This window comes from Macaca thibetana, chromosome 12, assembly GCF_024542745.1.
Source record: "Macaca thibetana thibetana isolate TM-01 chromosome 12, ASM2454274v1, whole genome shotgun sequence".
Classification (NCBI taxonomy): Eukaryota; Metazoa; Chordata; class Mammalia; order Primates; family Cercopithecidae; genus Macaca; species Macaca thibetana.
The window spans coordinates 74,144,069-74,649,025 of record NC_065589.1 but is presented as its reverse complement, the minus strand read 5'-3'; the positions used below and the strand labels follow the sequence as shown (position 1 = coordinate 74,649,025).

The 504,957-nt window shown below is 39.5% G+C and overlaps 1 protein-coding gene, 1 long non-coding RNA gene and 1 other non-coding gene across 5 annotated transcripts; 1 reads left to right on the top strand and 2 right to left on the bottom strand.

Moving 5' to 3' along the window:
• Positions 1 to 61,709: 61,709 nt before the first annotated feature.
• On the bottom strand, positions 61,710 to 82,048 carry LOC126932045 (uncharacterized). Of its 2 annotated transcripts, XR_007718094.1 has the most exons (5): positions 81,953 to 82,048; positions 75,072 to 75,158; positions 68,961 to 69,121; positions 62,646 to 62,739; positions 61,710 to 61,973 (listed from the first exon to the last, which is right to left on the bottom strand). It is a non-coding gene; the product is annotated as an uncharacterized LOC126932045 (long non-coding RNA). The 2 variants fall into 2 exon arrangements; XR_007718095.1 differs by lacking the exon at positions 68,961 to 69,121 and having other exon boundaries at positions 61,712 to 61,973.
• A 106,370-nt stretch (positions 82,049 to 188,418) lies between these two features.
• On the top strand, positions 188,419 to 500,104 carry CERS6 (ceramide synthase 6). 2 transcript variants are annotated; one of them, XM_050750461.1, is made up of 11 exons: positions 188,421 to 188,782; positions 278,332 to 278,437; positions 291,385 to 291,515; positions 360,763 to 360,820; positions 420,826 to 420,876; positions 424,726 to 424,818; positions 441,237 to 441,365; positions 444,124 to 444,230; positions 490,662 to 490,818; positions 491,411 to 491,434; positions 494,492 to 500,104. In XM_050750461.1, the coding sequence occupies exons 1-11, from the start codon at positions 188,613 to 188,615 to the stop codon at positions 494,642 to 494,644; spliced, it is 1,179 nt and encodes a 392-aa protein (XP_050606418.1). In that variant the 5' UTR covers positions 188,421 to 188,612; the 3' UTR covers positions 494,645 to 500,104. The 2 variants fall into 2 exon arrangements, with proteins under 2 accessions (XP_050606419.1, XP_050606418.1); XM_050750462.1 differs by lacking the exon at positions 491,411 to 491,434 and having other exon boundaries at positions 188,419 to 188,782.
• Positions 335,956 to 336,061, bottom strand: LOC126933234 (U6 spliceosomal RNA). Its single transcript, XR_007718478.1, has one exon. It is a non-coding gene; the product is annotated as a U6 spliceosomal RNA (small nuclear RNA).
• Positions 500,105 to 504,957: the final 4,853 nt, after the last annotated feature.

Here is a 504,957-nt window from a genome sequence, read left to right as displayed (position 1 = left end):
TTCACAGAGTATTCTGGGCACATCCCAATCTACCTCCCTGCAAGAAATGAGCTACTGAACTGAAAGGGGAGTGCTTCATTCCTTGCAGGTGGGTAGACTGTTATGTGCATTTCCCCCACCTGTGTAGAAGATCTATTTTCCCAGCTACTACCTCCAAGTCAAAAGTGTTCTGGTATCCACAGCTACATTCCAGTTAGCTTTAGCTTTGCAGACAATTAGCTTGGTAGTTCTACTTTGGTCTTCCAGATAATCCCAGCCACAGTAAGTAACTTTTACGTGTCCTTCATAGACTTATGTTTAAAAGGCAATACTACATGTTTACCAAACTTAAGCTGTAAATGAACTCCCTAAATTTGTGTTAATTAATTTACCGTTCTATCTGCTATGTATTTCTTATTAAGCATGGAACATTTTGATTCACTCATATATATTTACCAAACTGATATGAGCTCTATAAATAATTCATATCACTCAAGTGTTGGAACCAATTCTCCCTTGCCTCTCTACATGGATTTCTGTTGCAAAGTCTTAGATCTAGAACAAGTAATGTTACAGTCATTGTGTTTTTCACGTGGCTTAGAGGTCCAAATTCTCTGGAAATATAGTGATACAGAGGGAGCTATGGCAGGATATTTGTATACTATGTCCCTGTAGCAGCATGAAGGTAGCTGGGCCATTATCCCATTTCTTTGCCTCACACAGTTGCCCTCATTAGCAGTAAGCCATAGTGGGGTCCCTACTCTTTTCCTGACACTGCTGTCCTTACCATGTATAAACCTAAATGCAAGCCAGATTGGGGGATGAACCAACTGGGCAGGTGTTTGAGCTACCAATATACAAGGAGGTTATATTAGTTACCCACCACTGCATAACAGATCACCCCAAAACTTAGTGGCTAAAAATCATAGTTATTTACGATTATTTATGTGCCTTCTGGGTAGTGGGGATGGCATCTACGCTGGGTTAGATGGCTGGCTCTGTTCATCTTGGCTGGGTTTGCCTTAAGTCTGTGGATCAGCTGACGGGGCAACTCTGCTCCACTTGTTTCTTATTCTCTTTGGCCCAGTGGGCTAGCAGGGTGAATGCAGAAATGCAAAAGGAAATGCAGAAAGATTCATGGTCTCCTACGGCCTAAGCTCAGAACAGGCACACTGCACTCTGCCCAAGTATCACTGGCCACGAGTCCTATAATTAGTTCAAAATCAAGGGAAGGGAAGACAGTCCACTAACATCGAGGGCTTGAAAAGAATGTAGTTGCAGGAAGTGGTAAGGAATTCGGATCAATAATACAACCTAATCCAGGAAATGTATTACCAAGACCTCCTTTAAAAGGAGTACTGTATGTGTTTGGAAGGAATTCTTTGTTAAGAAACTTAAAGTTTGAGATAAAACCCCCAAAGGATTTGTATGCTTAAAACCAGTTGATCACGGGCAGAACGCGGTGGCTCATGCCTGTAATCCAGCACTTTGGGAGGCTGAGGCAGATGGATTACGAGGTCAGGAGTTCAAGACCAGCCTGGCCAAGATGGTGAAACCCCATCTCTACTGAAAATACAAAAAAAAAAAAAAAAAAAAAATTAGCCGGGCGTGGTGGCAGGTGCCTGTAATCCCAGCTACCTGGGAGGTTGAGGCAGGAGAATCCCTTGAACCTGGGCAGCAGAGGTTGCAGTGAGCTGAGATCTCGCCACTGCACTCCAGCCTGGGTGACAGAGTGAGACTCTGTCTCAAACAACAACAACAAAAACTAATTGATCACCAAACTACTGTTCAAGAAATAATGTTAGGTTAACCAAGGCACTTTGTTTTAGAGCAGGATATGTGAGTTTGAACCAGAGCCAAATGCTTGGAAGGAGAGAAAAGACTGTGCTGCTACCATTCTGTCTTTTATTCATGGGGTGTTTACTCTCTTCTATAAATAGATGCTTAATAGAAATTCAGTTTAATGGGGCAGAATATTTCCGCACAGCGAAGGGCACCTGCATATTCTGTTCCAGCCCTAGCTAGAGGAAGCCTCCCTGTAGAAAGTGCTGGACTCATCTGGGCCCATATAGACTTCCTGGAACCCATCTTGCCTCCAGCCCTTCCTGCGTGAAGTGGAGAATGTCAGTGTTGTTCTTGAAGGGTACGCTCTTATTTACTTTCAAGTTAAACTTGTTTTTCACATGTGGTGTGCGTTAAGTTGGGACAGCCCTCCCCACGATTGTGTGGCACCTGAAGTCTATTTTGTGGCAATTTCTCAAAGTCTGTACAGCAGATAGGTTTTTTTGTTTTGCTGTGTAATCCACATGGTAACCGATGTTTCAGCCAAAGTTTACCCTAGAAAGAGAAACCTCCTGAATATGTAGACTAGGGCATCTTTAATCCAGAGAATTGGCTACCCACAGAAATAAAAAAGCTAAGACATCAAAATGTGGCCATTAAAGCAACCTAAATATTAGCAACATCAGGAAGCCTCTACTATGCTCAAGCTGTAGGGACCGAAGGAGGAGAGGGTAGCATAAGGGCACAAGGTCACCAGAGGGTGCCTGCTGTCACGCTGTGCCTGATTACCTGGATCCCTCCTTCCCCTCCCGCTGCAGCTGCTGGAAGAACACTTCCCAAGCAGAGGGAGCCTGGCTTCTTTAGCGCCCCCGACTGGCTGAACCCAGCTGTCAACAGCAGCCATGGAGCCTGGGAAACTAGATTTGTAGCCAGCCCCAGTCAGTACCCAAAAAGAGTAGGAAGAGGTTAAAGGAAGGACTGGCAGGCAAACAGGCCCACAGCTGGCAAGCTCCTTCTCCCCATCTGAAGCACTTTTAAAAGCCTAGTGCTCTCCCCAAGATTTATATGAATGAGGAGACTGGTTTGGCTCCAAACTCCCTTCCACTGAATATGTCAGGTTTAAGGATCATCTCAGCATCATAAAGGTGCTATTCTTATTAACCCAGATAAAAACTTTTCTTAATTTTCACTAAACAAAACAAAAAAGAAAAGTTACAAGACATTCATGAACATATCTGACTCTATGAAGGTATACAGGAACAGAGAGATTTGCATTAAGAGTAATACAAAAACTTTTCAAATGCTATCAGACAATCTTGTGCTTAAAAAAAAAAAAAAAAAAAAAAAAAAAAGTCCCACTGTCATTTCTGCAGATTGGGCTCCTATTTTCTTCCATCTCATTCAACCTTCATCTCTATTCTCTTTCTCTCTCTCTCTTTTTCTTCATCTTCACTTTGCTGCATTCCTCACAAGGTCAAAAAATTAAAAAACAAAACAACAGCCATACTTACTGCCTCCCCTGACCCCTTGTCTTTGTGTGTTTGTATGTGTGTTTTAGATCTCTTAAATCTCTCCTCCCAACTGAGTCCCCAGACTTACCTTTGCACATCCAAGGCCTTGGGCTGAAGTTTTGAAAATGATATTGTAAGGTTCTCATAAGGGCAGAATGGTTAGGGGGTTCCTCTGTCCCCACTCGCCCTGGAGAGCTGTATCCTGCCTGGTTTAACATTTATCTCTGATTTTTCATTTTCAACGAAGCATTTTTACTAAAGTTGCATGATAATAAGCCAGGACAGGGTTGGTAGATGCTTATCATGCACATCCAACTTCTACATGAGAGTTACATGTACAGTGAGCAGAGTTCTCACTTCACTGTGTGGTTAAATCTGAAAGATGACTAGTAATAATCTTCCAGACCCTTCCTGCAGGCAGTATAACAACCACCTCTTTAAACAACAACATGCTGGCTGCTTGCTGATACAATGAAGCTTATCCTGATATAAGTGGCTAGTACAAGAAGCTAATTGCTCCTTTCCTCTAGTGGACATGAGAGAACTATCCAAAACTGCAGTCAGTTACCTGGTGTTACAGCTGGTTGCACTGTCTGCTGCTTGCCAGATGCATAGAGCTACGAGGAGATTAGCTGGTGGGACTGGTCGGAAATAGAGGAAATTATGATTTAGGTGTACATGAAATATCTGTGGGAAATTGAAGCTGAGCATTCTTACTGTAGAATGTCGTAGGTAATCTGAACACTCTTTCTCTAGTATAACCCTTTGTTTTATTGTTTCATAACCCTTTTTATATTTTGCAATAAAAGCTTTCAGGCTGGGGGTGGTGGCTCACGCCTATAATCCCAGCACTTTGGAAGGCCGAGGTGGGTGTATCACCTGAGGTCAGGAGTTCAAGACCAGCCTGGCCAACATGGTGAAACCATGTCTCTATTAAAAATACAAAAATTAGCCAGGTGTGGTGGTGCACGCTTGTAATCCCAGCTACTCAGGAGGCTGAGGCAGGAGAATCGTTGAACCCTGGAGGGGGAGGTTGCAGTGAGCCGAGATCGCACCATTGCTCTCCAGCCTGGGCGACAAGAGCAAAACTCTGTCTCAAAAAAAAAAAAAAAAAAAAAAAAAAAGCTTTCAATAGCAATGACATTTTAAAAATGAATATGTATGTTTTGGATAATTTTACTTAACATTTCTCCTCTCTTTCTTTTTTTTTTTCTTTGAGACAGAGTCTCACTCTGTCACCCAGGCTGGAGCGCAATGGAGCAATCTCTGCTTACTGCAACCTCTGCCTCCCGGATTCAAGTGATTCTCCTGCCTCAGCATCCTGAGTAGCTGGGACTACAGGTGCCCATCACCACGCCTGGCTAAGTTTTATATTTTTGGTAGAGAAGAGGTTTCACCATATTGGCTGGTCTCGAATTCCTGACTTTGTGATCTGCCTGCCTTGGCCTCCCAAATTCCTGGGATTACAGACGTGAGCCACTGCGCCTGGCCTCCTCCCTTTCTTTACATTGTCCCTTTCTTCGCAAATTATCTCCAAAAATAATTGCTTTTTTTTTTTTTTTTTAAAGTCTATCTACTTGTGTTTTGGCTTTATTTAGCTACAGGCAGTGAGGAGTGTTAATTAATCAAAAGAGCCTCCTCCCTTGAGTTTGCTCAGCAAATCTAGAGCCATACAGTGTTAAGCAACTACAACTATGTGACGCCGGCGAATTTCTGCCAGACATTTTTGCAAGTCATTATAGATTTGTAAAGGCCTGTATTATTTGCTTTTCTATTCTAAGGCTAGAAAACCAAGTTCGTGAATCTCTCCAATGCACTACCTATAGTTTGGGTGAATTCCTCTTTGCTCAAGAAACCCCAAATTTGACAGCTCCTGGCCTGCTAAGGAGTAAGCTTGCTTACTACCTGAGGCTGGGATTTTGAAAGCCATAGAATAAGACCAAGCCAGTTTTCCTGTAAGGGCTTTTTCAGCATTGATTCTACATGAAAGTACAACTCTGGTTCCTTAATAGTGAACTTGTTATGCTTGAATGCAGAGAATTAGTCACGAGTATGGTACATCAGGTTTAGCCTTAGTTGCACAAATAATGTTCCAATTTTTCTCTAGTAAAGGCAAGAGATATTCTCGCTGAACATATGCAAATAATCATATTGCCATGAAAAATAAGAATGCTCAGTGAAAGTATTTTTCTCTTTTGAATATGCTTTCTTATTTAGCCAAGCAGAAAGTTACAGATAAAATAAAAAGAAAGAAAAGGGGCTTCCGTGTATACATATGAGCAGAATATAGAACATACATATAATGCCAATAATATTTCCAATAAACCCAGTACAAGTAAACATCTCTTATCAGTTCGTGTTATTCTAGGTAATTAGTTCTTAGACCCCTGGATTTTGAATCATTAGTCTGTCACCTGTTTCTGGGCTAAAAAGAGTCCTGGAAATCTCCGTTCAGTCCTAGGGTATAGTCTGAAAGTTGTCTGTGTTGTCAGCTCAAAAGCCAGCAGCCACAGGCTCATCGTTGAAGGGTGTGGCCCTTCACATGAGGTTCGACACTGCTTTATGGAAGACGCAATTTTCATCTCATAGCTTATAACAGAACCTTCAGGAAAGCATTAGAGGACAAGAGAACTACTTGTAATGACACAACTAATTGGCTGTTGTTAATTTATTACAATAACCAATACAATTAGAATGAAGGAGAATTATGTCCTTTATTGTGGTTACTGTTACTATTTCATAAGGAAGTGATCGTTATGTCTCCTGAAGATAAAAATATATCATGGACAGTGAAGGTATTGATAATTTTCCAGGGCTTTCTTTTCCATTCTGGAAAGTGCACAATCTCTGAAACATTGATATTAAATACATTTTACCAATATTAAGTATCCTCTGATTTGACAACTCTTTTCATGAAATTCTTAGGGCAATTTTGAGCTAATTAAGAAACACGGCCAGGCATGGTGGTGCACACCTGTAGTCTCAGCTACTTAGGAGGCTGGAAGGATCACTTGAACCTAGGAATCTGAATCCAGCTTTGGCAACATAGCGAGACCCCATCTCTTGCAGGGTGGGGAGAGAAATAAAAGCAACAGAAGAGAAATATGGAGTATAAAATGAGCCTAAATATTGACAATATTCTTCTTTTCATAAGATGAAAACACAAATCTTTGTGATTTTCCACAGTCCCTTCTTTGGGAGATCTCAAAGATAGTTTTATATGAAAAAAAATCCTAAAAAAATGTGCAGTTTCTTGATTTGACGACTCTTTTTTGACAACTTGATTTGACAACAAAAACCATGTTTTTGTTTTCCGAGTTTTTTTTATTTTATTTTTCAATTTTCTTTGAGACAGAGTCTCTCTGTTGCCCAGGCTGGAGAGCAGTGGCACAATCTCAGCTCACTGCAACCTCTGCTTCCTGGGTTCAAGTGATTCCTATGCCTCAGCCTCCCAAGTGGCTGGGACTAGAGGTGTGTGCTACCATGCCCAGCTAAATTTTTTGTACTTCTGGTAGAAATGGGGTTTCACCATGTTGGCCAGGCTGGTCTTGAACTCCTGGCCTCAAGCGATCTGCCAGCCTCAGCCTCCCAAAGTGCTGAGATTATAGGCGTGAGCCATTACACCCAGCCTGTTTTCTGAGTTTAGAGTCTGATCTTGGGAAGACAAAAATCAAAAGAGTTATAAACTTGGTCACTTGACTTACCTACGATTATGGGAGCCTGAGAACAATAGCTTTAAACTGCAGCCCACCCCAGGAGTCCCGCTCTGTCGCCCAGGCTGGAGTGCAGTGGTGGGATCTTGGCTCACTGCAACCTCTACCTCCCGGGTTCAAGTGATTTTTCTGCCTCAGCCTCCCGAGTAGCTGTAATTACAGTCACCCACCACCACGCCTGGCTCAGTTTTTTTGTACTTTTCGTAGAGACGGGGTTTCACCATGTTGGCCAGGCTGGTCTCAAACTCCTGATCTCAGGTAATTCACCTGCCTTGGCCTCCCAAACTGCTAGGATTACAGGAGTGAGCCACCACACCTGGCTAAAAGCACAGTTTTTAACTACTAAAGTACAAAATAGAGCTTTTAAAAAATTCATCAGCACACTTCACATGAACATGCGTATAAGGATCTTGAAAGAAAATTGACAAGAATTGAGGAAAAGTGGATGGATAGTGGAAGGCAATGAAGAGGAATGTCCCTGGGATTGAGTGAGTGTGACGAGTATCTGTTACATTTATGTAGCACTCCCCCCAATCCCCTAAACAATTGCAAGTCTCCAGTCATGTGAGTTTTCTAATTTTTCTACATTTAATCATTTCTTTTTTTTTTATTATTATACTTTAAGTTCCAGGGTACATGTGCATAGCGTGCAGGTTTGTTACATATGTATACTTGTGCCATGTTGGTGTGCTGCACCCATCAACTCGTCAGCGCCCATCAATTCGTCATTCATTTAATCATTTCTAAAACAAGGTGCTGTTCTTATACGATGCTACCTTCCTGGTCAAGTTTGGTCTGGAGTAGGCACCTGGTCAAAGCTGCCTCAATTATAATATCCTGTCCATTTGGGCACAGGTAACTGGACCAGGTCCCAAAATCCTCAAGAATTTCCAGTTAAAACTCAGAGAGCTTTAAGATTGTATTTCCATGGTGGAAGACACAAGATATAATATTAGGGAAACTGCGAGGCACTTTTCCTGTAATGGAGAGAAAGTCAGTGCTTACATCAGAGAATAAAACCAACACTCAGAGAAGCAGAAATGGATGACAAAGTGTCTTGGTGGAGGGACTTCCTTGTACATTTGTTCCTGAGGCCCAGCTACATCAGTGAATATCATGTGTTTGTGCTGGTTTAAACCTCCTTTAGGTTTCATGAACCAATAATTTCCCCTTTGAGCTTAAACTAGGTTTTTGTCACTTGCAAAGAACTACAAAAGGCACACTCTCTATTTGACAGATTACGTAGGATCACCTTGTTTAAAAATTTGAGTTTCAGGCCACACACAGTGGCTCACGTCTATAATCCCAGCACTTTGGGAGGCCGAGGTGTGTGGGTCGATCACCTGAGGTCAGGAGTTTGAGGCCAGCCTGGCCAACATAATGAAACCTCGTCTCTACTAAAAATACAAAAATTAGCCAGGTGTGGTGGCCCGTGCCTGTAGTCCCAGCTACTCGGGAGGCTGAGGCAGGAGAATCGCTTGAACCTGGGAGGCAGGGGTTGCAGTGAGCCAAGATCACGCCACTGCATTCCAGCCCGGGTGATAGAGCAAGACTCCATCTCAAAAGAAAAAAAAAAAATTGAGTTTCAATTATTGTTACACAATTTAGGCATCTCAGCTCCTCTTTATGACCTGCATGTTTCTAAAAGTCATACCTTTTAATTAGAACGCTATTTCTGTTAAATGGCTATCATGTTTGTGAAAAAGCTTATTTAAAAATTCATTGGAAATTTAAAAATCAAATAATGAAGTGGCTTATGGCATTCTTGTTCCTTCACATGAAAGATTCAGAGAATGAATGTCATCACACAACTACCATAAAAATGGGCTATGCTGGGTTATAAAACAATGTTGTCAACACTTTAAGCGAGGTTTTCATGTCAGAGTGTCTGTCAGTGGAAAATCCTATAACTATTTTTCATAGGTAATTAGTTCTAAGGACATCTCTGTTAAAATATTTTTCTTCTTGTTTATTCACTTGATTTGCTTTATCATCACAATTCCTTATTTAAGGATAGGTGACAGGACTTCATGAAGACTTGTTAATAGAATATTATTTCGGTAGGTGGGGAAGAATATATGATATTTGGAATAGAGGGTGTCTGTGAAGGGCAACGTTAGAATTTGGCTTAAAGAGTTTAAGGAGATGCACCCTTTTGAATTTCTAAATTCGAATTCCTCAGTCTCTTGGGTACTCTGTGAAGCTAATTTATTATGAATGATGGACAGAGCTCCCATTTCCAGTTGCTCTCTTCACGGCAGTGACCAGGGAAGAACATAAATGGTCAGACAGTGCTGCTAAGATGAGGTTGCAGCACAAAAAGGCCCATTCCTCAGGCTGGCTCTGAGTCAACTCCAGCAACAGAGATGAGTTCTAAGGGTTCCTGCATGGTCCCCAGCCAGTAAGCTTTTACCAGGACTTTCCTAAAGATGCTGTGAGTTTTTTGGACACTGAGTAAGTAATAAAGAGTAAAGAAGTAACTTATTAAATAAGGATGATTGCATTCCTATTTCAGGCCTAATGTTAAATCGGAATTGGAGAAAACCCTGTTGGCAGATAGAAAAGTTTAAAATCTATTTCATTCCTGTTTTCCCTTTTTCTTTTTCTTTCTTTTTTTTTCTTTTTTTCTGCTCACTGCAAACTCCGCCTCCTGGGTTCATGCCATTCTCCTGCCAGCCTCCCAAGTAGCTGGGACTACAGGCTTCTGCCACCACGCTGGCTAATTTTTTGTATTTTTAGTAGAGACGGGGTTTCACCATGTCAGCCAGGATGGTCTCCATCTCCTGACCTCGTGATCCGCCTACCTCAGCCTCCCAAAGTGCTGGGATTACAGGTGTCAGCCACCACACCCGGCCCCCTTTTTCTTTGTTCTAACTAAAGATTTGCAGAATCCCTGACAGACTGTAACTACCTATGGCTCTTCTCCCCCTATTAATATTTTTTTAATCTAAAACCAGGGAACTATGGGATATTTGAAGTGGTTGGAGTGACCTCATTGACAGAAGTGTGCATCCCTGAGTTCCATAAAAATGCTTAGGGTCCCCAGAAAATCAGTCATCACCAGCCTTCCCCTCCCTCTATTATTTATGATGAGATTTAGGGTGATAAGCTGACTGGTTTCGGAAGGAGCCTGAAGAAAATATGGTGCTATTTGGTAGGCACTCATCTATAACATTGTTATAGAAGCATTCACTTTTGAGTCAGGCTTGGTATGCTCTTTGGGTCAGTAACATTTCAACAACCTCGTATGAGTGCGAGAAATGCCCAACATCTCTCTCTTCGGTTTCCAGGGTCTCTGAAAGATCATGACCTCAGGGCAAGGGACCATGATGTTGGTAATATCTTTAGTGCCTAAACCGAAACTTGTATATTTAATCTTTAATAGTTGGGACCCTATGTGTTCTTACACATTCGATGAAATGTCTTATTATTAAGAAATACCTGTCATATTCATTCCAAATAGAAGCAATCTAAATGTAAAATGTGATAAATATTAGCTTTCATAACTAAACTTCCATAAGTAAAACTTACTGTTGTTTTGGAGGTGAGAATTACCGTATTGGCATATTGGTAGCTTTTAAATCAGGATTTTAGTGTTTGTCACTGTTTATTATTATTATTATTATTATTATTATTATTATACTTTCAGTTCTGGGATACATGTGTAGAACATGCAGGTTTGTTACATAGGGATACATGTGCCATGGTGGTTTGCTGCACCCATCAACCCGTCATCTACATTAGGTATTTCTCCTAATGCTACCCCTCCACTAGTCCTCCATCCCCCTACAGGCCCTGGTGTGTGATGTTCCCCTCCCTGTGTCCACATGTTCTCATTGTTCAACTGCCACTTATTAGTGAGAACACGTGGTGTTTGGTTTTCTGTTCCTGTTTTAGTTTGCTGAGAATGATGGTTTCCAGCTTCATCCATGTCCCTGCAAAAGACATGATCTCATTCTTTTTTATGGCTGCATAGTATTTCATGGTATATATGTGCCACATTTTCTTTATCCAGTCTATCACTGATGTTATTTGGGTTGGTTTAAAGTCTTTGCTATTGTGAATCGTGCTGAAATAAACATACGTGTGCATGTGTCTTTATAGCAGAATGACTTTAATCCTTTGGGTATATACCCAGTAATGGGATTGCTGGGTCAAATGGTATTTCTGGTTCTAGATCCTTGAGGAATCACCACACTGTCTTCCACAATAGTTGAACAAATTTACACTCCCACCAACATGTCACTGTTATTTTTAATCAACCCAGTGCTACAATTATGCATCATATCCCTTCTACATTTAAGGCAGTTTGTTTCATGGTGAGATTGTTGTTTTGATCCTTGGTATCATCCTTAACCCAAACAGAAGTGACTTCTGAGTGTTCTGTTGTTTTCAATTTTCTGATTAACAGAAAAATACCATACAAGTATTATCTTTTGGCTTTTACTTCTATGCATTCATGTGTTTAGTTGACTTGTTGTGCTTTAATGGCAGGACATCAGAGGGTTTCACATGTGCGTTGATATAAGGATTGCATTTCACATTAAGAAGCCAAGTTCAATAAATACAAATTAAGTTTCAGTGGATTCAACGTCATTTTCAGATTGAAAAATAAACAAATGAATAGTCTGTGAGAGAAGAGGTAACTACAGTTCAAAAGATTAGAAAAAATATGTTCTATGTTAAAACATTTCTGGAGATGATTTTAATTATCTCTATGGGTTCCTTTTGACCCCCAGAATCTTGTCTTCAGGGACATAAACATTTCCTGCCAATGTGCAGTACTATGGATGTGGAAGGTATAGCTGGCTTTTTAGGTCTTTGTTGTTTCTCAGTTAATTAGAAATAATTTTCTTGTATCTTTCACCTAAAATGAAGGTTCTAAAAAGCTGTCACAGTGAAAAGGCCTGAGATGTCCTGATTTTTTTCAATAAAATGATATCAGCTTGTTTATTTGTTGTTTCTTTTTCATAAAATTAGAAGAAATAAGATATAGACAACTTACAATCTGCTATTTAGCCTTTTAGATGTTAGAATTTTGGGTGTATAGATGTTTCATTTAATTGTGTGTTATATTAAGACATTTTACTAAATTTTCTCTTTTCCTTTTCAATTCACTCTGCTTATAAATCCAAGGTATTTATTATATAAGGCCTCAAATATCCCGAAAGCAAATAAAAATATAAGAAAACATGTGGTATCACTTTATTATCATTTCTTATAGGATTATTTGCCTGTAATCATTATTAAGAAATATGAGTTATTTCTTTAAGTAATTACATCATTCATTCTAAAATGGCATCCCCTTTGTTTGCATAATAAACTATCTCAAAATTTTATGGCTTAAAACAAAAACTTTCATTATATCTTATGAGTTTTGGGGGTCACAAACTTCAGCAGTTTGGCTGGGTGATTCTTCTGTTCCACATGGCGTCAAGGAAGGTCACTCAGTGGTGTTGAGTTGATGGTCTGAGGGTCCTTGACTGCTTCACTTATATAACTGGTGTCTTGGCTCACCTGGAACTGTTGACCAGAGTACCTATGTGTGGCCTTGCCAACGCGGTGGCCTCAGCATAGTTGGTCTTTACTCATGGCTGCTCTGAGAGCAAGTGTTCCATTGATCAAGACAGAAACTCTGAGATTTCATGACTTGGCATTGGAAGTCACACAGCCTCACATCTGACTTGTATTGGTTGAAGTAGTTACAAGCTCATTCAGATTCAAGTGGAGGGGACACAGATGCCATTACTCCATGGAAGGGGCATCCAATAATTTGCAGTCATGTTTTGAAATGGCCAAACCCTTCCCTCTAATGTCTAAAATATTTTTTCTCTTTCCATGTAGACTCCTAGAAATGGTGCAGTTCTATGAAATCATTTGGCTTTAAATTCACTAATGGTGGAGTTTATAATTTCATGACATATATATTTTCCCCTAGTATTTCTTGCCGGAAATAAGAGTGCCAGTATCTGTGTTTATAATATATAAAGCTGGAAATAATAAGAACTGTCTTCAGAGGAAAAAAACTCATCCAATAATGGACTTTATGTTCTATTTCCATGATAAGATGCAGATTTCCTTTAAAAGCCAAAACATATAAAAATATAATTCCAGCTTATTAAATGTAATAGCCTAAGAAAAACATAGAAGTAGAATATCCTCACAGTCCTGGTTTTTAATTTTATTGCAAATATAAATATTTTCTACTCGAAAACATTTCCTCTCAGCATCTCTCTACAAATAACCAAGCAAGCATTGATTGACAGATTAGGCTTCTAATATTGCCTTCCCTTTTCCTAAGTGAGCTGTTCTACTTGCGTTTTTGACAGTTGAAAATGACTGCTTGCCAACATTGTCAATGATATGTTGAGTAAGAAATTGTGTTCTTCTCTATCATTTTCTAACCTCCCATTTTTCTTCTTTTCTTTTTCTCTTCACATCCATCATTCTTATTGAGATGAAATGATCAAAAATGATTAGAAATTGTTTTCCCTCGATCAGGTCCATTTATCCTGCGCTTAGTTTTTCTCAATTTATTTTTTTAAGAATATAAAAGATGGTATGACTCTGCTTGCCAATTCCCACAATGACACCGTACTTTCCTATCTAATCAACTCTGCCAGTGACAATCCCACCCATTCCACAGGGCCTGCGTCCCATTCACCCTTACTCTATTTGGAAGAAGAGCCATAGAACATCATCACGACATTCTGGCAACAGAGAACTAGGTGGCCCTCTGGGACATGACACAGGATTCCAAATGCTGAATTATAGCAGAGTACTGTAGTAGAGTGAACCCTGGACTGGAATCCAAGATGCTTGGCTTATCATCCTGAGAAAATACCTGAAGATAACATTACTCCTATGTCTCAATCCCTGTGGTTCAGGGGGGGACTGCAGTCATTCATCTCTTAGATCCAGAGCTAGGCACTTGGCCCTGGCTTGGCTAAGCAGCATATCTCATGCCCCTGGCACAGTTCAAGGGTGAGCATATTCCAAGTAAATATAATAAAAATTAGACTTTGGACTTTCGCTACAGCTACATAAAAAGAAGTAATTTCTCTCTACTGAGATTGTTAAACAAAACATAAATCTTGAGCTTCTGGTGGCCATATTTGCCATCACTAAAGAAAACCTGCTGTGAATTAAGTCAATTAGAAGAAGGCAGAGGTAACAAAAAGATATATTCTTCATTCAATTGAGCACTGCCTGAATTCAGAACTACTCCCCTGACTTTTCAGCTGTAATCTATACTTGTACCCTTTGATTCTATTTGTAAGTAATTCTTAAACAGGCAAAACTCACTCATAGTGATAGGAATTAGATCAGTGTTTGCCAGAAGTAGTGAGAGGTTATTGACAGAAAAGATGTACAGCACGATTTTATTAAAAAAACCAGTTGACTGCACACATGTAGGTCTGATTCTGGACTCTCTATTCCATCCAAAGGATCTATATATCTATCCTTACCTCACTACTATACTACCTTGATTATTGTAGCTCTAAAATGTCTTGAAATTATTTTGGCAATTCTAGGTGCTTTGGATTTCTGTAAAAATTTTAGAATTAGCTTGTCAATTTGGACAGAATTGACTTCTTTTTTTTTTTTTTTTTTTTTTTTTTCAGATGGAGTCTTGCTCTGTTACCCAGGCCAGGCTGGAGTGCAGTGGCATGATCTCGGCTCACTGTAACCTCTGCCTCCCAGATTCAAGCAATTCTTGTGCCTCTGCTTCCCTAGTAGCTGGGATTACAGGCATGTGCCACCACACCTGGCTAATTTTTGTGATTTTAATAGAGACAGGGTTTCCCCATGTTGGCCAGGCTGGTCTTGAACTCCTGGCCTCAAGTGATCCGCCTGCCTTGGCTTCCCAAAGTGCTGGGATTATAGACTTGAGCCACCATGCTTTAGCCTGAAGAGAATTGACATCCTAGCAATATTGAGTCTTCCAATCCATAACCCATAGTATTACCTCTCCATTTATTTAGTCTTTAATTTCTTTTGGCAATATTTTGTACTTTTCAGTACACTGATCTTGAACATATTTTTAGTAAATGCACCCCAAGTATTTTAGGGTTTTGATGCTACTGTAAATGATACCTTGTAAAATTTCAAATTTCAGGTGTTGCTAGTATATAGAAATGCAGTTGATTTTCTTATATTCATATTGTCCTACAACAATGCTGATTTCATTTATTAATGCTGTCTGTGATAAAGATACTCTTCTTTCTTTTAATATGTATGTTTTTAAATTTGTCTTGGCTTCAGTACAACATTGAATAGAAATAGTGAGGACAGACAGATTTGCCTTGTTGTTGATCCTAGAAGGAAAGCGTTCAGTGTTTCACCATTAATTATGTCGTTAGCTGTAGAGTTTTCAGATACCTTTTATTAAATTGAGGAAAATTCCTCTTATTCCCGGTTTGCAAAGAATTTGTGGGTTTTGTTGTTGTTGTTTTATCATGTTTTGTTTTATTTTATCATAAGTGGGTATTGAATTTTATCAAGTACCTTTCCTGGATATGTTGAGATAAACATATGGTTTTTCTCCTTTATGTGTCAATATGGTGGCTTACATTGGTTTTTTAAAATGTCTAAATACTAAATTATACATTTTATTACATATTTAATAATTCTACATTATATATTTTCTTAAAACAAGGACATTATATCTATAGTACAGTTACCAAAATTAGGAAACTAATATCGATAATACATCTAATTTACATGCCTTTTTGTATTTAAATTTTTGTGTTGTCCTTTTCTGTGTCTGGGATTCAATCCAAGATTACATTTTTGTGTTGACCATTATATCTCTTTAGTCTCCTTTAACCTCTAATAGTTCTATAGTCTTTGTTTTTTTGTCTTTGATACTTTCAGAGAGTATTGAGCATTATTAGTCAGTTATTTTTAAAAATGTCCCTCAATTTGGATTTGTCTGATGTTTTCTCTTGATTTGCTCATTAAGCATTTTTGGCAGAATGTCAAAGAAGGAATGTTATGTCCGTCTCAGTCATTGTTTCAGGAGGTACATGTCAATTTGTCCTATTAATGGCGATACCCCTGATCACTGCGAGGTTTCTCCACTCTAAAGTTATGGCTTCCCCTATGTGATTAATTTGTGTCTTACAGGGAAGGTAGTCTGAGACTCTGTAAATATCCTGTTTCTCACCATGCTTTTGCCCACAAATTTTATCATCCATTGATAATTTTTGCCTGAAAAAATTATTACTGTGATGGCTGCCAATTGATTATTTTCTAATTTACATGATTCCTTCTACATTTATTGCAGTGTTTGGTATTCTACCATAAGAGAGAGCTTTCCCTTCTCTCCTGTTTTTATTTTTTAATTCATACATACATATATCAAATATAATATCTTATTTGGATAGTTTCCATTGCCCTGTCTTCAAGTATACTTATTCTTTTCTTTTTCTGCAGCATCCAATATATAATAGTAAATCCATCTGGTGAGTTTTTCATTTTGGATATTTTAACATTCAACTTTAGAAATTTGACCAGGCTAATTTTTATAGTGTCCATGTCTTTCCTCATCCTATACATGCACTTCTTAAATTTTGAATTATGATAATTAGAGCTGATTTGAAGTCACTTTCTATTCATTTCATTGTCTCTGTTATATCTGGGTCTGATTCTATTAACTGATTATCTCCTGGTTATGGGTCACATTTTCCTGCTTCCTCACAGTTCCTAGTAAATTTTTATCTTATACCTTCTACTATGAATGTCATCTTATTGAGTGTAAGAATTTTCTCTTTGTTTGAGGAAGGTTAGGTTTTCATCCTTATGAATAGTTAATTTATTGCAGAGTCTCTTGATCTTTTATTTTATTTTATTTTTTAAGAGACAGAGTCTCACTCTGTTGCCCACACTGGACTTGAACTCCTGAGCTCAAGTGGTCATCCTACCACAGCCTCCTGACCCCTTGATCTTTTTTTGTGTGTTTCTGCTTTTGTTTTTGTTTTAAGACGGAGTCTCACTCTGTAGCCCAGGCTGGAGCGCAGTGGCGTGATCTCGGCTCACTGCAACCTCCACCTCCCGGGTTAAAGCAGTTCTCCCTGCCTCAGCCTCCCGAATAGCTGTGATTACAGGCACCTGCCAACACACCCGGCTAATTTTTTTGTATAATTTAGTAGAGACAGGGTTTTACCATGTTGGCCAAGACCACCATGTTGGTCTTGAACTCCTGACCTCAGGTGATCCGCCCGCCTTGGCCTCCCAAAGTACTGGAATTATAGGCATCAGCCACTGTGCCCTGCCTCTCTTGATCCTTTTGAGGTCTGTTTTAAAGCTTTGGTAGGGCAAGTGTACAGTAACCTACACTGTAGTGGTTATTTCCCCCGGTCTTAAAGCAAGGCCTTTCTGGAGTCTCTACTAAATGCCCAGTTTTTCAAGGAAGTTCAGTCTGGCTTAAGCACAGATCTGGAATGTCTTTCAGTTCTGTGGAAAGTTTAGTGGTTTTTCAGTTTAAAGTTCCCTAGTAGTTCTCTTTGCCTGGCCTCAGTGAGTCTCATTGTATGCATGGACACATTAATATTCAACCAAGATTCAAAGGGACTGCTCTGAAGCTGGAGTTTTTATTCAGTGTAGTTGCATGCCACAAATTCCAGCCACTTCAGCCTCCCTAAAATCTGTCCTTTTAGCTCAGTGAGACGCTGTGCTTTGCTTGGGTTTGCACTCTCTGTAAGAGGGCCTAGAGGGTGCCTCTATGTGACAAATCTAGGTAATGTAGGGTTTACCTTGCTTATTTACCTTCTTTCAGGGATACTGGTCCTGTACTGCCTGTAGTCCAGTATCTGAAGACAGTTGTTTCAGATCCTTCTCCCAGTTTTCTAGTGTTTTACCACAGGAGAACTAGTCCAGTACCAATACTCCATCATGGCAAAAGCATAAATTCTAAGGTTTTTAATTTTTAAAACAGGAATAATTTTTCCAAGAGATATCTTCTAACTTAAAAGAGTATTTTAAAATGATTTTTAGATTACCAAAGGGATATTGAGGTAAACAAAAAATATATGTGAGAAATCTCCAAGGTATTTAAATGCGGCTACCTTCATGCAGGTCAATGAAAAACAAAACTTTAAGACCCGAGTAGTAATTACGAGCTCATATCAACATTTTTCATTGTATGTCTCTTCATTTTTTTTTTTTTTTTTAAGATGGAGTCTTGCCCTGTCACCCATGCAATCTCAGTTCACAGCCACCTTCGCCTCCCGGGTTCAAGCAATTCTCCTGCCTCAGCCTCCTGAGTAGCTGAGATTATAGGCACCCACCACCATCCCCAGCTAATTTTTTTTGTATTTTTAGTGGAGAGGGGGTTTCGCCATGTTGGCCAGGCTGGTCTCGAAGTCCTGACCTCAGGTGATCCACCCACCTTGGCCTCCCAAAGCGCTGGGATTACAGGCGTGGGCCACCGCGCCCAGCCTGTCTCTCCCATTTTTAGGTCTACCTTCATCCTCCAAAGATAAGACATTCATCTGCAAAATATTCTTCTTCTAAAAATAGATTATTCCTTGAAGGGTTTATATTTGATTAGTTATTTGGAAAATGTTTAAATATACAAAATATGTCTTTCAAAATTCCTTAAGTGGAAATTGTATTAGCTAGATTATCACGTGAGTTCAAATAAATGTAAAATCTTTTCAGCTTCACTCTATGAATCTAATAATACTAGCAATAGTAATCATAATAATACCTAATACTTATATAGACTCTACCTGTGCCAGGGAGCCAAAATGCCTTACAAATGTTAACTTGTTTAGTAAATGATATCATTTGGCTCTGTGTCCCCACCCAAATCTCATCTCGAATCGTAATTCCCACTTGTCGAGGGAGGCACCTGGTGGGAAGTGATTGTACCATGGGGGCAATTTCTCCCATGCTGTTCTGATAGTAAGGGAGATCTGATGGTTTAAAAGTGGCAGATTCCCCTGTGTACTTCCGCTCTCCTGCCACTATGTAAGACTTGCCTTGCTTCCCCTTTGCTTTGCACCATGATTGTAAGTTTCCTGAGGCCTTCCCAGACACACTCCCCAGTGGAACTGTGAGTCAATTAAACCTTCCTTTCTTTGTAAATTACCTAGTCTCAGGTGGTATCTTGATTGCAGTGTGAGAACAGACTAACACAATACACCCATGAGGTAGATACTTTAATTTATTCACTCTACAGATAAAGAAACAGAGCTGCAGAAAGATTAAGTAATTTTCCCAAGGTCACACAGCTAGAATGACTCTAATGTATTCGGAATAAATTTTGAAGAAGGTGCCTCTGTCCTAGCCAAAAATAAGACTTTATTAGATGATGTAATCATTTAAATTTACAATCCCTTTTGATTGCTGGCTCAAGTCCCAAACTCATAATCATATGTAAGGAAAATCTTGCCAGATAAAGTCAACTGAATCATTGCCTGCATTCATTGTATAAGACTCATATCATAAATATCTTGTAACTGAGACCAGAATTTAGGAGGAAAGTGGCCATTCATATCCCTGCTGTTACTTGGATTGAAAAACTCTTTGTCTCTCTTGCCAGCATCACAATAGTTTCATTTAAGACATTGTTCTTGTCTATTTAAATAAAACCAACATTCTGGGTTGTTTTGCTAAAAAAGATTTTATGTATTTTTTATAGGGTTGAAGGTTGAGAGACTTGGAAAGTGACTATGTTTTGAACTCTTGGTAGAAGACAGAACTAACTTTCAGCACATAAAATCAATCATAGAATTTGATGTATGTGGCCAGGCGTGGTGGCTCACGCCTGTAATCCCAGCACTTTGGGAAGCCGAGGCAGGTGGATCACGAGATCAGGAGTTCGACATCAGCCTGGCCAATATGGTCAAACCCCCTCTCTACTAAAAATACAAAAATCAGCCAGGCGTGGCGGTGCACGCCTGTAGTCGCAGCTACTCAGGAGACTGAGGCAGAAGAATTGCTTGAACCTGGGAGGCAGAGGTTGCAGTGAGCCAAGATCATGCCACTGCACTCCAGCCTGGGTGACAGAGCAAGACTCTGTCTCAAAAAAAGAAAAAAAAGGCCGGGCGCGGTGGCTTAAGCCTGTAATCCCAGCACTTTGGGAGGCCGAGATGGGTGGATCACGAGGTCAGGAGATCGAGACCATCCTGGCTAACACCGTGAAACCCCGTCTCTACTAAAAATACAAAAAAACTAGCCGGGCGAGGTGGCGGGCGCCTGTAGTCCCAGCTACTCCGGAGGCTGAGGCAGGAGAATGGCATAAACCCGGGAGGCGGAGCTTGCAGTGAGCTGAGATCCGGCCACTGTACTCCAGCCCGGGCTACAGAGCAAGACTCCGTCTCAAAAAAAAAAAAAAAAAAAAAAAAAAAGAATTTGATGTGTGTTAAAAGTCCACAGAGGACAATTGCTCATTTTATTTGGTTGAGAATCTACTGATGAAGATAGAAAGTAGCAACTAACAGAGGAGAAGAAAGTGTCCATTGAAACACAGGCATGCTAGTTGGAAAAAAGGGTGACCCAGTGTACTCACACCTTCCTCAGTTGGTGCAGCCTGAGTGGGTGAAATCCCTTAGGAGCCGAGCTATGGTAGGGGAACATCACACACTGGGGCCTATCATGGGGAGGGGGGAGGGGGGAGGGATTGCATTGGGAGTTATACCTGATGTAAATGACGAGTTGATGGGTGCTGACGAGTTGATGGGTGCAGCACACCAACATGGCACAAGTATACATATGTAACAAACCTGCACGTTATGCACATGTACCCTAGAACTTAAAGTATAATAATAATAATAATAATAATAATAATAATAATAAAAGAAAGATCTATGAATTCTTCCAGCAACAGCAGAGACACTACAGACCTGATTTGTTAGGAATACCTAAGGGCATCTCTATAAGTGGCCTGAAACCCAGGGGTATGTATGGGGTAGTCAGCACTGCTTCCTCAGGAATTCTCTTTCCTCTGAGTCCCTGGCTGGCATGGCTCAGAACATACATTGATTACATCAGAACTGAAATGCACTATTGCCTGAGCAACATGGCCTAAAATGATGGCACAATTATATCTCCTCTGGGTGGGATGATCTCCACTAAGCTCGTCTCTTTTAGAGCCTCTAAGCATTGAAAACAAATTGGTACCCTTTTTCCAACACATATGTCTAAAAATAAAAACGATATTAAGCCAGAACATACAAATGTTACATTTAGGGGAAAATAAATGATTTCTTTCTGGATTTTAAGATGGCAATGTTCTGATAAATTCATTGAAGTGGAACCTAGCTTCTCTCTCTCTCTCTCTCTCTCTCTCTCTCTCTGACGCCCCATGCATGCATTTAGTCTGCCCATTCAGTGATCCAGCAAACTCAACAGCCAGTTCAAGTATGCAAAGTTTCTTCATATCTCATCTTTATTTTAGTTTTGAATTTGCTTACCAGATATTCTCAACAGTACACAAAATTGAATTGTTGTATGAATATGTAGATATAGCTGAGATAATAACGTTTACTTTTGTAAATTCTAGGGGAAAAACTTAAGATTTAAAAGAATTTCTGTAGTTATTTTAGCTTTTATCTTCATCAATGTCCTGTGACCGAAACCAGGATTTAGATGTCAGAGCAATAACAGGGTGGGGTTGAGTGAGGCTTAGCACACCTGACCTGAAAACATATTTTGATAAGCATTTCTTCTGGGAAACCAGAGAATTGAACAGTTCAAATTTTTGATATGGCAATGGGGAGGAAAATATCTAGTAGTGACTCATAATAGGTAGGTTACAGAGAACTGGAAAACATTACAGTAGAAGAGTGAGGAAGCAGTAAAACATTATTCATCTTATATAAATCTGATGCATTTGTAAATTGTGACATGATTTATCTCTATGCAGAAATGAACATAATTTTATAATTATAAAATAAAGGAGTTACATTTCTAAGAAGAGCAAGCAAACTGAAATAAGTCAAATATTTCAGAACACTATCATTTAAGAAGTCATTTTGTGATAATAATGGAAATATTTTAAATTAACTACTATTTTCAAAAATCTAAGTCAAGAAAAAAAATTCTCATTGCAATTTTGAAGGTGGGTTAACTCATTTGGAAGTGGAACTATTTTTTGCCATGAATGTTAACACATATACCAAGTCTATTACGCATAGAACCATGTAGAGAAATCAGTTATTTGCAATGCAAATCAAACCTACCTAAATGAACTGAAAAACCTCATTTAGAATTTGGTAAACAAAAAAGTCAATATTTACAAATGTGCTGTTTATGTTAAGATCTTACAGGTGTGAAAATTGCTAATAAAAAGTATGACTTACTGGAATTTAAATATATCTTTAAAATTGTACTGCTTACTCAAAGTGTTTTAAAGTTACCTGTACTCTTTTAATCCCTGAATAAAATTTTCTTTCCTGGGCGCTGTGGCTCATGCCTGTAATACCAGCACTTTGGGAGGCCGAGGCATGTGGATCACTTGAGGTCAGGAGTTTGAGACCAGCCTGGCCGACACAGTGAAACCCCACCTCTACTAAAAATACAAAAATTACTGGGCAACGGAGCAAGACTCCATCTCAAAAAAAAAAAATTATCTGGGTATGGTGGTGGGCACCTGTAATCCCAGCTACTTGGGAGGCTGAAGTAGGAGAATCACTTGAACCTGGGAGGCAGAGGTTGCAGTGAGCCGAGATTGTGCCACTGCACTCCAGCCTGGGTGACAGAGCAAGACTCTGTCTCAAAAAAAAAAAAAAAAATTTCTTGGCAGGTGGACAGGTCCCATCTGCTAATTTACCAGTTAATTGGGTGTCTTGCCAATTGGAGTACTTTTTTTTAAAATTTTTAATTTTAGTGGGTACATAGTAGATGCATATATTTATGGGGTACATAAAATATTTTGATATGGGCATTCAGTGTGTAATAATCACACCATGAAAAATGGTTAACCCATCCCCTCAAGCATTTATCCTTTGTGTTACAAACAATCCAATTATACCCTTTTAGTTATTTTTAAATTTACACTTAAATCATTTTGACTACTCACCCCACTGTGCTATTGAATACTAGGTCTTACTCATTCTTTCCAATTATTATATATATATTTTACTCATTAGCCATCCCTGTCTCCTCCTCACTTCTCCACTTCCCTCCCCAGCCTCTGGTAACCATCCTTCTACTCTCTAGCTCCATGAGTTCAACTGTTTTGATTTTTAGCTTCCCCGAATAAATGAGAACATGTGATATTTATCTTTCTGTGTTTGGCTCATTTCACTTAACATAACGACCTTGAGTTCAACCCATGTTGTTGCAAATGACAGGATCTCATTCTTTTTATGTCTGACTATTACTCCATTGTGTATATTACCACACTTTAAAAATCCTCTCATCTGTTGATGAACACTTAGGTTGCTTCCAAATGTTGTCTGTTGTGAACAGTGCTGCAGCAAACATGGGAGTGCAGACATCTCTTCGATATGCTCATTTTCCTCATTTGGGTGTATACCCAGCAGCAGGATTGCTAGATCATATGATAGCTCTATTTTTAGTTTCTGGAGGAACCTCCAAACTCTTCTCCATAGTGGTTGTGCTAATTTATGTCACCACAGTGTATGAAGGTTCCCTTTTCTCCACATCCTCGCCAGCCTTTGTTATTGTCTGTCTTTTGGATACAAGCTATTTTATTTGGGGTGAGATGATATCTCACTGTAGTTTTGATTTGCATTTCTCTGATGATGTTGAGCACCTTTTCATATGTCTGTCATTTGTATGTCTTCTTTTGAGAGATGTCTATTCAAATCTTTGGCCCATTTTAAAAATCAGATTATTATACTTTTTCCTATAGAGTTGTTTTAGCTCCTTATATATTCTGGTTGTTAATCCCTTGTGAAATGGGTGGTTTGCAAATATTTTCTCCCATTCTGTGGGTTGTTTCTTTACTTTGTTGATTGTTTCCTTCGCTGTGCAGAAGTTTTTTAACTTGATGTGATCCCATTTGTCCATTTTGCTTTGGTTGCCTGTGCATGTTGGGAATTACTTCAGCATTTTTTTCCCAGTCCAATGTCCTGGAGAGTTTCTGAAATGTTTTCTTGTAGTAGTTTCATAGTTTGAGGTATTAGAGTTAAGTCTTTGTGATGGTTAATATTGAGTGTCAACTTGATTGGATTGAAAGATGCAAAGTATTATTCCTGGGTGTGTCTGTCAGGGTGTTGCCACAGGAAATTAACATTTTGAGTTAGTGGACTGGGAGAGGCAGACTCACCCTCAGTATGGGTGGACACCATCTAATCAGCTGCCAGAGCAGCTAGAATAAAGCAGGCAGGAGAAGATGGAAGAGCAGGCTTGCTGAGTTTTCTGGCCTCCACATTTCTCTCATGCTGGATGCTTCCTGCCCTCAAACATCAGACTCCAAGTTCTTCAGCTTTTGGACTCTTAGACTTACATCAATGATTTGTTAGTGGCTTTCGGGCCTTTGGCCACCGTCTGAAGGCTGGACTGTCAGCTTTCCTACTTGTGAGGTTTTGGGACTCAGACTGATCCACCACTGGCTTCCTTGCTCCTCAACTAACAGACAGCCTGTTGTGAGACTTTACCTTGTGATCGTGTGAGTCAATTCTCCTTAATAAACTCCCTTTCATATATGCATGTATCCTATTCTGTCTCTCTAGAGAACCCTAATACAGTTATTAATCCACTTTGATTTGATTTTTGTATATTTTGAGAGATAGGGGCCTAGTGTTTTCATACTTTTTCATATGGATGTCCAGTTTTCCCAGCACCATTTATTGAAGAGATTGTCCTTTTCCCAGTGTATGTTCTTGGCACCTTTATTGAAAATGAGTTCACCGTAGGGGTGTGGATTTTTTTTCCAGATTCTGTATTCTGTTCCATTGGTCCATGTGTCTGTTTTATGCTAATACCATGCCGTTTTGTTTACAATATAGCTCTGTAGTATAATCTGAAGTCAGGTAATGTGATTCCCCCCGTTTGTTCTTTGTGCTTAGGGTAACTTTGGCTATCCTGGGTCTTTTGTGGTTCCACATAAATTTTAGGATTTTTTTTTTTCTATTTCTTTGAAGAATGTCATTGGTATTTTGCTAGGGATTGCATTGAATCTGTAGATTGCTTTGGGTAGTATGAACATTTTAACAATATTCATACTTCTAATCCATCGACATGGAATATCTTTTCAAGGTCCTCTTCAATTTCTTTCATCAGAGTTTTATAGGTTTCATTGTAGAGAATTTTCACTTCTTTGGTTAATTCCTAGGTACTGTGTTTTATTTGTAGCTATTATAAATGGTATTACTATCTTGATTTCTTTTTCAGATTGTTCACTATTGGCATATAGAAATGCTATGGATTTTTGTATGTTGATTTTGTGTTCTTCAACTTTATTGAATTTGATGATCAGTTCTAAGAGATTTTTGGCAGTCTTCAGGTTTTTCCAAATATGAGATTATATCATCTGCAAACGAGGATAATTTGACTTCTTCCTTTCCAATTTGAATGCTTGCTTTTTTTTTTTTTTTTTTTTTTTTCGCTCTGTCACCCAGGTTATCTCTATTCACTGCAACCTCTGCCTCCTGGGTTCAAGTGATTCTCCTGCCTCAGCCTTCTGAATAGCTGGGATTACAGGCGTGTGCCACCACACCTGGCTAATTTTTGTGCTTGGATGCTCTTTATTTCTTTTTCTTGTCTAATTTCTCTAGCTAGGACTTCCAGTACTATGTTGAATAACAGTGGTAAAAGTGGGCAACCTTGCTGTATTCCTGATTTTAGAAGAGAAGCTTTCAGTTTTTCCTCATTCAATGTGATACTAGCTGTGGGTCTGTTGTATATGGTTTCTATTATGTTGAGGTATGTTCCATCTATACTCAGATTTTTGAGGGATTTTATCATGAAGTGGTGTTGAATTTTATCAAATGCTTTTTCAGCATGAATTGAGATGATTATATTGATTTGTCCTTCATTCTGTTGATATGATGTATCACACTGATTGATTTGCATATGTTGAACCCATTTTATCTCTGGGATAAATCCCACTTGGTCATGATGAATGATGTTTTCAATGTATTGTTGAATTTGGTTGTGGTATTTTGTTGAAGATTTCTGCATCAATATTCATTGAATGTATTGGTCTGTAGTTTTCTTTTCTTGATATGGTATCAGGGTAATACTGCCTTCATAGAATGAGTTTGGAATTATTCTCTTCTCTATTTTTCAGAAAAGTTTGAGTAGGATTGATATTAGTTCTTCATTAAATGTTTGGTAGAATTCAGTAGTGAAGCCATTGGGTCTTGGGGCTTTTCTTTACTGGAACACTTTTAATTATGGCTTTGATCTTGTTACTTGTTATTGGTCTGTTTGGGTTTTGGATTTCTTCATGGTTCAATCTCAGTAGGTTGTATGCATCTAGGAATTTATCCATTTCCTCTAGATTTTCCAATTTATTGGCATATAGTTCCTCATAGTAGCCACTAATGATACTTTAAATTTCTACAGTATCAGTTGTAATGTCTCCCTTTTCATCTTTGATTTTATTTATTTGAGACTTCTCTGTTGTTGTTTTTTTTTTCTTTGTTAGTCTGGCTAAAGATTTGTCAATTTTATCTTTTCAAAAAAATTGCTTTTTGTTTCATTGATCTTTTATATTGTTTCTTCATTTCAAATTCATTTATTTCTACTCTGATCTTTATTATTTTTTACATAATTTTTGGTTTTGTTTGCTCTTGCTTTTCTAGTTCTTTAATATGCACCATTAGGTTGTTTATTTAAATTTCTTCTTCTTTTTTGATGTAGGTGCTTAGAGCTATAAATGTTTCTCTTAGCACTGCTTTTGCTGTATCCCATAGGTTTTAGTATGTTGTGTTTCCATTATTATTTGTTTCAAGAAATTTTTCCACTTCCTTCTTAATTTCTTCATTGACCCACTGGTTATTCAGGAGCATATTGTTTAATTTCCATGTGTTTACATAGTTTCAAAAATTCGTCTTGTTATTGATTTCCAGTTTCATTCCATTGTGGCCAGCAAAGAGGCTTGACATTATTTCAATTTTTTGAATGTTTTAAGACTTGTTTCGTGACCTAATATTTGGTCTATTCTTGAGACTAATCCATGTGCTGAGGAGAAGAATGTGTATTCTGCAACTGTTGGCTGAAATATTCTGTAAATATCTATTAGGTCTATTTGTTCTATAGTGCATATTAAGTCTGATGTTTCTTTGTTGATTTTTCTGTCTGAAAGAGCTGTCTAATGCTGAAAGTGGGGTGTTAAAGTCTCCAGCTATTATTGTATTGAGGTCTATTTCTTTAGCTGTAATAATATTTGCTTTATATATCTGGGAACTCCAGTGCTGAGTGCATGCATATTATCTCCTCTTGCTGGATAGACCCCTTTATCATTATATAATGATGTTCTTTGTCTCTTCTTACTGTTTTGGTTTTGAAATCTATTTTATCTGATATAAATATAGCTACTCCTGCCTCTTTTTTTGGTTTCTATTGACATGGAATTTTTTTTCATCCCTTTATTTTCAGTCTATGTGTATCTTTATAGGTGAAGTGTGTTTCTTGTAGGCAACAGATCATAGGGTCTTTTTCTCATTCATTCAGCCACTCTATGTCTTTCAGTTGGAGAGTTTAGTCCATTTACATTCAATGTTATTATTGATAAGTAGGGACCTACTTCTGTCATTTTGTTATTTGTTTTCTGATTGTTTTGTGGTCTTTTCTTTCTTCTTCCCTTCCTTCTTGTCTTCCTTTTAGTGAAGGTGATATTCTCTGGTGACAGGAGTTAACTTCTTGCTTTTTGTGTGTGTGTATCCATTGTACAGTTTTCAGCCTTAGGTTGCCATGAGACTTGCAAATACTATCTTATAACCCATTATTTTAAACCGATGGCAACTTAACATTTGTTGTATAAACAAATAAGAAAAAACCAAAACCAAACAAAACAGAAACTCTGTACTTTAACTTCATCCTCTCACCTTTTAGTTCTTTCCTGTTTCTCTTTAGGTCTTCTTATATCTTGAAAACTTGTCATAGTTATTATTTTTTATTGGTTCATCATTTAGTCTTTCTACTTAGGAGTAGTTTATACAAAATTACAGTGTTATAATATTCTGTATTTTTCTTTTTCGTTTTTGTTTCTCTTTTTTTTTTTTTTTGAGACAGAGACTTGCTCTGTCACAGAGGCTGGAGTACAGTGGTATGATCTCAGCTAACTGCAACCTCCGCCTCCTGGGTTCAAGCAATTCTCCTGTTTCAGCCTCTTGAGTAGCTGGGACTACAGGCGCATGCCACCATGCCCAGCTAATTTTTTGTTTTTTTAGTAGACACGGGGTTTCACTGTTTTAGCCAGGGTAGTCTCGATCTCCTGACCTTGTGATCTGCCCGCCTTGGCCTGCCAAAGTGCTGGGATTACAGGCGTGAGCCACCACACTTGGTCTGGGTTTTTCTTTAAGCTTAATATTACCAGTACGTTTTGTACCTTCAGATTGTGTTTGTTTGTTTGCTTGTTTTGAGACAGGGTCTCACTCTGTTACCCAGGCTTGAGTGCGGTGGTGTGATTACAGTTCACTGCAGCCTTGCCCTGCTGGGCTTGAGTGATCTTCCCACCTCAGCCTCTTGAGTTTCTGGGACCACAGGCACACACCACCACACCCAGCTAATTTTTGTATTTCTTGAAGAGATCGGGTTTTGTCATATTGCCCAGGCTGGTCTCAAACTCCTGTTCTCAAGCAATCCACCCACCTTGGCCTCCCAAAGTGTTGGGACCATAGGTATGAGCCACTGTGCCTTGCCCAGATGATTTCTTATTGCTCATTGACATTTTTTTTTTTTTTTTTTTTTTTTCACATTGAAGACCTCCCTTTACAATTTCTTATAAGATAGTTCTGGTGTTGATGAAATCCTTCAGGTTTTGTTTGTCTGGTAACGTCTTTATTTCTCCTTCGTGTTTGAAGGATATTTCCCCCAAATATACTATTCTAAGGTAAAAGGTTTTTTTCTTTAATGCTTTAAGTATGTTATTCCACTCTTTCCTGGCCTATAAACTTTTCACTGGAAAGTCTGATGCCAGATGTATTGGAGCTCCATTGTATACTGATTCTTTTCTCTTGCTGCTTTTAGGATCCTTTCTTTATCCTTGACTTTGGGCGTTTGATTATTAAATGCCTCAAGGTAGTCTTCTTTGGGTCAGATCTACTTGGTGTTTTATAACCTTCTTATATTTGAATGTTGGTATCTTTCTCTAGGTTTAGGAAGTTCTTATTCCTTTGAATAAACTTTCTATCCCTTCCTCTTTCTCTACCTCCTCTTTAAGCCCAATAACTCTTAGATTTGTCCTTTTGAGGCTATTTTCTAGATCTTGTAGGCATGCTTCATTCTTTTTTATTCTTTTTTTCTTTTGTCTCCTCTGACTATGTATTTTCAAGTGGTCTGCCTTCAAGTTCACTAATTCTTTCTTCTTCTTGATCAATTCTGCTATTAAAAGACCTGATGCATCCTTCAGTATGTCAATTGCATTTTTCAGCTCCAGAATTTCTGCTTGATTCTTTTTAATCTCTTTGTTAAATTTATCTGATAGAATTCTGAATTCCTTCTCTGTTATCTTGAATTTCATTGCATTTCTCCAAAATAGAAATTTTGAACTATCTGAAAGGCCACATATCTTTGATTCTCCAGAATTGGTTCCTGGTGCCTTATTTAGTTTGTTTGGTGAGGTCCTATTTTCCTGGACGGTCTTGATGCTTGTGGATGTTTGTAAGTGTCAGTTAGGTATTTACTGTAGTCTTCACAGTCTGGGCTTGTTTGTGTCTGTCTTCTTGGCAAGGCTTTCCAGGTACTCCAAGCAAGTTGGGCCCCAACCCCAATAACACTATGGTTCCTGCAGACTCACAGAGGTACCACCTTGGTGACCTTGGATAAAATTCAGAAGAATAATCTGGATTACCATGCAGAGACTTTTGTTTTCTTCCCTGACTCTTTCCCAAACAAATGGAGTCTCTCTCTCTCTCTCTCTCTCTCTCTCTCTCTCTCTGCTGAGCCACTTGAAACTGCAGGTGTGGTGATATAAGCACCCCTGTTGCTACCACTGCTGGGACTATACTTCATCAGACCTGAAGCCAGCACAGCACTGAGTCTTCCCCAAGGCCCACTGTAACCACTGCCTGGCTACCACCTATGTTCACTCAAGGCCCCAGGGCTCTGTAATCAGCAGGTGGTAAAGCCAGGCAGGTTTGTGCCCTTCCCTTGAAGGCAACAAGTTCCCCAAGGCCTTGAGCAGGTCCAGAGATGCTGTCTGAGAGCTAGAGATTGGAGTCAAGAACCTTAGGATTTTGCCTGATGTTCTTTTGTACTGCAGCTAAGCACTCAAACCAGAGTTTTGAGTGCCATTTTTTCTGGCACTCAAACCAGAAAAAATCCTTCTTGCTCTTCCTTCCCGTTTCCACAGGCAGAGGAGCATCTCCCTGTGGCCACTGCCACCATGGGTCCACAGGTGGGGGGTGTATTCTGCCACACCACTGCACATGTTCACTTAAAGCCCAAGGGCTCTTCAGTCAGTTTGTAGCGAATGCTACAAGGGCCAGGACTCACCCTTCAGAGTAATAGGCTACCCTCATGCCCTGGGCAGGCCCTGAAATGCTGTCCAAGAGCCTAAACCTGGACTCAAGGACTGCAAGAGCCTGCTTATTTCTCTACACTGCTCTGGCTGTGCTGGTACCCAAGGTACAAGACAAAGTTCCCTTTACTTTCCCTCTGCTTTTCTCAAATGGAAGGAGTCTAAAGGAGTTTTTCACTGTAGCTACCACACCTGGAAATGTGCCAGGCCACACCTGAACTCTGCACATTTTCAAAGCCCAAGGCCCATAGCGTGCTACTCCAGTGTTGTTGCTGGTTATTCAGGACCCAAGGGCTCTTTAGTCAGCAGGTGATGAATCCTTCCAGGACTGAGTCCTTCCCTTCAAGGCAATGGGTTCCCATTTTTCCAGTGGGTTCCCAGAGTGTGTCTATAAATGTCCACAATTTAGGGTCTGGAATGGGGGAGTGCCTCACAACTCTGCCCAGTGCTCTATCCTACTGTGGCTGAGCTGGTATCCAAGATACAAGATGAAGTCCTGTTTACTCTTTTATTTCCTCCCCTTAAGCAAAAGGAAGGAGTCACTTTCATTGCTGTGAGCTGCACTGCTTAGGGTTGAAGAAAGAGTGGCACAAGCACTCTTTTAGCTGTTCCAGCTGGCGATGTGCCAGGTCACCCTAGTCCTCTGCTCTGAGCCCAGCTCAACAGTAGGAGTTGCTTAGGAATTGCAGGCCTCGTGTCCTAGACTGTCTTTCAAGTTTACCTAAGACCCAAGAGCACTTTGGCCTATGGTGGCAAGGCTTGTCAAGAAACTCAAGTTCTGACCACCATGATGGGCAGTTCCCCTCTGGCTAGGTCTGGTCCAAATGTCCCATCCTTGAACAGGTGCTGGCTGAACCCAGCATGGCCTTTTTTTCTTCTATGACAGGGCAGCAGTGAGTTCAATGTAAAGTCCTCCAGTTGCTGCGCTCTCCCTCTTCCAAGTGCACAGACTGTGCCCCCTGCACAGCTGCTGCCCGGGGATGGGGGAGGGGTGGTGTTGGTGATTCAAGGCTGTCTCTCCAACTCTCTTTAATGCCTCTTTTAGTGATATGAGATTAAAACCAGGTACTATGATTCCTCACCTTATTTTTGGCTCTTGTGATGGTGCTTTTCTGTGTGCAGATAGTTGTTAAAATTTGGTGTTCCTGCAGAGGAGGCAAAGGGCTTAGGCTTCTATTCTGCCAGCTTGTTCTGCCTCCTGGAGTATTTCTAAATGTGAGCTATTTATACAAAAGCTCAGGGATGAGCTATTAGACTGTAGCTGCCTATGTTCTTTATCTGTGCTGTTTAATATGGTAGCCACTAGCCACATGTGTTGAACACTTGAAATGTGGCACATGCAACTGAGAAACTGAAAATTTAATTTTACTTAATTTTAAGTAATTTTAATTCTAGTTAATTTTAAATAATTTAAATTTAAATAGCACATGTGACTAGTAGCTACTGTATTGGGCAGATACAGTATTGGTCTTAATTATTCCTTATGAAATAAATTAACCAAACTTCATTTCTAGAGTGAATATTTTTTCCTGAACTCTGAGTTTAAATGTCAATTTAATAGACTCCTCTTTAAAAAAAACAAAACAAAGCAAAACACTCCATCTGGCATTTTTTTAAAAAAAACTAAAAAGATGTGTTTTTGTTCTTTTATCAAAACAAAAGCTTGCTATAAACTTGAGAACCAGATATTTTTGCTGGATGAGCCTAACCCTTCAGCCATTCCCTCTCCCACAGTGTGGCTTTTATAAGTTAAACATTTGCAGTGGTAACATAAATAATTTCTCTCCAAAATTAACACACACTGAATTTTGAATGCAGAGAGACAGTCTCCGCACTCCACCCCTCCTCAACCCATCTTTCTGTCAACATGACCTGTCTCACCGAGCTGTTCTATGAATTGATTCATTTATGAAATGTGCTTTTCTGCTCGTAAAAAGAAGACCTTACTGTGTAGAGAAATGGAAAATTAAAAATAAATGTGAACTCATATGATTTCTTTAGACTATCTCTTTGATAACTTGCCTTCAACTAAAACAGGACTGAGTTTGGTTAATAGTCTTATCCAACAGACTCCAGTTTTTGTCTCATCCCAACAGCTAAATATATATATAAAGCTCAATCATCTTTATAGGAGATATTTTAATTGACCGCAGGGCCGCAGTTTTACCCACAGTTATTTTTAGCAGCACGTTCATATTGGGCAATTGTATTCTCTGCCACAAGAACTAAAGTTAGGTGCCAAAGATTCATTTCTCTTCTCTGACACTCACTGGGCACCCATTCTCTAAAATTGGTTTTTGAATGTCTGACCACTCAGAAATAAATCCAATGGCCAAATATAATTTTGAGGTAATTGAAGTGAATCTGCAAAGAAAAATGATTCATTTTTGATTCTGTGATAAAAAGGCTAAGATATTTCATTTGGAAAATACTATATTTAGAAAGTCTAATTTGTACAACTTGTGATCAAAAGGTCTTTTAATAAACTATTGACATACCTGGGTTTTAGTAAACATACTTTAAAAACTGAGTCTGGAAGAACGTGTTTGAGAAGAATTACAATTCAAATTTAGTTAGTGGTTTGTACAATGAAGTATTTTCCACTCCGACGAAAACTTGGCTGCTAGCTTTAAAAAGAATATGATATTTTCCCCCAAACTTGCTAATACAGTGGTTTGAGAGATGTGCCATGACTATAATAATAATTTATTCAAGAATACAAAGCTATGCAAGTCTATATACAGTCTAGAAAAGTATCATGCAAAATCATGTTTAATTTAAAATGCCTGCTACTGAAGAAGGAAAGTCATATATCAGAAATGTACCAAGGGGATATGTAAGTAAACAAACGCTATGAAATTCAGGCTGATGCCTTAGGAGTTTTCTCCAGTGGGTTTGAATATTAAAAAGAATTATGCACTGAAGGAAGTATATTTGTTCCAAAAGTTAATAACGGTGCATCACTGGCTTGGTTTCTAAGTCCAAAATGAGATTGATTAAATCTTTCATCCATACAATATGGTAAGGACAAGTGCATGAGAAACACATAGATATACATTATTTATTTCTATTGTACTTAGCACAGTGGGATCTGTGCCCTTTAAAAATTAACTACTTAGACACTGAGATGGGTAATTTGAAGTCAGTGATGGATTTCTTATACAGTATGTTTCCTGTCTTCACCAAAGAAGTGATAGGAATAAAGGGACTCAAATAATAGCAAGAATTTTGCCTAAGGGGTAAAATAAGCTTCCTAAATGAAGGAATGAGGTATGAAAACAATTCCCTGATAATTAGTACAATCTCTGTTCCTAAAATATTTTAAAAATAGGGTATTCCTCATTTATCTGGTAGTGGTGCCTTAAATGTAGCTTCTTTGGAAATAGGGTCCCTACCTCAACTAAGGTTGTGAGTTGCGTGCATGTGCCCGTAAGTCTGGGATGCAGCTGTTTCTTTCTATCCATGCATATTAGTACTGTGTACCTTGCTTTGCAACTGAGCCAAAAGAGCTCCATATTCATTCGTTGGATCAAATGAATGAATGCAGAAACAAAGAAGTTAGTTTTTATTGCTACATAACAAAAATACCCCATATTTAGCAGCTTAAAACACAGACATTTACTATCTCATAGTTTGTGCAGGTCAGGAATTCAGGAGTGGCTAGCTGGGTGGTTCTAGCTGAAGGTACATCATGACATTGTAGTCAAGGTGTTGGGCTGTGGTCATCTGAAGGCTTGACTGGGGCTCTAGGATCAGCTTCAAGATGGCACACTCATGTGGCTCTAGGCAGGAGGCCTCAGTCTCTTCTGGTAATTGGCAGGAAACTTCATTCACGAGCATCCTCACCACATGTATCAAGCTGCCTCTAGAGCAAGTGATCCACAAAAGCAACTTAGAAGACATAATGTGTTTTATGACCTAGTCTTGGAAGTCATGCTCTGTCATTATGCAACATTCTTTTGGTTATGCAAGTAAGCCCTGTTCAGTGTGGGAGTGGACTGACTACACAACGGGCATGAATACCAGGAGGTGGGGATCTTTAGTTTTCTTGGAGTCTGGCTGCCATAGAAGGGTTATTGGAACAGCCAATAAAGTTATATGTTATAGGTCTATAGTGAATCTCAGCTTGAAAGTGAGTTATAAGTTGTGTGCTTATCTGTTAGATGAATCCTTTCCCACCCACTATCCTGGCTGCCCTTCCTTTTCCATTCTGGATGTGCCTCTAGGCAAATTTGTGAGGTTGCTACTCAGTATCTTCCTTTACATACTTTAATTTGGCATACACATCCCTTTCTCCCCCATCACTGAAGGCATTCCATGGCAACGCTCCTCTTATAGATTATTTCTACCAAAATGTACTTGTTCTTTCATTTTTCAAGGCAGCTAATCAAATCTCAATTTCTGATTAATAGGTACCAATAAGCTAATGTGCTACACCATTCAGTAACAGAAGAGCCATTTTAAGAAATGTCATGAGGATGGACTGTGAAATTAGGCTATCTGAGTTCAAATGACCTCTCTAGCTGTATAGTTGCTATGTCCTTCATGCAAGTTTCTTAAATTATTTTTGCCTTGTCCGTAAAATAGAGGTGATCATAGAAGCTATATGGTAGGCTCTGACCAAGCCTATTGCATTGAAACCTCAAGTAAGCCCAATGATATAGTAAGAAACAGAACACAGGAGTGTGTAAATGTGGCCCAATAAGAATTTTCTCCAATAGTGATGAAGTGGGCCCTGGAGAGCTGATAGGGCCCCTCCCACAGCTGAAATGGTATGAAGGTAGTGAGCCTGTAATTCTGGGTCTCTCTGACCTTGTGGAGTTTTTACATTGTTCAAACTGAATGTAATTCTTTATTCTAGAAACAAACAAACAAAAAAAAATGTACCCCCCAAGTCCACTTATGTCCTCTGCATGCCTTTTTGGTGGTTTGATTCCTATTTTATCTTTGTGGATAGAGCCTTGCTTCTAGTCCTTGATAATTCCATGGGCTGAGCAATGCTCATAAATGTCATAACACACATGGAGTGATGAAGGTCATAGTTGTAGAGGGGGTGGAGCAATGCCCAGAGATTTATCTTGGGAGCATGCAAATCTCTAAAGAATCTCAGTGGAGCAAGACCCACTGTGCATGACTGGCTATAACAAGGGCCTCAAGAGGTATTGAGGTAGTTGGAAGCATAGACTAAGGCCTTTCAACTGTAGGAGTATGGGAATCACAGGGACACTTATTAAGGAGCAGGAGGTAAACACAATGAAGAAAGAGGTGGAGATCTCAAAATGAGATGTACGTGGAATTAAGCCAGAGGAAGTGGAACTGTGTGAGGAAAAATGAGAAGGAGTCAGAATGCCAGAGTAGAGGAGTAAAGGGTGAGCCCAGAAGCAAATGGATCATGCTTAGAACACGAACTTGTCCTTAGAACAAGGAAGGCAGGAGGGCAGATCACGGGGTGAGGAAAGAAACCATGTTGCCAAGTGCCAGCCAGAGTAGCCAAATGTGGACCTTCTGCTGCTCAAAGTGACTGTCCTTGCTCAAGCCAGGTAATAAGGAGGGTGTAACAGATGGGACAGGTGGAGGAGTTGTAGGAGGAAGTTTAGAAGAGGAGGAACTTTTTTACCCTGAAGGCAGCCCTCTGTAGATAGTTGACTACTCATCCTGGTATAGTTTAGGCCCTGTTTCTCCCTTGCATTTCCATTAAACATTACTTCAGTCCAGCTACTGCCCTTGCCAGAGTCTCAGATATGACATCATGTTACTGCTTCTGTCACCATGGGATTCTGAAAATATTTATTTGCAGCCCTCAGAGATGGAACATAAAATCAATAAACATTAGGCTCCATTACAGTCTCTGAAATATGTCACCATAAGAAATATGTGAAGAATTTGCTTTTTATTAAAGACAATGGAGAAAGTTAGACTACAGACTGGGTGTTCGATAATATTAAGTAATAATTATTCATCTTTTTAGGTATGACAATGATATTGTGGTTACCTTGGAAAATATTATTTGTGTCTAAAGTTCTAGAGGCCTAGTCTAGTGTCTGGATGCAATTTCACTAGAAGATCCCCATTTTGTAATTGTATTAGTCTGAAAACAGTCTGCTACTATAATTGAATAGCACAGACTGGGTAATTTATAAAGAAAAGAAGCTTATTAGACTCCCAGTTCTGGAGGATAGGAAGTCCAAGATGAAGGGTCTCCATCCAGTGAGGGCTTTCTTGCTGCCTCGTAACATGGTAGAAGGGCAAGCAAGCACATCGAAGACAGGGAGTGTGAGCGGGGGCTGCACTGATCCTTTCATCACGAGCCCATTTATATGATATGTAACCCACTCCTGCAGTAATAGCATTAACCCTTTCACGCGGGCAGAATCCTCCTGACCTAATCACCTCTCAAAGGCCTCACCTCTCACTACTGTTACAATGCCAATCACATTTCAACTGGAGTTTTGGTGGGGACAAGAAAACCATAGCATAATGATCTTTGTCTGCAAATTCTTTCCCATGGAGGTGACACCGTATGTTTGACACCCTCATACCAGCGTAGCCCTCATCCGTATCCACTTATCTTGTCCTGCCTCACCCTCTAACTATCAAGATCTTGCCAATCTTCTAACTTCTGATGCTATTATCTGATGATGGCCTTGTTTCACTCCTTAGACCTGAAATTGGGCACTATATTTCTGGCTTCAACAATTTTCTTCCTTCCTCAACAATAATATAAACTCCCCTTCTGCCTAAATGACATGTTTTACTAACACATTATCTTTGGATCTCATATCTTGGTTGTGTGTGTGTGATGTCCTTGATGGATCTGTCACTAACATGAGATTAGATCTTCATATTGATTACCATATTGCCTTCCCTGAAATCTGTCTGAAACTTGTTAGCTTCTTTTTTCTTATTTCAAAATCCATGTCTCTCTTTGGACCACTCACTATGTTTGTTTTCTGTCCGAAGGATGCTTTCTATACTTATTGGTTGAGTAGAAATGACTGACGTGCACTGAATCCAATGAATGACCAAACTTATGCTGGCTTAGAAGGTCAGCCCCATTCATATCTCTTTAACAACTTGTCAGTCACATTCCTCAGATTCCCACTTGTGTATTCTGGCTTTGTATATTATCAAATTATGCCATAACTCCTGCCAAATGTTTGTTATAGTTTACTGTCTAATAGAGTGTACTTCATGGAGTACCTGGTTTGGTAAACTTTTGATCCTTATAAATCCATGACTTAAACTTCCAAATTCCAACATAAAATTCAAGGAGTTATCTAAATCAATCACTTACATCAAATGTACCAAATCCTTCATCTTGTTATTAAACAGCGTCAGGGCTCAAGCATGATACCCCCAAAGTGTGGCACCTTGGAATGCTGAGTACTTTGAACTGAAGGATACTGGAAGGACCTCAGAAACAAGGTCTGTTTGACCTTCTGCCATCCTCCTGTTTTCCACCCTTCTTTCTCCCTGGAAGTGAGACATAGAAACCAGATTCCTCTTCCCCAGTGTAGGTCATGGAAACTAGAATTCTCCTTCCCCAAAGCAAGCCATAAAGCTTAGAAAGGTCACTCTCTCCCTTCTCCTTTCTCTTTCTCTCTCTCTCTCTCTCTTTTTTTTTTTTTTTTTTTTTTTTTTTTGAGACAGAGTCTTGCTCTATCACTCAGGCTGGAGTGCAGTGGCACTATCTCCGCTCACTGCAACCTCCGCCTTCTGGTCTCAAGCAATTCTCCTGCCTCGGCATCCTGAGTAGCTGGAATTACAGGCACACGCCACCATGTCTGGCTAGTTTTTATATTTTTAGTAGAGACAGGGTTTCACTATGTTTTCCTGGCTGGTCTTGAACTCCTGACCTCAAGTGATCTGCTCGTCTGGGCCTCCCAAAGTGCTGGGATTACATGCATGAGCTACAGCACCCAGCCCCTTCTTTCTCTCTTGAAGACCCTCATTCCAGAGGGCTTCTGCCCCATTCCCAGGAGGAAGGAATGCTACACAGAGAGGCCAAGATGAATCTGGACAGGCCTTGCTGGGTTTACCCTCTCAGTCTGTTACCATTAGATCACATCCTTCTCTCCAACCACATTTCTACAAGGCTGTCCATCCTTCATCAAACCTATGCATAAAAACAGACAGTTTTTCCTGGGTCTTTGGGTCTTCATTTTGGAAGTTTCCCATGTCATATAAAACATTAATTAAATAAGTTTGTTATGCTTTTCTCTTGTTAACCTGTGTTTTCTTATAGGAGTGTCAGCCTTGACCCTTATGATGGGTGAGGAAGGTATCACACCTTTCTACCTCTACAGTAGAAAACTCAGAAAACACAACAGCATTTTGGAGTAAGTAGTGACATTTCTAGGAGTCGATATAATTTATATTGACAACTTGCATTTGTTCTTCATTTGGCCAGATCTCAAGCAGTACCTGTGGTTTCATTCAATTCCAGGCTCACCCTTATGTTGTATCCTGGGTCTTCTTGGTTCAGTGAATAGTGATCTTTGGAGTAACACAAATAGAGGCCCAGGGAAAAAGAAAACTCATACTCATTTTTAGGAACCCAGGAAATGGCTTATATTTGACCCTAACTGAATTCAATTACAAATATTTACCAAGTTTATTTGGTCTGTAACTCACTTTACTAGATGCTGGAATACTGGAAGATATTTTTTTAAATATGAGAAACCGTCTTTATCCTCAGAGAGCTTTCACTTAATAAAAACTTACACAATAATTATAGCACAACAGAGAAAGGTAAGAGGTCTAAAAGAACCCAAAAAGGCCCCAAGGGGTTTGAAGACAGGAGACATTTAGGCAGCTGAGTAGGAGAAGGATGGTGTGAAGCTGTGTTTAGCATAGGCCTACAATAGTAAATGCAATTTTAATGGCAGCACCAGGAGAGGGAAGGGTGTTTTCTAGGCCAGGTATTGGCAAACTTTTTCTGTAAAGAGCCAGATAATAAATATTTTAAGGTCTATGGCTCACATTCAGTCTCTGTTGCATATTCTTATTTTGCTGCTCTTCTACCTCTTCCACTTTTTCATCTTTTAAACAGGTAAAAACTATTCATAGCCTATGGGTTGTACAAGAACAGTCTGCAGATCAAATCCACTGGACATAGTTTGCTAACCCCTGTTTTAGGCAGTATGAGCAAAAATGAGGATGTGGAAAGCTCTAGTGTGTTTCCTTTGGCTGAAGGTAGTGAAAGTTTTGGGGGAGTGTGCTGGGGATAAGACTGGAAAAAATGGTTAAAGCTCAATTACGCAGATACCAGTGTAAGTATATCAGGCAAGAGAAAGTAGTTTAAGGTTTCTAAGCAAGAAAATATGACAGCTTCAATTTAGGAAGATTAATTTGATGAGCATATGTAAGATGGAATATATGGGACATGCTGGTGGAGGCAGTACACAGGGAAAAACAAAAATGGTCTGAAGGCTAGGCGCAGTGGCTTATGCTTATAATCCCAGCACTTTGTGAGACCAAGGTGGGTGGATCACCTGAGGTCAGGAGTTCAATACCAGACTGGCCAACATCGTGAAGCCCTGTCTCTACTAAAACTACAATTATTAGCTGGGTGTGGTGGCGTGCGCCTGTATTCCCAGCTACTCGGGAGGCAGAGGCAGGAGAATCGCTTGAACCCGGGAGATGGAAGTTGCCATGAATGGAGACCGTGCCACTGTACTCCAGCCTGGGCAACAGAGCAAGACTCCATCTCAAAAAAAAAAAAATGTGGTCTAAGTTAGAATGATTGTTATGGTAATTGAAAGGTAAAGACAGGGAAAGGGACCAGATGCCTTCTTATTAATATTAAAGAAAGAAGTAAGCATATTGTTATGAAAAGTACATTTGAATTTGCAAAGCAGGGCACATGAATGCAAGGAACCAAATGAATCACTGATACAGTCATTAGTAAAACAAGATTTCACAATGTCACTGTCAAGTTTTAACTTCACAAACTGGAATTACGATTCTCAGGCTACTGAATGCAGCAAGTTGACACCTGGCCCAATAAGAGTCTCTCTGAATCTTCCTATTTGATGATCAACCCAGGATTTATTACAGGGCTATTTGTCATCAGAGATGGCCGTCTCGAGGGAAAAACAGATAAGAATGATGTATGAAAAAAGATTTGGAGGGAGAAAGAAATTCAAATTATTTCTTAAATAGGAAAAAGAAAACAACTCAAGTTAACATTATTGGAATTAATTCACAAAGTTAACAAACTTATGTTCTCTTTTACAAAACTGCATAGAAAGAATACAAATTGAGACCTTGTAAGAAGGTCTGATATCTTCAAAGGACAATCTAGCAATCCCAGTGTTCTTGGAGTCATCCGTTTTTCCCTTCTAAAAGGAAAAGAAACCAGTGCCAATGCTGTTCTGTTATCACCTGTGTTGGGGTAGAGAGAGCATACCTCAAAGTTTGAAGCTTTGGCATGCTGACTAATTTGAATGAAAAGGAATTGGAAGGCCTTAGAAGCTGCCTTAGAACCAAAAAACTTTTTAATCTTCTCGTTTCCTCCCCTACCCCAAGCACAGGGAGAGGCTCTCTCTGGAATTTTTTTTAATCTAAGGAAATTTCTTTCCAAAAGAAATGCAATTGTCTTAAGACCCTCTCCCTAGTAACCTTGTCAAATAACCAGGAAAAATTCGCCACCAGAGGAGAGAAGAAACTATTAATAACAGTTGTTTGCACACCCTGGCAGACTTTTCATTAATTTTTCTGAGAGAAGGTTTGAAAGATTACCTGGGAGACTTTATCTATATAATAAGACACCCTTTTTCACAGTGCAGTTCTGCCCCCCACCTTCCCATAACTTGCTAGTCTCATTTAGTTTATTAGGAGAATCATTTACAAGATAACATCTGCCTCTTGAGTCCATTCATTCTTTCTAAAAGTTATTTATTACCTTTTAAAATTGCCACATTTCCCCCTTTTCTCTGTCTTCTATTGTGATTACCCAATGGGTACTTTTTGCCTGCTGCACAGAGAGATAGAGTCAAATTACTGAAGAAGCAATATTGCTTCAGAGAAAGAGTTTAATGCAGGCTCAGCCATTTGGAAGACGGAAGTTTGTTATACAATTCGGCTTCCCTGAAAATTCACAGGCTAGGGTTTTTTAAGGATAGTTGGGTGGGTAGGGGTCTAGGGGGTAGGAAATGATGATTGGTTGCGTTGGGGATGGAATTATAGGAGGCTGAAGCTCTCTTCTTGCACTGAGTCAGTCCCTGGGTGGGATCAGAAGACCAAATAAGCCAGTTTCTTGGTATGGGTTAGCAGTATGGGTAGCGAAAGCTGGTCCATCAGAATGCAGTGTCTGAAAAATACCTCAAACACCAATTTTAGGTTTTACAATAGTGATGCTATCTACAGGAACAGTTGGGGAGCTGGCAACAATGGCTGGTTATCCTTTAACTACAACCGCATTTTAGCAGAGTTAAGGCCATTCCCATAATCCTAGTCTTGTAGCCTTTCATCGGTTTTATAAAGTTGGTTTTGGTCCTCAAACAAGGAGGGAGCAGTTTTGGGAAGGGCTATTATCATCCTTGCTTTAAGGTTAAACTAAAGACAAAATCCCTCCCCAAGTTAGCTTGATCTACGCCCCGGAATGAATAAGAACAGCTTGGAGGTTAGAAGCAAGATGGAGTTGGCTATGTCAGATTTCTCTGTCACAATATTGCGAAGGCGGTGACAATATGAGGAGGGTATTTAAGCCTCAATAATCTGGCCCTTCTCTGAGTCTCATATTTGCAAGGCTTCTGTGTCCATGTACATCCACAAATTCATATTTAAAATTATGCTACACTTTTTTTTCTTTGATACATGACAGGAAGCTGTTTTCACTAAATGAAACTCCAAACTACTCAGTCCAGGGTTTTTTTCCTGTTAATCTGCCTGTTTTGAGTTCATTTTCAGCAAACCTTCAGAAGGCAGAGGAGACGCTTTCCCTTGACCCCTACATCTGCAATAAACACCCATGGACCCTCCTTTGTACAACTGCAAACTTGGCTTTGAATCAGACAGCTCCCCAGGCAGAATACTCTCCATCAATAGCAGAAAGAACTTCAAGAGAATATTGGGGTGGGTGGGGAGGGTGAAAGAAGAGCCTTAAAGTGATATAATTATGAAAATAGTTATATTAAAAAGATCAACAGAAACTAGTAAGTGGTCTGAATATTCTAGTGTACACTTGACACCTTTTTCTAGAAGCTAGAAATTAGTTTTCAGGGACATAAACCAAAGTAGTTTTCAGGGACATAAACCAAAGTAGTTTCCTAGAAAGTTCCACATGATTATTGGTGGTTGTGATCACAGTCTGAAAACACTGGGAGATTATCCTCCTCAAGAGAGTCTTGGCCAGAAGATTTGAAACATTTTCTTAGACTAAAAAGTTCCCTGCCCCCCACCCCCTGCACTTAGTTGTGAATTTCATTTAGTGAACAGCTTCCTTTCATACATCAAAGAAAAACATTGTAGCATAATTTTAAATATGATTGCCTTTTCATTTAGCATACATAGCTAAAAATAGCCAACTTTAAAAAACAAACATGCTTTTCCTATCACTGTTTGCAGCCTTCAAATTTGCAGCAACACTATAAACTCATCCCAAATGCAGAGATCTCAAAGAATTATGCCTTTTTAAAGGAATAATAATACTCACTTTCAATACTGAACATATTGGAAATTATATATAATGATTGATGGAGGAAAATTTGTGCTTGTAGCCCAAAGGGTAAAATTTTCCAGAGTCTTCCCAATTCTACTGTTTCCATTTCAAAGAAACTCACTGCAAACGTATATTCATTATTCTCTATTGAGTACACTTAGCCACCAATTACATGAAAATGTATTATAAAAAATAATTGCTTTTCATCCTCATTAACCAACTATTAGGAAAAAAAAGGATGGAAAATCATTCAACATTTCATTAATTCTAAACAGTATTTCTAATGAATCATCTTACTGGGTTATGTGTAGAAAAGCATTTCCCTCCCTGTTTGCCAGTGAATTAGGCAGCATTTGAACATAAAGATAGATATTCCCATTACGAACACATTACAGCATTCCCTATGGGATACGGAGACTCTTCAGCATCTGGGGGAAAAATGAAATCTCACTTTCCCACTGTTTCTTCTCACAGGCTTTGCAGCAAGTCTAACTGAACCTAGCCGATCCTCCTACACGAAATCTACTACTTACTCCTTTTTGAGTCATCGCAAGGAAGCTGCCCCATCGTTTTAGATTATGTGTCATAAAGCTTGAAAGGAAAGGGAGGTGCTCCCAGACATCTCCATAAACCCACAGGGAATGCGCCAAAGAACAAAAGGCTCGCACCTGTGTTTTTGTTCTCTCCCTTTCCCTCTGGTGGATGCAGGCACCATCCTACTCCTCATCTGTTGCTACAGCTGAGCCTCACTCATTTCCTGAAATGAACATTCATCTGGGTGCTACCTAATTGACTTTCACACCATTTCACACTATCCACCTTTGGTTCAGGGCTGGTAAATCACGGTTGCATTTCTGTCGGAAGTGTCTTGTTATCCTTATCGATAACTTGGGAGTATATTAAAAATATGGAGCTTCAGCAAGTCTGAAGGGACCAGGGCTATAGTTTGAGTTCCTCAGCTGCCTTTTAAATCCAGTAGAGGTAAATCAAATCTACTTAGATCAATAAAGTTTAGTCGTTACCAGTTATGTGCAAGACAGAGGAGTTAGTGCAGGATAAATGGCCAAATGGCTCATAGAAAAGGAACCATCCGGCTGGGCGCAGTAGCTCATGTCTGTAATGCCAGCACTTTGGGAGGCTAAGGTGGGAGAATTGCTTGAACTCAGGAGTTTGAGACTAACATAGTATCAGCCTGTCTCTACAAAAATTAAAAAAAAAAATAGATGGGTGTGGTGGTACATGCCTGTACTCCCAGCTAGTTGGGAGGCTGAGGTTAGAGGATTGCTAAAGCCCAGGAAGCTGAGGCTACAGTGAGTGTGTCACTGCACCCCAGCCTGGCTGATAGAGTGAGACCTTGTCTCAAAAAAAACGGTAGGGGGACGCATCTGTGTCCAAAGCTGGGAAAAGGATTTCTAACAGGAAATTGTGCAGTGGCTGTATGAGTAAGGTAGCAAATGACTTGGGGCTTGCAGGCCACACAGGATCTGAATGGGCAGAAAGGGAGAGCAATCCCGGGCAGGTGGAGATAATATGAGAATAAATTCAGCTGGCAGTAGAAGTGTTTGGGGATGACTATAACAAGTAGTTTGGCTACCAGAATCACCTGAAGTCTGAAGTCTTATTACAAACAACCGGCTGCTCCCTCGCTGCCCCACCCTCAAGGTTTCTAATTAAATAGGTCTGCTTTTTTTTTTTTTTTTTTTTTTTTTTTTTTTTTTGAGACAGAGCCTGGCTCTGTGGCCCAGGCTGGAGTGCAATGGTGTGATCTTGGCTCACTGCAACCTCTGCCTCCCAGGTTCAAGTGATTCTCCTGCCTCAGCCTCCTGAGTAGCTGGGATTACAGGCGCCCACCACCATGCCCAGCTAATTTTTCGTATTTTTAGTAGGACAGGGTTTCGCCATGTTGGCTGGGCTGGTCTCAAACTCCTGACCTCGTGGTCTTCCTGCCTCAACCTCCCAAAGTGCTGGGATTAGAGGCATGAGTCACTGTGCCTGGCTGGGTCTGCATTTCTAACAGACCATACTTTGAGAACCCTAGGCAAGAATGTAGCATTTCTAGGAAGATGAGACTGAGAAGATGAATGGAGCCTCATGGTGAATAGCTCTGAAAGCATGCTAAAGAGTTTTGGTTTTATTGTTTAGGCTGTGAAAACTGCCGAATGGATTTTAAAGAAGGTGGAGTAGATTTGAAAAATGAGAGAGGTGTTTTAGGGAGGGTACTCTTTATCAAAGGAGATTTTGTAGTGGGCAAAACCCAAGATTTTAGATCCTTAACATGGATGTGGAAAAAGGACTAGCCAAAAAAAAAAAAAAGGTACGAAACCCTACTCATTTTATTCTAAAATAAATTTAAACATCTATCTACATATGATTTGATAAAACAATTAACTAGCAAAGCCTCTAAACTAGTGGCTATCAGTATTTAGGGCAAGAAGCTTACTAGAGAAGCTTGTTAAAAATGTGCAATGCCTTCTAGGTTTATACCCAAAATAAATGAAAAGGATGCTAACAGATATTTGTACACCCATGTTCGCAGCAGCATTATTCACAATAGCCAACATGTGGAGATAACCTGAATGTCCACTGATGGATGAACGGATAAACACAACGTGGTATATGCATATAATGGAATATTATTCAGCCTTGCAAAGGAAGAAAAATTTGACACATGCTACAATTTGGATGAGCCTTAAAAACATTATGTTAAGTGAAATAAACTAGACATAAAAGAACAAATAGTGTATGAGTGGCATGGTGGCTCACGTCTGCAATCCCAGAACTTTGGGAGGCTGAGGTGGGAGGATCACTTGAGCTTAGGACTTTGAGACCAGCCTGGGCAATATAGTGAGACCTCATCTCTACAAAAAAAATTAAAAATTAGCTGAGGGTGGTGGTGCGCACCTGTAGTCCAGTGACAGGTGACAACATGCTAGCAGCCCTCGCTCTTGGTGCTTCCTTGGCCTCAGCGTCCACTCTGGCGGTGCTTGAGGAGCCCTTCAGCCCACCACAGCACTGTGGGAGCCCCTCTCTGGGCTGGCCTAGGCAGGAGCCAGCTCCCTCTGCTTGCTGGAGGGAGAGGCGCGGGCAGGAATCGGGACTGCGTCCTGCGCTCACGGGCCAGAGCCAGTTCCGGGTTGGCGCAGGCTTGACAGATGGTTCACTTGAAGCGGGCAGCCTGTGCTGCCAGCCTCAGGCAGTGAGGGGCTTAGCACCAGGGCCAGCAGCTGCGGGGAGGGTGCACCAGGTCCTCCAGCACTGCCGGCCCACCCAGGCCTTGCTCGAATTCTCATGGGGCCACCTCCCCTCAGGGCAGGGCTTGGGACCTGCAGCCTGCCATGCCCGAGCCCCCCCACCCCTGCCACTACCCCCTAGTGGCTATCAGTATTTAGGGCCCCCGCCCCCCCACTCCGTGGGCTCCAGTGCAGCCCGGGCCTCCCAGATGGGCACCACCCCCTGCTCCATGGCACAGGGTGCCATCAACTGCCCAAGGACTGAGAAGGGCCTGTGCACGGCATGAGACTGATGGGGTGCAGTCCCGGGCAGCTCCCCCTGCGCGGGGTGCGGCATCCACTAGGGAAGCCAGCTGGTCTCCTGAGTTGGGTGGGGACTAGGAGAACTTTTATGTCTAGCTGGAGGATTGTAAATGCACCAATCAGCACTTTGTGTCTAGCTCAAGGATTGTAAATGCACCAATCACCACCCTGTGTCTAGCTCAAGGTTTGTAAAGGCACCAAGCAGGGTTCTGTGTCTAGCTAATCTAGTGGGGACTTGGAGAACTTTTGTGTCTAGCTAAACGATTGTAAATGCACCAATCAGCACTCTGTGTCTAGCTCAGGGATTGTAAACTCACCTATCAGCACTCTGTCAAAACGGACCAATCAGCAGGGTGTGGGTAGAAAAGCAGGCTGCTGGAGCCAGCAGTGGCAACCCACTGGGGTTCCCCTCCACGCTGTGGAAGCTTTGTTCGTTTGCTCTTTACAATAAATCTTGCTGCTGCTCACTGTTTGGGTCCATGCTGCCTTTATGAGCTGTAACACTCACCGCAAAGGTCTGCAGCTTCACTCCTGAAGCCAGCAAGACCACAAACCTACCAGGAAGAATGAACAGCTCCAGACACACCACCTTTAAGAGCTGTAACACTCACCGGGAAGGTCTGCAGCTTCAGTCCTGAAGTCAGCGAGACCACGAACCCACCAGAAGGAAGAAACTGCGGACACATCTGAACTTCTGAAGGAACAAACTCCGGACACACCATCTTTAAGAACTGTAACACTCACCGCGAGGGTCTGCGGCTTCATTCTTGAAGTCAGAGACACCAAGAACCCACCAATTCTGGAAACACCAGCTACAAGGGAGGCTGAGGTGGGAGGATCCCTTGAGCCTAGTGGATGGAGATAGCAGTGAGATGAGATCACGCCACTGCCACTCTAGCCTGGGTGACAGAGTGAGACTCCATCTCAAGAAAAAAAAAATGGTAAATTTTATGTTATGTATACTTTACCACAATAAAAAGAAAAGCAAATTCTTGAAGCAGCCCTCCAGCTAGAGAATGCAATTCAGTTGGTCTAGGTGGGGACCAAGGATCTGCACTTTAATATCTAGCCCAGGGCATTCCAAAGATGTTAGAGGACAAACAACTCTATCTCAGCTCTAGGGAAAAATAGCCCTCTGAAGTAGAGTCTTTTGTGAGAGAGGAAATAAGATTTTGCTTAATAGGAGAGTTTTCCAGGTACCACTTAGATCAGTACCTACCTAAGACCATATGTTCATGACATTGCTGTAACTGCAAGAAGGCCTAACAGAAGCCTTCATCTAGGGCTCTGTATACCATTTAAAGAAACCTACATGAGAGAGTCTACTCTCCTGCAATTCTTGCATTGGATGTTTTCTGTAATAATTACTAGAAGCAGAAGAAGAAAGAGCAACTTAAACACAGAAAATGAACTTTGCGTTCTTGAAGCAGAATGCCTGAATTTTATGGCTTGAACTTTGTGCAGTTATTGACTAACTAAGAGCTCTCTACAGTAAGTATTAATTAATGTGAAGCAGGAAATAGTCCTGCAGAAAACAAAAGGGAATGGAGATGAGGATAATGGGGGTCGAAGAGGTGGAAACAGGATAACAAATGTGAACAAGGGTCTGCATTAGGACCCTAACTGGAGATATCATGTCAACTGCTCTCTGATGGTTTAACCTTGGAGACCACAGAGGTTATTCCTCCAGAGCCTAAACTTGTGTATTACATAATTCTAGTATATTTATTTCTGTGAACTCTTTTGGAACTGAGAATTATAGGATCAAGTATATGTGACTCTCTAGTCCCTCCAAGTAGGAATTTAGGGAGAATGCTGCAACCTCTGATGAAACCAGAAAGGTAGGAATAAAAACAAAAAGGCACTTAGTATGCAAATTATTAATACATGGCAATAAAATAAAATGAGTTTTAAGGTATTTTTAAAACTAGGAATGTGATATAGAGGTAGTGGGATAGTAAATTTTACGTGTCAACAGGGCTGGACCATGGGGAACCCAGATATTTGGTCAAACATTCTTCTGAGTATTTCTGTGAGGGTTTTTGGATGAAATTAACATTTAAATTGGTGGACTTTGATTATAATAGGTTGTGGGTGGACTTTATCCAGTAAGTTGAAGTCCTGAGTGGAACCAAAAAATGGCCTTCCTGAGCAGGACGTTTTCCTTTGGACTTCATCTACTTCCTGGTTCTACAGGAAGTAGATTGGACTTCATCTACATCAGCTCTTTCTTGGTTCTACAGCAGCTTACTGTCCTTTGCATTTGAACTGAATACAGGTTCTCCTGGATCTCCAACCTGCCAACCACTTTGCAGATATTGAACTTGCCAGTCTCCATAACCACATGACCCAATTCCTTATAATAAATCCCTTTCTCTCTCTCTCTCTCTATATATATATATACACATATATATAGACACATGCTATTGGATTTGTTTTTCTTGAGCATCCTGACTAATATAGGTGGTAGATGAGATCTTTAAATGTTTAAGTAGGGGGAGGAAAAACATATGATCATAGTGATTTTCAAACAGGTTACAGATTTGTTGACATTCTTCTTATCAAAAGGTGACAAGTATGTCACTACCTATTGAATCTTGGTGGGCTTGTGACTGCTTGGATCAAAAAGTATGACAGAAGTGGGACTATGAAACTTCTGAGGCTATATCATAAAAGTCATATAGCTTTCACCTTGTTCAATGAACACAGGTTCAATGAACAGGGCTCTTGGAGCCCTGAGGGGCCATGTATAAATTCTGAATACAGTGCTGTTTCTGGAGGGGCCATGTATAAATTCTGAATACAGTGCTCTTTCTGGAGGGGCTCAAAGATGGCTGACTAGAGACATTTTATACTAACCTCTTCTAAGAAGAACCAAAATTGTGAGATAATTACACTTGGAATAGATCATCCAAGAGAGAATACTAGAATTCAATGGAAAAGTGACAGGAACTACTTAAAGCAATAAAGGAGATGAACGTGAAGCAATCTGCTGGACTGGAATTGGCTAGAAGCTGAGAGAGACTCCTCAATGTGGGGAAAGGTTAAGTGAAAGATTCTCAGTGGTCTACATTTCTGCTGTGGACTTTTGCAATCCTAGCCATGGGAAATCCCCTAGACTCTTGTGATTCCTGAAAATAACATAGGGAGCTGCCAGGAGATTGTATGATGGCATTCCTCCTGGCTCCTGAATCAGGGTGGGGTGCTTGCATTGGGTCCCACACACTCTCTGAGACATAAGCAGCTCCAGCAAGGTGTCATTTTAGAGCCTAACCTCCAGTGGGCTGTGTACTATCCTGGGGCCCAACAGCGCTAGTCTGAGGAACAAGTGAAGCATGGGCTGCTGCCCTCAAGGCCTAGGCATAAGCAACTGCAAGCTACAACACCCACAACTGAGGTGTGAGTGAGGCGCTGGCTTCTGCAGCAAGTGTCGAGATGCAGGCACTCCTGGCATGAATTGTGTGTGCATTCTCCACCTGCTGGCCTACGCTACTTGCTACTGAAGGTAGCACCACCCTCCCCAGTGGCAGGGCAGCAGTGCAGTCACTTGTGGTCCATACCAGAGCATTCCGCCAGTGGCCTGGACATTGCCCTGCCCCAGCCTACCATGGCTGGTGCCTGCACACACCATCAGAGAGCCTGAGGAAAAGCCCATCTGGCTCAGCTTAAACCCCCCAACCCATTGTGCCAGACCACATAGTCCAGGGGCCAGGGTATTGTCCATGCCAGTCCACACCACTGGAACAAGAACACTCCTCACCAAACCCTGAGTTTGGACCTACTCACTGAGCCACTAACACCATAGCTGGCACCTACCTACATGTGCTACCCGTGGGCCCCAAGACTGGTCTGCCTAGCCCATCTCAGCCACTGACAACACTATCACACACAGCTTGGGACCCAGTGGTCATCATACCACTGCCACTGCCCTTGTCACACCATGCTGGCTGCCAAAGGGCTGAAGAACCACCCCCACCTGCCGGGTCCACTACTACCACTACCAGCATCAAAATAAGCCACTGGAGGCCAAAAATTGGGCTGCCTTGGTCCACTAATATCAGTGCTGGTATATGCAGCCCTGGGATCCAGGAACAGGTGAACTCAGCCCACCACTGCCACCCCTGGGGCTCAAAGACTGGCCTACCTGTTGTCCCAGGCCCCAGCAAAACTTTACCACAGCCTCCAGTAATAACTGCACCTGAAGCCATGGAGGAAATTACAGATACTACTAACATTGTTTACAGCTGAAGAAATCATACAGTGACTAAACTACTGCACACACCAAGAATCAAAGACAGTGTCTTACCCAACCAACATCATGGATACATCTTCAGGAAAAAGTCCTCCCCCATGAAAGCAAATTCAAAAAAATTGGAAGAAGCAATTGTTACACCAAATGTGCAGATATCAATATAAGGACACAGGAACCAAAAAGCGAGAAAATATGACACTTCCAAAGGAACACAATAATTCTTCAGCAACAGATCCCAATCAAAAAGAAATTAATGAATCCCAGAAAAAGAATTTAAATTATTGATTCTAAAGAAGGTCAGTGAGATACAAGAGAATGCTGAAAAACAATACAAAGAAATCAGAAAAAGAATTCAGGATATAAATGAGAAATTAACCAAAGAGATCATTAAAAAAGAACCAAATAGAAATTCTGGGCCACTCATCGTGGCTCACGCCTATAATCCCAGTACTTTTGGAGGCTGAGGTAGGTAGATCTGTTGAGCCCAAGAGTTTGAGACCAGTCTGGGCAACATAGTGAAACCACATCTCTACAAAAAATACAAAAATTAGCTGGGCATGGTGGCGCACACCTGTGGTCCCAGGTGTGCTACTTGGGAGACTGAGGTGGGTGGATCACTGGAGCCTGGGATGTTGAAGCTGTAGTGAGCTGTGAACATGCCACTGCACTCCAGCTAGGGCAACAGAGCAAGACCTTGTTTCGAAAAATGAAAATAAAAAATAAAAAACCTAATTTCGTAACTGCGAAATTCATTGAATAAAATACAAAATATGTTTGAAAGTTTTGACAGTAGACCAGATCAAGCAGAAGAAAGAATCTCAGAACTTAAAGACAAGTCTTTTGAAATGACCCAGTCATACACACACACACACACACACACACACACACAAATAAAAAAATAAGCAAAACCTCATGACATATCGGACACAATAAAGCAACCAAATATTCTAATCATCAGGGTTCCAGAATTTGAAGAGAGAATGAAAGAGTAGAAAACCTACTTAATTAAGTGAAAAGTTCCTAAGCCTAGTAAAAGATTTAGATATCCAGATACAGAAGGCTCTGAGATCCCTAAACAGATGCAATGCAAAAAGTAATCTCCACAGCACATTATAGTCAAACTGTTTAAAGTCAATGACAAAGAGAACATTTTAAAAAATGGCAGGAGAAAAAAGCATCTGGTCACCCATAAAGGAACCCCCATCAGACTAACAGTGGATTTCTCGGCAGAAACTATACAGGCCAGGAGAGAATAGGATAATATATTCAAAGTACTGAAAGAAAAAAACTGCCAGCCAAAGATACTATATCCAGCAAATTTATCCTTCATAAATGAATGAAAAATACAGTCTTTCTCAGACAAGCAAAAGCTAAGGGAATTCGTTGCCACCAGACTGGCCCTAAAAGAAATGTTCAAAGACAGTGCTAAACCTGTGAGTGAAAGACTGATATTTACCATCATGAAAAAACATGAAAGTATAAAACTCACTGGTAAAGCAAACACACATATGAGGAAGATAACGGACTCAAATGGTGTACCACTACAGAAAACCACTAAATCACAATGGCAATAAGGGAAAAAGAAAGTAACACAGAATATATAAAGCAACCAGAAAATAATTAACAATATGATAGGAACAAAACCTTGTATCTCAATAATAACCATAAATATAAATGGATTAAATTCCTCACTTAAAAGATATAGACAGCTGAGTGGATTTTTTTTTAAAGATGTGACTACATGCTGCCTACAAGAAACACACTTTACTTGTAAAGAGACATACAGACTGAAAGTAAAGGGATGGAAAAAGAGATTCTGTGCAAATGGAAACCAAAAGCGAGCAGGAGTAGCTATACTTATACCAAAGAAAACAGACTTTAAGTCAAGAAGGTTTAAAAAAACAGACAAGGAAGCTTATTGTATAATGATCAAGGGATCAATCCGGAGGATATAACAATTCTAAAGAAATACATACCCAACACTGGAGTACCCAGATTCATACCCTACTCTCAGCAATAAACGGATCATCTAGACAGAAAACAAAGAAATACTGAATTTAAAATAGACTTGAGGCAAAATGGACCTAACAGACATTTACAGAACATCCTATTTAGCAACCACAGAATATATATTCTTTTCATCAGCACATTAAATATTCATCAGGATAGACTATATGTTAGGCCCAAAAATACATCTCCACAAATTTTTAAAAATTGAAATCATATCAAGTGTCTTTTCAGACCACAACAGAATAAAAGCAAAACTTAGCTGGCTGCAGTGGCTCACGCCTGTAATCCCAGCACTTTGGGAGGCCGAGGCAGGCGGATCACGAAGTCAGGAGATCAAGACCATCCTGGCTAACACGGTGAAACCCCGTCTCTACTAAAAAAAATACAAAAAGCCAGGTTTGGTGGCGGGCACCTGTAGTCCCAGGTACTTGGAAGACTGAGGCAGGAGAATGGCGTGAACCCAGGAGGCGGAGCTTGCAGTGAGCCGAGATTGTGGAGACATAGCCAGACTCTGTCTCAAAAACAAAACAAAACAAAAACTATAATACCACGAGGAACTCTAGAAATTATACAAACACATGGAAATTAAATAACATGTTACTGAATGACCATTGGGTTGATGAAGATACTAAGATGGAAATTAAAAAATTTATTGAAACAAATGCAAATGTTTGGTATGAAACACTACGTACCCAAATCTATGGGATGCAGTAAAAGCAGTACTTAGAAGGAAGTTTAGGCCAGGCACGGTGGCTCACACCTGTAATCCCAGCACTTTGGGAGGCCAAGGCAGGCAGATCACGAGGTCAGGCACTCAAGACCAGCCTGGCCAATATGGTGAAGCCCCGACTCTACTAAAAATACAAAAATTAGCTGGGTATGGTGGCGCATGCCTGTAGTCCCAGCTACTCGGGAGGCTGAGGCAGGAGAATCACTTGAACCCAGGAGGCAGAGGTTGCAGTGAGCCGAGATTGCACCGTTGCACTCCAGCCTGTGCCATAGAGCCAGACTCTGTCTCAAAAAAAAAAAAAAAAAAAAGTTATAGCATAAACACCTACATCAAAAAAGTAGAAAGATCACAAGTTAATAACCTGATAATACAGCTTAAGGAACTAGAAAAGAAAGAACAAACCAAACTCTAAATTAGCAGAAGAAAGGAAATAATAAAGATAATAAAGATCACAGCAAAACCAAATAAAATAGGGACTGAAAAAAAAAAAATCAAATGATCAATGAAATGAAAAGGTGGTCCTTCGAAAAGATAAAATTGATAAACCAGTAGCTTAACCAAGAAAAGAAGAAAGAAGATCCAAATAAACAAAATCAGTAATGAAACAGGAGACATTACGACAGATATCACAAGGATACAAAGGATCATCAGAGACAATTATGAACATCTATATGCTAACAAACGGGAAAACCTAGAGGAAATTGATAAATTCCTGGAAACATGCAAGTTACTAAGACTGAATCATGAAGAAATAGAAAACCGGAACATACCAATAATGAGTAGTGAGCTTGAATCAGTAATAAAAAGTCTCCCAACAAAGAAAAGCCCAGAACCAAATGGATTCATAGTTGAATTCTATCAAACATATAAATAACTAATACTACTAATCGTGATACTATTCCAAAAAATTAAAGCAGAGGGGATTCTCCCTAACTTATTCTATGAGGTCAGTATCACTGTGATGCCAAAATGAGACAAGGACACAACAAAAAAAGAAAACTACAAACCAATATCCCTGATGAACATAGATTCAAAAATCTTCAAAAAAATACTAGCAAACAAAATCTTAAAATAGACCAGGTGTTGTAGCTCACACCATAATTCCAACCCTTTGGGAGGGTTGGCTTGCGATCAGGAGTTCATCCTGGCTGAGATGCCATATGTGAGAGTGAACAGGCTTGTGGATGATTCCAGCTCCCCGTTATAAGAGTCTTTTTAGCCGAGGCAACAGACATTGCAAAGAGGGAAAAGTTATCCTTGCTGAATGCTTTTTGAATTTCTGATCTGCAGAATTCCTGAACTTCACAAAATCGCTTAAAACTTTAAAATCAAATTCTTTCTTATTTGCAGTGACTTTTCTACCTTAGGAATATAAGGATATAATCATTGCAGAGGAGGAGAGAAACTTAATCTCTAATATATATTTGTTAGTTTTTAGTAAACTCTATATAGTTAATTTCAAAGAATGCGTTTTTGTTTTTCCTCAACTTTTGCTTTTGTTGTATTTATAAAACACAGAATTTTAAGAATTCATGCAATTACTACCAAGGAGAACTAGCTGACCTATTGTGGACCTTAACTGTATTTGAAAGTATGATCAAATACTATTGCTTATTTATCTGACTGGGTGGAAGAAGTGAGCATATATTTTTAGTGGGGTTTTATAAACCCCAATGATCGAAGTACTACTCTCAGCTAACAAGAAAAATCATTAATATTGTTCAGTGCAAGAATTATTAAATCACATTTTATGCAGTTATGTGGCTCAAAATAAGAGAAAAAAATACTCTTTAAAAGCATATTTTAGAGGCTGGGTGCGGTGGCTCACGCCTGTATTCTAGCACTTTGGGAGGCCAAGGTGGACAGATTGCCTGAGCTCAGGAATTCAGGACCAGCCTGGGCAACACTGCAAAACCTCGTCTCTACTAAAACACAAAAAATTAGCCAGAGGTGGCAGCGTGCGCCTGTGGTCCCAGCTACTTGGGAGGCTGAGGCAGGAGAATTGCTTGAACCCGGCATGCAGAGGTTGCAGTGAGCTAAGATCACACCACTGCACTCCAGCCTGGGTGACAAGCGAGACTCTGTCTCAAAATAAATAAAAATAAATAAGTTTTTAAAAATCATATTTTAGCTACTGTAATATAGTTACATCACAATCAGTGATTTATAAAGGATTTCCTTGAAATTTAGTCAATTCAACTGTATTAATGAAGTTTTCATAGTGTCTTTTACTCTACTAGGTCATGTAATGAACATCTAAAAAGTTAATGTATATACAGCCTGACTTTGTGAATCGTCTAGTCTCATAAACATAGTAATATTTGCTCACTTGAAATAACTAGGTAGTAGTGCTTGGTGGGAAAGGTACATTCACATGAGAATCCAGGAGAATTACCCCTAAGTCTCCAGAGTCTTTATGCTGGAAATAAATAATTCCCTAAGTGTGAGATATGCATGATTTCATTTCTTTTTCTAAGGAGTTCTAATGCTTTAAATTTGTCAAGCTCTTTGCTCTATTTTCAACTTGGTTTGTAACAAAACAAAGCGAAACAAAACAAAACCAGACTCTTCACAGAACTGGCATGTATTGGATCTGGAATCTTGGACTGGCTAATTTTGTATTACTTTTAAATATTATTAAACTTGTGTCTTGCTATAATTAAACATTTTATGAAAATGACTATAGCAGATTAGTAAACAAAATAATCTAGGCTGGCTGCACAAAAACTTTTATTTTTTCTTAGTTCCCTTTAATACTGTGAACTAAACTAGTCTTTCTCCCTTCCCGCTCTTCGTATAAATAACTTGATCCCTTGAGATCTCAGTGGCCTGCAGTTCTCTGTTTCATGTCTCATACACTGCTGAGACTTGCATAAGCAAGGGGATGCTCAGAGAGGACAAAAGAAATTTGGGTTTTGGTAACAAAACCACATTAAACTTTGTAACATATGAATTCTACCTTGTGAAGGATATAAAAAGACTAAGTATAATTGTTGCCTTCAATACACTAGTAATTTAAAAGAATTAGTAGTAATATATAAATATTCCAAGTCTAATAAAAATGATTTATTTATTTATTTATTTATTTATTTATTTATTTAGAGACAGAGTCTCGCTCTGTCCCCCAAGCTGGAGTGCAATGGCACGATCTTGGCTCACTGCAACCTCCACCTCCTGGGTTCAAGCGATTCTCCTGCCTCAGCCTACTGAGTAGCTGGGATTACAGGTGCCCCCCACCCCACTACTCCTGGCTAATTTATTTTAATATGCTTATTGGAACCCACAACTCTTAACATTGTTCCCTTAATCTTTATACAATGCCCCATGCCTGTACGCTCTCGCGCTCGCTGGTGGTCTCTCTCTGCCTCCCTCCTCCTACCCACACCATGCTGGCATCCTGATTGGTTCTACCTTGAGCAGAGCTCAGTCTCTAACAGTTCCTCACCTGCACAGCCAGGAAGTGCAGCAACTGGCTTAGGCCTACCTTCTGGCGGGCTTGTGTTAACTGCATATCCAGAGTCTGGGGAAATACCAGTGCCAAGTAACCCTGAGTCATCTTTTTAGCTTTTTCCTCCTTAGTGGTCAGCCTGATAATTTACCTAAAAGACCAGTCTCCATTTAGGTCTATAGCACTTCCTGAACCTCACCAGCCTTATCAAAGCAGGATTGGGCTTGGATTCCTCTCTCTTGCCAGTTAATTACTGTTTTAATTATCTATTGCTGTATAACCTATTACCCCCAAATGCAGTGGCTTCATATAACTATGGTTTCTTCACTTGCATATATATCCATTACCTTGGTGTCCCTTGGCTCCTCTCCTTCTTACTCTCTCAACCTAGGTTCATCCTTCAGGGCCTAGTCACAGCATTGTGGCTTGGTCTCATGCATGAAGGTCTCAGAGTAGGTGGATTTCTTACATGGCCCCTGGCTTCTTCAGGGAATGTTCTAAGAGACAGAATTTGGAAGTTGTGAGTCTTGTAAGGCCTGGGCTCAGAAACTGACAGCGACACTCCTGAAAAATTCTATTGGTCACAGAGTCTGCCACAGTTTCAAGGGGAGGGGACAAAGACACCATCTCTTCATGGGAGGATTGTCAGAGTTTGAGGCCATCTCTAATGTGCAGTTACTCCTTTTCCTAAAGTCCCTGTGAGTTCAACCACTGGTGAGACTTCAACCACAGATCTTGCTGTGGTTGACTGAAACACTAGGAGCAACTTGATGTAACTGAACCTGATCCATTTGTGTTCATGCTGCAGCATCTACCAGATCATACGCCAGTGCCGATGACTGCTGAAACCTTTCTCATGAGCTTCTGCTTTTGGGCACTGAGCTTGACCTTCACAAATGCTGGGAGTAGCACCTGTAACCAGCTGTAGTAGTCAGGGTTCTCCAGAGAAAAAGAACCAATTGTGTGTGTGTGTGTGTGTGTATTTGTATGTATATTATGATAATTTATAAAGATTTGGCTCATGTGATTATGGTGGCAGTCAAGTCTCAAGATCTGCATGGCGGGTCAGCTAGAAGTCCAGGAGAGCTGGTGGTCTAGTTCCAGTCCACATCTGAAGGCCTGAGAATCAGGACAGCACGTAGTGGACTTTCTGTCAAAGGCCAGCAGGCTTGAGAGTCAAGAGGAGCCAATGTTTCTGTTCAAGTCCAAAGGCAGGAAAAAAGCTGACGTCCTGGTTGAAAGGGACTCAGGCAGAAGGATTTCTCTCTTACTCAGGGCAGGGTCAGTCTTCTGTTCTATTCAAGCCATCACCTGATTGTAAGAAGCCATCTTAGGGAAGGCAACCTGCTTTATTCTCTCTACTGATTTAATCTCATCTCAAAACACCCTCACAGAAATGCTTAGAATTGTATTTGACAAAATATCTGGGCACACTGTGGCCCAGTCACATTGACACATAAAATTAACCATCTCCAGTTCAGTTTCCCCAGCCCTGCATCCTTTCAAGAATTTCAAGAATTCTTTGCTTGCCTCACTCTCTCGTGACAAAGCCTACTCCGTAACAAGAGCTGCAGTGTCTGAGTTCTAAGAGAGCCATTTCCTTAAAATGTGTCACTTCCTTCTTCAAACAGTGGTGTTATTGCTGTATGGCTTGTAATTTGTTTATGAGGACAATTAATAGGTAAACCAGGCACATAACAGGTGACAGAAGCACGGGTGTCTCCAAGTGTAGACATGCGTTAGATGGCTGTGCAGGGAACCACTGTGGTGTTTGCAGGAAAAAGAACTATGAGATTTCAATGACCACAAAATGCTAACATGTGTCTAGTGTTTTATAATTTACAAACAACTTTCGTATACTTTACCCCTGTAGTCCTTGTGATCCTTATAGTTGGTATTATTATTATAAATGCTGCTTTGGAAAAGATAATATTAATAATACAATGTGGCCTGCACAGTCTCCTTTATTTGTGCAACTATTATTCATTTATTTATGTTCATTTATTCCACAAATATCTATTGAGTGCTGTGTGCTGAATATAAACTGGTGAGAGAAAACAGATGTGTCTGCTCTCATGGAACACATGGTCTATTATAGAAGAATGCTGTTAATTAATTAATCTCACAAATCAATATAAATTTAGAACTGTGATCAGTGCCCTGAAAGTGAAGTACATAGTGGCATGAAAGGGACATTTGGCCTCATCACTGAGGAAGTGTCAACTTAATTGATCAAGGGCATTCACCAGAGTAGAGGACGGAGGAAGGGCCCCATGTTCCATGGGGAGGAAACATCTCTTTTGCAAGAGCCCTGTGGTAGGAGAGGATGCTTCTAAGAACTGAAAGAAGGCCAGTGTGCCTGCAGCACAAGCCCAATGGGGTAGGCTCTGTTATTTGCACAAATCCAATTTTGCAGATGAAGAAAATGAAGAGTAGGTTTCTGGTCTTTGCTTGTCTGGTAATACAGCCAGGCAGCAGCTAACCAGACCTTGAACAGATTCCTCCTCATTCCTCAGCTCCTGTTCCTCCCTAGATGGTTTGCTGTTGGAGACGGATCATTTTTAGCATTGTTTTCAAGGAGGATAAAAATGGAACATGACCAGGAGAGGAAAAATATATCTAGGCAAAGGGTATCACTGTTGCAGTAGTCATAAAAAGACATGAGCTGGGAATGTTAAGTAAGGGAGCTGAACTCCTGTGGAGAGTTTGAAGAAGGGGTGGCTAAGATCAAAGCAGCCAAAAATAAGGGAGGTGGTTGTATTCTGTGATTAGGATTCCAGGTTTGAAACAATTGTGGGTCAATCAGTTAATTAATACAACCACAGCAAAAGATGATGCTAGTGTTTGAGCAGTCTCATTGTCACCCTTTTCTTTTTTTTTTTTTTTTTTTTTTTGAGACGGAGTCTCGCTCTGTCGCCCAGGCTGGAGTGCAGTGGCGCGATCTCGGCTCACTGCAAGCTCCGCCTCCTGGGTTTACGCCATTCTCCTGCCTCAGCCTCCTGAGTAGCTGGGACTACAGGCGCCCGCCACCGCGCCCCGCTAATTTTTTTTTTTTTTTTGTATTTTTAGTAGAGACGGGGTTTCACCGTGGTCTCGATCTCCTGACCTTGTGATCCGCCCGCCTCGGCCTCCCAAAGTGCTGGGATTACAGGCGTGAGCCACCGCGCCCGGCCTGTCACCCTTTTCTTCCCTAGTGGTCTTTAGAAAGAAGATCAGTGTTCACCTGAATAAAGCAGTTTCACTTTTATCCTCTCTGGAGGGTAGGGTTGAATGGACTCAGTGACTTCTCAAATTCCTAGTGATTCATAAAGGAGTAGGTCTCCTAAGTGTGTGGTGAAATACAGTGCTGGGCAGAGTGAGACTAAACTCGAAGATTCTTTGCCTCTCAGATGGAAGAGAATGTTTTGCACTGAACACTTTCCAGAAATCCCTACAGGCTAAGGAAAGGCTTTGGTCAAGGGGAAGTACTAGTGTGTGCATGAAGGATGTGAAATGAAGAATGCTGATATTTTAAGGCGAAAGACAAATCTCAGGAAATGAATATATTTGGAAGCTTTATATTAGGATTTTATTATATAAATGTGCCCAGTAGATACAAAACCCAGGTCACGCTTATACTCAGGTAAAACTAGGGAGACACGTTGTGCCCCTAGCAGAAAATCTGAAATGTCAAAGCAGATGCTCTGGACACTTTCGTAAAAAGAATGTGGAATGAATGACTGAGAGAAATCTTATCGCTGCTACTCTTTGAAGACCTAGCTCAGAGCATCAGAACAATGGTGTGTGCCCAGTATAGAAGAGAAACAGGCACTTCAAGGAGCAGAATCTAGAAAGTGTCATCTTTAAAAGGAAACGGGTGGTTTCCTGGGGAGTCATTCTGACTTGAGCTGAGTTTTAGACCTATTAAGTCTACAAAGAGACTGACTTTCATTCTCTAGGTTCTTAGGGATTTAGGAAATGGGAAGAACTAACAAGAGGAATAAAGCTCCTAAAAGTGCTGCTTAAGCTGCATATCTCCAGACTCTATTCCAATCCCACTGGATGGAGTCCCTGGAAACAGAGACAGCCTGAAAATATGAATTCTTTTTTTTTTTTTTTTTTTTTTTTTTTTTTGAGATGGAGTCTCGCTCTGTCACCCAGGCTGGAGTGCAGTGGCCGGATCTCAGCTCACTACAAGCTCCGCCTCCCGGGTTCATGCCATTCTCCTGCCTCAGTCTCCCGAGTTTCTGGGACTACAGGCGCCCGCCACCACGCTCCGCTAATTTTTTGTATTTTTAGTAGAGACGGGATTTCACCATGTTAGCCAGGATGGTCTCGATCTCCTGATCTCGTGATCCACCCACTTCGGCCTCCCAAAGTGCTGGGATTACAGGCGTGAGCCACTGCGCCCGGCCGAAAATATGAATTTTTAATAATGTATTTCCCAGGGGCCAGTAAAGGATCTAGGCACTGAATAAAAATTAAAAGAAAAATGCCCACATCTGACTGCAATCATATGAGTCACCCCAAGTGAGATCCACCCTGCTAAACCCAGTCAATTCACAGAATTTATAGGGATTATAATAAATTATTGTTTTAATCCACTAAATTTGGAGTTGTTTGTTATGCAGGAATATGAGAATTAAAACACATCCTCAAAGTTCAAAAAGGGTGTTCCTGATTGGCAGGCAGCTCTTTTAAAACTGGATCCAGGTGCCTTCCATCTGTGGCTTCACCATCTTCAATACACGGTTTCCAAGATCACTGTGGAAAAGAAAAGAACATAAAGGATAATGCATGGGAGGTCTGTGTGTATCAGGTCAGGAAATGGGATCTACCACTTCTACTCACATTTTATTGGTCAGAATCCATTCACATGGTTACACCTAACTGCAAGGAAGGCTGGAAAATGTAGTCCAGCTGTGAGTTTAATGAACAGCCAGTTAGTCTCATGAACTAATGTTCCTCTTAGGACTCTTTCTTACTGGGTGTCGGGTAGAAACAATGAAACTGGACAAATATCAATATGTCAGTCTCTTCTGATTCAAACAGTCCTTTCACATTCTACTCCCTTTCCTTTCTCCTGTTCCTCACCAAAATGGTATCTGGGTGTTTGGAGCAAGGGAATAGATAACACTGTGGCTTGAGAATAACGGTGTCTTGGATAAGCACATGTGGGTTCTAGGGAGACTTCCTGTTTTACACCTGATTTTCTGATCCTTATTCCCTGCAATGTCCTGTTTGGCATTTAGGGATGCCATGTCTCAGCCTCAGCTGAAGTGGATGAATTGGCCCGTCTCTGCCTTTGGCAGCCTCATGGTACCTGGTATCTCTTGGTACCTGGCAGTTCAGTGACCCTTTTGGGACTTTTGTGTCCCCTCAGTGGGGACACAATGGAACTTCTTCCTCCCCACACCACACCAGCATTCTGCTTACAGGCTTTGGAGAATATGGAGTCCTTTGGCTTGGATCCATTAGCTTGAACCTGATATATGAAGAACAGTGCAGACCAGTATGGCTTAGGAGGCAACTGAAAAGAAATAAAAGCATAAGCCATTAGATCTCAGTCCTTCTCCTTCAAGCAGCCAGCATGGTTAAGTCACAGAGGAGAGTGTCTCCTTTCCTATGGATCCTATCACACTACTTGGAACTATAGTATGTAATATTTACATAATCAGAATACATTTTTTGAGATTGGGTTTTACATTTTTTGAAAATTTAAATTTTTTGATAAGACATTTTGTCAAAAATTTAAATTTTTTCAAAAATTTAAATTTTTTGACAAATCACACAAGACATAGCTAAAGAAAAGTACAAATTTACACTGAATAACTTAAAAATTATAAATATGACTAACATTTAAAAGAAAGAGGTAGAGATAGCATAAGTATGATAAACTTGGCCAGGCGTGGTGGCTCACGCCTGTAATCCCAGCAATTTGGTAGGCTGAGGCGGGTGGATCACCTGAGGTCAGGAGTTTGAGATCAGCCTGGCCAACATGGTGAAACGCTGTCTCTACTAAAAATACAAAAACTAGCTGGACATGGGGGTGGGCGCCTATAATATCAGCTACTTGGGAGGCTGAGGCAGGAGAATCGCTTGAACCTGGGAGGCGGAGGGTGCAGTGAGCTGAGATCGTGGCACTGCACTCCAGCCTGGGTAACAGAGAGAGACTCCCTCTCAAAAAAAAAAAAGTATAGTAAACTCAGTTGTCATTGAGGCAAGACAACAGATACTTTCTAAAACAGATAAATCAAGAACTATAGTATTTAAAGTTAAAATGTTAACTACTAGAAGAAAAACACAAAACAACAGCAACAGCACAACTCTGGGGAATGGAGGTTGGAATGGAGGGTGAGAGAAAAGGATACTTAAACTTCCATTTCAGAATTCCTGTGCTTTGCATTTGAGTAAATTTTAAAACTCAGATACAGATAATACTTTAGTATTAAATACTGCACTAATATTAAACCTTAAAACAAAACAGAGACATCCTCATCAATAAGAAAATACTTACATAATATATATTTATTAAATTTCATATAGATCTTAGAAAAATGAAGTAAATGTAAAGATGTGGGCATTATGGAAGAATATCCATGATGTAGCATTAGGTGACAGAAGTGATTTATAGAGCAATATGGTTAGAATGCCCTTTTATGTCAAAATGTTCATGTTCACATATACAGTTATATGTCACATATGTAGGTACACATTTGTGTATGCAAGGGAAAACTGCATAGGGATGTGCCCCCAAACACTTTGGAATGTAGAGAAGGAAAGACTTTTGTTTCACACTTATGTACTTTTTTTTTTAACTTTCAAAAACAGCATGCATGTTCATTATTAATGATATAATTTAGAATATGAGTTTGCATTATGGCACTTTGTCTTATCAGCTGTGTAATAAGGGGAGAGTCGTGCTACCTACCCTTTTGTACCTCAGTTTCCCCATCGTTACACAAAAGAACTCCCACCCATTGCACAGTGGTATGTGTAGATGAAACGTTCCAATCGAAATGTACGAATGTATCCTAGCAGCTGGTAGGGATTTGATACAAATTATATCCTTTCCTCTTTCTCCTTTCAGGGTGAGAAATGGCAGTCAGGGTGACTCAGGAAGAGGGTTGGGTGGAGGGTGGAAAGTGAAGGGTGGAGGGCGGAGGAATGATTCAGACAGACACTATTTAAAAACAGCCCTCAGATGCACAAGGATGAAGCCATCTCTAGCTCCAAGATAACAACCCTCCCCTTTCCTACAATTTTCTTCCAGCTCCCACCCCCATCCTTTCTCTCCTAGACACCTCTTAATGTTTGTTTTAACCCAGCTTTATCCGTATAAAATGTTTGGAGGTTATTAAAATGTTCCAAGATAGAAATAGCCTCCTTTTTTCCTGCCCCTAAGTCATCACACTTAGTTGTGATGCACTTAATGTTGAGTACCCGATGCACTAAGTTCCTGAAGAGTAGAGTTCTGGCCAGGTGTGGTGGCTCACACCTGTATTCCCAGCAGTTTGGGAGGCCAAGGCGGGCGGATTACCTGAGGTCAGGAGTTCGAGACCACGCTGACCAAAATGGCAAAACCCTGTCTTTACTAAAAATACAGAAACACCTGTAGTCCCAGCTACTTGGAAGGCTGGGGCAGGAGAATCGCTTGAATCCAGTAGGCAGAGGTTGTGGTGAGCTGGGATGGCACTACTGCACTCCAGCCTGGGCAACAGGGCGAGACTGCGTCCAAAAAATAAAAAATAAAAAAAAAAAGTAGAGGTCTGTTTTGTGATTTTTTTCCTCCAGGGCCTAACACAATGACTGACACATGGTACTTACTCAATGTTTACTGAATAACTCCAGAAAAACCTTTCTTGGTTCTTTCCGTGACATTCCCATTGCTCTTATGCCAGGATCATAGCTAATTAATTAATTAGATTAATTTATCCCCACACCAAAAAAAAAACACACACACACACATTTTCAGGGAAGTAATACATGTAAAATAGCTGATATTTATTTGCTTACTAACACAAATGCACCCCTGATTGGTGAAAGTTCAGACTGAGGTACTGGTTTAGTGGAAGGAGGAAAACAAAATACTTCCAGTCACTGAATTTTTGTTTCTCTAAGTATGGGCTACTTTAGGTCAAACTACTCAGATGTCTAGGATCTGGCTTTTGTTGACTGTTCTGAGGGGTCTTTGTTAGCTGTACATCAGTGGAAAAGAGACTGAGATGATGGTATTTAGTTGGGATGCAGCAGTCTCAACAACCCAATCCAGTGCTACCTCAACCACATGTCACACTCCCAGCCGCAGCTGCCCATGGAACAGAGAGCAAAGCCACGCCATTGCATGCATTTTATTGCCGTGAGGATTTCATCGCCATCCTCAACACAGATCCCGGCTGAGCTATTCTGGACCATGTTGATGACGCTTTGTGTCAAGGGTAGACATAGACTGAAGGAGGCGTGCACCATGGAAAGTAAGCTGGCAACTTCTTCCTAAAACAGTTTCCAATTCTCTGTGCTCCAGATTTCACCAATCCAGTGTTGAGGAACAGACAGCCTTTCAAGCAAACGCAGCCCTTCCCCCACAACCCACCATCCTCAGGACTCCTCTTTGGAGAAGCATCGAGGGAAGAGGCAGGGCAAGGAGAGTGGTCAGGAGTAGCTAGAGGCTCACAGCTTCTTAGCTGGGACCTCCGGAGTCCTCCCGGACCATGGTTGCTAGAGAAGTGAGCGGCAAGGGGAGGACTTAGTCTCCTGGTTTTTAAATCCCAGGTCCTTCCGAGGAACCCCAGAACAACTTCCTGCTGTCTCTAATTCCTCCTGCCTACAGCTGACTTTGGAATTGCTTGGCTTGGCTTTGTTGACATCATAATAATTATAGTCATTTTCATTAATTGCTCCCTATTTGAGCCTAATTGCCATGGATTACAATAAAATTATGCACATCATTCAATGTGCCATATTAACTTCAGATTTTATACCATTGTAACAGTAGCTTTGATTCACTTTTAGATATTATTGCTCACACGACTTAGTTATATACACTTTTTTTTTTTTTTTTGATAGACAAAAACGAACCTATTTCAGGTAGCCAAATCAGCGTAACCAGCAGGGGAGCCTCAGGAGGGACTGGGACTAAGAAAAGGGAAGTTGTCTTTTTTGCTTTTTCCTATGCTTCCCCTTTGTTCTTTTCTCTTTCTCCTGGTTATCTTTTTTGCTTCTCCATGGCAGCAGATGCTCTTCCACAGTAGGCTCCTGATGTTCGATGACCTCCATTCAAGTGACCAGCCTAGACTGATGGCTATTTTCATTCTGCTTCCAAATTCCCAGGAGAAAGTATCCAAGTAACTCAGCTTGGTCGATTATTTCTGATTCAGTCAAGTGTGGTCAATAGATGGCATGACAGTTCAAGAATTTCCGGGGCTCCCAACCTATGGGTGGTTGGGTGTGTGAGGGTGGTGGTAGAGAAGCTCTCCAGTTTGCAGGGGTCCCCGTGGCCGCGGACCTGTACCAGTCGGTGGCCTGTTAGGAACGGGATCATACAGCAATAGGTGAGTGGCTGGTAGGTGAGCATTACTGCCTGAGCTCCGCCTCCTGTCGGATCAGCAAGTGACATTAGGTTCTCATAGGAGCGTGAACCCTATTGTGAACTGTGCATGCAAGGGATCTAGGTTGCACACTCCTTATGAGAATCTAATGCCTAATGATCTGAGATGGAACAGTTTCATCCTGAAACCACCCCCGCCCAATCCCCCACCTGGTCCGTGGAAAAATTGTCTTCCACAAAGATAGTCCTTGGTGCCAAAAAAAGTTGGGGACTGCTGCTTCAAGGCTTTCTGTAAGGTGGGGGTAATAATGCAGAGAACCTGTCTCTTGGGGTGGTGGTGAGTGCTGCAATTGGCATTGTTCACAGGGTACTTTGCACAGTCCTGGCACATAGAAATCACTGAATATAATGTTTACCATTATTGCTGTTATTATTATCTCTTTGGGTCCTTAAAACATTTTTTCAGGATTTTTAGGTGGGTATGATTTCAAAATCCATAAAATCCACCTAAAGATTTATATGAGAATAATCCAAAAATCTCAGGGGAATCATATGAAAAAGATTATTTATTTATTTTCCTCAAATCTCTGAACAACAGTTGAAACGTTTTCACACACTAGATCTCATTTTGGAGAGCTTGGAGACGTGGCCTGTAAGGTTTCACTAATCCAGGAGGGGGCAGGCTTCCCAAACACAAATGCCCTCAGCTGCAGACCCGCGGCTCCAGGAGAAACAAAGGCGCGTCAGTGAGAGCCGTTTCAGAAATCTAGTATTACCTTCAAAAAAATGTAAGAAATCAAAAGCAACTGAATATTTGCATGGCCTAGAAGAATCCCTGGCTGTGTCATCCGTAGGCACCTTGTCACTTGCCAGACCGGGTCGGCTGTAAGCTTGTGAAGTAAGCAGAAGAAATTTCCCGTGTCCCCACCCACTCCTATCTTTGCCTTTGTTTCTGGTCCTCTGCCCCCTTCCTTCCTGTACCTTCCTCCTTCGTCTTTGTTCCCCTCTTCCATGGCAATCTATCTTTGGGAAAAATAACTGTGATTTAAATGTTTAAAGAAATAAGGATTCTAGGGATATTAGGTCGCTTCAAACACTTTCAAGAACGTGATAGTCACTAACAAGGGAACTTGCGTGTGGATGCTCTACCAGGTAAGAGAGGTGGAGGATTCGTGACTTAAAGCAAGGGCATTGAAGGTAGATAGGGCTGGTTTAAATCCTGGCTTTGGTGATAACACATTGCCACTCTGTGACCACTTCCCAGCTCCATTACCCCGGGTAAATTACTAAGCCTCTTTGTCCTCATCTGTAGAAGGAGGGTAGTGTTAGAACCCATCCCAGGGTATCCTGAAGATTAAAAAGGACAGTGCATGTCTAGTACCTAGTATTTGGCACATAAGACATACTCAACTGTAGCTGTTATTATAATAAAAGTTTTATTATAGTGATATGACGTTAATACATTACAGTAATATAATTTTTTATTACTTTGTTTTTTTTTTTTTTATCATGGTCCTATTTTATACCACACATTAGACAATTTCTGGTGTGTTACCTATAGGTCTGAACTGGAGGAAAAGGATACCTTTTAAATGAAACATGACATATTAGAGACAACACAGAAAAAAATGAGCAGGATGAAGTTTCTGGAAACTCCTATAAAAATCTGTTGAAAGAGTTGTGGTCATTGGAACTGAAAAGTATGAGAATAAGAGCTTAAGAGCAATGCATCTTCAAATGCAGGAACGGCTGGAGGGAATCCCAAGGGGCCTGGACAACCCTACTCCTCTATTTCAGGAAGGTTTTGCCCTTGTTTCTGTTAGCTGCCCAAGGGGAATTACTGCCTCCATCTCAGTTTATGTTAATTTCTCAGTTTGGAGGTTCTCAGAACCAATGGAATGACAGACCCATGGTTACAAACTCTCAAGGGAAACTTTTCCCCTAGAGCCCAGACTACTGAGATAGAATATCACCTTTATTGTCTCCTTGAGCCTACGGGTGCATTTCCTGATTCATTCCCTCACTCTGAGTATAGCCCTTCTAAGGACCAGGATTTCTACAGGGGTTGCAGTTCCAACACCCAGCATTCTGCATCTCCAGGCCTCACATTCTGCCCTGGCCTGAGCATACTAATCCAAGCCTCTAGGTGCCTGAGCCCGGCAACTCCCACCCTGAGTGGCTCTAGCATACATGCACGTACTCACTGCTCTCATTTTTCCTTCTCACTTCATTTTTGACTCCAGGAACTTTTTGAACTTTCTTCCAGCATTCAGCCGTGTCTTAAAGGAGACTTGTTTTACTGGATCCAGAATTTCTGATTATTGTGGAGCTACATGGTTTTTGGATTGTTTAGTTTACCATACACCTAGAGGCAGAAATTAGTTTAAAAAATAATTAAATACTTAAATACAAAATTTAATCACATTTAGAGGGAAGTTGGGAGTTCCCAAGGGGCAGATTTAAGCTCTCTATTAAAGGAAGCTGCTAAAGAGAGTTGTGGAATGGTGAGATCCAGGCAGTGTGGGCATTGGTTGACTCTACGATGCCATCATGACGATTGTCACATTAAATAATTCTGAAGCTGAAAGAATTTAAGGGAATGTTTGACCTGCCCCACAGTACCTGTATTTAAGACTTAATAGGCCATGGGGAAAGTCAGTAAATGTTCAGGAGAGTCTTTTTCTGAAAAAATGTTCCCACCTAAGGGATTAAGGACCTCCTGTAAGGAAGGCTGGGCTCAGTGAACTACTCCACAGCCTTCAATCTGTTTCTTTGCGCTTGTGGGGCAAGAATAAGCTAAGAGCACCAGGGTTGTCAATATACTTATTGTAGGAAATAAAGAGGTTTGTTAAAACAACAACAACAACAACTACTACTCATGACTTTGGAAGCAGTCATGTGATAAAGACGTGAATTCCAAGATCTCAGTCATTTCCTCTCAGTGAAACATTATCAGAGACCAACAGAAAATCAATAAAAGATTTCAGTCTCATAGAGTTTGTGTAAATATTGCAGAAATGACTTTCACAAGGGTGATAAGCACAGCCTTATCACATTTAATTCAGCTGAGAAGTCCAACTAAAACATAAAACTCTACCCCCTCTGATGGCAAGACGTTTTATAACAATGAAAGTAGCTGGATTTATACTGTATAAACCAGCACTTGAGCACTCATCCATGCAGCCTCGCCACCTCAACAGGTTGCCAGCGCCTGCCTTCCCACTCCTCTGATGCCAAGTAAAATTGTAAAGTTTGCCTGTGATGCTCCCAGATTCCTGAATTCATCCCTATTCTCAAAGAAAACTTTTCCATTCCCATTCAGACACTTCTCAGCTCTCAAAAAAGACAAGGAAACTAATTTCTACTGAAGTATGAAACTAGTGATAGTTTAACATGCACCTCTTTATTTCACATGCACCTCTTTATTTTTCCTAGAAGAGTTGCAATTTAACAGGAATCAAGATTCTAACCTACAAGCGGAGCAGAACTGTGTTTATTGTGTGCTATCTTTTGGTTAAGGAACTATATAATTGTATTTGCTTATATTTTCAAAAATAAACCATGAACGGATGAGACCAAATCTGATGAAAACAATTACCTCTCATATAGGAGGAAATGGGATAGAAAGCACATGAAAGCAATCCTTTTCTGAATTTACTTTGTTTTGTGGTTTTTACTTTGAAACAGAGGTGTGCGCTAAAGCCAGTTTATACCAGCTGGCAAGAGCCAGTTAAATTTTCAGGAATTTTGTGAGCCAGCTATGAAACAGCTATTATCAAAGATTAAATTATGTAACTTAATATGAAATAAATTATATTTAAAAAGACAATAAATACTTAAAACTCATGTTTTAATTATTTTTATACATTTTACAATTATCTGTGCTACTGAGCTTTATATGTGTCATATATGCATGGTAGAACTCCTATATAATGGTGTACTACCAAATTCTTCCAAATTCTGCATTAACTGTTATAACATTGATAACTCAAAATCAGTCATGGTGGTAATATGTATACCATAAAAATTGACAAAATCCAGTCTTTTATTTATAAACATTTACCAGCATAATGCTACTTTGGAACTGTGTTAATATTTCACATCATTTAAAAGTTAATATTTTACACAATTTAAAATTCTTAAAGAGTAAATCACTAAAAATAAAAAAAAACTGAAATAAACAAACATCAAATGTGTATCACTTAGTACTCATAACAATATGAAGACAAATTATTTCAAGTGACTTTAAAGCATAGTATTTTGACTGTAACTTTCTACTACCATATATTCTAGAAGGGGGAAAAAGGAAAGAATTCTTAATCTGCATTAAGTAGTATTATTGCTAGTAGTAATAATTATATTGTTACTTTAGAACTATTAATACATACACATATGTGTGTATGCAAATAATTTACTATTAGGAGCCAAGATTTTTTTCAGTATAAAAAAATACATAAAATATAAACCCCAAAATGTTAAGTAAAACTTAATAATCTGAAATTCAAATTATATTGGTATGAATACATGATTTATTTTAGGCATGTGATATACTAAGGAATAAAGATAACAGTAATTTTCTCATTGGGCATAGAACAAACAGAAAGACCATGGAGTAATGTCTTTAAAGTATTGAAAGAAAAAAAGTCAACCTAGAATTCTATACCTGGCTAAAATATTTTTTTAAAATGAAGATAAAAACTGAAGACTTTTTTTTTTTTTTTTTTTTTTTTTTTTGAGACGGGGTCTCGCTCTGTCACCCAGGCTGGAGTGCAGTGGCCGGATCTCAGCTCACTGCAAGCTCCGCCTCCCGGGTTCACGCCATTCTCCTGCCTCAGCCTCCCGAGTAGCTGGGACTACAGGCACCCGCCACCTCGCCCGGCTAGTTTTTTGTATTTTTTAGTAGAGACGGGGTTTCACCGGGTTAGCCAGGATGGTCTCGATCTCCTGACCTTGTGATCCACCCGTCTCGGCCTCCCAAAGTGCTGGGATTACAGGCTTGAGCCACCGCGCCCGGCCAAAACTGAAGACTTCGTAGACAAAAAAACTAAAAACAATTCATTACCAGCAGGCCCACACTGTAAGAAATGTTAAACTCCTTTAGGCAGAAGGAGTAATTCCAGATAAAAATGTGGATCTTCAAAATGGAATGAAAAGCACCGTCAATGGTAACTACATGAATTTCTTTTATCACATTATTCAAATGTATTTATAAAATAATTGACTGGTTAAACAAAACTTATAGCAATATAAGGTAGAGTTTACAATATGTAAAAGTAAATTATATAAAAACAAAGGCTTGGCCAGGCGCAGTGGCTCACGCCTATAATCCCAGCACTTTGGGAGGCTGAGGCAGTTCACCTGAGGTTGGGATCACCTGAGGTCGGGAGTTCAAGATGAGCCTGATGAATCCGGAGAAACCCCATCTCTACTAAAAATACAAAATTAGCAGGGCGTGGTGGCGCATGGCTGTAATCCCAGTTACTCGGGAGGCTGGAGCAGGAGAATAGCTTGAACCTGGGAGGTAGAGGTTGCAGTAAGTTGAGATCACGCCACTGCACTCCAGCCTGGGCAACAAGAGTGAAACTCCGTCTCAAAAAAAAAAAAAAAATAGCTCAAAAGCTAGGAGAAGACAAGTGGAAGTATACTACTGTAAGGTTCTTATGCTATACATGAGGTAGTATAATATCAGTGGAAGGTAGACTATGTAATTTAAAGATGTGTACAATGAATCTTAAAGCAACCACTAAAATAATGAAACATAGAGTTACAGCTAGTAAGCCAACACAAGAGATAAAATGGAATAATATCACCAGGCATAAGAAAGGTAATTTCCTAATAAGAAATTAGACAATTTATCAGGAGACCTAACAATCTTAAATATTCATACCCCTAACAACAGAGTTCCAAATTATATGAAGCAAAAACTGAGAGAAGTGCAAACAGAAGTATATGTATCCACAATATAGCCAGAAATTTTGATACTGTTCTCCTGATAATTGATAGAGCAAGTAGAGAGAAAATCAGTAAGAATATAGAAGAGCAACAGTCAACCAACTTGACCTAATTGACACGTATAGAAAACTCCACTTAATGAGAGCAAAAGATACCTTCTTTTCAATTGCCCAAAGAATATTTGCAGAGACAGATCATATTCTGGGCCATAAAACCAGTCTCAATACATTTAAAAGGTTCAAGTCATACAAAATGTATTAACTGATGTTAATGGAATTAAATGAGAAACAAAAAACAGAAAGACCTCTGGAAAACACCCAAATATATGGAAACTAAATAACATACTTTTAAGTTACCCATGGGTCAAAGAAGAAATCAAAAAGGAAATTAGAAAGCATTTTGATCCCAGCACTTTGGGAGGCTGAGGTGGGCAGATCACAAGGTCAGGAGATCAAGACCATCCTAGCTAGCACCATGAAACCTCGTCTCTACTAAACAAAATTAGCTGGTGTGGTGGTGGGCTCCTGTAGTCCCAGCTACTCGGGAGGCTGAGGCAAGAGAATGGTGTGAACCTGGGAGGCAGAGGTTGCAGTGAGCCGAGACTGTGCCACTGCACTCCAGCCTGGGCGACAGAGCGAGACTCTGTCTCAAAAAAAAAAAAAAAAAAAAAAAAAAGACATTTTGAATGAATAAAAATAAAAATAAAAATATTTCAAACTTTGTGAGATACCACAAAAGCAAAAAGCCCATATTATCAAAGAAGAGAGGTCTAGAATCATTGACTTCAGCTTCTAACTTCAAAAACTAGAAAAGATAAAATCCAAAGTGGACAGAAGAAAAGAAATAATAAAATCTTAGATGAAGTCAATGAAATAGAAAATAGAAAAAAAATCAAAGAAAACAGAAGCTAATTCTTTAAGAAGATCAATAAAATTGCCAAACCTTCAGCAGATTGATAAGAAACAAAAAAGAAAGAAGAAATCAAGTCAGGAGTTAGAGAGGTGACATAACTGCAGATCCTACAGATACTAAAAGGACAATATGGGAGTATTATTAACAACTTTACGCTAATATCTTCACCAACTTGAATGAAATGGAAAAACTGCCTAGAATTACAAACTACCAAAACTCTCTCAGCATGGATCTGATAATCTGAATAGCCCTAAATCTATGAAAGAAATTGAAGTTTTAGTTTAAAATTTTCCCACGAAGAAAATTCCAGGCCCATGTGGCTTCAGTGGTGTATTCTATTAAATATTTAAGGACGTAAAAACTACCCATTCTACACAAACATTCTGAGAAAATGGAAGAGGAGGAAATTCATTCTATAAGGTATGATGATTCTAGAACCTAGGATATTACAAGACAAAAAAATTACAGACTCATAACCCTCATGAACATAGATGCAAAAATCCTAAATAAAACTTCGGGAATCATATGTAATAATTTAGAAAAAGGAGACCACAACATGACCACATGCTATTTATCTGAGGAATCCAAGAATTTAACATTTGAAAATCAACTTAATGTAATTCACTATGTAAACAGACCGAATAGGCACAGAAAAACATTTGACAAAACATGACATCTGTTTCTCATTAAAAATCTCTCAGCAAATTTGGATAAGAAGGGAATGTCTTTAACTTGATAAAGGGAATCTATGAAATAAACTATAGCATACATCATACTTAATGATGAAATATTGAATATTCTCCCACTAAGGTCAGGACCAACACAAGAATGTCTGCTCTCACCACTTCTATTTAACAGTGTGCTTGAGATTCTAGCTTGGGCAATAATGAAAAAATAAATAAATAAAAGAATAAAAGATGTTCAGATTGGAAAGGAAGAAGTAAAACTCCCTTTATTCCCAGATAATGTGATAGCTTACATAGGAAATCTGAGCAAATCTTGAAAAGCTCCTAAAACTAATAAATGAGCAATGTTGCTGGATACAGGATCAGCAAGCAAGAATCAGTTGTGTTTCTATGTACTTGCAACCAACTATCAGAAATTTAAATAAAACAGTGCTGCTTACAGTAGCATAAAAATATGATACATAGATGTAAATTTGACAAGATATGTGCAAGACCTATATGCTGAAAGCTACAAAACATTGCCAAAATAAATTAAAGCAGATCTAAATAAATAAAGATATCATGGTATTGAAGACTTGATATTGCTAAGTTAAAGTTCTCCCCAAATTGATCTGTAGATTAAACACAATCTCAATCAAAATCTTCACACACTTTTTTGGTACAAATTTACAAGCTGATTCTGACATTTATATGGCTATGCCAAGGACCTAGACTAGTTAAAACAATTTTGAAAAGAAGGAAAAAGTTGAGAACACTAAACATTACCTGATTTCAAAGTGTATAAAGCTGCAGCAAGACACTGTGGTACTGGAGTCAAGTTAGACAAGTAGACCAAGGGAACAGAACAGAGTCCTGAAACAGACCCAAACATAAATGAAAACTTGGTTGTTGACAAAGTTTAAAGCCCAGTTCTTGGACAAAAATGTAGCCTTTCAACAAATGGTTCTGGAAAAAAGGGAATATCCATGTGCAAAATAAATGAACTTTGATCCACATGTTGTACCACATACAAAAATTAACTCAAAGTGAACAGTAGACCTAAGTGTAAAATCCCAAAACTATAATACTTCTAGAAGAAAACATAGGATAAAATTTTTGCAGCCTTGGGTTAAGCAAAGATTTCTTGCACAAAATACCAAAAGCACATACTGGGTGAAAATATTTGCAAATCATGTATCTGATAAATAACTCATATCAAAAATATCTAAAAACTCTCAAAATTCGACAATAAGAGAAAAAACAACCAAATAAAAAAAGGAAAAAAAAATTAAATAGACACTTCACCAAAGAAAATATATTGGTAGCAGATAAGCACAGGAAAACATGCTCAACATCTGTAGTTATTATGGAAATGCAAATTCAAACTGTCATGGATATCACCACATATCTATTAAATTGACAAAATTAGAAAGACCACACCAAATATGAGGAGGATGTGGAGAAACCCAAACTCTCATATACTGCAAGTACTTAAAATGTAAAATTTGAAAAATTTTGACTTATGCATACACTCACAAAATTGTCACAACAATCAAGATGGTGAACACATCTGTCATTCCCAAAAGTTTACTCATAACCCCATTTGTAATTCTCCCCTCCCACCATTTCCTGTTGCCCCCTTTCCCTTAGTCCCCAGGCAACCATAGAAGCCACAGATCCTTTCTCTGTTACTATAGTTTAGTTTTTTATACCTTTACAGAAATAAAATGGTATAGTATATATGCTTTTTGTCTTGCCTATTTCACTGGTGATAAATTTTTGAGATTCATCCAAGTTGTTGTGTGTATGAATAGTTCAGTTCTTTTCATTGCTGAGTAATATTCCATTGTATGGATATACCACAATTTGTTTATTCATTCCATGTTGATGAACATTTGAGTAATTTCTACCTTTGGCTATTATAAATAAAGCTACCATGAACATTCTTATATGACTTATGCCTTTCTTTCTTTGAATAAATACCTGGGAGTAGAAAGTCTTCATCATTATGGTAGGGATATATTTAATGTTTTGTGGAAATCCTAAGCTACTTGAAAACCTTCTCAAAGACCTATTGAGGTAAGGATCATTTATCTTAGAGATGAGGAAATTTGAGTCTCAGAAAAGTCATATTGATTTACCCAGTGTGTCTCTGCTAGTAAGTAGTACAACCAAGTGCAACTAAGTTTGGAACAAACTTAATTCTTCTGATTCTACACCCAGGAGATGCTTCCATCAGCCCATAGACATTCCTAAAAACCTAGTCTCACCACTAATATTGCTCAGCATTTATACACTGTTACTACAGAAATAGGAACTTGGAGACCTCCTGTTAAAAGAGTGCTTCAAAAACATTCTATGAAACATTAATCTTACAAGATGATGTGTGACACAAGCGTTTGATGGTTAAGGAAACCTGGGAGGGCTACACCCATTAGCCCCCTTGTATAAGTACATCATGTTAAAATATGACAGATATGAGAAATTCCATAGCAACAAATTCATTTATATTTGTCTAATCATGTACATCCTAACCATATTTGAACTTAGAACTTGTTTTTTCACCTACAACTTTTTACTAGATATTATAAACTTTATAATAAAAATGTGTTAAGTGTGTAGTAAACTTTAACGAAATTTGAATTAAGACTTGTCAGGTCAGGATAACAGCACAGCCTCCTTTTACTTTGCTCTCTCAGCATCATGAAAGATACAAATAGAATGACAACTATTTAAAAAGTAAAACTTTGCACCAGGCATCAAATTGTGACTCTTTATAGATTGCCTATATATCAGAATAAAATCATTTAATTCTTATATTGAAGCAAAACCTACTGGGGCTTATTCATTTCAAGCTGAGTTATTCTTTGACATATTGAAATTCACTACAAGAAAAAACAATCTTTATTCTAAGCCTTTTCAAAGTTGATGAACAAAGAAAGCCACATCCAAGTTGTAAGTACATCTCTTCAGCTGTGTAGATAATGCAGCCTCATGCAATTAAGTTAAGTGGAAGTAGTTAAGAACAATTTGTTGATCTTCATGGCCTTTTGTCTGTAGGAAACCGATTCTATTCAAAACCATATGTCTAGACCACATTTATGCTTTAGAAACAAGGCACCAAATTTTGATCCAGACTGCCTAGGTTACCTCTTGAACCTACTGACATCTTTATTTTGAGTGTAAATTTTTCCGCTTTAGTAGAGCAGTGTGCCCCAAATCAAAATGGTGAGTGTTGCAAATTCTGGAAATCATAGGTTGCCAATTCTTCCTTTCCACTCACACTGTCAATGACTGTTCAGCATGATGAAGAGGCAGGAATAAGAATGGGAGAAGGCAATGCAGAAACTCCCTAAGCAGGTTATTCTCCATCTTCAAATACATTCTCTGTATTTGAATGGCCCTCCATCTCTTCAGGGCCTACGGAGGCTCCATCACTCTGGTTCTCTTTCCCTCTGGCTTCTGATTGGGATTAGCCAGTGGTGAGCACCATGAGGTCCTGAATCTTGCCCCTCTTCCACTACCCCTTGCACCCTCTTTGCCTGTCTGTTCTTGGCTAGGGCTGCCTTCCTCTGCTCTCAGCTGTGGCTCCAGTCAGGCACCCCCTCCCTCCCACAGCTCTGCAGCTGTGCTCAAGATCTGCTCAATTCTCCTCCCCTGCTCCCTTGAGGTCTCATGATGGTGAAGGCTGCCCAGTGCTGCCAATCCAGGGTGCTTCACTCCCCTTGTTTTCCTCTTGACTCTGCTCCCACCTCTGTGAATAGTCCCTTTGTTAAACGTCTACTCATTACCCCTTTGAGTGTGCCAGCTGTTCCCTGCCAATATCGTCACATGTACCCATGTTCTAATGTTAAAATTCCTACCATATCACTTAATTTATATTACAGTTAAAAGTTGTGATATGAGTTTTTCAAATTAGATGTCTTGCTTTGAAAGGGGAAATTTTTAGAAAATGTATTTTTAAATGAGTGAGGGTATTTTATACTAAAATGGTGAATCCTAACTTTTTTCTCAGTAGGTTGAGGAAAGCATTTTAGCTACTTAAGACTGGCTGACAAAAGTGTGTCTTCTCTCCTTTTTCCTTTTCACACTCACAAGAAGTTCTAGGACATGCTGGCCCCAACTGAGGCCATCTCCTCACCCCACACCCAGACTTGTGACTCTTCTGGATAAAGGACAAAGTTGATTTGCTTTCCTTGTTTTTAAACCATAGCTGCTAAATTGAGGGAAGTCAAATGATCTGGTATTCTAACATTCCACATCTCCTTCCAAATTCTTTTTCTTTTTTACCCCCTATTTTCTTCCCCACCTTGTTCTATTTCCTACAAAATGGCTTTTGTTTCTTTCCCCCTTCTTTCCTGTTGTTATGTGATGGCCCATGTCCCAAGACTGACCCTCAGCCACTTGTGAGGTGTGTCACAGTGACGTATAACTGATAGGAGCCAGAGTTCTTAAGCTTGCAAATATTTTACTTAAAAAAATAGATGCAAATGGATTCAAGGTTACTCTGCAGAATAACATAACTCTCAATAATCTAAAATCCATAGTGCTTGGCCAGGTGTGGTGGTTCACTCTTGTAATCCCAGCACTTTGGGAAGCTGGGGTGGGAAGATTGCTTGAGCCCAGGAGTTTGAGACCAGCCTGGGCAACATGGGGAGGCCCTGTCTCTACAAAAAAATTTAAAAAAGAAAAATAGCTGGATATGGTGGCATGTGCCTGTAGTCCCAGCTGCTTGTGGGATCGAGGTGGGAGGATCGCATGAGTTGGGGAGGTCAAGACTGCAGTGAACTGTGATCCCACCACTGCACCCCAGCCTAGGCAACAGACTGACCCTGTGTCAAATAATAATAACAATAATAATAATAATAAAACCCATAACACTTTCTTGAGTGGGAGAAAAAAATGTGGAATGATCGCGAATGTATCAGAAATTACACATAGCTGATAGTCTTGCCTTTCTATTACTGATCTACATTTAATAGCTCCGGCCATTAAAAATCATTGTAGCACTTTATTTCTGCACACACAAATTGTTTTTGACTCATTAAAATCTGGACATGCCTGTGGGAGTGTTGCAGATTTAAATATCATTCATCAAGTAAGCTGTCGTACAAAAAAAGTCTAGCACAGCTGCTTCAGGGAAAAACTAAAAGAAACCGCATTACTGTGGGGAAATCCCCAATGGAAGTCCTATATGGCTTGAGAAAGAAACCCTCAATTGTAATAATTACATCATTATATTTGTGGATCTTGAATGAGTCTTATCTGTTAAAGATTGCTTCCCCCTTCAGCATCATTTTTTATTAAAAATTTTTCCCAGCATCTTCTTCTTCTTTTTTTTTTTTTTTTTTTTTTTTTTTTTTGAGACAGGGTCTTGCTTTGTTGCCCAGGCTGGAGTGCCATAGTGCAATCATGGCTTACTGCAGCCTTGAACTTCTGGGATCAAGAGGTCTTCCCGCCTCAGCCTCCTGAATATTTGGGATTACAGGCATGAGCCACCACGCCCAGCCCAACTTGTCTTTTAACAACAAATTTAGAGAGTATTAAAAATGTCTTTTTCACAGGCAGAACTATTCTCAATGTGTTCAAGCAGAACTCTAAGTCCTAAGTTAAAGACAGTCACATAACTGGGTTCCAAACTGCAGCATATGATTCTGTTTTGAGCACAAGATGACACCAGGTGTTACAGTTTTGAAAAGAGATTTGTCAGGGCCTGGCTTGACCAGCTGCAGCAGGGGCCTGGGAGGAGTTGGCTCTGCAAGGAAGGGCCTTACTGGGGAGAGTCAGCAGGGTCGGCTCCATTGAGCAGCAGACTCTGGGAAGGGGTCTCCTGTGGCAGGCAGAATCCCGTGTCCAGTGGGCCACATTACAGATTGGAGGGCATTGTTGAGAACAGCAATTTACATCAGAGAGGACCAGCAGAGTTCATCCCCACAGGAGCACTGCTATGGGAAATTGGAAACAGGCTGCTGGGAAGCTAATGGCAGCTGGCAGTACAGGGCATACTGTCTTCCAGCAGCTGAGCCTCAGGTACAAATGCCACATCTGGGAGCATCTGGTAAGGAAAAGGCAGGGCCGGTCCTAAAGGTACTGACACCAGGCAAGTCAATCAGGTGCAAGAACGGGAAGATACTCATTTGCAGAACTGGGTGAAAAATGAGAATCAAGGCTCAGAAAATGACCCTTTATTGAGGCATTAACCAAAAAAAATTAAAAAAAAAATTTTTAGTAGAAATGAAGTCTCATTATGTTGCCTAGGCCAGTCTCAAACTCCTGAGCTCAAGAGATCCTTCTGCCTTGGCCTCACACAGTGCTGGGATTACAGGCATGGGCCACCACACCTAGCTTGAACCCTTTTGTGAAAGTGAAACATGAGTGCAGAGTCAGAGAAGCAGTAGAGCTGGCAATGCAAAATCCAGAGTTTTAGAATAGAGTTTGTTAATCCCTTATACTTAAAGACTTATCTGACTTTTTAAAAATGTGGGCTGGATCTTCAGCTTACAGGAACCTCTCTCTCAGCACTCAAAAGAGAGAGAGAGAGAAAGTAAAATATATATATATACATATATATATATATAGGTTCCCTGAACTTGTCTATGACACATAGTGTTAGTCAAGATTCTTGGGGGCAAATGGCAGAAATCCAATTAAAATTAGTTTTAAGAAACTACAATGAAAGGAATTTACTTGCTCATGTAACTGGAAAGTACAAGGGTGGAGCTGCCAATTACAAAAAGGGCTCAAATGCTGTTCCCTGGGCTCTTTACTCATCTTTCTCTTTACTGTTTTCTGCTTTTGTTGGGTTGGTAAGTGTTTAACAACTAAGTCTCTGGGGAAAAAATGTATGTACGTACATACATACACAAAGTTATTATAAATTTTACTAATATAAGGAATGTATAGCACAATTTACAAAGAATAATATCTAATATTCTTTTTTTTTTTTTTTTTTTTTTTTGAGACGGAGTCTCGCTCTGTCACCCAGGCTGGAGTGCAGTGGCTGAATCTCAGCTCACTGCAAGCTCCGCCTCCCAGGTTTATGCCATTCTCCTGCCTCAGCCTCCCAAGTAGCTGGGACTACAGGCGCCCACCATCTCTCCCGGCTAGTTTTTTGTATTTTTAGTAGAGACGGGGTTTCACCGTGTTAGCCAGGATGGTCTCAATCTCCTGACCTCGTGATCCGCCCGTCTCGGCCTCCCAAAGTGCTGGGATTACAGGCTTGAGCCACCGCGCCCGGCCTAATATTCTTTATGTAAATTTGATACAGCTAATTTATTCTCATAGGATACTTTTGTTTATTTTTGTTAAACTCTTGTATCTGTAAACAAATATGGTTGTTTTTGAAGAACCAGTATAATTCTGACTTGAATGTTAGTGGATATTTTCATTTACAAGAAAGACAATGCTATGTACTAAACTGTGTCCTCCTCGAATTTATTTGTTGAAGCCCTAACCCCTAAGGAGACTGTATTTGTAGATAGGGCCTATAAGGAGGTAATTAAGTTAAAGGAAGTCATGAAAGTGGGGCCCTAATCTGATAGAACTGGTGGCCTTAAAAGAAGAGGAAGAGGGAGGGAGAATTCTCAGACTCGAAGAAGTCATCTAAGCACACAGTGAGATGGAGACCACCTACAACCCAAGAGAGAAGACCTTAGAATGAAACCTACCTTTCTGCACCGTGATCTTGGACTTCTAGGCTCCAGAACAATGAGAAATAAATTTCTGTGGTTTAGGCCATCTGGTCTATGGTATTTTGTCATGGCCCACAGAGACTCACACAGATAAAAAAGAAAGTGAAACAATAAAGACATATATGGGAACTTTACGTTTTTTGCAAAGACTAACAACTTTGCTCAACCAGATAATAGTTTTTGGATAATAGAATATTTTATTTCTTTTTTGTTCTGTTTATGTAGCATCTTTAGAGATGACACATTTTAAAGTTTAATCTGCATTACTAACAATTTTTCCATCACTGTTAACTTTAGATAGGGGATTGGCAAAATGCCCTGTGGTCCTAATCTGGCCTGCTGTCTGTTTGTTGTAAATGAAGTTTTTTGGAACACAGCCACACTGACTTTGTTTACGTATTGTCTATAGCTGCCTTTGCACTGCAATGGCACAGTTGAGGAGTTCTGACAGAGACTATATGACCTGCAAACCCTGAAATGTTTATTGTCTGGTCTTTTACAAAAAAAATTTGTGAACTTTGGTTTAGAAAACCAACAAAATAATAAATTAAGCCTTGTAGTGTTTGAAAATTTTCATTGTATAAATATTCCCACTATGGGTAATTTCAAGCTGCCAATGTAAATGTCACTGAACACAGAATTGAGAAAAAATGTGCAGTAAAACACCATTATGTAGCATTTCCACCAAAATACTATATAAGTTCCAAAAAAACTTTTTTTTTTGTTTTATAACAAAAGGTATAACTAACCCCAGGAACATAGATAATAATAAAATGCAGTCAAATAGTTAGGAAATGAGTTTTGAATATGTACTATCTTTGCTTTTACTATAATTTATTTAATTGTAAGTTTATATAATTTGCTTTTTAATCATGGCTGTCTTTAATGACCGGCTCACAAAATCTCCTAAAAATTTAACAGTTGATGCTTATGAGCCAATATGAGCTGACTCCAGCACACCACCATCTCGGTTTCTCCAGGCATGTTGACCTAACTCTCCTCTGCTGGCAACAGGCTCCTTATGGCCAGAAAGTTTGTGGCTGGCTGCTCCAAGCCTATATCTTATAGCCTCTGATAACAATGATGAAAAACTCTGGAGCCTTTAATATCCATAAGTCACATTCAGTGCCTGGAGCAATCATTCTGGAGAATAGGCTAGAGTGAGTACAATGACAGATAATCTCACCAGGACTACATTGAATGGGACAGGGGCTGTTCCTTTCTTATAGAGTGACTGTGGGTATATAAAAATTGCCTAAATTAGTTCCTAGCAATCCTACTTGCCCAACTCTAAATGCTTGTCAATGTTGAAATGAGGTATAAAGAATTCAATACAACACCCCAGTGAGTTGTGATCATGGTAAAGCACAGTTGAGACAAGTACTTCCCTGGATGTGGATATCAGGTATGCCATTAATGTACCTTTCAAGTACATTGATCCCCTCTCACTGCAAATAAAATGTATTGATCTTTTTAATCTCATCCATGTTGACATTCTAGCCAATGTAAACACCTAGCATTTTTTCATGAGATCTGCTCTTAAGACATTTTTACATGATCTAGATTTGAAAAAAATGTATTTTTTCTAGCCTCAATGTGAGAATTTGTTTTTTTCTCAGTTGTTTTTTTATTTCAGCCCACTTTACCAATCAGTTGAGACATTTTAATATTTTGATTCTACTGTCTGCAATATTGTCTATTCCCACCAGCTTTATTTTGCTTGTATATTACAGTTATTTATGATTTCCATGTTTTTATCCCAGTCATTGTTAAACTTAAAAAAAAAAGAATAAATTCCTTTGAGATACCACTAGAAGCTTCTTTTCACATTGGCATCCAACCATTAAGTGGCATCCAACCATTAAGTGATTGCACAGTGAAACTGGTGCAAATCCAGCCCATGTGTAATTATTGCACATGAGCTCTGTTTTCTGTGTGAAGGAAGGATCAATGTCTTCCGCCAATTATACTTCATTCTTTGAACAATACTCTAGAGAAACTATTATGCAATTAATATGATTAGGGTTTTATTTTTTGGGAAAAGCAAATAACATCAATTTATGATGTTAACTATTGTTCTAAAGTAGGTCATAGTAAGATCTGTAAACCCCTTTTCCAGAAGATAAACATCCATCTCTTGCAAAAATAGAAGAGACTGTATAATGATTGCCACATTTCTGTGAGACATTCCTTTGTCTAGAATTTATGCTGATTTGTGGTTTAATAAAGCACAGTGAGGGACCTTCCCATTGAAACTATCTAAAATGAGTTGTGATAGGTGGTGATGTCTCTATAGCCCATCATTTCTGCCCTCTGCCTCTTAATAGAAGAGTTCAAACACCTTGATTTCTTGCACAGTCACTTCACCATGGCCATGGAGTTCTTGTGTGTTTGTGTGTGGTGGGGGAGGAGTTGGGAGTGGAGATGCAATCTGGAAGACCATGCCCTACCCATTTCCAACTCTCCCCCTCACCACACACAGGAATTTCTCATAGAAATATGGCAATCAGTATATAGGGTCTGAGGGTATCTCTCATCTTGACCAAGCTCTAAAACAATGTAGGCCCCAGGATAGGACTAATTTTTCTCCTGGTTGTATGCTGTGTTCAATGTTGAGATGGCAGGTGCCTTGTGTCTAGCTTGCTGTTAAGGGAGGAGTACAAGACAACAATTATGGGGATTGAGGGGTTGAGGTGGGGAGACACCAGAGTTAAAGTATTGAATTGGTATCTTGCCCCATCAGATCGTAGGCTGATTCTTGCTTCCCTATCAAGATTGTGTCACTTTTTGGTGTCCTTCGTTTTGTGTCCCTCCTTGCATTTTTTTTCAGATAGCTTGTCAAAAACAGAACTCCTCAGAGTACCTATGTACCTGCATTGGTCTCTATTTTGGCTTTCCATTTTATTTCTACTTGAGATCATTTATGATGATCTTGTCAACATTTTGCTTTGTAGAACCTCCAATTTTTCTTTAGCCATATTCCTTCTTAGTCTCAGACAATGGATCGTGTCTCCACTTCTTTTAAACATCCTTTGAGCTACTTCCTCAGGGAAGTCCAGGGAAATATCTACCCACTCAAAATTCCTCCCCCTTCCTCAACACTATGTGACAGGGTCATTTTTTCTCATGACTGCTGTCTCTTCCATACCCTCAGCCAGTCTTTTATGTTGATCAGAACCATGTTTGGCATAGCTGTTTTTCTCATTGTTTTCCTTACTTTAATGGAGGATGAATTGTCAATAAACTAAGCCAAGGATTTACTAGATACTCCCCTGTGGGAAGAATGGCACTTCTAGCAGAAGTATGAATTGCCAACCCTCCATTACTAAATATAACCTTGCCACAATGTCCTTCTGAATTTCACACAGGGTTTTATACCTTCTTGACATAATTCTTCCATTAGATTGATTTTCTGACCTAGATTACCCTTCTAATGGCCCATTCCACTTGACAGTTCTATCCTTTTGGGACTCCGTAACACCAATAGTATCATACATACTTTTCTCCATGGAAAGGTCAAGCTCATTTTCTTTGTTTATCCAGGTGGATTCTACGAAGCTTATTTATTTCTACATGTCCAGCATCAACAAAGTACCTAGCACATGATAAGTAGTCAATAAATGCAGGTTGAATAAAAATAAGCTGGTATAGATGCATATGAAAACCTAAATATTTTTGAAAACTCTTCCCCTAGCTGCATTTTCTTGAGAATAATTGGGCTCCTTTTTTGCTATTGTTCTTTTCTCTGTATGTCACAGACTTATGTTTAATGGGTTTTAGATCCTAGAACTTGAGTTTACAGGCTGAATATGTGCTATGGGCTTACTAGGGTAAGCCCTTCTTGCTCTCTCTCAAAGAGCAATATGAATCATCTTCTTGCTCTCTCTCAAAGAGCAATATAGCATTGAGACTTGGTAAACCATAAATAGAAAGCAAAGGGTGAAATTTCATTGTAAAACAGCAAAAAGAATCAGAATTCCCTTTATTCTTTTAGGGCAAAAGATCACTTCTTGCATTATTTGAAGGTGTCACATGAGAGACTTGCCTGCTTTTCAGAGGGCAGTACTGCATATTTGGGGCTGAAAGAAACAGGAGAGCAGAGGAGAAAGATAAGTTTTGAAAGCTCAGAGGTTTTATTCTAAGGTATAAGCAAGCCACTGTGGACAGTGTTCCTAAGAGAAACTCTCAAATAGCTTTTATAGGCAAACCAAGAAAAACTTAATTGAACATCCTAGAGAGCTGATTTTCCCTACCTACAGAGATTAAAATGATATTGCAATGCAGAGGGTAGGGCAACTCTTGGTATAGGTTACAAAGGAGTAGTTAAGTCCTAAGAGAAAGGTCATATTTTAAAATAGGTTGAAGAATAAAAGAAAGACTGAAAAAAATAATGGAAATATGGCAAGCACTTGGGCAGATGAACATGTTAAGAATACAGTCTGTGGAGGGGGCACACTACTTCTTTCTTGCTCCTCATTAGCAAATGGTGGGATCAAGTGTCCTGGAGAGTGACATAGTTTTACAGACCAATTTTCCAGGAAAGCATTTGGTTTCAGTGCAAATAAATTAGCGAATAAACTACCGGAAATACTGAAAAGGAAATCTCATGTGATTCAGAGTAAACTTAGGGATTCCTAAATGAAGAAACATCACCATTGTGCCCATGCCAAAAGGGTGATAAGGATTATTCCTCTTTCTTCAACAATTTCTCTTTCACTTCCTGATTTCAGTGGGCATTGGCAGGGCGCAGTCTTTGCTTGTTGCTCTTCTCTCTTAACACACTTTATTTATTTATTTGATTTTTGATTTTTTTTTGTAAAGACAGGATCTCACTATGTTCCCAGTGATGGTCTCAAACTCTTGGCCTCAAGTGATCCTCCCACTTTGGCCTCCCAAAGCACTGGGATTAGAGGCATGAGTCACCATGCCCAGATGACACTTAATTTTAGAAGGCTCATTGTTGCCCATAAACTTCAGCACCCCCCTCTCTCTGTATAGATGACACCCAAGTCATTAACTGTAGTCAAGACTCACTCTCATCACTTCCATCCCCATCACTGGATAATTCCACTTCAACATTGTGCCATGATCTCAGACTCCTCCACCAAAGTCATCATGTGCTCAGAGCACATCCTGCCATATGAGCTTGCTCTCTGGCAGGTAGGGGAGACATCTAGAAGTAAATTGGCACATGAGAGACAGAGAGAAGACTTTGCCAGTTGCAGGCAGGGATGTGTGTGACACATGCAAAATCTTCCTTTCTGCCTGGGAACAACTGCCTGTTCTGCCCTCTAATCCTGAGCCTTGGTGCAATTTCACCTTCCTGACTCTGACCTACTGGTTTCCCTCCTTACTTTGAGGACTGAATTCTGGCCTGTGTCCCTAGAATTAGTCCATTAGTCTGGCTCCTAATCCACATTTTGCTCATAAATCAGTAAGCTACCATTTGTATGAAAAAAAGAGTATACATGACTATAATTATAGGACACTTGTAGAAGGAGACACAAGACATTAGTAAAAGTTGTTGCTTCTGAAGAAATAAATTAGGTAGCTGGGGGCAAGGGGAGAGAGACTTACCTGTCAAGCAAATCTTGCTACATATATGTGTATATATAGATATATATATACACACACACACATATATACACACACATATATAAATTTTAAATTTTCATTTAAAAATTAAATTAAAAAGTATATGCCCTATGGTCAGCTGATCATCCTATGTTCTGTCAAAAAATATTTATTGATTGTCTACATGCCAAACACTGTTGAATAAATAATGCTCTGCTAGTTTTTATTCTAGTAAATAGAAATAGTTGATAAACAAGTAGATGAGAAGCTAATTTCACCACCTCACACTCATCAGGATGGCTATTAATTAAAAAAAAATACAGAACAAAATAAATGTTGGGAAAGATGTGGAGAAATCAAAACCATAATGCACTGATGGGAATGTAAAATGTTGCAGTAGTGTGAAGTTTCCTCAAAACATTAAAAATAGAATTACCATATGATCCAACAATTCAACAGCTGAGTATTACTCAAAAGAATTGAAAGTAGAGACTCAAAGGGATATTTGTACACCCATGTTTATGGCAGCATTATTCACAATAGCCAAAGGTGAAAGCAGCCCAAATGTTTATTGGCGGGTGAATGGACAAACAAAATGTGGTTCATACATACAACGGAACACAATCCAGTCTTGAAGGGAATTCTGACACATGCTGCAACATGGTGCACCTCAAGGACATCATGCTAAGTGAAGTAAGCCAGTCACAAAAAGAAAAATATCACATGATTCCACATATATAAGGTACCTAGAGCAGCCAAATCCATAAAAACAAAAAGCATAGGAGTGGTTGCTAGGGGCTAGAAGGATTGGGAAATGGGGAGTTTTGGTTTAATGGGCATACAATTTTGCAAGATGGAGTTCTAGAGAGGGATGGTGGTGATGGTTGCATAACAATGTGAATGTACTTATTACCACTGAACTGTACACTCATTTTTTCTTTCAGAGACAGGGTCTCGCTCTGTTGCTCAGACTGGGATGCAGAGGCACAATCATGGCTGACTGCAGCCTCGACCTCCTAGGCGCAAGCCATCCTCCTGCCTCAGCTACCTCAGCCTCCTGAACAGCTAGGCTCACAGGTGCATGCCACTGTGCTTGGCTAATATAAAAAACAAGGTTTTTTTTGTATAGATGGCCTCTTGCCGTGTTACTCAGGCTGGTCTTGAACTCCTGGGCTCAAGCAGTCCACCTGCTTCGACCTCCCAAAGTGCTGGGATTACAGGTGTGAGCTACCGCTGGCTTGAACTGTACTCTTAAAAATGGTTAAGATGGTATATTCTAAACAAAGTAATGAGCTAATTTTAAAGACAGTAAGTAGTTTGAGGAGAACAGATGAAGGTGACAGGACAGAGTATAATGGGCTGGGCTCTACAGAGTGGGCAGAAGAGGCATCCTGAGGACCTGGCATTTGAATGGGACCAGGAATAATGGGAACGAGCTGGCAAGGAGAAGGTTCCAGGATCCAGAGGGCACGGCCATGTGAAGACCCCCTAGGTGGGAGAGAGCTTTCGTGTGCTGCAGGGACAAAAGAAGATCCGTGCAGCTGACACATGCTGCAGGAGGCAGGGGAGGCAGAGCGTGTCCTTGCATGGGGGCAGAAAGCAGCGGTGCCACTCTACAGTTCAAGTCAGCTAGCCATTGGTGTGAGCAGACCACTCTGTCTTTACTCTTTCCTATGATGGAATTCTAATTACTCTTCTAATTATTCTTATTACCCTACCCTCTCTTTTAAGAGCCAAGATTGAAGTTTCTTTCAGATGAGATTTCTCAAGAGTGTCAAAGTAGGAAAAATGGATGCCTGAGGCCTGGGATGATCCCAAATGTCCAGAAATGCAGGCATGGGCACCAATCCAACTCGATTCTGATATCAGAAAACCAGCTTTGGAGTTTAGGTCCAGTCAGATCTGACTTTGAAGATCCTTCACATCTTTGAAGCTCAGTTTCTCCATCTGTCAGATGGGAATCATGAGAATATCTTCCTCACCACATCACTGTGAAAATCAAGTTAGTCGTGGATAACTAACTGTAAACTAGTGTTATTTACACATCAGTTGTTACTGTGACACTGATTTTCTGGCTCTGTGGTGCTGCACTTTCCCGTGGTTCTAGCTATCTCGGGGATTACCAAAATAAAATTCAGGGCCTGGCATGGGTCTCACACCTGTAATCTCAGGACTTTGGGAAGCCAACGCAGGCAGATTGCTTGAGCCCAGGAATGCAAGACCAGTCTGGGCAACATGGTAAAAGCCTGTTTCTACACAGAACACAAAAATTAGCCACGGATGGTGGCACATACTTGTAGTTCCAACTACTCAGGAGGCTGAGTTAGGAGGATCACCTAAGCCTGGGAAGTCAAGGCTGGAGTGAGCCATGATTGCACTACCACACTCCAGCCTGGGTGGCAGAGTGAGGCCTTGTCTCAAAAAAGAAAAGAAAAATTAAGGAACATTTTTGAAATAAAAGATGCAATGTGTGGGTTTGGAGAGTCCATGGAGAGGAGGAATGGCATAACGTAAAATACTGAAAACTCTAGAAAGATGCAGTGCTTGGACCTTCCTAGAGCAGGAGAGTCTCCCTGGAGCAGACCCTGGGAGCACACACAGCAGCTATGATGAAAGCCAGTGTGCCTGCCTGGTACAGCATCCTGAGATCATAGTGTACGGAAATCTGGGTCTCCACTTTTCTATTATTGTTGGTGACAGAGAAGACAAAGGCTTAAAAGAAAACAGCTGTTGAGGTGGCTTGAGTTCATTCAAAGAATAAATTTTAAATGTCCCAAAGAACCTCACAGATGAACTGAACTGAGAAATATTAAGTAGGATGAATAGAAAACTCCCTTTACTTATGAACATTTTGACCATAGAATCATAATGTCCTTTGAGATTGGGCCATGCTTTGGCAATCTTTCAAATGATGTTCTCGAATGCTGTCTTTTCCCCTACTTAGGTAATTGTTTGAACTTTGTACAGCATGAGCAAGTTATCATAAGACACATCTAAAATATTATCTGTGGAAAAATTTGCTTTGAGTAAAGTGTGGTTGGATACAGGGAGAACTTGTGCAAAGGATCCCTTCAAACAATGTGTGTGGCTGCACATAGCTGATTCCTAATTAGAATGTAAATTCCACGAGGCAGGGACCATGTCTAGTTGGTCACGTTGTATCTCTAGGGCTTGTCAAGTGTCTGGCGTATAGCAAGTTATCAATATTTTTGAAATAATACATGAGTGAATAAATTAATGTTGTGGGTCTATCAGCAATTTCTCATCTTTGCCAACTTTAACAAAGAGTGATTTTTCTTTCCAAAATGGTAGTTCCAATCATGAATCTATTGAATACACTGAATCATTTCAAAGGATGTTTGTTACTTTAATAGCCCTTCATCAGGAAGCCACCTCAGGGATTGTTGGGATGCAAGGGAGAGGCCAAGTGCTGTGGGGAGGAGTAATAATCTGATATTCCAACCCTCTTCTATCGGAAGAGCTGTTTTCAACTGCTTTGCACACTGGGAATCTCTTCAACTTTTAACTTAAAAGATTTTGACCACTAAAATAAAAATGTGAAAAACTGCTTTAGGTCACTGACACCAAATGATTTAATAGGACCATAAGCCTATAAATACTTAATAAGAGCCCTTGTAAGATGACGCATACATATATTTATATGGGAAACTGTGCAGCATTTTCTGAAACTTTCCAGCATCCCCCTTTTCTAAAAGGAACTTCGAACCACCAAATACCTGATTGCACTCTGCTGACCCCTGGGAATTTTCTGGACTTTCCTCTATCACTTCCCCCAATAGGTCCTTTCCATCAAAAAATAACCTGTCATGAGTTCTCATTCCCTTACGAGCTACTCTTTATCTGGTAACCATGAATAGTAATAGGCTTAACTAGTCCCACTAAATGTGCTAGTGGTCCAAAAACAACATCTTTACCAGAAAGCCTGTAAGAAGCAGTTCTTTTAAACCTGAGTCAGAGAAATATTTGGGGCCAGTAGCTTTTCAGAGCTCTGAAATCATTCCAGTTGGTCAGTTGCTCAGAGTACACAGGGATAGCCTAAACTATGAACCAATAATCTTCAAGGAATTACACTTCTATACATACCTGACCCCTCTAACTACTCTACCATTAGAAGGAAAATGTTCTAATTGGAAATCTTTTGTACAAGTACATTCTTTCCTGTGGATTAAACCATTCCCTACATTTCTTTCTAAGATAAGCAGACCCACCTGCTAACATTATGATTATTTCTGCCAAGATTATATAGTTCAGAAAAGGGTCTTCATAAAGTTTCCCAGGAAACTAGAATGTTGGCGAGATATCATTGGGAACAACGTGAAAATGGTAGGCGGTGGGAGGAGGTGGAGAGAGAATTTTTAACAGGTTTTCAATGTACTCAAAATAATACCCACTATGCAGCTAAGGTTTTGTGAAGGCTGAAAAATAATCCACACCAGAGAAATGGTTACAAACACACAAGGTGAAGGCAAATGCAAAATACTGCCAAGCAAAGGAGGCTGGCTGAGCCCAGAAAACAGTAACACACAGACTCTAAGATATGAACCAGTGGAGCTAAATAGTAATTAGTGACTGGATATTGTGCAAAGACTTAATTAATATTCCCATATTACAAAAGAGCACCTGCAAAGCATTGCACACTCAACCCACTAATGAGCATGAATTCATGTTGGCCTAGTAAAGGAGTAAGAGAAATTGCTCCTGTCATTTGCTTTTAAGGTGGGTTGACAAATGAATGCTATGTTGTCTTTTTTTTTTTTCTAGCTGGGTGATTTCCCAGGCCTGTTAATCACAGTTAGCCTTGTAGGTAGCATCTCTGACTCTAGAGGTTATCATCAGTATTTTTCTGTGAAGTATTTTACAAATCAGGGCAAGTAGATTTAATATTATTTCATACAACAAAAAAAAACTGAGGATCCTTTTACAGTGCAGGAAAAATTTCCTGACAATTAACATTTATAGGTAGTTGAACAAAAATGCACCGATCATGAATTTCTGTTTTCAAATAAAAGACACACTTGAACTAGAAATCATCCTTTTATTTATCATTGGTGTCGAGGTTTAAAGGCATCAAAAGCCATGTATATTTAATGCAAACATTACTTTTTTTTTTAATTAGACTACAGAGTTGATTCAGATTTTACTACTTTTTCCATCTATGTCTGTTCCAGGATCCCATTCAGGTTACCACATTGCATTTAGTCATCATGTCTCCTTTGAATCCTCCAATCTGCTATAGTTTCTCAGCTTTTTCTTATTTTTATTTAATGCACATACTAAAATTTTTTGGTAAATTATCATTAAAAAGTTATCACCTTTGTTATTTATTTTTAATGGGCTTTGTTGGCATATGTTTAGCTACACTTAGCATAGTGTCTATTTTTAACAAGTGAGAGAATGGGTTAAATGTCAACCATAACTGTATCAAACAACATTTTGTCAAATAAAAAAAAAAGTAACTATTGTAGAAAAAGGCCATGGTGGTGAAAAGAAAGGAGATACAGAGGACTACAAATTCCCTTATTCTAAAAATTAGCTTGGATTTTAAATAAACATTGTTTTTGTTAAAAAAAAAAAAAAGGCAACAAAAAGTAATCATCTAATCTACTTGGCTTAAACATTGCTCTCTGAACCTTTGTGGGAATTATTTTTGCCTATAAATAAGCTTTTAAACTATTAAGAACAAGGACTTCAGCCGGGCATGGTGGCTCATGCCTGTAATCCCAGTGTTTTGAGAGGTTGAGGTGGGCAGATCATGAGGTCAGGAGTTTGAGACCAGCCTGGTCAACATGGTGAAACCCCATCTCTACTAAAAATACAAAAAATTAACCAGGTGTGGTGGCAGGCGCCTGTAGTCCCAACTACTCAGGAGACTGAGGCAGGAGAGTCGCTTGAATCTGGGAGGCAGAGGTTGTAGTGAGCCAAGACCATACCACTGCACTCCAGGCTGGGCAACAGAGCTAGACTCCATCTCAAAAATTAAAAAAAAAAAAAGAACAAGGAGTTCTAGTAGAAAAACTATATTCTTAATAACGTTGTTTTTCAGATAGTGTGGCAGACAGAACAATGGCCTTCCAAACATGGCTATGTGCTAATCTCTAGAATCTGTGAGTATGTTACCTTTCATGGAAAAAGAGACTTTGTAGATATTATTTAATTAAGAATCATGAGATGGGGAGGTTATCCTCCATCATCCAGGTGAGCCCAGTGCAATCTCAAGGGTTACTGAAATAGAGAGGCAAGAAAATCCCAGTCAGAAAAAGGGAGGTGATGACAGAAGCAGAGGTTAGAGTCACACATTCTGAAGAGGGAGTAAGGGGTCATCATTCTAGGATTGCAGGTGGCCTCTAGAGGCTGGACAAGGCAACGAAGCAGAGTTTCCCCTGCAGCTTCTAGGAGAAACACAACCCTGACCTTGATTTTAACCCAGTAAGACTCGTTTTGGACTTCTGAACTCCAGAATCATAAGAGAATATGTTTGTATTGTTTTAAGCCACTAAATTTGTGGCGAATTTTACAGCAGCATTAGGAAACACACAGCTTACGAAAAACAAAAATTATCTCCTGAGACAGGGGTAGAGCAAGATGGCAGAATAGAAGGCTTCACCGATCATGCCCAAGCTGCAAGGACACCAACTTAACAATGATCTACACAAAAAACTACCTTCATAAGAACCAAAAATCAGGTACCAGGTGAGTCACAGTGGGACAGAGCACCAAACAGTTCATTGGGGTTCCCCAGTTCCAGGCCTTGGCTCTTGGACAGCATTTCTGGATCTGCTCTGGTACAGAGGGGAGCCCACTGCCCTGAAGGGTGAGTCCCAGGCAGCATTCAACATAAATTGACTGAAGAGCCCTTGGGCCTTAAAGGACCATCTGCAGTAGCCTGGCAGTACTCTCGTGGGCCTGTGGTGGTGATGGCCATGGGGTGAGGCACCTCTGCCTGTGAAAAGCAGAAGGAAGAACAAAAAGGACTGCATCTCATGGTTTGAGTGCCAGCTTAGCCATAGTACAATAGAACACCAGGTAGACTTCTAAGTCTTTTGACTCCAGTCCCTGGCTCTCTGACAGCACCTCTGGACCTAACTGGGGCCTAAGGGAATTCGCCACTCTGAAGAGAGAGAGAAACATGCCTGGCTGGCTTGTTACTTGCTAATTGTAGAGCCCTAGGGCCTTGAGAGAAAATGGGCAGTAGCCAGGTAGTGGTTACAGTGCACCTTGGGTAAGACCTAGTACTGTGCTGGCTTCGGGTCTAACCCAGCACAGTCCCAGTGGTAGTGACCACAGGTGTGCTTGTGTCACCCCACCCCAGCTCCAGAACAGAGAAAGAGAGACTGTTTGTTTGGGAGAAAGTAAGGGAAGAGAACAAAAGTCTCTGCCTGGTAATTCAGAGCATTTTTCTGTTTTTTGTTCAAGATGATCAAGGTAGTACCTTAATGAGTCTGCAAGAACCACAGCATTTTTGAGCTTGGGGTGCCCTCAAGTGCAGATATGGCTTAGATCACAACACCTTTTGAGCTGTGGAAAGCCTTCTCAGGAAAGACAGGCACAAACAAGCCCAGACTGTGAAGACTATAATAAATATCCAACTCTTCAATGCCCAGGCACAGACAAACATCTATAAGGATCAAGACAATCCAGGAAATCATGACCTTACCAAATGAACTAAATAAGACACCAGGGACTAATCCTGGAGAAACATAGATATGTGACCTTTCAGAGAGAATTCAAAATAATTGTTTTGAGGAAACTCAAATTCAAGGTAACACAGACAAGGAAATTCAGAATTCTATGAGATAAACTTAACAAAGAGCTTGACATAATTTAAAAGAATTATGCAGAAATTAAGGAGTTGAAGAATGCAATTGACATACTGAAGAATGCATAGAGTCTTTTAATAGCAGAATTGATCAAGCAGAAGAAAGAATTAGTGAACTTGAAGACAGGCTATTTGAAAATACACAACCAGAGGAGACAAAAGAAAAAAGAGTGAAAAACAATAAAGCATGCCTACAAGATCTAGAAAACAGCTTCAAAAGGGCAAATCTAAGAGTTATTGACTTTAAAGAGGAGATAGAGAGATGGGGTAGAAAGTTTATTCAAAGAGATAATATCAGAGAACATCCCAAATCTAGAGGAAAATATCAATATCATAGTACAAATAGGTTATAGAATACCAAGCAGATTTAACCCAGAAAAGATTACCTTAAGGTATTTAATAATCAAACTCCCAAAGGTAAAAGATAAATAAAGGATGCTAAAAGCAGCAAAAGAAAAGACATACATACAATGGAGCTCTAACACATCTGGCCCCAGACTTTTCAGTGGAAACTTTACAGGACAGGAGAGAGTGGCATAACATATTTAAAGTGCTGAAGGAAAAAAAACTTTTACCCTGTAATAGTATATTTGGTGAAAATATCCTTCAAACATGAAGGAGAGATAAAGACCTTACCACACAAACAAAAGCTGAGGGATTTTATCAACATCAGAGCTATCATACAGGAAATGCTAAAAGGAGTACTTGAATCAGAAAGAAAAGGACATTAATGAGCAATAAGAAATCATCTGAAGGTGCAAAACTCACTGGTAATAGTAAGCACACAGAACATCACAGAATATTATAACACTGTAACTGTGGTATGTGAGCTTATCTTAAGTAGAAAGACTAAATGATGATATAATCAAAAATAGTAACTACAACTACTTATCAACACATGGATAGTACAATAAGATATCAATAGAAATAACAAAAAGTTTAATAAAAGTGGGAGGACAAAGTTAAGGTGTAGAGTTTTTATTAGATTTCTTTTTACTTGTTTGTTTATGCACAGTGTTAAGTTGTTGTATCAGCTTATAATGGGTTATAAGAGTATCTGCAAGCCTTGTGGTAACCTCAAATCAAAAAACATAAAATGGGTACAAAAAAATAAAAAGCAACATATTAAATCACACCAAGAGAGAAAATCATTTTCACTGAAAAGAAGACAGGAAGAAAGGAAAGAAGGAAGAGAAGACCACAAAACAACAAGAAAACTAATAAAAAATGGCAGGAACAAGTTCTTACCTATCAATGATAACACTGAATGTAAATGGACTAATTTCTCCAATCAAAAGACACAGAAGGATTGAATGGATTAAAAAACAAGACCCAGTGATCTGTTCCCTACAAGAAACACACTTCACCTATAAAGACACATATAGACTGAAAATAAAAGCATATAAAAAAATATATTCCATGCCAATGGAAACAAAAAAAGATAGAGGAAGCTATAATTAGACAAAATAGCTGTCAAGACAAAAACTATAGGAGACAAAGAAGGTCATTATATAATGATAAAGGGGTCAATTTAACAAGAGGATATAGCAGTTGTAAACATATATGCACTAAATACAGAAGCACACAGTTATATAAAGCAAATATTGTTAGAGCTAAAGAGAGACCTTAAGACAATAATAGCTGGAGAAATCAACACCCCACTTTCAGTGTTGGACAGATCTGCTAGACAGAATAACAACAAAGAAACATCTGATTTAATGTGTGCTAGGGACTAAATGGACCTAGTACATATTTACAGACATTTCACCCAACAGCTGCAGAATACACCTCCTCCTCAGCAAATGGATTATTCTCAAGGATAGATGATATGTTAGGTCACAAAACAAGTCTTAAAACATTTAAAAAATTAAATTAGTTCAACCATTGTGGAAGACAGTTGTGGTGATTACTCAATGATCTAGAACTAGAAATAGCATTTGACCCAGCGATCCCATTACTGGATATATACCCAAAGGATTATAAATCATGCTACTATAAAGACACAAGCACATGTATGTTTATTGTGGCACTGTTCACAATAGCGAAGACTTGGAACCAACCCAAATGTCCATCAATGATAGAGTGGATTAAGAAAATGTGGCACACATACACCATGGAATACTATGCAGCCATAAAAAAGGATGAGTTCATGTCCTTTGCAGGGACATGGATGAAGGTGGGAAACATCATTCTCAGTAAACTATCACAAGGGCAGAAAACCAAACACCGCATGTTTTCATTAATAGGTGGGAGTTGAACAATGAGAACACGTGGAGACAGGGCGGGGAACATCACACACTGGGGCCTGTCAGGGGGTGATGGGTTGGGGGAGGGATAGCATTAGGAGAAATACCTAATGTAAATGACGAGTTGAGGGGTGCAGCAAACCAACATAGCACACGTATACCTATGTAACAAACCTGCACGTTGTGCACGTGTACCCTAGAACTTAAATTATTAAAAAATGTTTTAATTGAAATAATATCAATTATCTTCTCTGGCCACAATGGAATGAAACTAGAAATCAAGAGAAATTTGGAAACTGTACAAACACACGGAAATTAAACAATATACTCCTGAATGACCAGTGGGATGATAAAGAAATTAAGAAGGAAATTGAAAAATTTCTTGGAAAAAAAAATGATAATGGAAACACAACATATTAAAAGATAAATTTATAACTATAGGCACCTAAATAAAAAAAGAAGAACTTCAAATAAACAACCTAACAATGCATATTAAAGAACTAGAAAAGCAAGAGCAAACAAAACCAAGAATTAGTAGAAGAAAAGAAATAATAAAGATCAAAGTAGAAATAAATGAATTTGAAATGAAGAAACAATACAAAAGGTCAGTGAAAAAAAAAAATGGGTTTTTGAAAAGATAAACAAAATCAACAAACATTTAGCCAGAACAACAAAGAAAAGAGAAGACTCAAATAAACAAAATCAGAGATGAAAAAGGAGACATTACAACTGATACTGCAGAAATTCAAAGGACCATTAGAGGCTACTACTATGAGCAACTATATGCCAATAAATTGGAAAATCTAGATGAAATGGTTAAGTTCCTAGACACATACAACCTACCAAGATTGAACCATGAAGATATCCAAAACCTGAACAGACCAATAACAAGTAATAAGATTGAAGCCATGATAAAAAGTCTCCCAGTAAAGAAAATCCCAAGATCCAGTGACTTCACTATTGAATTCTACCAAACATTTAAAGAACTAATACCAATCCTACTCACACTATTTGAAAAGTAGAAGAGGAGAGAATACTTTCAAACTCATTTATGATGACAGTATTAGCCTGATACCAAAACCAGACAGAGACACATCAAAAAAGAAATCAATAAGCCAATATCACTGATTAATACTGACACAAAAATCCTCACTAAAATGCTATCAAATTGAATTCAACAACACGTTAAAAAGATCATTCACCATAACCAAGTGTGATTTATCCCTGGGATGCAAGGATTGTTTAACACATGCAAATCAGTCAATGTGATACACCATAGCAAGAGAATGAAGGAAAAAAAGCCATTTGATTATTTTAATTTATGCTGAAAAAGCATTTGATAAAATTCAACATTCCTTCGTGATAAAAACCCTCAAAAAACTGGTTATAGATGGAACATGTCTCAACATAATAAAAGCCATATACAACACACCCATAGCTAGTAGCATACTGAAGTGGGGAAGAGGGACTGAAAGTCTTTCCTCTAAGATTGAAAACATGACAAGAATCCCCACTTTCACCACTGTGACTCAACATAGTACTGGAAATCTTAGCTAGAACAGGCAAGAGAAAAAAATAAAGAGCATTGAAACTGGAAAAGAAGAAGTCAAATTATCCTTGTTTTCAGATAATATGACATATTTGGAAAAACCTAAAAGCTCCACCACAAAATTCTTAGAACTGATAAACAAATACAAAATCAACATACAAAAATCTATAGCATTTCTATATACTAACAGTGAACAACCTGCAAAAGAAATCAAAAAAGCAATCCCATTTAAAATAGCTGCAAATAAAATACAATACCTAGAGATTAACCAAAGAAATAAAAGATATCTACAATGAAAACTATAAAATGCTGATGCAAGAAATTGAAGAACACACACACAAAATGGAAAGATACTTCATATTCATGGATTAGAAGAATCAATATTGATAAAATGTCCATACTACCCAAAGCAATCTGCAGATTCAATGCAATCCCTATCAAAATACTAATGACACTCTTCACAGAAGTAGAAAAAGGAATCCTAAAATTTATATGGAACCAGAAAAGACCCAGAATAGGCAAAGCTATCCTAAGTAAAAAGAATAAAACTGGAAGAATCACATTACCTCACTTCAAATTATACTACAGAGCGACAGCAGCCAAAACAGCATGGCACTGGCATAAAAACAAACACATGGACCAGTAGAACAGAACAAAGGACCCAATAAATTCATTCATCTACAGTTAACTCATTTTTTACAAAGTTGCTAAGAACATACATTAGGGAAAGGACAGTTTCTTCAACAAATGGTGCTGGTGCTGGGAAAACAGGATATCCATATATAAAAGAATGAAATGAGGCTCCTGTCTCTCACCGTATACAAAAAATCAAATCAAAATCGGTTAAAGGTTTAACTCTAATACCTGAAATTATGAAACTACTATAAGAAAACAATGAAGAAACTCTCCAGGACATTGAACTGGGCAAAGATTTCTTGAGTAATACCCCATAAGCACAGGCAACCAAAGCAAAAATGGACAAATGAGATTACATCAAATTAAAGCTTCTGCACAGCAAAGGAAATGATCAACAAAAGGAAGAGAGAAAATATTTGCAAACTACCTATCTGACAAGGGCTAAGTAACCAGGCTATACAAGGAGCTCAAATAACTCTACAAGAGAAAATCTAATAATCCATTTGCAAAAGATCTGAATAGATATTTCTCAAAAGAAGACATACAAATGCCAATAGGTATATGCAAAGGTGCTCAACATTTTTGATCATCAGAGAAATACAAATCAAAACTACAATGAGATATTATCTCATCCCAGTTAAAATGACTTTTACCTAAAAGTCAGGCAATAACGAAAGCTAGCGAGAATGTGGAGAAAAGGGAACATTTGTACACTGCTGGTACGAATGTAAATTGGTACAATCACCATGGAGAACAGGTTGGAGGTTCCTCAAGAAACTAAAAATAGAGCTACCATAGGATCCAGCAATCCTACTCCTAGGTATATACCCCAAAAAAGAGAAATCAATGTATCAAAGAGATATCTGCACTCCCGTATTTGTTGCAGCACTATTCACAAGAGTTAAGTTTTTGAAGCAACTTAACTGTCTACCAGCAGATAAACGGATAAAGAATGTGTGGTGCATATACACAATGGAGTAGTATTCAGCTATTAAAAAATGAGATCCTGTCATTTGCAAAAACATGGATGGAACTGGAGGTCACTATGTTAAGTGAAATAAGCCAGGCATAGAAAGACAAACATTGCATGTTCTTACTTTTTTGTGGGAGCTAAAAATTAAAGTAATTGAACTCCTGGAGAGAGAGACTAGAAGGATGGTTACCAGAGGCTGGGAAAGGTAGTGGAGTTTTGTTGGGAAAGACCAGAGGGGGTGATTGATGGATACGAAAAACAAAGAATGAATAAGATGTAATATTTGCTAGAACAATAGGGTTACTATAGTCAACAATAATCTAATTGTACATTTCAAATAACTAAAAGATTATAATTGGATTGTTTGTAACACAAGGAAAAAATATTTGATGTGATGGATACCTATTTACCCTGGTGTAATTATTATACATTGCATGCCCATATCAAAATAGCTCATGTATAAATATATTGTATTTATCATTCTATAAATATATATACCTACTAAGTAACCACAAAAATTAAAAATTGAAAAACAAAACCAAACAAATTATCTCCTTATTCTCACCACCCCCCTACCACTGAGAGTCAACGGCAAATTCTGCTGTGTTCTTATTTATATACATATTCGCAAAAACACAACTTGCAGCAATGGGGCTACCTTTTGGACTACTGTTCTCTCTAACTTGATTTTTTTTTTTACTTAACATTGTGTCATTGACAATTTTCTAAAGACTGAATATCAATTTTCACCTTTAACTTTTGTGGCGATGAGGACAGGTATTGTTGCATAGTTTGTTTTAATGTAGTCAATCCAACTGGTGATATTTAAGGTGACCTTTTCCCCATTTTTTAAACTACTGTAGTCAATATTTGATGAACATCCTTACACATCAACAATGCCATGAACCAAAAAGTTCAAGTGAAATGTAGTGGAGAAACCTTATGGCCTCATTAAAAATGTTCTGTGACTATTCAGACTGCTACTGTGATGTGTTTGTACTGACTTTTTGTTGGTGACCTTTGAGTAATTTTTGGCCTTCTCTTTATTTCTTCTTTAATATGTTTTAGGGTGTCTTTGAGATGATGCCTTAAAATTTTGCATAAACTCCCAAGTGTATCAGTCAGGATTCTTGATAGAAAAAACATAAACTTACTGGTTATATGGAAAATAATTTAGTCACAGGATATTGGATAGCTTAAAGAATGGCCAGAAGAGCTGAAAAGTCTACTGGGAAACCACTCAGCTAGCACCCAGCCATAATCAAAACTGGTCCCTCATTGACTTCATTGCTGAGCACTCATCACTAGTCTATACACTGACATCGAACTCACGCCATTGCCACTTTCTGCCCCCAAGTCTTCCTCTCTGCTCTCTCCAGTCCCACCTCCAAGAAATGGGCAAAGTTGCCAGAGCCACTGCCTCCACAGCAAGCCTTCTCTGTTTCCACTTTTTTGGGTCACCCACTCCCCTTTTAAAATCTAGGGGAGGGTTGGGGGAAGTGGCCCATGCCCATTGCATTAGTCCATTCTCACACTTCTATACAGATACTACCTGAGACTGGGTAATTTATGAAGAAAGGAAGTTTAATTGGCTCACAGTTCCACATGGCTGGGAAGGCCTCAGAAAACTTACAATCATGGCAGAAGGTAAAGGGGAAGCAAAGCAAGTTTTACATGGCAGGAAGTGAGAGAGAGAGTGTGAAGGGGAAATGTCACACACTTATCAAACAATCAGATCTTGTGAAAATCCTTTTTCTTTTTTCAGATGGGGTTTCACTCTTTTGCCCAGGCTGGAATGAAGTGGCACAATCTCAGCCCACTGCAACCTCTGCCTACCAGGTTTAAGCAATTCTCCTGCCTCAGCCTCCCAAGTAGCTGGGATTATAGGAGCCTGACACCACTCCTGGCTAATTTTTTTTTTTTTTTGGTAGTTTTAGTAGAGATGGGGTTTTGCCATGTTGACCAGGCTGGTCTGGAGCTCCTGGCCTCAGGTGATCCACCTGCCTCAGCCTCCCAAAGTTGTGGGATTACAGACGTGAGCAACCACACCTGGCTGAGATCTCATGAAAGTTTTATCACAAGAACAGCAAGGGGGAAGTCTACCCCATTATTCAAACATGTCCCACCAGGCCAGTCCCCCAACATGTGGGGATTACAATTCAAGATGAGATTTGGGTGGGGACTCAGAGCCCCACCGTATCACCTGTTAATCTCAGCACTTTGTGGGAGGCTGAGCTGCGAGGATTGCTTGAGCCTAGGAGTTTGAGACCAGGCTGTGCAACGTTGTGAGATCCCATCTGTAAAAAAGATTAAAAAAAAAAAAAATTAGCCGGGCATGGTGGTGGATGCCTGTAGTCCCAGCTACACATGAGGCTGAAATGGGATGATCACTCGAGTTTAGGAGATCCAGGCTGCAGTGAGCCATGATCACACCACTGCACTCCAACCTGGGTGGCAGAGTGAGACTCTTTCTCAAAAAATAAAATAAATATAAAAATAAAATCTGGAGCAGGTGTGTCTCAGTGGCTAACCCTCAATTATGGCCATGGCCCTTCATACAAGGGAGCTGGGAACAAGAGTCTTCTGCATTTTCAGCTCCTACAGTAGGAAATAGACTCTGTCTTCCATGGACCCTCAAAAGGAAGAAGTCTCCAATGACAGAAATGGGTATTCATATGACAGGCAAAAATAATTATATATGTCCACTACATCGGACAGTGAATCTTTAGTTATTTAACCTTTTCTCCAATAAACTAATGGGTAGGCTTGGTTGAAACTGCCCTTATCTTTCTTGGACTAACATTAGAAGCTATAGTGAGTCAAGGGAACCAGGAAACACATTTAAATACAAAAGAGACCACCAGTACTTTTAAAAATGTTAATTTATGCATGTTTCAGATGACAACTCTAAATTTAAGAAAAAATTGTGTACTCACGGATGAGATGAAATGCTGTCTTAAGTTGGATTCACAATTATATGGAAGGGTATTAAGAAGGTGAGGTATAAATAAAACAAGATTGGCCATGCACTGATAGTGGTTGAAGCTGGACAATGAGTTCTGAGGGTTAAAGTACTCTCTCTAATTTTGAATTTATTTGAAAATTTCCATAAGAGAATGAAGAAAAAATTGTATAAAGTCATATCTATTCAGGAATATCTCTCAATAATTTCATACCTTTAGGAAAGCAAAGAAATTTCAAATGGTTTCCAATGAAGAGTTCAGCCAGATCATCTCCATAGGCATCTTGCCTGTCATGACTAAGGAACTGCTTTGCTTTCACTTAGCAAATGATTCAATGAGCTTGGTTACTCCCTGTGCCTGGTTTTTCTATATAATTTAAAAAGAAAATGTACCTTTAGCTTCTGAAGGAAACAAACACCACAGATAGACTTTCTGTCATTTATATCATCAATCTCAAAAATTTGGTCAACATAGTTAAGTCTTTTCATTTTTTTTTTAAAGTAAAATTTCCTTCAAAAATTGTACTCACAATACAGCAAAGACCTTAAAAGGGAAGTCTGTAGCAACAAATGCTTACATCATAGCAGAAGGAAGACCTCAAATAAAAAAAAATCTAACATTGCACCTCAAGGAACTAGAAAAACAAATAAAAAATAAACTCAAAATGAATAGAAGGAAGGAAATAATGAAGATAAGTGTGGAAATAAATGAAATAGAGATTAAAAAATACAAAAGAGCAATGAAATGAAGAATTTTTTTAATATAAAATCTACAGATATTTAGCTAGATTTGTAGGGGAAAAGTGAGAAGACTCAAACCAATAAATCAGAGATGAAAAAGGAGACATTAAAACTGATGCCACAGAAACACAAAGGATCATAAGGGAGTAAAATGAACAATTACATGCCAACAAATAGGATAACCTACAAGAAATGGGTAAGTTTCCGAACACATACAACCTATAAAGATTAAACCATGAAGAAATAAAAAATCTGAACAGGCCAATAACAAGTAATAATATTGAATCAGTAATAGTCTCTCATCAAAGAAAAGCCCAGGAGCTGATGGCTTCACTGCTGAATTTTACCAAACATTTAAAGATCTAATACCAATTCTACTCAAACTATTCCAAAAAATTAAAGCAGAAGAAATACTTCCAAACTCATTCTGTGGGCCAGCATTACCCTGATAACAAAACCAGATAAGGATACAACAAGAAAGTAAAACTATAGGTTAATATTCCCGATGAATATAGATGTGAAAATCCTTAACAAAATACTAGCAAACCAAATTCAATAGCATGTTTAAAAGATCATTCACCATGATCAAGTGGGATTCATCCCAGGGATGCAATGATAGTTCAACATGTGAAAATCAATAAATATGACACATCACATTAACAGAATGAAAGACAAAAACCAAAAAATAAAATATAAAATAAAAACCATATAAAATAAAAACCATATGATCATTTCAATAGATGCAGAAAAAGCATCTAACAAAATTCGACATCACTCCATGACGAAAATGCTCAACAAATTATGTATGGGAGGAATGTATCTCAACACAATAAAACTCATATATGACAAACACACAACTAATATCATACTGAATGGAGGAAAGTTGAAAGGTTTTCCTCAAAGATTTGTAGCAAGACAAGGATGTCCACTTTTACCACTTCTATTCAACGTAGTCCTGGACATCCTGGTCAGAGCAATCAGGCAAGAGAAAGAAATATAAGGCATCCAAATTGAAAAGGAAGAAGCTAAATTGTCCCTGTTTGCAGACAACATGATATTATACACTGAAAACCCTAAAGCCCCATTAAAATCTATTAGAAATAATCAATTTAGTAGAGTTGTTGGATACAAAATCAATATAAAAAATCAGTACCATTTTTATACTCTAATAGTGAACTCTCTGAAAAAGAAATCAAGAAAGCAATCCCACTTACAATAGCCAAAAAAGTAAAATACTTAGGAATAAATTTACCCAAGGAGGTAAAATATCTACACACTGAAAACTGTAAACTATTGAAATAAATTGAAAAAGACACAAGTAAATGGAAAAGTATTTTATCTTCATAGAAGAATTACTATCATTAAAATGTTCACACTACTCAAAGCAATCTACAGTTTCAAGGCAATCCCTATCAAAATAGCAATAATATTCTTCACAGAAATAGAATGAACAATCCTAAAATTCCTACAGAACCACAAAAATCCTGTAATAAGCAAGGCAATCTTAAGCAAAAAGAATAAACCTGGATGCCTTACACTACCTGACTTCAAGATATACTACAAAGCTATCATAACCAAAAGTAGCATGGTACTGGTAAACAAAAAAAAGACACGTAGACCAATGGAACGAATAGAGTGCCCAGAAATAAATCTGTGCATCTACATCCAACTCATCTTTGACAAATGTGCCAAGAACACACAATGGAGAAAAGGACACTCTCTTCAATAGGGTTGGGAAAACTGGATATTTACATGCAGAAGAATGTTATTTCTCACCATATGCAAAAATCAACTCAAAATGAATTAGACTTAAATTTAAGACACAAACCTATGAAACTTCTAGAAGAAAATATAGGGGAGAATCTCCATGACATAGGTCTGGGCAAAGACTTTTTGGTTAAGACCTCAAAAGTACAAGCAAGGTGTGCAGCTCTGACTCGGCTGGACAGAGTAGCGTGTGGAGGCTCGCATCATGGTTTTTCTCTCAAACGACTGCAGGAATAAATCAGGAAATGTGACAGGACCCACAGACCCTCTGAAAGAACTGGATTGCACTTGAAGGATCCAGGAGACACCCCAAACATTGTACTGGTATCCATGGCTGAAAGACCTACAGACGGTTCACATCACAGGATTCTGCAGACAATCCCCAGTACCAGCCCAGAGCCTGGTAGATTTGCTGGGTGGCTAGATCCAGAAGAGAGATAACAATCACTATAGCTCAGCTCTCAAGAAGCCACATCCACAGTAAAAGGGGGAGAGTACTACACCAAGGGAACACCCCATGGGACAAAATAATCTGAACAACAGACTTCAACCTTAGACCTTCCCTCTGACAGAGCCTACCCAAATGAGAAGGAACCCGAAAACCAACTCTGGCAATATGACAAAACAAGGTTCTTAAACAGCCCCCCAAAATCACACTAGCTCACCAGCAGTGGACCCAAACCAAGAAGTCCCTGACTGACCTGAAAAGAATTCAGAGGGTTAGTTATTAAACTAATCATGGAAGCTCCAGAGAAAAGTGAAGCCCAATGTAAGGAAATTTTAAAAAGATACAAGATATGAAGGAATAAATATTCAAGGAAATAGACAGCATAAATAAGAAACAATCAAAACTTCAGGGAACAATGGACACACTTATAGAAATGCAAAATGCTTTGGAAAGTCTCAGCAATAAAATCGAACAATTAGAAGAAAGAACAAAAGAGCTTGAAGACAAGGTCCTTGAATTATCCCAGTCCAACAAAGACAAAGAAAAAAGAATAAGAAAGTATGAACAAAGCCTCCGAGAATTCTGGGGTTATGTTAAACAACCAAACCTAAGAATAATCAGCGTTCTAAGGAAGAAGAGAAATCTAAAAGTTTGGAAAACATATTTAGGGGAATAATTGAAGAAAACTTCCCCAGCCTTGCTAGAGACCTAGCCATCCAAATACAAAAAGCACAAAGAACACCTGGGAAATGCATAGCAAAAAGATCATCACCTAGGCACACTGTCATCAGGTTATTCAAAGTTAAGACAAAGGAAAGAATCTTAAGAGCTCTAAGACACAAGCACCAGGTAACCTATAAAGGAAAACCTAACAGATTAACAGCAGATTTCTCAGCAGAAACCCTAAAAGCTAGAAGGAATTTGGGCCCTATCCTCAGTGTCCTCAAACAAAACAATTATCAGCGAAGAATTTTGTATCCAGCGAAACTAAACTTCATATATGAAGGAAAGATACAATCTTCTTCAGACAAACAATGATGAGAAAATTCTCCACTACTAAGCTACCACTACAAGAACTGCTAAAATGAGCTCTAAATCTTGAAACAAATCCTAGAAACACATCAAAACAGAAGCTCTTTAAAGCATAAATCTCACAGGAGTTATAAAATGAAAATACAATTACAAAACAGAAAAAGAAAAACCAAGGTATACAGGCAACAAATAGCACGATGAATGGAATGGTACCTCACATCTCAGTACTACCATTGAATGTAAATGGCCTTATGCTCCACTTAAAAGATACAGAATTGCAGAATGGATAAGAATTCACCAACCAACTAAATGCTGCATTCAACAGACTCATGTAATACAAAAGGACTCACATAAACTTAAGGTAAAGGAGTGGAAAAAGACATTTCATACAAAGGGACACCAAAAGTGGGTCAGGAGTAGCAATTCTTATATCAGACAAAACAAACTTTAAAGCAACAGCAGTTAAAAAAGACAAAGAGGGGCATTATATAATGATAAAAGGCCTTGTCCAACAGGAAAATATCACAATCCCAAACACATATGCATCTTACACTGGAGCTCCCAAATTTATAAAACAATTACTAACAGAACTAAGAAATGAGACAGACAGCAACACAATAATAGTGGGAGACTTCAGTACTCCACTGATAGCACTAGACAGATCATCAAGACAGAAAGTCAATAAAGAAACAATGGATTTAAAATATATCCAGGAACAAATGGATTTAACAGATACATATGGAACATTCCATCAAAGAACCACAGAGTATACATTCTATTCAACAGCACATGGAATTTTATCCAAGATAGACCATATGATAGGCCACACAACAAGCCTCAATAAGTTTAAGAAAATTGAAATTATATCAAGTATTCTCTCAGACCACAGTGGAATAAAACTGGAAATCAACTCCAAAGGGAACCTTCAAAACCATACAAATACATGGAAATTAAATAACCTGCTCCTGAATGATCATTGGGTCAAAAATGAAATCAAGATGGGAATTTAAAAATTATTCAAACTGAATGACAATGGTGACTCAACCTATCAAAACCTCTGGGATACAGCAAAGGCCATAGTAAGAGGAAAGTTCATAGCCCTAAATGTCTACATCAAAAAGTCTGAAAGAGCACAAACAGATAATCTAAGGTCACACCCCAAGGAACTGAAGAAATAAGAATGAACAAAACTCAAATCCAGCAGAAGAAAAGAAATAACCAAGACTGGAACATAAATACATGAAATTGAAACAAAAAAAAAGAAAAATGAAATAAAAAGCTGGTTGTTTGAAAAGATTAATAAAATTGATAGACCATTAGCAAGATTAACCAAGAAAAGAAGAGAGAAAATCCAAATAAGCTCAATTAGAACCAAAACGGGAGATTACAACTGACACCACAGAAAAACAAAAGATCATTCAAGGCTACTACGAACACCTTTATGTACATAAACTAGAAAATCTAGAAGAGATGGATAAATTCCTGGAAAGATACAACCCTTCTAGCTTAAATCAGGAAGAATTAAATACCCTGAACAGACCAATAACAGCAGTGAGATTGAAATGGTAATTTTAAAATTACCAACAAAAAAAGTCCAGGACCAGGTGGATTCACAGTGGAATTCTACCACACATTAAAAGAAGAATTGGTACCAATCCTATTGACACTATTCCACAAGATAAAGAAGAGGGAACCCTCCTGAAATTATTGTGTGAAGCCAGTATTACCCTCCTAATACCTAAACCAGGAAAGAGCATAACCAAAAAAGAAAACTACAAAGCAATATCCCTGATGAACACAGACGCTAAAATCCTTAACAAAATACGAGTTAACTGAATCCAACAACATATTAAAAAGATAATCCACCATGATCAAGTGGGTTTCATACCAGGGATGCAGGGATGGTTTAACATATGCAAGTCTATAAAAGTGATACACCACATAAACAGAATTAAAAACAAAAGTTACATGATCATATCAATAGATGCAGAAAAAGCATTCAATAAAATCCAGCATCCCTTTGTGATTAAAACTGTCAGCAAAATCGGCCATACAAGGGACATAACCTCAATGCAATAAAAGCCATCTATGACAAATCCAAAGCCAACATAATACTGAATGGGGAAAAGTTGAAAGCATTCCCTCTGAGAATTGGAACAAGACAAGGATGTCCACTCTCATGACTCCTCTTCAACACAGTTCTGGAAGTCCTAGACAGAGCAATCAGACAAGAGAAAGAAATAAAGGGCATCCAAATCAGTAAAGAGGAAGTCAGACTGTTGCTGTTTGCTGATAATGTGATTGTTTGCCTAGAAAACCCTAAAGATTCCTCCAGAAAGATCATAGATCTGATACAAGAATTCAGCAAAGTTTCTGGATACAAAATTAATGCATACAAATCTGTAGCTCTTCTATACACCAATAGCAACCAAGCTGAGAATCAAATCAAGAACTCCACCCCTTTTACAATAGCTGCAAAATAATAATAATAATAATAATAATAATCAATACTTAGGAGTATACCTAACCAAGTAGGGAAAGGAAAACTACAAAACACTGCTGAAAGAAATCATAGATGATGCAAACAAATGGAAACACATCCTATGCTCACGGATGGGTAGAATCAGTATTGTGAAAATGACCATACTGCCAAAAGCAATCTACATATTCAACGCAATCCCCATCAAAATACCACCATCATTATTCACAGAGTTAGAAAAAACAATCCTAAAATTCATAGGGAACCAAAAAAGGGCCTGCATAGCCAAGTAAGACTAAGCAAAAAGAACAAATCTGGAGGCATCACATTACCTGATTTCATACTATACTATAAGGCCATAGTCACCAAAACAGCATCATAGTGGTACAAAAATAGGCACATAAACCAATGGAACAGAATAGAGAACCCAGAAATAAACCCAAATACTTACAGCCAACTGATCTTCGACAAAGCAAACAAAAACATGAAGTGGGGAAAGGACACCCTTTTCAACAAATGGTGCTGGGATAATTGGCTAGTCACATGTAGGGGAATGAAAGTGGATCCTCCTCCCTCACCTTATAAAAAAAATCAACTCAAGATGGATTAAAGACTTAAATCTAAGACCTGAAACTATAAAAATTGTAGAAGATAACATTGGAAAAACCCTTTTAGACATTGGCTTAGGCAAGGATTTCATGACCAAGAACCCAAAAGTAAATGCAATAAAAACAAAGATAAATAGTTGGAGCTTAATTCAACTAAAAAGCTTTCATCTGGCAAAAGGAACAGTCAACAAAGTAAACAGACGACCCGCAGAGCACGAGAAAATCTTCACAATCTATACATCTGACAAAGGACTAATATCCAGAATCTACGATGAACTCAAATGAATCAGCAAGAAAAAAGCAAACAATTCCATCAAAACGTGAGCCAAGGACATGAACAGACAATTCTTAAAAGAAGATATCTAAATGGCCAACAAACATATGAAAAACACTAATAATCAGGGAAATCCAAATCAAAACCAAAAAACTGTAGAGATTCCTTAAAGAACTAAAAGTAGAACTACCATTTGATCCAGCAATCCCACTACTGGGTATCTACCCAGAGGAAAAGAAGTCATTATATGAAAAAGATACTTGCACACACATGTTTATAGCAGCACAATTTGCAATTGCAAAAACATAGAACCAACCCAAATTCCCATCAATCAATAAGTGGATAAAGAAACCATGGGGTGTGTGTGTGTGTGTGTGTATATATATATACACACATTATGTGTGTGTGTATATATATATACTGAGTAGTATTCCATTTTATATATATATATAATATGTGTATATATATATAAAATGTGTATATATATACACATTATATATATATATATAATGGAATACTACTCAGCCATAAAAGGAATGAATGGCATTACAGAGACATGGATGAGATTGGAGACCATTAATCTAAGTGAAGTAACTCAGGAATGGAAAACAAAACATCATATGTTCTCACTCACAAGTGGGAGCTAAGCCATGAGGATGCAAAGGCATAAGAATGACACAATGGACTCTGGGGACTCAGGGGGAAAGGGTGAGAAGGGTGTGAGGGATAAAAGATTACAAATGGGGTTCAGTGTGTACTGCTCGGGTGATAGGTACACCAAAATCTCACAAATCACCACTAAAGAACTTACTCATGTAACCAAACAATACCTGTTCTCCAATAACCTATGGAAATATATTTTTTTAAGTAGGGGTAATAAAAGCAAAAATAGACAAATGGGATTACATTGGACTACAAAGCTCCTGCATGGCAAAGGAATGATCAATAGAGTGAAGAGACAACCCATGATTGGGAGAATATATTTGCAAATCCTACATCTAATAAGAGGCTCATATCCAAAATATATAAGGAACTCAAGTTACTCAACAAGAAGAAGACCAATAATCCTATTAAAAAAATAGGCAAAGAACTTGAAGAGATGTCTTTCAAAATAAGACGCACAAATGGCCAATAGACAAATAAAAAATGCTCAACATCCCTAATTATGAGAGAAGTGAAAATTGGGACTACAATGAGCTAATACCACACACCTGTTAGACTGGCTATCATCAAAAAGATGAAAGATAGCACGTGTTGCCAAGAATATGGAGAAATGGGAACCTTTGTACACTGTTGGTCAGAATTAAATTAGTATATCCATTTTGGAAAACAGTAGGAAAGCTCCTTAAAGAACTAAAAATAAAATTACCATATGATCCAGCAACTCCACCACTGAGTATACATTCAAAAGAATTGAAATTAGTATGCCATAGTGATGTCTGCACTCCCATGTTTATTGTAGCATTATTCACAATAGCCAAGATATGGAAACAACCTAAGTGTACATCAATGGATGAATGAATTTTAGAAATGTGGCATATATACAAAATAGAAATTATTCATCCATAAAATAACCAGGAAATTCTATCATTTGTAGACAACATAGATGAAACTAGAGGCCATTAAGTGAAATAAGCTAGGCACCGAAAGACAAATACCACGTTATCTCTTATGGTATGAATTCACACTCGTATCATGTGAACTCTAACAAAAGCTAAACTCATGGAAGTCGAGATTAGAACAGTGGTTACCAGAGGCTAGGAGGGAGGGTTAAAAAAATGAAAGAGGAGATGTTGGTCAAGGGGTACAAAGTTTCTACTACACAGGAGGAATAAGATATGGTGTTCTATTGCACAGTATAGTGACTATAGGTAATAACAATGTATTATGTATTTCAAAATAGCTAGAAGATAGGATTTTGAATATTTTCACTAGAAAGAAGTGATAAATCTTAGGCTGGGTGTAGTGGCTCATGCCTTTAATCCCACACTTTGGGAGACCAAGGTGGGCAGATCACCTGAAGTCAGGAGTTGGAGACCACCTGACCAACTTGGAGAAGTCTCTACTAAAAATACAAAATTGACCAGGCGTGGTGGTGCACACCTGTAATCCCAGCTACTCGGGAGGCTGAAGCAGGAGAATCACTTGAACCTGGGGGGCAGAGGTTGTGGTGAGCCGAGATCAACCATTACACTCCAGCCTGGGCAACAAGAGTGAATCTCCGTCTCAAAAAAAAAAAAAAAGGTAAATCTTTGGGGTGATAAATATACTAATTACCTAGTTTGATCATTACAAAATGTATATATGCATCAAAACATCACATGGTAGCCCATAAATATGTGCAATTATTATTTATCAATTAAAAATAAAATTAAACTTAAACAGTATTCCTGAAACACAGTTTTCTCTACTCTTATCTATTTCAATGCCCATTCCAACAATACCTGTACCTGGATAACTACTAATTTTAAGTATTCTTTATGGGGAAAATATCCCAGTTTTCTACTCTTTTCTCTGTTTCAGTTCAGATAAGATTGCAAAAGAATTAATTTATTTCTTGTAATGATTCTTATCTTTCTAGTTCAGAGATTCTATAACCTGCTAGAGAAATGAACATTCTGTCTTTCTGGTTTTGGTTTGAAATTTGACATACACTTTTGCCAGAAGAAAATCTTTTATACATGTCAAAGGAGGAAAAGAAGTAGATCAATCCTCTTGTGTTTTCTTTGAAGAGAGAAGGAAATGGTTTAATTTGGACAGGTATGATGCTCATAGAAATTCTGATAAAAGAATTCCTCAGTGGACAGAAGGTGAACACACTTTTAAAATTTCAGTACTGTTTCTTGGCTTCATTATTAATAGACTTTGCATTTGATTAAGAAGAGGATACACAGAGTTAAGAATGTAAAATTTTTGATGTAACACTGTGAAAGGGTGAAGTGAATCCTCAAAACTGCATTTTTTTAAAGCAGGAAGGAAAAGGAATATACCAAAATAACTTACAAAAATGATGTCTCCATGTATGGTTGTCCAAAAATGTCCTATATTATAAATATTTCAAAAGGCTCCAGCTTACATCAGTTGTTCTGGAGGAAGAAGGCTAGAAATGTGGTTGTTCTCTGGTATGTAGATTTTCCCTTGAGTACAAAGATTGATTTGTACTCAAAGGCAGAGCTGGTAAAATAATGGAAAATTAAAAAGGGAAAGAAGAGGAGAGAATCCAGAAATGTTGCAAGGTGGTAAAGCGGACATGGAAAACCCCTGCCAATATTTTAAGCTCCGAATTTAGTTTAAAATGAATCTAAAGGTATTTTTAAAATTAAAAGAAGTCACAACAAAAAAATAAGCAGTTTGGACAGATGGGAAACAGAATTGAGCTAATCCCATTTTGACCTCCACGACAGCAAAGATATGGTGACAAAGAGATAAGCCCTAGAATCAGACATATCTGACTCCAACAGTTGCTGGCTGTGTAATCTTGTGTAAATTATTCAACCATTTAAAATTTTTGATTTACTTACCTATAAAATGGAGAGAATAACTTTGCCTATGTTATGTGACTTTTTTGAAGATTATATGTAATAATGCTTAGGTTTGTTAAAGTGCTTAGAAGAATGCTCAGAGTAAAGGCTCAAGAGAGATTAGCTACTTCATTTATATATAATTATTCTTTCTAGCCTGTGCACTGATTTCTTATTGTTCCTTGCACAAGCCAGATATACTTCTGCCTCGGTATTTGTACAGTATGTTCCCTCTGTAATTTTTTCCCCCCAAGATGTTCCTGTGGTTCACTCTCTCAGAACGCTCACATCCTTATTCAAATGTCACCTGACTATCCTATTTAAAAATGCAAACATACTATTCTCTTTTCTCACTCTACCTTCTCCTCACTAGAAGTATGTCCACCAGGGCAAGGATTTTTATCTGATTAAATTTGTTGATGTATGCCTAGCATCTGAAACAAAGCCTAGCACATAGAAGGTGTTTGATAAATTATTATTAATAGAGTGGTCAACTTTGTCAAATAATGCTATCATCAAAATGAAATACTGCTTCACTGGCTTTTCCCATTCCATTGGCTTTTGGAGACTTAATATTCCTTCAAGTTTGCTTTTTTTTTTTTTTTCTGAGATGGAGTCTCGCTCTGTCACCAGGCTGGAGTGCAGTGGTGCCATCTTGAGAGATGAAGCCAGCTGGGCTTCTGGGTCGGGTGGGGACTTGGAGAATTTTTCTGTCTAGCTAAAGGATTGTAAATGCACCAATCAGCACTCTGTGTCTAGTTAAAGGTTTACCTAGTTAAAGGTCTACCTAGTTAAAGGTAGACACTCTGTGTCTAGATTGTAAACGCACCAATCAGTATTCTGTCAAAATGGACCAATCAGCACTCTGCAAAATGGACCAATAATCTCTCTGTAAAATGGACCAATCAGCAAGATGTGGGTGGGACCAAATAAGGGAATAAAAGCAGGCCACCCCCAGCCAGCAGTGGCAATCCCTTCGAGTCCCCTTCCACACTGTGGAAGGTTTGTTCTTTTGCTCTTCGCAATAAATCCTGCTGCTACTCACTCTTTGGGTCCACACCACCTTTATGAGCTGTAACACTCACTGCAAACATCTGCAGCTTCACTCTTGAAGTCAGTGAGACCACAAACCCACCAGAAGGAAGAAACTCCAGACACATCCGAACATCAGAAGGAACAAATTCTGGACACACCATCTTTAAGAACTGTAACACTCACCACGAAGGTCCGTGGCTTCATTCTTGAAGTCAGTGAGACCAAGAGCCCACCAATTCTGGACACATTTTGGCGACCATGAAGGGACTATTGCCATGGTACTCACAAGCAGTGAGTACCATCAGACCCCTTTTGCTTGCTATTCTGTCCTATTTTTCCTTAGAATTCGGGGGTTAAATACCAGGCACCTGCTGGTGACTAGTGTGACCGCTGGACTAAAGACATGGGTGTCAGGCTTTCTGGGAAAGAGCTCTCTAACAACCCCCGACTCTTCGGAGTTGGGAGCGTTGGTTTGCCTGGAACCAGCTTCCGCTTTTCCTGTATTTTTGGGCTGAGCCAAGGGTCGACAGAGAGGAAAGCCATTCAGCTCCAGGGTCCCGATAACAAGATGGTTGACCCTGTGGCCATGATTGGAACTCTCAAAGTCATGTTGCCCAAGTGAGACTCACCCATCTATTCTATCTACCCTGACCCTTGCCTCCTGGGTCCTAATGCCTGTCAGACAAACTTCCTTTTGCCTCTCTTCTCCAAGGCTAGTCCCGCTTCTAAAAACCACTCCCTGTCTCTGGTGCTTTTCTAGTTTCTCCTATAAAAATGATTTCTAGTATAAACTTCAGGACTCTGTTACCTTCTTTAGGCACCTGGGCTCACCAATCAGAAAGACATAATTTTTGCCCAAAACCCTGTCGCAGGGGAGACTATCTGGAATTTTAGGATCCCTCCTCAAACCAGCAGGCCTAACAAAAGCTACTCCTGAAGCTAGGATATGGGGAGCCTCAGAAATTGTATCTTTCCTGTTCATATAAATGAGGACAAAAGATGTCACTCTTCCAACCCTGAAGAACCCTTCCCTCCCTCAGGGTAAGGCCCTCCACTTCATTTTTGGGGCATAACGTCTTTATAGGACATGGGTTAAGTCCCAATACTAACAGGAGAACGCTTAGGACTCTAACAGGTTTTTGAGAATGCGTCGGTAAGGGCCACTAACTCTGATTTTTCTCAGTCCTCTTTGTGGTCTAGGAGGACAGGCAAGGATGCAGGTTTTTGAGAATGTGTCGGTAAGGGCCACTAAATCTGACCTTCCTCGGTCCTCCTTGCGGTCTGGGAGGAAGACTATTGTTTCTGCTGCTGCGTTGGTGAGTGCAACTATTCCGATCAGCAGGGCCCAGGGACCATTGTGGGTTCTTGGGCAGGGGTTGTTTCTGCTGCTGCATTGGTGAGTGCAACTATTCTGATCAGCAGGGTCCAGGGACCATTGTGAGTTCTTGGGCAGGGGGAGAAACAAAACAAACCAAAACCATGGGTGGTTTTGTTTTTCAGATGGGAAACATTCAGGCATCAACAGGCTCACCCTTGAAATACATCCTAAGTCATTGGGGCCAATTTGACCCGCAAACCCTGAAAAAGAGGCAGCTCATTTTTTTCTGCACTATAGCCTGGCCCCAATACTCTCTCTCTGGTGGGGAGAAATGGCCACATGAGGGAAGTACAAATTACAATACTATCCTGCAGCTTGACCTTTTCTGTAAGAGGGAAAGCAAATGGAGTGAAATACCTTATGTCCAAGTTTTCTTTTCTTTGAAGGAAAATACACAACCATGCAAAGCTTGCAATTTACATCCCACAGGAGGATCTCTCAGTTTACTCCCATATTCTAGCCTCCCTATAGCTCCCCTTCCTATTAATGATAAGCCTCCTCTAATCTCCCCTGCCCAGAAGGAAATAAGCAAAGAAATCTCCAAAGGACCACAAAACCCCCTGGGCTATTGGTTATGTTCCCTTCAAGCTGTAGGGGGAGGAGAATTTGGCCCAACCCTAGTACATGTCCCCTTCCCCCTCTCTGATTTAAAGCAGATCAAGGCAGACCTGGGGAAGTTTTCAGATGATCCTGATAGGTACACAGATGTCCTACAGGGTCTAGGGCAAACCTTCGGTCTCACTTGGAGAGATGTCATGCTATTGTTAGATCAAACCCTGGCCTTTAATGAAAAGAATGCAACTTTAGCTGCAGCCTGAGAGTTTGGAGATGCCTGGTATCTTAGTCAAGTACATGATAGAATGAGAGCTGAAGAAAGTGATAAATTCCCTACCAGTCAGTAAGCTGTCCCCAGTATGGATCCGCACTGGGACCTTGACTCAGATCATGAGGACTGGCGTTGTAAACATCTGTTGACCTGTGTTCTAGAAGGACTAAGGAGAATTGGGAAAAAGCGCATGAATTATTCAATGATGTCTACCATAACTCGGGGAAAGGAAGAAAATCCTTCTGCCTTCCTCAGCGGCCAGGGGAGGCCTTAAGAAAATACACTCTCCCGTCACCTGACTCACTTGAGGGTCAATTGATACTAAAAGATAAGCTGCAGATATCAGGAGAAAGCTCTAAAAGCGTTCAGGAGCTTTGGGTCCTGAACAAAATCTGGAGGCATTATTAAACCTGTCAACTTCGGTGTTCTATAATAGGAACCAAAAGGAACAGGCCCAAAAGGAAAAGTGAAATCAGAGAAAGGCCGCAGCCTTAGTCACAGCTCTCAGACAAACAAACCTTGGTGGTTCAGAGAGGACAGAAAATGGAGCAGGACAATCGCCTGGTAGGGCTTGTTACCAGTGCAGTTTGCAAGGACACTTTAAAAAAGATTGTCCAGTGAGAAACAAGCCACCCCCTCGTCCATGCCCGCTATGCCAAGGCAATCACTGGAAGGTGCACTGCCCCAGATGACAAAGGTTCTCTGGGTCAGAAGCCCCTAACCAGATGATTCAACAACAGGACTGAGGGTGCCCAGGGCAAGTGCCAGCTCACGTCATCACCCTCAATGAGCCCCGGGTACCTTTACCTGTTGAGGGCCAGGAAATTGACTTCCTCCTGGACACTGCTGCAGCTTTCTCAGTATTAATCTCCAGTCCTAGATGACTGTCCTCAAGGTCCGTTACCATCCAGGGAATCCTGGGACAGCCTGTAACCAGGTATTTCTCCTACCTCCTCAGTTGTAATCTGAGAGACTTTGCTCTTTTCACACGCCTTTCTTGTTATGCCTGAAAGTCCCACACCCTTATTAGGTAGGGATATATTAGCCAAAGCTGGAGCTATTATCTACATGAATATGGGGAACAAGTTACCCATTTGTTGTCCCCTGCTTGAGGAGGGAATCAACCCTGAAGTCTGGGCATTAGAAGGACAATTTGGAAAGGCAAAAAATGCCCGCCAAGTTCAAATCAGGGTAAAAGATCCCACCACTTTTCCTTATCAAAGGCAATTTCCCTTAAGACCTGAAGCTCATAAAAGATTACAGGATATTGTTAAACATTTAAAAGCTCAAGGCTTAGTAAGGAAATGCAGCAGTCCCTGCAACACCCCAATTCTAGGAGTATGAAAACCAGATTGTCAGTGGAAACTAGTGCAAGATCTTAGACTCATCAATGAGGCAGTAATTCCTCTATATCCAGTTGTACCCAACCCCTATACCCTGATCTCTCAAATAACAGAGGAAGCAGAATGATTCACTGTTCTGGACCTCAAGGATGCCTTCTTCTGTATTCCCCTGCACTCTGACTCCCAGTTTCTCTTTGTCTTTGAGAATCCCACAGACCACACGTCCCAAATTATATGGATGGTCTTGCCACAAGGGTTTAGGGATAGCCCTCACCTGTTTGGTCAGGCACTGGCCCAAGATCTAGGCCACTTCTCAAGTCTAGGCACTCTGGTCCTTCAGTATGTGGATAATTTATTTTTGGCTACCAGTTTGGAAGCCTCGTGCCAGCAGGCTACTCTAGATCTCTTGAACTTTCTAGCTAATCAAGGGTACAAGGCATCTATGTTGAAGGCCCAGCTTTGCCTACAGCAGTTCGAATATCTAGGCCTAATCTTAGAGGGACCAGGGCCCTCAGCAAGGAATGAATACAGCCTATACTGGCTTATCCTCACCCTCAGACATTAAAACAGTTGCAGGGGTTCCTTGGAATCACTGGCTTTTGCCAACTATGGATCCCCGGATATAGTAAGATAGTCAGGCCCCTCTATATTCTAATCAAGGAGACCCAGAGGGCAAATACTCATCTAGTAGAATGGGAACCAGGGGCAGAAACAGCCTCCAAAACCTTATAGCAGGCCCTAGTACAAGCTCCAGCTTTAAGCCTTCCCACAGGACAAAACTTCTCTTTATACATCACAGAGAGAGCAGGGATAGCCCTTGGAGTCCTTGCTCAGACTTGTGGGACAACCCCACAACCAGTGGCATACCTAAGTAAGGAAATTGATGTAGTAGCAGAAGCCTGGCCTCACTGGCCTCACAAGGGTAGTTGTGGCGGTGGCCGTCTTAGTGTCAGAGGCTATCAAACTAATGCAAGGAAAGGATCTCACTGTCTGGACTACTCATGATATAAATGGCCTACTAGGTGCCAAAGGAAGTTTATGGCTATCAGACAACTGTCTGCTTAGATACCAGGCACTACTCCTTGAGGGACTGGTGCTTCAAGTGTGTACGTGTGCAGCCCTCAGCCCTGCCACTTTTCTCCCAGAGGATGGGGAGCCGGTTGAGCATGGCTGCCAACAGGTTGTAGTCCAGACTTATGCCGCCCGAGATGATCTCTTAGAAGTCCCCTTAGCTAATCCTGACCTTAACCTATATACCAATGGAAGTTCATTTGTGGAAAATGGGATACGAAGGGCAGGTTATGCCATAGTTAGTGATGTAACCGTACTTGAAAGTACGCCTCTTTCCCCAGGGGCCAGCACCCAGTTAGCAGAACTAGTGGCATTTACCCGAGCCTTAGAACTGGGAAAGGGAAGAAGAATAAATGTGTATACAGATAGTAAATATGCTTATCTAATCCTACATGCCCATGCTGTAATATGGAAAGAAAGAGAGTTCATAACCTCTGGGGGAACCCCCATTAAATAGCACAAGGAAATCAAGGAGTTATTGCATGCAGTGCAAAAACCCAAGGAGGTGGCAGTCTTACACTGCCCAAGCCATCAAAAAGCGGGAGGAAAGGGGAGAACAGCAGGACAAATGGCTGGCAGAGGCAGGGAAAGATCAGCAGAAAGGAAAGAGAGAAAAAGAAAGTCAGAGAGAGAGAAAGGAAGAGACAGACAGACAAAGAGAGAAAGAAACAAAGAGAAAGACAGGAAGTCAGAGAAAAGGAGACAGAGACAGAGACAAAGAGGGAGTCAGAAAGAGAGAAAGAGAGGAAGAGACAAAGGAGTCAAAGAGAAAAAAAGAGAGATGGAAGTAGTAAAGAAAAAACAGTGTACCCTATTCCTTTAAAAGCCAGGGTAAATTTAAAACCTATAATTGATCATTGAAGGTCTTTCTGTAACCCTATAACACTCCAATACCACCTTATCGTCCAAGTAGACAAGGGCATAGCCCGAAAGCACTGAGGCCACTGACAACCCATAGCCTTCCTATCAAAAATCCTTAACTCAGCAGGTTTTCTAACAGGGAATCTATATCTTAATTGATTAGCATACAAAGGTCCCACCAGATCAGGGAGGAACTCTCTTCAGGACAGGATGATACATGTTTCCTCCTGGGCAATTAAGGGAAAAGACACAATGTGTATTCACTAAGTGATAAGGAAATTCTTGTAGAAGCAGAGTTAGGAAAATTGCCCAATAATTGGTCTACTCAAACATGCAAGCTGTTTGCACTCAGCCAAACCTTAAAATACTTACAGAATCAGGAAGGAGCCATCTATATCAATTTTAGGTTAATATGGACTGAACGAGGTCTTATTAATAGCGAAGAATACTTGAAATCCCAAACTTACAAGGTTTTCAACAAAAGTAAAGTTTGCTAAAAATTAACAGTGTAAACATATATTATCCTAACTTCTAATGTTATGGAAATCTGACCCTATCAGTACCCCTCAAAACTTAAGTCCATCAGTGCAGAGCCATACAACTAATACCCCTACTTCTAGGGTTAGGAATGGCTACTGCTACAGGAACTGGAACAGCCAGTTTATCTACTTCATTATCCTACTACCACAAACACTCAAAGGATTTCTCAGACAGTTTGCAAGAAATAACAAAATCTGTCCTTACTCTACAATCCCAAATAGACTCTTTAGCAGCAGTGACTCTTCAAAACCGCCGAGGCCTAGACCTCCTCACTGCTGAGAAAGGAGGACTCTGTGCCTTCTTAGGGGAAGAGTGTTGTTTTTACACTAACCAGTCAGGGGTAGTATGAGATGCCGCCCGGCATTTACAAGAAAAGGCTTCTAAACTCAGACAATGCCTTTCAAAACTCTTATACTAACCTCTAGAGTTGGGCAACATGGCTTCTCCCCTTTCTAGGTCCCATGGCAGCTATCTTGCTGTTACTTGCCTTTGGGCCCTATATTTTTAACCTTCTTATCAAATTTGTTTCCTCTAGAATTGAGGATATTAAGCTACAGATGGTCTTACAAATGGAACCCCAAAGGAGTTAAACTGACAACTTCTACCAAAGTTGTTAGTTGACATTGATCGACCCACTGGCCCTTCCAGTGGCCTAAAGAGTTCCCCTCTGGAGGACACTACAACTGCGGGGCCCCTTCTTCGCCCCGTCCAGCAGGAAGTAGCTAGAGTGGTCATTGGCCAAATTCCCAACAGCAGTTGGGGTGTCCTGTTTAGAGGGGAGATTGAGAGGTGAAGCCAGCTGGGCTTCTGGGTCAGGTGGGGACATGGAGAACTTTTCTGTCTAGCTAAAGGATTGTAAATGCACCAATCAGTACTCTGTGTCTAGCTAAAGCTTTGTAAATGCACCAATCAGCATTCTGTCAAAACGGACCAATCAGCACTCTGTAAAACCGACCAGTCAGCTCTCTGTAAAATGGACCAATCAGCAGGATGTGGGTGGGGCCAAATAAGGGAATAAAAGCAGGCCCACCCAAGCCAGCAGTGGAAACCCGATCGGGTCCCCTTCTACACTGTGGAAGATTTGTTCTTTTGCTCTTCGCAATAAATCTTGCTGCTGCTCACTCTTTGAGTCCACGCTACCTTTATGAGCTGTAACACTCACCATGAATGTCTGCAGCTTCACTCCTGAAGTCAGTGAGATCACGAACCCACTGGGAGGAACGAACAACTCCAGATGTGCCGCCTTTATGAGCTGTGACACTGACTGTGTAGGTCTGCAGCTTCACTCCTGAAGTCAGCAAGACCACGAACCCACCAGAAGGAAGAAACTCTGGACACGTCTGAACATCAGAAGGAACAAACTCCAGACACACCATCTTTAAGAACTGTAACACTCACCACGAGGGTCCGTGGTTTCATTCTTGAAGTCAGTGAGACCAAGAACCCACCAATTTCGGACACAATTGGGCTCACTGCCACTTCCACCTCCAGTGTTCAAGCAATTCCCCTGCCTCAGCCTCCCAAGTAGCTGGGACTACAGGCACGTGCCACCATGCCCAGCTAATTCTTTTTTTTTTTTTTTTTGTATTTTAGTAGAGACAGGGTTTCACCATGTTGGTCAGGATGGTCTCGATCTCCTGACCTCGTGATCCGCCCACCTCGGCCTCCCAAAGTGCTGGGATTACAGGCATAAGCCATCATGCCCGGCCTCAAGTTTGCTTTTAATGTTTATTTTAGCTTTGTTGTATTGGTATTTTCTCATAAATTAGTGCAAAATATGCTATTCATCTTCTTAAGTCATCATACCTCATTCATCCCCTAGTAGGCTGCCATTTTTCAATAACCATTCATTAACTTTGTTGAGCTTCTGAATTGATTACTAAGCAAAAACAGTTGTTGCTTTTCTATGGCAAGAGAATTAAGATAAGCCAAATCAGGCCAGGCATGGTGGTTTATACCTGTAATCTCAGCTCTTTGGGAGGCTGAGACAGGAGGATTACTTGAAGCTAGGAGTTCAAGACCAGCCTGGGCAACATAGTGAGTCCCCACCTCTACAAAAACGTCAAAAAATTAGCCAGGTATGCTTGTATGCATGTGTAGTTCTAGCTACCTGGGTGGTTGAAGTGAAAGGATAGCTTAAGCCCAGGAGTTCGGGACTGCATGAGCTATGATTATGTCACTGCTCTCCAGCCTAAACAACACAGTAAGACCCTGTCAATTAAAAAAAAAAAGAAAAAAAAAGATAAGCAAGTCAACGGGAATCTTTCTGTCCATTGCCATGCTCTCTTTGCTGCCAAGAGAACCCCGACTTTCTAACTGTACAATTCAAGAAACAGGCACTATACAGAAAACACATCCATTAAAAAAACTGGATTAGGGAAAAGGGCGAAAAGGATGGGGGAAGGGGACAAGGTGTAATTATAATAGGACAATCACAATTGTCAACCATATTCTGATTATTTATGTCCCAGAAATCATACCTAACACTTAAAATACATTACATTATTTTATTTAAAAATCTTCACAACAGTACATTTTAAAATAAAGACTGTAATTGTATTGTTTGTAACTCAAAGCATAAATGCTTGAAGGAATGGATACCCCATTCTCCATGATGTGTTTATTTTACATTGCATGCCTTTATCAAAATATCTCATGTACCCCAAAATATATACACCTACTGTGTATCCACAAAATTTTAAAATAAGAAAGTAAAAAAAAAAAAAAAATCACAACACTATGATAGGGTACTATTATTACCATTTGATGGATAAAGTGGTGAAGCCTGGAAAATTTGAGGAACTTGTTTAAGGTCATATGGCTGGCAAGATGGAGAATCAGGATGCAAACCCTAAGCTCTCTAACCCCTGAACCCATGGCCAATCACCACGCTATCCTAATGCCTTGCAAGACTGAAAAGGTGAGAATGAGCTATCCTGAAGGGGAGAGCTAGGAGAAAGTATTACTCCACCTCAGACAATTTTATTTCAGCAATAGTAGTTTTACAATCCGTCCATCATTAAGTGTTTATGGAGATTCTACAAAGTATAAGGCAGTGAGAAGGGCTCTGAATAGGCACAAAAGCATATCAGACATGGTTCTTGTCCTCAAATTGGAGAAATAAAACACAGACAATAAACGATGATGATTGAAAAGAAATATTAACAGTTTAATTCATTAGAGCAAGAGTTGGGGAACTTTTTCTATAAGCAGCCAGATAGTAAATATTTTTGGCTTTGTGGTCATATAGTCTGTGTCACAATGACTCACCTCTGCCATTGAAGCACAAATGCAGCTATAGACAAAACATAAAGAATGTGGCTGTGTTCCAATAAAACTTTATTTATAAAAACAGTTAATAGGCTGCATGCCATGGTTTGCCAACCCTTTTTTTAAGTAAAAACTCTGAGACAATATATGGTGTATTTCTGAATTAGATTTTGGGATATTAGGTGCACTGGGAAGTTAAGAGATAGGAGAAGAAAGTGGAGTCAGGGAAGAAGTAAAGAGGAGGGGACAAGGAAGGAGAAGGAGAAGCAGAAGAGAGTAGCGTCATGGAAACCTAAGAAAAGGGATGGTGTGATTATGAAGGTTCCAAGGATGGTGAAGACTTCAGGTGGGCCTCAAAGGACAAGTAGGATTTTTGGAAAATGGGAAAATTATAAGAAAGACACCACTTAGGTTTAGGACCCATTGAGGATCAAGGTTTTTTGGATGAATCTGGAAAATAAAGATTTATGGAGAGGAGGATGGTTTTGTGTGGAAGCAAAGCTGGCACTAGAAATTCTGCATTTGAAAGCGATTAGGGCAAATGCTTGCAGCTACAATGCCTCTTCCTCCAAGATGGCACAAGGTCTTTCCTATTGCTCCAACTCAGGCATGCCTGACTCTTTTCTCCACCCCATCTAACCTTGTGTGGAGCTTTCTTCGCCCTGCTTCCTTAGATTAAGTGACAAACATTTCTCTCTCTTCATTTTCCATATCTTAGAGCAGTCAACTTTACATAGGCTATATTTTAGACAAATTCATGTTTCTTACTAGCCAGTGGATTTTTTTGCCCCCAGTTTTTTTATTCCTTTGATTTTTCAATTTCTCTGAAGGAAAACAGAGCCAAAATAAATTATACTCTTCGGTTTCTGCTTTTTGTGGTTATTTCATTCACAAGCAGTAATTTGATACACTCACAGAATGTTAGCCCCGGAAGGTTTCTAAGATCATTTAGTTTAACTCATTCATCTTACAGTAAAAATTAAAAATGAGGCCCAGAGCAGAAGAAGGGACTTTCCAAAGCCTCATAATTCTTACCATTTACAACAGTCTTTTAAGAAACTTTTTAATTAACTTTTTTTATTGGAAAATGTAACACAATTACGTGTTCTAATAAAACAAAGGTAAGCATAATAATTACTGACCAGACTGAACATCACTAGAGCAAAAATAGAGTAAAGCTAGGCCCTTTCCAAATTACTCCCAACTTCCTGAAGCAAACATGGGCTTGACTTTTTTAAACTGTGGTAAAATATATATAACATCAACTTTACCATTTTAACCATTTTTAAGTGTACAATTCAGTAGCATTAAGTGTATTCACGTGGTTGTGCAGGCATCACTACCATTCACCTCCAGAGCTTTTTCATCATCCCAAACTGAAGCTTTGCACCCATTAAACTCTAACTCTTCAGATATTCTTGATTAAGAATTTCCCAGATGTTTTAGAGTTCTGGTTTTTCCAAAGATTAAAAAAAATGTTTAAAGCAAGGTAGTGATTTGTGCATGTATTAGTTGAAGGGAAAAGGGTGAGAATAGAAAGAAGCTACTTGATAATGCTTTATAATCGCAAAAACCGCAATTACTTTTGCACCAACCTAATAATATTTAGAGGCTTTTGAACATCTATGGCAGCCTTACAAGAGAATTAGGGCTGAAACTGATAACCGTTTTCATGTTAAAAGACAAAGAAAATAACCTAAATGCCTAGCATTTGGAAGTGCCAATAAAGTCCCTTGTCAGGAACTCTCTAGAATCAGAGCATGTGCTACAGAACACATCCTACCAGACCCTAAGGCTTCCTCTCTGGGACCCAAAGTCAAGAGCCATAATCCCTCAGTAACTGATTCCAAACAAACTACAGAATAATATGTTTTACAATTTAAAAACATGACTTGTAGCCCTAGCCTTTCAATATTTTATTACTCTTAGTAATGGAATGTTCACAGCTCCCTCATCTGAGTAGTTTCTCATCACAGATAATAATTGCTATTTTTCTCTTGCCAACTACATAAATAATGGAATTTTTTTTCCTACTTACAGAGTTCCGGAGCAGAGAAGGGCCCAGATATGTTAGGGAGAATTTCAGGAGGTGCAAGGTGGGAGAGGAAGTAGGTAGAGGCTGGCAGCAAATACCATCCTTTTCTCACCCCGTTCCTCCTCCAGAACATGTGCCTTCAGGGGAAACCAAATTACAAAGGAATACTCTGAGCAGAGAGAATACCCAAGTGCATGATCATATTCGTATACTACTATTTGTCTTAGACATAATTGCATGTGTGCTCAAATGAATATGAAGATTCAAAGTACCAGTGATGCTATTATCAAGACAACTCCATTCTGAGTTGCATTAATTAAACCAGGGCCACAAGCATAACAAAAAAATGAAAAGTCAAAGCCAATTAAAAGCCACTCCTATCCTGCCTTAAGGGACTATGTCCCTGTGTTTCCTCTATTCTGAAATATACAGCCTTCTCCTTCTCAGGTATCTGAGGTTTCAGTAATTCTCCAGGCTGCAGTTTGACTGCATCTGAATGCCTAAAAAAATAGAAATTAGCTATATTTTTAAAGGAGTCTCCATTCTTTCGTTGACCTCCAGAAAACACTTGGAGTTAGCACCTTCTTTATTCGTAACATTACATTTGAAATTGTTTTGAAATAAAAAACATCTCTTCCATTCTCCTCAGTTTCACCCTTATCATCATCCCTGAGACATATTCCTCCTATACTGCTCATGTTCTGTCAGACTCCAAGTCATATTGCCTTCACTTCTTTTTTTTTTTTCTCTCAACTTTGATTTTAGGTTTAGGGATTACATGTGCAGGTTTGTTACATGCAGATTGCGTGTCAATGAGATTTGGTGTATGAATAATCCTGTCCCCTGAGTAGTGAGCATAGCAGTCAAGAGGTAGTTTTTCAACCCATGCCCTTCTCCTATTCTTCCACCTCAAGTATTCCCCAGTGTCCCTATTGTTGTCATCTTTGTGTCCATGTGTATTCATTGTGTACCTTCTGTTTATAAGTGAGAACATGTAGTATTTGGTTTTCTCTTCCTGCATTACTTAGGATAATGGCCTCCAGCTGCATCCATGTTGCTGCAGGGACATGATTTCGTTTTTATAATTGCATAGGATTCCATTGTACATATGTATCACATATGCTTTATCCAGTCCACTGTTGATGGGCATCTAGGTTGATTCCATGTCTTTGCTATTGTGAATAGTGCTGCAATGAATATATGGGTGCATGTGTCTTTTTAGTAGAACAACTTATATTCCTTTGGGTATATCCCCAGTAGTGGGATTGCTGGGTCAAATGGTAGTTCTAAGTTCTTTGAGGAATCTCAATACTGCTTTCCACAGTACCTGAACAAATTGACTTTCCCACCAACAATGGGTAAGTGTTCCTTTTCTCCACAAGCTTGCCAACATCTGTTGTTTTCTGACTTTTTAATCATAGCCATTCTGACTCATCTGAGATGGTATCTCATTATGGTTTTGATTTGCATTTTTCTAATGATTAGTGGTAATGAGTATTTTTTCATATGTATTTAGTTCCATGTATATCTTTTGAGAAGTGACTGTTCATGTCCTTTGCCCATTTTAAAATTGGATTATTTGCTTTTTGTTTGTTGAATTGAGTCCCTTCTAGATTTTGGATATTAGACCTTTGTCAGATGTATTGTTTGTGGCTATTTTCTCCCATTCTGTACGTTGTCTGTTTACTCTGTTGATAGTTTCTTTTGCTGTGCCAAAGTTCTTTGGTTTAATTAGGGCCTCCTTGTCGATTTCTGTTTTTGTTACAATTGCTTTTGGCATCTTCATCATGAAACCTTTGCCAGGACCTATGTCCAGATGGTATTTCCTAGGTTTTCTTTTAGGGGTTTTATAGTTGAAAAGGTCTTACATTTGAATCTTTAATCTATCTTAATTTTTATATGTGATAAAAAGAACGGGTCCAGTTTCAGTCTTCTGTATATGGCTAACCAGTTATCCCAGCAGCATTTATTGAATAGGGAATCATTTCCCCAGTGCTTGTTATTGTCAACTTTGTCGAAGATCAGGTGGTTATAGGTGTGTGTTTCCAGGTTCTCTATTCTGTTCCATTGGTCTATGTGTCTGTTTTTGTGCCAGTATACTGCTGTTTTGATTAATGTATAGTTCTAAGTCAGGTAGTATGATGCCTCTTAGCCTTTTTTTTTTTTTTTTGCTTAGGATTGCTTTGGTGATTCAGGCTCTTTTTTGGTTTACATGAATTTTAGAATAGTTTTTTCTAAATCTATGAAAAATGACATTAGTAGCTTGCTAGGAATAGCATTAAATCTGTAAATTTCCTTGAGCAGTATGTCCATTTCAACAATATTGATTTTTCCTATCCATGAGCATGGAATGATTCTCTATTTTGTGTTATCACTGATTTCTTTTGTATGTTATTTCAGTCATTTCAGCCCTGATTTTGGACATTTATTTTCTTCTGCTAGCTTTGGGGTTTGTTTTCTCTTGTTTTTGTAGTTCCTCTAGGTGTAATGTTAGGTTGTTAATTTTAGATCTTTCTAAATTCTTGATGTGGGTGCTTAGTGCTATAAATTTTCCAATTAACATTGTTTTAGCCATGTCCCAAAAATTCCAGCATGTTTTATCTCCGTTTTCATTAGTTTTAAAGAATTTTTTGATTTCTGCCTTAATTTTGTTCCTTACCCAAAAGTCATTGAGAAGCAGGTTGTTTAACTTCCATGTGATCATGTGGTTTTGAGAGATCTTCTTGGTATTGATTTCTATTTTTATTCACCTATGTTTCCAGAAAGTGGTTGGCATGATTTCAATTTTTTTTAATTTATTAAGATGTACTTTATGGCTGAGCATGTGGTCAACCTTAGAATATGTGCCATGTGCAAATAAGAAAAATCTTTATTCTGTTGTTGGATGGAGTGTTCTGTAGATGTTTATTATGTTCAATTGGTCAAGTGTCAAGTTTAAGTCCAGAGTATCTTTGTTAGATTTTTACCTCAATGATCTAACACTATCAGTGGGGTATTGAAGTATCCCACTATTCTTGTGCAGTTATCTAAATCTCTTAGTAGATATCTATGACCTTGTTTTATGAATCTGGGTGTTCCAGTGTTGGATGCATATATATTTAGGTTACTTAAGTGTTCTTGTTGAAGATTTTATAATTATGTAATGCCTTTTTTGGGGTCCTTTTTTGACCACTGTTGGTTTAAAGTCTGTTTTATCTGATATAAGAATGGCAACTCCTGCTCCTTTTGGTTATCTATTTGCCAGATCTTTCTTCATTGCTTTGCTTTGAGTCTCTGGATGTTGTTACTTGTGAGATGGGTCTCTTGGAGACAGCAGATGGTTAGGTCTTGCTTCCTTCTCCATTTTGCCACTCTATGCTTTTTAAGTAGGGCATGTGGCCCATTTACATTCAAGGTCAATATTTATATGTGAGGATTTGATCCTGTCATTGTGTTGTTAACTGGTTGTTATGTAGACTTGATTGTATAATTGTTTTACAGTAACAATGGGCTATGTATTTAGTTGTGTTTTCACAGTAGCAGGTATCATTCTTTCATTTCCATGTTTAACATTCCCTTTAGGACCTCTTCTAAGGCAGGTCTAGTGATCGTGAATTCCCATAGCATTTGCTTGTCTGAAAAGGATTTTACTTCTTCTCTTATAAAGGTTAGTTTGGTGGGATATGCAATTCTTTATTGGGATTTCTTTTCTTTAAAAATGCTGAAAATAGGCCCCCAATCTCTTCTGGATTGTAAGGTTTCTGCTGAAAACTTCATTGTTAGCCTGATAGAGTTCCCTTAAGTGACCTGCCTCTTCTCTCTAACTGCCTTTAGGATTTTTTTTTTCTTTCATGTTAACCTTGGAGAATCTGATGACTATGTGTCTTGGGGATGGTCATCCTGTATAGTATCTCACAGGGGTTCTCTGAATTTCTTGAATTTGCATGTTGACTTGTCTAGCAAGATTGGGGAAAATTTTGTGGATTATATCCTCAAATATGTTTACCAAGTGGCTTGGTCTTCTTTTTCAGGAATGCCAATGAGTCATAGATTTGGTCTCTACATAATCCCATATTTCTTGGATGTTTTGTTCATTTTTAAAAATTATTTTTCTTTGTTTTTGTCTGCCTGAGTTGCTTCAAAGGAGCAGTTTTTAAGCTCTGAGATTCCTTCCTCTGCTTGGTATATTCTATTGTTAATGCTTCCAGTTGTATTATAAAATTTCTATAGTGAAGTTTTCATGTCCAGAAGCTCAGTTTGGTTCTTTATTAAAATGGCTATGTTGTCTTTCAATTCTTGAATCATTTACTGTTTTCCTTGGATTGGCTTTCAACTTTCTCTTCTATTTCATTAGGCTTCCTTGCCATCCATATTCTGAATTCTATGTCTGACATTTTAATCTGCTTAAGAACCACTGCTGGGGAGCTAGTGTGATCATTTGGAGGTAAGAAGAAACTCTGGCTTTCAGAGTTTCTGGAGTTCTCACACTAGTTCTTTCTCCTCTGTGAGGGCTGATGTTCCTTTATCCTTTGAAGTTGTTATCCTTTGGATGGTGCCTTCTATTTTTGTGATCTTTATTATCCTTGAGGGTTTGAAAATGGTGCAAGTCAGGTATAGTGAAAAGTCTTCATTTCTGGATGCCTTTAGAGACCCAAAGCTCAGCTTTGCATTCCTGGTCTGTGTACTTTAACACAATGGGGCTGGAACTGAGCCTATGGCTTTGTCTTTTGGCTCCTTGAGGTCAAGCACTAGCTGTGCTGGAGTGGGCTAAGGTACTCCCAGACTGCTGGCAACAGTGCTCTGTTGGGGACTGCAGTCAAATGCACTCCAGTGGGGCAGCGTGGGGGTTATGAGTGAACATGCTCTGGCAGGGGGTTGTCAGCAAAAGTGCTGTGGTAGGGCAACAGGGGCTGCTGGCAACAGTGCTCAGCACAATGACTGAATCTATGCTGTGAGCTAGCACAGCGTGGCAGGCACTCTAGGAGGGACCAGCAGACAGGGGGGCATGCAAATCAGACTCAGCCCATTCCCACAGGAAAGACAACCCTGCTCTCTTCAGGTCTAGCACATAATAAAGGCCAAGGCCACTCAGAGGAGTTTGGAGAACGGTGGGGGATTGGCATCTATGGCCATGTTCTACTGCAGCTGTCCCTGCACCAAACCACCTGGGCTTCATGTAGATTCAAGCTCAGTCTCTGCTTACTCTCCAGGCAGTGCCCCCTGCCAACTCAAATGTCCACTGGGGTCATGGGATTTCCTGTAGCTAGGATCCCAGAGGTCTGTGGTGTCAGGAGGATGCCCCACATTTATTTCACTTGCCCCTTCTTTGGGAGTTGCTCAGGGTCAGGAACAAGTCCTGGTGCTCAGCAACCCCATGCAGAATTCCCAGCTTCCTCCGGCTTCAACCCAGCTTCCTCCGTCTGTGTCATTTCTCTCTCCACTCTTAGTATGTTGTTTCTGAAGATCTATTTGGAGTATGTCAGTCGGCTTGATATTCTGATCTCTCTCAATGGGACAAGTTCTTCCTGGCTGCATCTAGATGGCCACCTTGTCCCAAGTGTCACCTTTACTTCTTAAAAGACGCTTGCATTTTCTCTCCTTTTTGTTCCCAGTGCCACAGCTCTTTTACTCATTTGTCCCACTGTAATAACCTCCTGCTTCTTATCTCTTTATTTTTCCGTCCTTATCAGACTTTATTATCAGTTTTCTTCCCTTGGGAAAACCAAACAATCTAAACTCATAATTGTGTTTCCTTTAAGCCTTTCCACTTGTGAAACTTGTTCTTAAGCCAGTCTTTTCTTACCAATTCCAGATTCTATCATTATCATCATCATCATCATCATCATCATCACCACCCTTGTTAATTTTTCTTTGTGTGACTCAGTTTTTGGCCACTTAAACTAGCAAAGAATCAATTTGTAATATAGTTTTCAAACTTGATACTGATAAATTATGGCCCCAAACCCCCTTTCTGAGAAGGAAAAAACATAAGAAAAATCTCAAGTGCAATAGAGGTTATGAAAAGCATCTACATTGTGAGAATGAGATTTATTTTTTTTGCAGGCACAATAATCAGCATGTGGCTAACTCAAGATCTGATGGAAAAAGACAGATCCAGTGATACTTGAAAAGAGGTCTGTTAGAATGAGATTCCCATTTTTTTTTTTTTTTTTTGACATGGGTTCAGATAACCTTCTCCTTTTAATTCATTGTTGTAGTTAGAATCTTGAAATTGTAGTTTGCCTTCCTTGTTTCAAAATCTCAGACTTTGCCAGAAGAGTGAAGGTGAAAGGCATCTATGATATGACAATATGATTTATCAAGAATCACAACTAAGCCACCATCCTTCACACATTTGGTGATCAGACTTGGAGTATTCTGGGGCTGGGTCTTTATTTTCCTGCATATTGTGAACTTTTGACATGTATGTAATTTTTATTTCAAGAGGCAGAGAAATGCTGAATTTTACAGAAAATTCATTAATTCTCAATGAATTTTCTTTTTCACTATAGAAAATGCTTAATTCTCAATGGTCTTAAATTTCAAATATATGTGATTATTTTCTCTATACAGCAGGCAGAGTAATCTTTTAAAAACAGAAACCTGTTCCTGTCAAATCCTATCAAATCCCCTTTGATTGAAGCCTCAAGACCTAGAACTACAGGAACCCAGTGGCCTGGGCCTTCTTTAATACATGCTGCCTTCTTCTTACCCCAGCTACTGTGATACTCTTTTACTTCCCCCAAAGGGGCAGCCCCAGAGCTCTTGCACACACTATTCCTCTTGTATAACTCATGACTTAGCTAATGTCTACTTAAACTCAGCTAAAATATTACTCCTTCAAAGTGTCTACCCTGACACATTCTTTCCAAATCTAAATTAAAGCACTATAGCCATATTGTCTCATTTTAGCTTATACTCTTTCTTCAAATCCCTTAACAAAATTGGTAACTGTATAGTACACTGTATGATTCTTCAATCAAGTCTATCTCCTTGTATCAGATTTGATCAGAGAGGTAGAACCACCCTACTCTCTTGATATATATCTAGAGATTATAGGGATTAAACCTTATGCCACTGTGCGTGCTGGTGAAGAAATCTATGGAAGGCTGTTGCCTTGCCTCTGGTGGTAAGCCTGAGGTCTCCATGGGTCAGCAGAACTGGCAGTCAGGAGGAAATTTAGGCATGAAGTTGGGGAAACCAAGGGCAAGCAGGAACCCAGGAGGAGACTGAAACCCACACCTACCTCTCACTACCCGCAACCTTGATGGGAAAAATCTGCAGAAGAATCAGGTAGCCTTCACTATGGAAATGCAGATATGTCTACCCTGGGACTAAGAGAAGCTGAAGGAGGAAATCAGGCAGAAACTGACGGGGATGCTGGCCAGCTTCCCCACTACCGAGGTGAGCCAGCAGCTCAGTGACAACGTGTATGAGCTGCAGCAGCCCCTGGTACCCATGACTGACTTTCAGAGCTGTTGCTTCCCTTCCCTTTACCTTCCAAATCTCAAACTGATGTACCTTGTGAACAACACAAAACCAAAATTATACGTGAAAGTTCTGAGAAACATGGTTTCATCTTAGCTAAGATAACACAGTACAAAACTGTCCCTTTCCTTCTTAGTTTCTCAATTCCATGATGGCAGGGAATATATTGTCTTTATGTTTTTATATGCCCAGCACCTAGAATAGTTTTCAACACATTGTAAGTCCTCTATAAGTTGTAACTCAAAGGACGAATTTTTTAATAAACAAAATCTCTTTTATTAAGAGACAGTCTCACTCTGTTCCCCAGGCTGGAGTGCAGTGTTGTGATAATAGCTTACTACAGCCTCAAACTCATGGGTTCAAGGGATCCTCCTGTCTCAGACTCCTGAATAGCTGCGTTTAAAGGCATGAGCCACTGTGCCCAGTTAAAATTCTATTTTTGCCTGTGAACAAAGTTAATTTATTCATTAAAAATTACCCTTTGAATGGAAACTTACTGAACACTTGATTATAAATTCTAAATTGTAAAATTGACAAACTTTGAATATGATACTATATTATCAGTGCATTTTATAGATTTAACCACTGTTGGTAGCCTAATAATTGGTGCAAACAATTTTGCAAGTACCTTATTTTTGAATATAAATACAGTAAAGTAAAATTAATTAATTTTAAAATGTCACCATAGGCAAAATGTAATTGTTCCTTTTCTTGATTATGAGATATATATTTTTAAGAAATCAGAAAAATATGTCTTGAAAATTCCTTGGAAACTTTTTTAAAAGATGTAATTGATGGCAAATAATGAGATTACCTTTAGTCACCTGTTAAACACTGGAATTTGTCTAAGCTTCAGCAACTGTGTTGAAAGTTAGGAACCTTTGGTGGGAAAGGAGAATCAGAAAAACAGGAATTGTTCACTCCTGTTCATAGAGTTTCTTGGCCCTTCCAAAGAGCTGGGATGTGAAAAGTCAACTGCCTTCCTATAATTGATTATGGAAATCCCCAGGGAACTGGAGTTCCCCACCCAGAACTGACCTTTAGCATGTCTTATCTTTGGTTTTGAAAAGTTGGCATTCGGCAGCTCTCGGGTGAGAAACTGTTGCCTCACAGGGCAAATAAATCAGCAGATTACAAATGAATCAAAAGATTAGAAATGAATACTTTTAAGAAGTGATAAGATGATGTTGAAGATAAAGTGCACGATGGCAGACTATCCACATCAATCTACAAAGAAAAGATCTTGTCCATGACCTAGGTGAAGAGAGCCAACAATTATTAGAAACAATAGCCAACATTATAGGCATCTCAATTTGTTCAGCTTACACAATTCTGACTGAAAAATTAGAGTTGAGCCAACTTTCCACTTGATGAGTGCCAAAATCATTGCATCCAGATTAGCTGCAGACAAGAGTAGAACTTTCAAAGGAAATTTTAGACAAGTGGGATCAATATCTTGAAGCATTTATTTGAAGAATTGTAATGGGATGGAACATGGCTTTCCCAGTATAATCCTGAAGAAAAAGCACAATCAGAGCAATGGCTACTAAGCGGTAGAAGTGGTTCAGTCAAAGCAAAAGTGGACCAGTTAAGATTAAAGGTCATGGCAAAAGTTTTTTTAATGTTCAAGGCATTTTGCTTGTTGACTTTCTAAAGTGCTAATGAACAACAGCATCTGCTAATTATGAGAGTGTTTTGAGAAAGTTAGCCATACTTTAGCAGAAAAATGCCTGGAAAGTTTCACTGTAGAGTCCTTGCCCACTACAATAATGCTCCTACTTACTCCTCTCATTAAACATACACAATTTTAACATAGCTTCAATGGGAAATCATTAGGCATCCACCTTACAGTCCTGATTTGGCTCCTTCAAACTTCATTTTATTATCAAGTCTTTAAAAGGCACCCATTTTTCTTCAGTTAATAATGTATTAAACTTGACGAAACTTATGTTGACAAATGAAGTTTATATTTTTAATTTAATTTAATTAATTTATTTAATTTAATTTTGAGATAAGATCTCACTCTGTCACCCAGGCTGGAGTGCAGTGATGCAAACATGGCCCACTGTAATCTCAATCACTTGAATTTAAGTGATCCTCCTACCTTAGCCTCCTAAATAGCTGGGACCACCAGCATGCACCATCACATTTGGCTAATTTTTTTTAAAAATTATACTTTAAGTTCTGGGATACATGTGCAGAACATGCAGATTTGTTACATAGGTATACAAGTGCCATGGTGGTTTGCTGCACCCATCAACCTATCATCTACATTAGGTGTTTCTCCTAATGCTATCCTTCCTCTACCTCCCACCTCCTGACAGACCCCAGTGTGTGATGTTCCCCTCCCTGTATCCATGTGTTTTCATTGTTCAACTCCCACTTATGAGTGAGAACATGTGGTGTTTGGTTTTCTGTTCCTGTGTTAGTTTGCTGAGAATGATGGTTTCCAGCTTTATCCATGTCCCTGCAAAGGATATGAAGTCATCCTTTTTTATGGCTGCATGGTATTCTACAGTGTATATGTGCCAGATTTTCTTTATACAGTTTGTCACTGATGGGCATTTGGGTTGTTCCAACTCTTTTCTATTGTAAATAGTGCTGCAATAAACATACGTGTGCATGTGTCTTTATAGTAGAATGATTTATAATCCTTTGGGTATATATCCAGAAATGAGATTGCTGGGTCAAATGGTATTTCTAGTTCTAGATCCTTGAGGAATCACCACACTGTCTTCTACAATGGTTGAACTAATTTACATTCCCACCAACAGTGTAAAAGCATTCCTATTTCTTCATATCCTCTCCAGCATGTGTTGTTTCCTGACTTTTTTTCTTTTTTGGAGACGGAGTTTTGCTCTGTTGCCCAGGCTGGAGTGCAGTGGCACGATCTTGGCTCATTGCAACTTCTGCCTCCCAGGTTCAAGTGATTCTCCTGCCTCAGCCTCCTGAGTAGCTAGGACTACAAATGCATGCTGCCATGCCCAGGTAATTTTTTGTAATTTAGTAGAGACGAGGTTTCACCATGTTGCCCAGGCTGGTCTCAAGCTCATGAGCTCAGGCAATCCACCTGTCTCGGTCTCCTAACATCCTAGGTTTACAGGCGTGAGCCACCATGCCTGGCCTGTTTCCTGACATTTTATTGATGGCCATTCTAAGTGGTGTGAGATGGTATCTCATTGTGGTTTTGATTTGCATTTCTCTAATGACCAGTGATGATGAGCTTTTTTTCATATGTTTGTTGACCTCATAAATATCTTCTTTTGAAAAGTGTCTGTTCATATACTTTGCCCACTTTTTGATGGGGTTATTTCTTGTAAATTTAAGTTTCTTGTAGATTCTGGATATTAGCCCTTTGTCAGATGGATAGATTGTAAAAATTTTCTCCCATTCTGTAGGCTGCCTGTTCACTATGATGATAGTGTCTTTTGTTGTGCAGAAGCTCTTTAGTTTAATTAGATCCCATTTGTCACTTTTAGCTTTTGTTGCCATTGCTTTTGGTGTTTTAGTCATGAAGTCTTTGGACATGCCTGTGTACTGAAGGTATTGCCTAGGTTTTCTTCTAGGGTGTTTATGGTTTTAGGTTTTATGTCTAAGTCTTTAAACCACCTTCAGTTCATTTTTGTATAAGGTATAAGGAAGGGGTCCAGTTTTAGTGTTATGCCTATGGCTAGCCAGTTTTCCCCACACCATTTATTAAATAGAGAATCATTTCCCCATTGCTTGTTTTTGTCAGGTTTGTCAAAGATCAGACGGTTGTATATGTGTGGTGTTATTTCTGAGGCCTCTGTTCTGTTCCATTGGTCTGTATATCTGTTTTGGTATCAATACCATGCTGTTTTGGTTACTGTAGCCTTGTAGTATAGTTTGAAGTCAGGTAGCATGATGTCTCCAGCATTGTACTTTTTGCTTAGGACTGTCTTGGCTATATGGGATCTTTTTTGGTTCCATATGAACTTTAATGTAGTTTTTCTAATTCTGTGAAGAAAGTAAATGGGAGCTTGATGAGGATAGCATTGAATCTGTAAATTACTTTGGGCAGTGTCCATTTTCACAATATTGATCCTTCCTAACCATGAGTATAGAATGTTTTTCCATTTGCTTGTGTCCTCTCTTATTTCCTTGAGCAGTGGTTTGTAGTTCTCCTCGAAGAGGTCCTTCCACATCCCTTTTAAGTTGGATTCCTAGGTATTTTATTCTCTTTGTAGCATTTGTGAATGGGAGTTCACTCATGATTTGGCTTTCTGTCTATTATTGGTGTATAGGAATGCTTGTGATTTATGCACATTGATTTTGTATCCTGAGACTTTGCTGAAAGTGCTTATCAGCTTAAAGATTTTGGGCTGAGACGATGGTGTTTTCTAAATATACAATCATGTCTCCTGCAAACAGACAATTTGACTTCCTCTGTTCCTATTTGAATACTCTTTATTTCTTTCTCTTGCCTGATTGCCCTGGCCAGAACTTCCAATACTATGTTGAATAGGAGTGGTGAGAGAGGGCATCCTTGTCTTGTGCCAGTTTTCAAAGAGAATGCTTCCAGCTTTTGCACATTCTGTATGATATTGGCTGTGGGTTTGTTATAAATAGCTCTGAATATTTTGAGATACGTTCCATCCATACCTAGTTTATTGAGAGTTCTTATCATGAAGGGGTGTTGAATTTCATTGAAGGCCTTTTCTGCATCTAGTAAGACAATCTTGTGGTTTTTGTCATTGGTTCTGTTTATGTGATGGATTACATTTATTGATTTGCATATGTTAAACCAGCCTTGCACCCCAAAGATGAAGCTGACTTGATCGTGGTGGATAAGCTTTTTGATGTGCTGCTGGATTTGGTTTGCCAGTATTTTATTGAGGATTTTCACATCGATGTTCATCAGGGATATTGGCCTGAAATTTTCTTTTGTTGTGTCCCTGCCAGGTATTGGTATCAAGATGATGCTGGCCTCATAAAATGAGTTAGGAAGGAGTCCCTCTTTTTCTATTGTTTGGAATAGTTTCAGAAGGAATGGTACCAGCTCCTTTTTGTACCTCTGCTGGAATTTGGCTGTGAATCTGTCTGGTCCTGGGCCTTTTTTGGTTGGTAGGCTATTAATTACTGTCTCAATTTCAGAACTTGTTATTGATCTATTCAGGGATTTGACTTCTTCCTGGTTTAGTCTTGGAGGGTCTATGTGTCTGAGAATTTATCAATTTCTTCTAGATTTTCTAGTTTTATTTTGCATAGAGGTATTCATAGTATTCTCTGTAGTATTCTTTGTAGTTTGTATTACTGTGGGATCAGTGGTGATATCCCCTTTATCAGTTTTTATTGTGCCTATTTGATTCTTCTCTCTTTTCTTCTTTATTAGTCTGGCTAGCAGTCTATCCATTTTGTTATTCTTTTCAAAAAACCAGCTCCTGGATTCATTGATTTTTTGAAGGGTTTTTCGTGTCTCTATCTCCTTCAGTTCTGCTCTGATCTTAGTTATTTCTTGTCTTCTGCTAGCTTTTTAATTTGTTTGCTCTTGCTTCTCTAGTTCTTTTAAATTATTTTTTAATAATTTTAAAATTATATTTTAAAAATATTTTAAATTACTTCCAATTATGTGGTCAATTTTAGAATAAGTGTGATGTGGTGTTAAGAAGAATGTATATTCTGTTGATTTGGGGTGGAGAGTTCTGTAGATGTCCATTAAGTCCACTTGATCCAGAGCTGAGTTCATGTCCTAAATACCCTTGTTAATTTTCTCTCTTTGATGTGTCTAATATTGACAGTGGGGTGTTAAAGTTGCCCACTATTATCGTGTGAGAGTCTAAGTCTCTTTGTAGGTCTCTAAGAACTTGCTTTAATAATTTGGGTGCTCCTGTATTAGGTGCATATATTTAGGATAGTTAGCTCTTCTTGTTGAATTGATCCCTTTGCCATTATGTAACGCCCTTTTTTGTCTTTTTTGATCTTTGTTGGTTTAAAATCTGTTTTATCAGAGACTACGATTGCAACCCCTGCTTTTTTTTTTTTCTTTTCATTTTCTTGGTAAATATTCCTTCATCCCTTTATTCTGATCCTATGTATGTCTTTGCACATGAGATGGGTTTTCTGAAAACAGCACACCGATGGGTCTTGGCTCTTTATCCAAGTTGACAATCTCTCTTTTAATTGGGGCATTTAGCCCATTTACATTTAAGGTTAATTTTATTATGTGTTAATTTGATCCTGTCATTATGATGCTAGCTGATTATTTTGCCCATTAGTTGATGTAGTTTCTTCATAGTGTCGATGGTCTTTACAATTTGGTACGTTTTTGCAGTGGCTGGTACCAGTTTTCACTTTCCATGTTTAGTGCTTCCTTCAGGAGCTCTTGTAAGGCAGGCTTGGTAGTGACAAAAATCTCTCCGCATTTGCTTGTCTATAAAGGATTTTATTTCTCCTTCACTTGTGAAGCTTAGTTTGGCTGGATATGAAATTCTGGGTTGAAAATTCTTTTAAGAATGTTGAATATTAGCCCCCACTCTCTTCTCGCTTGTAGGGTTTCTGTAGATAGACCCACTGTTAGTCTGATGGGCTTCCCTTTGTGAGTAACCTGACCTTTCTCTCTGGCTGCCCTTAACATTTTTTTCCTTTATTTCAATCCTGGTGAATCTGATGATTATGTGTCTTGGAGTTGCTCTTCTTGAGAAGTATCTTTGGTGTTCTCTGTATTTCCTGAATTTGAATGTTAGCCTGTCTTGCTAGGTTGGGGATGTTCTCCTGGATAATATCCTGAAGAGTGTTTTCCAACTTGGTTCCATTTGCCCCATCACTTTCTGGTACACTAATCAAATGTAGGTTTGGTCTTTTCACATACTACTATATTTCTTGGAGGCTTTGTTTGTTCCTTTTCATTCGTTTTTCTCTAATCTTGTCTTCATGCTTTATTTCATTAATTTGATCTTCAAACTCTGATATCCTTTCTTCCACTTGATCGATTTGGCTATTAATACTTGTGTATGCTTCACGAAGTTCTCGTGCTTTTTCTTTTCCAGCTCCATCAGGTCATTTATGTTATTCTCTAAACTGGTTATTCTAGTTAGCAATTCCTCTAACCTTTTTTCAATGTTCTTAGCTTGCTTGCATTGTATTAGAACATGCTCCTTTTGCTTGGAGTTTGTTATTACACACCTTCTGAAGTCTACTTCTGTCAATTTGTCAAACTCATTCTCAGTCCAGTTTTGTTCCCTTGCTGGTAAGGAGTTGTGATTCTTTGGAGGAGAAGAGGCATTTTGGTTTTTGGAATTTTCTGCCTTTTTGCACTGGTTTTTCCCCATGTTTGTGGATTTACCTACCTTTGGTCTTTGATATTAGTGATGTGCAGATGGGGTTTTTGTGTGGATGTCCTTTTTGTTGATGTTGATGCTATTCTTTTCTGTTTGTTAGTTTTCCTTCTAACTGTCAGGCCCCTCTGCTGCAGGTCGGCTGGAGTTTGCTGGAGGTCCACTCCAGACCATGTTTGCCTGGGTATCACCAGTGGAGGTTGCAGAACAGCAAAGATTGCTGCCTGTTCCTTCCTCTGGAAGCTTTGTCCCAGAGGGGCACCCACCAGATGCCAGCCAGAGTGCTCCTGAATGAGCTTTCTGTCGACCCCTGCTGGGAGGTGTCTCTCAGTCAGGATGCACGGGGGTCAGGGACCCACTTGAGGAGGCAGTCTGTCCCTTAGCAGAGCTTGAGCACTTTGCTGGGAGATTTGTTGCTCTCTTCAGAGCCAGCAGGCAGGAACGTTTAAGTCTGCTGAAGCTGTGCCCACAGCTGCCCCTTCCCCCTAGGTGCTCTGTCCCAGGGAGATAGGAGTTTTATTTATTAGCCCCTGACCAGGGCTTCTGCCTTTCTTTCAGAGATGCCCTGCCCAGAGAGGAGGAATCTAGAGAGGCAGTCTGGCTACAGTGGCTTTGCTGAGCTGTGGTGGGCTGTGCCCAGTTCAAATTTCCCAGTGACTTTGTTTACACTGTAGGGGGGAAACCACCTTCTCAAGCCTCAGTAATGGCAGGCGCCCTTCCCCCCACCAAGCTCAAGTATATCAGGTTGACTTCAGATTGCTGTGCTGGCAGTGAGAATTTCAACCCCGTGGATCTTAGTTGCTGGGCTTTGTTGGGGTGGGATCTGCAAAACTAGAACACTTGGCTCCCTGGCTTCAGCCCCCTTTCCAGTGGAGTGAACGGTTCTGTCTCACTGGCACTCCAGGTGCCACTGGGTTATGAAAAAAAACTCCTGCAGCTAGCTCAGTGTCTGCCTAAATGGCCACCCAGTTTTGTGATTGAAACCCAGGACCCTGGTGGTGTAGGCACCTGAGGGAATCTCCTGGTCTACAGGCTGTGAAAACTGTGGGAAAAGCATAGTATCTGGGCTAGAATGCACTGTTCTTCACAGCACAGTCCCTCACGGCTTCCCTTGGCTAGAGGAGGGAGTTCCCCGACTCCTTGCACTTCCTGTGTAAGGCAATGCCCCACCCTGCTTCTGCTCACCCTCCATGGGCTACAACCACTGTCTAATCAGTCCCAGTGAGATGAGCTGGATACCTCAGTTGAAAATGGTGAAATCACCTGCCTTCTGTGTTGATCTTGCTGGGAGCTGCAGACTGGAGCTGTTCCTATTTGGCCATTTTGCCCGGATCTACTTTTAATTCAATTTTTCTAGAAATTTCAACTTGAAATTTCCTCATACTGTTCACAGGTTAGGCACTAAGATTATAGCAGTGAATTAAACAGATGGAACCCCCTACTGTTATGAAACTTAAAGCTTAGTTGATAACTCAGCCAATAAACAACTTTCCAGATAACTGTATAATTACAATACAGGGTGCTATGACAGGGCTAAAAAGGGATCTAATTTAGGCTGGAGTTTGGAGAAGTTCTCCTTGAAGAAATGATATTTTATTTGTTTTCTTAGATCCTTAATAAGTCAAAGTAGCAAAATTAAAGGCAAATATTTAAATGGAACACAGACAAGCACTGCTTTTAATTCTGTAATAAACAAATAAGACCAATGCAAACTTTCTAAATAAATCATAAGCAAATTGAATCTAATATGTGCTAATGATAAAGTAGTATATATTCCAGAAATAAAATGATCAGTAGCAGAAATCTATGTCCTATCAATATTGTTCAGGAAATTAGTCAATTTTTCAAATGACATTTCAATAGCTACAGAAAAAACATTTTATGAAGCACACTATATTAGTCTGTTCTGATGCTGCTAATAAAGACATATCAGAGACTGGGTAATTTATAAAGCAAAAGAGGTTTAATGTACTCACAGTTCCACATGGCTAGGGAGGCCTCATGATCATGGCAGAAGGCAAAGTAGGAGCAAAGGCACATCTTACATGGTGGCAGGCAAGAGAGCATGTGCAGGGGAACTGCCCTTTTTAAAACCATCAGATCTCATGAGACTCATTTACTATCATGAGAACAGCTCAGGAAAAACCTGTCCCCATGATTAAATTACCTCTTGCTGGGTCCCTGCCACAGCACATGGGGATTATGGGAGCTATTTTTAAAGATGAGATTTGGGTGGGGATACAGCCAAACCATATCATTTTGACCCTGATCCCTCCCACATCTCATATGCTTACATTTCAAAACCAATCATGCCTTCACGACAGTACCCCAAAGTCTTAACTCATTTCAGATTAACTCATAAGTCCAAGTCCAAAGTCTCATCTAAGACAAGGCAAGTCCTTTTTACCTATGAGCCTGTAAAATCAAAAGCAAGTTAATTACTTCCTAGATACAATGGGGGTTTAAGCACTGGGCAAATACACCTGCTCCAAATGGCATAAACTGGCCAAAACAAAGGGGCCACAGGCCCCATGCAAGTCCAAAACCCAATAGGGAAGTCATTAAACCTTAAAGTTCCAAAATGATCTAATGTCCTTTGACTCCATGTCTCACATCCAGGTCACACTGATGCAAGAGGTGGGCTCCAATGGCCTTGGGCATATCTGCCCTTGTGGCTTTGCCACAGACCCCCCTCCCAGCTGCTTTCAGGGACTGGTGTTGAGTGTCTGTAGCTTTTCCAGGCATACAGTGCAAGCTGTTGGTGGATCTACCATTTTGGGGTCTGGAGGATGGTGGCCCTCTTCTCACAGGTCCACTAGGTAGTGCTCCAGTAGGGACTCTGTGTGGAGGCTCTGATGCCACATTTTCCTTCCACACTGCCCTAGCAGAGGTTCTCCATGAGGGCTCCACTCCTGCAGCACACCTCTGCCTGGACATCCAGGCATTTCCATACACTTTCTGAAATCAAGGCAGAGATTCCCAAACCTCAATTCTTGGATTCTTTATACTTGCAGGCTCAACACCATGTGGAAGCTACCAAGACCTGGGGCTTACATCCTCAGAACCCATGGCCTGAGCTGTACCTTGGCCCCTTTTAGCCAGAGTTTGAGTGGCTGGGATTCAGGGCATCAAGTCCCAAGGCTGCACATAGCAAGGGGGCCCTGGACTTGGCCCAAGTAACCATTTTTTCCTCCTAAACCTCCGGGCCTGTGATGAGAGGGGTTGCCGCAAAGTTCTTTGACATGTGCTGGAACTTTATTCCACTTCCCAACAAGTTCCTCATCTCTGTCTGAGACCACCTTAGCCTGGACTTTATTGTTTGTATCCCTATCAGTACTTTGGTCAAAGCCGTTCAACAAGCCTCTAGGAAGTTCCAAACTTTTTCACATTTTCCTGTCTTCTGAGCCCTCCAAGTATCTAAGAAGTTATAAACTTTCCCACATTCTCCTATCTCTCTTCTGAGCCCTCCAAATTGTTCCAACCTCTGCCTGTAACCCAGTTCCAAAGTCACTTCCACATTTTCAGGTATCTTTACAGCAGCACCCCACTCTACTGGTACCAATTTACTGTATTAGTCTGTTCTCACACTGCTAATAAATACATAGCAGAGTCTAGGTAATTTATAAAGGGAACAGGTTTAATGGACTCACCATTTCACATGGCTGGGGAGGCCTCATAATTGTGACAGAAGGTAAAAGTGGAGCAAAGGCATGTCTTACATGGCTGCAGGCAAAAGAGCATGTCCCCTTTATAAAACCATCAGATCTTGTGAGACTTATTCACTATCATGAGAACTGCTGGGGAAAAACCTGTCCCCATGAATTAAGTACTTCCCACCTGGTCCCTCCCAGGACATGTGGGGATTATGGGAGCTAAAATTTAAGATAAGATTTGGGTGGACATAGCCAAACCATATCACACATTTACTCATGAAAAGATTTTTTTTTTTTTTTAGTAGATTAGGAAAATAAGAAAATCCCTTAACCTAATAAGAAAAGAATACTTTTTAAAAATCCTTCAGCAAATAGATTTAATTATAAAACTTTTAAAATATTTCCATTAGAGTCAGGAGACCATAACTTTTCAATACTGTCCTAGGAGTCCTAGTCAATACAGAAAATAAGCAGTAAAAAAGATTAGAGAATGTATCAATTAGACTAAGCATTATTCAATTTATTGTGGTTTGGAAATTTAAAAGTTAACCACATTGTTCATTTCTGAAAGAGACAAAGTTGTCATTATGTGCAAATGATATAATCTTATCAAGATTCAGGACAAGAAGTGGAAAAACTATTTTAATGAATAAGATAATTCAGCAAAATTTTCTCAGTGAGGCCAGATGTGGTGACTCATGCCTGTAATCTCAGCACTTTGGAAGGCCAAAGTGGGAGGATCATTTGAGCTCAGAACTTCAAGACCAACCTGGGCAACATAGTAAGATCCCATCTCTAAAAAAAAAAAAAAAAAAGAAAGAAATTTTAATTAGCCAGGCACGTTGGTAAGCACCAGAGGTCCCAGCTACTTGGAAGGCTGAAGTGGGAGGATCCTTTAAGCCCAGAAGGTTGAGGCTGCTGTGAGCCATAATTTTGCCACTGTACTCCAGCCTGGGTGAGAGAGTGAGACCCTGACTCAAAACTTAAAACATAAAAAATAAATTAAAAAAAAATCAATAGTATTTTTATACCAATTTCTTTATACCAAATCATTCTCAAGAAGGGTACAAAGTATAAAATGCCAAGAAATTCATTTTTCAAAAGTTGGATTTTTATAGGAAAATTATAAACTTTTTAAAGGACATATTAAGACAATTTGAATAAATAAAAATGCAAGGACATATTATTATTAAAAATATCTTCTCAATTTAATCAATATATTCAATAAGCTCCAATAAAAATTACAAAATAATTTTTCAGAAATTTTGATAAGCTAATTCCAGAATTCATAAAGAAGAGTCAAAGTACATGAATAGTGAAGGCAATTTTTGAAAAAGAAATATAACAGTTACATATTTCTTAAATAAAACAAAAACCATCAATCAAAAGGAAAAATATATGATAAATTGGACTATGTTAAAATGAAAACATCCACATAGTTAGACACTATGAAAAAAGTTGAAAGAAAAGCAAATGACTGGAAAAGTCTTTTTAGCACAATAATTAGCAAAGGATTAATATTCACGTCATGTATATAGAAATCTGACAGATTAATTTTAAAAGGACAACTCAATAGAAACTGGAGCAGAAACTGGTATGACACTCTGAAAAATGACATGGTAGCATCTAGTAAATGCTTTGGAAAATGACATGGTAGCATCTAGTAAACTTGAAAATATACATATCCTGTAATCCATTAATTCTATGTCTCAGTACACTCTCTAGAAAAACACAGATATTACAAAAAGGAGAAACATCAAGGATATTCATGGAAGTACTGCTAACAGTAAATAAGTGGAAAACCTTAACGCCCATCAACAAGGGAATGAAGGGATGAAATGTATGGTATCCATGCAATTTAATACTCAGTGGTAGTTTAAAAGATCTTTAACTTTATAAACATTAATATGAATAGACACCAAAAGCCATGCTGAAAAAGAAAGGCAAGATAGAGACTGATACATAGAAGATGATGCTGCTTATGTATATTAACCATATATAAAAGAAAATAAGACCGGGCATGGTGGCTCACGCCTGTAATCCAAGCACTTTGAGGCCGAGGCAGTTGGATCACTTGAGGTCAGGAGTTAGAGACCAGCCTGGCTAACATGGCAAAACCCTGTCTCTACTAAAAATACAAAAATTAGTCAGGCATGGTGGCAGGCCCCTGTAATCCCAGCTACCTGGGGGGCTGAGGCAGGAGAATTGTTTGAATCTGGGGGCTGGATGTTGCAGTGAGCCAAGACTACATCACTGCACTCCAGCCTGGCTACAGAGCAAGACTCCATCTCAAAAAAAGAAAAAAAAGAAAATATTACATGTATTTTTATCTTTTACATATGCATAGCATTAAAATGCAGACATAGTATATATGTGTACATAAGTATAGGTACACACATCTATATTTAGATATATGTAAAACTACATGCAGATTAATGTAATTCTCTTCCAGAATAGACTGGAAGAAAACAGAAAACACTTCAAACACACCAGAAGAGGAGGGTGTGGCAAGTGGGGAGGGAGTAATCCTGGGGATAGGGTTTAAAGAACACTAATCTATATCTGTAGTATGTTATTTCTTAAATAAATAAAAGATTAAGAGCCAATGAGACAACATATTGATTGATTGGTTTATAGAGACAGGGTCTTGCTTCATTACCCAGGCTGGAGTACAGTGGTGCAATCATAGCTCACTGCAGTCTTATACTCCTGTATTCAAGTAATCCTCCAACTTCAGCCTCCCAAAGTGCTGGGATTATAGGCATGAGGTACCACGCCAGGTCCCAAGACAAAATATTTAAAATGTGTAATTCAAAATAGCCAAATAAGACATCTGCTGTATTGCTCTTTGTAACTTTTTCCCTTTGAATCTCTCACAGTTAAGCACTTTTAAAAAGGGACTTATAAATTGCTTTCATACAATGTAAATATGCAGATCAAATGCCCAAAGTGTCTTTAGAATTTTCTTTTCAAAAATGTCTCTGATTAGAATAATCAGATCATTTTTCTGAACAGGACTGGTTAGGTATGGAAAGAAAAACAGAAGAGAGGGTCCGAAAGCCAAGTTCATTGTGGGGAATTCTTTGAGTTCTTTTAGAAAGACTTGATTCTGGTTGTGGTGGGGGTGCAAGGGTGGGTAGGAGAGAGGATAGAGAAAATTTACCCCGAGACTCCTTCCTGCAACTCCTCACACTCTTCCAGCTAACAGAACATGGGCATGATACATTAATGAGCCGAGAGTAAATAACAAGCAGAGGTGCCAGTTCCCTTGAGGCTTAGGTAAGATGTCAGTGGTAAGAAAATACTACATTCTTTTTGTGTAAGAGGCCGAAAAGGTGAAAATCTCTGGTAAGGCATAATAACAGTAGAAGAGGGAAAGACTAAAGTTCACCCCTCCTGAAATTTATCTTATGCCAGTCCATGCTAACTTCAAATTCTGAGTAGCAATAGAACCCATCATATACTGTCATATTATTATAGAGCCTCTCAGAAGACAAGAGAAATTTGGGCCGCTTCTTCTTCTTCTTTTTTTTTTTTCTGAGGCTCTAGCATATTAAAAATGACGAAATACCAAAAGAGACCTACAATGATTATATATTGTTTACAATTAACAATAGGCCTTTGATACAAATTATAATAAAAGTAAGTATGCTAGTCATCACAGCTACAAATCATGAAAGATATGAAATCAGAGTATACATATGAAAGACAAAAATGTAAATTCCTATGATGAATATGTTTGTCTTTTAATCCTGTCATTATCTTTGTGGTTGTATGTAATGCCGCAATAAAAGATCAGGCTAAAAATCTATAATGAGTCCCTTTGTGAATAAGAAGTCAGGGTGAAACAGTCTTCGTTTGCCATCTCCCCTGCCCTCCTTGTTTTAAGTTCTGCTCATGGGGGTTTCCAAGCAGACTGTAGCCCAGTTTAAAGGAATGACTGTGTCTTATGAGTTGTGGGGCAAGAGGTTGAGGGGAACAAGAGTGGGACTTTGACTGGATCTGTAGTGGAATGGCACATACTACAAGTCAACAGGATGGAGGAGGCAAGTTCAGAGAGGATGATATAAAGCAGGGAAGGGTAGAAAGATGCCATAAGTTTGGGCAGATGCTCAGAGCAGACCCTTGTACCTGGTCTATCCACCCTGGCGTGAGCCTGGCAGCCCACAGAACTGAGATAGGAATTGGCAGTCATAGTCTCCAAGACAACAGGCCACATGACCCCACCGATAACACAGGAGACAGTAAACAACAGGTCACAAGATCCTGCTGCTAAGAGGATAACAATAAAGAAACCAGGCTGGGGGCAGTGGCTCATGCCTGTAATCCTAGCACTTTGGGAGGCTGAGGCAGGCAGATCATGAGGTCAGGAGTTCAAGACCAGCCTGACCAACACGGTGAAACCTCATCTCTATTAAAAATACAGAAATTAGCCGGGCGTGGTGGTACACACCTGCAGTCCCAGCTATTCGGGAGGTTGAGGCAGGAGAATCGCTTGAACCTGGGAGGCGGAGGTTGCAGTGAGTCAAGATCTCACCACTCCACTCCAGCCTGGGCGACAGAGCAAGACTCTGTCTCAAAGTAAATAAATAAATAAATAAACCATCTAGAACCAAGGTGGAATGAAAGTGACCTTCACTATTCATTATCCACAAATTATAATTCACTAGCATGCTAAAAAACATGTCAGGGCCATGACAGTGTACAATTGCCATGGCCACTCTCAGAAGTTACCCTGAATGGTCTAAACCGGGGAGAAAACCCCAGTTCTGGGAGTTCTCTGCCCCTTTTTACAAAAAACTTATGCATAATCCATCCCTTATTCAGCATATAATCAAGAAATAACCACAAATATAACCAGTGAGCAGCCCACAGTGCTATTCTGCCTATGGGGTAGCCCTACATTGCTTATGGAGCAGTCTTCCCTTTGTTCCTTTATTTCATTCATCTTCCTCTTACTTTTTTCTGTCAGATCGCTTTTGACTTCTTTCTTGTGTGAAGCCAAGCACACAAGGTTCCTCAGACTGAACCCCACTTTTGGATGTGCAGAAGGGATGGGTTGGCTGAACTTTTCTACTCCCTTCTCTATGCAATTCATGATCTCATCGCCAAGTTTCATTCTCGTATTTCACTTTTTTAAGGGCTTTTCTACTAAGTCTTAACAATCATTATGTTTTTGAATTTTTTTTTAAATTATTGTACTTTCAGTTCTAGGGTACATGTGCACAACATGCAGGTTTGTTACATATGTATACATGTGCCATGTTGGTGTGCTGCACCCATTAACTCGTCATTTACATTAGGTATATCTCCTAATGCTATCCCTCCCCCCTCCCCCCTCCCCACAATAGGCCCTGGTGTGTGATGTTCCCCTTCCTGTGTCCAAGTGATCTCATTGTTCAATTCCCACCTATGAGTGAGAACATGTGGTGTTTGGTTTTCTGTTCTTGCGATAGTTTGCTAAGAATGATGGTTTCCAGCTGCATCCATGTCCCTACAAAGGACACGAACTCATCCTTTTTTATGGCTGCATATATTCCATGGTGTATATGTGCCACATTTTCTTAATCCAGTCTGTCACTGATGGACATTTGGGTTGATTCCAAGTCTTTGCTATTGTGAATAGTTCTGCAATAAACATACGTGTGTATGTGTCTTTATAGCAGCATGACTTATAATCCTTTGGCTATATCCCCAGTAATGGGATGGCTGGATCAAATGGTATTTCTAGTTCTAGATCCTTGATTAATTTAAAATGGATTAGAGACTTAAATGTTAGACCTAAAACCATAAAAACCCTAGAAGAAAACCTAGGTAATACCATTCAGGACATAGGCATGGGCAAGGACTTCATGTCTAAAACACCAAAAGCAATGGCAACAAAAGCCAAAATTGACAAATGGGATCTAATTAAACTAAAGAGCTTCTGCAAAGCAAAAGAAACTACCATCAGAGTGAACAGGCAACCTACAGAATGGGAGAAAATTTTTGCAATCTACTCATCTGACAAAGGGCTAATATCCAGAATCTATAAAGAACTCAAACAAATTTACAAGAAAAAAAAAAACCCATCAAAAAGTGGACAAAGGATATGAATAGACACTTCTCAAAAGAAGACATTTACACAGCCAACAGACACATGAAAAAATGCCCATCATCACTCGCCATCAGAGAAATGCAAATTAAAACCACAATGAGATACCATCTCATACCAGTTAGAATGGCAATCATTAAAAAGTCAGGAAACAACAGGTGCTGGAGAGGATGTGGAGAAATAGGAACACTTTTACACTGTTGGTGGGACTATAAACAAGTCCAACTGTTGTGGAAAACAATCATTATGTTAACATATACTTTGAGAAACTGTTGGAGTAAGTGCCATTTGGGGGGAATATGTTCAGAGAGAGTGGTGGCTTCCCCCATGACCCTTCTACCCCTGGAAACACACACCCTGCCATCAAACTGAGCTTCTGACTTAAAGTCTGGGGAAGGCAGCTGACAGGGATCTGGTACTTAAATTGATAGAGGAGGACCTAGAATGTGGGAAGAGTGAAGGAATTTGGAGTTCTGGACAAGTAGAGACAAAATCCCAAGCCATAGAATTCTGTGAACAACGGAATGAGGGTCTAGGCATGGGCACCAGCAGGGGAGGGTGCAGCTTGACACTTAGCAGGGTTTCCCTGCATCCCTACAGCTCAGTCCAGAGGTGATCTGGATGTGATGCAGGTGGAACAATCATATAATTCCCATAATATATACATGTCTTATGAACTCATCCAAATCAGAAAATACTCCACCTGCCTGATTGTAGGTGCTCTATAAAGGAAAAAAAGTGTCATTAAAAGTATTACAAAACTCTAAAAGGTCAGAGCCTACAGTCTCTGTGCATAAGTAAAACCATTAGATAATCTGAATGAGAGATCTTTATGGCCATTTGTCATTTGATGATATTTTCTTCACCTGTAAACCCAGAACGATACACTGTTACTAAGAGAGGATGAAACAGAAAGGCCTGGAACATTCCATTCCCAAGAGATAATGTATCTAAGTTATAACAAAGAGAAAGAAAATCAAAGCTTAAAATGTTCTCCAGTTTTGGTCTTTTGCACAGTCAACAGAAGCGTTACATACTCACTACTTTGTTATTAAAAATAGAGGCTACTCTCCTTCCAGTGTCCCAAGTGAGAAGAGGAAAGTTGTAACTGGATGTCATCAACAGGTTGAGAGACCAGTCACATCAAGGAAGAGAAGAGGGACCAATTTATGTTGACAACATTTAACTTTGATGAACCTCTTTTTATCAGCCTCTTCTAACTTGGGGAGGTGGGAGAGGGGAAGACAGAAAGAAATGAAGTGGGGGAAGGTCGTCTAGAAATCTAGAAGAGAAAAAGTTTACCTGTAAAAAGAAAGCCAATGTGGATTATAATTTAACATAATCTTAAAAAGAAAATAAAGAGACTTCGACGAAAGTCAAAGCAAACCATTTTAATCACTTTGAACTCCAGTAGGAAGAGGGTAGTTTCCCTTGACCTTTGGCTAAAAAGTCCACTTAAAAAGCTGGTAGTCCACGGGTGCCTGTAATCCCAGCTACTCAGGAGGCTGAGGCAGGAGAATCATTTGAGCCTGGGAGGCAGAGGTTGCAGTGAGCTGAGATCACGCTATTGCACTCCAGCCTGGGCAAAAGGCGAGACTCTGTCTCAAAAAAAAAAAAAAAAAAAAAAGCTGGTAGTCCAAAAGGAAGGCTATGTTAGCAGGGAACATTGCTGCACAATCAGAGGAGTTAGTTTTTAGTCAGAGTTTACCAGAAAATCCCCAGGAAGTTTGAAGTTTCTTCCTCTGTGTCATTTTGAGTTGCTGTTTTCTGTCCCTAACCTCATTCAGATTAGTCAGTGTGAAAGTATTTGAAGGTATTTCTGCCATTAATTTTAATTCATTTCTAATTTTTTTAAAAAATTAATAAACTAAAAATAATAGCAAGTCCAATGATATTAAAAGCTTAAATTTTTTTTTCTCATATGATGATTCCTTATAATAGGAAAAATTCCTTAAAGAGCTGTGTTTAAGAATTCATGAGATCTGCTGATCTTTTATCAAGTCACACATTTGTTTCTATCAAGCCATTAAGACCATGTGTAATATCAAAATCATTGAATTATTGTGGAAACTCTTCTCCACATTATTTTATTATTTATTATTATTTCTACAAATTATTGTGTAAACTGTCCATCCAAAGTGACTATGGACAGAAAGGAAGTGGATGTGATAAAATATCAATGTATTGATACATTGAATTTAAAGTCAGAGAGGGTTCTAGATGGAAAGGACTGCATAAATCAATGAGACCTGTGGCTCTCAACTCTGGTTGCATAATAGAATCACCTCTATAAAGGTATTCCAGTCTTATGTTTCAACTCAGTGTTTTAAGGATATATTCTTGATTATTTATTCTATTTCAAATATTCTCATCTACACCTCCCACTTTACCACAATTGCCAAATTTAGCCATGGGACACCTATACTTCTTATGAGTGATTTTTATTCTCCCTCTTGTTTGAGATCAATTTTTCTCCAATCTCTTTATCTTTCCATTTGAACACCTACAGAATTTTTCAAGACTCTTCTCGACTTCATGAATTTGAATGCTATAATATTCATGGTTTCTAATGCAGAATGTAATTAAAAACAGTCTACATTTGTCTTCTTTTTAAAGGTTAATATGTTTGTTATGAAATAATTTAAAATATTAAAACATGATAAATATAAAAACCATAATAATACACAGAATAGGAAATATATTTATCACACATATAAGAAAATGTTGAAGAAAGTGCAAAATTATTTGAATATATTCTTGTATATCAAGGTTTAAGGACTTTTAAATGTATCATACCTAATGAAATGAAATAAACATTTTCAAGACTTTTGGGAAGGACTGTAGATTATTATCACACTTTGAAATACAATTTGATAATGTATATCAAAGCCTTAAATATTTTCATTTCTAAAACCTGGCATTAAGAAAAAAGTCAGCCATCTCTATGTGTCTCTGTCTTTCCTTTATGAATTTCTGCTCCTTTGTCCTAATATCAATGACTTTGGGTATCTGTATTAGTCTGTTCTCATGCTGCTAGTAAAGACATACCCAAGACTGGGTAATTTACAAAGGAAAGAGATTTAATTGACTTGCAGTTCAGCATGGCTGAGGAGGCCTCAGGAAACTGACAGTCACCGAGGAAGGGGAAGAAAACACATCCTTCTTCATACGGCAGCAGCAAGGAGAAGTGCTGAGCAAAAGGGAGAAAGTCCCTTATAAAACCATCAGATCTCATGAGAACTCACTATCATGAGAATAGTATGGGGAAAACCACCCCTATAATTCAGTTATCTCCACCTGGTCCTGCCCTTGACACGCGGGGATTATTACAATTCAAGGTGAGACTTTTGTGGGGACACAGAGCCAAACCTTAGCAGAATCCTATTTAGGATTCCATTACATGTTTTATAATTTTTTTCTAGTTTCCATATTAAATCACTTTTGAAAGTACATATATCTTCCGACTCTTCATCAAAGACAAATCCCTACTTCCATAGGCTTCAAAGTGAGGATCATAACAATAACTTCTTCACAGTATTATGTAAATTAAATACATTTTCATGTGAAGGCTGGGATTGACTAAGTGTTGGAAGATTTCTGGAGTTCTTTCTGTAATTGAAGCCAAGCTCTTGATTGCCTGTGAGGCTAGTAGGATGTGGGTGATCACATTACATTTCTGGTCTGTTTCTCAAATTTCATCACATTGCTGTGAAAAGTTATCATGGATATGTCAGGTTTTGAGCATGCTGTGATGCTGGGAGCTTGGTGGAGACCTTCTGGAGAAGAGAAAATGGAGGAAGGTCAAAGTGAAAAGCTAATTTCCCCATTTCCGGCCATTTTTGCTAGGAATGGATGCCAGCCTCACAAGGTAGCCAACTGAACTGGAGCAGTTAGTTACTCTTCCATTTGGGGGCTGGTGTTGTGAAGATCATCCTAGGCAAGAAGGAACTGCTGAACTGTGAACTTCACTATCTTCTACAAATCATCAAAACGTTTAGGTCTTATTTGCCTTACCCCATGCCTTGCTAGTGTTCTAGGTCAAGACAGATTTGTTTCATCACAAAGAACCTATAGAGACATAATGTTTCTTTTCATCTATGCGAGGTTAGCATGTTTTAACTTACTTCAGTTGACATAGAGTTATTTTTAAGAGTAAACTTCAATTGGCAACTAGGAGGGAAAAAAATAAAAACAGAACAGACTGGTTTACAGTTTCTTTTAAGATACGTTCCCTCCCTTCCTAACTTTCTTCCTTCCACTTTTTCTTCCTTTAATTTTTTTTTTTTCTGATTCTTTCTTTATTTAATAAATTTCTTGAGCACTGTGCTGGTCAGTGGGGAGCCAAGGATAAATAAAAGGCATGATTTTCTTCCTCTAATTTAGCTATAATTGAGCCATAGAACACCAAATCCTAGATGCATTTTCCACCTTCAATACTAGGTATGCCAATTCCCATTTGAGCTCATTTTAGTCTAAGCCTCTGTTTGAGGTTCTCAGAATCTGACATTCTATGTACCTTACTTTTCTGTGGCACTTGTGTTGTTGCAAGGCAATGGACTTGCATTATTCTTAACTGCCATCAGGTGGTGTCTAATGCTGGTGCCCATAATTTACAAATATTATTTATTTTAAATAAATTTCTGATGAAGTTAATTTTGCTTTCACTATAAAAACATATCCCTAAAATATAGTCATGCACCGCATATTTCAGTCAACGATGGATCACATATATGACAGTGGTCCCATAAGATTGTAATACTATATCTTTACCTTTTCTATATTCAGATACATTGAGATGCACAAACACTTACGATTGTATTCTAATTGCCTACAGTATTCAGTAAAGTAACATGCTATACAAGTTTTTTTGTTTTGTTTTGTTTTTTTTGAGACAAAGTCTTGCTCTGTCGCCCAGACTGGAGTGCAGTGGTGCAATCTCAGCTCACTGCAACCTCCGCCTCCCAGTTCATGCCATTCTCCTGCCTCAGCCTCCTGATTAGCTGGGACTACAGGCCCCTGCCACCACGCCCAGCTAAGTTTTTGTAGTTTTAGTAGAGACGGGGTTTCACCGTGTTAGCCAGGATGGTCTTGATTTCCTGACCTCGTGATCCACCTGCCTCGGCCTCCCAAAGTGCTGGGATTACAGGCGTGAGCCACTGCGCCCGGCCACATGCTATACAAGTTTGTAGCCTAGGAGTAATAGGGTAGACCATATAGCCTCCATTTATACTAGCCTATACCATCTAGCTTTGTGTAGGTATACTCTATGATGTTCATATAATGACAAAAATCACCTAAGGATGCAGTGCAGTTCTTATAATGTATTCCAGTTGTTAAGTAATAAGTGACTGTATAAAGCATTTAACCATTTGCTAATCACTAAATTTTGCATACTCACAACCAATATTTGTATCCTGCTTTATAATTTGCTATTAAATATGTTCACATTATTAAAATATTTCTTTTGAGTTCCCCATAGGTTTTTGAGGTTAGTAGGGCAAGTGTCTTTATTTGTCGCATTTTACAGATGACAGAAAGGTCATCTGTAAAATGATATGGCCAAGGTTACCCAAGTACTAAGCAGTAGCATAGGGATATAAGGCCCAGTCCTCTGATTTTATATCTAAGCAAATTGTTTAATACCATGCCGTAACAACAGAAATAAAGAAGAAATACCAAGTTACAAGTCCAGTAAAAGTTGATCTAAAGACCCCGTGTTATACATCTTTACTTAACTAGTTTTCTCCTTGTTGCTTTCAGAAAACTGTTGAAGTTATGTTCCACATTTGATATCCACATTTTCCAGGTATTGAATGGCTGAGACCCACATAGCACTCACTTGTCTACCATGAAGTGTTAATTGACATCGTAACCTTCACTTTCTCTCTGAGATCAATACTTTTTCTTTTTTGTTTTATATTATACAATGAGAGACGTCCCCTCTTACTTTATATTCCTTGAACAATAAGGACCCCTTAACATTACACATCTAAAATGATATATTAACACAGGATATTTTTTCAGGAAAGAAAAAAAACAATTTCCCTAGTAACTAGGTTGCTATAGTCTCTTAGAAAGTTCAGCTATTATTGCTGAATGCTCAAATCTGTCTTATTCTTCTTAAAGTATCCAAGCCATTTTTTTCAGTATGAGCAATTTAATGATGCTCTAAAAATAATTTTTAGAAACAGCTAACCAGCAGGGCATGGTGGTGTGTGCCTGTAGTCCCAACAACACAGGAGGCTGAGGCGGGAGAATCTGGAGCTCAGGAGCTGGAGGTCAGCCTGAGCAACATAGCAAGCCTCAAACTCCTAGAAGCCTCAAACTCCTGGGCTCAAGCGATCCTCCCACCTCAGCCTCCTGAGTAGCTGGTACTACAGTTGTGTGCCACCACGCCAGGCTAATTTTTAAGTATTTTGTAGAGACAGAATTTCACTGTTTAATGGTTTTTCTTTTTAAAGTCTTGGTGCCACCAGGCCTGGGGCACTCCATGCTCCAGCGATCCTAGGTTGGTAAGGAATTAATTTATTGGTTACACTTGCCTCAGTCTATTGTTCTCTCAAGTCTCCAGCCTGCTCACCGCCACAAGCTATATCAGCAGTTGATTGGGTCTCTGCCTCCTCTTTGGGCATCAGGTTTCAGGGGTATGGCTTGAAATGAGCTTACTTCTTAATAAATCACCCTTCTTCTCATTGACACCTCACCCTAGCTCCAGAACCTGCTCTCCCCTGTGACCTGCCCCACTACTGATAAGCTCTTTGCTGGCACTAACTTTAGGTCATTCTCCAGGCCACATGGACATGGCATTCCAGGAAAAGGGGAGGTGTGAACTGGGGGCACGTGAATGTGGACTAGCACAGTGTGTCTGGGTAATGGCAGTGATTAGCGTGATTGGAGCTAAGGTCTGTGCAGGGGGCATAGGAGGACACTAGGCTAAGAAGGGAAGTTTGGCCTAGATTGAATAGGGCCTTCTCATTACATTAGACTTGATCCAGTACTCAGTGCAGAGCCGCTAACAGTTTTGGGGGAGGAGAGTGAGTTAATCCTATTCCTGTTTTAGGAAGAGGACTTCAGTGTGGGCATGGAGGGAGACTGGAGGATGAGACTGCAGGAGACAGGGAAGCTCTTTACAGGAGGTTTGCCTTAATCCAACGTAAAATAGTAAAGGGTGGACTCTGAGATCTGGCAGTGGAACGAAGAGATAAAGAAGATGGGAGAGACTGTTTCAGAAATAAAACTGATACAACGTTTTGATTAATTGGATGTAAGTTAGAAGGAGCAGGGAAAGTCAAAGGAGTGGTCTTCTTAAACATATATGTAGAAGTTTGTGCCAGTAACTGAGTGAGAAATAGAAAAGGTAAAGCAGGTTGGGGAGAAGAAGACAGGTTCTGTTCTAAATATGCTGTTTGAAGCTAAATGTGTATCAGATAGACAGGGAACACTCTGGGAGTCAGTCATAGAATTTACAAGAAACATCAAGAGTTGTTGCAGATTGGTCCAAGTCAAACCAAAGAGGAAACTGAACTTAGAGACTGAGTGACAGGTAGCAGGACTTAAGGATATGTGATAAATAACTGGCTTTCAACATTCACTGAACATCTAAGGCACTTGGGAGGCTTTAGAGTATTAGTAATTTCATTGAGATACAATTTACATAGCATAGAATTCACCTGTTTAAACTTTAGAATTCACTAGTTTTTAGTATATTCAAAATTGTGCAACCATCACCACCACTTAATTTTAGAACATTTTGTCACCCCAAAAAGAAACTCTATGTCCATTAGCCATCACTCCCTACTCCCTGCAATGAACTTAAAAAAGAAGGTTGCTACTGGAAGGGTATGGTAAAGCTCACAGTCTCACAAAGAGCTGAATTACCAGACCTTAGGAAGAGCAGAAAATACTCCAGCTCTGGGAGTCCCAGCAGAAGAAACTGAGAGGCTTTTTCTTTCCAGGGATGCTGATTGATGACTCAGCATTCACATCTTCTCTCCTATGTGTCTCTGCTCAGTGGTCAAATTCCAGAGAAGGAAATTCAAAATGACCTCTGGTCAGGGAAGCTAGTCAGAGAAATCAAACAACAACAATGCAAAACCAGATGTCTAACCACATCGTTGGTCTGGAGAAAGCTGCATGTATGAAGACTCTATATTGCCTCCAGTTGAGAGTGAATGTGAGGTGAGGAAACAGTACATGAAACCTGACTCTTCAACAAGTCTATACCAAGGGAAAAAGAAATAAAGCGATTGTGCACAGTGACCTCCTGGGCTGAAATATTTCTCCCACCCCAGCCTTCTGAGTAGTTAGAACTACAGGTGCACACCACCACACCTGGCTAGTTTTTAAAAATATATATTTTTTGTAGATATAGGGTCTCCCTGTTTCCCAGGCTGGTCTTGAACACCTGGATTCAAGTGATCCTCCTGCCTTGACCTGTCAAAGTGCTGGGATTAGAGGTGTGAGCCATTGTGCCTGGCCTTTGTTTAAGATATGATGTCCTCGAATATGTTTATAGGCTGGGAGACTTGGGGGAGAGGGGAGGTAATTAATGGAGCAAGTTACAGAAGAAGGCAGGTAGGGCTGATATTAGGGGCACAGGAGGAGGGATTAGCTTTGGAATGTAGGAGGCACACTTTTCCAAATAGATGGAGATTTGCAGGGTAAGGGGAAAGGAGAGATCTGCAAACTGATGGCCTATATTTCTCAGGGAAATAAAAGACAAAGTGACATGTAGATTGAGGGTCCAGGAAGTGAGGACTTGAGGTGAGGGGTGAGTCTGTGACTCCTGCTGCAGGGTCAGGTTCACTAAGGGCAGCAGAGCAGGGGAGAGGTCCAGTCAAGTTTGACACCATGGATTGCTTTTTGTTCCTTTTTCCTTCCAATACTGCTTTTTTTTTTTTTTTTTTTTTTTTTTTTTTTTTTTTTTTTTTTTTTTTTTTTTTTACATTTTAATGTTTATTTACCTCTCTCTCAGAGTGAACTCGAAATGTTAAAGGTTAGACTGAATGGACCACATCATAAAGTGTCTGCTCAAGCTTTGGTGGTGTAAGGATGAAGTGGGCACAAAAGTAGCTTGTTATTATTGGACTTCACTTACCCTTGTAACCATCATAACCCCTAGCCCACGGATGTTGGTTTGTCTTACTATTCTCGAGGACTTGGAGCCCTTGGTTCAGAAGATGAGGCAAGAGTGTGGTGGATCCCCTCAGGTGTAACTTTATTGCACAAGGGTGCACTAAATAGGCAGCACCTGAGTACCAAGTACCACCAAGTTTGTTTAGAGGAAGGTAGTTTATATCACTTCAAGGTAGGGTTGTTGGGACAACCAAGCAAAAGTGGCATAAAGACTATTCCTTCCATAACTGCAAGAGGCATCCGTGGCGAACAAAAAGATCTCTCAATTGAAGACCAGGTGACCCCAGATGAGATGTCAATCAAGATCTGCCCCCTCTGAGTTCTTTAAAAATGGAAGCTCCATTCTTGACTTCATAATGGCTTGATTGCAAACATCACAGGCCTTCCTGTTAGCACAGCCCTAAAAAAGAACATCATTTCAGACTGCACTCTGATTGGGAGAAACAATCAGGAATTAGATTGGCGGACCTGAGTTAGAACCCCTATCCCACCACTTCCTGTGTGCCATTGGGCAAATTACTTACTCTCTCAGATCCTATGTCTTTGTATATAAAAAGATAATTTTAAGACGATACTAAATATCCTGGTGAAAGCATTAAATAAGGAGTCTGGCACATGTTAGGTGGGCAACAAGTACTGGAAATAATGGATCGTGATATTTAATTTAAAGTTGTAGGTTTGGGGGTCTTTGTTAAAATAATGTAAAAGATACTTGTGAAATTTCTCTGTGGATACAATGTAATACAAATTCAAAGTGAAAAGGAGTTAGTCCCATTACCAGAAAGGATACAAAAACAAGCAGCAACAAAAGCAACAAACAAAAAACAAAAAGACTCCTGGTAATCATAAACACAGATGTGTTCTCTTAAAGACTGAGATTCAAATTGCCAAGGACATTATTTTTTGATAAAGCAGTGCAAGTGCAAAGATATATAAGTACCCCCGTCAAGCAGCTCACGGCTACCTCCTAGCACTGTCGTCAAACCCTCAGTAACTCCCCAGTGCTGTTCCTGTCCTTTCCAGTCTTGTCTTTCGCCGACTCCCCTTGACCTTTCAGCGCTGGTGAACTTGGATTCCTAGCCCTGCATTTGTTTTCCCCAGTTCAGCATTCTTACTGTTGTCATTCCATTTGTGTCTCTCGAAATCCTTCTATCCCTACCCACAACCCTACCAATTTTCTCCTCCTTCAAGACTTGATCAAATCTCCCCTCCTCTAAAGCCGCCTCAGAATCATCACTTTCTGCTCCAAAATCCCATGGTGCTTCTCTTCTGTAGAACTAATTTGGCCAGCTAATTAGAGTGGGCATGTGTCATTCTTTTAGGCTACTCTGCATCTGAAGCCCTTTCTTAAGTTTGAGGGAAGCAGAGCCTGCCTATGGAAGTTGAAGATGCTTGAACATTTTCCCAGCCTCCCCTGCAGTTAAGACAAGGGCACGTGACAGAGGCTGAGCCAATCGGATGCATTCACCCCACTTGGCTGTGGAAGTCAGGGATGTGGAAGAGCAGAGACCCTGCAGTTCTGAAGCAGTTGAGGGTGATGCCTGTGGAGACAGCTGCGTTTGGTTTCCTGAGTCAATGATGGCAGAAAGTCTAGCAGTAGCGGCAAATAGGCACACTGATTGGTCTGTGCTCTGTGGTAGGAGTGGCAAAGTCTTCACCAAACTTCATGGCATGATATGGGCATTGCTTTTGGCTACTTATCTCCAAGACTGATTCTCCAGCTTTGCTGAAGGTTTAGGGCCAAAAATAGGAGATTTCAGCATAGTAACTGCTTAAAGTGCAATACAAGGCCACTCTGGGAATTTCTTACTGCTTGTCTTTTTAGAAACTTGCCTCCAGCCGTGGTTAGTGGGCCTTCTTTCTTCCTAGGCCGTGCCCACAGAGGAATTTATAGCAGTATTTTTGGATGTTGCAATGTTTTGGGGTCAATGCTGACATTTGGGAGAGGGAGAGATGCTAGTTTTCCTGCAATGTACAGGAGAGTCACACACAATGAAAAAGTATCTGTCATCTCCTGTCCTTTTCAAATGTCCCCAGGTTAAAAAAAACACTGTTTATAATTATCTGAGTCTAGAATCTGACTCTGTTTTACATACAAAAACAAAATATTTGGGACTTTTTGAGGGAAGACTGTATTTGGTTTGGAACTTCCCCAAGGGTCTTTGCTATTTAGAGACATCACATCTTTAAAGATGGCAATGGTGCGTGTGGTGATGTCAAGGCGACGCCTGAGGTTCAGAGCTTGAGTGTCACCCCCTGCACTTCCTAGATTCTGTGGGTCCCACAAGCATCTTACTCCTTCATTGTGTATTTTGTAGTGTCCTCCTGGCCAAGCACTTGTATATTGTAGACATATTTTTATGTATTCCTTAAATTGCTTCCCTTTATTTCTCCTTTATATTACCATTAGGAAAGTATATTCAATTTTTTAAGTTCATTTAAATTTTATTTGAAGATAGTCATGGTGGCATTCTAAACTACTTGTTATAAAAATGAACAAGTACCATGACCATGACCCTAAAGCCCTCTCTTATTTTCCCACAGTCTTTCAGCCTATCCCCTCCTAAACATGTTTGTTACTAAAGATCCATCAGGGTGGAATTTTCAACGTTATTCAATTTTTTTTAAGATAACATACTTTCCTTCCTGTTAGTTATATACATAAATGCCCTCAGAAAATGACTCTATTCTCACAACCATAACATCTTGGGTTAATATTGATTGAAGATTCAATGGCACATTTCAAATGCTGATGGGAGGGGGCTTTAAAACTATCAACTCTCAGGCTCCTAGGAGCTCAGTTTCTCTCTAAGCTTTATGGGGTGTAAAAAGCATATAGTGACCCAATCCACACTCTGCTCATAATGGCCATGTGAGGGAAGAAAGCTTTGCTTTATCTCTCTGAATGCTTAGAAGGATTTAAATATAAATTAGCACAGGATTTGAAAAACAGAAAAGAAGTACCATCATATTCTATTTTTCAGTTACCAATCATCAAATTACAGTTGGTGAACTTTTGGGCAGACTGAGCTACTTGGCCTCATGGTGAGAACACAAAAAGACTCCCCAGGACAAGGTGTCCTCAGCCAGCTCAAGTGCAGATTGCAGATGGAGCCTCAGTGCTCAGACCACAGTGCCCAAAGGCTTTCTTACCGGTTTCAAGCCTCCTCTTGAATGACAGTCATTCTGAGGATGACATTTTGGGGTTAGAATGCTCCTTGACTTTAAAAAACAAACAAACAAACTGAACCTTATCATATTTTACTAGTGGTCATTGGCTGTTGACAACCTTTGTACTATATGTTTTTGCTGGAAATCAAAGTGTGTTAGTCAAATGCCCTTTCAAAACCCTATTATCTCAGCATGCAAAGCCAGCATCTGAGGATTTTCCACATAGAATCAACCGGTGTGTACTAAAAGACGTATGTATAGAAAAGGGGAGCTATGGTTTTAAAGAAGACTGAGTTTTCATCATTTTGAAACTGTATAAATTAACATGAGTTTCAAATCAACAGTCTGCAATTTTGATTTTATCAACTCAAGAAGCCTTGATCCATGGGAGTGACATAAAATGTTCTGGAGATTTTAATCAAGATGAGATAATGCATATAAAAGTGAACAGTGAAGTCCCACACAAAGTATTTTAGGATATGCTACTAATTTTTGTAGTCTCCAGGGCAATGTTTAATACAAATTTGCAAACAATACAATAAATATACTCTGAAGTTGGATTCTTGTAGTTTAACAGCTACTCATTGCAAAAAAGAAAAAACTGAAAATAATGGGCAACTTCTTAGAACATTCATTAATGACTTTTCTTTTAAAAAATGGATTTTACCTGTTTTATTTTGCGTCAACCAGATATAACCTGAATGACCAAAAAGAATAGTTGACCAAAAAGAATAGTATTTTTTTTTTTTCAAATATGTCACCTTTATATGCTGGAAATATTTGCTCAAGATGTGATTCAACTGTGTCTGCCACACTGGAGAGCTTTAAAGAATCCTTTTACATTGAAGGGTCAATTATTTCTCTATTCTTTTCAGGCAGGTGAGTACCCGCTCATCATTGTCAGTTCATCTCATTTTCATTTTCAAAATGCTAACCTAGAAAGTGGCCGGGTGATTTGTCTCTGTCTCCTTGTTTTCACAGCCCCCAGCGCAGTCTTTCTTTTTTGTCCTTGTCAGTTTCATAACTTTGACCTCAAGGATGTTTTTCAGCCCACAGAGCAACTTGCAGCTTCCCAGGCTCTGCTGTGCAAAGATGCTTTTCATTTTGTGAGAACTACCTGTGCCTTGATGTGGTAGAGATACTTCCCTTCTACAAATTCAGCAAGGCACGATAACTTGTTTTCTTGATTTTCACACTGACTCAAACATTTATTAGGCATAGTACTCTAGCAATGTTGGGAAATACATAGAAGAGTCCCCCCATTTCTTGACCTTAAGAACCATACATAAAATAAGATGGAAATAACATGTGCTGAATGCAATAGAACTGCTCCATCCAATAGAATAATTGCCAGTTAATTGGTTACTGAGGCATTTGAAATGTGGTCTGAATTGAGATGCACCATTAATTGTAAAATACACATTGGATTTCAAAGATTTACTGAAAAAATGCAAAGCATCTCAATTTTTAAATACTGATTACATGTTAATGTGATAATATTTTGGATATGTTGGGTTAAGGAAAACATATATTAAAATTAATTTAACCTGTTTCATTTTACCTTTTTTCATGTGGCTACTAGAAAACTCAAAATTGCATCTTTGGCTCACATTATTTCTATTAGGCAGTGTTGTTATAGAAGTTTACAGAGGAGTAGGGGAGTATGTCCTATATATGTGGTAGGATAGACACAGAGAGCCATGGTGAACAGAAAGCTATCTGAGAGGAGGTGACACTGGAGCTAAGTCTTGAATGGTGGCAGACTCTAGACACACAGAGTGGAGAAGGGATCTCAGCCAGCAGCAGAGAGGCAATGCTGTGTAATGGGCAAGGCAGGCTTTGGATGACATCTCAACTCTCTCTTATGATAAATTAGTACAGTGCCTAGAACAAGAAAAAGCACTTAATAAGCGGTATCTAATTTTACCAGGATGTGAATGTCAGCAAGGTTAAAGGATGATTTAAAGGATGTTAAAATGACTTCTAACCTAAAAGTCATTTCCTTAGCTACCATGCCAGAGACACCACCACTAAAGCCTTGCCTCTCCTTTCACATCGCTGCTTATAAAATAATGGCTTATAATCTGAATGAATCCCAAATTCTACACAGTACATATTCATGAACAGAGGAAAAAAGCGATACTTCCCAATTGACTTTCATTGTCCTTCTTCCATAAGTGACTTTCTAACATTTGATAACCTTTTTTATTTTTTGCATGTGGAAATAAAAGGTTAGAAGTAAAAATGGACAATTATCTTTCCTTTTCTGATTGAAATCCTTAATCATTGTGAACCTCCCCAAAATATTCAATGGTCCACATGTATCCACATCAAAATTATGGATGGCTGTGGAAACTAGACCAAACTCTGAGGATGACAGAGTGGCAATTACCAAGTGACACAAGACAAGCTTGGCATATGGCCAAGTTCCCTGGCATTTGGCCAATTTCCCGTTAACGCCATATGGATTTACAGAAGGGTTTTATGGCATGCTGATATCTTACTGAAATACTCCAAGAAACTAATATTAGATCAGCACCTGATAGGTTACTTGGAGGATAATTGACTGGAGAGATCATTATAATTTCATACAGAAGTGAGCTTCTGTTAAGGACTGGTGCTTGCCACCGGATGGTGGGCTAAGAGTTGTGAGGTCCTCAGATATGACGGTGGCCCCAAACAAATATATTCTGTCTTCTATCCCGAGGTTCTGGCTGCAGCAGCTTTAAGAGGACCTTTTCTAGAGGAATGAAGACAAAGTCTACACATGACTGTTGATTCAAGCACAAACCCCACAGGCAACTATCTTCTAACTTGGTTCCCCTTGCATTTCAACTTCTCTTTCCCCCAGTTATCTGTTAAGAGAGCCTGAAAAGGGTGTATATTGAGAGCCCCCATTCACCTCCAAGTTTTACCTCTAGTAGCTGCCTTTATGATAATAATAATAATAATAATATCTAACATTACTGAGCACTTACTGTAGTATACTATTTGTTCAATCCTCATAATACCACCATGCATTAGATATGGTTTAATTTATTAAGTTATTTACTAAATATAAATTTATTTATTAATTTATTAGCTCTTACGGTTTCTGTGAGTCAGGAATTCAGACGAAACATAGTAAGTATAATTTATCTCTGCCCCATGAGGTCTGGCTCAGCTGGGGGACTTGGAGACTGCAAAGTTCTAAAGGCTCATTCACTCACGTCTGGTGGTTGACGCTGGCTGTCAGCTACGGGTCTAGATGGGGATATCAGTTGGAACACCCACATGTGGCCTCTCCATGTGGCTTGGGCTTCCTCACATCATAGTGACTGCGTTTCAATGGCAAGTGTGTGTGAGTGTGTGTGTAAGTGTGTGTGAGAGAGACAGAAAGAGAAGAGAGAGAGAGAGCGAGAGAGAGAGAGAGAGAGAGAGAGAGAGAAAGAAAGTGCCAGGCAGAAGCCCTGGCTGGAAGTCACATCACTTCTGCCACATTCTTTTATTGAGCCAGTTTCAAAGCTCAGCCCAGATTCAAGGGAAAGGAATACAGATCCCATCTCTTAATGAAGGAATATCAACATCACTTCACGAGACTAGCATGTGGGATGAAATATATATTGGTGCAGCTGTCTTTTGGAAAATATAAACTGCCACACACCTGTGTTTTATAGATGAAACACCAGAGGTTTAAAGAGGATAAATAAATTGCTTGTGATTACACAACTGGTAAAAAGAAAAGCCAAGATAGAAATCTACTGGTTTCCAGAATCCATGCTTAAAAAAAAATCAGTGTTACACTATATCCCACCCCAAATTCTTTCCAGCTTTAAAATTTTAAAGAAAAAATAAATTTAAAATAATGGATTTCAATTTCTATTATAAAAAGTATGCCACAGACTTCATAAACCTGGAGTCGGGGTGGTAATACAAGATCACAATTATTTTAATGTCCAAATTACAAGAGCTGAAGCCTCTAATAATTCAAGTCCTTGATCTTACTGTTTTCCCTAAAATTTCTTTCTCGCTATTTCTATAGCTCCTAAAGAGGTATGTCTTATGTGCCTACAAACCTATCTGTCCTCCGCGAGACAGATACCCTGACTTTGTTTCCTCTGCCAACAGTGGGACTTCTGAGAACATCGGTGACAAGGGAGCTGGGTCTTCTCTCTACAGGAGCAGCTGGGGGAGCCAGAGGAGAACTGGTTTTGCACAAAGATAGGAACAAAGACACACATACTAACTCCGAGCCACATTTTGTCTTGTCACCTAGGCAAAGAAGTAGCATAGCCTTTCCCAGAGACTGACAGGGTCCATGAAAGCTGATCCTTCCATTTCATTTCCATGTCATTCTCATTCCCTTTCACTGATGCTAATCCATCCATCCTTCCTTCCTTCCTTCCTTCCTTCCTTCCTTCCCTCCTTCTTTTTTTTTTAAAAAAAAAAAAAAAAAAAAAAAAAAAAAGCAGCTGCTGGGTGCCTGTAATCCCAGCACTTTGGGAGGCCGAGGCGGGCAGATCACGAGGTCAGAAGATGGAGACCATCCTGGTTAACACAGTGAAACCCTGTCTCTACTAAAAATACAAAAAACTAGCTGGGCATGGTGGCTGGCGCCTGTAGTCAGGCGAATGGCGTGAACCCGGGAGGCGGAGTTTGCAGTGAGCTGAGATCCTGCCACTGCACTCCAGCCTGGGTGACAGAGCGAGACTCTGTTTAAAAAAAAATAAAAGCAAAAGAATCCACCCCATCCTATCCTTATGCTATCTAGGACAGGCCGTAATTCAGCCTGGGTGTCCAAACTTACTTCTGCAAGGGTTAGGAAGACTTATGTTTTTCCTTTCAACCAAAAAACTGCAACAAAGTCTACTGGAAAAGCTCAGCTCATAACAAAAGAACTTATGTACCAAACATAACCTCTGACTTCTGGGGCTAAACATGAATCTTCTGGTTATAGGTGACCTCACGTGGCTGCCAAAACAATGGGTGCACGTTTTCTTTTCATTTGGATGTCTCAAAGAACAGTGAGGTAGTTTTCCCTAAACAAAAGAGGAGTTAACTCAAAAACAAATTCTCTTTTTGTACACTGCTCAAAGCTGTGAAAAAAAGTTTTCCCAGGCTTCTTTCTACTTTAGCGAGATATCAAGGCCACAGCTTCAGAACTCTTTGCAAGAAGAAAAATTCCTGCTAAGATGTAGCTCAAATATGGGAGCCCAGCTGTGGGGCAGGTAGCAGAAGGCTCTATATTCCACAGCGGGCCTTTCCCTCATGGGATTAGGATACTACTAGTAATAGCAGTGGTAGATAATGAGGAGGAGGAGAAGGAGGAGGGGAAAAGGGAGAAGGAGAAGGTGCAGGAGGAGAGAAGTAACATGCATTGAATTCTTTCTAAGTGCTGAACATAGTGCTAAATGCTTTCATTTAGTTGAAACAGCTAGATGAGGTAGACACTGTTAGGTATGTGTATGAAAAGATGCCATTTTTTTTCAGATGAGGAAATTCAGGTTTAAAGATGTTCAGAGTTGAGAGTTGTCCAAGTCCACACAGCTTCTAAGAGGTGAAGCCGGGATTTATTAATAGACCCAAGTATTTTTACTCCTTAACTCGTCCATAGTTTATGTCAACAGCTAACTAGCTGTTAGCTGTTGTTTTCCTAAGAAATCCAGTTAGTCCAAACTTTATTAAACACTCACTGTGTGCACAAATCCATGCTAGGTCCTGGGATGACAGAAATGGAATAAGATCCTGTTCCTGCCTAAGGAAGCCAGGGGTTCAATAGGGAAGACAACATGCATAGTAGGAAAGGCTCTTAGGGTCCTCTGGGATCACCAAGTAGGGAGGGATTTGTTTTAACCCTGATGCAATCTAGAGAAAATTCTAGAATGTGGTTTTTGCAATGGAAATTAGCTTATAAATACAATTTTGATAGGTAGAAAAGAAAGAAAGGGAAAGACATTCTAAATGAGGAAATCATATTAAGAAAAAAGAAGACATGGTCTGTTAAAATGTGTGGTGTGGAGAAAGGAAGGTTGAATTGTCAGGAGATGGATAGAAAGTTAGGTGGTTTGGGTGAGAGCCTCAAAAGATGGATCAGGAAAGAGAGAAGGGAAGTCAGTTGTGGTAGGCCTTGCTTGTCCACAAAGGAGTTTGGAATTGTCCTGTGGACAGGGAGAGCCATTCAGAGGCTTTTGTGCAGAGGAGTGGCGAATTATCTAGGTGTTTTCAATACTACATAGCTCCTGTAACTCCTCTAATGGACAGAATTTTTGGATCCACCTTGCATACTTTCAAGCTGGTTGGGGTACCCCAAAGGGAGAGCCAGACTCATCTTTCATCTCCAGGGCTCTATTTTGTTTCCTTGGGTTGGATTTTTAGTGGCATTGCCTTTCATGTGGCTTTCAAGTTACTTAGATGCATTCCAACAGTGGGGGGAAAGGCTGGGATTTGTGCTTAAATTCTCAACCAGAGGCCAATGACTGGCAGTCATTCCCAGGGAGGGCAAAGGTTTGCAAGAGGGGAGAATGTGTGTGGGAGAAGAGCAAATCCACTACAGTCCTGAAAGTGAACTGGGAGAGGGAAGGGCAGGAGGAAGGGTTACTTCACAGTTACAGCCTTTTCCTGGGCCTCTGCAATTACATGTGTTCATCTTTGTATTTTTAGCCTTGCACAATTAAAATAATTTCTCTTTATGGAAAGCCTAAGACATGAAAATTTTCCAAATGATTTGTTATTCCTTTTTGATACCGTAGAGATCTTCTTCACTGAGATCTATGAGGAGACTCATCCTTGTTAAGTAGCCTTTGTGAGAATGATCTGGAGTCCAGAAAAGTAATTGCTACAATGCCCATATAATCTCTACCTTGACTAACCTTGTAAAGCCTGAGCAGACACCTCTGTCTGTGCTGCTGGCTAGATTAGAGTAGGTGGAATCAGATATTGTGAGAAAATAAAGCAGGCTTTCTGCCTCTGTGAAAATTTCTCTTTTCAAACTGACAACAGCTTATAAACTGTCTAATTCCACGTGGGCTGCCATGCTTACCCTCAGGCGCTGAGTAGCTCTGGTGTGCAGCTTAAAAGTTAGTCCACCGGTCAGAACAGTTATTGGTTGGCCACTGAATTAGGAGGGGTATAGAAGGCATAGAAAACCATATCCTCGTGTTTAAGTAAAGAGATAATACCCACATGCAAACTTATGCAAACTGTTCACCAAGCCTGTAGAAGAAACTCTTTGACATTGTTTGGAAGAATGGAGTAACTGGAGTGCAGCTATCACTTCTGTACATTAGGAGGCAGGTCAACCCAGAGGCCAGGGTAGGGGCCTGCACAGGGCATTTGGCCTAGACTTCCTAAGCTTATCATGTGCCTCAGACGTAGACATTTGACCGTACCAATGTAGGTCAAAATGGGATGAGTCCTAGAACTTGTGAGATTCACTGACAGCTCTAGAGGGAGAGAACATTCCTCATCAGCCTGAAGTGTATGTGCTAGTCTATATTACCCATTGTGCTCTATAATTCAAGTGTTTTAAATAGATTTCATAATTGTCTGATGATGGCACAATTATATTGCATTGTGTTTGTGTGTGTTAATGTTAATTAGGAAGTTTCTAAAATGGCCAGTCTTGTAAGTCTGTAGAGCCATTTTGTTATTATTTATTTTAATATACCAGGAGCCTCAAAGAATTGAAGTATGTTACCAGCAGCGAATCCGTACAGGTCTGCAGCAACCTCTATTCTTGCCTCCTCAGAAGAAAGAATTTAACTGAAGGGCATAAGGCAGAAGGAGTGAACAAGGCAAGTTAGGCCGGGCGCGGTGGCTCACACCTGTAATCCCAGCACTTTGGGAGGCCAAGGCGGGTGGATCACGAGGTCAGGAGATTGAGACCATCCTGGCTAACACGGTGAAACCCCGTCTTCACTAAAAATACAAAAAATTCTCCAGGCGTGGTGGCGGGCGCCTGTAGTCCCAGCTACTCGGGAGGCTGAGGCAGGAGAATGGCGTGAACCCGAGGCGGAGCTTGCAGTGAGCCGAGATCACGCCACTGCACTCCAGCCTAGGTGACACAGCGAGACTCTGTCTCAAAAAAATAAAACCAAAAACAAGGCAAGTTTTAGAGCAGGATTGAAAGTTTATTTTAAAAATTAGAGCAGGAATGAGAGGAAGTAAAGCACATTTGGAAGAGGGCCAAGCCAGTGACTGGAGAGATCAAGTATGTACTTTGACCTTTGACTTGGAGTTTTATATGTTGGCATGCTTCCGGGGTCTTGCATTCCTTTTCCTGTGATTCTTCCCTTGAGGTGGGCTGTCCGCATGTGCAGTGGCCTGCTAGCACTTAGGAGAGGAGCATGTGCAGTGTTGGAGTTGTACACATGCTCACTTGAGATGTTCTTCCCCTGCCAGCCAAATGTCCCTAGGAGGTCAAATGCCAGCTAAACTCTACCATTTTGCCTCTTAATGAGCATGCTTCAGCCCTCTGGCCCAACTCCGGAGATCTTACTGGGAAGCTGCTGATCATCAGTTTCAGGTTTTTTCTACCTATTAGGAGATTGCCTTTCCCTGGTACTGGCTGCAACCAATTATTATTTTAGAGAAACAGTGTAACCACCACTTGACCATAACCTGATGGCTGCCTGACATTCCTGGTGGTGGTAGGGAGCCTTCTCTTGCCCTGCTCATGCCTGACTAGGTACCTACAAATGGAGCCTCACTTGACCTCCCTGCACTCTGAATATGGGGAAGTTATGGAGCTTCGTCACTTGTCTCCTGAGTCCCAGCCATAGAGGAAAACACCTCCAGGTTTGGAAAACTGGTGTGCATTAACATGAATTATATGTGTGTCAGTACTTAAGCTTGCCCATTTTAGGTCCTGCTGACTGAGCTGTCCATCTTCCCTGAAGCAGTCTATAGCATTTTTTCTCTTTTTTTATAATAAAAATTTAAAATATTTTATTAAAGAGACAGGTCTCGCTATGTTGTCCAGGATGTAGTGCAGTAGCTATTCACAGGCACAATCCCATTGCTGATCAGCCCGTGTATTAGTCCATTCCTGCACTGCTATAAAGACATACCTGAGACTGGGTAATTTATAAAGAAAATAGGTTAATTGGCTCATGGTTCTGCAGGCTGTACAGGTTTCTCCCTCTGGGAGGGCCTCAGGAAACTTACAATCATGGTGCAAGGTGAAGGGGAAGCAAGCACATCTTACATGGCAGGAGCAGGAGGAAGATAGACAGTGGGAGGTGCTACATGGTTTTAAACAACCAGATTTTATGATAACTCCATCACAAAACAGTACTAGGGGGATGATGCTAAACCATTTGAAACCGCCCCCATGATTCAATCACCTTCCACCAGGCCCCACCTCCGACACTGGGGATTACAATTTGACATGAGATTTGGGTGGGAATTCAGAGCCAAACCATATCAGCAGAGGAGTTTTGACCTGCTCTATTTCCAGCCTGGGCCAGTTCACCCCTCCTTTGGGTACCTGGTGGTCCCCCAGTCCAGGGAGTTTACCATATTGGAAGCAAGCTTAATGCAGACACCTGATCAGCATAGCACCCTACATCCCAGGACTCCTGGGCTCAACTAATCCTTCTGCCTCGGCCTCCTGGCTACAGTTGCATACCACCAAGCCCAGCTTTGTAGCGTTTTCTTGTTCTCAAAGCATTTAAGGGGTAGTCTATGAGCACTTGTTAAATCTACCAAAAATGAGAACCTGGAGATTCTGTGTGGAGACAGCACACATGAGGGTTGAGCTGAGAAGATTCCAGCCTAGGAAAATGAGTAACACTGCAAGTGCTGTTAGCTAATCCTGCCACGTGCTCGGCTTGGACTACACTTTGACTGATTCTGGCCAAACTCACCTAAGATGGCCAGTTTTAGTGCGAAGGTTTGCCTGTGTGCATGTGACTTTGGGTCCACACACAGTTATTCTGATCAAATACCTGGGGCCCGTGTTGCCTACACAGGATATCCAGCCACTGTCCTAGCTCAGCTTCCAGAATAAATCTTTATTGATTGTTAGAAAAAAGTAAGTTTGACATACAAAAACCCTCAATAACCCTGCAATTCACTCGTTTAACAATGATTTACTGAACAGCCCCAGCTGCCAAGGGCTGCCCAAGGCATGAGGTAGAACAGTGACCAGGACAGGCCCTGCTGTCCCCAAGCCCACATGCTGTGGTGGGAAGACAAGAACAAACAAGTAAATAACTAAACCCACAAGAAGATTTCACATAGCATGTGAAGAAAATAACATGGGGTGATTTGATAGATTAGGTAGCAACTTTAGATTATATGGTCAGAGTTCACTGCCAGAGGAAGTGATGTTTGAGCCCATGACTTGTACCTACATTTAGAGCTGAACATTTAGAGCTTTTTATTGTGTCCCATAACTATATAGAGCTCCCTGATGCAAGAATTCCACAAGAAACAATAGTTACCTGGATAACACTCAAGTCTCTTACTTAAGGTAGTCTCATACACGCTTAATTATCTCTGAGTCCAACCAATATCCTCTGAGAACGTTTGATTTTTACTTTTGTGGACAGGGCAGGCTACTTGCTTGTGGGGAAGTGTCAGAGTTGGTTGGCTGCTCCTGCTGGTTGGAGATTAGTTAGAATTGCCTGGTGTTATTTACAACTTTTTCCTTCCCTTCATTTTTATTGCTATAAAGATTTTTATTTTTTTTCCTGGAAGGTTCTTTTATTTGAGGTATGATGATATCAATGAAACGAATTTTGCAAACCACCAGTGGAGATTTGTCTTACTGTTTTATTGTAACATCTAAAGTCTTTTTCTCTTTTGCCACTGCCCTGTAGTCAATGAGCGGAAGAAATACTTTCAAAGTGGCTGCTGACTCAGTATCAATGTGTGGTCCACTGGTACTTAAAGATGCAGGGCCTTTCCAAGCTTTCCATAAGGGAATAATTAAACCACCGCAGGTAACAAAGAATTAATTTTGAAGGATATTAAGCACCCTTAATTAGCACATTTGAGTTTCGTTTCCCCACAGGGAAAATATTCTCATGGCAACTTGCCATGTCAGAGCTTCTAAAACTTCTCCCTAAACTTATAGCTGATGCCAGTTTTACTATGCAAATGAGGACTGCAAAAGTCTTTTAAGCCAACTCATTCATAAGCATTTAAGAAGCTCCAGGGCCTCTGGATTTTGTTAATAATTCTGTGGCAATCACTGGGGAAGTCTTCTGAATATATAGCTGGTAAATTCAGAGTGCCTAAACCTAATAACCCACATCTGTGCAGATTTTTGAAAGCTTGTTTTTTCCCTAAATCCTGATTATGCTGTAATTTAACTGCATTTTAAAGTTTAAGTGAAATCAGAGATCATAAAAATGCCAGACAAATAGATACATCTCAGCTTAGACACATCCATCACATGGAGTTGATCGTTTACAACATCACATGCAATTAGGGCAGCACAAGGTATCACAGTTTATGGGTCTCAGATTCAATTAAATGAGATCAATTAATTCTCTGGCATATTTACGATATGATTCTCCTATTAAAGTATCTATGCTACATTGAATTTAACAATGAAAGTGGGCTAATCTGTTTGGTTATTATGTAGATTAACATATTTTTTAATTTTAGGGGAAGACTTTAAAAATTATATGTCTTTTCAAATATGACCATGTAGAGATTACTTTCATATATGTTAATGATTGCCAAGTAATGATTATTTTAGACTTAGATATGAACACCTGCCCAAGATGTACTTCTGAAGGCAACATTAATGATGAACAATTACTGCAAGGGAAGGTTACCTTTGAGATTCTACTCTCTTGGATCCACACATGAGAATGACCTTGAACTCTATCAACCATTGAGGGAAAGGAAGAATACAGTCTTTTGATTTAGTATCATTGATTCTCAGATTGTGCAGAGTGATTTCTGATGTTGAACTTCTCACAATTAAAAACAGCGCAGAAATGTTCAAAGTGCAAGGAAGGGAAGTTGGCAAGTAACCGGTACTGCCAATACAACTATATGGCCTGAACCCTTTGCTTTTTTCTTCCCCACTGAGATCCTGTAGGCAGCCAGGAACATATTATGATATGGCCTTTTGGATGCTTTTAGGACTTGATGTAGGATGAAGAAAAAAGTGATTTATTTCTTTGGCTTTTAAAATTTCTCTAACTTTTGAGCATGCTTCTGTCTGACAGTAACTGCCTCCTGCTTTGTCTTTTCTTTCTCCATTTCGTTTCATTCCTTGTTTCATCTGTCCTCTGAGAGAGGAGAAATATAGGACAGAAGATGTCCTAAAGTATTAGCGCATTGCCCAGTTTGTGTTATTGGAGATTTGTGTTATTGGATATTTTTGGATAGCAGCAGAACAGGGTAGAACAGGGCAGGAGGCTAAGACATGTGTGCAAAGCCAAGAAGTGTGATACCATGGGGATCTAGGCTTATAAGCAAACCTCCCACTAGGTAGAGTCAGTAGGCAGTAAAGGCTCTGGAATGCCAGGGTAAGCCTTTGGTATGATTATATAAGCAATCAGAGTGCCAGAGGCAGACATATGTAAGGCAAGATGGTTTAAGCATGAAACAGTAGACAGTGCCCTGATGAAGACACCTTAGAAATGGGGATACTTTTGCCTCAGCTACGTATCTTTCTATAGAATTTTGGTTGGACTATACAATCTAAAACAGCAGGCACCGTGTCTCTTTTGCTCAGTATTTTATGTTTAACTCTTGGCATTGAGCTTCGTAAATATTTGTTGAATGAATGAATGAATTCTGAGACTGAAGTCCATCCTAGTACTGCATCCCAGGATCTGTAGGTGAAACACAACTCCTCCTCCTCTTCCTCTGCATCTTCCTTTTTCCTCCTTCTCATCATCAAAATGACTGAAGCCACTTTTTACTGAACACTGACCACATGCCAGGTGTTACACTGTGTGCTTTACATTCATTATCTTATTTGAAACTTACAACAATTCTATGGGGTAGGTGCTGGTTTCTTTGAACCTCTTTAAAAGGGATTGAGGCATAGAGATTTTTACCTACCAATGGTCACATAACTAGTGACTAGAGGCCCTTACTCCAAGCACAGGCATTTGACTTGAGAACCCATGCTTTCAACTGTTAAATTATACTGTGTTCTCTGTTAGCCACAGCATCAAGTTATGAATCCATTTAAATTGAGGTTTCTCAGTAGCTGTTTTGAACATCCATGTCGCACTTTGAAGTTAGACCTGGCCATGTTAATTGCTTTGGCCAATAAAATGTGAACAGGAGAAGCAACGTCACTTACAGGTAGAAGCTTTAAGCACCAGTACATGATTTATCATGCTTCTTGTTCCTACAATGGTAATCATGAAAGTGCATCTTGAGATGATAGTTTCTGGTACCCCGAATCTCTGATTAAAATGAGACCCCTGATGATCCACATTGGACATGTAGTATGAATGAGAAACAACCTTTTCATGCATCAAGCCAGAGAAAGTTTGTTTTTTTCAATTCTGTGGCACAGCAGTGCTTATTCTGATATAGATGTTCCTCATTTTTGCCCCATTCAAATAATCTAAATTTGTTCCAGAGTTGCCTACTCAAGGATATTAGTCATTCTCTAAGGATATACATGTGTGTTGAAAGAATTTGTTTAAAATTACTCAAAGATCCCATATGAACATACAAATTAAATCACTATATGATGCTATCACATAAAGGTATAAAATAATCTTAAAAATGCAATTTTAATCTCATTAAAATAATCCATTTTGGTTACCTTCAAACGATAGATCAATAATAGTTTAATAGTATTTCTTTGTACTGCTTCCTGTATCTCCCTTTTTATTGTACTTTCTTGCATACTTTTATTTTTTTTTTAGGCTTTTAATCTCCTCCCTTTTGAGATGGTTAATGAAAAGTCTCTGAGGATGAGAAAAATATCCCTAGAATAAAACTGCTGAACAGGATCAACTTCAAAAGCATGCAGATTAAAATTTCCACATCATGGGCACATGAAAAGGGAATTATTAGGGTCCATGTCTTCCTCCCAACAGAAGGACTTCCAGATTCTGTTTTGTATTCCTGCCATCTTTCCATGGTGTTTCTTTTTTTTTGAGATGGAGTCTTGCTCTGTCGCCCAGGCTGGAGTGCAATGGCACAATCTTGGCTCACTGCAAACTCCGCCTCCTGGGTTCACACCATTCTCCTGCCTCAGCCTCCCGAGTAGCTGGGACTACAGGCACGTGCCACCACGCCCGGCTAATTTTTGTATTTTTAGTAGAGATGGGGTTTCACTGTGTTAGCCAGGATGATCTCAATCTCTTGATCTCGTGATTTGCCTGCCTCGGCCTCCCAAAGTGCTGGGATTATAGGCGTGAGCCACCACGTCCGGCCTCCATGGTGTTTTACATTAACTCCAAAATATTAAAGAGCACTCAGATGACTTCTATTTCCAAGTCACATTTACACAGGAATACCTCTTCCCCCACATGTCTGACAGTTAAACCTCTACCTCAACACTTCACATGACAGGACATTTACTGGTTGATGTAGCTGCTGACTAATTTTTGGCCAGCTTTGTGCATTTCTTCTGTGAAGACACAGTTAGCCTCTTAGTTGCATCAGCAAATTGTCCTAAAGTCTGCCCTCTCCACCTATAGAGACTAAGTAAAATCGCACCCCTGACAGCCCTTCCAGTATTGGAACACACATATCAGATCTCCCAACAATCTTTTATTCTCTAGTTTCTTCCATGGTTCCCAGGATAACTGGAACACAGCTGTCCCTGTGGATCCCACCTGTTCCTTACACATGGCTCAAATTCAGTTTCTTGGTCCCCTGAGATTCAAAATCCAACTCTATAATTTTTCTAATTTTCTTCAGGTTACATTCTCTAATTTGCTTGTTTGTATAAACTGCCAATATCAAAACCCAGTCTCTTTACAGGTTTCCACAAAATGACACTGGATCTAAGCAGTTTGTGTTTAAGATGTTTATAATAGCTTTGTGGCAAAAACATCCTGAGGAATCCCACAGTAGATGCATGGGCTTCTGAACCCTCCTTCCCTCCCTTTCTCTCTCCCTTCCTTGCTTCGTTCCTCATTTTCTCTGCCCAGTAAAAGCTAATTCTTCTATTCATCTCAGAAATAGCAGTCACTCATTCCCAGATTTAAAAGGCTCAGCCTACCTTAAAGGTAGATTACTTCAACAAAGTCCGGGTCTTCTTTTCCTAAAACAATGAAATGTTCACCAACTTGTTACAATACACAATAACTTCCTCCTTTTAAATGTTAAACATGTTACATTATCTCATTTAAATCTTACTTTAAGCCCCGGTGGTAGACAATATGATTCCCTTTGTACATGTAAAGAAACAGGTTTCAAGAGCTCGAGTGGTTTTTATAAGGAAAAATACATTATTACTGGCAAAATCCAGCCCTTAAACCCACATTTGCCTTTTAACTCCAAAGTTGGTACTCTTAACATGGTTACTAAACATCTCCTCAGGATTTCCATATCCCTCACTATTGTGATTGTTATTCGTTGGATAAATTCCATTTTAAAAAAGTGCTCCTTTAAAAATATGGCCTCCTAAATGAATACAGTCCTTTAGGCGTGAAGACAAGGAAGTAACTGAAGATTGCAAACACTGGCCAATAGATAAAAAGAAGAAGGAAGAAAGGAGAATTTGAATCCCTGTAAAATCTTCAGTTCACTAATATTTTCTTTTACCTGGCCTGTTTAGTTTATTTTGTGTCCTGTCTGGCTCCTGAAGTCATCTGAGTTTCAAGCCCTACTTTTAAATAACATGGCACATTCTTGGCTTCCAAGGATTTGATAGTTACAGTTGTAATCCTTCCCAAGCAACTCAATAGGTCTATGACTTCTGGTAACTTCTAACCTTGTTGTGGAATGAATATGAATTACCTGTCCTCTAAAACTACTGTTTGGCATGAAGTAATTCGGCAAATGAGTGCACCTAGAAAACTACCCAGCTTCTACATATGACAGGACCTTTCTATTCTCTATTTGTCTTTAAATTTTTTATTCTATACAGAAAACTATATGCTATAAGGTCATTCATGTTCTGTAGAATTCGTGAAGATCTTAGACTTTAAACCTTGGAAGTTTCCATTTTTCTCTGAATCAACACCGCTGATTGATGATTTCTATGATGCCTATCTGTTAAAAAATTTTTCAAGGCCGGGAGCAGTGGCTCACATCGGTAATCCCAGCACTTTGGGAAGCCAAGGCAGGCATATTACCTGAGAGCAGGAGTTTGAGACCAGGCTGGTCAACATGGTAAAACCCCATCTCTACGAAAAATGCAAAAATTAGCTGGGCATGGTGGCAGGCACCTAGGAGGCTGAGGCAGAGGTTACAGTGAGCCGAAATTCCATCACTGCACTCCAGCTTGGGCAACAGAGCAAGACTGTGTCTCCATAAAAAAAAGAAAAAAAAAAATTCAAGTATAACCAACCAAAAATAGCACAAAATTCATCTGAACTCACTAGGCAAATGGTTGATAATCCTGCAGGCAAGTTAGACTTTTGTTGTTGTTGCTGTTGTTCAGAGGCAAGGAATCCCTGGGTGACATGGAGATATTCCTAATGTCTTCATGTAGAAGTGATTAATCAAATACACAGTGCTGTGATTTGTTCAAGGTGATGATACTAGACGTGAATCCTGTCCTTGAATTCTAGATCCATCTATCCAACACAAAAATACGATTCCTATTTTATAAGTGTGAAAACTAAGATGATTTTTCTGGGCTTCACAAGATCATGTCTTTATTAATGGATTTTCTTAGAGTCATAGGTGTGTCAAAATAGAATGGGTCATTCTGTGAGGTAGTGAGCTTCTTGCCATCAGAGATGTTTAGTTATGGCTCAGATGATCACAAAAGATGAATTTTACTCATTGGTATATAAGGTCCCTTCCAGTCCTGAAATTCTGTTTCTATATAAAGTCAATAATTTCAAGCAATATTTCAAGTTATTTACTCCTCCCACAAATTGGCCAGATAATTGCTTGAGTTTCTGTTTCTCGTTGATTGTAAAAACCTTTGCACAATGGAAAGTAGAACTTAGACATTCTGGCTCATAAATCTAAATGTGTCCCCAAAAGTTTGTATGTTGGAAATTTCATTGCCATTGTGACAGTATTAACAGATGGACCTTTAAGAGATGAACAGGCCATAAGGGCTGTGTCCTCAATTGGATTAATGCTGTTATCTTGGGCGTGGATTAGTTATTGCCAAAAGTGGATTCCTGATTTTAAAAAGAGATAAGTTCAGCCCCATTCATCTCTCTCTGTCTTCATGTGTGCTTGTCATGTGATCCCTTCTGCCATGGGATGACCTTCACCAGATGCCAGTGTCATGCTCTTGGATTTCCTAGCTTCCAGAACCATGAGCCAAATAAACTTCTTTTCTTGATAAATTACCCAGTCTTTGGTGTTATGTTACAGCAGCAGAAAACAGAAAAAGACACCTGCTCCCTAAATGCTAATTACCTATATGTATATGCAGAAAATGCCATAATTGCTGATTATGTCTAGCAGGTGGTTGAATGTATGCATAAAGTTACAGATATGTAACTAGGTGAATTCAATCGCTAACTGGACAGCCCACAGACAGATCAACCTAGCTGTTTCTCACTTTTCTTTCGTAGTGTTGCAACACATTTGGCCTGGTTAAAATTTTAATGGGATTCTAACACAACATTAGTAGGCTGAAGAAAGTTGCAAGGGGAACATTAACATTAAAATAGATTTTGATTATTAGAGAGAAGTCAGAAAATCTAGCCAGTGATTTGGTTTAGCTAGGAATACCAGAGTAATTGATGGTTGTCAGTATTAGAAAAGATTTTCCAGAGGTAGAAACCGTCAAGACAAAGGAGGGAGGAGAAAGATCTTCAACATCTGACATGGTTGTATGAAAGAAGGCGAGCATAGGAGGGAGCCAGTCCTGCTGGACAACTTCCAGCAATAACATGTACTCAATTCCCATCTGGGTTACAGACCTTAACTCAGCCTAACTCCAATGCTGTGAGTTAAATACTCATTTCCTTATCTTAAGATGGCAGGAGATGCTGCGTTTTCTGCACTGCTATGGGGGATCTTCACATTGTGAGGCTAAATCCTGCTTATTTCTTGCCCAAACTCATCCTCCCCACCTCCCATTCAATATTGTATAAATGAAAACTCAAGAGATTAGTACATGGACCACAAAAAATGAGTGTAGATTTAAGATAGTTTTGCCAACCACAGCAAGGAGGTTTTACATTTATGAAAAACAACTGTACAAATAAAATTTAGCAGTATTTCCATATTATTCTCAGTGAAAACCAGGTTCCTTTAAAATCAATGAATTGTGTGTTTAAACTGAGCGCCTACCTTTAGTATTCTCCTGTGTTTTAACCAACAAATAACCTTTATTTGTATATATTTTTAAAACCTACAATAGTTGAGTGTGTATCGTGTACCAGGCATCATGGTTACTGCTATGATCTGAGATAAAACACAGTTCTCACTAAATAAACAGAAGTATTCCTTTGCCTCATCCTAAAGGCCATTTGGAATCTGGAGTGCCGGCAATGTTTTGTTTATTGTCCCTCAGCAAATCTTCCTCACTTTCTATCTTTGATCACGCCTTTTCAAATCTTACTCATTCTTTAAAGTCTGATTCCATTTTTGTGTCTTCCTTGAAGTTCCCTTGATCTCTTCAAAACAGAATGTCGTCCTCCTCTGAGCAGGAAGCGCTTGTTGTCTGCAGTACTTGCACACTTGTCACATACTGTTGAGGGCCATCTTCAGTGGTGTTGGCATGTATTGTTATCTAGCTTTTCATGTGAGCACATCCTGCTCCCCAAATAGCTTTCATGTTCTTTTTGTAGAACAAGTACTATATAAATTCGTGTTATGTAACCCATAGTGGAAGTTCATCTAAACTTCTGGCTGTTCTCCTGCATCTAAAAAGTGGAGATTGCGGCTGGGCGCGGTGGCTCACGCCTGGAATCCTACCACTTTGGGAGGCCAAGGTGGGCAGATCACGAGGTCAAGAGTTTGAGACCAGCCTGACCAACATGGTGAAACCCTGTCTCTACTAAATATGCAAAAATTAGCCAGGTGTGGTGGCATGCGCCTGTAATTCCAGCTATTTGGGAGGCTGAGGCAGGAGAAGCACTTGAACCCGGGAGGTGGAGGTTGCAGTGAGCCAAGATCGCACCACTGCACTCCAGCCTGGGCGACAGAGCCAGATTCTGTCTCAAAACAAAACAAAACAAAACAAAACAAAACAAAACAAAACAAAACAAGTGGAAATTGCTTACAATGTGAACTCAAATTAAGACCTGGGTATGGACCTGAGAATGAGAGAGAAAGCTCAGCCTTGTTGATATTTTCCAGTTGCTTGGAAATCCGGGTGTATTCTCAGGTGATGTTTTCTATTCAGAAAACAAAGCATGCTTTCCTAATATGCAGTGTAACTGTGTCACTTCCCCTGAACACATTTTTTTCTCCCCTTTTCTCTTGCCTTGTCCCTTCTATTTACCGACCAGCTACTTACTTTCTCACTGGGCTACATATTAGTCTGATGCATAAATTGTATTTTGGTTTCCTGGGGCAACAATTAGAAGTCTTTCTTGTATATTTACAAAGTAGCTTTCTTGGGAGGTATGCTGTGCTATCCCCCTCCTGTGACTAACTTCCCTAAGGCCTCAGCTGGGCTCAGGATAGTGTTAAAGATGTGTACTCTCGCTGTGCACAGTGGTATGCACCTGTGGTCAAGCTATTCGGGAAGGAGGCTGAGGCAGGAGGACTGCCTGAGTCCAGGAGTTCTGGGCTACAGTGCACTATGCCAAACGGGTGTCTGCACTAAGTTCAGAATCAATATGGTGACCTCCCGGGAGCAGGGGATTACCAGGTTGCCTAAGGAGGGGTGAACTGGCCCAGATTGGAAACTGATCAGGTCAAAACTCCCATGCTGATCAGTAGTGGGACTGCACTCCAGCCTGGGCAACATAGTGAGACCCCATCATTTAAAAAAAAAAAGACATGTGCTCTTAATGTCTTGGATAGTGGGTCTTTTGTGAATTGAAATAGCAGCAACTCAACCCAAAAGTGGAATTATCGAGATATGAGGCTGTTTCACAGAACTTAAGGATGAGAAGACAGTTGGCCCCTAGGTATTAAATGGAACCTGGAGCTCCAATGCCAACAGGACTCCCTGTGTGTCTCTCACCTTTAACTCTACAGGTCTTAACTCTACAGGTCTGCTTTATTTTTTTCTCTTGTTGTAGACTAGCTTCTGCTTTTTCTAGCTGTGTAATGAAGCAAGGGGGCCAAGAGCTTCTGAGTTTGAATCCTTGAATCTAAGCGTCCAGAGAAAGACTGTCTTGACCCGACTCACAACACCTGAAAAAGGACTTTTATTGCCATGTTGGGCCAATTGTCCATCCCTGGACCAATAAAATGTGATCATATTTGGAATGATATTTTACTCTACTATGTTTCTGGGGTAACCATTTAGATGCAAAGTGGTAGGAAGGAGCCATTGGCTGGAGGAGTTCTACTAGACAGATAAGGAGTAGGTGTTTGTTGAACTGTACATGGGTATAGAGAGGAATGGTTTACAAGCCTTTTCTCACATGTTATCTCATATGAGCCTAATGACAGTCAATGACAGAGTCAAGACAGGTACTGTGGATGCACAAATCACACAGGAGGGTATTGACATGTTCTTAGAAACAAAGGAACTTATGGAAGATTCATAGAAAGTACTAAATCCTCCTTTTACTGTCCAACGAAACTCACCCTTCAAAATGTTCCTGAAATCCCACCACCTTCTCAAAGTTGACGAATGGGAGAGCCACATTATCTTTTGCTCTCCTATTAGTTTAGCTTCTAAGTTCCAGGGAAGTGTAGTTTCAGGGAAGCAGGAATGAGAGAAAAGGAGAGTGAGCTGAGAAAGAGGAGATGACATATAAGGGAGTGAATAACCAAGTGGGTCACAACCTTGAAATAAAATGATGAGTTTGTATCAGGGGGTGAGTTACTAAGTGGGTCACAACCTTGAAATAAAATGACGGGGATATTTTCAGAGAGGCTGTTTGAAGCCATTGTGTGTGTCCGAGGGGTGGGGAGGAAAGGAATTAAAATGTACTCACTGTCTTCATTGCCCATGATCAAAGTCAGATCTCAGGGCATTAACTCACCAACACTATTATACATGCTTGGGGACACAGAAGGAGCTGCCAGAGAGCACATAAGCCATGGAGTAGGAGGCAAGGTACTATCAGGTCATATAGACGGGAGTGACATGAGAAACCCAGGGTAGTCACAGAGGAAGTGTGGCTGGCCCACAAGGCTAGGCTCCACCATGACATGACTTTTGGACACAAAGACGGTGAGAGGTCTTAACAAACCTCTGCCTATGGCCTACGAGAATGCAGTTGGTGCCAACGCATATTCCAGTGTTACTAAGAAGCTGGCCGCATGGTCTGGAGTGGTGATGGCAACTTCTACTCCCGAATGAAGACTCACTTCAATGACACCTCACCTCCCTCACCCCTGGATTGACCAATCCCTTCTTTATGCCCACACTATTCTTTACAGGAGTCTAACATGGATATATAAACATTTAACACAATTATTCAGATTTTTTTATTCTCCTTGAGAAGACTTTGTGGGGTTAGAGTAATGTTGATTCATTTATTCAATAGTTTATTGAGTAACTACCATGTGCCAGGCAGTTTTTTTTTAAGTGCTAGGAATAGAACAGTTGATAACATAAATGCAAATCTTTTAACTTTCTGAAGCTTACATTTTAGTGCATGTGTGTGTGGGTGATTGATGAAGATATAGGTACAGTATATCTTGTGTTGATGGTGGTAAGTGCCTTGGAGGAAAACAAAGCAGGATAGGAGGAGTGGTGGTGGGGAGTGAGGGATGTAGATTAATTAGGGTGGCCAGGGAAGGCTTCAGGGAGAAAATGACATCAGGAAAAAACAAACATGCATATTTGTGTGAAAAGAGTTCCAGGGACAGAGAAAAGCAAGCACAAAGGCTCTAAGGCATGGCTGGTGTGTCCCAGGAAGGGCAGGGTGGCCAGAGTGGACTCAGGCAGAGTGAGGGAGAGGGAAGAGTAAATAAGTCAGAGTTAATATGGAGCCAAATATCACAGGCCATTGGAATAATTTGGCTTTCACTTGGGAGGGATGGGGAAGAAGCAGGGTTTTCACCCAGGGGTGATCTGACAAATTTCCATAGGATCACACTGGCTGAGAATAGACTGTAGAGGGGCAAAGGGTGAAACTGGGAGTTGGGAGGTTACTGGGGTAACATGGATTAGAAATATTGGTTGTTTGGACCAAGATGCTAGCAGGGGAGGTGGTGAAAAATGGTGAGATTATGGTTTTAAAATGGTGCTGACAGGATTTGGGATGGACTAGAAAGGAGGTATGAGAGAAAGAGAGAAGGGGAAAAAAATGACTCCACATTTTTGGCTTGAGCCAAGACTACAGGAGGAAGAGATTTTAAGGGGAAGATTAATAGTTTGGCCATGAGATGGCTTTTAGACATCCGAGTGGTGTTGTTAAATTGACAGTGGATTTAAGAGTCAGAAGGTCAGGAAAAAGTTCATGGCTAGACATATAAATACAGGAGCTATTGGCATGACATTGGAGGTCATACAGATGTCATTAAAAGCCACGAGACTGGATAAAATCGCCAAATCAATACATTCAGATAGAAAAGTGAAGAGGACAAAAGACTGACTCCTAGGCCACTCAAACTTCTAGGGGTTAGAAAAGTGAGGAGTAACCAGGACGGAGACTGAGAAGAAATGGCCATGAGGGAGGAAAAAATCCAGAAAAGTGAGGTTTCTGGAAGCCAAATCAAGAATGTTTCAATATACAGGACCTGACATCTGGGCCAAATACTACTGACAGAGGTGTTGTGAACTGCTATGAACTGAATGTCTGTGTCCCCCAAAATTCATATGCTGAAATCCTAGTTCCCAATGTGATAGAATTCAGAGATAGAGCCTTTGGGAGGTAATTAGCTAATGAGGGTAGAACCTTCATGAATGGGATTAGTGCCCTTATAAGAAGATAAGTCACTGATCTGCGCTTTGTCTTTCTGTGCTCTCTGCCATGTGAGGATACACAAGAAAACAGCTGTTTTCAAACTAGGAAGAGGATCCCTGCCAGACACTGGATCTGCCTGCACGTTGATCTTGGACTTCCCTGCCTCTAGAACCGTGAGGAATAAATTCTGCTGTTTAAGCCACCTAGTCTAAGCAGAATGAACTAAGATAAGAACTGACCTTTGTGTTTAGCAGCATAAAGATCACAGGTGACCTTGAGCAGTTTCAATGCAGCAGAGGAGACACATGTCCAAATGGAAGTCCAAAAGAAAATGAGGGCAGAGAAATTGGAAGTACCAGTATAGGCCATTCTTCAGTTTCACTTTCAAGAGATAGAGTGGAAAGAGGAGTAAAACTCTCTCTCTCTCTCTCTCTCTCTCTCTCTGTGTGTGTGTGTGTGTGTGTGTGTGTGCAGTTATATGCCCATTGGAAAGGTTCAGTATAGCTTACTGGCAGCACCAGGCAGAAAATGAATGTGAGAAAAATGAACAAAAATGTCCCAGAACCAGGAATACATGGGCCATGGAACAAATTCACACATGGCTCCTGTACCAATGGGGAAATGCATTGCGGGAGGGAAGGTGCCTGCGTTAGGCCTCACAGGCCTAATGCCTTAAAGGTTTCAGATTCAAAAGGCAGAAATAACGAGCCTGCCCAGTAGCACAGTGGAGGTTCTCATGATCTGTGAGGTCAAAATGTGGTCTAGCAGCCTTTTCAGAGAGGTTAGTTGAGAGGGGTGGTTTTACAGAACGCTGCAGTTGCTATCACCATCATCATCATCATCGTCATCAAGTAGCAATAATCAAATAGCAATTAAGTGCCTAATTTTTTGTAGCACCTCATAAATCAATGTAGGGGGGCTTGTTCCCTGGGGGAGCTACTTTGATGAGAAGCAGCAGTATAAGAGGCCGGAAAGTCAAAGATTGGGGAAAGGCAGGCGTGGGGCTGAGGCAGAAGGCTCTTGCCAAACCATTCTGCCTCAGTTCCTGATTTTTCACCCTGCCTCTCCAAGCGCGGGAGTGGAGGATCCTTTCCCTCCTACTTCCTCCTTTGCTCTTTGCTCCCCCCCGTCCCCCACACCCCTCCCCCCCCCCCCCCCCCCAGTTCTCCTTTTGCTTTCCTCCTGGAGCAGGGCTGATTCTGAAGCTTGGCCGCAGCCCCTACCTGCCGACCCACCGCCTCCCGGTGCACTGGAAGAGGACTGAGAGCCCTGAAACCCCAGCGGGGCAGGAGCCAGCGTTCTGAGCATGTGCGAGCAAGCCAGGGGGCTAGGGCGGATTTGGGGGGCTGACTTCAGGTCGCCCTAAGCACAAAGCGAGAGAGCGGTGAGAACAGGGGCGGGCGACACTGCCCGGAGAGGTGCCCCTGCGCCCAGGGCGCAGCGACTGCGCCCTGCCCTCCGGGCGTGGGCGAGTTGGCCGCGTGTGTGCCTCGCTGTTTGACGCGAAGACTAGCCAATCAGGGCGGGCGGCCCAAGCTGCCATGTGACGGGCGAGGCGGCCCCTTTCCCCAGCGCGGCCAGAGGGAGGAGAGAACCGGGGCTCGCCGCGAGCCTTCGAGAGCAGCGGCCGCGGAGGAGGCGGCGGCGGCGGCGGGCGAGAGCGGCGGCGGCGGCACAGGCTCGGGGCCAGCCGGGCGCGCATCCCCGGGCGCCCTGCGCGGTGGAGAGCTTGGCGGGCTGCGGGTGCCGCAGGACAGGAGTGGACAAAGCAAGATGGCAGGGATCTTAGCCTGGTTCTGGAACGAGAGGTTTTGGCTCCCGCACAATGTCACCTGGGCGGACCTGAAGAACACGGAGGAGGCCACCTTCCCGCAGGCTGAGGACCTCTATCTCGCTTTTCCCCTGGCCTTCTGCATCTTCATGGTGCGGCTCATCTTCGAGAGGTAAGAAGGGCTGAAGCCCCTCCTCCCCTCCCCCTGCACACACACACGCGCGCACACGCACACTCGCGTGCTCTCTGGCGCACGCCCCCGCGCCCCCAACGCTCGCGTTCACGCTTCCCAACCTTTGTGTTCGGGGAGGGGTTGCTGACCCCCCTGCCCGGCTGGCTTTCTGGGAGCCAGAAAGGGTCTGGCTTGCCACGGATTTCCTCCCGGGCGCCGGGGAGGAGCCGCGGATCGTTAGGGTCGCCCCCTGTCCTCCTGGGCCCTGCTGTTTCCTCCTCCCGGCGAGGGCAGACGAACAAAGGTGAGCGGTGGTCTGGCTGGGGACTCGCCGCACTCCGCGGGGCTCGGTCCTCTCCGCCGGCGCGCCACGCAAGGCTGCCAGGCAGGGCTTCCCGCCGGGGCCCCCGCCACCCACCTGACAACCAGGAACGTTCCGGACGCGCGGCCCGGAGGGAGGAGGAACCGCGCACACTTCAATCTTTACGCTCCGGCACATGGATTGTAGGGGTTGTGCTTCAAAAGAACTCGCTAGGGACTTCTTGGCTTCTGGTCGCTGTTTGGTTTTTATCCGTGACACTATCAGGCCCACAGTCCTGGCAAATAGGGGATAATAGCATTTCAGGTCATTAGCGGTTTCTTTAAAATAGGATATGACAGGACGGGTGCACATCCTGCAAATGGTCATATTAAACTGATAACCCTGTCCTATGAATAATTATAAACTTCTTTTTTGCTATTCGAAGGCACTTAAAATTTTGAGGAATTGTCATGCAATTGTATAGTTTCTCGGTTTGGTTGGATATCTCCATTGTGTCAAATACAAACTTGTGTTATTCTTATGGAATCCGTTTTCATCACGAAACTAGATTGTGCCTGCCATGCATTCTCTGGGTGCTGGTACTGAAAGAAAACCGGGACAGCAGCACACTTTTTTTTCCTTCGTAACAGAAAATACTGTCTTCCCCTTTCTTGTACCCTCCCCTTCCTCTGCCCAATTCATCAGTAAAGGCTGAATTCTTAGATCACAAAGTAGAGTTTAGATTGCATTTCTCGCTTCCACTCCGCCTTTCTTCCCCGCCTTCAACTCACCTTGGTTTTGTTCCTTAAGCTTTTGCTGGTACCTCATTTGCTGTTCCTCTTTGCCTGAAAACCGCTATTGAGGATGGCAGAACACGTCTTTTGAGTCATTTGCTGCTGGAAGAGGCAACAAAGCTTCATGAGGACAAAAAGTATCTTTTGTTTCAGAAAGGTATATTTTTCACTGGACAATATTGCTGCTTGAAAACGAACTCAGCTGTTCGCCTGCAGAAATTGACATGCACAAAGCAACAGACTTAAAGACCTATGCTTAAATTGTTGGAATCTAACACAGATGTGTCATTGATCCTATACAAAAAAGAATCAAGAAAGTCACAGCAGTGCTGTGACTTACTGTGAAAAAGTGGGTGTGTTTGCAGGTGTAGAGTTACTTCTAGAGCAAATGTTTGGTTACAGAAAATATGGACTCTATACAGTTCTGCAGTCTCTCCGAAAACAAGCAGACTCAGGGATAGCAGGTTGCTCTATGTTGGCACATAGTAGGGGATCTACACACAATTGCTGAATTCTGATAAATTGTGTCTGATAAATTCTGGCTGGGCTCACTTTTAGATAGCTAATGCATTTGAAAGAGATGTGCAGTCTTATGTGTTGGAGAACAAAAGCATGATCTGTGCACAAAAAGCTGAATTTTCCTGACATCCTCCTTCTCTATGCTGATTCCAGGCTGTTCACTGTGTTTAAAAAAATTAATTTGTTAGAATGGAGATGGCTTGGTACTTAGATTGTCTCTACCTTTAAAAAGATAAACACTAATGTAATAGTTGAAAATCGGAAGTACATTTTTCCTCTTTCTAAACATTTTTTATTTTCTTTCTTTTTATCCATAATCCTATGACTCGACTTACAGTTTACATAGAGGGGTGAGCTGCTTTCAATTGTCAGTCACAGCAAATGTCCTCATATTGATATAAAGTGAGTTGGTCAGTTTCCTTCAGGCCATTGATCTAAGTAGAAGAGATTTAATGGCCTGTATGGAAAGTGAAAGTTTATGGTTAATGTTCAGAATAATAATCAAATATGGCACATATGTCACAGAATGCTACTGACTTTTGGAAGACTGTCTACTTTGTTTCTTCCTATGACAGCTCTGTCTTTAACCCTTCAGACCTTTTCAATTCTCTGAAAATCCACAATTTAGTTGTATCTACAGTTAGAAGTTCTGCATGTTTCTCCTTTTCTCAAACCTAAATGACATATTCTGGGATCCAACCTGTGACCTTCATCCCAGTAGCAACCATCAAGGGCCTGAATCAATAAAACAGAACCATTCAATATTATCACTGCTACAACTCACTTTCAATAGCCTTCTAGCATATTGAATATACATCCTTTTCTTTTGCAGCATTCTATAATGTATATGATAATTTTAAAAGCCTGTTGTGAATCCCTTTGTAGAATGAAATGCTTTTGTAATAGGAATAATTCTCTCAAGATTCTTCTCCTTTTATGCTTTGTCATTTATTTCAAAGCTGAGACCATACCTAAGAAATACCTGTTTATCCAAATTTTTATTTTACATTAAGTGAAGTCAGTAATGTCCTTGTTGAGGCTAAAATCGTGAATTTGAATGCCTTCTTCTCAGTCTTAGGTATTTCTCTCTACGAAGAGAAACATCAAAGAATTGACTGAATAGGACTTTGCCCAGTTAAACAGTCCTGTCTTTTTGTTTTCATCCTGGCTGTTGGGGTGTTGATAGTGGAGGCATTGGTAGCTAGAACATGTCGCTTTATGACAGCATATGGACAGCAATATGGAAGCCCAGCATGGTTGGTAAAAAATGGGGCAGCGTAAGGTCAATGACTTTTGGCTGAGTCTGTGAAGATCTCAAAGCTTGGTGGTTTTTAGCATAGCCTTTACATCATACTTAACTCTGGGTAAGGACCAGAAGGACCACTGTAGCGACCAGTTGATTGACAGAGTAAAGTATGTGTGTGTGTGTGTTTTTTTTTTTCCCAACTGGGCTGTTTCTCTTAGAATAAAAATTGTATACCGTTACATTATGTTGTTAATTTGATCACAAAGAACAAAATGTTATTTATTAATAATATACCATTGTCATCTATTTGATTTATTTTTGATTTAATGCTTGTTTAGATTCAGTAAGCCATCCTCAGGAACTATAATAAATGCTTCTTCCAACTTTACTTTTTCAAAAATGTGTTTTGCTATGGTATTTATAAATGTGGAAATCGTGCTGATTCTCTGTTTAGAAATAAAAATTTTTTGAGTTATTGTTACAAATGTTAACTTTAATGCTGTGGATTTAGGAGAGATGCAGAAAGTGTAGATCAGGAATCAGAACACTCAAATTCTAGTCAAAACTTACACTGGGGCAGCCTCCTAATTTATCTCTGTTTATTTTCTCATTTATGTGTAGAGGCAAATGGCCTTTGTAACTTGTTGTTTTCACCCTTCTGATTCTTTGATTCCTGTGGATCTTCTGTGCTTGAAGATTACTAATTATTATCTGATGAAACTTTGAAGTGGCTGAATGTCTTTTTTTTTTTTTTTTTTTTTTTTTTTTTTTTGAGACGTGTTCTCCCTTCATCAACAAGGCTGGAGTGCAGTGGCATGATCACGGCTCATTGCAACCTCCACCTCCTGGGCTCAAGCAATCCTCTCACCTCAGCCTCTTGAGTAGCTAGGACCACAGGTGCATGCCACCATGCCTAGCTAATTTTTTGTAATTTTTTGTAGAGATGGGGTCTCCCTGTGTTTCCCAGGCTTGTCTCAAACTCCTGGGCTCAAGCAATTTGCCCTCCTCGGCCTCCCAAAGTGCTGGGATTATAGGTGTGAGCCCCTGCACCTGGCTAAGAGATTTTTTTTTTTTCCCACAGAAATATTGTAGTCAATGGTTTTGTTTCTTGTATTTTTCAGTTGTGTTTTGAGTCAAAAGAATAATTTGGGCTGTTATCATTTATGCTCCAAAAAGCTACAGTATTTCAGAATAACCAACAAAGATTCTACAGAGAAAGCAATTGTTGGTTTCCTTAAACCTCTTTTAGGTAGAACCCAGAGTAGGCCTGGCACCTCTTATGGTGACTGGGTAAGAAGGAGAAGCTAATTCCTGCCAGATTGGCTCTCAAAATGCTAGGCTACGTGAGGAGTGTCATCCTTCGCGAGGCTGACAGCAAAGTCTGGCTTCACTCACTCAGCCCAAGAATGATCTGCTGTCCCAAACCTTCAAGAAACGACAGGGTCTCAGTTGTGTCTGAGGGAATGTCTGGCCAGCAGGCTTTTTCTTTTAGATTTATTGTCCACTAGCCTTGGGTGAGGCCTTTGAGGATAGTTGTGAGAGAGAGAAAGAATGAATGAGAATGTGTGTGTGTGTGTCTATGAGAGAGAGAGAGAAAAAATGAATGAGAATGTGTATGTGTGTGTCTATGAGAGAGAGAGAGAGAGAGAGAATGAATGAATGAGAATGTGTGAGAGCATGTTCTTGGTTGCTGATACTTAGGGGGAAACGAGGGGCGTGTGTGAATGACTGCCAGGAAACAGTGGGGTATTAGGTGAGGTTCATTACTGAAAGAATTTGTTCCTCAGTGTTCCTATAGTGTACCTTGTAATGAAGAGACTGATCTGATATATTTTTAAAGAGTGTTTGAGAACAACTTGCATACAACCATGGTTTTCTCATGCAATCAGTGCTGGATATTAAACCCTATGAGTGTTCCTTATTTAGCTTGTTAAGTTATATGGCATGATTCACATTGAAACTATGGATACCTGCTTTGCCAGAGACTAGTGTGTGAGGCAAGAGTGGGCTTCAGGCCGGGTGCGGTGGCCTGAGGCTGCAGTGAGCTGTGATTGCGCTGCTACACACTCCAGCCTGGGCAACAGAGTGAGACCCTGTCTCAAAAAAACAAAACAAAAAAAAGTGGGCTGCAGACATAAATAGCTTCTCATACTTTCTGAGTGGGATAGGAAGGTTGAATGACAGTGGATGTTTTGTTGGAAAACAACCTGAAATCAGAGGGTTGGCATTCTTTGCAGAACTTAGTACAGTTTTCTCATCTAGTAAAATAAAAAGTTTTGAATTTACACAGTGCAGTAGTTTGGCTATTTGTTATAGGTTAATTTGTGGATAAAAGGCATAACATTACTGTCAAGGGGCAGTGCCTTAGAATGGTGGAGGAGGTAGGTGAGATAATTTTAAATTATCGCAATGATCTAATGTCATCTAGGATTATGAAATTAATACCCTGAGTTCACTTATGACTTCTCTGTTGAAAGTATTTGAATTCTCTATGGACAGGGCTAGTTTTCTCTTGGATTCCTAGTTGCAAAGTGTTTCAGAAGTGGTTGCTCTTCTGTGATGGGGAAGGACAGGTGGCAGCAGAGGGAAAATGGGATTTCAGGTGAGTTTCTTCCATCAGCATACCAGTCAGACATTGCTGCACTATCCTCAGGCTGCCCTCTTGTATTTTACTAACCTGATTAAACCTTGGTGCTGAACACCAGAACCGAGGCCCGTGTTGTATATTAAAAGTTTCAAATGTTATTGCATACACTTACATTTCTTCCTCTTATCACCAGGTGAAACCAGATTTTTTATTTATTTCTTACATAGTCGGGACTCTCAAAATTTTAGTTTTTTCCTCGCTCATCTTCTTTTGATTACTTTCTTAAACATCCTTGAGTCAGAATACTGGGGTTCCAGATTGTATGTCTAGTTGTGTCACTTAATTTTTCTTAGAAACCATTTTTCATTTTTTTTTAAAGGTAAACAGGATTGCCTCGTATAGCACAGTGATCCTTTCATATTAGCAATGCCTTGAGAATCTTTATTCTTAAGATTTTATTCTTTGGTTTCTTCCCCCTGGCCACCTTTTAAAAATGATTTCATAAGCTTTTTTTGGTCTCTCTTTCCTGACACCATAATCTTTATTGACACTTTATATACTGTGGCATGATTAAACACAAAAGGGTGATTATTTTATTTATTTACTTGTTTTTGGGGACAGGGCCTCACTCTGTTTTCCAGGCTTGAGCGCAGTGCCATAATCTTAGCTCACTACAGCCTTGAGGCTCAAACAACTCTCCTACCTCATCCTCCCTGTAGCTAGGACTACAGGTGGGTGCCACCATGCCTGACTAATTTTTAATTTGTGTTCAGTAGAGATGGTGTCTTGCTTTGTTGGCCAGCCTAGTCTCCTGGCCTCAAGTGATCCTCCCATTTCGACCTCCCAAAGCACTGGGATTGCTGGTGTGAGTCACTGCAGCCGGTCAGGGGGATTCTTACAATGTCTGTTTGGGGTTTCTTGTTACTAATGCTGTGGATGTTTGGCTGCATGGTCTGAAGCTATGACTTGGTGCTTACTATTTATTTTGTTTGATGTTTGACTATTTTGAATGACTGCCATTTTTAATGAACAACTTTTAAAATTTTGGAAACAATAGTAACAACTAATATTTATTCCTTAATGAGTTTATTACTTTACATGGTTTACTTTATCTAATCCCCTGTCAGGCCCTGTAAGGTGGATACTAATTTTTCCCCATTTTATGGATGAAATTTAGGATTGAGAATTTAGGAAATACACTTAACTTTATATAACTTAAAATAGCAATGTAGGAATTTGGAACTAGGTTTCTCGATCTAACAATTTTGGTGATCTCCTATTTTAAAGTAAATATGAAATCATGATATATATATATGTTTTTATATTTAGCCTTTTGCCATTTAATGATATAATCTGAATACTTTCCATGTAATTGAACTTGCTCAAAAATATTTTTAATGACTATACACCATTCTATACTATAGTTATACCAGAATTTACTTAACCAGTGTTCATATTTTTGTTGGGTATTTAGTCCATTTCTAGTTTATTTATATGTCTTTTAATTCTTGATGATTTCCTAAGGAATGTTTCCTAGAGGTGGCATTTCTGAGCCCAAAAGGATAAATATTTTAGTGTTCTTGATGGATACAAATTGCCAAATTGTTGTCCAGAAAGATTATACCCATTCGTATTTCCTTATCAGAATATAGGTTATTATCATTGGAAAAAATATGGAGGCTGAGCACCGTGTCTCATGCCTGTAATCCTAGCACTTTGGGAGGCTGAGGAGTTTGGATTGCTTGAGCCCAGGAGTTTGAGACCAGCTCGGGCAACATGGCAAAACCCCATCTCTACAAAAATATTACAAAAATTTACTAGATGTGGTGTTGCTCACCTGTAGTCCTAGCTACTTGGGAGGCTGAGGCGGGAGGATCACTTGAGCTTGAGAAGTGGAGGTTGTAGTGAGCCGAGATCACGCCACTGCACTCCAATCTGGGCGCCAGACCATGATCCTGTCTCAAAACAAAAAAATTTTTTTTGCTTTGAATTGAAAAAAATGTTACTGTTATGATGTGTGTTCTTATATTGCTTATGATAAACTTATTTCAAATATTTATTAATAATTGGTATTTCATTTTCTGTGAATTCAGGTATATTTTCTTATGGGGATGAGGAGATGTAGTTTTTATCTTTTTTCTGTAAGAAATTGATGACCTTCAGGTTTTTTCTTTCTTTTTAATGCAGAGTGGTCTTATCTCAGTCTATTTCTCTGATCACATATTTATACTTTTTTTTTTTTTTTGTGACAAGGGTCTCACTCTGTTCCCCAGGCTGGAGTGCAGTGGCGAGATCTCAGCTGCTGCAACCTTTGCCTCCCAGGTTCAAGACATTCTCATGCCTCAGCCCCTCAAGTAGCTGGGATTACATATTTTTAATAGAGATGGGGCTTCACCATGTTGGCCAGGCTAGTTTCGAACTCTTGATCTCAAGTGACCTACTTACCTTGGCCTCCCAAAGTGCTGGGATTACAGACATAAGGCACTGCGCCTGGCCTTATACTCTTTTATTTATTTCTTCCTCCCGACTCTTCCCCACATGCTAAGTCACCATCATCAGGAAGGGAGCTTCTCAGATTTTAGATAGTGGAAGGAATACACTCAAGAGGATGACGAAGTATCTGATAGTAGTACTTCATTATGGAGAGTGAGGCAGAGAAAAAGGGCTGGGAGGAAGACTGAGGCATCAAGAATGAATGGGTCTTTATGAGGGAAAGAGGGATAGAGCCTAAATTAAAAAAAAAAAAAAAAAAAAAAACTCTTGTAATAGATTATCTAAATTCTGGGTGAGTGAGACCCCATGTCAAAAAAACAAACAAACAAAAAAAGACTTACTATTATTAGACTAATCACTAGGGAACTACAAATCAAAACCAGTATGAGATAACGATTAGGATGGCTGCTATCAAAACAAAAAAACAAACAATAACAAGTGTTGGCTAGGGTAAGGACAAATTGGATCTATTGTGCACTGTTGGTGGGAATGTAAAATGGTGCAACTGCTATGGAAGTTCCTCAAAAAATTAAAAATAGAATTGCCATATGATACAGCAATGCTATCTCTAGGGGTATACACCCAAAAGATTTGAAGTCAGGGTCCCAAAGATATATTTGTATACCCGTGTTCATCATTCACAATAACCAAAAGGCAGAAGCAACCCAAGTGTCTATTGATATATGAACAGCGAAACAAAATGTGGCATGTACATATGTCTCAATTTGTTTGGGCTGGTACAACAAAATACTGTAGACTGGATAATTCATAAGCAAGAGAAATTTATTGCTCACAGTTTTGGAGGCTGGGGAGTCTAAGATCAAGGTGTGAGCAGATTTACCATCTGGCTAGGGCCCACTTTCTGGGGTCACAGATGGCACCTTCTCACTGTATTCTCACATCACAGAAGGGGCAAGGTGGCTCTGGGGTCACTTCTCTAAGGTCACCCATCCCATTCATGAGGGTTCAGCCCTTGTGACCTAATCACCTCCTATAGGCCCTACCTCCTAACACCATCACACTTAGTTATTAGGTTTCAACATGAATTTTGGGGGGACACAAACATTCAGACCATAGCAACATACAATAGAATATTATTCATCTTTAAAAATGAAGGAAATTCTGCTACAGCATGAATGAGCTTTGAAGACATTATGCTTAGTGAAATAAAGTAGTCACAAAAAGACAAATACTGTAGGATCCTACTTATCTAAAGTACCAGAGTAGTCAGACTCATAGACACAGGTAGTAGAGTGATGGTTGCCAGGTGCTGGAGGGCAGTGCAGAGTTTCAGTTTTGCAAGATGGAAAGAGTTCTGGATGGTGGTCTTGGTTGCACAACAATGTGAATGTACTTAATGACATAGAACATGCACTTAAAAATGGTTAAGATGGTAAGTGTTAATGCTATGTGTATTTTACCACAATTTTAAAAAAAATCGAAGATTGGCTGACTTTAAAGGTCACTAGAAATTACTGCCTTCATTTTCTTGGCTTGACATTTTTCTAGTTAGGAACAAACATCCCAGTTCTGTTGATCTCAGTTCATCAAGCACTGCTTTTTTTTTTTTTTTTTTTTTTTTTTAAACTGCTTAATTCCCTTCAAATCTAGGAGATCGCCTCTTCTTTTAGAATCGTCTGGCATGGGTGGGTGGGAGGTGAGGGCTGATAGAAGGAAGGTTTTAAACCCAGAGAGCTCTTAAGTATCCTGTTTTTTTTAGAAGGCACTTGAACTGAACATATCATTTCAAGTCCATTTGTTAATATGACAACTTAATAATAGTAAACTGGCTGCATGTATAGAAGAGGAGAGCAAAGTGTCTTTAGAAAAGCACATTGCATAGTTTCAGAGGAGCCTAGGATTAAAGCCAAGTCACCTGGTAAGTACACAATCCCTTTAAAGCAAACCAGGATAATGAGATAAAACTCTCCTTAGCAGCCTAGGCCACAGGTATATCCTATGGAAGCTCTGGGTGAGTGAAGATCAGATTTCATCTTCCTCCCCAGCTTTCAGTTTAATTTTCCATGCATTTTACAAGCAAATGATTCAAACACTTGAATACTTAAATGTGATTTTTCTCAAATGCTGCATATTATAAAAACAATCTGATTGGAAGCAGTCAGGTACATGTTCTTGAACAGTAGTTTTTGAAGTTTATTCTAATGTTTGATCATTGTACAAAATACTGCTTTCCATAATTCATCTGTAAGAATGTTTTGGGCAGTGCTGTTTTTCTTTTTTCTTCTTTTAAAGGAGAACTTCCTTTATCTCTGTACTGGTCTTCAAAGTGGACTTCTCTTGGACCACTCCTGCCTTCTATTCCTACTTTTGCTTTTATTACTATAATTTAGAGTTGGATTGTGGGGCTTGTTTTTGACAAGGCTGAGGTTAGAGATACACAAATGGTTTTTAATTGCAGGAGAGACGCATTCCTTCACTAGGTAACCTTTTTCACACAGTGACCTAAGAATAATATTTGTTTGTGACTTGCCATTGTCTACATAAATGTCACATCTTATCTTTGAGATTTTCAGATTACAAAGCTACTGTTGCTCTCCTGAAGCTGTGATTAAGATTGTATTTTCTTTCTTTCTTTTCCTCGATTCCTCCCCCACCCTCCTTCCCTCTCTTTTTTCTTTGTCACTTCCTCTCTTCTTTCTTGTTATTACTGGTACAGACCCTTTATTAAAGACACAGGGAAGTCTTTGAGAGAAGAGGAGCAGCATAGAGTTAAGAGTGGGGGAGGGTGTTTAGAAAACTATCTAAAATCTTGTCCAGGGACAGTTTGGCAAGTATCAGAGTAAAAGCTGCCAGCTGGTCTAAGTGGCCCTGTAGATCTTGTTTTAATAGCTCACCATTTCAAAGCAGAATAAAGTAACTTGGTGGTTTAAGCAAAGTGGCAGTTTTGGGCACAATAGCTTGAGTGAAGAAAAACTGAGAATGAGGCAATCAGTCATTTGAGCTTTATGGAAAATGGGAGACGAAAAGGGCTTTGTATGTCAGAGGGTGTGTGTACATCTCTGAGTGAATGAATAGACTTGATAATAGTATATTTAAATTATGTTGCTATTTTGTTTATCTATTGCAATTAATAGACATGTATATTTCTAGCTATAATTGAAAGGAAAATGGGTGGGATATCAGAAAGATTACGGAATTCAGGTTTAAATTCAAACCGTGCTGTTTATCACCTGTGCAGTAATAGACAACGTATTCTCTCAAATTTGGTGTCCTCTCTTGTAAAATGGAGAGTATGCCCCTTTGCAGTATTGAGCACTCTCTGCAAAAGTGTACATAAGGGGATTCAATGAAACCTGGTTCTTAAAAATACACATTGTGTAGAAAATAATTGATACCAGAGTACAGTATTTAGTATCTGCTTGAGAAATACTGCCTGGGGGGGTACAGCTTGTGGAAGCAGTAGGGCCTATTTACATATTTGATGCTGGAGGATTTACTTGTGCCTTTGGAGTAAATATTTAGAGAGAGTCCCTGATCTTTTCCCCCATTAAGCCCCAAAGGTGGGGGTCATTTCCCTCTGGGTGGGAGTTTTCTGTGCCTTTGGAAGCTGCCTGTCAGTGATATGCAGATATCTCCACCTACTTACTGCCCCTGGTCTAGCCCCGATGATAGTTGTTTATTGCACACAGTCTCAAGGGAAAATTGATTGGGTCTTTGACCACTAGTAATGGCGCACATCAAGTTTGGCATTTATATTGACTTAAGACCTGGGCTGTGTTTTGGTCCTGCCACTTGCTAGCTGCTGGTCTAGGGACAAATAAATCTCTGCAAGCTCAGTTTTCATCTGAAACTCATAGGGTTGCTGTGAGGATTAAATGAGATAATACATGCATTGTGTTTAGGGCAGTGCCTAGCTCAGTGAAGCAGTGCTTACTTGTTCTTCAGCTTTATTCACACACATACACGATCACTTTCTGAGTGTTTGTTGGAACTCTTATTTCCAGAAATGGGACTTCACTGGCCTTATCTTTACATCATAGACGTTTACCATAGACCTCATTTCTGTATAGATCCCCATTGGGAAAATGGGGAAGTTAGGGCTGTCTGTGTACAGAGTTTTACTTTCCCTATTCTCTTTTCCCTTCTCTCTCTTTTTTTTCCTGAGGAAGATTTTATTTCTTCTTCTTGTAGCTGGCAGAAAACACCCCTGGCAGTTTAGTGAAGAATGGGGCTGTGTCCACTTCACACTCATGTAATGCACTTTGCTGAGGGTGTACATTAATATCTAGACAGCTCAGAAACATTTTTCCTAATAAGAGCCTCCCAGAAATAGGATAACCTCAAGACAGACTTTTATTGATTTATTTCAGAATTTTAAGCCTAGTGGATTATCTTAATTTGGTCCTTAAGAAAAAAAGAAATTTAGTCTACTGACTAAATTGGGATCACATTTATGAAAATGGAAACATTCAAAATTAGCTGAAAATAATATATGTAGGTATTTTTTTTTTTGTTTGTTTAAGAGAAATAAACCCACACCCCCAAATTGGAACTTCCATGGGCGTGAATGTGGCGAACCTAGCCTGACTAAATTAGTTCAGAAGGAATTTGCACCTGCTTTCAACTATAGGCACTTTTCCAGCCCTGCATAGTTTAAATGTAATTTGTAAGTAGTTAGCCATGTAAATAATTTAACAAACCTGCTCATTTCTTAAGGCTTTGTTAGAGACATCTTAGGGTGATGAAAGAGGACATTTGTGGTGGGTTGTCTATTAAATGAGGAAGTAAGGCAAAGATGAAACCACAATGCTGTATAACGACAAATTACTAAAAATTGCCCGTTTTAATTCAGTCATCATTTAGGGTCGTAGACTTTCTACTGAAAATGGAAATTGAAACTTACTCATTCAGAGATCTACAAGTCCATTGTGGGTTAGACAACAGTGGTGTCCTGAAGTGGGGAATGGTGAGTTTGATCTGCTTTGGGTACATGCAGTAAGCGATGTATTAGCTGTAGAGAATTTTTAAAAATTGGTTAAAAGTTAGTCTTTTTATTGGCACCATGTGAAGCCAATTATAAACACAGAATTGATAGAAGTGATAAAATACTCCTCCCCACCAGGCACGCTGTTCCTACCCACCCCTACAATTGCAATACTGCTATCAGACACTGTTTTATGGCACAGGTGACCAGAAGACCACACTGAGAAATACTGGCAGAGATAAAAATACTACTCCACCTCCCACTTTAGATATGAAGATACCCAGCCTGAAGAGATGAATGAAGTGACTTGTGCTCTGCCACTCACTCAGGTCCTGGCAGAGCCTGGCTGACCTGGAACCCTGGCAGTGCCGTTATAGAGTTACCATCTCATTCTGATTTGTTTGAGACTGTCTCAGGAAATGCCAGTCCAGGGAAAATTGAAACAGCTGGCCACTCTACCTGACTGCTCAGCCTATTAAACCCATCCTGAGGTCAGGGCAGTAACTCATGCCTGTAATCCCAGCACTTTGGGAGGATCGCTTGAGCCTGGGAGTTTGAGACCAGCCTGAGCAACCTGGTGAGACCCTGCCAACTCTACCAAAAAAAAAAAAAAAAATTAGCTGGGCATGGTGGTATGCACTTGGAGCCCCAGCTACCCCAGTGGCTGAGATGGGAGGATCGCTTGAGCTCAGGAGGTCCAGGCTGCAGTGAACTATGATTGCACCATAAGAAATGGCTTCTCTGTTTTGCCCTAAGGGTGACTTAGAGTGTTTGTGGGAAGAAGCTTCCTTGGTGACTGAGGGGTGTTGCCTGCCCCCACTGTCCCTGTACCACATTTTGTGGCTTTTTAAAAAGGTGATTAAAAGGCTCCCCATTAAGTATGGGTTGGAGCTCCTGAGGGCAGAACTGTCTACAGATAGCCAGGGTCAGTTCTTGGTGTGCTAATTCCTCCTTTGCATGCCTGTGTTACCGAGACCATAAACTTTTTTGTTTTCCTTCTACTTTCACCCAGTGTGTGTTAAGTCTTGCTTGTTAAGCTCCCACACTTAAATGGCTGCTTGCAGAATTGTAAAGAGACCAGAGAGAGAACAAAAACAGATATGCAGGTGGTGGTTGTTAACCAGACAGGATTTCTAAGGAGGGTTCAGGCAGTCAAGTGGTTTTGTGTATGTGTTTTATGTTCATAGTTTTGAGTTTTACAATGTGTGAAGCTTACTTTTGGCTAGCATTAGGTATAGTTTATTTGAAGGAATGAGGCTCCTGAAATAAACATGCAGTAAACTATAACTTAGAGTTTAATGAGAACAGTGCCAGGAAATCCCAGCTCCTCCCCAGGTTGCCTCCCTCAGAGGCAGGCGTTAGCTATGGGTCTCTAAGCAAGCAAACAGGCTTACCAGTGTCAATACCTGTGGTGTCCCTAGGGGCCCCAGGCTGTCCACACCTGGTGTAGTGTCAAGCCATATAAGATTGGGCAGAGGGCAAGTAGTAACCAATTTAGGACCATGGCTTACCACTTATTTGACTGCTGGATCCTATTTGCCTAGTGCTTTCACATCTTGTTACCTTCCCCTCTTTCCCAGAACCTGCTCTGTCTTAAAAGTGTCCTGGGTAAAAGGAATCTCCTCATTGGGAAGGGGATCCCTTTTACCTTTTGGCCCTGAGCCCAGGTTACCAGATGGTGTGTTGTTCTCACATTTCCCAGGGTAATAATGAGTTTGGGGCAAATCCACTTGGATAGTTAATAAGAGCTTTCACCTCAACTTTTGTGAAACTTTTAATGTTATTTGTGACATACTACTTTTTAGTTTTTTGGCATTTAAAACTGTAATAAATAGCATAAAATAAATGTTCTTTCTGTTCTCAAAGATAACGTCATGGTTTTAGGCTGTTTCTCTGATTTCTAAAAAGGAAATAAATTTGAGTTATTGTGTTCTACAACTTTAAAACAACTGTTTATTTTTTGGTAAGCTGTTTCCCCCCTTTTCAGAGTTAAAGATGAGACAAAAATATTGCATTTAAAGCAGAACCAGACCTGGGTAGCTGCTCTTCCCATCAATCGCCATTCCACTTTCCAGCCAATAACTAATCCTTTATTCAGGGATCAAATATAAGGAATTTCTGTCCTTTCAGATTGTCTAAAGCTTTTCTAAATTGAATGCACTTAGCTGCTAGAAACTTCCTACCGCCTTACTTTAAAAGCCAATCTGAAAGAGTCCGGCTGCTGCTCTGAATGAGAACTGCTAAAGTAAATAGTGTATGATTATATATTTTGGATGTTGAGAACAGGTTATACTTACCTTTGCAGGTAAAGTTGAACACAGTCTTTTTGTTTCTGAGGTCCAGTTCAAATCTGTGGAGAGAGGAAGTGGTGAAAATGAGAGTATGAGTGCAGATCCTGACTGACCCTCTGCCATGTGTGCGCAATGAAAGGGAGCATAGATTCCTGAGTTGGGCTTAAAATTCCATCTTGGAGAAACGCTGATTCAGTCACCGTTACACCCTAGTGGGTGTTAGCTCTAAACCCCGACACTCAAATGTGTAATCACTTGCTTAGCAAATGTTCATACGGCATTGTTAGAAAAATGCTATGTTTTTTTCTAAAGTAGACTTTTTATTCTCCCTGTATAGCATTCATACTGAAACATGAACAAAAGTATACTTTCTTGTACAGCTCATTGAATTATCACAACAAAGTGGATACACCATGTGTTCGTTAATCAGAACCGAGATCAAGGATCAGAACATGACTAGTACCCCAGAAGCTAGTACCCCATTTGCAGTATGAAAATGAAAGGCCTAATTTATGCAGCAAAACTCACTATTCCACTTAAGGAATAGTAGGTTCCTTATGGAGGAAAACATGAGCTCTGGTACTTGCCTTTACCAATAGAACTTTCTTTTATCTCTTTGTGTTAAGTCTGTGCACATGCTTATATGTGTGTGTGTGCGCGCGTGTGTGTGTGTATGTATACAAAATCTGATTAGTATTTAGCCATCAAATTTAATAAATTACGGAAAAAGGAATGGGAAGAGGATGTGAGGATGTGAGAATGTGAGAAAGAGAAAGGCCATAGTCAGAACATCCATTTTCTTTTCCACCTTATTTGATTAATGATACTGTTTTATAAGGATATATGCTAGTAACGAGACAAAAATACAGTATCTTTACATCTTTTTGTAAAAAAACATTAAGGATGTTAAATGGGATAGGTGTATAAGTTTGTTGACAAACGTCTGGATCTTGTTCCTTGAATATAGATGGTCTTACTCATTTGTCAATTGAGACAATGGAATCAAAGCTATCCGATATTTTGGATTTGAAAAAGCCGGATATTTTGAACACAAAGTATTGGTTTGTGATATTGGAATACTTTGTTTTGAAAAGAATGTCTTTAAAGCTTGCAGTGCTTGCATCTGAAAAATTATGCTCACCTTAAAAACGTGTATCTTTTCATCTCGATTTTTCTAATTTAAGCTTTTTATTCTGTCTTTGGATCTATCTTTAGTTCCTTTTATCCTCTTCTCTTCTTCAGGAATATCAGTTATACATATGTTAGATTTCCTTTCTCTGCCTTTAGTGTCTATCATCTTGTCTATAATCATTTTAATATATTAGTTTTTTATGTGATTTTATTAATTTTTTTCACACATGCCTGCCATGTATCTTTTCACTCATGTTTGTTAAGTTTTTTCTTTTGTTCTTAATGTTTCTATAATCTTAAAAAAATTTACCCTTTTATTGTGCTGCCATCTCTGCATTTTTTTCAGTTTCATAATCACTTTACTAAGTCCTAGTATTTGTGCAAAGAGGGCACAACAACGTTCTTCCAAATTATTCATGTTTGAGATGATTGTTTTTTCGGGCTAGTTTTAAATGGAACTTCTGAATTCTTTTCAGTTTTCTTAGAAATGTAATGACACAATATATATAATAAATTTTAGTGCATTATTGTGTCAGCAGTAACCATTTATTAGTTTCTAGGGCATTAATTTTAATTTGTGGATTAAAAATGTTTCAATATCTAACATGATTAATAATCCTACAAAATTGTATTTGAAATATTTAGAATATGATACCTCTTGACTTAACAGTTATTTTAAAAATTACTAATGATGTGTATGTACTCTCATTGGGAAACTCCCAATACAGAAAACAAAAAAAACCACACAGCCAATTCTCCATTTTCACTGTTTCTTCTATCTCACTTTCTTCTCTGATGTGTCCAGTATTAGTAGTTGATATATATGTCCTTTTGTATCTTTTTCAATTATTTACCTACATATATATGTATATGGAAAAGATAAAGTTAGTTTAAAACATGAATGATTCCAGGTGTGGTGGCACACACTTGTAGTCCCAGCTACTCTGGAGGCTGAGGTGCGAGGACTGTTTGAGGCCAGGAGTTGAAAGCTGCAGTAAGCTATGATTGCATCTGTGAATCTGTACTCCAGCTTAATCAACATAGCGAGATCTTGTCTTTCAAAAAGGAAAATAAAAGTAACTTTTTTAAAAGCAATTTTATATCATGGGATTTTTTTTTCTCTTAAAAATGTATAGCTTCAAAGTGGTAGAGAACTTACTGTGTATGGATTTGGTAAAATGACAAGGTAGAGGAAGACCATAAATGTAGAATCAATGATTAAATTTAATGGATGTATAAACAGTAAGGCTAGCAGCAATATTTTAGTGAAAAATGAGTGATTATATATAATATTTTGATGAGTATTTTATGGAAGTTGTATCCAAGGGTTTGAATTGGGAAACCAAAAGTTTACTAGAAGTAGCTAACTAGTTTCTTAATGATTTTTTTGGTTTTAGAAAATTGATATAAAGCACATTGGCTCATAGATCAGGCTGTTAGACTTAGTTACAGCAGGCAAACTTTCTCAAGATTATTGGTTCCTGCCCCAATGTGGTAGTGTTTGTGCTTCTGTGGGTCGTGTTTGGTCTTGCAACATGGTGGTTTCGAGGCTTAGAATCAGACATTTGTTAATGTTGAATACAACTACCCTCTGACATGCAAGTCTGGACTCACTATTTTGGTTAGCTAGGTAAGCCTAAGGCACTAAGTTGGAAAAGGTTCAAATATATGACACATGTTTATGAAATAAATGATCACAATTGATGTAGGGTTCAAAATTATAAACTAAAATAAACTTGTGTGTTATTACTATTGTTTCTATTTCTGAGGTACAGAGAAAGAGTTGCAAAAGAGGTTAGCCTATCTCCTCAAACCAATTTTTGGACAGAACAAGGAATGGCAGCATCCAGCCAGTGCATTAATTATGCTCCTCTCTGGCATCTTCTGGTTTGTTTTTTTTTTTAAATCATCATTGTATCACCTTGCTCTTTGTAATTCTCAGAGAAGAAAGCTAATAAAGAAAAAATCAATGCATGCATATTGCAAAAAAGTGTTAAACAATAAAATAGGGTATACCATGAAAAATAAAACTCTCTCCTCAGAGACAACCATTTGTAACTGCCTTCTGGAATGTTTTCTATGCATGTTCAAGTATATATGTCTTAGGGCTGTGTCTCCAGAGAAACCGATAGGATGGATGGATGGATAGATAGATGATAGACAGATAAATATGTTACTTAGATAGATTAGATAGGAGATTTATTGGGGGAATTGGCTCACATGACCTTAGTGGCTGAGATGTCCCACAATAGGCTATCTGTAAGCTGGAGTCCCTGCAGCATCAGTATCTTGGCTCAGTCCAAGTGAAAAGGCCTGAGAACTTAGCGGGGACTGCTGATGTAAGTCCTAGAGCCCCAAGGCTGGAGAACGTGGGGTCCTGATGTCCAGAGGCGGGAGGAAAAGAGTGTGTCCTGGCTCCGGGAGAGACAGGAAATCCTTTTTCTCTGTTTTTTTTTTTTTTTTTTTTTCCTATCCAAGTCCCCAGGCAACTGGATAGTGTCTGCCCACATTGAGGGCAGATCTTCCCCATTTAATTTACTCAGAGTCACGTGCTAATCTATGGAAACACACTCGTATACATACCCCAAAATAATGCTTTACCAATTCTCTAGGTATACCTTAATCCAGTGAAGTTGACACCCAAAATTAACCATCGCAGGTTGCTATGACAAAATACCATAGACTGGTGACTTAAACAACAGAAATTTATTTTTCATGGTTCTGGAGACAAGCCTAAGATCAAGGCACCAGCAGATGCAGTGTCTGGTGAGGCACCTTTTCCTGGTTTGCAGAGGCTCTTTGTCTTTTTTCTGTATACTCATATGGTAGAGCGACGGAGGAAAGGAATGAGAGAGAGAGAGTCTCAAAGGGCACTAATTCCATTCATGGTGGTTCCACCTTCGTAATTGCTTCTCAAGGCCCCACACCCTAGTTCCATCACATTGGGGTTGTAGGCCTCAACATACAAATTTTGGGGGATATAAACATTCAGTCCATAGTAATGTATCTCTCTACATTTTAACGCAACTATATATGCTCATTTGCACTTTGTTTTTCACTTACTATATCTTGAACATCTTTTTATGGAAATATTGAAAAGTCAACTTTTTTCTAGTAAATGTTTGTGTAGAATTTTTTTTTTTTTTTTTTTTTTTTAAGATGGAGTCTTGCTCTGTGGCCCAGGCTGGAGTGCCTGGGCCACAGAGGCACCTGGGCCACAGTGGAACAATCTCGGCTCACTGCAAGCTCTGCTTCCCGGGTTCACACCATTCTCCTGCCTCAGCCTCCCAAGTAGCTGGGACTACAGGTGCCCACCACCAAGCCTGGCTAATTTTTTTGTGTATCTTTAGTAGAGACGGGGTTTCACCATGTTAGCCAGGATGATCCTGATCTCCTGACCTTGTGATACACCTGCCTCGGCCTCCCAAAGTGCTGGGATTACAGGCGTGAGCCACTGCGCCCGGCTATGGTTGTATAGAATTTTTAACATTTTATATAGCATACATAATGCATATATTTATCATAATTTAACCACTCCCGTATCAGTGCTTCTTGAGATCATTTCCAATCATACACTATTAAAAGCAATGTCACAGTGGCAACTTTTGTACATCTATCTTTCTTTCCATGTGAATTACCTTAAATTTCTATTAGTGTGAAGTGGCTGGGTCTGTTTGAATTTTGATAGATATTGGAGAATTGTCCCCTTAGGGGATGGCACTTGTTTATATATTTCTGCTAACTGAAGGAAAGTTTCTAACAGTATGATTGAACTTGCAAATGCTTGCCAATGGACTGTGTGAAAAATGGTATTATTTTAACTTGCCCTTTTAAAAGTGAAGTTAAGCACATTTTTATGTGCTTTAAAGCCACTTGTATTTAGTTTTCCATGAATTACTTAATGTTTTTGTCTTTTTTAGGAGTGTTTATTGTTTTATAAAGGCTTTCTATACAAACCGAAAGAAATTTGCTCTTTTTCATGTGTACTGAGAATATTTGCTTATGTGCTTTATTTGTCTTTTGACTTTATGATATTTTTCCTTGGCTGAAGATTTCAAGTTTTATGTAATCTGATCATTCAAGGTTTTGTTTGCTTGTTTTGTTTTTTCCTTAGAGTACTTTCTTTTGAACTAGTCAGTTTCCCCAGAGAACAGCTTTTCTCTAGCCTGCTTGATGGTTATAAGCCTGCCGCCACTGTTCTGAGAGCTGAGCAGTGAGATTAAGATTTATCTTAGTCCTGTTTTGGTCACTGTACTCAGTGTCCCAAAAGCCAGGTCCTTTGTGATTCAACCTCCCCAGGAGTAAACCACCCCTCTCTGCTGGGCCTGGGGGAGAGCAGTCACCTGGTTTTGGGGACCCGATCTGGAGGTGTTCATGTTCCTTATGCAGACTTTGGACCAGTACCCTTTTCCAGCTGAACTTTGCACCTTGACCTCCAGAGGTATCTGGTGCCTACAGTTGTCAAACATTTCTGGCATTCTCTAGTCTAAAGCCTCTCTACTCAAAGTGTGAACCCTAGACCATCAGCCTCTGCCCCATCACCAGGGAGCTTGTTAGAAATGCAGCACTTGAGGTTCCACCCTAGATCTGTTGATTTGGAATCTGGGCATCACCAGGTGATTCTTGTGCATATGAAAGTGTAAGACGTCTTTCTTTGATTTCCATCCCTGGAGACTTTTATCACTGGAGCTGGTTAGGCTTCAGCTGTCTCCACTTGGCTTAATCAGCTACCCTGGCCCTTCTGCCTTGGGTGACATCTCTTATTTGTTATCATCATCATTAGTCCTTTTAGAATTTTACCCTGTTTAATTTAATCTTTAGTGATTTTATTGGGTCTCAAGAGGTCTTGGAGATAAAAACATTTACTTTATTTGTTATGTTTAACAAAAATTCTCTCTTTGAATATTTCATTGTGTTTTTTGTTTAAATTTTTGAGCCATCTTGAATTAATTTTGGTGTGAGAGACAAGAATTTCATTAATTTTGGTGTCAGAAATGGGAACTCTAGATTTAGTTTTCTTCCCCCAGTTGGCCGGCAAATAGTCCTAACATGATTTATTAAATAATCCGTATTTTTTTCTCTGATTTGCAGTACTACCTCGATCATATTCTAAATTTCTACCATATGATGACAATTTTAATTATTGTAACTTTAGAATTTATCTTACTAGTTAGTACTAATTTCTGTTCATTTTTAGAGACAGTTTAAAACTCTGAGTTAAAATAAATGACTTCTGTATTTCCCATTTATTTTCATCTGTATTTTTATTTATTCCATTTTGTGTTTACTTATTCAAAATGATAGTCATTAACATATCTTCATTTCTAACTCTATTTTTAAATATAGCAAGTAGATATGCATGTGTGTGTGTATATATAATGTTTAAATTATAGACTTTATTTTCTTTTTTCACATATGACAAATTTGAAGCCATTCCTGGGAGAATCTGTTTCTATCTTTTGGGAAGGGCACAATGTAAGTACTGTTAAATGCAATAGAAAGTTTAATGCATGCTTATGGTATGGCAGGCAGGTTGAGTGTTGCGATCACTTGTGCCCAAGCCTGAGATGTTAAATACCCTTTCTTTTTTGTTTTGTTTTGTTTTTTGACACAGAGTTTCGCTCTTGTTGCCCAGGCTGGAGTGCAATGGCGCAACCTCAGCTCACTGCAACTTCCTCCTCCTGTGTTTAAGCGATTCTCTTGCCTCAGCCTCCCGAGTAGCTGGGATTACAGCATGCGCCACCATGCCCAGCTAATTTTGTATTTTTAGTAGAGACAGGGTCTCTCCATGTTGGTCAGGCTGGTCTTGAACTTCCGACCTAAGGTGATCCGCTTGCCTCGGCCTCCCAAAGTTCTGATATTACAGGCATGAACCACCAATCCTGGCCTTAATATCTTTTCTGATCTTTTACTAGTGTGCCTGTCCTAAGCAGAGGTCTTACATTTGAATTCTCCCACCACCATTTATTAGAGCTGTGATGCTGAGTAAGCTAAAGAACCACTCTGATCCTGTGAAATGGTGATCATTTTTTCCTTTCAAATAGTGAAGATTGGAATTGATGCAGTAAAGTGCTTAACTGGATGCCTGGCCCATATTAGATAACAGTCAATGGGTTTTGCTTCTTTAAACTTGTGAGAGAAAAGGATATGGATGAGTCTTCGAGTCTTTTAATGAGCAGGGCACTAAGTTGTTCATCCAGATATGCCAGTGGAGTAAAAGTATAGGGGATCTTCTCCAGTGTCTTTGCCTTAGCATACGTAATTGACTTTCAATTGTCCACACTATGGAGAGGAATAATGACAGAGTAAATAACAATAGATAATGTGTTAAACCTTTAAATATATGTCTAGGAATTAATCTGACAATTACTTTTGCAGAATATAATAATAAAATTTCATAGCTGGAAGAGAACTTTGAAATGATAAAACCTTTTAATGTTAGAGATGAAAAAAACAGACTCATCCAAGATAATACAGTGGTGTGATCTTAATGACAGAGCTAGCAGCAGAAACACATATGCTAATTCCAAGTTCCGGGTTCTTTATTTACCCTTTAAGGTTATATTTGCTTTAAGTGCATATCTAGGGCCACTAATGTGTCTGAGAACTGACATCTGGGACCTCAGCCTAGTGTAGGATAAAGGACATATGAGCTTGGAGGAATAGAAATGCTTTTGAACTTCTGCTGAAGTTTTTTGAAGCCAGATATTAGAGTTTGAGCCATTAAATTTAGGGTGAAAAGCTAGAACTGGGGAAAGTTATGTGTAATAGAGTAGACATGTATCTAAGTCAGAATAAAAGGGAAATGTTGGAACCCTCAGACAAGCCAGAGTCTGTTGAGGACATAAATTGTGGATAGAAGTCCTGAGTAGGGTGTGGAGTTCATGTTAGAAAGATAGCTGAGAATTAGGGGCATGCTTCTATCATGGGCAAGAGCAAGTGGCTAGAAGTCTAGGCTTACTGGTGCTATGTAGAAAAAGCATGCAGGAAATGAAACGTTACTCTGCAAGTTGCGCTTGACTCACAGAGAGGCACCTGCACTGAGGATCCTTGAGGAGCTTGTGGTTTGCAAGAGGGATAGTTGGCTGGGTGCAGTGGCTCACGCCTGTAATTCCCACACTTTGGGAGGCCGAGGTGGGTAGATCACAAGGTCAGGAGATGGAGACCATCCTGCTAACACAGTGAAACCCCGTCTCTACTAAAAATACAAAAAATTAGCCAGGCGTGGTAGCGGGCGCCTGTAGTCCCAGCTACTCGGGAGGCTGAGGCAGGAGAATGGCGTGAACCTGGGAGGTGGAGCTTGCAGTGAGCCAAGATTGTGTCACTGCACTCCAGCCTGGGCGACAGAGGAAGACTCTGTCTCAAAAAAAAAAAAAAAAAAAAAAAAAAAAAAAGGACAGTTACAAGTCATCAGAAGCAAGCTGACTTTGCAGCTGAGCAACCTTTTTTACCTGTGCTCAGAAAGTTTTTGATTTCATGGTCAAGTCGGATCAATTGCAGCTGATTGAGCCTTCTAGGTGTAAACACTGAATAGAGTGAATAAAGTAATTCCTGGATAATTCCTGACCCATCTTCGTTAGCTCCAGATCTGAAGCTGGCCTTTAGACTATCATAAAGCTCTTCAATGCCCCATGTTTCTTTTGACTTTCATATTGAGAAATAAATGCTTAATCTGTTATGTAAGTAGGAATAACCTGAAATCATGGCTTAGCTGAAAGACCAGTTGTTTCTCCCAAATGTGGGTTTACTTATTGAGCTAAGAAATCATTCCTATGTAAATACGAACATCTATTATCCTCTTGTGTCTTTATTAACTTGAAATAGTACCAGCATGAATACATTTAATTTAGGAATAGTTTTGGTTTAGAAGTTATTTCCCTTTAGAAAACAGCACTTTAAGCTTAGGTTGAGTTTTTGAATAACTTCAGAGGAAATCTTTAAAAACATTTTTCAAAGACTTTCAGAAATTCTGTTATGGAAGCCTTAGAAATCCAGTCAATATGAACAATTTTGATTTGTAGAATTTGTAGTGAGAGCACAAGTGCTGAAATAATAAAGTATGGCATTTAAACTTGAATCATAGTCTTTTAGGGAAAAAATTAAATGAAGTTTTAAATTTGAACTTGGACAAATCTTGAATGATGATGGTTAGTGGACCTTAGAAACTAAAATAGCTTTTCTAGAGTTTATCTTGATTTAATTGAAATGAATTTAAATGCATGCTAATTTCCCATTTACTAACTGGATTAAAATCAGTTATGGTGGACTAGATCAATGGACTTGGACCTTAGTGGAACAAAGCCACTGAAAGACAAGTGAGTGAGTCTGCGCAGTTGTTGAAGCCATTAGCTCTTGTGGGTTTTGTAGCCACAGAAGCTAAAGTAACCTCTCACCATGTGCCTCTCACCTAGTTCAGGAATGTTGGCTTCCCAGAAAATGCACAGTACAAGTTGTGCCTTCAGCTTTCTCACACAATGAGTCATATTATGATTGGTCTTGCTTCTGTTCTGCTGTAGTGCATAATTCATGCAAAAAATTTGATTTCAACTGCGTCAACTTCAAAAAGGCTGCAATCAGGCATCTATCTGGAAGGATTTGCTAAGAGAAAAGTTTCTGTTTTTTGTTTATACAACTGGGGACTCACACTACTTTTGATCAATGCAGTGGCACAGAGCTGAAGGCAGTTTTTCAGTTTGCAGGCTTATTTTTAAGCCTTTTGTTTTCCTTGCATTTCTAGAAGCTCTTCAGGATGAAGGCTGTGTACATTTGACAGAATTATTGGGTTTATCTTTGCAAGAGCTCATCTCTAAATCGAAATAAAAAGTAAGTGTCTAAGGATTGAAATAGCTGCTAATAAAATAGCCATCTCTTAAGTATTGGTGGTTTAATCTCTTGTAAATTCCAGCATAGCCCAAAAGATGATGAGTTCATGTCTCTTGCATGTGATAGTCTGGACAGTATAAAAAGTCTAAAGGCAGGAGTGAAGAGAAACAGTAATAGGTTTAAAAATGCCCAGTTCATAATTGCAGTAGTGTTTTAATAGCTGTAGTGGTGGTGGTGTCAGTATCAAAGATTATGGTTAACATTTATTGTAGCTGTGCTACTATCACTCACTATTCTTAGAGCCTTACATAGATTATCTCATTTAATCCTCACATAAAGTCTGTGAAGTAGGTACTATGTTTACTTCTTTTTTTATAGATGTGGAGATTAGGCTCTTGGGGGCATAATAACTCGTCCAAGATTACATAGCTAATTTTTTTTTTCTGAAGACGCTTACACCACTTTGCTTGGAGTGTAGAGTGGAAGCTCTCTGTGCTTATTGGTTGACTCATCTTGGACTGGATACTGTTTACTGATTACTCAAATTTCCCTGTGTTTCAGCTGTCTTCTGTGCAAAATGGGAGGTTGAGGGAGGGCCAATCTCTTTGTAGAGGGAGTCTTTAATTTTTTTTTTTTTTTTTTTTTTTTTTTTTTTACTGAGAAAGCAGAGTTGGTTCCGAGTCGGCATCAAATATGTGTCTTTCTCCTGACTTAAAGGAACACTTGAATGTCCTACCCTTGCATGGTAGGGAAGCAGGGATTAAGAGATGAGATACTTAACCAGCCATTCTAGTATCATGAGCATGAGGAACTCCCTGGCGCCAGACTTTCACCAAAAATTGAGTCTAGTCAACTTTGAATCCCTGGGGATTGAAGTAACGCTTCATATTCTCTCACAGTGGAATAGAATGCACCTTCTTTGTGAAAATAAATGAATAATTAGGCATATTGGAAGTTAATGAGAAAATATGAACATCTAGAACAGTGGCTGTTAAATTTCACTGGGCGTCAGAGTCACCTGGAGAGCTCACGCGAACAGAAGGCTGGGTCCCGCCTCCAGAATTTCTGAATCAGTCGATCTGGATTTGAATTGCATTTTTAACAAGTTCCCTGTTTATGCTGATGTTGCTAGTCCAGGGACCACACTTTGAGAACTACTGGTATAGAATATCTCTATATATTCAAAATATTGTACCAGTATGTTCAAAGCTAAAAGGCAGTCTGTGCTTATTTTATAAAAGCACAATCAGGAGAAAGTTCTGCATGTCACTGAGTACAACAAAAATGCTGTTTTTAGTACCTATTTCTTTTTCTTTTTTTTAAGATGGAGCTTCACTCTTATTGCCTAGGCTGGAGTGCAGTGGCGTGATTTCAGCTTAGCATAGCCTCTGCCTCCTGGGTTCAAGTAATTCTCCTGCCCCAGCCTCCCAAGTAGCTGGGATTACAGGCATGTGCCACCACGCCCGGCTAATTTTGTATTTTTAGTAGAGATGGGGTTTCTCCATGTTGGTCAGGCTGGTCTTGAACCCCCGACCTCAGGTGATCCACTTGCTTTGGCCTCCCAAAGTGCTGGGATTACAGGCGTTGAGCCACTGCACCTGGCCTTTTTTTTTTTTTTTTTTTTTTTTTTTCTTTTTTTCTTCCAGATCTTGAGGAGGGAAGAAAGTAACTGTCCACTGTAACCACACTGGTAAGGTGACATGTGCCTTCATAGACACATAATCATTTAGTGTCCTGAACTGAGTGCTCTTCCTCTTTAATAGCTGGAAATGCTGAACTACTTGTTGATGGTGTTTTGTGGGGAGAATTTATGCTCACTTGTGTTTTAATATAAGTATGCGTGGTTTTTTTTCCCTTCAGATTAGAACAGGGGCTTTAGTGTCTTTTCATTCCAAATTTTTCTCATTAGAGGCATTTAGCATTTAAGTCCTGATCCTGATATGTTGGTATTTTCAGCCTTGTGAATACCCATTGGAAACTGCCCTAGGTCCAGCTTTAAGGGGATGTGAAGCGGGCTGTTTCCACAGATAAATCCCTGGGGACTGAAATAACGCTTCATATTCTCTCATAGTAGAATAGAATGTACCTTCTTTATGAAAATAAACAAATGACTAACTGGGCATATTGGAAGTTAATGAGAAAAGAAGGCATAGAAAATGTAGGCAGGCTCTCATTAGGTGGTTTTCTATTTCAGCTGTTTGCCTCATAATACAGTTCAGGCTTATGAAATTGGAGAAAATGAAAATGTCATTTGGTGCCATTTAAAAATCTTGACTCTTAAGTAAAACACGAAAACACAAAAGATGACACACTGCCTTGCTTTTTTTTTTTTTTTAAAGAATTAATAGACTATTGTTTTAATCAGTTGTAGGTTTATAGGAATATGAATGGCAAGTACAGAGTTTCCACATTATTCCCCTACGCTCACATTTTCTGTATTATTAACGTCTTTTATTAGTGTGGTACTTTTGTTGCAGTTGATGAGCCAAGTGGATACATTATTATTAACTAAAATTCATAGTTTACGTTAGTATTCACTCTTTGTGTTGTACATTCTATGAGTTTTGCAAATGTATAGTGAGGTATATCCATCATTACACTATGAGAATAGTTCTACTGCCCTAAAACCCTTCCGTTCTCCATCTGTTTATCCCTTTCTGACTCCCTCTGCATTGAACTTTTGGAACTACTGATCTTTTTACCATGTCTATGATTTTGTCTTTTCCAGAATTTCATTTACTTGGAATCATACAGTGTGTAACCTTTTCAGATTTGCTTCTTTCACTTAGCAATATACATTTAAGGTTCTCCCATGTTTTTTCATCCATTGATAATTCATTTTCTATGGCTGAGTAATATTCCACCTTATGGATAAACAAATCACAGTTTATTCACCTGTTGAAGGACATCTTGGTTGTGTCCAAGTTTTGGCAGTTATGAATGAAGCTGCTATAAATATTTGTGTGTAGGTTTTTGTGCACGTAAGTTTTCAACCCATTTGGGTTAATATCTAGCATGATTTGGCAATCATGCAACTTGATTGCCAGATCATATGATAAGAGTGTGTTTAGTCTCATAAGAAATTGCAAAACTGTTTTCCAAACTGGTTGTACCAATTTGTATTTCCACCAACAATGCGTGAGTTTCCATTGCTCGTCATTGTCACCAGCTTTTTTTGTTTTAGATCTTAGCTTATTAGGTGTGCAGTGGTGTCTCATCAATTTAATTTGCATTTTCTTAATGACATATGATATTGAACATCTTTTCATATGCTTACCATTTGTATGTCCTTTTTGGTAAGGTGTCTGTTTAGAGTTTTTGCCCATTCCTTCTTTAATTAGGTTGTTTTCTTATTGTTAAGAGTTCTTTGAATATTTTGGATACCAGGTAGTCTTTTATCAGGTACATGTTTTGCAAAGATTTTCTCTCTTGTCCTTTTATTCTCTTTTGCATAACAAAGGTTTTAAATTTTAATGAAGATCAACTTACTGATTTTTTTTCTTTCTTGGATTATGCTTTTGGTCTTGTATATTTTAAATAGTCAAAGCCAAACTCTGGGTCATGTAGATTTTCTATGTTATTTTCCAGGAGTTTTATAGTTTTTGCATTCTATGTTTGCATCTGTGATCCATTTTGAGCTAATTTTTGTTAAAGGTGTCTAGATTCTTTTTTTTTTTTTTCTTTTTTATATGGCTGTTTAATTGTTGCAGAACCATTTGTTGAGAAGACAGTCGTTTTTCCACTGAATTGCCTTTGCTCTTTGGTCAAAGATCAGTTGACTGTATTTGTGTGAGTCTGTTTCTAGACTCTCTACTGCCTTACTTTTTAACTGCAAATTTGTAGCACTTGCTTTGGGTTCCTCCTGTGTTGATCCCGCTTATCTTAATAATATAGGTCAGTGCTTATACCCATGATTACAGAAGGTCTCTGCTTGTTTGTGTAGTCATTTCACTCCTCCAAACATTCCTTGTGACACAGTGAAAGGAAGGACCAGCATTTCACATGTCCTTCCAGCATTTCACATCTTCTTGTCCTCATCCACTTATTCATTGCTAGCTTTCACTGCTAATGTCAAACCTATTTTAGTAAATGAATTTAATGAATTCCATATAGTCCACTTAAAGATTTTTTTTTCCAGTGTGATTTCCAAGAATGAACTGCATCATAAAAGTGAGGGGTGCTATATTGATAAAGCACTTTTTGTTTGTCTGTTGCCTCATTTGTAAAATAGAAATAATATTCCTCTTACCTACAGCAGAGTGATACTGTTTTTGTTTTTAAATCACAACACAACATGTATGTTAAAACACAGAAGATGAGAAAGGGTATTGATTATTCACTTGTACTACAGGGTTCAGTTCTTTTCTTTGTCTTCATTTTATTCTTCTTATTTATCTATTCCTCTAGGTTTTAACTATAACTGCGATTTTCATTGAAGACTCTGATCCATGGGTCTTAGGCAACTGATGAATTTCCGTTGTAGAATTTTCCTTCCATTGCCTAATCTCCTTCGGTCTCTCTCCTCTACTATTTTAAAGAAATAACTGGCAGAGAGGTGGAGTGCCTCCAAGGCTGCAATTTCATAGAGAGAATATTTGGGTCAAAATATTAATTGGAAGGACATCTGTCAGGTATAACCCCCAAAACATTATTTTCATCAAGGTGTAAGATGCAGTGATTCATTTAATGCTATTGCTAATCTTTATAAGTCTCATACAATTTTAAGAGGCTTATCTGTATACTATATAACCTTATGCTTACTTTAGGCATGCTTACTCAAAATCTACATTTAATTGCTTCTGAAAATATATTTTTTCTTAAGCTACTTTTATGTGTTTTCCTTAGTATTCTCTAAACCACATAAGCTATAACTTTTACTTTTTTAATTTTAATTTTTATTAAGGGTCAGGGTCTCCTTCTGTCACCCAGGCTGGAGCACAATCATAGCTCAGCCAATCCTCCTACCTCAAACTCCTGGGTTAAACCAATCCTCCTGCCTCAGCCTCCAGGTAGCTGGGACGACATGTGTGTGCCATGACATCCAGTTAATTTTTAAATTTTTTTTTTTTTGTAAAGACAGGGTCTTGCCGTGTTGCCCAGGCTGGTCTTGAACTCCTGGCCTCAAATGATCTTCCCACCTTGGCCTCCCAAAGTGCTGGGATTACAGGCATTAACCACCGCCCTGGCCTAGTTGGAACTGTTAGAGAGGATGTCATGCCATTCCTAGAGCTTATACAATCCTGTGTGTATAAGAACTCAGCACCTCTGTCAGACATGCAGTCTTTTAGATCTATTTGCTGTATTTTGCTTTCGTTTTTAAAATAACTGTTGCATTAATATTGTCTTAGATGGTAAGTTCATAAAGTGAAGGGATATGTTGATATATTTTATAAATTGTTGATGAACACAGCTTAATACTCTGGTAATGCTTTTCTGAGTAAAGAGGGAATACTCACTATGTATGAATTTGTTAGCATAGAGGACTTAAAAATTGGGAAAAACAAGAATAGGATTTTGGGTGAAATTAATATAGCCAATCTATATGTTAATATATTAATAGATTTTGATTATTATATGACAATTTACTTCATCCTTTACTTTTAATCTATGTAGGACTCGTAGTTAAAATGAGTTTCTTGTAGGCAGCATATAGTTGATTCTTGTTATTTAGAAACATCTTTTTTCATGGGTGTGTTTAGATCGTTTTCGTTTAATATAGTGAGTGACATGATTGGATTTAGACACACCATTTTGTTGTTTGTTTTCCGTGTATTCCGTCAGTTATTTGTTTCTTCCCCCTTTTTCTGTCTTTTGGGTTATTTGAATCTTTTTAGTATTCCATCTTAATATTCCATATTAGCTATTTTGCTATCTTTAAAAAAATTTTTTTGGTGGATGCTCTAGGAATTACAATATAACACACCAAAACTGTCACAGCCTACTCAAGAGTTAATGTTGTTTTCTGTAAGTAAAATGTAGAATCCTTACGATAGTTTCCTTTATCGTTTCCCACTCACCTGTAGGTTATTGAAAACCTCACCAGTGTTACACATTTTGCTTTCAATAAAGAACTTAAGGGAAAGTAGTCTTCTATATTTACTGAGGTATTTATTATTTCTGTTTTTTGTGAAGATTCTGATTTCTTTCTGGGGTTATTTCCCTTAAGCCTAAAGCTTGCTCTTTAGCTTTTTGTAGAGCAAGTCTGCTGAAAATATTTTTAATTTTCCTCCATCTAAAAATACCATTATTTAGCTTTCTTTCCTGAAGGATGTTATTGATGGATATGGAATTTTAGGTTGGTGGATTTTTTTCCTTGAGCATTTTAAAGATGTTTTTCTATTGATTTCTTGCCTGCTTGGTTTCAGTTGAGAAGTTTTCAGTAATTCAAACCATTCTTCTTCTGTAATAATATGTAACTTTAGCCATTGTGAATACTTTCTTTTTGCTTTTAAGCAGTTGACTAAGTGTGACTTTTTTCGAGCTTATTCTGTTTGGGGTTTGTGAACTTCTTGCATTTGTAAATTTGTGTCTTTTAATAATTGGGAAGTTTTGGGCTATTATTTCTTCAAATAGTTTCTCCACCAATTGTTTTTTTCTAGATAATCAGTGGCATGAATGCTAGAACTTTATGATATTTTCCTGCAGGTCTTTGAGGCTCAGCTCATTTGTCTCAACAATTTTTTTTTCTTTGTTCTTCATATTGGATCATTTCACTGACTCTTCAAGTTCACTTATTCTTTCTTCTGTTATATATATGTATTTTGACTTGAGCTATCCCATGAATGTATTTCAGATATTTTTATTTCCACAATATGCACTTGCTTTTCTAGTTTTAATTTTTTTTTTTTGTAATTTTTATTTTTGTGAGATGGAGTCTCGCTCTGTCACCCAGGCTGGAGTGCAGTGGAGCAATCTCGGCTCACTGCAAGCTCCACCTCCCGGGTTCACGGCATTCTCCTGCCTCAGCCTCCCGAGTAGCTGGAACTACAGGCGCCCACCACCATGCCTGGCTAATTTTGTTTTGTATTTTTCAGTAGAGACGGGGTTTCACAGTGTTAGCCAGGATGGCCTGGATCTCCTGACCTCGTGATCCGCCCGCCTCGGCCTCTCAAAGTGCTGGGATTACAGGCGGGAGCCACTGCACCTGGCCTAGTTTTAATTTTTCTTTTGAGAACTTGTGTCTTTCCATTCATTCCGTATCACCGTGGAGGATATTTATAATATTTGTCCTTTGGGTTTCTCAGAGTTGGAATCTGATTGCTTTTTTCCCTAAGAACTGATCATATTTTCCTAGTTCTTTGTATGTGGAATGATGTTGGATTGTATCCTGGACATTGTGTATGTTGTGTGGTATAGATTCTGGGTCCTGTTCTAATCTTCTGAATAATGTTGATCTTTTAAAATGTGTTTTAGCAGGGAGTAAACCCAGCTAGATTCCGGCTGCATTTCTGTCTCACCTTTTTGTGGCTAGCGGTACTATTCTCAGTTCAGGTTTCAAAGTCTTTGTGATGCGACTCTAGGTCTGTCTCATGTGTGCCTCTCAGGGGCAGTGGTTTCTAGACTTAGTTCACTTCTTACAGCTGTTGCTGTACTGTTCTAGATCTGTGTCATGCATGCACAGCTTAGGGTGAAGCCAGGAATTGTGCTGATTCATGTTCAGAATTAGGGGATTCCCTTCTCCATTTTCTTTCTCTCCGTGATTCCCCCATCCTCTTTGGCCTGTGAGGGCTCCTTTTCCAGATTCCTGTGGTCATAAAGACTGGGTTTCCTGGAGCACGAGTGGCTCAGGCTGCTGCCCTGCTGTTCTCCTGTATAGTGGAGCTCTGTGACTGGGTCCTGCTCCAAGACATAGCTGTCAGAATAAAAGAAAAAACAAAACAAAACTGGAAACTTATCTCCTTGTAGATCATTTCTTTAAATTTGTCTCCTCCAGAATTCACCTTGTTAACATTTCAGTCCTCAGTTGTTGCTCTTTGTATTATTTTGGTAACTGTTGAGTAGCACATGCTTCTGCTAAGTTTACAGGACATGACTTTTCTTACTCAGGTCACAACCCATATTTCCCTTTGTTGCTCATCTCTGTCCCAGGCACTCAGCTATTTTTGTGTCCAGAGCTTTTAGTTGTAAAAAGCAAGAGAGGGAGAGAGAGGCTCTAGTGGGCTTACTATCAGAGAGGAACCGGGGCTCCCTGCTATTCTTTTGTTTCTGCTTTACAAAGGACGTCTATACCTCAAAGGAGAGAATACATGATGATAGTGTGTATGATGTCAACAGACCTTCCCACAGAGTTTGCAAAGAAGATCCATATTTTGCTACCAAGTGACACTTTGACATCAGGCTAACTTAGAACAGCAATTTTCTTTCTTTCACTGTTTTGTGAGATGCAGTTTGTATTCATGCTTTGGGGAGGCAGGTAACATTTTCTGAGGGGAAAAACAAAAGTCCCAAAAGAACTGGGAAGCCTAGAAGCAAGGAGTGCCAAAGAGGTGAGGGAAGAGCCTCATTGTCTGCAGGCAGTTGACAGTCATGCTGAGGATGGAGTCTGTGACCTGGCTCCAGCAAATTGCCATTGTCAGCTTCTCTTTCCAAATAACTGAAAGAAAACAGGGTTACCACATCTGAAAAAGAAGAATATGAGGAAGGAAAGAGAATTAGGTTAAAAATACTTAAAACTCAGGAGTGCTTCTTCCTTTGTTCATATAGGGCTTTGTGCGCACATTTGGCTGTTTTTCATTAAAAGCAATTTTAGGTTTTACTTTGAACTTAATGATTTTCAAGTGACAATTGTGGCTTCTTTATATTTGACTTCATATTTAGGTGTTGGCAAAACAACTATAATCCTACCACTTATCATATTAGTATATTTTCTCTACTATTTGTTCTTTTCTAATCTTTGGTTTTTTCCAGTAATGAAAGTGATAAATGCTTTATTATAAATACTTTAAACAATAGGAAAGTAGACAAAAGAAAGAAAGTAGAAACTGACTCCTTAGGGTTAACTATGGAACTATGGTTAATAGTGTTCAAGTTTTCTAGTTTCTTTTTTTTTAAAAAATTATACTTTAAGTTCTGGGATACATGTGCAGAACATGCAGGTTTGTTACATAGGTATACACGTGCCATGGTGGTTTGCTGCACCCATCAACCCGTCATCTACATTAGGTATTTCTCCTAATGCTGTCCCTCCCCTAGTCCCTCACCCACCAACAGGCCCAGTGTGTGATGTTCCCTTTCCTGTGTCCATGTGTTCTCATTGTTCACCTGCCACTTATGAGTGAGAACACGTGGTGTTTGGTTTTCTGTTCCTGTGTTAGTTTGCTGAGAATGATGGTTTCCAGCTTCATCCATGTCCCTACAAAGGACATGAACTTATCCTTCTTTATGGCTGCATAGTATTCCATGGCATATATGTGCCACATTTTCTTTATCCAGTCTATCATTGATGGGCATTTGGGTTGGTTCCAAGTCTTTGCTATTGTGAACAGTGCTGCAGTAAACATATGTGTGTGTGTGTCTTGATCGTAGAATGATTTATAATCTTTTGGGTATATACCAACTAATGGGACTGCTGGGTCAAATGGTATTTCTAGTTCTAGAACCTTGAGGAATCACCACACTGTCTTCCACAATGGTTGAGCTAGTTTATATTCCCACCAACAGTGTAAAAGCTTTCCTGTTTGTCCACATCCTCTCCAGCATCTGTTGTTTCCTGACTTTTTAATGATGGCCATTCTAACTGGCATGAGATGGTATCTCATTGCGGTTTTGATATGCATTTCTCTGATGACAGTGATGATGAGCTTTTTTTCAAGTTTGTTGGCCACATAAATGTCTTCTTTTGAGAAGTGTCTGTTCGTATCCTTTGCCCACTTTTTGATGGTTTTTTTTTTTGGTTTTTTTTTTTTTTTTTTTGTATATTTGTTTAAGTTTTTTTTTTGTGGATTCTGGATGTTAGCTTTTTGTCAGCTGAATAGATTACAAACATTTTCTCCCATTCTGTAGGTTGCCTGTTTACTCTGATGATAGTTTATTTTGCAGTGCAGAAGCTCTTTAGTTTAATTAGATCCCATTTGTCAATTTTGGCTTTTGTTGCCATTGGTTTTGGTGTTTTAGTCATGAAGTCTTTGGCCATGCCTGTGTCCTGAATGGTATTGCCTAGGTTTTCTTCTAGGATTTTTGTGGTTTTTGGTCTTACGTTTAAGTTTTCTAGTTTCTTTTATTGGGAGAGGAATATGTAGTTAAAATTATTTTGTATTAAAAAATTTGTCCTGTCACAGTAACTTTAAGCATTTTTTGCCATTTTTATACATAAAGACACTAAATGTAATTTTGTTTTAATTTTTAAAAAACTATGTATAGGAAACAATTGAGTGGTATACAATGTGTGTTAAAATTTCCTCTTAATCATCTTTTTACTTCATAATGGGATCCATTAGTACTATTACTTGTTTGTAGAATGTATACTTCTGTCATTCTTTACTCTTTCTCTGAATATGTGAAGATTATTAGAATATCAGTTTTTCTCCATTTGTTACAAACTCCTTGCAAACATAATTTTTTTATGCTAAATTTCTGTTCTTTTGAAACTGAATGTTTTAGTTGCATTCCTTTTTCCTTATTGTACTTTTAAAATAAAAAAATTTTTTTTTCTTTAAAATCAGCCCCAGTAGCCTCTCAGATCCATCTTATCTGAAACATCTGATCTCTCCTAGGCACTTAAATAAAGTAACTTGTGAAAACACCTGACAGCCTCTTGGAATGAAGTCATAAGATGTATGTTTATTCTTCTGCCTCCTGTCTCCTCACTCTTTTAACTCCTCAGCTACCAAGATAGGGCAGCTTCAGATCAACAATGATAGGAGTCAATTTTAGATGAACACCAATAACCCATATATATTACAATCTTATTGTGGGCAGAGTACTTGGTATTAGGTGGTTATTGTCAAAGTGATAAGACCAGGCTTCTGCATTTGGTGAGACACCCAAATAATACAAATACCTAAACCTTTCATAATGTAACATACAGATTAACGTAATATATTACTATAATATACATTAATATATCAATATATTACATATAACATATATAATATAATGCAATAAGATGACAATGACAGCAGGTGGAAGTGATCTAGGAGAAAGTTTTTTCTAACAGCCAGACTGGTGTCAAGACTGCGCAGACTGAGGGTGAATTCTGCCACTGTCTTTCGCCTCTTCTCACTAAGCCAGAATAGCCTCCTTTCTACAATGAGAATATTATTCGTTATTTTCCAGTGTTGTAGGAGGAATCGTCGAGGGCTCAGGGAATGTTTTTCTCGTCCTTCACCCTTCTGTTTGTGCAGCTGCCCCATCGCTTCTCCACTGAGGCATTCTGGCAGTTGTCATTACATTTTTAATATGACTTGCTCTTTACCAGTCCTTCCTGGCTAGCAGGTGAGGTCCAGAGAGGACAGAGATGGGGTCTGTCTTGCTCCCTGGTAGATTCCCAGTGCTTAGCTCTGTGCCTTTTATAGAGTGCAGTGGTTAAGAGCCTGAACTCTGGACTCAGACTGCCTCAGCTTCCGTGTCTATTAGTTCTTCAACCACTGGGCTAGTTAACCTTTCTGTGCTTCAGTTTCCTCATCCGTGAAATGAGGATAAAAATGGTGTGTATCTCTTTGGGTTATGATGAGGATCAAATAAATTAGTATTTAAATTAAAACATGTGTCTAACACTTTGTAAATGCTTGTTAAATAAAATAACAGTTTCTCAATATCTGTCAAAGGAAAAAATAAATGGGTCTTTGTCAGCCTTTTCCAGTGAGCTGAGTGTGTCCTGCTGGCCCCCTATCGACTTCAGTAGGGATGGCATCATGTTCAAGAGACCCAGGAAGATACCCAGAGCCAGCGAACGAGTCATAGGGTTTATTGAGGGGACTTACATACAGGGTGTTCCAGTGGTGGCAGGCTAGATGGGAGAACCAGTACCCTTTGTAAAAAGCGTGGAGTATCGGTAACTTTTTCGCTTAGCATTCTCCCCGTAGTGACCTCCACCTGGCAACCTTCATTTAACCCAACACAAAGGGCTTTGATTCCCTGTATGGCTTGCATTCTGTGGGGTGGGCCAGGGGTTCAGATGTTCCTCATAGATAAGGAAGGAATCTCTGGGTTGGCTACTCCTGGATTCCTTACTTTGGAACTCTGAACACACATTATTTTTAGACCATAGGGTCATTCTGAGGGTGTGTTTAAGTTATTGCTGTCAGGTGCATCTGCCGTGCAGGGTAGAATATTGCAGTCCTTTGCTTAGATTTGGCTGCTGCTGTGACATATAGTTTGACCCATGGGATGGCTGAACGCCCATAAACAAAATTATCCTCATTGGGAACATATTAACCAAGAAACATAGCCTTATACTTGTGATAGCCTGACTTTCATGTACATTACACCAAGCAGGGTGGCCAGGGATACATATGCAGCAGGTTATCGGGGAGCTATGAATATTCACGAGACGGCGGCATGCACATGCGCAGTAGGCTAACGTGTATGCAACATGCATCCCATGTTCACCTGGGGGTGGAGAGTTAACATGTAAATGTGTTTCAATTAGGCTCTTTGTATCAAAAGATAAAGCAGAGGACACAATAGCCATTTGTGTGCATCCTCCATAGACTGGCCAGAACCACACCATGGCTGGTGGTCTCTTACCAGGAAGGAGTGCTGGTCAGTCCTTGCACGAAAACTGCAGAAGGGATGGGCAGCGTCAGGTGGTTGGTCCATATCAGTGGGTGTGTCTTTTGAAAGGGCTGGTTTCTATTTAGCCCTTAGGGAGGGAAGAAAGCCTAATTGTGGTTAGAGAGGGAAGGGGTATAATGAGGTGTGTCTGACCTGCCCCCACATCTCGTTATGACCATGAACTCAGTTTTCAAGGTTACTCTGGGGTCCCCTTGGCCAAGTGGAGGTCCTTCAGTAGGGTGGTGGCTTAGAATTTTATCTTAGGTTTACGTTCTCCCCCTTTTGGCTGAGATTTGTCAGAGGTAACAACGATAGCCAAACTTATTTTGTCCCATAACATTGCCAGAGTGATGCGACTACCTGCCCCAGGTCCTGTCCCTTGATGGGACCCCTGTGGTCAAGGGACTTAGAGCCAAAAGACCTACACCCAATTAAGTATTCTAGGCCAGACTGGAATGGAGGTGGGCAGGCACTCAGTAACCCTTAAAACCTTTTGAGCAATATAAGAGCCGAAACCAAAGCCAAAAGGCAAGGTTACAAAATGGACTTATCTGTATGTTTTTCATGTTGAGCCACCATAAACTTGGTTTTAGGTACAGACTTGCAATAATTAGTTATATAGAACATGAGCATTTTGATAATCAGAAAAAGGAACAAAGTAGTGAGTTACGACACTACCACATAACCCTGTTATGACAAGGGTTTGCAAGGTGGATCCAAACCAATCTCCAAATCTGTAGCGAGCCAGCTGTAAGATCATTGAAGGGGTCCATAGTCTGTAGTTTGTACTTCTTGTAACCATTTGGTTTGTTTGGAAATTTTTTCTGGACGGGTTTCTACCTCACCTGGTGTTGATGTCAGTACAACAGGTGGTTTGAGCCACTGCACAGACTCCTTGTTTGGCTAGAAGAAAATCTCATGCAGCTCGATGATCTAAAACCACTTGAGTTAAGTTTCTTGACTCAATTTTTGTGGTGCTGCAGTACGTTTTGTGGTTTCGTTGGCAATTTTTCCTAGGGTGTCCAATAGATTTTTTATCATGTCTCTATTTGCATAAACCCTGTAACTGAGAACTGCTGTACCCAAAGAGGCTCTGCCCCCAAGTGTTTTGATATCCTCCTGGTAACTCATTTTTCAGTCTGTGGAAAGCAGGATACCTCTCATCATTGGACTGGATGGAGAAGGGGGCTATTCAATGTCTCAACAAACAAGAACCTTGTGCAGGCTGTCAGAGCAGCAGTGTGCTACCCTAGTGTGGATGGGTCAGATCCTATGCCACTTATAAACACATAACCTGGGGGAGCACAAGTGATACCCCCAAGAGTATGTTCTTTGATGGACTCATCAAAGAACAGACAATACTAAATTGAAAAATGGGTCGCTTCTCTCACAAGCTTTCCAAAATCCATTCACATGACGTTTTAAATATAAGTATTGTTGGCATAATAGAGATGAAGTTTTACATTATTTCCTTGATCTATACTGCATTTGTCTACCCAGTACTTCATAGATTGAGAGGGTCTCACGGTATAGAATGAATGTACACCATTAATAACAGGAGACAAATTAAAACAAGGGGTGGTCATATTTGGCTGTGCAAGCAATTGTACCCAGAAAGTTGACAAGGAATGGATTTGGTCCAGGAAACTGGTGACATCGGGGAAATTGGAAATGGATATTATTAATGGCAGATGTTTATTGTGAATGGATTTAGGAAGCTGTGGACACATCCAACAATCTGATGTTTCCTCTGGTGGCAACACTTTGGGACAATTTAACCAGAGAATTATCATGCTATTTCGTATATTGGGATGGGGGACAATTACAAGGAGGAGGGAGAAGGCTGTTAATGCCATAAGAGCAAAGGAAGAAAGGGAAACAGATATTAAAACTATTTAAAGAATTCAAACTAAGGGAGAAACCACAAGTTCCATACAATCTCAAGGGAACTGTCAGACAAGCTTTGGGGAATTATCTTTGAAGTAAAAGAGCACCTGACTTACAAGAAATGAAATAACAGTGTCCTCAGAGAAAAGGGTCATGAGTCCTGTCTAATTTTGACATTGTGTGTGTTGGGGGGAGTTTATAAGTGTTTTAACTAACTATGGGTATCTAAATGTTGGAATTCATGGGGTTGCCACAATGTGGCCTAGCATACATAGAATTCCTTTATAACAGTTAAAGCGATTATAATGTAGGTGTATGGCTAGGCATTTAGAAGATGCTGGTGGGTATTTCCCCGTTTACGTAAGGCAACAGTAATTGTGAAAATTTCTAAACCTAAAACACCAAGTGTGATAGCCAGTAGAAGGTGAGTATAAGTGTTTATCTGAATACAGGCCTGGCCACAGTCTTATGAAAGCAGTTCACTGTTGTTGTTGGCTTTTCTTTGAGCCCAAGGATGAGGCTTTGGTTAACTTGAGTTTGGTATTAGATACCAGCATCAATATCCATGATTCAGCAGGGATAGGTGCCATTTTCAGATTAGGTATGTTTACCCAGGAGTCAACTCCCTTTAAATTAACAGCACAAGGATTAGTCAAGAATATTTGATAAGGCTGTTTCCAATGGGGCTGGGGGGAGTCTTTTAACTGATGTCTTTTCAAGTATACATAGTCAATAGGTTGGAGGTGGTGATGCTGCAGTTTTTGACCTGAATGGAAGCTGTAAGAAGATTCTAACACCTTGTGGTGGTTGATCCTTATAGCTTTTATGAGCCCCTGGCAGTAAGCCAGGAGTTCCCCCTATAATTGGGTCGAAGAAATATTCCTTGGTCACAGGGAATGGACCAACCAGTAACAATTTCAAAAGAAGAGAGTCATTGTTCTCTGGTAGGAGTGGACTGCAGAATCAGTAGTACCAGTGAAATGGCTTTAGGCCAGGACAAAATTAAAAGTTTTTGTGACTTTGGCCAGACCAGCTGTTTTTTAATGATTTCATCAGCCCGCTCAACTAGCCCAGAGGATTGGGAGTGACAGGCAGTGAAAATGCTGTAGAATGGGCCAGATTTTTCAAACTGTTTCCAGTACCTGGCTGGTTAAATGAGTTCCCCTATCACTACAAAGTTCAAACACACCAGATAGGAATGATTTTCTCAGGTAGTATTTTGACCACCCCTAGAGCTGTGACTTATTTGCAAGGGAAAGCTGCAACCCAATGAAAATACATGTCAACAATTGCAAGCACATATTTGTTTTCATACCACTATGGGATGATGGTAGCTGAATGAAATCAAGTTGCCAGATAGCAAATGTACCACTGGGGAGTGAGAATTGGCCTGCAGGGGGCTTTAGGGACTTACCTGGGTTGTACTGGGGCAACACATTGCAAAGTTTGTATACCTGAGACATGACAGTTGGGCATAGTCTCCAATAGTATTGTCTACCCCATTGGATCATTTTGTCTGGATTCCAATGGGTCAGATTAAAATCTGTCTTTGCAGAGTGCTGGCTAAAATTGGATGTTCGTTTGGACCTTCCCATAATTTTATTTCGGGAGTTGAAAGAATTGTTTTGTTTTATTCACCTTCCTCTTTCAGTCTCTGAAACTGTCTTTCGTGAGACAGAGCATGGAAAGGAGATCTTCAGATAAGGAAGAGAATAAGGGAGAGGAGGAATAGAGGTAAAAGGAGAGGTAGAGGGTCAAGCAGCCACAAAGGGAGAAGAAGTCACTTGCAGGGTGATAGCTTTGGCTGTTTCATCTGCAGCGTGGTTGTCTTTGTTGTCCTTTGTCTTGTCAAGGGAATGTCCCTAGACTTTGATAATGGCTAGGGCTCAAGGAGTCTGAATGGCATCCAAGAAGGCCAAAACAAAATCTTTGTTTCTAATAGATTGTCCAGAGGAAGTTAAAAATCGTCTGTCCCCAGAGCATGCCAAAATCATGGGCAACTCCAAAGGCACATCTCCTGTCTATATAAATATTAGCCATTTTATCATTGGCCAGTAGGCAGGCCCAAGTGAGGGCATGTAGTTCCCCCTGTTGGGCAGATCTGGCCCCTGGCATGGGGCCTAATTCAGTGGTCTTTATCAGAGAGACCACCACATAGCCTGCCCAATAGGAACCAGCCCAGTCTCTCAGAAAAAAGATCCATCAATGTACCAGATAAAATCTGGATTGGATAAGGGAGTCTTTTAAGAGTCTACACAGGGTGCCGGGCGCGGTGGCTCATGCCTGTAATCCCAGTACTTTGGGAGGCCGAGGAGGGCAGATCACAAGGTCAGGGTATCGAGACCATCCTGCCTAACATGGTAAAACCCTATCTCTATTAAAAATACAAAAAAATTAGCCGGGTGTGGTGGCAGGCACCTGTGGTCGCAGCTACTGGGGAGGCTGAGGTGGGAGAATGATGTGAAGCCAGGAGGTGGAGCTTGCAGTGAGCTGAGATCATGCCACTGCACTCCAGTCTGGGTGACAGAGCGAGACTCTGTCTCAAAAATAAATAAACAAATAATAAATAAATAAAATGAAATAAAAGTTCACACAGGGTGAGAGAAGGGTGTCTTATATGGTTTGGCTCTGTGTCCCCACCCAAATCTCATCTTGAATTGTAATCCCCATAATCTCCACATGTTGAGGGAGTGACCTGGTGGGAGGCGATTGGATCATGGGAGTGATTTCCCCCATGCTTTTCTCATGGTAGTGAGTGAGTTCTCATGAGATCTGATGGTTTTATAAGAGGCTCTTTCTCCTTTGCTCTTGCTTCTCTCTCTCGCCTACCACCATGTAAGACATGCCTACTTACCCTTCCCCCATGATTGTAAATTTCCTGAGGCCTCCCCAGCCACTGTGGAACTATGAGTGAATTAAACCTCTTTCTTTATAAATTACCCAGCCTCAGGGAAGTTCTTTATCACATTGTGAAAATGGACTAATACAGTGTCTGTGAAAGCAGTAGAGTCATGGGAGATACCCTCTTCAGGTAAAGGCAAGAGGATGGGAGGGTTAAGGAGGCTGCAACAAACAGTGGTTGGGTTATAAGAGGAGGAGAAGAAAAGTATCTCCTAGGAGGTTGGTTGACTGGCTGAAAGATGCTGAGTGTGGTGAGAGGTAGGAATGTGGAACATACAGTGAGAGGGGATTCCATTATTAATGTTTTGGTAGCCTTAGTGAGGGTAGAAATGGCAGCAGTTGCCCTCAAACAGTTGGCAGTCCTTGAGCTATGGAGTCTGCTTGTTGACTGTAATACCCACTCGGCCACTTGCTGTTCCCATGGGACTGAGTTAGGACTCCCATGGTGTTTCCTTCTGGTTTATGGACAGGAAGGGAAAAGAGGAGATCATAATTTGGCTGTCCTAGAGTGGGAGGTGAGGTGAGTTGACCTTTTAGGTCTTTGAAGGCCTTTTTAGTTTTTGGGGTCCAAATAAGGGAGTCAGGGGAGGAAACTTTAAACAAAGGATACAGATGTTGTGCCATCAAAGACAAGTTGGGGACCCAAGTTCTGCAGTATCCTGCAAGTCCGAGAAACCCTCTAAGCTGTTTCTTAGGGGTCCGGAGAGGAAAGGAAAAGAGAACGGTCGGTACTTAAGCCTAAAGGGGTTAATGGGTGTCCAAGAAACTTAATTGAATCCAGACAAAACTGCAGTTTGTCTTTAGAGACCTTGTGTCCCTTAAGGGCTAGCTGGTAGATCAAGTGAAGTATGTCAGTAAGACGAGTGTCTTGTGAGGCATAAAAGTAAATTATCAGGCTGGGCATGGTGGCTCATGCCTGTAATCCCAGCACTTTGGGAGGCCAGGGCTGGCGGATTGCTCAAGCTCAAGAGTTGAAGACCAGCCTGGGAAACACAGGGAGACCCCATCTCTACAAAAATTCGCTGGGTCTTGTGGTGTGCACCTATCGTCCCAGCTACTTGGGAGGCTGAGACTGCAGTGAGCCAAGATTGCACCACTGCACTTCAGCCTGGGTGACAGAGTGAGATCCCATTTAAACAAAAAAAGGAAATCATCAATGCATTGCAACAGGGTAGAGTTGTGGGGGAAGATCATGTCCTTTAAATCAGCTTGTAAAATGTGAGAAAAACGAGTGAGGCACTCTGTATCCCTGGAGAAGGACTGTGCAAGTGAACTGTTGGCCTTTCCATGTGAAAGCAGAGAAACTGACTTCCTGGGTTGACAGGGATGCTGAAAGAGGTACCACCAAGATCAATAGCTGAGAAACATCGAGTGTCAAAAGGTGTGTTAGGATTGTATGTGGGTCTGGCATAGTGGGGTGCTGAGGTATAACAGTATTGTCGATGACCCTCAGGTCTTGAGCAGACCTCCATCCCTTTCCATTTGGTTTCTGGACAGGCAGTATGGGCATGCTGCAGGGGCTAGTGCAAGGGACTGAGACCCTTGAAGAGGATATCATTAATAATGGGCTGTCTACCAGCCAAAGCTTCAGGATCGAGGAGACATTGCCTTACATTAGGCAGAGGTTTGTTGGGGTCTAAATGTATGGTAATAGACTCACATCAGTGTTAGATTTAGCCAAGTGTATCAGGCAGTTCTCTTAAAGCAGGTGCTCAGTGGCAACTGAGTAATTAGTGACAGACAAGGGAAAGACATGAGTAAGGTCAATTGACAAGGTTTCTGAAGGAGAGACCTGCAGAATGGTATCTCCCTAATGAGAAAAAGAAATATGAGCCTGGTTAGATGCAGTGGCTCACGCCTGTAATCCCAGCACTTTGGGAGGCCAAGCGGGCTGTTCCCTTGAGCCCAGGATTTAGGAGAGAGAAGCCTGGGCAACATGGCAAAACTCTTGTCTCTACAAAAAATGGAAAAACATTAACTGGGCATAGTGGCATGTACCTGTAGTCCCAGTTATTTGGGAGGCTGAGGTGGGAGGATTGATTGAGCCTGGGATTTCAAGGCTGCAGTGAGCTGTGACCGTGTCACTGCACTGCAGCTTGGGCAGCAGAGCGAGACCCTGTCTCCAAAAAAAAAAAAAGAAAAAAAACTATGAGCCTGATGCTTCTCAAGGAAATCTCTCCCTATCAGATAGATAAAAGCAGAGAGAATAAGCAAGATACTGTGATGCTTGTAAGGGGACCCAGCAGATCAGTGATCAGTGCTGACTTCAAAGCGGTGATAGGTTGATGAGTGACCCTGACTGTTTATATGGTTTGGTTACTCCTGGGTGGGGATTTCTAAAAGAGTTGGAGTTGAGTACTGAAAGCATGGCCCCCAGTATTTATTAGGGCTCGGACTGTTCAATTATTAAAGATCAATTTCTCCCAATTAAATTAATTTGTTAGGAGAGGGAAAATTCCCCCTGTCTCCCCACGGTACCCCTATTCTTGTAATGAAGGAAGGAACTGGTCTGGGGTCAATCTGCTTTGGGGAAATAATTGGTTTCTTCTAGCTCAATCAGGATTATTCTTTAGGAGCTGTTTTTTGTATTTATTACAATCCCATTTAAAGTGACCAACTTACTTGCAAAAATAATGAAGAGCATTCTTTTGTATCAGGCACTGTTGTGTCTTTTGCCCCTTAGATTGGGCCTGCTATTTGGCAGAAGGCCCCTGAGCTGCTTAACGTGTAGGGCCATGAGTTTTGCAGGTTCTTCCTGACATTTGAATGTCCTCGCTGCCTGAGTATCTTTCTCTTTTTCTATTCTTTTTGAGAGTTGGTCAGATACGGGTGCCAATTCACGAGGCCTTCTAGAGGTCCAGTCAGCATCTTGTTGTCGAACTAGAGTTCTAAGGGTCTCTTTGAGCCTTGAAAGAAAAAGCAAATGGAAATGCTTGGCTATGATTGTTTAAATCCTTGATGCCTGAATTCTGTCTGACAGTTTTTTTCAAATCAGTTGAGAAAATCAAAGACTGGCTCATCCCTTTTCTGAATACATCTTTGAATAGACTTCCAGTTGACCTGATGTGGCAAAATTAACTGGGATAGTCTTAATCAGCTCTGTAATCACTTCCTCAGCCTTTTTAGGAGCCTCTTCTGTAAACACAAGATCAGTGTCCAGGTGTGTCTGACCCACCTGATTCATCCATTCTTTAGCTCAAATGTTTCCCGCCAGCAGTAAAATGAGCCAGTAAACATTGGGAATGTCTGGCCGATAGACATTTATAATTAAACTAAAATATTGTTCAGATTCAAGTAAGTTTGTCTTGGAGTTTGAGAAGTTTTTGCTAATAGATAAGAGATCAGTTTTAGACCGAGGAGGAAAGGAATAGTTCTCCCCTTTCCCCCGGCTCTGGTATTTTGTGCAGCTTGAAAGGGAGCAATAAGAAATTTCAAGGGAGGGTAAAAGGAATGGGCTGCTCCGGGATAGAAGAGGAAAGAAAGGAAGCTCAGAAAGGGTGGAAGATAGCAGAGCAAGAGAGAATGTGGCCAGCCTAGAAGGGGCAGTAGCAGGGGAAGATAGGAGATGAGGCATCTTTCTGTCTCGTGGTTAGAATCTAACTCAGGGAGGCTCTCAAGTTTTTGAATACACTGGTCAGGTTTCAAATTGGATTCTTTGAGCTTTCAGTTTGTCTCCTTGAAGGAGGCTATCAGAGTCCTGACTTCCTTTAGAGCTCTTGTAATACCAATTAAAAAAGGCCTTCCACTGCTTCTGAGAGGTCTGGAACCCTCTCTGTTCTAATTGTGCTCACAAATAAACTATCTTAGGCATGTCAGACTTTCTCCATTGTGACCAACAAAGATTTAAATCCTCCTCTCTCCCTCCCTTCCTTCTTCTCTTCCTCCGTCCTGCCCTCCTTTCCTTCCTCTCTCCCTCCCTCCCTCCCTCCCTTAACTTTCTTCCCTAAAGGCTAAACAGAAACCAGTCCTTTCAAAAGACTCTACCACTGATATCAACCAACCACTGAGAACTCAGTTTTCAAGGTTACTCTGGGGTCCCTTTGGCCATCAGTAGGTTCACTCAGTGGTTAGGGGCTTAGAATTTTATCTTAGGTTCACAGTGTTCACCCAGATTATGCCCACCACCCTCTGCCCTTCTTTCTTTTTAAACACATTGTCTTTTGGTGAATTTGTTACTCCTTTGGTTTAAACCATCCTTTGGCATGGGTCACAGATCCTTACCTCTAGCTTGACGTGCCTATTCTATGTTGGTTTATATTTTCTTAAAACTAGCTCCCTGTCCCTATTTATCTTATTAGTGCTCTCATTCTTCTTGTCTCAAAATAAAATCCATCCTGACACATTTTTCTGTTTCATTTTTTTCCCAACCTGTTTCAAAATTCTTATAGATCCTTTTTTGGAAGGCATCTTTTAGGTTGGTACTTTCTTCTCTCTTATAACAGATATTCTACATCCTCAGTGCTGCTGTCTTGTTCTTGGATTCTAGCCATAGCCTAAGATTGGCTAACTTTGGTTCCAGCCTCTCTCAACTCCAATCCTTCTGGCATAACAGAAACAATCTATGCAGCATATGTTTACTGAATGCTTATTATATGCCAGGCACTGTAGTAGGCACTGGGGAGTCAAACAGGCAGCTGCCTGCCTCCTCGGGAGCTTACGTTCTAGGAAAGCGGGCAGCGAACTAAATAAGTAGAGAAATATCTATGTTTGGTGTTAACGAAAGAAAAAAAAATGCAGAGGAGGAATAATGGTAAGAAATGCTAGATTGGGAAGAAGTTAGGGAGAAAGTCTGCAATTTAAAATGAAGTAGTTAGGAAGAGCTCATAAAAAGGTGACATCTTTTAACTTTTTTTTTTAATTGAGGTAAAAATACATAACATAAACTTACCATTTTAACCAGTTTTGAGTGTAAAATTAGGTGATATTAAGTACATTCAAAATGTTGTGTGGCTGGATGCAGTGACTTACAACTGTAATCCCAGCATTTAGGGAGGCTGAGGCTGGTAAATCACTTGAGGTCAGGAGTTTGCGACCAGCCTGGCCAACATGGTGAAACCCTATCTCTACTAAAAATACAAAAAAATTCCTGGGTGTGGTGGCATGTGCCTGTAATCCCAGCTACTCTGGCGGCTGAGGCAGGAGAATCGCTTGAACCCAGGAGGCAGAGGTTGCAGTGAGCCAAGAATATGCCACTGCACTCCAGCCTGGGTGACAGAGCAAGAATCTGTCACAGAAAAAAACAAAATCAATACAAACTGTGCAACCACATCATCACTGTCCCCACTCCAGAACCTTTTCAGCATCCCAAACTTGAACCCTGTACCCATTAAACAATGATTCCCCATTTCTCCCTCCCAGCAGCTCCTGATAAGCACCATTCTGCTTTCTTCCTCTATGAATTTGGCTCTTCTAGATAGCTCATATAAGTGGAATCTTACAATATTTGTCTTTCTGTGATTGGTTTATTTCATTTAGCATACTGTCCTTAATGTTCATCTGTGTTATATCATATATCCAGAATTTTTTTCCTTTTTTAGATGGAATAATATTCCATTGTATGTATGTGCCACATTTTGTTTATCCATTCGTTTTGTTGGACATGTGAGTTGCTTCTAATGTTAGTCTATTGAGAAGAATGCTGCTATAAACGTGGATGTGCAAGCATCTGTTCTTTTGGGTATATAACTGGAATTGGAATTCCTGGATCACATAGTAATTCTATGACTTTGATTTTACCCTCAGTGATGTGGTGAGCCCTTAAAAAGTTGTATTATCCTACTTTCCTACTATCATCAGGTCAAACCCTATCTTCAAGTCAAACCCCATCGTAAAAACCAAAGACTTACCATATCCTTAGCATTTGGTCCAAACTCTACAGTTCTGCCTGTCCAACCATGTATCCCATCATGTCCCATAAACTTGCTTGTGTGTATCAGGCTCAACTTCTGTCTTCTATCACTTGTATTCATTTCTGCCTCTGTATATGGCTTATACGCTTTGTGCTATCTGGAATTTCCTCATTGTCTTCTCTGCCAGTTTTCTCTCATCTGTGTTTCCACTATGAACTTTTTCTTTACTTAATTGCTGGTTGCCCTTATAATCACTGTTGTCACTTAGCACACAATTATTTTTATGTGTTTTTAATCTCTCCAAGTAAGTGAATTCCATTGTATGTATGTGCCACATTTTGTTTATCCATTCGTTTTAAGTATTAAGTAAGTATTAGTCTGCTTTGTGATGTTAAAACAGAATACCTGAGACTGGGTAATTTATAATGAACGGAAATTTATTGGCTCACAGTTCTAGAGGCTGGGAATTCTAATATCAAGGTGCTGGCATCTGGGAAGGGCCTTCTTGCTGTGTTATCACACGGCAGAAGGCAGAAGGACAATAGAGAGAGCAAGTGGGGTGGTCAAACTTGCCTTTTTTTAATTGCACCAATCCCACCCCTGAGGGTGGAGCCCTCATGACCTATTTACTTCTCAATGGTTCCCACCTCTTAATACTTATACAGTGGCAATAAAATTTCAACATCAGTTTTGGAGAGGACAAACATTCAAGCCATAGCAGGTGATAAGATCCTAGGTCAAGGATCATTTATTATAGTGCTTTAAGTCCCCTGTAGTAATAAGATAGTGATAGGGGATTATTTATATAAACCTGTGCCTTCTAATAAAGGATAAGCTGGGGTGGCCACATAGCACTTGCACCATACGTGCTTATGGATAGGTTGATTCTGTACTTGGTGAGTGTAGTGTGGTAGTTTATATAGGTAATAAAATTAAGTAGGTGCCAATCATGCCTCTGGAGTGTCTAAATTAGCATTTTAAGGCTAAAATCTAGAGGGCTGTCTTTATGTTTGCCAGACAGTTTTAAAAATTAGCTTGCCATTGTGGAGACCGAAGCATGCCAATTACTTACTCAATATTTTTCAGAAAAAAAGCAGTGGATGAGTAATGTTTTATTTTAATTTTATAAATTACTTTGAAAAAGTTAACAGTTTGCAAAGTTTCAGATCATTTAATAGAATTACATTCATTAAAAAGTCTCACATCAGACACTACAGGAACTGAATTATCAAGGTGAAGTTTCTGCTAGCTCATGTCAGTTCACAATTTTTAACTCTACAGTCAGGACTAACTTTAGACCCTAGGCATGTACCATTATTTTTTGTTAAATCACATAGCCTGGAAACAATTCGGTAGGTTGTTATTATGAGTAAGCCCCTTTGTAACAACATAATTACGTAACAAGCATCTTGTACCCCATCCAGAGTAAAAAATCACTAATATGTTGCTACTTTAGGTCTGTTTATTTGTTTATTTATTTAGGAAATGAAACATTACAGATCAAATTTACTTGGTCATTTCCAGTGTGATTCCCCACTTCTGTTCTACATTCAAACACTCATAATGGATTCAGTGCCTCTCCTTCTAGTCTATTTCTTATACTTCTGCCTATTATTCTATTCATGAATTAAATATCGTATTGTTTTATTAGCGTTTTTAACATTTACATAAATGATGTATATTGTATCATTGTGTAGCTTGCTTTTCTCATCCTTTGATATGGGTGAAAGTTATTTGTTTTAACTGCTATAGAGTAGTTCTGTTTTATGATTATGATGTTTTATTTGTTCATTTACTTATTGTTAAATGAATATTTTGTACATCTTTTTGAACATGTATTAAGGACTTTCTATAAGGAATAGTAGCCCCCTTTGGTATTTGACTATTGGTGGCATTCTATTTACAGAGTACTTTACAATTGAGTAAGACACATCGGGATATAACAGCACAGAGATTGGGAGCAACTTCCTGCCCTTGCAAAGCTCTGAATCCCATTGGTGAGAGACTCACAGGTTTTTAGAATAGACTTCATAGGGACTCCATGATAACCTGTTCCCACTTTTGCTGCTTCTGATGCTATTAATCAAATGACTCTTTTTGTCTTCATTCAAACTTCTCGAGAAAGAGAATCTGGCAGGCCAGAGATATAGTAACTTTCACAAGGAGTAAAGCATTGTGTCGTTTAAAACAGATTTGTAGCAAGTAGATTGCTAACTTTCCATATTATTAAATGTTCGTGGCTTAAAAAATTTGGCCAATTTTCATATTGACATCCTTCTCTTCAATTAAATATATGGTGTAGGTTATAATAATATATATTTTCCCAGTGGATTAATTTTTAAAATAATTTCAAAATGATTTCAAACATGGAAAACTTGTCAAGTTGAACAAAGTATTCCTGTATTCCCAGGTTCCCGGTTGTCAACATTTTACTGTATTTGTCCGATGTGTGCACTGTGTGTGTGTGTGTATGCGTGTGTGTGTGTGATCTTTAGTCTGCTGCTTAACCCTATGAGAGCAAGCTGCAGACATCATGTCCCATCACTTCTAAGTGGTTCAGTATGCTTTTTTCCCCTAACAAGGATATTCTTCTATATAACCAGTATATACAACACTCCAAATCAGGAAACAAGCATTTGTACATCGCTGTCATTCAGTTTATAATGTCATCATTGTGAACTCAACAATAGGCCTTTTTCCTATCTTGTCCAAGATCTTGCCCAAGAATATATATTGCATTTAATTTTTGTGTCTTTTCGAACTTCTTCATTCTGGAAAAGTTCCTTAGTCTTTCCCTGTCTTTTGTATCCTTGACAATTTTAAAGCGCCTTGATAGGCTTTAATTGAAGTAGGATGTAGGATCTTTCTGGTGTTTCCTCATGACTGGGCTCAGTTAATGCATTCTTGGTGGATTGCACAAAAATGATGCTGTGTTTCTCTCAGGGCATTGCATTGAAGGCACAAGATGCTGACTCGTCCTGCCAATTGGTGGTGATAATCTGGATCACCTGGTCATGTTGGTGTATGCCAGGTTTACACATGTTAGGTTTACTATTTCCCTCTTTGTAATTGATTAGTATTTTGTGGGGAGGTTTTCCAAGATTTTGCCAACATCTTGTTCCTTATCAAATCTCTCTCCACCGACATCCAATGACAACTTCCACCTGAGTCAACCACCTCTATGATGATAGCAAAATGATACTTTCTACTATTTTCATCATTCTTTTTACATTTATTACTTGATATTCTTTTCTGAGAGAGATGTTTTTTTCCTTTTCTCTCACTCCCTTCCTCATTCTGTTTCTTCTCTGGGAAAGTTTTAAAGATTTATAACTGTTAGATATTTCAGGTTGCTCACTGTGCCTTAAACATAGGTAATAGTATATTGAACACATACATTAAAAATGAGCTGATATGGGAGTCGTGCCGTCTATTCTTAGACAGTTACCTCTTTAAAGTTGTATTGCTGAGCATAAAGGGAGTTCTTGATTTTTTATTTGCTTTTGTCTGTCCATATTCTATGATTGATCCTAATTCACTGCGTTCTAATTGTACAGTGGAAAAGGACGATGCTGTAAGCTGGTAAATCCTTTCTCAGTAACTGATAGCCAGAGTTTGGAAAACATTGATTTACAGTAGGATTGTCTGCCTCGGTGTTTGAATAAATTTATAACTTCAGGGCACTTACTGTTGCTTCCCTGAAACAATCAGCAAAATCTGGATGAAATAGCAAAGCCTCCTGCGTTGAAACAGTTGGGTTGGGTTAAGTTAAAAATTGATGAATGATCTGTAAAAAGTTGGGTTAATTGCATCCTCAGGCCAACATATTCTCTTAAGTCAAGTTCACTTTCTCCCTAGATAAGGCTTGAGTGAACACTTTTAACTCTGCCTTGGAGCCACTGCCTCTCCTTTTAGTCTTCCATCCTTTGTTAAGCACCTTCAGTGCACCCCTTCTTAAAATATTTTAGTGTCTAAAAAATGGTGAATTCATGTCCTTTACAGAGACATGGATGAAGCTGGAAACCATCATTCTCAGCAAACTAACACAGGAACAGAAAACCAAACACTGCGTGTTCTTACTCATAAGTGGCAGTTGAACAATGAGAACACATGGACACAGGGAGGGGAACATCACACACTGGGGCCTGTCGGGGGGTGGGGGATGGGGGAGGGATAGCATTAGGAGAAATACCTAATGTAGATGACAGGTTGATGGGTGCAGCAAACCACCATGGCACGTGTATACTTATGTAACAAACCCACACGTTCTGCACATGTATCCCAGAATTTAAAGTATAATAAAAATAAATAAAACTAAATTTTAAAAAGTATCTTAGTGTCTGAAATCAGATTACTGTTAAGTGTTTCTAGATTTGGGGACCAATTTGTCCTTTAGGTGACATTTTATGTCTCTTACCTATCTTGAGTTAATTGTAGGAATTTTACTTTTTAGGTGGTAATTTCAGTGGTAATTCCATTTTCTCTATTGCCATTGTTTTTGTGAACTCATACTGGCTACAGAAGAGTTCAGACTAATTCATTCTTGGCAGAGTCTCTCTTCTTCTTTAAGGATTGATTCTATACCCGCAGTTGGCTTCTTGCTGATTTGACCAAATGCTGCATTTATTGGACACAAATTCAAACATTCTTAACAGTATCACCACGAGTGATGTATCCTGAATTACTTTTCATAAGATGACAACAGCAGTAAAACCCATGAAGAGCAATAACCATTTTCTTCCTTTTTATTGTAAAATTACCTAAGCTACAAATCACCTTGAAGTTAATGCCATTAAGACAACCAGTTTCATTGTTGAGCACATTGTGAATATTTACAGCTCTAATTTTAAATTTCCACACATTTATTCCAGTTTTTGTGGTGAAAAGCAATGGGTCTATGAGCCAGGTGACATTTAAGAAAGATAGTGGTGGACAGACCTGCATTCTGACCCTGCCTCTATCATTCAGTAGCTCTGGCACTGGGAGAAACTTGTGTTCTAGTTCTCAGTCTTCATCAATGAATGGGAATGTCGGGTTAATCATGTCTGAGGTCTAGCTCTTGTGGTCTGTATATTCTAAATAATGGATGAAATTATATAATAGATGGTGAATCTCAGTATTTGTAGAGTACTTGGTGTACTGATACAGTTTAACGTAAAGAAAGACTACATTGAGGCCAGACCAGCAGCTTTCTTTCAGAAGACAACAGTAGGGTCAGATGCAGTGGCTCACGCCTGTGATCCCAGCACTGGGATGCTGAGGCAGGAGGATCACTTGAGGCTAGGAGTTTGAGATGACCCTGATCAACACAGTCAGACTCTGTCTCTACAAAAACCAAACAAACACAGAAGACAGCTATGTTTAGATTTGTGTTGTTTTAGTTTCCAAACTGTTTATCTCTTTATTTCCTTATATATAAAAAGTGGGTAACAATAACATGCCCAAAAAATATAATCACAAGAAAAATTTTAAAAATCAGTAATATATTAGGTATAGTACTCGATATTTTATAATTATTGGTAACAAAACAAAACACAAGTTATCTGATACATAGGATTAGATTCTGGCAAAGCCTAGAGTCCGATCCCATGTATTTTTTTTTTTTTAAAAAGCATTATTTTTATTCCTCCATAAGGATTAAGTGGTTTAGACAGTAGTTTTAGTCCATACATTTCAGTTAACAGAATCCAGAGGCTTATTAGAAGATGATTTGCTGATAAAACAGCAGAGCAACTTGCAGTACTGCAAGCTCCATTCATGGTAAGTGCCCTATAAACAGATGTACCATCTTTTATGTTTTATAAACAGATATTTTACCATACATTTTCTATATTCAGATGTGTTTAGATGCACAGATAGCACTGTGTTCCAGTTTCCTACAGTATTCAGTACAGTAATGTGCTATGCAGGTTTTGTGTTCTAGGAGTAATAGGGCAGACCACATAGCCTAGACATGTAGTGGACGATACCTTCCAGGTTTGTGTGAGTACACCCTGTGATGTTTCCACAATAACATTGCCTAACAGTGCATTTCTCAGAGCATGCCCTGATCGTTAAGTGAAGTGTGACTGTATTGTCATCAATAAGTATTTGTTCTATAAAACCAAGAGCTATGATTACATTTCTTTTCTTGTTCAGTGTTTTTTTATTTTTCCTAGAGTCTGTGAGTTTTTAAAATTTATATTGTTTGCTTTCTGCAGCATTATCATTACTATCATCTTGGCCAACTTTTATTAAGGGCCCAATGTGCTGGGTAATTTCTAACTGTTTTACATGCATTAACTAACTTACAATAAAATAAAGATAAAATAAAATTTTATAAAAGGTAAACAAAATAAAATAAGGCCTTACAATAACCTTAGATGAGAAGATTGAGAAATAGAGACAAGCTAAGCAAATTGTGCATTGCTATACAGACACTAAGTAGTAGAGCTGGGATTTGAACCTGTGTTGTGTGGATATAGCGCCCATGCTGTTTACCACTTTGCCATAGTATCTCTCTCCACAGATTCAGAATGCTAAATTTCTCAAATCTCTTTATTCTTGCTGCCTCTTTCCATCCTCCTGTCCCAATCTAGTGTAATTGATTTTCTGCATATGCTACACAGCCATCTTCTTAAGTCTCCATTTCTCCTTGGTTGGATCCATTGTTTCCTCCATCCTGTACCTTCTCCTTTCATGGTTTAATTCTACATTTTGTTAGAGCACATCTTTAAATAACTTCCTGGAAAAGAAAATTTAAACAGTAAATGTTCTGGGTTTTTATATTTTTTCTTTTTATTTACTTTTCTTATCCATCATCTCCCATTAAATTGACAGTTTGGCTAATTGGAAGATTCTGGGCTGAAAATTATCCTCCTTCCTTTGAAACTTTAAAGCCATTGCTGTATTGTCTTTTTGCTTCCTCTGTGGCTGAAGAGAAGTTTTCTTGCCTGTGTCATTCTCTTTCCTGTGTGTCTTATTGGTGTTCTGAAGTTTCACAGTGTTGGACAAGAGTTGGTTTTGTTTTCCATTGTGCTGAGCATTTGTGGGCCTTTTCGGGCTGAGGACTTAGAAACCACAGCTTTGGGCTCTATTCTGGTGTTACTTCTTTGAAAATGTTTGATAATCTCTGTTCTTTTTTCTGCAAATGGACTCTTTCTAGTTTGTTGGAACTTCTCAATTAATCCTGGTTTTCTTAGTTTTCCTTCTATATTTAAAGTTTTAAAAATTTGGAGTATAATTTACATACAGTTATTCATTTTAGTGTACAGTTTTATAAGTTTTGACAAATGCATTTAGTAGTGTAACCACCACTATAATTAAGATAAAGGATTCACAGTAGCGAAAAGGTAGAAACAACCCACGTTATCTATCAGTGGACGGATGGGTATACAAAATGTGAGATATACATAACCATATGTGTGTGCGTGCGTGCGTGCGCACACACACACACAGAGTGAAATATCATTCAACCTTAAAAAGGAAGGGGATTTGAATACATGCTACAACAAGGGTTGAACCCTTAGGACGTTAGGCTAAGTGAAGTCAGTCAGTCATAAAAGAAAAACTGCTGTATGATTCCACTCATATAAGGTACCTAGAATAGTCAGATTCATAGAGACAGAGAGTAGAATGCTGGGTGCTAGGAGCTAGGAGGAGAGGAAAATGGTCAGTTACTATTTAAGTTTTCAGTTTTGCAAGGTGAAAAGAGTTCTGGAGATGGATGGTGGTGATGGTTGCTCAATAGTGTCAATATTCTTAATACCACGGAACTGTATAATTAAAAATGGTTAATACAGTAAATTTTTTGTTGTATATATTTTACCACAGTTAAAAAAAAAATAGGACAGTCTCATCACATATCCCCCTAAATTCTTTTCCTTTCATATTTTTAAAACCACTTCATCATCTTTTTGTTGTATATCCTGAGATTTTTCTCTATTTTCCAAACCTATTGGTTTCTTGTAACATTTCAGTCATCATAATCTTTTTTAAAACTTCAAAGTGTTCTAATGTATTCTGATTGTTCCTTTTTCAAAGATCCTTGCTCATCTATCATGGATACAGTATCTTCTTGAGTCTCTATGAGAGTACCAATTAATGATTTTTTTTCTACAGCTATTTTCTTTTCTTTTTTGTCTTTTTTTTTTTTTTTTTTTTTTTTTTTTTTTTGACAGAGTCTTCTTGCTCTGTCACCCAGGCTGGAGTGCAATAGCATGGTGTTGGCTCACTGCAACCTCTGCCTCCCGGGTTCAAGTGATTCTCCTGCCTCAGCCTCCAGAGTAGCTGGGGCTACAGATGCCTGCCACCATGCCCAGCTAATTTTTGTATTTTTAGTAGAGATGGAGTTTCACCATGTTGACCAGGCTGGTCTTGAACTGCTGACCTCATGGTCCTCCCACTTCGGCCTCCCAGAATGCTGGGATTTCAGGCATGAGCCACCGCACCCGGCCTCTACAGTTATTTTCTTCTGGAGGTCATTTTATTGTTGGTTTATACTTTTCTGTCATTTTTAATTCTGCAGTCTCTCCTCAAATGTGTAGTTCTCCTTGGTTACCCCATATATTTGGGATTGGGGCACTAAAATGTTCATTGTGAGCTGTGTGTACAAGAATGAGGTCTGTTGAGTTTTTTTAGAAAACTTTTAGTTTTAGAATAGTTTAAGATTTATAGAAAATTTGTAACATTAGCACAGAGTTCCCATTTATCCTTCTAATTATTTCCTGTATTGTTAACATCTTACATTAGTATAGCCCATGTTACAATTTATGAACCAATATTGATGCACTGTTATTAAATAACTTTCATACTTTATTCAGAATTTCTTAGTTTTTACCAGATGTCTTTTTTTTCTATTCCAGGGTCCCATTCAGGATACTACATTACATTTAGTCACATCTTCTTAGGCTCCTCTTGGCTGTGACAGTGTCTCAAACTTTTCTTATTTATGACTTGAGCAGTTTTGAAGAGTACTGGTCAGGTATTTTGTAGAATGTCCCTAAATTGGGGTTTGTCTGATGTTTTCCCCATGATTGGACTCAGGTCATGGGTTTGGGGAGGAAGACCACAGAGGTGACGTGCCATTATCACCCCATCATGTCAAGGGCATATACCACGGTGGATGTTGACCCCGCTCACCTGGCTGATGTGGTGTTTGCCAGGTTTCTCTGCTCTAAAGTTAGCACCCCTGCTTTCTATACTACAGTCTTTGGGAAGAAATCACTACAGCAGCTGACACTTAAGGAATGGTTTCTCTTCCTTACCGTCCTTTGTCTCCTGCTCTCTCTGTTTTCCCTTTTATTGTTGTTCCTGAGGCCATTGGAACTGATTGGAGGTGGAGCCGGACCAGAGCTAGGGAGAGAGAGAAGCGCTCATTCTTCCAGATCTCGCCACCTCCCCTCAGCTTTGCCTTCTCTTCGTCCCTGTTCTGCGGCTCTCTAAGAAGTGCTATGCCCAAAATACAAAGTGAAAAAAACCCTGTGCTTGACACTACCTTGTTATGCTCAAGTGCGATTTCTGAAAGTTATGGAGAAAAGGGAAATGATAGAATTTACAGTGTTGTTATTTGCCATTTTCATTCTTGACCACTTCATTTGAGGAGTCTGGAAAAAATTAAATGTTTTTCTGAAAGCTTTTTGACAGTTTAGTTACGAACAGTTAGAGTCTGTCAGGCCAAATTTTAAACCCTTCTTTGCTCCCCCTTGCCTTAAAAATTTCCCAAAGAAGTATAGTCATTTGAGTACTGCTGGAAAGATAGATCTGTCCCCTCATGCCAACTCCCTTCCTTAGTGTGTCTCTGTTCCTTCTACATTGCGGTCAGCTTCACCTCTAATATGACTTGTTTTTCCTGGATTTAACTGGATCCAACCATCTATAATAGCCATTTATCAGTTACAGGTAGTTCAGGATAGGGCCAAGAAAAAGGCACATGTGAGATACATGCTCTTCAGTCCTGGGGGACCCCCCCCCCCACACACCCCAAAAGGTTCCCTTTTTAAACCTTAGAATATGGGTTTAAATATGATTAAAATATGATTACAAATTCAAGTGGCTTTAGGGAAGATTTACTTATTAGCAAGAGTTGATTGCTTGCCAAATGTGCTCCTCCAAACCACTAAATCAGATGTTATAGACGGAGGAGAAGAACCTGCCTCCCTTGGGTTAGACATACTTCTTTGGGGTGTTTTTTCTCTAGAAAACAACTGCTCAGATAAAGAGGAGCAATGAGCAGTGGAAAGTGAAAATGAGTCCATTGCTAGTAGAAATTAATTTCTTTGGTGAAGATAGAGAACTTTTAAGAATGGCTATAGAATTAGAAGGGACCTGTAAGATCATCTAGTACCTTATTTTCACAGTTGAAGAAGTTGAATCATATAGTTCACTCAGCCAGCATAACAAGACTGACTTTGCAGCACCATCTGAAACAGATCAGAGCTCACCTGAGTCTTAGTTCTGAGCTCCTTCCACCATGATAAGTGGATGCCAGTAATGTATGTGTCCACACACGCATATGTGTGTAATGAGAAAATAATTTCTTTGTAATTGGTTTCTGATATTGGAAGCTAGATAGTAGGAATAAAATGAAATTTTAGTATTTTAGACTTTCTCCTTAAATAGCCTTTAAAATTGTTATTGCCATGAACATGGACTCATGTAATTATTTTACTGAATAGTTCAGTTGTCTAAGAATTGCTGGAGAACATATTCCACAATTTAATAGTTAAGAATGAACAATTACGTATTTTTTGCCAGTTACATTTTAATACACAGAAACATAACTGGATTGCTCAAATTAATCCCCCATGTCCAAGTCCAGCATATAAATTAAGAAAGTAACTTTTGACCTTTTTCCTTTTTGATAATTAACCATGTAGTCATTGTGGGAAAAAACTTTATAAAACGAAAATTCTTTAAACTTTAAAGATGGTCCTGGTCCAGAATCTTTGACAACATTCGAATTCTCATCACAAAGTCGGGAGGGGGTTGATGTGGAAAGTGGGGACCACTTTAAGTTCATTACTAAACATGCCAGCAAGATCATGATCCATTCATTTTCCTAGGCTTCTGGTTCTCAGGCTTTTGTCTCAGGAGAAAAGTAATTGGCCCTGTTAAAAGGAGACTTTGACAAGTAATTTTAAGAGACATATTTTGAGCATTACTAGCAACAGAAGGAATGCGGTATTTTAGAAGTCAGGATCAGTGGGTTCCAACTTGCTTGTGAAATTGGGCTACTATTTTTGAAAGTACATGTTGTGCCAAGAAGAGAATCTGTAACGAGGCAATGCTGTTGGAGAAATTGTCTGTACTGTAGCTGACACTACTCTCTAGCTTTCTGGGATCCTATCCCCGGTGACTTTTTTGAGAAGCATCGGCTCATAGAGATGTCTGTCCCTTGCAGTATAAAAGAATGGAAAAGAAAGAACTCAAACCCTTTCTGTTGGACATTCTCCAAATGGAGGTGGAACCTCAGAATTCAGCAAATGTTTATATTGACAGCTTAAGCTGCATCTTGAAATTTGGAACAATGGACCAAGGCTTCCATTTTCAATAGTTTAGTCTCCTTCTTGCAGGTAGTTTCCAGAATGTTCAAAACCACCTGCATTTTCCTTGGGTAAAGGTTTGCCACGTGGTAATGGGATTGATGGGGCCTAGCTTGAAGAACGTAGAGCTAAGATGTCATAACATCTTCCTTTGCAGTTCCAAGAACCAGACTGACCCCCCATGGAATCCAGTCATAGAGTAGAAAAGAACCCTAGAGATTGCTCAGGGGAGTTTCCAACTTCTGCTGGAACATGGCCAGCATCAGGCAGCTTAATAACAATTTAATTTTGTATACTATGTAATATCATATAATAAATAATAATATTGTTATTTTATTTTGGTAATAATAAATTACAATAGCAGCTGCAATTTTTTGAGTGACTGTGTAATGATTAAGGGAACACATTCTAGAGCCAGACTGAATGAATCTCAGTGCCATATTTCTTTGCCATACGACTTTGAAATCAAGTTGTTCAGTCTCTCTCTGCCACAGTGCCCTCATTGATAAAATGAGAAATGTTGTCATCAGTACCTGCCTTTTAGAGTTATTTTGGGGATTAAATGAGTTTTGCTAGGTGTAAGTTTCTTGGCAGAGTGGCTGGCCCGGAGCTGTTATGGTGAATATTCCCATATTAGAAATAAAGCAAGCTAAGCGTTGTTATTTGATATGTGACCTTAGGCCTAGAAAGAGCTGGGACTGAAAGCCAAACCCACCCATGTGTGAAGCCTCTAGCTTTTCTTTTGCTTTCAACATGTTGCCTCTTTGTATCACAGCAGCCCATTTCGTTTCTGAACAATTCTTGTGGAAGTCTCTTTCTATTCAGTTGAATTCTGGCATCTTTTAGTTTTGCACTCTTGATCACAAGTCTGTCCAAATATAGGGCCTTGTCATAAAATGGACAATAAAAAGTATACATGGAAACTTTCTCCTCCCCTCATTAATGTTAGGATAATGAGTCAAATGTTTAATGGGTGTTGTTTGGACTCTGTAAATCTTATGGTTTGGAGAAAAGAGGAACACCTGGTTTGGAAGGGTCTCATAGGAACCCAAATGGACCAGAACTGGGTCTCTTGTTGAAACAGTTTATTTTCTCAGGGAAGATTACTCTCAGGAGGATGGACTCTTGGGGTCAGGAGGATGATTATAAAAACAAGCGGAGGCCGGGCACAGTGGCTCATGCCTGTAATCCCAAAACTTTGGGAGGTAGAGTTGGGCTGATCACCTGAGGTCAGGAGTTCGACACCAGCCTGACCAACATGGAGAAACCCCATCTCTACTAAAAATACAAAAAATTAACTGGGCATGATGGTGCATGCCTGTAATCCCAGCTACTTGGGAGGCTGAGGCAGAAGAATCGCTTGAACCCAGGAGGTAGAGGTTACAGTGAGCCGAAATTGCACCACTGCACTCCAGCCTGGGCGATAGAGCAAGACTCTGTCTCAAAAATAAATAAATAAATAAATAATAAAAAGAAAAGTAAAAACAAGTGGATGGTGTAGTTGTGGAACTAAAGCTGTCTCTACTGTTTTAAAAGGGCTATCGAGGCATTTAATGCCTCTTGGTTTTAGCTAGTGGGGCAAAAGTAGCCTCAACTTCCATGGAAAAAAAGAGACATAGGCATCTTGTCTTTTTTAACTTAAAAATCCTGCAAAATTTTTTCTTGGAACTGGAATTAATTTTTAAAAACCATAAAAATAAATTGCAGGGATCCTGAGAGTGTAAGAGATTACCCCCCTTTTTGGTTATTTGTTGCAAGATAACCTCTAAAATTTTGGAGGGGAAAGTATTCCTTTCATATTTTATTTGGCAGATATATACAGATGGCACATTCCTTTTAGACTAGAGAAAAAATTAAGATGCATGCCCTTAATCATTGAAATGGCACAATAGTGTACGATGGCGATGTAGCAGAGTTTTTTCTCATGACTAATTCTGCAGTGAGTGACTATTGGTGCTTTGCTTGAAAGGACATTAAAGGATGTATCATGGTTTAGTCATTGTTGTTTATGTTGTTATCTTTCACTTATTCTTCATTGGGAATCTAGTTTAGGGCCTAAATCTGAAAGTAAGTTTTATTTTTCTTTCTCTGTGCTGTAAAACCAAACTGGCTCTATCACACAACCCAACATTTGATTATAAATTGTCTTTTGGTTGTTTGGACTTGCAACTCTATAAATTCCTGGAAGGTGGGGAATACTTTTTTGTTCCCCTCTTAACAATAGCATAGGCTCAGTGTCTTCTGAAATTGTATTTGAACTACTTATATAGGAAGATAGTCATTAAAGAGACTTCTCCCAAGCATAGGAAAATAGCTTTGCCTGTGTGTAAGAAATGATTCTTGAAATCTATGGGATTTCTGAATATTTCATAGCTAATGCTTAAATGACTTACTCCATACTTTGCTAGAAATCTCTATGTATATGTTTGTCTTGTTCTCTTCCTGCCTCCTGCCTCTCCTTCCTCCCACTCGCTAATTTTTCCTGCCCTTATATGACTGGCGTCTCCCCAGGCTCAGTTCTGGGTACTCATACAGAGCTCTCCAAGCTCTCTGATACAATCCCTTGGTTTCAACCAATACTCCTCTGCCTAGTGTTCCTACAGCTATGTCTCTCGGACCTTTGACCACTTAGTCTTTTTGCAGCCACCACAGTTCCAGCTATCACTAATACTGACGCGTTGAAAACTGATCTGTTTCTCTCCCTGCAAAGCTGATGTCTTTCTAAGTTGCATTTCTCTGTCAACAGATGGGTGCATCTCTAAGGCTGACCATTGGTATTCTCTTCCTCCTTTATGCATCTGTATCTTTGTTCCCCATGGCCCTTCTCCCACCCACCTTCTTAGCATTTTGTACAGTCAGCGTTCCCAACCTGGCTGCACACTAGAATTGCCCAGGGAGTGCCTGACAAAGTCAGTGCCCTGGTCCCACTCGAATTGAGTCATAATATGTTTCAAAATGCTCCAGGAGATTGTGTTGTGGAGCAGCGTTGAGGATCACTGCTGTAGATACGCAATAAGGATTTTTAACTAATTGAACAGTAATTTTATGTACATCATAAATATGGGTTAATGTTTTGGTGCTAGTTGATATTCCTTAGAATGCTGGCCTTGGTAGCATTTTTCAAATAGTTTTCCTGACCATGTATCAATTATATTGGTTCTTGGCAATATTTTGCCATATATAGAAAAATATACTGGGAAGTAGGAGATTCCTTTTTCAAGGGATATGGTCTTAAATAAAAAAGCAATAGACATTTATGATGTAATTTTCTTTTTAAAATTTTTTTAAAATCTTAGATTCAAGGGGTACATGTGCAGGTTTGTTGCATGAGTCTGTTGTGTGATGCTGCAGTTTGGGCTTCTAATGATTTGTCACCCAAGTAGTGAACATAGTACTTGATAAGTCATTTTTCAACCCTTGCCCTCCTCCCTGCCTTCCCCTTTTGGAATCCCCAGTGTTTATGGTTCCCATCTTTGTGTTTGCGTGTACCCAGTGTTTAACTCTCACTTGCAATATTTGGTTTTCTGAGAACATGCAGTATTTGGTTTTCTTAGTTCACTTAGGATAATGCCCTCCAGTTGCATCCATGTTGCTGCAAAGGACATAATTTCATTCTTTTTTATGGCTGTGTAGTATTCCATGGTGTATATGTATTAGGTTGGTGCAAAAGTAATTGTAGATTTTGCCGTTACTTTTAATACCATATTTTCTTTTTCCAATCCACTGTTGATGGGCATCTGGGTTGATTTGTCTTTGCTATTTGACTAGTGCTGTGATGAACATACAAGTGCAGTTGTCTTTTTGGTAGATGATTTATTTTCTTTTGGGTATTTACCCAGTTATAGAATTGCTGGGTCAAATGATAATTCTGTTTTTAGTTCTTTGAGAAATTTTCCACAGGGACTTTTCACATGGACTAAGCTAATTTGCATCCCCAGCAATAGTGTATAAGCATTCTATTTGCTTTGCAACCTCACTAACATCTGTAAGTTTTTGACTTTTTAATGGTAGCCATTGTATCTGGTGTGAGATCTTATCTCACTGTGGTTTTTGACTTGCATTTCTCTGATGATTAGTGATGTTGAATGTTTTTCATATGTTTGTTGTTGCCCATTTGTATGTCTTTTGAGAAATGTCTGTTTATGTCCTTTGCCCACTTTTTAATAGGGTTGTTGTATTTTCTCGATTCGTTGAAGCTCCTTATAGATTCTGGATTACTCCTTTGTTGGGTGCATAGTTTGCAAATGCTTTCTCCATTCTGTAGGTTGTCTGTTTACTCTATTGATAGTTTCTTTTGCTGTGCAGAAGCTCTTTAGTTTAATTAGATCCCACTTGTCAATTTTTATTTTTGTTGTGTTTGCTTTTGAAGACTTAGTCATAAATTATTTGCCTAGACCAATGTCTTGGAAGACTTTTTCCTAGGTTTTCTTCTAGGATTTTTATAGTTTAAATTCTTACATTTAAGTCTTTAACATTTACAATATACTTTTTTTTTTTTTTTTTGAGAAACAGTTTCACTCTGTTGCCTAGCCTAGAGTGCAGTGGTGTACCCTTAGCTCCCTGCAACCTCTGCCTCCTGGGTTCAAGCAATTCTTGTGCCTCAGCCTCGCTAGTAGCTGGGATTATAGGCGTGCACCAACACACCCAGCTAATTTTTGTATTATTAATAGAGAAGGTGTTTCACCATGTTGGCCAGGCTGGTCTCGAACTCCTGACCTCATGTGATCTGCCCGCCTCAGCTTCCCAAAGTGCTGGGATTACAGGCATGAGCCACCGTGCCCAACTGGTGTACTTTGAATTAAATACTGTAAATAAATTTTGGAAAGACTTCTATACTCTTCTTTTCCTGCAGCATTATTTATTTGCTGATGTTTATGAAAGCATGAAAATGCTGTATTCTATCTCTTATAGATATATAGATTTCTATTTTTGATAGATTACTAAGTCAAGTTTGGTAGAATTGGTTTAATGATTCTACCTTCAGAGAATAAATCTGAACTGATAGAATTTGAGACTGACAACGCCGTACAGTGATAATACTGGAAAGTAACGGAAGGTACTCCAGATGGTTTCCAAAGCTGGGTTCAGGACCAGCCTAATAAAGCCTGATAGAGTTATGCTCTGTAAGCAAAACGTTACAGTTTAATGGTCAATATGGGGCAATGGGGAAACCAGATCCCTTTTTTTGTTCCTGTTGATCTGACTTTTCAAATTTGGACTGCATTTTTCTCCTCTCTAACAGAGAGATAACGCCTACCTTGTGAGCTTGATAGATTTGTCATAAAGATCCCATGCGATAAAGGGTGTGTCCCTGGCTTTGAAGAACTGGCCAAGTTCCAGGTGGAAGAAGAAGTGGAGGAGGAGGAGGAGGAGGAGGGGAAGGAGGGCGCGGAGCAGGAGATGATGATAGTAACAGAGCTGTGCCAGGCAGTTCAGTCAGTTCCTAATGCAGCTTCTAGGGTGCATTTGAAATGAGGCCCTTCCAGACAGATGTCTTGGGTTCTTCTCACTGAGTCAGAGGTGAAAGATGAGAAGTTGTCACGTTAAACTAATAAGTGACATTAGTAAGGCCAGAAGTTGAAAATAATCCTGCCAGTAGCTTGGGAGCTTCCCCTGCAAAGATTTCCAAGGTCTGCGAGCCAAGAGAGATCCTTCATTTCTGACAGGAACAGTGGAAAGATCTAAATTAAAAATGGAATAGCCTTTAGAAACCTTTAGGCCCTGAAGGGCTTCACTGAGCATAATTTTCTTTGAATGGAAATATAAGTTTATATATAATTTGTCAGAAGCAATTGTTCAAAAGTAAAATAGAGGCATGTAGAGGTTTTTATTGCCTTTCCACCTCCATCATTGAAAGCCTATTTTTGTAAATGGTTATCCTTAAGGTTCCTGTTCCTGGGTAGTGATTGACTTGAGAACACAGTTGGAAAATGTATTGTGCAAATGATATATTTTTGCGACTTTGTTTGGTTTTGATTCCTGGAAAATTTTGCCAAACTATATGTCTGGATATAGTTTTATAGCATTGGCCTTGAATATGGAAAATGAGTCACAAACCTATGGAAATTATAATTTACACAGATTTGGGGATCTGTGTAGTAGGCACAGGTGGTAGAGAACTGGGTGGATACAGGTAGAGAACTGAAGAACTGCAGGTTTTTATGTGGTTTCTGATATAGCCCAGCTACTTCATTTAGGATGAACTATTGGCTATTTTGTAATACATAAACTACCTTTTAAAGCAGGGCTCACATAGTACTGAACATTAAAATTTTTTTTTCTTTGTTACTGCAAGTGTAATTTCTTCCGAACAAACATTTCCCTATTTAAAAAATAATAATTTAGTTAATATGCTAAAAGTGTTAGCATTCATTGAAGTTAGAAATTGGCTCTTCCCTGTAACTTAGGTGATTTTTTTTTTTTTTTAAGACAGGGTCTTGCTCTGTTGTGCAGGCTAGAGTGCAGTGGTGCGATCATGGCTCACTGCAGCCTCGAACTCCCAGGCTGAAGTGATCCTCCAATTTCATTCCCCTCCCCGAGTAGCTGCGACTACTGGTGTGTACCACCACAACTGGCTAATTTTTAAATAATTTTTACTTTTTTGTAGAAACGGGGTCTCACTATGTTGCCCAGGCTGGACTCGGTGGTCCTCATGCCTTGCCTCCCAAAGTGCTGGGATTACAGGTGTGAACCACTGTGCCTGGCCCCTGAAATGTTGAATAAAGGGGGAGAAAATGGTTGCAATGAGATACCAAGAACTTTTGTGTGTTTTCTAACTACTCAAATAGATGAAACTCAATTAGATAGTTGTATCTGAATAAATATTCAAGCATTTGTTACGTGCCAGCAATGATACTATTGATAGCTGTATTAGTAATGCTTTTGGCTGAAAGTAACAATACCTGATGGATATTGGCTAGATGAAAACTGATGATCTTGCATAACGAGAAGCATGTAGGTCAGTTGTTCTGGTTTTGCTGCACTAGCTGCTTTACAACGCCATAGAGACCTAGAGCCTTTCTGCCTCTCTGCTCTACCATTTTGGATTTTGTCCTTTAGCTTGTCACCTCTTGATCCCATTATGGCTGCCCCTGCTTCAAACAACTTTTATAGCAAGGGAGGAAGCAGAAGTTAAAGGCTGAGTGGAAAAATGAACAGTTGTTCTCTTATCAGGGAAGATTTTTTTCAGTCCTTTCTAGAACCCCTAGTAAACTTCTCCATAGCTGCTAGGGAAACAGAGAAAACAGATATTTAGAGAGTAAGAATCCGATTTTCATGATTGTCTGAGATGAATAGTAATTCGTAATTACCCTTTCCAAATAAAAGGGGTGTTTTGTTTGTATGAATGAAGGAGGGGTGGTCGTTGGGTGGAAGAACCATACTGTGTACCACAGTGGCATGTTTATCACTTTTAGAGTAGAAAGAGCAAGCCCTGGCCATCACGGACCCCACTACCTGCTGGTGGAGAGAAGGCCAATAACCAAATGACTGTAGTGATCTGTGGAATAATGACAGTGTCAAGGAGGTAACAAATAAAACACTATTACAGGAAGATTTGGAGAGAGGTGTGGAGGTTCAAGAAAATCTTGGAGAAGATATTATTTGTGATATTCACTGGCATTTTCAATAGGTGTAGATGGACAGGCAGTGGCCTTTAGACCTCTGCAAAGACTAAAGCCCTGGGTTTGTATAGCAGGTGTCCTAGGAGAGTAATCAGTGGGCATATTGGGAAGTATTTGCAGCCCACACATGCCATGGTGGTTGCTGCAATGCTGCATTCGATAGCAATAGATGGATGAAATATAACTTAGTGTCCTCTGCAGGCATGTCTGTTCTGTACCAGTTGCAGTGCTGGATGCTCCTGCAAATAGACTTACCTTCCCCAGTAGACATGCTAATGTTTTCCCCCTTCATGTTCCACCCATTCAAGGGCCACCCCGGACTGCATTTCAAATTGAATGTTGAGTTCGTGTGTGTGTCTGACGTCTGTTGTTTGTAACCTATAGAAGCAGGTAGCGTGTTTTATGCAAATGGAAGTCTCAAAGGACCTTGAGTCACAGCTCCAACTTTCTTAGTGTGATGTGATAATATCATGCAGTTTAATGAACTGTGGTAGGCTTAGAATGCTCATAACTTACATTAGTTTCATTTTGAATGATGGTTAATAAGCCATGCCAAGTTATTTTCCATACAATTAGAGAAGTCATTGAGCTAATTTTGCTATATGGGAAGAAATTAAGGAAAAAGACGTGGTGATTGTGAAAGGAGTGGAGCTAAGTCTCAGTCTTCTCTGAAGTCTCTATCCAGATAGCTCAGTGCTGCTCCATGCTGGGGTCAAGCTGAAATGAGAATGGAGACTCAGACAGAGGCAGAATCGAGACACCCAGTCACCTTTCAAAGAGTGGCATTTGTGGAAAGGAAAAAAATCCATGTAACAAAATGATAAACAATAATATTATTGTTGCTGTAGCACTCAGGGGGTTGGGATGAGATAAGCCCAGTGAATGATGTGGCTGCTAAAAACTTAGTGTCTGTAGCTCTGGTTGTTGGTATTTGACTTCTAGAATGAGATAGATGATCATTTTACTCTTCTTTTAGTAAATATGGGGTTTCATGTATGTGGTATGTACTTACACATGTCTCTTTAAAGAGGATTTGTTTCACACAGTGACTATGCCATTATAATAGCTAATAAAATTAATTGTAGTGTATGTTAATATAATGTTAATGTATATTTTAACTATATTCCTTGTGTATTATATATCTAAACTATGTATCTGTGTCTATGTCTGTATCTCTAGCTATGTGGACCTTTTGCCTGAAGAAAAAAAGATGCATAATATCATAGCGATTTTTGGATGTTTTAGGATTGTCATGTGGAAGAAAGTTTGTCTTTATTCCTCTTGGTAGGAAAGGCCCAGTTGGCAGAGTTATGGAGAGACATTTAGGTTCAGTTCTAGGGAAGAATTTCCTTAGGGTGCTGCCCACAGGTGCAGTGTGGGCTGCTTTAGAGAATTCCTGCATTCCTTAAGACCAGTCTGTTCAAGTCCAGGCCAATGCAGTGGTTCTCAAGCGTCAGGATGCTTCCGGATTACCTGGAGGGCTTGTTAAACCCAGGTTGCTAGGCCCCACGCCCAGAATTGTTGATTTAGTAGGGCTGGGACATGTCCCCAGAATTTGTATTTTTATCTACTTCTCAGGTGAGGCTGAGGCTGTTGGTCTGGAGACCACACCTTAAGAAACACTGGATGAAGTACAGCATACTTCTCAAACTACATTGCGTGTGGCAGTTATTTGAGGATTTTTGTTAAAACACAGAATCTGATTTGAGTTGGCCTAGAATTGGGCCTGAGAGTCTGCATTTTTAATATCTCCCAGATAATGCCAATGCTCATGGTTCTTGGGCCACACTTCGTGTAACAGGTGGTAAAGAACTCCTCGTCAGTGATGACGAGGCTTGAGGAAATTTAAACATTCAATGGGCTGTTGGGCCAGAGGATATTGAAAGTCCTATACAATGCTGAGCCCCTGTGAAATGATTTTATTTTGGTAAGTCCCTAATAGGGACAAAGAAAAAGTTGACTTTTGCCTTTCAAAAAAATTTTTGTAAATGCCCTTTTCTTACAATTATCACACCATCATTACTAGCATTTTATGACTCTTCTCTGCAGGTCTTTAAATAAGAACTCATTTAAGTCACTCTGTGAGCCATTGCCCCTTAGGAAAATGCCTCATTGATTGAGTCTACCACTGAGCTTTAAATGGAAATGACCTTCATTTTTTAAGTTTAATTGAGCTCTGATATTTACTTGCACATTTGGTTATTTCTCACAAATGCTCCTATCAAAGAATTTTGAGAGTTTAATACCATTATGTCCACTCAGTGTGCTTTCTAATGATACCCCTAGGGTTGTGGCCGTGGAAGGATTACAGTAAACCAAGAGAATACTAATCTTTTAAAAAATAATGTGGACCTGTATCCATTGTTTGGGTAATGCAAGTTTGCATTAGGAAAACAAAATGTCCCCTGAGAGGAAATGCATGTTTCCTTATTAAGAGCCAAGTGAATATTTCATTCCGTTTTCTCCTATTTGCTCTTTATGAGTAAGCTGTGTTTTGCCTTTGTTAGCTTCAGAGTTTGCTCTCTAAGACTTCTTATTTGAGCTTCTCTTTGATTTTAATCCTGTGAGTTTCCATTGCTGTTTAGGTTTTCTGGCATTGAGGGGATATTCTCCTAGAAGCACAAGCAGTTCATAGACCAACTGGAAATAGAAGATGAAGAGCTCAAAAAAGAAAAGCTGATTATTAATAGCTCTTATTAACTTATTATTGATATGTTACTTTTCTCATACAAAGAGAAGAAAACCAGCATTTGCCTGTATATATGCCAGGCACTTTACACTAGTGTATCATTTAATTATTTAAAAAGCCATATGGTCCAGGTGATATAACTGTATTACAGAAAAACTGACTCAGGGAGGTAAACTAACCTAATATCTCACAGCTAGTAAGTGATCAAATCAGGATTTGAACCTATGACAGCTTGCCTTTAAAGCTGTTTAGCTGCTTTTTATACAGTGAGGTTTCTTAATACAAACAGTAAATTGTTTGGAATGCAGATGTTTCCACACCCTGTGCGAGTGGCCTGACAGCAAAAGGTTTTGAATGGGCGAGGGAGAAAATAAATGTCCTGGTCAGTTAGTATCTCTTTAGTTTCTTATCCAGCAGCCATCAACACATTCTGTATTAGCCTGTGCTATAAAAAGCAAGTGAAGATAGATGCCCAGTTGGCAGGAGCATCCCCAGATTGAAGAGTTTGAATACGTGAAGAACGCTCTGTGCTGGTTATTAAGCCATCATCTCCTAGCTCCAAATCCATCCTTCATATTTTGTTTGTGACATTGGGGCTGAGGCTCTGAAACCATGTTTCTCCTTTGCCAGCTTCTTCCCTATAGTTTCTATCAACAGGAGGTTCTAGAGGGAGGCTGCTTGGCTAGAAGAGGAAGACTGGACATGCCTATCCTGTTTGCCTCCTTTCCTGAAAGTGGCCCCTTAGCATCAGTGGATTTTTCTTCTTTATTTAAAAATAGACTTTATTTTTTAAGAGCAGTTTTAGGTTCACATCAAGATTGAATTAGAAAGTACAGAGATTTCCCATATCCCTGTCCCTACACATACATAGACTCCCTTGATATTAACATCTCCCAGCAGAGAGTACATTTGTTGCAATTGATTAACCTATGTCATATTATTATCACCGAAAGTCCATGGTTTACTTCAGGGTTCCTTCTTGGTGTTGTACATTCTGTAGGTTTATACAGATTTATAATGCCATGTGTCCTAGTCCATTTTATGCCGCTGTAATAAAATACCTGACACTGGGTAGTTTGCAAAGAATTAAAATTTATTTCTCACAGTTCTAGAGGCTGGGAAGTCTAAGATCAGGCACTGGCAGGTTTGGTGGCTAGTAAGGGCCAAGTGTCTGCTTCCAAGATGGCACCTTGAAGGCTGCATCCTTTGGAGTGGACGAATGCCATTCTCCATGGCAGAAGAACAGAAGAGCAAGAGGGAGTGAACTCATTTCCTTGAGGGCCCCCCGCCATCCATTTTTTTGGATTTAGAGTTTGGCTCTATTGCCCAGGTTAGAGTTAAGTAGCATGATCTCAGCTCACTGTACCCTTTGCCTCCCAGGCTCAAGCGATCCTCCCACCTCAACCTCCCAGGTAGCTGGGACTACAGGTGTGCACCACCACACCTAGGTAATTTTTGCATTTTTTATAGAGACAGGATTTTGCCATGTTGCCCAGCCTGGTCTCGAACTCCTGAGCTCAAGTGATCTGCCCACCTAGATCTTCCAAAAATGCTGGGATTGCAGGTGTGAGCCATCATGCCTAGCCTCCATGAGCCCTTTTTACATGACATTAACCCATTCATGAAGGTGGTGCCCTCATGACCTAAACACCTCCCATTAGTCCCCACCTTCCAACACTGTTGCATTGGGGATTGTGTTTTCAGTACATTAATTTTGAGGGATACATTCAAACCATAGCACCATGTTATTTACCATTATAGTATTACAGAAGGTGATTTCACTGCCCTGAAAGTTCATCGGCATCTGTTTTACACCCAGCAGGAGTGTTTTGTTTTCAGTGGTTGATTCTGGTTTCTGCCTTTTCCCCAGCATTTCCTCTTAAAGACATCTCCAGTTGAGGGCTGTCCCCTCATCAGGGGTCTTATTCTTCCCCAATCCCTACTCTTCCTCCCAGCCCTAGGACTGGTGGCTGTTCCTACCTCCTCTGTGACATCTCAGGGTTTCCTTTGTGTCTTTTAGTACTCTAATATCAATTTAACTATTTCTTATTTTAAATTCTGTCTGTTAAAATAATTCATGGTTTCTGTTTTCCTGACTAGATGCTGAGCAATACTCTTTGGGAGAGTAACCTCTAAGCTACATTGAAGCATGTACTGTGAACACATATTGCCCAGTGCTGACATAAGGGAATTAGGCAGAAGCTGTAGAACTAGAGGAATTTGCAAACAAATTTGTTAGGTTCATAGTTTTACAGCATGAGTCACTGCTGGGATAGCATGTCAAATATGAGGAAAACAAACAAACAAACAAAAAACAGGAGAAAGCAGCCAAATGAGAGAAGCTGTGTGTTCTAGCATCAGCTTTTCTTATACGTTTGGGAGTACTATTTTTTCTGGACCTCAGTTTCCTCACCTTTAAATCTTAGGTAATACTGATTGTGAAGTTAAATGAAATTAAGAGAATTGAAAGTACTTGTAAAAAGTATATGGCCTTGAATTCAAATAAACGATTGTGACAATGAAGTAACATTGTAATGCCATCATCAGACTTGATCTCTGTCTATATAAAGGAGTTTGCTGGGACCATAGGGGTTGTTAAGTGATAATAGGGTGAGGGGTTATGGAGACCAAGTCATCATGAGGGCCACTCTGTCCTGGCATTCATTGTGCCAGGGGCATGTGCTGTCTCATTTAACTTCACCATTTTATAGTGGACAAAACTAGTTTGTTGACGTTGAGAATCAACTTTCTTAATTATTCTCCATTTCTGTCAGTGTGAAGGATTCTACCTTCATTGTCTCATTCTTTCTGTTGTTCTCAGTCATCCTCGATTGTGAAACAGGCATATGGTAAGTAGTGGTGTTAGGCTGTCAGATTCTTCTGGGGGGAATTTTAGCATACTAAGAGACCATGAGTTTTAATGAAAACCTTTATGAAATTGGTGACTCTGTTTCTTGAAATTCTATAAAGTCATTGTGTTATCAGTAATCTGCCAGAAAAATAAAGGTCATCATCCTCATTAAACCCTACATAAAACCATAAGTCTTCTGTGGTAGATCAGGAGTAAAACCAGACACCGATCATTGATAACCAAATTTTGTGGGCTTTAAGGCACCAATGGATAATCCCTTGTAGTATTAATGTCTAGGCCAAAAGGAATGTTCACAGACTCATAAACATGTGTCACCAACTCAACAAAGTCAGAAATGTTAGAGGGTTCAGTCCTTGGAGCAAAATGACAGGAATCTATTGGCATTCACCTCTTCAGTTTTTAGTTCAAGTTACTGAAACACTAGAGTCTTTTCCTCATTTGTGAAGCGGTGATGATAATATCTATTTGCTTATTCCTCAGGGATATTTTGACAGTTGACTGAGATCAAGTGTGAAGGGGTTTGGTGGATTGTAAGGCACCTCGAAAATGTAATGGAATTAAAGAATTAATGCATTACAGGAAGGCTTGGGAATCCCACCCCCACCCCCAAGACCTGACATTTAGCTTCAGGGGCAATTTGGGGATTTCTGGACAAATCCACCAGTCACAGGGGCCTGCAAGACAGTCTGTGTACAGGTGCTGAAGGCCTGCTTCTTGCAGTTATGTGTTTCTCGGCTGGTCATCTGAGGAAGATGAATGATAAGGGAGGCCCAGGCCCCCACACATAGTGAGCTGCCTGAGGGCAGTGACAGGGAACTGTCTGTAAGAGTGCCGAGGGGTATGGTTAAAGGGAATTTTGAGGCACTCCGGCAGAGCTCTCAATTTGTGTGACATGTCAAAAGCTGACAGGCTGTGCTGGAAGCAGCAGTTAAAGAGAGTTGCCAAATTGCATTCAGTGAGGTACAGTGGCATGGCTGACAGTAACATTCTGAGGGTGCAGTTGTATCCCTCCATGAGAGGGGCAGACAGCATCATTCTCCATGTGCAGAGAAGATACTGCCTTACTCATACATTACAGATTCCCAAAAGATTCATTGACAATTACTGTAATTTTACAAGCACCACAATACTGTGCAAACACTGGCTAACACTTAACGGTAATGTCTTAAAGACTTTCTCGAGAAGGGTATTTTCATATATAAATACATACCGTGCAATTGTTCTTCTACTATTTGATGTTTTTTATATCTGGTTTTATGCAAAATACAGAAACATATGTTTCATTGTTTAAGATGAAGACATAATTTGTCTGAATTTTATGAGCTTCATCCTTTAACAGCTAGATTCTGTGTTTCTGTAATAGTTGAAGTGAACTTATGATGAAATATCTTAAGTTTAGGGTACTTTTTCCTAGAATCCTGGAAATGTGTAGCAAGGAGCGGCAGTTTTGACATTTCTCACATTACCTTGGACTTTCCAAGGATCCCAGCTCTTAGGTTTTGAACATGATGGCCTTTCGGTCTCTGATCTGAAGTGATCAACTCCTCAAACGAGGTTGGTATGGACTAGACTGACTGATCTGTTTATTACTGCTATTTAAGATTGAGCTGTAATTTTGAAAAAGTTTCTTGTGAATCGTTTTTAACTACTACCACAAAAAGCCTATGCCAATGGTTATTTAAAAAAGCAACCACTGTCTAAGGGGTTTTTCCACTTTTTAAAAATATTAAAATGAAGATAGATTCAGAAAACAATCCTTAATTAAAATAAATTAAAGTTAGAAAAGAAAAAGATGGATGAGGAAAGGTTTATAGGATTCAGGCTGTTTATTCTGGAAGAAAGAAGAATGCAAGATGACTTAATCTGTGTTTTGAAGTATTTGAGGAGGTTATAGACTGCACCATCTCTCTAGAGGACTGAGAAAAGAGGAAATGGGTTTACATTTCAGCAAGAAGGAATGACACAGGAAGAATATTTTGAGTATGATGAAAAACTAAAATAGGACACTTAGGGAAGATTAAAAAACAACTTTTTATTTTGAAATAATTATAGATTTCACAGGAAATTGCAAAGAAACATAAAGGGAGAGTTCATGCCTAAAGGAAGTTTTTGAATGCTCTCTCTAGAGAAAAATCTGGCTGGGAGAAAGGTGGCTGGACCAAATGACATAGCAAGCTGGAAGTTTTCTGGCTCCTTCACAAATCTGTGCATCTTACGCTCTTCCCATAATACGTTTCCCATTAAAAGTCACTGACAAGCTGGGCGCGGTGGATCACGCCTGTAATCTCAGCACTGTGGGAGGCCGAGGCGGGTGGATCACCTGAGGTCGGGAGTTTGAGACCAGCATGACCAACATGGTGAAACCCCGTCTCTACTAAAAATACAAAAGTTAGCCAGGCCTGGTGGCGGGCACCTATAATTCCAGTCACTTGGGAGGCTGAGGCAGGAGAATCGCTTGAACCTGGGAAGTGGAGGTTGCAGTGAGCCAGGATCGCTCCACTGCACTCCAGCCTGGGCAACAGAGCGAGACTCTGTCTCAAAAAACAAACAAACAAACAAAAAAAGTCACTGACCACCACAGATGAGGGCACCTTCTGATGTGTGAAAGTATTCTTCTTGTCATCAAAATTTAAGGAGAACCAGCACTTGCTGAATATTTTCCAAATTTGGGCTCTGTTGTGAGAGGTTTATATTTACGTTGTCAGTGCTTAGACAAAATTTGCCAGGTACATTTTATTGTCTTCATTTTGTAAACATAGTAACTAGGGTTCAGAAATATTAAACTGCTTTCCAACAATCTAGGCTCAGAGTAGGTGCACCTGGGATATGAGTTTGTATTAAAGGAATTGTTATTTCTACTGTATGATGCTACTAGAGAACAATTGATATTCTTCCTGAGAAGAAAATTGTCTTCTTACTGCACACTACTCTTCATGCCATCCTCCCCTATCTCTGTCCCATTCCAGTTGTTCCCAAGGTGCCAGTGACTTAGAAAATCCCAACATGAAACAGAGTGTAATTATGATTTTTGTTATGTAGATGAGAAAATAGAGAAGTTCTGTGGTATCTCCAGGCACCGGAAGAAGCAGTTTCTTTTCTGGTGGCACCAGAGATTCTCTTAACTATATTTATTTAGTGTTGATAACACTTTTTTTGGAGTAATTTCATCCAGTTGCATAGTTTCATGTCTTTTGGTGTTCTCATTGCCTTGAATGTCATCCTTTTTTTCTATCTGAACAGGTACTGAAATGGCCTTTTATTTTTATTCCATTTGTGTTCTCGTTTGTCTCAGTCACAGTGGAGCCCTTTGCTAGAAGAGCCCTGTGGAATTAGCTAAATTGTAGCTGTCTCAGGGCTTTCCATGTTAGATTTTTGTATCACTGAGTTTTGAGTCTTACCTGGGATACAGACCATCTTGTTCATCTCTATTTTTAGCAATACTTACACAGAGACTGCGGCCACCCCTCTCGCTAGGGGATCGGGTCCAGGGAGATCCGTGTTCTGTCCCTGAGCCTCTGGCTAGAGTTACTGGAGTTCCTACAGAGAAGCCCCGCCCAGTGAGGATCAGGCCTGAAGAGGCACTCTGGCTGCCCTCTGCCACAGCCGGTGTGTTGGGCTGTTGGGGACACGTCTTGGGACCAAGCCGTCCAGCCTCCCTGGCTCCAGCAGGGGAAAAGCATGTCCTGGAGCTATAGTGTTAGATGCTGCCTTTCTCCCGCCCAGGGAGCTTAGCATGTTAAGCAGTGTGAGTCCCGGTGCTGGCTGCTGCCCCTCCCCTAAGAAACTCATATGACTTAGACAGCAGGCAGCCGCAGCTGTGGTGTTGGTCACCCTTCCCCCTGGGAGCTCAGTAGTTTTAAGGAGATGCCAGCTGAAAGGCTGTTGAGAATCCGTGTGGCTCTGGGGTTGGGACGCTAGGCCTCGGTGGAGTGCGTTCGCGAGTAGGATCTTCTGATCCATGGGTTGCACCATTCCGCGGAAAAAGCACGGATTCCTTGGCTGGGTAGCATGTTCACTTACGGCTTCCCTTGCTTCGGGGGAGAGGGTTCTCCTGCCCCGTGTGGCTTTCAGGTGGGCCTCCATACCACACTGCTCTTCCTTCCTCTCCGTGGATCATGCCAGCCTGCTAGTCAGTTCTGATGAGAGAAGCTGGATACCTTGGTTACCGGAGAAGGATCCACACGCTTACTATCATTCTCTTTGATTGGCGCCTCAGATCGCCACTGTTTCTAGTCGGCCATCTTGGCCCCGCCCAACAATGTTTAGATATCAATTTTTTTTTTTTTTTGGGTGAGGATGACCATCTTTTCGTATGTCTATTGGTCATTTGTTACTTATTTCTGTATACTACTTTTTTATATCTCGTGCATTTTTAATTAAACTTCCACATGAGAAATTTATTTTTATTTCTCCAAATCCTTGGCTGTATTTCACATTATAAAACTCAGCCTGATGGGCATGAAATGGTCTTGGTACATTTTCCTGATGTGGCTGAATATCTTGTTGTATGTTTATTGATATTCCATTTGTTCTTTTGAAAATTGCCTATTTAACATCTTTTGCCCATTTTTCTATGGATCATCAAAAATCTTTAAAAATGTGAAAATCTAGGATATAGAAGAGTCTGGAAATTTTCATCTTCAAAACTTTATGGTTAATTTCTTGAAGCTTTAGCTAGCAAAAGTGATCCTAAATTGAAGTGGCAGAGATAATGCAGATGGAAGAATGGATAGTTATCCTATGATGACAGAGTATTTTATTTTATTTTATTTTACTTTTTTAAATTTATTTATTATTATTATACTTTAAGTTGTAGGGTACATGTGCATAACGTGCAGGTTTGTTACATATGTATACTTGTGCCACGTTGCTGTGCTGCACCCATCAACTCGTCATTTACATCAGGTATAACTCCCAATGCAATCCCTCCCCCCTCCCCCCTCCCCATGATAGGCCCTGGTGTGTGATGTTCCCCTTCCTGAGTCTGAGTGACCTCATTGTTCAGTTCCCACCTATGAGTGAGAACATGCGGTGTTTGGTTTTCTGTTCTTGTGATAGTTTGCTAAGAATGATGGATTCCAGCTGCATCCAAGTCCCTACAAAGGACTCAAACTCATCCTTTTTTATGGCTGCATAGTATTCCATGGTGTATATGTGCCACATTTTCTTAATCCAATCTGTCACTGATGGACATTTGGGTTGATTCCAAGTCTTTGCTATTGTGAATAGTGCTGCAATAAACATACGTGTGCATGTGTCTTTATAGCAGCATAATTTATAATCCTTTGGGTATATACCCAGTAATGGGATGGCTGGGTCTTATGGTACATCTAGTTCTAGATCCTTGAGGAATCGCCATACTGTTTTCCATAATGGTTGAACTAGTTTACAATCCCATCAACAGTGTAAAAGTGTTCCTATTTCTCCACATCCTCTCCAGCACCTGTTGTTTCCTGACTTTTTAATGATCGCCATTCTAACTGGTGTGAGATGGTATCTCATTGTGGTTTTGATTTGCATTTCTCTGATGGCCAGTGATGATGAGCATTTTTTCATGTGTCTGTTGGCTGTATGAATGTCTTCTTTTGAGAAATGTCTGTTCATATCCTTTGCCCACTTTTTGATGGGGTTGTTTGTTTTTTTCTTGTAAATTTGTTTGAGTTCTTTGTAGGTTCTGGATATTAGCCCTTTGGATGACAGAGTATTTTAGTGGTCAACCTAAATAATTCTTCAGATTCACTTTTGCTTGTATCTTTGATATCATAACAACATGGTAGGACTTTGATCAGAGTTCTGTACTGTCAGAAAGGGCCCGGTGACTGTTTTCTTAGAGAATATTCCCAGCAGCAAGAAGTAAGAACAAAAATATAGTATGAGCACACCTAGAGATCTAATGTGCAGTGAGGCCTGAGTTAACAACATTGTATTGTTTTAGAGATTTTTTAATAAAATAAATAAACCTATTTATTTTAAATAAGTAGATACTAGCTGCTTTTGTCACACACACACAAGTAACTGATGTGAGATGATAGATATATTAATTTGCTTCACTATAGTAGCCATTTTACTATATAGGTATCCTATAATGTGTTGCACACCTCAAATATACACAACAAAATTTGTAAAACAAAAAAGAACAACAGTGTAAGTCTTTGTAACGATTAAATACCATGCCCTACAAGGATATGTAATTTTCTGAGGGAAATATTCACAGTAGGAAAATAAAGCAAATTATAAATACATAATTTATATGTATTTGCAATACATATAATTGCAATACATAAATAATTGCAAAGTAATGATGCAATTTTGTTTAATAAAAGCATGGTAAGCAAAGTATAAAGAAAGAGCAAAGTGTAAAGCAAAGTATAAAGAGCAGGGCTGATACATAATAGATGCTCACTGAGTTATTTTGTAGTTACTCATTAAGCTATTTACTGTTTTCCCTGTGCAGATAATTGTGCGTGAAAATCTTTACATCTGTGGCCTTTCTTCTTTGTCTGACTGTCTTAGATAAATACCTAAAAGTGGGATTACTGAGCAGAGTGTATGACCGTATCACAAATATTTTAACACTTCCTCTTTAATTTACTTTTCTTATTTTAGGGAGAGTGGCTAATTTCCTCCGGTACAGCAAGTGTTGTTTTTCAGATTTTATTCTATCACATACTTTATTTTATAGTTTTTATAAAATAGCCTGCTTTAAAGAAATCAATGTATTATAGATTTTCATGTTTTGCATATTTTGTGTAAATATCCTTTTTAGTAGCTACATAATATTTCAGGGGTTTCTTTGTACTCGGATATTAAACACTGGTGTCACCTTAGGGTTTATTTCTTGAATCTCCTCCCGTATTTATTTATACTCACTTCCCAGGTGATTTCCTTGTTCTTGTGGCTTTATATGTCATCTATATGTTGATGAAAATAAATTTGTATCCCTTGCCCAAACCTAAACTTCATACTAGCATATCCAGCTGCCTACTGGACATCTCCATTTATAAGCCTGGTAGCCTAATAAGCATTACCTCAGTCTTACCAGGCCTCATACTGAAGTCATGAACTTCAGCCCAACCCCCATGCCAGGACAAAACCTTGTCGTTACCTGTTATTCCTCTCTTGCCTCATCCCATCCATGTTCAGTCTGTCTGTGGATCCTGTGAGCCCAGTCTTCAGGATACTTCCAGGATCTGATCACTTCTCACTGCCTCTTTTGCTGCCATCACCTCTGACCTGGATAATTGCAGCAGCCTTCCAGTTAGCCTTGCTGTCTCCATCCTTGTTCCCCTTCTGTCTGCTCTCAACAGAGGAGCTAGTGATCCTCTTAGGACAGAATAAATCATTTAGGTTTTCTTCACATGGTCCTGAAGAAGCTTCCTACCTTACTGTGTGTAAAAACAAAAACAAAAAGTCCCAAAATGGCCTAGAAGGCACTGTGTGTGGCTGCCTGCTGCTCTCTAACCCCTCTTCATTCCTCCCGTGCTTACTAACTCTGTACTAGTCTCTCTAGCCTTCTGGATATGCCTTCAGCGTCTCAGTCAGACTCCTTCTCAGCCTTCAGCCTTGGCTGCTGTTCCTTCTAGAATGTCCTTCCGCCACTTACCTTTCTAGTTTCTTTCCTTACTTCCTTCAGGATTCTGTGTACCTTCTCAATGGGGTCTTCCCTGGCCAATCTGTTTTAAATGACAGCCCCACCTAGGTAGCCCTGTCCTTATTAGCACGCTTTATTTTTCTCTCTAGCACTTCTCACCATCTGGCATAGCATACACTGCTTGGTTTATTTTTAATCTCCCTCTGCTAGAATGTAAGCTCCATAAAAATGGGATTTTGTTCACTGCAGCATCCCCAATACCTAGAGCAGGGCTGATACATAATAGATGCTCACCGAGTCATTTTGTAGTGACTCATTAAGCTATTTACCCATTTCCCCTCTGCAGATAATTGTGCGTGAAAATCTTTACATCTGTGGCCTTTCTTCTTTGTCTGACAGATTGTCTTAGATAAATACCTAAAAGTGGGATTACTGAGCAGAGTGTATGACCATATCACAAATATTTTAACAATGCCTCTTACTTTTCTTATTTTAGGGAGAGTGGAAAATATTGTTTTTATTAATAGATTATGTTATGATTGATTGGGTCTAAATTTTGTCTAAGGTGTTTAACTACCTTTAAGACCTTGGGCACCCTCATTAACTTCTTTGAGCTTTAGTTTATATTTCTGTTAAATGAAATAAATATTTAATTCAATAAATAGCAGTCCCCTTTCTCCATCCTGGCCTTCATTCCACTAGATATTTGTTTTCTTGAAACAGTTTCGTCTTAGGTAGGATTTAACAATATACAGTCATGCACATACGCCTGCTCACTCAGGCACACGCACGTGTATTTGTCTAAACATGCACCTTCATATTAGCTTTCAAAGTCTAGTCTATATTGTTCTGGTCAGTTTTAAATTGATAATACTTACTGGGATAGTAGCCACGGCACACCATTCCTGACAAATATTGGTATCCAAGGAAGTGTTAGTAGTTAAGCAATGCATTGACTCAATTACCTCTCCTCACTTCTCCTTTATTGAATTTTTACTTATATATAGGTTTCTTTCTGGCACAGTTTGGGGTGGGAATATGTTATTTCTCCTAATTGGATTTAACTGTTTCATCTGTTATTAGTTGGTTGTGATTAATTTCAAAGACCTTGCAAGCACTTTTGTATTTACCAATATATTTGTCATTTCTGATGCTCTGTTCATTTGTAAAGATCTAAGTTTCCATCTGGTTGTGTTGCCTTTCAACCTAAAGAAGAACTTCCTTTAGCATATTTGAAATGGAAATCTGGAGGCCACAAATACCCTTAGTTTCCTTTTCACTTTCATTCTTTGAAGGATATTTTGCTGAACATGGAATTTCCAGCTGACAGTTTTTTTTTTCTTTTCCCGCTTCCAGTATTATCATGAGCTGCATAACAACATTTCAGTTAATTATGGGGAGTGGAGAGTTGGAGGGAACTCCACATATACAATAGTGGTCCTATAAGATTATGATTACTGTACCTTTTCTATGTTTATTTATTTATAAAGGAAATAGGTTTGACTCACAATTCTGCATTGCTGGGGAGGCCTCAGGAAACTTAACAATCATGGCTGAAGGCAAAGAAGAAGCAGGCACCTTTTTCACAGGACAACGGGACAGATGAAGTCCTTTTTTGTGTTTAAATATGTTTAGATACACAAATACCATTCTGTTTTAATTGCCCGTTCACTACAGTAAATGGTAATGTCCTGTACAGGTTTGTAGCCTTGGAGCAATAGGCAATACCATATATCTTAGGCGTGTAGTAGGCTATACCATCTAGGTTTGTGTAAGGACACTATGATACACAAAGACAAAAACACCTAATGATGTAATTCTCAGAATGTATCCCTGTCGTTAAGTGATGCATAACTGTACTTTAAAGATGTTTTTGCACGTTGTTGAGCCTTTATAATTTCCGACGAGAAGAGCATTGTATTTCAAATTATTTTTCCCTGTATATAGTGAGCCATTTTTATCTGGTAAATTACAATAGTTTCTTTTTGTCTTTGATTTTCATCTGTTTGACTGTATTTTGTGTAGGTTTTCTTCTTTTCCAATTTACCTCTCTGTAGAGTTCTTGAGCTCCTTGAATCTGTATGTCTTAACCTGTTTTGTGTTTCTCCAAAGGAATATCTGAAAGGGCTGGGCAGTTTATAAAGAAACTGTTTATTTAGTGCATGATTCTGATGACTGAAAAGTTCAAGATTAGGCATCTGTATCTAGTGAGGGCCTCAGGCTGCTTCCACTCATGATGGAAGGCGAAGGGGAGCCGGCATGTGCAGAGATCACATGGCAAGAGAGGAAGCAAGAGAGGCGGGGAGAGGTGCCAGGCTCTTTTTATTAAACCAGCTCTTGTGGAAACCAGTAGAGCTAGAGCTCACCCACCCCTGAGGGACAGCGTCAATCCATTTATGAGGGATCTGCCCCCATGACCCAAACACCTTCCAGTAGGCCCCACCTTTCATACTGGTGATCAAATTTCAACATGAGGTTTGGTGGGGACAGAACACCCAAACTATAACAGCATGTTTATATCTTTTACCAGATTTTGGAAGTTACAGACTATTATTTCTTTTTATTGTTCCCCCTAATTTGTCTCCTTTTTCCCTGTGACTCTAATTACCCACATGTTAGACTCTGAAAAATTGTTCTACAGGTCTTTAAAATCTGTTTATTTCTCCATTTTTTCTTTCTTTTTTTTTCAGATTGCATGGTTCAGGTTCACTGAATTTTTCCTTTGCATGTCTTTTCCCCTTAGAGTGGAACATATTTTACTTGCTCTTCATCAACCTATTAGATTGTGTATCCTGGGCATGGTGAAAGTTATTTTGTGGAGATTGTGGATTTTTTTACGTTGCTTTAAAAAATGTTGATGTTTTGTTAATAGGCAGTTTACTTAGACTCAAATTGTAGCCTTTCATGCTTGCAGTGGACAGTGGCTTTAATCTCAGATAAATTCTTTAAACGTTAGCTCCTATCTGCATTCAGTTTACCTTGTATATTCATGTTTCAGAAGTCAGCTAGAATCATGCTTAGTTTATATACAGAATTAGGGTTTGCTTCTTTGGCATTGTCTCTTCTGTAGTTCTCTAGTCATTCTCTGATTTCCCCAGGCTTTTTCCCCTGGTTCCTGCAGCTATAAAGGGGATATGTTTTTCTATCAAAATTTTGCTTGCTGCTGTGACTGTGTCTGATCTCAGGGTAGAACTGCAGAATAAATATATAAGTGAAGAGACAGAGAGGTCACTCTTTACTGGTTGCTTGCTCCAACTTCGACACTTCCCCAAAGTCAGTTTCCTTTTTTTCAGTCTCCAGAGCCCTCAGGTAGTGTTTGTTTGTTTGTTTTTGTTTGGGTGGGGAGAGTGTGGTGTTCATAAGTTGTGAAATCCATTAACTCATTCCTCCACAACAAAAAGAGAATGTCCCTTTCAATTATTTTTAATTGAAATCCTTACTGAGATAGTTGTAGATTCAAATACAGTTCTAAGAAATAATACAATGAGAGCTCATGAACTCTTTACCCAGTTACCTACAATGGTAACATTTTATAAATCTCTAGTATGGTATCAGAACCAGCCTTTTGACCTTGTTACCATCTTCCAATCTTAATCGGATTTCCCCAGTTTTATTAATACTTGTACTCATTTATGTATGTGTGAGATTTAATTCTATACAATTTTATCACGTGTAGGCTTGTATAGCCACCATCACAGCATCCCAACTATTTTTGGAAAGTATAAGAAGTGCTATAGTTTGAAAGAAATAAAAGTCTCTGGCCATGCTACCCACTGGAGATGATTAAATATTTTAAAGTAATTAGAACAATGACATATACCCTGTAAATGTTTATTTTTTTAATAACCTCCTTTTGCAGATTGTAAACTTCGTTGAGTGCAAGGTTCATTTCATGGTTATCTTTTTTTTGGGGGGGTGTTATTTTTTTTCTTTTGAGATGGAGTCGTGCTATTGGCAAGGCTGGAGTGCAGTGGCACAATATTGGCCCACTGCAGCCTCTGCCTCCCGGGTTCAAGCGATTCTCCTACCTCAGCCTCCAGAGTAGCTGGGATTACAGGCATGTACCACCACACCTGGCTAATTTTGGTATTTTTAGTAAAGATGGGGTTTCACCATGTTGGCCAGGCTGATCTTGAACTCCTGGCCTCATGTGATCTGCCTGCCTCAGCCTCCCAAAGTGCTGGGATTACAGGCATGAGCCACTGCATCTGGCCCATTTTACGTTTTGACTATATCTCCACCACAACACTGCCCAGTGCTTTCTTCAGTACTTTGTGCAGAGATGTTTACCTCATGTTTAAAATACAAATACATCTTGCCAAATAGAATTGAAAAGTAGCAATGTCTTAGATATTTTCTCTGCTTTTTAACTGAGCCTAGTATTTTTCAAAGTTTACATCCTTATTATATTTACTTTCAAATATAGTACATGAAAGTACTTTATAGATGTTTGATCTTTTGAAGGTGGTGTTGCCACCTTTGATTTAAAAAAGTAATTAGGTGAGCATTTCCTTATAGAGGTAGCCATCAAAGCTTGAAAGCACATATTTCCTTTCAACTATTACATTTGTCAATGTGTTACCCCCATCCCCCATCAATCTGCTTCTCTCTCTGACTCTATCTCTTTCTCTCAAAATGTTATGAAAGATGGCTTTTGTGAACTTATTTATGTTAGAGCCAGCATTAAAAAAAAAAATCCAGCTTTTTACATGGTGTAATGGACCATGATAGTCAGTGATAAAATTATAGTAGTTGTGTAATGGATCTTATTTGGTATCTAAATAGGCTCTCTGAAAAAAAAAATATGATTCACACATTTTTTTGGAGAATAAACACAAAATTTCTGTATTTTCATATAATCAGTAATACCTATTTGATAATAATTATATGCTCTTCTTTTTTCTTCTTTCATTTGAGGTTCACTTTTTCTGCCTATCTTATGCAATTTTTTAAAAATCTTGGAAATTAAGTGTTTGGCTCTCAGTATGAGTTATGTTGAAAAGAGCGTTCATAGTGAGTAGAGCCTGCACAAGCTCTTTCTAGGCAGCTTTCACATCCTAGGGACAATGAATATTAAAGAAGTGGCTTCTTGAGTTGGAGTGGTCAGTCTCCTACCTTCTGGGTCCCAGATGACCCTGAGTAGATGTGGATATTCAAGGAAATTAAAATGCACAGCCCCTTTGGAAAAGATAGTAAGGATACCTGCCATTGTATTTTACTTGATTGTTTTATTCATTCATTCATCCATCCATCAAATACTCATTGAGTGCCCACAGTGTGCCAGGCATATAAATAAAAAGATCCCATGACGTTGTTCAAAGAACGATGATTTATGCACATGCCTACCATGGGTCATTTAAACTTTAATGGACTTCAACATTTAAATTGAGTTAAATTCTATTAAGTTTGTCTGTTGTTCTCTCTCTCTCTCACTGTCTGTCTGTCTCTACATCCTCAGATTTGGGAGCTTAGCCTGTCCAGTGAATCAGAATGGGGAGCTGATTATAACAGTGACCCTTCTGGGAAAGAAATATACTGTCTTCTGCTTCCATTTCCCTGGAAGTGGAGGCCACTGACGTCTCTGGTCCTCTCTGCAAAGTGGGGATGATGGTAATCCCGCTTCATCTGGTTGAGGGAGGATTAAATGAGATTGTGAACAGGGCTCTGGAGATGTGGACTTCACTGAGGCCTGGTCCTGCTCTCTTGGGGGCCCCACACACAGGAGAGAGATGCACATGTTATATACAGGAGAGTTATACCAACACTTAACTCTCCTGTGGGAAGTGTGGCCACAGCACCCTGGAGGGCCATTGGGTTGAATAGGGGAGCTGGAAAGGTTTGGGCCCTTAGAGAAGGCCAGGTGTGGATGAGCTCAGACCCCGATCGCACTGCTGGTGTGGACTCACTGTGGACCTGCACCAGGCCTGGGGTTTGAGGATGAGAGTCACCACAATTTAATGTCCATATGGGACTCTTTGCTTGTCCTTTTAACTATGGCAAAATACCACACGGGGACACTTCTGTCAGTGCACGTGGTGCTGAGAACACTTGGACGGAGGGTAAACTGGGGCAAGTGGTTACTCGACCAGATGTCCCTGGTTTCTTTCAGTGCCTATCCTGACATCTGGTCTCTTTTTTCTGCTCCTGCTTGGTATAATACTTTTACAACTTGAATACACATGGCTTGGTTCAGTGTAGCTGAGGCTGGTGAACCGCTGGGCCCAGGAAAGGCATGGTTTGTAAATGCTATTATGTGAAACCTTACCCATGGCTCCTGTCAAACATTTTAGGCAAAGAAACTCTATGATATGATTTGTAATACATACATGTATTTGTAGAAACACATACGTGTACATATATAATTATAATAATTTTTCACATGTGAGGAGATTGAGGCAGAGAGAGATTAATTTCTGTAGCTAAGTCTCCATAGCCAGATAGCAGCAGAAATAATTCCCACCCTATCCTTCGTATATTGCTTTAAAAATACGTTAACAGCATCATATTTATTTGATAATTTTGATTATTGAAATTTGATAAGTTGTTAAGTGGTACACTGTTGCCTTCTTTCTTGGAATTTAAAGAAAATAGAGTTTTAAAAGTGGGTTGAAACTTAGAGAAGGAGAGATGTATACATTATGTTGTATAACAAATACTAAAAATTTGTTTTGTTTTGTTTTGTTTTGTTTTTTTGGCGGATAACGGAGGTGAGGAAGTTGCTATTGAAGAGATGGTGTTGAGTAAATTTCTTGACTCCCCTACTGCCTGCCCATGCATTGTTACAGGGCACACAGAGAATGTCAACTTGTCAGCAGCACTCAACACCATGGTAGCAACAACAAAACATATTTACTGAAGATAACCAGTTGATTAAATGTCTTGACCCCCTCCTGTGTATGCACAGGCATTGTCACAGGGCTTACAAAGAGGAAATGATCAGCTTCTGCATTGAGACTCTGTGCTAGTTAGATGAAGAAAGAAGACTGTTCTGGAACAGCAGACTGCTACAAAGATGATGACAAAGTCCGAAGGGAATTGGAACACAGTTTGTCAGAGGTGTGGGAAGGGGAGGCTGAGGGAGGGCGGGGGAGGAGTCCAACTGGAAAGACTAGAAGGAAACCATTGGAATAGTTGTGTCCTTCACACCAAATGCATTTTGTGGTCTTACCTTATCATTTGCTTTTGCTGGACCACATGTCTTTTCACCCCCCTCTTTGTACCTTATGATGAGGGGCAAATAACCACAAAGCAGGAAACCTTGTCAAGGAAACAAGTTCTAGACTCTTTCTTGTGGTCATTGCCTACTAAATTCCTTCTTTCATCACTACAGCCATAGCCCCATGATTATCATTTATAAAAAGGGGCCAGAGTCGTTAGGAAAAGGTTATACTTATTGCCAAGAAGGTAGGGACGTAGGTAATACCGCTCAGAAAATTTTACATTAAACAGAATTGAGAATGTAGAAATTTGGGGAAAACTCCAGTATCTAGAGGATTTGTATATCGGGAAAGGGTGATTCTTCTTCCTTCCCAGCTTTGTCCCAGAGAGCCCAGTGTACCAAGTATTACGGTGCGTTTTCTGTGTCTGTCTTTCCTGGTTTAGGCTTGTACATCTACAGTGTTCTATTTTCCTGTTTAAATAAATTTATTCACTTTTACTTGTAATAGGACCCAGTAGGATATTATGTGGTACTTTGTATATAAGTTTCACTGGCCCTACTTTAAAAACAAAAACCTTGTCTACTGTTCTTTAATCTCATCAACTGTCATTAAGGAAGCTTCATCTAAGATTTACTCCTGGTCTGTTTTACATATTTATCAATTGTTGCCTTTGACCAACAGTGAATTAATTTGGGTAATACTTTCACATGATATAAAATTGTTCTGTATTCGTAGAAAATGTTCAATGTTACTACGGAAAATGAATATTTACAGAGTTTTATTTCTTGAGCATTTAGTCTAAAACAACTTTTAATTTTTTTAACATAGCTTTATTAGTGATGTCCCCACATCTTTGGGGCCCCATGCACTTCACCTGCTCCCCTTCAGCACCTCATTCACATAGCAAATGAGACCAGAAAGAAGGCTCAGTCCTCTCATTCCTCTTGACGTAGGCATTGGCTTAGGATAAAAACAGTTTTGTGGATGTTCATACATAAACACTTACGACTTTTCATCTTGTCTGGGACATCATGCCTTTTGACATCCTTCATTACTCTTTATGAGAAAAAAGTAAATAACCACAAAGCAGAGAATTTTAAGAAGCCATAAGGGATTGGGGCTGAATTTAGCACACTTTGATTATGGAGACAAAAATTGCCAAGTTTATGACTAGGGGTGATCAAAGCGCTCTGTCTGCATGCATAATTAGATGCTTAGTAAACGTTTTCTCACAGTGAAAATATAGCATGACTATTGCTCTGTGTAAGAACATTATAAGTTATCTCATTTTGAAATCATTGTTTTATTTCTATCTTACACACTTATATTTTCATCTGATCGTCTTTCTAGCTTTGTCTTATTCGAAGTTGAGGATTGGAGGGTTTAAATGTTTTAAAAGGATTTCTTTTTTAATGTTACTGCTGGGGGCTAATGGAGAGAAAAATGGTTAAGTCGGCCTTACAGTTACTGACGGGAGTGTTGACAATGTACACCCATGAAATCCTACCAACACTTTATTGGGATAATTGAGTTATGTGTAACTGGTGGCATTAAGAATCACATAGAAAGAATAAATTCTGACCATCTACTTTTTTCTTTTTGTAATTTTTAGATTTGTAGCCAAACCGTGTGCCATAGCCCTCAACATTCAGGCCAATGGACCACAGATTGCTCCGCCCAATGCCATTCTGGAAAAGGTCTTCACTGCAATTACGAAGGTATGATTGTCCTTTCCGGGGGTATGAATTGTCCCCGGTCACCATTCTCAGCCTGCTGTCATTCATTTCCTCCCCTTCTGGGTTTGGAGAATCAACTTTTGCCTAACCTCATGCTGGAGAACATGTTGTCAGAAGGAATGTAAGCGTAGTAGAAGTGGAATGAAGATGAGCTTGTCTTAGACCTGGTAGTTTACGCTCAGGTTGATTTTTAGTAGCTTGCCTCAGAAGAGTCTTGATTAAATAACAATTAGTCTAATTCTGTGACTCTTTTAATCACATGTGACCTGAAGCAAGATTTGACTTGAAGCAAGATGAGGGCTGGGAGGGACTTTGTGGAGGTGACTGGGTAGAGCTGAAGAGTGTGATTTATGTGTGTGTGAAAAAAAGGACCTCTTGGCTTGTAGCATTGTCCATAGATTCTAGGAGCTGTGATAAGTAGACAAATGTAAACAAAAACAAGAAGAAGGCATAATTGCAGGATAAAAGATTGTACCATGAATGTATGAAGGAGGGTCAGAAGAGTCTTAAGTGAAGAGATAGGTTCACTGTGGAGAATAAAAGGGAGGAGATACACAGGTGGGAGATGAAGCCCAAACTAGGAGTGGGAAGGAGGGAGCGGAAGAGAAGCGGGGAGAAGAGACCGTGTCTCCTGCCTCCACCCCCATCCCAAGTTCAGATCTCCTTCAGAACAAAGAGGGAGGAGAATGCCGAAGTCAGAAACCCTCAATTGAAGGCCATAGGAAAATAAAGCAAATTACAGAGTTTTTATATATCTTACCTTATTCTTGTCTGGACAAGGAGAAATACAGTGTTCTATGAGAAGTATTGTGTGTTCATATATTAAATGGCTCATTTTCTCTCTTTCATTTTTCTGGGAGAATTACCCAGGCTTCCAAGATGTGATTTGACAGAATTAAGCAAATTCTATTTCTTTTCTTGATATTTGTGTTTCTAGCCATTTGTACTAGCTATCTCGTCTTACAACTATTAATTCAGATATCCAAATACTTTCGCCTATTTTATGGTCTTCATTTCTTCCAAAATTCTCTAGAGTTTTTCCCTCTGTCCTTTAAAAAATTTTTTTTTCCTCAAAAAATTAAGAAACTACCAGGTGTTTTTCATATCCCTGCTAGGAAGAGGAGAAGAATGAATGGAATTTTAGGAAAAGCTCTTTTGGTGGTTTTTATGGGGTAATTTCAGATTGCCAAGTTCCTGTCTGAAGGGACACATATCTTATGGTATTTAAAAGAAGAAAATATATTTTTTAAAAAAAGCTTGCATTTTCATTTAGTGTATCAAATTACTTGAGTGAAACAACTTTTTCCCTCTTAAAAAAACAGGTGTGTAGGGACATCTCAGGTTCATTTGTGAGTGTGATTATAACATATTTGGAGTCTCTTTGTGAACTACTCTAAGTACATTAAACATATAGTATTCTAAATGAATAATAAAATGAGGGTTTTTTGTTTTTTAAATTTTCCCCAAATTTGATGCCTCTCCTTAAAAATCCTGCAGTGGATGTTTCACTTCCCTTGCCTTATGTTTTTTACAGTTACTGGAGAAATTTCCTCCATAAAGGTAATAAAAAGATTTTGCAGCCAGATTGGCTGCTCTAAAGAATACTTGCTTGGCTAGGCACGGTGGCTCACGCTTAGAATCCCAGCACTTTGGGAGACCGAGGAGGGCGGATCATGAGGTCAAGAGATTGAGACCACCCTGGCCAACATGGTGAGACCCCATCTCTACTAAAAATATAAAAATTAGCTGGACATAGTGGCGTGCACCTGTAGTCCCAACTACTCGGGAGGCTGAGGCAGAAGAATGGCTTGAACCCAAGAGGCGGAGGTTGCAGTGAACCGAGATTGCGCCACTGCACTCCAGCCTGGTGATGGATCAAGACTCCGTCTCAAAACAAACATACAAAAAAAAAAAAAAAAAAAAAAAAGAATACTTGCTTCTACTTAATTTGAATGAGCATATCTTTTAGTTTCCAAGGTGATTCCTGTGGAGGTTTTTACATGATTAAAACAGAAGCGTCATGTGTGAAATATAAATGCAGCAAAAGTTGGAACCGTTTTCCCTTGTATTCTTTGTAGTTCTCCGATCTTATTTGTGATACGAAATATAACCAGTCAGTTGACTGGAATAGGAGGGGCAGGACTTGGGACAGCTGGAACCAAGTGTGCATTTGTATATGTGTGTGAATGATCATCCAGTATCCTGGCCTCACTACAGTTCAGCTGCCTTTTTGTAGAAGGGCATGATTATAATCCTTCAAGTGTGAGAGATGAACCCTTAAAATTTCTGTATATGACTGGCTACATAGTTTGTGGGGCCCAGTACAGAATGAAAATGTGGGACCCCTTGTTCAGAAAGCATGAAAAAAAGTGCCATTAAGAGTACAAAAATATAAAACTTTTTCCTTCCTCCCTTAGTCTCTCTCTACTTGTCAAGGTGTTTTTTTGTTTGTTGTTTTTGGTTTTGAGACAAGGTCTCACTCTGTTCCCAAGGCTGGAGTCTAGTGGCATAATCGTAGCACACTGCAGCCTCAAACTCTGGGCTCAAATGATCCTCTTGCTTCAGCTTCTCAAGTAGCTGGAACTACAGGTGTGGGCCACCACACCTGGCTAATTAAAAAAATTTTTTTGTACAGATAGTGTCTCACTATGTTGCCCAGGCTGGTCTTGAACTCCTGGCTTCAAGCAATCCTCTTGCCTCAGCCTCCCAAAGTATTGGGATTATAGCTGTGAGCCACCATACCTGGTCAAAGTGTTTTTTATTTGCTGTGTAATATCGTGTTCCCTAATGGCATGGGGAGACTCTTGGGGAAAGTATAGACCCTCACAGGTACCTGGGGGGTACACCCTGTGACTTAGTGTGCACATGACCCACCAGCTGCCAGGTTTCCCTTTTTTCCAGCCACTGGCTGACACACTGTACCTTGGTTCAGGGGAGCAGAGAAATAGAGTCAGGCCTCTCTCCAGGCCCACTGCCCCAACCCATGGGTGATGAGTGACCTTCAAGTGCATTGCAACCTCTATGCCCAGATCCAGGGGTACACAAGAGGCTTAGCCATAGCGAGTCGCCAACCACATGCACTGGGGTAGCTGCCTCCATCCTCTCTGAAACTCGACCCCCGACTCTCTGTGCTTGCACTCGTCCTTCTACTGGGGGCTGAAGGCAGCAGCAGTCACTAGGAGGTGGGGAGACAGGGAGGCTGGTGGGTGCTACAAGCCAGGGGATGAGGAACTGGGCGACCACACACACATCTGGCGGAAGTGGTGGGACTGTGTATGAGCCAAGAATCCAAGCTTCTGGCACCTGCTCCTTTGCCCCATTGGGCTTCATTTATAAAGCACAAATTCCATGATAGAACTGTTAAGAATTTCAAGATGGTGACTACAGGGTTTCCAACCCCAAATGTGGACCTTTCTGAATGTGTTTTTTCCTGTGTGACAGCACAGGTCACATGCCCTGACTATCTGGTTCTCCTTTGTGAAATTATTAATAGCTGAAAAATTTGAACCCTTATATATTCTCTAGCAGTCTTTCCTTTTGAAGTAACACCTGTCTGCCTGTTGCCTATCTCTCTCTCCCCCCCCATCCCCTATCTAAAATTTTGTAAACATTTTATAGAAACTACTCCTATTGTAAAATAATTAGAAGCCTTGGTGTTTGAGCCAGTCATACCTGGATATTTGTGTTGGAACCTCAGCTCTGCTGTGTCTGTCATTGTGGCCTTAGGTGAGTTTCTTAACCTCCCTAGGCTGCAGATAAGCTCATTTGTAAAAATCTTTGAATAAGCATCTCACAGGCATTCATGAGGGTTAAATAATCTTGTAAATCATTCAGTAAATGATATGGCATCTTTTGTCCCATTGGTTCCCATATTTTGATTTGCATTTAGGATCACCTGAGGGTTAAAATGCAGAGTGTTGCATCATGTTTCTAGAGATTCTCATCAATAGTATTGGAATGGGACCAGAACATCTACAATTGTGGATTGTCAGACCCATTCAAATGAACAGAATGATTATTTGTTTAGTGAATATTTTTGAGCCCCTGTTTCTTAACTGGTTTTGTTGTTTCTTAACTGGTTATATTCAGAATTTTCTGGATAAATATGCTTTTAACTTTTGGGGATTCTCCTACCATATTATTTGTACATACCTGTGATGCTAACTACCTCACTTTTCTAATCAAATCAGTGCTTAAGCCATGGGGGTGAGAATATATGTCAGGTATAAAGCCAGGTTTTATGATCCAGGGAAATAATAAAATTTGCTTTTGGTATGTTAGACTAAATTTTAAAGTGAAAGGCAGATTTCCTATAATTTGTTTTTCCTAATTCTCCTCAATAACCTATTTCCTTTCATTTTTATTTTATACTTTCCTTCTTCCCCTCCTAGTACTGGTTAAGATTAATGTTTTTAAGATTAACCTAGGTGTTTGTAATATATAAATGTTTATGTGAGTCACCATTATTCATTTCTTTTTTTTTTTTTTTTTTTTTTTTTTTTTTTTTTTGAGACGGAGTCTGGCTCTGTCGCCCGGGCTGGAGTGCAGTGGCCGGATCTCAGCTCACTGCAAGCTCCGCCCCCCGGGTTTACGCCATTCTCCTGCCTCAGCCTCCCCAGTAGCTGGGACTACAGGCGCCCGCCGCCTCGCCCGGCTAGTTTTTTGTATTTTTTAGTAGAGACGGGGTTTCACCGTGTTCGCCAGGATGGTCTCGATCTCCTGACCTAGTGATCCGCCCGTCTCGGCCTCCCAAAGTGCTGGGATTACAGGCTTGAGCCACCGCGCCCGGCCTCATTATTCATTTCTTTGCCTGTAAATCTTTCAAAAAAACTTATGGAGAATAATAAGGAAAGAACAATAAGAAACCCCCACCCCACATACAGTGTATACACACACACACACACACACACACACACACACACACACACACTCAAACACATAGAAAGAAAGAAAAAAATGAAAGAAAATCTCACATGTTTTATTTGGCAAATTAGGAGAGGCATATCTCTAGATTTCAAAACATAAATAAAGGCTAACTAGATTGGGCAGAAACCAAGTATGAGGAAGTGAAAAGCGTGAAGTGTGTCTGGAGGGCCCTGTGGGGGTGGATTACAGGAAAACCAGCACAAAGGCAGTTCTCAAGAGTTGAGCAGACAAAAGCACCACCCACTATTTGCAACAGTAGGTGCAGGAACAGGTGAGCCAGGCTGGTGGGAATGGAGGAGGGACACATAAAGCCACCTGAAGGGTATGTTTTCAGGAGGCCATCTCCCTTCTTGGCAGCCAGACTGGAAGAGCATCCTTCCTGCTCCCCATACTGGAAGTAGCAGGTCAAGAAAATTCAACTAATTTAAAGATGATTAGTAAAGAAGCAACTCACACAACATCAAAGACAATGAAAGGAAAGTATAGCAACTCCTGTTAACAAAATTTTCACTAGAATAATGAGGCTAAAGAGGCAAATGAAAATTGTGATTAAATATTTTACCATAAATTTAAAAAAATGAAGCAGTAACTCTGTGAAGGAAGATCACAAAGAAGAACTATAAGAACTAAAGAAAGAAATAGTTGGTCAACAAGAGGAGGTGGAATGTGAGCTGGTAGAGTTCAGAGAAAAGTACCAAATCCATCACAGGAAAAAAGTCAAAATTGGGAAGAAGGCAGGAAACACTAGTCACTGCAGGAAACTCAGCAAAGACTATGGAAGATAGAAAGAATAAAACTGAATTAAATGAAACAAACCAAAAAGTGCTAAAAAATGGACATATAGGCAAATAGATCGAGCATTTCTGTAATAGGAATCCCTTAAGGAAAAGCAAAATAAGACAATGAATTAAAACAACTTCTGAGATATAATTCAAGATTTTTTCCTGAAATAAATGGAGGTTTATTTTAATATGTTAACAAGAATGTAGTGAAAATGGACCCAGAAAGTTCAACACTAAGACTTACATTATTAAAGTAGCTGGACTTGATAAGTAAAGAAATACTTCACTGAGCAGCTGGGTAAAAAATCAGATCTCTTTTTTTAGGGAAAATGTTATGTGATTGTAGGCTTTTCTCTAGTAACATTTTCAATATTCCCAGGGAAAATGTGAACTAAGAATTTTATATCTAGCCAAATTGTTTTTACTCTGTAAAGGTTATAGACATCATGTTAGACATCTTTGAACATGAAAAAATTTAGAGATATTATTACATGAGTCTTTCTTGAAGAGACTTTATTAAATCATTAATTTTAGCTGACCAAGAGATCACTGGGAATGTTTGTAAGTTTTGAATATATTTAAACTGTAGTACTAAAAAAGAAGTATGAGGAATGGTGACAGACAGAATGTTAATGTTCTAGGTTCTCACAGTGTAGAAATGATACAGCAGTAACTGAGTAGAGGGGAAGAAGGTGGGAGGCAGAATCAGTTCACTGATTGCATGATCTCTAAGAGTTGGGAGTCAAAGCATATCAGTTAAAGCTGGCAAATCATTAGAAGTATATGCATATTTAATAGTACAAGAGTAAACGCTAAGAAAGATAATATTATTGACTATTGTAGTATTGGGTGGTGGAGAAGGAAATAAGGCTACTTTAATAAGGTGGAGGAAATAAGGTTACTTTAAATATTGCTTGTTTGACTTATTAGAGATGGAAAAGAGAGTCGTATGGATAACCATCAGAACGGAAATTACTCCCAAAAGGAAAAAAAAAAAAAGCCATGTAGTAAAATATTTTTTAAAACCATCAAAATGGAAAATAGAACATAATTAAAGTAGAGAGCTATAAACAAACTTATAATCATATTAACACATAAATGGACTTAATTTATATAATAAAAACTAATTCAGGCTTTGGTTATTGGTGTGGGTCGAATTATTTTCCTCCCCAAAATGTATACATTGAAATCTTGACCCCTAGTACCTCATAATGTAACCTTATTTGGAGATAGGATCTTTACAAAGGTAAATTAGTTAAAGTGGGATTATTATGGTGGGTCTTAATCCAATATGCCGGCTGTCCTTATACAAAGGGGACAGCTGGACACAGAGATAGGCATGAGGGAAGATGCTGTGAAGAAACACAGGGAAAAGACAGCCATCTACAAGCCAAGGAGAGAGGCCTGCTACAGATTTTTCCCTCACATCCTTCAGAAGGAGCAAACGATTCAACACTTTCATCTGGGACTTAACAGCCTCCGGAACCAGGAGGCTATACACTTCTGTTGTTTAGGGAGCTTTGTTAACAGCAGCCGTAGAAAGACAATGCAGTCAGGAAAAAAAAGTATATATGTGAGGGGCACCTTAAGACAAAGTAGTAACAAATGTTGAAAAGAAGAGCATAGGTGAGGGTATCCAGGCACATATAAATAACAAAGTAGGATTTCTAAAAGCATTCAACGAAAGGGAGAATTGGCTTTTTATTGTCAGAGGTTACAATTCACGGTGAAGATCAAATAGTTATGAATCATATATGTATTAAATATTAGTGTGTCTATATATTCATAAAAAGGAATTGAAGAAAAGATAGAAACACAACAGAAAGAAATTCTGATTTACCTCTGAGGCATGATAGAGTCAGTGAGAAAATATAAAATAGAATGTAGAAATTCTAAGGAACATAATTAGGAAGATCTAAGGGGGTACATTTACAATCCTATATTCTGAATGTAGAGACTGTACTTTCTGTTCAAGTAGCTATTAAATACTTATAAAATTGATGCTGTGTTATGTTTAAAAAAACTATGATTTTAAAAAATTAGGCATGATTTAATACTAGAAATTAGAAAACAGAAAAATCAGAAAAGAAAACCTCTTCATCCTAAAAATTTATAAATACTGTCTTATTAACTCTTGGGTAAAATTGAAATTTCAGAATATTTAGAAAACATTGGTAATGAAAGCACTATCTTTATGTGCTATGCTGCAGCAGTGCTCATTGAAAACTCATACAGATATCAAAAAAATAGCCACTTGGTTAAACATTAGAACAAGAACAACAAAATGAATGGAGATAAGCAGAAGGAAGAAAGTAATAATGATAACACTAAAATCAATGAGTTGGCAAAACTATAGAATTAAAAAAAAAATCCCCAAATCCTTTATTTATTTATGTATTTATTTTTGTTTTACCAAAAGGCCGCTAACTCGACTAAGAAAAAAAGCAAGCACAAATAATGTTAAGGTCGATAACCACAGAAACAGGAGAATTAAGAGAGTGGGGCAAATGTAATAGAAAAACTTGAATACAAAATTTATTCTAGCAATATAATTTACTCTGTCTCTGTGTGTGTGTGGTGTGTGTGTGTGCGCATGCGTGTGTGTGTGTGTGTGTGTGTGTGTGTGTATGTAAAGATCAAATTAAAGGAACTAAACTACAAAAAAGTACCAGGCTCAGATGCTCTCACAAAAGATTTTGTTTTTCATTAACCCAAACCATTTATTGAACATGTAGGTATATTTTATTTCCTTTGCTCAGGTGATTAGCATTTTAAAGATGTGAAGGCCTAAACTCATACCTATAATATCAAAAATTATATGTCCTCTGTCTCCTTGTTTATTGTGAATATTTAAGATGTGCAATATAATGTTTCAGTATACTTACACATGGTGACATGGTTACTGTAGTCAAGCGAATCAATACGTCCATCTCACAGAAAATTCTAACATACCCTTAACAGGAGATAATTCTCTTAAACTGTATCATAGAAAATTAAGAAAGCCATCCAGCTCTCTTTTAATATAACAGTAAGACATTAACATCAATGCCTGACAAAAATTTCACTAAAAAACAAAAGCAAGACTAGAGACCAAATTTTATTGTTAATATTGATAAGGAAATCCTAAATAAAAAATTAGTGAACGGAACCTAGTAACACATTAAAAGAATTATTTATAATTTGATATAAAAATCTATATAATTCATTTTATGAGTAAATCTAACGAGAAAAATACATCACACTCCATGGATGCTGAAACCTGACATCTTTTTGATTAAAATAAATTGTTTAAGTGGGGATAGGTGGTTTCTGCTACATGACAAATATATTTGTATCATAGTCCCAAACCTGGCCCCTTATTTTCTATATCTATATTTCTATATTGTGCCAAATTTTACATTGAACTAGCAAGTAAGAGAAAGAAAATAAAGTCATAAAAATTGGAAAGTAGTTGACAAAACTATGGCTATTGTGAAGAATTATTCATACATAAAGAAGTATTTATTGAGTCTTGTTATAATCTTGCTCTATATATATATATTAAAGCAAACAATAAGCATTAAAAGATCTAAGAGGTTGGGCATGGTGGTTCACACCTGTAATCTCAGCACTTTCGGAGACTGAGGTGGGAAGACTGCTTGAGCCGAGGAGTTTGAGACCAGCCCGGGCAACATGGTGAAACCTTGTCTCTACAAAAAATAAACATAAAAATAGGTGTGTTGGTGCACACCTGTAGTTCCAGCTACCTGGAAGGCTAAGGTGGGAGGATCACCTGAGCATGGGGATATCCTGGCTGCAGTGAGCCGTGATGGCGCCACTGCACCCCAACCTGGGCAAGAGAGTTAGACCCTATCTCAAAAAATAAAATAAATAATAAAAGATTAAGAAAGTACCTTATTCTCAGTAGAAACCTAAAAGAATAATATAGCTAGGAATAAGCATAGCAAGGTATGTGCAAGACCTGAATGAGGAAAATTTTCAAACACTCTTGAAGGACACAAAAGACAAATAAAGATGTGAATTCACCCTATATTATGATCTTATTGAAATAGTATGATCTTATTGAAAGTACTAACAGGGTTCCTTGTGTGACCATTTGTTTATTTTGAAAATAGATAAGCTAATTCTGAAATTCACATAGAAAATGTATAAAGATTTCTGAGAAAAGTAACTGTGTAGTACTGGTACTGGCACATGAATAAATAGACCAATGGAAGAAAAGATTTGGATTTTTGATGGGGGAAAAGATGAATGGTATATAAGTAGCCATCTGGAAACAAACCAAGTTAGATTCATTCCTCATACTGAATACCAATATGTATTCCAAATGTACTAAAGATTTGAATAGAAAAATCAAAACCCTACATTTATTGAAAGGAAACCTGGGAGAATCTTTTGAACGTGGGGAATGAAGGAGGCTTTGCTAATTATGACTCCAAATGTAAAAACTATAACAGAAAAGACTGATAAATTCAAATATATTTTTATCAAATTTCTGGAAGTAAAACAAGCAAAAAACATCATAAGCAAATTCTAAAATGCAAATGACATACTGGAAAAAGTATGCAGCTTCTGGTACAGAGAAGGGTTTAATCACCCTAACAAATGAAGATGCCTTACAAATCAACAAGGAGAATACCAAGGAATCATGAAAAAATAGGCAATAGACATGAATATGCTCTTCATAAAAAATAGAAATACAGTCGATTTTTGAAACGCATGAAACCCCGGTGAAACCCCGGCTCTACTAAAATACAAAAAATTAGCAGGGCGTGGTGGCGGGTGCCTGTGGTCCAGCTACTTGGGAGGCTGAGGCAGGAGAATGGCGTGAACCCAGGAGGCGGAGCTTACAGTGAGCTGAGATCGTACCACTGCACTCCAGCCTGGGCAACAGAGCAAGACTGTGTCTCAAAAAGCAAAAAGAAACTGATTTAATAATAACTGTGGTTATCTGACAAGAAGGGGAGAATAGGAATTGAAAGAGAACAAAGTTGGAAGGTGAAACTTTGGATAATTTTACATTTTTGCACCGTATGAATTTTTTCTTTATTAATAAACTTAGAAAATAAATTGAAATTAAAAATGAATTCCATTAGGATAATGATGTAGCCAAGGTATATTGTAGGCAATGATTTTTCTTCTTTCCGTGTTTTTGATTAAGAGAGACATCAAAGGTGTGTGTAGATGGTGTCATTACTACTACTAAAAAAACCAAAAAAACAAAAAACCAAAAATCCTCAAAATACATACTTAACCGAAAGTTGGCAAATAACATTTATAGGCACAAGGTCAGCACATTTTGTACCCTAAAGCGATTTTGACTATGTTTTCTGGGTGTGTGTCTGTTCTAGTCAGTTCTGATTGCTATAACAGAATACCATCAACTGAGTGGCTTAAACAACAAATATTTATTTCTCACAGTTCTGGAGACTAGAAGTCTGAGATCAGCATGCAGATGTGGCTGAGCCCTTGGTGAAGGTCCTCTTCCTGGTTGGCACATGGCCATCTTCTCTTGTATCCTCACATTGAACAGATTGAGAGAGAGAGCATGCAAGCATGGGCAAGCTCTCTAGTGTCTCTTCTAATAACTTCTAATCTAATCCAAGAGCTCCCCCCTCATGATCTCATCACCTCTCAAAGGCTCCACCTTCTAATACCATCACAATGGGCACGGGGTTTCAACATACAATATTTGGGGAGGCACAGGCATTCCCTCCATGGCACTGACCCCTAGAGCTGCTTGAGCTGCTTTTAGAAAGGTGTTGTGTCTATATGTATATATGTTTCACCCTTATAACTTGAACGCTGGCCAGTGTGCCTTCTCCTTACCCCTTTTTTGGTTATTTTTCCCCATCACTTGCATTAAAGCGTTAGTATCAAATCAAAGAAAGATTAAATAAACATAGTTAATATTAAGCAAAGATATAATAAAGGAATGGAGCTCACATGGCTTGGTATTGTTGTGTAGTATGTCACCCTCATGTGATTGTTGGCTAGACATTCTCCAACACATTGAAGAGAGGGGAGGGATAGTGTATTAGTCCATTTTCACACTGCTGAGAAAGACATACCTGAGAGTGGACAATTTACAACAAGAAGGAAATGGACTTACAGTTCCACGTGGCTGGCAAGACTTCACAATCATAGTGGAAGGTGAAAGGCACATCCCATATGGTGGCAGACAAAAGAGAACTTGTGCAGGGAAATTCCACTTTTTAAAACCATCAGATCTTATGAGACTTATTCACAATCACAAGAACAGCACAGGAAAGACCTGCCCCCATGATTCAGTACCTCCCCCGCTGGGTCCCGTGGGAATTCAAGATGAGATTTGGGTGGGGACATAGCCAAACCATATCAGATGGGAAAGAGGAATATTAACATTTGCTGAGTTTTACATACAGTTTCATATTTGGTTCTTGTTGCAATATAATTTAGGTTGGTAAACAACCTTTTCTTTTTTACAGATGAGGAAACTGAGGCTCAGAGAGGTCAGTGGAGTGAGGAATTGAACAAGTGCCTGTCATTTCAGGGCCATCTCTTGCCACTTCACCAAGTTTACTTTTTTCAACTAATGCATAGTCTTAGTAAAAGACTTGATGTGGGATACAGTTACAAAGGGATGACCAAGAAAATGAATAGAGAGGAATGTGTCAAAAATGGGAACAAAGGGTATGAGAAGGGGAAGAAAGATAAACTGTGTTTGGTAGAAATGGTACCTTAGGCTTAAGTGAGGCATTTTGGGATTTTTTTCCATGCTTTTTGTCTCTACTACATTATCTTGATATGTGATCATTGAGTATAGCATTTTTTTGTTGTTGTTGAGAAAGTGAGATATTTGAATGATACCTCTTTACAAAGTTACCTTCAATGGACTCCCTTCCTTTGAAGGCTGATGGGGTTGACTCAGCTAGTTGGATGTTCCATTGAGTCTTTGTTGCCCTTCGGGAAGCACATTGCTGATGAGGAGAACTGCAAGCATTAGAGCAAGATTCATGTTTTTAAATGTTGTTTCATGAGTAACTACTTTTGTCCTAGTGGTTATTTTTGTTCATGCTGCTAGTGGAAGGCCTCGGTCCTCAGTGGTAAATAGAAATCTCAGTAGCAGATAGTACACAATAGGGGGAAGAAAAAACCCCTCAGATATAGACAAGGGCAGACCTGTTTATGGTGAAAATGAAAATGGATTGGAAATTATTTTTCTGGTACCTTGTTTCCTAGCATCCTGATGAAAAGAGATTGGAAGGCCTCTCCAAGCAACTGGACTGGGATGTTCGAAGCATTCAGCGCTGGTTTCGACAGAGACGCAATCAGGAGAAGCCAAGCACGCTGACGAGGTTCTGTGAGAGCATGTAAGCTGCTGTTTCTCTTTTTGAAGGAAAAGACCTAAGTACTCATGCCAACCCTGAGGTGAAAAATACAGATCTGTGCAGGCTTCAGCAGCCCTTAAAAAGCTGCAGTCAGGTGGGAAAATAGTTCAGGAAAAACACAGGAAGCAGTAGTTGGTAAGAATTTGTGATTTCCACTTTGGATACAGTAAATAAAGTTCACTTCTTAATGGAGTTTCTACAAAGTAAGCATATTATAAAAGGATCTACAATGGTCTTTTCAATCAGTCATCTTTGAAATATAGCATTAAAAGTCATTAGTTTTATAGATGTGGATAGTTTGAATTTTCATAAAGGCAACTTAGGTTCTTCCTACTAATAAAAACTGAGATATTAGGATATATTATCAGAGGGCCATGGCAATCTTCTGTATTCCTGGAGATTTAAGAAATGGCTATATTATATTTCTGGGTGAGTTTAATGAAGCATTGCTTGAAAGTGGGGGATGGAATGGAAGTCTCTTCCATCTCTGAAATGTGAACTTTATATAGTGTATAAATTATATATCAATAAAGCTGTTAAAAATATTAAAAGACCCACAGAGAGCTCTTCCAGCACAGTGATATTTTGAAGTGGTGATACTTCATGCACTTACCTATAGGAAAAAAAGGAAAATACATTGAAATATTGAGAACATCCCCAACAAAGGGAAGAGCTGCCCAGAGAGTCATTACCCTATGTGGTCTTCCATCTTTTGGGTGTTACTGTTCCTGTGTCTTCTAATAGTTTCTCCATTTCTTCTTTCGGGAGCTTTTTCCTGACACCTGGTCATTTAAACAATAGTGCTTTCAGCGTAGCTCTCTTAGTTGCAGCCCTTTCTGTTTGGGGTTGAAGTTGCATTTTCAGCTTTGGCTTTCAATTATGTCAAAAAAGTATTTCAGTAATTGTATCCTTAGAGGGAAACCTAATGTTATAGGAGAAATGAATGGAAGGCAGAAAAATATCACAAATTCCTAGGGATGGGGAAATATGGAGAACATGAACAGGGTCTTTCGGAGGTGAGAATATTTATAAAGTCGGGAAAAACAACCTGGTAGATACAATCAGCAAAGCCCTCTCAGTAAATGAACTTACTTAGTGGCAGTCTATGAGAGAAGGATTTATGTATCTGGGCTCCTGGTCAAAAGCCAAAATTGCTTCCCAGCTTGGCCCTGCCATATATCCAAAGGGCCTGGGCTCCGTCTTTGAGCCACAAGTCCGAGTAAGGGTGAAGCTGGGTCTCAGCACATGTCTGCGTGCTGAACATCATGTGCCATCTTTCCCTCCTCTGACTAACTTCTTTGGTACTTTGGTGTCAGCCCCTACTATGCTGAGTCTACACCAGTTTCTCTCAAATACCACTGTATTTGAGATTTTAAGATAAGCATCAGTCACCTGAGGATCATGTTAAAATGCAGAATCTGATTTACTTGGTCTGGGATGGCAGCATTTTTAACAAGTTTCCACGGGATGCTGGTGCCATTGGTCTAGAGATCACACTTTGTGTAGCAAGTACTAACTCTAGACCAGTGTCTATGTCTTCTCCATGAATTCCACAGGTCATTATGTGCATACCACAATAAATAAGACAGTCATAGTTATAATCAATTAAAAATGCTTCTAAATGATTGCTAGTGGTATGGTAATATGGAGGCACCATGATGGGGAAGAGATGGTGCATAAAATAACATCATTTCTTCCATCAAGAAACTTGTAATAGTGTTGTGGAAGTAAGACATAATATCTTAGTATGTGTAGGTCGAAGATAGATGTTAGAAAATAAGCAGATATGGGGCCAGGTGCAGTGGCTCACGCCTGTAATCCCAGCACTTTGGGAGGCCAAGGCGGGCGGATTACGAGGTCAGGAGATCGAGACCATCCTGGCTAACATGGTGAAACCCCGTCTCTACTAAAAATACAAAAAGTTAGCCAGACGTGGTGGTGGGCGCCTGTAGTCTCAGCTACTCGGGAGGCTGAGGCAGGAGAATGGCATAAACCTGGGAGGCGGAGTTTGCAGTGAGCTTAGATTGCACCACTGCACTCCTGCCTGGGCAACAGAGCGAGACTCCATCTCAAAAAAAAATAAATAACCAGATATGTGTGTTGTAGGATTGATATGGATAGTCAGTAAAGATTAAAGGGAAAAGATCAACTGTAGGTTGGGGTACACGGGGGGTTTGCTGGGATTAGAACTGGGTCAGTGTCAGTGGCCTTTCATCTTTCTGTTGTATGATATAGTATTGATGAAGTTTTGTTTTGAAACTCTCTTCTTCCTTGGTTTGTGAGTTGCCACTAGATTCTCTTGCCTTTTCAAGGTCTTTTGTTTGCATCATTTATTCTGTGTTTGCTCTGTGGTCTTTAATGTGTTAATGACACTCCAGATTTAGTCTTCAATCTCATATTTTCCTTACCCTACCTTCCATTCTATGTGTTAAAATCATTTCCTCTCACCAGCTTCTTCCAAAGCCATGTGTACAGTGCAGATGTTTCTTCTAAGGCATCATTCTGCCAGCTCCAGCTAGCAATTCTAATTTGCTTCCACTCCTGACTTTACTTTTCCTATTGTTTTTATGCTTCCGTTTTGTCATAGGCTGGAAACTGAAGTCGATCAGCCGCTGAGTTCTATTAATTCTTTGTAAATTCACCATTATAGCCCAAAATGCTTTCATATGTCTCCTTATTTTTTTTTTATCTTGCGTACACATAGACATTTTGTTTGCTACCAAAAAATCCCAAATTATTTTCTGAAATACTACTATCCCTATGTTCTTATGCTTTAAAACTTTGATGATTTTAAGACAACTATAGGATAAATATTAGGTCCCTGAGCCTGATAACTAGAGTCTATCTTTTGCTTGTTTAATGTCCATCACCCAAATGACATCTTCCTTCTAGAGGGTTGTGTTTTCACTGTCTGTGCCTTTTTCCTTCCTGCTTTGTATATGGTGTTCCAGGCCAGGAACTTCCTCTGCCTCACCTACTTATCCCCTCACCATTCTTCAAATCCCAGGCCCTCTGTGAAGGGTGGCCTGACTATTGGGACTGGAGTGAGCACAGCTTCCCCTACATCCTTAGAGTACTAGGAATTTAACCCTGAATCACATACTGCCTTATATGGTTACTTAACTTGTTTAACTATTTCAGTTCCAGTTCTGTGTTGCTTGAAGACCACAGGGTCACATCTTGTTCTTTCATTCCTCTCAGTCTTTACCCTAACAGACAGACTCTGCCAAATAAATAATTTGTTATGACTGTGTGTTAAAATGGCATTGTTTTGGAAAGAGTTGCTGACCTCATTTGTCACTTTGCTCCTATAAATGAGTGCCTAATATATACTGCCTTAGCATAAAATTTGTCTAGGAAAATTACCTGACTATGGAAAGCTCCATGACAATTTTAAAGGCAGAAATTCAGAGGAAAGAATGGAATGGCAAAGGAGAACATTTAGAGAACACCATGAGGGATAAAGTAGAATTATAGTGGTCTCTGTATGCAAATGTGTGTGTCATACTTACTTACCTATATAAAAAAAGATCTAGAATAGTTGTTCTTAACTAAGGATGCATTTCACAATCACCTAGTGATGTTTTCAAAATACACGTGCCCGAGCCCCATCCCAGGGTGTCAGGATGATGACTCAGGTACAGTCTGAACATGTATATCATGGAAAAAAATGCCCCAAGTGCTTATAACACACATCCCTGGTTAAGAAGAAAGATAATTGCTGCTCAGAAATACTAAAAATCAAATGGGAAAACAAGAGAACACAAATTTGGAGCTTGTCACCTGAGGGTCAAAATGTAAAGAATCTATAATTTTTCTGTTATATAAGTTTCTATTTTCCAAAATACAGAATTCCGTCCGGATAATTGTATTTCATCTTTCAGCAGTGTGGAATAGCACCAACATGCAAGCTAAACTGTGCTTGTAAGCATATGCAGGCATGTCCAATTTCTGGCACATCCATTACATGTAGATGGACTGAGTAGAAGCTGTTTTGCGCGTAAAATGCTAATACATTGACGTGATTTTTTTTTCTCTTGCTTTATGTCAGTCATTCACAGTCATGTTAGTTTTGACAAATACTTCTTGCAAAAGCGTTGAAATTCTTATTGGCAACTTAAATAGAGCATTTCAAGAGAGAGTGAAGAATTTATAAAAATGAGATGTCATTTGAGACGTTTTAGAAGCAACTGGTTCCTAATGGAAGCAGGTGCCGGTTGGGATTATGCCTTTGGACTGGTGAAGCTGTATCATCCTTCTCTGACAATTGCATCCAAGTGGGTTTTTATCACTCAGGATAATATAAAATAAATAATGTATTAAAATATTTGCCGGATATAACAGGAAGAAGCAGAGATAAGATATCAGAATAAATGGCATTCCTTTCATTTGGACCCTACCTGTGCTCATCATTTTTGAGTATCGTGCAGTACATTTCATAGCACAGGTCTAGGAGGACATATAATATAGGGCTTTTATTTAAACAGTCTCAAAGATTGGAAAGATGAATCTCCCATATGTAATCTGAAAATCTATGGCAAGGAATATTCACACTAATACTCAGCGATTTGAATTGGAGCTTACTCCATATGCTGCTGAAGTTACGGAGTTTGTTGAGTAAGGTGACAGCTCAAGATTCCCTTTTCTTTAGGAATTCCATTTTAGAATTGATACTGATTAAAACTATCCCCCAATCCTTCCATATTTGTATGTTTCTGTATAGTGGCAGCAGACTCATCAAAACCTGGGATCCTTTCGAAATTGTGACTATTCCTGCAAAGAAGCCCTGTGATTTTTCTTAGTTTGTGATTCCATTGAACGTGAGCTAATTCATCATTGAAAAATGAATGGGTTAACCAATTGCCTACATGCTTCTAACTTGGTCACCTTGAATCTAAATAGCAGTTTTTACAGCTGTTTATAAATTATCAGTGCTATCTTGTGACCTTCATAGAAAGTGGAGCCTAATAATTGATGACAGGGGAAGGGAAGTGAGGTCGTATCGGAAACAAGTAGTTGAGTCTCTCATATTCCTTTATTTCAGATCAGTCTTTTATCTGAGGAAATAGTATGGGGAATATGTTCAACATGTTTTCATAAACAGCCACCTACTTGCAAAAAAATAAAAATAAAACCCTGAATATTTTTAAACCATTTCCATATATTTCATACTCTGGCGATGGACAAAGTTTTGCCAGAGAGAAAATTCAATTTTGATTATTTTCTCTCTTAGACCATGACAGGAGCGTCAATTACAAAATTTACTGCCAAAATTCTCCTCATAATGAATGCAGTTTTTGAAGGGGGAAATAAGAAACTATTATCTTCTAGAGAAACAGTATCTTTGTTTTTTCAGTATTAGGATACATGATCAGCAATGTGTAGATGCTGATTATAAGTCTGGGAAAAAAATCATAAAATTGGTGGACAGTCTCTAGTTCTTGAAAAGTACAGGGTTGAGCTGTTTTGTTTATGTTATGGTGATAGTTGTGGTTATTTTCCATTAATACAAAACAGTCCCTGGTTTGGAGAGCAACTTCTGTCATCCAAAGTACATTGTTGTAGTCCTAGTTATTGCTCAGTGAATGTCTTGGTGTGCAAGACTATTACCTTAAACAGTTTTATATCTGCACGTTGTATTCAGGTCAGTTTTAGCTTTGGGACAGAGGTCAGCAAACTTTTCTTATAAATGGTCCCAAAATAAATATTTTAGATCATATGGACCTTGTTGTAATTACAATTCTGCTGCAGCATAAAAGCAGCCAGAGACGATGCAAATGTGCATGGCTGTGTTCCAGTGAAAGTGTATTTATGGATACTGAAATTTGAATATGTCATTTTCATGTGTCGTAAAGTATTATTCTTTAAAAAATACATTACAAAAAATAAAAACTATTCTTAACCCATGGGCCATACAAAAACAGATGGCAGGCTGGATTTGGCCCTCTAGCCATAGTTTGCAGAACCCTGCTTTAGGGTAATAATACTATTTGTAGTTCTTTCAGAGTTTCAAGGAAGAGAATATAGTCTCCTAGTGCTAGGCACAGTCATCTATTTCTCAGAGTTTTGCCATTTAATAGAAAAATTTGAATAGTTCTGTAATTGGTATGCCTATCTCCAGTATTCCTGGGATATGGTGCCTTGATGGAGTGCAGTTTCATTTAGCCTAGCCAGGCACTCTTCAAATCTGTTGGTATCCTCAAGGCAGCATTGCTTTCATTACAGAAATTCTGAAGATCGATGAACTGTACTATGGACAGTCTGCTCTTTTGCCTCGAATAAGCCTAAACCTTGCCCCCCTCGTTCTATTCTAGACCTACCATCTGTGTCCGGTGAACTCAGGTTTTCCATTTAGAACAAGCCTCACACATTCCTTGATGGCATATGGCTAGGCCTCTAATGCATGTGTGTTGGCTAATTAAGGAAAAGAGATTTTTGCTAAAAATATAAGACAGGCCATACCTTGGTCAGGCTGGCTGCATATTAACTACTGCTGTGCTCTGCCTACGTTTGAGTGGTCAGTTTTCATTTAAGGCCTAAATTTCTAAAGGCTTTTTAAATAATATTTTTTTCAATAATTTTTGTTCAACATGGAATTGGATGGTAATAAAGAGGACACGATGTAGAGGAATAACTGAATTTATTAAGGCCTCATATTATTATTTAACCCTGTTATTTTTGAACCTATGTACTATTTTTTGTTGTTGTGTAATGTATTTTAAAAGTTGTTATTTGTTTCTGATTTAGAGTAGAATCATGCAAATCCTTATAATTGATTTTGATTGTAGAGGATTTATAAAAGTCTACATAATGTTCATACAGAACTGTAGGGGGAAAGACTTCAAAGCATACCATCCAGAAATAAATCCTTTTTCATTTACTGCTTATACAGTGTCATATTTTATACATGTGCCCACACCAATGTTTATACATCATGTGTGTCTGTACTTGGCACCTACCCTTCTTGAAATGTTTTTAATAGAACCAGTCTCATCAGAGTGCCTGAAGACGACTGTAGAAAGGTTATGTTTTATGCTTCATCTTCAGGATCTGTAAGTCATTGACCTGTGGGCAGTAGTATAATCACTTGTGCTGTCATATGACATATGCATTCCTAAAAATGGCCACACCATGCAAAATCGCACAACAAAACAAAATAACTTAGGGTTTGTGAGAAGAATGGGTTAGGGACACAACGCTGGGAAATTTCATCAGTGACACTTTGAAAATAAGCTAGGAACCTAATAAAAACAGGAGCAGTTTTATACACTTTAAATGGTTAAGAAATACATAGCTACTACAATAAATATGGCACTTGACCTTGAAATAGACCTAACATTTGCTTGTAGTGGCTGTTGCTGTGTTATCTCAGACTGTCATAACAAAATACCACAGACTGTGTGGCTTAACAGAAGTGTATTTTCTCACAGTTCTGGAGGCTGAAAGTCCCAGGTGACATAGGTTTGGTTTTTCCAGGGGTTTCTTTCCCTGGCCTTTCCACTGTGTGTGCACATCCCTGGTGTCTCTTCCTCTTCTTATAAGGACACCAATCATATTGGAGTAGAGTCCTACCCTTATGACCTGATTTAACCTGAATTACCTTATTAACAGCCTCATCTCCCAGGACAGTCACATTGGGAGGTAGGGCTTCAACGTATGCATTCTGGGGGCACACAGTTCAGTCTATAACAATGTCAGAAGGGTGGCAGTAAGTTATTGTGAAGTGCTGGAAGGAGGAAGACCTGAAATCAGAGGGAAAGTTGCAATACCAGATGGGTGTGGCTCATAGCTAGTGTGACTAAGGTAGCTTGGACATATTTGAAGAAAGTGTGTGTGTGTGCGCACACGTGTTGTGCATATACGCTCGTAGGCCATTCAGTTCAGCCTGGTTCAGTTTTCTGTGTTCACCTAGTGTTTCTGGCAGACAAAATCAGATATAAGCAAATATGAAATCCGTGTTAGGCTCACATTAGAAGTTATGCACGCTTTTACCACAAGCCTGGTAGCAGGACCAGTGGGTTGGTGTGGTGGTGAAGGCAGTGGGCTGTGGAGCTCGGGAGTCTACATTTGAGTCTTCTTTCTGATAAACACCTCTGGGGTATTTGGGAGGGTTGCTGGCCACCGTCTTCGTAAAATGGGCACATTAAGAGTGTTCTTCATAGGGTTGTTGTGAATACTGGATGAATTAATATATATAAATGAAGTGTTTAGAAAGGTGTCTTGCACATGGTACGGGGGTAGTGAGTCTCAGCTGCCTGAAGGTCGTCGGTTTCTGTTGTTACTCAAGTTGGGGTACCAGGAGCTGCAGCAAACAGCTATTAGTCTGTCACGGCCATGCCCTGGCCACATGGCTTCCTCAGAGCCACAAGCATGCTACCTAAGAGCAGTGGCTCTGATGTCATCATTTTGAGGAGAAGAGATCCAAGAAGATGCAAGGAGAGCAGATTCTCCATTTAGGATGAAGCTCTTTCATTCTGTGGAACCCCAAGGAGGCAGAATCCATGTGGATTCACAGGACTGTCAACTTGGGCATTACTCACGCATAAGAAAAAGATGAAACACCAACGCGAGTGCAGAGCCTCGGCACCTTTGGCTTGCTGTTGTGTAGCAATGTGACAGAAGTGGATGAAGAAAGGTGTCCTATTTCACTAGGGAGTGATGCCCCCTGTGCCTCCAGAAGCCAAGGCTTTTGAGGCACCACATGAGAAATGTCAGAATACACAGTGAATGTCTTTGAACTTCAGAGATTTTAAATTTACCCAGGTGATTCTGAAGAGGACACAGCTTGCCTCTACCAGGAGGGATAGAGGATCAAAGCCTGGTCCTCTGTGGTGCTGGCTTTAGTAAAGCCACCTCTGCTGGAGCCTGGACAGTCTGATCAGCCTTAGGAGGTCAGCGTGACTTCTGGGTACAGGAGCTCGCTCTTAAATGTAATATTTATTGGTTACCTCCTGTGTGCAGGAGAAGTACAAGAGGCAACTGATCTTGAAGAAATCTGAGAGTGGGAATCACATCTACCTGGTTCATGGTCTGGCTCAAGCTCTGTTACCCCTAGCAAGTCCTTTAATGTTGCCAAGCCCCAGATTTTTCTTCTGTGAAAAGATATAATAGCTACTATTTATAAAGTCATTTGGGATTAAGTGAGGGGGTGTTTGTCTAATGTGCATCTCTCAGTGCCTGGTTCCCTTTCAAATGTGGTTGCAAAGTTGAGTAAGCAACAATTTCTGACCTTGCAGAACTCACAGGGACAATTGATTCTGTGCATTGGTAAAGTTATTTAAGACCTTACAGGGAGCCATCAGTTGTAATACTCAAGCCAAGTGGTTCCCTTCTAGGGGCCCTTCCTTATGGCTCCAGTTATGGGTTATTCTGGGCCTTGTATCTTACTTTGCTATCAAGAGAATGACATTTTAGGTTGTCGAAAAAGAAGCACTCTGTTGCTTCCTCTTGGGAATCCCGTCTGGCTTGCCTCTCTTGCTCTCCTTCTCTTTCATGCTTCCTTCCTCCCTCCTTTGCAGTCACTTCCCGTTGTCATAGGGGTAGGTGCCTTCTGCTTGGAGCCGGAGTGTTTGATTTCCTCCTGGCTATTCGCCTTGCGGTTATTAGCTCATGGTAACCACATCCTGTCAAGGATTAAAAGAATCTTCAACCGTTACTGATTTGTCTGTTTGTCCTAAAAGTTGGCACATTGCACATGGCTCCTGATATTTGAATATAACACCTAGGAATGTAAGGGTGAAAGAGTTTGTGCATAAGATGGTGGTGGTTGAGGATGGGCATTTGGACTAAGTAACAGGGCATCAAGCCGCTTCTCAAGTTGGAATGATTTGAGCAGATTCCAAATGACTATTGGAAGTAGGTTTGTGAGGTTTATTTATAGGCCTTCCCACATCCAAATTCATAATAAGCCCTACCCATGATAGGAAACTTAACTAAAAGCAATTGGAGCCAACTACTTTTATTCTATTTGATTTTTAAAATTTTTGTAGGTACATAAATGGGTATATGTATTTATGGAGTATGTGAGATATTTTGGGGTATGTATTTATGGGGTATGTGAGATATCTTGCGGTATGTATGGGGTATGTGAGATATTTGGGGGTATGTATTTATGGGGTATGTGAGATATTTTGACATAGGCATGCAGCATGTAATAATCACATCACAGAGTAAATGGGGTATCCATCACCTCAAGCATTTATCTTTGTGTTACAAACAATCCAATTATACTCTTTTTAATTATTTTTAAATTTACAATTCAGTTATTATTGACTGCAAGGTGAGCTGCTGGCAGATTACTGTAGATTTGGACACTATTTCTTACATTGGCCATTTACAGTGTCCTAGCAGTGGACAAGGGAGGCTGTTTTACTGCTTTTAAGGTTCAACTGTGTAGAAAAGCTGGTGTACTGTTCCATGGAAGATATACTGTGAGTGAGGGAATGTTGCAGCATTAAACACTTGGTGCACCAGCCAAGGTTAACAGCAGAATTTGCATTAGAGGCCCAAGTCTTGGCCATATTCCTTAATTCTGCAAAGTTCTCTAACTCCCATACTGCCTTTAGCCACAGTTGTAATAAAATTGCATATTTTCAGCTTACATATTAGTATATAATAGGATTTCTTGCAGATGTAGTGGGCATTAATGCTGGCAGGAGACTTAGACCCTGACAAGAGAGGGGAAAGAGGTATTTCTTGAGGTATTTATACAGTTCAGATGCTGTGATGGAGCCTTTACATTTAAACAACAATCTTTTGTAATATGTTAGATATTAAAAGTTCTTCTCACCCACGAATAAAGAGAAGTAAAGAGAGGTGGAATAACTGACCCAACACCACACAGCTACTAAGCATCAGAGTTGGGATTTGTACCCAGCTGAAGCACAATGTTAGAGAAATTCAGTAATATATTATTTTACTGCCTGCAGAGCAAACATGGAAAGGGGGCAGTTTGGTCTTTTATTTGCACATGACAGCCTCCTTTCTCTTTCCTTTCCACCTCTAACTTATGAAGGGCTGCAGTTAAATTTGTTGCTTTCTCCTTGCCACCCATATTGCACTTTTAGTTGTTCTCTACTAGAGCACTTGGAGACTTGCCGTGTTCACTGTTTGCATCTATCTCTGCTGTTTGGCCATCAATACCTTGAGTTCTGGGACTGTGTCTTATTTATCTTTTCACCCCCACCACTCAGCACAATGTCTGGTGCTTTGTAAGGCCCCCAGAAATGTCCAGTGAATGAGTCAATTAACTGAACTTCAGGGATTGGAGTGAATCTCTAGGGACTAGAGGCCTGACTGTAATTAGAGAAAACTTGAGTTTATTCTTTCAAATAGTCCTAGGGAAGACTGAAAAGGGGAAGGAGGAGGCAGGAAAGGGTTTCTGGAGGAGGTGACACTGCTGAATTTTCAAGGATGGTTACATGGACCAAATGGAGAAAAAGAAAAGGAGTGACTGGAACCCCAAAATCTCACAGATCACCACTAAAGAACATAGTCATGTACCCAAACACCACCTGTACTCCAATAACCTGTGGGGGAAAAAAGGATAAAATCACTGTTTTCTGGTGCTCAGAGTTTAAAGGGGAATCAGGCACAATAATTTAGCAGACAGACAGCAACAGGAGCATCTAGTTCTCCCTGAGGACAGGGCTAAGTCATCATATTGTAAATGAGTGAGTACTTGTTGGGTAGCAAACCAGCTTTGAAATCAACAAATCTAAGAATTGGTCAATGTAGAGAGCTTCTTGTGAATAAATTTTATGATAGATTTGGGGGACGGAATTACTATTGAAGTATATAGGCTAAGTGGGTTATATCACAATTTATATTATTTTTATTTTTCAAAGGAAAAGTATTTATCTAGTGATACCCATGGAACAACAAGTGACCATGCTGTAGTAGGATTCTGCCAGACATTCCAACTTTGGCACACATACCATTAAGCCTCGCCGTGTTTATCATTGTTCTAGGTGCCGGGAGTCACTGAGATTGGAAATGCTTTATTTAGGACCTTTGGTGCTCCTTGTCAGTGGAACCCAGCTTTCTTGCAGATCCGTCATGGAACTTTCTCTCAGTTCTCCTTTCCTTTTCTGTGGGTGACTGGGGGTGGAGCAGGAGTAGGTGAGGGGTTGGAGCAGGCCCGAATAGTAGGAGTGGTTTTGGCTTGTATCAGGTCCCACTAAGTGATCTGAAGCCTGGGATACGGTTTGCAGAAAAATGGAAACTGAGTGAGACATTCTCAGTGTTTGAGGAATGTAGGCCATGTAGTATTTTACGAGAAGGTAGGAAGGGATTAAAAATGCACCTGTATCTCTAGTTGATAGGCCCAAACAGATCTCCAGAAGCCGCCAAATGCAGAATTTCTTCTAACGTTGTCCTTTAGATGTACTTTTCAGTGGACACTCGTATTTCCCTTCCATTATTCATTGAGATAATATTGCTCTACTGTTTTCTCTCCCATTTTAGTCAGGGAAGTGTGTCCAACTTGAACTGATTTCAGTTCTTATTGATTCCAGTTCTGAAATAAGACTTGAACTTGTGTGCATCACTTCCATTGAATTGATTTAAAAATAAAATATTGTCTTATCTGGAACTATGAAGCGTTTACATGAATCCCTGGCTAAATCTTTGGTGTATTAAAACCTAAAAGCTTCTCTTACTCCATGACAGTTAAGTTGTCCTTTCTGGTTCTTTCCAATACTTATGTGGCTCAATAAGCTTTGTTTTTTTGTTTGTTTGTTTTCGTTTTTGTTTTTTGTAAAGCATTTACTATCTGCTGGGTTCTGTATTTGCTGCTAGATGAAAAAACAGGATCTCTTCCCTTGATACATAAATGGTAATATCTCTTTATTTTATCATCATCCTTAGGATGAACAAACAATCCTTCATTTCGTTATCCATAAAACAAGGCAATAACCTTAAAAACCTGACAAAGTTGTTATTTAATATAGTGATTAAATAAAATGATTCATATAAAGCACCTACAATATTGCCAAACACATAGTCAGAGCTCAAGAAAACTGATTAATTTTGATCAATTCAATTAGTATTAAGGGCTGCCAAATTGAATTGAATTCACCTACCTAATCAAATAATACCATTCTAAGCTTGCTTAATACTTTTGGGTATACATTAGTACCATGCGCCTTTTATCTGGGCTTTGTTTCTATTAAATCCCCAAATGTTTGAAGGTATAATTATTTGGCAGATTTGATATGATGATTTTTTTTTGGAGAAGTTAAATCTCATGGTTTTATTTTCTTGTTTTCCTTCTTCAAAGAAAAGCTTCTTGTTGAGAACATGATTTTCTGGCTTTCTGACTTTTAAAGTGGCATGTAATTTGAAACCATGGTTCCTTACTTGTCTAAACAGTAGGGTGAGGTCCTTGTGGTAGAACTGGGAGGTTTCTATCTTAGGCCAAGAGGACAGCTCTGACTGCCAGCGCTACCTGCCTATCTCTAGCACTGACCAGCTTCCTCAGCCTCGATTTCTTGAAACTTAACCTGAGTCAAAATAGTACCTTGAATTTAAAATGGGGCCATTAGAATTGTTCAAAACACATAGAGCACTGGTGCCTTATGTATTAGTCCGTTTCCAGACTGCTATAAAGGTACTACCAGAGACTAGATAATTCATAAAGAAAGGAGGTTTAATTGACTTACAGTTTCTCATGGCTGGGGAGGCCTTAGGAAATTTACAATCATGGCAGAAGGCAAGGGGAAGCAAGGCAGGCACGTCTTACATGGTGGCAGGGGAGAATGACAGTGAGGAAGTGCCACTTCCTCACTCTCAATCTTTCGAGATGAGATTTAGATGGGGACACAGAACCAAACCATATCACTTTGTAAGCGCATAATAAATGTTAGCTAGTATACTAATGATAGCACTATAGTAGCACTGTGATTGCCTCTGAAGCAAAGAAGGGCCTTCTCTGTATGGACTCCCTTCTTGAACAAGTTTTTATTCTTTTCCTAAGAATTTTATGAAATAGGAAACGGGCATCAGAGGAGAGTGAAGAAGGAGGAGGAAGTATTGGCATTTTGAGGAGTGGGGAGAAAGTGTGAAACAATTTTCTGAAGATGTGTTGATTATTTCTTTGTTTGGCATGTCTGTCTGCATGTGGGTGGCAGATAGCGAGGGCGAGGGATACCAGTACATTGTCGTTTCTAGGGAGTAAGAGGTGTAGGTGCCAGTAGGGTGCAGTCACTCACAAGTCACTGTGTCCCAGTCCAAAAAGCCCAGGAGTGGGGTGGAACCTTCACAGGATAATGAATCACTATGGGAATGGGAAACTAGGTTGAAAGCAGGGTTGGGAGGTTTGGAGCCCTCGCTCAGATATTTGGTGCAGATTAGCTCTAGGCATTTATCAGACCAGACTGTGGAACCAGTAAACATTTATTTTTTATCATTTTCACATTGTTTACAGGAAGAGAGAGGGCAAGTCTCTTATGTCCCTCACTCAGTCTGTAGCTTTTGAAGATACTGAGGATATAAAACCAACCTATGGAGCCTACTTTGCATTTTATTACCTTGAAGGAAAATGTTACCATGTTCGTAAAGTACTTTTGTGTCTTTTAGTTCATTATCCAGTAAGCTGCTGAGGTAGTAAATTTTTGTTAAATTGGATGATGTTCCATTCTAAACTCCCTTCTCTCCTAAGAAATTCTGTGCCACATACTGAAGATGCTTAAGCTGCCACATGGATTTCTCTTGAGTTTTAGATGATTTGATACATTAGACGTTTTTATTTAATTTATGCTTTTAATTTCAGGAAACACATCCAGATATGCCTGCAGCCAACCAGACAGTTTTCTAAAGCTGTATAAAAATAAGAAAGGAGAGAAAAGAAAAAAAGCAGCATATTTTTATTTCATTTCTAGTTTTTTCTCTTTATACTTTCCGTATTATATCCTCATTAGGGGTTTTAGATCAAGGTTTCTTGCTTTTAAAAAACGGTTTTTACTTGGAAGACAACCAAATAGCAAATAAAGAACCATAAGGGATGCATTGTAAAATCCTATGGGTGTAAATTTTCTTGGTGCTTAAAAAGTAATCCTCGGCCTTTGATAATTATCTCAAAATTTTTCTCCTAACATTATTAAATGTCTCTGTTTTTACAAGATATGATTTCATGGCTGAACTCAAATCAGAGATTTATATGTAAATATAATAAAGTTTTAATCTGAACAGGAACAAAATAATAACAGTTCCTTTGGTTAAATATAATAAAGTTTTAATCTGAACAGGAACAAAATAACAATTCCTTTGGTTATTTTTATTATGAAAATTTTGATATGCCCAAGAGGAGAGAGAATAGTATAATGAATTCCCATGTATCCATCATATAGCTTTGACAGTGGTACACATTCTGCCATCTTCTTACGATATTAATTCTTAAAGGGAAAGTTGTAAAAAGTATTTTAAAGACTTTGGTATAGTGTATATTTCTTTGGAGGAAAAGTGGTGGTGTGATTGTCAAGGAGCCCATGGAGTTGGCGGGGGGGCACTGGAGAACAACCCTCACTTTTTTTAATAGATAAAACATTAATACAGGATGTAGGTTCAAGGTAATGTATTTAATATGGGTTGGGGCTTCCAAATTAGAGACCTAGAGCTTGCAAATGTGTTTTTTAAAAAGTCCTGTCTCTTAGTTCTCCATGGCCTCAAGTCCACCAGAGTCACCAATACTTCTCCAATTCCTTCCTTGCGTGCCATGCTCTAGTAAGAATGAACTGCTCAAAGTTCTCTGTGCATTCCGTCCCAGGGACCTCCACACCCCCTTTTCTTCTACGTTTGATTCTTATTCATTTCCTTGAAGTCTAGCTTAGGCACCCTTTCTCCTCTGAGATTTCTACGCATCACCCCAACCCTTGCCTGGCACAGGTATACCCACCTGGTGCTCCCATGAGAGCCCTCCCCATCTCTGCTGTGCTCTGGATTAAGATCTAAACTGGGAACCCTGCAGGACCTGCAGGGCTCTGCATGGTCCAGATCTGGGCTGTGGACCTCCCTGACTTCATCTCTCCCAGCTCCTCTCGCTGCGCTTCAGTGATGTCGAGGTGCTCTCTGCTTGCTGGGCTCGTTCCTGCCTCTTGGCCTTTGCGCTTGCTTTCCCATCGTCCTGGAACGTTCTGCTCCACATTTTCGACTTTCTTCAGCTCCCTAGTGCCCCCCAATCCATAGGCCCCTTGATAATCACAACACCACTTTTCCGCCCAAGAAATATACACTTTACCAACTTCTGCGCTAATCATTGTCTTGGTTTGACTCACATCCTTGCCGTTTAACAAGTATTCCCAAACACCATAATTTAGTTTTGCCTATTTAAAAACCTAATACAAGTGGAATGTGCTTAGATGTGTTTCTTATAGATAACATATGGTGGGATTTTGTTTTATTCAGTCCGGACACATTTGTTCTTTTTCCCACCAGAGCTTATTTCATATGTGCTTAATATAATCATTTTTACATGCTTTTACAGCTTCATCTTGTTTTGTGCTATTTTTGCCTATTTTATGTTTCTTTTTCTCCCTTTTCTTGACTTGATTCCATTTTCCCTTTTAGTTTTGAAATTATGCACTCAATTTTTAGTTATTTTGGTGGTTATCCTACAAATTACAATGGGTATACCTAAGTTATCAAAATGCAATGTTGACCCCTCTTTTACCCTCCTAGAAAATCCAAGGTGTTTAAAATATTTTATTTCCATGTTCCCTCTTCTGACTTAAGTTACTTTTGTCATGGCTTTTATTCCATGTTTTTAATCTTAGAGACATTATTAACCTTAAACAACAGAGACTTTTTTTTTAAGATTTGCACATATATTTACCACTTTCTTTGTTTTTAATTCCTTTGTATACCCAGACCTTCCATTTGGAATCACTGAATTTTTGTCTGAAGATCCTTGAGGCCTGCTACAGATGAAATCTCTTGTTTTTTGTTGTTTGAAAATGAGTTCATTTCTCCCTCATTCTTGAAGGTTTTTCTCTGAGTATAGAATTCTAGTTAGCAGTTATTTCCTTTCAGTATAATGATTATATCATCGCACTGTCTTCTTGCTTACATGCTTGCCACAGAGAAGATGATAATCACCCTGTCATTCCTTTGAAGATAATGCCCTTTTTCTCTCTGTAGGCTTGAAGATTTTCCCGTTAGTCTTGTCTTTCTGTATTGCAATTAAAATATATATATATTCCTCTCAAGATTCTCTGGGCCTTCTTAAATCTATGAATCTATGGATTGCTATCTTTTTTTTTTTGAGAGGGACAGGCTGGAGTGCAGTGGTACAATCTTGGCTCACTGCAACCTCTGCCTCCCAGGCTCAAGCAGTTCTCCTGCCTGAGCTTCCCAAGTAGCTGGGATTACAGGTGAGTGCCACCACACCTGGCTAACTGTTATATTTTTAGTAGAGATAGTGTTTCACCATGTTGGCCATGCTGGTCGTGAACTGCTGACCTATGGTGATCACCTGCTTCGGCCTCCTGAAGTGCTGGGATTATAGGCGTGAGCCACCATGCCTGGCCCAAATGCTATCTTTATCAGTTCTGGAAATTTCTCAGTCATTACTTCTTTAAATATTGCTTCTTCTCTACTCTCACTATTTTCTTCTTCTGTAATTACAGTTAAATGTATTTTAGATCCTCTCACTACCCTCATGAGTTCTAACTTTCCTTCTATGTTGTTCATTGTTTCTGTTTCTTTGGCCATATGTTAGATGTCATCTGACATATCTTTCAAATTACAAATTCCCTTTTAACTATTTCTGTTTATCTTCTCCTTCTAGTTTTTAATTTGGTTAGTATATGTTTTTATTTATAAAAGTTATATTTAATCTTTTAAAAACCTGCTTGGTTGGTTTTCATAGTTTCCTGTTCTTTTCAGATACTTTTTATGTGGTCTTTTATTTTTTTACATAGGGAAGCATAGTTGTTTTACAATCTGTATTTAACAGTTCCAATATTTGTGGGTGTGTTTCTGATTCTAATTCATGGAACCTGTTTTTCCTTGTGTGCTTAGTTGTGTACTACTCTTTGTTCTTAGGAAATATTAAGGAGGGAGAATCTTGAGGCCTAGGAAGTTGATGATTCTCTCAGAGAGTTTATGCTTATGCTCCTGTCCAGCGTGGACGATACCCCAGCCCAGGATCATCCCAGACCAAGCACATGACTTACCATGACTCCCAGGTCCACCTGGGCTAACTCCCCATGACCGTAACCACCTTGGTCATGGTCACAGTGTGGGTCTGTTACCACAACTTCTCATTGTGTTATTTTCCTTTCCCTTTTTCCCGTCTTCTGCTTAGTGCCGAGGTGACCATCTCTGAAGTTTCCCAGAATTCAGAACAGAGGTGGGGTTTATGTATGGCACACACTCATCCTATGAATGTTATATCTTGGGGTCCCAGCTTAATATGTGCAGTGGCAGTATCTTCTATAATATCCTCCACATTAGGTGGGCACTGGGCCTAGATTCTTCCCCCTTTCCTCCAGGGGCTGCCAAAACAGAAACCCAGATTAACTCATGGTAGAGATGCCTTTGGGCCAGAAAGAACTATGGTGTTCTACTTAGGTCTCTGGGTTCCTAGTTTCCCTTAGATTTTTATTCTGAGAGCTTCTTACTATCTTGTCACCTCTGATACTTTTAAGGATATTTTTTAAATTGAGAATTTAGTTGTTTTTAATAGAGAGCAAGGGGTTTGTCTGACTAGCCTAGCCTGCTGTGTCTGGGAAAGGAAGTATTAATAAGACCTTAAATCATTTAATAACTATTATCTAGTACTGAAAAAAAATGTGTGCTATGCAATCATAAGGTTTCAAATGTGGTCAGTCAGGATTTGAAAACTGGAATTTCCATACACCTTTATTTTATGTGATGCATTATTTTAATATTGATGTGAAGTTAAACAAGGTCAGTTTGGCCTTGTGTCCAGTGCAATTCCCAACTTTGACTGCAACAGTTTCCTGAAATTGCATGTATACGACAGCTTTAGGTGCTTGAATTCACAGTGAGCTAGTGAAATAGCTGGTGATTTCTTAGTGAGCCAGTGAAATAGCCATCCTTTCCAAGCACCCACAGTGTACAGTTATGGTATAGAGGGGCCTTGATGGGCATGGCCTTTGAAAGACATGAAAGCTATAGATTAGCCTATATTGTTTTCTGGTATGTAGTAGGTAATAACTGACAAACAGACGATTGCCTAACGTGCCAGAAAGCAACGTAGACAAGGCTTGCGGTTACAAAATAATGCATAGACAAATGTACATTTAATCAGATGTGGCTGGCTTGAGGGAATGGTGGATATACACAGCACAGACTGATCAATTTGGTAGTGTTAAGCAGAAAATTGCTCTTATAGGACAAGAATCTTGTAAAATTTTGAACCTTAGAAATATGCACTAACGATAGTGTAGTGTAGGAATAGATAGAGATGGGGGCGGCGTCGAGACAGGTACAAATAAGTAGTTTGTGTGTGGATTGACGGGCATGTCCTTTTGGCAGATTGAGACTCCACCAAGAAAGTGATTGGGAAATGAACCAGTTAAGAAAAGTGTGAGAGAAGAAAACACTTTAGTTCTGACATTCAAGAAACAGCCCCACTCTGATTTGGATGGGGCAAAGCCTAACTGCAGATCATTTTTCAGCCAACTACAGAATCTTTTTAGCTTTCCTTGCTTCGTTTTCATTTGCTTTCTCTTTCGAATTTGAGGAGTAGATTGCAGTTTAACCACATGGCAATGAGTTGAGGCCTCTTGGGTGGCCTCCCTGGGTCTTAGACCAAACCAGTCATTAGGCTTTTAGAGAATAATTTTAAAATGCCATCCCTTAATATTATCAGGGTTGTTTGAACTATGAGAAGAAGATAATGCGCGTGAAGCAGGACCTTTAGAGGACTAGGTTGTCTGGAGTTTGTAGTTAGTTGAAAGGCTACAGGGTCCATTTATTCCTGTAATTTTATTTGCCTTCCTGCTCTCATGTATTTGTCATCCATGGATATGGAATTCATTCTATCATTCAATAAAATGAATACTGACTCTGTGCTGGCTGCTTTTCGAGGCCTTGTGAATATTCTGTTTGGTGATTATCGTAATGGCCTTTTGCCATCATGACCTGGCCTTTTGCCATCATGACAGCATCTGACATGTACTGAATACTTAGAATGTACCAAGATCGCTTCCTTAGTCATCTTATTTAATCCTTCCAACACTCTCATTGGGTAGATGGTTTTACCCTAATTTTAAAAAGGTTAAGCAGTTTACCCATGATATGTAATGAAGAGTCAGGATCTGTTTGTGACTGGCCCTAATGCCTACGCTTCCTAAGTAATTTCCTAAGTAATCAAAGCTGCTTTTAAGATTAACTTTCTCCAGAGATGCAGGTACTGCTCATTCCTTTTTTATGGCTGAGTCACAGACATAATGAATACTGCCAGTGAGCTGCAGTGAAACTGTATCTTTACAAGAAAAATGTTTTTTAGGTTTCTCAACTCCCATGTTTTTGCTGTTTGCCTGATACCCCTCTGTGGAAATTAATAAACCTTTTCCAGTTGGTTTTTCAGTAATATCTATCTACATAGAAAAACTTCACAGTGGAATCTGTATGTGTAATATGTGTGAGAGAGAAAGACATAATGCTGTCATGATTATTAAGCCATGACCAAACTGTATATGCACATACACACAGCTTCTGTGGGTCTCACTGAGACTAAATTTGGCCACACATTCCCTAATTTCTTTTTACACAATTTCCCCATTTCACTAGACCTTTTCCCTAACATGGGTTTATCCCAACAACTCTTTCAAAACAGGTAATGGTGGGGCACTAATCACTTGGAGTTTGATAACACTGTTTGAATTAAAGTCTATTCACATACTTCAAAGTATTCTTTCACTGAAATTGAGAGGTGCTCATTGGCAACTTGATATGGAGAATTTGCCATAAAAGTTTTGCCATAAAAAAGGGCAAATCCCTTTTTTAACTCTAGACACCAACAAACAAAAATGGCTGCAAGAAATTGTGGGGTTTTTGTTTGATTTTTGTTTTATGACACAGAGTAATTAAGAGCAATGCTTGGATTATTTTCCTGTGAAATGGTTGGAGGAAGTATAAAATATGTAAGTCAATATTATCTCTAGATTTATGGCTGCACTCAGTGTCAATTTTGGAGCTCTCAGTGAAAGAGATGGCAGAAAGAGTTAGCAGGATTTCATGTCCTGTCTTAAGAATTTAACAAAAAGAAATGCCAACTCCATATTTGCTGAGCAATAAGAGGTGGTTGGTTCTTCCAGTTGAAGTGGTACTGAGTGTGCAAATGGCTTGTGTTCTTGACCCATGTCAGGAAACACGACTCACTGATTCTCTGGGGCCCAGCCATTAATAGCAGTGGAGATTCATGCTTACAGGACGCTGAATGAACAGCGCCTGTCTGGGTCCAGATAGAAGGCATTTAAGACCAGATTCTTGGTCACTCTCCTTCCTTCCCTCATTCATCTAACAGTATTCATCAAGCACATAGATGCTGAGCAATAGGTGCAGGAGACAGTGATGGACAAGGCATGGTGTCATTCCCCGAGGAGCTCATGTTCTACGTTCTTCTGCTATCCTTGTCTCTCCCCTGAAAAGTATGGTCTAATGGTTAAATGCTCAGGCTACGAAGTCAGACAGATCTGAACTAAAGCCTTCTGCTTACCAGATGTGTGATGTTGGCCAAGCCAATTCTGCCTCAGTAAGACTCCCTTTCTTCATGTACAACATAGGTGGAAGGCAGATCGTATAGGGAAAGGTCTTTTCACCATGCCTGTGGTGTGGCAGATGCTCCATGGATGTCACCTAGCACCACTGAAGTTTTCTAATTGTTATCATTACATTCTGGCCCTAGGGTTTGAGGAAAAAAGAAAAGTGTTTGAAATAAATGGGAAGAATGTGGATCATGGATATACCAGAAGGAAGAACCAGAGGCTCATAAAGACAGAGTAGAAGCCCATCAGGAAAATATGTGGGCTGGTCCTTCACAAATCTGGGGCCACATGTCTCCCTATGTGACATCTTTCCCCTTCCAGGCATCATTTCAACCTGATTTAAGTTCAAATGTTACACAACTAGGGAGGGAAATGTTGCACAACTAGGGCATTTAGATTCTACAATATAAGTTATCTTGAGTGCCATCCTTGCTAATGGCAGGTTAAGATACTTTATGTTTTTTGAGACAGGGTCTTACTCTGTCACCCCAGCTGGAGTACAGTGGCATGATCATGGCTCACTGCAGCCTTGACTTCCTGGGCTCAAGTGATCCTCCCATCTCAGCCTCCCAGTTAGCTAGGACTACAGGCTTCCACCACCACACCTGGCTAATTTTTGCATTTTTTTGTAGAGATGGAGTTTTGTGATGTTGCCCAGGCTGTTAAGATACCATAAGAAAAAAAAAAAAAAAGGAAAAAGGAAGCTTACCTTGTGTGGAGCTATCTTTTAGATAGTCAAAGATGACACTTTGACTTGGAACTAAAGAAAATCAGGACTAAAACAAACATTTCTTTCCTTTGCCCATTATAAAACACCCTTTGAAAGCATTTGTGTAAAATAGCCCTCATTTATTTATTAGGTGGAAGATATTTTATTTTCAGTGGAAATGAAGATAATTGCACATTAGATTTTGCCCAAGTATATAGAAGAGGTGTACATTTTATTGTTTTTCCTCCTTGTGTACCTCAAGGAAAGGTTCAAAGGGCTGTTCGATCTTCAAAAATAGCCAAGATTGGGTTTATTGGAAATATTTTAACTGTGGAGTTACCCAACACTAGACACATAGATAAAACGATTGTTTGGGTCTATTTCATTTTTTTTTTATTATTATACTTTAAGTTCGAGGGTACATGTGCACAACGTGCAGGTTTGTTACATATGTATACATGTGCCATGTTGGTGTGCTGTACCCATTAACTTGTCATTTACATTAGGTATATCTCCTAATGTTATCCCTCCCCCTTCCCCACAATAGGACCCGGTGTGTGATGATCCCCTTACTGTGTCCAAGTGATCTCATTGTTCAATTCCCACCTATGATTGAGAACATGTGGTATTTGGTTTTCTGTTCTTGCGATAGTTTGCTGAGAATGATGGTTTCCAGCTGCATCCATGTCCCTACAAAGGACACGAACTCATCCTTTTTTATGGCTGCATAGTATTCCATGGTGTATATGTGCCACATTTTCTTAATCCAGTCTGTCACTGATGGACATTTGGGTTGATTCCAAGTCTTTGCTATCGTGAATAGTGCCACAATAAACATATGTGTGCGTGTGTCTTTATAGCAGCATGACTTATAATCCTTTGGGTATATCCCCAGTAATGGGATGGCTGGGTCAAATGGTATTTCTAGTTCTAGATCCTTGAGGAATCGCCACACTATTTTCCACAATGGTTGAACTAGTTTACAGTCCCACCAACAGTATAAAAGTGTTCCTATTTCTCCACATCCTCTTCAGCACCTGTTGTTTCCTGATTTTTTTAATGATTACCATTCTAACTGGTGTGAGATGTTATCTCATTGTGGTTTTGATTTGCATTTCTCTGATGGCCAGTGATGATGAGCATTTTTTCATGTGTCTTTTGGCTGTGTGAATGTCTTCTTTTGAGAAGTGTCTGTTCATATCCTTTGCCCACTTTTTGATGGGGTTGTTTTTTTCCTGTAAATTTGATTGAGTTCTTTATAGGTTCTGAATATTAGCCCTTTGTCAGATGAGTAGATTGCAAAAATTTTCTCCCATTCTGTAGGTTGCCTGTTCACTCTGATGGTAGTTTCTTTTGCTGTGCAGAAGCTCTTTAGTTTAATTAGATCCCATTTGTCAATTTTGACTTTCATTGCCATTGCTTTTGGTGTTTTAGACATGAAGTTCTTGCCCATGCCTATGTCCTGAATGGTATTACCTAGGTTTTCTTCTAGGGTTTTTATGGTTTTAGGTCTAACATTTAAGTCTCTAATTCATCTTGAATTAATTTTCATATAAGGAGTAAGGAAAGGGTCCAGTTTCAGCTTTCTACTTATGGCTAGCCAATTTTCCCAGCACCATTTATTAAATAGAGAATCCTTTCCCTATTTCTTGTTTTTGTCAGATTTGTCAAAGATCAGATGACTGTAGATGTGTGGTATTATTTCTGAGGGCTCTGTTCTGTTCCATTGTTCTATATATCTGTTTTGGTACCAGTACCATAACTATACTACAAGGCTACAGTAACCATTTCATTTTTTCATTTTGTTGTCCATAAGTTTCACATGTCATTGGTTTTATGGTTCTGAAATTCAGGTTTGAATTCTGCCTGTACCCCTGATAAGCACAAGTCCCCAGGAAATCCCTTAATTTTTGAGCATATTTCCTGTCTTGAAAAATGAGAAGAATGTTACATATTTCAGAGGGCCATTGTAAGATTTAAATAATATAAAGTGTTAAATTTCTTGGCACATTCCTTGATATATGAGGGGTCCTTAATAAATGTTTATTGAGGCCAGGCGCGGTGGCTCACGCCTGTAATTCCAGCACTTCGGGATGCTGAGGTAGGCGGATTACCTGAGGTCGGGAGTTTGAGACCAGCCTGGCCAACATGGTGAAACCCTGTTTCTTCTAAAAATACAAAAATTAGCTGGGCATGTTGGTGTGCTGTGCGCCTGTAGTCCCAGCTATGCAGTGGGCAAGGGAGCTGAGGCACAAGAATCACTTGAAGCCAGGAGGCAGAGATTACAATGAGCCGAGATCGCGCCAGTACACTCTAGCCTGAGTGATAGAGCAAGACTCTGTCTCAAAACTAAATAAATATAAAATAAAATATAAAATAAAATAGAAGTTTATTGAAACTGAATCATTATGTCTGGTTTCTTCATTCTCAGATGCGTATTACACTTCGAGATGCGCCCCTCTGTGAGTTTCTTGAAATTGTGTTACAAATGACCAGGGCTGACCTGAGGAGATTATATCCTATGGTAGTTTCTGAATAGGGTGGCATACCAAGTGGTATGACATGATTATTTTGATGATGTGTTGGTTACACCAATTCAGGAGCCAGAGATGGAGTTGAAAATAAGCGCAGAGCAGTGCTGCTCCTTGCCAAGGGCCTTTGTGTAATGAAGGTTTTCTTGGCCTCTGCCTCAATGTCAAGTCATGATTGTGTTAAATGCTTTTTCTTCTCTGTTTCCTTTGGCCAGAGGTAGTTGCTAAGTGTCAGCTCCTGGCTGTGAAAAACCCTCTTTGCCTTTCTGGAAGGAGTAGTTTGAGAAAAAAATGCTTCAGTGAAGGCATACGGTATACAGGCAAAGTTAGTGTGATTAATATATAATATGATTAACTTATAAATATTAATATATAATATGATATATAGTAAGTTTTTAAAGAAGTTGAGGGCTTTTCATTTTAATGTATGGTTTTCTTAAATTGCATTTTAACAAGTAGGACATCATAATGATATAGTAGTATAACATTATTATTCTTGCCAAAATTTATTGAGCTCCTACTCTGGGCAAGTACTGCTCTAGGTGCTTTATTACTTTATTATATCTTAGAGACAGTGTCTCACTCTTGTTGTCCAGGCTGGAGTGCAGTGGCGCAGTTACAGCTCACTGCAGCCTTGACCTTCTGGGCTCAGTGATCCTTGGCCTCAGCTCAAACTGAAGATGTATGCCCCCATGGCTGGCTAATTTTAATTTTTTTTTGGTTGAGGTGGGATCTCTATATGTTGCCCAGGCTGGTATTGACCTCCTGGCCTTAAGTGTTCCTTCTGTCTCAGCCTTGCAAAATGTTGGGATTACAGGCATGAGCCACCACACCTGGCCTTTTTAATTTTTAATTGTGGCAAAATAGACATAGCATAAAACTTACCATCTTAACCATTTTAAGTGTACAATTCAGTGGCTTCTAAGTACATTCACAGTGTCGTACAATGCAACCATCACCACCATCCATCTCCATAACTTTATCTTGCAAAACTGAAATTTTATACCCATTAAACACCTACTTTCCCATTTTTTCCCTCTCCCAGATCCCTCACAATCCCCATTCTACTTTGTTTCTATGAATTTAATGACCATAAGTACTTGATATAAGTGGAATCACACAGTTTTTGTCCTTTTGTAACTGCCTTACTTCACTTAGCATAATGTCCTCAAGGTTCACCCATGTTTTGGTGTCAGAATTTCCTTCTTATAGGCTGAATAATATTCCATTGTATGTGTATACCACATTTTGTTTATCCATTTATTTGTTGATGGACACTTGGGTTGCTTCCACCTCTTGGCTATTGTGAATAATCCTCTTATGAACCTGGATGTACGAATATTTGTTCAAGTTTTTGAGACAGAGTCTTGCTCTGTTGTGAAATGGTGGGATCTCACATATTGCAACCTCCACCTCCTGGTTTCAAGCAATTCTTGTGCCTCAGCCTCCTGAGGAGCTGGGACTATAGGCATGTGCCACCACGTCTGGCCTATTTTTTCTATCTTTAGTAGAGACAGGGTTTTGCCATGTTGCCCAGGCTGGTCTCCAACTCCTGAGCTCAGGCAATCTGCCTGCCTTGGCCTCCCAAAGTCCTAGGACTACAGGTATGAGCCACCATGCACAGCCCCTGCTTTCAGTTCTTTTGGGTATATACCGAGAAGTGGGATTGCTGCATTATATGGAAATTCTATTTAACTTTTTCAGGAACCACCATATTTTTCATAGAAGCTGCACCATTTTGCATTCGCAGCAACAGTAAACAAGGATTCCAATTCCTTTACATTCTTGCCCATACCTTTTACTTTGTTTTTTTTTCCTTCCTTCCTTCTCTCTTTCTTTTATAATAGACATCCTAATAGGTATGAGTTTCGGGCTTTATTTTAAATGTACTAGTTTATTTAATCTGTTAAAATATTAGAGGCAGGTAGGTCATGTTATCTCCATTTGAAAGAAGAGGAAACAGGTATAAAGGTGTTGGCTGCTAAGAATTGGAGCTGGTATGTGAGTCAGGTAGCATGGTCCTGGGATCTGAACTCCTAGTACCCTGCTCTGACTGCCTCCCTCATTATATAACGATGCAGCAAGTTCAAACAATAAAGAAATGTTTGTGAAAGCATGTGAGCTTTTTTACCCAGTTCTAATACCGTGCATGCCTTCTAATTAATCTCTGAAAATGATGTCTTTCCTTCCAAATGTTGGGTGTATTTCTATGTTTTTACATGTATTTTTTAATATAATTTTTAAAGTGTTCATGCTTTACATTTTTTTCTAATACTACTACTTCTACTCTGCTTAATTTATTAAAGACGTCATTCTAGTCCACTACATACAGATGTACCTCATTCTAACTTATGATGGCATTTGGCAGAAATTTAACTTGCTAATTATTGCTTTATTGGTATAACCATTAGAAAGAGGGCTTCAAGGAACATTCTTATGTGCATATTTTATAGTTCCTTTTTCAGAATAAATTCCAAGAAATGGAATTTCTGGGTAAAAAGGCAATAAACTTCTTTTATGTTTGAGCCTAGACTGAAAAGCTGACTCACACAGACCATGAGTTAATGAAGACCTAGCTAGACAAAAGTCCTTGGCTGCCTCAAATTTGTTAAACAAGTACAGTACCTGGGAGAAGATTCCAGAACTGCTCCGTTGACTGATAAGAGAGGTTTCAGCTGGGCATAGCCTGCTTCAGGGAACCCAACATATCAGCTAGATGTTTGGCCCACTGCATTTGTCCAAATTACCAAGTGTGTTCTTGCTGTGAAATTCCTTTCACCTGGGCAACTAGAAGAGGATATGGTTGTAACTAAAAGAAATAGAAGAGTGAAGCCTGTCCTTTGGTTTGAAGGCTATGCTTTAATTTGATCTTTTGGCCATTTTAAACTTAGGTTCAGTAACAAATTTAAATTAGGCTATAATATAAACAATGTTATCAGAGAAAAATTACTACTGAATAAAAACGATATTTGAAATAAACTGTCACACTTATATACACATATGTATGTATATATGTATGTATGCATATACATTGTGGATAATTCTAGTGTATATCAGGGACATGATATTCCTATTAAGGTAAGCCACTTGGAAGTGAAGTTTCAAAGTAAAATTGCTTTTTTACCACCATTATGTAAGAGTATATAAAAGAGAATTTTAGAAAATAAATAAGACTATTTTAATATAATTAGTGAAAACATTTTTCAGCGTATAATTTTGTATTTTTTAATATCGTTGTGGGATCATGTTACATATACAATTTTCTCTCCTGTAAAGCACTATACTTAAATGTGTACTATTAGTGGTGGACATTGGATTAAGCATCCTATTAATACATTGATTAACTTGTGTGATCTTTACAATGCCCATCTGTGGTAGGTTCTGTTTTTGTTCTCATAGGCAAGGAAACTCAGACATAGAGAATTGGAATAACTTGCCCAAAGCCCATAACTAGGAAGGTCAATTACCACAAACACTGAATCCAGTTAATTTGTCATGTTATCTACTTATGGAGAGACAGGTGGGATTTGCATCTTGCTGCCTCATGTGGCATTAACAGCCCATGTTACTGCCATCTCTTTATTATATATGCTTGCTTCAATAGCTATATAATATTGCAGCTATTGGATGGTCCCAAGGTTTATTTAACTATTATAATATTACCTAGGACTAGTCTTAATATGTCTTTTATTATTATAAATGTCATAGGGCCATAAACACCTCTGTGTATATTTTCCCCCTGTATTCTGGACTACCCTTGTAATAGAGTCCAAGTAATTTAATTACTGGATTAAAATAACTGCTTAAAAAGATAAAGATGACTTTTAAATTATTCAAAATTCTCTACATAGTATTGTTAGTGCTATTTCTCTTTGTCTCTAGAAGATATCCCAAATGGCTTCACCATCCACATCATGAAATTTCATGTTGTCCCTAGACTGTTAGCTGCAGAAAATGACTGACAGAATGAGAATTTGATACCCAAATTGAGATTACTGGCATTTAAATCAAATCATACTTTTAAATAACTTGGGTTAATAGTGCTATCTAGTATACAATGTGTGTCTCATCCTTGAAATACTGAGTGACTTAATGTTTACACAGTCATTAGTTTTAACATTAGACTTAATTTTCAAGTCAACATTATTCACTAAAAACTTCATTGAATAAAATTTATTTTTTTTTCATAGTAGAGCTTCCTTTTTCTCTGACATTTAAATTTTATCATTTTAACTATTGGTTCTTGCAGTGCCCTAGCAAAAGACTTTCTTTCCCATTCAGCATGTTCCTTGGTTTAATTTGATTGTTATAAAGATGCATAAAAACAGATTCTAGAAATATTTTAAAGTACAGAATGCTTGATTTCTGAGGAGTATAATTCAAAAGGAAGAGTAACCTGGACCTTCTCAAACTTCCTTAGATTTTAGAGAAGGGGACTGTGGAGGGAGAAGTACAAGCCCTTTCTAATGGAATAGAGTGAATCTCCGCATGGACCCCCAATGCTGGGATACCAAATAGATCAGAGCGGGAATACCAGGATTGAGGCATTCTTTTAATAATTGGGCCACAGGGTGCCCAACTCTTCACTTTGTTGTGTTGCCAACTTTCAACCGAGTGTCAAAGAATTGTATATAAGACAATTCTGATGGAACTTTGGATTTAGGAGGGGGGATGAGATGAGAAGAAAATAAATGCCCCAAATGGGAGGAATGTGTATTATTACATGTACTTGACTCTCCAAAAGCCATAGGGCTTCAAATGAGGTAAGTGAAAAATGTTTTTAAGGATATGTGAGCTTAGTGGAGGAGGTGGTGCTTCAGAAAGACTGGAGAGAATGGACTGAATTTTGAGGAGCAGAAAATGGAGAATGGAAAGCCTATTCCAGCTGTGGGCAGAGGCACAGCCCAGGAAAGCATTGGAGAGCCTGAGCTGCCCCACTGGCTGGAGCTCAGGCCGTGGGAAAGGGAGGTGAGGCTGGAGAAGCAGATGGGGCCGAGTGGGGAGGGCTCTGGAAGCCAGCAGCAGAACCTTAACCAGGGCAGCAGTGGCAGTCATTGAGGGGTTTGAGCAGGAATGGTATTTGATAGGAGATTAAATCAAGCAGGTTAACCAGCAGCATGCAGCGTGGGGTGAAGGCAGGCTGTTGGTGTGTACCCTACAGAATTAGTGGGAATGAAAGGCTGGGGGCAGTGGGGAGGAGCGATCTCAGGAACAGTGGAAACTCACCGTGCCCAGTGACTACTTGGCATTTACCTCTGTGCAGCAGGGTGGAGGGGCGGGTTTTCCTCAGCTATTATGCTGCTGTGAGTTGGAAGAAGGGACTGGGAGACCATCAATATTATGACAAAAAATACCCATTCCTCTAATAACAGCTTCAGGAAAGTGAAGCTGTTATTTTCGGGTGTTATGTATATTAGTTCCTACTGCTGTAACAACAAATGACTACAAACGTAGTGGCTTAAAATAACACAAATATATTATCTTACCATTCTAGGAGCCAGGAGTCTTAAGTGGTTTCACTGGGATAAACTCAGGGTGTCAACATAGCTGTGTTACTTCCGCAGAAGGTGTATTACTTTAGAGGAGAATTTGTTCCCTGGCCTCTTCTAGTTTAATCTAGAGTCCACCTGGACTTGTTGACCCTTCCTCCACTTTGAAGGCTAGCAGCATAACATCTTCCAATCTTTTTCTCTCTCTGACACTCCTATTTCCTCTAACCCTGTTGCCTCCTTTTTTCCCTTATAAGAACTTCTGTGATTATATTGGGTTCACCCAGAACACCGTGATAATATCGCATCTCAAAATTTTAAATTTAATCACACCAGCAAAGCCTCTTTGACCGTGTAAGGTAATGTGCTTACAGGTTCTGGAGATTAGGATGTGGATATATTGGGGCCATTACTCTGCCTGCCACATCATTTGACCACAGCTCTTTTGTCATGAGTACCTGGTGGGAATTAAAATGCTCAGTCTGCAGTTTGGAACAATTTGCAAGTCTCAATTTGGAACCCCCAAAAAACCCTCCGGAGGATTAAGAGGCGAGGCTCAAGCAATCCTCCGGCTTCAGCCTCTCCAGAGTAGCTGGGACTATAGGCAGGTGCCATCACGCACAGCTAATTTTTTTTTTTTTTAACATTTTTAGAGAAAGGGATCTTGCTGTGTTGCCCAGGCTGATCTGGAACTCCCTGGGATCAATTGATCCTGCTGCCTTGGCCTCCTGAGTAGCTGGGATCACAAGCAGGAGCCACCGTGCCCAGCTCCTCCAGCTCTCTCTTGATGGAGGTATCTTCCCCTCTGCCATCCAATGTGTTTGGACCGTCTGCATCCTTAAAGCAAACAGACCTTCACTTGTACTTGCCAGATCAAGTACCCCCAGTTTTCTTGATTAATCCCATAAGTGGCAAAATGACTTAAATAAGGGGATAAAAGAGGCATCATGTACCTGCTCTCATGATCATCACTTGCCTCTTCCCAACTTTTGAGTTTCTGTGTATTTCGTTTGTTTCGTTTTCTCCCTGTTAAGGTAGTAGTCTTTCTTTGCACATAATAGAAGGTATTAGCCCATTCTCTGTCACTTGTTATAAGCCGTTTAACTGTGAAGAATTTATGGCAGGTCAGGAGATTCTGGAAATTTCTTTGTCCTTTTTTAATAGTATAAAACTTTATAAAACATCTTAACTTTTTCAAAGGTTCTAGTTCCCTTTTAGAACCTAATAAAACATTTTTCCTAGGATAATCTGTATCTCTCTCCTAAGTTTGCATAAAGTTTCTAGTGTTCCATAGGAATCCTAAACGAAGTCTCCTTTGTCTTAGTACAGTACTGCCTGTTGCCAGGCAAACTTGAACTAGCCTTAACTATGACCATGAATACCCTGTTACTCTGTTTTGTGTGACAACAAGCACCAAGAATGGTATTGCTACGTTGGTTTTGGTTGTACTTTCAAATTTTACCAACTATGTGATGTTTTTGTTTTATTTAAAAACTTTCAAAATTGTTTCAGATCCTGTATCTTTGGGCTTATGTTAATATTCGTGATTATTTCATTTCATGTACAGATAACATTGTGAATACTTTCCCATTAAGAGTCAGTATGCTTTGTGAAAATACTATTATTATACTTATAAGAGTTATTTCTAAAGCAGAGTTTATAAAATTTCCCGAGTCCTTTATTATTAGTATCTTATGTAAATTACTGGGTGCTTGCTTTGTTTGTTGAGTAACTCATTCATCAAATGAAGATACTTGTTATAATAGTTAAATTCATTCATGGCAGGTGCAGTGGTTTATGCCTGTAATCCCAGCACTTTGGGAGGCTAAGGCAAGAGGATTGCTTGAGCCCAGCAGTTTGAGACCAGCCTGTGAAACATAGGGAGACTACTGTCTCTACGAAACACAAATAAATTAGCTGGGCGTGGTGGCTTGTACCTGTGGTCACAGTTACTAGGGAGACTGAGGCAGGAGGATTGGTTGAGCCTGGGAGGTTGAGGTTACGGTGAGCTGTGATCATGCCACTGCACTCCAGCCTCAATGACAGCGTGAGACCCTGTCTCAAAAAAAATACTCATTTAAAAAATATTTACTACATGCCTGCGTGCCCCAAGCATTGTCTAGTCTCTGGGATACCTCCTTTCCACCCCAATGTGAGTCCTACTTACCCTTCAAAGCCCAACTAAAGTCATGTTATTACCATGAGCCCTTTCTACTATTCTTTCTCACATGAATCTCTCCAGAGGTTCTTTCCTGAACCCCTGTGGAACTAATAATGAGCACTGCTAATTTTAGCCATTAGCCAGTCTTTAGAATTATTCTCTACTTGTTTCGTGTATCTTAGTGTTTGTTTTCACCCCAGCTAGATTGCCTGTGTATTCAGGCTGTGTTCAGTGAATATATGGTGGTTTGCTGATTGATTCAAAGTGAATCTGAGGAATACACTTCCTTTCTTTGAGATTAAGAGAATTGCCAGTGCTGTTTTGGGGCTGTTAGGATGCAGGTGCAATAGCTTGCAGCTGACTCTCAGGTTCAGCAAGGCATCATGAAGGAAAGTGACCATTGCCCTCTATTGGAGTTTAGCCCTCTGGCTTGCAGAGACAGAAGCACCCTAACACTCAAAGCATTTCATGGTTGCTTTTTAAAAAGTTTACAGGGCCAATTTCTGTGACTTTTACTGGGGGAAGCATTACATAAGAGGACAAGGAGCACATGTATCCTATGCATTGTTTCGGAATAATTCCACTCCCAGCTCCTGACTTGTCAGAGGGTGAGATGTTTGGGAGAATATTTTCAGTCTGAAGAAGATAATTATTTATTGTTTAGTCTGAGCTTTTAGCCCACACTTCCCTTTCATGTGGTTTTTGCTTGAGAGTTCTTGGACCAAGGTTAGATTGAATGTTGAGACACTATTGGGAGTGTAAAAATCAATGGATGAAAGAAAAGGTATAAATACCACAATTGCATTCATTCCTTTCTCTCTTTACTCTCTTTTTTTAATCCTGAATCTCCTTACATTGGATTATGTATAATACCAATTTTAATTGACTGATTTTAGTGACAGCATTAAAATGTAAACATAAATGTAAGGCTGATGGTACTTATGAAGAGTATCTCTCATTGAACATTTTCATTATAGATTCAGATATATTGCAGCAAATGAATTGTAATGGTTTGAAGTGATACCATCTTTACCTTGTCTTTATACAGACATCAAATAACATCTAATGTTTGACTCACATGAATATTATCTTATATTTGAAAAAAGTTATATTGCTGTTTACATAGTTATTTAAGATTTGTGGAGATCAAAAAGAAGAATTGTATGTTTTTTTCTTTTTGGCAGACCTTTTTGTTCAATGTAAGTAGACTTAAGTGGACTTCATGTTTTCTTCCAGATGTAAAGGAAAGGTGCCCAAATTGGCAAGACATTAAAAATTATCGTTAGGCCAGGCGTGGTGGCTCACACCTGTAATTCCAGCACTTTGGGAGGCCAAGGCAGGAGGATCATGTGAGCCTGGGAGTTCAAGACCAGTCTGGGCAACAAAGCAAGACCCTATCTCAGAAAAAAAGAAAAAAAAGATAAAAATTATCATTAAGCTGCCAAAATTCAACATTTGTTTGTAAATGTTTATGCATCTGGCTAGTAGACTTGGATCCTAGTCATGAGCCACAAAGAGAAGAGGTTCTGTGGTTATAAGATGAGTGGCTTTGGTTTTGGATCTTACTGAGGGTACCAAGTTTGTTGCTGATCACAGGGTCATGTGAAATGGGACCTCAATAGGATGGAGACCAGATTATGTGTGTGGGTGGGGGGTTGGGGGGAGGGGTTGTCGTCTTCTTGGTACAGTTTTTACTGGACTTCCAGCCTCCTTCCAGAAATTGTTCAGGGAAATGTAGATGAATAGCTTTGGCAGAACGTAACATGAGTGGCAAAATGTAACATGAAAGGAAAAGCTTATTTTCAGTATAGTGGCTTTTTTACTTGCCTTCATTCATGAAATCATTGTTTCAGGGCCCCATCCCTTTTTTTTTTGAGATCACTCTGTCATCCAGAATGAAGTACAGTCGTGCAATCTCGGCTCACTACAACCTCCACCTCCCTGGTTCAAGTGATTCTCCTGCCTCAGCTTCCTGAGTAGCTGGGATTATAGGTGTGTGCCACCACGCCCGGAAAATTTTTTGGTATTTTTAATAGAGACAGGGTTTCACCATGTTGGTCAGGCTGATCGTGAATGCTGGGCCTCAAGTGATCCACCCACCTTGGCCTCCCAAAGTGCTGGAATTACAGGTATGAACCACCATGCCCGGCCCCCATCCCTTTGTCGATGCACAAAAGTTAGAGTTAAGAGCAAATGCTCTTGGAGTTTGTGCAACTTTCTGTTTGCTCTAATATAAACTGAGTGCAAGAATTCTTTTATTGTAGCAAACGTTCATATACTCTACCTATTCTCTCTAAAATACAATGCTCTGTTCGTGGCGTCTTTCCTGCTTCTTGAACTCCAATTGGTGAACATTGAAGTCAATATTCTGACTGATCTCTGACTCACTTTCACACTGCTATGAGTTTAGCTTTGTCGCGTCAGGCCCCTATTGACTTCAGTAGGGATGGCGCCAGGTTTGAGAGGCTGAAGAAGAGACCTGGAGCCAGTGAACAAGACATAGGTTTTTATTGGAGGGAACTTACATACAGGGACAGTCTAGTGGCGGCAGGCTTGACAGTAGAGCATTATTTATTATATAAATTGCATGCTTGTAAAAAGTATACAATTTATATAATATTTAGAGCTACTTTCTCTAACAACCTCTGCCTGGCAACCTTCACTTAATCCAAAACAAAGAGTATCTTTCCCCTGCATACCTGCATTCCATGGACAGGCCAGGGGATCAGATGTTCCACATAAATAAGTAATGAATCTGTCGGATGGCCACTCCCGGATTCCTTAGCTCAGAACTCTGAAGACACATTCAGGTGTGTCTGCCTTACAGGGTCATTCTCAGGGTATACTTAAGATGTTGCCGTCAGGTGCATCTGCCATACAAGCTTCTACTTTTTTTCAATTCCCAGATACCATAGATGGTTGAAGGTAGGATGCCCGTAGCTATAAGACACATCTCCAGTTTCCCAATGATACAAAATATTCCGGGACCACCTTGAATATGTAAAGTTTTAGAGATGAAACAATTGATATGTATATTAATAACATTAATATGTTTATTTAGATATAATGCTTTTCCTATTCACTTTCATGAAATAATTTATTCAGAGCCTGTATTTGCAGCTTTGACATCATGTCTTTGTCAGCGAAGCTACTTCAGAGTCATCTAGGACAATGTGCCAGAGTGCCTTCTCTTCCCTTCCATCTAAATTGCATGGACTTCAATGTGTTTGGAATCCATGTAAGAAGTTTTTTCTATAAATGTTAACCCAGGCCTTAGCACTCTTTCAGACATTTTTTTGTCCTTTATCTGTAGGTGTATATTGAGGATCTCCCACATGTAACTCTCTTCTGTCCTCCCTTTAAGAGGGATCTTTGAAAGGTTTGTTAACAGTGACATCTAATACAAACAGTTACGAAGTCACCACCTTAGAGATAATGACTTAAGTATTTGTTAAATTTCTTTGCTCCCTTAGAATAGCTGTTTCCATCAGCTGACCTTCTTGAGCATCTCAGACTGGCGTTGATTGAAGTTGTTTCAGATTTGAGTGTCTTCAAAGAATACTTCTTTGTTCTAAATAAAGCGCTTGAGACAGTAGTCTATAAATAAGAGACCGTAATGACTTGAATATATGACAGCCTCTTTTGGGGGGGGAAGAGAAAACATATCTTCAGTTTATACGTGGCATAGTAATTAACCAGAGGGTTTTCTTTTTTTTTTTTTTCCTTTTCCACGTCTACTGGCCACATTGTTTATTTCCTTGTTTTACATTCCTAAGTATTTTTGATGGTTAAAAAAAAATAATGGCAAGGGGCAAAAAAAATAGTGGTTTACTGGAATATGGGAAATTTAAATAGGCTAATGATTATCACATGGTACTCGTGAACCCTAAATAATTAATGTGTGGCAATCTAAGAATATAATGCCATCATAGCAAATAAAACTACAGAATTTATGAAAAAAAGGTCCCAATTCCCCAACCAGTACAGAAAGAAAATTGAATAACATAGCTTATAAGATTGTCTTCAATCTTCACTTCTGCAATATAGAACTATCCCTTAATCTTTTTTTTAATCTTAATTTCTGTTTAAAGTGGCATCACATATTGCAGTGATACAACATAGAACAATTAATATGAACATTTTCTTTTTAGAATCTCTTAAGTTTGGGAAGAGCAGGTATAGAAGAATCTTACTGGAACATGGTCACAACTAATCCACTTCTCTCGAGATCTTTACTGCCTCTCTAGCAAGAGAAACACATGTCAGAAGAGGCTCGGGAGAGGAAGCAGGCTGTGGTAATAACAGCACTTGACATTTTTCTAGCTCTGTGATTTTCAAGGAACTTTGTGAGCATTGTTTAATTCCATCTTCACAAGAACTCTGAGATGTAGACTAGGGCATTAGAGGCATACCCTACTCTTCTGCCTCCTCTGTTTTCTTTTCAACATTTAAGGAAATGTTGCTTTGAAAGGTTAAGCAAATTGACTCAGGTTACCTTGTAGAGCGTGGGAAAACAGGCTGCTTCTCTGGGTGGAGGAAAAATCTTGGTACAGTTGTGCTCTCTGTGGTTCTTTTCTCCCCCCAATCCTCTCAAATCCTATTTCTCACTCCTGTTCCTTCCGGGGACGTGTAAAACATAGTCATGAATGTGTTTTAGAAGTGATTGTCCTAAAAGTGCTTCAACCATGTCTTGTTTCTTTTTGAAGAAGGGCAGTAAATTCTTATCCTTTCTATATTTTTCTCTTTGCATTTTTTCTCTTGCCCAAAATAAGAATGCAGGTACACTTAACAAACAAAGGAAATATCAGTTCATTTTAAAATGAACGTTGTCAGAGTAAATTCAACTGTGAGTGCTAGGGTTTATTATCTTGTCCTGAAAGACTTCTGAATTTAAGTAGGTTAGTAATCCCTGCCTCCCACTAAATCTTTTTAGATTAGAAAACATTGTTCTCGAGAGATAACTTCAGGAAAGAGATCATTTACTGACATTCATTTGAGATCTGTGTAACGTTTATTTGAGACCTTTATGTTGGTTTTATATATGCTTCAGGTTGTATATATAGTTTGAGGACCATCTATCAACCCTTCCAGGTTATAAAGTATCTAATTTATTAAGAATATTGTCTTGAGCCTCACATGTGGACATTTAAATGTCACAAATAAATATTTATGGAATTCTGAATATAAAGAGGAAGTAGGGCTGGTGATGTAGAGATGAGCTCTTTTCCTTCAAGGAGGTTGATACACTAGTAGTAAGCATAAGACCAGAATGGGCTTTGAAGTCAGAATCACCTGGGGGTAAAATCTGACTTCCCCTTGATAAACCTAAAAATCATTAGACTGATGATATGGTTACAGTGATACAGTGATGCTTACCTCCTTGGGTTCTTACAGCATTTGTAACTTGTATACTGAAGGCTTTAATACATCCTGGTTTTCCTCCCCCTTCCTCCTTTCCTTTCTCTCCATAAACATTATAGGTGACAGTAGTATCTGCTTAGTTATGGGTAAACTATCCAACTTATTCTGCGATAAACTACCATACTTCTCTGTCTCTCTTTTTTTTGTTTTGTTTTGTTTTGTTTTGTTTTTGAGGCAGAGTCTGGCTCTGTCATCCAGGCTGGAGTGCAGTGGCGCGATCTTGGCTCACTGCAAGCTCCCTCTCCTGGGTTCATGCCGTTCTGCAGCCTCAGCCTCCTGAGTAGCTGTGACTACAGGTGCCCACCATCACGCCTGGCTACTTTTTTGGATTTTTTAGTAGAGACAGGGTTTCACCGTGTTAGCCAGGATGGTCTCAATCTCCTGACCTCGTGATCTGCCCTCCATGGCCTCCCAAAGTGCTGGGATCACAGGCATGAGCCACCGCCCCTGACCTACCATACTTATCTTAAAGCAAGAAGAAAATCCCTGAAAATCTATGTCCTTGCCCCAGGCCCTTTTCATATATCCCCTCAACCTAGAAGTGTTTCTGCAGTTCAACCCCTTGGCATCTCACTCACTCTGAAACCTAAAGGCACCTTGATAATATTTACCTTGTGTGTTTTCCTGAGTTGTGGTTATTTGTATATTTATTCTATCTCATTTCTTGACTGGAGGTTCTAGACTGTAAACATTCCTTAAAGGCATCTTTCCATTTCCTATGGTATCTAATGCGATGACTTGTACTCATTAAATCTTAGGATTGAATTAAATTGATCTAATAGTGCCTTGGTAATGGTCACATGTAAGTGGTAGCCAAGTCTAGTTCCTACTTTTCTGTGGTATTGAGCAAAGTTAACCATCACCTGATTTCTATTTACCAATAAACTACAAAATATTTTCGGTGCATCTAGAAGTATTAGATCCTAACAGACCTCATGGGTTGATGTCCACTACCCTCTAGAGCCAATGCAAAATGATTACCATAGAATCCAAGGCTTCTCTATCAGTTTCCTCACACTCCCCACCTCTCAGTACTTATTACACTTCAGCCTACGCCCTGTGATTCAACCAGGCAAATTGGATAGATGTACACCCTTTCACAAAAGTAGATAAAAATATACATTGTCAGCTGACATAACAGGTGGCTTTCTTTTACCACCTAGAGTTCCATTAAAAATGTTGACACAGTCTCCCACATAAGGTCACGGCCTAATCTGGGAAACAATTTTGAACCTATCCCTATATAATTGTGACTCTCAGTACAACAGATCTGTTTCTCTCCGTGATGTTAACTTATGATTTAAATTAAACTTAATTTGTGTTTATCAATAGTATTGTATACTCATCTGCTGGTTGCTTGTGGACCTCTGCTTTCTGAAGACAAAGACCAATGATGAATTCTGATTGAACAGTTTCTAGCAGTATTGTTCTCATAGTCCAGCCATCTCATTTCATAGAGGAGAATGTTGAACATTCTCAGGTGGACGCCAGTTTCTTGGCCTTATCTTTTTTTATTTTTATTTTTATTTTTTGAGACAGTCTCGCTCTGTCGCCCAGGCTGGAGTGCAGTGGTGTGATCTTGGTTCACTGCAACCTCCACCTCTCGGGTTCAAGCAATTTTTCTGCCTCAGTCTCTCAAGTACCTGGGACTACAGGCGTATGCCACCATGCCCGGCTAATTTTTGTATTTTTAGTAGAGATAGGGTTTCGCCATGTTGGCCATGTTGTTCTTGAACTCCTGACCTCAGGTGATCCGCCCACCCCAGCCTCCCATAGTGCTGAGATTACAGGCATGAGCCACCTCGCTCAGCCCTCTTGGCCTTATCTTGATACCCTTAAAAAACAAATTTTATTCATAGATCTTGTATTTGCATGCAATGTTGAGCTTGAAAATACAGAAGTAGAATATTTTTAAATGACTTCTAGAAAAGGAAGCACAGATGAAGTAAAATTTACTGCCGTTTGAAACCACAAAAATCATAATAAACACCTTAAATGAAACGCCAAGTCAATAAAGTTAATTTAGACAGGGTTCTGAGAGGCAGTCACTGTGGTATACACATATTTCAGCAGTAACAGAAGAAGTGGGGGTTGCAGATAGCAAGTGTATTACACAGTATAAGCATTGGCCGATTCTTTTTTCTGTTTCTCTCATTTAGAAAATATAAGGGAATTGATTTTCAGTATTTTTTTCAGATCAAGTGATATTAAAAATCAGTTTAGCCAAAATTAAGAAACATAGAAGTATTTTAAAAATATATCTGAGTACAACTAAGATAAAGATACATGAATTATTTGCCTGGTATAAGACTTTCTCTATAATTTTAGTGCTTTTGCTAAATGTATAAGTACTTAAATGATGTTGGCCCATTGATAGAAGCCATAGCTTTAATTTGATCCAAGTCTTTATAGGCTTAATAAATTTTAAAAAATCACCCATATCCACCTACCTATGTGGATAGACTTTTTACAAAGGAACATGTAGTTAAATAACATTTTTGATCACCCAGAATTATGCAGTATTAGTGTTCAGAGAGTTTAAATTAGTAATGTAGATATGTAGTTTACTCCCAGGGAAAGAGAAGAATAATAAGTATCTATGCATGCAGAGTGGTCAGTGGGTATAAATGAACTTGAATTCATTAACCTCATGATTTGACATCAAAAATGGAAAAATCTGATCAAGTAAAGTTCAGGGTGGTGGTTATTTGTGTGTGCATAAAGGAATGGGGTTTGGGGTTTGACCTGGGTAGCCACTCTTTGGTTCTTGGACAGTATTTTATTCCCAGCCCCAGCCTCTCAGTCCTGAACAGGTCACCATTCAAAAATACAGGTTCCTGTAGTGCCATCATTTCAGGAAAATTCTTTGGGGGCACTGATGAGTCTCCAAACCAGCATGAAACATGTTGCAGCTAATTTATTCCGTGAACTTAACATTTTGTGAAATGTATACATTATCTACCTCTACATAGTTCAATTCATCCCGTCCTCCACTTGAGCATCCCCATGTAGTGAGCCTGTAACAATGATCTTCCATTCTATAGAAGGAGAAACAGAAGCTCAGAGTTCTTGATTTCTTTATTACTCAGTTGCTGATCCTTGGGTTTGCCCTTTAAATGTCAGGTGATGTTTGTAGCAACGTGATATTTTTACTGAGTATCTCATTTTGAAAAAAGAGAAGTAGTATGTGCCCCAAGGCCTCATTGGGGATGGGAAGAAATGGGGCTCTCCTTTCATATTCAAACATTTCCCTTTCCAGCAGCCCCATGGAATCACCCTGAGTGACTTGGATGGCTACTTGTGTAGTGAGGGAGGTACATGAGGGATCTGAAAGAGCTGCCAAATAACCCAATGAATATTTGCAGCCTTTATGGGAAATAACTACAGAGAATGAATATCAATCGATATGTAGATAGATGAACATCTGGGCATTGATTCTGAAACAATTGAAAAATCAAAGGATGATTTAGCTTAATAGTGCCTTGATTTTACAAGAGATTTTAATGTTCATGATTAAACTGGCTGTACCGGATTTTACCGAAGCCCATTTATTGTGCATTGGCTGTAGCCTTCCCAGCAGGCATTCCAGTGCTCTTGTAACATCTTTCAGATGCGGCTACAGGTGTAGCTCAGCCTCCTGGAAGGTCCTGTTCTCTCACAGCTGCCAATGGGAGACCTGATTGTAATTATAGCTTCCATGATGGAATGTCTTTAAAACCTAAATCTAGGCTACAGTTGTTGGCCTAATGCCTGAAGAACCGTGGCTGTTAGGAGCTTGAAGAGTCTGATGAGGAGCCCCTTAGTCCTAAAGCCACGTTTGTGTAAGAAATGGAGTTAGGCAGTTGAGCGTAGTTTGTGGGCTGATTATGTTCTCTCGAGTCCGTGGTCTATATCCATGTCTATCTCTAGCTCTGAATCTCTGCATCTTATTGACCTAGAGCCTGAGATCAGTAGTGAAACAATAAAAATTTTTGGTTTACTTCTGCAGTGGAATTATGGAGAACTGTTATTAGATATGATTTGATATTAAAATGAAAACGCGTTAGAAGTAAAAATGTGTTTGAGGGAGTAATTCTCAATCTATCAGAGAAGACGAAACAAAGATTTAAATATTTTTACATTCCTTGGAGCCATCCTTAATTAAGATATACTTGATTTTAGTCCTTTTCCCTTAACCCTATTTCCTGGCTGACTTGAAAATTATAAGCAATTTCCGCTGTAGGTTTTGGCTACTTGAAAGGTTATGCTTTTCAAAAACACAACTTTTGCAAGGGTTTAATTCCACATTGCCACAGGAAAGTGTGTTCAAAAATATTTGTAGGGTGGGGTATGTGTGTGACAGAGACAGATTGAAGTTGAGCAGTTGTATACATGTGTGTGTTTGAAGTGTGTGTAGGTCAGGGGTTGGTAAACCAGGGTCAGTCGACCACATCTGGCCTGCTGCCAGTTTTTGTATGACTTGTGAAATAAGAAGGGCGATGTGGTTTGGATCTATGTCCCCAGCCACATCTCATGTTGAAATGCAATTCTCAATGCTGGAGTTGGGGCCTGGAGAGGTGACTGAATCCTGGGGACAGTTTCTTATGGTTTAACATCATCCCTCCTTGGTACCTCATTGCAACATTGAGTTCTCATGAGATCTGGTTGTTTAAAAGTATATGGCACCTCCCTTTTCTCTCTCTTGCTCCTGCTTTGGCCATGTAAGATGTGCCTGCTTCCCCTTTGCCTTCTGCCCTGATAGTATGTTTTTTGAGGTCTCCCCAGAAGCAGCAGCCACTGTGCTTCCTGTACAGCCTGTAGAACCATGAGTCAATTAAACCTCTTTTCTTTATAAATTACTCAGTCTCAGGTATTTCTTTATAGCAATGTGAGAACAGACTAATACAGAAAATTGGTACTGAGAGTGGGGTATTGATATAAAAATTACCTGAAAATGTGGAAGCAGCTTTGGAATTGGGTAATGGGCTTCTCAGAAGAAGCCCTCCAAACTGTTCCAATGTCTGCCCATTACCCAGTTCAACAAGCCACAGGAAGAAGAGGGAAAGTTTGGAACTTCCTAGAGTTTTGTTGAATGGTTGTGATCGAAATGCTGATAGTGATATGGACAGAGATGGTCAAACTGATGAGGTCTCAGATGGATATGAGGAACTTATTGGGAACTGGAGCAAAGATCACTTTCATTATGCTTTAGCAAAGAACTTTGAGGCATTGTGACCCTGCCCTAGGCATCTGTGGAACTTTGAACTTGAGAATGATGATTTAGAGTATGTGGTGGAAGAAATTTCTAAGCAGCAAAACATTCAAGATGTAGCCTGGCTGCTTCTAACATCCTATGCTCATATTGTGTGAGCAAAGAAATGATATCCAACTGGAACTTACATAATATTATTTAAAAGGGAAGCAGAGGATAAAAGTTTGGAAAATTTGCAGCCTGGCCATGTGGTAGAAAAGAAAAGCCTGTATTCAGGGAAGGGATTCAAGCAAGCTGCAGAAATTTGCATAGATGAAGAGGAGCCAAGTGCTAACAGCCAAGACAATGGGGAGAAGGCCTCAAAGGCATTCATAGCACCCCCTCCCATCACAGACCAAGAGTCCTAGGAGGGAAGAATGGTCTCCTGGGCTAGGCCCAGGACCCTGCTGCCCTGCCTTGGGACACTGCTCGCTGCATCCCAGCTGCTCCAACTCCAGCCATGGCTCAAAGGGACCCAGGTACAGCTTGAGATGCTGCTTCAGGACTGCCAGTCATAAGCCTTGGTGGCTTCCTCATGGTGTTAAGCCTGCAGGTGCACAGAGTGTACGAATTGAGGCTTGGAGCCTCCACCTAGATTTCAGAGGATGTAAGGAAAAGCCTGGAAGTCCAGGCAGAAGCCTGCTGCAGGGACAGAGCCCTCATGGAGAACCTGTACTAGGGCAGTGCAGAGGGGAAATGTGGAGTTAGAGCCCCCACACAGAGTCCCACTGGGGCACTGCCTAGCATTGCTGAGAAGAGGGCCACTGTCCTCCAGACCCCAAAATGGTAGATCCACCAGCAGCTTGGACCCTGCACCTGGAAAAGCTGCAGGTGCTCATTGCTGGCCCTTGAGAGCAACTATGGGAACTGAGCCCTGCAAAGCCACAGGGGTGGAGCTGTCCAAGGAAGGCCTGGGGAGCCACCTTCTTGCACCAGTGTGCCCTGGATGTGAGACATGGAGTCAAAGGAGATTATTTCGGAGCTTTAAGATTTAGTGACTGCCCTGCTGGGTTTCAGACTTGCATGGGGCCTGTAGCCCCTTTCTTTTGGCTAATTTCTCCCTTTTGGAATGAGAGTATTTATCCAATGCCTATACCCCCATTGTATCTTAGAAGTAACTAACTTATTGTTGTTGTTGTTGTTGGTTTTAAATATGGCATGGTTCAAGAATTTGTGTCTCATCCTTGTGCCGGGGCCATGCTAATGTTCTTTGGATCCTCCTGTTTTAGTGTATGTGCTGCCAAAGTGAGCACACTAAGTTGTTTTTTATTTTACAGGCTCATAGGGAGAAGGAACTAGGCTTGTCTCAGATGAGACTTTGTACTGTGGTCTTGAGTTAATGATGGAATGAATTAAGACTTTGAGGGACTGTTGGGAAGGTATGATTTTATTTTGAAATGTGAGGAAAACATGAGATTTGGGAGGGGGCCAGGGGCAAATTGATATGGTTTAGATCTGCGTACCCACCCAAATCTCATACTGATATGTAATCCCCATGCTGGAGGTGGGACATGGTGGAATGATTGGAAAATCATGAGGTTTGTTTCTCTTGGTTTAACATCATGCCCCTTGGTGCTGTCATCATGATAGTGAGTTCTCATGAGATCTGGTTGTTTAAAAGTGTGTGGCACCTTCCCTGTCTCTCTCTTGCTCCTCCTCTGGCCATGTAAGACGTGCCTGCATCCCCTTTGCCTTCTGGCATGATTGTAAGTTTCCTGAGGCCTCTCTAGAAGCAGATGCTGCTGTGGTTCCTGTACAGCCTGTAGAACCATGAGCCAATTAAACCTCTTCTCTTTATAAATTACCCAGCCTCAGTCATTTCTTGAATAGCAATGCAAGAATGGACTAATACAAAGGGTTTTTACATTTTTAAATGGTTATATTTTACATTTTAAATGGTTTTTACATTTTTAAATGGTTATATAAATACTTACATAATATCCTTAGTTTTTCTTCTTAGTGCACAAATCCTAAAACATTTACTAACTGGCTTTCCAGAAAAAATGTACTAACTCTTGGTCTAGGGAATGATGTTGTAACATCTTTCCTTATTTTGATTATAAGAGATAATTCATTACTTTTTTAAAAAACTCTTTTAAATTACTCTTTCCAGTAATCAAAACTAGTATATCTTTTTTTTTTTTCTTGAGATGGAGTTGCTGTGTTGCCAGGCTGGAGTACAGTGGCATGATCTCGGTTCACTGCAACCTCTGACTCCCTGGTTCAAGCGATTCTCCTGCCTCAGCCTCCCAAGTAGCTGGGATTACAGGCACATGCCACTATGCCCAGCTAAGTTTTGTATTTTTAATTGAGACGGGGTTTCGCCATGTTGGCCAGAATGGTCTCAATCTCCTATCGTGATCTGCCTGCCTCGGCCTTCCAAAGTGCTGGGATTACAGATGTGAGCCACTGCACCAGGCCAAAACTAGTATATCTTAATAGAAATGTCTTATGTTTTTGCAGTCTTTTCAGGGGTTAATGAAAAAAGTAGAAAAGGTTTGCTGCAAAATTTTAAATCCATCAGTAGTCATTATAATATATTTTGGAAGTATACAAAGGGAAGAGAATTACAGAATGCCCCCCTCCCCATATGAAGGAGTTGGCTCTGGGCTCATATGGAATGGAACATTACCTCAGTGTTTGCTTCCGTCATGAAATACCTTGGGTACCGGTTATCTCTTCCTTAATGTATGTTTCATCCTTCTGAATGCATCAAAGAGAGAACCTCCGTTGTGAGCTGACTTCCCTGTGGAGCAAGCAGAGCAACTGTGGATAGCCTATTTGCTTTCACTCCTTTGTACTCCCAGTCCCAGGCAACCACCACTAATCTATTTCCTGTGGCAATAGATTTGCCTTTTCAGAACATTTCATATAAATGGAATCACCCAATATGTGGTATTTGTGGCTAACTTCTTCCACTTGGCATAATGCTTTTGAGTTTCATACAGCTTAGAGAATATATCAATACTTCATTTGAATGGATATACCTCACTTTGTTTATCCATTCACCATTGAGTGGGTATTTAATTGTCTTTGCCTTTTGGCTACTATGAATAATGCTGCTGTGAACATTCAGATAGAAGCCTTTGCCTGGACATGTCTTCATTTCTCTTGGGTAGCTACCTAAAAGAGAAATTGCTTACTGAGTTATATGATAAATTCACATTTAGAGATATGAAATGTGAACATGAATATCTAAGAAATTATGAAACTTAGTAAGATGCACCATTTCATCTTCCCACCAGCAGTGTGTTCAGGTTCCAGTTTCGCTACATCCTCAAAAACATAGCTATTATCTCTTCAATTATAGCCATTCTAGTGGCGTGTGAAATGATTTCTCACTTTTTTATTTCCCTTGTGAATAATGATGTGGCATTATCATGTGATTATTGGTCATTTATGTATTGGTAGATATCTGTTTAGATCTTTTGCACATTTTAAAGTTGTGGGGTTTTTTTTACTATTGAGTTTTAAGAGTTCTTTATACAAATCCTTTGTGGGCTTAATGACTTGCAAACATTTTCTCCTAGTCTATGGCTTGTCTTTATTTATGGTATCTTTTGAAGGGCAATGCATTTTGAAACATGAGTTAAGAATTCATAACATAGAAGAGATTTCCAATATTTTTTTCTCATGTTGATTATTTTATTCTAAAGCTGAGATTTATAGGAATTTGTGGAACTCCTCCAAAGAGTCAGTGCCAGGGTTGCTCACCTCTTTAGATAGTTTGAATATTTTGGATACCCACACAATGCTAGAGCTCTAGGCAGCGCCAGGTTTCCCTATGGCCTATATCTGTTTAATTCATTTTCCATTTAGGGTGCATCTGTCAAAGGTGACTTCAAGGACATCAGTAGGGAGAGCTTATCTTGGATGGTTGGTTCTATCTCAAGTCTAGCCTGAGGGTTTCATCCTGTCTGGACCACCAAGGCCAAGAAGTGGGAGTGCTCCTTTTTCATTTCTGTTTCCCCTACTCTCCATACATACCACTCATCCCTTTAAATGACTTTCTTTTATAATGCAAAAAGGATGATAAAGAATATAGGGGGAGAAGTTGAACAGAAGAGCTAGTATAAAAATCCGAAAACAGCTAGGCAGCACTATCAGAAGATACTGTATACTGCTTAAGGGCACATACTCTGCCACTTACAAGACATGGAGTTCAGGCAAATTGCTTGATCTTTCTGTGTCTCCTTCCATAGTTCTAAAATGAGAGTAATAACAGTATTAACCTTGCAAAGTTTTTGTGAGGATTAATGAATTAGAACATGTCAGGTGTTTAGAAGCATATCTGCTGGTAATTATTTGGTAGATTTTAACTATTATTTTTGTTGTTGTTAAACGATAGGTAGAATGCTGCTGTACAAAAAGCACAGGCTTTCACATCAGACATCCCTGGTGTCATCTTGAGTTTGGGTCCCCACTCCTGTATTTACTAGCTGTTGACTTCAGACAAACCACGTTGACGTGTTGCTGTGATGGATAAAACAGTATTACATATTTGATTGCACTTAACAGTGGCTGGAAGATAGTAGGTAGTCAATAGATGTATTTTTGTTGTTGATTGTTTGGTTTTGATGTTAAGGAGGCATGATTGGCAATGCAAAAGAATCCTGTGACCCCTTTCTGAGGGAGAGCACCACAGAAGTTGAAGGAAGAGGGAAGTCTTGCAGAAGAAATGATGGGTGGGGGCCCTCTCTGGGAGATTTGTTTGGGACAGATGATGAAGGTTGGTCAAGGCAGCAGCAGGCCCAGAGCTGATGTTTCAGGAGACACACACATTGGGCTAGTAGAGACCAAGACCCAGAGTCTAAAGGTGGGATTTAATTATTGAAAGCCTTGAGGCTCAATTACTAAGTGTCTTCAGAGTTGTTCTTTTAGGAACCTCAATCTGGCTATAAATGGACAAAGTCCTGGAGTCAGAAACCATGTTCAAGAACACTGCAGGTGTTAATTATTAACCCTGTTAGAAAGCAGTCCTAATCTCTAGGCTTGGTTCTGAGAATATCTGCATGCTGTCCCTTCATTGAAGGCAATTTGCTCTCTACCTACATCTTTTCTTGTCAGTGCTTTCCTGGTTACCCTGAGGTTCTACATGAAAGAGGTTTTATAGCACTAGGAATAATGTTACTCTAAAGCATGCAATGGAACAAAGAATGTGTGTTTGTTACCTTAGCCAGTATATTCCAAATATGTACAAGTGATTACAAGAACCACTTGAGAATCAATTTTCTATATGATAGTCTATCTCTGCCTTGAATTACCTAGTATATTCTAGGAAAAGTGTAAATAATTTTATTTTTGTGATTTGAAATGTTCATTTTGTAATTTAAATTGTTATCATTCATGAGATACTTGGAATGACCTATTTACTGTAGTAACTCTAGCTGGAAATTTCTTACTGATTGTCTTCCCACCTACCCACTACAGTCTTAAACTCTTGGACTCAAGGGATCCTCTCACTTCAGCCTCCCAAGTATCTGGGACTATGAGTAGTCACCACCCCGGCCTCCCTTCTTTTGTACATTTTCAAACTTTAAAAAGATCTTATGATGAAATCTTTGACAGTGGGGTGGATTACATTTCCTTTTTGTTGTTTCTTGAAGTATGAACATTGATTTGCCTTTATTGTGCTTTTTACTAGAAGAGGAAAGATAAATATAAGAATATAGTTCATTCTTGATAAATGTTTCATAATGTCAAGAATCTTTTTGCTCCAAGTCCTTTTTAGGCTCAGAACAATACCAGAAAGGACCTGGCCACCCTCAGCTCCTATGAGCTCTTCCTCCACTACCATGGAGTAGGGACCTTCATAGCTTTAATGACAGCCCTCTGTTGAGAGCCACTGAAGCCTTGTCCATTTTTCCCTTCTCTATGTGACCCTAAAGTCTTGAGAGGATTTGGACATTGGGAAAACTACTTAGCTCACAGGAACTTTCTTTGAGTTTTGTATTCTGCCTTGTCTTCTGCCTCTCTACTCAACCACTCTTTCCTTGCTGCTTACCCAGAGAAGGAATGAGAAAGGACACCATCTCTATTTTAACCGGGCTTAACCGGTTTGATGTGGAAAGACTGAGTTCTCCAGGCATTTTTTCCCAGTGACACTAGGGCAGGATGACCCTGAGAATAGAGGTAACTCTCCAAATATTGTCACAAGCTGGGAGTGAAGACAAAAGATGCGACTGATTTTTTTAGAATATGTAAGGCTTGCTTAGATTTACAGCTGTTGCCCGTCCGTCGGGAAGCAGCTTTGGAGATTAGCTTGTCAACCCCTGAGGGAAGGACTTTGACTTAATTCATATTTATATTCCCAGCACCTAGTTGTATATCTTGGTATTTAGTAAATCCTTGGTATCTCTTAATGAATGGCCATATCTGGTTGTTAGCATAATAACAAATAGAGTTTATTTGATTCGATTTCATTTTTACTTGGTAGATATTTTCCAAGAACTGAGCAAAAGTTCATTAGATTGGTATTTAGTAATCTAATGCAAGAGGGAACTTTCCCTATGAAAATTCTATGCTTCAGGAAAGCAGACTTTCATTCTATATGGAATATAGTTCAGAGTGTAAGAAGAGTAGATCATCCCACCCATCTCTGCCACACACTATAGTTATACTATTAAAGAGTTTAAAGCACAGGTTGTGAACTGGTAGCCCCAAGTTGAATCTAGCCTGCACAATTTGGCCTGTATGATTTTATTTATTTATTTATTTATTTATTTATTTATTTATTTATTTTTGAGACAGAGTCGCGCTCTGTCACCTGGGCTGGAGTGCAGTGGCTCACTGCAACCTCTGCCTCCCAGGTTCAAGCAATTCTCATGCTTCAGCCTCCAGAGTAACTGGGACTATAGGCTCATACCACCATGCCTGGCTATTTTTTTGTATTTTTAGTAGAGCCGAGGTTTCACCATGTTGGCCAGGCTGGTCTTGATCTCCTGACCTCAGATGATATGCCTGCCTCAGCCTCTCAAAGTGCTGGGATTACAGACATGAGTCACTACACCTGCCTGATTTTTATTTTTAGTAGAATTAATCACCAGTATTTACAAAGTCTGACGTCTTATAAAATATCAGATTTTCAGCTTTCTATGAAAAAATGAGGAAAATCTGACAACACTTGAGTTTGCATTATTTCTTGACATTTGACTGGCCCTTATTTCAGTGGGGTATTGAAATAGCCACATTCCCCAGCATTGCCAGCATAGAAACTGTGTGCCAATAACCATTCATCTCAGTACTCTGAGAGCTAAGTTTAACCAGCTCCTCAATTGCCTTAACCTGCCTAGTCCCTGTAGAGATTTAAGTTTGCAACTTTTTGTTTAGAGACTTAAAGGTCTTACATGATGACCTTGAAGGTTAGATTATTTAATTTTGTGGCTATAAAATACCAGAATACAAAAGGATTTTAAAACCCATGAATAAACATACTTATTTTGTTCATCTGTACATCTTCATTGGTCGATTTATCCATGTATCATGTCTTATTTATAACACCACATTGCCATGGAAATTCACTGCTGTACTTTTCACTTTCCAACCCTACTAAATTTTACACTTAACATTTTCAGAGCTGCTTGTACAAAGTACAGATTTAGGGTAGTAGAAGTCTCAAGTGGTTTTATAACATTAAATATTAAATAACCTTAAAAATGCAAACAAGGGAAAAGTAAGAAGTCAGCCAAATCCTGACACATAAATTTAACAAAAAAGCAACACAGAGTCTCTTATTTACATGTCCTACTGCTTAACCACTTTGTAAGAATGAAGCCCTCCTTCATTCTACACTTGTGTCTTCTTCAAATCTAGTAGACGATGTCTGTCCTAAAGTCATATTGTAGTTGATAGTTTGTCTAGCCATTGGCACTGGCCCATACTCATGAAACTTGAAGTCATTTATTGGGTGCACGTCATATACCAGCTATATAAAAATAGTAATAATAGTTAAGAGTTACAGAGCCCTTGCCATGTGTTGAATGCTATTCTCTATACAAGTATTGCCTCATTTAATCCTCATTCTAACCCTTTGAAGTAGGTGGTTTTATTTTCATTTTGCAGATGAGAAAGAGGCATAGGGAGTGCCCAGGATCAAACAGACTGTGTGAAAATTGTGGAGGAAGTCTTGATGCCCAGGCTGAGTGAACATAGCTTCCTGAGAGCTAGTCCTGCTTAGAAGATTTAAGACAGATGTTTCACTCAGAGTTGAAAATATCCAAATGATTGTAGGTCACTTAAAGGATGACTAATAACATACGTTATTTAATGTTAGAATAGTATCTTATGGGGATAAACACTTCCTGGGAGGTGGAGACCAGAGAAAACTGCAGGAGGATCATGAAAGGTTGAGTTGGACGAAGAAGAAAACTCAGGGTTAAGGCTTTTTTGTGTTGTTTTGTTTAATTCACATATGGTGAAACAAGAATGAAATTTGTCTAGACTCCCTAAAGAAATTATCCCAGGCTAGGCCAGAGCAACAGTTGATTAGCTTTACCCAACTAAGAAAAGGGTAGAGGCACAGAGACATCATATGGATTGCCTATTGCAGAGATTTTGATATTCAGGTTGGCTGAGAATATTAAAGCACTGGGGGATTAGGAGTGTTGGCCGCTGGATATGTAAGACTTGCTCTTTGGTGACGGTACCTTAGGCCATCTGTCTGAGCAGCACTTCTTAAGATCTCAAACTCCTCTTGTTCTTCTTCTATGTTTTGCAAGCAACCTCCTGTGTAGATATTTCTGCAGGGGGAGTAACTCTCATTCATATCAAAGAAAATATTCTGGACTTTGTGACTGTTCTCTTTGTCATGATTAATCAGTTGACAGCCTGGCTTACGGGTCTGGCTGTGGCACTCAGCTAATGCCAGCCTGCCTCTTGAAGAAAGATGAAGACTAAGTGTGTTGGGCTAGGGAAGAGACTGAGGGAATGGAGCAAAGGAAGTAAATGAAAGGGATATTTCCAATGCAGAACTTTGAGGGTTGATGCCTGGGATAAAGGGGGTTGAAGGCGAAGGAGGACTCAAGGACCTGGGACATTGGGTGGAGAATAGTGTCCTTGACAGAAATGGAAGGAAGAAACAGTGGATTCCTGGGAGAAAGATAATATGTTTTGTTTGTTTGTTTGTTATTGGATTTTGAACCTCAGGTGCCGATGTTTGGGTGTCCAAATGACATTGGGTGTCCAGGGATATAGAAATGGTTAGGGACAGTGATTGCCCAGCATACAGGGAGTGGGTGAGTTCACCTAGCAGGAGCACATGGTGTGAAAAGAAGGCTGAGGATGGAACCCCATGTGTCACTGGCATTGACAGACCAAGGGTAGTCTGTGCACAAGGCAAGAGAAGCAGAGGGTTGGACAAAAAGGGAATGAACACAGCAGTACTGATTCAAACAAGGTGGAATGGCCAGTTGTGCCAAATATTGCAGGATCAGGATACAAGACTTAACTAATATAGGACTTGGACTCAAAATATAAGAGTTCAAGAGAACTTAATGGTCTGATTGTTTCTCCAGAAGAGACACTTAAACTTGCCCAGGATCACCCTATGAGTATCATAGGTGTAAACACTGTTACTACAGTGTTTCCTGCTTGGCAACCTCATGATCTCATGTTCACCCATTGTTTCATGCTGCTCATTTTCTAAGTATAGCTTTACGGTCAATATATAATACCGTGTAATAGCTGCTAGGACCAGAAATCATGATGCTCGGTTCAAGTGGGCAGCTCAGTCTCACATGCTCCTAGTGAAAAAAGGGCCCTTGTTATTTAGAACATAAAGTGCTGCAGTATGAATATAGCTGATGTGTAACTCATAACTCTTCCAATCAGCATGCAGCTCATATGGCATCAGCCAGTCAGCTAAGAACTTCATTTTGTACGTTGTAACGGGGTTGGGTTTTGTGAAATGGCTTATTGTCTTATGCGGGAGTGCAAATTCACTGGCATTTATTGGAAAAATCTAAGACAGATTGTTAGGCTGATTATGGTCCCTTCTCTGAGTGAGGAAGGAGCAAGAGCATCTTCTCGAATAGAAAATACAAATTATTGGTCAGAAGTCTGTGCACCTACATTTGTTTTCAGTTGGATGGGAGATCCTTGACATATATGAATTTAACTTTCATACATATGTGCATACAAACGTATGTGTACATACACATATTTTCATAATATACATATGCATATGTGTGAACATATACATATACATAAACATCTGTGTCTACACATACAGGTATTTTCTTTACAAACAACTTAAAACTCCAGGAGATGAGGCATGATTTCTAAATGTCTGCATCGTGTGACTGGTATGTCAGGGCAATGAAAAGAGCCCAGCTTGCTTTCACAGTTGGGAGCCTGGTAGCCTGGGGCAAGTTCTCAGTCCTGCTTGCCCACTGCCTGGAAGGTGCTGTTGCTGAGGTGCATGGTGGGAGTGACAGCGGCCTTTTGGGTTGTGTGGAAGCTGAGTGATGCCTGTAATTGCTGGCTTTCCCCAGTTCCCTGACCAACCTGCATGACACAGCAGAGGCAGCCATAATCTTCCTGGGAACATAACTCCATTGACCTGGGAACCACATCCCCATCCCCCACAGCAGCTGCAGCAACTCCTGCCTAAGGAGAGTCTGAGCTCAGACATGCCTAGCCTTGCCCCCACCTGATGGTCCTTCCTGGCTCACTCTAGTAGCTGAAGACAAGAGGCATATACTCTTGGTAGTTCTAGGTCCCCCCCCACTGCCTGATCCTCCCTATACTACCATAGCTGATGCTGTCTTCAAAGCGCCACCTCCTGGTAGGAGGCCAATCAGCACAAAAATAGTTCATTAAACAACCAAAACTAAGGATCCTCACAGAGTCCATTTCACCTCCCTGCCACCTCCTCTGGCACTGGTATCCATAGCTGAGAGGTCTGCAGACAGTTCACATCATAGGACCCAGTGTAGACAACTCCCAGCACCAGCCCAGAGCCTGGTAGACCTGCTGGTTGGCTAGATCCACAAGAGAGAGGACAATCACTACAACTCGGCTCTCTGGAAGCCACATCCCTAGGAAAAGAGGGAGAGTACTACATCAAGGGAACACCTCATGGGACAAAAGAATCTGAACAGCAGCCTTGAACCCCAGACCTTCCCTCTGACATAGCCCACTCAAATGAGAAGGAACCAGAAAATCAATTCTGGTAATATGACAAAACAAGTTTCTTTAACAGCCCCCAAAAATCACACCAGCTCATCAGCAATGGATCCAAACCAAGAAGAAATCCCTGATTGACCTGAAAACGAATCCAGAAGGTCAGTTATTAAACTAATCAAGGAGGCACCCACGAAAGGTGAAGTCCAATTTAACGAAATAAAAAAAAAATAATAGAAGAAATGAGGGAAGAAATCTTTAGTGAATAAACAGCATAAATAAAATACAGTCAAAACTTTAGGAAATACTGGATGCACTAAGAGAAATGCAAAATGCTCTGAAAAGTCTCAGCAATAGAATCGAACAAGCAGAAGAAAGAGCTTCAGAGCTTGAAGACAAGGTTTTTGAATTAACACAATCCGACAGAGACAAAGAAAAAAGAATAAGAAGAAATGAGCAAAGCCTCCAAGAAGTCTGGAATTACATTAAATGACCAAACCAAAGAATAATTGGTGTTCCTGAGGAAGAAATCTAAAAGTTTGGAAAACATATTGGGGGGAATAATTGAGGAAGACTTCCTCGGCCTTGCCAGAGCCCTAGACATCCAAATACAAGACGCACAAAGAACATCTGGGAAAAATAAACAGAATAAAAACAAAAATCACATGATCATCTCAATAGACCCAGAAAAGCATTTGACAAAATCCAACATGCCTTTGTGTTTAAAACCCTTAGCAAAATTGGAATTCAACAGGCATACCTCAATGTAAGAAAAGCCATCTATGATAAACCCACAGCCAAAATAATACTGAATGGGGAAAAGTTGAAAGCATTCCCTCTGAAAACTGGAACAAGACAAGGATGCCCACTTCACCACTTATCTTCAAACATAGTACTGGAATCCCAGCCAGAGCCATCAGACAAGAGAAAGAAATAAAAGGCATCCAAATCAGTAACAAGGAAGTCAAACTGTTGCTGTTTGCTGCTGATATGATTATATACCTGGAAAACCCTGAAGACTCCTCCAAAAAGCTCCTAGAACTGATAAAAAAATTCAGCAAAGCTTCTGGATACAAAATTAATGTACACAAATCAGTAACTCTCCTATACACCAACAGCGACCAAGTGGAGAATCAAATGAAGGACTCAACCCCTGTTACAATAGCTACAAAAAGAATAAAATACTTAGGAATATATCTAACCAAGAATGTGAAAGACCTCTACAAGGAGAACTGCAAAACATTGCTGAAATAAATCATAGATGACACAAATGGAAACACATTTCATGCTCATGGATGGGTAGAATCAATATTGTGAAAATGACCATACTGCCAAAAGCAATCTACAAATTCAGTGAAATTTCCATTAAAATACTAAAATAATTCTTCACAGAACTAGATAAGTAATCCTAAAATGTATATGGAACCAAAAAAGAGCCCACATAGCCAAAGCAAGACTATGCAAAAGAACGAATCTGGAGACTTCAAACTATACTATAAGGCTATAGTCACCAAAACAGCATGATACTGGTATAAAAATAGACACACAGACTAGTGGAACAGAATAAAGAACCAGAAATAAAGCCTGGTTTATACTTACAGCCAACTTATCTTCAACAAAGGAAACAACAATGTAAAGTGGGGAAAGGACACCCTGTTCAACAAATAGTGCTGGGATAATTGGGAAGCCACATGTAGGAGAATGAAACTGGATCCTCATCTCTCATCTACAAAACTCAATTCAAAATGGATGAAGGACTTAAATTTAAGACCTGAAACTATAAAAATTCCAGAAGATAACATTGGAAAAACCCTTCTAGACATTGGCTTAAGCAAGGATTTCATGACCAAGAACCTAAAAGAACCAAAAACCTAAATGCAGAAAAAACAAGGAGAAATAGCTGGGACTTAACTAAAGAGCTTTTGCATGGCAAAAGGAACAGTCAGCAGAGTAAATAGAGCACCCACAGAGTGGGAGAAAATCTTTGCAATCTATACATCTGACAAAGGACTAATATCCAGAATCTAAAAAGAACTCAAATCAGCAAGAAAGAAAAAACAATCATTAATAGACAATTCTCAAAAGAAGATATACAAATGGCCAACAAACAGGAAAAAAAGCTCAACATCACTAATGATCAGGGAAACACAAATCAAAACCACAATGTGATACCACCTTACTCCTGCAAGAATGGCCATAATAAAATCAAAAAGTAATAGATGTTGAGATGGATGCAGTGATCAGGAAACACCTCTACACTGCTAGTGGAAATGTAAACTATTACAACCACTATGGTAAAGAACTAAAAGTAGAACCATTTGATCCAGCAATCCCACTACTGGGTATCTACCCAGAGGAAAAGAAGTCATTATATGTAAAAGATACTTGCACACACGTTTATAGCTGCACAATTCACAATTGTGAAAATGTGGAACTAGCCCAAATGCCCATCAGTCAACAAGTGGACAGTTTCTTTATCCACTCGTTGATTGATGGGCATTTGGACTGGTTCCACATTCCATATATATAATACATATATACACACACATATACACATATATATTTACATATATGATAGAATACCACTCAGCCATAAAAAGAAATGAAGTAATGACATTCACAGCAACCTGGATGAGATTGGAGACTATTATTCTAAGTGAAGTAACTCAGGAATGGAAAACCAAACATCGTATGTTCTCACTCATAAGTGGAAACTATGAGGATACAAAGGCATAAGAATGGCACAGTAGATTTTGGGGATTCAGAGAAAGAATGGGAAGGGGGTGAGGGATAAAAGACTACAAATTGGGTTCAGTGTCTACTGCTTGGGTGATGGGTGCAGCAAAGTCTCACAGATTACCACTAAAGAACTTGCACATGTAACCACATAACACCTATTCCCCCAAAAACCTATGGAAACAAACAAACAAAAAAAAGTAGAATGAGCCGCCTCAGCCAACTAGGATCCATTCCTGTTCATCTTAATTTAATTTTTCCCTTCTCATCCCTAACAACCTTAATAATTAGGTATTTTAGTCCCCATTTTCAGATAAAGAAACTAAAGACATTTTACTCTATTGTTAATAGGTATGGATTTAGTAATAAGTGATGGATTCCACCTTATCCCTGTGAAAGTTCTATTACTCAGTCTCGTGTTTTGTTATGAGATGTGTAGTAGAGCCTGCAGCAGAAAACTGACACCAAACACAGTAATAGAGAAGGGCAAATTCACTTTTTTTTTTTTTTTTTTTAAAGACAGGGCCTTGCTCTCTTGCCCAGGCTGGATTGCAGTGGTGTTGAGAGGTGACAATGTGCTAGCAGCCCTCACTCTCAGCGCCTCCTCAGCCTCCGGCCTCGGCGTCCACTCTGGCGGCGCTTGAGGAGCCCTTCAGCCTGCCAAGGCACCGTGGGAGCCCCTCTCTGGGCTGGCTGAGGCCGGCGCCTCCTCCCTCTGCTTGCCAGGAGGTGTTGTGGGGAGAGGCGCCAGCGGGAACCGGGGCTGCGCCCTGCGATCGCAGGCCAGTGCGACTTCTGGCAGGCGCCGGCTTGGGGGGCCCCGCACACGGAGCAGCCAGTGGCACCGCCAGCCCAGGGCAGTGAGGGGCTTAGCACCCGAGCCAGCAGCTGGGGAGGTTGTACCGGGTCCCTCAGCAGTGCTGGCCTGCAGGGGTTGCACTCAAATTCTCGCCAGGCCCTAGCTGCCTCCTTGCGGGGCAGGGCTGGGGATCTGCAGCCCGCCATATCTGAGCTCCTCCTCCTGCTGTGGGCTCCCCAGCGGCCTGAGCCTCCCCAACGGGAGCCACCCCCTGCTCCATGGTGCCCAGTCCCATCCACAGCCCAAGGGCAGAGGCGTGCAGGCGCGGCTGGGGATTGTTGGGCAGCTGGGGACTGGCGGGCAGCTGGGCCTGCAGCCCTGGTGCAGGATCCACTGGGTGAAGCCAGCTGGGCTTCTGAACTGGATGGGGACTTGGAGAACTTTTATATCTAGCGGGAGGATAGTATGTGCACCAATCAGCACTCTGTGTCTAGCTCTGGGTTTGTAAATACACCAATCAGCACTCTGTGTCTAGCTCAGGGTTTGTGAATACACCAATGGGTACTCTGTATCTAGCTAACCTAGTGGGAACTGGGGCTGTGCCCCATGCTCGAGGGCCAGTGTGAGTTCCAGCGGGCATGGGCTTGGGGGGACCCCCGCACATGGTGTGGCTGGCCGGCACTGCTGGCCCAGGGCAGTGAGGGGCTAGCACCTGGGCCAGCAGCTGCGGAGGTTGTGCGGGGTCCACCAGCAGTGGAGACTTGGAGGACTAGCACTCTGTGACTCTATGTCTAGCTCAAGGATTGTAAATGCACCAATCAGCACTCTCTGTCTAGCTCAAGGTTTGTGAACACACCAATTGGTACTCTGTATCTAGCTAACTTTGTATCTAGCTAACTAGCACTCTGTGACTCTGTGTCTAGCTCAAGGATTGTAAACGCACCAGTCAGCTCTCTGTCAAAACGGACCAATCAGCTCTCTGTAAAGTGGACCAATCAGCTCTCTGTAAAATGGACCAATGAGCAGGATGTGGGTGGGGCCAGATAAGGAAATAAAAGCAGGCTGCTGGAGCCAGCAGTGACAACCTGCTTGGGTCACCTTCCACACGGTGGAAGCTTTGTTCTTTTGCTCTTTGTAGTGAATCTTGCTGCTGCTTGCTTGGTCCACGCTGGTGTTGGTGTTGTGAATTGTTAACATTCACCGTGAAGGTCTACAACTTCACTCCTGAAGCCAACGGGAGCATGAACCCACTGGGGAGAAGGAACAACTCCAGACGCACTGCCTTTCAAAGCTGTAATACTCACCACGAAGGTCTGCAGCTTCACTCCTGACAGCGAGACCACAAACCCACCAGAAGGAAGAAGTTCCAGACACATCTGAGCATCTGAAGGAACAAACTCCAGACACACCATCTTTAAGAACTGTAACACTCACCGCGAGGGTCCATAGCTTCATTCTTGAAGTCAGTGACACCAAGAACCCACTAATTCTAGACACAGTGTGATCACAGCTCACTGCAGCCTTGACCAGCTGTACTCAAGTGATCCACCCACCGCAGCCTCCCCAGTAGCTGGGAATACAAGCTCGTGTCACCAAGCCCGGCTAATTTTTGTATTTTTTGCAGAGATGGTGTCTCAGTATGTTGCCCAGGCTAGTCTTGAACTCCTGGGCTCAAGCCATCTGCCCAGCTGGGGAAATTCACTTCTTAAAATCAAATGTACATGCATTTTGAAAAGTTAAGAACTTTGGCTTTAGTTTTCTCTTTTCCTTAGCAATTCGCAGTATCAGTGCTGAAGAAGTGACTTTTTGTCTTCAATATGCTTTCAGACAAGAAAAAAATTACATAGAGGCTTGATGTTCAAGGGACACATGACATTAGTTTGACTCTAAATAATAATAAACCCTTGGCTACTTTTGTTTGAACCACACACTAAAGAATTGTGACCTTTGCCAGTGCATGCTCCAAAGTCATATTGACTGAATTTAATTTTGGCCACAAGAGATCAATATTTTATTCCCCTTTTTATCCTTACACTAGACAATGGTTAGTTGGAAAATTCTTGCTTGTTCTGATTCCCACAAATTATGGTCATTCAAATGAGTGTAAATAGACTTTAAGCTGACAATTATAAGATTAGTGTACATTCAGGGGAATTCTAGAAGTAATGAGAGGTATTTTATAGGTAGAATTTCACCTAATAGAATGACATTGAATTTTTTGCAGATGTATTTCAAATAGATTGTAGGGACTAGGACTGATGTTGGGAAGACTAATGGGAAAGGACAGATACCAGTGGTGCTGAATTCTACCTTGATGGGTGCTTGACAAGGGTACTCAACTTGGAGAGAAAAGAATGGGTCCCAATAAAGAACAATATGGGCTAGCTGTTAATGGAGCCTATGACCAAATCACTAAAAAACGAAATCAAAGTTAAATGTGTGAAATAGAACATAGTGGATTTAGAATTATATATGCATACAATAGCTGATACACTTCCAATTGCAATTTTAGCCCTGAAAACATGAATACAATGACAGGAAAACAGGAAAAGTAATTACAATGCTTAGAAAAGGATGGTTGAATGATGGCATAAAGAACAAGTCGTATGACATTTCTAAGTGTGAGAAGGAAAAGACATAGTCATTTAATACTTTCTGAATGAGCGTAATTCTTGTGTACAGAATCTTTTAATAATGAAATATTTTATAATACAGAGAAAATGTAACAAGCACAGAGACTAATATAATAAAAACCCACCCAGTTATATTTGATGCTGTTTTGAAGGATGGAAATATTACCGAATCAGCTAAAGCTCCCCTTATGCCCCAGGAATGTCCAATCTTTTGGCTTCCCTGGGCCACACTGAAAGAAGAATTGTCTTGAGCCACACATAAAATACACTAACAATAAGGATGGTCATTGAGCTAACAAAAAATCACGAAAAATCTAACACTGTTTTAGGAATGTTTACAAATTTATGTTGGGCCACATTCAAAGCCATCCTGGGCTGCATGTGGCCTGCAGGCTGTGGTTTGGACCAGCTTGCTGTATACCTTCTCTGTTCTTTACTCTTCAAAAGTAATGTCTATCCTGAATTTGATGTTTTTATTTTCTTTTGTTTTTACTACATATATGTGTGTTTTTATATATGCATATATATGAGAGACATATAGCATTCCTTTGCAAATCATCAGACTTTCCATAAGTGCCTAATATATTTTTTGAATCAATGATTTAATGACTCTTCTGCCCAAATTAAGTTCACCTTTGACTGGAGAATGAAAAGTGAATAGGTGAATGGGTTTGACTTACATCCAACCTTAAGGACTTTGCAGTGATAATTCTGTTCCTTTTCAAACAAAGAGCTGAGCCTTAAGCAAATGAAGAAAATTATTTGGAGTTACAGTTAATTATTGATGGAGGTGAAAATTGTTTCAGGAAATGTTTGTCTTAAAGCAAGAACTGAAGTCTGCATAACCTGTCCATCGGATGAGTAACATCTTTTCCCCTAGCTATCCTATTTCTTTGGGCGTTAGTTTCTTTAAACTAATGAAAGCTTGAAAGCTACTCTAGAAATTTAGATTTTATGTCAGAGTTTCCAAAAAGGAATCTTTCATCTCACCTTTATTTTGTTGTTTAAGACATATGGGATGTTTTTCAAACTACAGTCAATTTGCTTCCTCCCTAGTTGATGAACATCTCTATTGAACTCAAGTAATAAAGTCAGTGTCTCAGTAACAGCTTGAAAAGGAGACTACTGACCTAAAAATCATGTGACAACTTTTTAACCATGTTTACAGATGAAACCAATCAGTTAACCAAGAGTTCAAGCCAATTCCTCAACTTCAGAATATGGTGTCAGTTGAACTCATGGAAACAGTAGAATAGTGATTACCAGGGATAGGGTTGGGGGAAAGAGGGAGATATTGGTTGAAAGATAACAAACTTTCAGTTGTAAGATAAATACATTCCAGGGATCTATTATATAGCATGGTGAGGTGACACAGGTTTAAAACTAACTAGATTATGGGAATCATTTTGCAATGTATCTGTGTATGAATTATCATGTTGTACACCTTCACGTCATACAATTTTTCTCTTTCAGTTATACCTCAGTAAAGCAGGAAAAAAATGCCGTGTTTAGACACTTTGGCTAAAAGCCCATGGGACAAGAAAGAATTTTGTATCTGAATCATTAGCGTGCTTGAATATGTCTGATGGCTTTGTTTGACTTATTAAATGCAAAATAATTGAAGGACCTTATTTTGTTCCACAAATCAAAAATTTACCAATCTACTCAAACAAACAAAGGCTGAAGCTGGTGACTTTTAAGAACTTGAGATGTCAGTTTAATCTGTAAAATGTGATGTTTATACACTAAAGAGCACTATACTACCTTCTCAGAAAATAGGCAGTATATCAGGTATCTGAGTCTTTTTCTGACACTTGTGGCATAGTTATCCATTTCTAGTCTTGACTTTAAGGTCACAGGACCCCAAAATGTTGATGGAGACCTGGTGAGAAAAATGGGGACACCTGTTTTCTTTCACAAAGTTAAATTGTTAAATGTAGAAAAGTTTACAATTCCATGGGTCCTCCATTTGTAGAATAAGGTCATAGATGGGCTCTTAGGGACCCTGCCTAGCTGTTAAAAACAATGTCTGCTTCAAGAAAATTTAAGAATGCAGGATTAGATGCCTCTGATTTATGTGGACAGAAATGTACTGATGTTCCTATAAAACACCTGTAAGACCGAATTGTTGCATTCAGTGAACTGTTTTTCTGCTAGTATACATTCATGACACCAACTCTGAAAAGGATTTTAGCTAAGTCATTTCACATTGAGTGTGTGCTTTATAATAGAGAAATGAAGAGTAGACAAAGTCTTATTTGCCCTTCTACCTTAGAATAGAAAAGGAGCTGAAACAGAGATGGTAGCAGCAGAGTAATGGTATTTATAGTAAAAATAAGATTTTAATGTATGTGTTAAAATTTTCAATATTTCGTAGTAAAAATCATGATCTCTCGAGTAAAATTGCTTGGATTTGAATCCCAAATTCACCATGTACTTTGGCAAGTAATTTAAACTTGCCATCTTATAGTACGATGGGAATGATAGTGACACAATGTATCTATCCCATAGGGTTCTTACAAAATGTAAGTGAGTTAATATATGTAAGACTCTTGTGATGGTATCAGGTATAAAGTAAGTACCCATGAAATGCCAGCTTTTACTGTTTTGTAAAAATAGGTGACCGCCCCCCAAGAGAACCTTCTATAAGTAAAAGGACTTCACAAAGATGACTATTTCTATCAAACTTGAATCCACAATTACTTCATGTCAAAACTTTGTGGAAGTGAATGTGTCACATATAATACAGAAACCTCATTGGAAGGTTTTTATAATTCCATTGTACTTGACAGGAAAACTGATAAAAATGAGTGCAATATCGTATCTCAGGAAAGTCATCAGCTGTGAGTTTTGAGTGGAAAAATAGACACTTAATCTACTTTGTTCTTAGAGGTAAAGTGATTTATGTATTTTAAAGTAACACTAGATTGAAGTCTATATTTGTTCCTAAATATATTCTGCTCATTTATCCAACTATGTAAGTTCGCTTCATTTGTAGTAATTTGTAAGATACAGCACAATGATTTATATGTTAAATTTTATGAAAGAAAAATTTTAATGTCATAGGTATAAGCTATACTTCACCTCTCTTCATGGATTTGATAATAAATGAGTTAATCTTTTTATTTAGATGATGGAAAAGCTGAAATGAGAAATGTCTCAATTAATAAAATCAATTTCAGAATCAAAAGAACCATATACTGATTTTTTGGTGCTCTAGCAATGTATCTTAGTTTTATATACAATAACAGTATTTTTCATTAGCTAGACCATTCCAGAGTTGACTATCATTTTATTCCAAATTTTTATCAGATTGATTGATCACTTTAAAAATTGGATTGGCAATATTTGTCATCTCTCTCCCCTTTTTTATTCATACTTGCACCGTTCCTGGAAGTAGTTGATAAATTATTTGACCTATTGTGGTTTAAATATACTTAAAAGTCAGTAAATGAAAGGAGCACTGATACCCTTAATAAAAATTCAGTTGTCAATTTAGGAACTGTTCTTTGCAAGCCACTGTTTGTGGTCAGAAATGCAAAGATAAATAAAACTCAGTCTTACTCTACTTGGAACTCACAAGCAATTCAAAGGCTTGTGGCTATAATCAAAGAGAAGGAAAGGAGGTAAAGAACAAGTCAGAATTACAGTGTTTTCCATGTTGCAGCATCCAGAAAAGGTGGCTTTATGGAACAACTAGAATTTGACATAAATCCTGAAGGAGCCACAGTGGCTCAGCAGGTAGAGAGAGATGAGTGAGTAGGACAGAGAAAAACTCTCTGGGTAATGATTGTCAATAAGCTTAATATTATTTTAGCTACCCTGGTATTGAAAAGAAGCGTCTTTTCAGTCCTCTTCTATCCCCAGATTTGCAAGCAGTCAGTTGCCGTTCCTCAGGGTAGAGACTATTCCCAATTACACAGCACCCACTAATATCCACCAGGTTAGAAACATCATTTTAGCTGAATACATTGTCTTCAATTTTTAGGTATAAAATCAGGAAGAAGTAGCCTAGCTTAATGGTTAAGAGTTTGGATGCTGGAACCAAACAGCCTAATTTCCAATCCCGACTTTCTCTCTTACTAGCTGTGTGGCCTTCAGCAAGTAATTAAACCCACTCTGTGCTCATTTCCTCATCAGGGGGAAAAAAAGAATAAAGATGTTGATAATAGTGCCTACCTTGTTGTGTGGAACAGTTTCATTAAATGACTTCCTATTTGTAAAGGGCATAGAAGAACTTAGGGGATAGAGGAGGTACTATGTTACAGTTGTAAATCAAATGGCCCTCATATTCCGGCCCTGGTCTTCCTAGAACATGTGCTGAGTTGCGAAGGGTGGTGGGGGGTGGTGGCTGCTCCGGATGATTCCCCTGCTTCTCCTGCCTCTGTAGTTTACAATCCCTTGCCTTTTGGGTGACGCCTGGCAACAAGACCTGGGACCTCAATGCTCTGGTTTCCTGCTTCAAATGCACATTTTAGTAGTCTTGATTTTAACAAAGAGCCCTGTTCAACCTTGTTGTGTAAGGACAATAAACCAGATTCAGTGGGTGGTAGTTTTTACTAGCTTCCTATTCTAATTTTCAGGTTTGAAAGATATAAAAGGCTTCCATATCCAAGGAAATGTAGTGGAACACATTGACGTCTTTAGGCAAAGCAGTGTGCTTTAATTCTGTAGAATTTGAGACAGGGCTTTAGAGTCACTGGTAGGTTTGTGTCCCAGTTTTTCCACTTACCAAGTGTCTGGCTTTGGACAGGCTAATCCCTAGGCTTCTTTTTCCAGTACTGGTCTTACAAAGTTGTTTCCTTATTTGGAGTCTTTCTGGGAATTGGTGGTCCTTCCGAGCATCCTCCACAGATAGTTTAGAATTCAACTTCTGGTTCCACTAGCTAAGCTAACGTTCCTGCCCTGCAGCTTTCCAGGCCCCGAAACAGGGTGGTTGTCCTCACTCCAGTTTTGTGTCCCTGGGAGTTTATGCTTTGCTAAACATAATCCCTCTTTTGCCAGTTTAGTGCATTCACAAAGACACAGAGGCAAATTTATGTGTTTAATTTACCTTGTTTAACCAAGAGTAATCTTTAAATTTTTAAAGAAATAGGCTTAGTCTATTTCTGTTATCAAAAGAAGTCTTGAAATGTTCCTGTAAGAATGAATTTAATGCTTCATTTCCTTGTTTTCATTAATCGAAGAATTCATCCCTTGATTATTATTGCTAAATATTTTGTATTAAACTAGCCCTTAAAAACAGCATTTAATTTGGCGATGAAGTTTAGGGCAATGGTTTATGTTGCTAACCATAGTCTTTTCATGCTGGAATTCTACTTTTTGAAATCTTATTTTTTATTTGTATATTGCTGGGTCAGAATAGGCTGAAGTAATTTTTTCATAAAGGTTAATGAATAATGTATTTTCAGAGCCTCTGAATATATGAGAATACTTTTCATATATTCCTCTGCAAATGAGAGGCAGTTTGCCTGGCAATAGCTTTCTTTGACTGAGTCTCCCCTTTCTTTTGGCACTTAATAATACAGCAGAGTTGTAAGACCAACTGGATATTTGTTCCTTTGATGGTGATTTGTTTTCCTTTGATTTATGTGTGTCGACTTGTTGTTTTTATGCTTGAACACTGAAGAACTTTTTTTTTTTTTATTTTAAACCTAGGATTCAACATTTTTGTCAGAAATTGCTTTGAATTGATATTGTTTGGAATGCAATTTACTTGTCTGTCTTTTTTTTCAGTTCACATTTTTTTAGTCTTTTTGCCTTTGAGTATTACTTCCATTTCAGTTCTTGTATTTCCTCAGAAACAATTGTAATTAGATTTATTTTCTAGTCTTCCAGATCTAGGATCTTTTTTCATCTTTGGTTCTTTTCTCTGACCTTACGGGGATATTTACCCTCTATGTAAATGACTTAATTTTATACCATATGTATCTACGTTCCTCCCCTCCAGTGGATAATAATGCTGCACTTCATTTTTCAGACTCTGTGCAATGCTTCTTTATTCCACCTATAACTTACCCAGCAGTCTTTTATTGACTTACAACTTTCTATTTTGTTTCAAGGGATCGTATCTTGTGTTATATTGGCAATGCCTAAAACTTTCCTAAAAATTACTAATGATTCCTCTAGGAAGTCATTTTTAGGAGACTGTTCTTCCTTTGAATCTTTAACATGCCCTTTTCTTTCCACATTTATTACTACTTAGTAGAACTATGCTGATATCAAGCTGTTATTTTCATTCCCAAATTTAGAGATATTCATCTAGACCTGCTAACAGAGGGGATGTGTGGATTGCTCTCAGCCCCACTCTCTCTCCTCCTGTTTTGTTAGTCAAAGTCTTCTTTTAGATCTCTGACCTTGTAGCAGGTTGATGTCTATAGAGTCGGACCCATTTTCAGTGAAAGTTTCATATAAAGCAGCTATCTCCAATGCCTTGTTCTTTGTTGCTTTATATATGGATTATGTAAGGACGCCAACTTCCAGAATGCAATACCTTCATAGGTCATCTTGTCCCTAAATCTGCCTTTCTGTCGCTGAAACTGCCAGGTTTCACAGTGCATCTCCTTCTTCCAGTTGGCTTTTGAAAGTAGCCATCACTAACATATGGGGTGGGGGATTCTCTTGCTGCCTCAAGAAATGTACACAATCATTTGTGGCAAAGGGCAACGTTTCCGACTGACACAGATTTTTGCATTTCTATGCAAGATGGCAGAAAGTGGAGACAGGGTGATATGCAGATGAAGATTTCCCTGCTTCCTTCACGGCTTGTGACTTTTCACTGCTAATCACATTTTTTACATCTAATTTCATTCTTTTTCTGTTATAAGAATTCTTCACTGCTTCTAGCAGTAGGTTGAAGGTCATATCTTCCTTTTCATGGTTGCATGACGTTTGTTATTTATCTCTTTTACAGGTATCTTAGTAGAAGCGTGGGAGGGACTATATCAGGGACTGGTAGCTAGCATTTAAAACTATAACATATGAAACTCTACAACTTAAAGAAGTACTTTTTCAAGTTGCAAGATGCTTGGAAATTTTGCTTTCTGCAGATATTTTGTGGAAATAAACTCTGCCTTGTAAATATTCATCACAAGTTGCTATTCAAATGATGGAGGCATCAGTACTCCTATAATAGAATCTATGTGTTATGAAAACTGGGTCATTTTAGTGATGAAATAAAATGTAGATACATAAGTGATGGTAGGAATTCCAATGACTTCTGTAAAACTTTTTTATACATAAAAACTGCCTGATCACTACCTACTAACAAGGGTCTTAGACTTGAAACAGCTGTTATAAATAATTTAATCTCAGAGTTGCAAATTAATTTGCCTCCAGGGGACAGACAAGGCAAATGTGTGAAGTAGGCTAGTTCCATACAAGAAGGATTGGGAGGGACGAGAGAGAAGTAGAGATAATACTTGTGCTACCAAATCCTTAAGGCATCCTTATAGCACAAACCCACTCTCCCATTATAGAGATGGAACTGAGATCAAAGGATATTAACAGATTTGCCCAAAATTAGTTGAGTCTGTCTTGACCAGAACTGGGTACATAATTTGCAGAATCCAATGCGAAATAAGATGCTGGGTCCCTTGTTCAACAACTGTTAAGAATTTCAAGATGGTAACACCAAATCATTAAATCAAGCATGAAGTCTTATGTGACTGCCTAAGTCACACACCCGTGAAGACATCGCTGGTTTTAATTTTTGATCTAGAATTTGTACAACCAACAGAAACTTGTTATCACTCTCACCCACAACCACTGAGAGATTGTTAATGGAGATGGAGTTAAAATTAAGTTCTTGACTTTCATACTACAATAAGTTAATTGTCTTCACTCACAAGATAACTTTTTTAAATGACATCAGGAATGCCATTTAGTGACATCCAGCCAGCTTTTAAAGGCATACTCAGAAGTACAAGAAATAAAATTGGGAATTTAGTACTAGAGTAAGAGTTTTTTTGTAATAAGTATACACACACACACACACACACACACACACGTATATATCTTATATTTTAAAAGACTTAAAACATTTCCATCATTTAAAATCAAAAGAAAACTTAAAAATTTTTCTTCATTAAAAGTGAAAGTCGTAACTAGACCGTAAGTTTGGCATGGTATAAGATTGTCATTTATAGTTGTAATTTGATTTTTTTAGATTCTATATGCCTTCCTTTAGCAACATCCAAAAAGATGTTAATATAGTTGTTAAAAGACAAAGTGAAATTCTTACCTAATTTTAAAATATTCAGTCTTTTAAAACAAATATGAACTTCATTTAACTCAAGTTGTTGGTTTTGAATTATTTGTCTGATTCAGATATTATACCTTCATGTTATTGAATCATATCCCTTCATGAGTGATAAACAAGAAGAAGTTCACATGTTGGAGAATGAGAAGATGAGCAATTGGGCAAATATTGCAGTTAACAATGAAAAAATTAAGTTATCAATATAATACTCAAAATATTTTCTGTAAGCCATGTATACCAGTGTATGGCTTCAGCTAGCACTGAAATTGCTCATTAAGTTTAATTCCTAGTTGAGGGAGGGGGACAAATTTAATTTAATGAACTTTTTCCCCTCCTTTACATGTTTCAGTATATGCTGCGAATATATAAACTGAATGTCACAGAATTTTTTTTAACCTTCTACAGGTGGAGATTTTCATTTTACCTTTATGTATTTACCTACGGAGTGAGATTCCTGAAAAAGGTAGGATCTCTCAAAATATTTTACATAATTCTTATATAAGTGTATGTCTGTATCTCAGTTTTTTTTAACATATGACTGTAATAATATTTTAGATCATCATAACAGGTTTCCTAAGAATTATTTGTGCATTTTCATTTGACTTACAAAAATATTTTGGATGTTGCTAGGTCCCATATTCACTCCAGTGCGTTATTCATTACTTTTCAGGCATTAGGAAGCTTATAAAATCCATCTGATGTTTTGAAAGAAGTTAGAGTTTCTACATCACACAATTTGAAAACATGAATTGTTGCAGCAAGTATTACCACTGTACTCTTCACCAGTAGAAATAACTATATATAATATAGTATGTACGTTATATATACTATATAATTATTATATAGTATGTATTATAATATATATAATTTTATATAATATATAATTATTATATAGTATATATTGTAATATATACTATATAATAATATTATATTATATAATTATATGATATAGTATAAATGTTATAATATATAATATAATTATAATTATATATTATGATATATCATAATTATATGATATAATATATATTATATGATATATTATAATATATAATCTCTCTCTCTCTCTCTCTCTCTCTCTCTCTCGCTCGCATAGTTACTAACAGGGCAGCACTAACTGCTGGTGAAAAATTTCATTTCTTTCATAGATTGTTTCCCCTGCTATTGATTTTACTATAATCCTGCATGAACTGAGGGACCGAAATCTGTGAAAGTAATGCCTTGTGGCTGCTATAGTCTTTTTCCAGGTTATTTCAATTCTTACTGGAACTACTATTGGGTTAGACTCGTTAAATAAAACCCTGTGAAGACCTATCTTCTCATAGTCGTACACATGTTAACAATAGTGGTTTGGCATAACGTGGGGAATTATTTTTAAAAGTTCTCTATAGTATTAGCCTCCAAAGTGATATCAGTGTTATCTTTATTTATTACAGAATTTTTGTTAAAATTGGGAATGCACCAAATGTCATGCCTTATTAATCTTGTAAATATTGACATGGAAATTTTAAATACATTTAAAAAAAAGATTTTAAAATCTGGGTTATCAAATATTGTCTGCCTGCGGTGAATTCTATTATAAATAGTGGTTGTTTCCCATTATCATATTTTTTTAGAGGATTGTTTTTTACTTGTAGTCTTCTCCTTTGGTAATTGCACTTATTTTCACTTAATAAGACCATATGGCCCAGAGGCCATTTGAATTTATTTAAAAGGATGAGTTTTACTCTGTGGGGTTTCTGTGTATGAAGAAATTCTCAACTGGAGTAAATTAACATGGTTTAAACGGCTTATTTTGGAATTCTGTTCTAGTTTTCAGATTTACTTATCTAGAAAAAATAGAATGGCTGTAGAGCTTTTGTGCTTATAACTTTACTACCTTGGAAGAGGAAATGGCTTTGGATGGAATTTCAGCTGATGTGGAGGAGGTGTGCTTCATGGGAAGGTCAAGTTGTTAACTAAGGTCAAGGTTCAGAATTCATGCCTGGTTCTGTTGGTGAGGGGCTTTGTTGGTGAGAAAGGAAAGAGAGTATGAGCACGTTTTTGCCCTTTACTTTTAGGCCTGCTGGATATAGCCTCTTTAGCTCTCATATGGCAATGTGGTTATCTGTCATCAGAACAGGAAACACTTTGACACTTCGCTCTGGTTCACTCTGTCCCTAAACAAACAGAATGGAATGAGAATAATTTTTATCCACCAGTCCTCAGTGAGTCTGCACAAGGCAGTAAGAGGAACTGTCAGTAGATTGTTACCTTGGAAATTATTTTTTCTTAAACTAGATCAGTTTTATGCCAATTTCCTTTCAACTGCCTCTGGTTATAACAAATGCTTTTTTTTTTTTTTTTTTTTTTTTTTTTTTTTTTTTAAAGTAAAAAGGAAGGGAAAGAACTAGACATTGTTCTTCTTGTTGAATTAATTTGTGTGGGAATTTCTTTCTTTAATTCCATCCAAGCAGCACTCAATTTTTGATGAGCTGTGTGGTTTAGTCTTAATCATAATGTGAAGTAGAAATGCATACATAGAATTCATCTGACTGAAATAGCTTTGGAGGACTTCATAAGCCATCTTGTCCAACCCTCTCATTTCACAGCTGAGGAAGCAGAAATCCAGAAGAGGGTAGGTAGCATTCGGAAGGTCACACAGTTTATTAAAGGCTGAACCTGACAAGAAACACATGCTCCTCCTTCTTATTCCAGAGCTCTCTCCGGTTGGTGAGCCCGCCCTAACCGCCCTGACCTCAGCATGATTTCCAAGTGACTTCCTTCTTTGGGTAGCAGACTTGACCTAGCCGAATCATTTTTGCTTATTTATAGAACTTTAAATACTTCTTTTAATGCACGTTTTAAAAATATTTGTATTAATTTTCTTGGAATGGACAATATATTTGCCCATCTAAACTGAGAGAAAAAAATTAGGGATGCAGCATCAGAAATAATCAAAACACGGTAATTCAAATTTGTATAATGCCTTAAATTTTAGAAAATAAGCACATAGTTCTATCCATACAGCATAAATTTGTCTTTGTGTTCAGATTCTTCCAAAAAGTACAGTAGGAAAATTCTCATAATACCAGCATAGTGGATCCATTTTAAGAGGTGAGAGGCTACTTACTTCTAGAATCAAAAATGTGAATTATTACATGTGCTGTTAGAAAAATCCCTGATAGCTTGCACTGATCGATTTTCTTCTGTCTTTAGGTCAGATGAGCCTGTTGTGTCTCATTTTCTACGGTGGTTTAGTAAGCACCCATTCTACCCTAAAAAGTAGGGAAGTAGATACTACAGAACAACCTTACAGACATGTTAGTGAACTATTCAGTAAAGTTACTGCTGTGTTGGTAGGAAATACTTAAGCAGTTGAAAGTAAGCCTGACTTAATATAGTCTGCGTCTATAATTGCTGTATATAAGAGAGTCTGCTCATAATTATAACTGGCAAAGTCAAATACTTTTGTTAAGGAAGACCTAGAAATACTTAAGGTGTTCTGAAGTCCTAGCAGACAATGTACACATACAAATTAACACATTTTCCTAGGTTCTATTTTTTCTTATAAACTACATGTCTGACCATGTGGAGTTTTTTTTGTTTGTTTGTTTGTTTGAGATGGAGTCTCACTCTGCTGCCCAGGCTGGAGTGCAGTGATGCGATCTTGGCCCACTGCAACCTCCCCTTCGTGGGTTCAAGCGATTCTTGTGCCTCAACCTCCCAAGTAGCTGGAATTACATGTGTGTGCCACCATGACAGGCTAATTTTTGTATTTTTAGTAGAGATGGGGTTTCCCCATGTTGGCCAGGCTGGTCTCGAACTCCTGACCTCAGGTGATCCACCTGCCTCAGCCTCCCAAAGTGCTGGGATTATAGGTGTGAGCCACTGCGCCCAACCCATGTGGTACATTTTGTACACTATTCATTTTGCACACATGCATGTATGTAAAAGAAAAGTTACTCAAGATATACCTAAGTCTAATTTCAATATCAGTCAGGGGTCCATTGGAGATAGAAACCACAGAAGTTAATTTTAGGAGTGACTGTAATATAAAGAATCATTAACATAAAGAATCATTAACCAGAGGGAACCATCAAGACTGTGTTACTCAAAGTAAATTGGTCTGCTGTTTACTGCCAGTCTGCAGTGAGATAAGAAGCTTGCACCTGAATGTAAAGCAGCTCCTCCTGATTTTTGAAAAAGTCTCTCAATGAAGAAAAGTTAGCTGAAAACAGTGTGCTTAGTGATCTAGTTAATTTACCTCTGGTGTAAGCTCCTTATGTTGTTGTGGACCTGTAACAGACATTTCAAGGACTGGCCCTCACCCATTAGCGCCGCATTGAGATATAGTGAAGGTAGTAATAGCAGGAATGCACTGCCATTGTGAGGACAAGGGGATTCCAGAACATAGAGGCTCAAAGGAAGAGCCATGGAGCCAGAGAAGACTTCTGACAAGGGGACACTGACCAGCTGGTGTCCCTGAGGGAACAGGATGGGCTTGACTCTGGGAATATGGAAAAACTACAAACTGGAACCAGCTGCTGCCACTAGAATGAACTGCCACTGCTGGAGTGAAGACACACTTCTGAGTGGGTGGAGAGGCAGGGGACGCATGTGATGACAAGAACTAGAAGCAAAACAGAAAGGAGCAAGTCCCATCTTCCTCTTGCAGCCTTCCAGCCTTCCTCAAGTGCTTCTAAGAAGCTAAACTTGGCGAGGCACCAACTCCTTAAAGCCAATAGAAGTGTGGCTTGCACAGTCTCCGCTCTGAGACCGGCAGCAGTATCTCAATAACTAGCCCAATTGTCTCATATTGCTGCATTCTGAAATGTACTCTGATAAATCTTATTATAACTTACTTTATTACATTTTTAAAACATGAAGGTTGCCCCCGTTACATTGACTTCACGACTAACTGCTGAGTGAAAACTTGCGGTTGAGAGTGCCCCGTCAGACTGAGTCCTTTGCCCACTCCCTTAGACTTTCTGAATCCAACCTGAACTAAGGTGCAGCCTTTCATTGTTCATGCGGTGTTCTCGAATTCAACACACAAAGCCACGAAGTGTTCCCCTGGTTTCATATTTTGAGATGTTCTCTTTTGCTTATTGCTTAGTTTGGAATCTTTCTGACATGGAAACAAGATTGTAATTGTTTTGCCTATTTTGAGACTGAAAATAGAATTTGTCTAGCCATTAGAATATGAGTCCGTTTAAGATTTTGTTCTTTGTGTCATTTAAAAAATCTTAAAATTGCTTGGACTATGTTGCTGTTTAAGGAGGCTTTAAATTTGGTTTTAGGCCGGGCGCGGTGGCTCAAGCCTGTAATCCCAGCACTTTGGGAGGCCGAGACGGGCGGATCACGAGGTCAGGAGATCGAGACCATCCTGGCTAACACGGTGAAACTCTGTCTCTACTAAAAAATACAAAAAACTAGCCGGGCGAAGTGGCGGGCGCCTGTGGTCCCAGCTACTCGGGAGGCTGAGGCAGGAGAATGGCGTGAACCCGGGAGGCGGAGCTTGCAGTGAGCTGAGATCCGGCCACCGCACTCCAGCCTGGGCGACAGAGCCAGACTCTGTCTCAAAAAAAAAAAAAAAAAAAAAAATTTGGTTTTAATGAAAATGACCCCCATAAAATACTTCTATAAGAAGTGCACATGATATATAATACTAACATTGGGAAGGGACCCTAAAGATCACCTATCCCAAGTTTCCCATTTCAGAAAACAAAAACCAATTTCAGAAAGATGAATTGACTCGCCTGAAGCCAAACCGGAAGCCTGTTTTGCTGTCTTTAGACTGTCTAGGTTAAAAACAATAACAACAACAACTTAGATAAGTTTTAAAAAGCTAGCCGTTTAACTTTTTTTAGTAAATTTACCTTACTAATGAAAGCTAAAAGTCACATCAGTATAGAATGATAAATTGGAAGTCAAGATTGAGATTTCAGTCTTGACCCTGCTCATTATATTTAATGGAACCTTTGCTCTCCGAAACCTCGTTTCTCTCATCTGTAAGATGGGAAAAGAGAGGTGGTCTCTGCTGGGAATTATTTGTGTAAGTCCATTGTCATCCCTTCACCTGAAAAACACTGTACTGTTGCTGCCTCCTACTTGGTAAGACCCGTTGTCCTGGCTATGCTTTGATGCTTGCAAATAGGTAAACATCTGCAACAAAAACAATCTTGAATAACCAAAGGAAATTCTTCAGTGCCGTTTGCTGCTTGTTGCATTTTCCTTTCCCTCTTCTACCTACATCTACCCTCTTGCATATGTTCTGATTCTCCTCATCCCTTTCATTTACCCTACCTCATTTTCCTTCTGTGTTGGCTTGTGGCTGGCATTCTGTCTGAGGAGGGCATTCCAAGGCCAGTGAGAAACCAAGGATAATGTGACTGTGAGGCCCTGCAGAGGCAGTCAGAACGCCTGGGTTTGTTATTGAATTCTGCCATTAATCAGCTTTATGACCTTTACGCAAGCCTCTTAATCTCTCTTGGATTTAATTGCTTCATCTCTAAAATCAGTAATGTAGACTATCCTGACTAACAGCTTTCAGCTCATATCCCATAATTGAGTAAAGAATTTGAAGTTGCTGTCAAGTATGGTGAGCAGGTTCCACCTCCTTGAAGGTGGCATGATGGTGCATAATAATCTTAAATATCTTCCCATATTTTGACCTGGCAATCCAACTCCGATTAACTTATCCTTAAGAAAAAATTGCCGGGCACGGTGGCTCACGCCTGTAATCCCAGCACTTTGGGAGGCTGAGACAGGTAGATCACAAGGTCAGGAGTTCAAGACCAGCCTGGCCAACATGGTGAAACCCTGTCTCTACTAAAAATACAAAAAAAAAAAAATTAGCCCGGTGTGGTGGCACATGCCTGTAGTCCCAGCTACTTAGGAGGCTGAGGCAGGAGAATTGCTTGAGCCCAGTAGGTGGAGGTTGCAGTGAGCTGAGATCGTGCCACTGCACTCCAGCCTGGGGCAACAGAGTGAGACTCCATCTGAAAAAAAAAAGAGAGAAAAAATTACACAGGAATACAAAATATGGATGTGTGAATGTGGGAAGTTGCTTATTACAACTTGGGATAACGTGGAGGTGATGGATATTCACTAAATGTATATGAATATATACACATATATAAAATAGCAAATCTAAAGCTGAGCTTAATGTCTCATATTAGAAGAATATTTTAATTAAATTATCAAAGTGACAAAATGGCATGCAATCTTTTTTTTTTTTTTTTTTTTGAGACGGAGTCTCGCTCTGTCGCCCAGGCTGGAGTGCGGTGGCCAGATCTCGGCTCACTGCAGGCTCTGCCTCCCAGGTTTACGCCATTCTCCTGCCTCAGCCTCCCAAGTAGCTGGGACTACAGGCGCCTGCCACCTCGCCCGGCTAGTTTTTTTTTTGTATTTTTTTAGTAGAGACGGGCTTTCACCGTGTTAGCCAGGATGGTCTCCATCTCCTGACCTCGTGATCCGCCCGCCTCGGCCTCCCAAAGTGCTGGGATTACAGGCTTGAGCCACTGCGCATGCAATCTTTTTAAGAAAAACTATAAAGAAACTATTCTTAAAATGTGTAGTAGAATGTTACATGAAAGTAACTATCTCATGTATATGTTTTACTGTGGCAGTCATGTAGTGGATAAATCACAACAGTAGGTAAAAATGAAGACTCCTTTTAGAGGTAGAAATTTGGAGGGTTTTTTTCAATATATCTTTAATACTTTATTTTCTATTAAATAAAATTAACTCTGAAATGTAGGAATTGGAATGGAAGAGACTATGCGTAGGATTAGGTATACCTGGGTCATAAAAGAATATGAGGTTGTGAATTTTAAAGAGGAGGAAATAAAAATTAAAAGTTGAATTCCATTTAAATGGCGAAGAAATAGAGATGTTTGGTCCAAAACAAAAAAAAAAATTCAGCTGTTTGTGTTTGCCTAGTTCTCATTGTTTTGCTTTATTTATCTACTACTTTCAGCTGAACTCATACTAGCAAAGCTGAGAATCTGCGGTTGCTGCATTCTTGCTAGTTTGGATCTCATCAGAAGTCATCTCCTAATTTTCAGACTGGGTATAGAAATTCCTTTTTACACAAGTTGATATCATTCCACAGAACAATTTTTTCTCTCCTTCTATGTTATGAATTTATTTTCTACAATGTAACTAGCAGACCATCTATATACTATTCATATTAAGAAACTGGTGGGACTAAGAAAAATGTTTGAGGTGATGAATATCCCAGGTACCCCGATTTGAACATTACACATTGCATACAGGTATCCAAAAGAAAAAAAACAAAAACCACACATTACCCCCAAAATAAGTACAACTACTATATATCAACTAAAATATATAAACAAAAATTCACTTCAGGGATTTTTTTAAAAGCTAGTTTGACCAACTTCGTATTTTGACGTTTCGGGAAATATACTTTCCCGAAATTGTCCACTGCCTAGGATAAATTAAAAACTTTTTCAGATGATAAAGGTATTTCATCAGCACTGAGATTATAGCTTATAGCTTCTTGTTTAATGGTATGCAGTACTTTGATTTTGGTTTTATAAAATCTTCTGTAAAGAGCGTTGAGAAGCCTTTCTTCGCGTTGTCTCTGCATTGTGTTCAGGCTGTGTCTTGATATGATGGCGTTTCAGACTGGCAGCTTTCTTCAGGCTGTGAGATATACAGACTTTAGAACTTAATACAGCTGAAATATAGATTTTTGGGGGAGGTTTTGGGGATTCCTTGAACTCCAAGAGCAAATGGTGGCTGCTGCCTTCTGAGTACTTGCTCTTCTGGAATTATACAAGAGTTTCTGGATTTGGTGTTTTTTAAAACCATACATCTTATTATTTCAGCTCACTTGATAACATAGCAACTTTGTAGAAACTTTAGAAATAAAAAAAAAGAGCACATGTCAAAGTCTACCAACACTCACTTAAATATGATTTTCATTATTAGACAGTCCCCTAAAGGCATAGACTTCTACTCAAAAGTTTAGAGTTGAACTTGACTATGGAAAACATTGGTCTAATTTATATGCTATGACAAAACTAGCTTTACAGGCTTCCTTTGGCCGGAGGCAGTGCCTGAGAAGGGAATTGCATTAGTATTCATCTCCTGTTTCTACCATGGGAAATAGAAAACTAGTAACTCCCAGAAGATTCAGGTAATTTGATATGAAGTATCGATCCATGTATCAAAATCTGTACTGGCACATTCACTCTGCATTAGCTAAAAGAAAGAAAAATCATTTACTGAATTCAGCAAGGAAAGCATTACTCAAGTGTGTTTTTTATAAAATCTGAGAGCTAATGGCGTTCACATACAATGATCACCATAATAGAACATTTTCCTCATCAACAACAATAATGAAACAAACCAGATGTTCTTTGCTTAAGAACAGCTTTCTGGGGGAAGTAATGAGATGTTCTTCTGCTTGTGAAACCGATGTTCTTTCTCAGCAGGGAAGGGCCTCATCTTGTCTGGGTGTGTTTGGGACGGGGGTGGGTTGCTTAGGACAAGTACTTGATGTGGAGCAGAGCAGCAGGAATTCCGATCGGACCAGCTCATGCTCTGATTATAGCTCTGTGTGTGGTTCCAGGGGAACTCTAGTTCAGGGAGTATCTGGTACGGGGTCTGCTGTCAGGTGGGACAAATGGCTTAGTGTTTGTGCTTTCTTTTGTTTATGTTTGCCTCTCTTCTCATTTATTAATGCACTGAGAATAGGCCTGCCTGACAGGGGCCATTGCTGTCATTGCTTAGGATTTATTAATCAAAAATCTGGTGATACTAGACATCTTGGGATGACTATTCCCAAAGCACAGAGAAGATGACCATTTTGTGCCCAAGAAATGTAGGCTTCCACAAGGAAGTGAAGAGTGAAAAGGATAAAATAACTTTTTCCCTGATAGAAATTAATCTATATTGATAGAGGTGGTTTTACCTGAGTGGGGGTAGGGGGGCCCAAGAGCACCTGCTAGAGTGAGTGCTGGCAATGTTCTCGATATGGATAGTGATGTCAGTATTTACATATCTAGACATGCATCAAGTTTCTGTGCCCTTAGGACCGTGTACTTTACCTTGACAACTTAATAGCTTCTGTTAATCCTACAGCTGCCGGACAAAGCAGTCCCTGCATGTTGCTGAGTGGAAATGTGGGCATAAAGCATTCAAGTAGAAGAAGCTGGGATTTAAAGGGTGTTCCATTCATGGCTACTTTCAAAGAGCTTCTGTTCATACTGGTGGGAGATACTGATCTCTGTTCATTTGTTCATTCTTTCTTTAAGTATCTGTTGAGCACCCATCCTATGACAGCAGTGATTGTGGGCACCATGGATGAAACGGTCTGAGACACTCACCTTGTAGTGCCAAGGCTATTATTACTCTTCTTTTCCCTGGTGTCATCAGTAACATGGGAGCCTAATTCAATTTAGCTGACATTTATTAAGCATCTATGCACAAGGCATGGTGTCAGATGCAGGAAGGTATGGCTCCTGCCTTCAGGGATTTTGTAATCTAGCAGAGAAGTTAAGCTTTGTCTAAAAATACTTATACAATATGAGGCTTTTTGATAAGTGGAATGTTGCATTAAGGAGATGGGACTTTTTAGCCAAAGAAGGCTTAGTTTTCCTGCTTGTCCTCATTGTAAAAGATACCTGGTGTTTGTGTGGAAAGGGCTTCCTCACTTTCCTTCTCCCTGACCTTAATCTATAGTCTCTCATCTTATTAACTCATTCTCTACCACTAACCCATGTCTCCTCTGTATTCTCTTCCCATCGTCCTCCATATACCCAGAGTGGTGACTGAGGGGAGTTGGAAACTAAAGATGACGGTGGAGAGTCATTTCAGAGCTTTCCTCCATCCCTCGGCCCAATCCAGGCATAGATTGCTGTAAAATTACATCCTTAATCCTGGCCGGAAGAGCTTAACCACCAGATGTTGATGTCACTATTCCTTCATTACCATTTAACGCTTTCACAGGCGACATGCTTGCTCAGACCACTTGTCCTTCCCCAGCCGCCCCATTTCACCCTTCTCTGCACCATTTGCCTTGCTTTCAAATACCAGATGAGTATTACTGTGCTGGAAATGTCATTTTCTTTTAGACACGTCTTTCATTGTAATCAGTTTAACTGATTTGTTCTTGAGATTTCTTCCCTGGCTTCCCATAGAAACTGCACTGAACAAAGTCTCCAGCTTTTCCTCTGTACATTAGCAACTTTGACAAAGGCAAATGAAGCATAAAACTGTCACCTAGTCTTTAGACTTTCCACTGCCCCACACATTCCAGTCCCAGGCAAATGGATGCATGGCTTCCTCAGGGTTTGCTTATGTACATAGAATGACCATCCTCACCTTTACCTAAAACCTACCAGCCCAGGTTCTTTGTGGATCCCCTCACCATTGAACACCTATAATGTTAAGCCCTTTAAAGCTCTAGCGTATAGGTTGGAAGGTTGTATTGCATATATGTAAAGCATCTTGTTTCATCCCTGAGCCACAAGAGGTGTTCATTCATAAATTCGTAAATAGGAATTATCATTATTATACAATATCATTCAGTACTTAAGTTTGAAGTATCATGTCTGAGTGCTTTCATCTCAAATTTATTTCCATCCAGTTTTGTAAGCTGCTCGCAGCAGGGCCTCATACCCCACATGAATCTCCTATAGCGCTTGATATCCAGCCAGGTAGATGGTTCATAGAAACTTGAGTAACAAAATTTTTTAAAAATGCCACTTTGCTATTTTGTAATAATTTTGTTAAAAATTTTTTGGGGAAAAGAACTTTAATGACTAAAATGAAGTATGCTGTAGTAATTAGGTGAGAATTCTCATTAACTCTTGTTACCCTATTTCCCATTAGTAATGTATGTGGAATTAGCAGTAAAAATGATCAACCGTAGGCCAGGGCAGTGGCACACACCTATAATCCCAGGACTTTGGGAGGCCAAGGTAGGCATATCACATGAGCCCAGGAATTCGAGACCAACCTGGGCAATGTGACAAAACCCCGTCTCTACAAAAAAATATAAAAATTAGCCAGGCATTGTGGCTGAGGCGAGCAGGTCTGTTGAGCCCAGGAGATTGAGGCAGCAGTGAGCACTAATCGTGCCACTACACTCCAGCCTGGGAGACAGAATGAGACCCTGTCTCAAAAACACAAAAAAGATCTACCCTTAGAATGTTAGTTCTGAATAGTTGGTCGGTTGGCAGTTTTCCAGTAGTTTTGTCTTATGTTTAAAGGAGAGTGTGTGTGTACACACACACATGCATGTGTGATCTGGTTAGTGACGCTGTGGTGGCTGATAGCCAGGGTCCCACCACTAAGAAGTGACTGAAGGATGCTTCATGATGTCTCCATTACTACAGTTTTAACAGAGTAATCAGGGAGCATCAAACTGACTCTTGGGTCCTCAAAATGGAAGATCAGGTATTCTTGCCTCTCCCTGGCACAGTACAAGGTTTCCTGGTAGTCTAATGAAAGTTGCAGAATGGAATATAACCATTTTAGCATTTCACTTGCCCTCTCTTTCCAGAGTACAGGAAAGGCCCATATTGCTTAGGAGCACTAATTGATAATATTCTAGGAATTGTGCCTATAATGACTTGCATACTGAGGACACTTAGTAACCACAGCATAAGTAAACATACTCTGTTTCCACAACTAATAGCCTTGTTGTGAATTGTCAGGATCTCTTTTGTGGATGAATGTTCTTCTCCGTAGCAGACCCTTGATTAGGGGGTTAAGAGTAAATGATGTGGTATCATAACATAGTTTCTTAATAGGATGCATGTTGTTCAGTATTGGCAGAAGAGTTATATTTTGGCACTAGCTATTTGATCCGAATGGGCAGAGGTAGTATCTATACCGCATTGTTCTGCCCACGTGTGTGTATGTGCACGCATCACTGCTATCAGAAGCATGAAGCAAGAACTAGCTCTGTTTACTTTGTTCCTAATCACAGCCCCTTCCATCCTCACCTCAATTTTTACTTAAGCTAGTACTTGAAGCTGTAAAGAAATTGAATAAGTGATACTTTGCTAGTTTGATTTCATGTGAATTATTTAAAAAACTGTAAAAACAAAATTACCAAATGCTATGGGATACAACTTGAGTGAGGCCCTATAGACCTAATTTATAATATTTTCTGTTGTTGTTGGGTGGGGCTAGGCAGGAAATGATTCACCACTTACCTTTTCTTATTAGCCAGTTGTTTGACTTTAGAGAATGGACTCCTCTAGTTGATTTCTATGTAGTGCAAGAAGTATTGATAGCATGATGTTTTGTCAAAGACTAGCAAGATTCTGATTAATGAATGCTACCACCAAAAATGCACCATTCTATGCATCATTTATTATAACTACTGTAGCCCTTTAGATGGGAGTGTAGAAACTAAAAATAGAGTTTAGGTCTTGATACCAGTTGATCATTATTGTCATCTCCCTCAGGAGGGGGAATTCCTTGCCTTGCCTTTTTTGGCTCACAGTGGCTGCCTGTATTCCTTGGCTCATGGCAGCTTCTTCCATCTTCAAAATCCATCACTATAATCTCTGCTTCTGTCATCAGATCGCCTTCTCTTTTGTAGTCAAACCTCCCTCTGTCTCCTTTCTATACACCAGGATAATTTCTTCATCTCGAGGTCCATAATCACATCTGCAGTTTCTTTTGCCATATAAGGTGACATTCACAAGTTCCAGGATTTAAGATGTGGATCTCTTTGGGTGCCATTATTCAGCCTATCATACCATGCCGGTTCCCTACTGGTGTCTCCTGAACTCTGAGAAGGCATTCACTAGTACATCCAGAGGGAAATGCCATTTTGTGAAGAACTGATATAGCATAAAAATCTTTCTGTGGAAAGGTCACATATTCTTTATCCTTAAACAGCTTACAGGCTAATAGAAGATATGACTTGCTTGCAAGTATTTTAAAATGACATCAGGCAGCACATGATAAGTAGTATAGTGATGATGAAAACAGATGTCTAGGATTACAGAAGGGGAGGGAGGATTTCAGATAGGGTGCTCAGGGAAGTCTGAACTGAGCATGTGACAGTGAGGATGAAGGAAGCTTCCGCTCAGGAAGATGAAGAAAGGAGGTGAAGGGGAAGAATAGAGAGTGGTAAGTCTGGAATGTGGGAAGAGTTGTGTTTGGGGATGGGGAAGAGAGGAGGCAGCAGGTATGAGAACGATGAGAGATAGAAGAACAAAGGTTGGGTCAAGCATTCACCTTCTGTTTATTAGTGAAAGCATAAAGAAGTGACAGATGATTGAGCTGGAGAAAGGAAAGTTGGTCACGGTGTGCAGAATGAATTAAAACTCACAAAGACTGGAGGCAAGGAGACCTGTGTTAGCCACTGCAGCAGTCGTGTTCCTTGTTTTCCTTGGCATTGGTCCACATGCAGGGAAACAGCCTTTTGGGTATCACTTGCGGATTTTGTTAGGCATACCCAAGAAAACTCAACTGACAGCCAATTTCAGGCAAGTAAACCATTTCCTGCTTGTTAGGAAGACTTACCAGGCACTGAAGAGGTAAGACTGAACTTAGAAAGAAGAGATAAGCAGAATGTTCTCAACATATTAAAAGTAACTTCTAGGCTGGGTACGGTGACTCATGCCTGTAATCCTAGCACTTTGGGAGGCCGAGACGGGCGGATCACGAAGTCAGGAGTTCAAGACCAGCCTGACCACCATGGTGAAACCCCGTCTCTACTAAAAATACAAAAATTAGCCAGGCATGGTGGTGCACACTTGTAATCCCAGCTACTCAGGAGGCTGAGGCAGGAGAATTGCTTGAACCCGGGGGTGGAGGTTGCAGTGAGCCGAGATCATACCACTGCACTCCAGCCTGGGTGACAGAGCGAGACTGCATCTCAAAAAAAAAAAAAAAAAGTATATATGTGTGTGTGTGTATATATATATATATATATATATATATATATATATATATATATATAGTAACTTCTAAAAGGGGAGAAAAGACAGAGGGAGTTTCTTTAAAGATTTATTCTGTTCTCCCCCCATCCCACCTTACCCAAGAGAATGATTACTCACTAACTGGCAAAACTGTGGGGTTTTTTGTGATTTCCTTTTTCCACAGAGATGAGAAAGCACTTTTTCATTTAGAGTCTCTAACTTAGCAAGAGAGGGGCGAAAAAAGGTACGTCCATATTTCAGTGAAGATAATGAATATAATTTTTTGAGTTTGTTTTTGGAGAAGGGGAAGAAACCCTGTTCCTTATTTTGCCTTTTTAAAAAAGTTATGCTTAGTATAAAATACAAATAATTTTATTTTAAAAAATCTTTTAACTTGTATTTTAGGTTCGGGGGTACATGTGAAGTTTTGTTACATAGGTAAACTCATATCACAGGGATTTGTTTTACAGATTATTTCATCACCCAGGTATTAAGCCCAGTACCCAATAGTTATCTTTTCTGCTCCTCTCCCTCCTCCGACCCTCCTCCTTCAAGAAGGCCCCAGTGTCTGTTGTTTCCTTCCTTGTGTTCATAAGTTGTCATCACTTAGCTTCCAATTGTAAGTGAGAAGATGTGGTATTTGGTTTTCTGTTTCTGTGTTAGTTTGCTAAAGATAATGGTATCCAGGTCCATCCATGTTCACACAAAAGACATGCTCTTATTCTTTTTTCTGGCTGCATTATATTCCATGGTGTGTACAAACCACATTTTCTTTATCCAGTCTGTCATTGATGGCCATTTTGGTTGGTTCCATGTCTTTGCTATTGTGAATAGTGCTGCAATGAACATTCACATGCATGTGTCTTTATGGTGGAATGATTTATGTTCCCCTGGTTATATACCCAGTAATGGGATTGCTGGGCTAAATGGTAGTTCTTCTTCTAGCTCTTTGAGGAATTGCCATACTGCTTTCCACAATGGTTTAACTAATTTGCACTCCCATCAACAGTGTGTAAGTGTTCCCTTTTCTCTGAAATTCTGCCAACATCTGTTACTTGTTGACTTTTTAATAATAGCTATTCTGATGGGCGTGAGATGGTACCTCATCATGGTTTTTATTTGCATTTCTCTAACCATCAGCAATATTGAGCTTTTTTTCATATGCTTTTTGGCCACATGTATGTCTTCTTTTGAAAGGTGTCTGTTGATTTCCTTTGCCCACTTTTTAATGGGGTTGCTTTTCTCTTGTAAATTTGTTTAGTTCCTTATAAATCCTGCATATTAGACCTTTGTCAGATGCATAGTTTGCACATATTTTCTCCCGTTCTATAGGTTGTTTACTCTGCTAATATTTTCTTTTGCTGTACAGAAGCTCTTAAGTTAGTTAGATCCCACTTGTCAAGTTTTGCTTTTGTTGCGACTGCTTTTGGTATCTTTGTCATGAAATCTTTGTGTGTTCCTGTGTCCAGGATGGTATCATCTATGTTGTTTTCCAGGGTTTTTATAGTTTTGTGTTTTACATTTAAGTCTTTAATCTATCTTGAGTTGATTTTTGTATATGGTGTAAGGAAGGGGTCCAGCTTCAGGCTTCTCTGCATATGGCTAGCCAGTTATCCCAGCACCATTTATTGAATAGGGAATCTTTTCCCCATTGCTTGTTTTTGTCAAAGATCAGATGGTTGTAGGTGTGTGGCCTTATTTCCGGGCTCTCTATTCTGTTCCACTGGTCTATGTGCCTGTTTTTGTACCAGTGCCATGATATTTTGGTTACTGTAGCCTTGTAGTATAGTTTGAAATCAGGTAACATGATGTCTCCTGCTTTGTTCTTTTTGCTTAGGACTGCCTTGGCTATTCAGGCTCTTTTTTAGTTCCATATGAATTTTAAAATAGCTTTTTCTAGTTCTGTGAAGAATGTCATTGGTAGTTTGATAGGAATGGTATTGAATCGGTAAATTGATTTGGGCAGTGCAACCATTTTAATTATATTGATTCTTCCTATCCATGAGCATAGGGTGTTTTGTTATTTGTTTGTGTCTTTGCTGACTTCTTTGAGCAGTGTTTTCTAGTTATCATTGTAGAGATCTTTTACCTTCCTGGTTAACTGTATTCCTCGGTATTTTATTCTTTTTATAGCAGTTGTGAATAGTATTGCCTTTTTGATTTGGCTCTTGGCTTGACTGTTGTTGGTGTATAGGAATACTAGTGATTTTTGTCATTGATTTTGTATTGTGAAACTTTGCTGAAGTTATCAGCTGAAAGAGCTTTTGGGCCAAGCTTTTGGGTTTTCTAGATGCAGAATCATGTTGTCTGCAAACAGAGATACTTTGATGTCCTCTCTTCCTATTTGGATGCCTTTTATTTCTTTGTCTGATTGCTCTTGCTAGGAATTCTAATACTGTGTTGAATAGGAGTGGTGAGAGAGATCCTTGTCTTGTGCCAGTTTTCAAGGGGAATGCTTCCAGCTTTTGCCCATTCAGTATAATGTTGGCTTTGGGTTTGTCATAGATGGCTCTTATTATTTTTAGATATGTTCCTTCAACACCTAGTTTACTGAGAATTTTTAACATGAAGGGTGTTGAATATTATCAGAAGCCTTTTCTGCTTCTATTTACATAATCATGTTGCTTTTGTCTTTAGTTCTGTTTATGTGATGGATCACATTTATTGATTTGGGTATGTTGAACCAACTTTGCATCCCTGGCATGAAGCCTACTTGATCATGATGGATTAGCGTTTTGAGGTGCTGCTGGATTTGATTTGCAAGTATTTTGTTAAGGATTTTGTGTTGATGTTTATAAAGAATATTGGCCTGAAGTTTTCTTTTGTTGTTGTGTCTCTGCCAGGTTTTGGTATCAGGGTGATTTCAGGCCTCATAGAATGACTTGGGGAAGAGTTTCTCCTCCTCATTTTTTGGAATGGTTTCTGTAGGAATGGTACCAACTCTTCTTTGTAATCTGGTAGAATTCGGCTGTGAATCCATCAGGTCCTGGGCTTTTTGTTGTTGTTGGTAGGCTATTTATTACTGATTCCACTTCAGAGCTCATTATTGGTCTGTTCAGGAAATGAGTTTCTTTCTAGTTCAGTCTTAGAGGGTGTATGTGTCCAGGAATTTATCCATATCTTCTCGGTTTTCTAGTTTGTGTGCATAGAGGTGTTCCTAGTAGTTTCTGATGGTTATTTTTATTTCTGCGGGTGTCAGTGGTAACATCCCCTTTGTCATTTCTAATTGCGTTTATTTGGATTTTCTCTTTTTCTCTCTCTCTCTTTTTTTTTTTGTGGAGGAGGAAGGACAGAGAAGAGGGGGAGAGGGAGAGAGAGAGAGTGAGTGAGAGAGACAGAGAGAGAAGAGAGAGAGAGAGTACAGAGAGAGAGAGATGTAAGGGCTCTTCTCTTTTTGTTCTTTATTAGTCTAGCTGGTGGCCTGTGTATCTTATGAATTTTTTTCCAAAAAAACAACTCTGGATTTGTTGATCTTTTGAATCATTTTTCATGTCTTGATTTCCTTTAGTTCAGCTCTAATTTTGGTTATCTCTTGTCTTCTGCTACCTTTGGGGTTCATTTGTTCTTGTTCCTTTAATTCTTTCAGTTATGATGTTAGGTTGTTAATTTTAGATCTTTCCAACTTTTTGATGTGGGCATTTAGTACTATGAATTTCTCTCTTAACCGTGCCTTAGCAGTGTCTCAGAGATTCTGGTATGTTTTATCTTTGTTCTCATTCATTTCAAATAACTTCCTGATTTCTGCCTTAATTTCTTTATTTCTGTGTAATTGCATGTTTTTGAGCACTTTTCTTAGTCTTGACTTCTATTTTTATTGCACTGTGGTCCAAGAGTGTGTTTGGTATGATTTCAGTTCTTTTGCATTTAGTGAGGATTGTTTTATGACCAATTATATGGTCAATTTTAGAGTATGTGCTATGTGATGATGAGGAGAATGTATATTCTGTTGTTTTGGGGTGAAGAGTTCTGTAGAACTCTGTCAGATTCATTTGGTCCAATGTTGAGTTTAGGCCCTGAATATCCTAATACAAATAATTTTAAATGTACTTTAGTTTGTACGGTACTTAGGGGAGAGAAGGAAACTGATTTTAGAGAAAGATGAGTCGTTCGCTGCAGCAGCCATGGGCTTCCTCAGCCTACTGCCTCAAGCTGTACTGTGCTACATCCTCAAGTGTGATGTTTCGTTGATCCTCTCCCTGGCCCTCCAACATCTGTGTTATTACTCCACTTAAAACAGAAGGAAACAGTCTCACAGAGGTGAAGTAACTTTAAGTGACAGATCTGGCATCAGCCCCAGGTCGTGGGCTTCCTTTTCCACGTTCATCACTGTTACATGGCCTCTCTTGGTAAAAATACTCCATCTCAGTGTGAAGTCAACCCCTAAAAAACAAACCAATTCCGTGATATTGTATTATGTCTTAATATGGATAATTTATGGCAGGAAATGGGAAAGAAATTATTTTAAAAATATTTTTAGCCTTTAAAGTATTTAATTTCTACTAAAATTATGTAGTATGCAGTGTCCAGAAATTCTGTTTCTGTATTTTTTTAACCAAGAAAAGCTTTGGCTGTACTAGAAAGAATAATATTTCACTTTGTTATGGGAAAGGTTTGCTTTATTCCCCGGTAGCAGTTCTGTTTTGCCACTGGTAGACCTAAGTGCTATCACCCCTTCCTACCTTGGCTTACCCCTCTGATTACACAAGTCTTTGTTCACATTCCATCCTCCTTTCTCTTCCCTTCCTCCTCCCTCTGGGCTATCCCAAGTCCCTGCCCTCCCCGATCCCATCACACTCTTTCACCCCATGAAGAGTGTGTGACTGTCCTTGTCACAGTGCTCCCTGTTTGCTTCCCCAAACTTACTGTAAGCCCCTCAAGGATGGTTCCTGGACATGAATACTCTATAAATAGTTGAACTAGATCCGCTTTTTGTCCAGGAGGTATATGAGATTAAACCGATGGCATGTTAAGTAAGGTATATTGAGAATTGAGACAAATTTAACAGAGAAGGGGGAAAAAGAAATAGGTAAGTGAGACTTAAAAACACACACACACACACACACACACACACACACACACACAAAGGAGGAGCTGCGGTTCCACGTAGCAGTGCTTTACCTGTAGCTGCTCACTTGCTCCAGGTTTAATTCTGACATCAGGAGAATAGACAGCTGAAGCCAAAGAAACCTCTGTTTTGGTAGGGTCCGGTATATCCTGTTTTTTCTGTTTGCTTTCTTGCAGACATTGGAGTTGGTGTCTCATGAGAGGAGGGGAAGGACAGGAATCACAAATGCCAGAGTGTCCAACAGTCCCAATAGGGAGCTGGAGGGAAAGGTGGCTCCACTCTATTACTGTCTGTCCATTCACCAGCACATCATTGACAGAGCTTGGGAATTTATTACTACAACCTTCCCTCCTGCTCTGAACACTGAGAGTGACTCATCAATTGTTAAATCCTTTACATTTCTTTGGCCCTACCAACCAATACTGATTCCTTCTTTGAATGAAATAGCCCAACTCCTGAAGCCTCTAAATCACAACCAAATTAATTCATAGTGAGATCTTGGTGCAACCTGAAGTACTCTCCCAGCCCCCTTTGTCTATTTATTACACTCCAGAGGCAGTATCTGAATGCTTTTATCTATCTTATCTGACTTCTGGTGAATTTTTTTTAATGAAATTTACCAGAAGTCTGCTAGATCTGTGCTGGTGGCAGCTACATGGTGCATTCGTGTACCCCTTCAATTATTATTAAAATGTTTCACAGTATTTCTCTGCAGTTTTAAATATGCATTTTGTTTTTCCTACTGTCATATAATATTGCCTTTATAAAAGCATCAACAATTATTTGTTGTCTCATATCTCATTTTTATCAGCATCACTCTTCTTGAACAATATAGAAGTAAAAAATTTTCCTTCTGCTTTTAGGATTGTGGAAATTCTGTCACTTGGAGAGTGGGCAGGAGTGTAAGAGGTAGCTTTGAGGAGACTGGGTGGTGAGAGAAAGGGAAGTCAGGAGAGAAAGTTTCTAGTTGTAAATGAATGAAGAGGTTTTCTTGAGGCAAACAGTAAATCTGTGTTGAAATTTTTCTTAAATGGTGATAATTAGATTTTCTAACTTTTTATATATAGGAACACTTGAGATTACAAAGGGATGTGCAGTGATGCATGCTACAGTGGGCAGTTTGGCATAGCAATCCTAGCTCCGCTTTTACCTAGGTTTTCATGTCTTGTGAAGGTAGCAGTTCCTACTCTTTTTCTCATTTAGTCACTAAAGAAGGATGAACTATTAGAACCAAGCCATATGTTTATTTTCCAAAGTAGTCATTTATGTTCATATTAACTGTATCCTCTGTAGCCTTTGGGACAAGTATATTATACATTTATTCTGTGAATTAAAGCAAAGGGGAGATAGAAGATTTTTTAAGTGACTCTATTAATCTGTTTTCATATTTGCTGTAAAGAACTACATGAGACTGGGTAATTTATAAAGAAAAGACGTTTAATTGACTCACGGTTCCACATGGATGGGGAGGCCTCAGGAAACATACAATTATGGTTGAAGGCAAAGGGGAAGTAAGGCACATTTTACATGGTTCAGGAGAGGTGTCCGGGGAACCACCAGACACTTTTAAAGCATAAGATCTCTTGAGAATTCACTCACTATCACGAGAACAGCATGGGAGAAACCACCCCCATGATCCAATCACTTCCCACTATTCCCTCCTTTGACATATGGGGAATTACAATTTGAGATGAGATTTGGGTGGGGACGCAGAACCAAACCATATCAGTAACTTTAATCTGAGCCAGGCCTACCATATCTAAGTCCTCGTCCCTTTTTCCAACTATGTATCTTTTGAAAGCGTGGCTAATACCTCAGTTGCCAGGCAGTTCATAAGACTGTTACAGTAGTGATTGATAATTTATTAGCTGGTAAAGCACATCTGTGCTGTGTGGTGTTGTTTACAAATCTCTTTTTCATACATTATCGCTTTCTGTCACTGCTCCCTAACCCCCTTTTTGTGGCAGCTTCACAACAACCCTTACATAATTAGACCTTAAGAATTAAAAAAAAAAAAAAAAGCTTGTCAGTATTATAAATTGCAGTCACATTTGCTGATGGGCTGTGATGACTCTAATCAAATAAGCGAACTTAGTTCAAGGAAATCAATCGTTAGGGTCACTAGTGGGTCTGTGGCCAGAAGCTTCACTAATTTCATAATTTTCCCTCCCTGCGGCCAGTTGACCTCCGAATTTTTGCCTCTGTTCAAGTTGGTAATCAAAACATTGCCTCTAAAAATGGAATACCAGCTAATGATGGGAACAAGTTTATGAATAACTCTGAGTTTAATTTGAAGAGCTAAATGTTAGTTCAGTTACTAATTTATTGCTTGATCTTAGGGATTAAGCCACATAGGCAACACCTGAGCTGTGTTCCTTTGTTTTCAATCTGGAAGCGCAAACATAAACCACATAATTCATTAATGGTTTCTAAGTCCAAGCCCTTAGCTGCTAAATAAATAGGTAGTTCTTTTTAAAACCAAGGGGAAAAAGTATTAAAAAAGGAAAAATTAATGAATTGTTGTTTTTTTTAAACTTTTCTTATATTACTTGTATTTAAAGCTTAATCTGATTTGATTGTTTGCAAGTAGGAAAAATAAGAGACAAGAATAAACCAATTTATTGCTACATAGTAACAACAAAAACATCCTGGGAAATCTGGCCCTTTCCCCACTAAGGAGCCTCTTGCTTCTGTCTTAAAAAAAAAATCACGTTCTTCCTTATGCACATCTGGAAGCCTCACCAATGCACAGACACATGCTCTCTTTCACATTCATCCAGTTTCATTCCTTGTAAAAGTAAATGAAGAGTCATGTTGAAGAGATAACTAGGACACCCATTTTAATTCTATGGCAAGTTGTTGACTGTATTCTTTTTCCATAGACATATTTGCCCAACAATCAGCCTTTATACATGTCGTGGATTCAGGTACGTGAAGTGAATAATATGCACTTGAAGTCTGGCTTCTCTAAAGGTAGCTGGGCAATACTCTTATCAGGTCATTGGAAGTACAGTAAATATGAAGCAAAGTTTCTGTTGTTGTTTTTACCAGTATTGTCATGAGTATTAAAATCACTTAAAGGTCTGCAAGTCCCTCAGAAGAAAAATAGAATGTGCTGACACTGTGTTTGTAAATGACTGTTTTTCCAATTGAAACCCTGAAGGGAAGAGATTTAAACTCAGGCTGCACCCCAGTGGGCTCTCCACAGCTACCATTTCCAATGGCTGCTCCACTTTTCATGATGGGAGTCATTTTTCAACTAGATGGCTCTGACACTGATAATGGCCATCTTGATTGCATCAGGGAACTATTCATAAAACAAGGACATTCAGGCGTACCTAGAATTCTTTTTTTCCTGCAACACAATGAAGGATTCTAGTTCTCCTTTGAAAGAGATTTAAGATTTAAATACCTTATGTTAAAATTACATGACCTGAGGACATTTTCTGGTGTGCTATGTTTGTTTAATTATCTTAGATATGTGTGTTATTGTTTTCAATTATCTCTTCCATCCTTAGGTTTATCAGCTCCACATGACTGCCTTTAAATCTTCATTTCTATTATTTGGCTCCCTCCATTTTTATTGCTAATCTAGGACATCTCTTCTATGGACTGCTGCAGCAGAGAAATGGTATCTGCTGCCAGCAACGCTAACAACTGTGACAGTAAAATTCTGCCAAAACCAATAATGAATTGGAACTTACAAATCCCTGTCTTAGCAATATGCCCTGGGACATGGAAAATATTTCTCTTTAATAAACAGTTAGAAAATCATCTGCTTGAAAGTGCTAGTCAGATGGCCCTTTTTGGCACCATATTAATATTGGAAAGAAAGGACCTTGGGCTGAGATGATGCTGATTATCAGCCATTCTGTAATGTGTCTCCCTCAATATATAATCTTCCTAATGAATTTCAGAGTTGAAACTTTTGGTTTTAGATTACTAAGCACTTAAACTGATAAACTCAGATTCCTCATGCATCTCAGGAATCAAAAGACATCAGCACTTAGGAAAAGAAATTATAAGTTGATATGGTGATATCCTATAAAATATTTGGTAAAATGACTTAGATTTTGTTTTTAGTTATTAAAAATAGGTGTTGCTGAAGTCAAGGCTATAGGTAGTGTCTGTCATGAGGTCCTGTGAACCAACTGTACATTGTTTTTAAATGTGTACTGTAGGTCTGGAGTGGTGGCTGATGCCTGTAATCCCAACAATTTGGGAGGCCAAGGTGGGTGGATCACCTCAGGAGTTTGAGAGCAGCCTAGCCAACATGGTGAAACCCCATCTCTACTAAAAATGCAATTTTAACTGGGTGTGGTGGTGTGCACCTGTGATCCCAACTACTTGGGAGGCTGAGGCATGAGAATCACTTGAACCAGGGAGGTGGAGGATGAAGTGAGCCAAGATCACACCACTGCACTCCAGCCTGGGTGACAAGAATGAAACTCTGTCTCAAGAAAACGAAACAAAAAAACCAAAAACCCAAAAATGTATGCTGTAATTCACAAGGTAAGTCCTACAGAAGCATACAGGATCTTGTTGGCCATGTTGAATCATGTTGGCCACACCAGTGCAAAACCTGCTCTAAATATTCTCTGGCCATGAGTTAATAGTAGAATTCTGTACAAAAGTAATATTTTATATCATTACTATTCAAGTCCTGTTACTTGAAGATAAATGATGATCCCAATGCTTATCTTATGGTTTTATAGAACACTTAACTTTTACAACGAGGCAATATTGTCTTATTGATAATCTCAAGAACACTATAGTAGATATAGTACCTGAAGACCAGGAAGTTTGTTTTGACCAAGGTCTCTTCTTTATACATCTCATGTACAACCAGGACTTTAACCTAAGCCTTCTTATCCTAAGTTAGTTGCTATAGGCCAGTAGAGTACAGTCATGCAAAAAGGCTTTATAAATAAGGACAGTACTTACAACTCAACAGCAAGAAAACAAATAGCCTGATTTTTAAAAGTGGGCAAAGGACCCAAACAGACATTTATCCAAAGAAGACATAAAAATGGCCAACTGACATATGAAAAGGTGCTCAATATCACTAATCAGGGAAATACAAATTAAAAGCACCGTGAGATACCACCTCATACCTCTTACGATGGCTTTTATCAAAAAGAAGAGAGATAAATGTTGGCGAGGGTATGGAGAAAAGGGAGTTCTAGTACACTGGTTTGGGAATGTAGATTGGTACAGCCGTTGTAGAAAATAGTATGAAGTTTCCTAAAGAAATTAAAAATTAAACTTCCCTATGACCCAGCAATCCCTCTTCTAGGTATATATCCAAAGTAGATGAAATCACCACCTCATAAAGATACCTACACTCCCATGCTCCTTGCAGCATTATTTACAGTAGCCAAGATATGAAAACAACCTCAGTGTCCATCAGTGGATAGATAAGGAAATGTGTATGTATACACAGTGGAATATTATTCAGCTTTAAAAAGGTGATCCTGCAATTTGCCACAGCATGAGTGGACCTGGAGGGCATTATCCTAAATGAAATAAGCCAAACACAGAAAGAAATATATTGCATGATCTCACTTATGTGAAATTTTAAAATAGCTCAAATATGCAAATATAGAGAATAAAAGAGCAGGGGGTAGGTGAGTAGGAGGAGGAAAATAGGGAGAGGTAAATCAAAGGATACAAAGTAGCAGATATGTAGAATGAACCAGCCTAGAGACCTAATGTACAGCATGAGGACTATAGTTGTTAATAGTGTATTAGGGATTTTTGTTAAATAAGTAGATCTTAGCTGCTTTTATCACATGCACAAAGAAGGAACTGTGTGAGATGATAAATATGTTAATCTGCTTCATTGTAGTAACTATTTTACTGTCTATATGTATCCCATAACATCATGTTGTAAACCTGAAATATTACATGATAAAACGAAAAATAAATACGGATAGTATGCATTTTGACCTTCAGGAGGAAAGCCCACATGTTTCTTTGTGGGCTTGTTGCTCTTTAGTCTTCTCAAGGCTTTCCTCCTAAATAGGTCCTAGAGGGTTAAGAAGAGATTCTGCCTGGATGGTGGCAGCCACTTATTCCAAAGAAGTCATTGATCCAATGATGTGGAACAGGCATTCTTTTATAGGAGGTTAATATGTTATTATCTAGAAGGGGCTTAAACTAAACCTTGTCAGAAAGCAAGGCTGTTCTGTAGTAAGCTTTATAAATTTTTTGGTGAAAGTTTTGTAACTTTTAACTGATGTGGTATGTGATGTAATACAATATAGTGATTAAGATAGTGAGCCAAGCCAGTGTGCTGGACTTGAGTCTTGGTTCTGTCGTTTACTAGATGTGTGACATGTTGCAAATTACCTAAACTTCTCTGTGCCTCAGTTTCCTTATCTGTAAAATTAGATAGTAATTGGACCTACCTAAGAGCTTTATTGTTCAGAATTCAGTGAGCAATGCCTAGTCCTAGTTTATACGCAATATAAATAATAATGTAAACATAATATCAGTAACTTTATACAACAGGTTTTCGCTTTTACGGTCCTTGACGCAATCCCAAGGAAGTAGATTTTGGCTCCCCTGCCTGGTCAAACTTTGAGGCCTCTGTTGCCTTTGCGTTGTTATTATAGAACACATTCAGAGCACTAGTCTGAAATACCCTGGCTTTGTCGTGATTACTCCATTATTCTCTTTAGATTGTAGGAGATCCTCTAGTCTCTGCTCTCTGCTAGGCTCCTGAGCCTCCACAGAAGAGGGAACTCTTTGCAGAGGCATGGGAGTCTGCACCTAGCCAGCAAAAACCATAGTCATCCCCAGCATCAGGCGTGCTTAATGCCCGAGTAAAGCCTCAGATGACAGAAAAGTCAAGCATAATTGTGTAAATAGCCATCATGGATTGAGTGTTTGCCTCTTTGGCAATGTGCTAAAATTTGTGTATGTATTAATTCATTTATTTCTCACCAAACCCTAAGGCACAGATAAGGAAACTGAGACAGAAAAAAAGTCAAGTAATTTGCCTAAGTTCTTACAACACATTATGTGGTGGGGCCATCATTTGAACTCAGGCGGTCTGGTTCCAGAGCCATGCTATTAAACAGGATGTCCCAGTCTTTTACATTAGACGGGCCCCCTCAGAAATGCTTCTGTGAGTTACATTTGGCATGGTGCCATCAGCTTCTGTTGGGAGTAATTATGGGAAGAAGTCTTATGAAACCTGTCACTGGATATCGTGAGACTATCAGGATACCCTGTATCACACAGTATCCTCTTTGTGCGTACTTCTAGAAGAAATTTTTCTCAGCTCTGAATGACAAGAGTAGGTAAATTCCCTGAGCAAATTGCTCTGCTTTTATTTCCTAGACGTTATAAATTTTCTTCTTTACAGTTGACCACTAGAAAGCTAATAATCATTGTATCCCACCCTTGGTTTGTAACTTTATACAACAGGTTTTCTCTTTTACGGTCCTTGACGCAATCCCAAGGAAGTAGATTTTGCCTCCCCTGCCTGGTCAAGCTTTGAGGCCTCTGTTGCCTTTGCGTTGTTGTGATAGAACACATTCAGAGCACTAGTCTGAAATACCCTGGCTTTGTCGTGATTACTCCATTATTCTCTTTAGATTGTAGGTGATCCTGTAGTCACCCACTTGGTTTGTTACGGTTTTGTCAACCTTACCTTCAGTTTGTCACTACCTTCACTTTTCTTTTGATTTAATTCCATATTTTAAAAGTCATTTTTAAGTTAAAGTTATTAATGCATGTGGGAAAATGTTAAAATAGTTCAAAAGAGCATAAAAATAACAAAAATCTCCTTTTCTTTCCCTCACACCATTTCCTACCCCTAGTATTTTCTCTCTAGAAATCTAAGTACTTCTTAGGTGTATAGAAATGTTTTATGCATAAACAAATATATGTATGTTATTTTAAATAATGGAATCATGCTAATACACATTGTTCATCAGATTACTTTTTTATTTTTAAATTTCTACTTTAGCTAGGTAAATTATCACAAGATGTAGAAAGAAAAGAAAGGTTAAGACGAATCCCCAACCATCATTTCCCGTCTCTTCAGTGTATTCAATGTTAACACTTCCCTTGTATATTTCCATGGTACCTTATCTTAGTTGTAATGCCTGTTTGATCATATTGTCTGGGTTTTTTTTTTTTTTAATCATCTAAGCTATGAACTCTTTGCAAAGCTGGATGGTGGCTTGGTCATTACAGTGACCCTGGTGCCTGACACACTGACTAGCACACAGCAGGCATTCAGTATAAAATTAAGACAATCACCCAGATGGAAGAACACATAGATAAAGAAATTAATGCCATTTTCTTTGTAGGAAATATTTCATTAAAAAGCTAAAATTGATCCTGAGTATTGCACTATGATGCAAAATCAAGAAAACAGATTATTTTATACTAAAGAGAGGAGAAAATTCAAATGGAATACAAACGTGGAAATGTGCCTGGAGTGAGTGTATGCTTTCTGTTGCCAGTATAACAGCAAGGGACATGGATCCTTAAGTGACTGTGGAATATAATTGAAAATTCTCTACATGTTTACATGGCTGGCTGAGAAATTTACTCAGCACAACATTCAACAGATATCTATTGAGAGGCCTCTATGTAGGGGCACTGGGTTAAGCTCTATGGGCACTGCCATCAAGTTATGCTTTCTGCCCTTAACCTTTCAAATATAAGAGAATCTGAAACCTAGCTTTACCCATAATCCTCTGCCCTTCCCACCTCTCCAAATAAAGGAGATTCTAGAGAAACTTCTAACCTTGTTTACTATGCCATGCCTAGCTAATTATTACCTAATGAGGCTTTGTTTTTTCCTGCTTTCTAACAGTCTCTCTTTTTTTTTTATAAGGGCCCTGGTAATGTTTTCACCTAGAAGTTGTAATGCTTTGTCACGTGATGCTTTGCTTTTTCCCAAGGGCTGAAGTAGAAAAATGTTTTCATACTCTTCTAAACTCTGTAAGAAATATAAAACAAACATTATAGTAAGAAAAAATTTGTTCCAGATATATTTTGACCATTACCTGTGACTTTTTAAATATGTTCACTGGAATTAAAAGAAAAAATCTTGAATAATATGTCTTCTTTATGAGAAAAGCAATAGCAGTGTCGTCATTATCTTTGGATATCATTTTTCTCTAAAAATTTTACACTTTTTTTTGCTATTACATAGTCTATTATTTTCTTTTGGCTTCAGTTTGGTTTTGAATCCTTTTGAAAGGAAAATTTGTGTCTCTTGTTTTAAAGGTAAATTTGTTGCACGATGGAAAGAAAATGTTTGGCCCAGAAGCAATTTCCAAATTGACCATCTCTTTCCTAGAGTATAGTTCGGATACATTGAAATGTGATGTTTAAACATAGAGGCATGATAATGAGAAATGCCTCCTGGTTTTAATGTAACAGAACAAAGAAGTGTGCATTTTATGTGCAGACAACAAATCCGTAGGATTATTCAGACAGCAAATCTGTAGAGATTATTATCTGGAGTGGCAGCCGGGAGCAGAGGGGCGGGAGGGGATGGGGCAGTTCATACACAGCCTGGATTATCTGAGTTGCTTCTTAGCATCAGCAGTGTAGCAGTATCTGTGTCCCAGGAGGATGTACATGTGACTCAAGAAAAGGGAAAAAGAGAAGCCAAACGAAATCCGAGTATAGTTGTATCCTAAGAATGAACATGTTAGGAAAAGGCTTATTTAAACTCACTATCATTAATGTTCTTAATTATATTTTTAAATGGAATGAAGATTAGGAAATCATTTCAATTAGGCTTGTAAGATTACCTGCTAGACTAGCAGCTAGAGAATTATGAGGCCTATTAATTATAAAGAATTTCCCAAGTACCAAATGTACCATTCATAGACAGGCTGTAATTTATGAGTTATAGGCAATAAGTGGAAAGGAGCACAGTGATTCACATAATCACGTTTTTCATCTCCGACAAAACCTTTCTCCCCATTTAAGGTTATGGGAAGACACTTTACATTTCTTATCTTCTGCTTGTATTTCCTCCGGTGGCTCATTAGAGGGATATTGTTTTCCTAGAGCAAGTTTAATCCCTGACATTTTCGCTTAAGATTGAGAATTAGATTTTTGTCTTTCTCTCATGGCATTCAGGGTAAGCAATGTAAAGTTGACAGGGGTATTTAGCTAAGAATCACTAGCACCTTTGAAAACTAGGATCCCTGGGGAGAGTCAGATACACAAAGTGACAAGATACAGAAGCATTAAAGCTGCCGGGCTCCCCACTGGGATGCAGTGCAAATGTCTGCCAGGAATGCTGCTTGCAGCTGTACTGGATGGAAATGTTACATGGGTAGTGCATTTTGATAGTCAGAAAAGATTCTTTCTTGTATTGTATTGCTAAGAATCAAAGGATAGTTTTTAGACAATTTATACCAAAAGATTTATGAAAATAGATTGGCTTACAGACATATTGTAGTCTCTTTTAAATAAGAATATTCTGTGCTCTAATAGATGGTTGACAGCATCAGGACAGACTATTACAATACTGAGTGTTCGGTCATAATTATCTTCAGCTGAGACCTTTGAGCCCTGGTATACCATTCAAGGCTGTCTCTCTCTCTCTCTCTTTTTTTTCTTTTTTTCAAATTTTGTAGTTTCCCATTCCTATAAACCTAGTATTTGATTTTATTTTTGCTAATTGGAATATACTTTTTCTAACCAACTTAAACACCATTTTGGAGGAAATACATTTCACATACTTTGTTATATTTTATATTAAACAATTTCTGGATTCCATACAGTGGTCTTTTTTGCCTAGTACAATTGCAGAATCAAATAAAATGGAGAGAGTAGACATCGCTGTAAAAGGAAGAGTATCACTGGTGAGAGCTGGAGACAGGCAGTATCTGAAGGGAACAGCTGTACCTACAAAGACCCTGGAAAGGGCTGGGCGCAGTGGCTCACACCTGTAATCCCAGCACTTTGGGAGGCTAAGGTGGGTGGATCACCTGAGGTCAGGAGTTCAAGACCAGCCTGGCCAACATGGTGAAACCCCATCTCAACTAAAAATACAAAAAAAATGAGCTGGGTGTGGTGGCGGGCGGCTGTAATCCCAGCTACTTTGGGAGACTGAGGCAGGAAAATCACTTGAACCTGGGAGGCAGAGGTTGCAGTGAGTTAAGATTGCGCCATTGCACTGAAGCCTGGGCAACAAGAGCGAAACTCTGTCTCAAAAAAAAAAAAAAGACCTTGGAAAGAAAGCTAGACCCAGAGAACTGGGGTCCCACAGCCCAGCTTCCCACAGCGTACAGTACGTGGTGTAAAGGCTTTGTAGCTTCCTGCCAGACATCTTGCTGGCATGTAGTAAATACTTAGTAGCTATTCAGATGATTCATCTTTGCCATGAAGAGAAGTCAGGCATAACCAAAAATATCAAAACAAGACTGAAGATTTTTCTTTTTATCTTATCCCAGTCATAAAAAAACCCTGAAATCCAGTGTGAATGGAGCCTATTGTTCGACCTTTAGTATCTTGGTAATGCTAGGACCCACTTGAGTTCAGATCTTTAGGAGGTTTATGTTGTTTTGTATTCTTTTAGCACCATGTGGTTCGCTTCCTTTGAGAACCTGATGCTTTTGAGCTACTGATTTTTCATTCTTGTTTCCAAATCACCATCCAGTTAAACACAGTGTGTGTATTTTTTTCTTTTTCCAAACTTAAAAATGATAGTACTTTAAAAATGTATTATTAGTTCAGTTGATGATTCATGCCTTTTAGACTTTTGAAATTATATATGATTAAAGATTATAAATTTAAAATACACCAAAGATCATAGGAAAATATAAAGGCGGTCAAGCAGTTCAGAACTACTACTGGAATTCAGAATTTAAAAAAATAATTATAATTTTATTTTTTATTTTTTGTAAAGAGGGGTCTCACTATGTTGCCCAGGTTGGTCTTGAACTCTTGGCCTCAAGTGATCCTCTGACCTCAGCCTCCCAAAGTTATAGGCATGAGCCACAGAGCCCAGCCCTTATAATTTTAAATTCAAGTTTTCTATATAGAGATTTTGAAAACTAAAATTAGGTTAATTTCTTTACTATCATTCATATACATATGTTGTGTAGTTCACATTATATTGTACCTTGCCTTTTCACTTATTATATGGTATTTGAAAATATTTTTGAACAGTTACATTAAAAAATTATGTAGATTCACCATAGGTATTCTTGTAGTGTTATATATAATATATACTTTTTAAAAAATCTCTAAATTTTTCTTCAGTCTTAAAATCTATTGGAATTGGTTATGGGTGGTTTGTTTTTGTCTGTTTTTTGCTTTGTTTTTTGGTCTTTGGTAGAATTTGGATCCGTTAAAAAAAAAAAAAAAAGGCTGGTCTTCACTGATTTTCAGTAATATGTCAGCAACTACCATCAATTCCCTTTTCTCCCAGCAACTATATAAAAATCTTGCAAACAGAAAGTCTCCTTCTGCATTTCCACTGGAGTCCTGGGTGCTCCATTCAGCCAGATAAGTGGGATGGCCATGTGTTTCACCCTTCTGAACAGCTGCTGTTACCTCTCAGAGCCCATTCTCCTTGTTTCTTAGCTGCACACACAGCTGCCAACTCAACAACCCGTGCCTTACTTGCAGCCAAGGGCTAGGATATTTTGGTGGTTAATAACATACATGAAAAGCATTGTGGGGAAGGCCTTCTGGGTAGTGTCCTCAGAGGCAAGCAGGAGGCCCTTCCTTATCTCTTCCTGTGCCTTCCACACAGATGTGATGGCACCAGCAGCTTCCTTGGATGTTAGGGACTAAGTCTACACCTTAAAAGTGGCAGAGCAGTGAGCTAGGAGTGTTAACAAAAAAGGGATCCCATTCGAGACCCCAAGAGAGTGTTCTTGGATCTTGTGCAAGAAAGAATTCAGGGTGAGTCCACAGTGTAAAGTGAAAGCAGGTTTATTAAGAATGTAAAGGAATAAAAGAATGGCTACTCCATGGAGCAGCCCTGAGGGCTGCTGGTTGCCCATTTTTATGGTTATTTCTTGGTGATATGCTAAACAAGAGGTGGATTATTCGTGGTTCCCCCTTTTAGACCATATAGGGTAACTTCCTGGTGTTGCCATGGCATTTGTAAACTGTCATGGTGCTGGTGGGAGTGTAACAGTGAAGATGACCAGAGGTCACTCTCATCACCGTTTTGGTTTTGGTGGGATTTGGCCGGCTCCTTTACTGCAAACTGTTTTATCAGCAATGTCTTTATGACCTGTATCTTGTGCTGACCTCCTATCTCATCCTGTGAGTTAGAATGCCTTAACCATCGGGGAATGCAGCCCAGTAGGTTTCAGCCTCATTTTACCCAGCTCCTACTTAAGATGGAGTTACTCTGGTTCACACGCCTCTGACGGGGAACCCAGGTCCCTGATGACATCATGGTACCATGATGCCCTGGATCACCGTCTCCAGACATTTTACAAAACAAACGAATGCCTATCTTGTCTTAAGCCTCTGTTTCTTTGAGTTTTTCTGTTCTTTGCAGCCAAACCTAACCTACACAAACACAGTTGCCGCATCTTTTCTATGATCAACAATCATATATGAGATTTCTTGGCAGAAGTGAATAGAAAGGTAAATGAAAAGATGGTTTTTACTGGTAAACAGCCACAAATTCTACAAGTATTCGTTTTTCATGAAGTGTATGAGTCTCTTAAGGTATTTAAATTTTACACTTCCCATGATACTAGCTTCTGCTCTAGCATTTTATGGGGAAAAAAAAATAAGGAATTGAAATATGGTAGGTATAACATAAGTTATTTAAACATTTACTACCAATTACTTAAGTTTTTTGTTAGCAATAATTGTAGTAAGAGGCCACCTTTGCTGACTGAGCCAGGTAAGTGCTATTTGTGGAAGTTCGTCCCATGGAAGATCTCATGGAACACACAGCACCCTCAGATGGTGGAAACTATTGTATCTCTCATTAACAGATGAGGAAATACTCCCCAGCCCTCCCTCATAACCTAATCTCCCCCTTAACCTGCTCTCCATTTTCATTTTTCCAACATGCTCATCACCTTCTCTCTTACTGTATTTACTTTATCTGTTGATTTGTTTTTGCCTGTCTCTGCACAGTAAAATATGAGCTCTGTGAGGCCAAGGATCTTTACGTGTTCACTGCTGTATACCACATACCTACAATAGTGTCTGACATACAGTAGTCAGTAAATTCTCACTGAAATAAAACAAGATTATGCAAATTATGCAACTAGTAAGTGAACGAACTACAATTTGAGCCCAGGAGGTCTAGCTCAAGAAGTTACATACTCTGAATTATTATGGCATATTATCTTCCAAGCTGCTTGCATTTTCTGTTGACAAAGTGATGTCATTAAATAACTTGGAGGTTTTAAGAATTTTTTTTAAAAATTAGTAGATTGTGTATTTGTGTGTGTGTGTGTATATACATATATATAGTTTTAGGTTTAGAGAAAAATTAAATGGAAAATACAGAGTATTCCCATATACCCTTCACCCTGCCATTGTCACCCCCTGACCCCCACACTTCCCAGTTTTCCCTTTTATTAACATCTTGCATTATTAGTGGTACTTTTGTTACAGTTAATGAGCCAATATTACAACACTATTGTTGGCTAAAGTCCATAGTTTACATTAAGGTTCACTCTTAGTGTTGTATATTCTATGGATCTGGACCAATATATAATGACATGCATCCACCATTACACTGTCATAGAGAGTAACATTGTTGCCTTAAACATTTTCTTCTCTGCCTTTTCATCCCTTCCTACCTCCCTAGACCTGGCAACCACTGATCTTACTTTCTCCAAAGTTTTGCCTTTTTCAGAATGTCATGTAGTTGGAATCATACAATATGTAGCCTTTTCAGATTGGCCTCTTTCACTTAGCAGTACGCATTTCAGCTTATTCCATGTCTGTTTTGTGGCTTGATGGCTCACTTCTTTTCTTTTTATCTCTGAATAATATTCCATTATGTGGATATACCACAGTGTATTCATCTGACAGACATCTTGGTTGCTTCCACATTTTGGTATAAACATTTGTGTGAATGTTTTCATGTGGGCCTAATTCTTCAGCTTATTTGAATAAATACCAAGGAATGTGATTGCTAGGTCAAACAGTATTCATTTTCATCGTGTCTTTATAAAGGGCCTGCATTGAGAACCCACAATGAGAAGCAGTTAAAATTTGAGTGAGGCATACATGAGTGGTGCCACGTTTCCTTTTTCAGGTTCTCCTCTCTTGGAGTCTTCTAAAACCATATTCCAATGCTGTGTATAAAAGGCCTGAGATATACATAAACTAAGAAGACACTGTTTCTCAAGGGCTCAAACGAGTTCTCATGCTGTCAGCACTTCGTAATATTATAATGCATATCCTGTGTTATATTGTACTGTATCATGCCAATTAAAAGGTAATCTACATACATTTGATCATCTTTGTTAATTCTCACCAAAAATAAGATACATGTCACAAAAAGCTGGCAAAAGTTTTCACGTATAACATGGATAAGGCTCCTCTGTTTTCTACACTATAGCTTGTCATTATTTTATTTTTTCTTTTCATTATAAATTAGAGAAGCTAAGCAATGTATTTCGGATTGGGATTTTCTGTGTTTTTAACAAGTGGATGATCCATGCTAACCTAGTGACATTTAGAAAACTTTTAAGCAGGAAAACCCCAGATCTTATCGGCCCGTGCACTTTGTCAGTTTCTTGCACAGGCGAGGGTGAGCAGGTAGCACAGCATCTCAGTTTTGTTTTATAGGTAAAGTGGCCATTGTGTTCTGGGGGCTTGGAGAGGTTTCCTGTAGTGCTTTTCTTTATCCACCCCAGCCCAGCCCTGCCTCTTGACCCTTCTTCCATGTCACACTCTCCTGCCTGCCTTTACCGAATGTGAGCTATCAGTTCTGCACTCGATGTGTTTTGTCACATGAAATAAAAGTTATCAGAGACTTGAGTGTTTGTGTTCCTCTTTCCTGGTATAAAGCTCTCTGCTTCTGTTAGCTATTTGGCAGTTTTTTTCTCTCTCTCTTTTTTTTAATATGTTTTCTCTAATGGATGAGACTACTGCATTATTCCCCCAGCCCTGACATCCAGAGTCATCATTGATTCTTTTCTGTGTTCCAGATAAAAGAGGAAGCAAAAATACAGGCATCAGGTGTGAGCCTCTGTTAACTAAGTATTGGTGTGCTTATCGGTTTTAATGTACTACATCCAAGATAATAGGCTAGGCCTTCAAATAGTTCTGTCTAGTATGGGAGGCAGACAGGTAAACAGATATCTCAAGTAAAATGGATACATGTTGTGAAAGAAATATGCATGGAGGGACCTTCTGTGAAGCTTGTTTGGGGGAACCTCCGAAGAGTCATCTGTGACTTAAGCATAATATTTGTATTTGGTGGGGCCTTGTAGGCAGAGACAGCGATGTTAACGACAGATCTGAAAAAGTAGGTGGAGGGCAGATTTTAAGTTGTAAATTGATTTCAGGTTGAAATCATGATAAGGAGCCCGGGCTTTATTGAGTAATTGGTGTGGAATCATCAGATGTTTTTAAAATGCAGAACAAGTGAACCTGAATTACCAGCCTCTTTTCTAACGTTCTTCTTTGCATCGTATCCCATAGATAATGTGAAATGTTCTTCAAGGGCAAAACCAAACTCATTCTCTTTCCTTCTCCATTATTCCTACTTTGATTTTCCTCATCTTATTTATGGGTCTCGCCATCTGCAGCAGTCACCCAAGCTAGAGGCCTTGGGATCATATTTACCTCCTCTTTATCCATTATTCCATGGTCAACAAGAGTGCATGTCCTAAGGAGTCCTTCTGTGGAGCTTTAGTTCATTGCTTGCACTCCATTTCCAACTCAATCTTTTTTTTTTTTTTGGAGACAGAGTCTGATTCTGTCACCCAGGCTGGAGTTCAGTGGCACGGTCTGGGCTCACTGCAGCCTCTGCCTCCTGAGATCAAGTGATTCTCCTGCCTCAGTCTCATGAGTAGCTGAGATTACAGGTGCCCGCCACCACGCCCAGCTAGTTTTTTTTTTCTTAATTTTTCTTAGTAGAGATGGGGTTTCGCCATGTTGGCCAGGCTGGTCCCAAACTCCTGACCTCAGGTGACCTGCTCACCTCGGCCTCCCAAAGTGCTGGGATTACAGCTGTGAGCCACCGCACCAGGCTGCAACTCTAATCTTTTATCAATTTAGAACTATTAAACTATGCTAATTATTCTTTAGTATACTGAGCTCAGGTGAATTATTTTACTTTATTGCTTCAGCATATGGGGCTGAAATGCTATTAGATCTTTTTATATGCTTAGACTTATACATATGCATGACTTTTGAGATATTGGGGAAAAATGTCAGTACATTAGAAATTCACAGGATGGGTACTGTAAACCATTGAAATCTTTCTCCGACTTTGTATGTCCCTTGCTGTCCCTCTCTAGTATATTAGTTAGGATTAGGTTTGGAACATGTAATAGTCAATCAGTCATAGTGGCTTAAACAAGAAAAAAGTTTATTTCTCATGTCAAAGAAGTCTGAAGTCTGATATGATGGTTCCATTATGTTATTAAGGATATGGGGACTTTCTGTCTTTATGCTCTACCATACCGGTACGCGGCTTCTATCTTCCCGATTATTCCCTGGTGCAAGATGGCTGCTGGAACTCCAGCCATCACATCAATGAAACAATTCCCCAAAAGAAGGAAAAGGTAGATAGCTAAAAAGTTGTTCTCCAGCTAAGTCATCTCTTATTAAACAGCCTTTATAGACATTCCACACACCATTTTCACTTCATAGATCAGAACTGAGTCACAGGACCCTACCTAACTGCAGGAAAGCTGAGAATTGTCATCTTTGCTTTTTCAGGAGACAGTATGTTCACCTTAATGTTGGGGTTCTATAATTACGGAAGAGAAGGGAGAATGATGTTGGTGTAGGCAATTAGAGGAGGAGGACAAGCAGCTCTGCTCAAGATAGATAAAGCCACCCTCTTCATACTGAGCAAAATAAACCTGTTATTACTGGTATTATTGGGTGTCTCATGTCTCTGATACCCAGAAACTTGTAAGTTAAAAAAAGTAAAAATGATCCTCATATGACACCTTAATTGAAAATCATTGCCCTTGTGAATTTATAGCATTTGATCAAATGTTTTCCAGAAATAACAACCACTGCATAAAGTTATATACTCGCGGGTTACTCTGAGACATAAATTAGGAGATTGTCATAAGAACTCATATATCTTAACATACACGACGGTGTCAGAAGAATGTGTTGTATAAGAACAGCAGATTTTCTTGAAAGACTAGAATGATTAGACACACTGGTCAAATGTGTTGAAGAATTAGGTGTTTATCATATGGGTCTTGGATGTAAAAACAGCTTCAGAATCCTGATTATATTATCAGTATGATCCATCAGATTCGTTTTTATATTACTTACTTTGTTGTCTTTTGTTATCAAAACATGTTGCAATTGGGATGATCTAAGGAATAAAATCAATGACATCTATTCCTACAGTGTTTTTACTTTTAAAATTCTTGCTCTTTTTGACTTCATAAAACTTCATGGATAATCACCTTGGCTATCTTATAGAGCAGAGAATTGAAACAGAAAATCACACTATTTTTTAAGCTGATAGGATGTCAGTTTAAATGAAGGAGCAGTTAAGGGGTTCATGCAGAAAAACAGTCAATTTGTCTGCATTTTTTCCCTTTCATTTTCCAACTTGCTAGAGAATACCAGCCTCCTGAGAAATCTGAATTCTAGTCACATCCCCTTCCCCCACCACCTAGGTCTAATTATCCCCATCTCAGAGCTCTTTCCAGGACCCATCAATTAGCAAAGACTGCACCTGAGGATGTAACGCAGCACTCACAAGGTGACACACAAACTTAGAAATGAAGAAAGCAGTGGTGAACTTTTTGCCAGTTAAAAGCCAAGTTTACCTTTTGTCTTCTCTTATTCATGCCTTCTTTCCTCTGTGTGGATGGCTTATTTCTATATAAATAAAGGTAGAAACTAGAAAACGACATAGTCAAAACAGAAAAGTGAAAGTTACAATGACAGTGATTTCCTTCAGGCTTTTGCTCTAAGGTCACTACTTCAGTGATGCTTTCCTGGCTGTGCTATCAATATCATCTTCCCTGCACACCCTCTGACATTTCATATGCCCCTTTCCTGCTACCTGCTCTCCTCCTTCGCCTTCATTGTATTGTAAAATACTGTGTATTTTTGCTTATTTCTCTTGTTTACTGACAGTTTCCTCCACTAGAAGATAAGTTCTGGGAGAGCAATGATTTTCTGTCTGTTTGGTTTTGTTCACTCCTAAATAAACAGTAAATAAGGATGTGCTGTTTATTTGAAGGACATAGTTTGACCAGTTGTCTTATTAGTATTGAGTAATGATAAGCCAAATTATGATTTCCTTCTGAAATTTAGCACCTGTAAAGCTAGCACAGAGCAGGTGCTTGATACATGCTTTTTTTTTTTTTTTCTCCCAGACGGAATCTTGCTCTGTTGCCAGGCTGGAGTGCAGTGGCACAATCTCAGTTTACCACAACCTCCGCCTCCTGGGTTCAAGCGATTCTCCTGTCTCAGCCTCCCAAGTAGCTGGGACTACAGGTGCATGCCACCATGCCTAGCTAATTTTTTTTTTTTTTTTTTTAGTGGAGACAGGGTTTCACAATGTTGGTCAGGATGGTCTCCATCTCCTGACCTCATGATCCACATCTCCTGACCTCATGATCCACCTGCCTCGGCCTCCCAAAGTGCTGAGATTACAGGCATGAGCCACTGCACCCAGCCACATGCATATTCTTGAATGAATAAGTGAGGATACATTAGGGACTTAATTGTCCCAGCATTCAGTTTGATTATTTTTATAGCACTTGTTAAAGTGGCGTCATTTAAATAAATATAATCTGAAGCTTAAGGAAATCCGTGGTACAGCTAGTTACATCTTGTTACTATTAGAGCTTGTTATAGATGCCAATTTTCCCTATATTTAGACAGTTTTTGATTACTTCCTGTTTAGACTAATTGTAATTTTCCTCTTCTTGGGTGTCCTCTTAGTTTTTCCAGGCACAAAATTACAGTGAATTGTGAGTCTCATTATAAAACACTTTAATATTACAATGAGTGGATTTATTTCTATCTTTGATTAAAATTTGTTTGCTGGCACAGTAGCTACTTATAATACAATCCTATTACACTGTTATGTAAAAGATATCTGTTATTTCTATTTGCAACTCATGATATATGAAAATGGGGTCATTCTTTCAGGATATATGTCCTAGACTCAGAAGCTAAATTGATACATTTTCACCCAGTTTACATTATAAAATATGTATTTATTGAATTGGTGACTAGTAATATTTAAGCACTCCAAACTGGGCTATTTCTTTTTTTTTTTTTTTTTTTTTTTTTTTTTGAGACGGAGTCTTGCTCTGTCACCCAGGCTGGAGTGCAGTGGCCGGATCTCAGCTCACTGCAAGCTCCTCCTCTCGGGTTCACGCCATTCTCCTGCCTCAGCCTCCCGAGTAGCTGGGACTACAGGCACCCGCCACTTCACCCGGCTAGTTTTTTGTATTTTTTAGTAGAGACGGGGTTTCACCGTATTAGCCAGGATGGTCTCGATCTCCTGACCTCATGATCCGCCCGTCTCGGCCTCCCAAAGTGCTGGGATTACAGGCTTGAGCCACCGCGCCCGGCCCAAACTGGGCTATTTCTATACAGTTGAAAATATTTTTATGGTAGCAAAACCCCTTCAATTAGAGTATCTTAGAAATGCTAGTTGAAGGTCTAAAACAGCATTGTCATTTAACTCAATGATGCATCTATTAAGTGAAATTACACCTTAGCTTCATGTAAGTTTTCTAGATAATACTTCTCAAAGTTGATGGAACAGTGTGTCTTCTCAGCTCAATTACTAAAGTTATTTCAGTTGGAGTACAGTGTCATTGTCTCTTGCCTGTTTCCCATTTAATGGTTGCCTCATGGATACATTCTGAGTCATAGCCCTTGGAAGTATAGATTGGAGTTTTGAAGTCATTTGTATACCTTGGCCTAAAGGCTGATGCCTCCAGCTTGTTTCAACTTCATGTCCTTTTCCAACATTGCCAATTTCTAGTACAGTAATAATCTTGTTTTTCAGTTGTTTGCACAGGCACGTTCTGAAAAGGATAGTACGTATACCTGAAGAATCGAGTATTTGGCAAGTAATAAGTGAAACCCCATGAGAGTATGAGCCTAACTACAAGAATGTACACATTGATGGGCTAATATTGTAGACATCAGTGAAGTTAGAAGTTTATTAGGTGTTGGGGTAAACAAAACAAAAAAGCATTCCAAAAATACAACAGAAGATAAAGAAAGGCCTAGTTCTACTTAGTGTATTCTACTTGCATAGATACAGGTTGGTCAGTGGTGGACTGTGGCTACTTGGCCATCTAGTTTTTGTTTCCAAGTAAATGGAGAGATAACTTGAGATCACATTTTCAATATCCTAGTTTCATTAATCACCAAGGCTTTCTGTCTCGTTGTTTTTAAGAGCTCTCTTGATTCATTCAGAGAGAAGCTTTATCTTATATTCAGCAAATCTCTTCTGTATTGCTGGTTCAGCCTCTTGACATAGTTCAATTGCATTAATCTATCCTACTTGTATCTTGCAACTCCTCCCCCCAAAATGATTACACAATTTTGGAAGATGAGAAGCTGGGAAAACAGCAAAACAAGCTTGATTAAAATCAGAAACTGATTATCAAAGCATAACTGCCTAGAGATCAATTCCTTCCTTGTAATTAACTGAGCAACTCAAAGGATAACTTCTCTATCCTAAATCAGGAAATAAACAATAAATAAGGAAGTGCTGTTTATTTGAAGGACATAGTTTGACCAGTTGTCTTATTAGTATTGAGTAATGATAAGCCAAATTATTATTTCCTTCTGAATTCTAATGTATGAAAGTAGCTATGAAGAAAAGAGGGTGAGTATTAATTTCCTAAATCATTACCATCAAATTTTCATCAGTGTTTAATGTAGAAAATTTTAATTTTTAATACCAAACATAATATAAAACTTGAGCCTCACAGATAGAGGATACATTGAGAAGCAATTACTCACTTTATGAGTTTTACTCAAACATTATAAAATTGCACAAAATGAGCTTTTTATTGTCCTGATTACTAATAATGCCCTGATTATGTTTAATAAAAGTGGCTTAATATTATCAGCGATTCAAAAAGTCTAAATTACACTGGATAAATTGGGTCATTACGAAAAGAAGGAAAAGGGAGGACTCCCTATGATGTCAAGTTTCCATTCACGGGGTCGGTCAGCACCACGGTCAGCATGACAAACTAGGATTTGTCTTTTGGGAGAAAAAAGGTGGTGGTGAAATTTAGGGCTTGAAGTAATTCTAGAAATTATTTGGTCCAGCCTCTAATTTTATACATGAGCAGCCAGATGGGAGAATTGGCTTGCTCAGTGTCACCCAGCTGGCTGATGGCAGAGTAGGGCCTGAGAGTGGGGCTCCTGGGTCCTTTCTAGTTTGCTCCTTCGTATTCCCTGCTTTTTCAGAATTTGCAGGGATTGGGAAATTAAGGAGCTTTTGTCTCTCTACTCTGGATTCCCCTGCCATTCATACAAGAGGTGTTCACTGCTTAAATAATTTAATGTTACCAGTATTTGGCTGCTTTGCAAGTGTCTGAATTTTGTATTTTCCCACGGCATTCTCAAATAATGACAGCACAACATTTTTTCTTTTAATATATTCACTCATGTAAAATATGTCTTCCATGGCCATATGCAATCATTTCTAGACAGAAGATGACTGGGAGTTTCTCCTAGGGTATGAGTTTGGGAAATAGAGAACTTTTTATACTTAATATGTTTGGAGTCATGATTCATATACTGTGACCTGTTACGTGTAGGTTTTCAGATGTAGTAACCAGGCATGATGACAAAATAACATTTTAAAAAGCAAGTCAATTTTCATATGCAAGAAAAGTCAAGCAGAGAGTGTCTAATATGTTTAAGAGAGAGAGCATGTTGGCTTTTCAACCTTTTCTTGTATAATTGCTTCGAAGTGTCCTCAGGAGGATGATTTTTTAAAATAGCTAGACCTTAACTCAACATAAATTCATTTTTAGAAATAGATGACTTGTGAAAATCCTGAAGGTTGATTAGGCTGTATTATCTCAAAGGCCATCCCTTTTCCTCTTCCACAGCTAAGGATTGTCTAATTAAACTTCTATATTGCTAACCTTAACAAAAAGAGTCTTCCCACACTCAACTTGATTTGACTGGTTTTTGGCTTCTTGATACTAATTTTGGCCTTTGGCTAGGAAGTTTGAGGGAGGGTGTACATAAATTGGATATCGGATACTATTGATGTGACATTGCACATTCTGAATATTATTTATTTGGCAAATGTATTTGAAGGAACTTACATCTTGAGAACTGGAGTTCTTGCCATATGTACCTCGAATTGGTCAGGATGAAGCAGTAATGTAGCAAAGAAACTTAGCGGCACAGTGGCTTAAAGGACAGAGAAGTTCATTTCTGCTTCATGTCACAACCCCGCTCTGAATGGCCTAGCCCAGCAGAGCAGCTCTGCTCCACGTGATATTCAGAGACGGGTTTTTTTCTTTTGTTGATTTGCCATCCTTGGGGCAGTGGTTCTCAGACTTTTTGGTATCAGGACCTTTACTCTTGTAACAATTATATAGGATCTTAAAGAGCTTTTGTTTATGTTATTGATACTAGCTATTTGTCATATCTATTGGCATTTATTGTATAAACAATTAAAGTTGAGGAATTTACATTACTTTATTTATTTATTTATTTATAAATAAATAGTTTTTTTGAGATGGAGTCTCACTCTGTCACCAGGCTGGAGTGCAGTGGCGTGATCTCGGCTCACTACAACCTCCACCTCCAGGGTTCAAACGATTCCTCTGCCTCAGCCTCCCAAGTAGTTGGGACTACAGGTGCACACCACCACACCCAGCTAATTTTTTGTATTTTAGTAGAGACGGGGTTTCACCAGGTTGGCCAAGATGGTCTTGATCTCCTGACCTCATGATCCACCCACCTCGGCCTCCCAAAGTGCTGGGATTACAGGTGTGAGCCCCCGCACGTGGCTTACATTACCTTATTGAAAAATAACAATAGGCCGGGCATGGTGACTCATGCCTGTAATCCCAGCACTTTGGGAGGCCGAGGCAGTTAAATTACTTGAGCTCACAAGTTCAAGACCAGACTGGGCAACATGATGAAACCCTGCCTCTACAAAAAACACAAAAAATTAACTGGGCATGGTGGCATGCACCTGTAGTTCCAGCTACTTGGGGGGCTGAGGCAGGAGGATGGCTTGAGCCCAGGAGGCCGAGACTGCAGTCAGCCAAGATTGTGCCACTGCATTGCAGCCTGGGTGACAGTGCGAGACCCTGTCTCAAAACAAAACAAAAAACAAGAACAACAACAACAACAAAATAATAATAATAAATGCTTTACAAGGTAACATAAATGACATTTGGAAAAAATAACTATTTTCTTTTTCTTTTTTTTTGGAGAGAAAAAAAGTCTCTGTTGGCAGGCTGGAGTGCAGTGGCGTGATCTTGGCTCACTGCCAACCTCCACCTCCTGGGTTCAAGCAATTCTCTTGCCTCAGCCTCCCAAGTAGCGGGGAATACAGACACATGCCACCATGCCCAGCTAACTTTTGTATTTTTAGTAGAGACAGGGTTTCACCATGTTGGCCAGGATCATCTCGATCTCTTGACCTTGTGATCTGCCCGCCTCGGCCTCCTAAAGTGCTGGGATTACAGGCGTGAGCCACTGCACTCGGCCAAAATAACCATAAAAAAACAAAAAATTAGAAATTTTTGCAGTTCTCCTTAATATATGGTTTAGTAGAAGACAGCTGGATTCTTATTCCTATTTCTGCATTCAATCTGTTGTGATGTGTTGTTTTGGTTGAAGTATGTGAAGAAAACCTGAACTTAAAGATATGTAGTTGGGAAAGGTAGGTGTATCTTAATGTGTTTTCCAGAAAACTGTAAATATTCTTATTTGATCCTATAGCAAAACTCAACAAATAGTCTTTTTTTAATGTTAGTGGACTTTCTATACACAGTTAATGTTAACATCTATTAATCTATCTTTCCTTTGAATGGCTGTTTCACCCATACATGGTTTTTTTAGCATGCATTGGTCATTTGGAAATTACTGGTCCACTGAGGTATGGCGATCTTACAAGTGTTTACACATGTCATTATGGAACATTAAAAACTCACATTTGTTAATGTTTTTATTGATCCCCTCAGAAAAATTTTTAGCTATTGGGAAGATTTAAGGTTCATAGTGGACTATACATGTTTTCCAAAATACTAACAATATTCACTTAAAAGCTTGAATTTTATCATTGGCAGCACATACTGTCATTTGATTTTGTTTAAGTGACAGGCTCTCTTTGTCCATTTTGAGAAAATGTCTACAAGTACTTAATTCAGAATAACCACACCTTGTCAGTCATACTTTTGTATCAAAATGGCCCTCTATGAAAAAGTGCCTAGTTCAGCCTGCAACTCAAATGAGAATCACACAAGTTTCTTCCCTATTTTTTGCCCCAGAAGTGCTTCATGTGTACTTCTCGTTCCATCATCTGGATGTTTACTCGAGGGTAGAGGTTTAATGAAGTTAATGACTTTTATGCTTCATCAAGGATAGTCTTCAGTGAAACTGTTTCCTTCTAATCCCAGCTGTCTACTAGTGAAGAAGACAGTATCCGCTAGTAGAGTTTGGTGCTACTGTCTTGTTTCCTGCTAAGCCTCCGGCAGTTTTACACATCATTGCTTTGTTTTTTGGGGGGATTTTTTGGAGATTTTTTTAAAATTATACTTTAAGTTCTGGGATACATGTGCAGAATGTGCAGGTTTGTTACATAGGTATACATGTGCATGGTGGTTTGCTGCACCCATCAACCCGTCATCTACATTAGGTATTTCTCCTAATGTTGTCCCTCCCCTTGTCCCCCCACCTCCCGATAGGCCCTGGTGTGTGATGTTCCCCTCCCTGTGCCCATATATTCTCATTGTTCAGCTCCCACTTATGAGTGAGAACATGCAGTGTTTGGTTTTCTGTTCCTGTGTTAGTTTGCTGAGAATGATGGTTTCCAGCTTCATCCATGTCCCTGCAAAGGACATGAACTCACTCTTTTATACTGCATAGTATTCCATGGCATATATGTGCCACATTTTCTTTATCCAGTCTAACATTAATGGGCATTAGGGTTAGCTCCAAGGCTTTGCTATTGTGAATAGTGCTGCGGTAAACATATGTGTGCATGTGTCTTTATTTATTTATTTTTATTTTTATTTTTTTTAACAAGAGTTTCGCTCTTGTTGCCCAGGCTGGAGTGCAGTGGTGCGATCTCGGCTCACCGCAACCTCCGCCTCCCAGGTTCAAGTGATTCTCCTACCTCAGCCTCCCAAGTAGCTGAGATTATAGGCATGCACCACTATGCCTGGCTAATTTTTGTATTTTTAGTAGAGACAGGGTTTCTCTGTGTTGGTCAGGCTAGTATCAAACTCCTGACCTCAGGTGTTCGCCCACTTTGGCCTCCCAAAGTGCTGGGATTACAGGCATGAGCAACCACGCCCGGCCATGTGTCTTTATAGTGGAATGATTTATAATCCTTTGGGTATATTTACAAGAAAAAAAACAAACAACCCCATCAGAAAGTGGGCGAAGGATATGAACAGACACTTTTCAAAAGAAGACATTTATGCAGCCAACAAACATATGAAAAAAAGCTCATCATCACTAATCATTAGAGAAATACAAATCAAAACCACAATGAGATACCATCTCACGTCAGTTAGGATGGCGATCATTAAAAAGTCAGGAAACAACAGATGCTGGAGAGGATGTGGAGAAATAGGAATGCTTTTACACTGTTGATGGGAGTGTAAATTAGTTCAACCATTGTGGAAGACAGTGTGACGGCACCATTGCTTTTTTACCATCAGTACAAATATCAACACAGTGACAAAGGCAAATGTCTTACTATTGTTATGAAGAGAGTTTTGACTTCATACTATCCTAAATTGGATTCAGGGACCCTTAAAAATCTGCAGATGGCCCTTCGTGAATTGCTACCTGAGGTACTGTCAGGCTTACTGGGAGCAAGATTCCTGCCTCATCTGAGCTCCCACTGGTTGGAAAGGGAAATGTGGAGGAAGCATGCCTGCTTCCTAGTGCAAGGGGGCTGAGAAGCACTGTCTGGCTGGATCGTCAGACTTCCAGCTGAAAAACCCATTACCTTGGAACAAGGGAAGAGCAAGATTTTGGTTTATTGTTTTAAGTCCATTGTCTTATTTTCACATGTCCTCTACCTTCATAATATGTTGCTTTCACCCCTGAGTAGTTGTTCATATGGGAATGAGAAGACCTGTCTGTACATGGTAATTACACTTTTATTACCAGCTCTTCATTCTTGGTGGGAGTAGGGAGCCTTGAGGAGGTGGCATGGCTCCAGAAACCCTCGTAAATCCCTGGGAGGAACACATAGGCTCTTTAGACAGACGTTTGTATTAGTCACTAATTGGAATGACAATATGCATCAACTCTTTGGAATAATAGATGTTTTCATAGGATTAAAAGTAAAGAGATCCTATGATCCAGCAATCCCACTACTGGGTATATATTCAAAGGGAAGGAAATCAGTATGTCAAAGAGATCTGCACTCCCATGTTTATTGCAGCAACATTCAAAATAGCCAAAACATGGAATTAACCTCAGTGTCCATTGAATGAACGGATAAAGAATATGTGGCATATATACACAATGGAATACTATTTGGCCATGAAAAAGAATAAAATCCTGTCATTTGTAGCAATGTGGATGAACCTGGAGGACATCATGTTAAGTGAAATACACCAAATACAGAAAGACAAATTCTGTATGATCTTATTCGTGTGGCATCGATTTTAAAAAGTTATCATAGGAGCAGAGATTATAACAGTAGTTACCAGAGACTGGGGAGGGAGGGTGGGGAGATGTTTGTCAACAGGTATAAAGTTACAGTTAGATGGGGGAATAAGTTCTGGGGCTTTATTGCAAAGTAGAGCAACTATGCTTAACAGTATGATATTGTATATTACAAAATAGAAGAGAGGCTTTTGAATAGTTTCACCACAAAGAAATGATTACATGCATGAGGTAATGGATATGTGAACTACCCTAATTTGGTCATTATCCAATATCTACATGTGTTAAAACATCAAATTGTATTCCATAAGTATGTACAATTACAATGTGTCAATTAAAAACTAAAGACACTGTATGTATATCCAGATGTGTCTATTAGGGGATGTTAAAATAGAAATCCCCATCTTTTCTCTCTTTCTCATCTATGACTTCCACTCATAATCTCTTTTTCTGTTTGACAAAACTGTATCTTAGTCATGAAAAACAGTTTATTTGAAAATATTGGGCCGGACACGGTGGCTCAAGCCTGTAATCCCAGCACTTTGGGAGGCCGAGACGGGCGGATCACGAAGTCAGGAGATCAAGACCATCCTGGCTAACACGGTGAAACCCCGTCTCTACAAAAAAATACAAAAAACTAGCCGGGCGAGGTGGCGGGCGCCTGTAGTCCCAGCTACTCGGGAGGCTGAGGCAGGAGAATGGCGTAAACCCGGGAGGCGGAGCTTGCCGTGAGCTGAGATCCGGCCACTGCACCACTCCAGCCTGGGCGACAGAGCGAGACTCCGTCTCAAAAAAAAAAAAAAAAAAAAAAATATTGTTTAGGGAGATTAGTACCTCGCTCATACACAGATAGGACATGGTTCAGAGAGGCTTGGATTCAGGTCGTTGGCCATTGCTGTCAATTCTCTATTTTATAGTGTTTATGAGGTTCACGATGAGCATCTCATACAGCAATGCCTGAAACTACAAGTGGGACTTATGTTGTGCCTGATATCAGGAAAGGGGCCAATGAATATTAGTTTACTCTTTCATTACTTGCCTCTTTCCACTGATCCACATTGTTCTTATTTATGAGCAATATCCGATAGCCTGCAGCCTCCTATGTGCTTAGAAGTCTTTTTAAATGTTGATGATTGATTCAGAAAATCAATACCTAAGAGGATGAAACCACAGGGAAACATGATAGGCACTTCTTAAACATTGAAAGGAATTTATGAACTACGGCATTTTCAAAGAGTCTGGAGTTCTATGCAGAGAAAGACTCACTAATGCTTAAAAACATTTTTGGAAGCAGAAAGCCAGCAAACTAGAGCCTGGAAGATTGAGCAGCAGGCAGAAAGACAGAGGGGTCTGAGTAGTTCTGGCGAGGAGATAGGAATGAATAGAACACAAGGAAGTTGGCCTGGGGAGGGCAGGGGTTGCTGGCTGCGAAGAGTGGACTTAGTCATGCATGGTCACGGTGGTCTGCCAAGCAGACAGGAGCCTGGAAAACCAGGCACAGTCATCTCATCTTCTCAGCTGGAAATGGGGAGGAGGCATTTGAACTTTTTTCATCTGGAGAATAATGCAAGGAAAGGGATGATAAGGAAAAATGGTGATGTTGGAGATACGACTTGGTCCATAAGCTATAAGAAAGCACAGGTTCTTCCCTCCATCTTGCAGTTCCCTTCCTCCATCTGCTCACTGACTACATTCTGTTTGTCCTCTGTCTATAACTACCGGGCCTCTCCTCATGGAGCCTTCCCCTCTGACCCACCCTCCAAGGCTGCTGTGATTTGAATGTGTCCCCTCCAGAGTTCAGGTGGTGCCACATGATAATATTAAGAGGTGGGACCTGCAAGAAGAGATTAGGCCATGAGGGTTCCTTCCTCCTTAATGGGATTTAGGTCCTTATAAAAGAGGCTTCCCACAGCCTTTGGGTAGCTTGCCCTTCAGCATTCTGTCATGTGAGGATGCTGCAAGAAGGCTCTCACAAGACCAAATCCCAATCAAGGGATCTTGGACAACAGCCTCCAGAACTAGCAGGAATAAATTTCTGTTCTTTATAAATTAGTCTGTGATATTCTGTTATAGTAGCACAAAGTGGACCAAGTGTCTTTTTATGTACTATGTCCTTACCACTTCTGTTTATTCCTGCTGTAACACGTAATGTAATTGTTTTGGTTACCCAGGAGATGGTAAGTTCCCTGAGAATGGAGAGCTTGTCCATTGCATCTTCATGCCCAGCCCAGTGCCTGATGCATGGCAGGCACTCAGTTAATACTTGAAACAATGTGTGAATGAGAAGCGTGCAGTAATAGCACAAACAGATGAAGGCCTAGGTAAATGGGTTGAGAAGTAGTAAGGAAGGGACTGATGGGGATCTTGGAAGGTGAGAGCAAGTTGGGTGGGTGGCAGAATGGTTGATTATCACTGTAATGAGTGCAAGGTTTTATTCTATACTATTTGCTCATCTTATTTATCTCATTCTACTTTCTCTTAATTGGGAATTTAGAATTATTAATGACTTGTTTGTACTTGAAATATCACTGTGAACATATAAATACTCTAAAGGCAGCTATATCCTGTGCTACCTATTAAAGTTAATTAGAATTATTGAATAATTTGAGGGTGGCAATGTATTATTAATACTATTAATGTTGTTTATAAATATAGAGCAAAGTTGGGTTTTTAAAACTATTTTCATTCTCGCTTTTATTATTTTTAATTGACATATATTTTTACATATTTTTGGGGTACGGTGTGATAGTTCAGTACATGTATATAATGCATAAAGATGAAACTAGGGTAATTAGCGCATCTGTCACCTCAGACATGCATTATTTATTTGTGTTGGGAGCATTCAAAATCCACTCTTCCAGCTATTTGAAAATACACGATAAATTGTTAGCTATAGGTGCCCGACCGTGCTGTAGAGCACTAGGACTGTCCTTCCTTTCTAGCTATATTTTGTACCCACTAACCAGCTTCTGGCTAACCCCCTCCCCCTACCCTGCCCATCCCCTAGTACCACTATTCTACTCTCTACTTCTATGAGATCAACTTTTTTAGCTTCTACATATGAGTGACAACCTGAGGTTGTCTTTCTGTGCCTGGCTTATTTCACTTAAAAGTAATGTCCTCCAAATTCATTCATATTGCTACAAATGGCAAGATTTCATTCCTTTATATGACTGAATAGTATTTCATTGTGTATACATACCATTTTTAAAATCTGTTCATCTGTTGAATTCCATATCTTGGCTATTGTGAATAGTGCTGCAATAAACATGGGAATGCAGATATCTCTTTAACATACTGATTTTCTCTCCTTTGGATGTATACCCAGTAGTTGGGTTGCTGGATCATATGGTAGTTCTGTTTTTAGTTTGCCAGTGTGTTTTTTGAAATAAGACCTATTAAAACTACATAAACTTGGCTTTTTATTATCCAGATAAGACTTGGTCATTGCAGAAAAATCATAACTATGACACTATATAATTTAATAGTAATATATGAACATAAGAAAAAAATACAAAGCCCCTGAAATAATTATTACTCAATAATTATTAAGCAATTTTGGGTAAATATATTGCCGGGAATTCTTAGTGGGTGTGTCTAAATATATAACTACTTTAAACGTAAAGTACACTCTATACCTTCTTGTGACTGGATCTTAACTTAAAACATGAATGTGCCTGTTAACATTTCCGTAGCTCATCTGGTTTTAGCACAGCAGTAGTGAGCAGTGGCATGCACCCTTGACAGTGCCACATGACATACAAGCTGGACCATATTTCTGCTCTTTCTCCAGAGCTGCGAAGGTCACTGAGACACAGGAAGATACAACCTAGAAAAATGGGGGAGTTAATACTACAACTCTCACAATGGGGGGTGGGAGTTGGTGGATAAATGCCGCAGCATCCCTGTCCCATGTTGAGACAGTTACAAGATCCATGCTGAGTGGTTCTGCAGGGGCTCCCTATGCAGTTGCCTGCAGCAGTAACCAGCTCATTCCTGAAAATTGTATTGGTTTTTCAGCTTTGTCTATCTTACTTTCTCCAAAGCAGCTTGGCATCCGAGTCTTTATCTCTGTCTCTTTCCAGAGAATCCCAAAGTAAAAAAATGTCAACCCTGTATTATTGAACAATCCGATTTATTTTAATTTTTGTTATAAAAAGAATTATAATGGATATCTATGTATAAATGCCTTTACATATGGATCTAGTTAATTATTTTTTTAATAATAAGTGCTAGGTCAAGGATATGTTTTAAATTTTTATTGTAAATAGAATTACAATAGATATCTATGTATCAATACCTTTACATATGGGTCTAGTTAATTTTTTACAATAAATGCTGGGTCAAAGATATGTACTTTTTAAAGACCCTTGATTTATGTTACCAAATTACCCTTCAGAAAGGTTATTCCAGTTTGCAGAGTATTGGTTTTCCTATAAGTATATAAGTGACCTTTGGGTATGAACCTTTTTAAATATTTGCCAGAGTCTCAGATAAAAAATTCTGTCTAGTTTTAATCTGTAATTTTTACATGTGCTTTTGGTCACATGTTTTTGTTTGATGTGTTGCCTGTTTGTATCTTCTTCCCATTTTTCTCATTGGATATTTAAATGCTTTAATCACTTTTTATGACCTCTTTACATATTAGAAATAGTAATCCTTTGTCTCATGTTATCAACCATTTCTCTAAAATATCCTTTGACTAATTTTGTGCTTCTTAATAGCCACTCTCACTGGCTTCGTTCTCAAATTCTACATTGGCCTGCACATCTCTCTCCCCGTGTGTTGACATTCTCACCATTTCCCTCCCTGTAGGTCTTTCTATCTCATTTTCATTCATCTTCTCTTTTCTATACCTGGTCTCTTTCTCCCTAATTCCTGTTCTAAACATGGAATTGATTGGTCTTTTCTACTTGGCAGTGATTCTTGCTGGGTGAAGAAGAGAGTCCACATCAGAACAAATGGGAGAGGTGGTCTTTCAAGTGCCATATTCCCAGACTCTTGAGAACCATGGCGTTCTTACCCTGAGCTGTAGTGTGCATAGTGTGCCGTGGTGACTGTTAGATGTGTGTGGAGCCCCTCAGCTGAACAGAAGCAGAAGTTGAGAACTATTGGCTGAAAGGCTAAAGAAGCCATGGAAATGCCACTCACATTTTCCGTCTACTTGTTTCTATGATAGAACTCTCTTGGAAATCCTGTGACCTCAGTGCTTATCTCCAAAAAACTCTTTCTACGTGTATGTACTTCACAGATCTGAAAGTTACTTACTAAATTGATTGCAGAATGTGGTAAAGGCACATGCTAGACCGGGTCTAGAGGACTAGCATCCTTTTTAAAGTCTGATCAATATGAAAGGCTATCTTTATGTAATGCCGTGGGGTCAAATCCAAATTACATTTCCACATCAGGAGAGCTTTCAAGGCTAATGCAGATGCCACAGGCCTCTAGGGAGGGGTTACTGCTGTGCTTGGTAGATTTATAGTAACACGTCTACTGTCCTAGGAAAGGAGGAAAGGGCACCTCTTGCATTCTGGGAGTGCTCACGGCTGCTCACCACTAATCAGGAATTTCTTCAGGCTGAGAGACTTCTGGCTTCATTCTTTTCATCCCAAACACAATTTATTTATATCTTTGTAAACTCACAAAATGTGAAATATTTCTTTGTATTCTGAGTTATTTTATAATGTGTATTCAATTAAAATTGTAGATTATCATCTCAAATTGATTTGATTTACATTCATTTAAATTAATTACACAGTTGTTTCTTAAAAGAATCTTCAATATTTAGGTAACAAATTATCAATATAGATATTGAACATTTAAAATTACACATGAAAAGAGAAATAAGCAAGGATGTTGAGAGGCAATCACAGGTCACACTTGCTATGACTGAGCTTTAGAATTAGATCTCAGCTTCTCAAAACCAGGGTGGAAAGGTATTAATAACAATGGGGAAACATAATTATCACTTGGCACAAAGAAACATGCTAAGCATTAACAGAAAGGAAGTATTTCATCCTGCCTTGGACTAAATTTTGAAGCAAAAATGTCCTGTGGAACTTACACGTTGGACTTAGGGTGAATGTTTCCAGTATAAATTCATGGAAGCATTTTTCTTTTGTTTGTTTCTTACAGTAAATCCTCAATGTAAGCAAAAGCTATAAGGTTTGAATATAACTCAGTAAGTGTTTTCTCAGAGTAATTTTAGTGAAAGTAGTGTCCAAGTAGTTTAAGAATCTAGATTTTTGGTAGTTTTAAACATAATCCAACTACATAGAGAACAAATGTCTGTTAGACTATGTTCCTTGACTCCCAGTTGCATCAGCTGGGCTTTGTGAAAGCTAGGTAAGAGTTTTTATGGAAAGAGCAAAAGATGAAATTTGCCTCAATGTGCTGACTTCGAGTAAATACCCACACACCTTTTACATTTTTGATGAGGCAACAAAATGTTTTTAATGTTTTATGATTCATGTTCTTTTGTTAAATCAAAATAGTTATTAATTCAAAGAAACTACTGTTTCTTCAGCTGCAGATACCTACTGATTCTTGGAGGGAAAAAAGCATATATATATGTATATATGTGTATTTATGTTTCTGTTTAACCACTGACCACTTGCCTGGTTAATCAGATATCCTTTTCTCTGGTCCTTGCTTCAAAATCTCTATTTCTTTAGGCTTGCACTAACGTGATAATTGCAGATGGTAAAGTAAAGTTTCAGACCTTACCTGTTTTTCTGACTTCTGTTCACAATGAAACCTCTGTAGTGCAGCCAGTAAAAGAAGAAACTGGATGAAAGAGCAGATTTACTGACCCTTAAAGATGCTTCTTTACCCTTCTCTTTAAAAAAATCATAGAATAAATGGCACTCAATTCTTATGTGTATGGTCAAAATGTCGATGAAGGCTTGACCTGCACCAGTGCTTCTGACTCCTATCCTGGTGCCAGGATCAGGTTTGCTCAGGGTAAGAACAGCCACAGATGCCTCCCAAGGGAATCTGTTATTGATGGATATGCTTGCTGCTGACTTAGGTCTCAATTGATGCGTCTGGGAGAAGAGGCACATTTTAATCTAATGAAAAATCCCATTATACATTGTGGCTTAGATTGAGAGAGTAAGAGGTAATTTCTCTTCCACTATGATATGGCCTGTCTTAGCCTTATTCAGACGTTTTATAAGTCTTCTTAAATTGAAATTAGTTGACGTGTACTTTAATAGCTAGTAAGCACCATTTATGAGGAGTTCTCTTATGATGCTATGTTAGTCAGCTCAGACTACTGTAACAAAATACCATATACTAGATGGCTTGAACAACAGAAATTTATTTCTCATAGTTCTGGAAACTGGAAGTTCCAGATAAGGTCTGGTAAGGATTGGTGTCTAGTGAGTGCACTCTTCTTAGTATGCAGAGAGCAACCTTCTCACTGCGATCTTCACATGGTCTTGTTTCTGAGCACACATGTGGAGAGGGAGAAATCTCTCTCTTCCTCTTCCTCTCCTTGTAACCCCACCAACCCTATTTGTTTAAGACTCTAACCTTATGACCTCATTTTATGTTAATTACCTTCCAAAGGCCTTATCTTCAAATACAGTCATGTTAGTGATTAGGGCAGATGCAATAAATAAATAAATACATGCAATTTCTGTTGACCAAGGCAAAAAAAAAAAAAAAGCAGGAAAGAAGGAAGCCTAAGGGATCTTGTCAGTGAGATAACCATTGAGTTATTTAATAGTAAGAAGAACTGGTTACCCATCTGGACCTGTGGATTGTTCTGTAGATTACAGGACTTGGAGGTCCTTTCTAAACCTAAAATTCAGTGTTTCTAGGTAATAGCTCATTTGGGGGAATCTATTCCAAATGCCTGTGATGTTTTTCTTTCATTATTCATTCTTCGTCACCCAGAGTACCCAGCAGAAGGCACAGTGGAAGAGCCCAGCTGGCCTAGGTTTGATTTCCACTTTCTCTACTTAGCAGCTGTGTAGCCTTTAATTAATTACTGTTCCTCTCTGAGACTGTTTCTTTGTCTACAAAATAATTGATACTTGCCTTGATGCAGATATTAGAATACAGGCTATGCTACTGTATATAAAAGTAAGCAAAACACACTAGCTTAGATATGAGAGAAATGATAGGAATTTATTTATCTCATACATACAATCCAGAGGGAAGCAGATGAGGGCTGGTGGAAGACTTCTGATACCGGACTCCATAGAAACTTCCATTTCAGGGCCAGTGGTGACTGCTTCAGTTTTCATTATCTCCCTTCAATGGGAATGGAGAAAGGCTGAGAGGAACTCATTCACACTGACCTTTTAGGGGCACCATCCCCAAGTGGCACACGTAAACTTTGCTTCCACCAGAGCTTCCACCAGAATTGTGCCAGCCAAGGAGGCTGGATGAGAAGCATATCTTTAGCTATTGCTTTAGTAGCAGTTGTTCTTCGGCTTCAAATGATTCTCGCAAAGATTAGAAATAATTCATTAATTCATTTATCTATATTGAATTGTGAAATATCATAACAAAGTGTTTAGCAAGATTCCTCACACATGGTAAATACCAAAAAGATGGAATCACCCTTCTTACTTTTCCCTAGTACCTTACTACTGGCAAAATGTGGTCCATGGCCTAAAAGCATTAGCATCAACGGAGAGCTTTAGAAATGCAGAATTTCATCCCCAAGCCCAGACCTCAGTCTGCATTTTAACAGTTGGTGAAGCTCTGAGCTGGCATGTTCTTTGTAAATCTTTAATGGTATCTGCTGGCCTCTACTGGTGATGTTATCTTGATTGCTTACAATGTTGTTGTCAGAATTAAATGAGATGACACATATAAAATACTTTAAATCTGTGAAATGTTTTATAACATGATTTAAGTGTACATAAGTGAGAAGGAATAATGTGAACCATAGGTTATTGTAACAACATTTATTTTCTGAGACAGGATCTCATTCTGTTGCCCAGGCTCCAATGCCTGGCACAATCATGGCTTATTGCAGCCTTGGCCCCCACCAGGCTCAAGCAATCCTCCTACCTCAGCCTTCTGAGTAGCTGGGACTATAGGCACATGCTACTAGGCCCAACTAATTTTCATATTATTTGTAGAGATGAGGTCCCACTGTGTTGCCCAGGCCGGTCTTGAGCTCCTGGGCTCAAGCAGTTCTCCCACCTCATCCTCCCAAAGTGTTGGAATTACAAGTGTGAGCCACCACGACTGACCCAAAATTTGATTTCAGATTTTCCAACCTTGATAACCTTCTTTGATGTTGTAACGTCATGTGAAAAAGGCGTTCTGTTTCTGGAAAATGTGCTTGACTTGCCATGCAACCTCCTAGGTTCAGAGTTTTTATTATTAGTTAGGGAGATGCTAGGCCTAACTTTCTAAATTGAGGGTTTTAGTGTATTTTTAATCACCATTCCTCTATGATGTCTAAATATTTCATCTTTTTAAGTTCTTAATTACATTACTGTCCTATAATTTGTGTGATAGAATATATGGATTTTGACATCAAATGAATGTGGAAATGATTCTAAAAAACTGGAAAATTTTTATCAATGGAGAAAGTAGATAAATGTCAACTTTATAGTATCAACTTAAAGAAGTTATGCCTAAATTGGGTCCAGGTGCGGTGGCTCACGCCTGTAATCCCAGCACTTTGGGAGGCCGAGGCAGGTGGATCACCTGAGATCAGGGGTTTGAGACCAGCCTGGCCAACGTGGCAAAACCCTATTTCTACTAAAAATACAAAAATTAGCTGGGCATGGTGATGCACGCCTGTTGTCCCAGCCACTCGGGAGGCTGAGGCAGGAGAATCATTTGAACACAGGAGGTAGAGGTTGCAGTGAGCTGAGATCGCACCACTGTACTCCAGCCTGGTGACAGAATGAGACTCCATCAAAAAAAAAAAGAAGGAGAAGTTATGCCTAAATTATAAACAGCCAATCCAGATTCATACACCAGTGTTGAGCTATAAGAAATCAGGAGAATCAACTCATAGAGTTCTATAAATTGGGAAAGATATTTGTTCTACTGTCTCACCGTGTTTGGGGGGTATAACTTAAGATCCTAGAAAAATGTACTGTGCATATAGAAGGTGATATTAATACCCGATGTTGTCAGAGTGAGGGGTGTATGTGAACATGCATTTGTGTGAAAGAGTATATTCTTAAATGATTGGCCAGAAAACTTGTGAGCTGACCTTGGGCCCTGGTAGCTTCATCAGATTCATGGTATCCAGGCCTGTGCCCCTGCCTCCAGTGCATAGGAGCCCGAAGAGAGGCAGACACTTACTCGCTGTTTCTGCAGTTCAGTCAGGCATTGGGCATGCAGTGAAAACAGGTCTAGGGGATGCACATCTGATTCACACAGAGAAAAGCCTGGGTTTTAGAAGACTGATCAGCCAAGAAGCTCACAAAGGAAGGGAAGTTCTGAACGACAGATTTTTCTGGATCATTGTGAGTTATACCTTGCCCTCCTGCCTGTCACTGGAAAGGATGGCCACAGTGGCAAGAGATGACTGCTGCATCCTTAGGGGCAAGCACACACATGCCCAGTGGTCTTGGGACTGATAAATTTAGATGAACATGAGGCCTTGCCTTTCCATTCTGTATTCCTTTTCATTAGCATTCAGTAGATGAGTGCTGAACTGTGAACTTGGAAGTCTATGGTGAGAGGATAAACATGCATATGACATAACTTTCCTTCAAGGACTTTCAGTTGAGGAGATAACTTTATCAGAGAGAATGGCAATAACTAATATTGGTACTTTAAAATAGATGTTGCTGTGTTGTACCCACATTTTTTAAAACCTGCATGTGTATGGGTATTTAAAAGTAAATTGATCTGTATCATGTTTATAACTATATTACATAGGAACAAAAGACCAAAAATGGCTCATACATCAAAATGTTAATGGTGATGAAAATTTAAATTATTTTTACTTTTTCTTCTTTATTTTTTACATCTTCCTAAATGGGCACATGTTGCTGACTTAACTGTAAAAACACAGTAAGTCTCCCAAGTAGTTTTATGCACACTACCACGTTTGATCTTCACAATCATTCTGTGAGGTCAATAATGAACATCGATGTTATAGATGAGAGAAATGGAGGAGACAGGCAGACAACTCAGACACTCAGGAAGTTAAGTGCAGTACGATTACATGATACAGACAGTGTTGAACAGGGAGCAAAAGGCAAAATCAGGAGCCAAGTTAAGATCTCGGAAAGAAAATGAAAAGTGCTTGAATGAAAGGGAAATGTAAAGATTCTGGAACGTAGTTAGGTTTAGGGCAGTGCATGGCTTTGTATAGGAATCTGATTCCCTCCTTTGAGATCGGCTTTAGTTTGATCAGACTCAGAGACAGGGTGCACAGTGGTTATGTTTGGGTTGGGATCAGAGAGTCTGAGTTTGATTTTCACCTTTGGCACTGCCTAGCTATTGAACCTAGGTAGTTATTCACAGACTTGGGGCCTCCATTTACCTATCTATAAAATAAGAAAAATACTAGTAGCCACTATAAGGATTAAATGAGTTAATATGTGTAGGAGCCTTTAAAAGTATATAGGACATAAGGAGGACTCAGCAGATATTAGCCACCTGAAGCTAATTGTCCTTATTCCTATGACACAGGGCTGATGAAGATGTTGGCAGATTAATTGTAAGAAACAGATAGGTGTATATCAAATGTATATAGATGTATATCAGAAAGTGCTGACAGCTGTGGATAAGGGATGCAAAAGAATTACAACGTTAATACTTTTTTTGAAATTATTTTGAAACCCTGAGAAAGTTTGTGCTGGTCTTATTGGATAATTCAGCTGTCTGTTTGAATTCATACCAACCCCTCCTTGATTATTACAAATGTTTGGAATCTGTGTGTACACTTAGATTTTCCTAATTATACTGTGTCATAAGGCAAGTAATTGCCCTCAAATTAAGAATGATTATTTTGTCATAAAAAGACCTGGATCACAGGTCTGGAGTTGGCATGTGTGTGAGGGTTAGTCTTAAGTGTCCTGCTGAAATAAGAAGTGTACCTGCATGTCACTGAACCCTGGTCAAGGCATGAATAATGTCGCTTGGTAAACGTTGACTCTGAGGAGTTTCGGGGCAGTTTATGCTAACTGTCATCAATGTTTATAGATAAGAGTGAGATGGAGGATTTACATCTGGTTTCTGTGAGACCCCTGCAGGGCCCTGCTGTTGAGGCTGGTTATGTAGCAGGAATATGTCTAAGTGACCAGCAAAATAGAAAAAATACCAGCTGAGACTGCATCCCAGAAGCAGCCTAAAATACTACCAGTTGAGTTTAGATTACCAAGAGAGAATATATTGTATACTAGTTGCTTTAATATCCTATGCCTAGCTGTTTTAAAGTTCTTCAATTCCCACACAGGTAAATTATTGAAATCCAAAAATATTAGAGCAAGAGCCTATTGTAAACCTTTTTTATGCTCTTATCTGTGTTCTAAAATATATATTTTTTGTCATTTTTTTCAGACTCCCTGGTTGTGGAATACAAGGCACTGCTGGTACAACTACCCCTATCAGGTAAGGAGGCATTATTGTCTGGGTTTTTACACGCATAAAGTATCTACCTTAGGTCAATTTCATGGTCTCAGGCAGGCCCCAACAGGTTGGGCAACCCCCTTCATTCTTGGCCCGACTGCCGCTGATCAGTGCTGGACATAATCTAGTGAGCATAGTAATTTGTGCATTATTCTTAGTGAAGTTCAGAATCAAGGCCCGATTGCCCTAGCAGATGGAGTCAGCTTGGAAAGTACATTTACAAAAGAATAGGATCAATCAGTTCAACAGGTGGAAAATTCCTGCTCCTAACAGCTGATCTGCTTCTAATCACTGAGGTAAGTCTGGAGTCCTGTTGACATAGCACAGACCTGCCTCAACAGCAAGTGGGAAAGATCAAGTGTGAGGCTGGAGCAGGTACACTGAGTTCAGTTCACTTTGTGGCTTAGAAGCAGCCTCCAAATATGTAAATCAAGCACCGTTTCCCTGAATGCAGAAAAATGGGCTTGTACTATGACGTGTGGAAGGATTATTTCTGAAACTAAAAACAGCATCATTGAAAGTGAGATTAAAATCATATTCCAGAAAGGAAGCATTTTAGATCTCTGCCCACCGGCACACTTTTGCATCTTTCCATGAATTCAGTGATACAAGCATGTGTTGTTGTGGTCCCCAGATCAATTTAAAAAGCTGGAACTTGTCTAAGAGTTTCTAGCTGGGAAATTTCTATAACTCCGTGTTCAGTTGGGATGTTATGTAAGAGAAGCAAATGCAGCTAGGTATTTTGAAGAGACATATTATACATTATAATGAGCAACTTCAGGTTTTTTGTTTGGGGTTTCTTTGGGTTGTCTGTTGAGGTATTTGGTCTTTGGGGCATGCACAGGCTTATGGCGAGCAGGCCTGCCCTGTGTCTGTGTCTTCTTTGTTACACACAGTGTCACGGCAGAGGGTGGGGACTGGCACTGGATACTCCTTGAGCTAGTTCAACGTTAAGGACACATTGAAATTGAATTCCAGTTGGCATTTTCATCTCTTTCGAGTGGTTTTTTCACGTTAGAAAACATTATAAATAAACAATAGAACATGGCAAGAAAGCTGAACATTCAGAAGATATTTGATAGAGACTAAAGCAATGGTGAAACCAATAGCTTATTTTACACAATTGTAATTCTCAGGCCCAACTGCTATTTACCGTACTTGGAACATTGTCACATAAGGCTCTTTGTGTCCTGTAATGGTATAGTGAGTGGCAAAATCCATGTATGTCTACATTTCTGTTTATAAAAGTACATACAAATGCCAAATGAAATGTAATCCCTACTCTTCTTTCTAACTATAATTTAGTCCAGAATAACTGTCATGTTCATGGCTGGAGCTGAGAAATTGCTTATTTCTGAGAAAATGAGTTGCTAGAGCTATGGCCTATACTGTAGCTGCAGAGGGTTTCACAGCACTGTAGATTCAACATGAAAGTTTGAGGGTCTGGGAGATAGTAATTTTTTAAAAAACAGGAAACACCACTAGTATGGAAGGCAAGGTGCTATCTGTGAGGACTCAGATCAAGATTGTTTTCTGTATGATTCAGCATATAGTCCCCAGAATGCAGGACAAATTCACGGTCTCTCATGGGAATGGTGCATCTTTGAAAATGCCATATAGTAATAAAGAATATTAGCTGATTTCTTTGTGTGTGGTGGGGGTAGAATTAAACAACATACAATTATTATATATGCAATTACAGTACTTTGTATGTAAGCATGTCTATGTAAATATATAGATTGCTGTTCCAAGTCAGTTGCTATCCTTAAGGGCACTTTTAAAGACATGCTTATGAAACGTATTTATTATATCTTTAGCATATATGTTAAATAGATAATTGAACAGACATTTAGGTGACAAAGTAGTGGTCTACTTCAGTTTTATTAAGGATACACTTACTTTATATAAGTACGCATGTTATTTGTTACATATTAAATAATTTCATATACATGTGTATATTCTAAGTTTAAAATAATGTGAAGCTGCATTCAGTTGAACCTTGTCCAGCTTGACATAAGAAGCACAAGTTGGACATGAGATGCCCTAGTTGGTGGTCATGGGGCCTCACTAGCTATGAGACCTAGCCTTAGCCTCTTAACCTGAATTAACTGACAGCAATTTCCTGTCAACTATATAATCTAGGTCTAGAATTATAGTACTAATTTTATAGGATTTTTATGAGAACCAAAGAAATTAACATGTGAGTGAGCACTGTCAACTGCAAAGCACTCCTTGGACATAGTAATTATTATAATGGGACGCTCTCTATGAACTCTGCGGTTTCCAGATGCTCTCTGACTTGCCCTTATAATTCCTCTGGGCCTTTCCCCAGGTGGTGGAAGTAAGAGAATCTCATTAAAACTAAAATTTACCCTTGGCTCAAAGGGTCCTGAACCAGAGCCCGATTTTCTAAACTTTATTGCAGCTATCCATCTGCCCTGAATATCCATCCTTCATCATTAATGCCTTCAAGTTTTACAAGGACAGTTCAGTGGGAAATGGATTCTCTTCAGGGAGATGCTGAATTGATGCTTGTCTCCGTTCAGGCTGCTAGAAGAGAATACGCTAAGAGATCATGTCCCTTCTTATAAGGGCATTAACCCTATTCATGAGGGATCCACTCTGATGACCTAATTACCTCCCAAAGGCCCTGCCTCCAAATACTGTCACATTGGGATTAGGCTTCATCATATGAATGTTAGGGGGAACACAGACTTTCAGTCCACAGCAGGGCTCATTGTCATTTAGACTTTAGGATTGCTGGTTGGAGTATCCTGTCCCATTGTGTATTTTGTTGTCAGAGACCTATGCAGGACAACTTTTCTGTGATTCCCATGCATAGAGTGGGTGAGTGCCAGCTTCTTCTGATTGTCATTCATTATGCTACTATTGGTGTACAAAACATGTACCTTTCAATTATATTTACCATATATGGTATCGTCTTGTGTATGGGGGTATGGACTTGTTTGTGTGATGAATTTCAAATGTTTTTCATTCATTTTGATAAAGCAAGACATATCATTACAACTCAATATAACAATTAAAAACAACTCATCAAAAATGTTTTTTGAAAACTCTCTTGTTTTTAGTGGGATTGTGTGCAAAATAAATATTCCTGACTTCCACTGCCTCTCTGAGCCTCCCCCCAACCCTGAGCCTCTGAAGCAGTTAAAGCAGGTATCACTAAACTAAGACCCAACTTTTATACCTGCTAAGCTGTGGAGCTGAGATGTGATCAGATATCCTGGCTGGGTGCCTAGTCTGGTATCTGCTGGCAGCTTTCCTGTCCCTCTGATCTTTCAGTAAATATTTTTGAATAATTATTTTTGATATTTGAAATGTACTGAACATTTTCTAATAACAACAACAAAAAAAACCTTTCTGATTAATGCGAAACTTAAATCTACGCCTCAGTGACCCATATAGTATTCCAGTTCCTATCACCTACTGTCTTGTCCCTAGACTCTCAGCAGTTGTCCAGGGTTATTCTTTGTCTGTATTAGAATGTTTTTTCAGGTTGCTTAAGGGATCTTGCAGATACTTGTGACAAAGAATCATAAATGCTATTGTTAAACTGAATAATGAATGAAGTCCCAAATGTTCATGCTAATTAATGCTTTTTGAGTCGGAGATGAAATGAGAGTAATATCATCAAGCTGTGGATGAAAGTTATCCTCAAAGCTCCATCATCTACAAAGAGAATAGGACAGAAACTGCCTTTGTGCAGGTGCAAGACCATGTTACTTTTGAGCAGTGAACTTGAGATGTCTGGGATACAAATTGGGTTCCCTATTAACTATTAATCATTCCTTTTTTTTCTTTCACCTTCAGCCACTCACAACTGACCTTCACTACTATTACATCCTGGAGCTGTCATTTTATTGGTCTTTAATGTTTTCGCAGTTCACTGATATCAAAAGAAAGGTAAGAGCAGTTATGTTGTAAAGTGCTTGCAAACATGCATCTTTAATGGCCCTTAGCAGGTGGGTGTAGACTCTCAAAGGCACTCACACCTGTTCTCCTGGCAGCCCTAGATTAGTATGACCTGCTGCATTATTACAGAAAGTTCTCTATTTTTGCTTGTGCTGTTTTGTATTTTGTTTCTATTATTTCTTCACTCATCCCCTAAAACTCAGCCTTCTTTTCTCCATGTAATGATGTAGCAGTGAATCCCCATAGAAATAATTTTTTCTCAATCTAATTCCCAAGTCCTCTGTTCTCCAAATTAAATAAAAAGCAAAAATTCTATTTGTAGCTCCTGGGAGAGAGTAAAGTCTCAGTGTTTCAGCCCTACGGAATTAATTCCGCAATTGCAGGGTTATCCAGTGTCAAAATTTATCTTGGAAATGCAGCATTCCTCAGTGAACTGTGATCTGGTTTCCACCTATTCCCTCCACTGGAATTGCTTTTGTGTGACCCCCTACGTGTTAAATCCACTTATTCTGGCTTTCATCCTACCAGCTTCTGGGCAAAATTGGCACTTCTAGCTCTTTACTACTTATTTTTCTGTAACACCATATTTGGATCAATCCTTCAAAGTCACCTTGCTGTCCTTTGTCTTAATGCCCTGTGCCCTACATATTTGGGTGCACCAGAGTTCTGGACCTGAATTACAGGATGCCATCTCCCTGGATGATTGAGTTTATACTTCCTGACACTTCCAACCATAACCTACATCCCACTAATTCTGAAATGTTTCTCTTCTGCCCCACATTATCTCTGGGTCCATACTTCCACATCGGTAGTCACAGATGATAGTACTGGTTGAACATCCCTAAATCTGAAAATGCAAAAGGCTCTGAAATTTGATACTTTTTGAGTGTTAACATGATGCTTAAAGTAAATAAATGCTCATTGGAGCATTTTGCATTTCAGATTTGTATATTAGGGATGCAAATCTGTAAGTATAATGCAAACATTCCAAAATCCAAAGAAATCCAAAGTTCAAAACACTTCTAATCCCAAGCATTTGGGGTAAGGGATACACAACGTACATTGTGTTATTTTTGTACATTATATCATTTAGTCCTGACAACAAATCAAAGATCCAGTTTGATTATTTTATTATTTATGCTTATTTTATGAATGAGGAAATTAAGCCTTACATGCAAAGTGCTCCTGACTGAAGACATGGTCTTCTAGTCTTGTTCTTCCTCCAGTAACCCTTAGAACCAACAGTCATGTCAGCCAGGACGTTTTCCTTTGCTCTTGTTTTTGCCACTCCGTGTACCTTCTTTCCTTAATATCACTGACAAACGTACAGTTCCCTCTCCTTTTGCCCACTCTGTTATGTAGTCTCTTAAACAGTCTTCCTATCTAAGTAGTCATTCTTGTTTATCTGCTGCCTAAGAATTATGTTTCTAAAACCTTCAAGACAAAGTTCAAATACTTGGAGGATAAAACGCAATGTCTTAGTCCAATTGAGCTAATACAACAAAATGCCAGATTGACTGAGTAGCTTATAAAATCTATTTCTCACAGTTCTGGAAGGTGAGATGCCCAAGATCAAAGCACCAGCAGATTCAGTGTCTAGCAACAACCAACTTTCTCATAGATGGCAACCTTCTCACGCTGTCCTCTCATGGTGGAAGGGGCAAGACAGCTCTTTCAGGCTTCCTTTATAAGGACATGAGTCCCATTCACAAGGGCTTCTGCCAAAAGGCCCCATGTCCTAATACTATCACTTTGGGGGTTAGAGTTTCAATATATATATATTTGAGGAGGACATAAGCATTTAGTCCCCAGCAAGCAAGATATGTTCACCTTTGCACCCCCACGACTATCAGTGTAGCTGCTCATCGTGGGGATCAGTAAGTTGAGGGTAAATGAATAAGCGAAATCAGTTCCTTTACGTTATGATGGAGCACAGTACTGCAATGTGTCATTTCTTGGTTAAATCAGTAATCTGCTAAGTTGCAAACTGGTATCCAAGTGGCAGCTGAAAAGCGTTTTAAGAGTCTATGGGCCTACTACCCAAGTCCCCTTCCCCACATATGCTCCTTCCGCCATCCTACAGCAGTGGCTTACTTGGCTGGCAAAAAGCTGTCTTTTCTGATTGTATGGCTACAAGGCCCTTAATATGGTATATACCAACTGATTCTCAGAAGAAGTAGGTGGCCCCTGTCAAGGCAAGCTTGAGCATAACAGATGACTCTTTGACACCCATAATTTGTGGTTCCTTTACTCATTGTACCCAATACTCCGAGTTGGTTTCTGAAATCATTTACAGACTCTTTAGTGATGGTATGTCAAGTGAGTCTCTTCTGTCCTACATGAGGGAGTCTTCTTTGGTCACGTAGTGCCAATACATGTGGACTGATTATTTTCTATGTGCCAGGTACTGTGCAAGGCTCATGTTGCATTTTATTTTCTTTTTTGAGGAGACCTTTTGTCCAGGTAGTCACATAAAACACTTATATAACAGAGAGCTAGAACGTTCTTCTTCTTCTTCTTTTTTTTTTTTTTTTTTTTTTTTTGGGAAAATTGATGCACAGAGTGAGTTTATGTAAGTTTCTCAGGGCCATGTAATATGGGAATGAATTAGAGGCTAGGCTTACCAAGTAGAGCCTTGTGATTCGCTCTTGGATTAGACACGTACATAATCCTTGCTTTGCCATGCTCCTGACATTACAGGTAGTCAGCCTTTCACAGCTCTTTGCCATTTTATCGGTCCTTCTCTTGCTTAGTGAGAACTAGAGGTGCCATCCAGAGTCAAAAAGCAGGAATAGCTGTCCTTGGCTTCCAGAAGCCTAGTCCTAGTAAGACATTGCTGTACCAAAAGTTACCAAGTCCCTTCACTAGCTTGAGCTTTCTCATCACATGGGGAACATGGCTTTGCAATGAGCCAGCAGGGCTCAAGAAGTCTTTATTGCTGTATTAGTTTGTTTTCACACTGCTGTGAAGAAGTACCTGTGGCTGGGCATGGTGGCTCATGCCTATAATCCCAGCACATCAGGAGGCCAAGATGGATGGGTGGATCACTTGAGCTGACGACTTCAAGACCAGCCTGAGCAACATGGCGAAACCCTATCTCTACAAAAAATACAAAATTTAGCCAGACGTGGTGCACCAAGTGAGCCAACATGGCACCACTGCACTCCAGCCTGCGTGATAGAGCCAGACCTTGTCTCAAAGGAAAAAAAAAGAAAGAAACACCTGAGACTGGGTAAATTATTAAGAAAAGTTTAAGAGATTTAATTGGCTCGCAGTTCCATAGGCTGTGCAGGAAGCATGATACTGGGATTTGCTCGGCTTCTGGGGAGGCCACAGGAAACTTACAATCATGGCAGAAGGTGAAGGAGAAGCAAGGCATGTCTTACATGGTGGAGCAAAAGAGAGGGAGAGGTGCCACACACTTTTGAACAACTAGATATTATGAGAACTCACAATCCTGATGACAGCACCAATGGGGGATGGTATTAAATGATGAGAAACCACACCCAGGATCCAATCATATTTGGGGATTACATTTCAACATGAGATTTGGGAGGGGACACAGATCCAAACCATATCAATTGCTTTAAGCCAAATGACTATTATCTCAATACTTTTCATAGGTAAATTATTTTGGGGGATTGAAATGTATCATTTTGTATTACTTTAACATATATAGCATCAGTGGAAAACACCTGTAAAAGGGATAATTTTGTAGTAAAGTTTGTGGAATTGATCCTAGGCCTGTATATATTGTCAGTGTTTAGAAATTGAGTGTATATTTTTTGCTAGTCAACACCAATAGTTTGTTTTAGATAGGTAGCGCCTCTGTCTTCTCCTGGTCAGATTACATTTGTACATTCCTGATGCAGCTGGTTTATTCTTGTTTCTTGCACAAAAATGGGAATTTGGCCACTACCAGACGTGCTTATTCCCTGGCACAGGTTTTAATTAGGAGGGCCTTTTCCTCTGCTGCCATCTCTCATTAGGGACCCGCAGTGCTTGCTTTTACCCTTTGCATCTTGCTGAATGGCCCCATGGGTCCTTGGCAGTTTCATCCTTATTACGCCCCCACTTGGAGGACCTGCTGTTCTAGCCATCAGTGAAGATTTATGGCACGTTCTGTCTGCCAGATGCACTCTCCACCTTCTGTATTGGAACTATTAACTGAAGCCTCTAAAAACAGCCTGCTTCTTTATGATGGGATAGGGGTGTTTGAAGACACCCATTGGCAATACAGTATGGAAATCAACTTCAGAAGACTGTTCATGACTTTGTTAACAGAAGGGTTATCACAATGTTTCTTTGGCTCCCTTATTAAGTGACAAAGAGTGTCAATGGCCATTTTCAAACAGGGACCAGGATTTATAAACACTGGCTCCAAATGCATGCCTCAAACTTTTAGAATCAGTACTTTAAATAGGTTTAACAATCACTTATTTTGATTTATTGGGTTCACGAATTTTTCTAAAATGGCTTTGTACTCATAAACTCTTCTTTTTTGGCATCTTTTTTTTAATTGCTCTATTTCCACATAGAATCTGAAGTTTAAAAATGAGGGGAGAACTTTTCATCTTCATGGTGACAGAACACATTGCCTCACTTTTAATCATTTCCAGAGTTGGTACTTATTTGGTCAGTGATAAGAAATACTATTATCTTCCCAAAGGGAAGATTAGATGAAAAATAAAAGATGTTTAAATTATCTTCTATTTCCCAAGGCTTAATTTTTATCAAAATTTTATCCTTTAGCACCTGTTCACAATGAACATTTCTCCTGCCATCTAAAATATCCAAAGGAAGCTTATAAATATTTTCGCGTTGGAGCTCAGAACAGCTTGCTTATGTCTAAATCCTATGTCCCTTTTAACTAAGCTGCTGTTTGGCTTGAAGGCTTGGGCCTTCGGCCAATGAGTTCTGCTCGTGTTCAGAGCCCTTCTCAGGAAAGCATCCCTGGCAGAGTTCCAGGGCCCAGCTGGTGAAATCAACTTGTTGCTCTTTTGGTCTTGAAACCGAGAGAAACACTACATCTTATAAAAGATTCCTGACAGAGAGGTATGATTAAGTATAGCAAGAAACTTATTGATGAGCTTGTGTAAGCTCTCTACTAACATTTTGCGGAGAATAACTGGAGCCCATTATTGTAAGTGCTTTAGATGCCTTTGGAGGTCGTATCATGCTCCAGATCTTGCCTGCTGCAGTTAGTTTTAGGGGAAAGGAAAATGCATGTTTTAATCTTCTTACGAAGAAGCAGCATGGAATAGAATTACATAAAATAATGTATGTAAAACTATGTAGTACAGTACTTGACAAATAGCGCTTAGACAGTACCTGGAATATAATGACCCAGTAAGGAAAGTCAAAAAGCACCTACCATTAACACCATTGATTCATAAAGGAAAGGGCATTTTACCATAAAAGAAAGGGAGAAAGAACATATTGTAATAAAGTACAATCCTTTAAATTTATCATTAAGTAAAAGTCCTTGTTTTTCTCATTTTGTCCTAGACTGGGGAAAACATTGTTATGGGTGCAATATGGCTTAGAGGTTAAAGGCGTGGGCTCTGGAGTTTGTCTACCTGCCCAGCACCACTCCTAATTCGATGTGACCTTGAGCAAGTTACTTTACCTTTCTGTACGTTAGTTTTCTGATCCAAAGAATGGAGTTCACATAACCTACCTCATGGGTGTGTTGTAAATGTAAATAAGTAAATAAGTAGTACATGTACTTAGAACAGTGCCTGGCACATCATAAATGCTCAATAAATGTAGCCTTTCCTTGTAGTCATTAAGGCACTTGCCAGATACTGCCAGCTTTTCACCCTCAGGCACACCCAGGATTGTGCTTCTCAGCCAGCCTCCCATTTTGTGATTGGGTGGGGCCCTATGACTAGTGGGCTGTGAACAATATTGATTTGAGCCGCTTCTGAGCTAGAGTATTATAGTTGCTGGCATGAGACTCTCTAGAACTCCCACCTCTAGCACAGTGATTAGTAACACTGGAGATAGGGGCTGCTCTGTCAGCCTGGGTTTCTTAGTGCCTCAGGCAAGCAGAGTCCCCTGGCCCCCAACCAATGATAACATGTAATGAGTAAGAAATAAGCCTTTGTTTTAAACCCCTGAGGTTTTAAGGTCTTTGTAATCGCTGCATATCTTAGCTTATCCTGACTGGCGCAGATGTTAATAATAATATGGCTAGTTATCATTTCCTAGGACAATATTTGGAAATAATTTGTCGAAATCAGTACCTCTCGAAATGTGCTGTTTGAATCCCTGACGATCCCTGAGGCCCTTTCAGGAGGCCTGCAAGGGCAAAACTGTTTGTATAATAGGGAAAATGATGTGGCATTCTCGTGCCTCAGTTTCTATGTAAAATAGAGTTTCAAAGTCACACTTGCTTTATGGGGTTGTTGTTAAGAATAAATGACAATATCAGACAGAAGAGCCTTTGGCACATGAGAATTAGGCAAATCAGAGGGTAAGTAGGAATTCACCAGGTAGTCAAGGTGGGATGGGCCAGGAGCCAAAAGAGGAGAAAACACAAGCATCACAGCCAGAAGAAAAAAAAAAAAAAACTGTGTGGCCAGAGGTCTGCACAGAGACAAGAAGCAGCTTCCAGGAAATTCTGCAGCTAGAATTCTGTATGTTTGTGAGGAGTCAGGAGTGGGTAGCTCAGGCAGCTGAAGAAAGAGGAGTTAGAATGTGGAGGATAAGGCTGAGGATGATGAGAGTTCCCCAAACCCCTCCTGACAATTTACATGCCATCCCAACCTGGTTGACCTGAGGGAGACTTTTTCCATCTTCTGTCTAAAGCACAAAATTGAGTCCCTGGTTACCCATTGTCAATTTAGGCCTCAAGACCTTTATAGTAAATGGACGATGGCTTTTGAGTCCTGGGATGTTTCTGATTTTAGTAGAACACAATATGCCCCCTGCTGATCATTCTGGATGTTTTCAGCCCAAATGGGTTTGTTTGATATCATAAAGGGTTACCATTATCTCTGTTCCGGGGATTATTGCAAAAAAAAAAAAAAAAAAGAGTTAATTCTGCTAACCCTTGTATTACTTAAGACTGTTAGATTGAGTATGTTTTAAATGTCTCAGAAGTGACCTTTCCCCATTAAAAGCTGTGCAAACTAGTGTGACTGAGCCAAGGGTAATTTCAATAGAACCCAGAAGGTGTAGTACAAGACCTTCATCTCCAGGCACTTGTGATTTAGCAAGGCTCATAGTAAGAGAGAGCTTCTGAGGATCTAAAGTTCAGTGAATAAAAAGACATGTATAATTAAGAAAACTATCTACATCATTTGAAAGCAGAGTGCATTTGGAGAGTGTGCTTTTGATCAGGAGAGGAAGGAAGGCGTGAAGGAGGACTCCAAGGCGTTGGAAATCAAGCTCCATGCTCAGGCCAGGCCCATCAGATGCTAATCAACAGCACTATCTTACCGTTTTCTATTGTGCAAATAAAATTTTATTGTGTCCTTTTCCATGGTGATAAAATCAATTAAAGATTAAATATTAACTAAATAATTCACAGTAGACAAGATTATGAGTTCTTGATCTTGAAATGGGACCATAAATGTTGCACGGGAGAAAGATTGAGTAAACTCTGCTTATACAATGGTTATTTCATTTATATATGTTTCTAGAAGTCATAAAGTAACGGCACATCTAGCAGTAGAGAAAACAATACTGAATCCAAACAAGCATCTTACTTTTGAAAGCTTGTGAAGTCTCCTTGGTTTTCAAATTGTTTAAAATCTGTGGTTATACTTGATCATGAGAATTTTTTTGTTCTCTTTCTTTATAGTTTATCTGAATGTTGAGAGTAATATTTAATGGATTACATCAGGACAGCTATGAAAATTAAATCTCTTACACATTTTTTGGTCTGACAAAAATGTGGTGAAGTTAGCCATGAGCCTATGTGGTTACCACATCTTAGATAATATGACTTTTCCAATATGATGCTTTCCTGTATGTCCTTTGATGTGACTCTAAGGCAGGTCACAAAGCTTTTCTGTGAAGAGCCAGGTAATATTTTAATTTGGGGGGACATGTAATCTTTGTTGCAAGTTCTCAACTCTGCCACTATAGCAAGACAACTGCCATAGACAGTAAGTAAACAAATGGGCATGGCTGTGTTCCAATAAAACCTTATTTACAAACCCAAATCTGGCCATCTGGCCCTTTGCCTGTCTTTGCTGTAAAGTAGAATAACCTGTTGTGCATATTTGATGGACAGTGGGGATGTTAGATTTGAGAATGGCTAGTGGAGATACTTAAATCACATCAGTATACATTATAAAAACATTTTGATAGTAACCATAGTAAATTCAACATCTTTAAACCAATTAATTTCATGGCACTTGGTGTTTTTAAAATGAAGTCTGTGTGTTACAGTTATCCCCCTCAAGGACCTAAATGTGTATACATTTAGTCCAAAAGGAGAAAAATCTATAATCTATTGGGAAAAAAGTGTTGAAATAGATTCAACTCTAGATCTAATGTGAATGAAATTTTATTCACAGACTGAATTTTGGAGAAGGGAATAATTGATTCTTTCCTGCCAGGACTCCTCCACTTTATAATGGAACAAACGTTTCCCAAATAAGTCACAGTTCTTCATTCCTTTCCACATTTTCCTGTAGATATTTACCTTAGGGTGCATAGGCTATACATAAGAAAAAAGTGAGTTCTAGTTGGAGTTTTGAAGAGCCTTATGTGAAATATCTTTCTTTAAATGGTCCATTTAACCAACTCTCTTATTTAGAGTGAGCCAAAATTCAAAGCCAGTCGAAACAGAACAACCAAATAAATTGTGGGAGATTGTACATACATTACGTGAACTCTTCACATCATGAATTGGTAAGAGAAGATTATGATTCTCCTCAAATTATTTAATGGGGAGAGACCCAGAATCAACTGATTTCTATAAATCACCCCAAATATATTTTTATTATTTAGCCATTGTCTCAAAATCCTACACAATTTTTTAGTCTTTTATTTCTTTGTTTTGTTTTTTAACCAAATTATTAAAGCTTTAGAAGTTGTACTGCTATTTATCTAGAACCCACCGTAAGACAGGACAAAGCAGCAAATTATTCTGATGTGAATTTCTGGTACTGTATTTCATTTTTGCCTTAAGGACGTATTTTGTGATTTATTTGCACACATTAGTTTTAATATTAAGATTTGTTAGTATACTATTTGGGGGTTTTGGTATTCTTTAAGAGGTTTTATATATAGTCATCCTGATCATCAGGACTTTACCCATCTCCAAAGGCTGAAAAGCTATTATATCTTTATATTCCCTTAATGGAAAAGCTGCTTATGATTATTCTTGATGTGTGTAAATTTTGTCCGAAATCCTCACCGTCTCCATCTGTTTATTCATTCTAAAATGGAGATGAAGACTGAGTAGCTGCTCTCTTTAGCACGTTGCCAAGTTACATGCTTAAAGTCCACTTCTACCCCCAGCATTCTGAGTTTTATGCCAAGGCAGGAAAATCACAAGAGAGAAAGGAAAACTGTTTGTTATTATCCCTAAAAAGAAAAACATGTTACTCTGTAAAAAGTCATATAAATTTCTATGTGCCTTGGAGTTTCAAATAAGAGAACTATTTTTTGTTTGTTTGTTTATTTTTTAATAAGGGGTTTCTATTACTGCAGTTGCCATAAAATGAAATCAGCTTTAAGCTATGCTGCTGTTCTTCTGTTTCCTAGAGAGTCTGAAAATCAGTTCATTGAGTAACCTGGTGCTATTACCTGACTTCTATTCATATTAGTTAGATTACAGATTTATTAATTTTATTAAATTCAGGAAAGCTCATATGCGTCATTTGCATCTGAGGGAGAAGAGCCTTTTTCTTGCACTTCAGAAGTATTTCATATTCTTCTTGTCTGTGCACATCTAAATCAGCCTTTAATTAAAATCTTGATCTTCTAAATTCCCTTTATAAAGAGGTTCACTAATATTTTTTCTTAATCAGTTGCAAAAATTATTCCCAAAAGAGATTGCATAAAATTAATATATTATCCAGCCAATGAGAATTTAGGGAACAGTTCCTGTTTATAGTATGTGTATGTATTATTTTTAATGAAAAATGGGTGAATTTTGTTTTTGTAAAGGCATGTACATCAAGATGAATTTGTAGTGCCTCCTGAAAACAATATTATTTCAGAGATTCTCTACAGCTTGATCATTGTGAAGGGAGTTGCGTTATATAAACTTTCAGATCTGTGTCTCAATGAGAGGTAGATCCCTCTGGATGTTTGGTGCTAATATTTTACTGTACGTAAAATTCCCCTAGAGAACGGAATTAAAGATGCTGATTTTCATTCTAACAGTTGGGGATGGAGCCCAGGTAGCTGGAATTTTACCTGTACCCAGGAATTTCTGATGTGAAAGCTACACAGAACAGACTAGGAAAGTTTTCTAGGTTCCCTAAATGCTATTTGAAAATGTAATGAGGAAAAAACAGCATTATCTTACCAGCTTTTAATACTAAAATGGATGACTCTTCCTTGAATTCTTTTATTTCAGACTTCTAATTAAGTTTGAGTGACGACCGTGTTTGATTTTTTCCCCCTTGTCTCTGATAATTAACATAGGCAAAGCTACTGAAGTAAAGGTCAACATTAGGGTAAATATCAAGCAGGGAATATAGAAGGAGCCCTTGATAATGGCTGTGAAAATGTCAAGAAACAATATGGCCGAATAGCAGGAGGTTGAGGACACAAGTAAAGCACGTGTCCAGGCCAGTCTGTTTTGAATAAAGGCTTTGGCATCAGTCTTCAGTCTGAAGACCAGTAAGAAATCACAGTCTCTCTCCTTAATTGCAGTTATGAAAAATGCAGGAAAACATTTCAACCTAAAATGCTAATGTTCTTTCAGCCATGACTGTGTCTGTGTGCGCGCTAATCACTTTCAGCAGTTGCAAATATAAGGATGGAAGTTTTCCACCCTGCATTGATAAAATCCAAATTGGCAATTTGTTTAAAAAGGTTATTTGGACCAGATTCAGTGCCTGCTCAAAGAAGTGTGTTGGGTCAGGAGGACGTGAGTAACACATAAAATAATGATTGCATGGCCTTTATTAAAGGTATTTTATTATGTATAATGCATTCTGAAGCAGAAATGTAAAAGATGGTAAATCCATTATTCATTCTTTTTTCATATTCATACAGATAGGACTGTAATGAAAATTGGTCTTCTGCCATGGGCATAACTGTGAATCCTTCAGTAATAGAACAAATGTTTTCTAGGACCAGGTGATTTATATGCAAAAAACATCTTTACAAAGCAAATTTTGTCTAAAAAACAAGGCTCTTATTTTTAAAGGAGCTGTGCTGTATTGGCAAGGCCATTGGGTTGCTTATTGACGATATATTAGATACATCTCAGGAAACTTCATTATAAAATGGTACTAATCCACCATAAGTGTTTTAATCAATTTATATTTATTCATTTTTAAATTAAATAGAGAAAAACCCTTGTTCTCTTTCAGTGAGCCAAGAGCAGTCATTCAGAGCTGAACAATAGAAAATGTGGAAAGTATTGTTCTTTTTAGGTATTCAGCTGGTTAAACTTTGAAATCTGTGTATTAAGCATAGCAAATATAAACTCATTGAATTTCTGAATTAAGCAGTGTGTGTTTTCATTTGATTATGTTTAGGAAACAGTTTAAAATATTAGTTCATAGGTAAGCTCTACTTTAATGGATCCATTGTTTTGAAGTAGTTATTATCTGGTAGAATACTATACTCCACATGATGGAATCTAGTAAGTAACAGCTTGGAGAGAACAGATTTTATCTTTCAGTGGAAAATGTTATCAGTGCAATTTTTATTGTATGTCTAAGGCATTTTGGTATTGTCTAACTTTAATGATTTAAGAAAACCTTAGGTACTAACTGCAAAGACAGCAGAATTTCAGAAGTAGGTAAAACTGGTAAGTTGCACCTGTACATAATCATGTGTTAAACTCAGAGTATGGTCATCATTTCTCTTCTGCCTGAGCTGAGAACTAGATGTAAATGTGAGTCTAGATGAAGGAATATAGTGGTAGGTCAGCCACTGCATTCTCAATGCTCAGTTCTGTCGTGGGCAGTTAGAATTAACTGTTGGAAGACGCATGATTCTCCTGACAGTGGAATCTACCATCAATGTGTCATGCTGTTTGGAGACTAGGTTAATTGAAAATAAGAGAAATCGTTGCACTTCATTTCTTAAATTATCTGACCTCATTTAGCAAACTAACATACTGTTTATCCTAGTAATAAATCAATATGTATGGTTGTCCATAAATGTTAGGCACTTTCCAGGGAAGAAAATAACCTCCGGACATGTTCACTAAACTGTAGACAGAATCATTTAAGCAATTAAAGTTGTTGAAGTTGACTTTTCAGACCCTAACCTGTAGTGACATCAACAGCTACTCAGCTGCTAAATAAAGAGGGCGCATGTGTGGGCTCTCCCACACTCTCTCCCCGCCACATATACACAAATATGAAATTAGTAAAGACTTCAAATATTATTTAATCACCATAACTATGAAGCCTAGAATTATAGAATTGACAGCATAAAAATAACCTGATCCAGTCTCTTAATTGTATAGATAGCCAGACTCAGTGGCTCACACCTGTAATCCTAGCACTTTGGGAGGCTGAGGCAGGTGGATCACTTGAGGTCAGGTGTTCGAGACCAGTCTGGCCAACATGGTGAAACCCATCTCTACTAAAAATACAAAAATTAGCTGGATGTGGTGGCGCACACCTGTAATCCCAGCTACTTGGGTGGCTGAGGCATGAGAATGGCTTGAACCCAGGAGGCAGAGGTTGCAGTAGCTGAGATTGCACCATTGTACTCCAGCCTGAGTGACAGAGCAATACTCTGTCTCAAAAAAAAATAATAATAATAAAAATAAAAAAATTATATAGATAGGCAATTACCCTACCAAAAATTACAAAATTGATGAGTTGGATTACAAATTGGCTCTTATGAAATAGGTGCTCCATAATTGTTCAAGACACCTACATTTTTCAGGAGTCTGGTCCTGTCGAAAAGACCCTGGTTTTAACTTTCTTGCACTTATGTTTAACTTAGAAGTTGCCTTAACCACAGAAAAAAGCAAACAATAATAACTGAACTGAATTGGAGAATATAAGTTAGAGACAGAGGCCTCTCTGAGTTGTGGAAAGGTGGATAGGTAAGTGAGGGTCCAGGATAGGTAAGTGGGGGTCCAGAAGAAAGTGGCCCTGTCACCCAGTGAATCAGGAACCAGGGCAGAAGCCATGAGAGCTAAAGGGTCACAGAGGAAAAGTACAAGGCTATTTAGAAAAAGAGACAGCACTAGGGCCTCCTCCTTCCCCTTAGGTAGAAGATTAAGTGGAATTCACAAGGAACCGAGGAGTCTACCTAATCTAGTTGCTGTTGCCTTTGTAAACCAGATGTTTAGCTTGGCAGAACATCCACCAACCTTAGCACTGTCACCCACACTGATTCTCAGAACAAACGAGAATACTCACAAGGGAATGTTGTAGGAAGGAGTTTATGAAGACATCTGTAAGAATAAAAACCTAGTCCTGTTTTGTGTTCATGACGAGTAGTATTAGAGAGTATTTATAAGTGCTTTGTACCTACTGCAATGTGATAGATAAAATTAAGTCCTTACAACAAATAGTAGAGTGATTACTTTCTATTCAACAAAGTTAAAATATCTTTTTAAAAGAGTGGTAATAGACCAAAAAAAAGCTACTAATTTTTAAAATCTATAATCTATAATGCTGCTCTGGCTTCTACACGTCTCTCCTTCTTACTTGACTCCAGCCACACTCACCTCCTTGCTATTCCTTGAACACATCAGGATAGAAAGACCGTGATGGATAATGCCTTTGCCTTGGTTGTTTTTTCTGGCTTGAATATTTTCTCCCCATCTATCTATAAGACTAGCTTCCTCATCATCTTTAAGTCACCTTCTTAGAGAGACCTGCCCTGGTCTGGCCCCTCTGTGTATTATTATAATGTATCTCCCCCAGCAACCAGGACTCCCCACCCTTCTTATCATGATTGCTTTTTTTCCCCCATAGCACAATTTTACCTTCTACTATAAGAGATCATTTACTTATATTTTTTGTCTGTTCTCCCTTACTAGAATATACAAGTTCCACAAGGGCAAAAGTATTTGTCTAGTTTTCTTTCTTATTTTTCCTCAAAGCCTAGAACTGTCTAGAGCATAGTAAATGCTCAGTCACTATTTTTAATGAATAAATGACCATATGAATATTGACTTCTCAAGATAAAAATTTGGGTTTATTCCCCTAGATTTAACCTACATGCTGCGCTTTTTCATAATCGGGATCTGCTCATACGTCAGTTTTCAGATATGCTTTTCATTTTCACGCTCTCTCCCTTAGAGAGAAAGATTCAAATAAATCTACCCTAGATGAATGGTCTATGGGGAATAGTCCTCTTCCGCCAGAGGCTTCGAATAGAGCAACATTAGGGTCAGTCTTGGCATTTAAGTCTCAAAGAAATTCAGACTTACTCTGAGAGAGATATATAGATTAGATAAAAGTATGAGTAAAAGACTATATTTCTAAGCAACAAAAATTCCATTTCACAACAAACCATGTCCAGATAGTCAAGAGATAATATCAGAAAAAAAAATCTTCACTGAGGCCAAGATGAGGTTCCCTTGAAGCTGACCAAAATAAGGATGGTCAATTTACTATTATTGCTGCAAGATATGTTTTTTTCTAATGTCTATGGACAGATAATGATTAAAATTCAGGGCATCAATCCCCATGAGTATGCAGTATACCTAAGTAACAAGCATGCATAGGTACCCCCCTGAACCTAACATAAAACAATTTTTAAAAATTCAGGGCTTGTTTGTGTAGGTCCTATCAGAAAAGCCAACATGGTAGGATTCTTATTTTAGTATCCCAACAGGCATATTCTGGGAGAAGGATGCTAACACTGAGATGCACATTCCAAGAAATCTGAGATAACAGAAAACCATCACCCCCGTCTTAATCCATTTGAGCTGCTGTGGCAAAATACTGTAGATTGGGAGTCCTGTAAACAACAGAAATTGATTTCTTATACTTCCAGAGGCTGGGGAGTCCAAGATCAAGGCTCTGGCAGATCTGGTATCTGATGAGGGCCCATTTCCTGGTTCATAGATGGTGCCTTCTAACTGTGTCTTCATATGGTGAAAGGGACAAAGCAGCTCTCTGGGGTCCCTTTTACAAGGACACTAATCCTATTCATGAGGGTTCTGGTCTCATGCCCTAATTACCTCCCAAATGCCCCATCTCCTAACATTATCACCTTGGGCATTACGATTTTAACATGAATTTGATGGGCACACAAATATTTAGACCACAGCACCACCGTTAACCTTGCTATGTGGCTTATCAGCCCTTCTGTAGACAGTGGACCGTCTGGGCTGGGAGCTATACGATGCCCTTTTCCTCTGACCTTAACCTGCTGTCCCTTCATAGATGCCACACTCTGTTCAAAGACACAACCAGTACCTTCTGAAGCCCCAACCATTTAGTAGTCAGAGAAGTGGTCCAGTTAAACCTGTACAGTTGCCCCAAAGACCTTCCTAAAGTTCAAATGCACCGGGCACGGTGGCTCACGCCTGTTATCCCAGCACTTTGGGAGGCCGAGGCGGGTGGATCACAAGGTTAGGAGATCGAGACCATCCTGGCTAACACGGTGAACCCTGTCTCTACTAAAAATACAAAAAAAAATTTAACCGGGCGTGGTGGCGGGCGCCTGTAGTCCCAGCTACTTGGGAAGCTGAGGCAGGAGAATGGCGTGAACCTGGGAGGTGGAGCTTGTAGTGAGCTGAGATCATGCCACTGCACTCCAGCCTGGGCGACAGAGCAAAAATAAAATAAAATAAAAAATTTTAAAAAGGTTCAAATGCAAGTAGTACCCTTCTCTTCTTGAAATTCTGTAGTGATTTCTCCCATAGCTTCAAATTATTTGGCTTGCTACAAAGCATTCTTTATGATATGGTCTTTGTCCTGGCTTGATCACATTCTTGATAGTCACTGATTTCCTCCTATCTCCTGTGGCCCTAAATAAGTGCTTTGCCCCTTTTGCCATATGATGACACAGCTAGAAGTCAACATCTATGAACAAGGAAGTGGGCCCTCTCCAGATACCAAATCTGCCAGAGCCTTGATCTTGGGCTTCCACCGATCTCCTATGTGTCTCTCCCAACATGTGATGGACTCCCACAGGATAAGAGTTATACCTTATTCATACCTTATTCATCCTCAGTGCTAGGCTTGTGGAGGTTCTCAGTAAGTCCTGGTTCAGTGGCTGAATGGCTAAATGGAAATGTGATGTTGCTAAACTCTAATATGGTTGTTTTTTCTTTCCTCAAGGACTTTGGCATTATGTTCCTGCACCACCTTGTATGTATTTTCTTGATTACCTTTTCATATGTCAACAATATGGCCCGAGTAGGAACGCTGGTCCTTTGTCTTCATGATTCGGCTGATGCTCTTCTGGAGGTAAAAGTTTTCTTTCATCTTTAAGAATACAAAACCCAAAATTTAGGAAGTCCCTAATCTCATTAGCTCTTCAATGTTACACTAGATGGTGCCTGGGTACAATAGTAAATAACTGCCTTGAAACTGCAGTGTTTCTTTGAAGGTTAAACTGGTGAAAATGAGATTTTAAATTAGTATATAAACTTTTATACAAAAAAAAAATTGTTAATAAAATGCTGAAAACCTTTACTAATCCATACTTAAGAAATGAATGATTTTACAAAGGAAAATCATTATTTGATTAGGTTTTGTTTTGTGTGCTGTACCTTTTACCCTGATTTATTGGGAAATTTTGTAAAACTCGGTTTGGGTACTGATGGAAGCTATACATCCCAGTAAAATTAAGTAGGGGTCATCATTTTTATTGCCAAGATACATTTTCCTAATGTTTTTACAGTGAAAAGTGCATACGAATTGCAAATTTTATGTAGAAACTATGTTTTCTATATATGAAAGTATAAAGAATATCTGTGGAAATATTGGTTATATATGAATTGGTTACTATTATTTAGAATTCTTAAAGTGGTAAAATAAATAAAAATGTTCTAGCATATTTTAAAAGGTAAAATCCCAAGGAAAATGGTGATGTGATATTTACTTTTAACTATGGCTCCTGTGAAGAGTCATACTCAATAATGTTAATCATTAAAGTCTTTGCATTTTATATTAAGAAATTAATATAACTGGTCAGAATTACCTTGTAAGAGTACAAAGCCTATGTAGAAATGGTTCTTACAATCTGATCTGAATTCTGATTTATTTTCCTTTAGGCCCACCATTTTGCTTTAACTGCTTTGTTTTGCCACCTTTGAAGCAATTACTATACCATGAGTGTAGACTAGACATACCCTCAAATAATGACCTGTCATTGCAATATAAGCAGAATTCTATGCTATAAAATTTGAATCTACTATAAAGGCAATTAAAGTTTGAGGTGTATACAGTACTTTGTTAAAAAAAAACTGGTCCTTTCATGTTATGAAATAGAAAAATAGACCTAATGGGCTAGATAAGTCAAATGATAATTTGTTGCTATGATTTTTAAGTGATTCAAGCTAACCTCTATTCAACATATTTTTTAATAGGAGAAATATAATTACTATAAAGAAATATAATAAGTATAATCAATAATATAGATTGCTTATATTGCAGTCCCCTGGAAATGAGTTACCATTTGGTTAAATCCTAAGTTCGCTTGAATGTAGAAATTTATGCTGCAACCTAAGGCTGTACAATCAATCCTGTACAATTAGCCAACTGCATTGCCTGTGGAAATGGCTGGCATGATGCTTGGTAGTGCCATGGGGTAGATTTAGAAAATTTCTAATCAAGTTCCACTTGTATCCAGAAAAAAAAATTCAGAAATCTCAGTCATGTGGCTTAAAAACAAATGTTCTTCATCACCTAGATTCTCTTTAACATTATAAAAATAAACACTCAGAGTATTCAATTAATGAGATAAGTTACCTGTCAGCTCCTCAACATGTTATCTTATGGCCTAGACATTTCTGAAAAGTTTGTGTTTAAAGCTTATTTATTGAATACTGGTGAAAAAATATAAAAGAAAAATGTCACGATTTACCTAGCCAGAAGAAGGTAAAAGGTACCTTTTAACATAATTTATGGTGTTACCCCTGAAGTGTTCATGAAATTAAAAGCTTATAATCCTAACTTCTACCCAGTTAATAGATATTTCCCCTTAGGAATACATTCCTCTCATAACTTTGTGCTTTATTTAAATCTTTTAAATTATAGCTTCTGTGGATAATGTCAACAATCTTTTCAAATCTGGCTCAGTTAATTTAAGTTTCCAAGAAGTAGAAAATAACGTTATAAATTCAGAAGACATCATCAATTTATAACCCTGTGTGTAGGTGCTGTGAATTCTATGTAAAAATGTAAAAAGAGATGATTAAGCAAAATTATGTTTTCAGTCTCACCTGTTTTTAGAATCATTTGTAAAAAAGTAGATGGTAGAGAAAGGGATGTGATTTCTTCCCTAATTTATAATATAAAAAGTCTTCACTTAAATCGCTCTCATAAATTATGCGAGTACTTTTCACAGACCCTTTGAGCATTGGTGGCTTTCATCTAAAAATGACCCATTCATGTAACTTTGAAAATTCTACCTAAATGGATTAGTTGAAATGACATGATCTTGACACTTTCTTCATTTCTAAGTTCATGAGAATAAGCCAGAAAAGCATCTCCCAGAGTATTCCTTGTGCCTGTTTAAAGAACACCTGTAATTTTAAGGAGAAAGGAAGAAAAACACAGAAAGCTCCATATAGTCTATATAAAGTTTGTGCCTCAGTATTTGAGATTCATAAAAAGGTTTAAAGGATTATCCAGCACTTCTGTTTGAACTGTTATACCAGATTTCTGTTTTGGTGTCTCTGGCTTGCTAATATCATCTATGATGTAAGAATTTCTTATTTTTCTCTCTGTTTTTCTGAAATCAACCGTACAATTGAATTTTTCAGGTTGCTGAATATTTTATTAAATCTGTAACAGTCAGGAATTCTACTTACGGCTAATGCTGCCTCTCACTCAGCTTGTGGGTAATTTATAAATACTGATGCATGATACATGACATTTCAGTCACAGGCAATTTTATGCATCTGATAAAGTGTATCTTATAACAGACTCATGCATATTGAAAGAAACTCTTTATTATCAGTTTAACTACATTAATAGGTCACATTCCTTTCTTTCATAGGCTGCCAAAATGGCAAATTATGCCAAGTTTCAGAAAATGTGTGATCTCCTGTTTGTTATGTTTGCCGTGGTTTTTATCACCACACGACTGGGTATATTTCCTCTCTGGTGAGTATGCCAGTCTTCTTCCTGATAGAGCCACCCTTTCCAAATAAGCTTTCTGAACCATTTTCCTTTTGAATTTTACCATAAGTATTTAGAGGTTTAAATATATTGGGGGAGGGGAATACCTCAAGAAACTGCTTGATTTCTTCTTCCAGAAGAGGGTGGCACTCTTTACTAATGATTTCCACAGAATAGTTGGAAAAGGATGTGGCTTGCATGGGTTCTGAAGTCACAGAAAGCCATCGGTCATAGAAGGCACTAGTCTAGAATATGACTCAGGAACCTCAGCCATGAAGGTTGGAATTAAGAAAGAAACTGCAGTGTTGCAAACAAGTATATAACAGGAATCTCCTGTACCACGGGTTCACAAAGGGTTGTCCCTGGATTAGTGGCAGCAGCATCACCTGAGAACCTGTTAGAGATGCACATTCTTGACCCCACCCAAGACCCACTGAGTGAGCAACTCTGGAGATGAGTCCTGGCAGTGTGTTTTAATAAGCCTTCCTGATGATTCTGCTGCATGTTAAAGTTTGAAAACCACTATCCTAGAGAATTTGCATTAGCTATATACCATTCTAACCAAATAGTCTTTGAATTCTATCCAAAGTCTCTTCCAGCTTTGTGTTACTTGGCAAATATGCCTTTCATGTTTCTTCCAACTTACTGAAGAAAAATGTTGACCAAGAGGGATTCCTTGTCCACCCCTGAAGAATTTCTTTAGATTGACCTCAGTTCCCCAAACACCAGTCTTCCTGTATGATTTTTCTACTCATTACTAAGCCTTCTAACTGTTAGATTGTCATGCCTGCTATTTCCCCACCTTGGTTAAGGTATATAAAAGAGTTTTGTCAAAGGTCTTAAGGAATTCAGGATTTATTCTGTTGAGTCACTCCCTGCACAGATAGAGGCAGAGTCAGGAAAAGAATGTGAAGTTGGATTTTAGAAAACCTTTGCTGACTCCTGGGTCTTCATTCTAAGTACTTGCCCCCATCTGTGTGATTAGCCATCTACAACAGTAAGCTCACCAGTCTAGAATATCCATTCTTTGCGTTTTCCATATTGTTTAGGCGTGGACTTTAAAATTCCAATGAACTACCATTTTCTGTGTGTATTTAGTGAAAATTTACTGGGCATTTGCTGCGTTACTAGCACTGGGATGGTACTGGTAATGCTGATAATTCAGTCAGACATAGGGCTGCCCTTGGGGTACTTGCAGTTGAATTCCTACAGATCCTTTTAATATTCTGGTTTATAATTTGGGGTATGGGGTGGGGGAGGCCAGAGATTATAAATTTTTTTTCCAAACATTTACTGGACATAGGTAACATCGATGGATTATCAATATTTAAATAGTTTTGTTGCACTTACTGAGCAACTCTGTTGGCTAAATTATACATTATAGCAAATAGAGTATTTGTGTGAAATAGTGACTCACCTGTGGAGGGTAAAGTGTAATGGAGGTAGATTAGACTTTAGTTTTAAGAAGCATTTCACAGACCTATTTCTCCTTCAAAGACTGTGCTTTAGGTAGAAGAAACAAAATTATTTCCCCTGCCCTATATTCCTTTTTGTTTTCAAGCCATTTCTTTGTATTCACCAACAATATCTTCCAGGTTCCTGTTGACTATATTTGAATTCATCACGAGTCATCAGAATATTGGTAGTTGATGGGTTTAGTAACAGTTGGCTTATTGTCTGTTGTATAATCAATCCATGGTCCTCAAAGACAGCATACACCATGATTAGCCTTTTAAGAACCATGCACTGCTCCTCCAGACTTCTCTTCCAGTCACAATACATCCTTCTAGAACAACCCTGTCCAACAGAAATATAATGCAGGATTTATAGTAACACAATATTTTCTAGTAGCCATACTAAAAGTTTTTTTTTAAAGATGAAAGGTGATATTCACTTAAATAACATATTTAACTCAGTATATTCAAAATAGTATTTTTTTTTAAGACAGAGTCTTAAAAAAACCTGCCGTGTCGCCTAGATTGGAGTGCAGTGGCACAATCTCGGCTCACTGCAATCTCTGCCTCCCAGGTTCAGGTGATTCTTCGGCCTCAAGTAGCTGAGACTATAGCACGTGCCACCACGCCTGGTGTAATTTTAATTTTTTTTTTTTTTTTTTTTAGAGAAACAGGGTTTCAACATGTTGGCCAGGCTGGTCTCAAAACTCCTGACCTCAAGTGATCCACCCGCCTTGGCCTCCCAAAGTGCTGGGATTACAGGCATGAGCCACCATACCCGGCCCAAAATACTATTTAACATTATCAACACATTAATATTAAAATGTTTTGAGTATCTACATTCTTTTAATTTATATTAAATCTTTGAAATTCAGTGTATATTTCACATTACCACACATCTAGATTTAGTTTAACTACATTTCAAATGCTCAGGAGCCACATGTGGCTCGCTTATTGGACAGTGCAGTTCCAGAAAAGAACACCTATCACAGTCTTTTACAGTGACCAGATTCTACACATTTTCTGGGGTCTGAGTATCTTGGTTGACATTCCTAAGTTTGCTGTTTGCTACATCTGTACGAGTCAGGAGAGTATACTGGTTAGCTGGGACGTTTGGACCAGTGTGCGTGGGTTCAAATCCTGCCTCCACTGCTTAACACCTTTGTGCTGAAGTTTCCTCATCTCTTAAATAGAAATGATGATGATGCCCAATCACAGCATTGTTGTAAATATTAAATGATTTTATGTCTCTATAGAGCTAAGAAACATGTCAGGTTCATAGTAATTGTTATGTAAGTATTGGCTTGTTAAGTGAGATTATTTATTCAACATGAAAAGAGAGACCTCTTAGGAAATGAGTAAGAAAAAAAGAACAATAACTCAATAGAAGTATTTGGAGTGGCTCTGAACTGGCACAGTTCAGAAAAATATAAATGACAAAATTATAGAAAGATTTAACCTCACCATAAGTAAAGAAAGCACATTGTAGCTTCTGGAAATACAGTCATGTACCATATAGCTACGCTTCGTGGCCAATGATGGACCGCATATATGACAGTGATCCTACAAGATTATAATGGACCTAAGAAGTTCCTATGACAGCATCATAGCACAGTGCATTCATTACTGATGTATTTGTGTTGATGCTGCTGTCAACAAACCTATTGCACTGCCAGTCACTCCTCATTCTTCCCTCCTATAATCCCCTGGCAATCACTAACCTGCTTTCTGTCTCTGTGAACTTACATTTTGTGGTCATTTTATATAAATGGTTTCATGCAATATGTGATCTTTTGTAACTGAGTTCTTTCTGTTTCCTGATGTTTTCACGGTTTATCCATGTTGTAGCATATATCAGTACTTCATTGTTTCTTATTGGTGAATAATATTTTATTGTATGGATATACCACATTTTATTTATCTGTTTATCAGGTGGCAGACTTCAGGATTGTTTCCACTGTTTGGCTATTGTTAATAATGCTGCTATTAATGTTTGCATACAAGATGTTGTGTGAACACACATTTTCAATTTTCATAGGCATATGCTTAGGAATGGAATTGCTGGATTACATTGTAACTCTAACTTTTTGAAGAACAACCAAATGTTCTTTTTCTTTAGAGCTAGAACAAAAGTTTAAAAAAAAAAAAAAAAAAAAAAACAGGGTCTCGCTCTGTTGGCCTGGCTGGGCTACAATGGTGCCATCATAGCTCATTGAAGCCTTGAACTCCTAGGCTCAAGTGATTCTCCTGCCTCAGCTTCTCGAGTGTCTAGGACTACAGCTACGTGCCACAATACCTAGCTGATTTATTTATTTGTAGAGACAGGGTCTCACTACATTGCCTAGGCTAGACTTGAACTCCTGGCCTCAAGCGATCCTCCAGCCTAGGCTTCCCAAAGTGCTGGTATTACAGGTATGAGCCACTGCACCCCACCCACCAAACTCTTTTACAAAGTTGCAGCATCACTTGACATCTGACCAACAATGTATGAAAGTTCTACTTTCTCCATTTCCTTGCCAACACCTACTATTTTTTGTATTGTATTCATTTTAGTGAGTATTAAATGGTATCTTATTGTAGTTTTAATTTGCATTTCAAATTATTTACCCGTTTGTAATTTGGTTATTTGTCTTTTTATTGTTGTCAAAGTTTATGTATGATTATATATCTGAATGATGAATATAATAATGTATCTGATATATAAAGGACTTACCCAATATATAATTTGCAAATGCTTTTTCCCTTACTGAGGGTTGCATTTCACTTCCTTGATGATGTCCTTTGAAGCACAAAAGCTTTTAGATTTGATAAAGTTTGTCTATTTTTTCTTTTGTCACCTGTGTTTTTGACGTCATAAGAAACCATTGTCAAATCCAAGGTCATGAAGATTTACTCCTATTTTTTTTTTCCTAGGAGTTTTCTAGTTTTAACTCTTCCATTTAGGTCTATGCTCTGTTTTGGGGTGATTTTTGTGTATGGTGGAAGGTAGGTATCCAAGTTCATTCTTGTGTGTGTGGGTATTCAGTCATCCCCACACCATTTCTCGATTGGCTATTGATTTTATTATGATCATCTTCAGCACATAACTCTAACGAAGCGAACTTGTGTTTGTCACATTCCTCATTTACTGCCCTTTACTGGCTTTAATTCATTTCCACTTCTTAGCATCACACTATATTTTATCTGTGGCCTGCTTCCTAGGTTGACTCATTCGTCCTGCCTGGGAACTCTTCATCCTGTCTAATAAGCCAAGAGGTGAGACACATTTGCACAGCCCTTTCCTCTTCTCTCCAAGCTGGGACGCTATCCAAGGGAGTGTTGATTATTTCTGTCCAGAGGACATCTGGGATGCAACCCTCTCACACACAGGCCACCAAAACTGATCTCTCCACTGTTCCTTCCTGATGATATCACTGTCCTCTGTGGTCTCCCTGTGTAGATGGTTCCAGCCAATGCTGGCCTTGCTGTTCCTAGGACATGACTTACCCCAGAAAGTGCAATTTTTATATCCACTCTGTGCTGCTGTTGGCCCTGCTAACCTGTTTAATGACCCTATTTTGAAGGGGAGGATAAAGAAAGTGGCAACTCCTCCTCTAGCCCATCACTACACTGCCCACAGCCTCACCACAGAATTCCTTGCTTTGCTTTTTCTTGTTCACAGTCTTTCCTGGATTGTGAGATAAGTAGAATATGATGTGGGAAGAGACCTTTGTTGTCAAATAATTCAGCCACCACATGAATAATTCCAGTGGAAGGAAACCCTGCACCTCTAAAGACAGTCCCTTCCAGTTGCACAGTGGCCATTATTAGAGTTCTGCCCCAGGCTGTCACAGTTTACCTCCCAATACTTTCTGCGTTTTTGTCCTAGTTCTGACCCTGGAACTATATACAGTGTCTAATTCCTGTTCTATACCTCAGCCCAGCAAATATTCGGGGGAAAAAAAAAATTCTTACTCCCCCATTTCCTGTTATCTTCATCAAGATAAACATTGTAAATTCCTTCAGTCACCTTTTTCTCTGGCTTTCATGCTGGTCTTTTCTGATTCTGAATTTTATTGTATCAAATCATCTGGGAACATTACATCAGTTCTTCAAAATGTAGTTTTCTCTACTATTTGTCTTAATAATACCTTGTTATTTTGAATCAGTATTTGTATGATTATATCATATAATGACTGTGAAATAATCTTGCTAATACTGTTATGGGTTTCCTTCAGGTACGTGTGATGATAATCTTTGTAGAAGCATCATCGTCTCACATTTTGCTAACATATGAAACTCTGAAATTGTAACTTCATAATATGACCATCCTGGAAGCCAAGATAATGTGTCTTTATTTCCTGTTCTCGGTAACAACATTCTTCTTCCATAATTACATAGTTTTTTGCTAAAACCTGAGCAAACATATGAATAGGTTTACTATATCAAGAGTTTTACTGCTTTACCAGTTTTATCAAATAATCAAATATTTAGTGGGTCACTCAGAATTTATCTGGTAGGAATTCTTTCTTTTTTTTTTTTTTTTTTTTTTTTTTTGAGACGGAGTCTCGCTCTGTCACCCAGGCTGGAGTGCAGTGGCGCTATCTCGGCTCACTGCAAGCTCCGCCTCCCGGGTTTATGCCATTCTCCTGCCTCAGCCTCCCGAGTAGCTGGGACTACAGGCGCCCGCCACCTCGCCCGGCTAATTTTTTTGTATTTTTAGTAGAGACGGGGTTTCATTGTGTTAGCCAGGATGGTCTCGATCTCCTGACCTCGTGATCCGCCCGTCTCGGCCTCCCAAAGTGCTGGGATTACAGGCTTGAGCCACCGCGCCCGGCCAGGAATTCTTTCTTAACACATCCTTAGATAATTTGATTGTTCTTTTATTAAATGACATCTGTGGAATCAGGTAGTTTCATTGTTGATATAATTAACAGCAGACTTTCTTATCAGTATCTCCTTCAAATACATACTTATTTTTCCCAGATGGTGCTGTATATAGTCAAGATCAAATTTTAGCCAAGTCTTTATTTATCATATACTTCTAAAGATTTGGGTTTGTAGTCAGTATTTAAAAGCTTCAATAATATATACTGGATACTTGTTGCACTACTATTACCAAACAAGCAATCACTGGTGCCCCACTGACTTGCCATCACTCAAAGTGTTAAAAGTTTAAATATTTTCTCTTGTATTTAAATTTCTGGAAAGTCGTGTCTAGTTAGCTCTCCTCAACTCAAAAATCTATGCGTTTTAGCCGTTACTTTGTAGTCACACAGTCAATGATCTGATCCTTTTTGAGAGTAAATCTACGCATCATTGTAAGCTGTTAAAATTTTCATTGATCTGCAACTCTCTCTTATAGTCCACTTATATGTAATCTCTACGTTCCTAACAATTTCCCATAAAAGCTGTGGTTTTAATATGGCATAGATTGTACTCAAACTCATAACATCCATCAACAGTGCCTTACAGTGCCCACTCAGTAAGTATTTGTTAATTAGGTACTCTTTAATTATAAACGATCTCATGTCCATTTTCTTATTTGATTTCCTTAAATCTTTGTTAAGTAAGATAGGTGCGATTTCTCCCTTAATACACAGAGAAAGCAGATTCATCTAGTCAATGATTCACTGGGCTCTCTGGACTCTGGTCTCCTAATATCAGTTCAATTCAGCAAGTACTTACTATGTTCCATTTGTTCTTTCTACAATGCAATATTCTCTTCTTTAAGGCCATAAAGCATTTGATAAGATACATAGTTGGTGGTAGTTCAATAAAAAAAAAAAGAGTCATTTAAAAATGATTGCCTCTGTCATTCTGCCCCAGTCAAGATAACATATTGCAAACATCATCATCTATCAGCGATACATTAGAATCTGGTAAAGAAAGGAGCAAATTCACAAAGATGCTGAAAGAGAAGTGGCATGGTACAGTGGCTAGAAAGGCTGCTTGTTTTGAGTCAGATTTCTCCTCCTACACTGTCTGAAGACCAGATGTGTGATTTCTCTGCAACTGTGTCCTCATTGGTAAAATAATGGTAAATAGTCTACCTACCCTATGTCCTCATTGGTAAAATAATGGTGAATAGTCTACCTACCTTACCAGAAATACTAAGGATCAAGTGTAATAGTATTTTACGAACTATAAAATACTTCATAAATATTAGGCATTTTTCAAAATATGCTGTTACTGTTAAATATATAAATTCCCATTATAGCCAAGTGGTCTGAAGTTTTTATTACATTTTATAGCTTCCCACTAGTCTGTATTAAGGAACCATGACCATAGATCTGAAATAAAATTCTAAAATGGTCTATCCAATTATGAGAGTTAAACTGTCTCCCTTTAGTGGCTTCTGTTCTCAGTAGTCAGTGAGCATGTAATATTGAAACTGTACTAGTTTACCGTATTCTCACAAATCCCAAGTGAATGGGCATACCACTATCTCCAGAACCTCTTTCCGTGGCCAGATAATGATTTTCCACATCTCCAGTCATGTCCCATGAAGTGCCAGGGCCTTGGCTACAGGAGGGTTAGAGTCAAATATGTACCTTTACTGGTCAGCTACTGTTCGGACAGAAGCTTCTGCCTTCTCAGAATGTTGCTTTCTGTTGATCGCTTCACTGAAAAGTAGGGGAATTATCTGTGAATTTGTTCTCTCTGAAGATTTCTACAATTTAAAAAAAAAAAAAAAAAATTGACCAGGTGTGGTGACTCACGCCTATAATCCCAGGACTTTGGGAGGCCAAGGTGGGCGGATCACGAGGTCAGGAGTTCGAGACCAGCCTGACCAACATGGTGAAACCCCATCTCTACTAAAAATACAAAAATTAGCCTGGTGTGATTAGCCGGGTGTGGTGGCATGCGCCTTATAATCCCAGCTACTCAGGAGGCTGAGGCAGGAGAATCACTTGAACCCGGGAGGTGGAGGTTGCAGTGAGCCGAGATCGTGCCATTGCACTCCAGCCTGGCAACAGAGTGAGACTCTGTCTCAAAAAAAAAAAACAAAAAACCAAAACAAAAAAGTTACAGAGGAGACTCAATCATCCTTTTACCATTTTCCATGATAAGATTTGAAATTCATATAGACACGCAGGAGAAGATTTTTTTTTATCTGATTTATTTTTCAAGATGTATTTTACCAAAGTGGCATGGCTTATATGCTTTTCTGAATTGTTGATAAGGAACAGATTAGTCGCAGACTTCACACATTTGAAAAACCTGACTTTTTTTTCATGCAATCCCTCAACAAATTTGCTCTGAAATTTGCCTTGGTGCTGGTCTATGTTAAATATATTAGAAAGATTTGAAGGATGAAACCTGGTATCTTTTGGACATAAGGTATTTTGGTGTGTTTTTCGTAATTCTTACCTCTATCAGCATTGGTTAACACCTTTACAGGATGTGGAAGAGTTAGATGGAAATAATGTGTGTTGAGATGTCTCTTTCAGATGAACATAAAAATTTTAATGTAATTTTAGGATTGAAGGTCTGGACCAGAGGTCAACAAAGTATGGCCTGTGGGACAAAGCAGCCCACTGCCTGTTTGTATCAGTAAAGTTTTATTGGAACACAACCTTGCCATCTATTAATATTGTCTTTGGCTGCTTTCTGCTACAGTGGCATGGCTGAGTAGTTGTGACAGGGTTATGCCGCATAAAGCCTAAAGCATTTGCTCTCTGGTCCTTTGCAGAAGAGACTTGCCAACTTTCTGGCTAGGCCATTAAAAATTAGTCTCGTGAGTAATAATAAGGCAGTGGGTGGAGTGAAGTACTAAATGCATTCAGCCTTGGAATAGTCTTTAAAACTGTTGTCCACTTTAGGCAAAAAAAAAAAAAAAAAAAAAAAATGCAATTACTCTTTTTTTTCTTTTTTTTGAGATGGAGTCTTGCTCTGTCACCCAGGCTGGAGTGCAATGGCGCAATCTCGGCTCACTGCAACCTCCGCCTCCTGAGTTCAAGTGATTCTCCTGCCTCAGCCTCTCGAGTAGCTGGGATTACAGGCACCCGCCACCACACCCAGCTAATTTTTGTATTTTTAGTAGAGATGGGATTTCACCAGGTTGACCAGGCTGGTCTTGAACTCCTGACCTCAGGCAATTACTCCTAATATTGGGAAGGGAGAACAGAATATGCTCTTGATTAAGCAGTCTTTTTCCTTTTGTGACTTGAATCAACAAAATAATGCATTGTCACCGGCCGGGCGTGGTGGCTCACGTCTGTAATCCCAGCACTTTGGGAGGCTGAGGAGGACAGATTACCTGAGGTCAGGAGTTCGAGACTGGCCTGGCCAACATGGTGAAACCCCATCTCTACTAAAATTACAAAAATAAGCTGGGTGTGGTGGCACATGCCTATAATCCCAGCTACTCTAAAGGCTGAGGCAGGATAATTGCCAGAACCTGGGAGGCAGAGGTTGCAATGAGCCAAGATCGTGCCACTGCATTCCAGCCTGGCCAACAGAGCAAGACTCTGTCTCAAAAAAAAAAAAAAAAAAAAAAGGGTGCATTGTCCTAGTAACGCTTTCTGTAGAGAATTAATGTATTAAGTGTTCCTTCCCTCCTTCCCAATCCCTGCAGAGAAGCCTTTACTGGGGGAAGAGAAAAAAATAAAAAGATTGTTTGCTCAAGGTATTATAAGATGTGTTTATCATCTAGGGAGAAAATTCAGTATGACCATTTGCTCTGTTTTAAAAATATCTGAGTGTTGTAATAAAGTCTCATGCTAGGACCAGAGATTTGAAAATTGTGTATTTGACCAGGCATCTCACTTACTTGAGAGAACTGATACTTTATGGAAAATCCTAGAGCAGATGAAGAACCATCGTCAACTATGTTTCTATTTGCTTAGGCTGTTATATAGCACAGTTATGTACCGGGCTAGTGCTCTCCATCCTCACTTCCCATCACCTCCCTGACTTTAGTCTTGGGTCTCTCCTGCCAACTTTCCACTCCCATCCATGCTGAGCTCCTTCTCAACTGTCCTAACCTCAGCCTTGGACTGCTGTGTGCCTGCCCTTTGCCTTCTTGCCTGTGTGGTGGACCAGTACCATAACCATCCCAGAAACCTTCCCTGCACAATCCCAGAGCGCAGGGCTCTGTGGTGCTGTCAGAGCAGGCCACCCTGGCCGTGTCCTTGCATTGGCAGAACCTCTTCCATGCCTCTGGTGGCAGTGTTGCCAAGGAGACAGAACCACAGGATCATTGGCATCCCTAGAATCCTTCTGTTCCTTGTGAGGCTGTGTCTTATCATGTATTATCATTTAACTTTTCATGTCTTTGTGTCTTGTTTCCCAGACAAGAGAGCAAACACTTCACAAATTCCTCATAGACAAAGAATCATTTCTTCTTTATCGATCTGTTTATCGCACGTTACTGTGAGCCTGCTGTGCATCAGGCACAGTGTGGGTGTTGGGGATGTAGATATAGATTAGGTTATGTGCCCAGGAACAGCTAGCACTAAAAAACCATCAATAAATATTTGTTTAATGGAGAATGAAATTTTAGAGTTTCCCCTGCAGTTTGGCACAATCACGACTGAGATGTTGCAGCCCACGTGCATCTTTCCTTATGATGCGGAATCGGCCCAGCCGAAGAAGACGAAGACAACAGTGACTTAGTAGCTTTCAAAAGCAGGAGCATCCCAGCCACTGAATTGTTTTGATCAGATAGAAACAGATCAGATGGAGACAGTACTGCTTTTAATAAGTTTAGTAAGTCCTGCCTTTATCCACAACTGGTCATAAAACGGAAATGCTCAGTTGATAAAGTGGATTGTCAATGAATTGGAAATACATTTGTCAAATGTAGTTGAAGAAAATCACAAAACAAGTAGGTCTACTAAAATGCAAACTCCAACTAGCTGTGACCAGCAGCCAGGTCTGAGGTTTTGATGATGGTGTGTTGTATGTTGGCTTCTGAGTGAAGAAAAGAGAGAGGGCAGCATGGGAAGGGAAGGACAAAGGAGATGTAGCAGGGGGTGGGAGATTATCTTGCCCCTTCCATGCAGTCATCCGAGGAAGAATTCTGGCATAACGATTTTAAATTCTGTGTGAGGGACCTGGTGAGTCGTCCCCAGCCACCCTTGGGGATTTCTCATCAGGCTTGTTGTCAATTAGGTGCCCAACCTCAAATTCGTAACAAACTCCATGTCTCTCAGGGCAAGTTGCAACCACCAAATATAACTATCTTAAGTCCTTTTTTGAATGGACAACATGTAAACCCACATATAATTTTCACAAACAGTTGTGTCTTAGACTACTTTGTATTCTACGTAGTCTGAAGCCGTGCATTAAAGAGACTTGTTGCAAAATATTTAGTTTGATTTGTTTGGCAACTAATACATTGTGTTGCGATCTATGAGTTATTCCAAAGTTATGAAGAAATGTAGAATCCAGGACTCATGAAAATATTTATTAAAATTGTTCAAAAAGGCCATTGGAAACATGTTCAATGAAATGATTCTGCGTACATTCCGTTTAAGAATGACCAGACTGGGCCGGGCGCGGTGGCTCAAGCCTGTAATCCCAGCACCTTGGGAGGCCGAGACGGGCGGATCACGAGGTCAGGAGATCGAGACCATCCTGGCTAACCGGGTGAAACCCCGTCTCTACTAAAAAATACAAAAAAAAAAAAACTAGCCGGGCGAGGTGGCGGGTGCCTGTAGTCCCAGCTACTCGGGTGGCTGAGGCAGGAGAATGGTGTAAACCCGGGAGGCGGAGCTTGCAGTGAGCTGAGATCCGGCCACTGCACTCCAGCCCGGGCGACAGAGCGAGACTCCGCCTCAAAAAAAAAAAAAAAAAAAAAAAAGAATGACCAGACTGAAACAATTGCAAATGCTTTTAAATTCTGAGCGATACAGAAGTACTGTTTTAATCACTTAATATTTTAGATGGTCTTTATAATTGAAATATAAATATAGCAAAATGCATCTAATGAAATGGAATTGTCTATTAGCTGTAATTCTACTACCCAGTAGTGCATGCTAATTAAATAGGGAAGTATTTGGCATTGTTTCCCAAAATAACATCCAGAAAGTGCCCTGAGTCACTTCTGTTCCAAACAAGCCTCCTACCTGCTAATTCTGTCATGCTCTGTTGTCATAACTGATGTTAATCTGAAGCAGCACAAGATTGTGAACCATCAAATAACAGTAAAATATTTTCAGTGGCTTTTTACTATACCTTTTGACTAACAATAAATGAACAAAACAAAATAAGGAAAAATGTCTAGTTATCGCTAAGTTAACCACAGTATTTCCATTAATCAAGACTTTAGTACACCAAATTTCCTAGTTTTTATCCTGTGGAAATATAAGGGTATTTTATCTTTTGTATGCTACTGAAGGACAAACATCATCATACAGCAATGAATGCTTTAAAGTGATGTTCAAGTATCATTTGACCATGGGAAGGGAAGGGCAAAGGAGAAATAGCAGGGGGTGGGATATTATCTTGCCCCTTCCATGCAGTCATCCAAAGAAGAGTTCTGGCATAACGATTTTAAATTCTGTATGAGGGACCTGGTGAGTTGTCCCCGGCAGCCACCCTTAAGGATTTCTCATCAGGCTTACTGTGTTATCAGTTAGGTGCCCGGTCTCAAATACGTAACAAACTCCATGTCTCTTAGTGAATTCAGAAGATACGTGAAGCACTGAAGGAATTTTTCTTTGTGTACAAGTTCCTTAAATTACGTCCCTTTCCTAGAATACTACATTATGTTAGGAGCACAGTTTGCCAAGTCAGCATGTCATGAAAAATGGTCAGAACCCTTTTTTATACATTGTCTACAATATATTGGAGAAATAAGTCAGTTGCTTCACAAAATAGGTTAAAGCTGCCGTGAAGAGGTAGGGAAGAAACAGAACCTGAATGTCTGTCTGAGCAATGAATTATTCATGGAACTTGACCCCCTTCTTCTTTCCTAGCCATATGATTGCATTTATTTCAAATTGTATCTCCCTCATCCCATTAAAAAATTGAAGTAGATGTTAAATTCCCTACTCTCAGTAGCAGTCACATGGCATTTTCCTGAAGTACTGTTATAATGGAATTGTTTGGTAATCATTCTTTCCTTGTCACTTTTCTCTAGTCAAGAGTGAGTTCCAACAGGGCTAGGACCACATCTCATTCTCCCTTTATGTGCTTAGTCCCTTGCACCTGGTGCTGGTGCATCTTGCAGTTCATCTCTGTGATTTATTCTGCATCTTAATTTGGAATTCACCTTCATAAATGGCCCTCCCCAGACCGGTAGCTTGTTTACTTAATTCAGTGTAATATAGTATAAACCTTTTTACTTTTTTCTCCCCAAATCAAGGAAAAATATTCTGAATGCCACAGTAATACTTATTTAACTTCTCTCTCCTCCTTAACATACATATTCTACCTAATTCTCCATTCTATTATTTTCTCATCCCACATGCTGTCCCTGACAGCTGTTGTCTGGGTTCAGCTCTCTTTCTGGCGTAGTATGTAGGGGACTGGCCTTTGGGCAGCCCACACCAGACATAACTGACTTGTGGCTTCTCTCACTCTTTCTCTCTCCCTTTTTTAAAAACTTGCTCTCTATCCATCCTTCAGAGATTTGGGGAAGATGATGAAAGGTTGCTTTATTTTGAAAATAACTACATACACAAGTAGGGTCATTGTTTATTTTTTATCTTCTGACCTGCTTTTTTTCCAGAAAGAAGTCAAGTAAAGTGATACTTGGCTGTGTGTTTACAATACAAAGAGATAGATAAATATATATATAAAATAACTATATTTACATATGTAAATAAAAACATACAGTGATGCTGAGTTGTGCTTATTATGATCTACATCAGATAAGTATCACACCAGTGGCTTCCATGAGTTCATGGGGCTCCTTTTCGTAATTAAATTTGGAGAGACTATCACTTGCTTCCTGCTGCAAAACAATAAAAGGAATAAAAGGGAATATGTTTATCACATAAATGAGGGCCTTAATGGTTTTGAGATTTCAGACAAAACAACTTCATTGCATTTACATGAAAACCCAACAGTTTCATTGAAACTGTATTTTGCTGGCACTTTTTGTGCTTATAGAGTCTTGGTACAACAAATGGGCCTTAAAACTCTCATGTTATCATTTATAACTAGACTCAGGATACGCTTCTCTGGACCAGTATCTTGAGAACCTTGAAAAACAGCTAAGTAGATTTCCACATCACCTGAGAACAGATGGAGATTGTTTTCCCCTTAGCGAAGAGGAACGAGAGTTAATTTTCCTTCATGTTAACACTGTTCTCAGTAAGCTGTGACAACTTGCTGCTCCTTATTGCTTCTGCATCTGAAAACTTCTTGGCAGTACAAAGTAATGCACTTTTGTTGGAGAAAAGGGAGAAAAATTTGACAGTAAGGTATGTCAGTTACTAGAGCTGTCATTTAACCAAATGCATATCTTACAGTAGAAGAATATATAAAGTTAAGAGACAAGCAGCTCAACTCCAGCATAGAAGGAAGACTGAATACACTTCTAGGGAGTTTTTCCAGTCGTAACAAAAGCCTCTTGACAATCCTGGAAACATGATGGTGGTGGAGGAGCAGGTAAAGGTTGACAAGGGTCTTGCCCAAGAATCTGAATTGCAGCGGACACATGTTCTAGTAATCATTTCCCATGCCTAATGTAGCTTATTGTCAGGAAAGTTTCGCAGGCCTTCTCTTGAACCCATTAGGGGGAAAAATCAGATTGCCAATACTTTATTTTAAAATGGAGGGGTTAGCAGTATCAAATACTGCAGGGCAGATCAAGGCAAATGAAATTACCAGTCACTGTGAAATTGTACACATTCTCTTCTTCATCCATAAAATGGGAGAATTGGAATAAATCTCAGTTGCTAAAAGTTTTAGAGCTAAAAGCTCTGAAAGTTTTATGACGTTATGCTTTGGCAGTGATGAGGGGGTTGGTGACCTTCTAGTTTAAAAAAAATGTGTAGAATTATGCATGCAAGAGTTTCTGGTATAGGAGGTGTGGGCGGTAAGCAAGAAGAGATAGTGGACATAGATTACTTGTTTAAAAAGCCTGCAGTGTATAGAAGGAGAACAAAATAAGCTGACCATCAGTTATTGACGGGGATATGCCCACGAAAAACATGCCTTGGCTCATACCCTGGGGCAGATTCTGAGGGCACTGCTGCTGGAGGCTGTCAGCTAACTGTGCCCCTCACAGCTGAGTGATAAAATGTCTTGCAGGGAGATCTGAGTGGCACACGTCCTTGGTATAATTTATGCCACTATAAATAGGAAGCTAACACTGAACCATTTATGCCACTATAAATAGGAAGCTACCACTGAACCTGATGAACGAATCCATCAGGAACAAAAGATAGACAGACACACACGCACACACACATCAGCATGGCTGTGTTTGGCCATCTATCAGTAGTCAACAGGGTTTATCAGACTGTATATTGAGAATATACATTGCTTTGTTTTCTTACAGACTTAAATTTGAAGAACAGTGATGATGAACTCATTCTATATCACTTTGGTTTAAAAGTTGCTTAGCAATGGGACAAAAACAAAAGCAAGTAGGTTTATATTTAGTGCTCTATCTATATGCATCTGGAGCACATTTCGGAAATAATTCAAAAAGGCCAATTCATTTCATGCCTTCTGCTACGAAATGAATGTGGGAGTCAAGCTGCTATTTTCACAGTGCAAGACATTTATTGTTGACTTAAAAAAACTCTCCCACTTGCACATAATCACTATCCTGACAAATGACACTGCAGAGTTTCAGCTCCTTAAGCATAAGGTAGAACAATCTTTAAGAAATAAATACTAGGCCACAGGAGTTAAAAAATAAAGTATCATCCAACCACAGAGTCAAAGCATTTAAACACATACATTGTTCTCAAGTGGACCAGTTCTTCACTGAGTATGTGTTCTTTAGGGTTACAAGACTGATCTTATGCCTCCTCAGTTGAACAGTACGGCACTTTGATTGTTCAGTCAGTGTAGGACTTTTTAACTCTGTGCCAGGCTCGTTTGCAGCTATCAGTGCTGATACAACTTCATGCCATGTAATGCTTTTAACAGACTATTCCACACCCCTGCAAAAAAAAAAAAAAAAAAAAAAAAAAAAAAAGTTAATAAGGAACTGATCAATTAAGGTTAATGGTAGATTTAGGCCTATAAATTTTACCCATCTTAGTCATTTCTGCTTCCTAAAAATTTATACAAGGACAATTTTTTTCTGGGGTAAGAGGGTGTGATTGACACCCTAATTCTGTTTAGATTGTGGTAATATAATCAGACTGTTTCAGGGCTCCATGAGTGTGATCCTTGGACATGAAACAGTTTCTGAGTACAGAGTATGAAATGCTGGTGAGATTTTGTCACCAACAGCACTTAAGAAGTATTTTGGCCAGGTGCAGTGGCTCATGCCTATGATCGCAGCACTTTGGGAGGCTGAAGAGGCCGGATGATTTCTTGAACTCAGGAGTTCAAGACCAGCCTGGGCAACATAATGAGGCCCCATCTCTACTAAAAATTAAAAAAAAAAAAATCAGCCAGGCATGATGTCACATACTTGTAGTCCCTGCTACTTGGGAGGCTAAGGCAGGAGGATCACTTGAGCCTGGATGATTGAGGCTTCAGGGAGCTGTGATTGTGCCACTGCACTCCAGCCTGGGAGACAGAAGGAGACCCTGTCTGAAAAAAAAAAGAAGAAAAAGAAGAAAAGAAAGAAAGAAATATTTTTCTAGGCAACTGGGCGAGGCGGCTCACACCTGTAATCCCAGCACTCTGGAAGGCCGAGGCAAAAGGATTGCTTGAGGCCAGGAGTTTAAGACTAGCCTGGGTAATAATGCGAGACCCCATGACCCCATCTCTATGAAAAATTGTAAAAATTAACCAGGCATGGTGGTGTTTTGATTTTGGCATTAATTTACTCTTAGTAAACTTGATCAAATCAGCACTCTTCTCCTACTTTTGTTACCGTCACTGTAAATAAGTGTAATAAGACCTTCCTTGGTAAAGAGTTTTTGTGTATATTAAGTAAAAATGCACATGAAAGTATCTCAAGGTTTAAAGCACTGTATAGAGCTGTGTCTATTTCATTTGAAAACGATGGTTGATATATGGACACAATGAGGACCTTATCAGACCCAAGTGGGCTTTTTTTTTTTTAAGAGACAGAGCCTTGCTCTGTTGCCCAGGCTGGAGTACAATGGCACAATCATAGCTCACTGCAGCCTCAAACTCCTGGACTCCTGCCTCTGCCTCCCAAGCACGGGCACTACAGGCATGTCCACCGTGCCCAGCGAATTAAAAAAACAAATGTTTTGTAGCAACAGAATCTCACCATGATGTCCAGCCTGGTCTCGGATTTGTGGCCTCAAGGATCCTCCCGCCTCAGCCTCCTGTTCCTGGCCATAGGTGGGCCTTAGATGAGGGCACCTAGGTAGAGGAGGATTCTTGGAGGGAAAAAGGCTTAAATTGAGAAATGTCTGACTGTTCAAATTAGAACAGGGAAAGTGAAGAATAATCCAGCTGCAACATTTAGTCAGAGAGAATCGTGTGGTGGTTAGCATTTTCCTTCCAGGTTCTCAGATGGAACTGACGCATGTGTAGGGACAGCCCTGGCATGGCAGGCAGTGCACGACAGGCTTGCTGGCAGCACGTCTCTCATGCCTGCCCTTCCCCTTTACTCTCGCCCTACCTCGCCCTCACAGACCATGACGAAATTCTCTTATGCTCTCTCACCTCTGGTCCCTGTCTGATAAATGTGTGGATCTGACTGTATTTTGGTGGATTTGCCTAGAATTTGTGCTAAGGGGATCCGTTGGTGGCCATACCACCTCTTTATGCCCACTACTTTTTATCCATTCCTGTGAAGAGCTATTGCTTCCTGCTTCTGTCTACCTTGACCTCTTCCTGATAGCATGCCAGCCTCTTAAGAGGCACAAGCAATTGTGACAGAGGCCAGACTGAGGAATAGGATGACAGCATCTTCCATTACAGCTGTACTCACTACAGTTGCATCTGTAATACATAAGAGGGTCTCAGGAAAAACACAATGAAAACCTTTCAAGACTGATTCAATTAAGTGCCTCCCAGGAGAGACTGAGCCACCAACAATGGAAAATCCAATATTGGCTCGCAGAAAGACACTTTGTCACATAAATGTCCTTTTCCTCTAATGTGTAAGGAAAAAATTTTGCAACATCCTTTTGTAAATCTGACATTTGCTTTTTTTAAAAAGTGCTACCTCTTTCAAATTCTTTAATACCAGTATTCATAGGAAATTCATTAAGGGTGGTGTGAAATTATAAAATGAAGGGCTACAGTGTCTAAAACCTTTTGTTCCGATACACATTTTAAATCCTGCATGAAATTATCCATGTTTATGACTCTAGGCAGGGACCAAAAGGAAGAGTGGCTGTTGAGCTTGAAATGAGAGTGTGGATGCAAAGGATTTTGCTCTGTGTCTTGTATGTGAATAAAGAAATATAATGTACATCTTCTTTTCAAAAACTGAATTCAGTATTAAGCAGCATTCAGGGAATGAGCAGTTTTCTTTTGTCCTAAAAGTGCCGTTGTAATAGTTGAACATCATATGAACAGTTTATAAACAGCTTTTGAGCTATTTATTGGGAAATATTTAGTGACAGCCATTTCTGCAGCAGGTTCACGATGGCATCAACAGGTGAATGTGAATTGTTGTTCCTGTCTTTAGGTGTGATAATAGCATTATGGTGAGCATTTTTTAAGAGTTTGAGATATGTATAGATTAGATAATGTGTCAAGGATTAGTTTCGAAATAATTCAAGGTAGGCAGGGGGAGAGAGGTCAGTGTTGACCATGAGTTGATTATTATTAAAGCTGCTGAAGAATGTGTATTCGATGGGTTGGTTGTTATTCTGTTTTCTATTTGTGGATATATTTGAAATTTTCAATTATAAAAGTTACACACTTAAATGAAATATAGTTTTATTTTATATACAGGGTGAGAGACTCAAATTATGAGTTAGGATTCCCTCTGTGACAAATGACGCTGGGCATGGTAGTCCAGGCCTTGCTTTCTGCTTGCATCTATTAGCACAGAGCTTGTTACATGTGACCAACAGGAAGAGGTGTGAATCAGCTTTGCTCTGCCATTCAATGTTGGTGGATGGTGTGAAGATTTTAAATGACAGATGGTGGTGACTATTAAATGATAAATAATGGCAACTTATCAGGAACCAAACAGAAAATAGTCACTTTATGTTTCTGGTATGCATCTAATTGTTCTTGTTACATAATGACTTTTTTAACACTGTTGTAGATGAATAATGCTTAAGACTATGGAAGTTTAGAACTTCAGAGAATTTAAAAATCTTTCGTATTGTTACCTCTCATTCCTCTGATTAGAATTTAAATAAATTAAGTAAATAGTCTGTTGAGGGATGGACTTCAAAATAAGCATAAAATGGAACATTATAACTTGGAGTTTGCATCACAGATTTTTTTATAAGTTATTGGTCAAAGAAAATGTCATGATTTTTTGAAGTACCAAATGTAAATCATAAAAAGCTTAGGCATAGGGCTAAAGCTTAGGCACATTTTCCTGGTCAAAAAAAGCTTAGGCACATTTTCTTGGTCAAAGAAAATGTCATGATTTTTTGAAGTACCAAATGTAAATCATAAAAAGCTTAGGCACAGGGCTAACCACCAGGGAGACAAAATGAATGTGGTACCCTTGCTCCAGGAGCTTGCAATCCAGTTGTAACATTGGGCAGCCAACTGTAACCCACAGCAGACAGCCAGAAGTGGTAAACAGCGGTAGAAAATTTTACAGTAGAAGTTTTTTGTTTGTTTGTTTGTTTTTGTTTGTTTGGAGGGGGGAGTTTTGAGACAGAGTCTCACTCTGTCGCCAGGCTGGCATACAGTGGCACTATCTTGGCTCACTACAACCTCCGCCTCCTGGGTTCAAGCAATTCTCCTGCCTCAGCCTCCCGAGTAGCTGGGACTACAGGCACACGCTGCCACGCCCGGCTCTTTTTTTTTTTTTGTATTCTAGTAGAGACGGGGTTTCACCATGTTGCCCAGGCTGGTCTTGAACTCCCAAAGTGCTAGGATTACAGGCGTGAGCCACTGCACCCAGCCTACACTAGAAGTTTTTTTTTTTTTTTTTTTTTTTTTTTTTTTTTTTTTGAGACGGAGTCTCGCTCTGTCGCCCAGGCTGGAGTGCAGTGGCCGGATCTCAGCTCACTGCAAGCTCCGCCTCCCGGGTTTACGCCATTCTCCTTTCTCAGCCTCCCGAGTAGCTGGGACTACAGGCGCCCGCCACCTTGCCCGGCTAGGTTTTTTTTGTATTTTTTAGTAGAGGCGGGGTTTCACCGTGTTAGCCAGGATGGTCTCGATCTCCTGACCTCGTGATCCACCCGTCTCGGTAGAAGTTTTGATGAATTCAGTGATGATGGTCTAACTGAGAAAATGATATTTGACCTGGGCCTTGAAGAATGAATAAGTAGTAAATGGGAGGAAGGACTTCCACCTTAAGCTCACACCATAAGCAAAAGCAGAGAGGGAAGAACAGCATACAATGTAGAACAAAATCTTAGTCAGGGAATAGAGTCTAAGGTTCGTCATATGGTAAAAATGAGTATATTAAAATTTCCATGAAAATTCCTAAATTTACCATGTGTGCAACTAGGTGGTCTCACTAAGAAAGGTAAGCAGGTCAGAACTGGGAAGGGCCAAGGGTGCAGAAGATTCATGGCCCCTATTTCAAGTGAATTAAGAGGAGCGGCAGATGGTGTCTCCCGCATTACATTTATTTTTTATTTACTCTTGTTATTTTATGCTGTTATTTTATTCCATTTTATTTTTTGCTAAGCATAAATAGTGGAATCCTCAATAATGACATGATGCAACTGACTCCACTGCCTTCTGTGGTATGAAGAAGAAAGGAACTTTTTTTTTTTTTTTTGAGACAGAGTCTCGCTCTGTTACCCAGGCTGGAGTACAATGGTACCATCTCAGCTCACTGCAACCTCTGCCTCCCGAGTTCAAGTGATTCTCCTGCCTCAGCCTCCCAAGTAGCTGGGATTACAGGTGCTCGCCTAATTTTTGTATTTTTAGTAGAGACAGGGTTTCACCAGGTTGGCGAGGCTGGTCTCGAACTACTGACCTCAGGTGATCCACCCGCCTCAGTCTCCCAAGTGCTGGGATTACAAGCATGAGCCACTGCACCCGACCTGGAAAGGAGCATTTACGGGGATGTTCCTTGAGCTCTCCAGGTCCAATTAGGAGCTGATGTTGTCAAGTTCAGTATGGAAAAAAAAAAAAAAAAAAAAAAAAAAAGAGCAAGGGAAAAATTAGTGCTGAGTCTTTTCCAGAATTGATGCATATTTGGTGCATAATGAGAGAAAATTCCACGGATTTTTTTCTTTAGATACATGTTGTTTAACAGCACTTCACATAAAGTTGTTACACAGCAGGTGAAAATAAATATTCACCAAGCACAATATGGAAAAAAAATAGGAAAGAGATTACTTTCTTAACTTTTTCTGTATAACTACATGCTATGTATCATCTTCGGAGTTAGAAAATATTAAGGCCATTTGAATTATAGAAAAATTCCATTTATCCTACCAATATTTGAAAACTCACTGTTTGCCAAACACTACTGGGTAGTTGAGACCAGGATGGGAAAGGCACACATTTCAGTCCTTGCCCTGATGAAGCTTTCTATGTAGGAGGGCAGAGACATGAATGACATAGCTACAGTGTGGTGAGCATTATGCAAACATATCAACTGCTGTTAACATCCAGCCTTTTCTGAGGTTCAGGCAATGCTTCTTCCCTGATGAATGACTTTGGAGCTGCCATCTGAAGAATGAGCCTGGGTTAACTCAGCCTCTGGGGTATCGCAGATCTTCAGGAATTAAGAAAGGATTCTGAAATTGTTCACAGTAGTCGTCTAATTTCTTTAAATACACATATTCTAGATTATCTGGATGACCACCTTCTGACAAAATACTGCCACATGATTTCATTGCTCATGTTGTCATTTTGTTTATGATCACTTTGAAACAAGGTCTAAGTGGGGACTAGAAGCCTATGGCAGTTACTGCCTAAGTAGGAGTTGGTCATTATTTAGAGTAGAGTGGCGGTAGTGGTGGTAGACAGAAGTAAATGGCTTCCAGAGGAATTCAGGAGATGGACAGGGCATGTAGCCACATTGGTTATGGAGGGGATGGGTAAAGGAGATAGAGGTAGAAAGAGTGATGCCGCAGTTTTGACTTAAGTAACTCAGCGAGGGCTGAAGCCATGGACTGTGGTAAGGAGATGGTGGTTAACAACATGGACTCTGGATAAACCCTGTATGTGTTCAAATTCTGGTTCTATCACTCCGTCTATATACTGGATGAATTATCTACTCACTCTAACCTCTTACTGAGCTGCAAAATTGGGGAATAAAAGCAACAGTGTATCTCCGGAGCTATGATGATTAATAATAGCAGTGATAGTGGTGTTATATTGAATAGGGTTGATGGGAAATATGAGTTTGATTTTGGAGTTGCCTCATAAATATCCAAGAGCAGGCACCAAGCAGGCAGTTATATGTATGGATTTGGAGAATTAAAAAAAAAAAAAAAAAAAAAGACAGACTGAGCTAGAAAACCAGTTAGAGCAGGGGTGTCGATCTTTTGGCTTCCCTCGGCTGCTTTGAAAGAAGAAGAGTTGTCTTGGGCCACACAAGAAATAGACTAACACTAACAATAGCTGATGAACTTTAAAAAAAATCTCGCAATGTTTTAAGAAAGTTTACGAATTTGTGTTGGGCTGCATTCAGAGCAGCCCATGGGCCACAGGTTGGACAAGCTTGAGTTAGAGAATCATGAGCATGATGTTGGCGTGTGATTAAGCATGCTGGTAATGAGCCCAGAGTTCATATATATAATAAATAAGGAAAACGTTCATTTCAGAGCCACAGGGCCTAGCTCAGGCAAGCATGCTGTAAAGATGTGTTGCTATTCACATGGAAAGCCATAGATGTTACTGTCCACATGTGGAGAGCAGCAACAATAGCATTGTGAGCATTGATTCCTTGGTGCAAGAAGCATGGAAATAACAGAAGTACCAGGGTTATGCAGGTGGCATCTGAAAACATCAGTTTCAGTATAGTATTCATTTCAAGAAATGAGCATGTCGCTGGCAGCTCCACGGTCATTGAGGGCCCACCCAACTTCAGTCAGAGTAATCAGGGGAAAAGGTTTGAGCTTTGACGTGACTGGCGTTTGTCTTACTCTGCAGAGAAAAAACAAGTCACAGTGAATGATGATAAAAACAGAGTGTTAACATTTCACTGGTGTTGCAGTTCGTTTCAGTTCTGCATGTTATGTTGTTCACTTTAAATGGCTTCTAAAGTCACTTTGTATAAGTCTCAATGTGATGTTTCATCCCCTTTTTTGCCTTTCTAATAACTTTATTTTCAGGAGCCTAATGTTCTCCTTCTTTCTTCTGTTGCATGTCTAAAGTTTTTGCTAAAACTAAAGTCTTGGTAGTGAACAGGCCAAATACAATTATCGTGGAACGGTGTACTGAAAAATTATGCCTATGGGTACAAATATTACAAGAGAAATGTGAGGAGTAGCCCTGTTTGATCTATACTTGTCAATTGGTATGGCCACCAGGGACACTCTGGGCTGCTGAAGTGGGCTCCGCCAGCTGTCCGTTTGCTTGGAATGGGAAAACTCCATTATCAGCACCTATTATTTGATAAAGAGTACATAAGTGCCTTGGCAGATCCAAAGCAGGTCAAATGCATGTGATCATTGTACTTATGCTTTAAAGTGGGAGGCGGTAAGTTTGTGGGCAAGTATCTAAAATGAAATAGACACACAATAAAGGACAATAAAGAGGCCAGGCAGAGGGAACCACTAATACCAACACCCACAGGTGGGAATGGCCTTGGTCTAGCCCTAGAACAGAAAGATTGATGGACAGGAGGGGCATTGAGACTGGGGAAGTAGAAGAGGGAGCAGATTAGGGACTGTGTTGTGGGTCTTTGTATAACGTGTTTGGGTTTTTATTCTAATTGCAGTGGGTGGTCATTAGAAGACTTAAGTTAGAAGAATTGATTCTAGTGATTAGGAGTGTCCCTGAAATTTCTCAGCATCGCTAAACAGTAGAACCACTCCCTGCTGTCTTTTGATATTTATCTCCTTGGGATAATTACTTATTTGGAATTTTGGTTGCCTTTCCACATGGACTGATTTTTCACTTGAGTCGATATCTTAGGTAAGGAAGGTGTAGTTTGCTCCAGAGCCTCACACTACTTGGGGCCAGCCGTAACGCTCCCAGTGAAAGAGTGATTAAGATGGGAGATTACTGTCTATATTCCTACATATATACACACACCTGTTGGAAGAGGCAGCTTGAGGCAAAGTGACAATGAATTACTAGTTGGAGCTTTATATAAGAGTTGTTTGGCTGGGCGCAGTGCTCACACCTGTAATCCCACCACTTTGGGAGGCTGAAGCAGGCTGATCTCTTGAGCCTGGGCATTCAAGACCAGCCTGAGCAACATGGTGAAACCCTATCTCTACAAAAAATACGAAAAATTAGCCAGGTGTGTGGCACATGCCTGTAGTCCCAGCTACTTGGGAAGCTGAGGCGAGACTCCGTCTCAATAAGAAAGAGTTGCTTTTTAAAAACTTGACATGAAAATGTTTTATATAACCTTCTCTAGTGTTTTAAATATAATAAGCCTGATGCTACACCTTAGGAAACTTGATGGTATTGACTGAATGTAAAGGGGAATATTTTTGTTAAGTAAAAGTCTGTAATGAACATTGCTCTCTCTTTAACAACGTGGATGTTAAATGACCCAAATCATTGTAACTGAATTATGAATCACAAACATCCACTCACTCGGCATCCAGCGCAGGATCTAAGTGTGTGCTTAGAACATACAGTGGGCCACAAAATTTTTTAAATATTTTTACATTTGAATAGAAGTTGACTTGATTCCCCACATTCTGCCCCTCCCCTCCTGCCACCACCACCAAAAAAAGAGAATTTTTAGGAAGTGTCTTGTCTTGTTATTGTTTTCTGGTTAGGAATCATTCTTTATATGAACTACATGTGGGTGGAGATAAGGACACCTTTTTTTTTCAGGCTATCAGATCCTACGAACACACCGCCTCCTTTTTGTTGGACTTTAACTTACTGTCTGAAGGAGTTTACCAACTCCTTCAGACCCTCACTTCAAAAGACAATGTCTGCAAAATGTGTTCAAAAGACAATGTCTGCAAAATCCTGGGAGGATAAGCGTAAGCTTTGAGCAGCTCTCAGTAAAGGAGGGTGAGGAAAGAATGGTCCCTGAAGTATCTATGAGTTGGGACAGTTTGGCAACCTCAAAAGTTGAGGATTCTAAAGCTCGAGGCTCTGCTGTCCTCAATAAAGTGGATAGGGGAGGAGGACAAAATTTCAAACATTGGATTTTGCCTAGTAAATATCATTCAGGCACACACAATCATAAATGACCCATAGTCATCATGTCTCTCCTGAGAGCAGGAATGGATCAATAGAAAGGTACTCAGAATTGTTATTCAAAGTTAGGGATTTTTTAAAAATGAGTACTGATGGGAAATAGAGAACAAAAGGGGGAAAAGCTTACAGAAGTGGTTCCCCAACTTGTTTACCATTGAAATCATCTGGGGATTGTTTAAAAATTCCAATGCCCAGGCTCCACCCCAGAATAACTAAATTCTAATCTCTGGAGATACGTGGCAAGCGGCATTGCTTTTGAAGCTCCCCAGTTGATTTAAGTGAGCAGGCAGGTTGGGAACCATCAGCCTATTGAACAGGCTCTTTGAAGCATATGGGACACAGGTGGGAAGTGGAGAAGCCAGATTTCTGAATTATTCAGATAAAGGGAAATGAGTTTTGCAATGGAAAGCACCATTATGAATAAAAGTTGATTTTTTAATCATCTCAGTAGGCATGTCTTATGTATTATGTACATGTTCCAAAATCTCATGTATGTTTATCAGTTTAAAAATATTTTTTAAAATGTCGAACACCAGCTTACATGCTTCACTGCAGACCTTCAACCCTAGCACTGGAAGGTCCTGGATAAGAGAACAAATGGAAACCCACAGACTGCATGTCTAAATGTTTGTGTTACAATTCAAACTTAACAACTATTAAATCAAGTATATTCAGATGTGGACAAATGTACCTATATAATGATCCAGAAGTCTGGATTCAGTGTAGAATGTCCATCTCCCCAGAGTCCTCCCCAGAATGTGGCGCGTCAGGGAGAGTGGGCGTCCAGCCCCTGGCAGGCAGCCTCTCCCTTTCTCCTCCTACCTTTGACGTCATCAAGCGCTGTGAGGGGCTGATACTCACCTGTGGGGATGCCACATTCCCCTCTTAGATCAGCTGGCCTCTGGATCACCTCCCAGCCCCATCAGTGTAAAAAATGAACCGGATGTTGTGCATACCCGCATCTGGTCCTCAGAGACGAGGCGAATGCAAACCCAGAAAGTGGGCTCAGGAATCGCCAGAGCCTGGTAGAAGGGTTGAATGGGCTCCCAGTGGCACCTCCTCTTGACCTCACATGCCCCTCACCGCATGGGAGCTATGTGCCCCAAGAAAGTCCAGAGCTGCTCCCTCTTGCCGGGGCCCATGGAGGCCCCACCCAGCACCTTGTAGAAACACATAGAAGCAGGTTTTAGCAACCTGACTTGTAGCCAGAGACTGGAGCAGGGATGAGGTTTAGAATAATAGAATCTAAAGAATTTGGGTTCTTTATGAAAGGGATTTTCTTTTAGAACTTTATTGCTACTTATCATCAACTACTTATTTGATAAGTTTATTATTTTACTTTATTGCCCTTGATCATACAAGAAGATGTGTAGTCTCCACTAATAGACCTTCAGAAAAGCACACATCCCACCCCTCTGCCATCAAGTTCCAAGCGTGGTCTCCATCTAAGGAAGATTGGGGCAAAGGGATATGATGAGTCTCTTCTGATGTCTGGTGTTTCTCTGCTTGACTTTGTTTCTTTGTTGCTATCTGAGTGCCACACTGGGGATACTTACACATAGGAATGTTAACACCAAAACTAACAACAGGCTCAAATTCTGTTTCATCCCCTTGGTACACCTTGTGCAATCCTAAAGATGTTCAGCCCTGGCACTGAAGCAGCTTCACCTCTTCTGCACCTGAGAGTTGAACACAAATAGCTATTTTCAAACTGATTTAAAAGGGTAAAGGGTTCTATATATATGTATATATTTTTTATATATATATAATCATCTTTGAAAAAATGATTATATACATTTATATACATTTAAAGTATGTTATTTTCTCTAATTATAAGAATACATACTCATTAGAGAACATTTGGAAAGTGTAGAAAACATTTTAAATCCCTGAAATCAGAAGTACCTAGTGTTAATTACCATTTTGGCATATTTTCACTTAATTACTCTTTAAATCATATTTTATACGTATGTGTGTAAAATGTCTAAAGGAAAATTAGAGATTATACTGTATGTAATTTTTAATCTAGCCTAGGCAACATAGCAAGACCTCATCTTTTTTTAAAAATTTTTTTTTTTTGGCCGGGCGCGGTGGCTCAAGCCTGTAATCCCAGCACTTTGGGAGGCCGAGACGGGCGGATCACGAGGTCAGGAGATCGAGACCATCCTGGTTAACACGGTGAAACCCCGTCTCTACTAAAAAATACAAAAAAAACTAGCCAGCCGAGGTGGCGGACGCCTGTAGTCCCAGCTACTCGGGAGGCTGAGGCAGGAGAATGGCGTGAACCCGGGAGGCGGAGCTTGCAGTGAGCTGAGATCCGGCCACTGCACTCCAGCCTGGGTGACAGCGCGAGACTCCGTCTCAAAAAAAAAAAAAAAAAAAAAAAAAAAATTTTTTTTTTTTTTTTTAATTAACCGGGCATGATGGCACATGCCTTTGGTCCCAGCTACTCAGGAGGCTGAGGCTGGACGATCTCTTGAGCCCAGGAGGTAGAGGATTCGGTGAGCCATGATTGCACCACTGCACTCCAGCCTGGGCAATGGAGTGAGACCCTGTCTCAAAAAAATTTTTTTTAAATCTTTTGTCACTTTTCATTAAGTTGTGAGAATATTCTCATGTCACTAGATAAAAAGACATGATTTTAATGTATGAATAATGTTCTACCATTATAGATACGAATTTTTAATCATTTTTTAAAAACATTAGAAATAGTATGGAGAAAGCATTCTTGAACTTAAATCTTTGTTGGTAACCTTTATTTCTTAAAAGATAGATAACTGTAAAAGTGACTGTGAAGGTAGAGAGTTATTTTAAGATATTCTGGATATGTATAACCAAATTATTTTCTATGAAGATTTCACCTACTTGTACCCTGACAAACTATGTACTTGAGTGGTTTTACTTTATTTTTTGATAACATGATGTTTTCTCTTTTTTATATACATTTGATCATATAGTTTAAATATTTCTTTTAATTATTAGTTTCAACATTTTCAAACCCACAGAAATTTTGAAAAAAACAGTAAATATGCATATACCCCCAGTTGCCCTCACCAACTGTTAGCCCTTATACCAATAGAGCTTCCTACACACGCTCGCACAGACACACACACACGCACACACACGCACACACACATTTGCCAAATTATCTGAAATTAGGCTGCAGATATCATGATAGTTCAGCCCAAAGACTTCAACATACATGTATCCTGTTTTACTTTGTATTTATTGGATTATTAATATGGCAGAACATTTTGTTCATGTTTTCTTGGCCATTGTATTTCTTCTGTGAACTGTGTTCATATCCTTTGCCCACTTTTCTCTTTGAATATGTTGTGATTTTCTCATCAACATCCGTAGTATCTGTGAGTGAAAGCTGCATCAGATGCTACCCAGATGCCACCTAACCTTCTGACAAGGAGCTAGGCCCTGTACACTCAGATGGCCAATGGTGTGTAGGATAAATTTCCTCTCTGATTTAAGGTATGGCCTTGGGTATTGCTCTTCCTGCAGTGAGAGTAGAAGTCTTACCTTCAGCTTGTTGACTGTAACCATTTTATTTGTGATCAGAGACTACGGAAATAAGTAATTAACATTGAATGGATAAGCACAGTTAAACTCAGTATTACTGGTGGAAACACAAGAGAGTGCCTTGTCGTGTTAGTTAATTTTTTAAAATTTATTTTTAGATGAAACCTCCTGAGACTCTGTATACTGTCTTTTGAGTATTGGAAAAATATTTTTTGCTAAATAAAACCACCATCTCTAAAACCATGACTTGGAAGTGTTTGCAGTGATTTCTGCAAAAGAACTCATTGTGGTCCTACTCCTGAACCTGCATACCCCACCAAATGACTGGCCTGGGGACTGCTTCAGTCAAATTGTGTTTGTATTTCTCTCTTCCTCAGTAAAGTGTTGTCTGTGCCTGTCCAAAGCTTGCCAGCAAATTGATCACATCAGGCAGATTTCCAGCCTGGCAGTTACAGATGGAAAAGGCTTTCAGATCTCAGGCTCTGAGTTTTGCACAGAGGCTTCCCTCTCCTAAGGTCTAAGGCACAACTATTTGTCTTTTTATTAGTATAATGTTTAATCCCAAAAATTGGGGTACAGGTATTAAATGCCACCCTGAGTTTGTGCAAGGCCTGCTCTTGATTCACAGTATAGGCACCTGCAGTGCCCCAGGGAAGCAGATCTCTTGGGTCCTTTCTGTCTGCCCTTTTCCTACCCCCTGATTCCTGCCTCCCCCATCCCTTCCTACCGCTCTCTCTTACCATTTCCTCCTTCCCCAAAAGACAAGATTTGAGGGATTGTACCCATCGTTTCCAGAAGCACTCCCTCTCCTGTATCTTCCAAAATCGTGACATGAGAAAGTAACAGAAAAGTGCAGAACCCAGGCAGGTTTCACAGTCCCTAGGCAGCTATTAAGCTCTAAATATTAGGCACCTTGACAAAGACAGCTCCAAGCCTGCCAACAAACCCACATTCCAGGGGCAAAGGATATCAAATGTGCAACTATTTGTTTAAGTTGATCCCTCTTCACTCTCTGAATCCATACACTCGTAACCTGGATGAATCTGAGTGCTGCTTCTTTTGTTCAGATGGAATTTAAAAATCTGTTTTAGAGTGAGAAATGCACAAGCCCATCCCAGATAGGCAGGTCCTTTTCTCCCACAGGTACGCCCTCCTTTTCCCTGGCCTCCTCTCTTCTCAGCACTCCCAGGGAGCCAAATGCTTGCTGAGAACTGTCTCCACCCCTTATTCAATGCACATAAAACTTGACAGTCTGAGCAGATGGGGAAAGTGGAGTTTTTCCGGCAACTGTCTCCTTTTCTGGAGCAGGAAGCTGGGACTCTGGCTAGAGTGAGGCTGCCCTCCTGCAGCTCTGAGACAGGAGAGGTGGCTGTCTGGAAACTCATCTGATGCAGGGCAGGTGAGCCCCAAACTGGTGCTTAGTCCACAAGGCTTCTTGGCTTTGCCCAGGAAAAAATTCAAGGGCAAGCCGGAGGTAGAAGAAGACAGCTTTATTGAAGAGGCAGTGCCGTAGCTCTGTGTGTCCTCCTGCAGAGCAGGGTTACCCACTAGGCAGGGAGTAGCAGCTCAGGGCAGTTTTGCAGTCATATTTACACCCACTTTCAATTACATTCAGATTAAGGGGCAGTTAATGCAGAAATTTCTAGGGAAGGCATAGTAACTTGGGTCTTCAGGTCATGGAGAGGGGCAGTTAACTCCCAGGTGCTGGCTTGGCAATGGCAATGGCGAACTGACATGGCACACTGGTGGGCGTGTCCTATGGAAAGCTGCTTCTGACCTTGCCCTGTTTTAGCTAGTTCTCAGTGTGGTCCGGTGTCTGAGCCCCACCTTCTACCTTACATCCAGCCCTGTGAAAATCTGTTGCACTCTTTGTCCCAGTTAAGACCTCTATTGGCTTTTGTTAATGCTTGGCTGTGTATTATCATTCTCATGTGGCTTCCTCAAATTTTAATTTAAGCAAATATTTATATGATTACATACATGTTAATTATAGTTAAATACTTGTTATAGAAATTGTGTAGAAAAATTGAAACCACAAAGAAGAAGAAATTTCAATCCTATAGCTCTGAGATAACCACTGTTCATTGTTTGATACCTTTGTTTCTAACATTTTATGTGTTTAAAATTACATCCTTTTTCTTTACCAAAGTAAGATCATCCTGCACATACTGCTTTTATAGCTTTGCTTTTCTAATTTAACATTGTATTCTGAGCATTTTTCCATTTCATTAAATGTTCTTCTATAATATAATTTCATTGGCTACAGAGTATCTGCCATATGAAAAAGTCATTATTTGGTGCACTATTTTAGGGCATTAATTAGGATGTTTCCAGTGGCTTGCTATTATAAATAATATTGAAATAAACATCTTCATGGACAAATCTTCTCACGGATTCCTGATTACTTCCTTAGGACAGATGTTTGCAGAGTGGATTACGGCTCATTAGATGTGCACATTTTGACACATATTGTAACAGTATCAGCCAAATAGTATGCCAATTTTTATTCCAACCCCAGTTCCTCAAATACAGAGTAAGTTCTTTGAGGTTCACTACTATATATCCTCCATAGTTCCTGGCAGTGTTGGGCATACAGTACAAACTTAATAAAAATAAAGTTAATTCCACTAAACTTTCTTGATTACCAGATATTTAACCAATCTCCCTTTTGCTACCTTCACTTGCTTTCATGCTATAGATGCAAAAGATAAGTGTGGTCACTGAGCTAAATATTGATGATAGCATTGACTTTGATCAAAAGCCATGTTACCTCAAAACTGATCCTAAACACAAGTAAGAGGTTATAGCAGGAAGTGTCAGGTTAAAAGAATCTGGGGGCTAGAATATGGCTGGAAACTTATTTACTGCAGTACTAACAACCGGTTGTGTGAATGAGTTGATCACCTTTTCTAAAGAGAAAAGAGATTGAGGATGTGGTTTGGGGTGTGGGGTGCATCAGGTACTTTGTTATGACCCAAATATGGTACCAGAAGACAGAGCACTACTGGATGAGGGGGAGGTGGGTGCATACTCTGCTATGGGAGCCCGTGCCACTTCAGTAAATAAATCAAGCTTTCTTCTCTCTTGAGGAATCTCATTCTTCCTGTTTATCCTTCTCTCTCACTGCTCCACACTTCTCTGGAGTACTTGTTTCCATGAAGTTTAATAATCACTGAGCAGTATTTTTTTGTTTAAGAGCAGCTGTGTTTCTCAAGCCTTGCTCTTGTTTTTAGGATCCTCATGTCCTCTTGCCAAGATATGTGCAGTGGCCTCTATGCAGCGTCCTCGCGCCTCCGCTCTCCCCTGATGGAAACCATCTCACAGTTTCCATAATATTCTTCCTAAATCAAGGCCTTAATCTAGTTCCCCCAGCCCCATTCCCAAATTTTCCAGGATTTCCCTGTTTTCCACTGTAAGTTCAAACTTTTCTTCCCAGCAAGAAAGACCTTCCACAAAATTATGCCAACACTTCTCCTTTACTGCCTTGCAGGTAGCCAGTGTGTCCCTTGTGTATACCCTTTGCTTTCCAGCCTATACATGCCTTTGCTCAAAACTCTCCCTTTGCTTGGAACACCTATTATATTTAATAATTCTACCTTAGTAATCAATGTATTTGTCTGATTCTCCTACACTTATTTGTAAACTCTTTGAGTGTAGGTACCTAGTCTTATCCATCTTAAAATCTCTCTCAGGGATACAGTTTCATTGTTTAGGGAGGGTGTACCCAAATATCTTGCTCATTTTAGATGTCATTTTTATGTTTAATATTCTGGTCACAGGGAGAAAATATCTTAAGCATATGGATTATGCCAGATGTAGTGGTGGCACAGCTGTAATTCCAGCTACTTGGGAGGCTAAGGCAGTAGGATCATTTGAGCCCAGGAGTCTGAGACCAACCTTGGCAACAGACCCCATCTTTTACAAAAATAATAATTAATAACTATATATATGTGTGTGTGTGTGTGTGTGTGTGTGTATAGAGAGAGAGAGAGAGACTGAGTTTGACACTGGAATGTGTCCAGTGACACCAAGTTGTATAGTTCATGCCTCAGGCCTTGCATGCAAATTGGAAATTAAAGACAGCAACGTGGCAAAATATGTTGCTGATAGCTTTCAGCTTTGCTGGATTGAACAGGCACATAAGGTGAGGCTGCAGACTCTCCTGTCTGCTGCCAGGTCACACCCAGCCAGTCCTTGTGTATTCATATGCCTGGTTGCCTGGCTCCCTGTGGAAGCTGGTGATGGGGTACGAACAAGGAGCTCCGCACGTAGCTGCCAGCTACAGTATGCCTAAACTGAGGGCTTGCTAAGCAATCTCTGTTGCCATTGCTATCCAGCTTAAATGTCCTGCTGCTGAAAGCTGAGGTTCTGCACAGTGTTCAGTGTGCTCAGGAGGCAGTGGTTTGATCTCATAAATATAACATTTGCTCAGGGCCTTATATCCTTCATAGATTCCTTCCCAAAGATGGGATCTTGTACGTTTTTTTCTTGTTTTCTGCATTCTTGCTTTTTCCCATACATCTAGGTGTAAAACCAAAACAAAACCTTTCCTTTGGTTTTGCTTGTTAGGTTAAAATCAGAGAAACAATGAAGACTCACCAGAGAAGATTGCATCTATACAAATGGGGTATTTTATCCATGGAGAAAACAATCAGAACAAGTGAAATTTTAAGTAAATCTGAAAACATAAAAATTCATAAGGTTGTTTATGTTAGAGTTTAAGAAACCTTTAGTAAACATCTTGTCTTAGGCTTTTATTTTGTAGATGAGGAAACAGGCTTGGAGAAATAAGATAACTCACATCACAGAGCTAGGGAATGCACGAACTGAGCCTAGCACCAGGTGTTTTTGACCAAATGTAGTACTCAAATCTCAATTCTTCTCTGAGGAAGCTCACTTCCCACCCATATTCTCAGGCACAGCCATCACATTCTATAGCATTGATTCTAGTAGTTAACATTATTTCAGTTGTTGATTAAACAGAATGATACATTTATGTTTGTCTTGATCACTTATTCAGTGCATATAGTTTCATGTGTGTGATTTTTCTGTCATACTTGTGAAGCCTGCAAGAGCAAAATTTTATCTAAATCTGTGCATTCACTTTTCTAAGGCTTTTTGTTGTTGTTTATTTGGGTCCTTTTCCCCCTTGATTTTGAGCATCTTACAATTCAGTTTCCACAACTGTTTCTTACTTATGGGGCGCACAGGGCGCAATTCTTTGTTAAAAGCATGTTCACTGCATCTCTCTTTTGCCAACCTAGAGATAATATGGTGCAGAATCTCTCTCAAGACTGCAGGCCTAGGATACTTTTTTCTCTTTTTAGCAGCACTTCCAAAATTTTCAGGGATATTTTTGCAGGATAAAAGTGAAGAATTAATCTTGTAAATATTGAAATAAAAACAGACCTTCATTTTAAAGTATTGTAACACTTCCAGTAGAATCTATACCTGTTTAGAATTCCATGCCAAATCACATCCTCACACACACAGCTAGCTAGAGGAGAAATTTCTTACACTCTAGGTAAGGGTAAAACACTGTCCTCTTATCCCCTGCTCTCCTGCCACCCACCCCATGCCCAACTGCTCCCATCCTCCCTCTCCACCTGTGTGCAAATGAAGAAGTTGGTGTGGCTTGATGGGGCTGGGGGTGGAATTTGGGGGACAGTGTCAGGGCGGGGACCCCTAGAGCAGACAGCATCAGGGAAGTCAGGGCTTTCCAGGGGGGGTGAGAAGCCAGGCATCAAATACCACTCCCCATGTAAGTATCAGAGTCCAGAGAGCCAGGAGGCACTATGGGTCCGTGTCTCAGAGATAAGACATGAGAGATGAGAAGAAGGAAGTTGGAAAGAAGGAGGGTCTGTGTCTCAGGAACAGTAGCGTACTCCTTAGCATAACTCTTGGACCCACCAACCAGTTGGTGTGTTCAAGTGTCTAGGCCTGGATTTCTTCAAGGGCCAAAGGACAAAATGCAAGTGAGTATATATACTTTACATAATAATACATAATATTCAGTTTTCAGAAATTTTTTCGTGATCACAGATGAACCTGTTAGTTAATACATTGCTTTAGGAAAACGGTTGCCTCCTGGATGTGGTAGAGAAGTCTCACAACCAGGCCTGCAGTGCAGACAGGGTAAGGCCTACCTGAAGTTCTGATACCCAGAGTACACACACAATGCCTAAGGTGATGTTGACTCCCTACAAGCTAAATAAGATGGGTGGAATTTGATCCCTAAAGAGTTAAATACTGAGATTCTCCCAGAGCCAAGACCCTACCAGAACCTTCTCAAGAGATTTTTAGGCAGCAGAGGGAAGCATTCTTCCTGTCTTGCCAGCCTGAACATGATCACTTCTAAACCTCCCTTTTAGCTCTTATTTGCTAAAAATTGTTTCAAGACTATACATTCTGTGTTTGTTTTTTTCGAGACAGGCCTTTGCTCTGTTACCCAGATGGAAGTACAGTGCATGCTTATAGCTCACTGTAGCCTTGAACTCCTGGGCTCAAGCGAGCCTTCTGCCTCAGCCCCCCCCCCCCCCCCCCCCGCCAGTAGCTGGGACTACAGGCATGTGCTGCCACACCTGGCTAATTTTTATTTTTGTAGAGACAAGGTCCCACTGTGCTGCCCAGGGTGTTCCTGAACTCCTAGGCTCAAGTGATCCCACCTCAGCCTCCCAAAGCTCTGGGATTACAGGCATGAGCCACCACGCCCAGCCCGCATTCTCTTTTTTAATGTAAGTTTTAAAAGAAGGAGAGAGGGATTCCTAAAGATTATATGTTTTGGTAAGAAACAACAAAACCTCTGTCTTGTGACCTTGGATAATTAAATACTATTTTAGGATCTTGATCTCCTGACCAAAAAGTTGGTATTGTGTCTGATCTGCTGACTTTACAGTTAATAACGAGACTGAATCTAATAAACATGAAGTCTTTGAACATCTTCCAAACAGAAGGAAATATTACTATGGCTCTAGCTCTCTTAAATCCTTCAGTGGACTAGTTAGGGAAGTATTTTACCCATGCTTTCTAGTCATCTCTAGGGATCTTCATTTGAAATATCCATGTGTGACTCTCAGCATGGAGGCATAAAGATGGATACTGTGTGCCTCATTTCCTTCTCTAGGGAATGTACAAAACCACATCACTCCCGTGGGCTGTGATCAGTGCAATAAGCATGCCCCCACCCCACTGCAGGCCCCTCTGGCTTAAGAACCTATCCCACCCATAGATGGGTATTGAAGTTGTTAAAATGAGAAAATACAAATTGTCCCAGCCTCAGCAACTGCCCAGATAGGAAGCCAAAATGGAAGCTATTCCCAAGAAGCAAGTAACTAGAGCAGCCTCTCTGTGTTTCTGCTGTAAATAGCCACCCTGTAAACAGGCTCCTTCTGCCAGGCAGCTAGAAATTCCCTCTCTACTTCCTTGTCAGTGTGGTCCGTCAGAGATGAGTTCAGTGAATTATCAGAATGACCAAGATTTTCTACTTTAACTGAGTTAATTGATTAGACCCAGAAACTTTGAAGCTGAAACAAATAATCTCACAACCAGAGTCTCAAATTGGTACGTGTTTGGTCTTTGTTTTCTCTCACCTCTACAAAACATACCATTGAAATCTTCAAGGGAAGGGGAAAAGGGAAAAAAGGTAAGGAAGCCCATGGTAATCTGACAGCATTCCCCACCTAGACCCAAGAGTGCTTGGCCTGCCATTGGCCTTGCTGGGAATGATCCTACAATGGAAATGAGCAAACGTAGCCCTTCAGGGAGGAGCACACAAGTGTAGGGAGGTTTCAGAGCCACTTCTGCCATCCTGCCTCTATGAGGATGGGAGGCTGGTTTTATACTCTTTTAGAAAACTGGAAGAGTAAGTCCCTGGAATCACAGTCTTTCTTAGGCTTCTACCTGCCTAGCAGGAGTCAGTCTTATCTATCCTTTTCTTAAAGTAAGGGATATTTACAGATACACATCCGCCTCAGTCCTTTCAAAGAGAAAAGCAAAGAAAAGGGCACAGGGCTGGCACTCACATTTCCTTGTTGAATTTACGAAGATCTTTGGTTTTGTGTCTTAAATATTTTGTGTACATGACAAAGTAGTAATGAAAGGAATTATATAATTTTCAGTAATGGAGACAATTATATTGGGATTTAAGGGTCAAGTGGGGTGGGCCAAAGTGGGGAAACCACATAAATAAAACCAAATGGGTCATTGAAGCAGCAGGGCCTGGCTTATGGCTACCAGAAACTAGCTTATGAGCCCAAGGGACAACACATTACAGGGCATTACAGGCCAATGGCAAAGATCTGCAGAAATGCTGAACAGAGATATTGATGTTCATCCTCCATCATAATGTGGGGACGGATCAGCTCTGAGTGTAAGCCTGGGTGAAGAACAGAGAAAGGGATGGGAGAACCTGATGGCCTAGACCAGCAGACAGGTAGCTTCAAGTCTCAGTGTCCCCCACCAATGCAATCTGACTTGGGGAATGTTATTTACATTCCTCTGCTTCCATGTCCTCATATGAAAAATAGGGATAGGCCGGGCGCGGTGGCTCAAGCCTGTAATCCCAGCACTTTGGGAGGCCGAGACGGGCGGATCACGAGGTCAGGAGATCGAGACCATCCTGGTTAACACGGTGAAACCCCGTCTCTACTAAAAAATACAAAAAACTAGCCGGCCGAGGTGGCGGACGCCTGTAGTCCCAGCTACTCGGGAGGTGGAGGCAGGAGAATGGCGTGAACCCGGGAGGCGGAGCTTGCAGTGAGCTGAGATCCGGCCACTGCACTCCAGCCTGGGTGACAGCGCGAGACTCCGTCTCAAAAAAAAAAAAAAAAAAAGAAAAATAGGGATAATTACAGGACACAGTGTGGAAAAAAAGAAATAGAAGTTATCCCATAGGCTTTATTTCCTGAGAATTAAATGAGTTAACATATAAAGCGTAAGCCCGGTTCCTAACGTATAGTTAAGGTTCAATAAGTATTAACTAGTATTAGTGTTGCTATTTGAGGATCTTATAGAGACGTTGAATGGGCAAAAATGAAGCAATGTATGTAACATATTTGGCACAGTGCTTAACACATGGTAATTACTCCAGGAAGAGAAGTTATAGAGAACCAAGCAAAAGTCTGTCTTATGCACACATAGGCAACAAAGAGCTAACTAGAGGGCTGAAAACAAGCATGTTGGAATCAGGATACATCCCGAAGGACACAGCCTTGGCTGGAAGGACTCCGGTTAGGAGGTCAGGAGCGTGGGTAAGTAGACCAGGCAGTGGCAGAGTTAGGAATTCAGGCAGACGGACAGCAAATAGGGCAGCAAGTACTTTTGGAAAAAAATAATAATAATAATAACATCTACCCCAGCCAGGAAGTCACCAATTACAAACTTCCTGGGATAAGAGACCAATTCCTAAGACTGGCCTGGCTATGACCTGAAAGTAAAAATAAATTCACTGACCCCATGTCCTATTGGCTAAGGATACAGATGGAACTCTTATGTGCACTGCGAAATGAAAGATAGATTATTTGTTCATGTTCAAGTTCAGATTCCTGTCCGGGGATAAAGAAATGACTTCTGGCCAGGCATGGTGGCTCATGCTTGTAATCCCAACACTTCAGGAGGCCAAGGTGGGAGAATCACTTGAGCTCAGGAGTGCAAGACCAGCCTGGGCAACTTAGTGAGACCCTGTCTCTACAAAAAAAATTAAGAAAATAAGTAACTTCCATGTTTGCTACAGATTAATAGATTAGTGACTTTTTTATTCAAGATAATGAGGCACCCATGCTGGAGGCTACCCAGAAGCTGTCCTCCCAAAACTGGGAACTTGATATCAACACCAGTGTTGTGGAGAATGCAAGCTGCAGCAGGGGCAGTCTTGTTAAAAAGGAAGGAAATTGCAAACATCATTCTCAGCCTTGTAATAGTCTTGATGTTGACTAATGTCAACATGATGTTGACTAATGATGTTGATGTTATTTAAGCCTGGAACTTCTGTTACCTTAAGAAAACCCACACAACGAGGGCTGCTTGTAATCATGACTTAATTACCTGACTTTCAGGTTTTAAATGCCCACGTTTTTTGTTCAGAGTGAATTTTAAATGCATTTCTATCAGCATCTACTTTAAAATGGACAAAACATGCTAGCAGATTAGTCATCTGAGGTAGAGTCTACTTTCATTTATGTTTTATGTAGGTCAAATGAACATATATGCCAGAGAAACGCACATCATGAAATACACTGAGGTCTGTTTGGGAAAGCAAAGTCAAGACCATTCAAAAGCTATGAAGTAAACTACACCCTAATTTTGACCACAGAGTTCATTTTACTTTTCAAGGTATCCTCACTGACATTATGTAGCACTCCTTAAAGTGAGGCCCTGACTCTGTTCCTTAGAGAAGAAATCTTGGCTCTCTGGATATTTGACTTGGGTCTAATTATTATTGTGGTTTTTTTAGAGATCATTCCAAAAACATACAACCCAAGGCTCAGATAGAACTCTTTAGTTAAAGTAGGGGAGGAGTGGTGGAGGTAAACTTGCGGTTACTTGCCATGGCCAAGGGCCATGGTGTCATCAAAAACATGCACCTGTAACCCATTCATACAATAAGATCACCTGGGCCATTGTTAACGTCTTGATTACCATTATGTGCTCCTGCCTGTATGTCACTGGAGTATTTAAAAGTAAGATGGACAGGGCTGAAAGAATGTTCATCTAATTTTACATGTTACAGAGAATGGATTTAAACTCTTACTTGGAAGTTGCAATGAGAATGGGGAAATTGAGCATTGGAGATAGCTTTTTGGAGTAAGATGCCAGGGAAGGTCTTTTTACACTGCACTCTGTGACATTATGAGACCTCAGTCCTCAGGTTTCAGGGGAAAGCATAATGCTTTAAGTCACAGTGATGCTTAGAATTCAAATGGGTATGGCCTTAAGTGTCTTCTTTAAGACTCCCTTGTGTTTGCCTCACAAAAAAAAAAAGTTGTAAACTGTTCTGCATGAATGTATGCATCCCACACAACATATCCCTTATGTCTATGATAATCAAAGTTAAGATGAAGAACCCATAAAGGGTAAGAATGAGCTAAAGTAACTACAGGGCATGGCCAAATCAAATTTTATGATTCATTAAAATCACCCACCAAGGCTAAGATATTGGGGTGGTCACAGGTGTATCAGGGCATCAGTAGTGAAATGCATGGAGCCCAGCTTTGCCCTGTAGGCACATTTCTGTCAAATGCAGGATGAAAACAGCTCAGACTGACGCCTCTTCATGCATTTGATGGCATGCCCATTCATATGATGGGATTTTTAGAATGGGGGGTATAACATGGAGATCAAGTGTTTTCTGTACTGGGACTCACCCTTAGCAAAAGGTTTGGGCAGAACAAACCTGCCTGAGTATGCACTGTGCATGCATGATATGCCATCTAGTGGTTAAGTGAGCCTAACCTGAATGAAAAGAAAAATGATCTCAGGTCCCTTCTGCCTCTGTACTCATTAGGCAACAGTAGAGGTTCGCTGCTATTATTTGGAAAAGAAAAGAATTTATTTTCTTAGAAGCCATATGTTGAATACAAATTCATCTGTGACCACCCCAAAAGCTTAGCCTTGGTAGGTGATTTTAATGAATCATAAAATTTAATTTAGCCATGCCCTGTAGTTACTTTAGCTCATGCTTAACTTTTATGGGTTCTTTATCTTAACTTTGATTATCATAGAACTATTATACAGTTCTTTATTATGTGTGTGGGGGATGAACACATTTATGCACAACAGTTTACAACCGTTTTTGTGAAGCAAACACAAAGTGTCTTAAATAAGATACTTGAGGCCGTACCCCTTTGCATCTAAGCATCTAAGGAGAACACTGATATTAGAGTAATTCTTAAAGCCGAAAGCTGTACATTGTGTGTTTTTTTTTGTATATATGTGTTTTGTTTGGCCCACAGGGTACTGTCTTCCATTTTATTTTATTGGCGTATAATTCCTATATGCAATATAGTGCAAAAAATCTTCAGTATATGGCTCGATAAATTTGTATGTATGTATAACCCATGTGATCATCACCCAGATCAAGATATAGAAGGGTCCAGCCTCCCTTAGATCCCCCCACCCCCGGTCAATCCTCCCTCAAAGACAACCGCGGTTATTAGTCAGGGTTCCCTAGAGGGATAGAACTAATAGGAGAGACATATAGGAGTTTATTAAGTATTAACTTACACTATCACAGGGTCCCACAGTAGGCTGGCTGCGAGCTTGAGGAGCAAGGAGAGCCAGTCTGAGTCTCAAAACTGAAGAACTCGGAGTCCGATGTTTGAGGGCAGGAAGCATCCAGCACAGGAGAAAGATGTAGGCTGGGAGGCTGGACCCGTCTCACCTTTCGCGTGTTTCTGCCTGCTTTATATTTGCTGGCAGCTGGTTAGATTGTGCCCACCAGATTAAGGGTGGATCGGCCTTCCTCAGCCCACTGACTCAAATGTTAATCTCCTTTGGCAACACCCTCACAGACCCAGGATCAATACTTTGCATCCTTCAATCCAATCAAGTTGACACTCAGTATTAACTGTCACAACCACTATCCTGAACTCTGTCACCATAGGTTCGTGATGGCATCATTAAAGTACATACTCCTAAAGTACCTCCCAGAAATAAGATTCTATAGTCACCATTTTAATCGTTTGTCCAAAAAAAAAAAAAACCAGTTTCCTCAATTGTAACATTCTTGGGCCAAACAAAGGCTCTTTCCTAGGTTTACTGTTTACTAGAGTCCGAGTGTCATATGTTCTCTGTCCCCCAGTATAAATTCCTAATATATTGTTTTTCTTACCATGCTTCTCACTGAGAGATATATCCGTTTGGTGCACTGATTGTATTTTCTCAAGTGTCTCTACGGGAAGCCAAGTTGATTTTCAACGAAATCCCATTACTTTTGAGCAGCATCTCATAAGTAATCAGAGGTGCCACTGATTGTCATGGCAAAGCCTATAAATCCTGATGCAGTGTTTCAGAAATTAATGTGAATGCCATGTTGCCAACGGCTGCTCTGACATCCTGTTCAAATTAAGCCAAGCAGTAGCATCAGTCCTAGCGTCACAATGGCGAGAAAGCTTCTCGGTCTATAATCCAGCAAAAGTTAACTTATAATGAATAGCATAATGCAGTCATTGTTGCTATTTACACAGAACTTCTTTCTGTTCAAAGGGAACTAAAGTTTCTCTGAATATCAACATGTGTAGTATGTCAAGAAGCAGAGCTAGTTTTGAAATAAAATTATTATTTCAGAGCTTTCTTCTTCATATTTATTGAATTGTTGGATTAGCAAACACATGGTCAATCAACGAACGTGTCTGGCAAGCATGTTACTTCCAGGTGTTTTGCAGGGTGCTGGAGATAGAAGAGTGTAAGGTGTGCGAGTCCTCCCACACTGCCACAGAGTTGAGCCTTGTTGTCCCCCTGGCCTGCAAACTGATGTTTAAAGAGATAACTGCTTCTTCAGATAATAAACAAGGCAGGAATGTAGGCATTATCCTAATTTAGTCATTTTTACAAAGTAATTGTATTTATTAATAAGTATTAATTATTATTAATAATTTCTCAAAACCCAAACACCACATGTTCTCACTCATAAGTGGGAGTTGAACAATGAGAACGCAAGGACACAGGGAGGGGAACATCACACACTGGGACCTGTCGGGGACTGGGGAGTGAAGGAAGGAGAGCATTAGGACAAATACCTAGTGCATGTGGGACTTAAAACCTAGATGACAGGTGGATGAGTGCAGCAAACCACCATGGCACATGTATACCTATGTAACAAACCTGCACGTTCTGCACATGTATCCCAGAACTTAAATTATAAAAATTAAATTTTTAAAATGTAAAAAAAAAATAATTTCTGGAATAAGAATGAAAACTAAATTTTTAATTTTTAGTCTTTCCTGTTATGGGACATTTTGGTTGTTTGCTGTTTTTAAAATATTTATAGATATTTTATGTCTATGTATTTGAAATTCAGTCTCTGACTCCCTGCCATACTCAATGGCCAGAGCTTCCGGAATAGTGTTAAATAATAATGGTTATACTTTTTGTCCATGGTTTTCCTGATTTTAAAGGAAATAATTCTGGTGTTTATTAATATGCTGATTTGAAAGGGTTACAAAAATCATAGTAAGTCCTTTGTATTCTAATTGTTAAACATCAACAATGAGGAATTAAACATTACCAAGTGTCTTTGATGCTGTTGAAATCATTACATTTATACCAATTTGGCCTATGTTTGTAATATGTTAACAGATTTCCTAATATTATCCCCCTTCCCCAGAGTGAATACAACTATTTCATGAGGTATTATTCTTTTAATGACTTGTAAAATTCAAATCATTAAATTTCTATCGTTTTTAGAATTTTAACATGTTTATTATGTATTACGCTTTAAAGACAACTAGTATGGCAGGGTTGGAGACAAACTGTTAGTCTCATTCTAGTCTGTAAATAGGAGTGGCAGAAATTGGGGGATGGGGAAGAATCTATTTGTCTATTTTGTTTTTCATTCTCCTTTTTCCTTTATTTTTTTGAGACAAGGTCTCACTCTGTTACTGAGGCTGGGGTGCGGTGGCACAATCATAGCTTCACTGTAACCTGCAACTCCTGCTCAAGTGATCCTCCTGCCTCAGCCTTTCGAGTAGCTGGAACTGCAGGCGTCTGCCACCATACATGGTTAATTTTTATTTTATTTATATAGAGATAGGGTCTCGCTCTGTTGCCCGGGCTGGTTTCAAACTCCTGGACTCAAACAATCCTCCTACCTCAGCCCCCCAAAGTGCTGGGATTCCAGGAGTGAGGCACAGTGCCTTGCCTCTCCTTTTTTCTTTTTTCTTTACTCTTATTCCAACTGCAATAATTGTTTTTCTCTCTCTCTCTCTCTCTTTTTTTTTTTTTTTTTTTTGAGATGGAGTCTTGCTATATCACCCAGGCTGGACTGCAGTGGTATGATCTCGGCTCACCGCAACCTCCGCCTACTGGGTTCAAGCAATTCTGCTGTAGCCTCCTGAGTAGCTGGGACTACAGGCACACACCACCACACTCAGCTAAATTTTTTTTTTTTTTTTTTTTTGTATTTTTAGTAGAGACAGGGTTTCACCATCTTGGCCAGGCTGGTCTTGAACTCCTGACCTCAGGTGATCCGCCCACCTCGGCCTCCCAAAGTGCAGGGATTACAGGCGTGAGCCACTGTGCCCGGCCTGTTTTTTTCTTTTCTAATTCACAAAGTTCTTTTCTAACCTCTCTCAAAGCTTTCATCACAGTTTCTTTTGTTTAAATTATCTATTTGTCTTATGTTCTTATATGAGTGATCTGTGTCTTAAATTCGAGAGTTTTCTCTCCCTTCCCTTTAGCCACTAAGTGTTGTCCACCCAGCCCCTCCTCTAGAATCAGATTGTCCCAGCAAAGTGCTGCAGTGGCAGGCAGTAGAAATGCACTTAGGTGAATTTTCTTGTGGGTCTCCAAACCATCCTTGGGGTAAGCTGAGGAGGAGAGCCGAGAATAAGAATGATTCCAAAATTATGCAGGTGCTGTGCTTCTCTGTGGCAGCAATATGGGTCCAGATGACATGAGTCCATTTCCAAGTGCTTAGGAGCAGACACAGGCAGGGACCAGAGCAAAGCACTAAAACCAGCCTTTGAGGTATCTGCTCCAGGTGGCTGTTGCATTCTAGTTCTGATGGTAGATTACAGAGAGAACCAGTTACCTCAAATAATTTTTCCTAATTCAAATACATACTCTTACATACTCTTAAAACTAAATACATTCATTGTTCTCTAATCATTTTTGTCAAAATCCTTCCGATACTCATTTCAAGACATCACTTCAAAATGATGTCTTTCAATTGTCAGTGCTTTCCCAGGGGAAGCCTTACACAATTAAGGACCCTCTAATGACTCTCCTACTAGATATGAGCCTACGTCTCACTCATATTCTCACTTCCACTGTGTTTTTCCCTGTGCTAGGCATATGGCTTGTACTTAAGTAATGTTTAGGAGTTAATCTCTTTTTTTACAGTGTATTGGCATTGAATGGCATTCTTCTCACTTATTTAAATCCCAAAAGCAACTTCAAAGATCATACAGGCCTTTTAACAAGTAGATACAGCATCCCAACCAAAACAATGAATGAAAATTAATGAAAGAAATGATGGCAAAAGTGAAGGGGGAAACATATGATCCAACAATTCCACTTCTGGATATATGCCTGAAAGATATATACTCAGAGTGATATTTGTAGACCCGTGTTCTTAGTAGCATTATTTGCAATGGCCAAAACGTAGAAGCAACCCAAGTTCCATTTCAGTGGATGAGTGGATAAAACATGATATATACGTATAATTCAGCCTTAAAAAGGAAGGAAGTTCTGACACATGCCACAACATGGATGAACCTTGAAGATGAAACAAGCCTGTCACAAAAGGACAAATACTATGATTCTACTTTGATGCTGTAGCTAAGGTAGTCAAATTCACAGAGACAGGAAGGAGAATGGTGGTTGATGCAGGCTGGTAGAATGGGTAGAGAATCTTGGTTTTGAAAGATGAAAAGTGTGCTGACCATGAATGGCGGTGATGGTTGCACAACAATGTGAATTTACCTAATGCCAATGAACCGTACACTTAAAAAAAGTCAAGATGGTCAATTTTACGTTATATTTATTTTATCATTTTCGAAGAAGCGAATAGGGAAAAAATATTCAACCTAAAACCAAATGAAAGTCATACCACCAGAGCAATTCTTCAGGAAATGACATTTCTAAGTACCTGGCAAACTTTCATACCATCCTGCCAGAGAGGGGGTAGTTGGGAGACACTGTTGACCTTCTGCTTTAAAGGAGTGACGAGAGTTCCTTGGAAAGCAAAGGAAAATGCCACATTCACTAATCACTTGCTTCTTTTGCTTAGGGTGTTAAATACCACATTATTTGAAAGCTGGGAGATCGTTGGACCTTACCCTTCCTGGTGGGTTTTTAACCTACTGCTGTTGCTAATACAAGGGTTGAACTGCTTCTGGTCTTACTTGATTGTGAAAATAGCTTGCAAAGCTGTTTCAAGAGGCAAGGTAAGCTGTAACTCACTTTTTTCAATATGTCTTAGAAAATTTTGTTTCTGTAATTTCTCTGGATCAACTATTTACTATTTCATATTTCATCAAAATTGGTATTATTTCTTCAGAATTGAACAAAACTACCTAGAAACATAAACGAAAATGTCATTTCCTTCTCTAGTTCATTTTTTAAGTCTTCAGTGTTCCTTTGCTGGCGATGGCACCCAATGATATGCATTTGTAATTTTAGACTTAATAATATATTATTTGTTGTGTTCACTCTCGCTCCTCCTGTCAACCATGGACCTCTTCTGATTATATTTATACTGAACAGAAATTTAATCACTTCTCTCCTTTTATGAGAAGGATCACTTAGTGCAGTATGCCTGTTTAAACAAACCTTTCTTTCAAACTGAAAAACAAATCTGTTCATGACTTCCAACAAGATTTAGTTAAATCTTTTTGGTTAAAAGTGGACTTGAGGTTGATTCGAATAAAGCTTCCTAAGCCTCAGCTCCCACCATGTGTGTAGAGCAGAGACTTTTCCAGATCGTTCTCTGTGACATGTTCTTACTTGTTTGTTCTCTTCCTTCTGCTACCCTGGAAGGCTGGGAAGTGGAACCCTTTACATGTAAGTTTCTCCTCCTCTCTCTCTGTCCTTGTCCTGAGTGCCTCTTGCCTGTTGGAGGGGCACTCAGATGCTTTTGTTTCCGTGCATATTGTTCTGTCTAACCTATTGACACTGGCTAGAGGCTTCATGTGAGCTGCAGTTCCATGAGCTGCAAGGGACACTAGAGACAGCTCTATTAGGGCCCTTTGGTGTGAGCTTGTGTTCTGCTAAATGTTGCATGATCCAACAGAGAAGAAGAATTTCTTTCACTGGTGTTTAATATGTTGGCTAAAAGACAAAAATAGACCAAAGTAAAGTAGAAGAAACAGAACTAGTTGGAGGGGGAGAGGATCAACACATTGTAGAATGGAGGCCTGAGCATCAGCTGTGTGCCTGACCTGCCCACGGCCATATGGTAGCACGTGACCATTCTGATTCATCAAGGTCAACAGAGCTGGCCTCTTCTGCAGGGGAAGTCGGGGCATCTAGTCATGTAGTATGAAACCACTTCTCAGCACCATCTCTAGTAGAAATCCTAATTATTTTGATCAATTAATTGTTCAGAAGTTAAAGTTCATTTTTCTCTGTGACCTCTCACTCTTTAAAATGATCATGTGTTTCTATTTTAAAGTCTCTCTGTCCTCATTTGAATACAAATTTAGTCAACATGCACAAAACTGTCAATATGATAACAATAACTAAATATGCAAGAATGCTGCTTAGATTACTTGTGTCCTAAATTGAATTGCTATTTCTACCAGACACGTTGCCTGCTCTTCAACTTATTCCTTTTACTTTATGAAGAGATGTTGATTAATTTTATTCTAGATCTCAGGCTTCACAATATCTTAGCTGCCCTTGCGGCTCTCACCTGGGACAGTAAGATTCATCTTGGCCATGAGTTATTTTCCTCTGGGCTATTTTGAGATATTCTAAATTGTCCTTTCTTTGAAGGTAACGTAAGTATAGATTTTTCTAAGTGCAATTTAAAAAATCTGACTGAGCATGCAAATGTAAATTAATCACTTTGTAAAACTGGAGATTTCTACTTAAGACTAATGGACTTATCAACATAGTGGAGCTTTACTATAATGCTGGCTTTGTGACTCACAATGTTTAAGTTCAATTACCTTTAGCCATTTTGGAGTCTGAGTATCTAAATCTGTTTGGAGATGGCCTGTGTGAGTTCAGTCCCATCTCAAAGGGTATTGGAGCGAGGTTCACTTTTACGATATTTACTTCATCACCACTGGTTGGCATAAAGCAGTAGTTCTGAGCTTTCGCTTTCTCCTGACCCCACCCACCTGAGAGAGAGGACGTTCTCCCACAGGAACTGTTAGTTTCTCAAGTTGGGCAGAGTGGAGGGAGTCCAGGATTCTCATGTTAGAGTGTAATGGTAGCACAGACGGGATGTGATGTGGGAAAGCCCCCAGTTAATTCTGCCATACCTCCCAGGGGACTTTGCCAACCTCCCCAGCCCACCCCTAGAGAATCACAGGAGGACCAGATTGGGAACGTTCCTATGAAGGAAGGCTACCAGGTCTCTTTTGTCACACTACTGAAAAATAGAAGTAAGCAGTGATGAGTTACTCAAAAATCTTAAGGCCTTCTGGGTAAGAATGCTTACCATAATTTAGACTTACAGAGTAGGAGGTTCAAACTATTTTTATCTTAAAAGCAGTATTTTCTTAATTTCCCACAAAAATTACTTCCTTGTTAGACAGTAGGATTTTTCTCGTCCTTTGTGGTAATGTATAGATTTACATCTTCTCACCTTATTTTGACCTCCATGTGACTTAGGGAGATTGAATGGAGCATTGAAGAGACTTGGCAGGATGGGAGCCAGTTCTTTCTTTTTATGACAGTTTTGCTCTTATTGCCCAGGCTGGAGTGCAATGGCACGATCTCGGCTCACCGCAGCCTCCGCCCCCTGGGTTCAAGCGATTCTTCTGCCTCAGCCTCCAGAGTAGTTGGGATTACAGGCATGTGCCACTACACCTGGCTTTTTTTTTTTTTTTTTTTAGTAGAGACTGAGTTTCTCCATGTTGGTCAGGCTGTCCTTGAACTCCCGACCTCAGGTGATCCACCCACCTCAGGCTCCCAGAGTGCTGGGATTACAGGCATGAGCCATCTCGCCTGGCAGGGAGCCAGTTCTTGATGATCTGGTCAGTGGATTTTCCTCAGGAAATATTTCAAGCTCTACCCCACTCAGCAGGTTCTTAAGATGCCTCCTGGCCAGGCACGGTGGCCCACACCTGTAATCCCAACACTTTGGGAGGTCGAGGTGGGTGGATCACCTGAGGTCAGGAGTTCCAGACCAGCCTGGCCAACATACTGAAACCCTGTCTCTACTAAAAATACAAAAATTAGCTGGGCATGGTGGTGCATGCCTGTAATCCTAGCTACTCGGGAGGCTGAGGCAGGAGAATCCTGAACCCAGGAGGCAGAGGTTGTGGTGAACTGGATCACACCACTGCACTCCAGCCTAGGCAACAGAGCAAGACTCTGACTCAAAAAAAAAAAAAGATGCCTCCTGCTGCCATTTGTTGTGTGACATATGAAACAAAATTCCTAATTAATTATAGCATACACAAAATGAAAATGTAATCATTAAACAATGCATTAAAAAGCCAAATAGGAATTTTTTTCAATGTTCTGAGCTAGTGACTATCTCCATTGGTATGGTTAATTGAGAGCTGACTTTAAATTATTCTCAAGGAGAATGTGATCATCAATGAGTAAATTGATCCATTTGTACTAAATTCCTGTGATGCCGTTCCAGTGGCACAGTATGCTGCTTTTTGATTAAAAGCGGGATTCATGGTCTAGTACGTTCTGAATATGGAAAGATACCTTCAAGAGGTCAGGAAGTCTAGCCCTCCATGATACTTACCTTTGTCGCCTACATTTTATCTCTCCAATGAAGGGGAACTTATTGCTATGGCAATGTTCTCATCCTCTTCAATTTTTTAACACTGGGATCTGTTTCCCTTTGTGTATGACTGCATGTGCTTCTAGCATGCCATACCTTGATGATTTCTTAGGTGCTGGTTATACTCACCTGCTTCTACTCCACAGGTGTCCAAGGATGATCGAAGTGATATTGAGTCTAGCTCAGATGAGGAGGACTCAGAACCTCCAGGGAAGAATCCCCACACTGCGACAACCACCAATGGGACCAGTGGTACCAACGGGTATCTCCTGACCGGCTCCTGCTCCATGGATGATTAGTTACTGAAAACTACAAGTCCCAAGCAAAGTGAACTATTTGTTCCTGGAAGTATTTAATAAGTTGCAAATGCAGTTCCTTTCATAATATCTCAGCACCAGAAACAAAAATTAAGATTATCAAAGCATTTTGAATAGTGCACTGCCATGTGTCCTGTCTGTGAATGAAGAAGAATTACCATTCTCTCTATGTAGGCATGCTGTATGTAATTGACACAAGGGAACAGTATTTGCATTTGTACTGTCTTAGAATATTATTTATTTTTTGTATTTGTAAATCTGTGGACAAAAGAGGGTTTCCTCACTCCTTTTACTCACTGGGCTCATGACAGTGAAGGAGATGCTCCATCTGCTTCTCCCCCTTTCTCTTGCTGTAGTCCAATGTGCTATGAGCATCAGCTTACTTTATCACTTAGAGCAAGCAAAATCCAGTGCAAGATTCTCGTTCAGCTCTAAATAGGTTTGCTTTCTTTTTGTTACAGTGCCCATTTTGAAATTGCCTATACAGTCTCAGTGACCATTTAAACCGGACGAACCGGGTGTTTAATATTCACTCTTCATGGTCAATTCGCAGTTCAAATTAAAGAAGATGGTTGTTGGAGAACTTTTTGAATGGTTTTGTATTAAATTGCTTTGAAATAGATTTCATTTCTTATGCACACAGCCAAGATTTCCTCAATGGGTGTGATAGCTAGTTGAGGGTTAACCTTGTAGGTTACAGAGTGTGTTTGTTTGTTTTTCTCTGTGATGAGGTCAGTGCTCTGATTCTGAAGGAGGATATTCACTGAAGCTCATAGTTATAAACAAGGAAATCACTGTTAAGAATGGGAATTTGTCTTGTGTTCTGGGAATAACATAAAGAGAGCAGCTGATTTCAGCCAGGTTTTGCCACTACCCTATAATTAGTGCAGTCTTCTGTCACATTATAAAAGAAAGAAGTATATTTGGGGACCAAAAAAATCTTTCAAGAGTTGATAAAAATTACATGTGCAGTGCAAAGCACTTTAATGCAACCAGCTTTCAAGAAAAAGCCCTATCTAGTACTTGATGTTGATGTTTTTATTTTGCTGAGCAAAATAAAGCCAATGGGAGAGAGACTATTTTACCCTTTGCTTTTCTCCTTAAACGTAATCCAGATGACTTTCCTGTTACTAGACACTGAGCAGCATTACACTACAATGCCTCTTTGGTTTCCAGGAATTTTTTTCAAGTGGGGCTGTTTCTGGAAAAAATGAAAAATTCTATTGGACAATGGCAATATCAACAATGAGGAAAAGTACTGAAGAATAAGTTTCCATAAGTCTTCTACACAGCAGTGTTATTTATGTACAGATAAGAAAACTGTATGTTGGCCAAAGATTTTATCTCTTCTTCTAACTTCTAGTAAGAGGAACAAGGGATTATAAAACCCTTCATAAATCAAGAAGGCCATCACTTAAAACACGAACCCCAAACAAAAATGCCGTAATATAAATGTGTGAATCAGGGCCGTGAAGACAATAGCAGAAAGGGTAACGAGTGTGCAGAAATACCAGAGAGTGCATATCCTGCTCAGAACCATTTACATTTAATTCAGTTCTTTGAAAAAATTAAAGCTTTGTGCCCACAATTTGCAATCTGTGGGTTAATAGTTAAAAGAATGCTCCCAACCAAAAAATTCTTACTGTAATATTATATCTTTCCCTACTTATTTACAAAATAATGTTTCTGTTATGGTCCATAGTAATAATTGAAGAGGCTTAGAAGTACATCTGGTTGTTTATTGGGAAAACAATGCAAATAATTCTGCTTTTAGAGTCTTGTTACTTTATTTCACAAAACAGGCCTATGTCTAGGAGTGTAATTTGTGGATGGTTGAGTTTGTAAGAACAATCATAAAAGGACTTGTTAGTCATCAGAACATCTACTAAAATGCAGGTATATGTATAAAAGGTAATAGCATAGCTGAAAATTTTGAGAAGGTAAAGGTTTCTTAATTAAAATATGAACATATTTAGCTTACTTTAGTGTCTGGGGCAAGTCCTCTCAATGGGTAAAATTAACTGTAGAGATCTATAATGTGTTCAGGTTTAGATCATATGACACCCGAGCACAGAAGAATAATTTCAAGGAGGTCAGCTTGTAAATTAAAGGTTTAGAAGAATTGCATAAAATGAAGTAAATTGGGCCTGTCATTAGCAAAGACAAATCTAAGTAATCATTTTTCCCCCCAGAAGTTACTTAGAAGGAGAACTGGCAACACTTGGGGCCTCTCTCAGTGATGGCATTCACTTCACACAGTCCTCTGTGTTATCCAGAGAGTTTTATTTCATTTTACATTTCAGGGCAGAGTTCTTTGGGGCTAATTAAAATAGGGTTTGCAGGCTTTTTATAATGCAGAATAATATATCTCTGTCTGTAGCTTTCCCGTGGTAGCCTGATAAGGCTGAGAGAGAAAAATATGTGCAGTATCTCATCCTCCCCCTGTGCTGGGCCATAGCTTTGAAGTGTATTTTGTAAATTCAACTATAGGTTAGTCAGAGTGCTGTTTCTCATTAATTAACTTAGCCTGTGTTGATATCGCCTCCTTCCTGGTCACGTTCAGAGCTTCCCAGGATAAAAAGGGGTATGTAGAAAGGATTCTAGAAGAAGGAATACTTTATTCTCTAATGTTAATAGCTTTTCTGGATCTCTTAGTAGGGGGAAAGTAGAAAATCAAATAGAATTTGGCCTCAGGTCAATAAATTATATAAAAACGTGTGTTCTATTTATGTATATGTATGTTTCTCCAAAAAGTGATAAAACCAAAATATCACTGACTCATCCTTACCCATATTCTTTTCATAATACCCACTCACCAGGTACAACAGAAACTTCCCTCCTTGTTTGTCAGCCTCCTGGTCATGTTCTCCACACACCTGAAGGTGGTAGAATCTTTTCAGCCTCTTATCTAGAGAGCTAAATATGGCTAAGTGCAGGTCATAGAGAACCTAAGACCATCGTATAAGCCAACTACAGTTCACCTTTCCAAATTTGGTCCTATGGATGTTGAGCATAGGGAAGCAACTCTCAGTATTTTGGATTATTCAAGTATATGTGATAAAAATGCAAATGATTGCCGCTTTACCCCAGGGTTTTATTAGCATCCTACTTCTGCTGGGCTGCCAGACAGATGGTGCCCTGAGGGCTTATTATATAATGCCACAGGCATCTGGTCAAGGTAAACAAGGCAGAAAGGGTAGGCAAGAAGCGAGATAAAATCAGATCACCTTTGATCAAAATGGTTGGTGAACCTCCACATGTCCAGTTCTGTTGCCAAACTTTCCATTCTGAGTATTTGGTGGAGTTTGAATTTGAGCAAACTGAATAAAAGGGCCTGAATCTTCCACTTTATATTCAAACCTCATTGTTATTTGGCCTAAGTAAAGTCAGATTTCATTTCCGTTTACCCAAGTTCGCTTTAAAGAGCTTTTCAAAGAGAGCTTTATAGACACCCACAATTGTCCCCAATCTCTTCATGATTTTGCATTAATAGTTGTTTTTGTCCCTTTCTTGGAAATGTTAATGCCAAAGTTGCCTGACCATTTGAGCGTTTTTCTTAATTTGAAGTATAAAAATTGTAAGATTCCAAAGGTGTTAAAAGATTGTTTATCAGTATGTATGGTGATGTCATTATCTCCAGAGAGGGAGGCTTCAAGAAATCCTTTGGAAATAAAAAGTTAAATGTTTACATTTCATGTGGTATTTGAGGTCTTCAGGTTCTGATTAGCTTACTTTTTTCCTTTGTCCTTGGCTGATTTCTGCTTTGTAGATAAATAATAATAGCCCTGAGGTGTTTCTAACATTTAAATAAGAAAAAAATCACATCGAAGTCAGCCTGCTGGAAAAGTGATCACATGGCAGTTCCAGTAACTTGTATGGAAAGAGAAAATGCAATGAGCCAGTTACTGCACTTGCCACTACCATGCTGTCCATGGAAGGAATAATCAACAGTTCAATTGTCACAAGCCGCCCTTGAAGAAAACGCAGCAAAATATTTTTAAATGAAGATATTGAAGTCCCCAGAGCCAGTGAAGGTTTCTTTTGGTAAAATGAAATTGTGCCATTCCCAAATTACCCCGTAGTGATGAGCACTGACTGGTTCACTGGCCACATTTTAGTTCTTCATCGTAATAGGCCAGAAAAGGGCTCTGTGGTTTACCTCTGTGTGCACTGTCCCCTCCCCACCCCTAGGGGGCACTCAGTAGCTGCTGAGAAGGCCTGTCCACGAGGCTGTTGGAACCCCTCCAATAAATACTTAGAGGTAGTGTATCTGATGCTTGTTTTCATGGAGAAAATTGTATTGGAGATCATAAAGCATCATGAATATTTTTAATAGGATCAGCAGACACCCAAAGGAGAAGCTTAGTCTTTTCCAGGTATTTCCCACTTGAGTTCAACCCAAAGCCTTTGACAGGAATGCATTGCCACATGGCCACATGCTAAGACCCCACAGGATCTAACACGGGGTCTAAGAAAGTCTCTGCAGCCAGATAGTACATGGTGTCTCCACAAAACTAGGCATTCTGGAGATTGCCCAGAAAGGGATGGGAGGGGACCGTTAACTTAAGATCTGTCTCGCTTATCTCATGCACTCACATTACTTTCAGCCTCCTGGAGTTCCTGATAAAAGGAGGCCAGGGTGTTGACATTTTTTAGCTATTGATTTCCCAATAGCTTGTGGATCAGTTGTACACCCACACTTCCTTCTCTGCCTAATTCCATTTTTCTGAAAAAAAGTAGTATGCCTATATATGTGTGTTTTTCTTAACACAGGTCCATGAAAGTTTGGCTTCGTAGTTTGATGTCTGTTGTATGGCCTAGAAACCAGGGGGCAACAACTATTGAGATGGTTTCTGTATTCAGTGAAAAATTCTATTTCATTGAGACAATTTTTTCTTTATCCACAGTAATTTTTTAAAACTGTCATCGTGAAACTACCCTTAAAAAAATAAGATTGCCTGCAAAAAAAGAAATGAGCTATGGAATAGGAACAGTTATGTGATGATTCTGGAACTTTAACTTAGAGCTTCATTACTTTAAGAAGGGAAACATCCTCTGAGTTTGATTTTCCAAAGTTTCATAAAGCCCCTAAGCTCATGATTTTCATCAACTCTTTGCCCACATAGTCATTTACCTCCAGAGCCATTTGTTGTCATAGAAGGGGTGGTGGTGTTTGGATTTGATTTTTTTCAACTTGCAGTGAGAAATAGGATAGGTGACAAAACCTTATTGTTTTCTTAAGACAATTCAGTGCTTGAGCATCTCTGTCAGAAATGGAATGAAATACTGTTAGCCAATTAGAATTATTTTATGTATTGTTATTGTGTTTTGCTGATTTTTATATGAAAATATAATTATTCATTCTTGATCTCTGGAAGCAATCATTATTATGAGGATCATTTTACTTTGGAAACACTTTCATAATAAAGATAAGTATTAAGAGTGCAGTGTAAGTGCCCTTTACTGTAAATGCTAACCATCTCATGTGGGTAAAACATCACATCTCACTGGATGAGGTTAATAAGGGCTCACATCATCCCAGTAGGTTGTTACAAGCCTCGTCAAATCCCAGTATCACTGTGATCATTGAGAAACTAATGTTACATTAACTTGGATAGACTATAGTGTTTCTTTGAAAATTAAGATTAAAACCTCAATGTTAAATGTTATGTAGCACTTTATTCTGGAAAAAAAATATGGTTTATAGAGTTCATCTGAAATATATCAGGTTATGCTTATTTTAAAGCAATTTTAAAAGAGGCACTTAGGATAAACAACCCAAAGCACAACAGAAAACTTCCTTCTGTGTGTATGCACCCCTCATCGGAGTTTGGCCCACATCATCTTCTCTTGGTTTGTACCTCACTTTGTTAGAACTTCTCTCCATCTTTCTCTGTCTTTCCTGTGAAATACTGTCTCTCTCACTCTGCTCTTCTGCTCTAAGGTTAGGTCATCTAGGACTCAAAAGCCATAAAAATAGCACTAAAATTCAACCAGACACCCCACCACTATCAGAAGTATTACAAAAAATAAAGCAGATACCCTATTAAAATCTTATAAACATTATAACCACCCCAACAATAGAGTAACTCATGCTGATTTCAAGCATGAGTTATTTTAATAAGTTAAACCACCAACATTCCTCTGAGACACAAAAATACAGACTATGAAAAATAGTCTTATTTTTCGTATTTGGAATTCATGAATTCTTCAGTTCTATAAACATAGCATAATCTAATGCTATAAGCATCTGTGTTAGTCTGTTTTCTGCTGCTGTAAGAGAATACCACACACTGGGTAATTTATAAAGAATAGAAGTTTATTGGGCTCATGGTTCAGGAGGCTGGGAAGTTCAAGAGCGTGGCGCTGGAAACTGGTGAAGGTCATTGCATGGTGGAAGGTGCCACATGGGAAAGCAAGTGTGCTAGACAGAGGAAACTGGGCCAAACTCATCCTCTCATCACTCCTGAAATAAAAGCATTAATTCATGCATCAGGACAAGGTCCTACCTTAATACTTGAGTTTTGCAGAGGACATTCAAACTATAGCAGTATCGCCCCCAAGTAGCCAAAATGCAACTCATCTTTTCTCTAGGACCCATTGCTTACTACTGGGGCTGCCATATTCAACCTAAGCATCTGTTATTCCTGCCTAATTCTGTTTCCACCAGCCGTGCACTTGCTTCAGTGAGAACAGTGGCAACAATGCTAACAACATTGAGAGATGATAGGACAACAAAGGAGGAGAGCTGTGTACCAAGATCGGCTGGGACGCTGGGTGGTCCCTCAGAACCAAACAGCACGGTAACTGGATCCTGGGACCCACACCCTTGATTATTCCCAAAGTGCTAGAGCACGAAGAAACAAAAGTTATATTATTCCTAGACATTAACATTTAAAAATTTTTAATTAAAAAAAAATTTTAAGGACAGGGTTTCTCTCAGTTGCCCAGGCTGGAGTGCAGTGTTGCAATCATAGCTTACTACAGCCACAAACTCCTGGGCTCAAGCATTTCCCCACACCTCAGCCTCCCAAGTCGCTGGGACTACAGGCACACACCACCAAACCCAGTTAATTTTTTAAATTTTTCATAGTGGTGAAGTCTTGCTATGTTGCCCAGGCTGATCTCAAACTCCTGACCTCAAGCAATCCTCTCACCTTGGCCTCGGTGTGCTGGGATTACAGGCATGAGCTATTGCACCTAGCCTGAAATTTAAAAGTTATATATAGCCTGCCTTAGCCAAGGTCCAGGCAGGAAACAGAGTCACTGTGAGATGGTTAAGTTGAAGAAACGTTAACAAAAGGATGACTTTACAGAGGCATGGGCTGGATTACAACATCAAACAAGGGAAAGTGAGGCATCCAGAGGCTAGCAAGTATGGGAAGCCTTTACCATCCCTGGGTTGTAACCAGAGGCCAGTGAGAGGGGCTAGGGTGGAAGAGAGGCCACTCTTTGGGGGCTATAAACCTGGGTGGAAAGAAAATACCCCGATGTCTCTCTCTTCCTGCCTTGTTGTACCACTCGTTGGCTGGACTCAGCAAAAAGTACTACCCATTGGCTGGACTCATCAGAAAGCTGACAGTGCGGAGCCCGGGGGAAATAGACTACAAGGTTCAGCCTCCCAGCAGACAATAGATGCGGGAGAGCAAACAAAATAAGCAGCATAAAGCCAGTATTCCTAGAGCCTCCCATAGAGTCTGGCATGTAATAGGGCACAAGAAATATTTGCTGAAGGAACAAATGAACCCAGTTACGAGAGAACTAGTAAGAGTTGTTAGCAATTAACGTTCCATCTGTTAGGAAACAAGCAGGAGACAACACTTTGTCTCTAACTCTTTCTGAACTCAGGGTTTCCCTGTGTGGGTTCTCTCTTCCAAAGTGTGTGAACCATTTGCATTTCCACCAGCAATCAACAGAGTTCCCCTACATGCTTGCCAACATTTGGTGTTGTCAGTGTTCTGGAATTTGGCCACTGTGTGACATTTGTAGTGGTAGCCCATTGATGTTTTAATTTGCATTTCCCTGATGATATATGATGTGCAGCTCCTTGTTTGTTTGTTTTTTTCCTTCCCTTTATTGTAAGTTCCATAGAAGCAGGAACCATACCTGTCAATTTTGCAGTGAACCTAAAACTGCTCTAAAATAATAAAGTCTATTTTTTTAAAAAGAAACAAGGAATATTGGTTTGCTAGGGCTGCCATTACAAAATACCACAGACTGGGTGGCTCAGAACCATGAGAAAATAAATTTAGTAACAGAGTGTATTTTCTCACAGTTCTAGAGGCTAGAAGTCCAAGATCAAGGTGCCGTCAGGACTGATTTCTCCTGAGGTCTCTCTTCCTGGTTTATGAATGGCTCCTTCTCACCGGATCTTCACGTGATCTTTCCTCTGCGTATGTCTGTATTCTAATTTCCTCTTCTTCTAAGGAATCCAGTCATACTGGATTGGGGCCTGCCCATATGACCTCATTTTACCTTAATCACCTCTTTAAAAAGCCCTGCATCCAAATATTGTCACCTCCTGAAGCAATAGAGGTTAAGGTTTCAATAAGAATTTGGAGGCAGACACAATTCAGCCCTTAAAACAAAGCAATTTCACATAGTGACAAAGTGATATGGCACAGCTGAGCTCCCTGCTAAACCCCACCCTTAAGCCTGGAACCTCAGCCCTAAGTGAAAACAGCTGGCCCCATTTTTCACCCCAATTTTTCCTCCCCCCCCCCCCCCCCCCACCACCTGCCACACCCTTATCCTGTGCCCATAAAAGGACTCAGCTGGCAGAGCAACACAAGTGGCTGAGCATTGGGGATACAAGCTGCTGAGTGTCAGGGATACAGGTGGCTGAGTGGTAAGCAGAGAAGCAGCAACGACGTGTTGGAGACTACAGATAGATGCGGCTAACTTCAGACAGTGCAGCTTCAGGGAAAGATCACCTTTCTGTACCATCCCCTTTCCAATTCCCCATCCCGCTGAGAGCCACTTTTATTGCCCAATAAGATCCTCCGCATACACCACCCTTCAATCCGTCTATGTGACCTGATTCTTCCTGGATGCCAGACAAGAACCAGGGTGCTGAGAGGACAGGGGCTTGGATGCCATTGTAGGGCCCACACAGAGCCTGCTTTTGCTAGAGAGGAGCAACCAGCTAATTCCAGCATTCAGCAGGCTGAGTAAAACAAGCCATTCCAGTTCCTGCCCAAAAGGGGGGTCAATGTCAAGGGAACAATCCCATCTCAAAAGGACAAAGTAATGAAGAAATAAGGTGATTGCATGGTGATTGCCAGGGCTCTTCAGATTGGGTGGTTAAAGGTACCTTATGGACAGGTAATCTGAGCTAAGTAAGACCTTACTGACAGGAGCAGCCAGTGGGGGGATCTTGCGTAGGAGCAATGCAGGCAAAGCAGTGGGAACCTGCAAGACAAAGGCTGCAAGGTGGGAGTATGCTTCTAAATTCAAGGAATAACAAGAAGGCCAGTGTGGATGAAGCATAATGAACAAAAGGAAAGCTCAGGGCATGAGACTGAAAAGTTAGCAAGGGACAGATCATACAGGGCCCATATCCTATCCCCGTGGTAAGGAGGGCAAGTTTTAGGCTAAGAGTAGTGGGAAATACTTCAGGGATTTGAGACAGGAGTAGCATAATCTTATTGGTTGTCATCTTTAATAAGAGAAAGAACATGAGCTAAGCAATGGAACAAATACTAACTTGTATTTATAACTGGAAAAAGCCTTCTCAAACTCCTAGTGTGTCCGTAGTGTCTGCATTGCATGACAAGGCAGGAAGATGGGCACATGGCCATGGGAGGATATAAAGGATTATATATTACTGAAGATTTAACTCTCAAGCAACAAAGTCAAAGTCCTGATGGAGAGTGAGAGGTGGAAGATTTTGCTGTAAGTATGCTAAGATCTGGGACAGGAAATGCCTTCAGGTCACTTCAAGGAAAGCAACTTGAAAAAAATATGAGAAATTGGCAATCATCAGCCAGAGGAGATCTTTAGGTAGGAAGGCAAACTTCCTGACTAAAGGCAGTTCTTTTCTGTTGTTTCGTTACCAACTTTCTGTATGTAGTTCAAAGGCACCTAGTGGACTGTGAATTGATGGATGAGAGCGATTTCCAAAGCACCTCTCTGGAGGAGGAGAGAAGCCAAAAATGACAATATTTGCTGTTTGTAGATTTCACAACTGCTAGTTGCATATGAATGAACCTACTTAGTTTAGCATCACACCACCACCCAGGGAGGTTAGACAGAGAAGAGAATCAACCTTGTTTTCCTACTGTATGTCAGGCATA

Bases quoted from the DNA above. Each gene is read 5' to 3' on its own strand.
- CERS6 (XM_050750461.1), top strand. From the start codon at position 188,613: ATGGCAGGGATCTTAGCCTGGTTCTGGAACGAGAGGTTTTGGCTCCCG. The intron at 360,821-420,825 runs GTAGGATCTCTC...CATTTTTTTCAG, and splicing joins GAGTGAGATTCCTGAAAAAG to ACTCCCTGGTTGTGGAATAC. The intron at 420,877-424,725 runs GTAAGGAGGCAT...TTTCACCTTCAG, and splicing joins GGTACAACTACCCCTATCAG to CCACTCACAACTGACCTTCA.